The 487,587-nt window shown below is 41.4% G+C and overlaps 3 protein-coding genes across 18 annotated transcripts; 1 reads left to right on the top strand and 2 right to left on the bottom strand.

Annotated features, from left to right (window-relative positions):
- Nucleotides 1–5,587: 5,587 nt before the first annotated feature.
- On the bottom strand, nucleotides 5,588–50,955 carry CARD11 (caspase recruitment domain family member 11). Of its 6 annotated transcripts, XM_071814951.1 has the most exons (25): nucleotides 49,161–50,826; nucleotides 30,180–30,392; nucleotides 29,416–29,553; nucleotides 28,448–28,773; nucleotides 27,003–27,182; nucleotides 25,153–25,305; nucleotides 24,935–25,060; nucleotides 24,244–24,441; nucleotides 23,593–23,772; nucleotides 22,504–22,558; nucleotides 21,189–21,304; nucleotides 19,902–20,005; nucleotides 17,242–17,294; nucleotides 16,298–16,430; nucleotides 15,535–15,736; nucleotides 14,598–14,724; nucleotides 13,257–13,497; nucleotides 12,742–12,838; nucleotides 11,610–11,705; nucleotides 10,543–10,675; nucleotides 9,806–9,985; nucleotides 8,522–8,646; nucleotides 7,568–7,683; nucleotides 6,814–7,024; nucleotides 5,588–6,679 (listed from the first exon to the last, which is right to left on the bottom strand). In XM_071814951.1, exons 1-24 carry the CDS (start codon nucleotides 49,171–49,173, stop codon nucleotides 6,820–6,822), a joined length of 3,510 nt encoding a protein of 1,169 aa, XP_071671052.1. In that variant the 5' UTR covers nucleotides 49,174–50,826; the 3' UTR covers nucleotides 5,588–6,679; nucleotides 6,814–6,819. The 6 variants fall into 6 exon arrangements, with proteins under 6 accessions (XP_071671052.1, XP_071671055.1, XP_065707186.1 ...); XM_071814954.1 differs by lacking the exon at nucleotides 49,161–50,826 and adding an exon at nucleotides 50,845–50,955 and having other exon boundaries at nucleotides 5,588–7,024; XM_065851114.2 differs by having other exon boundaries at nucleotides 5,588–7,024.
- Nucleotides 50,956–50,978: 23 nt separating this feature from the next.
- On the bottom strand, nucleotides 50,979–108,313 carry LOC139829129 (uncharacterized). Of its 6 annotated transcripts, XM_071814957.1 has the most exons (10): nucleotides 108,169–108,313; nucleotides 107,194–107,334; nucleotides 72,803–72,952; nucleotides 70,499–70,660; nucleotides 69,215–69,247; nucleotides 60,856–60,989; nucleotides 59,361–59,426; nucleotides 58,372–58,496; nucleotides 56,314–57,136; nucleotides 50,979–56,211 (listed from the first exon to the last, which is right to left on the bottom strand). In XM_071814957.1, the coding sequence occupies exons 3-9, from the start codon at nucleotides 72,872–72,874 to the stop codon at nucleotides 57,084–57,086; spliced, it is 645 nt and encodes a 214-aa protein (XP_071671058.1). In that variant the 5' UTR covers nucleotides 72,875–72,952; nucleotides 107,194–107,334; nucleotides 108,169–108,313; the 3' UTR covers nucleotides 50,979–56,211; nucleotides 56,314–57,083. The 6 variants fall into 6 exon arrangements, with proteins under 6 accessions (XP_071671058.1, XP_071671057.1, XP_071671062.1 ...); XM_071814956.1 differs by having other exon boundaries at nucleotides 56,314–58,496; XM_071814961.1 differs by lacking the exon at nucleotides 58,372–58,496 and having other exon boundaries at nucleotides 56,314–57,390.
- Nucleotides 108,314–108,719: 406 nt separating this feature from the next.
- Nucleotides 108,720–484,636, top strand: SDK1 (sidekick cell adhesion molecule 1). 6 transcript variants are annotated; one of them, XM_065850323.2, is made up of 46 exons: nucleotides 108,720–108,833; nucleotides 109,394–110,764; nucleotides 206,456–206,615; nucleotides 212,153–212,259; nucleotides 215,996–216,143; nucleotides 275,615–275,748; nucleotides 326,920–327,031; nucleotides 327,981–328,171; nucleotides 336,604–336,687; nucleotides 342,649–342,843; nucleotides 344,072–344,188; nucleotides 344,441–344,608; nucleotides 346,702–346,804; nucleotides 347,929–348,105; nucleotides 356,686–356,822; nucleotides 363,325–363,472; nucleotides 364,338–364,478; nucleotides 367,933–368,114; nucleotides 375,959–376,074; nucleotides 379,192–379,384; nucleotides 382,572–382,670; nucleotides 387,494–387,685; nucleotides 389,458–389,579; nucleotides 396,322–396,431; nucleotides 398,841–398,991; nucleotides 401,285–401,522; nucleotides 407,352–407,467; nucleotides 407,708–407,897; nucleotides 409,801–409,899; nucleotides 418,112–418,306; nucleotides 422,987–423,188; nucleotides 425,193–425,296; nucleotides 427,081–427,151; nucleotides 431,884–432,019; nucleotides 433,916–433,975; nucleotides 435,959–436,060; nucleotides 450,478–450,593; nucleotides 451,969–452,155; nucleotides 453,201–453,338; nucleotides 456,321–456,482; nucleotides 457,674–457,799; nucleotides 465,574–465,738; nucleotides 468,315–468,452; nucleotides 470,352–470,472; nucleotides 470,660–470,789; nucleotides 477,748–484,636. In XM_065850323.2, exons 2-46 carry the CDS (start codon nucleotides 110,293–110,295, stop codon nucleotides 478,018–478,020), a joined length of 6,828 nt encoding a protein of 2,275 aa, XP_065706395.2. In that variant the 5' UTR covers nucleotides 108,720–108,833; nucleotides 109,394–110,292; the 3' UTR covers nucleotides 478,021–484,636. The 6 variants fall into 6 exon arrangements, with proteins under 6 accessions (XP_065706395.2, XP_071671048.1, XP_071671049.1 ...); XM_071814947.1 differs by having other exon boundaries at nucleotides 108,819–108,833; nucleotides 109,337–110,764; XM_071814948.1 differs by lacking the exon at nucleotides 108,720–108,833 and adding an exon at nucleotides 109,074–109,150.
- Nucleotides 484,637–487,587: the final 2,951 nt, after the last annotated feature.

Below are 487,587 nucleotides of genomic sequence, written 5' to 3'. Positions count from 1 at the left end.
GTCAGGATGGCTGCTCTATCTGAGGAGGGACAGATCGAGTGGTAGCTATTACTGTTCAGACTGTTTTGTAGCAATGAATTCACGTATCTTCTGAAAACAGCGAGGGAAGCAAACTGCATCCCAGAGCTCCTCCACACTCCATCCCAGCTCCGCTACTTCACACGACTTCCCATTTTCCCTGGTGGGAACAGCCTGGTCCTGGCCCCTGTCCCAGTTCCTCATCCCTGGGACGGTCCCACTCCATTCTGCACACACAGCCTGGAGCTGAACCATCTCGTGTATCCTTTAATAACCTCCAACCCACCAGTTGCTGTCACCGCACTGATGAAACTGGGTGTTGCAGGTACTTTACTGTCTGGCGGCCCTGTCTTGTTATTTGCCCAGGCAGGACGGGGATCCTGTGGAAGAGCCATCTCTCCATCTTTGTCTTTCTGTATCTGCAGTTTGGAAGAAAATCAATATTGCTGTTTGTTGCTAAATTGTCAGACAGCTTTTGATGCTAATATCTGATGAAGCAGACATGCTGTTGTAGATATTTACTCTCAAACAGGTTCTCTATCATCCACCATCTGCTTTTAAAGGGTCTATTTTTCCTTTTTTCCAGTGACTAATGGTGCATTTAACCCCGGAGAGCCTCTGATCTCAGCATCAGAAAGTTTCTGCAGCAGAGGAACAGAAAAAAGGAGGCGGGGGAGAGAGGGTGGATGAGCTTCCTGTTGTTCTAACTTGGCTTACTGGTAGAGTTCTCAAATCAAACTAGAAATCTCACCGCTTAAGGCAGCCACCACTCAAATCCTTGATACAGCACCACACTTGTATTATGTTCTCGTTCAGAGTCTGGAGAGCAGAGCCGACCGAGGGGAGCCAGACCGTGTCACTGACCTGCATGGACAAACCGCATCTGCTCTCCGTCCGTCCGCTTGCTCTATCTGTACAAAGATGTTAACACCTTTTTGATAAAAAAGCAGTAGTTCTAAAGGTGAAAACTACAGGGATGGGATGCCTTCTGTTTGCTTTTGCAGGTTCAGAGACAGAGATCAAAATTTACATTAGAAAGAGTCAGGAGAAAGTCCGTGAGAATGGCACCGATTCTTCAGTGTTTGGGTCCAGGATGGTCCCTGAGGGCTAGAAGTAGTTTTGCAGGAATATCGAGTGTGATTTCAGGCAGAGTTCTGCAGTACTGGAAAGACACAGGAGGAAATTTGGTGTCATGGTCTTTCAGCATTGCGTTGGCTCAGTTAGGAGTTCTGTTCGGGGACGTGTCAGAGCAGTCACCCCGGTTCCTGCAGGCACTGTGTGGGCAGGACTGTCACACCGCGGTGTGAACCCTGCTGTGCCAGGAGGGGTGTCCAGGCAATCGCTGCTCTGCCATCCACGCTGCCAGGGAAACAAAACGCTGTTCAGTGTGCTTGAACCAAAAACCACACTGCGATTCGGTCTCCAAAGTCAAAAGGCGCTTTGCATTGATACACGGGAGAGCTTCCTTTTTCTTCTACAGACAAATCTGGTAAAGCACAAGGGTTTTTTGGAATTACAGCTTCAATTTGCACACTTTTAAAAAGCATTTGGTGCGCTAGATCACTGCATAGTGCTCTGATGAAGGATCTCAGGGCTACAAACCCCGAATCAGCCCACGCGTTACATGGAGCAGGGAGCAAACGAAAACTCTGGAAACTGAGCAAGCAGGAAAAAAGTGGAAAACAAACTAACGTGCACCAAAGGAATCACAATCTCTCGGTTGAAATGTTCTGTACCTTTTAATAGCATAAAGCACAAAATAGTGCTGTCCTATTCAGTTCCCAGAACTGAATGAGAGCAAGGGAGGTAGCAACTACACCAAACGGGAACAGATTTGATAGGCTTCACAGTATAAGTTGATTAATGCTGAACTACTCGCAGTACTTAATTCAAATAATTGCACGATTCTACACTGTCGCCCTTCCAGAAGTCGCAACCCCCTAACTGTGCCTTGCTTTTCCAGTCTCCAAGGGACAGCATAACAACTGCTGCTTCAACATCTCAGCCCATGTGCCCGTGCAGCCCATGTAACCTGCGTGACAGCTCCAGGGTTCCCAGCCCGGACCCCTCGGAGCTCAACTCACTCTACCCGAGTAGCGTCTCTGACTCCATCCTCGCTACAGAGTTTTCAAACCCTAGGCCATGAAAATAGCTTGGCACAAAAGAATATAGAAACCTCTAACAGGTTTACAGGCATTTTTCCAGCTTTGGCAACTATCTCCACTTAAAGTTCATAGGCAAAAGTCTGCTGCGTGTGTGTTCCCGTTCCCTTGCAAATTGTGCTGCCAGAGCTGTCTGTGCTGCAGACAGACCGATTGACAGCTTCGCCTCCAGCCAAAATTCTGATTCAAAGGAATATCAAATTCTGTATAATAAAGTTTGCATGAAATTTTTACCTGCGACAATTCCCCAATGTGCTGAGCTGCATGGTACTGACTTATATAATACATCATTTTAGCAGCAGAGTTAAACAAAATGCAGAGCCAGATTCGGTTTGATTTTTTTCCGCATGATCATAGACATTATACCACATCTGACAGCTATAAGCCATTACTTCCATTATTTTGTAGTACATAAACATCACATTTTCTTCAGCAAGTGTCTCAATCAAATCAAATATTTAAATGCAGACTGTGAAATATTGAAAGGGAACGCTTCAGTATTATCGAAATACTTTGCATTTAAAAAAAAATAAAATGTTAGAATGGAAACATTTCCATAGACTGTTGATTTGGATGAAAACACATTTTCTAACAGAACAATATTCCATTGAAAAATTTTCCAATTGCATTTTCTAGTGGCCAATTTTTCAATGACATTTTCCAAAGAACAATTTACATCTGAAAATTTTTCAACAAGCCCTTGTGAGCTCTTAAAGGAAAGAAGTAGTAGTTTTCCAATAACAGATTTTGAAAGGCGGTTATTATTCGACGCTTTTCTCCTTTCTGCACAAAAAGCAGCATACCAAATAGAGGGCAATTGCCCAGACTTTCTGTTAACTCCTTTTAAAACTTAACATACAAACTGCTGGGAAATGTTTCCAGGCTTCAATTAAAAACCTTAAGTGATTTGATTTTAAAACGGAATGATGTAAATGTTGTTTACCTGAGATAGACACAGGCAGCTGGTGTCCAGACTCGTCTGTCGGGCAGCTTGCTCCGAACTCAGGTGTCCAAGCACGGCATCCAGCTCAAACCCGGGTCTGCAGCTTGGATTTCTCTCTTTATTAGACCGAGTTAGGGAATTTATCTGAATTTCAGTGATACCTGCAAGTCCAGTTACCGATCACCAATCACACCAAGTGCCAACAGTACAAAAACACCCAAACCCAAATACAACACTTGTCACATCCTTGCACTGATGAGATCAGGCTGAGTCTGCTTTGGATCCGGTTGTGATCATTTACAACATTTACAGCATTTCCAACTTCCATTTTGTTTCCTTAATCATTGCCTGCAGCTTTTCAACTACACAATCACTACCCAAGCTGCCTGTGCCTAGGTGGGCATTTATATAATGTGATGAGGAGCCCAGTTTGTACATATTCCACATACACGTGAGGAGGGAAGTGGTTGGTAGCTTAAAGCAACACCTCACAAGTGAGACTTAGCAGAATGAAAAATACTGCAACGATCTACAGCCCAAGTTGCAAGTTTGCACTTCAAATCTGCCAGTTCAGGGCTTGGAATCCACACTGATTCCAACACTCTGACATTCAGGGAAAATCATGGCCTTTTTTCAAGCATGTAGATTTGAATATATTTCAGAAGATGCAGAGGTTAATTTCTTCAGGTTTAGATGGAGAGCATTTGGATGGCGATCAGAAGCACCTCCTCGGCCAGTGTGAATGGTAACGGCCCCTTTTGCTCTGTTGCAGCTCTGGAATGTGCTCCAGCTATAGATTTGCTCTTTGGGTTCACATCCAGATGTCAAGGGGGAATACACTCTTCAGTCCTTCCCCAATGAGTCTGAGAGAGATGAGGGTTCTGCAGGCTACAGCACTCAGCTCTGGCTGTGAACGTGAGTCTGGCTACTTTGCATCACGAGTACACATCCACACCACCTTATAGTATCTGCAGAGCTGGGATTTACAGGAGGTGCACTCAGATACCAAGAAGAAAGTCTGGTCCATGCATTCAGTTCTCTGCTCTTTCACAGGAATAATTAGATCTGTTGTTTTCTGCCTCAATCTTTGTTCCACTTGTCTTATGAGGTGGTTTAGCCGTCCTAAATTACAGATCAAAAAGCTAAATGCTAAAGGTCAGGCCAATTCTCTAGTTTGTTTCTATAGTGCATTTAAAACAACAAAAAAAAGACAGTTCAGAGGGCAATTAACCTCATCCTTAGATAGCCACCTACGGTAAGTTAGACAAATGGCTCTTTGGAGGTGTATCTCCATTCCTTGTAAAAGGAACCTCCTTTAGACTTTGGCATGTACCTTTCCTATATCTAAAGTTAAGTGAGATAAATCACATCCGGAGCTGTTGTCTATAAAAAGGGCTCAGAAATACAGCTGTCGTGAGAGAAGATCACTGCAGAAACAGCCACGACAGTTTGAGACGCTTCATCCCCTCTGCCGTCTGTTCGAGCCGTTCCACCAGATGTTACTGATCCCTGTGGCACAGCCAGCGGGACGGGGACATCCTATGGGTTCTGTATGGTGAGCAGTCAGCTGGTGGCTCCTGAAGGGATCTGACGCTGACCTGGCTGAACATTTTGCTGAAGCAGCTGAGAAATGCTCTTACAGTCCCTCCCGTTGCTCAGCTGTGGACTCAGGACTGTCACAAGAGGGGCAGTAACGAACCACAGGCAGCTGTTACACAAGGTTGCGTTATTAGGACATCAGGAATGAATGCAAAATTCTCCTGGAAGGCTTAACTTTTCCACCTGATACTTTCTCGTTGAGCTACAGAGGATCTCTGAAGAATCATCCAATTTGTTCTATTTATACCCCAGTCGGTTGTTATTCTCTGCCCTGGAGGGAGCTGCAAATTGTGTATGCAGCCTGTACTTTGTAAAGAGATTGCAAACCAGTAGTATCCTCCTGCTTGCACAGTCCAGATGGCACTGAGCAGGTAAAGAGCTATTCGCTGAGAAATGCCAGCTACGAAGAGTCTTTCAAACATTAATAATTTGAGAAACACAGCAGCAGAAAGTTAGATGTAAAGTGACACAAATGACTTCCAGAAGGTACCATTAGTTAAAAAATGATGTTGCATAAAAGAGCAGAAAAGAACAATCACACAAGTTAACACGGGCTGACCCCGTCTACCTGAGAGGCACCCACAACATCAGAAGCTCATTGCAAAGACAACCTAGGAAGGCAACCAGGCCAGGTGTTTCGCTTGGATCCCATTTGTCTTTTGATTGGCAGCTGCTGCACAGCAGCCTGAAGCACCAAGAGGGGGGACTTGGGACGAACACAGAAGCAAAGGTAAATTTGTTACTAAATGCATCTTAAAAGGGAGGGATATGGCAAGGCATGAAGGATCTAAGGATAACGGAATGTGCAACTCTTCATTTGTAGGTGAATTTTCATTGCATTTCAGATCAGCGGTTGTGCAAGTCATTATTATCTGGTCAGTTTTATTGAATCAGTTTGGCAGTCTCAATACAGTGTTTCATGTATAGAGGAAAAATTTTAAAAGACTTAAGAGATTTAGGAGTGTAAGTCCCACCCATTATCGGTGGAGCTCAAACTCCCTCAGGAGTTAAGTGCTTTTGAAAATGTGGCCTTCTACGTTATGCACACACTTCTGAAAACGTTATCCTACTTGGCCACAGCGCCGTGCGACGCTCGCTGGTCTCCTTGCTGTCAATCAAGGCAGAGAGGTCAAGGACTGAGTGGCTGGCAGTGATTACTGCCTTATGAAACTCTCCTTTTCCTCCTCTCAGCACAGTCCCTCCTGTTGAGAGCAGGCGTGTTGGCAGGCAACGATGTTGTAGAAAAATACGGATTTCAGTGGAGAAACAGAGAAACCTGTTGCCTGGAGAAGGCACCGTGGTATTTTCTATAAGTAAAAAACATTTAAAATGGAGAGATGTACAAATGAATACAATGCAGATGCAAGGATAAACAAAATGAAACAGATTGGAAAGGTCTAATGTGCCACTGGAACTGTAAGTGCCAGGACTAAAAAGGAAACCTATAAAACTGTTATGTAGAACAGGGGTATAAAAAGGGAAAATTGTCATTTTAATTAATGCCAGGAAGAACAGCTATTTTATTATCTTCTGATTAAAACAGTTATGGAAAAACAGGGCTACAGAGCAGCTATGGCCATCAGCAGTAGTGTTTCTCCTGCTACCAACCAGCCTTCAGCTTCCTTAATTGAGGATGTTCAGGATCCCACCTCAGGGTGTGTGTGATGCACATCCCAACTCCGTATCCTTTAACCCAAACCGCAGGCTTTATTCCACTTATCTGGTCTCATCACAAATTTTCAGCGAGACAAATGAGATCCATATTTTCAGCATAATAAATTACCCCAAGCTCCCTCTCAAGATCTTTGTCCTTCTGGCACGTTAAGCAGCTGCTGTCCCGTAAGAGACGCCGGTGGGTCAGAAGCTGTGGTGGTGGCTGCGGTGTGCCCCGCGTCCTGGATCCCCAGCATCTGCGCCGCTGTTCAGCACAGCTCCAGTTCCATTCCACGCACAAATTCTGCCGGGAGCAAGTCCCCAGCCAGCAAGGGGGAAAAACAGGAGTGAGCGCTGGGCAGTGAATCAGAGAAATCTGCAAGCCCCTGCTCCGCCTGGGTATGTCCTTTTGTCACCAAAGAGCTCCATTTGACTTACTGTCTTTTATAGCTGATCTTCATCTATCCAGATGACTTTACGCTGCTCTTCTCCAATCCTGTCTTTTATTGTTCGGATAAGATCTTCAATACTGCTCCATGCATCTGCCTCTACAGAGGCATAAAGACATGGCAGCGCTTCCAGTTCTTTCTCCTTCAGACGACACATACGTAAAAACTCATCCTCAGTCTCCGGCTTCGGCAATAATTTCCTGTATCAAATGAGCAGACCAAAAATAAAAGTCTTACCTTTTAAGTTAATCCTGAGGTCCCAGCTGTCCCATCAAGGATTTATTTTGTACTGAGCGTACAAGCAATAAAAGCAGTGGAGAATACAGCTACTTCAGGTCTATCCTCCTCTTACCTCCATGCTGCCCCCGAGGAAAAATATTTGCTATGGGGAAACTATTTAAGAGGACTGAATGCAGGGAGGGTGCAAGTGTTTACGAGCTTTCCTCTTCCAGCCAGCGTTACCGTAAGAAATGCTGTGGGAGTGCTGAGCATGGAGAAAACCACATATTGTTCAGTCTCGTCCTCCCACAACGCTCATTGCTATCAGTGACAGCCAAAGAGCGCTGGATTTGGGGAATTCCTGCTTTCCCTGGTTGTAAGATTTCAGGAAGGAGTTACGTGAGGAAATAGTGCACATAGAAGCACTAGATGAAAAGAGGTTCTCAGTGAGAACGCTACTGAAACGGAGAATTATTCACCAAATAAGACAGAATATCAAATATGCAAAAGTTTTGATATGTTACCTGAACCTCTTGATGTTTTTCTCTGAGACTCTGATAAAGAGAACAATAGGATATATCTTGGCTTTGATTAAATCCTTTGTGCAGCTTATTCCAGCTTCCAGAAGACAATGCTTGTTCTAAAAACAAAGTCATAACAGTGTGACAAAGGAACGTTCACTGCTGTGGAATCTTGAGATAAAGGTATCCACACCTTACGGGGTCAGCCGAAAAGCTCTCCATTTACCATTGCACTGATTTAAAACCTTTTAATCAAATATACATTTAAAGTCCAGACTCCTCCTACTGGGTTAAAATTAGTCAGTCAAATAACAGCTGAGCTTAATAGCTTTCTGGAAAAGTTTAAAATAGAAATGGATTCATCTCAAGATGAAGAGTCTGATAAAATACCAGTTTTACATATATACACAAACACACACACTTGCTCTTTGTTCAGAAAGAACATCTGCTGCAACTACTTGTGAGAAAAAAGAACAACACTTTAATTCTTCTTTTTTTCCATGCTGTGCATCAAACCTGCTCTACTAGATATGTGATCTCTGGCTTTGACATTGTTATCTTTGTACTGTACACCCTTGTGCCTGTGTTTCAGGCGATCCTTTCTTTTGTCTAGGTCCTTGTATCTCTTATGCTCCTGCACATTCGTATATACTTATGATATGAAAAGGAACTGAATAAGGGATGGAGCATTAAAAGAAAAGAAAAGATATTTTTCTGCATCAATGTGGGTCATCACAGGGAATAAGCGAGACTATGAAAGGATGTGGCAGAGGATGAAAAGGAAAAGCAAGAGCACAAATAAAAGCCGCTCGGGAGAATAAATACAAATCTGAGGTTGAAGGTAAGCAAGAGAGAGAACACGCAACTGTAAATGGGTTAGTCTCATTTAGGAAGAAACACACACTGCAGACAGACTCCCAGGCAGCCCGTTGAGGGGGTACAGGGAATTCCGAGCACCTTGGCAGCGACAGCCTCAATATGGGCAGGTACGATACATTCACATGTGTTCAGGTTCTTTTCTCTGCTGAAGATGACGGTCTCCGTTCTTTGCTTCCTTAAGAACTCCTCCTTTGTTACAATATCTGGAAAGAGATGTGGATGAGGACAAAATCAGCATTACAACAACAGAACACCTGGAAAACTATCCAATAGTACTTCACACAGGACGTAAGGATGGTTCAGGGAGAGAAGACGAGCCATGAATTGTCTTAACAGCTGCCTCATTTCTTCCATTGAATTCAATTAAACCTTAATCTGATCAGAGCTGAGCAGCTCAGCTCTATCCTGCACCAGTGAGGCCTTGGGCAATTACTACAACACTATGAGGGCATTAAATTAAAACAGTAAATACAATTCCAGCACCTAATGTTATATAGAAACATTTCAGGGCTGGAGGATGCTGAGAAGCGCTAAAAAAAGAAGGTCACTTCAGTACAGGCTCCTAAAACAAGGATTTAGTGTTCCAACATTTGTGTTTAAAGTTTCAAAAAATTTGGCTTAGGTTGCAATGTGTGGTACTGGCCCCCCTGTGAATTGCAGCTCTACATCAAAGCTTTTGTTTTATGTTGCCAGACAGGGGATATTTATTATAACACTTAACTTTTCAGTTTCTCTGTCTGGATAACTGTAAGACTGCCTTCTATGTGGTGGGTATTCAACACTAGTGTAAAAATGAAACGTCAGCTGTGTTTAATGCTGTGTTGTATACAATCCTGCCCTACAGCAATCATGGTATTGCATATTGCTTTAATAGTAAATACTTAGCATGGAAGAAAATCAGTCTTTAGAGCAGATCAAATGCACAATCTTCACAGCCTTGGACGAGACAGAAACCTAAAGTTGCTCTAGGGAAGATATTCCTCATAATAGCAAATACTAGAAACAAATTAATCAAAATTTCACATTGCCTAGATGTGCAGTATGCAAACAGTATGCAAACAGAGAGAGCACTCGCAGCATTTCAGTCTCTGAGGGGCATCCTAGCAACCACACAGCACACGAATGGATAATATTCATAGACGCAGAATCTCACAGCCGTGTGCACTGCCTGTCTCAAAAACATTCAAATATCTCAGATATTCTCAAAGAGCAGGATTTATAGCTACACATCACTCTGATGTGACCTGAAGTACCTCAAATAAACTATCACATGTGCACGTCCCTACATGTGCGTGCATATATATATATCTATCTATGCGTGTTCGTATTTCCAACAGCGAGGGTTAACAGTCATCCCATTACCTGGCTTGCACATGTTGAATTCCAGGGCACCTCCAGAGTTGAGAAGCTTCTGTACCAAGGGCTTGGCGAGCATGGTGGGAGTGAAAAGCACGGGGCGCCTGCGCTCACAGTGGATGGGCCTCACCAAGCTATACGGGATCAGGCTGAGCCTCTTATTGATTTCACTTTCGGAATCCAAATCTGAGTGATGAACAAGACATTTATCCTTCGATTTCCTCTCATTCAGTATTTGAAGAAAAAGGAGAAACACATGAACCAGAAATGACATGGTTAGTCATGCTGGTCCTTCCTTTCTCTTTTGCCAGGGTTGCCTTTACTATATCTCTAATAGTATCATGTCCAGCCTAATACTAAATAATGGAAGTGCCTTTTGCTTTCAAGACAGTATTTCATAGTTTAACTCGATACTTGCTTGAAGAATCTTTCTGCTTATTAGCTTGACTTACTTGGAGTTAAATGTCTTTTTGGATAAAAAGCAAGAAAGCACCTAGGAAGAACTGCCAACCAAACAGGAAGTTCCAGTGCCCTAAACTTGCTCATGAAGGTTTAGTGCTCCAAGCACTTTTAGCAAAATCAGTGTTTTGGTCACGAACGCTGTAGAATTTTTGCACAGGGTGAGCCACAGAAGCTAGTAATAGGAAAGGCCTATGACATATTTTTCACAGCCATGCTGTTGTGTAGGTGGCATTTTTATCACTACCGTGTGTGTAAAAGCTCTTACTATTTTACATCCATACCTTCCAGCTTATCAGGCAATGGCTTCTTTGGTTCAGAAGAGGTCCGTGCCAGACCAGAGGGACAGCCAGTGACGATACGGACTCGCTCATTGCTATTCATACGCTTATATTTGTTTTCAGACCTACTGACAAACTGAAAAGGTGAACAAAGAGATTTGACCCTCATCTCTTACATTCTTTATTTTCCCATGTATTCATCAGCCCACACTTGTTATCTACGAGATGTGAATTACCAACGTCTATCAAAGACAAGACTCCATGGATCTGCTGACTGAATTCTAAGGCTCTTTAAATATCATAGATCTGATTCAGAGCCTTTGTTAATCCCCTTTGGGATTTCTTATTTTGTTCTCTGCTCTTAAGCAGCATGTTCTTTTTCTTCACAGAGCTCCCTGCTATTGCCAGTACAAGCACTGATGTGTCCACACTAACACACCCACGCTGAGGGTTTGGACAACAGTATCACAGGTTATACCCAAAACTCCGACTCTTCCTTGCTGTACCAGAGAGACTTAAAACCTCCCAAGTGGGGCATTTTTACACTGAGAAATAGGCTTCATGCTTTCATTCCCCATCCACCCAACTATTCCTGTATCGAAATATTAATCCCTCCTCCTGTATACTTGCTAACCTTCATAACCAGCTTCCTTCACAAGACTTTTTTGTCCTTCGCCCACACAGTCTCTGTCACACTCAGAGTCACTGACCTACAATTAAAGGACTATTTTCTCATGGAACCTCATCTCACAGAGACTTGGGGATTTGGTCTTTAGCCCAATGGATTTGTCCTCATGGTTCAAGCGAAGCACATACATGTTTGATTAATCAAGCCACACTAGTAATGGAAGGCATGCACTTAAAAATAAACACCCCATTACACAAGAACAGTTAAGAACACACAACCCATTCATCCTTTTCATATATTAAACCTCTTTTCAATAGGAAGAAATCCCGATACAACCTCTGTACCTGAGGTGGGGTTTCTGAGGGGGTTAGGATAGCCTGAGAATATCTGCTCTTCAGATCCGCTATTTCAGACATTGCACTGAGGATTTGAACTTTATTACCTGTAATATTTGGCCCAAAAGAAAGCTTGCTCGGGATAGGCGAGGGCTGGTTTTCGGGTCGTTCTGCGGGGCAGGCTCCTCCGGCTGCAATGTATTCTGGTAAAAAATAACACAAGAATTTGGCTGCTCCTCCCTTTGTTTGTTTGTTGTGGATTTTTTCTTTTTTTGTGTTGTTGTTTTTAAACCACAGCATTCGAGAAAAAGCAAAACCAGACATTTTATATTTCCAATAAAATGGACAGTGACTGATTCATATATATCCCACATACAATGTTCTAAGCAAACTGTAGATATAAAACGGCCTACATCCAGAAACACTGCTCCTGTTTCCACACTCCTTTCTTTACAAGAGACTGCTCTTCATAGCTTAAGAAAGAGCATGCAAAGCTTTTGCTTTAACTGGCATCTCTGCCAGTGATCTCTGTGCCTTTGATCAGTGGAGACTGGAGAACAGAAGGAACATCTGACACTTAACCTTGACTGAAATCAAGTACAAGCAGTGGCTACCGTGTCTCTGCAAATGTTAGAAGCATGTACGTCTCCCAAGCTTTAAAAATAACTTATGGTAACTAATACACCAGGAAGTAAGTTTTTCATTATGTAAAGATGGAATTTTTGGGTCTACAGAGAGAAAAATCAAATTACTTCGACTGAGGGAATAGGAGAAGTCAGCAGGGGTGTTGTGTGTGAAGAGCTGGTGATCCCACTCCTCACCATAGCATGTGGGTTGGAAGAGACGGGTCTTTCTAACATGGGGCAATGGTAGCTCTGTGCATTAGATGCTGTTTACAGTAGGAGAGAATAATCCTGATTATTAACTCCAAGGACACAGCTGCTTCTTCATGTGGATGTGAAGATGCATCAGAGGCTTACAGACGGAGAAGAATGAAAAGGATTAGCTAAGACAGAACAGATATTAGACTTTTAAAATGTACTCCTCAGAGCTGGAAGGGTTAATACGTGCGTCAGAGCTAGGTCCATTGCCAGGGACAACATTATTTAAAGCAAACATAAGGTGCCCATTGTGCAGGAGAATCAAAACCTATACAGGACTTTCCGTAAAATTAACATAATGATAACAGGTAGCAGTGGAGTAGCAGGTGTTACAAAGACCTTGTTTGTAGATACTTACTCGGAGTGCCCGAAGGGTATTATAGGAGCTTTCTGTCTCATCTCTGCTCCCTCTGTGCATCAGCCGCTGCAGCTTCACCAAAAGAAGTTGCTGGGCTCTGAAAGAAAGGATGGAATCGCATAGATCAAGATATCTTTGAAAGCACTCAGAAGAAGGCTGGACTGCAATGGGTCTGTGCCTACAGAAAAGATTAAACAGAAATAGCAGTGAGGACTCACTGAACCACACAGTAAATGCAGGAACAAAACAGTGAGCAGGACTGCAATGCAGTTAGAGATTAAAGAAAAGAATCTCCACGGCATATTTTCCTATGAAGCTTTTTGAGAAACCCACGTTATTCTTTCAGGTAACACCTGGAGTCTCCTTTCTAAAGCTTTATAGCTTATATTGCAGTTCAACATCACCAGGCCTTATCTCAAAAATTAAGACACGTACGCCTTTCCTGACAGCAGCTATTAATTCATCTGTTGACGGAACCCGTGCTTTCAGCCGTGGTCGCTCAGCACCACACTCACCTGCTGTAGCTGGGAATGGTCCCCATTTCCAGGTCCCTGTCGGTGAAAGGATCAACTCTGGCACACAACCACTCGCACCTCCCCTGGTACATGGTGTCCAGAATATGAACGATCTCATCGCACTTCACCGACAGGGTGCAGCAGTCCTGCTGGCTGGAGATGTTCAGGTTCAAGCGGATATAAAACGAGTCCCCCGATGTGATCAGCCCTTCCTCCAGTTCCGACAGCAGTTTTCGGTAACCTGCAGCAAGGAAGGAAGGGGTGAAGCGTCATCAGCTCAGTGTCACCGCATTCCCGGGCATCCTCTGGGAGAAACACACAGCACAGGTGTCTGGGGCTCCTCTGAGAGAGGGTTGATACTTCTAGAGCAGTTCCACTACTTACAACAAGGCTATGGTCCTGCACCTTAAAGACGCTAATGAGGCATTGATTCAGCGAAAGGTCACGCTGCTGGAATCAGAATCTGTGAGAATATTCTCATTATAATGATACTTTTAGGTAACTCCATTTTCACTACTCCACACATGACCCGTGAAACAGAGAACTTCTCAACAAAGATGCAGATAGAGCTGTAGCTCTATCCTGTAAGTACAGCTTGAGTTCTGCCACTGATTTTAATGACAAGCTATTCCCTTTATTATTATCTCTAATTGGCACTCCCACAATCTATAACATGCTTTATCTGCAGTTAAGTGGTGCTCAAAAAAAATTGCAATAGTCTTTCCTTACCTTTGAAAACATCAAAGAAAATCAAAGACATCACTTCCTGTGTGATCTATGCAGCTGAAATTCTCTAACCAGCATTAAAAAAAACCCACCACAAATTCATATACACCAGTAAAAAATGGATTTTGGAAAGTAATTTTTGATCCATAACCTGAAATTATCATTACAGGTCATGAACACTAAAATCAAATCCTATTCACCACACAGGAACTCCAGCTGTTAAAGATACGATAAAGCCACGAAGTTAATAAACAGAGCAGCTCCATCAGGTAAATGCTAAATTGACTTCAGTTGGATAAAGATGATTCAGCTCACCACATTGTATTATAGAAAGGTGTACATAAAAATACGCTCGCTGTGTTTTGTGAGCATGTTGTTGTTGGCCCCCATGTAAATTCTTCAGAGTCCTACAGGGATGAGCATATGGGCCTTTTTTGTTCTCAGTCACAAACCTAAAAGCTGGAGCAGTTACACAGCGTACCTATAATTATCACCAGTGGACGTGTTTCAGATTTATACCAATACAAAGGATATTCAGGTTCTGTCATTCTCATCCAGACTAGTTAGTATAATAGACCTGGGACTATTTGAGATGAGAAATACTTTTGGTCTTACCTTCGTGATTTGATTTATACTGGAGTGTTACTGGACCACTGCACCTCTGAATTGTCCAGTGCACTTCTTCCTTTGTGCAAGTATCCAAGGGAACACTCTGATTTTCCCCTTTGATGCAGCCCTCCAACTAGATATGAAAGAAGTATTAGTCTCCAGTGCGGGTTCGATCGCTGAAGTCAATTATATCATTTTTTAAAAGCGACAATCTTTTTCTGATTAAACAATGCAGATACTTTGCTACCAAGGTGCAGATTTCATTCTACTTATTTCTTTTCTCTCAAATGAGGAATGCTAGCAGCCAACAGAACTACAGCTCTTTGACAATCTCAGGCTTCTCAGGAATGTCAGTTGTGGATTTTTTGCCCCTCTGGAGGCATTTTAATAGGAAAATAGTTTGGAAACACTGGCAATGGAGGGAAAGCTAGGCAAAAAGCAACTTAGCAGAAGCACCACTGAACTCCTGCTTCTGTGATGCTGGGGACAGCTATGCAGGTGTGCAGCCCTTCTTCCCATTCACACTGCAGCTGTATCTGTTCTCGTTCTAACATGACCAGTCCCAGAATAGGCCACGCTAAAGAACACTTGAGGAGTCATCATGCTAAGCTAAGTAGCATGAACATCGTTTCAGGCAGGAAAGTAGTGGGTAGTCGAGAGCAAATCCCATTCTGGTGTTTTTAAAGGGGCTGTACTACTCAATACAGCACTAAACAAAGCATCGGTTGCTCAGAGCTACCATAAAGTGCAAAAGCACGTGTATGTGTTCGATGACCATGAATGTTATTCTCCAATATTTTCATAGTCAACAGCAGATTTTCTTCTGCATGAGTCACATGCTTTGTCATTAATACAAGTTGAAAGAATAAAGGAAAGTATTGTGACGAGTGTGTGTGCATATAGGTGGACAGACATCCCAGACTGTTTATAGTTTTATGCTTACCAGTAGGAGCTGGTGTCCTTCCCGAAGGCCTGCTTTCTCTGCGAGTGATCCGGCCTTGACAGAGCTAACAAAGCTCCCTTTATCATTACCCCCAACCAGAGTGATTTCCGAGTTGAGACTGTCTCCATTCACTGTTACGCGCTGCACAGTATGGCAGGAGGTTCTAATGCGACCCACAGATGTGACAGAGGGACGAAAAGGTCTGTGTTCACAAAAGGAAGCAACAGGCAGACAGTTATCTCAATTTTAATTATCGCTCCAGAGTTAAGCGAGATGTAAATAACCTTCTAGTGTTATCAAGCACTAGGATCTAAGGACTCTAAAAGAAATCCTTCTCATCACTGCCTAAGTTCTGTTGAAGAGCATCTGGATGGCTTCAAGTGCTCCGACATGACTGAATGTGTATTACACGCTCAGATGTGTAACAGTACCGCAGCTAGCAACCTGTGGCAGCAAGATAACGAGATCACAAGGATAAATTTAAGCCTCTCGAACATTTTGTCTGCCTTGAAGTTTTTGAAATTTTAGGATGACCTTCATTGGTTTACAGGATATGAAAGCGCTCCAAAATAACATGTTCTACTGCTGCTGACATAAAGAAGTAAAGACAGCACAGTCTCATGAGATATTTGTGTCAAATAACAACTTGTGACATCATATTCCTGCCATTGTATCTTCAGCAACTAATAAATAAATGGAGGATCTCTACTATAGCAGCCTTTCCCCTCAGTCTCTAAGGCAGGTAGACTGGCGTCTCAAATACCTTTCCAGAGAGAACTTTCTGAATATGGAGTTGACATGTTCAAGCTCGTAGGCATCCAGGCCTTCTGACTGATGAGAAGACGAAGAAGAGTGCACCGAAGGAGCTCCATGTGACTGCCTGTCATGGTTGTCATCTGAAAAGAGTGAAAATGAGTCTGAGACAGAATGAAAAAGATGGAAAAGGGCAAAAAAATGAACGTTTGATTGATCCCAGGCAAAGCTGAAAGAGGAAATTCCTGATGCAGAGTCATGACCCATGTCCACAGGCCATGGCAAGGAATGGCAGCCTCGCTTACTGGACCTACCTGATCACGGCCACAGAAGAGCAAGTTGGAAGGGACCTTTGGAGACTGTGCAGTCACCCCCTGCTCAAAGCACGGTCAGCCAGAGGAGACGGCTCTGCACTTGACCAGTTCGGTTTTGAGTATCTCCATAGATGGAGTCAAGTCAACCTCTCTGGACAATCCTGTTCCAGCGTTTGACCACCCTCACAGTAAAAAAGCTTTTTTATTTTTCTTTTTTTTTTTTCCTTGTTTAACTGGAATTGCTTGTTCCTCAGATTGTGCCCGTTTTCTCTTCTGCTTTCACTGGGCAACACTGAGGAGAATCTGGCTCTGTCTTCTTTACTCCTTCCCCTCTCAGTTTGATGCTTTCCTCATTTTAAGGCTGAAAGCATTCTTACCAACTTGCAAACCTCAGCCAAGCATGCTCCATCTATTCCTTCAGACTAATCCTTCTCCCGTTCTGTTGTTCAGGAATAACTGCTTTCTTGTTCTCAACACTAGTTGCCCCTTTGCTTTCTAGTTACGATGAACTGACTTGATTTCTTCTCAGACTGCGAGTCTCATGTAGACAATGAGTTGATTATTTGATGGTATATGTAGTTGGTGAGCTAATCACACAGATCTCACAGTTAAACTACATACATGACATCCTCTTGCTTACCATCTAGCTCCAGAGCATCAAAGCCAAAGCTGTCATTGTCCTCTTCAACGAGGCTGGAATTAAAAACAAAGCATGAGATAATGGGGAAGAAAGAGAGAGAGAAAGCTGTTCACTTTCCAGCTTTCAGCAGCTTTCGTTAAATTTGGAAGGAGGAACTTTTTGTTGTGAAAAAGGAAGACGTTCGGGGTGCTGCATTAGGCAATGATGCAGCTGGGAATAAATAAGCAAGATGGCAGGGAGACAGTGCGTCAGCCAACATGGGAGGCAGGTGAAGCAGCAAGGGATTCAGAAGGAAGAATCACGACCAGCAGTGAGGGAATGAAGATTTTGCTGAAGACAAAGGGAAGGTGCTGACTGATGGTCTCACCCGCGTGACTTACACCACACCTGCTTCGGGACTGAGGGAACAGGTCGCATAACACAATACCTGTTGTATATACACTGCGGCACGTTGTTTTCCACGACAGACCAAAAGTATCAGGAGCTCACTGATGGGCAGAGGGAATGCAAGGGAAGTGACTGAGGTGCAGCAGTAAAGGGGTAATTTACCTGCTTGATTTAAAACCCTTGAAGCATTTTATAACAGCTTAATGGTACCTCACATGGTTACTCAGATAGCTACAGCAAGGGAATGGCAAGGTGTACCAAGCACAGAAACTCTTAAGCCACGGCTCTGGTCCCAGCCCAGCTCCCACTCACACAACATTTCCTGCTAAGGGCGACTAGATTGGTTGGCCTGAAATGCAAACAATTAAAATACACTCAAATTTTGCTCTTACAGGGATATTGGGGATGTCCAGACAAGTGAATGACCTGTCTGCTTCACTAGAAGGACATCATTAAAGCACATGCTATGGTTGCAAAGCTGTTTAAATAACAGCTTGTTGTTTTTCCATTCAGATTGATTTGAAGGTCTCCTGCGGAGCTGATATTCCTCATATTTGGCTTCAGGTGAAGGGTGAATTTTTGCAGCCAGTCTGGGGAGAATCAGCTATTTTTACACCATGTATAAGCAGGAAAATAATACACCTTTTCCTGCATATTAAATCATGATCTCATGTTTTTTTCACACAAATCAAGATCAGATGAACTGTGAAACCTGCAAGTTGGCATGCAAATAGCAATTATTTTGGATTATGTTCACAAGCAAGTTAAAAAAAACCTTAGCAGGCTAATTATAAAGCTATAAACTACAGTGAACTTTTGGGCGTGCTCTTGAGTTACTTGACTTTAGTGATTATTAGCTCAACAAAGTAAGGTCACAGGCAGACCTTGCTCAAGGGTACCTTCTCCTTCCATGTGCCAGTGGGAAAGAACATCTAATTTGAGGAAAACTTTATTTCAATACAGCTCAGTCTTCCAAGACCTTAACATATGGAAAAGGATGTAGTCAGGGCTGTAGTGAAATAAAACTACACAATGAATAATGTCCATGTAATCTTTACTGCATGCTGTAATATACTGCAAATATTTAAAAGTTCGGGCATGCCAAAGGCTTTTCAAGTTAAGCACATGAAACATTTGAATAATTAACAAAACGACCCTTTTTCTCCATCTTGAATTAATGCAATGCACTTTAAAAAGGGGTTTGGAGGACAATATAGCAGAACCTAAGGAAGATTAGAATAAACTCTGCCTAAATCCTCAGCAGCCTAGAAAGCCGTGTGAGAGAACAACCTGCGGGTGCCCTCATTGCAAAGCTGTCTTGCAAAGCTTTACACAAAGAGAGGTAAAAGTGGCAGTCTGCCAGAGACGAGTTTGTTTTGAAGAGCATTAAACATCTAAATAAAGTTCTAATAACGATTTGATCTAAAGCATAGATCTAATAAAGATCTAAACCCTCCTCATATATTGCTTTATTCTAAATTGGTTTGCTGGGGCTTTGTTCTTTTCTCGTTCTGCTTGGGACCTTTAGGGAATGTATCTATTTCTTGTGATATTTCCGATACAAACACGCTATTGATACCAGAACAGCATGTCCATGTTTTGCATTGCTCTAAACCTCTTAAAAAAGGGGTCAGTGCCATTTAGGAGACTGCGAGGCAGCCAAGTTCTGTCTCCTTCCTGCCACCAACTTCCCATTCTGATTTCGAAGTGGAAGCGGCAGCGGGAGGTGAAGCAGAGGGCAATGCATCTCCCTCCCCTCGTCGCTGTGCTGAGATACAGAGCCCCGAGCCCGAGAAAAACCACTTCCCTCCTCCACTTCTCCCCCCCATTCCTCACATAGATTCCAGCAGCTCTGCTCCGTTTTGGCAGCTTAGGGAGGAGAACGAGGGGCTGTGAGAGAAGGGAAAGGACAGGGACACAGACGCAGGCAGCACGGAGCTGAGATACAAACAGTGAAGCCAGATCGCTCTACAAAGGTGGAGCATGTTCTCCAACAGTGTTGGCGCTTTACTCATTTCAGGTTTTTTTCTTATTATGCACGTTTAAAAAGTCGATCCTGCAGCGGTGCCATCCCAGCTGAACTATCAGACACTTCTGAGTGTTTTGGGCAAAATGAGGGATGATGAACTGCAGCCCTGAGAAGTTTAGCAAGTTAGTTCTGCTCCTAAGAGAAGCTCTCATACTAGAGACATACACAAGGACACCTATGGCTGTTTTTGCCTCCTCCTTGTGACAACAGGTTCCGGGCACGTTTCACCAGCACGGTTACCTACATGCAATGAGGGGCGTCCTCTTTGCGACGTCGGACTATTGAATCATTTCCTGGAGGCTCAGGAGTGGTAGACATGATACTGTCATTGCGACTTCTCAGCGTTTGCTTTAAAAAATAGAAAAAAAAAAGTGAAAAAAGGGTTATCTGCCTTAAACGTGTTATTATTTCTAACTTACAGGAGCATTAGCCTGCTAGCTTGCCAGTGGGACTCTGCATGGTGAAGCACATACAATGGTACCAAAAGTTGGTTCTAGATGTCTAGAATGCTACAAGAACATTCATATTCATATATTCTAGGATTTGGGCAATATGCACAGCTTGTGTGCCTTTTTCTCCCATCACGTAATCGGCTGATTTACCAAACAATTTTAACTTGACCCTTGATGTGTGGCGTATGTGTTGCACAGCTGACACACAGGAGGAAGAAGATGAAAAGCAGGATGTATATATACTTATATATAGAAACAGTAGGAATGAGGAAATAAAATACAGATATCCCTACATTAAACTGTTGAACTAGTACACTGGAAACTAAAGTCTGAATTGTACTAGAGGGAAGACAGTATAAGTCATCTAAATACCCAGTGGATATTCCACAGAATATTCTTAACCCACCTAAGCTTATTACAAGTGGCAGGGAGTTCTTTCCTGGCTATTCTTGGGTATAATTTTCATTTCCTGGGGGCAGCATTTGTCATGGTGTTCTAGAAAGATGTTTTGTTCTTTGTTATTAACACTCTGCAAGAGCACTCTCTCTGTCTGCTTGTCCTGCTGTGTCGGTGCTCACATACGCACAATGGATTATCTACCTTAGGAAATTATGGGGATACAGCAAGCAGGGAAGAAATGGTTTGGTTATGGCATGCAGAAATTTCCAGCTGTGATCTGCACCCCTTTTCTCACTCACTGTTACTTTTAGACAGGAAAAGCACCAGAGAACTCAAAAAAACCCTGAAAATTTTCTTATATAAATTACATAGCATCTTTTAAAGAAAAGCTCTTCCTCCTAGCAGTAAATGTGAAATGGCATAAGGAGACAGTGAGAGGTCATAAATACCTTTGAAATATACTTAAATAAACATAAACCAATTCTGTGAGTTTGCAAAAGGCTAATAACATAGTTCTAACAAAACGCTGATAAAAGGATTAAGGAAGCCTCTGACAACAGCCTTGAATTTGATCACAGCTGGGATGCCAGTGAAGTGCTAGAAAAGTGGGTTGTGGAAGTTCTGAGCCACATTGGGGAAGGCGGTCACAGACAGGCAAGGCTTATCCGAAGGCTCCTTACAATTTTGCTGACTTCACAGCTGCTGATGGAGTTACTGATGGAAACGGAATTCGAGGAACTCGTGTCTGTGCGGCCATTGCTGGCGTCGGCCCCGTCTTCATCCTGCGCTCTGACTGCTGCGCTCGCAGGGGACGGGGAACGGTACAGACAGCACAGGGAATCGGTCAGATCACTTTCAGTACAGAGTTTTTCACAAATTTGCAACAACACAGGGGTTATCTTTGCATTTCAGCCCATCCCGTGTCCCCGCTCTGCGCTGGGCAGAGGCCCCAGGGAGCGCTTGGCTCCCATTCCTTCCCCATCCGCTTCCCAACAAAGTACAGAAATGATGCTACTCCGGACAACCTCCTGCCAGCTTTGCCCTGTAGGTCATTACCAGATCTATGAAAACTATCTGACAAATTAAGGAAGGATTGTTTTATTCCTTTATGTTTTAACTTCATCACCTGAATCTGGTAGTCTGCGATGAGGCTGTCTCATTGAATTACACTATTTTTTACAACAAAAAATTTACAACAGGGACCAAGCAGCTTGAGATCCCTCCGCAGCCCCAGGTAGGACAGTGCGAATGTCTCCGTGGGCTCCTCCTCAGCACCTCTAATTTGTTGCATAAATGATGCCAAAAATACTGTTTAACATGCAATATCTTGCAGCAGGAACCATATTTCCCATCCTATTTTGTACATCAGTGAGCGTGGTGCCACACATAACAAGTAAAGGAAGTTGCTGCCTAAGATGGTGTTTGTTTTGAGAACAGTGTTACATAAATAAGAGGAATTAGGAGTAGCCCAAACGTGAGTATACAACAACAAATTTGGTAACTTGGCAGCTGGCTGATAGGTGGCTTAACCTCCCTCCTCCCAAGCTTTTTAATGCTTTAGATTGAAAATTAGCTCATTTTTGCTGAAGGACAAAGTAACTCATTAGACAATCACTAGATTAGAGTCTTCTCAGCTTTTTTTCCAACAGCAAGAAGAGAATAGTGTAATGACTTTTAGTGCAGCTATTACAGCAGTGACTTCAAAATTTTTGTAAACTAAAATGAAAACGGAGTAAACAGAACATTTAGGTAAGCTATGGGATGCAATATTGTGTGTCTGTGGAGGTATTTTTGGATGGAGAGAACATTCAGGTAGAACACGTTATATTATGACACTGTTCACTATGGGAGAAACTGCCTGTTTTACTGACTTGGACTTACTTGACTTACAGAATATCCCCAGTTGGCATATTCGTTAAAGCAACTTAAAGAGATTGAGTGAGACAAAGCGACAGAAAAAACCAAGGACATGAGGACATGGGTGCTCTTTCTGACCTTGAAACTCTGACGTTTTGTTCATGCTGACAGGGGATCGAGCTCTTGGACTTATCTGAAAAAAGAAGACAAAAATCAACACAAATGCAGAATATTTGCCACACACTGTAAACCAGGTATTTTCACCTTTATTTTCACTGTTATGCTGAAATACATTTGCCCTCCTTTAAACAACAGAACCCCAAATTTAGAAGACATTTAGGTATCTAAATGCCACTGCAGCGAATGAGAGTTAGTTACCTAACTACTTCCAAAAGTCTGGCCCAAATGCATTGCAATTTCCAGATTCTGCTGAGGGAACAAAGAGACAAAAGGTGAAGTGGGTGCCTTGGGACTGGTTTCAGGCAGCTGTTAATACAACAGGCATCCTTTTGGAGTGTGCAATGCGAAAAATCCAGCTCTATTGCCATAAGTAATAATGACAGTCAGAGCTCAGAAAGGTTATGAAGGGCAGGGAGAATTCAAATGCAGATGAAAGGAAAGAGAAGCTCAAACCCCTGAATGTTAGATTGTATATTATGTACAATTTATGAATACAGCGTCAGATAATAGCTGTACGAATGCAGCTAGTCGGGGAAATCATGGACCTAACTCATGCTACCCCTTACTTTTAAGTAAGACGAAATTGCCATAATTTAATTCTAAATTAGGCAGTTAATTTTGCTCTAGATTGTGTCCATTTCTTTCTATTATTCCTTCCAGCTGATGTGAGGTTTTCCACCAATGCTTCATTTTCCATCTTCAGTTCCTTGTGTGCTGGACTTCAGGCATTATGTCATTTTTTTTCCCTCTACTGTTAAGGAGGCAAAGAATCCATTTATTGACAATGCTCCGAGAATGTGAATGAACAGTGGGAGCAACGGGAACACACAAAACTGAGAGAAGGGGCAGAAAATAGTCCATGAAGCTTGATTATATCTGCTCCTCGAAGTGCAAATCACCACAGGGCAAAAACCGTCAGTCCAGTGTCATATACAAATCCGTTCTCTATAGCAGAGCACTTGCAGAGGCATGACCGCAACATGTACCATGTCTCTTAGTTCAAACAGTCCCTGCACTATATCATTCCAGCCTCACATTAAGACGCACCTGGATTCCCTTCAGATTCACTCTTCTCTTGAGTCGAGCTTGATCAGGCAAGAAGAATTTGTTGTCTTCTGGAGACTCTTCGGAAGTGGAGGAGTCATCTGCTTCCTGCCCATTGGCTTTTGAGCTGGGAGTCCCAAAGGTCTGGGAGATAATAGTAATGGGTAGATTCCGCGGCAAACTCTGAAGATCAGAAGGAAATACTTTATTTCTGAGACAAGTTTGATTCAACTCCTCATAACCTCCCTTTAGAGCAATCTGGTTGAACTTTCCGTGACTCCAGTGCTTCAGAAACTCACACAGAATGTGGCTCCAGACCCAAATCAGTAATTTATATTGACATTTGTGGGGATTTCTGTTCACTGGGGCATGTTCCTCAAAAGTATTTGTAGTTTCTACCCCAGTGTAGAAATTAATTGTCCTTCTGCATTTCCTTCCCTTCCATTTAAAACCAAGTTGTGGAATGCCAGCTATGGGCATGACACAGACAACTTGAACCCCACTGCACTGAAGAACTCACAGAATTGACTTTTAGTGGGTTTTTTCAGTTAATTAATAGAGAGAATTAAAATAATCCCCTTTCCCTTCCACACCAGAATGTTTTTAGGAGCAAGTCTTAAAGAAAGAATTAATATCTGTATTCCTCAGCCCTACCTGGTCATGAAAATTATTGTCCTTGGAGAGCCGCCGCAGTTTGCACTCCAGGTTAACAATGCAAGCTTCCTTCCGGACCACCTCAATTCGGAGTTCATCATTTCTCTCCTCCAGCTCTCGAATCTGCTTCCTGTATTTATCTTTCTCGATGAGACAATGCGAATACTGCGTCTGAGCCTCATCGCGCGAGCGGAACGCCTGCAGCCGAGAGAACAGACCTCTTTTGCACCTGGGCACCAGATACCTTCTCCTGCTGGGTTTGTTTGTAAGGTATTTGGAACAGAGACTTCAGAACGGCAACCATTCACCAATTAACACAGCAGTTAGGACCAGGATATGTCACGCTTGCACCATTAAAAATTACGTTGATGAGGGTGGTGCATTTCCAGCTCCCTCTTGGCTGGTGGCAAAACGCTCCGGAGTGCAAACCGGATGACTTGACACGAATTTAAAGCCTGCGGTAGCTGTTGTAAAGATTTTGGTCCTGCCTGCCAGATGCTACACTGTGGAAACAACCCAATATTATCCTGTGTTTAATTATCGTAACGTAAATTCCAACAAGTAGCAACTTCTTGTAACTGTCTTTTTTTCTTAATGGTATTTTGGGTCCAATTACCCACAATTCCCCAAAGTGACACGTATGAGATTCAGGCTTACACTACTGATTTTCCCCATTTTAACTGCTAGATACCTGGTCTCGCTCCTTTTCCACCTCTTCCAGCTGTATCATCACAGTGTTCATACGGTGCTTGTACATCTCACAGTCTTTTCCTAGTGTTGAACATTTTAACTCCAAATCTTCTTTCTCTTCGAGATACTGGAGATGACACAACGTTACCACCATCACTCTCAAAGGTCTTTTGGGCACTAGCTTGAGATATTCCATCTTTCTATCCTGCTATTTCTCACCTTGTCTCTCAGGTCCTCCACATGACGAATCTCCTCTTGGAGATTAAAGATCTTGTTGACCAACTCGTGACGATCTTCCAGTGCCTCCTTACGGTCATGTTCCAGAATATCCAAAATGGCTTTGTCCGAATCTGGCAAACTTCGCTTGTCAGCCTAAGGAAGGGGCCGGCCAGGGAAACAGAAAAGGTAAAAACAGTATTGCAGGGAGAAAACACAGACAGTAACAAGCAAGAGGAATAGAAAATGAACACCATCCTGCAATGTGAAAGCAGGAGAAGAGATGGACATTCGTTCATATTTTAAAATCATGTCAGAAAAGATGCAGAAAGGGCTTCTTGCTGTCAGAACAGTCTGATGAAGGAACTGTTGAACTGTTTTATTGTACCAGCTATAATTTGATCCATTTTGGATGCAGTCACAATTCTTTACTCTAAGCCCTGCATTCAAAACTCTATTAATCAGCTCTCACTGAGCACAAAAATCACCCTTTGCCAAAGAGTGGGGCCTAAAAAAGCATTCAGGGGAATGTTTAAAACGTGCACAGGCATTGCAGGCCTGCACTCAATATCACACATGCCTGGAGTAGCTTGTACCACTGCCTCATTTTCTATAGTGTCCAGCAATGTTTTCTTTCAGATTTAAAATTAACAAGATTATCTGAGCAGGTTCCAACAAAATAAATTGCTATCCAAAATTAACCATAAATGGAAGATGAAAAAGGCATAAAATGCAAGCGTGTAATATGCGTATTTATTTTAAAAATACCTAGACTAAGTTGGAGATTTCAGTGACATTTTGGTTACCCAATATTTCTAAGTATACGTAAGTATTTCTAAACCAAACTGCCTTTTATTTATTTACACTTTCGCTTAGGAGAATTTCAGTTCTATTTTTAGCTGTTTTATGATTATTTCTCTTTCTTTAGGTGCTGTGAGACCATTTCAATTAAGATAGGAGGTTCTATATGGATCAGAACTCCCAGAACCTTCTATCCTACACCCTTTTTCAACCTTCGAATTGGATTTGTGTTCGAACCGAGAATCGTTGGTCGCTGCTGGAGGCCACAGCCAGTTCTGAAATGCGTTCTATTGATAATTTTTTAAGTGTCATTTTAAAATGTCACAAGCAAAGTGTTAAGCACTCTCATATATATCCCAGTATTTGGCTAAGCTCTTCACAGGTAACACAGTGCTAAATTTGCTGCCTATCAGCCTTTTTCCCCACTACCCCAACAAAGGCTAGTTAAGCGTTCTACAGGGCACTCTGGTAACTAGTGACCACCCAAGTACAGAAAACTCATTACCCTCTGCTTCACCAAGCCTTTTCAGCACAGATATGACAATAGCCTAGAACGGGGCACACAGAGCCACTGTCAGAAACCCCTGGGCTGGCCATTTAACACAGCTTTGGGGTGACAGACTGGTGCAAAGAACCACAGCGGGGCTAAAACACGGAGCTGAATGCTCAGCAATTAAACAGCTGCACTCTGCACGCTGAAAGAGCCAATCTCTCATGTACAGCTTGATTTATTAGATGACAATTTTGGGTGGTTTTTTTGGTGTAAGTCCCTCTCGTGCACGTGTTGGTACAAGGAGTACTACAGGTAACTGGGAGCTATATAACTGACCTGCTGTTCTTCCAGACTTTGCACTTATGCTTATTGTAGTTACACAGGTAGAGGTTTCACCCAGTTCCTGGGTTGTGAGGAGACGTGGGGTATGTGAAACAGTATGGGAGGAAAGTGTGGGGGTGCAAGGAGAGCTCAAAGCCCACAGAACCCATCCTCTGGGTAAGCAGGAGGGGTAAACTGAAGTGGCTGGATTTTTAGATGTAGCAATTTGCTTTTATACCTGAATGATGGACTGTAGCTCCTGGATTTTAGTCTTCATCATCTCATTTTCCCGCTCCAGTTCCAGAACCTGTTCCTTTTTGGGTCGGTTTTCAATGTCATTTTTCAGCTTCAAAGACTGGTTCCTCTCCAGCTTGCATTCCTCTTCCACCTTGTTCAAGCGATGCTTAAGCTGGTCAATCTGGCACAGCCAGACCGCAATGAAAAGGAGAAACAGGAGAGGAAATAAATCATCCCTAGCTCTGATATTTACTGCTTTGAAAACGCTCTCACTTCCAGGTGAAAACATACTGTCATAGGTGGAAAAAATAGCTTAAGTTGTGAGCGCTAACAAGCAGCAGATAATTTGGTGTATGTGTGTGTGCACTGAATGTCCACAAGTGAACCGCTGAACTCTGAAGTAGAAGACTGCTATTTGCTAGCTACAGTTTGTAGGGGGTGGCTGTAAATTTTGGTAACATCTGGGCTAAAAAAAAAGTGGCACGTCCTCAGTCCTCCAATAAATAAAGAGATATGGAACAGGACTTGGGAGGCTGGCAACACATTGTGATTTTGCAAATAGACTATTTGGATTGGAAAAAACGGAGGCTTTGAGTTCTGGATAGGAATGAGGTGTTTGCAAAAAAGAAACATAGTGGTTTCAGACAGAAGGCGGCCTGGGATGATGATCCTGGCAGGAAAGACTTGAAAGTGGGGGGATATCCTGAAGAGCAGAGAGATGCCCAGGGCTGAAGGCCAGGAGATGCCCTTGGACCTTGGTCAGTAGCTCCTGGAGACTGTCAGCAGCTGAAAAGCAGAAACCAACACAACTTTCTGCCCAACCATCCCAGCCCAGCAGCCATGGGAAGCGATGCTGAGCCCAAGGGAACGCAGCGCTGAGATAGGGGAGTGAGTAAAAACTGTGGGAAAAAACAGTGGGGTAAAACATCTGATATCGTCGATTCAAAACCAAACCCCGGTGTCCAGATCCACTGTGGGCAGTGGTTTACTCTATCTCATCTGTCACACACACACACGTGCATGGATTTTACGGCACTCAAAACATTTCTCTGTATTTCCTAAATGGCCTCAAGCTGCTCCAACGCTCTGTGTGAGACTTTTTGAATAAGCCACCAGCAGCCATAGTGCAAACCTGGATCACTGCCCCAAAATACTATTGAGCCTGAAAAGTTAAAAATTATGCTTTTAGCAAATGATTATGTTTTTAAAATTTTGTTTTTAAGCATGTTGTGTTCTGCTAATCCATTACAAGCATGTAAATTATCTATTAACACACATCACTGCAGTTGATACTTCTATATACAGTGACGCCTTTAATCGCCTGGATAAGCAAAGCAAATGAGAGCTCTGCACCTTTTACCGTCAGAAAAGGTCTCGCTTTGCCAGTTGCCACTGGCATCCTCCATTGCTGCTCCTGATTAAAGCAGCCCAGAGCATTTATCTCACCTCTAACTGGAGGTCTCGGCTTCTTATCACAGCCATGCTCTTCTCGTCACTCAGCTGGGCATATCTCATGGCCAGATTGTAGTTTTCATCTTTCACCTTGACTAGCTCATCATTGTAGTTGTTCCTCTCCTCCTTCATCTTGTTGTATCTCTCCTGGAAGGTCAGCAGCTCTATCTTGTTCAGTTTTAGCTGCTTTCGCTCATCCTCCAACTGGCGAGACTTAGCCAAGAGCTCACAGCGCTGCACATCTTTTGCCTTTACTTGCTGCTGAAGCTTAATGATCTCATTCATTAGGAAATGGGTGAGGCCTTCGTGTCCCTCCTCCACTGAAAATGTTCAAACAGCTTATCAACAGCTAATAAAATAACTTTATACTAAGCAGGCTCAGCAGAACTGAGTAATAAAAAAATGTCCCAGAGTATGTACAGAGGTACAGAATATGCACAAATACATACACATTTGTGTATCTAATTGGCAACAGTAGAAACATTACATAGTACATTATTAGTAGGATCACAATATGCATGCATACAGCTTGTCTGGATAGAATATGAACCCTTTACAATTGTCTTGTTCCAGCTGAGCTGACAGGCCTGTGGCAAGAGCACAAACTTGGTAAAATGAATCTGTACAATTCATCTGAATGCTTCAGATGTGCTGCACATATGTGGGTCTTCAGTGTAAATTTATTCCCCTGTTGCAAATTTAGTGCACTGTTTCTTCTCCTGAGATTTCTTGTAATGGCCATCACTCAATCTGAAGCTCTTCAGCCTCATTCAGACAACCAAGATGTTCCTTTTCTTTACACATTACCCATTCCTAGCTCATTTTGCATTGAAGGGGACTGAAAAACTGCAGAATGCTACTAAAAGATTTGCTTTTCTTTCCATTTCTTGTCTGAAAAATCAAACCTAGTCCTGAAGATAGTCCTTATTTCAACAGGCTCCTCTGGGACTGATTCTACTCACCAACAATAGTGGAAAACCTCCGTGTAGGTTCTTTTCCTGTCACCAGTTTGTAGAGTTCAGGGTAGTAAAACTCCAGGCTCTCCAAGAAAACTACGTAGCCCCTTTGGCCCTTGGTGTGGAGGATGTCCAGTAGTCGGCCTAAGTACAGAGATCAGAGAGAGGTGACATGATCAGAGAGCGGTGACAGATCAGCCCTATGAGCAGCACAAGCAAGAACTATATCCCTGAAGTCAAATCTGCCGGAGGTTTGTCTCTGCCATAGCCAAGTGCTGTGGAAAATGTGGCTGATTCAACTCACAAAGCAACGCCATGTATTCTTTATGTTTGTGCCGATGGTTATTCTGAAGGAGTGCGGGCAAATTGGTCTCTGGAACAGAAATTTCAAAAGCCACGTTATTCAGTGCAGCCCTCGGCAGGCAGGACTGAACACCAGGACGGCCACCCTTCAGTGACAAATCATGAAGCATGACAGGACAGCTGAAAACCTACTCTTGGAATAGCACTGGCTGCTACTTGTGTTAACTGAAGCATTTGCCAAGGCTGGGACGGGAATATGAACACCATGGGCTCCAGTCCACACCGTACAGGAAAGAATAATTGTTATCAAAATAGCAGCAGATTCCCCTCTTTACATTAAATCTCCTGTAAATGAGACACAGGGTTCCTATTCGATAATATGTAATTTGATACATGTTCCCTCCAGACTTAGCAAAATAACACTGTTCAGATAGGGATACAGACATAGCCATTCACAAAACAATTACCTGCTCGGTTAATTTTGGAGGGCAGCATGAGTGAGTTAAGCACCTCGTCCTCATCTTGCTCATCGATTACTTTGCACTGCCGTAAGTAGGGGGTCAGTTTGGCTGGATTGATGTACCGGCTCAGCATGTGCCGGTTGCATTCTACGTTCTCCCACAAAGCCTCCTCCTCATCTTTCAGCGTCTCCAGGCAGTCATCCATCTCGGGCTCTCCTCCTTAACCAGGGAAACAATCGGCAAATAAACATGAAACAGGACAGTTTCTACCCTGCTGCTTTTTTGTGCTTCCAGATCACACAGGATGAGCTTAGAATCACTCCTGCTGAATTTCCCCTAGATTGAAACTGTTGGAACTGAAGTGCAGCCTGTCCACAGCTCATCTGGAAAGTGACAGTTCAGAGAAGTGCTGTCTGGAGTCTATGAACTATTGCATATTGCTCTCTAGTGATGAATCTGTAGCTCCGCTAACTCCATGAAGGTCTACAAGTCAGAGAATCCCTCTTTGTATCTGAAGCAATGGTAGAGGACACGGTGCAATGCAAGCGAAGGTCTGAGCGTGCAGAGCTCAGCGCAAATGACTTGCTGCACGCAACCAAGTCTTCAATTCTCGCCTCCTTTGTTCCTCTCAGCTCTACAGATTTGAAGCTGCATTTTTTCCTGCATATATGAGTGAATGTATGTAAATGATTGCACCACGAGAATAGCTAACTCAGAAGCGAGCACTTACGTCTGTCCACCTTCTGGGCACGAACGCAAGTACCTGTGAGTGCAGACCTGGCCTTTCTCCACGTGAAGGGTAAGGATGAGCATCCTAGCACTGAAGTCTGAAAATGTGCTTGACTCGTGCAAATATCATCACATGGTTTGAGTGCCTGCTAAGCAATTTCCTTCCAACTCCTAATTGGTAACCACCTCATTAGAGAAGGTTACAAGGCAGGAAACAACGAGGTGAGAAAAATTGTGCTAAAGTTAAGAGTAAAGAAACCTTATAGAAGTCTTTCCTTATCTTTGCATTCTACTTTTTCAAGATCTTGTGATCAAGGTGGTGCAAGGAAGATAAGTTTGTATTTCAAGAGTTATTTTACCCCGCCAGAGACCATGGTATAAGAAGAATGTGCATTTCTTAGGTCATATGAGACGAGAGCTGTGCTTTATGAGACTTTGCTGGTAATCAGTAACTAAAGACCTCCAAAGCAACCCGTTGTTTTTCTCGAAGCAGGAGAGTTCTCTCTTTTGTGTTAAAGTTTCCTCAGCTTCCAACTTTAGGAACTGCGAAGCAGCCCGTGTCACGCTGCACATCACTGAGCAAGATCAGCTATCAGTCTGTATAGCCGGGGGCTATAAACTCCTCATTTGAAAACTAAAAACACAAGTGCTAATCCGCTAAATAATGTGTTTGTCAGTCTTCTATCATAATGAAATTTATCATCAAGAAATATAGAATAGTCCTCGAAAAATGCATGTTATTTGCTTGATGCTTTCAAAGGCCTTCCCAAATTGTCCGAAATCCTAGGCTGGGGTTCAATACCTCTATTAGAAAAAATTGGATGGGTTCCTCATACAATGGACAGGTTAGATGATTATTGCCAGAGGTTTGCTTGTTCTCCTGCACTCCAGTAGCTCTCCCAGAGTTCTTTTCTTTGTCGTTTCACATCCTAAGAACCAGATATTTAGCATTTGCTTTGCTGATTGCGTATAGATTTTAGTTCTCCAGCGACTGCTGTTGAGTGGACCCAGAGACACAAGAGTCCTGAGAAGACAAGGAAGCCCAGGACTACCCAACGGGCTCCAGAATCATGGGGGCATGGCTGTAGTTATGGGAAAACCTCTCTGGTCTTATGAACTCCTCACAAGCTGGATGAAATTCTTACTGAATATTTACCTATGGTAAAGATTACACTGCAGCAATGAACAGTATAAAGGTAAAACAATAGAAAGAGCTACATAAAGTAGGTAGCAGCAGGAGGAATGCTAAAGGTGAAATAGCTTCATCTGAAGTATGCAAACATGCTTATGAACCTTACTCTCCACCACTTATCCTGGAAATAACTGCATTTCACTTCAAAGGTGAATGTAACAAACAGTACGTAATTGGAGAAGCTCAACACTTGCGAGTAGAAGGCAGTGAAGCAGAAGGTCACACAATACCTTAGTTATCTCCCAGCCACAGATCTATTGCATCTAAAAAAAGGTGTGTTGCAGGCCCTTTAATTTGGGAAGAGGATCAGGAAGCTCACGGATGGACCTCAGAGGGCAAAAGAAGCACTTGCCTGAATTTGATAAAATGCAAGATATCTTATAATCTGCTGCACTGATCCAGAAATTATTACACACTGTCAGCAGTTCCCTCAGGACATTAGTAAGGGATTTCTCCATTAAATGATTCAAAGCAGAGTTCACTCATCAGCATAATTCTCAACACGGATACATTTTTTTTTTTACCTGACATTAAAAATACCTTTACCAAACAGTCCCTCGTGCATGGGCATAAAGTGTCCATACTGTTATTTGGGGGACATAATGTTTAATGGGAAAGTAGTAGGCAGATTGCATGAGTGGCTAAGAATTTTAAATGGAGATTTCTGGTAGAAAGCTCCTGTTAAACACAGCCTGTTATCACGAGAAAGTCTTTGGAAACAACATTTAGTGTAGTGGTCCTTCACGGCCACCTAAGAATCTTCCTTTTGCCTTTTTCTTGAGACTGGGTTTAATGCATTTTCTAGGGTTTAAAAGACCCTATTCTCTGTTTCTGTCCTTCCTTCCTGTGATGATATTGCAGGAAAATAATAGCTTTCACTTGTAAAATTAAAAATGACAGATTTAAAACGTTTTCAAACGTGTAATCACTTATTTAAGCTGATCTTTATTACCATTATCTGGTCTCTGCTTTCAGCAGCCCTTGAGCTGTAACCTAACACATTCAGAAGTTGTGATGTGTCATCGAAACACTGCGGCTTCCATTACAAATCAGAGGTGCGAAGTCACAGACTCGGACCGACTCCGACAGACACGAACCAAAGAGAAATAAGAACGGCCACAGCAGTTAAAGCACCGCTCTCCTGCGGCTCCTTCCAGCACTTAGTACACAACACAGCTTTTAACTGCAGGAGATGTTAATCCAGTTCTAATCTCAGCTAGTCCCATCTATTTCAAAGGTCTCTGTAGATGCAGACAAATAGAGAGAATCTCTTTTTACATTAAAAGAAAAACTCCAGTCCCCTCATCTCCTTTTCTCTCTCAGGGACCATCCATCTCTTGGCTGTTACACACAAATGAATCTTTCTACTTGTTTGCTATATTTCATAATGTTTTTCAACCGAACAAATCTTGCAGTTCAAACTGTTGTCACTCGGACTCCACACTTTGGTGTGTCGGTGACACTCTCTATTGATCAAGGGAATAAAACCCATAGGCTTCAGAACCAGGGGTTCTATACAGCGCTCCAGGTCACACCTAAAGCTTCGTTATTTTGTGGCTCGGTTCATGATGGTGCAGAACTCAACCCTTCAGTCAGGTCTAAGTTTATTTTGGAGGAGGTGACCTATTTTAATGTTTTGGCCTCTGCATTTGTCACAGATGTTTGCATATTGGGAGTATTTAGAAAGGAGCCACAACACACCAAATGTTTGTGCAAATTATAACTTAATAAGAAGAGAAGTTTGTGTTAAATACTATGTGCGTATAAACCAGGAAAGGATTACCTATAAATTATCACACTTCAAAGCAAAAATAAATCACAAATAGCACTTTTAAGCCGGGTATATAATTACCCTCAATATTTTCAGTGTATTGTGTTACATCCTCTTTTTATGCATATCTCTAGATTTCATGGGGCAACACCCTTTCTGCCTCAGATCTGTACAGCACTTCACATGATGAAATACAACAACAGGGCGATTTTCTCAAAAGCTGCTTGTATGGATACGTGCAGATTTGCAATATCAGAGAACCACAAAACCACAAAGGGATTTAGTGCTATTTTTAATTTTAGAGGAAAGTCACAGTTTAAAGTGTGATAAGGAAATTATATTCCTTCGCTTAAGGACAGGAGAGACCGATTTGCATTCCTGGCTTCTGAAATGGGGAATACCAGCACTTTAGCTGCACTGCTGGATGTTCCATGGTACGGAAAACCACTTTTTAAAGGCTTCAACAATGATTAGGAAGAATAAATTTGCTTACCTATACTTGTACATTTTTTCCATACACGTGCCTAAATCTGGATGCCCAAAGGAGAGCAGAAAATGTCTTCATCTGCCTTTAAGAACTTGCACTTTATATTGATTCTTTCTACCTCAGCGTTCCCACTTGAAAACAAGGCTGCCGAGAAGTCTTATATTTTTATGACAAGGTAGGATTCATTAATTAGTGATTGCAAAGCACTTAGAATCACCAACATGGGAAAGCCCTAAAAACCAATTCATTATTAGTGCAGCTTTATTATTTCGGATTTTGCAGGCCTTAAATTACTTTCTGAAGCGTTGTTGAATGGACTGGGCTGTGCTTCTGTTCTAGGTCACAGTGCCTGTATATGGGAAGAACCATTTTGCATATATCAGAACCCCCTCCTTATATAAAAGATTTAACCAGCTTACTGAATGCCACAGTTTCAAGAAAACACATAAGAAAAATATAGAAGAAGAGATACCAAAGTAATAGAAAAGCAGGAGGCTTTACACAGAAAATAGGATTATTTTCACACAAATGTATTCTGTTCAATTCCATTGAGTCAATTGATTCTGTTGAGTTACACATAACCTACAGAAAATAACCCCAAAACACTATCGGATTTGCAAGGCTTCAGTGGGGTAAAGCTCCATCTTCAGTGAGGCCAGATGATAGCCACAGTCATTAAAACTACTCCCATTTTCTGAAGAGAAGAGAGAGAGAACCAAACCCAGGTCCCTAACTGGTTCAAAGGGCTCTGGAGGCATCTTCACCATGCTCTGCGAGCACAAGAGTGAAGGAAAATTCTCATTTTCATAACTACCAGCTCAACAACAACCGAGTGAGAGAAAAAGAACTGAAGAATTCTATCATGTTACTCTTCTTGAGCATCTCTGCTCTAAGACAAAGAAAGCAACAGAACAAATCAGAGGCTTGTCCCTAATCACTATTCCTGTCCTAACAGAAGAGAGCCAGGAGAATTAACACTATAGGAACTCTCTTCAATGATCTCTTCCTTTGCCTTTATTTATTCTTCTAAGAACAGAAGCATATGAAACTCCATCTCAGAAAAAAGAAAAGGTAATGCATACATAAAGCGCGGATCAATTAGTAGTATTGTTAGTACACCCAATGGTTTGCTTAGTATGACCTAAACCAAAAAACACTGTATGCAACAAAGAAACACAAATTTTTCAGTACAGTAGCACCATAATAAAGCTATGAGCTGAACAACTGAATTCCACACTTATTATATATACCTTTTGCGTGCTTTAGAATTTGCATATGAAATTCTATACCTATCATTTCTGGAGGAAAAAAACTACTTGCACATTAAGAATGTTGTTCTGCCCAATGAAAAAGTGTTGCAAAAGGCCCTAATCAGTGCAGTAATACGTGTTAGGATCCTGTAGTGATCTCTGTTTCATAAAAGGCCAAGATCTAAGCTTTCCTATTTTGCACTCCCTCTGGTGAGAGTATCTGAAGTCTACATCTTCCTCAAATCTGCCAGCTTCAGAACTTGAGAGTTCTTATCATCTTATCACACAGGAAGGAAATGACTCATTTTGCCTCAATAGCAAGCGGACGGCAGATTGTGCCACCTCAAACGTGCAACAGCCAACCCGATTTGGTTGTAGAACATATTTCACCAATAACAAACAAAGAAAACGGAAAAATCCTCCTCTACAAACAGCTTAAATGATGTTTTGGCAACTCTGTCCTTTTTCTGTATGTCACTATTTTCTACATTCAGTGAAGATGTTTCTATCCTCCTCAGCAACCTACCATCTAAGCACTGTTGAAAGGCAAATTTAGAGGGTGGATTCATTCCACAAATTTGAATTAGACATCTAGTTTAACTTATAAATCTAGTTCCTCTCTAATGAATGGAAAATGGCCTGTTCAAGTCTTCATTCCACCTTTTCATACCTCTAAAGATAAATTTGTAGCCACAACTACTTCCTTAGGTTCTCTCTTAGGAGAGAGACTGGTCCCTTCGGGTGGCAACGTCTACACCAGTGAGTAGATGGATATTATTCTGTTTTCCTATGTTATTTAAGAATCTGATATCTAGAATTGAGAAACCACTAGTACTGCTGTTATTAAATTATAATATATGCGAAAGTAAATACGAAATGAGAGAGGTGAGCAATGAGAGATGGAGAAGAATACTGACAAAGAGAGAGGAAGATGAGATTTAGGGATGAAAAATGGTGAGGTCAAGGGAAAAAGGAAATACAAAAAGGGAACAGGAAAAGAAAAAGAAAGTTAGAGAAAGGGGAACTCAACAGAACGAAAGTGAGGAACAGAAGTGAGATAGAAATGAGAACAGGAAAGGCCTTAGCGAAGGCAAAGGGAAGAAATGTGGGGTGTAAAGCAAACAAAGGGATTAATAAGGGAAGTCTGGCCACAGATCCTGACACATTACAAATCAGTGTTAGTTCTGAGTATGCAAATCAAGATAATGGCACAATAATATAAATAAATAATTTACCGCAGGAATTTAGTGCAAAGCAGCAGTGCCGAGCTGAAAGCCTGAGATGTAATAAATGCTTTAGTCTACATATTCTCCATCCTGTTACACGTGATGATGGACAAGAGAAATCCCTGTGCCAACACAGTACAAACATGTTTGTGTATCTGCCCCTTTTTTCTTGAGTGCAGCATTAGCTACTGACACAAGCATTTCCTTCCAACTAATGCGTGCTAAAAGCCAAGATCTGAAAAAGAAGCTGTGGTCCTCAGGCTGCCGAGGGCTCATGAGAACGCTGGTCCAACAAATGCTTCAGAAGTCATTACTGGGTCTCAGGTTAATTTTTGCTTGAGACTGACTCACTACCTTCTTACAATTGATAATGAAATTCTCCCAGGAGGAGGAGGCGGCACAGCTGGGGGCAAGTGTATAGTACTGTGTGATTAACAGGAGTCTTGAATTAAAAATTCAAGTTGCCCAAACATGCAAATGGATTTGACGATCGTAGGTGAGGTCCCAGTGAATGTGTGCTCCTGATACAAAAACCACCATAGTCTTTGGTACAGAGATTTGCATACACTGAGCTATGTAAAAACCTGGTAACACAAAGATTAATTAGCTGATACAAACATGAAACTCCCATAACCCTTGCACAGATAGCCTGATTCTCATTAGTGTTATTAACACTTCTATCGATACAAAGAGTAAATTAAAACAGGAAAAGAGGAAGAAGTGTAGCTCTGCCATGTGAAACTATTACTTAGTTTGTTTATTGTAAAAATTTACACCTTCCACAAACTCTTATATTACATGAGTGTTTCAAACAAACCACCCAGAGAAGAACATCTTCCATGTAGTGGGTTAATGACTCCTTGGAGGTGACACTCTCATCCCCAAACAGTTAAAAACACCCTTACATAGAACATATAGATGGAAGGGCCGTACTCTAGTTAAACAATCTCCAGATTCAGCAACAACTGACAGTAAATGCGCAGGTCATGCTTACAAAATAAAAAGGTTACACTCCAATCTCGAACACTGTCAGATAATCTCACTGTAATTCACCCTGGCCGAAGAAAGTTTGAAAATAATAATCCGTGTAGCAGGCTTTATAACATGACAGGAAAGTAAGACAGGACCCTATATTAGGAATCCTACAGTTGGTCAAAACACAGAGAATGAACAAACAGGAATGCAAGTCTTATAATCCTAATAGAAAGATCAATCATGACAAACAATACTACTTCAAGCACATAAAAAGTAGCTCACATGCAACTGTTTACTGCATTATAACAGCAGCATGCATTGATTGTGATGAGAATACGATTCAGTTCAGTATCTTAAATGCACCGTGCAAAGGTGTAATGGCTCCCCAAGTAGCTCTGTGAAGTCTTATCCATTCACATTTAGCTCTTAATTGCTAACAATATATTCTGTTGAATCAAACTCTGCCCACTCTCCTAAGGGTGACGACTGCTATGATTCAAGTACACATTTTGTACATTTTATGTAAACGCACAGTGTCAGATAGAACAGATATCTACACCTTACTCCATCTATCACCTCTTTGTAACTATTACTTGAAAATAGACCCTAATTTTAAAGACCAGACTGCTGCCTTGCACATGCTAGTTTGTGGCTTGAAGCACGACATACATGCCTTATATAGCAAGGACCTGTTATCTTTCCCCCTCAAAGTCATTGGAAAAAGTAAACTTCACTCCTAGTTGCAGACTGCCCTAGTCCTGGATGTTCTGCTCATTGACAACATCCTCTATCCTTGTACGTTTGCTTGAAGCTGCATGAACATCTCAGCCAGCAGAGCACCAAACACTCAGAAGACACCTGGATGCCATCTGACCAGAGAAGGTCTCCAGCAGAACACAAGCGGCCTGGCCTAGGAAAGACAAAACCTCCCCAGGAATCAGAAGGAGCTCGCTGCTTTACTATGGGAAATTAGAATTCTATTTTCACGTGTTATCTGCATAGATTTTTCCCACTTAAGCTTTCTGGTCACCTCTTCCTCTTCTCGCCCTGTGTCCTCTCTCTTCTACCACTGTTGTGGGACTGTGTCACGTAGCTGCGGAAACATACACCCACCGTCCTCTCTCTCAAACTTACTGTCTATATATAGCAGACAGAAAGGTGCTGGGGGTTGCTTTACTTCCCTTTTCCTCTGAACAGAGGTTGTGGGCAACTTTCAAATGTGACACCATTGCAAAGGAAAGTCTTAGAGGAAGCGCTTTCAGAGCCACAGAGCAGGAGAGACCTGAGGAGAACCTCAAACAGGTCCCCCTTTCTGCAGATAATACAACTGGGGTTCATTCACAATTCCCCATCACTTCAAGGCCTGCAATTAAGAACAGGAAAGCAACCTCTGAAAAACAGACACAAGTCACTTTTCATCGTTCTGGAGGGCTCGCTTGAGTCACTTCTATAGCAATTTAAAGCAAAAATTCTCTGATTCTTTACTTAATGGGACTGCACTTTATTTCCGTCGGTGGGAAACTCTTTGTGATCTTGTTTTGCTGTCTTGGGGAAGAGGTAATACCAAATACTTGGCAATTATCTATTTCCTACCTTCAAAGCACAGCAAGGAGGAATTAAGTATCTTCCGTTGCTTTCTCCATAACTAAGTCCATTGCTCTGATGATATAGAAAAGATTGCTGTGAAGCTTTCATGTGGAAAACTTAACCCAGAAGAATTAACCAACCACTGGAAGAGACTAAACAAGGTTCTCATCAGGAAACTCTGGCCAGTTCAGTTCATGGTTAACATGTATTTTTTGAAAAGACCAATGAAGCAAAGTCCTAGAATAGCAAGAAATCTGACAACGCATCTTCACCTGAGTGTGGCTCTTGAGCACGAGTCAACGCAAGGAGAAATATGAGGATTTTATTGAATCCTCTGCTGACTGTGGAAATAAACATTTGTGGAAATAGCAACTGTAAAGTGATGCCAGAACTACTCTCTTTATTTGAGCATCCTGGTCTTTGAGCACAGGCAGCTGCTGCTAAAACAGCATCTACAAACAACATTACAAAAGCAAGATCTGCAGGATTATATGCACACAAATGCTGATCTTTAGGAGAAGATGCAACCAAGGGTGGTAAGGCACCGCAACCAACTAAGAATCAGTGGAAATTTTGTTTTATTCTCCTAACTTGTGCCTTGAAGCATAACAACTCCTTATGTGCTATCTGCATTAACTGTACCTCCGAGCACAAAGTATCACCAGCTAACAACAAAAGCATTTGCAGAATGTGCAAAAAAGCATTTGTTTTAAATGCAGAGTTGTATTTGTGCATGAAGTAAGGTTACATGCAGTATGACCACCCCACACGTGAGGATTGATTTTCCCTGCTTCTCATTGCTGATACTCAAGGGCACAACTCGTAATTAGGGTCAGGTTTTCAAAGAGCGTAGGTGGCGTCCAGGCATCAAAACAAATGGGTGGATTTTTGCAAGACTTGCCTCAAAGTGTGGGATAAGATAGCGCTATGAATCACAGAGCTGCTGAGCGTTAAGCACTTCGAAAAATCAGGTCTTCCTTACAAACTTAAACTGAAGCTGAGCGCTTTCAAAAACCTTTTCTCAACTGGAGCATTCTTCAAATGCTGATTATTTGAAAAATGGACCTTTAAAGCTTTGTGAGGTGCTAATTTTTATATGAATAGGAAACTGCTCTATATAGTACCTATAAATCCGTCTGGCAGCAGTATTTAAATAGCTGTGATCCTCCGGTATTGTACCAACTCTCCAGTAGTACACATTGCACCGGGAAGGGGGCAGTTGTGTGTTAATTCTAACCCTTCTGAACCCATGAAATAAATACTTTGCTAGCTAACAGGTGATGGTAAACACTGCTGATGCATCAATCTCTTCAGCATATTATCTCCATCTACAATTGAGATTTTAAGAATGAGATGAAATTTTCAGCTTTGAACCCTCCGAGACATAATTAGAGAAGGGTCATTCTATGTGACTATTTCTATGAGGAACAAACCCAAAGTTATTTTTCTTATGCTCAAAAATTAACATAGTTTAGAAACTATATGAGGTTTTAGATTAGACTCTCCTTCCATCTTTGCTCTATTTATCTTCTTTTATCTCCAAAGCCGGTAAGTTCAGCCTTGCAGGATCTATACTGCTGACTCAGCTAACGGAGCCAAAACTCATAAAAATCTATTTAAAAAAGGTCCAATGATTTTATTTTCTAATCATAAATATGAAATTTAATTAGCATCTCATTGCTAACAAAGTTACCATGGAAGATGAGACTGAGGAATTATGCACAGGGATGGAATGTCAAGCGTAAAGCAAAACAACTGTTATGCAGGAGCCAGTTTAACTCCTGCTTTCCTCCACTCTGGTTTCAGATCTTTTAAGAATTAAGTGCTGCGTTGACAGGTTTCCTTCCTTGACGGTAACACGCTCCTATCTTCTACGGCAGTAATTACTCTGGCATGATGCGGCATCATGCGAATTACAAAAGAATAGTAGATAAAGTTTACTCTGGATTAGAAACAGAAGCAAGAAAGAGCAAGTTGGATCTGAATTCAAAGTCCTATTTTGTCATAGGCTACCCAAGCCAGTGTTTCACATCCTAGACGAGCAATACACTCATCAACTGAGAAAAGAACTCATAGAATTCTCCAGGGCACTGCAAACATCTGAAAGATTAAAGGAATTTTTTTTTTTAAAGGAAGCACATGTAGAATTTTAAAAACCTTTTTAAAATAGCAAATGCATCCATTTATTTGGTTATTAGCATTCCTAGAAGGTAGCCCTAGGCTGGCATCAGCACGGCTGTGGGTGGCACTGGGTGAAATTCTGTCCCCCACCTCTGGCATCTCCTCTTGGGAGCTGTTGAGAGGACAGGACCTCTGGTCTGTCTGAGCCCACACATGCCCATCTGGGAGGGTTCCATAAGGACATTTTCCTGCCCAGCAACACGGGGTGAAGGCAGGGACAGGCATTCTGCTGCTGTTGATCCACGAGGTGCCTCGGTGAGGGAGCACAAGATAGAGAAGATCACGGAAGAGAGGACTCGGTGAGAAGTGGGCAAGTACCGTGGGAGAGCTCTGATGAACTACAGTAACCACAACACTGTACTTTCTCCTTATACTCACACTGAAATTGCTCGTAGTAAGTTAGTGTGGGAGGAAGTGTTTACAGGACCTGTCCTGAGAGAGAGTAATTATTAATAATTCCTGGATTGCTAGAAAAGCTTTTGGAGTAACTCTGTGTGGCCATGCCCCTTGGTTGCTCTCAATGACGATATTTCCTAGAGTGAAAAGGGCTTTATTAGTGCTGGTCCTAGTTACACATGGGTGGGAAACCTCATTCTTGTACGCTCCCTGAAGTGACTTGAAAGCTTGAAACATCTAAGAATGTGACTGCAGCGTTAGAAAAGCTTACTGCTCCGCAACGTGACAAAACCGGCTTTTCTTCATTACCACTGATGGAAAGCAGAAGTTACGCATCAAGCCATGCTCTCTCTGCGTGAGGGAAGGAAGGTGGGAAGTGACCCGCTGTACCCATGGGGAGGGTGGCACAGAACACCAGGACATGGCATTGCACAACACACCGATGCTTGGATCTCCACACAGTGGCTCTACCTGCAGGGCCAGAGGACCAACGTTGGACCACGTTGTCCGCGACACGGCACAACAACCCGTCCTACTCCAGCGACTGTGGATGTTAAGCATCCTCCACAAGAGAAGGGAAAAGAAGTGGAAGAATCTCTCAGATGAAAATATGACTTTGTCAGTGAGGTCCAGAAACCGTGCTTAAGCACAATGGCCTGTCTCTGCCTTCACTCGTGATTTTTATTTGCTGTGCTTGATGTGTTGCTTCATTTTCCTTAGGATCAGTCACCAGCTGGAGGTGACAGACACCCTCGGGTCTAAATCATGCTGTACAGAGAGAAGTTGATTAGTTAACTTCACTCACCTGGTGGAACTGCCCTATACAGGATGGTAATCAGAATCGGAGAGGAAGGGCAAAGGAGACATCAAATGAGACAAGTGAGTTCAGTCAGACAAATGGGTCAGACTGAAGGCAGAGAGGACTCGGGATGTCCCGTGAGGACCAGAATAACGGGAACAAACCACCCTCTGCCTTTTCTCATGTTCTCTCCTCACAGTAGCTGAATGTTCAAATTATCTTTACCCATCCAGTCCCTTTGCGCAGAAGCTGTGCCTAGGTCTGTGCTAATGGCATTAGCTATTTAATAGGTTTGCATCCAATATTTATAATACTACTCTGCCCAAATAGCTTTGGATTTATGTACTGTTATCACACTCTAATGATGCAATTGCAATGAGTTTGCATTTTTCTGCATTGCAGAAAGTGCTACAGGAGCTTGTCATTGAACTCTCAGCCTTCAAAGTGGCATTCAAATTCTGACCACTTCTGCCTTAGACCCACCATTTCCCAGCTGCTCTTTGCAGGTGACAAAGCTCGGTCCTTCCTGATACCGTATTCTCACACGGCTTCTGAAGCACCTCTCGAGCCAGATGCTGCTCTCCCAGATGTGCAGCCCCAGTTGTTCAGAGACTCTGTGAAGGTGTTGCTGTCAGCATCATTTAATCCGGCAAAAGCACCTGGATGCCGCTCTCACTCTACATATGGGCAAGTCACAAAAACATCGTTCTGTATTCTAACACTCCATATGAAAATGCCCAAGCACCGTTTTTCCTTCAGAGAACAGACTTGCAGATTAAAAACAAAGCAAAAATCTGATTCAGTGTTTCCAGCCTTAGAGGAAATGTAATATCCCTTCACTATTTTCCTAACAAGTAAAGCAGAAGAAAAACACACTTTTTTTTCTCTCCTAGCACAAAAGGTTAAATATGTTTTTGTTTCACACCGCACTGATATCTTTCACGGCATAAATTCCAAAAATGAGATAATAAAAGACAGAAGGAAATTAAACCTTCTACAATGAAACTTGTTAGTCTTGGGTCTTCCTGAATAATATGTAACTAGAAAAACAGGAATATGTTACTGGAAGGATGAAACACACCCAAAATCTTCTTAAACAATTAAACAGTGAGATTTATTCTGGCTTGTTTTGGCAGGAACTGGGAAGGCAGATTAGCAGTGTAGTAGCAGAGAAGAGTCTTATCTTAAGCTTGTTGTTTTCACCAGGAGAAAATTAGCTCAGCAACAGTGAAGAAGTTGGAAGAAATTGATGGAATTCTTTATTTTCAGTCTTTAGTGAATACATCATTATAAACTGTGAAAAGCATATGGAACGGAAACTACCTTGACATGGTGCTCAGGGACATGGTTTAGTGTTAGACTGGGTAGCCTAAGGTTAATGACTGGACTTGATGATCTTCAAGGATCTTTTCCAACCTAAATGATTGTATGATTCAGAAAAAGTCAGTGATTGGTAAAAGTCACTGGTATTTTAATTGAGATGTTCAAAGCCAGAAGCCTTCAAATGATCTTATAAATGTGATAACCTTTCAGTTCATGATCAAGGAGAAAAGACTCAACCACCAGTCAAATTGTAGTTTGAGAATTAAACGTATTTGGTGTGATCTTTAGACAAAGAGTTGAAGCAAACTTCAGGTGTTTGCCCGGTTTGCTCACGATTCAGAATTCACAAATGGAAACACTCGAAAGGTTTCTTTATTGACATTTTGAAACCTGGCAGAACTTACTTTTGTGCTCAAATATATTAAATGTGTGTAACAACCTATTAAGCATAGTCATCCTGATTTCAAGTATGGGCACAGCTAGATTAGAAATGTTTATATACATACAGAGCTGTAAAAACGAAGTGGAAACAATCCATTAACTGCTAATGATAACCATATATGTGCTGCCAGCATGCAGTTTTTTCCTCATACGAATGGGAAAAAATCCTTCTCTCATTTTAAATGGAGACCTTATGTTAAATTTACTCTTCAATGCCTCAATTATAACCTGAGGAAAACTTAGCAGCAAACAACCAGCGCTCAGGTGGCCAGTGGGAATCCTTTCTTTGGTTACAACGAAGCTGTATTCCTCCTCATAACCGTTATACAAAACCCAGGGCTGACCATCAGATGTGGGCAAATAACAAACATCTTTACATAAGGCCAAACTGGCCTCAGGGACCAGAGCAAACGTATCCATTAATACTACACAGTGTTACTTCACACAGACAAATTCACTGAGGCAACAATTACTACAAATAATATCATATACACAGCTGTGTATACATTTATCCTTTTGACAAAACCCGAATGTTATAGCATTTCGTTTGACACCTCTGATAGATTTCCAGTGAGATTTGACAAATTTCTCTTTCCTCTTGAGTTGCTGAACAGATCCCCTGAAGCAGACAGCATTAGAAAGTAATGCCCCATCCAGCACTGAAGATAAAATAGGTAAGAATATTCTCTCCACTACGTGTTCAGCAGTGATAGCAGACAACGCACAACATGTTGCCAACTTTTGGTGCTATTAGTTATGTAGTTTTATGAGCAGTGAAAAAAAACACTGTGTATACCTTTTGTGTGAAAAGTACAAAGGCCTTACCCGCTGGTAAAATGTTAAACGCGCTCCCTGTAGATCATTAAGCATGTGAATTTGTGGCACTCGCAAACTAACGCTATTCCCAGAGGCCAGGGTTTTGGCAGAAGATGACAAAGGAAGAGGAATGTTCAAAATCAAAGTTCAGAAAAGACCTTTATGTTTAACTAAAGTCAGTGTGGAAACCTCCATGTGAGGGATCACCCAGTGCCCGCAGCCAGGACACACTGCGATGGGGTACATGGCAGATGTGCCGCTCGGTCAGACTGCAGTTTAAACAGACTGCCACGGCATCTCCTGCTGCCCGAGAGGAGCAAAAGCGAGAGGGTAAGATGGGGAGAGAATAGCGACTAAAGAAGTAGAGAGAAAGAGGCTTTTATCACTCGTTGGATGTGTGCCACCGAGACCAATTATATACATTTGACAGCAACCATTATAATTCCAGAGTCCTTGAACGAATCACAAGCAGAAAGGTTACCTTCCTGAAAATGTTCATTGCCATTAAATAACTGACCCAGACTAGAGGGTGAAGGCAGCACTTAAAGAGTTTGGGGGAAGGGAGGAGAAGAATCTTATTACATGTACAACTGAGAAAGCCCCATCATCTGTTCTGAAAAAGGAACTGCAGATACTGTATTCTCAGTATCTGAGAACACAAATCCTACAGGCAGCAGTGACAAAACAGCCAGCACAAAAATCACTTTCCTGCTGATATCAGTAGTGAAACCCCACTAAACTTGGGGAGGTTTCTGGTTTTACCCTCCAGTTTGAAAGTCACAAGACCTGGTCCCATATTCCTTGTTCTTTTCAGTTTAGCTTGCTATGGAGGCTACTCCAAAAGAAAGCTGCCATAGGTCAGATTCCACCAACGGTTATACAACCTAATGACCACACCTAAGCGAAATGTTTGCATTTGATGAAACATGCATTTCAATATCAGAGAGAGAGCTGATATATCTGGTATAAAGTGAGCAGCTTGTTCTCAGTAATACAGGATTAATATTGGGAGAAATAAGGATCTCTGTGAGCAATCATTATATTGATCTGATGGGAAATTTCACCATGAAACAGTATATAAACCAAGGTAAGCTGGTATATCCCATTCAGATTTCTTCAGTGTATCCCAGTTATTTGGGATGCATCCTTCTAGAGAAGGTTCGAATTGCCTTTAAACAGATACCTGCAGTCAGATGGTTCTCTCTTTGCCCACGTTGAAAGCTTATTTTTTTCTCTTAATTCAGAGTTAAATCTAATTGGAAGCAACTGTTCACATAAGAACAGGGAATCAAACATGTTGTTGTGAACTTCTGTTTTGGGGTTGGCCTCCCAACACAGCAATTCGCTGGGGAGGATGGAAAGTTGCCAGGTTACATGACTCAAGAAACTAGACAAACATTCCCTGAATTTCTGGTTCCAGGTCCCCTCTCAACTTCCACAACCTGACTTTGGCAATGGCCACGTTCAACTCAGACAGCAAACTATCATAATGAAAAGAAGGAGGAGGGAGGGAGAGGGAGAGATGTTGCCTCAGTCAATTTATTTCTGGGAGATATCAAGGCCTTACAAAAAGAACCAGTAATGAAGGCCCAGAACACCGAAAAAAACAAAGCACAAACTCATCATACAAGTCTTGCAGAATGACTAAAACGAACACAGGAGCTTTTCACATCACAAGATGAGCTGTAACAGAGTAAGACAGAGTCATAAAATGACAGCTCTTATTTTATTGTTATAGGCTTGTGGACTTTTCACAAGATCCAAAAGACACAGATATTTTAATGTACCCGCTTCTGTATTCAGAAGAGAATGCTCACAGCCCAAAGGCCACAGTTTGCTAGCTCTGAATCAGAAAGAATATATTATAATTGCAAACATGAAATTTAAGCTCCTTTCACTCATAGGGAGATGGACAATTTGAGAAAGCAGCACAGGCTGCTAAGAGAATTCTCCCACATAATAATTCTCTTATTAATTCAAGTGAGTTTAATATGTGATCCTTATTCAGTCCCCAAAAGCCCACATCAGAACATTCCTAGAAATAAATCTTCAGTCTGAATAGTCCTGCTTAAGAAGGTGAGACTAAAAGGTTTCATCAAAGATACGTACTTCTTTGTCACATCTGGTTCAAAGCTTACAAACTTAAGGAATAATACCGGTTATTGTCTTTGGATGCACTTTTTAGCCATGCCCAGTCTTGGTGACTCACCAGTATATCTGGTATACAAGAAATGAGCTGCTGCCATATCCTAGAAGTAAAGTTACTCCCACTACAGCATTAGAGTTGAGAACCTCTGCCTCTGAGATCTGAAATCCCATAGGAATCAACGGGACAAACACTACACCAGTGTCAGACCTGAAGTTCTGCTGTGGGACAGGAAGATGAAAACTTCACTACGTTTAGTAAAAGTGCTTATGATCGCCTACAATTACTTTTAGAGTTTTCCAAAGCCATTTTGTACTTCGCTCTCCCGTTTTTGCTCCTCCCTTCAGTCCCATCACTGGGCTCTGACTCTGCTGCAGCCTGCGAACGCTGCAAAGGAAAAAGGAGCTCGAGGCTGCAAAACTTCCTCCGCTTCCCCTACAGGTACTTGGTGGGGATGCTAAGACAGCACAGGGTAAGTCCACATGCACCAGTAGTTCCAATATGAATGCAACATCAAGATAAAAACAGACAGAGAAACCTGGTGGAGAGTTGCGGTGAGGGCTTAGGAAGGAGTGGGATGATAGAAAGAGAGGGACAGAATACACCAAGTCAGGGCAGGCTGTGTTTGTGAGTACAGGGGAAGCTATAGTGTGTTATAGGTGTTAGAAAATTCTGAGACAGAAAGAAACAGACGCAGGATGACAGGGGTTATTGGCTGTGAATGACTAAATACGAGCCTGAAAACTGGAAGAAAGCTATGCAAGTAGAAAAGTCTTGTATTTTGGGATGTATCCCCAAACCTGTAAATATGCAAATTCTGCATATGAAAGGGGCAGGCAGGAGAGCAGCAGGCGTGTGCAAGGACAACCCAGTGCAGAGGCAACACCGCTGTGCAAAATTAACTGAGCAGGGCAGCGCTGTGTGCATGAGAAAGCAGATGGAGCAGGGGTGCGTGTGAGCAGGAATAGGAAAGGGGAACACGAGACAGAGAAGGAACTGACAGAGGGGAAGGAGAGAAAAATTAAGACCACGGGGGAGGATGCACAGTCTATTGCACAGGCAAGGAGGAGAGAGCAGAGGAAAAAGAAAGGTATGAACTAGGGGAACATTAGTCACACAGAAAATAAGCTTGATGAGAAACAGGCATAGAAAGATAGTAAAAGATATAATAGGGTTGAGAAAGTAATCAAGTGAGAAGAACAAATTAAAAGAGAAAATAAAAAAAAAACAAAGAAGAAAGATTTTATTAGTTAACGGGAAGCGTAAAGCCCCAGCAAAGAGATTTAAAGAAAAAGGCTAGCGCACAACACACTATGGGTGGAACCAGAAATTCCCTGGAGACCAGTGCTGAGGATCAGCCCTTTCATCTCCCCGCTCCACACCTCCCATTCAACCCTCCTTCCCAACGCACACTTGCTGTAAAGAACACGCCTGCATCTCCAGCTACAGCCTGTTCACCTCACCGAACCCCGAGCTCCAAGCGTCCGCGCCTGCAAAGTACAACCAGAGCTGCTGATGGCGAGGAAGGCGCGAATGCAACTGTTTTCAAAGAAACACACTCTTGAAAATGAGCACAAAGCAGGTGACTCTAATCACTGCGAGTTCCACTTTCAAGTGCTGTCCCAGCCAGCAGCGAGGTGGGGCTGACCCGCCAGCTGCTTTCCTTACCTTGGGCGCTCATGGGTGACCGGGCGCTCTTGCTGCAGTTGCTGCAGGCTCCAACTCCCTACGTTGCCTCCATGCAATTGCCAGCGTCTCTGCGGGACTCTCAGAGAGGTTATTTATGCTCTGCAGGTGTTGAAAAGCAAAGGAAACACAAGGAGCAAAACACCCCCTGGCCTCTAAAGCGCTAAAAGTTAAGGGAGCATCAGGAACGAAGGAAGCGAGCGCACTGGTGTCGGAACGAGCAAAGAGCAACACAGAAAGTAAGAAAAAGTGTGTCAGAGGCTGGGAGGGGCGGAGAAGGAAAATGCAAAGATCTGACAGGAAACCAGACTATAAATCTGCTTCGGGTTTTAAAAAAAACACATTTGTGCTCCCCAGCGGTACAGCCTGTTTGCAAATGACTCTGCACGCAGGTGACAGCACAGCCCCGACGAACCACCGTAAGCAAATAAAGAGGCGCTTCTGCCCCTTCCCCAGGAAGAGCAGCAGGCGCAGGCAGCAGCACCACAAGGGTGGCTCAGACACAGAAAAATGCGGTCTGCTCTGTCTCCCTTCCAGTTCTCTGGACTTCCAGTGCATGTTTCCCTGGGGCAGAAGGGGATGTGCTGAATCCCAGCCTTCCTGGTGCTGTGCCCCTCCGACCACAATGCAGCAGCTCTTGCTTCTCAGTGCTCGCGGTGGCCTCAAAGCAAGCAGGAATGACAAAGGACGGAACAAACTGAGCTTCAAGAACAACAGTTCCAGGCAAAAGGAGTTCTGGGTTTTCCCAAGATTTCGAAGGCTTTTCAAGAAAACATCGATTTTAATAATAGTTGCTTTCATTAAAAAATTAGTCAACAAGGTTTACTATAATGCAATTATTAGATTGCTTTATAGTTGAATGATGCTTTAAACAATATATTTTCCAAAGGGAGTCTCTGCTGACCTAAACAAGCCACAGCATCTTGTATTGATTTAATGCTTTGAAGCCTCTTTGGAATGAGCAATAGGTCTTGTGGTTAGAAGAAAGCAACTATATACATACGTGCCCTGGTATGTTTTTATCTTGTGAGAGGAACTAACAGGAAAAAAAGAAGAAACACTGGTAATAATCAACATAAATGACTGATAACAGATAATTCAGGAATGTGGGAAGAAAAAAGCATGATGATAGTAATGGAGTCAGAATGGGAAAGGAAAAAATAGTTTAGAGAATAAAGAAAAGCAAAGCGAATGGAAAATAAGTATAAAAGTACAGTGGAAAAATTATCAAAGGATACAGCAGCGTCAAAGACAACAGAATGGAGGAAGTGAGATGATAAAGTGAAAAGAAGAAATGTAAGGGAGAAAATAAGGCTCAAAGAATTATTACAATAACACTCAAAAGTGTTCTTATCAAAATGAAAACCTGAACCCTGTGAAAATCCTGGGGGAGCAGAATGTATTCCACGTAGCAAAATGTGCGGGGCAGCTCTGCTCTCATTCTCCCTTATCATCCCTGGAATTCCACGTTTGCACCTCTAGCTGGACTGTCGAGGGGCCAAGTTTAGCCATAAGGACAATATTGGAAGGGATGCCAGTTCTTTAAATCAGGAGCTCAAAGACCAAGGCAGGCAGGAGTTTCTCTCTCCCACTGAGCAACAGCAGAACGTGCTATGCTCCTACCATTTCTATTCCGAAGAGGACTATCCTGTTATGTGCTACTTACGTTCTTGAGCAACTTTACTAAAATTCGCCTTTGAACACACTTGCAAGCTGCATGTGACAAGGTGCAGAATTCTTCTTGCTTTGAGCAGCCAAAAATCTGTCCAGGTAACACCTGCACGGGTGAGGTTCTGCAGTTCCTGACCAGGGGGGAAGGTAGGGAATATTGTGAAATACAGCTATATAAGAATCCAGGCCTACAACGATTCCATCAAAACCACTACAAGTTATTTCTGAGCCAGCTTTCGGCTGCTTTCACAGAGGAAGCTGCTTCGTGTCTGCAGCAGAGGAACCATTTTAGGCACAAGCAGCGGAATGAACTCTGCTGGCAGGGGCTTTGTGGCTTCACTTCCATTTAAAAACCACAGATCTCCCACACGCAGCTCCCAACCTGAAAGGAAAAACATGCTAGAACCTCAAGTCAAAACTCATCGAGGCTCGTTAGAGCTTTTTCCGTCTGTCCTTGATTTCTTCAGCAAATGGGATATCAGACATCAGACTATAAAACTCCCCTCCAGAGCCAAGTAAGGCATTGGATATAATTTGTTCCTGTTTCTGCTTTTGTTTTGCTTGATTACCAACAGCTTTCAAGAAGTACAATGACTGTTTTCAAGAAGATCTCACATTTCGTTGGGCCTAAAGTGATGCTGAAAAAAAAGGACACATGGAAGTTTCGTTAAAGTGTCTTTTGTTATTTTTTGTTTTTAATAAAAAATGTCTACTGTAACTGTTAGTTTAGCTAAGCTGCCCCGTTAAGGGGTAACAACTTTTTCATTTATTATGGCTTCTGAGTCTTCTTTCACTAAATCTGATACAGGAAACAAATAACTGCCCCATGGCTGGCAAAGAAACTGCCCCCACGCGACAGTCACCTGGTGGGACCCATTGGGTGTGTTTGCTGTCCCCGTCTTTCAAAGAGACTTGAGAGAAGCTGAGCACGTTTAGTTCCTTCCAGTTGCTCCAATTGTGCACGATCTGAGCCCTGCTGGTAAAACCTGAATAGCAAGTGCGTTTTAAGCCCTTTGATGATGCTGTAACTTCCCCCCGCTGCTTTGGGATCCCTGCCAAAAAGCCAGCAAAGTTTCAAGGTTATTCTGTTGTTCTATTCGGGTGACCAAACAGCGGAGAAGACTTGGCATCTTAGAAATCCCTCCACGTTCTTGCTGGTCTCCTAAGTATTTTGTTCAGAGCGATTTTCATACCACAGCATTGTTATTCAGGTCTACAGGGGAAGTTTCTCTTTCTGTCTGTCCCACAGGATTTATATAAAGTTTGTGGAAGGTTCTCCTTGTACACCATGGCTTCCTATAGAATGCCTTTTGCAGAGTTGATTCATCTCCGCTCGGGAGGACAGGCCATAACTCAGGAATGAAGCTGCTAGATAGCTTTAAATAGTTGAAGAGCTGGAAAAAAAAAATCAGCATTTGGAAGCCGAGAAACACTAAACTGTCCAGCTCTCGATCTGCTGTTCCTTTTCTTCCATTCCTTTTATCCCCCCGAGAGCCATCCCAGCCCATGAGGAGACTGCCCTTGACTCCTTATTAATCTAACAGTCCTGAAAATCCCTGGGTACCAGAAAGGCATTTCACAAACTAGTGATTTGAGAATTAATATATTGCACTTCTCCCGCAAGCCTGAGCGCAGTAGCATCATATATATCGGTAATACAACCTCTCCAACTCTTGAGCAAGAGAAAAAGAAGTATTAACTATTTTTTTCCATGTTTTACATATTTTATATTATCAGCCTTGCTTAACTATCCTTAGAGACTATCATTCTTACTTATTGATGCTCACGATTTATCATTTATCTCTGGAGATCTGACTTGCAGAACAGAAGTATTCCCCTATTCAATTCACCAGCCTGTGGATAAGCAGCTGTTAGTGTTCATCTGCCTTTTCTAGGTATTAACATAAAAAAATGCCCCTTGATCTTAAAAAGTGACACAAGGCAGGGTTTCCTTAACACCTTTGGGGGTAATGGTTTAAATCCAGCAGGGAAATGTTCTCATCTGTAGGTTTATGATACACATTTAAACAGCGTTTCAATTGCCTGAACTATGAAATAAGATGACAGCCGAACATATATCAGTGGGGTAAGAGAGAGGATAAAATTCTCTCTTTCATTTGACAGCGGTGGAGCTCACGTATTTTTGCACAAAACGCACAGTCTCTGTTGAGTTGGACAGTATTATGGGACTTACCTGTGTCAGCTGCCAGCATATTCACCCTCTTTTCTCATGGAAAAGTTCAGTTCAAATCCTCTCCAGGAGCTGGATTCACAACCCAAGCACAAGGGATATTAAGTCCCCTCTGCTGAAGCAAAAACCCAGATCAGTTCTGCTGCTTCTTGGGGCCAAAGGGAACGAAGCTCCAGACTCTGTGATGCTCTTTCCACAAAAGTCAGAGTTAAGATAGTGATTTACTCTCACCGTTCTCTTTTCATCACACGTATATTATGCATCAAAACTTGGTATGAGCCGGAGCTCAGGTTCTTATGCTTTTAATTGTATGTCCATAGGGCTTAAAATCCAAGGGTCTTTAAACTTCAAACAGTTTCACAGCAACCAATGAGTTAGATATTCATATCCATACTCGACAGATGATGAGATGAAGTATTGGGGAGATAAGCAATATATATATTCCCCCTTAAAAGTGATACAAATACTTTTTTTCACGTAGTTCAATTATTAAGAAATTCTTATGGACTGCTTAAAAAAATGGCCAAAAGTTTAAAAAAATCAAGGCAAATACTTATAGTATTTTTTTTAATAAAAGGGATCAGGAGAGAATTAAATCACTGTTACTGCAAAAAGCTTCAGAGTTCAGATCATTGTCACTAGAAAATACACTGAAATAATTTTAGTTCTACAACTTTTCTTAACATTTTTCTAAATAGATTCATCAGTCCCGTATCTCATCCTTTGCTTAAAACACAAGGCCATCTTTCCCCACTTATGCAACAGTGACATTGTCAATATGTTTTCTGATTATTAGACTGTGAGGATTTAACATATGTGGAATCTAAAGGATAATCTATCAAACCTGAAATTTAGTAGATGCAAGGAGAAGCAAGTTACTTATTCTTGCTTGTTTTAAATTGGAAAGTTTCTTGTCTTCTTTATAGGTCAACATTTACTCTAATTAAAAATATCTGCGTATTTTTAATAGAGACAAATTGAAAACAACTGCAGAGTTTTAATGGCTTGCATTCTTCAACGTTTCCTCCCTTTTTATTCTGTACAGACTCTTCAAAAGGTCAGGAGGAAAACTTGTGCCAAGTGCTGTGCTCACAGAGACAATATATCTCGCAGATAAAATAATATTAGGGTTAATTAATACTATAAATGATGCAATATCTAAAAAGAAAAGTTATATATTAATCCGCATAGTTTGAAGGGTAAGGGGATGGTTAAATATCCGGTGAACGCAGCACAGACCTGGAAGTTACGGCCTTTTTTAACTGTCAGGTTAACTTTACAGGTCTGATACAGATATCCTGTGTGATTCACATCGTCTAAGAGTTCTTCACTTTACTCATCTGTAAAGAGAACCATGACATCTTCAAACTTGAAACTGTTATATAAAAGAGATGTGTCAAAACCAGAACACAAAACCCCCCCACGTGAGCGTATCATGAGTAAATGTTACAAAAACAAGAATTACTATATTGAGTCAAACCAAAGATCCATCTCTGGCAGAGAACAGAAACTGTTCCTTCCCAAAGCTGGGAGTTGAACTCGTCCTTGAGAAAAAACACCTCTCTTGTAAAGAAACTACTGCAGGAAGGTGAGTTGGTTCATTACAGAGGAGATGTGGATGAGGTCATGGAACAGGAATTTGCCACAAGGATCTTGGGCTAAGTCAGTAATTTGACCGAAAAGTGACCAGAGAGCAGAGGTCAGGCTGAGGTATTACCATGTTGTTACGTTCTATTTCTCCTCATAGTTTCTTTAAAATAGAACAAGATTCAGGCAACCTCATACGCATGGGAATTCTACCGAAACGGCAATGATCATTTTTGAAGGCAGAGGTTTGAGAGGCAGGTTATGAACATAAGATGTGTTCCAAGTGTAGAAGAGCTCTTAAAATGCATAAAAACAGTGGTCATATATCACTGAAGATTTTACATATGTGAGATTAAGCATAGCCATAAAACTATATGACTAGATGAATGCCTGGTTTTGAATCTTTAATACTTTTATTTGAAACAGTGGTATAGATTTCCAAAAGCAACGCTTTGACTCTGCATGACAACTCTGTTTTAGAATATTAAATACTTCTACATCTATATATAGGACTTTCATTTCACTCCATTCCGATACTCATATACCCACACACATCACAGGCCATAAAGTTTGTAATAAACAGTAATTCACTTGTCGTTCATGAAGTTACTTCTGATTCACCAGATGTAATAGAATGTAGATACCACATATCAAAATAAGTAATGGAAATGAAATTAATTTAAGCATACACAGGCCAGCTCTAGGGTTTTGTCTATAGATTCAAATGGCCACAATTTTAACAGTTTCTTCAGTTTATTACATTAATAGCTAATGATCTCTAATAAAACTGCGGTCTGATTTTTATGAGACATTGCACTAATTGCCTGGTTCAATGTCTAAATTACCCGATTCTTGTGTAAAACTCCCAACACCACTGCTGAGCTCACTGACCCCCGTTCATTCACAGGAGCACGTCGATGTTATATTTTGTATTTAGGAGGGAAAAAAAACAGAGATGGACACAGTTCCTTCATATAAGAGTTTAAATATATTTGTCTAAAGTTTACAGCAGTGCACAATGTCCTTTAAGAGTCGAATATTTTTGGATAAAACAAAGTAGCGATATTGTCTGTTTCTGAAAAGGCATCAAATTATGCATTTATCCTATTTCACCTCACCAAAATATGAAACACTCTTTAGAAACTTTCAGGCTCAAACTTACAGTGAGTAAAACCCATAAATTTTAAGAAACACCAGTAACTCCTAAATTGGAGTTTCAGTGAGACAAAGAAGCGATAACTTTAGGAGTATTGACAGAAAGAGAGAACTACCATTTTATACAAGGATTTAGGGAATTATATATTCCCCTTGCAACAACTACATCAAATTCTTATCCTTACTTGATGAAACCAACTATGTTCTATATTCTATCATGGATCTGTTGAGCTCTTTCTCTACTCCAATATAATAAAGGAATTTAACTGTTACACTAATCCTGAAGATTTATCCACAATGAAGTAGTTCTTTCTCAGAATATACCACCATAGAGTCTTCTACCAATTACATACCTGTTGTTAGAGAATTGCCTTCCTTTCTTCTGAATAGAAGTCATGTGTGTATTATACCACAGGTGGTTGTATTCCTCTGATCATGAAAAATGAATGTGTGTGAGTATATTTGCTTTCACTATATTTAACAGTTCACTAATAGGTGATTCAAGGGGGTTTTTTAGCATCATTCACTTACCAAACAAGACAGGAAACTTTCTTCCCGAGCGGTCAGTAATCCATTTCCAGCTGCACCAGCTTCCCAGGGAACAAAGGCCAGTGTTTGAACAATATTGCAGTCTGGTCTTGAGAGATTAACAAATTGATGATAGGTTGTCATGAAGGCTGAGAGCTAAACTACTCAGAAAAGTATCAGTCTAGAACATTAGGGAATTGGTTTCCTGGTAAGATCTCTCTGAAATCTGTGCCCTGTTCTGTTGTTATAGAGCCTGGCTGGTGACTGCTAGATATACGATGCTCATAAAATGCTGGAAGAGGAGTTGAAACACAGAATCTGATTTTTCTCTGGCTTCTTGTTTTCAAAATTGTTGGTTTGGTTTTGGTTGTAATATAAAAAATATTTCAGCAATAGTACATTCTGAAATGAAGTGCTTATTATTTCCAATATGGGAATTAATTAAAAAGTATGGATATATCTGATATCAGTGGTAAAAAGAAGATGCTAATTTCTCTGAATTATTTCCAGTGTTGAAGATATCAATAGTGGGGGTTTTTCCATATGAAAGATATAAAGAAGACTCCTTCCATGGTGTGATTTTCTGACTGTTTTCACCGCCCCAAACAGGGTGTATCAACCCCCCACCAACCTGGTACTTTCCATTACCTCCACATGGATGCAGAGCAGATAATCTCGTACATTAGCTTTATATTCGGATAGCTAATGACTTCAAACATACAAAAAGTACTAAAAATAAAACCCAGAGAATTTAAATGAAGTGGGTTTAGAACTTACGAACTTGTAGAAGTTAGCAGAGCCAGAATGAAAAATGAACTTTCGGGCTCTGGAAAAAAAAATGAAAAGTGGATTAAAATAAACTTCTGCTCATTTCTTTTGATTTATTATAGATTAAGTTATTACATTTCCCTTCCTAAATGCCCTACTCTTTTCCTGGTTCCTGCATGAAGAGACAATTCCATTACTTGGTTCCCATGCGATATCGTATGAAAGAGATTTGAGTTTATCTAAGGTAACTTTCTTTCCAAAACCAAGCCCTTATTTGCTTCCCAATGCCAATGTAAGAGCACAGGTAACGTTCTGAAAGACAAAAGCAGAGAATGCAAACACTTTGCAATTTCTAACTTGTTATTCCCATCTATGCCGAGTCACTTAGGGCGTTTGCTGTCTCTGGCCATCCCAAAACCCAGCAGAACCACTGTCTCAGCTGTATTACTGATTTCTACCATCTGCAGGTGTGACAATGGTGAATTCGGCCCAAACAAGAGGGCCAGCAGCTCTGTCCCTTAGCACAACACTTGCATAACCCCCACACAGGGCCCTCAGCTCTTATTGGCACCCGATGTGCCAGTTCTACCTGCCACTGTGAATAGAAACAAAAGGCCCAAATGACCAAAGTCTGTGGTTGTTTCCATACCACAAACAAAGTGAAGCAAAAGCAGCAGTCGCTCCCCGCTGTACCGAGCGGCTGCGGCAGCTGAACTGGGCTCTGCTGTTCCATTGCTTCTACAAAATATGTTGCAGTACATTTACCAATGCCCTGTGAAGTATTATAAATAATTAAAACTAAACCATTCGTGTCAGAAATAGATGAACGAAGCCCATTTTGCAACGCAGCATCCCTGATTTATTTTTATTGCGTTCATTGAGGGCATTTGTTAATTCCCCAAACCTCGCAGTCCACACAGAGTGGGTCTCCAAAACGTTAGTGGGTGCTGGTGAAATTGTGTCTTCTCTTTAGGTTCACGAGGGAACAGATCACTTTGGGTCAATAAAAACATACAGAATACACAAAATTAGGAAGCAACTGCTTCTGAATTCCACAGTCTGTGTTTTCCCAGTGTATGCTATTTCAAATGTCTCATTTTAAGAACTTTCTCTGCATTTTGCATTTGCATAGGGGTACAAAATATGCAGAATCACACTCCAATTATAAATAATTTTAAGTACAGCTATAGCTAATATCTACCCTTTGATAGACTGATATTATCTTGGCTGCTCCTTGATTTCCAGTGTGTGCTTGTTTGTGAGAATTATAAATAACATCACTACTTTTCCTACTTTTAGTTTCACAAGGTGAGGATTCTTTTGGGGGGTGTAGGTTATGGTAGCAGCGATCAGACATTCTTCCTTTATTTCTGTGGCTATTGTCATTGTCTGCATTGCTGATACATTTCACATGAAAGCTGCGATCAAATATAGGAGAGGATAAATGAGCATAATTCCTCAGAACTATTGCTAGTAATAGAAAGCCATTCTGGTTTGCTCCTTCTCACTTTTAAAGATATCCTGGGTGGAGACATGCAAACCTATAGCCAAATTCCTTTATTAAATACCGAAACAAATCTTTAAAATTAATAAAATTATAATGAGCTTAAAAACTCGATTTTGAACTATTTCAGAACACACGCCTGTGGCAAAATCCTGGAATAACCTTGGATCCTTCCAGTTCCATTCATTTCATCACAGGTTTCTCAGTCCCTGGCAGCAATGAGCTCATTCCTTACTGGAAGAACGCCCAAGAAAGTTGGAAATCACACAATTACGTGCGAGCCATGAAAAAGCAGAATGCTCATCTCTCTTAATTGTCTTTTCTTAGAATTCTATCCCCAGATTTCCACTACATGCATGCATTTTTAATACTATGATTAAATTAATTAGTACGCTGTTCCAATATTAATTATCACGCAAAATTTTGTGGCTCCTGTGGAGCTATCTTTGGTAAAACTTCATAGGTTTGTTGATTGTGTCAATACTTTAATTGCAAAAAGGTTCACAGATGGAATATTTTATATCTTTCCTAAGGTTTCTAAGAGCTTCTCTGGGTTGTTTTTCTTGCCATTTAAAGAGGAAATACAGCCTCTGAAGTTAAAATGGATACGAACAGGTAAGAAAGCAAAGGTTTTGCTTCTGTTCTATACTATCCTATACTCTTCACTTCCATTCCTGTGCTTTTCACAACACTAGGAGTGGAGAAGTTTGCAGACTCAAGTCACTGCACTTTTCTGGTAGTTTCCCTATTCATGGAACTGTAGTATATACACCCTTACCTGCATTCCAAGCGCACCACAGCAATTCGTGAATGTAATCTTGCTACTTTATCACAGCAAAAACACCTAAAAAACCGAACAGGATGCAAAATAAGGTACCATACTCTTTAATTCTGAAAACAACTTGCTGTCATGCATGATGTTTCACAGCACAAACAGCTCCTTGATACCTGGGCAAATTACCAATTACAAGCGCGCTGCTCCCCAGAGTGGATATTTGCACATGTAGCTCCACAATCTGCAAAGTGTACTCAATCTTGCTTAAAAAGGACTTTGAGAGAAATGTATTCCTCGCTGACATGAGTACAAATGCTCCACAGTGAGCGGGGCTTTTCTGCTCTGCAATACGAGGAGATGCAAAGAAGAGAGCTAAGATACAAGGAAACCGGAGGAAGCAGATATCTGCTCTAATTCATAGTAAGACAGAAACTCCTGCATAGCCTCTGTGGTGAAGCCTTCATGGAAAGGCAGGTGAGCTTACTTGAATCCGTCACAGCAAGAAATACCTGCGTCCCCACCTCCACAGCCAGGACTTGAAACAGCAATCAGGCTCCAGCAATTAATTTCCCCTGTGTTCAATAGGATTGGAACATGCATTTACTGAACATGGAGTCTGGCTTCTCCCAGAAGGTGCTACACTCAAGGTCTGAACTTATGCGCATTATTATTCCACTCCAATCATCTTTATGCATGAACTGGATTTATTTTATTATTCTGAGCCATTATTTAATACAATAGGCGGCGCAGAAACTAAGAAGCTAATACAATCACTTCTGCTGTGTACTGCCTGTTTATCTGGCTGAACACATAAAACCGTCAGAATGCATGAAGTATATCAGATGTGTCACTAGGCCTGTTTGGTATGCAAAAGCACACTGGAGAAGGTATTTTATTTAAAAGAAATATATTTACTCCAAATTACATTTCTCCTGCTATACCTTCAGTACTCAACAGCTAGTTTAAAAAAAAAAAAGTCTGATTTTTAGATATTTATAAGTAATGCAAACCAAACAATTATCAAGACTCAGATCCAGACTGAGGTGTAAATATGCACAACAGCTTTAACCAGAGCAAACCTTTCGTACCTGAGTTTTTAAACAGCTAAAGCACCTTTTAGCTCTTAGAGAAACGGCTCTGGTACCTGTTTAGAGCTGACTAATGCTGCAGAGCCTAAAATCTTCTCAAAGGACCCATGTTGCAACAAATGCCATTTAGTTTTAACTGTGAATGCCCCTTATATTGGGTATCGCTTACTTTACACGTAATTTTCATCAGAGGGAAACAGCTATAGAAAGATCTACTGTGGTCACCTGAGTCCTGTAAATTTTTTTATATATGTGAGCTTTGTCAGGAATTGCAGTTCAGTCTGGGTCTTGAGGAGACATAGTTAAGTTACGTGATTGTTAAATGGTGCAACAACATTTGAACAAGTGACAAGTAAAGCAGAATATGTGACTCTCCGTCTTCAGCTGGCGGTCCCTGGAGGGTGTGATACCTGGAGGTGTGTGACACCAGTGCCCTTCCAGCACCGCTCAAATCCCACTTGCTATCGAGTTCAGCGGCTGAAGCGGAGATTAATACACAGGACCATGATGAAGAGCAACTGGAGCTGAGGACCGGCTGGCGGGGCTGCGGGAGACACCGACCACAGGGTTACACTGCGACTTCAGCCTTATGTGTCCTTGGCCACTAAAGCAACAGGCAGCTGTGTATTAACACAATCACCATAACAATGCTGACTCTTCCTTCTTGAAGAAACACTCTTTAAATCACCCTCTTTTTCTATTAAAACAGTAACAAAAATCCCCATTAAGTAATCTGCATTTCACAAATGACAGTGACCTTGGCCTGCTGCTGCTACAAGCAGAACTTGCTTTAGGGCAATGGGCTCTTAACAACTGTCAGTTTACAGCAAATGAACATTTCTCTGATCTTTTTTTATTTTATTGTATTGTATTTCTGTAATGGTGCTTGAAATTAACATTTTTGCTCTGTTTTTACACTCTTTTTGATCATTAATGTAGTAAATTATACTAGCAAAACGAGCACAACAGTTTCATCTGTGTCTTAAAAATCTATTAACTTTAAGCATCTGGGTAGAAACTGTAGCATTTTGAGGTTGACTGTCTTATTTCTAAGGTCATACTTGTGCCTGTTGGCCTCAACTAAACTGACTCCAACTCGAATATTCGCAAGAAGAATCCTACTAAATTAAAAGCATAAAGGGAAAGAGGAAAAGAGAACCCAGACACACGGCTACATAATCAAAGCTAAAATAATCTATAACTAGTCAAAGAGTTTCAGTGGCATCTGCAGGCTATCGTCCTGGGAGGCCCCATTGTACTCCTCACATTTTTAAAAACCTCCTAAGTTGAAGTATTCAGCAAGCTGCTGGATATAATTTATCTTGCTTTAATTTATTATAACATGCCTCCATATGGCTGTTCTTATTTTAACAAAGAGGGTTTTAAACTGGTAAAGCTAAATGTATATTTAATTTATTTCACCCAGTAAAGAATCCTTGAGAAAAATCAATTTCCATTTACAAAGGTATCCCAGCAGGTTGGAAGTTCCATTACTGTAGTATTGTACCTCTTACATCCAGGTTTATGTGATATATGGTATCATTTCTTCTCCATGATTCTATTATTTTGGAAAACTATGTTAAAACATCATTATAAATATAACTTAAACTGACAAAAGCTGTGAAGATAAAAGTTCATGCTGATCACTGGTAGTTTGGGTTGCACACCTGATGATCGATGTATCTGTTTTCATATTTCTGCCACCATATGACCAAGCAAACTTCACCCCCATGACTACCGAGGTATTACCAATAGTACTATTTCTAATCTGCTATGGCATTAAGTGGTTCCAAACTACTGCTTTTTTATTTAATCAGAAATGCCCACTGGTTGGTTGGTTGTGGGTTTTTTTTGTCTTTTTTTTCCCCATGGTGTACAGTTAATTTCTTAATCAAATTACACTGTTTAAATGTGTGTAGTGGATATCAATGCTGAACCACCGACAGATTTAAAAGCTACTGTTTTGCAAAGTATGGGATCTCACAGTGTGCGCTTCACCCTCATAGAGAGCTGGGAATCATTGTCAAAATCTTCACGTTAATACTATGGTATAGAGAGAACATCAGTTAGTGTGACTAGTCATCACGTACCATGGCAGACTTGCAAAAGGCACTTCGGGTTCCCCTACTCAGAAGCTACACAACTGCTCAAACAGTTTCTTGAGACCACGTTTACCGGGATGCCGGGACTGTAAATGTCACCTTAACACCTCTAGACAGCAGTTATTCTAGTGCACAACTACATGAGCAGGAGATGTACTCAACAACTACACGGTTCCATCCCACCCTTCCCTACCTGAAGTCCACTTCCCCATGTTCAAGGAGTGTGATTTTGTATTATTATTTCAGATTACAAGCAAGGAACCATTACAATCATTCACAGCTGCCATTGTTCTCAAAGTACCTGTTTGAATCTACAGACATCAAACAATTCAACGCTAATAAAATATTTTTTTGTATGAGCCATTATTTTCACAGGAATTTAATTCCATTTTGGGCTGGGCCTTAATTTCACTCATAATTTTACATGAAGTATAAAAAAATGTGTTCGTGAATCACATGCTGTGAATTACAGGGCTCTAATTCCATCAGGCTTTCTGATGGCATCATAAACTATGGGAGAGGGGATCCAGTGGATTGTGTAACCACCAGAACCCACAGCATAAATTACAGCTCTGTAATTCAAACCTAACCTGCTTTGTATTTCACACAAAATATTGGTGTAATTGCGGTATAGTTACCAGTATTTTAGTGCTACTGCAATGGTTTACTCTGCTTCCTCAGTAACATCCCCTAGACATACCCAGGTCTGTGCACTTTCACAGCTCCCAGCTCCTCTTCAAATATTTCTGGAGAGCTTTGATATTCCTGTACATGACATTTTGCAATCAATGAGCACAACTTGAGGGTGAGGGCTGATTTAGGTGTATAACGGCATATGCAGGAATTACGAGGGCTTCTTCCTGGAGCTGTAATGTGCACAACATTGCAATGAATAATGCTCCATTCCCTAAGCTGGCATAAGAAAAACAGAGCTGTAAAACTAATCAACTCCTAGCCCAAGAATGGCCCAGCTGAGCTTGCCCCATCCACACCAGTACAGACTGCAAGGGCAATTAAGGGAACCAGATGCTCTGGTCTCACTGAAGTTGTAAAGGATGTAGCTCTGCAGCTCTTTCAGAAACTGTTGAAAAGTATCATTTACTATATTTAATTACACGATCCTTCTGTCTTACTCAAAGATAGATGGTGCTTACTGAAGTCATGTCTGAGCAAATATAATCGAGTTCTTAAATTTGATTATATCCTTAAATCCCATTTCCTTTAGTAGGAAAGTAATGAATCTCTGATCTGATGAGGTGTGATGTTTACTTTAAAATAATATCTGAAAGCAGAAGAGAAAAATGTCACATATCTAAGCACTTGGCTTTTCTGAACTGCAAGAGGACTCACAAGTGGAAAGAGGAAGAAAAAGAGTTCGTGTTCCTTAAGAATGCCCATAATGACCAAAGACAAAAAGAATGAAGATAAGATTTCCAAATTAGTTATTCACAGATTTAGCACATAAACTACACAGCAGAAATTCCTATGTTTAGTATAAACAGTCTTCATTTGCAAAAGCAAAGCAATGGAAAATTGGAAAAGGAAGTCACAGGTTAGTGACAGAAACCATTCAAGTCCATGGATAATAATCTACCCATGTGAAAGGAGGCATTTCATTTTTATAACCTGGACCTATGTCAGGTGACTGGGATCAGAAAATAGAGAGCAATTTGTTCCTAACGCTCCTTTGTTTCACATTTTTCACAAGGTTTTAACCTCCAGCAACTCTGGGATTGGAAAGGAGGGGATATCTCCCTTACGCTAGATCCCTACATCCCACATCAGACTAACAGTAAATTCCAGCAAGCCATTAACTGTGTGTAAATCAATAAAAACCAAACAAACAAAAATAAATCCCAGAGGCCAAACACATAAGATCAGAATTTCCAAGCACTTGTCTGATTTATAGACTCTCTCTAATTCGAACCCCAAGCCTGTTATCAGCCCTCAAGCCGTGCATCAGGAATGCCACACAGCCACCAGTCTTTATCCTTATCTTCAGCACCATTTCCCCTCTGGCACTTGAACACAGTACAGAATGAGCAACAACTATTCTACTATTGCATATCACCACAGGCATTTTTCCTCATTATTTGAATATAATGTACCTGATTGCCGCACACGCATTTGTTGTTACAAATATAGTTGTCTTCTTCATGCATTGTTCTTTAATAAGCCAAGTTAAAAATGCCTGAAGACGCACAACACACACAACCACAGCACATAAAATACAAAACGTACAGAAATGGCAAGGTGTTTGCGTGTTTGCACGCGTGTGTATCCACACAAAGAACAAATGGCTAAGAAGGAAGCACTTTAATAACTTGTCCTGTTGGAAGACTGTGTTGCAATGTGGGACAAGAGGCCGCGGCAACATCATCACGCAGACCTGCACGATGGTTCAGTGATGCAGCAACACTACGGCCAGAAGCAAAAACACCGGGAGGAACTGCGGCATAAGCTACTACGAGTTGAAATGAACATGCAGAGTAGGAGTTGCACAACGCTGACTTCTTCCAAATATAGCAATGAGAATATCATTCTCCTCTACAAAACTCTTTGAATAGCTACGAGAGGTTCGGGCTTCTTGTGAGCAGTCACAGAGAGTGGAAAATGAGTATTTCTGTAATGTGGTGGTGATAGCATCTGTGGAACAATGCCATGGCATATGCCACAGAAATATATCACTGAAAGCAAGCCTCCTCCTTTTCATGCTGAAAAAAAAGTGAGACACATATTTCCTATTTAGAAATGCATATGTTCAAAGCAGGCAGTTAAGCCCGGCTCTGCCTGCGCTTTTGCGGAGCTGCTGCAGCGTTCGTGCCGCGGGTCATCTGTCCGGCCAGATCCCAGCACAGACCGAGCACCGAGGGGATTTCACCTCTTAGAGCAGGTACAGTTCATCCCTCATCACTCCACTGATTGCAGAACACTTAGATCAAAAACAGAGGTTCTGTCCACGTAACATCTTTCAGTACCATATCCACTAAAACCCCCGTTAGCAGATCTCAAAACAAAGCTGTCACATTTCTTTTGGTGCTGTGTTACCTTCACACTGCTAGAGAATTTCTCAGGGGGTTATCAAAATAATGAGCGTAAATCATCCCCTCCCTAGTATCTGTGTCTCTGAGATCTTCTCATAGGAAGAACCCAAACCCAATGTTCTCAGCCGCGCGGTCCTGTGACACACCAGAAGCACTTGGTGACAATGACTATTCAGTAGAACACTGCTTTTCTGGGGCAGTATGTTTTTAGCACTTGAGTCCATATCAGATTAGGTGTTCTGCTCACCATAAGCAGGGAGAAAGGCCCACAGCAAAAGTTTTGGAAGCAAAGGTGGGGAAGTGTAAAGAGGCATTTAACTACAATGCAAGGGAATGGGGGAGGGCAAGAACTCATATGTGAACTTTCCTCCTGCTGTCATCCCAGGTTGTGTAAATATTAGCGATGTGAACTAGAATAATGGCTCAGTTGTCTGAGAGGATGACAGTGACAGCTAAGAACTGGGTCAGGATCGATCACTATTTGCATATCAATTAGTTAATGCTCTTTCTTTTCTCCTCATCTAAATAGACTACGAGGTAACATTTCTCACTTTTAGAATAAAAAGCTTGAACTGTCTTTCACACAACGGCTTATGTTGTATTTTTAGAAAATTTTAGTCCTCAAGAGCTCTGCTAAAACTCTTTAGCCATGACCTGAAACTCACCTAAGTCCCAGCTTCATCAGCTCTGCAACGTATCTCAAGCAGGATCACTCATCTTTCCAGTAAACCAGATGCTTAGCCCTGTGTTTCTTTCTGGCTCCGGAGCACTTGCTCCTATTTCAGTCCTAAAGTGCTGCTTCTTAACTCTTATAGTTCCCCATATATTTTGGGGCCGATATTTGTAGCTTGCCTCTTACTCAAGCCATAGGCCCTTTGTCAATACACCAAATTCCAAACCTGTGGCACTCCGGCAAATTCCCTCTTCGGTCATCATTAAAACAGAGCCTGAATTCCACCCTGTTTCTGTGCATGGCAGATTTATGACAGAAATTACAAGAATCATTCATCTTCCTCAGGTTTATAGTCTACTTCACTGCTGGACCGTTACCTCTTCTAGAGCGGCTACTTGCAATAAGGAAATTGAAGACAGGAGCAGCTAGATGGAAACTTCTATCATTTGGACACTGTTCTTGTCCTTATTGATCCCTGCTTTAGTTCAGCCTGTACCCCCTCAGCTACAATAACCCTACTTATTTCTAATGAGGGCAGAAGCATCAGAGAGACTATAACTGATCAATTAGTAAAACCACAACTTTCTAGGATTATTTCTTCAAGTATTTCAATATTTCAAAGAATTCCTTCTAAAGGTTTTAAGACCTTTAAATTAGTAGCTGTAACCTGATCATAAATTAAAAATCTTCCCTTACCAATGAAAAGCAATATCAAGTTCTTTGTATACTTAGTGTTTGTTGACACTCCCCGTCAAGATATTCCCTGGAAACTGATTCTTATTTTCAGAAGAATTTGAAATCATAATACAACTTCCATGCTAACTAATCTTGTATTACACCTTCATCAAACAACGGCAACATCACTCATTTTTGTCATGCACAAGCATCTACCCAACCCCATGAAATTTTAAATATAAATAAATATTCCAAAGTCCATATAAGCAGAGCACCTAATTCTCACATCAGAATGCAGATAGATGAGAGTGTGTGTACCATCATATCCCAGAGGAATTTCAGATGATGTAAAACCTTAAATGACGAGCTCTGGCCAAAAGCTTCTCTCTCCAGACAAAATGGAAACTCAGAGTCATAGTCATGCACATATGCTAAGACTGATATTTATTTTTTATTTTAATACAGTAGCATGACAAGTCACATCGGGATGCGCATTGCTCTAGATACTCTATGGCCATATAATACAAAATACCTGCTTAAAACTAAGCCAGAGGAAAGCTAAAGGGAAGGGAAAGGAAAAAAACGTAAGAGGAAGAACGTGCACCCACACTGCCCTTCCTCATCAGGGGTGGCCTCTTCCCCTAGATTTTCAAACAAACAAAGCTTTTGGACTTAGTTCTCTTTCCATTGAAAATTCCAGGAATACACACACTTCCTTTGGTTGCATTAGGAATCACCCCGAGCATCCCTAACAGTCAGCAACACATCCTTCAGACGGCATTTCTGCAGCTCATTCTGTTATTAATGAAAAATGGGAACGAATTCCAACTAAAAGTATAATAAACCCAAAAGACGCAAGATACCACGAAGATGTCAACCCAGGACTTGACTTTCATGTTGATGCTGTGTTACTTAGAGAATAAGAAAACTCACACACTGGTGAAATCCCAGGGGTCTGTCCTAGTGCTCACACCAGCTCTCCAGTACTTTACCTACCTAAGGCTGGGTTACAAGAACTGTCCATATGCACATTCTTTGCCTTAGGGGAATAAGTAATAATAATAATTAACTTACCCATAATTAGGTCTTCACATGACAGCTCTATCACATTGGAATAAAGAAACTGTCAAGTCAACTGAAAGAATCTTGTGAGAACAGGAAGCAGAAATTTAACATGAATTGGTTATCTGGAGATCATTAGCAGTTGGGATTAGATTGCCCAGAGTGTTTCATGGATACAAGTAAAATATTATTCCCTATTAATTTCTCAGTTTCTTCACCTCAGAAATTGTCCTACTCAAATTCCATGAACTTTAGAAATACTAAACCTTGTATAACAACCAAATGTAACTCAAAAGGTGCATTTTTCTACAGTTTATGGAAGTCCTGTGGCACAGTCATAGGAAAAATAAAATTTCTAACTAATTTAGCTAAGTTCTTGTTGGCCTATTTTTTTTTTTAATAACAAAAATAACAGCCCTTTTCTAAGGCCTTGGAGATCCTCACAAATACACATCCATCTAACTCGCACTGGTTTCACTGCAAGTTGTGCACTCGAGAATTCAACTCACGCAGCCATGAAATCCACGCAAGCAGTGTAACCTTCCTGGGGACATCACTTTGCTAATGCCAGAAAGATGCAGAAAGCTCACTGCTTTCCAGCTGACAGAATATTTACAACGCCTCATGCCTAAATATCATTCTATTGCATTTTATTGCATCCTCCTTATAAATCAAGAGATGTGTGATTAATCAGCTGTACTTTGGGTTCCACACACAATTTCAGGTCATGCCCTGCAAACCCATTGCCCAAGTGTGCCACCTAATGGCCCTGGAGTCAAGAATGCATTTATACCACCAGTTTTGCAAATAAAAGCTACAGAAGGCACAGCTTCACTTGTTGAGGTACAGGTGGACTTATGTTATTTTTCTGAAGTGCCTATCCACTACATTTCATGAGTGATTTAAGGTCTGGTGAAGTAATTGCTTGAAGGTACTTCAGAGTTTTTAGATAAGCAAGCATTTGAATGAGACTATGAGTTTAAGGAATTCTGAGTCACTTTCACCTCACAGGCTACAAGTTGCCCCAAAACTTCAATATCCTGGTTGTCTCTATTATTTACTTCAAATCTCACTGCTGAATGGCTGCCACTTCAAATAAAGTCGTCATGAGTAGCAGCAATAGATCCATCCTGCTAAATGAACATGATATTTCTTTTATCTGTTTAAGTACTCACACAGGGCAAGCTCAATTTAGTTGATATCGTCGGCTTACCAATGCAGTTCTATAGTCCAAGTAGGTGCGGACCTAAGAAGCATCAGGGAAAGAAAAAACAAAACCATATGCTTAGAGCAGTTGTGCAATAACATTTGCAATGGTGATAGACATGAACTCAAAGAGAATATAACTACATTATAAAGTATATATCACAGTGGCATACACTAATGAACTTAGTTGTCAAGCAAAGTTCTTAAAAATACTATCCACCTAAATATACTGTAAAAGAATAAAAAAAGATAAATATAGATGTGATTTATTTTATATAGCATTTAATATTGGGAAGCGTATCTACTTCATAATCTACAAAACTAAGCATTGCAAATGTGGCGCAGAAGTTATGGGTTAAGGAAATGAGTGACTTATTTAGTTACAGCCTCAGAAAGTGAGACTGGGAAGGAGGTTTAGGATTTATGTTTACATTGCAGTGTAGAATAGATTACTGTCAGCCCCTGCTTTCCACCACTTTCAAAGACGATTCAGAAAATACTTACATTTGAATGGGATTAATGATTTATTATAAACACAGCATGCCAGCAGATGAACAAGGGATGGAAAATAGTCCTTGATATTCAAATTATTTTCACATATATTCGGTGCTTCCTTGTCATTATTATTAACTAATAATGTAAAATCTAAATCTTCATGTTGTCAGAGACAAAACTGCGTGGCAAGAGTGTTTATATTACTTTTCAATAACTTGTAGTAATTCTCCTTTTCTTTCCAAACACGCCTGAATTCTGTGCCTTTTTTTCCAAGATGTACATCACCCTTCTATTTACTTTAGGCAGGATGAACCATAACCACCTTTTGATTCTGATAAATTCCTCCATACTACAAGACTGTTTTCTCTTTACCTCACATTAACAGTAGTAACAGAACAATTATGTATGTTTTATGGAGCTGTAACGTTACAGGATATCTCTGTTGCACAACTATGGTGCTTTAGGAGGAACAATTACTGATGAATTGTCTTGACTGTATCATCGACACAAGTACAGCCATAAGGAAAAGCTTACAAACGCACGAGCTCTCAAGAGACCACCATGAGCTGGGATAGAATGGAACATCCTTCACAGTTTAGTGCGTTGAGTACAAACACTCAAATCCCATACATTCCAACATATGTATTACACATTCCATATATTTCAATGCATATACATGAATTTCAAGTCTAGTGCCCTTCTGCATACTTTGGAACTCTTGGTGAGGGGGAATAAAAACCATTCTAGATCTAGTAACACCCTTCCCGAGCTAAGTAGTTGGCACTTGGGTTTTTACCTCTCTTTTCCCCACTTCTCCACATTCATACTCGGACGATTCCACACAGAGCGATCCAGCCCTGCCCTCCCTGCTGCAAGGTTCTTCCATTTCAGATCTCATTTCTCTGCCAAGCTGCCAAACGGAGAGGACATTATCCCACAATTTGTCGTCTCGGGATTGCTAGTGAAACAACAAAAGGAAAATAAAGAGAGAAAATGTCCAAGAAGCATTAAGGAAGTCAAGGCCAAGGCATGTGAAGTTTAAGAAAGGTACAGTTCATATATAGCTCTTGTCACAACCAAGGCTGTTCTATGGCTGGCTACATTAAGACTGCAGTTCACAGAGTTATAAATCTTATTGTGAAAAGAAGAACAAGACATTCCTCCTTCCCATCACATCCCATTCTTCATTTGCTGTGTTGTGCAATTTGTATACTTCGCTAACAAATGGAAGACACGTTTATTCCATCTCATTACAACTGACATTAACTCTTAGGGAACAGACTGCCCTAGCATATTGAATTCTTTGGTATACTGCTTCTTATAGAACTTGTTTAGAAATGGCTTATAAAGAATTCACTTAGCATAAGTCTGCTTAGACTGCAACTTGGAAACTTTTGAACTTTCTGCCTCATTAAGCAAAGACGACCTCGGAAGATAAAGGGGAGTTGCATACCTGGAAATAAGTAAAGGAACAGAACAACATCTAAAAGATGAAGCAGAAGAAGGTTTCAGTTATTGTCAAGAATTACTTTTGTCACGTGCAGGTGCTGAACAGCAACTGAAGGTCAGGACTTTGACAGCCCACCTGACAAAAAGGAAGAGATGCACAGGAGAACAGCGAGACCCAAATTTGCTGTTAGCCCGGGGAGACGTGAAGGGGGCGGGAGGTTCGGATTGTGGGGGTATATTGTCCAGGGTTCTTCTGGCTGAGGGTCCCTCTTCAGGGGCACCCAGCTCGAGCTGCTCCATGCTGTGTCTTGCAAACAAATAACTTAAGAAGAATCTCTGGAATCCATGCTCCAGTTTCTGCATCAGGAAACCCAAGGAAAAGAAACTTCCTTAAAACTGAGCACAGGACTAAGTGGGAAGTTGTTTCTTCTGCAGATACTGGTAATTAGCAAAGAAGGAATCAGGTGATGCTTGCAGACACAACCTTCCCCATCCTTTACTTGGAGTTAAACTTCCTTAATGTATGGCTCTCATAAAGTGTACGTATATCTTAGGACTGCAATTCTGTATTAATATTTAAATTAAATCAGTGGCAACTTTCCCTAGTGACAAAATATAAATGAGATTTTACTGAATGTTACTGAAAACTGCAAGAGGTTTTTATGGAATTTTTCACACCACTCCCCCTCTCATTTCTTGTTGTCATATAAATAATTCACCAGCAAAATCCTCATTCTGAACAAGAAATGAGAAAATTAAATAAACAGAAGATCTATAGATATGTATGGGCTCTGCAGAAGGGTTTCTTTTTTGGTTGAACTAGGTAGTCATTGTTAGCAAGACAACCTGCCACACTGGGATGAGAGGAGGGGATTGCAAAATCTGCAAACTGATAAAACTGCTTGGGAGGCTGAAATTTGATTTCCTTATCAGGCTCGGAAAGTTGGCTGATGCAAAGCAGAGTGCAAACACCGAGCTTTTGTATTTTAAGCACGCAGAGAAGAAATGGTAATTGCACAGTGATGGCTTTGAGTTCATAACAAAATAAGTCACTAAAACAGGTGAATAATTCAAATTTGACATATCTGCCAAAGTAGGGGAATGGGCCAGGTATCTTCCTGTCAGCAGCAAGTAGTTAGTAGATTTTCCTCCATCCCTATCATGGTCCAAAGATCTTAAAGTCAAAGAATTGTGTTATCTGAATAATCCAGTTTTCATTCAGTGGAACAGAGTTTGCAATTATAGAATGTTGCTGTAAACTTTCACATTACTCATGTCAATATTGCTCATCCCAACGTGATCTGTAAGCTCAAAAACCATTTCCAAAAGAAAGGATCTCAGCGCTTCAGAGTGAATCCGGCCTCAGCTGAAGTTCTTGTTGAGCCTGCTGATCCTTCCAAGACTCTTCCTGCTGGTGGGGGAAATCTTGAGCATCTAGCATCTACATTCTCACTATGAGATTGCAGTCATAAAGCTGCCTGGATGCACATACCACGGCTACAACTACACTACTAATAGTTGCTGCTGACAGAGCAAAGAGCAGGTTAAGAACAATAACCAAAGCCCTATTCCCACTGACTTGTAAGAACATGCTGTCGTCAACTCAGGGAAAAGCCTGCCAAGATTCCTGAATAAAATCAAACATACTCACATTTGAAACGCTCCCAAGAAAGCAACAGTTTTCGTCATGAAAAGGTGCTAGTCGTACAATTAGTTCATCCATCCCTCAGAGTCCTCGGTTGCAGAATCCTGGTGGCCGCTCAGGAAGGGCTGTACCTTGCCCATCAATAGCAGGTGGTGCCTGTAGAGCAGAAGAAATACTTGGTGGCATGTTCTAGGACCAGCCTGGGATCCAGGATGCTCCCGAGACCCAGGAGCTGCAATGACGCTGCAGCCAGCCTGACCGGCTCTGTTCCAGCTCTCTACTGGGCTGACGGCTCCATTTGTCCAGGCTGGTGAAAATCAGGGGATGACTCTCAATGTTACATTCAACAGAGCCCAGGTGTGAATCCTCTGTGTGTTAAGCTGTTCCTGGATGAGCACACAAGGGAAGAGAAGAGGTCTCAAGCAGAGGGGATGTCAGCTGGGCAAGCAGGAAACTCGTCTTTCAGAAATAAAAGCCTGATGCACCCTGAGAGTTTACTCCAGTTCAGGAAAATAAGGGAAAGGGCAACCAGTTCTCTTGATACTTATGATTCCCCAAAATCACAGAATGGTTAGGGTTGGAAGGGACCTCTAGAGATCACCTAGTCCAACCCATAATAACTAACTACATATAAACCACAATGACAAACTATGTCATAAAACAACCCCCACAAACAAGCAGAGTATTTTTATCTATGCACTGAAAAAAAGAACATATAATAGTGTTTTGTATTGCTGTTTTAATAACAATGACTTCTTCTACAGTATATGCTGGGAAACTGATGTCATCGAAGGATGACTGTCCCAACATTATGAAAGATTTGTGGGGGCACGTTCTGTGCTTCGTACTTTCAGACAAGCCTATTTAAGTCAATAGTACTGCACAAATGTAACTCCGGGTAGAATTTGATCAGCAATTTATAAATGATCACATATACTGCTGGAGTCTGCAGCTGTGTTGTGCTGATATTTAGATGCTCTATTGTGAGCCTCTGACTCCAATATGAATAAATACACCAACGACAGAATGCACAAGCACCGTAAATCTCAGAGGGACTGCAAATGGATTTTCTTGTTCGGCTTCCCCCCACCCCAAATCATTCCAATCGCCTTTATTTGGAACAAAGGGGTTTTTTGAGAGGAGGAATACAGAAGAACCTGATGAAAACACCATCTAGGTATTTCTGAGTTTGGATTTTCAAGCAGCCTGATGCACTGTCATTGAACTTATCTCACAGTAACAAATTCTGTTTGTGAAGAGCAGATGAGAGTAAGTTTGTGGCAGAAACAAAATGAAACCATTATAAAGAAGATTTTTGGATACCGAAGAATTTTTCTGGGACTTCTGGAGATGGGATCCCAACTTTCCAGACTGACAGGAATAGAGATCACTGGTGACCTGCTCCGTTCTGAGTGCTACAGTTGTCCACTGACTGGGATCGTTGGCTAATTCTATACACATGCCCAAACAGTGAACAGCAGACAATCCTGTGCTGAGCATCCTTTGTTCTCAAGCCTGTCTGCATAATGAACCAGCTGTGATCCACAGCCACCCAGACATGCCAGGGGTGTTTCTGCTGTTCCCAGGCTCCATCTATTAGAGTCACCCCTCTGAACAGAGCTGGTCTGTGCCACAGCAAAAGAGATGCTGAAGGGAGTGGGGCATCTCCCATATGAGGAAAGGCTGAGGGAGCTGGGGCTCTGGAACTGGAGAAGAGGAGACTGAGGGGGGACTCATTCATGGGGATCAATATGGAAAGGGGCAGTGTCAGGAGGATGGAGCCAGGCTCTTCTCAGTAACAACCACTGGTAGGACAAGGGGCAATGGGTTCAAAATGGAACACAAAAGGTTCCACTTCAATTTGAGAGGAAACTTCTTCCCGGTGAGGATGGCAGAGCCTGGCCCAGGCTGCCCAGGGAGGTTGTGGAGTCTCCTTCTCTGCAGACATTCAAACCCGCCTGGACCCCTTCCTGTGGAACCTCAGCTGGGTGTTCCTGCTCCATGGGGGGATTGCACTGGATGAGCTTTCCAGGGCCCTTCAACCCCTCACGCTCTGGGATTCTGTGAGGACACCAGCAGAGCTGACGCAACAGTGATCCATGCCTAACAACGGCGTGGTCTCAAAACCATCAGCCCGTACTGGGTCACAGAAGGAAAAGCTGTCTTAAATTTAAAGTGTTTTTCCTGTCACATAAGGTTTCTAAAATCCAAGGCAAATTAGCTGAGGTTCCTACTAGTGTGTATAGCTTCAGAAAAGAAAGATTGAATGGAAGTGGAAATTCAATATTACCTGGTTCACATTAGCAAATATATGATTTACCTTCAGATCAATGGGAAGAACAATGAGTTTGGTTGACTTCAATCACCAATATGGAATTAAAACAAAAGCTTCTTTTTGCTTTAGCCAAGTCTTTTAGTCTTGCTAAGTCAGAGTTACAGCTGCACTGATGAACCGAGATGCAGAGAATTAAGGACTAAAGGCAAATCAAGTTTCACCAAAGGGAAAAAGAAAAAGCAAAAAGAATGTCTGAAGTGAGAAGTGAAAAGTACAGATCAAATAAAACTAAGCGAGATCCCTCTTTATCCACCAGTGAATTTAAGCCTTGGTCCACACCACAGAACTATAATTCTGAGCAGAGATTTTTAAAAAATAAAGATGTAGGCAAAAAAGTATTTTGCAATTTCTGTTAAATTAATCCAATGATTCTACCTTCTAGGGCAGCATTAAACCCTTGTGGCGCTTAACCAAAATCAAGGGATTACTCTCCACTATTATCCTATAACAAACAGAATAGGTTAATAGCTGCCATTGTCATTTCTAAATAGAGTACTGTATCATTATGCACTGTTAGAGCTGACAGGCGCACATCCCTATTACAGCACTTCTGTAACCTCACACAATAACAGCAACGCTGTTTTGCGAGATGTTTTGGTATTTGCAGACCTTATAAGATTTTAGTGAAGGCAGCGTTTAGGTTAGATAGGGAAAAGAAGAGCAAAAACAAGTGTTTTTCCTCCTTCGTTCTAATTTAACGTTGTTTCCTGCACAATTTATGCAACTTTTTTGACATCTGAGGAACGCCTGGAGGAGGCCAGTCTGTCAGCAACACAGCCAGCAAGAGATGTATTTATGGAAAGAACAGAGGTACAGTTAAAAAAGAAAACAAAAATACTCCCCTTTGAGAGGAGATGGAAAAGCAGCTACAGACTAACGAGCTTTTCTTGATCTTTCCTCCTTAATTGAGCCAAACTGTCCCAAAGAAGTCAGACTCCCAGCACTCAGAATAGAATTGGAAATTGCCATACAGTGTGTCCCAAAGCTTCCTGCAATATAATATATGCTTGTTTAGGGACTATTTCCCACCTTTCTCCTGTGTAGCACAGTAGTTCCCACATGCAACATTCTGCTGCGCTATGATCTATGAGACTTGGATTTGAGCCGCACTCTAATTCCAAGCACAGACTGATTCCTGTGTCAGACATTACCCCAGAATTCCATATCAGTACCACAAATAATCACTATCATTGTTTTCAATTTCCTGCCAATGTTTTTGAAAGACTGGAATTCTTCTCTTCTGACTAATTGTACTGCCAGGTTCTTTCCTCCTATAAAACAGATGAAAGAATTGCAGAACATATTATTGTATGGAGCATCAAAATATTATGACCACAATTACATTTCCTTCATTTCACTATGGCACTCCTAAAATGAGCCTTGGGCAGTAATCCCATCTCTCTGCAATCTTATCCCGTATCATGAAGTTAAAATTCCCTTCTGCAGTCTCCTCCTCCTTCTGAGCCTGCCCTGACTTCCAACTCATTGCACTGGTTTAGGATATGACAAACACCACCTTCGCAATACCTGACCCAGGTGCACAAGTTCCATAGGGGCTGGAACTTCCCTACTGAAGGAAAATCACGACACGTGGCAACGCAAAACATATTTATAGTATATTTGCATTTAAATCTGTGGGTTAGCTATTGGTATTCACATGTGAGTGCCAGTGTCTCAACTGGAACTGCACCTACTGACAATAGTATATTTTTATCTATAGCCTGTTTGGAAATACGGGCAGCTTTGTTGCAAGGAAATGCATTCTCATATGTTCTTTTTCTCTATCTTAGTCATTCACACTATATAAATGCTTTTGGTTTCACACGTATCTCTTGCAGCATACTAATTAAATGTTTCAAAAGGCTTTATCCATGGTTAAGTGAAGATAAAATTTTAATGATTTAATTAGCAAGCTCCGGGAAAAAAAAAATAACGAACAAAGGCGGATGCTTTTAGTGCCTCTTGCTCTCATGTTACATTAGAACCACAGGAAGACACAACATTCAACATCACTTTTCCTACTATACTCGGCAACAGAGAACGTGGTCCACTCACGCTGGAAGGGAAGTGGGGAGACAAAAGTCGAGTGAATTACACCAGTTCTTGGGTGCATGTGGTGGAGGGCGCTTCCTCAAAGAAAGAAGGCACTTTTATGGGGGAAAAACAAATCAACTGTCTTTTGGCCGCTAACACTTGAAAGCAACAAGGCAAAAACACAAATGCTATTTTCTGAAGGGTGAATTGCAAACTGGTTCACTACCAACATTTCCATACGACTTAGTGTTTCTCTTGGCAGTTGGCTGCTTTACCCTCCTAGACCTCTGCACTTAGAGTTTGGTAAAGATAAAATTCTATTGTTCTGTATTATACGTTTGAGAAGAAAAAGCTAATTGCTCTGTTTGAATAACTTCTTATTACAATTTGGAATTTATTCTTCTGCTTTTTTCTCCAGCAAGATTAGCCTATTATGAAAATCACTACCCAGACACTACAGATCATTAGAACCGAGCACAATCTAACAGCAGTTTGAGCGGGCCTCCGGGATGCTGCCATTCTAATCCCACCGCTTGGCTCTCCCCTCCCAAATGTGAACAAGGTTATAATATTCCGTTTCATATGATATACTGTGCTCTAATACACATACAGCATATCAAAAACTGGTATATAAGGAAATGAAAGGGAGTCTGCATTGTTCACTCACTATAAAGCATCACTCGTTCTAAGAAGTTAAGTACATCAATAGGCAGCTTTACTCCCTCACCACAATTCAGAAGGACCAACACTACGTGCTAACTCCGGCTTTAAGAATTAGAGACGAGGCCGGAGCAAAAGGAGGGCACAGAAAACATGCATTTAGCTGCAATTAGAATTCCAGTCCATTGTAACGTAATCATTGTTTTAGTTCACCAAATTTGCGGTTGGCAGCGATCTCCCCCTGTCAGCCATCACAGAGCCCGCTCTGGAAAGACCAAGAGACGCATTCACAATCAGCTCTTGGCAAAAGGGATCATCATGCAGTCACTCAGAGCAATGCGATATCTATATTCTCATCTCATTATCATTATTCTTCTCAGCCAGGAGCCCCAGTAAGAAGACATGGCTGGCCAAGTCCTACGGAAGGCTGTGTGCATAGGATAATAAAGCTACATGCAAAGGGAGGGCACAGAACCAACGGGCGTGCAGAGGGTAAGAAACTGATAAGGGATGCAGTCAAGAAACTAAAGAACCAATCCCATCATGGAGATGTAGCGTAGAGTGCAACTCTAACACTTTTGGGAAGTATATAGTGCTTATTCTCTATTCTGGTTCTTATATAGTCAGAATATGGGCACTGCTCAAGTCTTTAATCTGCAAATCTCCCAAAGCAAGGATTTATTTTTATCTCTGGTAGTCAACCTGTTGTAAATCACTGTGCACAGCTAACATCGCTGCAGCAATGACGAGCAATAAAAGGGTGATAATATGGGTGGTTGAGGAGCCTGGAGAGATGGGCTGCGGGGAACAACGGAGGGAGGGATGTGGATAGAAAGAAACACTTGAGGTCAGCTCCATGTGTTCAACCAAAAATTCAGACTTCTGTTTTTCAATGCTTAGTTAAACAGATGTGAGCTGTACAAACCAAAGCCCCTTTTACTGGACATCTTTATGCTGCTCATTTCTGCACAATATGCTCTTCATACAATTTGACTTCCTTCATGTAAATGTAACTAACCAAAGATGATCTATATTGTTGTAAACCACTCACATTTTGGTTAACAAAAGCAGGTTTGGAGGACAGAAAGAGAAGCAGACAATCTGAACTATTCACTTATTAAAAAGCATCATCCATTCACAACCGGTGTCTTAGAGCTGACGTATTTTGCTTTGCTTTCTCTGGGAATAAAAAAGGAAATACACAGTTCTGAACTTTGAGCTGCACTGAAAGCAGATATGGAGAATTCAGCCCCCGGTCAAGTTAAAACAAAAGAACAAAACCCCACTTACATCCCTCACAATTAGACTTTTGAGATTTTCAGTACTTAACTGTAATAATCTGAAAGAATTGCAATGTATAGGAAGTCCAAATCTTAAGTGTAAGTACATCAATCTTTTAACGTCCTCACTCTTTTCAAACTTCACAGTGAAAACAAGTGATGGTGATTCGAAGTGTATTGACTGACTAATTTTGCCTGGAAATGTAAATGTTTGAAAACACTGAGATTAGTTTCAACTCTTATTTTCAAGTAGAAAACTATTGCTAGTGAGATGATCTTACATGGGCACAGCCAAGATACACAAGCTCCAGTTTAGAATGACCAGTGTAACTGGTGATCTCGGCGATCAAGCTGTTAAAAACTAAGCTGCACAGAAGCAAGTCTTGCAAGTTCAGCAGTATCTCAACACAATAAACCCACCACCGCCAACCTCTACCAGAGATTCCCACATTTGTGTGGCTGCAATAAAAAAACACAAAACTATCCGTGTTTAAATTATAAGCCTTGCTTAATTTAACTGTAAAAATTTGCTGCAGGCAGAGATTTGTAATATAAAGTTTAAGCCTGGCAGCAACTTCCACTTTACACATTTTGCAAACAAACGTGTAATGTTTCAGTTAGTACAGAGCAAATTATGTCTTAGAAGTCTCTCTGTTACAGAGTTGAGAAAATGAGGATTTGCACATTTTAAAGCTTACGAACTTCCGTTGCTATCAATGCTGACATGTGCTTGGGTAATTCATACTGCAGCAGAAACTACCGTCAAGTCATGAAATGCTGAATGGCTACAAGCGTTTCATAAGCATTCACAGTGCAAATCAGGTTTGATTGCCCTGACCAGTTTAACCAGGCAAACAGAACGTAGTACAGAAATCTAGACTTGATGTTTCTTTCCCAGATACTTGCTGGACAGAGGTGTTGACCTAAATCATCTCCTTACTCCAAAGGATGAGGCACAGCCATAACTTCAGATATCCAGAATAGCAGGTGTATCTGCACCAAATCAAGCGCTTTTCTGTGCAGAAGGGAGGGTTTTGTTTTCCCAGGAGTTAATCTCAGGCACCACCATAGAATCATCATTAACCTTCCTCAATTTCATTTCAAGAGCAAGGTACAAATCTTCTATTGCTCCACAGAACATAATGTGGGGGGTTTTTTTAAAGAAATAAAGTATGAACCAAAGTATGGTCATCAAAAATAACTGTAATACCTTGATATTTTAAGGCATGGGTGGAAAGGCAGAATGAATTACTGCTGAAGGTTATAATGACCTATTTGATTTCTAGAATGGGTTTACGTACTACCATGATGCAAACGGCACAAAAATTTGTATAAACCAGATTAGAACCAAAACTGTTCCTCCCTCAGTCACGGATGAAACTACAGGCTTAGGTAAGCAGAGTTTTGTTCAGCTGCCCAGGCAAAGGTAGGAGTTCTAGCATTTTCCATAGGAGTCAGGACAAACAACTGCTCTCTGTCCTGAGCCCAGTCCCACTGATAGGCCTGCAAATGTCTCTTTGAATGGAATAACTTTCAGAACAGGACCAAGTTGTAATCCCCTGTGCATTATCTTCAACAAGCCTAATTTGGATTCAGCATCCATGAGCCTGTCCTGTGGAGGCTACGATCATTAATATATTGATTGCACCACACAGGCCCAATAAAGCAAAGTAGCACTCCTTCCCTACAATAGGATCACTTTGTAACACAAGAAATCAAGTATTTACTAGCAAGCTTATCTGCCTTGATCTCATCATTCCTCTGATGTTCCTTTGGGAGCCTGGCTTCTTTAGCCACCTTTCAAGAAAGCCTCTGGGTTAGTCTGGGAGCACCATACACAATCACAACACCAGAAGTGGCAGTTCTAGATGGAAAATGTAAGGCCGAAAAGAGCCGAACCCCGGGCTTATAGCAGAGTCCACACACTTGTGGAAGCGCAAGTGTGGGTGATGCAAAGCACATATCTGCATGACCCTGAGAGCACCCCGTCCGTACGCAGTTCAGGCACATCGATACTCATTTGTCCGCAAACCAGGCTCTAATAAATCCTGATCAGCAGTTGTGCCCGTTCCCTATGTAATTAGCACTTGTGCGCTTTTCACTGCCCAGGACTGTCATCTAGAATCCTATAGATTCCTGCTTCCCATTTCCCCTCCAGCACTGTCATTTCTGCCAAACTGCCTTAATGCCAGAGAACACAGTTGTAAAGTCATGAAAGTAAAAAAAATAAATGAACAAACTCATCATGTTTGATTTTAACTGCTTCCTATGTTATTTCAACTGCTTTCTATGTTCATAATGTGGTACGTGCTTCTCTCTCCAGCTTTGCTGAACCGCTTGCCTTTGTTACAGCCCCACAGTCTTCATTTCGCAATTGAAAACTTGCTTTCAATTATTTTGATGAAATTAGAAAGATGCTATGAATTTTGTAACAATTTCATTGGCTTCAGTTCTTAATTTGGCAAGCAAGCCTTTACTTATTTCTTAGTAGGTTTACCTATTAACTTCTAGGTAATCTACAGTAGTTAGAAAGCAGGTATGTTATCTACAAAATGAAAACATCTCCCATCACTGAATCGGAAATCCACTGAATCCACTGTGCTGTCTTCTAACCAGCCCCTGGGAATAAGCAGGGTTTACTGGATGCTATGGAGCTTAACATTCTTAGGCTCTGATGGACAAAAGAAATAAATTAATTGCTCCTCGGCAGAAAATGCTCTCATATCTGATTTCTGATAAACATATTTTTGCTCCTTAGGTTACTTCAAATGAGTAGATATGACTTAAAGAAAGGTGGTCTCTAGGTTACGTTGGATTAACATCACCATAAACATTGCATAGTTTAAATTGTCTCCAGAAACAAACTGGAAGCCAATTAAACCTAAAAAGAGCAAAGGTAATTTGCTCCACGAAGAAGCGAGGTAGTGGGACATTAGCTGAGATTTCGGCTCAATCTTTTACCATTGCTTCGATACATAATACACATCAGTGATGGATTCTGCAAACAGAGACCTGGAGAACCACAGTGGGGTCTGCTGCCTTTAAACCCAGCAAAAAGAAAGGGATAAATCAGGACCATATTTTAAATAGCGAATGTTTAAAAATGCTTATTCTGCAAAAGTTAGTAACTAAGTTTTCAATTTTCCCATGAACAAAACCATTCTGGAGGGTAAGCTCATGCATTGAGGTGCAAATCATATAATGCTTTGTATAGAAATCTCTGCGCAACTTTAACTGCCAATTTAGTGCTGATAGTTCTGTAATATGTGACTTCATAAAGCATTGTCCAAGAGTTTTAAAATTAAGTATTTTTCCTCCTAAATCACTCCTGCCTGAAAAATACCAAGTATTCAGCAATTCTGAAAACCATGCCCTTGCATGTCTAAAAATAGATGTAGGATGTTCTCGATCACTAAAGCATCACACAATTCTCAGCCGAAAGAGTAAATATTAATAGTACTCTGAGTCCCAATTCATCACTCTGTATAGTGCTTTGAGATCTTTAAATCAAAAGTATTACAGATCTATTTCCAGGATCTTTTCCAGAACTCTGGGAATATTTAAAAGCTCTGTAAAACCCTTATTTAATAGAACCCATACCATATGGTCTCAAAAGAATGTATATGCCTTTTGCTTTTATATATTGGCAATTGGAATTCTGTCAACCAGAGTTCTTTTGCCTTAACCTACTCTTTGTTCTATTTTTGTCTGTGTCATACTTTCCTCTTCTTGATGGATGCTGTAGTCACACAAAACGATGGTACTTTTAATGAAAATAAGCTTGCTTTTAGCTTACTACCCATGTCATCTTCATTTTGTTACTTTCTGTGCATAGGTTGTTTCTTATTAATTATCTGAAGCTTTTTTAAAAGGTAGGACATGCTGAAAAATAAATTACAAGTACATGCATGAGCCCGAAGCCAGGGAAAAAGGGTGAAATAACAGCCAGGCAATCTTTGAGCAATGTCAGTAAAAGGTAGGCTCTGGCTTTTGTTGCATAGTTGATCTGTCCAGAGCTTTTTCATTTATCACAACAGCTGGTTTACAGCTATAGCGTACAATTTTTTGAATAATGGTGCATTCATCTTAACCCTATTACATAAACAAAACAAAAATGCTCTTGTGACTGCACAGGGTTTGGCTTCTTTTTTTAAAGAGGCTTTCTGTACATTGAGATTAGCAGGGCTGCTTTTTAGCGGGGGAAAAAAGCACGTCTGTTCTGCAAGGGTCCAATTAGTGAGTCCCAGGGCACTCAGCTTACAGCACTGAGCGAAACCGGAGCTGGACTCCTGCAAAACAAAACTCCAGCACGCTGCTCACTGGATACCAAGTGTAATCAACTGAGAAGCAGGAAATAAGAGGAACAAAAAGACCAAAAAAAAAAGTGGACGATAAAACCCATTTCCCCACGTTTTCATTTACAGAGTATCACAAAAGCCTACTTATAGGATTTTATTTACTCTTAAGCTAGACTAGAGTTTTCCCTGAACATTCAGCATCCTTCACTAGAAATAGTATTACTAGTTCATGCATAGAAATATATCTCTATATTTCTGAAGTTCTCATTTTTTAAATATTGGAAATGACACGCAGGTTGATGAGTAATATGGGCATCTCAGAGCACATAGAACTCCTTTGTTTTCATGCCAAGGAGAGGGAGAAGAGGAAAACATGCAAGATTTACAAGTATATGAAAACAGTTCAACCAGAAAAGAAAGGAAATCACATCCCAATCAAACTCCAGTATTACAAATCAAAGTAAATTCTAGCAAAGTTCATAAAGTTATACTGGGTAAACCCAAGTCAAGCTCATGCCAAAGTTTTCGGTTGAAGCACAGACACAGACCCTCAGATCTGTGCCTATTAACCAATATTAATATAGCTATTCATCTCCACTTTAATATTCCTCCTACTATCAAGGCGAAGTTTATAGAATGTCTTTCACTAGATCAAGCAATAAGGACCAAAGCAAAAAGCAGGCACTGGGGCACAGACAAGGCCTTCCAGTATCCAAAGCCCTCCCAGCTGCAGAGCGCAGGTGACCAGTGCAGACCAGTTCCAGTGTCACCAACACCGGACCCCACGCTGCTCTGGTGTCCCCGGCAGCCCCTACTCCATCCACCCTGCAGCTGGGCTGCAACAAACCAAAGGCGCATTCATCCCGTTCTTTGCGCTCATCTCTCTACCTGGTGCCGAATTCTCCTCCTCCTCCTGGTGAAGGCGGGTGATGGTTCAGCAATAGGTCTCAGACATGCTGCGTTTTGCTCTGGTTTTATCATTTCTGTCTCATTTTGAAAGGAGCGCTGCTTACTGATAGAGTGTTGGACAGGGCTGTCCTTTCTCTAATGGAAGGGAAGATAGGGCTGAAAAGTCATCTGATTTCAGATGCCTACATAACCTATATAAAGGTCAAGTTAAGCATACAGAGTCAGGTACACCTAGCTATATCTACAAATACACATGCATTACATATGCCATATGTCTTAATACACATACATGTACGCATAGGCATGTATATGTATAAATAAACAGTCATACATTATCTATACAGTGGAGAATGCAAGAGCTCCATACGGACCTTTTCCACAAAACTCTTCTCCCATACACCATTAAAACCTAAAACACATAAGGATTTACCAACATGTCTTTCCTGGTTTGCAGGAGCAAATCATAAAATAAGCCTATTACCTGTAGAACGGTGACACAGTTGCAACACTGATTTCGATAATAAGCCTGCTCACTGTTTTCGACCCCTCTAACCATTTCTGCAGCATCTAGTATATCCTGAGATCTTTAAATTGGGTATGATCAAACACACATCGCAAAATAGTGATCGGAAGGCTGCGTATGAACAAAAAGCGGCCAGGCAACAGCAAGCCATAAATACCAAATAAGGGCTGCCCTGGTGCCTCAGCACAGGGACACAAAACGAGAAAACCTGGGAACCTTTGGTAAATTATGTCCCCAAGGGATGTTCCCCAATTCACCACAAAAAACACAGAGCAAGCCATGTACCTTTATGAGAAGGTATTATAAAAGTGAAAAGCGGTATTGTTATCACCACTGGTACCGGCAGCTGTGCAAACACAAGGAGCCATCTGCTGTCATTTTATAAGTGCACAGGTGATCTGGGACAACAGTGGGCTAAAAACATCATCTTCCTAAGTAAGTGAAGCTGGCTTAGTTTCTAACATTTCTGTCAACAAATCTGAGGGCTAGAGTCACACTCTTGAGACATTCCCAACTTAGTTTCTGTGGGAAGGTGTTACAGCAATGGTTTTTATGGCCATAGCATTGAAGCCCTCAGGACACCGACTGCAATTCACAGATCTTAGCAAATGATGTGCTCAAACATGACTTTGTGGCAGGTGCTGACCACCTCCACAGCAACCACTATAATAAGACAATGCAGAAGAAAAAAAAAGAACAGAACAAATAGGATATTTTTGCAGCCTAATCCACAAGAGCATCCCATGTAAAATTCATCCACTGTTTTGGAGTTTTTTCTGCTTTGCTGGCACTGGCTTGCATTTTATGTCGTGTCAAACTGTATCATATTAAAAGCGTGCCACGGTCTTACAGCACAGAACTCTGAGCTGCAATTCCTACAGCAAATAAAGTGTTATCTTGAGCTGCCTATTCACTGCCAGCTCCCATGCAGGCAGTGCAGGCTCTTGAGGAAGAAAAGCAGCTCAGCACCACAGAAAATGGAGGCTGGGGTTGTTTATTACATATAGTAAGAAGCTGCTGAAGTTGTATTTCTTGTCAGCATTGTTGTCTTGTGGAGGTTACAGCAAATTCCAGCTATTTATTCTTGAAAACAGACTAAAAATTGTGGTGCATAATGGGAAATCACATCATTCAAAGGAAAGAATACGAAATGTAGGAATTGATTTATAGATCTCAGAAAACTAAAATTCATGCCTTATTACTGTGTGTTGGTACATCCGTGAAGCTTCGCATTTGCAAAGAACAGTGCAAACACTGCCTAATTGATCTGCATTAATAATTTACTGTTGAAAATGACACTCTAACCCTGGCCCTTTCACGGTGTTATCATCAAATCTTCTGCCTTATTTTTCAGCTGTGGGTTCTGCAAGGCATACACATAAGCATATTTTCATGATTTAATAGAATTTCAGTTGTGGAATAGTCCACTACAACTTAGCGGAAGCTGCTTATCACAAACTACTTGTTGATTCCTCCCCATGATGCAGTGTACTGCTCATATAAAGAAGTTAAAGGCTTATTTGACTTAAATATGTTGCCTTTGCAAATGCATTGTATTCAGATGAGTATGCACATCAAATGCACAAAATCCTTTAAGTTTTAAGAAAGCACTTCCCCCGTACAATGTTGTGAACCTCTCATTAGTCTCATTAGTGACTTTTCCTGACAATGTGTGGAAATCGTTGCTACGATGAATCATTTGCGATGTGCGCTCACTGCTACAAGAAATCAGAGGCCACAGTTCAAGTAGAATTCAAATAAAGGATCAGATATTTACACATAAACATCCGTAATTGCATCAGATAGAATAAAACTAATTATCGGGGATACAAAACCCGATGCTTCAGACCTTAAACCGACTTCGTGTCTGTTGGCACAAACACTTGGTGTGGCTCTTTTTTGTTTGTTTTCTTACTCATCACCATGTTAATACTCGCAAATGTCAGATAGGATACAGCCCTCAACAACCAACCAGTTCCATCTGCCATGGCAATTCTCGGCTGCTTAAAAATGCAGAAGAGTTTTTGCAATGTTCCGTGTGAAAGTTCAAATCAACTGGAATCAAGTTGTAGAACAATAATTATTTTGTTTTAAATGAATGCGCAATAGCATCAATAGTGTTAAGAATTTAATTGAATTTCTAATCTGATTTTTTTATTATTAAACGTGACAATTGTGTGCAATACAATTCACTTCAAGGGTACCTACAACGTAATAATCACGTTACCCCACAACTTTTTGTATGATGGTCATTAAGTGTTCCTTAACGTACTGTATATTTTTTGAGCTACATGTATATTTTAATAAAGCTGAGTGAAACATTTATAGGAAGCCTTTTTGCACCGTTTCAAGCATGAAACTGCCTTACTACAGATGAAGGACTCTGCAAAAAGTGCATAATGCTATGACGGCTCCAGAATTATCCAAATAACAGTGCACTGTACAAACACAAAGGGAAAAAGAGGAGCATTCTACCCCATGTTCATATACTCCACAGATTTTTCCATTAAACTAAATAAAGTCCTTGATGTCTTTCTTTCTTCTTCCTCCCCTTCTCCATACATAAAGCTACAAACATGATTTCACACACACACAGTTTCTCAAACTATAAACTTTTTCCACTGCAAAGTAAATTATAAATTATAGCCCCTGGAGGCTAACTACTGATATTCTCTTAACACACATGGCCAATAACGATATATAGTTTCATGGCTAAATAGTAAGCCTGTAATTTAATCATAGGGTCCTGCTGTCATTTATAAATTGCTCCAGCTTTTATGATGTCGGCATCGCACTTTCTTTTGAAATGTAGAACGGTATTGAGACATAAAACTTGTACTATTCTAAATGTACAAGGACTGTAAGGCAGTATCCACATGAACCTTAACCCAAAGGGAATATATTCTTTCTGCTCAGAGCTGCTGATGCTGTTCACCAGGTTGAGACACATTTCCTGCAGGGTGGAAAGGCAGGTAGACCTACCTTATACTTAAAGGCTAAGACATAACAGAAACCAGACAAAATACATCTAAGATCAAAGGTTACCTTTCTCTTATTGCTCTTGAAGATCTCGTATTCTTTACTGCGAGGAAAGGGCGACTGAACTCTAGCCAGTCTCGTAATGTCAGCCGGCACCTTGCCTATGAAACAGTGTTTTCATGTGACATGTTTAATTTTCACATCCAGCACAAAATTACAGTTGGGAAACCATATGCCCACAAGTCCAGGGAAAGCCTGAAGGAAACCAGGAGAAAATAATTAGGTCAACAAGAAGAAACACAGTAAAAAGAGGGGGGTAGGAGGGAAGAGGAAAATTTATTTCCACTGCTGTGGACTTTTTTCCATATAAAGTCCTCAATCAAACTTCACTAAGTGTGATGTGCTATATTATGCATTAAAAAAATATAAATAAATCAGCCTCCCCACAAGTACACCACGATTTTGCCAACCAACACCATAAGACTGTTATGGAGGGTGGGGATTTCAAAAGTCTTTCAGAAAGCACATATATATACACTTTACAGTTTCTAGATATTCCTATTTTTTTAAATATATAAACATGAGGTTGGCTAGACTACTACCATAATAATCATTCTTCTAATGAGGCACCTCCAGTGAGAGGATTTATAGATTCTTACTACAGGAACAACACTACTTAGTCTTTTAACTATTAGAGGAGACGAAAAAGATGACCCTTGGCACAGTTGGATAGGTTGGCTGTTTTCTTTATTTAAGAGTTAGCACTGACACCCTACTGCACTTCAGGGAATTCTTTTCCAGGTCAATTCCAACATAACACTTCCACAGCAGCAGAATTCACATTGTCTGTCTCTCACCCTCCTGTTCTCAGTGACCTTGGACACTTGTGATAGAATCTGCAAAATCTATAGAAAAGGGGACTACACCGAACACTGTGATCATCAGAGCTTTAAAGAAAGTTTCCCTGAATATGAACTGATTCTTTCTTCAGATTAATGAGCACGGAGAATGCATGATGAATGGATATCATGACTCTTGCAATTGAGAAACTGAAGCATAACTGAAAAAAATAAATCAGGTGAAGTCCATGCGGGCAGCGCTGTGGCAATGGGAAGCAATGGGAACCGCAGCCCCTTCCCAGATGAAGTAGCTCTGAAGGGAAGAGCATTAGTCAAACTTTACACTCGGCTCCATTCATCTCAGCTGTCTTTGAAAGGACCGAACAGCTGACCCGCCATCTGACCTACCGAACTGCAACTGGAAATACATAGCTCTGCTCCATTTTCTGTAGGGATATCCATTCAAGGGCCTCACATTCGGTCCTAAATGTGAAGACAACCAGGATACGCATTCTGCATTTAAATATCTCAGGTATTGCACAAAAGTAGAATAAATTTCTACCTAAATTAAAATAGATCTGATTTTAAATAGCTCAGACTTGACTCTCACTGCCTGCCACATGGCTGCAAAAGGGACTGTGAAATGCTGCTAGCAGGATTCCATTGGATTCTATTGTGTGTCTCTCTTGGTATCTATAGCTACTCCACACAGGCCTGAAGGATTACAGAACCAAGGAGCCACAATGGCTCTGAAGAGTTAGTTTACTTGTTATTATCTGCAAATATTATTCCTGCTGCAATTCTTGTGTTCTTCAGGAATTACTCAGTTTGTACACAATGCTTATACATAGGAGAGAAAAGCTTTGTTTATTGAAATTAGTCCTATTTTGAAGCAGAATCCTACTTCTAGCATGTGTCAATGACACAACTCGCTGTGTTTCACAGGTTCATCAACATACAGTAAAGGTCTTTCAGCTTTATGTCTAAAGGAATCAGAGAATCTTAGAATCCCTGAAGCTCAAGTGCCTGCTCCTCACAGGACCAACCAAAACCAAACCGTACGACCAAGAGCATCATCCAGATGCTCCCTGAACTCTGACACCTCTCTCTGCTTCACAGCCATAGCTTTCATAGTTTTGGTTTGGTGCGAACTAATATTTTCTTGTTCTTTCAGGCCAATGCAGAAACAAGTCAACCCCAGCGCTCCCATTCTAATGCGCTGCCAGCTGTTCTCCTGCAGACTGGCTGTCAGCCAGGCTCCCGATGGATTCTGCTGTGGTTTCTATGAACAGAGGTCACAGCCTGCAGTCCTGGGGAACACAACAACAAACTTCAATATGCACTTCATAACATAGCTGCGAGATAATTGAGCAAGCATTTTTCTTCCCGTGCTCATCCCAGACCATAAAGGTGAGTTGGTCCCTGTAAAAATTCTGAGGTTCTAAAGGGAACAGCCCAGGTTTAGGTTTTCCCCAATTTAGGGAGCTAGTCTGAACTAGATCCTTGTGTCTCTTAGTACTAAACTCCTGCCATCACTCCCCTTTAGGTATATGGAAAAGATTCTTTGATGAATACAATGCTATTTAATAATGCTCTTTCTCTTGCTGCTTCTTTTCCGATTTAATCTTTGTGGTCCAAAACATCTTTCTGAAGGATGCAGAATGGACAATGGAAACATTCAATCCAGCTTGCATACAAAGATTATTTGACTTTGCACCGCTGACACTTTAACAGGTTGATGTCACTAAAATTAATAAATTCCATCCAACAGCTGGACTCCAGCCACAGGGAAATGTTATGAAAATGAATGATAGAGCATATGTCATTCATATAGCAGGGGAGGAAGAATCATTGTTTTCCACTCTACAGAATACCCAAGTCTGATCAGAGAACATGAGACTCTCTGTTCCGGGAAGGACATCAGGCTGGCAGGAGATTTCCAGTGAGACAATGTGGTCAAAACTTATCCACGTCTACAAGATTACAAGAAGTATGTTTACAAGCATATTTTCCCTCTCCATAAATATCATCAACCTGTTTTTCATGCAAACTTATGAAGCCAAGCATCGCCTTAATTAAACAGATACAGAACCCACCAGTTTTGTTTCTTTGATTAGTTGAGGTCAGTGGGAACACACGGATAAGCGAGGTGAACACTAAGCCTTAAAAATTACATTTGATTCCAACCTTATGCATAAAATGAGCAAAAGAAGTAACTACATCTTTGGAAATTATTATAATAATATACACTACCCAAAAAACAGTTGAAATGGGAATGTAGATTATTTTCTAAAGCTGAACTTTTCAGACTTGAATAGTACATAAACCCACTAAACATTCTCAGGTTTGCTCTACTTTCTAAAGTACAGAGCCATTCCATTCTACCACATCTGAGCCATTGAAAACATACATACTATAATGTTGTGCTCGGACATTGTGTCAGCAGATTATTCACAAGACAACAGTCAACACCACATTATGGCCAGAAGAAGAGGTCAATCATCTGAGTTACATAGAGACACTACTTTATATACTGAGTTTACATGACATGCTTCTTTACCCCTATAGCCACACACAGAGTATGGTTAGAAGAGATAGCTCATGTTTGCTCACTGCGCAAAGAACTCAGCTTTGTTATCTGAATGGATTTCTTAAGCTTCACTGAACTAATTTCTTAAGCCTAACTGATGAAAGAAATGAAATACTTTTACATCAGAAGGCCAAAACATTCAAGAAGTCAAAATTGTGAGGCTTTTTTTTTTTATAAACTGGGAAAAGAAGTTCATGCTTGATGATCCCAAATGCCTTCCAACTCTTTGCAATGAAATCACCCAAAGATATAAATAAACTATTCTAAATAAAGTTCAGCCTGACTGCAGCATTAGATATGTCTACTAATGTATGTGACTGTCAGCCAAAATAAATTAACCTCCAATAGAAGTCATTTTCATAAAATTAATTATTCCAATGTCAGCTAAAAGAGACAGGTACACTCTCACTATTCCTTTCCTTAGACTTTGCAATGAACTTTTCAAATACACTGCAGTCAGAAAACCTTAAGGATAGATCTATATTTGAAGATTTGCTTTCATTGCTCTTTCTGGGCTGTGAATTTGTCGTTTTCTCTATTTTTTTTTTTTTTTCAGTAAACTAAGGGATCTAGCAAGAAAAATAAAGGATTACTGAGCAATTTATAGATGGTACAACTCACTATAAAAATATAAGAGGAAACTCAAGGACAGAAGGAACAACATTGAGCCTCGTGCACTAGAACACAGAACTGAGATCCTGGCAAGTACCTGTTACCTCAGGGATTTGGCTTTTGCCGCTCTCCTGAAAATTTGCCCAAATTTAGTTGCTATAAATCTTTGAAAAATGAGCTTGTATAGCTCACCAGAGACTTTGATTTTAGCTGCCAATGCCTGCAAGATTCAATCCACATTGAGAATAGTTCAGCTGGAAGGAACCTACAACAATCATCTAGTCCAAGTGCTGCATTAAACACGCTACAGTCAAACTTAATTGGACTTCCCAATGCAGTTGCAGCTCTTGGCTGCCGTGAACCGGCTGCTTCGAAGTTCAGGCACAACTGCTTATTCGGAGCTTGCACTGGAATTTTTGGATACCCATTTTCTGTGCTGTGCAGGCATACTATGAGCAAATATGACCAACTCCGCACTGAATGGAACATGAAGCCCACGGGGGAAAAAAACCAGCAGGCACGTAGCTGAAGTCTATTTTGTAAAGGATGGAACAAACATATGGGTAACGACTATAGAGGAGGCCACAGTTTCTGAGTTAAGATGGAGTTGTATTTTGCACTTATAAGAAGGATCCCAACTGCTTGCTACATCTACAAAAAAATGAAAGTGAATTCTAAACTTTGCTAGCAAATCCATTTGTTATTTTCTGAGGTAAAACTGAGTAAAATCAATTAAAAATTGAGTTGCACATTAGAGTGGAAATCAGACTGCACATGCAGATTGTTAAGTTGAGAGTAAAGCTCCAGACTTTTAGAGAGGAAGTTCAAATATAACGTCCGGCATTATAAATCTCAGCATTAATAACAGTACAGATCAGACCCAAATGGAATCCAAACATGTTATGACTTGGATATGTATTCTTAAGACATCAAAAGAGTCTCAGTTGTGTTGCTGTGACAGAGATGGAATGAACGCTGTGGGACAGCCCAGGACCACACCTGAGTACCCAGCTGGTTCCAGTCCAAGCTGAAACAAGCACATGGAGCAACCATGGGAGAGACCATTTCAGGTCCCTGGCTACTTCCGGTTCCAGAGCTTTCCTGGTTTTTCCTGCTATACTGGGGGTCTCTGTTCCTCATTCAGTGTCACGGTGTAGAAGTGGAAGGAAGTATATTTGAGAAATAAACAAACGAGACTAGTATGCTTACAAATCAGGTTGATCCAAACTAGCACCGCAAACATGTTTTCATTGTAATTATACAGTTCTCAACCTCTATTTTTCGCTAGGGTGTCCTTGCTGCATACCACTCTGAAGCAGGCTGCAAAACTCCGGATATATTTTCCTCGTTGTTGGCATTCTAAAGTTTCACAGAATGGCATTGCTGACAGACTATTCAGTCTTCTAATGCGCGTTCCATGCCTCACAGATCCATTTAAGTCCAAATACACTAATGTAATTTTCTAGGTTTGTAATTCTTGTTTTTGGAATAACTATTACATTTTCCTGACGTTATATATACCATTGTTTGTGTCTTTTAAGGATGCTAACATGTATTCTCAAACTTATTTCCTTCCTGGCTTAGTGTTTTGCATGTAACAAAAATTGCTTGATTAACATAAAGGGAGTTTGGAAGGGAAAGCTATAAGCCAGTTGTGAAGAGGTTTGACCTAACAGCAATTTGTATACAGGAACATACATTAAACATATGGGTAGGGGAAAACTGCAACGCTCTAGGCAAGGCTTCGCTATGGAATAAAGATCCATCTCCTTCTGCACAGAAATACAATAGTTTCCTAACATCACAGCATTCCAAGAGAGAATTGGAGCATATACTATTCAATTTTACAAAACTGTTGAATTGTACACTTGAGACAGTAAATATGGACAGCATGACAGACGGACTTTTTATTCCAGCAAAACTATTTGGTGTTGATATTCTGTGTCCATGATGCATCCAAATCGCTGCCCTGAGGCAGGACCCCAGTGCAATCAAGCTGTCAGGTTTAACATAGATATTCTATGAAAATAACTTTAATAAATAAATGAAAGATCATGGCTATTTGCAAAGTAGGCTATTCACTATTTTACAGGCAGTTCAGGCATTTTTTTCTCTCTAAATAGCAGTTGCCATCAGATATTTAGAGGGTCAGCTTCATCACCAGCAGGATAAACAAAACAATGTTTCCCAGCCTTTAAATCCCTTCCCTGTCTATGTCTTAGCAAATTCAAGGCAGAACGGACTAGTTGTGCTGTCAGCAGAGTAGATGGAGTATGAGCCTTGTCAATTTGCTGGATCCTAGCACTCAGTTCAAACAGACCTCAGAACACAGCTTCGGGTTCACACTTCATGCACTTGCTTGCTTTATTATTTGGACAATAAAAAAAGGTTTTGGGAAATGAATATCTAACCTAGCAAAGTGTAAGTTGCAAACATATTATTTCCTTATTTTAAAGCATTTGCTTGCTCTTAATTCATTTGCATCCCAAAGGATTAAAATGATTTTCAAGAAATAGTCTCTCAACCTCTTAGCTGTTGTTCTGCCTAAGCTGATAAAACGTACTTGGAAATAAAACGTTATTAACAAAAAGAATATTTTAATTTGTTAGTTGCTATAATTTTGAAGCAACAAATAGATATCTGTATTATATTTCTCTGGGCACACAAAGGAGAACAAAGACCCGAATTGTAAATTGTATGCAAGAATTTCCCAACAGTAGGTATTTTGGTTTTGTTGTTTTTATAGGTGGGAAAATACCGACAGTGAATAGCAGTAAAGCTGTTGGTTTTTTTTTCAAGACTGAAAAGTGAAGTCAGCTTCCCAAAGCACTGTTCAATGGACAGGATGCTATGGAGCTTTCAGTCATTTGAGTGTTGGGATGTATGGGAACGACAAAATTAGAGATCTGACAATTGCAGGGATCAGTAAAACAATGCTATGTGCTATTTTTCTCCAAATTAATTTCAGTCACTCTTCTCAACAGTAAAAAAAAAAATAAAATCAATATGTACTTGATATAGAAGTCACATCCATTCCTTGCCAGGCACTGAAAACTATGGCTTACATTCAATAATGAAGACTAATATCAAATCTAATTTCCTCTTCTGTGTGATACTGTCAAAACATTGGAATTCTAGGCTTGAACACAGCTTCCTAAATAACCTGCACTTGTTTTTCCTTGTTCTGAGATTAGGATAGGATATGTCAAAAGGACAGTCTTGCAATTAAGTCATTACTCAACATCAATAAGATTGCAAGAACCACGTCCTTAGTATGTCTGTTTGATGCATGAATTTGAATGAAGGGGAATAAAAGAAGCAACAACTCAACAAAACTGCTGAACTACTTAACTTTAAACTTGTTAATTACTGCGTGGCACACAGGCCACCAAAAATATAAGCAACTCTACAGCAATATCCAGTTTACAAGTGAGTGCCCTACACAAATCAAATTACAGTAAGAAACACAGACGATATAGAGTTTAATTAAAGCAAGTCCCTAATGATGTCATCACCAGACCACATTTATGCTTTGCAAACAGCAATTACTTTAGAACTGTAGAATTAACTTAATCTTATTTATCTGCTCCTTGGCATAAAGCTCTCCTGTTTAAGTTGTGTGTTCTAGTCCATCATGACTTTAAACAGCACAAATGTAGCAGGGTTAATATAGCTGAGTGTCAATACATAAAGTTTTAACTGTCACATTTACATTGAAGGAAGACCGTACCTGAAGAATAACAAATTATTACCTTATGGACACCTGTTACAAGGTTCTTATTAAACACGATCTAAAGACTGTATTCACGAAAGACTCATAGTCATTGCAGGGCTTATCTCGACATCCACAACTGCATGCTAGGTGCTTTAACTATTCCTACAACGCACAGAAGAAAAATCAAGCACCTCAACATGGAACTTTGAAAAGCCACACGAATTGAGAAGGTAACCACCAAATCCAGCCAGTTGGAAATAGTAAACAGGGACAGATGTCTCAAATTTCATTTCTTTCCAGGTTTTAGACTTTGAATTTGAGATTCCAGAATATGCTTGTGTACTTTAGGATTGACAGCCCACAGTATCTCCCAAGCTTAACTGCTATTCCATTTAAAAGAAGGAACAGATGCATTTGCTTTTCTTTCAGAAGAATGAAGTCTTGTAAAGCTTTGTCAATGCAATGCAACAGGAGCGGATAACAAAATGAAACACGTGGTGCTGAGGATCCAACATCTGTGTGTTTCCCAAAGATTTACTTCTGACTTGTTCTTGTCTGATCCAATGGACTGAACACTTGAGCTTCTATTTCTGTTTAGCTTTATCTGAAATAAACCCAGTTCACAGAAGCTAAGGCTACTCCATAATGCAAACCAACACATGCTAAGTATGGGCAGCTGGTAGATTCACTTCAGAAGCCCACTCCTGATTCAGGTTAAAATGCTGCTGGACATAGATACTGATGCCGCCACAGACTGATGGGTGAAGCATCTACAGAAGGGCCTGAAGAAATCCAAAGCTTTTAAGGTTCCAGGAGTTTTTAGGGGTGGAATTCTTCTTCACTGTTGAAGCTACACATGGTCACCCTGCTGTACCCAGGACCCCCAGGTCCCTTTCCCCTACACCGCTCTCTAATAGCTCATTCCCCAACTTATACTGGAACCTGGGGTTGTTCCTGCCCAGATTCAAGACTCTACACTTGCCCTTGTTCTATTTCATTACATTTTTCCCTGCCCAGCTCTCCAGCCTGTCCAGGTCTCTGATGGCAGCACAGCTTCCAGTGTCACCACTCCTCCCAGCTTGGTGTCACCAGCAAACCTGCTGACAGTCACTCTATTCCCTCATCCAAATCATTGATTAATATACTGAATAATACCGGCCCCAGTACTGACCCCTGAGGCACTGCACTGGATCCAGGCCTCAACTGGGCTCTGCCCCATTGATCACGACTCTCTGGCTTCTTCCCTTCAGCCAGTTCGCAGTCCACCTCACTACCCAATCATCCAGACCGCAGTCCCTCAGTTCAGCTGTGAGGATGCTGTGGGACACTGTGTCAAATGCTGTATTCAAGTCAAGGTAGATCACATCCACCGCTCTGCCATCATCCATCCATCTTGTTATGTCCTCCTCTTCAGCTGCACGACTTCTTAGAAAGTAAGAGAGCATGAACTGCCTTTTCATCACAGCATCTTTACATTGGTGAGACTCCACTTAATTTAGTGAAATTCTGTTGGCCACAGGGTAAAATCCTGGGCCAGCTGGTTTGAATCAATTTTCCAGAACAGCTGAAATCCACATAAATTACATGAGAGAACTTAAATTCATTCATACATGAAAAAATAGAGACCAATTTCTTCTACTTCGGTCACATTTAAATATGGAGAAACTGATTTCACTTTACAGGGACTACTTGTAGAATGAGCAACTTAAAGCACTCGGAATAGCAGAATTCTTATTAATTGCCATTACCCTTCAAACAGTATTGATTCTAAATGCTTAAACACATTGCAATACGTATGGATGAAAACTTGCTGATGTTCTAGATGTGTCTGAACATGTGTACAAGATTTACACTTTGTTAATTTTATGTCTAATTAATGCAAAACTTGCAAACCCATATTTTGTAATTGAAGTTGTCATTAGAGGCATAGGACTAAGACACTTCACAAATATGTCCAATTTCATCTGTAAAGAATGACACAATATAAACAACACATTAAGCAATTTGAAAATCATTTGGGAAAAGACCTCAAAATTTAATTGCAGAGTTCAAATTATTGAAATTGCTCATGCCAGACCTAAAAACAAAACAACCACACAAACCCACAAACAGAGACAAACCTTGAAACTCTCCAGTATAAATTATTGACCCATTCTTGTAAAGCTAATCTAAGAAATACAATTTGTCTTGAGGCTTTTCTTAAGAAAGCAATAATTTACAACTGCGCTGGTCCCCAATAAGTAAGGCTCCAAGACAGTTTTGATCCATTGATGAATTCTACCTAATATGTTCCCTGAGGTACGGTTTTCCTAAATCTATGAGACATTTAGAGTCTTTCAAGATGTGCTGCCTGAGATGCTCTATCACACTGTATTAAGTTGACAAGGTAATGCAGTGCTATTTTTATTTTCATAGAAAGAACTATGTTTGACCTTGGAACTACTAATAACAGTTTATTACCCCTAACCTTACTAGAGGGACATCCTGATATATTCCTGCAAATTATTATACTAGACATAAGATGCATGTAAGAAGTTACAGGGGGGTTATTCAGGACAAGATCCTCAATCTACTTAAGAAAATAAAAATCACAATATTGTTTCTATCTAATCACAGAATCACAGAATGGACTGGGTTGGAAAAGACCTCAGAGATCATCCAGTCCAACCCTTGGTCCAACTCCAGTCCATTACTAGATCGTGGCACTAAGTGCCATGGCCAATCTCAGTTTACAAACCTCCAGGGCCGGTGAGTCCAGCACCTCCCTGGGCAGCCATTCCAATGCTGACCACTCTCTCTGCACAGAATTGCTTTCTAATCTCCAGCCTAAATGTCCCCTGGCAGAGTTGAAGCCCATGCCCCCTTGTCCTATTGCTGACTGCCTGGGAGAAGAGCCCAATCCCCTCCTGGCTAGAACTGCCCTTCAGGTCATTCTAGAGAGTGCTGAGCTCACCTCTAAGCCTCCTCTGCTCCAGACTGAACAAGCCCAGCTCCCTCAGCCTCTCCCCATAGCTCTTGTGTTCAAGTCCCTTCACCAGTCTTCTTGCTCTTCTCTGGACCCGCTCCAGTTCTCCAAAGAAATGCAAAACACCCCAAACCACTCCATAATGATCTAGTCATGTATAAAACAGTTAACAGAAGAAAAAACAACTGCCTTTTGTTGTTTAGTGGTTCCCCACACTGTCCCTATCAGCATGAACTCATGGTACTATCTCCTCTTGCAATCCTAAATGATCTTGAACCCTAGATAAAATCATTCTTCTTCCAGTATACATACATCATTGTGGTGATAAAACAAACTTGGACCCCTCCTCCCTTGTTCTACAAAAGCCTCTACCTTGAGCATTATTGCACTCATTAAAAACAACAACAAAAAAAAATATCAATCACAGCTACACTGGGCACAGTTGTAAACTCTCCTGTGCAACAGATTTGGTGAGTTTATGCATCACAGTAAGCTTCCAGGAATAAGAGTTATTTGTGCATTAATCTTCATCTTAATAACCCCTTTGCTCCAAATAAATTAGCTGCACTTATCTGTGTCATAAAACGATACACTGCAAAGTGCTGGAAGGAAAGCTGCTCTTTCAGTTCTGCTTTTCAGAATTACTCGCCACCTAAATGTTTATCAGGGAGTCAACACAAAGTGCAACCAGTCAGCACAGGAGTACGACGACAACAAGACGGGGATTTTTGCTATTTCAATGTTCTTCTAGAGACGTGTTTACGTGCATTACTTAAAAATATCAAAGGAACTAAAAATAGAATAATTTAAAATACTTGGTAACTGAAATTTTCTACATCTGTAGTATTTCAAGGAGCAATTTAAGATGTATTCTTTCAGTTTTTATAATCAACTACGCTGCAGCGTGTTTTAGGATCACTTTTGATGAGTTTTTGCCAAAATAATAAATGCCAAGTGACTGTGAGCCCCTGCGACTTGTTAAGAGAGACAACCCACTAACAGCGAGCAAAGCACAGTGTCTCCAGCCACAGCACCAATTCTGCTCTAGGTGACATTCATCACAACTAGAGGTGTCTGCTTAAATTAAATCCTGCAAATATATTAACCTGCTGGAAGTTAAGCACGTACATATTACTGCTGTAATACACAGGATTTGCCCATTGCCAGGAGTTGAGTACACGAACTAAGCCCTTGCAGTATTAAGGTTTTATTTTGGATTTATATCATTATGACAAAGGGCAGAATTAGTCTCAATATTATTTACAACAGATGTATATAGTGAAAGTAGAAAGGCCACATCTATGGAAGCTTTTCTTGATCTATTCCAACTCCCTGAGACTTCAAACACCCGTAGCAGGATCCAGACTCTATCCAGGTATCCAAATGATTAAAGCTACTCATTTGGTAAAAAATTAATTATGATCGAATGAAAGAACTCTCTGAACATATGGGTTTGAGATTTGCCAACATCCAAGGCCAACTTATTTTTTATTAATCTATGTTTGTAAGATGTCCAAGACATTGTGTAAATCTCCTTTTGAAATGCTGGAGTCAAGAGTTGAGAAAGAAAAAGCAAGATGAAGGCACTAGTCAAAGAACGCCACAGAGCAAAGTTTTTCCTTGTCAGATAAGAGAGATATGGAGATGGCAAACTAACTCTTCTGCAATGCATTTTACAGATTAATTTAATTGGAATTTTTTTTTTTCAAGATTTAATTGTAAATGTCCTTATTTGCTGGCTTTGCTCTTGTCCCCAAAGCAACCATCTTGTTTTTCTCTTGACACTTCTTAGAATTTGGAACTTTTTATTGTCTGTATTTTCTTTCTTTGTTGCACAGAATCACACAGAATCCCAGTGTCAGGGGTTGAAGGGCCCTGGAAAGCTCATCCAGTGCAATCCCCCCATGGAGCAGGAACACCCAGCTGAGGTTCCACAGGAAGGTGTCCAGGCAGGTTTGAATGTCTGCAGAGAAGGAGACTCCACAACCTCCCTGGGCAGCCTGGGCCAGGCTCTGCCACCCTCACCATGAAGAAGTTTCTTCTCATCTTTCAGTGGAACCTCCTGTGTTCCAGTTTGAACCCATTACCCCTTGTCCTATCACTGGTTGTCACCGAGAAGAGCCTGGCTCCATCCTCCTGACACTGCCCCTTTCCATATTGATCCCCATGAATGAGTCCCCCCTCAGTCTCCTCCAGTTCCAGAGCCCCAGCTCCCTCAGCCTTTCCTCACACGGGAGATGCTCCACTCCATCATCTTTGTTGCCCTGCGCTGGACTCTCTCCAGCAGTTCCCTGTCCTTCTGGAACTGAGTTACATCAGTTCAGTTAAGATGTTAGATAAGAAGTTCTACTTCTTTATAACAATCCAGACTGGGTTGAGCCTTACTTTATTTCACTGCTAAGGCAACAGGAGTGGTGTCCTGATTACTGAGTGCTTTATATATCATATAATCACACCTTGTGGTTCGTGCTTACATTTTCCTCTTGTACCTATGAGAGCACTGTGGAGCTGCTCCCAAAGGAAGGTTATATTATACTAATCTTGGAATACTTAAAAACTGATGATATGCATCCAAAGTCAGGAGAGAGATCAGATTTAAATATTACTGTGAAGACTTACAGAGTTTTTTACAACATATTAATTTAAAAAGCCAGAAAACTCTAGCATTATTGCACTGAAACTGCCACTCTGTTTAAATTTAATGAAGTTTTCCATATCTTGCTAAACTCATTACTAAAATAAAAATATCCAATATTTTGCTGTCCCAGCACCCCTGCATTAGTAGAATCATATACATGTATAAACCAACTATAAGAGTTAGATCATATAACTCACTAACAATTACGTTGAAAGTGTGTTTACATTCATCCCATATAAGCATAGTGGGTTTTTTCCATTACCGTGAATTATTTACATCAAGAGTGTTGATCCATAAAACTTTGGTTTCATCAAACTTGACCTATGCAAAGCACATGCAGCTGATGGAGTTCTCTGAACTATTGATTCTTCTGCGTCCATCTGTCTCACACTCGCTCTGTTCCGAGTACTCTCTGAAGAGCAACGTTGGCATCTGCTTTAAGTATAAGCATTATAAATGACTGCATGGATGCATCACTGAGTAGTTAAGACAAATCAGTGGTTTCTATGTAAATAACCACAACGCTTTGCTACTTACTTTAAAACATAAATTTCCTTAATAAAAATGGGTTTATTTTTACTCCAATATTTCTCCTTTACTTCAGCTACTGCAGTCAAAGCAAATCATATTATTCTGCTGCTGTTGAAATTTACCACTGGTGTGAACTTCTTTGTTGTGGGTGTTTTTTCCACTGAATATGCATTTCATATTGTTTTTCCTACAGAAAGGTGAGATTTTGAAACTGAATCAAGTAAAAAGACCTTAATACCCATTTATTAATACATTTTCTCAGTGCTCCTAAAAAAGCTGCTAGGGATCATTTACAAAATATTTTAGATTGGTCTTTTAAAATAACATTTAATTGCTATGGAAATTAAGATTAAATTTCTGTCATTAGGACGGATTTCTCCTTTCTGAACACAGAACAGCAATAACAACACTGAGCAAAAGTTATGAGAATGGTAAAATGTATTATGACAAAAGACCTGTAGAAAAGCAAGCTCTTCAGTGCTAATCTGGACCCTTGTCCTGTCTTGAACAGGTTCAAAGCTATAATTACTTTTGATCATCCTAAAAAAAAAAAAGCTCATAAAGAAAGGAAGAAACAAAGCAGGGAGAAGTACCGGTCTTGAAAAGCAGCAAAGCACTGATGAGATGCCAGTTGAATTATAGGCAGTCAGTCAAGAGAAGGGGCGAGCTGACGTACACAAGGATGCGGCCAAGGAGAACAGAGAAGACAAATTATTTTAGCTGCTAAAGATAAGAACCCGCTGGTGAAGATGCTCTGCAGCAAATAACCGGGGGAAAAAATGTTTTGGGACAACTTTAATTTTAGGCCAAAATAGCGGTACTTCATAAAAAGCAGCTGGTTCACTCATGTTAATCCTCTTACTTCATCTCCCTGAACCAACACAGTCTGGTCCATTTTTTATGTTTGCAAACCAGAGTTGGACGATCTAAGCCTGATGTCTCTACTATAGTCATCAAGAAATCTGGAAAATTCTTGTATACACAAGCATGCAGGGCCAAAAGATTTATAAGGCAAAAATGTCATTAAAAGACAAGCAACAGTCTCACTATGGCAGAAAACTCTCTGCTGAAGACTCCCACAGTGGCATTTAAAACACCTTCATTTAAAACACTACTAATCAATACCTTTTCATAGCCTAAGGAGGGGAAAAAAATCTTGTAACTATGGTGGCAAATGCTGCAATCACTGTAAATACTTTCTATGTATTCTTCAAAGCTTACTTTCTCATTTCATGACCTGTTTATTTTATGATGGGCAAATCATAGACTACAACAGCAGTAACATGGCTGAGAAGTTCAGTTATATCCCACTCAGTAGCTCTGATTGCTCAAGCCCTTGTAGTAATTGTTCTCATGCTCCTTTTTTGTTATCTGTTTATCACATTGAAATAAATGGGATTTTTCTTGTCACGTTATTCCATTAGAATCATGTCGATCAACTCAGAAAAACGCAGGATTGTAATTATGAACTAACTCATCACATCTATTACTTCGCATTTCTCGATTAATTACAGTATCTCAAGTATATGCTATTTTTGGAATGTGATCTCCATGTATACATTTAACACTGCGCTTCTCATCGCAAAACGTTCAATAGGTATCTTTGCTTACTGAAGACAAGGTGTTTATACTGCATCTGAAAATAACCCACGCACTTGATAAAAACACAATCTACTACAACATTTTCGCAGGGACTGCAAGACTGTTGTTTAAGTCTTCAAAATATCCTTGCGAGTAAGCATATAGGAGACAATCATCAGTTCACTAACCATTGAACCAACATCCTTTCCAGGTGAAACCATGGTCATGTTACAGCATCTTAGTGCAAGAGGATGAGGAAATTAAAAAACCTGTAACCAACAGGAATCACACTGGATCCTATATCATATACAATGACTTAGAGGGGTTTTTAAAATAAAGTTACACTTTGAAAAGTGGAAAACACTCTGAAATCTAATCTCATTTCAAAGTGTTTAACATTTTATGTTCTACCCGAAACATATCCTGCAGAAGCAAAACCTTGAATGTTGCAGATAGGTTTTGATTCAGTTGTGAAGAAAAACATAAGGAGGGGAAACAATAACAGGTAACACCACATCCCTGAAGTATGACAGTATTCTCTGGAAGTCTTCTACCTAGTCTGATCAAGGGTAAGTTGACACATTAGTGCATTTCAGTAGTAATATTACCTTAAGTTGCAATTTCATAGATATCCTTTGTACTTATTGTTTCATGTTCTGCTTGCTTTATTTCACTCCTGATCAACTAAAAGGTTGAGAAAGTCACCAAGATGGCACTCGGAAGTACAAAGGTTAGGTATAACTGAAGGATTCAGGCTTTGTCCAAAGTCCTCCCCCGTATTTATGGGCAATTTCAGCCATTCCTCAAAGCTCTCAGGTCACTTATGCCTGCGGCGTCACCTGAATCATGAAAGGGAGATCCCGGCAACCCATGGCTGGCCAGCCGGCCCGGCTGGTGTTTGAAGACACAGACTTCTTAAAATAAGATCTCTCTACATTCAGCCAAACTTGTCTGGAGCAGAATCATTACAGCCCCCGTAGTCTTCCTCTGGGAGGCTCTAAGAAATGTTTTCAAACGTCTACATTTCAAAAACACAGAACCTGTTGTCTTGATCCTTTATGTTACTTCGCTAACTCTCTTCTCCATCAAACACAGCAGGGCAACGTGGCTGGGTCATTGTGAATTTCTTCTGATGGCTAAATGGGAAAGGCTATTGTAACGCTGGGATAATACAGAAGATGGGATAATTGAGAAACGACACTAACGCCTTCTCCTGACTGTACAGACAGCGTCCCTATCAGCTTAACTTGTTTTGAATCCAAACACATTGTGTGACAGCTCTATCAGGGATGCTCTTGGGCTCCAGAAAGTCCTGAAACACTAATTTCAGTCTATCCATTCTGCCCTCAACACTCACCGCTGTGCCCCAGAACGGCACTGGGCTGCTCCCAGACTCCTCAGCACCATCGTATTAAACAGCAAGCAAAGGAATTTAACTCTGAATTTGCTAGCATTTCTGAATTTAAAAACAGACCTAAAAGGCATATAAATCTAATTCTAATTTCTTTTATGTAAATCCAAACCACACCGAGAAAACAAAAATCTGTCATTCTGCTTGTTTCGGGGCTTTATAAATGACACCATATTAACTTTTTTAAGCCCAGTAAAATTTAATGGGAGTTTTTCTTGTTCTTGCAACAGTGCTCACTGCAGAAGATACTTGCAGAAGTGTGGTGAAGTCATTGTTTAATGTCTCCCCCGAGACCCCCAGCTATGTAATGTGATATTTTTCTTCTTCTCTTCCAATGTTTATTATTGATGTAGAAGGATATTTACACCGTAAAAGCAAAGCAGCTGGCTAGAGACCCTTGGGAATATACCCTTGTTAAGGAAGATTTTAGCCCCCTCCCAATAATTTACTGCATTCAGGTTGATTTAGTATGCTGAAAAACAATCCCATTTAAAAGCAAGTTACTTTCTACTCACATACTCATTGTTTTCTAAAGCTCCATCCCTCTTGGGAGCAAAGGAAAAGCAATAGAAACACCTCCTGGGACGAGCACATGGTAGTCAATGCGATCACTTCCCCTGGGCTCTGCACTTCAAGTTTTCGAGTGAAGGAAAATCGAAGTGTAGAACCAAACCACAAAACAGTGTTTTTGTGGTACCCACATGATCTATACCTTTTATAGCCAACCCTTGTATCCAAGGAATTAGAAATATTAATTATTCTACATTGCTTATGATGAAGATCTTACTAGAGAATATCACCTTTTAGGTTGCAAAAGTATGTAATGATTTTGCCCATTACAGTGTCTATATCTCACTCCATTTCATTTCCAAAGCTTTTGGTAAGAGTTTTTTTCCTTTGCCAGTTAGAGCAAGTCATCATCCAAAAAAAGTGCACTAGTGGAAAATACCACATAACACAAAATTAATCTGTAATTTTTTTGTTTTGTTCTGTTTCAGAAGACTGAATGCAGGATAATTACTTGGCTTACAGGACTAAAATAAGCAAGGAAACCATAGCAATTACCTGTCAAAAAAACTTCGCATTTGGTATAATTCACACCCCAGTTGGATACAACTTGGACTGCAAGAACCAGAGTCTGCACCAGGAGATACACCAGATCCAAACAACCTGCCGCAGCGCTCAAAAAAGTATATAAAATATCTGTACAGGAGAAAGCTCTCTCTAAAGGAGCTTAGCTAAAGTCCAAATGCTAGAAAGAGTCAAGAGGTTATGCCCATGAAGATATGAAGACTTGTAAAAGGAAACTAAGAATTAAGGTTGTAGAACATTGGTGAGATTTTCCTCTGGCAGTCGTTGCATGGTTCTGTTTCCTTGGCTAGAAAGCTGTCTTTCTTTAACCTGTCTGCCTTGTGGAGTAGACACTTCTATTCCTTTCTCTTTTGTCTCATTGTCTCACCAGCTCTGTAAATAAAATATTGCACCATTCTGCACTCATTACACAAAAGTCTGCAGACCTTAGACTTCTCACATTTATACCCCATTGCAGAATACAAGAGTAATTGGAAAAAACCCATCCCCTCCTTTTTTTTCTGTCTTTATGAGCATCAGATTGGTTGTTCCTGCTTTTTCAGGTGGGAGAGCTGTTCTCCAACTCATTATCCCGCTATGTGTTTAAAGGTTTTGTTCCTCACTTGTTACATACACGCAGGAGAGAGAGGAGCAGGTAAAGAACAGAGAGAGTAAAACAGTGAGATGGTTTTACTCATCTCAATAACAAGATTGCAGTTTTTTTTTTTTCAGGCTTGAACACAATTCAGTACAGTTATTGCAAACAAGGAATATAAAAACGAACCCCCACAAATGTTGCCCTCTGTGACATGGTTAATGTTAAAAATAAGAAAATAAACTGAAAATATTACACCCAAAATATGAAGTTGGCAACTGTAAAAGATCCTACCACATTTAAGTAATTTTTCAACAAGAAGATGAAAACAGGTTAGCTTCCTATTCTTGTGTTTGAACCTTTAACAGATTTAAAGCGCTACAAGGAAAACCTATTCCAGGAGGCAACAACCTTTCACTAAAATCAAGCAACGTAACACAAATTAGTATTTCTCTTCTGTAGCATCTTGGTTTTAAGACCTAACAACGACTCTTCTAGCAGACTTTAGACATTAATAATATAACCACTGCAAATTACTTCCCTTAGAACTGATGAGGAAGCACCAAATGCTTTCTCAGAGATCAAACTGAATTCGAAATCTTTAAGTTTCCATCAGTAGCCTTGCGCTCCTTTGTTAACAGTACTTCTAAAAAGCAACCACCAAACACACAATTAAGCATTCTTAAAAAGAGCAACCAAACACACAATTCAACATACTTTCAATTTCCAGTCAATGTAAATCAGCCCCACCCAAAATTACTAGTTAAATAAAAAGTTTCCTCATCCTGCAGTAAATTAACAACTATTAATGGCACAATGGGAGTTACTCACAGATTGTTACTTCCTTGAGGTCAGTTCTCAACACAGCCAAAACCAATCTGCGTTCACTTTGCATTGTTCTCAAAACGGACATATTGAAGGGAAAATCATAAGCGCTGGGTCCTGATATCTGTAGATAATTATTCCTGTGGCCTACACACAAAAAAAGGAAAGCGTGACATACGAGATACAACAGAATTGGTATTTACACCCTGTTGACCACAAGGAAGAGATACTGAGGTACAGCTCATAGCTTTTAGTTACCAGAAAAAGGTCACAGGAGAGGAATTTAAGTGCAGCAAAAACTTGAGCACAGGAACAAGAAGGTTTCAAATACAAGGAGGAAGGGCAGAAAAGAGATATCAGAAGCTGTTAGATACTAGACCTGTGTAGGTGACAACCTGGCAGACAATAAACACCTGTGAGATACTAAGGGAAGGTCAAGAGGAAAACCTGAGCAGTGGTTTGCATGGATGGGATGGCCTGGGGAGGAGAGGGTACAAAGGAGACACGGCCATAGGATCAGTAAATACCACTCACCTGTGCTGGAAACAATAAAGATGCTTTACTTGCTTTATGCTATAAAACACATGAGAAAAGGGTGCTTTCTTGGATAATATACCTTAGTGCTAAACACATAATGCCAGCTGTTAATAATATGAAAAAATGACCTTGCATTCAGTGTGATAATTTACTATGCTTGCCTGCATGATCCTATCACAAGAGACTGCTTGTCAGAAAGGGGGGTAAAGAAAAAAAAGAACAGAAGCTGGCTGCCAATCTTCAACTCAAACATTTGCTAAACTCATGGAATAAAACCAACCCAAGCTCAGAAACTTTGCCGTGCCGCCTGCCAACCTCGCGGGCTGAATGAGACGCAACACAAAGAGCAGGAAGGTGGAGGCTTAATTTGCACCTCCAGGCTCTCCGGGCTTGACACATATCTGCTATTTTCCCTCGTTCGCTAACAAAAAAAGAAGAGAATACCTGCTGGGAATGCACAAGCCGGAGCAGCCGCGCCCGGGCGTGCCTGGCTGCCCCCTGCCAGCAGCTGCCACCGTAGCAGCGCCGGTGCCTCCGCACAGGCCTAGGGGGCGCAGCGAGCGCGGGAGAACGGCCCGCCATGCGCGCGCGGCCGTTGGCGCGGGAACGCGGGAGAGGGTCTCGCCAGGCGCGCGCGCTCGGCCGTTAACGGGCGCGAGACAAACTGCCCTCGCGGGGGTGGGGACACACGCGCGCAGCCGTTGGAGAGCGCGGGGAAGAAGAGGGTCACGCGCGCAGCCGTTAGCCGGTGCGCACAACGTCCCTCCCGCTTTACGCGAGCGCGGCTCTTACGCCCTCGCCCCGCGCGCCTGCCGCCCAATCAGCGGCCGGGCTGGGGGCGGGGCCAGCGGAGGGGGCGGGGCAGGAGCGGAGCGTTGCCGAGGCGGCCGCGGGCAGGTCCCGCCGTGGCGGTGTGAGCGGGTTGCGGTGCGCTGCTTCTCCGCGGTCTGTAGCGAGCCGGCGGGCAAACGTGTGCTCGAATACCATCCCCCTGGCCCGTCCTGACGGTTCCACAAACACACCCCCCCACCCAGTAGCCCCCTCCTGAGCTCCGTGGAGGATGTTCCCCCACACAGACACAGCCCCGTTGAGGTGTAGGTCAGGAGAAGGTGGGATGAGGCGCGGCTTGTGTTTAGGGCGGGGGGGGGGCGGCGGGGGGTGTGTGCGGGAGAGACGTGAGGGGAGACGGGAGGTGAGACAGCGGGAGCAGTGGCCGGGGCGGGGAGCGGCGTGTCCGCCGGCTCCGGGGGAGCGGAACGCGGAGCGAGGGCGCGGGCGGGGGCGCCGAGGTGGGCGCGCGGGGGGCGGGCGGAGCGCGAGGCGGGGGCGGGTCAGCAGCGCGCGGTGCTGAGGGGGCCCAGGAAAGTTGAGGCGGGGGGCGGGAGGAGAGCGGTGGAGATGTTGGTTTGATCAACTTCGCGCTTAGGTGCTTTGTTTTTAACTTGGTTTTATGCCGGGGGTACTTCTTTTATAAGTACTCACATTCCTTCTTTGTAATAAAGGGGGGAGGGAATCTCCCACGAAACTTTTCCCTTTACGGAAGGCGGGACTGAAACAATACCCGATGCATTGTTTAAATGTTAAACCTCCAGCGCTTTTTTTTTTTCTGTAGGGTTTTATTGCCGCCGCTGCTGCCGCTGTGATAGCGCTTTCTCTCTTGTGTTTACAGCTTCTGTAAGGGAGAGACGCTCAGAGGAAGAACCAGGATGCCTGGGCTGTATAAACAAGGAAAGCAGGAGTCTATCTGAGCAAAGCTGGAAGGATTTCACCTTGTTGCTGTTTGTTTCGGGAGGTTTGCTCTCCCCCCGCCCCGGGCACTATCCAGCTGAGGGTTTGTTTCATTGCTTCCTCCATAGCCGGCCAGAAGAAAAGCGATTTACGTGTTAGAGGAGATTTTTGTCGTGGTCTCTCTGCAAGAAAGAGAGCAGCACCGGTCTTGGAGCGGGAGGGAGATACGATCAGCTGAGGTTTTCCCCACCTCCGGCTGAGTTGAGCTGACACCGCTGGCCTGGGGCTGAGTGACTGCACGGCGAGCTGGAATCACGGGCAGAGCTGCTCAATTTACCTGCTTGAGGACCCTTCAGACCCTTCTATTGACGGTAGAGATTTGTATCCAAAGGAAAATCGGATTAATATAAACTATGCACAGCTTTGCGAGGATATCTGGAGACTACTCTGTCTGCATGGCTAATCTCGAAATTGTCTGAAATAAATCCTTAGCGCAAGGAATAGCGAGACACTTTCAATTAGTTTTTTTTTTTTCCTTGATGCTTTTTTTTCCAGCCCTTTCTGCGAGAATTTAACACTTCCATTGCAAGGTTTTTACAGGAGAATGGGACACATGCTGGAAAACTCACCACGCTTCATAAAAATCACAGGGGTAACAATTTCCATCATCGCTGTGGTATGAAAGGTACTCTCTGGATTGTCTGCTGGTGGCTAAGATGGATCAGTCTTTCTCTGTTTTTGTTGGCGATGTGCTGAAGGATCCGGATTTACTGAAATACTGACGCCTATAAACTTACTCCCTCTGTGCTGAAGGCATTGGATGTGACAGTGCAGAGAAACATGTGTTTCACATTTCTGACTGGTTGTTTTGGTGCAATCAATACCTCCACAAGAAACACGGACTTAGGTGGCGATTATCATACCGGGAGGCACAAGGAGTGCTGCTTTCGGGCTGCAGGCGAAGTGAGCACAAATCAAAGAGTCCACCGTGCCTCTGAAGTGGGGGCTTCTCTTCCCCAAAAACTCCGGGGCGAAGGCAGTGGGCGATGTTCCCAACGCACCAAAGAGAGCCCGGCCTCGGGGTGCGGAATGAGCAATGACCAAAGCACTGTCAGCAGTGGCAGGCAGTCGGATCGGATGGGGATCAGTGAGGCAAGAACGGTTGAAAGAAAGGTGGATCGCAAAATTATTGCCCGAAGGAATAGCAGGCGAGGCGGAATGATGATAAAGTTAAACTTCTGTTTCATCTTCTGTCGGGGATGGTGGGCGTTTCTGTTGCTTCAGCTCCACATGTTGCAAGCACTGGCACAAGGTAGGGCTAGAGACATTTTTGTTTATAGAAATGCTGCATCTGCCTTCTAAGAGGAAAGGAATCTCGCTCGGGTACAGAGAAACCCTTTTACTCTATCAGAGGTAAACTGCAGATTTTGCACTGGGCTGATTTTGTGTAGGAGCGGTTGTTTCTTACACAATCATTTCTTTATGAAACAGGGGTTTGCGAACTGTACCTACATGTTTCTCTGCCTTTCTCGTCCTATCCTTCCCCTGTCCCCCACCCCCACCCCGAGAGAATCATTCGCCCTATCAGCACCAAACCCCCTTTTTCTATTTACTTAAATATGTCCATACATTTCTGTTCTTTCAGGCAGCAAAAGAGTTAACTGCTGGTTGTGTGTGTTTAAAAACACTGTGCGCTGAGATAAGTTATTAGGAGACGGGGACTCATAAATCCTTCGACTAGAACTAAATCAGGCATGTAAAAGGAATTCTTTAAACATACGAGTGCTGTTCTATGTGAACCTCGGTCTGAGCATTGTTCATTTCTTTTAGATTGCCAAGTAACATTTACCCGAGACAAAAACTGCAATTGATTCGTATCTGAGCATTTCCACATCAGAGGTCCTTGCAGTCAAATGAGTCACTTGTAAACGAAGGGTCAGAGTCAACCAATAGACTTTAAATATCAAGTGTCAGTTACTTCGCATGTAAATTCCCTTCTCAAAAAATTGCCAAATGCAGCTTAATTCTTAATAATCCTTTGACAGAGTAAACAATAAATGGCAGGCTGAAGCATTACAGTTGGCTGCGCCAAATAACATGCTGAACAAACGCAGCTTTCACTTTCTTTGCTGGGTTGAGTTTTATTGCTGTGTGCATTGTCTGACTGGAGTGGTTTGTGTTGTACAATGCACAACTGTGTCGGGTGGGACGATTAGTTATTAAAAGCGGAAGTTAATAGTCTATGAAGGGGAATGGTCTTTGTTTTAGTTCTTTGTTTTCAGGTAGTGCATAGGGAACAACGGTGCATTCAGTTTTAGTAACTGGATGGGCTTGCATCTTGAGGAAGAGGGGTTATAAGCCAAGTTTGCAGTAGTTTGTCTGTTCAGGGTTTACTGCTGCATCTTCTCAAAGTTTGGAGCCGCAGGGTACAGAAGAGTTTTAATTCCGTGTTTAATAATGGACTCCACCCTCATAAACCTTTTCCAGTGCTTTGTTTGTGCTGTCATTCCTATTCCCAAACTACTTAAGCTGAGGCCTGCAAGCCCTAACAGGGTATTGTTGTTCTGAAACCAGACATACCTGGAATAATTCTCTCTGCAACTTAAAATTCGCATCACTTTTTTCTTTTCTTTTGGTAGTTGTTGATAGATGCCAACATGATGCTTCATTTTGGAAGGCGAATGCTGATGATTCTTGCTGTTTAAATTAAAAATGCAAATTTTTTCATATAAGGCAGTTTTAAGTCCCAGTGATTCAGGAATCAATTTAGTTGCCAAAAGTAAAACAGTTCTCTGTGGTTTAGTAGTAAAGTAGCCATCGTCTTAGATTAAAAAGAGAATTGAAACTTTTGTTGAGTGCATAGTATGGAAAAAAATTCAATAGCGTATTTTAGATTACTAAGCATTCACAGTAGAATCAGTTTTAGGTAATATATATCTCAGGGAGCTATGTAGTGTTTAGAAACTATCCTAAAGATGAGTCCTAACACCAACTTAGTTCCACCCATCAGTATTTAAGAGGGGGAGGGGAAAGAGAAAGAATAAGACACGTTATTTCTGAGAAATATTAATGCAGGTAAAGGTATGGAGTTTAGAAGACATGAAACAATGAAAGATAAAACAATTACATAAGGCAGAAGCAGAATAAGTTTTTATTTTTATACATTGCAGAAAATGCAAATTACAGTTAGTCCTTTAAAGATTCTTTGACACAGAAGCCAGCATGAAAGTCATAATGCAGAGGGCTTCTATTAGCTTTTCACAACATTTGTATTCATTTATAACTTGAGGTTCTTTTTGCACTCTGACTTCAAATGGATTCTAATACATTCATCATTTTTATGCAAAAATTTACTTTAGAGAGAAGATGACAATTTTTATAAAAGTCTTTTATGAAAATGGAAATTTGTGCTGCAGCCACAGAAAGTTTTTAATGGGAAGATGTGGTCATACGCATGAGAGAATTACATGAGGCTGTTCTTTTTATCAGATAAAAACATGAACACTCTAAATATATGTGCCATGGCTATTTTGAATGAGTCATAATACTATGCTCTAACCAGCTGAAGTTTCTACAATAACTATTTCAACATTAAAGAAATTAGAAATATTTCAGGCATATTGAAATGCAGATTCTTAGTTCATAGGAAACAGATGAGGAGGTCGTTTAGATTAATAATTTTATAGTATAAGGTGGATGGAAGAAAAGATTTTCAACTGCAACAGGTTGTTGAGTATTCTCTGGACTTGAATGATCATCCATGTAAAAGCAGATCTAGAGGCAAGCTGTAGATAAAACCACTTGTAAATTCATTTTGTACTTAGCTCTTCAGCTTTTCTGTCTTCTGGTAGTCGTGTTACATAATTACATATAATGATTTATTTGATTTCTGTTTCCCTTTCAAAGTGAATTTAATTATTAGGAAACATACAATGGTTTATTGTACTGAATAATACAGCATTCTCTTGGAACCTTAGTGTTGTTAGCGCAGACCTTCTCCCCATGGGAGTGATTTTCTGAGTGGAAGAAGCGCGCAGGTGAGCGAGGTGGTGGCCTGGGATGGTTCTCCCACCTCTACCATGGCTGTGTTGATGCACGTTGATGCTATGTGCCTCACCCGGCTCACCGCATCAGCCTGTCTGTGAATGGGAAGCTCGTCAGAAAAAGAAACGTTGCCCATTTCTTTGCTCACTGAGTCCTTTCGGCCTGCTGGCCTCTACCATGGTTCCTCTTCTCATGGCATTTTTGCTGCGTTGAAGTATTGGGTGCTAGTTAGCCACAAGTCATTGTGTGTCATCAAGTAGCGATGAGATGCTAATTGATAATCATTATAATGATCAAATCAGAATTTGCAAGGTGGTGGTAGAAGTGAATCATTTTGACACAGTAACCAACTACAGTACTAAGAACATCATCACCCTGCAGTGACCTCTAGTCTCGCTCAGCAGTTGAGCATGCCTGGGCATAGTCCTGTGGAATCCATGGAGCTCATTGCAGGATTGGAATTTATGATCTATGAGATCAACAAACACTAATGCCTACCGAGTACAAAATGTTTACTAAAATACCAGAATATTTGTATGGAAGTAGAAAAATTCTGCTTACTTAAATAGGTTGGAAGTTGCCAGAGGCAACTACATGCATCTTAATGGATTTGAGTACCTTCCCAACGTCTTGCTTTTGTTGAAGAGTGAAAGAATACTTAGAAAATCTACTACTTTGGATTGATGGCTGCTGCTCAGAATGATTTTAAAACAGATAAAAGCAGTGCAAAGCTTTAAGCTTCTTCAGCAGGAGATGGGTATCTTTAAATATTAAGAAAGAAAAGCTTGTCTGATTTTTCGTAGTTTTGCACCAATGGAGGTGTAATCTTTTTATGCTACTTCATTCCATCTGTAATTTAGAATTCTACGTGTACCTGAATGTGCATTTAAGGTGATTTCGATATCTAGATATGGAGAGAGAGGCTGTGGCAGTTACGCTGTGTGCCTTTCACATCACTTAAAAAGAACAGAAGGGAATCTGTGTTCATGGGTCATAGTCCTTTAACATTGGCTTTTTTTTTTTATTGCTTTATTGTTCTTACCAGCACATATGTACAAGTCTTGAACACATTCTTGATTCAAATAAAATATTTTCATGTGTTTAGCAACTTTGTATAGAGCTTTACCTGAACATTGCATTCTGAATGGACTAGTTACTTGATCACTTGGACCTTTGTGCTGTAATGAATCTGTGGGCAGACTAGAAGCAGTTAGATTCCTCATGGAGCAAAATCTTGCTCATGTTGAGTTCATTGCAGAAATAGACTTTTCTTCTTCCCTCCGCTTATGTACATGCATAATATATATTTAAGTTTTTATGAACAAATTGATGATTTATTGGTCTTTTCAAAATGGCGTTTTCTTGTAGTTATATAAACTGGAATAATTTTTATAAGATTTGTGCAGAGATTTGAAAATGACAGAATTAAGATAGCTTGTGCATCTTTAACCTGAATTATTTATGCATATGCATTATGGTTAAGTTTAAATTGATACATATTATTTTACTGTCTGCGTTAATCAGAACTAAGACAGAATACTGCTCCTTGATCAGTTTTCAAGTCTTTTGGTTTCTAGTCAGTGCTTGGCTCCATCTTTCATTTACTTCAAATCTTTTAAATTCAGCACAAGTTGACTTTTGTGTGGACTAAAGGGAGAACTGTTAACAGCTATAGCGTGGCATTGGATTGGACTACTTACAGTTATTACAGCTGGAAAGCAGGTGATTGGAGAGACTTGGTTTCTATTTCTGACTAGTGAGTGAGTATTTTCTAGTGAATAAAGACTCTTATGCTCTGTGTGCCTCAAAGATGACCCTTCAGCACCCATATAGCTCATGCAGAACAAAAATAAGACTCCATGAAAGATCTGTTCCCGAAGAAGTTGGAGGTTCTGGAATTATTTCTGCCTGTGCCTGTGTTGGTCTCATTACAGACTATTTCAGACAATTACATAATTTTCATTCCCTAGGACTCTTCTGGTAAGTGGCCTCACATGTACCCTACTTAAATGTATTAAATTAGATATGTGTAGCAGTTGGCATGCTTTCTTATGGGAAGCGATTTGTTCTCTCCGTTTATAAATAGATGTTAAATAGATGAGATGAATTTTTTTTTCATGTAAGTAAAACTTGGATTTTTTATGGACATGGCCTTTGAAAAGTCATGGCTCTGGAACTTCCCATAGGTTCTACAGGAATTAGTTCACGTAGCACTTGCAGATCTGAGTTCAAGGGGTTACATGGCTGAGAAGGGAAGAACTTTTTATTTTAATATGCATACCAAATTACTTTTAAATAATTTTTAAAATCGAGATTTTGGCTTGTTTAGGGAAGTGTTTTTGAAGTTAATCTTCAGCTGTTTATTCCCTGAGCCAGCTCAGGCTGGGGTCACACAAGCATTGGGGTGATGGGAATGCATGGCCAGCCATGACCCTGGCAGTCATCACTAAAATTGGTTTAAATTGTTACGGGAGTTTTCAGACTCAGGGAAAACACAAGGGAACGTCCACTGCCTAACTTCTTACAAACATGTGGAGGCTGCTGTTCCTGGGTAGAAAATAGAGAGGTTAGTGCCTTTAGAGACGTGATTTAGAAGACTTTAACTTTAGATTTCTTCCCTGAAAGGCCCTTTCAGTGAGTTTCTCCCACTGTTATATGGAGTCTTACTAAAGAAAGTCCCCCTAATGTAACCTCATACAATAAATGCTAAAGTTAGGCAATATGAATATTCCCCTTAATCCCTTATATCTCAGTTCTTGAGACTGATAACGGGAATAATATTTTTTTCTTAAAAAAAGAAACTGCGTAACTTAGGTTGCAAATTCCACAAGTAATGATTTTAAACAATTGTATCTAATACACAGATTCAACAGGTAAAAATGGTGGTATGAGCTCCAGCAATTCTGACAAAAGGAAGTCTGACCCTACTTTATGCAAAATGTGGAAGTGGATTGTACAATCTTATGTCACACCATCCAGATAACTTTTGAAGTGTCATTTTGGATAAACGATAAAGCATTTGCAGTTTTTAAGCAGATAGCTTGAATCTTTAATCCCATTTTTCGCATTTCCATGCTCCATTCTGGCAGCCTGAAGAGCAAGTTGATTCTAGTAGATAAATCATTGTCCCTTAGGTCTCTTTAAACTGCTTTATGGTCTTTCAAGCCATAAGCCATATATTTTTCTAATAAACTCCTAGGTCTAACAAGTTATCTAACAAATAATTTGTTTGGTATAGCCTTCTTGGACCAGAAAGTAGAGAATAATGATACATAGCTCCAGTACGTGTTGCCAAAATGGTCCCACATTGATTCCAGGCTGAAATTGAAGTTTGTAATAGAAACAAATTGAAGTTTGTACCCAGAGGATCAGAAGATCTGGTAGACTCTACTTTCATCCTCACATTCATATTTGTCTCTGTATATTTATTAGCCGAGAATGTTGTGGCTTTTGTGTGTGTTTTTGGCATTGAGTTCACAGGAAATCTTCTCAGGAGCAATGCTACCTTTTACGGGAAGGTACTGACAAAATAATGGAACTATAATGCAAATACTTCAAAAGTTTAGACATTTAGAAAAAAAATACATTTTGTTATACTGGTCCTGTTTGCTCACCTAACAATTGTGTTAAATACAGACTCGGTACAACACAGTCGTTGCTATCTTCCTTGCACATTAGGGAATGTGCCTTGTTTCTGATATCTGTCAAGAAGTGCAAAGGACATTCGTGATTAAATGCTTCTGAAATAACGAAATGGTATGCAGCGCCTGGAAAACAAATATATGGTGCTATGCCATACTTGCAATTCAAAGATAATATGTTTATCGTAACACGGAACACATGGCAAGTGACACACTGCTGTAGCAGTGAAGTGGGTGGGAGGACGTAAGGGAATTCTGTCAGTATTTCTGAATGTTTGTACTGATTAGTGTAATTTTAAGTCGTCTCGAATGTGCGCATGTAGAGGTACAATTAGCTTTTCTTGCAGATTGTTTGTGACTGTTTTCTTTCCTTTCAGTATCAAGATGTTGAGTAAACTCAGATTCTAACCTATCACGCTAATGTAACATTTGCAAAATAGCACCCTATGCGTTCTTCCCTGCCGTCTCTGTTGTTTAGGAGAAACTCTTTGTCCACAAACAAATATATCCTTTAAAGTCTTCAAGAAAACCTTTTACAATAGCTCAGCTGATAATGCACTGAAAATACTGTTGTCCCATGATGAAGACTGTCTCATTGTTTGCATGTGTGCCCATCTGCGTGTCTCACTGTTGTCCTCTTTTGGCTTTATCTTTTTGTCCCATGTTGATGGAGCCTCTGCCACAATGCGCTTTGGGCCTCTGATTATTGCTCCTACAGGCCGTTGTAATACAAATAATGTCTACTGCTGGTAACAGACTGAGGGGATAGTGCGAAATGTAGAACAGATTCCTCAGTTATCCTCTAACTGGACAAAGAATAGCTTTTCTAGGATGCTTGTATTATCTGAAGCAGGGCTTTTATTGTGCTGGAAGACTTTGTTCACAACAGATGATCAGAAGGGTTGTTTAATGGTAGATTATCCCGGGCATTGTTTTTCAAAAACGTTGGATAAGACTAAGAGGCAAGGGATCGAGAATAGGAACTCCTGTGTTTCACCTTTTGCTATTTTTATTTTCATGAAATATAAAAAAAAATTAGTGGAGCAGCCAGTGAGAAAATATAATGTGTCATCTCATGGGCCGAGATGGAGAGATTTCATCTGTAACAGGGCAGAATGGGAGCTTGATGCCCGCAAAATAGCTTTCACCAACAAATGTGGTATCACTTTCACCTTAAATGCTCTTTAGCTGAATAGAGATATAAAACTTTGTTTCAATTTGTTTTATACATTTGACATTATGCTGTATACATCTGGTTTAATATTTCCTTTCTAGAGGCAATTTCCTCTATAAGTTGGCAATCAGCGAGAAGAGACATAAACACAACAAAACCACAACTAAAACACAGGCAAATGAAACTGAAAACTGCCAGCAGAGGAAGCTGTAAGTGAGCAGAGCTTTTAAAATTACCTCAGGAACAGTGGTGGATTCCCCGAAATGGCTGAGTCCAAACAGGCTCAATGAAGGAAGGACATTCTTTGGTCTAGACTCTACTCTTGCTAAGTAGGATTGTGCTGTCATTGCCCTTTAACTTGGTAGTTTCATTGTAATAGTTAATAAATCAAGGATTAAATCAAAGATCGGTAAGTAGGGGTTATTTTTCTATATTTACAAGTGACAAAATACAGAAGCTTTCATCCATTGGCAAGTACGGTAATAAAGGGAAGTGATTTATCAGTATGAATTGGTGGCAGGTGAATTAGGAGACAGTATTTTTAATCTTCTAATTTTATTCCGTGACTCAGTTACATCAGTGCCAGTGTAAACTCTTCATTTTGGGAAGAACCTCTCTGCTGTGGTGTATTCTGGGCCCCTGAGTTCCAGAAGGACAGGGAACTGCTGGAGAGAGTCCAGCGCAGCCACCAAGATGCTGAAGGGAGTGGAGCATCTCCCGTGTGAGGAAAGGCTGAGGGAGCTGGGGCTCTGGAGCTGGAGAAGAGGAGACTGAGGGGGGACTCATTCATGTTTACAGACATATAAAGGGTGAGTGTCAGGAGGATGGAGCCAGGCTCTTCTCGGTGACAACCAGTGACAGGACAAGGGGCAATGGGTGCAAACTGGAACACAGGAGGTTCCACTTAAATTTGAGAAGAAACTTGTTCATGGTGAGGGTGGCAGAGCCTGGCCCAGGCTGCCCAGGGAGGCTGTGGAGTCTCCTTCTCTGCAGACATTCAAACCCGCCTGGACCCCTTCCTGTGGAACCTCAGCTGGGTGTTCCTGCTCCATGGGGGGATTGCACTGGATGGGCTTTCCAGGTCCCTTCCAATCCCTGACACTGGGATTCTGTATTCTCAGCTAAAGTTACATCCCAGAAGTTTTTAATGATCCTGTCCTAGTGCAGCTGGGTACTGACAAAAAGCTGAGCTGCTCTTGATCGCTCTGCTGACTTGGCAAACAAAAGAAAACAGTAACTGTCCGTTGGTGCTTGTGCAGTCCAGTCAAAAAGAGTTACTAGGTTAAAAATATTCAGTGATATTATTTAATAACTGTCCTGATGGTTTAATGCAGATGAGGTCAAAGTTTCATATTGTAAATAAAAATTAAAGTGCTGCATATTTTTGGATTTCCACACTTACATGTGAACAAATGTTCCTGCATGCAAGAGCAATTCTTACAAGAATTAGTAGTGTTCTAAATAGCTTTCTATAGAGCTGCTGGGTACTATAAATACTGATAAGCCAGCTTTTTGTGCAAATGTTCACTATAGCCGAGTAAGTGTTGGCTGTCACTTTATTAGAATTAATGGCATAACTATTCATGCTTACTTGAAATTCATTGCATCATGAAGTGATTAGGCATTGGTGCTTTGGTAAATTATGGTGTATTGCACATTTTTTATAACCAGTTAGGGAGCGTTGGTCTTGGGCCCATGCAATGCGTCTGGTTGTCACTCTTGAGTTGAATTTAATTAACATCCAGATCTGTGTTTAGCAGAAGAGTTCTGCTGGAACTATTAACATGTGACAAAGAGACTGGTTATTATCTAACCCGGGAACAAAAATATTTGCTATTGTTTGTTCTGTTATAAGACTGGATGTAGTGTAGTTCTAAGGACATGGCCACCCTGGCTGGGAGAGCTCCCAAAACCAGTACTAGAGTTGCCAGGTTTGGGTTTCTCATAACTCAGTCAAATCTTCAATTCTGTTTGAAAAGCAACTGTTGATTTCAGCCATATTTGCAACTCTCTGTCACTTTTTCAGACATCCAGCAGTCTTGGCCACCTTGCCATTTTAGAAAAGTGGCTACGTGCTGAGTGAACTGTGTATATGCATTCTTGGGCAGAAGCTGCATCGAGGCAGATAAAACAAAAGATGAAGCTATTCAGAGCTCACGTCGTAGGCTGACAGGTAGAATGTGCTGTACATACACAGGACTGCCCATAGTCATTGATATATTGGGATTTTTGAGGCCTTCAGTGTATTCAAGCCCTCTGAAGCCCTATTACTGGTGCTAATCAGAAGGTATTTTCTGACTTTTGTAGACAAAGTATTAATATTGGTTTTAAAATAACACATTATTATTAAGCATATTAGTGCTTTGCATAATTATATTTTCCAAAATTACATTTCAATGCTTCTGCCCTGTTTTTAATAATCCTTTTTTAACAAGTTATTTTAATGTATCTGAAAAGATGTCTTGTGCCGTTGGGTGTTAAGTAATTGCACCCTTACCGTGTTCAAAACTGTGACCCTCAGGGTGCAGTGGAAGAAGGAAAATATTGTTCTAGCAATTATTTCTGCTCTTAGTTCCTTCTCCCCTACCCAGTTGCCTTCACCTGCTCTCTCAGTTCTGCTGGTAGAAGCAATGGGGTGATAAAGCAAAGAAAAAAGGCATGGAGGTGAGCTAGCAGAATAATATGAATAGTGCCCAGCCTTAAGTAAGGCCATCTAACAACATCTCAGTTTATAAAACCCTCATTTTAGAGGCCCCCTCTTTCTTTTCGGGAGGTTTATTTGTTCCCATTTCACATAAATTTATCAAAATTCATATTAAAATGCTTCTGATATTTTAAGTCAAAACTTTTAACTTTGTACAGTGTTTGAGTTTTAAAGAGCCCATTCTGCTATGTGCAGTTAGACCATATTTAATGATGTAGAGCTTTCAAACTTACTTTCCCTGCAGAGTTATCTGGCTCTTTATCTTCTTTATAGTAGGGAACAAGCAGAATATATTTTAAGAATTTTAGCTTTGTGTTTAGATCACGGTAGTTGCTGTTATACACGTAGCATTCCCTTATAATCTTTCTTAGCTGTCTAAAACACTGCGAAAACAATGATATTGAAGTAATTATCTAAAATATTGTGACCCTAATAAACACGAAGACGCTGTTCTTAAACCAAATGACATACAACAGGGTGGAATATTTCTCTTTTTGTTTCAGACAGAAACATTAATGTCAGTATCCTGTGTTATGTGTGATGCTGTAATTTACTGGAGGGGGGTATAAAATTAGTTTTTGTGATTTAAATGCATATATTGCTGAATTTCAGATTTAGAAGCAAAATTTGTGGTTATGACTGCATCTAGATGTAGTTTCATTTTGTACCTTGTATATTGACTGAGAGAAGCTACAAAATTGCATGATCTTAAATGGACATCTCAAATCTCATAAATCTGCCTGGTGAAATGCAATCATGTTAAAGTCAAAACACTTGTGCTTATTCAATTACTTAGTCGTACTTTTTCATATCACTGTGTGTGCAGCAGTTCTGTCAGAAACTGAGTCTGGATCTTTCAGATGTACCATCTTTGAAGAAACAGCTGAAGGCAACAGGTTTCAAGCTCTTTGAAACCTTTGATATTTGAGTCCTTGGTAAAGGATGGTCTGTCATCACTGGTGGGCATTTGTGAACTGTGCTGCTAAATTTGGGGGGGGGGAAAATGAAGCGCGTTATTACATATTCATGTAGCACAAAAAGGTCTTATTTTTTTCCTTATATAGAACACATCTCGTATACTTTAGAACTTGCAAGAGTTATTAGGCTAATTCAATTAATCCTTTTGGTAGGAGGAAACTAATGGCCGTCTAAACTAATATAATAAAAAGGAAGATTAAGATTTGTATGTCTTGTTTGAACATGATGACTGATATAATTCTACTCATGTAATAATGTGATGTATAAAAGTAGGTGATTTTAGTTTTAGCCTATATTATATAAAGCTTACATGTTAGAAACTTTCTCTGACATGATGGTTATTACTTTACAGTATTTTGAAGGGTTATAAGCTTTAAACATTTGTATTGCTGTTATAAAATCCTTCGTCGTTTTTCTTTAGGCATTTAAAAACTTGAGTTGTGTTGGGATGATGTAAAAACTTTTCTGGTAGAGAAATTAATGTTAACAGTAAGGTCTACTAATGAGTACTACTGAAGTTGTATAGATTAATTCCAATGAAGTTGTTTAATGTCAGTGTGTAAATTGCTCTCCTCTTAGTATCACTCTAATCTGGGGCTTTTTTTGCATGTAAGTAAACGTGGGGGATTTTGTGTGTGGAAAAGGATGTGCTTCGGCAGGTTGCAGGAGCTGAAAAACTAGCCTGTCCACTCACTCACATTGGTAATGGAAGTCATAGCCTTTCCAGGTATAAAGTCAGTTTACATGTAAGGATTTTATGATGCAATTACTTGTCTTCTGGGAAACATAGCTTTCAGAGCAGCTCATCATAAAGCCAAGGAGTCCCGTTTTTGGTGAGGTTTTGTTTGGTTGGTTGGTTTTTTGTACCTAGCTCAGGAGCTTTTATTAGCAGGAAGGATGTCCTGTCTGGGAGACAGCACAGACACTGCATAAATGGCATTTTCCACACTGGAAGATGAAGGATCTTTCTTGAGTTCTTATCTATAAATTCCTGATACTGTCCATCTGGGCAGAGAATAGAATACGTATCTCACAAAGTGTAAGCTACAGGGAAAAAAGCTCAATATGAAAACCAGCTAAAAGCTGCTGGCTCTTGCAGAGCGTTTTCTTAGAGCTGCAGTCCCTGGGGACGTGGGGCCAGAGCTCTGCTGTAATCCTGTGCAGTTCTGTCTCACCCTTCAGCGTCACATTCCACTTGGTCTAACCTGCTTCTCAAAATGAACATCGAACCTTTGCGTTTGCATGTAAGCCACAAGTTCTTGTACATCAAACGAGGATTAGTGTTGTGATACTTTTTTTGAAAAGGGTGTTTACTTCCAAAATACCGTCTCCTGAATCCCCTCTGATCTGTGTCGTTTAGAAGACTGGAGATAGGTAGAAGAGTTTTATTAGATTACTGTGATTAGAGTTGCAGAGGAATCCTTCGTCATTTATCTTCGTTAGTGGCTTGATGGCTATTTGACCATCTTGGATCCTATTTCCCTTCATGCATCATCCACAGAATTGTTTATGAAGTTCTGAACAATTAACCTGTGCAAACTCTTTCAAGGCAAAATAATCTGAGCAAGTGCTGGTGAAGCACTTGCACGATATCAATATTGCATAGATATTGCAAATATCATTCATTCATTCATTAACTTTTTGTATAGATTTGACAATATGGCATAATTTAAGGGAAGAAAAATAGATTTTAATAAGCATATTTCTGTATTACTGAACAGCTATTTAGAGAAATTAAAGTACATTCATAGCTATGTATAGTAGATTGAAAGAACTGTGCAACAAAAATACTCTTGTAGCTGTACTGATTACTTCCTGGAAACTACCCTATTAATTCTATTACAGATTATTAGTAGTGCATCATAAAGTGTGCATGAAGATGAGATTACTCTCAGTCTAAGCGAAGAAAATAATAAAGACAGAAGACCCAGCAGAACCAGACCTTTGAAGATGGTTTGATCAGAGTTTACTAGAGACCTCATTATATTGACTAGTTCATACGGCAATGTTAATAATACACAAATCTGCTACTTCCAGCTTTGCATTCTTAAAATGAATGCCACAGTAATGGGAAAAATCAGCCTCATCATCAAAAAGGAGTTTTGTATTTTTTTTCAGTACTTTGAATTATTAACCTCAAGTTATTTTTAGTCAGTTTTCACATTTTGAAAACTGTCAGAGAAGTATAACTATTTTTTTGAGGATTCTTGTAGAACAAACTATCTTCCTACTAGGCAAATATAGTTAAGCAGCATACAGTTTCCTCTGGCAATCTATTTTGACATTGACATTAAATTAGGATAGCTATGTTGTATATTATCACCAAAGGCAATATAACAAAGTACATGTGGAATACATTGGTGTACATGTTAGTCCATCAACTTTGTAGAGAACCATGGCTGCGGGAGGTAGACAAATATTATTCTGACTTTATTGCTGCTTGAAGAGTTACTGACCATAATCAAGGTAAGTATAGCTTGCGAATTATCCATTAGTTTTGATTCTAATAACATTTTAATTTGCATATTCGTCTTCTGCTGAAAACACATGCTTTTAATTGTTCATCTTCAATTAGCATGACTTTTCAGGTTTTTGAATGGGGACTTAAAGATTTTTAAAACTGCTGGTTTAAAAAATTTGTCTAAATTAATTGAGATACCCAATTAGAAATGTGCAAAAGTAGGCTCATGTCAAAAATACTGGAGATTTTACTTCGAATTATATATTCAGTTCTTGTCCTACATGGTTTCCAATTTGGAATATTTTGGGCCCTTATGACCGTTCCCGAATTGACTGATTTCTCTGCCTTCTCTTGGTCAAAATGGATTATTGCTTAGACCCTCGCATTACAGTTGGAAAGGATAAATTATTGATTGTTGGCATTTTGCACAATATCAGATGTTCCTCTCAGATCTTTCCTACAGGATGAAATTTAAATTCTTTGATCTTGTAAAAGAGAAGTAGAAAAGCATACTTTACATTGATTTGGGAAAAAAATGATTTTACAAAGAAGAAGATATTTTTTCATATTTGCATTACTTAAAATGCATTTTTTGTCTTATGAATATGCTAATCTTTATAAGCTGCTTGTGTGATGACATATGGTATATAATTTTGTTTCAGTTCTTTGACATCAACCTAGTTACTGTTACATAAAAATACACAACTGGCAGGGAAAGTGAGCATGTTCAGTGGCATGATACTTTTAAGACTTGGGAGAAGTATCTGGGGTATTCATCTGTGTTACAAGTAGGCAGCTGTTTGAAGAGGACTTGTAGGGTCTGTTAATTGTCTGTTTATTCCTTTTTAGCCAGCACTTCTTTTGGGCCCATTTGGTCTGATGGAAAAACTGCAGATAAATACTTGCAAATAAAAGAGCAAAGCTCAGTTAAACATATGTTTATATTTTACATAGCTTTATATAAAAAGAGATATTTAACTTAGAAGTAATTAAGTTTTTTTTCTTAGGGGGATGGAGCAGTGTCAAGAAAGAAAAAAATTACAAAACAAGTTTAAAAGATTAATTTAAATTGCTCCTTAATCTATCAATCAAGGCTTAGCCACATGTAAGCACAATCTTGTCTTAGGAAATGGAGCAAAATTAAATTATAAATTCAAATATTGTAAGTTCTTACTAGTATAGAGCCAATGAATAAAAAACTTGAACTAAGTGAACAAAAAAGCTCCAGGAGAAGTCAATTTTGCCATCACGCTGCTGTTTCCATGGAAGGAATCTGGTGTGTCAGCCACTCCTCCCAGCTTGGCACCAGCAGCAAACTTGCTGATAGTCACTCTATTCCCTGTCCAAATCATTGATGAATATCATAATATATAATATATCTATATATATATCTCCATCTAACTGTACATCTAACATTTTCTACTCCTTGTTGATAGTAGCTGCTGCAAATCTCGAGGACCCACCTTATCCCAACTGACATTGAAGCTAGATTTGTGAATTGAACTGCCCAAAGCAGATGTCAGGATGTTAGATGTAGCATATGTACTCATTTGTTATATCTTAAATGTTAAAATATGTTAAAAATAGTTGCTTTCATTGTTAAGTGTTTTCTGTTCAAATTAGAAGCAATTAAGTATTGCTACATGGATACTTCTGCCTTTTCTTACAAACATTTTCTCCATCTTAGCAACAAGAGAGATACTTGATAAGCCGGAGAAAGACAACTCCAGGCAGTTCGACCTGATTCTTGGTGTTAAAGGGTTCTTTAATAGAAATTGGTAATGGAGAACATTTTCAAGTATGAATTCATTATTCTTGGTTTTGGAAGGTTGGTTTGATTATGATTTTCAATTAGCTAAATTCCATCCCCAAATCGTTGAGCAATTATTCTATACGATTTTATTAAAACTGATTAAATTAATACTCTGTTTGTAGGCCAAATTCTGTATGGTACTTCAGCAAAAGCTTAATTTCAACTACATGAGAAGTGATATTATTGATAAGTCAAGCATGCTTTATCTTACTGAAGTTGGATCACCATTTGTGTAAAAAAACCTCCCACTCATCTGAGGACTTTCATAATGAAAAGTTTCTCTGTATTATTCTTAGTAAATGGAAAACATCCAATTAGTCTTGCTTGGCTTTGTTTGCTCTAGAATTTTTGTTTGAGATTTTGAGTAGCGTGTAGAATTTCTTATACTTTTGGGCCATTAGTTTAATATTATGTATGCAAAAGCTGGCAGGAGCATCCCTGAAGTTTTATCACGTGTTTTGGCTCCGCAGTCAGGAAGTCTTTTCTTTTTTGTACTAACATCTCCGGTCTCATTTTATTTTAACACAAAGTGATCTGCACTTAGGAAGATATAAGCTTCAGCTAATCAGAATTAGCAGCTATCTGGAGTAATAGACTTTTAAGGTGTGGCTGTGGTTCACCTGTCAACTTCACCTCTCTCAATGTACATGAAGATCAGGTGTGGTACCTGTCAGGGCCTTGAGGACCAGCCTCACCTGTGCCCTCTACCCCTGGGCTCAGAAGCTCCATTTAAGCTCAGGGCTGGGTGTTTAGTCCTTCTCTGAGCTCTGTAGAAGGGGTACCTGCCTCCTGGATGGACTTCAGGCCTGTGTGGTAGGTGCCTTGTCTCCTAGATGGGCCCCTCAAATGTGCTTTAGAACTGGTGTCTAGTGCTGCCTCTGTCCCTATTTCTTTTTGTTCCTGGCTGCTCTGCTTGGGTGTCACGGTCTTGTGTCTTGGCTGAGGCTGTTGCTGGGTTGCAGGGTGAGTATCTCCCTCTGCCTGCGGTGTTCTGGTGTTGTGGGACCCCACGCTGCGTGGGGAGGGAACACCCTGTGCTGGGGTCATTCTTGGCTCCTGCTTTGCTGCTCTTTTGGGAACAGCCAGCCCTGGCTGCTGCTGGATGCTGCTGCGCTTAGAGTATCCTCTTCCCCATTGAGATTTTCGTAGTGTTGGCAGCCAGTATTCTTACTCTTGCCTTTTCTTGTCAGCAGTAGGAAGAGTGAACCTGTCTCTGGCTGGGTTGTGCTTCCCTAGCAGCAGCACCTTCTATATCTTCACACCTGCTTCTGAGCCCCTTGCCTGTCAGCCCAGCTCACCTACCTTGCCTTGTTTAAATCGCACTCTTCCAGCTTAATTCTTCCCCCCCACCGCCATAAGGTTGTGAACTTTTTGTGATCATCTGCTGCTTCATGGATGAATTAAATATGCTTAAATGTGAGTGTGTTTTTAAAAGATAAATTAACTGAAATACAATGGTGCAGATGCTGCAGTTCACTGACTCAAAGAGAAGAAAAAAAGCAGGGAGGCTGGGAGGGGATTCGAAGGTTCAACAGTGTATTCTCCTGGGCCGTGGCAGGATCAATCATACCAACACGATTCCTGACAGATATTTATTTAATCTGTTTTCTAAGCACTTCAGTGAGGGAGATTCCAGAGATTCTGTTGTCAATCTGTTCACTATTTAACTATCCAAGCTGTAAAGGCAGCATTTTCTTGAGTTCAGAGTCTAATTGCTTTTGCTGCTATTGGTACTCCAGATTGCCAAAGTAGATGGTATTTCAGACACCTGCTATACATAATCCTTTTCTGTTTCATGGTTTTGATGAGCCTATGCTTCTTGCATTGAAATTTGAGAAGAACCAAACTGAGTGATATTTTGTTAGTGAAGTAAACAAATCTCTAAACCATATCCTCAATAGAGTACTCAGCCAAGTTTTGGGAAACAGCTTGGAAAGTACTGGGGAAGAGTTAGCAGTTGGGACCTTCATAGAAAAACAAAAAATCCCCAAAGCCCCACACCAACCCAAACCCCCAACTTTCTGTAGGCACTTGCACATTTGCAGCCTTCAGTCAGGGATAGTGGAGTTTTATGCTCATTTCAGACTTGATTCTTTTAAGCCTAATGTGTTCTCACTGTATTTTTGTGGTTTAGGCCAATCACCTCTCAGGGAGACCTAATAAGAATCCTGTAGTTCTGAACTTGTTTGCAAAGTGTCAGACTCGCCCCAGCATCTCCCCCATTATACCTTAGAGCTGTTCAGCTGGGAAGGAAACACTAATAACTTATTCCTGAAAGGAAAACTGAGATTTAAAATTTCAGTTTTCAGATACTGAAATGTAGCTTCACTCTCTTTGCTTTGTAGCAGTTGCATTAAACATTGCCTGAATGCTTCCAGGCCAGCTATAAAGGAAATAAATTGAAATGTAGAGAACACAAGAGATTTCAGTGTTTAATGAAGTATTATGTGTGGCATGAGTAAAATGGCATTGTTGTGTTACTCTGACTTGCAGTTGTGCCCCTTGCCCCCTCCCCCCAATCTTGAAATGCTGAAGATATTTTTAATTTGGAAGAAGGCTGTTTCTATGTGTTTATTTGCAGGGAGGAGGAATAATTTGTGTTGGAGGAGGGGGAAAAAAGTATCAGAGTGGGGTTTAAAAAAATGAAATGGAGCAAAAGCAAAGCACAGAAGTGTAATATTTTAGAATGGGATGGGTGGTTTTTGTGTGTGTTTTGGTTTTCTGTTGGGTTATTTTTTGTGTTGTTTTTGTTGTTGCTGTTAAATAAAAGCTGTTCGGAGAACTGGGGTCTGCATTTCAGGACAAGTCAGAAGGTCAGGGACCCAAGATAAGAAGTTTGGAATCCTAAATTCTTGTGAACACTAAAAATTGGAGGAAAGCGCACAGGAAGGTAATTGTTTGCTTACATATTCATATCTCAGGCGCTATTTTCAGGGTGACTTTTAAATCGCGGAGTTGTTTTGCGCTCCGGTGCTGGGTCCCGGGCCGGCCGGCAGAGGGCGCCGGAGCGCCGGGCGGGGGCGGCGGCCTCGGGGCTGTAGAGAACTCCCCTGGCCCTTTCCTCATCTCCGGTAGCGCACTTGGAGGGACACACACTTAAAAGCTCGTTTGGTCCAGCCCAAATGACCACAGAATCCTCCCATGTCCTTATAGAATAAGGTTTTCATTAGTAACTATACTGTGTACAGTAAAAAACACTTTCAACACATTGTATAAAGCTGCGTGTGTTTCAAGTTAGGAAGATGAGTGATTTCAGGTAGTTTAATGTATGTGTAAGAACTTTCACAGTCTCCTAAGATAATGTTTTAAAATTCTTTTTTCCGGTTGTGAAATGGGTTTTGCTTCTCCCTTCAGTCCAAGACCAGCGTAGACTAATCCAACAAATAATGAAATATTATCATAACCCATTTGATTATTCTGTCATAAGAACATGTTTGATGTGTGAGGAGAGGTGTTTAACCTGTTGAAGGATTTGGTGAGCTAAGAATTATAGAAAGCTTTTTTGGCTAACTGATAACCTGTTGGCTATCCAGGTATATTCCTGAGAGAAAATGATCCCAGAAAATAGTCTTTACATTTCAAGCAAGGCAATATTTCATGCAAGATCCTCTAGTACATTTGGTATATAGCTGACGTCCCAGTGATTTTAACAGGGTCAGGGTTTTATTGGAACTTGTCTTTTGTATTATCCTTCATAGATCTCAGACTGTCTGGAAGCAATGACTGATCTACAGTGCAGTTTATTTACCTGCTTAGCAGTGTCAAAATGAGCAAAGCTGCTCTTGTACTTGGAAGTTCAGGTCAATTAGCTTAGAGAAGGTTTTGTTATAGATGAGCATCAAAGCTGTAATTTTTAAGAGAGCCGACCATGAGAAATGATGCATTTATCCGAACTGTGTCTGTTTTTCTGAAATCCTGTGTTTAAGTATTCACGAAGTATCCAGTCTGATTACCTGCCTCCTGCCTTGTGCTGAAACTTCTTATTTTTTGATGTTCAATGAAATGGTTGAGTAGAAATCTCAACTCTCCTCACTGTTCCCTGCCTTTTCTTTTCTCCTGTGCCCATACAAATGATGAGAGTTTTTCCTTTCTGATAAATAGAATTTGAAGCACTCAACTCTAGGTACTTCTAGTAGGTGATAGACCTTAGCCTTCCCGGTACTGGAGGACAAAACAATTCTTTGTGTGGTGTTGGTTTGTGTCGTTAACAACAGTAATAGATTAGCTTTTGTGGATAGGAAGGCTGAACCTTTGCAGGACCCTCCTTTACAACAAGACTTGGCCGGTTTTAGAAATAATAGACAATTTAGTTTGTCTTGGTGGGGAATTATTCTTGAGGTCCTCCAAGTCTGGATTTTTTCTCTTCTTAGGGTAACTTTTTAATTTTATTCGTATTTAAATTGGTACTGCAATGTGGACAAGCTGGTTTTGGTCTGTGTTTCAGCTGACAACTCAAAATTTTGCTTGTAATACATATGTGATAACCATCGCACTTTCATTTTGGGTCAGATTTTTCAAAGTTTGACTTGAGGAAGTTGATAAGGCCTTCGGAGGAAGTTAATGACGCCTTCTACAGTCAGCTGAGAGCAGCCTCACAGTCACAGGCCCTGGTTGTGGTGGGGGATTGTAGCTTCCCTGATGTTTGCTGGAAGGACAACTCAGACAGCCACAGTCTAGGAGATTCCTCCAGTGTCCTGACGATAACTTTCTGTTGTAAATGGTGGAGGAGCCGACTAGGAGAGGTGCACTGCTGGACCTCATCCTCACTAACAGTCTCCCACACCATCCTCAGAGCTAAACTGAGGGACTGCGGTCTGGATGATTGGGTAGTGAGGTGGACTGTGAACTGGCTGAAGGGAAGAAGCCAGAGTCATGGTCAATGGGGCAGAGTCCAGTTGAAGCCTGGATCCAGTGCAGTGCCTCAGGGGTCAGTGCTGGGGCCGGTATTATTCAATATATTCATCAATGATTTGGATGAGGGAATAGAGTGACTGTCAGCAAGTTTGCTGGTGACACCAAGCTGGGAGGAGTGGCTGACACTGGAAGCTGTGCTGCCATCAGAGACCTGGACAGGCTGGAGAGCTGGGCAGGGAAAAATGTAATGAAATAGAACAAGGGCAAGTGTAGAGTCTTGAATCTGGGCAGGAACAACCCCAGGTTCCAGTATAAGTTGGGGAATGACCTATTGGAGAGCGGTGTAGGGGTAAGGGACCTGGGGGTCCTGGGGACAGCAGGGTGACCATGAGCCAGCACTGGGCCCTTGTGGCCAGGAAGGCCAATGGTACCTGGGGTGGGTTAGAAGGGGGTGGTCAGTGGGTCAGAGAGGTTCTCCTGCCCCTCTGCTCTGCCCTGGGGAGACCACACCTGGAATATTGTGTCCAGTTGTGGCCCCTCAGCTCCAGAAGGACAGGGAACTGCTGGAGAGAGTCCAGCGCAGCCACCAAGATGCTGAAGGGAGTGGAGCATCTCCCGTGTGAGGAAAGGCTGAGGGAGCTGGGGCTCTGGAGCTGGAGAAGAGGAGACTGAGGGGGGACTCATTCCTGGGGATCAATATGGAAAGGGGCAGTGTCAGGAGGATGGAGCCAGGCTCTTCTTGGTGACACCAATGATAGGACAAGGGGTAATGGGTTCAAACTGGAACACAAGAGGTTCCACTTAAATTTGAGAAGAAACTTGTTCGGGGTGAGTGTGGCAGAGCCTGGCCCAGGCTGCCCAGGGAGGTTGTGGAGTCTCCTTCTGTGCAGACATTCAAACCCGCCTGGACCCCTTCCTGTGGAACCTCAGCTGGGTGTTCCTGCTCCATGGGGGGATTGCACTGGATGAGCTTTCCAGGGCCCTTCAACCCCTGACACTCTGGGATTTTGTGAATTGTGACTTTAATTACTGTTTATGAGAATTCCAAAAAGTTACCTTGAGTCTCTGGTTTCCCAGCTCCCATATTCTCATCTTTTACTTTTGAAGTAGAAAGTGTGAACTGACTTTCTGGCTTTTTTCAGGAAAGCAACTCATGGCAGCAAGACTCTCATGTTTTTGAAACATTACTGAATTCTTTTACCTTCCTGAATATAGAGAGGATTACTAATAGGTACCTGGTATTAATGATGCAAAGATGATTTGTGAATTGGCATTCCGAATTTTTACTTCACAGCTCTGAAACTGACTGTCACACCTATGGTAGTTTTGGATAAGATTTTTATCTGCCTTGCTTCCTCTCCTCTGAATATCTTGCTTCTGCTGACACTGTTCCATGGTATTCAGCATCTCGGATGCATATCATGCTCTGCCTTTTTTGTCACATTGTCTTTGAGTATTATATTGGTGTGAGACCACTGAATAATTTGTCATGAATCAACACAAGATATCTTTTTCTTGAAGTTTAAGAAGGAGCACTATGCCAATTAAGAGGCTGTAAAACAGTGTGCTTTTGACTTTGGAGCTGTGACAGATACCAAAGGATTATTTAGTGGAGAATTAAGGTTTAGCAAGATTTTTCACTCATTTTTTTGGTCTAGGAAGTATTTATTTTAAATCCAATATACTTTCTGTTTATTTTTTCATCTAGTGGGTGTTTTGTGTGGTGGGGGCTTGGAGGTTTTCAGTGTTTTTAAACTCATAAGCTTCCTATATTTTATGTACTGGACATTGAGAGTGAAGCTGACAGTATTAATGAAGTGCAAAAGCTAATTTACTCTATTTTGTCTGAATTTAGCCTAGTATCCACTCAAGTGAAGAATTAATCTTGGATATATGATGATATATAATAATGTTGCACTTGGGAGCAGTGGAGTTACATTTCTCTTATTTAATTATCATGTCAAAGAGAGCAGAGCAGTCTCCCTTTTCATGTGGTGTGGTAAGGTTATATCTTGAATTTTTCATGCATACAAATCTGAGTCTATAGCTGCTGTAGAATTGAGAAAGCAGACAGAGCATATACAGTGTCGGAGCAGGGAAATTAAATATTTCAGTACTGAAGTTTCCACTTGCTGTTTGAAGGTGGGAAGGAGCAGATGAAAGTGTGTTGCTATAGGAAGGATGCAGAGGTGAGGATGAGAAGACAGAGTCTAGAACAGTGGGATAGCTTGTAACTGAAAGGGGAGGGAAAGGTAAGGAAAGAGATTGGGTATGTAATTCTGGGATATTTTTCATACTGCATGTGGAGTTTGTGCTAACAGTAAATAAAAATGTCAGAGCTTTAAACCAGAATTAAAGATTCAGTGTTTTGTATGGCTTCCAAAGGTGTTACTCGATAGCCTCGTTGTTAGCTGTAAGAACAGTAAAGCAGTTTACTTAGTGCATGGGTTTTGTGACATAGTTCTTTTCAGCATGGGAATTATCGGGCAGGAATGGATTCCAGACAGCTGGGCAGATGGTTCTTTCTTTTCAGATGGGGTTGTGCCAACAAGGAGAGACAGCTCTACCAATGGTGACCCCTGAGGGACGGAGGAATCTCTGTCAGTCTTCCCCTCCGCCCCCTCAACTGTCCCCTTGAAAAGAGAAGCGAAACACTAATTTTGATCTAATTACTGAAGAACATTTTGTGTTGAATTTTTTTTAAGTGTAACTTTTCAAACTTCATCATTTCAAAAATACCCATGTTTAAAAATAGAATGCGGTTGATTAGCTGCTGTTTGACATGTGGCTGTGTAGATAATGAAGCATGAAAAAAACAAAACTTGCCTCGGGCCAAGTATCAATTGCAGCATCGTGAAGACGCTAATATATATTTAAGAGAAGTAGTTAGTAACTTGCTGCAAAACTGACTTGTGTGAGGGCTATAAGTAGATTTATCTTCTGGTGTTTGAATTAATTTGTTTTATATACTTTATCAAGACTGAGTGTTGGAAGTCTGTTGCCTGATGGTAACCACTTTAGGGAATAGACCTAAAGACTCATGGTCTTGTGGAAAAAGAATTTTAAGTATTGCAAAAGTTACATCTGAGTATCAGGATTTTATTTTCTTTGTAAGCTAATAATTTAAAAACAGAACTTTAATTCTTTGACCTTTAAAGTAAAATTCAGATATTATTCTGTGCCCGTTTAGATGAACGTTATCATTTTTCTAGTGTTGAAAATGAGAAAGTAGTTTTCTTATCTGGATTTTTAGCTGGGTTTTTATTGAGATAATAGAGGCTTGACTAACAGGTGTAGAAGGGAAATTTAATTTTTTGTTGCAAAAGAGGAAATTCGAGATGGTATGGACAGAATAAGCAGTTATTGTTTGTTCTTAGTGGTGGAGTAGAGTAAGAGAGGAAAATTATTCAGCCAGAGGTTGATAAGAAGCTTAGTGGGTCAGAACAAGGTTTTGTGTATAGTAGCTGGAAAGTAGCTCAATAACACCTATTCCTGTTTTTTAATGAGCACCCATTAAATGTCATTTTGTTCTAAATTTCTGGAGTTTTGACATTACGCAGAGAGAGACTTTTGGGGAGAAAATTTTCCTCCTTCAGCCTGTCTTGTGAAACACGAATGGTAAAAGCAAAGCTGTTCAGAGCAACAGTTGGCCTCTTAAATACAGCTGCTCGGAAGAATAAAATCCAATGAGAACATGTTGTGGAGAAGGTGAACACAGCAGCAAACGCCACTGGAGCAAGTGAACGTGTCAGTTCCAAGAGCGCTCTGGCTTTACTGGTGCTGGTCCCTGTCCTTGCTCCTGAAGCTGGATGCTGGAGGCACTGGAGTGGGGGAGCGAATGTTGCTCTGAGCTTTTCCCTGTGGTGGTGTCTTTGAGGACACACGTTTCTCAGTTACCTGTGCAGAGTTCTGATTTGTCCCTAAATAATGAATCTGAATGCTGCATGTTGTATTTTGGGCTTCATCAGACTGCTCTTCTATTTAAAAAAAAAATAAATACAGTTACGGAGTGTGCAAGCAGTCCAGGGGAAAGCAACAACAGCTAAAATGAAGGCAAAACAGAAGCCTATAGGCAAGATTGAAAATGTGTCATTAGAGAGAGCTTCCTCCCTCTTTCATTGAAAAACTTATTTATTTGAGTGCAGTGTTGCAAAAATGAGTTTTGAATGAGTAGTTTGCAACAACAAGTTGATTTTATTAGTTAATATTTAAAATATCACAGGTTTCAAATGAAGACACTTGTTCAAGTAATGAAATCAGATGGAACTGTTAAGTCTTAGAAGATACAATGGTGTTTGTGGAGAGAAAGGCTTCCTCTGAAGAGTGTGATCTGATGGGAAAATTCATTCATCCTGGAGAACGAATCATGAGACTTTGGCAGCGAAGTGTCTTAAAAAGGGAGATCTTGGAGACACTTGATTTGCAGGCAGCGATTCTGTTCAGCTGAGCCGAGCGCTTTGTTCTTGCAATCAGAGCAATCCGCAGAAACAGCAGAGTAAAAAGGAGAAACTTGCCAAGTAGGGAACAATCTTGCTTGGCAAAGTAATTTTCCTTTCTGAAGTGTTTGAGTGTACAGTCAAGGACGGAATAATCAAAGGAATACATTTTTGATCAATAGAAACACAGGAAAGCTGTCTGAAAATTCCATACCTGTTTCTCCCACTTTTCATTCCCTTCTATTAGTTGAGTAGAAGATGGGCATAAATTCTCAATTGCAGAATTTAAACTTGTTTGTACCAAGTAGAAGCTCAGAACCTCAGTATGTGTGAAAACATCATCGGTCAACAAGGAATTCCACATATAATGGAATATCTTGACTTTGTAAATTCTAGTATGTCGCCTGATCTAGGAGTTGTGAATTCTGCGAGCCGCTAAACAAAATAGGAGTTTGTGTAGCCAAAAAGAAGAGTGTTAGGAAGGTGTCTTGGAATTGGTAGGGCTGTAATAATTGATTGAAGCCCTATGATATTATATGAATATGTGACTATTTGAAGGTGGAACTGAATAAATGATAAAGATTTTCCTACATGTAGGTAAGTAATTTTATGTTAGTATAAATTAACTGAAAACTTAGGTCTTGAAGTGGTTTAAAGATGCAAGAAAGGGACCAATAATTGAGTTCAGTGCAATCACAGTAAACAAATTGTTAAGTGTTTGTTCTTGGGTGAAGTAGTTAAGGATTCATAGGGATATGAAGTTGCTGATTACTACCTGCTGGCATTGTACTTTGTGTTCTAAGATAATAATGAAATAGGCTTTCAACCTTAGCATTCTTAACATTTATGAATATATATGAATGAATAAATTTCATCAGCTTCGCCAAGGACAGTGAAGAGGCCATGACAGCACTGATCCAGGGACCTCGGAGGTTCGTGTAAACATCAGATGGCGATGTGTAATTAAAAAATGGATCTTGGGGTTAGAATCAGGGGTGGGGGGGACAAAATCATGTTTCAAAGGTATAAGAGCCTCTCTGGGATGCAATATTTGACAAGAAGTAGCCATATCATACTTGAACGTACTTCAAGAGTAGCTTTTTAAAAAGTGTGATTTTAAACATTTTGCAGTATTTATCTGCAGAAGTACCCATAAAAATATGAAGTCGTTGAGTTTTATCCACGTTGATCTATGCCTGTCATTGAAGCTTCATGTAGTGTGCTGTTTAAACTTTGTGTTTGTTGAGCTAACACACGTAACTTCTACCAGCAAGTCCCATTATATCTTCTGTATAATGCTCTTTATACAGTATGAATGAGTATGACCATGAGCCAGCACTGGGCCCTTGTGGCCAGAAAGGCCAGTGGTACCTGGGGTGGGTTAGAAGGGGGTGGTCAGTAGGTCAGAGAGGTTCTCCTGCCCCGCTTAAGCTGTGTATGGCTATGGAAGGAAGAAGAACAAGAAATAAATATTAAGAGATGTCTTTAAGAAATCTGCCCTTTTAGTCCCCCGTTGTTCACATGATGCACACATACACGTGTTTTGTTGGAGAGGGGTGAGAATGTAATTTTTTTTTTTTAGTAGCAAGATTAAATGGCAAAAATATTGGTTGGTTTTGAATGAATAATCTGAAAAAAATATTAAAATACTGGGAGTCTGAAATGCAGAATTTCTGGAGGGTTTGTCAGTGTTTGAATCAGTAATTTTACTTTAAGTTGAATTCAGCAGTACCATTTGTTTATGCTGTTATTATTGGTTCTGCTTATGCCTTCCCTCACTCACCTTGTCCCTCTAGCTGTGTTCCTATAGCTATTTCTGGGAGTACCCTGTGCACTGAATCGGGAAGCTGATTTGATTTAATCATTCCCTCATTCCTCTTTTTTCCTTCCCAACGTGGATTAGTTCCCTGGTCACATTCTCAATGCAGCCCTACAAACAGCTGTGCAGTACGAATGAAGGGCAGGATGGGGACAAGGATGAGTAGTAGAGTAGGAGGAATGGGAAGCCCTTAAGTCAGCATTGCTACTGAGGAAAAGGTATGTGGAACCTTACCCTTATTTTAAATACCACCAGTTCTTTCAGTAATTACATGTTCTGTAAGCTAATTCACAAGACTGCAGTGCATATCATGTGAAACAGGAATTACTGATGAATGAGACTAGCAACAGCTTTTTCAGGCTGTAGTTCTGGTCAAATGTGAGAACTCTAAGTGTAAGACAGTATTTATCAAAAAAGAAAGATAGTTTATTAATTGTAGCAGTGATTAAGAAACTTAGAACAGCTTAAACTAGTTTTTTGTCAAGATTGTCGTGGAGATTCACAGATATGTTTTTAATTTAAAAAAATGGTTTGAACGTAGTGAAAACCCTTAAAACTATCAATCTCTAAGCTGGCATACACAAGAACAAAATCTTTTGTAATAATTAAATATTATCTGTAACTTAAATGAGTTTGATGTAACACAGTGGCTGTGTTGTTAGTGCTTTTTAAATGAGTGTTTTCAGTACCTATGCTTGCTTTACATTCAACTGCCTAAAAGTCAATTCTAATATTAATTTGAGAGGTAGGAAAGCTTATAAATGAAACATTAGGTAGAATTGCCATTGTTTCTATGAATTTTTGCAGTTTTCTATTATGGTTTTCCTGGAGTAAGGTGGAATATTGTGTGGCAAGAAATTACCAGGAAGTTGTTACTGAGTTGTGACAAAGAGGCTGTAAAGGACACGTTAAAAAATACGACTACTTTTCCTCAAATGAAACAAGAATCTGCCTTGTGAAGAATGAGTAGTTTAAAGTGTGTTTTTAACATGGGGATCGTTCATGATGTCGATTCTGATATCTAAAGGCATCGAAAGTATTATTGTTTTTCTTAAGCAATTCTTTTCCCCGTGGTCTGGTCTTTAAATATAGAAGTTAGAAGGTTCCAAACTTACATTTACAGCAATGTCAGTGGATTATGCTGGACGTTGCAAGAAACGGGAAATACCTTGGAATCGTAATTTCCCCCTTATCAGCTGTACTCTTAAGAAAAGTCTGCTTTTTTCCCCCAGGAAGTTTTAATTTAGAAAAACATATTTAGGGTGGTGCTATAATAATACAGTAAATTTTGACTGTTAGCATTTGTTTATTATGTGGAGCAGCTCTGTGATTGTATTCTTAGTTTGCTAAATTCTGCTGACCCAACTCAAGTGGAGTTCTTAGAGGTGGCACAGAGAGGGGGATCAGGGTTCTGTAGCTGGGGTTTCCTCCTGTATGCAAACAGTACTCACTGAAGATGCTTTTACAGCTGGATAATCTGTGATTACAGTTTAAGAATGGCAAATTGAATGGCGAAATCCAAAAATGGGACAAGAAAAGTGACTGTTGATAGGACATTGGGGGTTTTTTATAGACTCAGAAGGACGATTGCCCAGTTCACAGTATTATTTAAATTTGTACTTAAGACCAGCTTTGGAATTATAGAGGAGCTAAAGGCACATAAACCTTCCAAATTAGTCCCTGCTTCCCTTTTCCTTGCCCTTCAGCGTTGTTCCTACTGTAGCATTGTGGCTACTTTCCAGCTTTCCAGCCCTTCCTGCCTGAGGAATTAAACTGCTGTACAAGAGGTTCTGGAATCTGTATCATACCTAAAAGGAGGGTATTCATTGCAGTGGTTTTGCTATAATTCTGAAGCAAATATTCAACTATTCTTTGCTTATTTGTCAAAGATAATTAGTGTCTGATTCGGCTTTGCACCTATATGAAATAAGTGAAGAGCAACACTAAATCAGGTTGTAGGGTTTTTTAATGGTTGAACTTTCGTGTACTTCACATAACTGAAAATAGTACACAAGTCAGTGGAAAATTCCCACTGTTTTCCCAGTGCAGTTTCAGTGCAAACTTCAGTACATCCCTAATTATGGAGTCACATAATATTTGCCGTCAGATCCATTTGTCAACTCCATTTGCTCTCTGAAGTTAAAGATGTCAGAAATTTGTACGTGTCATCAATTCATTTGTCATAGCTGTTGTATGTTAACATTAAAATCAAGTTAGCTAATGTTGACATCTAAATTGCCATCTTTAGGTTTCAGAGTCAATAACAGATTTCAATTAATTTTGAACTGATCTGAGCTGTTGTGTCAGCGCGATGCAGGTATAAGGAAGTCAATGCTGGTTTGTACTTGCTTCGCTTGTTGGTTTTCTTCAGAGATAAAACACGATGGGAGTGTAAAACGAAGGTTTCTCAAATGTAATTTTCACATGTGAAGCTTTATGTTGATGCTGGAAGGATAAGGTAGAGCTCTTCAAATTACAGTGTGGGGTGGATTTGGATTGGGAGCAGGGAAAAAGGAGAGTGAGGGAAGAAAAGAAACCATTTTACCTATAACACAGTGTTATAAACTTACCAAATTGTTACTCATTAGTTAGTGAGCGTGTAGTCATTTAGATTCTATAAACAAGAAAGCTAATGGTTATAATTTTCTTAAATTTTAAATGTAGATTTAAGATTCTTAGCGGTTCATTATTTGTATTCATGTTGCAGTACAAGATAGTATTTTAATTATAATTTACAGTATAGCAAAAAACCGTTTCGACTCATGCTGTTTGGAACAAATGTTACATTACTCAAACAGAGAAGGAAAGTAAATTTAGTAACTTGTATCTGTAAGATTCACAATGAGCTTGGCTAAAATTTAACAGGAAATGGAGTTTCATGGTTGTGCTTTTTTTGTTCCTCATAACTGAAGTGTGTGCAAAGGTTCCGAAATGGTAAGAGACTGACAAGTGGTTTTGCAGACTGAGAAACAGCTTGTTCTTGTCAGTGCTATTACATGACTGGGATCAATAACTGCAATATCAACAACTACACACGCAATCAATGCTCTGAATTTGGCCCATCACACCATGCCCAAGTCCTTTATATGTTGAGGTAATTATCACTAGGGTTTTTTTTTTTTTAATCAGAAGCAAATATGAAAGCTCTGCTAGGATTTAGGAAGAAAGGATTTAGCATGGCTGACTTATTTTCTTCCAAGTGTGGAAAAGTTGAGCTTTCAGCTTGACTGTTTAAGAACGTACAGACAAATCAATAACTTTATTGTACTGTACTGTTACCGGTAATCATGAGGTCGGGAGTCTGCAGAACATCATGGTTCCTTTTCGTGTTTGTGTTCTGAATATAACTCTACTAAAATAGTTATTTATATAAAGCTCTTCAGGATTCCTAATGTATCTTTGGAAGTGGGGTAGAAAAAAAAATGACCAACCCCCCCCAGAGGGCTCTGATGCACAGGGAAATATGATATGCACAAGGAAACTTAAAGTTGTTTTAAAGATATTAAACTTTATTTACACTTAAAAAATCTATAGATGCATTTGTGAAGTTACCATGAGTTTTATTTTTCTGCTAGAAGCCCAGATGTTCTTTTCCCTGATTGCTGAGCTCTTTATAGAGTTCCTGGAGCACATATTCATTCTGTTACCCGGTGCTGGGCAGTTCTTGTAGTAACTGGAAGTAGGCACCCGTGTTGGGTGCCACCAGTTCTTGTAGAGATCCCGACTACTGACCAGCTCTGCTGGTTCTCAATGCCGTTATGTTCTGGCTGCTGATTTGAACTGAATGTGTAATCCCATTTATAACAAAGCCAATCTCCTCATTTATATACTACCTGCTTGTTAGCTTTTCCCCCCTCTATTTTTATGGCAAAAATTAAAAACCTAATACTTAAAAGTGCAGTCTGCAAAACATCTGCAAGTACTAGAGGAGAGCAAGTCAGTCACCTCATTCCAATACTTTTTTCAGCTTCTTAACATGTTTACTTTCCCACCATAAAGAGGTTTTTGTTACCGCTCCTGGGATCCTATATAGTCAGAAACTGGATGAGGAATTATCTAGGAGAGTTGTCAATAAAGTACTTGTTTTATAAATAAATAATCAGTGATGTAGTAAGCGATGTAGTCCCTTAAGTGGGAATTAAATTCTATGTATCTGTCAAGGCCCTGCTCTGCTGGCAACACAAGTGAGTGGAGCAGACAACTGAGGGAGGAAAAACAATTGGAAAATTGCAGTGACAATGAGCCAGCGTCTAACTTTGAGTAGAAACTGCCTTGTTCCTTTTAGTCACACCAGTTCCATTGAACATGTCTACAGGCCACTGCAACTTCCCCAAACAACTGTCAAGAGAGGGAGACAATCCCGTGGATAATCACTGTTTCTGTTTTCACATGTGCTTTGCTGGTATGGAATTCGGAACACATCCAGGCAGCTCTGAGAAGGGGGACACCAAATACTCCTTGGGCTCTTGGTGAGCTGTGGGGGATCAATGTCAGTTCAACGTGCCTGTTGATGGTGCGAGACAGCTTGGTTCTACTGCCGGGATGTGGCTCCTGCTGTTTGATACTAAATCTATTGCTCCCTGTGGAAGCAAACTAATTTTTTTGCATTCTTCTGTATTCTGTTTTGCCTTTAGAATGGTATGTCTCTTGGAAAAAAAAAAAAAATCAGTTCTGTTTTTTAGGTTGAATTTTGTAGAGAAGTTGACAATGTGTTGTGCTGGTGTTGTGTGAATGTGTGGGGGTTTTTTAAGTGCACTATTTCTGGGTGTCTAGGAGATTATCAAGAAAGCTTGTGGTTCTCCAAAGTGCAGACTTGGAGAGATATTCTGCTCAGTAACCTGGAAAGGAAAACCATTCCTGTACAGATCGTGTGAGAAATTCCTCTGTAATGAAAAACTATGATTTGACTTTTTTACATATTCAGTTGCAGCTGAGTAGGGCTTGAGCAATTTTTTTGGGGAAGAAAGGGAAGGAGAACACAGAAGTAAGATGTGCTGGTCAGATAAGATATCCAAACCCAAATAAATTGAGTGAATTACAGAGAGCTATTAACATTTGAATGGAGTTATCTAGGGAAGACAGTTACCAGACATTAACTTCAGCAGAGGGAATTCACATGACTTCACTGTGATACCACTTGGAAAAGAACTGTTAAATACCTGCCCATCCAGTACAGTGAGAGAAATTAAATCCAGGACAGTGCACTGGGGAGGGCAATGCTGCTAATACTCGTGTGTTCCAGGTTTCCATTCTGTAAGAACATGAAAATACTGCGTTTTACTGGACGGGTAACATGGTTTGATTTGAAAAACAAGCTGAGATGGGCAGGTCTCTGGTCAGAATTTAGATTCTTCTTGGCCTGCTACAAGAAGCAGAAGGGGAAGCCACCAGTAAAGATCTTTCTGCTTCACAGTTCCGAGTGCTCTTGGAAAAAAATGTGGGCATAGATCCCAGGTCTTAACGTTGTATGGTCCCAGTTCTTGTGGGGCACACACTGTATGAGCCACAGAGCTTACACATCTGCCCTTCCCACTGTCCTGCAATGAGAAGTGGGGGAAACGGGTGCTGCTCCAGGTACTTCTGTTCTTGGGGTTATGGAAAGCTGGAGCTCCAGCTGTGGACAGGGGTGAAAGAAATGGTAAAAAAACCCCAAATTTTGCTGTTGTGGTTCAGGCATCCTGACGTATTACAAGGTTAGGATGCGGATAGTCTGTGATAGGAAAAAAGAGAGATCCATCAACTGGTGAAGGAAATACAGGGTGAAATGAAAGTAAAAATTGTATCGTATGCCTAAATTTTATCTTCATACCTGTGTTAAAAGAAAGTTAGCTTATGTCTAATTAGAAGTTAGCACAGCAAGCGCACGCAATGAGCTGATGTCGCAGGAGCTGACAAGTGCAGAAGAGCATAAATCAACATGTAGCGGAAACCTCTTGTTTGTCGAGAGTGCACCAAGGCTCTATAGAAATGTTAACCCTAAAGTAGTTTGTCATTTTCAGGTTTTGTAAGAGGATATTTGTAGCTTTGGAAGTAGTGAATTGGCTCAAAAGTAATTCAAGATCTCTGAATTTGTAAAAGGTAGGAATTTAGTGATGTTGCAGGTGGTTGATCTGCTTAAAGTAGAGGATTTGTACTTGACTGAAGTCAAGTGAGCAACAGCTCTGCCCTGATTTAGTGAACGAGGGAGACCGTGCATGTTAGTAGCAGAAAAAAGTGTCAGTAATGTAAAAGCTATGTATATCTTTATTAAATTTTAAGTTTTAAATGATACCCTTAGTGAATATTTTAGTATTTGTCTTATGAATTACTTCTGTATTAAGTCTATAACTTTTGAGCTTTGAGAGTATACATCGAATTCACTTTTTGAACTTAATGAATCTTAAACTAATAGAGCCTACATGGACTAACTAGAGCAGTATTGACTTTGAATTACCAGGACTGGGGTGCTAAAGGGCCTCACAGTGCAGGTGGTTCCAATACTTTTGTGTTGTTTCTATTTGGAGGTCATTAGTTCCTGTTAAAGCAGTAATCATTTCCTGTATGCAGATGCAAGTTTAATTCTTAGTGAACCCCTAGTGTGTGTTGTATGTGTTTATTTTGTTTTTCCTTCTCCCTGCCTCTTTATTTCAGTGTATTTTAGTTTTGTTACAAGCCTTGACAGCCTGGTATTTGTCTTGTGTTTGCTTAGCTTTCAAATTCAGTTTAAAACAATAGATCTATTTGATTTGAGAGTATATCTCATCTTTTACACTACTCATTGTGTGGGATGCGAACGTGGAAGGTTGGAGTACCTTTACATTACCTGTTGATGCAATATCTTCCTTTCATATGAAGAAGTTCATACTGTTTGTGTGGCTTAAAAGCAATTGCAATGAGAAGGTGAGTGTGTGGAAGAGCTTGCCAAGATTCATTTCTCCAAGTTGTTTTTACTCATGTACTGTTGTCTTATCCTCATTGGAGAGAACAGACCAAGGCCATTTGATGTAAGTTCTGGTTTGCTTTGTGCTTTCCTGCTCTGTTTTACATTCACTGACAAACTATTCTAATAAATCAGTAAGATCCTAAACCTGGAAGTCCTTTTATCCCTGCCCCCCCCCCCCCCCCCCTTTTTTGTTAATTTTTTGGTCTATGCTAAATCATTAAATACATTGTTCTGTGTCATCGGGTAGAATCTGTTTTTTCAAAACTGAGGAAGAGCTGCAATTCTGGCTGACTGTGGTTTTTTTTTTGCAAAGCAGCTTCATCTCATTTTTACCTGAAAGTAGCAGAAGATTCTCCATGCAGATACGTTTGGCGCAGGTTTAGGGTCGTGGCTGCCAAGATTGCTGATGGAGATGAAGAACTGCTCCTCAGCCATCGTTACACAGGGAACTGGACCGTGACGTTGGTAGTTGTGCTCTGCTGATGTTCCTAAGGACAGGGGTTGAGTTTCAGACAAAAATGTTGTTTTTCTGTTTAGGCAAACTGAAAAAAACCACCACAAACCTTCCCGTGGAAACACCTTGGGAAAACTCTTCATTAGAGAATCTTGATTGCTGTATAACAAAGATTGGCTGGTTGATTTTTTCATTATTATTTTTTTCCTTACTCGTTAACCTTCTAAATATTTTTTAAAGTATTCTTCATTTTCCTTTGAGTGAGAAATATTGGACCTCAAGGAATTACGCATTACATATAATAAAAATACTTAATAGAAATGCTAAAACCAGTTCAAATGCATTCCTCATTGTTACTGGGCCATAAAAACTGTGATCAGAACAAGCGTGCTGCAAAAGCAAACCCTGGTTCAAATAAATCCCTTTCAGCTCAGAAGGAAGCTATCAGTAATTGTATTACTTAACAATTATAGAGAAATCCTTTTTTGTTTAAAATGGTTTATAAGCTTGAGCTAATCCTTCAATGGTCTGTGGAAATAAACCGGAGCAAAAAAAAACCTAAAGTGATTCAACCAAAACTAGAGATTAGTGACAGAACCCACAATTAACTGAGAATTTTTAGTCTTATGTCTCTAGTAAGACCCATAATCTCCAGCCTTATATACCATTCTGGGTTTTAAATGAGCATTTGATACAAAGTATTTGATACACGTTACTAACGGGATTAATAGAGAAAGGCATGAAAGCTTGTGATTTGGGGTCTTAGGACGCAATGGGAGAACCCGTGCCCTGTGCCGCACGAGTGTGCGTGTGGAGGTTGTTGCTCGAGTGGGTGGTTTACTTGTCGGTTCGGAAGCGCATTGCCTGTGATGATTAAAACATCATATAATTTGTTTTATAAATCGCATCAGAGGGTACCATTATGACTAAGATTAAAAAACAGGGTCATTTCAAAGAATTCAGGTATAGCACCATTGCATACTCATAAGCCAGTCGATTCCACAGAGTATTCCTAAGCATATATAAATCATAAAATCACAAAATCATAGAATACCAGGCTGGAAGGGACCACAAGGTTCATCTGGTCCAATCTTTCTTAGCAAAACATGTAAATTTCAGTGTTATACTATAAGTCATTGTACATGGGTGCAGGGACCTCACTGCAGTGCCCACCAACCTTGATCCCCCAAGCTGTTAAACTGAAATATTGCTCAGCTCAACAGGACAGAAACCACGTCATGTAGATGAAAATTTAAACCAGGAGATGACTGAATTTGTTCCCCTATAGAAGTGTCAGAGTTAATGACAGCTGATTTACCATGAGGTAAATTAAGATGATAGTCTATTAAGTACAGATTAACAGGCATACTATATAAATATCTAAAAAAATCTGCTTTCTGTATAGTTGTGAATTAGTCTCGGTAATGCTCCATATGCTTCTAGTATTCATTAAGATCTTAAAGTGATTCTACCTTCTTGCCTGTAGTATTTGAGGGGTGTTAAACCTTGGTCATGGAAGTTAACCTTGTGTATTTGTTTTTATTTGTATTTAACTTTCCACCGAATTTCATTATGGTTGCATGATTTTCTTCCTAAAGCATTTAATTAGAGCCGAAATGAGAATAAATAGCAAGAACCTGGAAAGGTTCACTTCTCTTAAAAATCAAGGAAGCTTGAAATAGTGATGGGAGGACTCTTACTGCTCTGGAACATTGGATTTGGTGTAAAACCCGCCTGCATCCCGGCAGCTTTCGTGCGGGCGTGAATAAAGTGACTGATGTTTTTGAAATCTGTTGTACCCAGCTGACAACTGGCTCAGTGTTGTCTCTAAAATGCTGTAACTCGTGAACCAACACAGGGGTCAGAAAAGTGAACCCATTTCCCACGCCAACCTTTTGGTTTGGTGAGCCGCCCTGAGCCCGCGGAGTCTGACCAGTCATGTTTAACCAACTATGATGTTTAAAAAGCAATTTTAAAACTGACAGTTGTCCTAGTAGAAGAAGACTGATGTATCTTTCATGGTCTTTAATAATCTTGTGAAAAAATGAAATTACCTCTGAAGCTCGGTGCTGTCTTATCGACCGGGTGCTCCCTGCTCCAAGGAAATGAAGCGACTCTGGAGCCGCTGCTGGAGTTTGCTGCTTGGGGTGCTCTAGATGTGCAATGTACTGAGCGGAGAAACATCATCCCGAGGAAACTTGACAGTGCCGATACGTGATCTTTGATCCTCGCTCGCTCCAACCACTATAAGATGTTCTGCTAAAGCATTTGCTTCTCTTTTTGCAAAGCCAGGTGTTCTGCGTTCCATTGCTACCTGATTTTTCTGCTCATCTTCTCACTTCCTGGATAATGCTTCCCCCTTAAAAATAACAAATATTGTACAACAATACCTTTTTTTAATCTTCTGTTTCAGGGTAAGAGGTTTTTTTCCCCTTTCATATTGTCCTCTCTTCATATCCTCTTTCTTTCTGGAAAACAAGAGACTTAAGGAAATTGATATTTGAGAAAAAACATGGCAATGGAGATGCCTGAAGACAGATAAAAGGAACTTGTGCCTGTGGTCTGGCTGTGCTATAACTCACTGTCACTTCATTTTCCCAAAGAATGCTTGTTTGAGAGTCTTTATGTTTAAAAGAATAATTAAAATACCCCCCTATTCTTAGATAGTTTCCTTTTCTTTTTGAAATTTGCCTTCCTTCCAGGCGGTGTGCAATGCCCCTTTTGTTTGCTGTTGTAGAAAGAAACTCCCATCTCCCATCTTGGTTTGCTTCTGCCACAAATGCTGCTGGCAGTGCGCAGCCTTTGGCTCATTACTCATCCCAGGGAATGTCCTTTATCACTTCAAATCCAAAGGATGGAGATAAACCGAACTAAAACAGGGAAAAAACAGGAGTTACAGGCTCACTATGTTGTGATGCTTCTGATTTCCCTTCTATTTATGGAAACTGGCTTTTTCTTCCACCCTCCAAAGGAGAGTAAGAGGAAAAATGTAATGGCACCAGAAGATTACATGCATAATGTTAGTAATACAAAATTCAGTTGGTGGTTTGCTTTTTGAATTTTTTTATAGTTTAAATTAATGTATTTCTGTGCATTCACAGCATTGAAAGTATTAATATAAAAAAGCTAATTCAACCAGCAAGAGATTTCAGCTCCAGTTTTGCAACCAAATGAAGGGGAAGTTCAATTAAAACCTGTTTGTTGAATAAGTCAGTAATGTGGTATTAGTTTTCTCATTTGTTTGTGATTTAGATGAGAGAAGTTATTATTACTGCCTAAATAATCCTTTGTAGAACTTGTATTTATTAAAAAGAACCCCAAACCTCAACCTCAATGTTGGCTCGTGTTGTCTAATACAGAAAGGCAGTTGGGAGTAGGGAGGTGCCCTCCCTCAACTTTACTTAGTGATTTTGTTACAGTTAATGTAACTACTTTTATTTTACGTTATCTACTGGTGTTTCAAGATTAATTTGCTCTTGGTAAGAGCAGATAGTCTGTGTTTATGATTGAAGGAGTAATTACGATTTCTCTGCCTCAAGGCTATGGCAGGGTTTGGCATCATTAAACCTGAGATGGTTTCTATCGGTGTATGTTTCCTTGGTAACTTCTTAACACAAAAGTATTTTTGGATTTGTTTTTAAGGCAAAATTTCTCATTCACTTGGCAAAAACCCTAGTGGAAGTGTGGTTATGAGGTTTTACGCCTTGTTTTATGGAGCAGTGTGGTTCCACTTAGAAACGAGTTGGTTTTACCTGTTGATGCAGGCTTAGCTGTGTTGTGTTCTGTTGGCCTTTCACCGTTCTTCTCACAGAAGATCTAAAAGATAAATTTCTCCTTTGAAATGTGGTGATTAGAAAAGTTGTCTAGCAGTGTTTTGGAGGATGCGAAATTTAGCGAGTTAACAGGAAGTCTTGGTCAAATCGATCACATCTTAAATTTAACCTGCAGAATAAAGTATTGACTGTGACGTCTGCAATATAACTGGGTTATGGTGATCGCTCACCTGGAGAATGTGTAGTTCTGGTTAATGATAGGTACAGTGTGCTTTCTGTTCAAGTTGGTGCCATAACGTTCTTAAAATGTTACAGTACCAGTTCAGCATCATTTTCATTTATACCCAGCTGGGATATCTTAGAATTATATTTAAGGTCGTGACTTACCATCAAGGTTATATTACTTGGCGACTTTTTATATGGACGAAGGAATACGATAAACAGTCTTGCTGTTGTGGTTTAGGATTGCGTATGATTCCAGCTTTTCAGCACAAATTCATTTTTGTCTTTCAAATTTCATTTTTATCTTTGAATTTTTGAGTTCTGTTTATTACACTGATATGCAAAGGGTGTCTTGATGCTTGAAGATGTGACTCCTACATATAATAAAAATTGGCTTCTAAATTTTCTAGCACTGAAGAAGCACAGTACAACTGCCCTATTTATATTTAATCGTAATAATGTAAAAGCTTTAAATTGCTGTAGTGGTGTGTGTTAGTGTTCTGAATACAGACAGGGCTATGAGGAGCATTCAGAATATAGGACGTATTTAAGTAAAGGTTTCTGTATCTGCAGTGTGCTGATCTGGATTGAGTGGTTTTCGCTTCTCATTGACATCCGTGGGCAGTGTCGTTGTTAATTACTAAGTGCTTAATGCTGTTCATAGAACACGGTGTATGTAATCATGGTAGTCAAGATTTACTCAGTTCATAATACAGCAGAACAATTTTATTAAACCGTGAGGTGTTGGAAGTTAGAGACTCTTTGCATCTGTTCCTCCTACCTGAAGCTACCTGCAGATTTTGATTATTTTCCTCTCACGGAATCCTTTGTTTTTTCAACCTAGAGCCAAGAATGCTGTGGTAAATAAGAAGTTATTAGCCTTCAGGATTATGGCATAATGTAAGTTGATAACAATCCAAACGTATAATTTCATAAAGAAAAATAACAGGCTGCCTATTCCTCAGTTTATTATTAGTAGCATTTTACTTTTTCAACAATAGTAGCCCTAATCTAATAACAATATATTTTATATAGCAACCTAATCTGTAAAAATCTAATACTAATAATAAAATATTGCATAATTTAAGAGTTCAAAAGTATATATTCTGATACTGTAACTGTATCTCTGTGGACAGATATTATGTATATAGCAATTTCAGGAGTTAAGATACAATTCCTTTTGATTAATATCCTATTTTAGATGGAGAAACTCTGTAGTTATCAGCTAGATAGAAAACCATGTAAGAGTGCAGAACTATACCCTTTTGTGAAGCAGCACAGCTTTTGAATCCTGTTCTGGGATTAATTGAAAAAGAAGTGGAGTTGTATGGGAGTGTAGAAATCAAAATCGACCTAATAATTCGTGATGCAGCAATAAAAACAGACTCGGGTAGACAGACGGGAACAGGTGCAGTTCCTGGAATTGATTGACTTGTGTTACACGTTATTATGGTAGAAGAAAGAGAATGGAAACAGGAAAGGCAAAGACAAACATACTTGTTTGTTTGTTTTACTCTTGCTAATGTAAGGGAAACAACTCCAACCTAGTTTTTGGAGATTATTTTTGCACTTCTAAGATTAGAAAGATTTCTTTTGAAATGAAAGCTGTAGAATCTATAGAAAATACTTCATCTTTCAAAGTACAATTTTGGGGGTCAAGTCATGCATTTGGAGCATGAAAACACTTGCTAGTAGGTGTAATTCTTACACAAGGAACCCTGTATTCTGCTTTGACTTGATTATCGCCATTCATATTTGGAATTGATGTACATTCTTGCCATGTCAAAAATAGATGAGAAGAGTTTTGCAGTTTTTCTGGGCATAGCTGATCTCTTTTTCTGAAAATAATGCTGATTGTTGTTAATCAACTTGTCAGAATTGAACAGTTTTCTTCTTTATCAAAGTGAAGAAAATTGGGACACTAAATAACAGTCTGTGTGGAACTAGGACACTCTGTTTGGAGACATAGCGCCAGACACTGCAGAGGATTTTTTTGACAGATAAGCTGTGTGCTTAAAGAGATAAATGTTAATCTAATACATTGGAAAACAGACAGATTACAGTGGACTGCGATGCCTTCAAATAACCAGCCTGAGTTCCACACACCAGCCAAGTCTGTTCAGAAAACTCCACAAACTGACTGCCTGTGAAGGCCACGGCAGCAGCTGGTAAAGTGTATCTCATCGACTTGATCTATCATCCAAATATTAGTAGAGTAAACAACAGCTCAACTAACATTTTTAATATAGAAAATTATGTTTTTATTGGTTTATAAGAAGTTGAAAGAAGATGCACGTAGTGCCTCTGTTACCTTTGTTCTCAGTCAGGCTTCTCGGTTGCTTCCTTTTCTTTTCACAGAGTCACAGAATGTCAGGGATGGGAAGGGACCTCAAGAGATCATCCAGTCCAATCCCTAACCCAGTCCTCATCAACCCAGGCAAACTCCCCCATTGTCCTGCCTTCCTCTGGGGCCTCAGCGCTACGGGGCTCCTCAGAACAAAGCAGCATTCAGTAACTCTGCCTTCTCTATATCTTCAGTCACCAGGGCATCCACCTCATTCATCAGCGGGCCTACATTGCCTCTGCTGTTAGTTTTATCTGCCACATACTGGAAAAAGCTCTTCTTCTTGTCCTTGACCCCTCTTGCCAGGTTTAATTCTAAGGAGGCCTTAGCTTTCCTAGCTGCCTCCCTACACCCTCTGACAACAGCCTCAAGTGGCCAACCCCTTCTTCTATGATCTATAAACTCTCCTCTTCCACTTGAGCTTACCCAGCAGTTCCCTGTTTAACCACGCAGGTGTCCTGGCTCCCTTCCTTGACTTCCTACGTGTCGGGATGCTCTGATCTCGTGCCCGGTAGAAACAGTCCCTGAACACTGACCAACTATCTTGGGCCCCTTTACCTTCAAGCAGCCTTGCCCATGGGATTTCCCCCAGCAATTGCCTGCAAAGACCAAAGTTTGCCCTGCTGAAACCCAGGGTTGCGATTCTGCTTGCTCTCCTGCTCCTGCCACACAAGATGCTGAACTCCACCATTTTCAAGTTTCCAGAACAAATATTGCGTTCTTCCTATGTCCACAATACTGATGCTTGATATAGTTGTATAAGCTGATGATTTGTATCCTGTACAGTATGTGATTTCTGCAGTAAAAGGCTCACATTAGTGCAGACACTGAGTACAATACACATGGTGAACTCAAACTTTTAAAATGGTAGTTTAATACTATATTGCCTCAGGCATATATGATAACACATATTAAAGAGTGATGGTGACTCAAAGAATTATAGGAGCTTCAAGGTGCAAGAGCTGTTCTTGTCATAATAGGATGTGTTCTTTTATGGTTAAAGCCAAGATAAGAAGTGGGGAAAATGGACTCATTTGATCAAGTTATCGGGTTCTCTGGAATGATTCTTAAATGTTATTAACTGAATATAGGCTTGGAGATGACTTTTCTTTAAGAGTGAAACTGCTCCATAGGTACTGAATTTTCCTTTTCACGTACTGCTGTGGCACCCGAAACCTCCTGTATAAAATAGCTGATAAAATGAGGCTTATCTGCCCTGCTGTGGTGGCACCGGGGAGCCCGGTAGCCCAAGCGCTTCTCCCTGGCCATAAACTGACTCCTGCACAGGAGCTGTCGTGGGTTTTTTGTGATTGCTGATTCAATAGACTGTTCTATGGCTATGCCTTCTGGATAAAGAGGAGTCATTTTAAGAAATGAGAACTTGGTTCATCTAGCATCTTAGAGGCGTACTATCATCTTTTCTGGAATAATTTACGAACTTGTGAAAACACAAAATAGAGCACTTCTCTTTTGGATAAAATACAGGGCTGTTACATAGTATATCAGGAGTAGCACTTCTAAAATTTTCACTGTGCAGCATCTTAGAAGCAAACATGGCAAAGAGAAATATTGGTATAAATATATTCCTGTCTAAATTTAACACTGAAATAAAGATACAGTTGCCTGAGTGACTGGATTTTAAAGATGCTGCACACTGCGCATTCACCTTGACTGAAGTGCTGAACTGAAATCACAAACATCACTTGTGCAGTTCCTCATCTTACGTACGTACTTCACTTCAAGACGAACACTCTCAGATAATCAAAATCTTCACAGAAGTATTTGAGGAGCAGAGGTGATATCGTGATATGGTTTCTTGAGCTTGGGCACAAATGTTTGAAAATCCTGGCTGGGTTCTTGTCAACAGTGAAATAACGTGAGTACAAGTTATAAATTCTGGTCTGGTTCTAGTGAACTGGGGTTTGATGAGCACCACTACAACACGGCAATACTGCTGTATTATATTTTTTCTGAACTTTGCTGTGTGATTTTTAAAAAGGACTAATTCAAGTTCTAAAGTTTTTTTGAATGTGGTCTATTGGAACTTATGAAGGCCTTGGAAACTCATCCAAGTAACTTGACTCTGTTCAGATCTCCTCTTAAAGGACTCTCATCAGCATTTATGAAATAAAACAGAGAGGAAAACTACTGTGCCACTTTTCTACAAAATATTTGGTGAGCAGTTCTGATTTCTAGATTCATAGTTTCTCATTTCTGCCTGTAAATGCTTGTTTGCAGAGAATATTGACTAGAACCATTGGACTGGAGAGATCTTCCTGTCCCACAGATACAGATCTCTACGTACCCATCACCGTCATCTCACCTCAGTACATAGGGGAGAAACAGCCAATACACTGAGCAAATTTGGAAGATGTGAGAAACTTCATATGCCATTCCAATTTGATCCTTACCGAAGATAAAACATAAAAGATATAAAATAAAGCATGCTAATATTACTTCATGCAACTGCATTGGAAAAAATGGTTTTGACTTAGAAATATTAGTTTCTCTCACAAACTGTATTTATTTTTCCTGTGGGTGGAACTCAGGGTGCCAGCAATGTTGTGCTAGAAGTGGAAATTACTCCTATGGTGACAGCAAGTGACAGACTTCATGATGTTCCCTTTTTGAAAGATTTCAGGTTTCAATTTGAACGATGTCTAGCGTAGGCTTTCGAGGAGCAGCAAAGCTCCGACCTTTGCTTCGTGTGACTCTCAGGATGTTTGACAACAACAGGAGGTGCAGCTGGGTTTTGCTCTGGTATGGCGGGACAGACCAGCATGGTGCAAATGCTCTCCTGGCTCCCTTTGCACCATTACACTTCTCTGTTAGAGGAGCAAAGTGATTTGAGGAGGAGGGGGAAACTAATTTTAGCTTCTTAAGACAAGGTATATGTTTTTGGAGCAAATCTGTCTGCATTACATGTTTTCACAAGGTGTTGTACGTTAATTATATAGTACGAAGTTTTCACTCAGGAACAAACGTCTATATTAAACAACTTGTTATATTTTATTGACAAAAAGATTGGCAGTAACTGACCTTGTTTGAACTCTGACAAATGGTATCTAAGACACTATTATTTGGTCCTGTGCATCCATCCTAGACTGGAAAAGCTTATCTTAGAAAACATTATTTTAAACTTACTTTCAGTTTGGAATGAGAATATTCTAAGTATATTTTCATTTCATTGTCGGTGTGCCAGATAAAAATAAAATATTCTTGCTCATCCTAAATTCTGCGTTATAGCCATTCAGATTGAGCATTCCGAGGGCCTGCTGACCCTCCTTGCTGAGAAACACACTGAGAAATGTTCAGACTGTTTTTCATTAAGTGGCTGCAGATTTATTTAAACTGATTGAAAGTCATCTCTAATTACAGGTAATCATAAAGCAAATGATGATAAGGGAAAGGTAGCATTTAGTTGAATTATCAATCATTCTTTTTTAGTGCATTCTAATTAGATTATCAACTGTTCTCTCAGAAAAAGTACTTTGTAATAGGAATAAATGTATAAAATGACATGTTTGTTTACTTGTGTTTGTATTGGTACTTAACTTGTTTTATAAACCTAGACCACTATGCTGAATGGAGTATTATTGAAAGGCGATGTAATGCAGGCTACGGGGAAATTAAAAAATACTAAATATTTAATAATTGTACCTTTTAATCTCAATAGAATTTGGAAGTGTCTCCCACATTTGAGGCTGATTATTTACTGAAAGCAGGTAGGAAGCTTAGAATATGTAATTGTGCTCTGCCTTGATGAGGAAAATCACTAGGATTTGGGTAGTTTCTGTGGTTTTTGAAGCATTCACACTTTCAGTTATTAACACAAGTAAAAAGAATTCTCCCCAGAAATTAATCCTGCCCCCACCCCTGCGCTCGAGCAATTAGGCGGTCTGGACATCCCTAAATCCATGGGTGCGGATGGGATGCACCCGCGGGTGCTGAGGGAGCTGCCTGAGGTCATTGCTGCTGGAAGAGATCATGGGTGGTAATTGATTGCATTGTATGGCCCAAAGAACGTGATGGTAAATATTTTATTGAATAAAGCTTTGTATTACGAAGAGACTGTTCTGGTTGTAATTATCAAGCTAAAATCAATATCACTTTCCCAGGCTGGTACTTTGTATGTAAGGGTATTCTTAAATACAATAGTATAATCAATAAACAACCGGACACTTTCAATTTTCAGTAATTAACTCTATCCAGTATTTCTTCAAGAGACCTTCTGCTTTCTGTACTATTAATAAGTTCTCTTTCTTCCCATCATACTTAAGAAATGGAGCCAAAAAGCCTGGATAAAATTATGTTTAGGTTTTGAATACATTTAGTCTTCCGCTGTTCCTCTCTCGTTTGGTGGCAAATACATCTATCATTGCTGAAATGGAATTGTTAGTGTTTCTTTTTAAACATATCAATATCAAATGAGGTTTTGGACAGGAACTGGAGAAGCTTCTCCTCCGCTTTAAAGCCCTGTTCATTAACGATCCCACTGAAGTTGGAGTTTATTAACCTTTGTGGCTGCTGCAAGCGTATACAAAATGTTTGAGTATGCGTTTCGTACGTATTAAGTAATATACACTGCTAAGCATTAATCTAGCAGGTGTTCTGGGAGTGACTGTTCAAAAGGTTAAGGCACATGGAAGTCAAGAACATATAGTCTTTAATTCCACTGCGTCAGCAGGCCTGACTTTTTCAGGGATTTTGCAAGTGTTGCCGCTACTGCTTCTAAACCAAACACCCTATCTTAAAGTAGTTGAGGAAAGCAATCGCACCCTCTCTGAAGGTCCAACTGATAGTCGAATTTGTGCTTGTTACTTCTCCTTAAAAAGGGAGGCAGCCAAAGGGCTCCAGCTCTAAGGAAGGACAAGACTTTTTACACTTGGCTCAAGCATAATCAAGACTAAACAGGTGTAAACTATATATGTCGCAATAGCCTCATCTTCTTGATGAACAGGCACAACATCATGTATTTTCTGCCTTGATAAGGGGTGTATCTGCTATCATTACTGGTGTGATTAAGAACTAAATGAAAAACTTAATTTTACCTTCTAAGAAAAGGAAGCACGGATGCTGGAGATCTTTCTTTTTTCTTTAAGAGCAGTATTTGTAAATAGTCTGCTATAAGACAACTGGCTTTGAACTTTGTATCAGTGAAGGTTGCTGTTGTTCTGATTAATTTAAGAGTGAAGAGGTGTGAAAATATACTTATATATACTTATTATACTTAAATATACTTATTATACAAGAAATATAGTCTTAGTTGAATATAAATAATCAATAATCTGTATGTTGTCTTTGAACCTGGCAGAAAAATGTTGTTTTTCAGAATAAACTCACTTGACTTTCCAGGAATGGCAAAATAAAAAGCTAAATTGGAGAATAAAATTTAATTAGAGAGTAACGTGTTAACAACTTGGAAAGACGAATCTATTAGAACTCATTAGAATGCTTTAGTGAAAACCAATCTGAATCAAAATTCAGATGAAGCATATATATCCACAAGTGTTCATGTACTTTGTAGTAACCTATAGGAACCAATGTGGGTTTCAGGGACTGCAATACTATCTTTGTGACAATAAACCATCCTTCACATGAAGAGCAAGTGAGTGATCTGGCAGAACTTTCCATACAGATGCCGGTGCCCAGTGCTGAGATCAATACCTCACTGCAGAGATTTTGTGTAAGGCGCCGATGCTGCTCTGCCGAGAGAAGATACAGAACTTTACGTTAAGTAGCAGCACTTTTCTAATTTGAAAAGGATGTTCTGTTACTTGGCAGGGTGGTTGAAATTATACACTTCATAAAGAAAATATATATTTTTAGACACTGAGTGCATCTACTGGAATTGTTCCTGAGACTTGAATTCAGAGTAGTAGCTATAGTACTCTGTAAAGAACATATTTTTTTGCTCTGATTGACTGCTAAATTAGTTGAATAAAATGTTTTAGTATGTTTTGTTACTAATATTTTTATATATATTTTGCAGACAATAAAAATGGTTACAAATTTACCTTTTCCATTCACTTCATTTTCTCATAGGGCTTTTCTAGTATATTTGTTCAGTCCCATTTAGCCACAAACCAAATATATGGTACTTCTGAGAGCTAGTAAAGAAAATTATTGATGCATTGTATGCTGATAAAAGAGATTATTCCATAATGAGTGGATAAAGGGAAGGAAAGAAACTGTATTACCAAACTGTACATCCAATTTAAGAGCTCTGATATTTATTACATTTTTAAATGGTAGAGTGTACAAGAGTGGATGCTAGTGAGGCATATTCATAATGTTTTAACATATACCTGTGGCCATGTTCAAAGTAAGAGTACTTGGTGATAAACCTCAACAGTATTGTCAAACTAGACTTTGATAAAATAGTGTTCTGGGAGTGAGTGGCTTTATGGATTAAGGTAGTTTGGTCAATGGCTTCTATATATAGGTTAAAGGTAGTTTTTGGTTATAATTGTGGAAATAAGTTATATATTATATAACTATTTTCAAGGTATTTCCAAAAACACTGTATGTATTAAAGTATTTAAATTATATAGTTCAGTAATATGTAATTATGGCTTTTTTAAAAAACAGGCAGAGAAAAATCAAGAGCGTGATTTTTCTTAAGTATTAGTGGGAAATCAGCAGTTGTGTTTTGAAGGAACTTTTAGACAGAGCCAAGAGCTGTGGGGTGTGTGGTGTTGGGGTCTTTTTATTGGTTGTTTAGGTTGGGTTTTGGTTTCTCTGCCTCAATTTGTGCTTTGGGCAGTAGATGTGTGGAGCGTAGCTGTGACCCAAGAACTTCTGTCACTATTGTACTCTCATTTTATTTTCATTCACTTAACAGTGCGTGCCTGAATTCAGTTTTGTAACCCTGTCTCTCTCACTTGTGTGTGGAATCTCAATACAATTATTCAGACTTCTATGCCGATACTGGAGTCCTGCTGTACCTGACTGCCAGTCCCTCGCATCCCTCCTGTTCCTCATTGCCCCTGCTCGTTGTTCCTGGCTGTGGCACTTTGATGTATTGGATGCAGCGTTGTCCTTCAGTCTTCACGTACACCAGGTGGCCCATCTGTTGAGGAACCCGCATATATTTCTCTCATGGCCTTTGCAAAAATACGTTCTTCTTGTTCACATGGAGAAGAATTCCTGGCTCCAAGGCGTTCGGGCCGCTTGCCAAGAACCAGCTTCCCAACTGCCAGCCCACCTGGTGTATAAAATGAGAAATCCAAGTGCCGTGGATGTGTTTTTGGAAGAGCTGTGGTAGGGTTGTTGGTAGAGGCACTGAGGATGTGAGGGTGGGATATGGACCCGTGTCCCTATAACACCTGTTTGGTGGTGGCCGCTGTGTCCTCACAGCGAGGTGGCTCCAGAATAAGGCCACTTAGACCGTGTGCAAGGAGATCCCGAAAGAATTGTAAAATCTGGGTGCTTCCAATGTTTCTTTTGCTTTTCAGAAAGCACTGATTTAGTTGTGTAACCTGAATCCCATTAGAGGAGTGTATTTGAATTGTTCTAATGCTGAGTTGCTTGAATAAATCTTAATACAATTTACCTGTGTCCCTTAATGAAGTTTAAAGATCCTTATGAGTCACCACGTTACCTGTACAGCCATCTTCTAAGGATGTGCGTAATTGAATCTACGTCAGATGGGACTTAAAAGTTTCATAATATATGCAGAATAAGTGTAATAGGTTTTGCTTTGCAATATGATAACCAAGGGACATTTTAATTCCTCAGGAGAACTTAGTGTATATATTTCTATCTCAAACTGCTGATAAAAATCTTTGGTTCCTCTCTCTTCCACCAATCAAGAAAAAGATGAGAAGTGCAGAAAATAAGTATTTTACAGTGGATACTCAATTTACATATATTTTCTGCACATAGAAGCATAAAGTTTGGAAATGTGTAGGCAAGCAAGATACTTGTGGAAATAAATAATGTAAATGCTTTGTAATGGCTTAACATAAATACGGTGTACCTGCCTCACTACTGTAATGTCCACATTTCTTTTGCATGAATGTTAAATCTGTGGTTGCTCTGGAGCTGAGAGAGCATTTTATTGGTGGTGTTTGGGATGCAGGAATAACTTAGTGTTTGTAATCTGGGAAGAGTAAAGTGAGGGGGGTAACCAAGAAATCCTGATGTTTTGAAAACATTTTTTGTTTTTCCTTGAAGATTGTTTTTAAACAGATCTTTTCCTATCTTTGGTATTATATATTAATAACTTGTGCCTCATCTTTTTGGGCAATGGGACAGAGGTACCTTTCTTCACAGTAGCCTCTATGGTGCTGTGGTTTGGATTGGTGCCTAAAAGGGTGCTGATAACCCACTGGTGTGTTGGCTGCTGTGACTGCCCATCGTCTGGCCTTTCTATGGCTCTGTGGGCTGGGGATGCAAACTGGCCGAAGGGACGATCCAGCTCATAAAGTCACGCTCAGCATATATAAAACCCCCACAATGCAGGGGGTTAAGTCTTTCCAGGTAGTTGTTGCTTAGAGACTGGGGGGGCATCAGTCTGCTTGTGGATGGTGGTGGGTGGTTGTCATTGCGTCACTTGTTTGTTCCCCCTCCCCATTTCCTTCACTTGTTGACCCATCTTTATCTTCACCTGTGAATTTTCTTTACTTTTGCTTTATTTTTTCTGCCATCCCGTTGTGGGGGGAGCAAACAAGTGGCTGCGTGGGTGCTCGGCTGCTTGCTGGAGTCAACCCACCGCAGGGCAACACTGCATAACCTACAGCAAGAACAGCAAAATTACATTTCAAAAGGTACTGTTTTTATTCTTAGAAAGAAAGTAAGTGTCAGAGAGATAATATTTAGTTCACTGGAACTGCAGCGGTGGAGATGCACAGGTCTTCCAGCTGGCGGGATTCGGGTTTGTTCCAAACAGAGGTGTTTGGCTTGTTTTGATCAGTCTTGCTCTTTCCCTTGGAGGCAGGATGTAAATACTGTAATTCTAGTTTACAAGGAGAGTTAAAAAAATTGACCCTAAATGTTACAGGCATTAGATACAATTAGCTTTATTGGTGTTGAAACAAATCGTGTGTAAGGCTTTTTTCTGACAAAACCTTTGCATTAGGAAACTTGCATTATTTCTGTGATAAATAGGCTGGCTTTGCATTTTTTATATTCTCCCGTTGATCGATGCTTTGTATTGTTTCCCTTTGTTAATAAGTAGGTAAATATCTCCAAATCAAAAGCGTGGTGCTGAGTTCATTGATCTTTGGGAAGCCTTTGATTCCTCACAAAGGAATCTTTCCAGCCACAAGATGTTTGAAGGGAAAGATTCAAGTGAACTGAAGTGTGTGTGTCTCATCGTGCAGATCAGACAAGGTAGTATATCATTAAGAATTATATTTAATTTCTTAACTGAAATGCTTACTGAAGAAATTAGGATGTGTTTTCTTCCTATTTCTGATCAATTAGAAAACCCACAATTAATACACAATATTGAAAGTATGAGACATTCCGGGTTTAAGTATCTTATGTGCTGTGGTACATGTGGCTTACTCACTGTGTCTTTTTGAGTCTCATTGACTTTCAGACTATTGGCCTTGCATGCTGAATTAATTTAGCTATACATAAGAATGTATAGTTAACAGAAGTGACTCTCACTTCTTTGGATCATAAGGTAATGTGAAGTAGGAGTATAGGCTTGGCTAAGCCTATATTTTATATATTGGTGTAAGTCTGTCATTACTGTAGTTGATCTTGTATAAAGTTTAGTAGTGATTCATGAGAATATTTGTCATGAGATGAAAAAGAACAAAAAGATCTTCACTTTTTATGAATGTCTATGGATTCTGGAAATACACAATTCATTTAGGCGACTCCAGACATTATTAATATCCTTATGAATAATGAGGAAGAAATGTGGTGACATTGGAGGCCGTTGTGGTTTGCAGAGTTCAAGGCTGTAGGTGACAGTGAGGAGAAAAAGGAATTACTTCATCCTTTTGTCCTACTGCTATTCATCTTGCACATGTAGCAGAGGTTGCAATAAAGAGTGAATAAGGTGTTCAAAATAAAATAGCAGTGCTAATAATGGCAAAGAGATACTGATGGGACCTGTGAGCTGTAGTTCCTGCTCATCAAAAATGCCCCAGCCAGACGTGTTCTGAGCGCAGCCCGACCTGCGCTCGGAGCTCTTCTGGCAGTGGGACGTTCTCTGCAGGTTTGGCTTGTTATGGGTTTAGAAGTAAACAAATGATAACTTTACATGAGCTGGAAGGGTCCGCGTTGGTGCGAATGAATTATTTGACAATTTCATGAGGCTGTGGTGACCCCTTAGACTTACGGCCTGTCATTATAAACTCCTCAAAATGTATTCATGGAGCTTAATTTCACTGGATGTCTTGTGCTTTCTGCTTTGTGCTCTGTGAAAAATTAAGCCTTGATAGTTTCTTCTGTATTGGTAAAGTGACATATATTAATGTTTGAGCATACTCGTTGACAAACACACAGTGACAGATTACAAAGTTCAACTGAAATCCCAGTTTTTAAAGTTGGTATTTTCCTGAACTATCTGACAGGTTTACTAGGCCAGTGGTTCTCGGCTGTTCTTGTTCCTTTCAGAAGTGACACGTTGAGTTGCTACTCAGGATGTGCTTTTCTCTTGCCTGTCCCTACACAAAACTGAGAGGTGCGCTATACTCTGTGGGGTTTTGTGAGTTGAGCGATGCATAAGGAATGTTGAGGGGTAAGGATTTACAGTTGCTTATGGCTTTGTTTTTTTTACCTGCAGTAATTCAGTACTTTATGTGCTGGGTCTTCTTTTATTTAGTCTTGTAGTATGTTCCTTAGACTCCCTAACGGCTTCTTGTGTGCTCCTCCCCAGCACACAGGAGGAATGCTCACTGGAGACTGGGCACGGATAGATAAGTTTGAGAGAGGTTTAATCAACCAAGCTGAGATGTGTACGATCCAAGGGCTGCAGAATTTTTACTTATGTACATTCTGAAATGCATGTTGATGTGACAAGATGACACTACACCCGGACTATTAAAATGTTATGATGGTTTATTAAAACTTGAAGTAACTAAAAAGTCAAACTACTGTCAAATTTGTTGTAGCACGTACAAACTTACCAATGTTGCTTTGAGTTTTTAAGAACTTGGATTATCGTATTTGACATTGTTGGTGCAATTTGGAAACAGAACATGATGGAAAAACTCGTGAGTCCTTTATCTTGTAGCCTGCCTCAAATCATGGTGGAGGGTTTTCCTAGGGGACAGCAGTAAATTCTACTCCCCTGCTATAGTACGCTTTCCCTTTCTTTGATTTACTTTATGCATTTCTGATTTATTTATTTATGCTTATGTGAGGAGGACTGTGAGCTGCAACTGACTCAGCAGTAATGGGATTGCAATAATCAGAGTGATTTGGCAAAATACATTGTTTTTTTTGTTTTCAGTATAAATAAAACCAGTTAATCCAAGGGGAAAAAGTGTGAGTCATCAACATGGAGTTCTCTCACTAGCAACCTGTCATCCCGCTTTCTCAAGAATATTTTTCTGTGCTTCTTCAAAGGATTTTTTAGATCTTTTCCTTTCTCTGTTGTTCTGCCGGTCAGAGCAACAGCTCATTTTCATGCAGTTGACAGTGGCTGTAGCACTTGTCACAAGTACAGGGTGCTGGGAGTTAAATCAAGCTCACTGCCCTGGAAGACAGAAAGTCAAGTCTTTGTATCATGCTGAGGAGGATGAGTGAATGGGGGATGTTATCAGAAGGAGATTATGAATTCTTATGTTGAAATAGGATATTGAAAGCTCCTGGTGCTTCCTCCCCGTTCCCCCAGCCCAGCAAGGCTTGGTGTCCCACCTGAAGTCTGTGACATCCTTTCCTTCAAGCCTTAATCCAGGATTAGAGTGCGGAGGAACACACTGAGCTGGAAGAGACAAGGAACCTCTCTCCTATGTTCTTACTTGCTGTCTAGATTGTTGTTTGCTTGTTTTGGGAATTCTTTAAGTGAACTGTTGCTGAATTTTTTGTTGTTGTTTCCTATACTCATTTGATCCTGGTTAAGATGGTCTGAAACCCCTAAAAGATGAGCTGTCCTGTATCAGTTATTTAATGACAATTTTGCTAGTTTTCTTTTTTTTACCTAATCAAGCTACAGAATGTGTGGGGAGCTCTTAGTCAAGAAGTGATGCAGTGGGGTAAATACCATCAGTTTTGTGGGGGAACCTGTGGGACTGTGACTGGTTCATACTGAGCTATGGACAAGTTTTGTGGATGAAGAAAAACTGGACTGCAGAGCACAGGAGGAGGACGGATGGCTATGGCAAACACATAATGAGAATCCAGCAGCTGGAGAAAGCAGAGAGGCACACACACACATGTAAACCCTTTATTATTTTAAACTAGCAGTCTCCAGAACCAGAGAAAAGGTAGAATCTCAAAGATTCTATTTGGTGCAATGATGGTTTCTTCAAACTTCAGGATAGTCCAAGGTGACTTTCTTTCCTGTGACACCTCTGAATTGGGGAAAAATTTAATGAAATAGAACAAGGGCAAGTGTAGAGCCTTGAATCTGGGCAGGAACCACCCCAGGTTCCAGTGTAAGTTGGGGAATGACCTATTGGAGAGCAGTGTAGGGGAAAGGGACCTGGGGGTCCTGGGGACAGCAGGGTGACCATGAGCCAGCACTGGGCCCTTGTGGCCAGGAAGGCCAATGGGACCTGGGGTGGGTTAGAAGGGGGTGGTCAGTAGATCGAGAGAAATTATATTTCAAAGCATGTCTAGTAAACCGAGGGAGATTAAGAGCTTGATATGATGTAACATCACCGTTCTGCTCTACAAATGTATTGTGGCTGCAGTGGGGATACGAGCCGGCCTGTGTCCCCTTCGCTCGGGGCTGTGGTCCCTGGGCTGTTCTCATGTAATAGGGTGGCCAGGAAGGGGACCTGGCCCTCTCGTTCATCTCCTGGACACATCTGGCTGCATTCTACTGTGACAGTCAAATAATCTGTTTTATCTGAAGACCAGAGTTTCCAGAAGGTTGAGATTCATCAAGAGCACTATCTAAAGTCTTTGTTGATCTCTAAAGCTTGCATGGGCATTGGAATGAAAGGAACCGCTGTTTCCAAGTTCTTGAAGTAAGCTTAGGAAGTTTTATCTAAACCTGTTGTTAATAGAGTTTTGGGTGTTTTGTTTGTGTTTGTTTTGTTATGAAATTTAGGATTGACGTAAAGAACTGCAACCTCATCAAGTACATATTGACCTATATACAAAACAGTCTAAAACTCCCAGGTGTTCTTAGTGAGCACTTTGCTTTGTCATCGTCTGAAGGCAGGAGCAGAGAGTTTCAAGGAGATCTGTCGGGTATCCTGTAGAGCTGTCTCCTCCCAGTTATCAGTTTAAATGGTGCTCATAATTCAGGTATTACTTCAATGTTTTAAAAGTAATTCTGGGGTTTCAATGGAAAACCTGCTGTAGGACAGGAAAAGGGCAGCGGGAGGAGGAAGCTGCAGTGCTTACATGTTAAATAAAAACTTGCAAATGATTTCAGTTAAGGAATAAACCAAATAATACATGCAATGCAGTGAAATCTAAAAAGCTTCTTCAGGGTAACGTCAGTGTCATTTGTGTTGTTGGCCCCATCTGAAGGACGCAGACTCGTTCTAGCATTCTGCAAGCTTGGTTGTGCTGTACCAGTTCTCTTCTTCCATTTGGAAATTGTGTTTTTGTAAAAAAATAAATTTGGCGGTTGTCCATGCTTAGTTGAACTTCATGGCATGTGCAGAATTGATTCAGAATTGCCGTGTGTGACCTGCTGTTAATGCAGAACAATTGCCGTGGGCTTGATAAGTTTGGGATACAGAGAAAATCATGACACTGAGGTTGGATAAATGCTCACGTGGAAATCTGGCACGGAAACGTCTCTCTCCAGGAGAAGCGATAGTGCAATATAGATGAGATGGTCCAGACCATACTGGTGTGGATATGTTATTACAATTAGTTTGTTACACTCCCATTATACTACAAAAAGACAATTTTAATTGAGTCTTCTGAAGCACTGTATATTTTTTTGTTAATTGTTTATATTAAATGCATAGCGAAGTTAATAATCTGCTCAGCTGATTTCTTAATATCCTGAGGGATTTTTGCTGTTGTTTTTTAAGTATTTGGTTAAGCAGTAGTGCAAGAAGTAATTTTACGGAAGGCATCTAATCTTGAACAGCACAGTGCGGTGACTTGAATTCTGCATGTTTCTGTTCTTTCTCAGCAGATGTTACTTTCATTAGCACCTTTCTTTATTTAAGAGAAATTACTGCCAAATATGGCTAAATTCCAGTTAGTGGTTAACTCCGGGGAAGTGGAGTTAAATAAACAAAAGCCCCAACCCCCTTAATAGTCAAGATTTTTGATTTCTATATCCACTGACCTTTTTGAAGGTTTTTATACACACTCTGTTCTGCTGCCTGATTACTTAGGGATTCACTGAGCAGCTCCTTGAAGGCTGTTCTTTCTGCTGGCCATCGCCATGAAAATGCATCTGTCTGAGTGAGACCTCTTTGATCTTCAGAGAGCTTTGTGAACATAGATTAAAAAGAAAGCTATCGGGCATTTGTTCCCAATGAAAACACTGCCTGTGATTTCAAGTCAGATAGTGGTTTGAGGGGGGCTGGTTTGGTCGTTTTTAGGGAATTGAGATTTGGAGTTGTGATCATGGTTTGGTTTTGTTCATTTGTGTTTTTAACAAAAATTGAAAATATGGTGCCCTTTGTATGAAAAACAACTGACAAACCCAAACCAGCCCTCTGTGGAACAGTTTGTGTTGGTTAACATCCAGTGGGATGATCAGTCTGGTGCCCTCTGGACAAAATTATGTTTAAAAAGACTTACAAGGGGCTTGATTCCAATAAAGTAATTAAACCAGAATATGTCTCTAGGTAATCAGAGTTTAACTTTGTATTGAGGTGCTGCTGTTCAGATAAATCAAAATTTGTTCTTCCAAGTTAAAACAATAGTCTGCTATGCTTACAGACTATACTATAATCTAAAAAATTTCAATGATAGCTCAATTTGCAGCTATGTACCTCCAGTGCATTTAATTTTAAAATGTGTGTTTACTTTATTTCTTCCTTTGAGACAACATATTTGTGTTGAAATTTCAGATAATCTGTGCTCCTATTTCAGGGCCCTGAGATCAGTCCCTGTGCATTCAGTAGTTGTGAATATGTGATCAGTAGGTCAGAGAGGTTCTCCTGCCCCTCTGCTCTGCCTTGGGGAGACCACACCTGGAATATTGTGTCCAGTTGTGCCCCCTCAGTTCCAGAAGGACAGGGAACTGCTGGAGAGAGTCCAGCGCAGCCACCAAGATGCTGAAGGGAGTGGAGCATCTCCCGTGTGAGGAAAGGCTGAGGGAGCTGGGGCTCTGGAGCTGGAGAAGAGGAGACTGAGGGGGGACTCATTCCTGGGGATCAATATGGAAAGGGGCAGTGTCAGGAGGATGGAGCCAGGCTCTTCTCGGTGACAACCAGTGACAGGACAAGGGGTAATGGGTGCAAACTGGAACACAAGAGGTTCCACTTAAATTTGAGAAGAAACTTGTTGGGGGTGAGGGTGCCAGAGCCTGGCCCAGGCTGCCCAGGGAGGCTGTGGAGTCTCCTTCTCTGCAGACATTCAAACCCGCCTGGACACCTTCCTGTGGAACCTCAGCTGGGTGTTCCTGCTCCATGGGGGGATTGCACTGGATGAGCTTTCCAGGGCCCTTCAACCCCTGACACTCTGGGATTCTGTGAATACCTGTGTATGGTGTTCAGCAGGGATGAGCAGCAGAACTGCATGGTGATTTCCAGATATGATTGTCTTAATAGTTATAATTTGCAAATAGTTAAGTTTCATACAAAAAACAACAACCCTGAAATGGTATTACAGTGGATGTACTTTGGACATATTTCTCCATTATTGCAATGTAGTCGCTACCAGTCAGAGACCAACAGGCATTTTAGGTGGGTGTTGGTATCTCCAGTTGTGCTGTTCTGAGGCACTTGGTCTGTGTCAGCTGAAATGGATATTTAATTCTTTTTTGAATTCCACAGATGCCTTATTTATCACACTTTCTTCATTATTGCTTTTTTACTATAATTACTGGTGAGATCACCATATCAATTCCTACTCTGTCTCAGAAACATAAATGAATCCAATGTCTTGAGTGTTGCCCAAAAGGAACAGGTTAAGACAGCATCCAGAATCAGTTCTGTATTACAGACACTGCCATTTGATCCAGTTCTTTTGAGTCGTAATGTGTCAGTTTGAGCTTCCTCATCTTCCAACAGAACACCTTATTCACCGAGCTATAGGACGCTTTGGTTGGTGACAAAACAGTCTCTCATTCCAAAGGTATTTGTTTTTCGAAGACCCATTTTCCCGATCCCTGTGTGTTTATCAGTCTGCACAGCGGCACGTTCGCTAAATGTGGGTGCAATGTACCAGGAACGCTCATAGGAGAGCTCCACAGGGAGATAAATACAACTTGGATGTATTAGGTTTTATCTTCCTGTTTTTACACCTTACCTGTGAAGTTTTAAAATATTCTCCATTTGTTTTTCTGACAAACCCAATGTAATTTAATCAGTGAAATTCATTAGCTCGCTAATCAGTCCCTCTAAATCATTAATAACGCAAACCGCTGGTTTCGGTACTGACTTCAGGGATGCTCTGTCACTGCCATTTTTCATTTGGAGAAACAGCTACTGAGGTTTTGAAAGGGAATAATTTTATGACAATAGCAGTATTTTGCTTTCACTTCTCTGAGTAAAAATCAGATCTCCCTAACTTGCAGTTGTATTATAAAAAAATCAAAGTAAGTTTTTATTACTTCCAATGTCTTACAGGTTTTATTGTCCTTAGTGTTACTAATTAGTTAACACAACTATTTTGATTTTTTTTTTTTGGTATGAGTGCTTATTATTTATTTTATCATGAGAAAAATGAAGGGGGTCCAAGTACCCTATTTATTCATTTCAGCCTGAAAAATTGTCTTATAATTAGTTTGGCAAGAGGAATGAGCAAAATTAGCTGCTAATGAGAAGATAACTATAGTAATCTTTTCATGATATAAAATTGTGATTGTCAGTAGGTAGTAATAGGAAATAAGAGTATATTTCATGGGACCTTACTTCATTGTGTGAAATCATTAACATCATCTGATACCGTAAATTGGGTTATTTCACACCTGCATTTCTATCACTGACTGCTAACCCTCCAGCCACAGATACTGATAAGTTTTTTGCTAATTAGAGAGTCATTAATGGAGTAACGAGTATGAGCAATCAATTATAGCTTGTTTTAGTAATCCAAACAAAAGCTTAATTGCATAGATTTGTCTTGTACTTTCAAGTTTTGACAGTGCTTTTGTGAAACGCGCAAGAACGTGAGCACGCTGTGAGCAGCAGGTGTGACCCCGACAACTTTTTCCTCATGTTCAGTTGCAAATTGCTTGACTTGTGATGTGCGATGATAGATTCATAGCTTGTTAAAATCCTCTTTTTCCTGTAAACAAGAACTTCACATTTCCTCTTCTGGTTCATTGTATTTGCATCATTTATTTGTTGAGGTTTATGAGAAGTAACTCGCATCTTGCGGTTTCTTGCTCCTTTTCTGCCTGCATCTCTACAGTAAAATAAGGTTTCATGCTGATTGCCTCTTATTTACATGCCTTTAGATCGCCTTCTGTTAAAAAATAATAATAATAAAAGTTACCGTTCCAAGAAATGGAATTGCGATCAATTCTTTTTAGCCCTATTAGCTGTGCAGTGGTAACTCAGATGAAACGTACCTTTCTCTACTAATAATGCTCCATTATTTCTCCTACTTAGGACTGCCGCGGTGTTTCTTCACGGTGCACTTCACTTCCACTAAAGCCACTGCTAACTAGTGGTGCATACAGCTGCTAACATTTAATACAAAGTAGGAGAAAGGCTGTGGGTAGGACCATGTTCGCAATACAGCAAAGCTTTTTGGCTGTAGGAGCAGCTATGAAATGGCTTTTAAGATGCTACTTGTAGGGTGTTCAGCAAGGCAGCTTATGCTATCAGCCGCAGGAGCTGTTTGAAGGGAAAAATACAATAGGGATTTGTAGCTGGAGTAGGTTGCACAGTACAGTATTTCTATCCGTGGATTTGTTTGCTGTCCAGCAAGTGATTCTGCCCACGGTTATGCCAAAATAACAATGAACAAATGTGATACAAGAGAAGGTTACTGCAAAGACATTGCTTGATAATAAGCTGGATGAATTGTAATTATATGTTATCTTGGAGATAAAAATCAATAGCGTTTGTATCACATTACAAATAAGTGTAACCGTGATGTGAGTACGCTCAGGAATGCTGAGAAGAATTGTAACTTTCCCATGCTCAGAAAGTTTGGGATATCTAGGTATACGGTCTCAAATGCATATTAACAATTCTTCTAATGAGTTATTTCTACCCTAATTTGAGTGCTTAAAAGCCTTGCAAGAAGAGTATAAGTCTCTATATAGAGAGAGATAGATATAGATATATCAAAATACTTTGAGGTCATGACACACTAGTATTCCTTCTAACATCTGGAAGGGATTTGTACAGCACAACACCGTACTGTAGTGGAATTATTAACCTTGGTCTTGTTGTTAAGTGATGAAGACACAAGGGAGAAGATGTTCCTATCACCACACAGTCATTTTTCAGAGCCGGATTTCGCACTAAACAGCTCAGGTAAGAGTGAGACAGTTTGTTCTGCGGGGAATGCCCGGAGCTGTTGTAGGACGTTGGTGTTGTCCTTGAGAAAGTGGTTATTAAGCAACTACTTTTTGTTGAAATAAAAAGGAAATTTATAGGAAAGCAACTTCTTTTTTAATAAATCCCTATCAATTATTTACCTGCTAAGTATAAACTGATGAAGATGGAGTATTAGGCCATGAATACTTGAAAGTAGACACTGATCTGTTTTTCTAGCCAGAGATGCTCAGCAGCAGCTTTTGCAAAAGGAAGAGGTCTCACAAAATGCTTTTTTATGAGTCTGCTTAGCAGAAAGTAGAAGAGCATTCTTTCATTAAAGCCAATTACATCCATTGGGTATGAAGCAACAAAAGGTTAATACACTTAGCGCTAATTGCTGGATGGTTTTCTGGAAATGCTGTTATTCTTCGAATTTGTATTGAAGAAAGGATCAAGAATGATACATTATGCATTTCCTCCTTGTTTGTGTTTTTTTCTTCTAATGTTTGCATTTAGGCTCCATTTACCTGTGAAATCTGCCTCCAGTGAAATTACCCCCAGCGCAGTGTGGGCTTGTCGGTCGCTGCTGAATTCTATAGCTACTACGCTTAGTAACTGAGATACTGAATGTCTCTTAGCACCATGCAACAACACGATGGCACACTGCTGTTCCCTTCAGATTGAGCCAAAACAAAGCACCACGTGAGGCCAGGCTCAGCTCTGGCAGCCCAGTGCTCAGCCTAATACAGGCCACCAGAGTACTCCATCAAGTTCTGGGCCAGATTTGTCCAAATTGAGCAGCTCTGTGCTCCTGGGCTGTGCTGCTGTTGGTACCTCAGCTGCCAAGCGTGCAGCTGTGGTCGCGTTGAGTCCCGTGCTGCCCATATCCCCTCGTTGCCAGTCTCCTTGGGGGTTTTTCAGTTGCAGGTTGGAAACTGCCTGTTATGTGGCAAAACAGAGGGAGACCGAGCGTACACACGTCCCTGGAGTGGGGAGCAGAGTCTCCAGCTGTGTCCTGCTCTGCACCTTCGGGTGGTCCAGCCGGGATCAAGCTGCTTGTTTGGTCCTGTAACCTTTCAGAAATGTCAAGATCCCATTAGTCTTCTAATATGATTAAGTTACTGACTTCTCAAGCAGCGTTTCAGGGTTATATCTGCTGAATGTAAGGTAATTAGGTTATTGACTCTAGAAAATGCTCTCTTCTTTTTCTGTTTCTGTCTCCCCTGCATATCTTATGTATCCCCAGCCTCTCCATTTAATACAAGTTAAACTGTCTTGTGTGCAAGAGCCTCATCTCCCCACCTGTGAGTGATTACCAAAGCGTTTTTCTTTGTTCATGTATCACAGAAAATAGTTTTTTCCTTAAATTCCTGCTTTACTTCTCAATCCCGTGAAGAGAACTCTATTAGGAGAGCAACTATGAGAATGATAGTGCTTCTTTTCTGAAAAGCTTTTGGTGTTTAATACCTACTGAGGAACTAAAATACTTCTAAGACTTTTTTCTGAGCATAAACCCGAGTAAAAGTAAAACATATTTCTACCTTTTAGTTCGATGTTATTTCTTAATACTGACAATTTGTCAGTACTTAATATCCTCTGACAATTATCTAACCCTAGACTGCTGCTTAAAACTTGTTCTTGAGGGGAAAACAATCAACATTATTATATGATTATTCTTTTTCATAATCAGAAATGGGAGAACAAAGATGATGTGGTGTTTTCAGGTTCAATGGAAGTAGCTGGTGGTAACTATACAGAAAAAAGTCTTTATCCAGGATTTATATTGCATAGATGATTAATAGAAATACAAAGTGAAATAGTAAATGTATATATATGCTAATCAAATGATTACACAGCTATTTCAAGTCATTTCCAAAGTAATAGGAGAGAAGGTTAAATTGAAACTCTTTAGCAAAATCAGCTAAAATCAGTGGCCGTAATTATAGGAACCAGAAGCTTCATTCAGTGATTAAAGGGGTTGATTTTAGAATTTAGAATTTTAGAATTAGATGTTACAGACATATTAATACATTAGAAGGTGTAGTTGTTGACTGTCGGCAAGCTTGAACACTTTCTGGTTTATTTGAATGACTTTTCCTTCATTTCACCCTGTTATTTTAAACTTTGTTTGCAGTCAGTGGAATGAAAATAATTAATTCAGTCGGAGGTTATCTAGTGAAAAAACGAGCAGCGCTCTCAAGTTTAACCCAAGTGGTTTTATAATTCTTCCAGATAAGTAAGAAAAGTAGTAGGTAAAATGTAGATCCTAACTAAGGAATGGAGATGTTCTTGTCCAGGAAGTCATGAGTTGTTGTGTCAGTTGTTCTCTGCTCGGAGCCCCAACGTGGCCCTCGGACCATGAGGAAGAAACCAGCCCAACATAGAGTAAGATTTAAACAGTAACTTAGACTTTGAGATTAGGACATACAATGAATAGCCTTTCGTAGCTCACACATTTCCTTTCAAACTAAATGGTTTCCATGTCTCGAACATTCATGTTTGATTGTTTATTATGAACCTCATCAATTTGCAGTATCTGAAAATCTGAGAAACTTTGTATTGCAAACAATCAATATTCAATGTGCCCACTTTGCTATTAAAACCATACAGTTCAGTAAGTATATGGCAATTTTTAACACCCATAAAACATTTTCTGCTAGCGAAGCAGAGAATTTTTAGGTTTTTAAACAGTAATATTGCACTCAGGAAGTGTAGCTCTAATTTTCTTTACGTGTGGTGAGCACATTTATTAATGTCAGAGGATGTATAGCTCTGTTTTCTTGTGTTCATTGTTTTCTTTTGCTCTTTGAAACAATTGCAAAAGAACATGAATGGAAAACAGCTTTATTGAGTAATTTACTGTATGGAAATTATGGGCTAAGTGTCCTGTTCAAACAATCTTTGAATATTTTAAAGTGTTTCTGTAGTAAAATATTTAGTAGTACTCAGGCTATTAAACAACAGAGAGCTACTTATTCTAAACTGTATCTTAGGGAAAAAACCTCAGATACATCCAGTTTGTTTTCAGCTGAGTCACATAGGTTTTATTTTCAATTTATAGTATTAGGAAAGCAAGTTAAGACTCTTAAGTGAGGCCATCAGGAAAAAAAAAGCAGCAGATGTAAATTTGCTATAATTTGGTATATATAACCAAACCAGGCATTTAAACACCAAAGAAAACATCTGGGTATTTTGAAACCTTACTCAAAGACAGTTTGGTTTAGTACTTGTTTTTAGGCATGTTTAACTTTCTCTTGTGTTAGTTTGGTTTTCCTTATGGTGATTCGGAGTATGTATCACCATCTATACCGTAGGGGTGATGATAAAAGTCATGTAGCTTGGTAATCGTTGCTGTTGTACCGTGGGTTCGTGGAGCAGCAGGAGAGGTGATTTGACGAGCGGCTGTACAATACCAGCTATGATATAGCTGGAACTTGCAGTTTCTGTCCCCTTCAAAGCGATGACATTTAATTATGGTAATAACTTTACTGATAGCTGATACGCAGTATGGTGTGCATTAGAATTACACTATGAGAAACAGCATCAAGATGTTGTTTGAAAATACAATCAAAGAAAATACCTTCCCATGAGAGAAAATGGTTAGAAATCTCTTGGAAACAGTAGTTTTACTTCTCATGTCCTTCTGCAAAGGTGTCAAATGTGGTCACCTCATCTAATTCCTTCCCTGCACGTGTTAATCTGTCTCCTGGTGGTAAAATGCCTTTCCAAACCATAGCCTTCAATGGCTGGGGGAGCTCAGACTCCTGAGAGATAAGAACAAAACTGAGTTTGCTGCAGTTGAGATGGTGAATAACCATTCACTGGCCCTGAAGAGCAACAGGATCTCTTCAACAATTTTCCAGAGAAAAGATAAATATTTCATCTCATTCTCCATCTGTCACCGTTTTAATGTAAATATTATGTCTGTAGATACTTCTCTCTAGGATCTGAAAACTCTTGTAATATTTCAATAGCTGTGACTAACAGGCACAAATTGGCTGTATATTGCTGTATATTTTTCTTATTCTTTCAAACCAGAGTGAAATAAATGGTATTTTTTAGTTGTAATGTTCTTTACCATTTACAATCTGACATTAAAACTTGGTAATTGATTTCATCTTTTACATGTGTAATTTAAATATGTTACTTAACATTTCGTTTAAAAGGTATTGCTTTTAATCAAGTATAAATGCTACCCTAGAAATTCTGCAACATATGTAGTAGAAACGCAGTCGTGGAGAGACCACATAGTGTTGAATATATATATATATTTCCTCTGCTCTGAAATACGCCTGAGCAGTAAATAAGAATCGCTTCACTGAGACCCGACTCTCCTCCTTATCTTCTGTAAATCTCTAACTGGAGAGGGACTTAAGGTATTGAGATACTGTTGAATGGGGAGGATTTTTGTTTCAAGCATTTTAAGGCAGAATAACGTATTACTGTATGTCATTTGTCCTAACAGTGTTTTATGTGTGGTCTCAATGGAAAGAAGGCAGCACATAAAATATCCCATAATGTAAGTATATATGCGATGAATTCTATATTTTAAAGGATTTATTGGTCAGCTCTGTAGAAGGAACAGTTCAGGTTGGTTGAGGAATGGATGACTCCAGGGTGAATTCAAAGAGAAATGGAAGAAGCATTGGTGGCCTCCTAGATTCAAGAAGAATCTGGAGTCATCGAGCCCACTGATAAAACTTAATTCACATGATCCTTTGCAGATCAAGTCTGATTTGATCAGGAAGAGAGGGAGTTGGTAAAGCCATGGCGGAGTTACTCTGAACAACTTGTCTATCTGGGTCAAATGACTAGGGCACATATTGAGAATTTTAATTGAAAGCAATTAAGCAAGTATTAATTGTACATTATTAGGCTGTGGATGAATCAGGATGAAGGTGACAATTACAAAGCACTCTCTGTTCTGAAGGTGATGGATCCAAGTATAGCAGTGCTTGCAGACAACCCGGAGAGACTCGTGTCCTGACCTTCACACAAACTCTGAAGTATTAGGCACACCAATTATTAATTAACCACGATACCACCCTCTTACAAAGATCTCCCACCCCCTGGGTTATTTAATGGGTATCCATTTCTAAGGCTTAATTTTTCAGTCTTATCCAAAAAGTGACAACACAGTCCTTTTCATTGCTGCTTGATGTGTTCCTTGGGAAACAGATTTACCTTGGAGACCTTTGGAACCGTTGTTTATCTTCACCGGTATGAAAATGGAGAGGATAGTCCTAAAGGAGATCACTTTGAGAGCTGTCTCAAGGCTTTTCAGAAGCGTAGGCAAAATATGCTTATGTAAAACCAACGGTTTTCTGCAAGAGTAAGGTGGGTAAGAGGAGGGAGGTGATCTTGATGGAGCTTTGGAGTGGGTGCGAGGTGGGGTATTAAACTGCTGTCGAAAGGAAGAAGAAATGTGGAAAATGAAGAGTCTGGTTATGGAAACAGTGGGAAGAAAATATTGTGCTGCAGAAGTTTATCAGCATTTGGGAAGTTTATATTGTTGCACAGCTCATTTGCCTCATCTTGCACAGGCGTATCACATACTGAAACCATTGTACTGTCACCCAAGCAGCCAGTTGCTAAATGTCAATTATGTGTTTTGCCCAGGCCAAAGTCACCTCTAATCATATCCTGGTCTACTGAATTGCGGTTTTGCCAAGAAGAGGTGCAAGAGCCTCAATGGTGTTCAGTGTATTTTCACAAGAAAATGCGTGCACTTGTGAAATGTTTAGAGGGAGATGACATTACAGCACACAAATTTCAGTTAATAAGGATGGCATCAAAGGCAAGGATATTGCAACAAATACAGGGTAAAACTTGCAAGTAAAATATAAAAGACAAGACAGACTGAAGTAGTGTATTTTCTGAGATGGTTTGCATGGCTAGAAGAAAAGCATTCATGCAACTTCAGTGAGAGAGGTTTTAAGAAGAAAGGAGATTATTTAAAGTATGAAAGGCACAAAATTAGTGATAGTACCAAAGTAGACTAGATACCAGACTCCTTTGAAAATCTTCCAATTGTTTATAGAGATATATATGTATATATGTGTGTGTATATATATGTATCTCTCTATGTATATTTTTTTAATGTTGCAGTAAGGCCTGGGGAAAACTTATCTCTGGGTGAAGAAAAATGAGAGTGCGTTAATATGTCCACTTCATGAAAAAGGTTATACATGCCTCCTTGTGGAATCTACCGACATTACTCATTTGTCTAAATAGAGTTAATGAGCACGTAGGAAGGCACTCGTATTGTCCTCAGTGCCTCATAATTGCTGGTACTCAAGGTTCTCTAGCCCTATGAAGCTCGGAACTAATACCCCCCTGCTGTGCCACTTTGTTTTGATTGTACTGTATCATCAGATTTACCATTAAATTGGCTACTGAAAAAAGAGTAGAATTTTTAAATTCTTTTGCGGAAGAGCATTCTTTGTCACGGTGATTGGATAACTTAAACTAATATGAAATTCACATGGATTATCCAATGGCAGCATTAAAAAAAAATCAAAATATTCCAGTTTGCCTAAGAGGAAGAGGGTGGAGATTTCTCTGGGCTGGTTTGAAGTGTTTGTGTTGTACAGATTTATAATATACAGATTGTATAGAATGAAAAGTTATGGGACAGATGCATCTCCTGCCATATGGTCACCAAAAGTAAAGGCAAGAGTTTTACTCTGCTCTGAAGCCAGCTGCTTGTTTACTTGTAATGTGGAAGGATAAAGGCATCAAAATATCTTGAAGTTTGGAAAGGAAAGCTCTGGGGAGATATTTTTCAATTACTGTTGATCCAACATCTGGTTGACTTGTGAATCAAATGTGTTCGTATTGATTGGAATTCCTGGAGAAATTTGTATTAGGTGTTTAAAGTCTCATCAAAGGTTGATCAATATGGCAATATTGATCAAAAGAAGCTTTGCTTGTTTGAAAATTAATATTGCAGTTTGTTCTTGCTTTTGCTGTAATGACCTCAGAGAAACTACAGTAATTTATATCACTGAATCACCTTGATTCTAAGCAATAACCTGATATTCTAGAGCAGTTTGTAGGGTTTTCCAAACTAGCGCTTTACCAGACATTTCAAGAGCAATTCCAGTTAATTGCCTGACTCTGCCTGAATTTCAAGCAGAAGCTGACTCTGGATGTGCTGCTGCCTTGATGTAACAGGTGGGTCGTGTCATCCTGCTGATCCGATTATTTGTGGAAAGCTACTGCAAAACTGTTTTGAAGTAGAAAATTAACACTAAAGAGAGCCCATTGCCGCCAGCCTTCCCACTCCTCAATTTTTTTGATTCGCTGGATCTTGCATTTTGTAGCCGACTTTCTCTCACATATACAATATTACTCCTTAAAAGTTATTGACTTTTACTTCTCAGACTGTGTGAAACACTTTAAAACTTTAAAAATTGTAAGAGTGTAAATTAGTAGCTAAAAGCTAATGCTTTTTGAGATCACATCCTTTAAAAATGTTTTTTATTAACTTTAAATGAGTACTCTTCTAAATCACAGAATCCTAGTATCAGGGGTGGGGATGGACCTGGAAAGCTCATCCAGTGCAATCCCCCCATGGAGCAGGAACACCCAGCTGAGGTTCCACAGGAAGGTGTCCAGGCGGGTTTGAATGTCTGCAGAGAAGGAGACTCCACAGCCTCCCTGGGCAGCCTGGGCCAGGCTCTGACACCCTCACCAGGAACAAGTTTCTTCTCAAATTGAAGTGGAACCTCCTGTGTTCCAGTTTGAACCCATTACCCTTGTCCTATCACTGGTTGTCACCGAGAAGAGCCTGGCTCCATCCTCCTGACACTGCCCCTTTCCATATTGATCCCCATGAATGAGTCCCCCCTCAGTGTCCTCTTCTCCAGCTCCAGAGCCCCAGCTCCCTCAGCCTTTCCTCACACGGGAGATGCTCCACTCCCTTCAGCATCTTGGTGGCTGCGCTGGACTCTCTCCAGCAGTTCCCTGTCCTTCTGGAGCTGAGGGGCCACAACTGGACACAATATTCCAGGTGTGGTCTCCCTAGGGCAGAGCAGAGGGGCAGGAGAACCTCTCTGACCTACTGACCACCCCCTTCTAACCCACCCCAGGTCCCATTGGCCTTCCTGGCCACAAGGGCCCAGTGTTGGCTCATGGTCACCCTGCTGTCCCCAGGACCCCCAGGTCCCTTTCCCCTACACTGCTCTCTAATAGCTCATTCCCCAACTTATACTGGAACCTGGGGTTGTTCCTGCCCAGATTCCAGACTCTACACTTGCCCTTGTTCTATTTCATTACATTTTTCCCTGCCCAGCTCTCCAGCCTGTCCAGGTCTCTGATGGCAGCACAGCTTCCAGTGTCAGCCACTCCTCCCAGCTTGGTGTCACCAGCAAACTTGCTGACAGTCACTCTATTCCCTCATCCAAATCATTGATGAATATATTGAATAATATCGGCCCCAGTACTGACCCCTGAGGTGCTGCACTGGATCCAGGCCTCAGCTGGACTCTGCCCCATTGATCACGACTCCCTGGCTTTTTCCCTTCAGCCAGTTCGCAGTCCACTGTGCATTTTGTTTTTGAGAAGGTGCTTACTGGGGTTTGCAGTTTATTTTTAGAGATAAATAGGTATTTATAATGTTTAACGAAGATTACAGTGACTCACTAAATGTGCATTTACCTTGGTTGGTAGTCTTTATGGAAACCTGCGGCATGTCTGACCTTTTTCAAACCCCCTGAGAACACTATGTGTTGTGATCACTAACTCATCCTCTTTTAAAATAAGTTCTATATCTGCACAAAAAGTCTCATCACAGGTTTGGGTGGGGGTTTCTTCCCAGTCTTATTATTTTTCAGTTGCTCGTTATCTTGTCCAGCTCAGTTTTACAGGTTTTTTCAGTAATGAGTAATATGATGTCTCTTCAAAACTAGTAAGTTCTTGATGCTATCTTGTATTTGAGCATCTCAGGTTTGTTAGAGAATATATGCTAACCAGGAATTTAAAGTTCTAAGCATTGACTTTTTTTTCTTTGTTCTTTTTAATATCAACTTTCATGTTTGAAATACAGAATGTAGAAAGATGCATTGTTAGAAAAACAATAACAAAAACCTCACACGTAACCTGTGTTATAAATCTTATTTTCTTTTAATTCCGATATTGCTAGGCATGTTCAGCGCCTTGTTTCGGATACTGATGGCATTGTTTCACCTACCATGTTGGATTTTTGGTAATTAAAATGACACAGCATTGTTGGGAGTCTTCCTGCAGTCATGGCCTCACTTGCACATGATGAATGCATATAAACTAAAAATATTTAAATGATACATAATTGCTAGGTTCTTGACTCAACAATTTAGTTCGCTCTAGGGAGAGGGAATGAAAAGGAAAATGTTCATTAGGGCTTAGGGATTCAGGCTGCTGTATTAGAAGGAATTGGATTATTCGGTTTACAGTGTTCTTAACAGATTCAATTTCAGGCGGAGATAATTGAAGTGTCGTCAAAGCTGTGTGCATCACTAAAATATACAGAAAGACAGACTCCCATGGGGTCAGTAAAACAATATAGAACAATGTGGAGTAGCTTTTCAGAGATTTAACTGCCATTACATTGAGCCCGCTCTTCAAGTGTATTACAGCAAATTTAGATGAATGCCTTCCTGTGTAGTTTGCAGAGAATGAATGTTGCGATTGTTCTCTTTCATTGTTGAAGGAATCTGTTTAACCAATTACTATCATTATTAAATTATAATGCTAAAATGTTTGAGTTCATAGTGAAAATTCATCTGTATTTCTGATCCATATATATATAAAAGTCTCACGATTTCTTTCTTAACATTCCCTGTAAAGGCAGATTTGGATTTTGAAAGCTATTTATAACACCAGGAATGATGCCAGCGGTAAAAATGTGGTTTGGTGGCTGTTTATTGCTGGATCAAAAGATGTGATTATTGAGAAAGGTCTGGTGCAGAAGCCTTTGGTCCCAGCACCTTTGCACAGTGGATTGATTCTCCCTTATTTCAACTGCTGATCTCTGCTGCAAACACCTTCTTGTGCTGCTGTTGTACTTTGTGGGTTGTTCTTGTCAGCCAACCAGATCATAACATGGTGTCAGAACTCCTTTCATGATGTAGGACAAAATGGACTTCATCATATTTACTTATGTTTATATTATATTTATCTTATGAGATCAAGGCGGACTATGGGAACAGCAAAGAATTGACATTCATGACCACTTATAAGGGTTTTACTCATGTCCAGATACTGACGATCAAGGCCCAGCTGATACGAGTGCAGAAAATACTGCTGGTCCATGACCTGTTCATGCAGGAATCACAAGAACTTTGGGAGAGATGCAGGTGTGACAGAAGTGGAACAGAAGTACTAAAAATCTGTAAATGAGCTCTGGAAAGGTCATCTGCTCATTTGGATGGTTGCTTAGCCCATCAAGTCTCTTTCTAGCTAGTTGACTATATATATATGTTACAAATGGTGGGGTTAATTATGGGGTTCCCCCCATATTTTATTGGATTTTCTTGGATTTCACATTCTATTGGGTTTGTTTGAAACAAACATAACACAAGGAATTTTCGTAGAAGTAACTTCAGGTTTTTCTGGTCTGTTGAACTCACTTCAGGACATAAGTACTTGTGAATTCAAAGCTTTTTTTAGATCTAACAGGTTCTTACTGTTTTGATGTATAACGGGCATCAACAGGGTTTTACTAAAACTTTGTTTTTCATTGTTTTTTAAGCCTAAGCATACGGTCTTAAGTTTGTATATAGAGACCAGAAAAACATTTAACATTTTATAGTGATGCTACTAAGTTTTTTTTAACAAAATGTTTTATCTTCCATAGAATTGAAGTACATTATGTCTTTTATGCATAAAAAGACACAAGGAGAAGCTTTTTGACATCAACACAGAAAATGATCCACTAGGGCCACTTCATGGCGGTTTTAAATAAGGTTTTCATCATGAAAGAGATTGGTGCTTTCAGAAGGATCCTCAACCGCTGCTCACCGAGATAGGGGAGGCCGGGGAGGAGAAGCTGTTTTAAGTGTTAATCACAGCACACAAGTGTGTAATATCTCGTACATACTGTGTCTGTAAATTGAAAAACATGAAGTGTTGCTTTAAGTTGTTTTCCCTTTTTTTAATTATTGAGTAGGCAGGGTTATTATTGCAGAAGCTGTACTGATGGAAATGATCACAGTTGATTCCGTACGAGCGTGACCAGGTAAAGGCAGCAAGAAACAGAGCCGCGAGATAACAGCTGGTGCTTTGTGCTGGTTTCAGTTCACTGATTTCAAAACACTTTGCCGGGATTAATATTCGAAGTGTCCACACAAATTCCAGGAGGAAGTTAAGCATTATTCACATTTTAGAGGTGGGTAAATGCAATCCAGAGAGGTTATAACCTGCGCAGAGTCACACAGAGGCACCGGGCCTGTGAGAATGAGGGAACAGCCACAGATATTTTTGCATCTTGTTACCTGCTGTTCCCATGTGAGTAAAAGTCACCTGTACTCTACAAAAAACCCCTCTGAGACTCCATAGTTTAAGTCACTTTTAACCCATTTAATGGATTTGTAAGGAAGAAGCAGCAGTTATCTCACGCAGGTCTTTAATTCCTAGTGAGTTGTGTCATGTCTGACCTTCAGTGAAGTTGTTTTCTCTCTGGCAGCTGCTCATATTATTAAATCAGATCTACAAAGGCTGCAGATACTGGAGTATCCTGGTTCATTGGCGCTCAAGTGAAATGTCATTTCTTCTGGTGCTTTGCTCTGGAAGGAGCAGTGAGCTGGGAGATCAAAAAGCCTCTTTCTACCTCTTCCTGTTACACTTGGGATATCTCAGAATTTTAGTTCACTATGGGGACAAAAAGACTAAAATGATGGAGAAACTATTAGTAGGATGATTTTGGTCTCTTTCTTTTAAGATGCAAAATAAGAAAGTTCATCTGTATCCCCAGCTTGTAAACACAGTGGCTGGCGAGATCAAACTGTAGAGTTTGACAAGAGGGTTTTCAGTGGCTGTTGTTTGTATGTTTGACATAAATCACCCGTTTTCCTGCAGATGTTGGCCTGCTGGATGCTGACCGTGTAGTTTGCTGACTGTTGTGCAACCAATCTGTTTAGATAAGCCTTACCCAAATGCAGGCACTTGGAGATGAGGTATAGATACCATGCTGTGGTATTCACATAGGCACACTGTAACTGTATATTTGCGGTATGTGTTTGAAAAATTAAAAACCGGTTATGCATGCAAATGCCTGATACTGTTAACGAACATACTTTTATTATAATTAGTGATGCTCTTCAGACGTATTGATTCATCTCCTAGGGAGATCAAATTATTGTAGCGTTTCAGTTATTCCTGGTCTGCAGCAAAACCAAATAAATGGGATAGAAGCCTGAGGTGTTTTGGACAAGGTAGGATCGTGCTTGTAGAAATGAAAATAACGGAGATGACCTTTGAAACTACTCGTATGGGGAAATTAATGTTTTCTTAATATCTTCTCATTTGTAATTCTTGTTACAGGCTCGTTATTCATCAGAAATGTTGATGCTGTGTGGTATTGCTTTCAAAGCTGAAATATACAGAAGGAGCTGAAATTAAATAATAATAATAATAATATTAAAGCACTTTGCTCTAGCAAAGTGAACCTTTATAAAATGGCATAATATTGCCTTGGTTACCTTTGTGTTTCAGGATGGATAGTATGTTATTTTCGTAGCTGGAAAGAAGAGAAATAACCTGCATTAGAATGCTTTCCTTGAATCTCCATGAGGATGCTTTTTGTACCGTATCTTCCTATTGATACTTCTGTCTTTAGTTACAATGAAGTGATGACTGAAGATTCACTTTAGCAAAGCACTTACCGCTTGCTTAAGTTAAAACATACGAGCTGTCCAGCCGACTGTCAGAGAATTATTTGTTGTGCTTGTCAAACTTGCCTAATTGGGGAAAAAAAGAGGGTATGATATTGGGTGAGAAGTCAGCTCTTATTACAGAGTTTCAAGGATTACAGCTGATGCTCACGGAATGACGGTGCCACCGTGGGTGGGAACAGCTTGAAGGCGAGCGCTGATGGCAGAGTGCAGGAGCGCGGTGGCACCGGGGAGCTCGGCCGCCCTTGGGAGATGATGATCCTATTGCAGGGGACAAAACAACACATCTTTCGGCTGGCAGAACATTCTCTTGCTCAATGCCATTCACACGAAAGGTATAATGAGAAGAAAAACATGTTAAGTGAAGTATGCAAAGTCTCGAGCAGTTATTACCGACTCTCGCAGTTTTCTGGCTGATGATATCCAGCTTTACCAAACCGTGTATTTGATCAATAGCCGCTGAGAGCTGCTGAAATGTAACACGTCAGTACCGTACCCCCTGGTGTTATTTGCTACTAACAGCGGGTAGTTGCTGTTTCTTGCTTTTGGACGTGGCTGTTTCTGAACCGACACTCGGACCTGTGTGTTACCCCAATCCAGAGCTGCATCCCAGTGCAGCTGGAGATTCTCTTACGTGTTTCTGCAGGGAGGAATCGAGGCATCCAACTTGTACTCAGCTGCCATGTTATTAATATCATGTGCCTATTGCTTTCATTTACAACCTGATGAAATCACATACCCTGCGTGTGGTGTTAAGCACCCTGGTTAATGAGCCGAGGGGGGAAGAAGGGGAAACTTTCATTATGGTTCTAAATTTTTGCATGTATTTTGGTTGTATGCTTTCATAATGACGCACAAGCTACTGTCCGTTCAATTAATTCTTGCTTTTCAATTAGCGATGATTAATATTTTTCTGAAGGTAGGATTAAAAACTAGTTACCTTCATTCACAAGGTCAGTGTTAAGCCTGGCCTTTTACATTAGTGATTCACCTGGGCTTTTTCTGGTACCAGCTTCTTGTGGTTAATCACTACCAGCCTGGGTATTGCAACCAACCTGATTTTTAGGTTGTCGGAATTACACAGAATCCCAGAGTGTCAGGGGTTGGAGGGCCCTGGAAAGCTCACCCAGTGCAATCCCCCCATGGAGCAGGAACACCCAGCTGAGGTTCCACAGGAAGGTGTCCAGGCGGGTTTGAATGGCTGCACAGAAGGAGACTCCACAACCTCCCTGGGCAGCCTGGGCCAGGCTCTGCCACCCTCACCGGGAACAAGTTTCTTCTCAAATTTAAGTGGAACCTCCAGTGTTCCAGTTTGAACCCATTGCCCCTTGTCCTATCACTGGTTGTCACCCAGAAGAGCCTGGCTCCATCCTCCTGACACTCAATTGGAAGAAAAATGTTTTCTGTCATGAAATATGAAGTTTTTGTGATAAGCTGACCAGTCCAGCGGCTGGTAGGGAGTTAATGATATCCCTGCATATTCCAGAAGCCTTGTTTAAGAACTCCTAATAGCCTTTTCAGAATATAGGCTCTGATAGAATAGAATTTGTTTTAATCATGATGTGGTAAATTTATCCCTGGGGATGTCAGAAGGAGGAGTTCTGTCAACAAGTGTCTGCTTTGCTGTCAAGATCTGATTAGTTGTGAAATTACAAGTAGCGTTTTAGACATGGTTACAGTAAAGGTTACAGACACTCTTTGGATCTGAAATTTCATTTTAGAGGAAAAGGTCCCCAAGGGCTGCTTTAATTTATTTAATTACATTGTACAAGACGTGGGTAATAGTTTTAGATCAAAGTATAAAAACCAACTTCCAGGCAAATTTGTAATATAATTCAGAGTGGTAAATTGCTAAACACTTCACCAGTTTTGCCTTATAGGACAGAATGATACACGGATATGGATTGCAATGATACAGTACGAGTGTGAGTCTTATATTAAAATCATGAATAATAAACTAGGAAAAGTAACTTGCTTAATTGTAACACCAGCGTATCTTCCTTGACAAGACTGTGCTACAAAACTGAATTAAACTGACCCAGGAAGCCCTCAGGCTTTTTAAGCATTTCTTACCTCACCTGAGTAGCTTGAACAGGGAAGATGGGCTTAAAATCTAGTATTTTCATAACATAATTCCATTTCGAAGGGTTCTCTGCCTGTAGTGCAGAAAGAATTATTTCTTTAGTTCCAGGTCTTTCCTTAGTAAGTGGTTCATGGTGATGGGTGAAACTTTTACACTTCTAGGTTCCCTTATTCCATATCCTGAGTGAAATTCATTTCACTTGAAACTTCTGTATCCATTTTTCTAGGCACAATGTTATGGTTTTTTTTTTAAATCTCTATTTTGCAACCACATGCCCAATTGTATTGAGCATGTGCAAGCTGTTTGGGGTTTGACTCTGTGATTAGCAACACGATGAAAATAACACAAAACCATCACAAAAGTGAAGCATTAATTACTCATTTCTCTAACGGTACGAAGTGCACACAGCAAGAACTAGAAAGCAGAAAACGTACAGGCCCTGATCTTACCCCATACTCTGTCTTTGCCAGCTCTTTTGATTTACCCTTATAGAAACTATTTCCAACTCTCTTACTCCAAGTAGTAAACCCCTTGGTCTGGGCAAACCATTCTCTGTGTGGTTCCTTTTTAATCAGTCACCTTTGTCACTCCCAGCATCGTGTCCGATTACGGATACAGTTCCAAGGCCAAGGCCTCGCTGACGGTCACCGTGTCTCAAACTCGATGAAGGAGATGTGTTACCATCCTTCTGAGCTGTTCGATCTGGTGTTTGCGAGTCTGACTTTTATCTGCGTTACTGTTGTACAGTTCTTACATTAAATCTTTTGATCCACGTGTATAGGCTACATCTATCGGAAGTTTTTCCAGTTCATCATGCGTGGTCTTACAGCTGCTTTTTAACAAATAGACCAGCAGTTTCATTGAAGCCTTCATTTAAATAAAGGCGCTGGGACACTTTGCTGCCAGGGTTCCTAAGATCAATATCCCTCTGCAGTATAGCGCACTTTCCTCTGTTTCATATTTAAAGAGCAGTTCTGCTTGTTTCTTTGTTGATGTGCTACTTTTTCATGGTTTTCTGTCTTATTTAATCTGTCTGGCAATATAGCAACGTTAGTTTTTGCGCACCTAAGGTGAACGTTATGGCTCATCCAAGAGCTGTCTGCCTGGTGATATCTCCCACTTCAGATTATTCCACCTAAATAAACTATAAGTACATTGAATTTTAATATTCACATTCTTCTTCTTGGAACAAAAAGAAGCAGAACATGCAAAAATCCCATCAGATTTTTCTAGGATAAGCTTAATGATCGGTTTCATGAGAAAGGTTAAAAATGAAAGGAGTGAGTCAAAAACTCAGGAATATTGCCAAACTTATTTTTCTCCATGGTGACTCTCAATGCAATACCACATTTCTTCATATGATTATATTAATTATTACAGCAGAAATAATAACTGTAGAACTTCAGTAGAACTTCTTAATGTTAAAACCTAGACTTTTCTGTTGAAGGACAGAGTGAAAAATGGAAGCGGTACCATCTGTTCCCTGCCTTCTGAGCTTATCAGGCAATCTTCAAATGATCTTTTAGTTCCTCTGGCCATTTAGCACTAAACCCATTCCTGATTAATACAGAAAACTGAAGGAGGTGTTTTTGTGGGAGGAACAAAATCCAAAGTGTGAAAAGAATTCCACGCTACTCTATTAAACCATCAAAATTTAGGGAATTCCTTGATGTTGTTTTAAAAGTTTGATTAAAAATACCAGTGAGAAAGTTTGAAGCTTGGAAGTAGCTCGTTAGCTCAGTATCAGTTGTGAAGTATTGCAAATGATATTTCAATGTTACTAGCAGGAAGTTGAGTGTTTAGAGGAAAAGCATTTTCATAGTACCTCATTTGAAAAAGCTGTTAAAGTTGATGGTTCAGTTAATAAAATTTAGTTAAATAACTGGATTTGTTTAAGAGTAACCTAGAGACAGGAAAATAATTCGATTATCATTATCTAATGTAGAAGACTTGATTTTAATTTTGTTTAAGTTCCTGAAAATTGGTAGTTGGGTAGTTCAAAGGATCTGGATTACTGCTTCCATTAAATACAATCTCAGCAATTATCTCTTGTGGTTGACTTGGAGACTCGCCCAGCAGAGGATTGAGACCGCTTGGCCCAACAGCGAGTAGGAGCCTCCTGCTGCGTCTCCCGATGTCCGGAGCCTGATCAAGGGTCAGTGTGAGGGATCCAGGGCTGAGACACAGCAGACTGGGGATGTAATGAAGAACGAAGGTGTGGGCACGGGGAGCGGAGCTGGTGTTCCGTGTGGGACTGGACTGATGGTGCCTGGGGAGTCATGGGTGAAGGGGAAGACTTTGCGCACACTGGAATTTGAAAATGGGGAGGTTTTACAGACACAAGGCTGTCCATAGATAATTGAACTTCATTAATTCCCTGGCTGCCACAACACCGCGCTTGCTTTACAGTACAGTTCAGCATTGTAGAGATAAAGGAAGATGTGTTTGTCACTGTGGCGTTTTGCTCTTTTTAATTGATATCAGGATGTGTTGCTTGCCCTAACAAATGAACGGCAGCTGTTGGGTTCCATGTGGGAGATGAAGGCAGCGCAGCTCTTGTGACAACTTGTGCCTGTGCTGGGAAAGCTGGGAATGAATCGTCGTGAGAGATCTGGGAATGACAGTCAAACATAAACCACGTGATTGTTGTCTATTGTTTGGGTGGCAAGGAGAGAGAAAAGGGAGGAAACTTTGCTTTTCTAGTGGGGTTAAAGAAATGAACTTTTTTATATCAGTGCAGTTGTGGCTCTAATTTGGAATCAATTTACAGTCGCTTGGGAAATTGTGTCTTCAAGAGTGGATTGGAAAGTGTCTGCTACAGAGAAAGGAATGGTCATGGTTGCTTCCAGGGGCTGTGGTAGCTATGGAGAAAGGGGAAAATAACTTAAACATTATATATATATATATATATAAAAATAGATATATATCTATGTAACTTCTAACCATTGTATCAGTAGAGAAAGGGATGAATTGACACAGTGTTATTACATATTCCCTTAAATAGCTTGTTTAGACGAACAAAAGTTCCCATGAAAGAAACTGTTAGTTTTTAAATGAAATTTATAGTTTAGTGACTGGAATGTATAATTTTCAGAGAAAAAAGTATTTTCAGTGTTAGATAATGAACAGAGAGCAAGTGTTAAGAAGGATGAAAGCGTTAAATGGGTATCTGGTTGCATAAACCTATATCATTATCTTGGTGTAGCTACTCCAATTTATTTTGCCTACGTATGTTTACTTTTTATAGGGCATATTTGGCTGCAGAAAGTTTTCCTTAATTGCTTGAATTTTGAGCTGAAATCTTTTATGCCGATCTGTGCTTGAGGGTAAATTCTGTTTGAAAGCTTGAACAAGAATGAATAGTTGAAGTCTTTTTGCATGGAGAAATATGTGGCCAAAACACTATTACCATTAAAAATGAAAACCTGCATCGATTTAGGTAAAGTATGACGGTTCAAAATAACACGTATACAAAGATTTATTTTGAACTCATGAAGCTTATTTTCATTAATGATCCAACACTATTTATTAGAAGTGTGCAATATAAATACTTTAAAATTCTTATCCCTGGTGACACCTTCAGAATAAAAGAGGATATTGCTTTTTTTATTTGTATAGCTGCTGTGGGTATTTTTTTGCTTTAGGCCTGTAAGATATCTGGTACCTTCCACATCTCTTAATTTACTTTCTAGAGGGTTCTGTAAGCTCCGAAATGCACCGGGGACACCTGGATGCTCAGCGGATGAGGCAGGCGCAGTGATTTGGTAGGTCCTGTAGTTCTGTTGGTCCTAGTTGGTGTCTGAAGGACAGCGGTGCTACAAACAGCACGTTTGAGTGGAATAGATCAGCAGGAAAACGTGGAACCACTGATGCTATATTCTGTTGCTGAACAGTGAGGAGAAAATGTAGTTTGGAATGTTTCCTTGATTGAGGTTTTCAAATCATATCAGTGCGAGGACTTGCGTCGGCACCAAGATTCACAATCGAGAAACGAGCTGCGTTCCCCCGGGGGAGGAAAACGTGATCCATCGAGGTCTGCATCCCACAGGACACGCGTGAAGCCGTAACCATAACCTGTCACATTTTCAAAAGTCATTTGTCAATAGGCTGATGCCACAAACCGAGCCCTCCAAGTGGGTTTTATGAAAGGAAGGAGCCTGCAATAGTTACCATGAAAACAATTGACCTAGAATCTACTCATGTGAAATATAATCATAAATTAAAAGAAGTTGCTAGTGTACCTCTCTTGTTTTACAGTTAAAGGTCAGTTGTGCCAATATCTTGACCCATTGAGAGTGAGAAATACACTGTATTTCAAAGATTTTGCTCTTCTTTTCCCTTCTGCTTGTTTGGTACATTTTATCTTTGTTTACTGGAAAAGATGAGGAACATATGGTTTTGTGTTTCCAGCAAAGTTTAGAATTCCAAAGAATATAAAAATAGCCCAATTTCCTTCCAGAATTGTGTTCGCTTCTCTTTATAAAAAGGTATTTCTCTAATAAATGTGGTTGATAAAACAGAAAGGTCAGTTTCAGTTTTAAATCCCTTGAGAGAATTTAGAGCTCTGAAATTCTCTTGTACACTTTAAAACAAATTTTATCTTAGAAGTCCACAGATTCTTCCGTTTTGGCTTCCAAATAGTACAGAGCTGCCAGAATAGAATTAATTACTATTTTTTTTGAACCTTGATGTGCGCTATGAGTGCTCATTGGGAGTAACGGCCTGCAAGTTGTGCAGTAGCTGCCATGGATTTTGCAGTTTCTTTATCTAGTCTATTGATATCCAATTTTAAGGCTCAAAAACCCCTCGGTTAGTGATGCGGATATTCTTGGGACGTGTGAACAGCTGTTATCAGGCAAAGATTTGCAGCCTGCAGTTGTAGGAAACCAAGGAATTCAGTGGGATCGTTAAGAAGTCGGCACAGGGACTGCCTTGCAAAACTGGAACCTCGGAATTGTGCAGCAGTTTGAGTCTTGTGAACTTGATACAGATACATTTTCACTGAGTAACATTTATTGCCGCTTGCTAAGGTTGTGTCAACACAGCCAATCTAATCCTTCACTGTTATGTCTTATTTTAAAGAAAAGCAGCATTTTTCCCAGGAATGACTCTTTCAAGACTTCCAACTTGCAATGAAAAATAGGATTAATTGCCTTGGAACAAAGGCTTAGACTGTTAGTCATGCCACGTGGCATTCTGCTTTTATACTGTTACTTCTCATTTTGACTCAGACTCTTTTCCTCTTGTATTTGTTTGGTTTTGCTGTTATAATAATGGGCATTCTGATGGGAGTTCAAGAAAGCTGAAATTTCTTCAGCCGAATTCCAGGGTGCCCGGTGGAAACCGCACGCTGCTAAAACCAAATCAACATTGTGTTTTGTATATTTAAGAAATGCCGTGTGCGTAATACAAACAAGACATTTCTTAAAACGTATCATAGCTATTATTTTTCTCTGCCAACTCAGCAAGCGAAGCAGCGAGGTGAAGGTCCCTCAGCCATAGATTTAATCTTTCTTCAGTTCAAAGCTTTGTAAGTAAAAGCAGCCATCTGTGCAGGCCAGCTGTTGGAATCCTGCTCTCACAAGGATCCTATTGGTGCCAAAGTGAAGCTTCTTGCCCTAATATCATTGTGCCCTCATTAAAAATAAGCAGCCCAAACCCAATCTATGTTATCCTTGAAATCCATTAAATGATACGGTAATTCCTGTTACAACAATAGTGATTCCTAATGTTGAGCCTCAATTCACAGGGTTCGGTGCATTTTCAACCAGCGTATGTTGAATAAGGAGCGCTTTTTTCCTATATTTAAGTAATTTTGTTAATATTGTTTTTATCAGTTCAGTCAGCTAACCATTCATTTGATCCAGAGGCAAATTATAGAGTTACACAATTGAAGCAATTGTTTTTTGGTCTCTAATATAGTCTCTCTGTATAAATTTTAATCTGGGAGAGAAGAAATCGAAGACATTAAAATGGATAAAAATACGTGTACAAGGGCAAGTATTTTCATGAAAGAACAGGCTTTCACTAAGTACGTGGAAAAACCTTGTCCAGGTATTATTAAATAGAACAGAAATAGAACATGAACAATGTATAACAGCAAAGAATCGTTTTTAATATATTTGCTTGTATTCATTTCAAAGGCACAAGAATAAGGTTCAGATACACTCAAGAATTTTCAGTGGCATTTTCTTCCAGTTCCCTAATGATGCAGATGATCAAGTACCAAAGGGGGGCGGGCAGGTGAAGGGGGACTGTACATTTGATTGTTCTCTTTTCCAGTGCTTCTCTGATGTCCTTCTCCGTGGGATTCTTGCCTTCTAAAGTATCCGCCTTTGAAATCAATTTTGCATGTCAGAAAACAAGTTAAAGATGTTGGCACTAGTTGTCACAGATCAGACTAGGATGTCTCATTAAACCGAGCAAAGAGAGAGTGCGAATCACCTTTCATTTTCAGATAGGTTGGTCTTTAAGATTAAACTGAATGTGATTGATGCCTTGCAGAGTAATATGCGGTATTTACTGAAACTTCTTTTAAATATTGGGAGGTATATTGCTGTGTCTGCCTGGTACGAAGGATTTTGGTTGTCTGTGTTCTCCTTTCTTGGCTGGTGGCCTCTAAAAGTGAACTTTAGAGCAAACGCAGAACAAGTCAGGCGTGCCCCTGTTGTGTTGATAATATCAACTTGACAAATGTATTCTGAATTTTGCCTACGGCCATGAGAATGGAAAGTGAAGTCAGAAGTATTTTATGGAAGGTTTTTTTATTGTTGCTTGTAGCAGCATGTATTGTACTGGTTTTGTCAAAGAAAAACATAATTCTTATAAAGCGTTTGCCCTCTTGACTCCCAGCTAGAACAATATATTTTAATCCATCATAGTGTTATTTTTACTACTTCATTGTTTTATTTGTCATTATTTCTCTTTATCTGTTTACTAAGCTGATACAAACTAAAGGCCAAAAGTCTAAATAAATATTGTGTTAATGCTAATTTAGGCTGTTTATTAATATAACTTGTTTTCTGTACACAGTGAAGAGAAATAAGAGATTGTTGTTGAACTTTGCATACACGATGTTTATCATTTGGTTGCATAAGCAGAGGTGAAGGTCAGCTCTGGTCATCCCTTTTGTCATGTATACCACTGTTACTGTTTTTATTTAGTACTTTAATAATAAATTGTATTTGAGTTACATTGTAAGTATGAAGTAGAAGGATAGATATCATCAGCTGTTGTCAGATACAATGGGTAGTCAAGAAGTGTGTTTAGAGAAGTGTCTTATGTAATTTAATGTACATGACTTTGATTTCACAGAATCACAGAATGTCAGGGATTGGAAGGGACCTCGAAAGCTTATCCAGTCCAATTCCCAATCATTGATGAATATATTGAATAATACCGGCCCCAGCACTGACCCCTGAGGCACTGCACTGGATCCAGGCCTCAGCTGGACTCTGCCCCATTGACCACGACTCTCTGGCTTCTTCCCTTCAGCCAGTTCGCAGTCCACCTCACTACCCAATCATCCAGACCACACTCCCTCAGTTCAGCTGTGAGGATGCTGTGGGACACTGTGTCAAACGTCTTACTCAAGTCAAGGTAGATCACATCCACTGCTCTGCCATCATTATCATATGATAGAAATATGATAGAAATTATCATATTGTTTTGAGGCTGCTGGATTGGCCTTGGTCCAATAGATTTGTTCTGTAACATAGAACATGTTAATTTAATGTGTTTTCACATTGAAACAGTGTCAAAATAAGTACCTGTTGAGTATTGCTAAACAGAGTAAAACAACTAATTTGCTTCCTAATGAGCTGGTAATAATGTGCTAACATTTCAGTCTGGTTTTAAGTCAGACAGGGTTTCTGGTTGAGAATGTATTTCAGAAGAATTCCTCCTTAAACAAGCCCTTTAAAATCTGTGCTAGTAAGAGGCATTTTCATAAACTACATCAATAAAACTCTGTGAGAAGTGTATTAATAGGAGTATTTATGTAATAACCCCTTATAATAATAACTGTAGTGTGTTTGGAATATACCACAGACAGTTAAATGATATTTGGGCCAAACGGTTCTTTTACTTTTTGCACTTCAGATGCTCATTCCTATAAGAACTGGGTACATTACACACACTTTTCCCATCTTTTCTCTCTGTTCACGCTGTGACAGCAGCAGCAGAAGAGGTGCCCAGGGGCCGCCCGCCAGCTTCGCTCGCTGGGCTCACTTTATTTGCTGTGTTCCGCCTCGCAATTACAACTTGCAAAATGAGATTTGTTCGCAATATATCGGAGTATCGCTAAAGGATTACAGCTGTGTTCTGGCTCAGTGACCTCCTCCAAAAGAGTTAATCTATAAAAATTTGTGGCTTTGTCTATTAAGCAAATAGCTACAGGCTCTCCTTGCTTTTGTAAATCCTCTTTTGATATTTAAGGAACCGTTTTGCAGTTATTTTTAGAGGACTCTATTTCCGTAATTTGTTTGTACAAGTTTTTTCTGTTGTTAGAATGGAAACATTTTTGTTTGCACTTCAGATCCATGGTTTTATTAGGAAGCTTTGGGCTGGAAATACACAAAGTCTACATTGGTATTTTTTAGTCCTGTGCCTGAATATGTGAGGAACTGCAGGGTCAGAAGAGGGAGAGCACAAAGTATCGTTTGTGCATCTTAAACCTCCAGTAGCCCAGGCTGGGTTGGCATTAAGCGTCTGCTGAAAGCTGAAGCCGACTTTGTTGGTCCAGTCTCGCCTGTGGTTGTTTAGAACAAGTTAATGCTCATGGTAGACAAAGAGCTGCTCTTTGTTGAAAAATAACTTGGGGTTGCCAGTCCTTTGTGAGAATGGAATGATTTCCCCTGCCTTATCTACTCAAGGAAAGCATTTAAATGCCCTTTCCTGCTTTCTTTGTCCTGCAATAATCTGCTTTTTTTTTTTGGAAGAACATTTCTTCTGTCAACTCTGGTGAAAATAGCGTCAGTCAGTATTGTCCTGTAATGCACTCCTGGTAAATATGTGTAATACGTCAACTAGATTTGTCCCTTTCTCCCACAGAGCTTAATAAAGAAAATTATTTTGATTAATAGCTTTTAGATTTAACAAACAACACTGTTTTGGGTTATACATCCATCTGGTCCAGTTTCTAAATTGTCAGCTTGATGATGTATGTGGATGTATAGAGCAGAAACAGATGACTGGAGGGACTTGTGAAATCCTGCGGAGAATTCACTCGGCAGATTGTTTTCCCCTAGTGAGCAAATTGATAGAACTTGTAAACCCGCCCAGGGCTTCCCTCTTCCAGGATACAGGAGTTTTCATGAATCAGAGTTCAGGCTTATTCCATATTGTGGCAGGATGCAAACCCCCCTCTCTCCCCCTCCCTCCTCCATCATGGAAGGAGTAGGCACATCTCCCTCTCTCTCTGCTGTGTGAGGCTGACAGCTTCTTTTGTTTGGCCCCAGAGCCCCTGGCATGGCCGTTAGGAGAAGGCAGCGCCGATGCCCAGGGAGCCGCTGGGCGCCCGCGGCCCGTGTGGGGGTGTTTGGAGGCTTCAGGGGCACCCGCAGCCGGGGTGGGGGTGCAGAGAAGCTTCTGGAATGGCCACAGTCAGAGCAGCCAATCAAAACGGGACTCTCGTCGAGACTCCGCCCATTCTCGCGGGTCTCTGGGAGCAGGCGCGAGATGCTGCTGCTGAGACCGCCGGGGTGCAGACTCCGCTTGCCTCGCCGCCACGGGTGTGAGTAAAACTGCTCCTCGCGGGATTGCGAGTGTATTATAAACTTACCCTCGCAGAATCGCGAGTGTACACTTTCCGTGCTCACTACGAGTACGTGTGTCTCTTTAAAACAGTCCCACACCGTGTTCAGGCAGTGTGTGCTCCTCCTGGACTCGGGGTGGCTCCGGCGTTGTTCTGGTGAATCCATGTGCATGCACTCTGTGGACCGCCTGTTGGATTAGGTGCTGCCCCTTAATAATTTTCCTCAACTGATATCCGAACCTGTATTTAAGTCACTTTTGGAGTGCTAAACCCCTGCTTCTCACCGGTTTAATAGAAGTTGTTTTGGACCCTGTTGTCCCTTGAACTGACCTCGGGGTACTTCCGTGGCACATATTCCTTTTGAATATACATCTTCATTCTTGTCAGGTCATCCAAGTTCAAAGAGGAGAGATTTGCTCTTCAGAAACGGTCAGGTGCTCCGGGGCTGGATTGCACGAGAGTAGGATTATGATATGGTCTAAGAAGCGTAACGCTGTAGGAGTGTGGTGGTAGTTTTCTTCTTGGGTAACTTGTGTGTTATGCAGCAGTGAGATGAGGCTGAGCTTCGCAGGGTATTTCTGTGGATCACTGTTGTGTGTTCCAGTCACAACTGGACTCACAGTTAAAACGGGACAGAAAGGCTCCATATGCACAATTCTCACATTGCGCTCGGATAATGTTTTCTCATCCCTTTCAGGTGACTGAGGGCTTGCACAAAATTGTACCGACTTAAAACCACAAACTTTACCTAAAGCAATTGATCCGCTTTCTCTTTTATCCCCGTACTACCTTTAACAATTTAGAAGAATGATTTTTGTCAAGGGGAAGGGTTTGGTCTGATTGTTTGAGACAAAATACTCAAACTCTGAAGACAGTCTCCTGATTTCCTTGTGTTAATGGCAGCCTCATTGAAGGTATCTCAGTGTCCTCCCAGACACGCCGGAGCTGCTACACCAAATGGTTTCACCTTTTTGTTCTTTAAAACCTTTGGTTAAAGAGAATTTCATCTGTTTCCCGCCTGTTTTCAGGGAACGTTTAGAAGTGATCTTTTCTCTTTGAGTTAGACTCACCGCTCTTGTTCGATTATTTCTTTTTGTTAATTATTTCATAAGCACGCTAATGTGGTTAGGAGATGGTCAGCATTCCTTGTTGCTTCTTATGACTGTTGTCCACAGCAATATGTGTTTTATATATGTGTGTATATCTATCTATCTATATATATATAAAAAAAATATATAACACAGAGGTGCCTTTTTATTTGCTAGTCAGATAAATTACACTAAAATATATGATACATGGATTACTTCCAAAGAATAACACTTCACATTTACATTCCTTAACCTTTTACAACTTTAAAAAGCTCCTCCTGATGATAACTTTCTATGTAAAAGGGTTTTTTTGTCTGTTCTGTAATTTGGACATAATATATGGAGTAATTATTAATTCTGTCCTGACAAATCTGTTCATACTAGAAGAAAACCAATTTTCCCTTCTATTTCAGTTCATAATTATACATTGTCTATATATGTATGTTTCTGATAATGGGTTTTAACCAATATTTTATCGATTTTCTGTTGTTACTTACGAAGTAATGTATTTTAGTTCTTTGGAATTTTCTGAATTTAACATAATACCTTCTTTACAAATGACACAAATAATATTAATACTACTGCGAGCTATGTGTCCATTGAAGATGTTCGTGTGCATTAGTAGTAGCTTTCTGAATGATTTTTAACTGAGTAGTTTCTTTTCTTACAGTTCATGGTGCAGTGAACGTAATCTTGGAAGTTGATTTGCAATCAAAATTTTACTTGCAAATCCTTTAAAATGTGAAGCGTGTTATCTGTAGCATGTTTGCAAATAGTAATTATCAACTATGCCTTCTTGGTCACCTAGCAGCAAGTGTAGATAGAGGAACTCTGTGCTGAAAGTCTGGGAGGTGCAATTTACTCCTCCATCCTATAGAATACAGAGTTAATACGATATTTCCATACACAGAGCAGTCTGGCTGTGACAGCTTCAGGCCTTGGCTTTACAAGCAAGAACAAAACCAAAACCCAAACTCTAAACCCAAGACAAACTAAAAAAAGGAAAAAACCTCTCAAACCTCAGTAAATTCAGACATTATTTTCACAACACTATTTTAAGCTCCCGCTCTGCCTAACTGGGATTTAACCCTGGCTGACTTATAAATAAATCTTTTATTTTTCCTTTACATATCCTTTTGATGTATGTCATCCATCAATGCTAGCGAGAACAGTAAATGCATTGATCTAGTGCTACACTTGGCAAGTTAAATAACACTTTGTGTAAGAAGTATTGATTTATAAAATCCAGTACATGTAATTAACGTTAGAACTGTCAAAAGCTGAAAACAGTATTAACTTGCTGCTTATTTATAACCCAAAGAAAATTAAATAAAATACCTAGATTAATAAATGAACTCCTTTTATTTTGCCTTCAGATACGGCAATCTGATCTGTTTTTTCAAGAGCAATGATATGTTTCTCCCAACTTCTGACAAGAAGAAATTATGTGTTTCGTCAGTGTTGTTGAGAATAATTCTGTTCTCTAGATGTGTTATCCCTGGGGTGGTGAAACATCCCACTTGGATAGTTCTGAACGAGTTTGGCGTAAAAGACACAGAAATACGTGATGATATCGGGGAAAGTTACGGTAGCCGGTTGATGTCAGTTTTCAGAGATTGCTTTAAGACAATGGGAGTATTTCAGTTGAGTTCTGTGGACTTTGGACTGTGCTGTGATTGCATTTTTTTGTCTTAATCAGACATCTTAATCAGAAAAGGGTATGAATAATCCTGTATGTTCAGTAGGGCCTGGCATTGTGTGCGTGCCACCCCTGAACTCTATAGATCTTTGAGCTGACTTGGTTGGGGCAGCCCTTATCCCATTTATAAACCTATTTGCATCTCTCAGGTTTAAAGGGCAAGATAAAAGAAAATTACAAGCTCCATGTCAACAAAACAACAGCAGTAGGGAGCGCATTGTTTTCAAGAAAGGTTTCTGCGTGAATCATTTCCCCTTCATTCCCCTTCATTGAGAGATGTGTTTGTATCTTTTATGGATATTCATAACTGCTTTTCTAGTCAGAAATAATTTTCTCTTTGAAATAATAAACAAGCGGCCTCACATGGCTCTCCAGTCTGTTGGTGCCGTTGTGTCATCGTCTGTCCTGCTGCCCCGCTGGTTCTACTCTGGGACTGCCACACACTCCTTAGCTTTTTACCTTTGTGATTTAATTTATCTTCTTCAAAATAACCTACTGGGAATAGCTCTTATACTAAGGACATACATATGGAAAGCATATTTATGTTTTCATTTTTTTTCTGTTCTGTTAAATGTTCTATAGGAGTTCATCCTGTCCTCATCCTGCTGTCAGTTGGAATATATAGTGGAGATAGATATATATGGATAGATATCAGCATGAGCAGCCTGGCCCTACAGTGGCTGGAGATTGTAGATTATATAGTAGCAACAGTGGCCTCCTTTGCAGTTAAATCAATGCAGGAAATCCTGACTTCTCGTTTTTCCTTCTGCCCGCTGGGTACTGAGCTTTGAGCAGGAACAACTTATTTCCTTGTGAGCTCTGCAAGTCTCTGTAAACATCACTGGATATGAAGAGAATATAAAAATCACAGAGGTCGAGCTTTGATACCAAGTGTAACCTGGAGAGGCTGCAGGTTTCTCTGGAGGCTTTGGTTTCATTCGGTAGTTGATGGGTTCTCTTTTATTTGCCCCCTCTGTATGTTGTCACACCTTTTCCTCTCAGTAACTTCAAGATATCCTCATGAATTTTCCAAAACTAAATCTGCAACTTTTTTTGAGGATGAACTATACTAAAATAAAAGAACATCACCTGTAGCTTCATGATTTTTAATCTTGCAGCAGATATTCCATGAATTCATAAGACTGTGGTTTTAGATATACAACAAGCCATTTTCCACCCCTCCCGAATCAACTAAAGTGTTGCAGGAGGTCAGAAAGTCAAACTGGAACATGAGATGTAGAAATCAAATGGGGAAAGGAAACCTTAGTGGGACTTTAGCTTATTACATCGGGAGCTGCTTGAGGCTCAGTTAAAACAATATCAGCTCAATCCATTTTAAGATAAGAACAATACAGTTGCATGTAGGAATATCTGTCTGAGCGTCTTTGGGGATAACCAAGAGAGTTTTCTGCTGAATTTTAAATCTAGTGATGTTACTGTTACGCAACCAGTGATAGTACATTTATTATTATTATTATTGTTGTTATAAAAAAATCTACTGTAGCTTTTTTTTCCTCTTGTCTTAACTAAACATGGAGATACATTTTTGTGATTCATCTAAAGCTGCTCGTAGGGAAAAAAGGAAGAAGGCCAAGAGATGTAATAGGAAATATTTGTGCCTTAAAACAAGGTAGGAAGGTTGGAAATATTAAAACGGGTTTTCCTCTAGCAAGTCATTTTGTGAGAACTGTAGAAGTTTCTAAAGGAATGAATAGTGATGTTTGCTCTTTTTAAAATACACTATATATTAGTCAAGATTTGGGAAAAACGTGATCTGTTTGCATCAAGAAATGAGGAGCTTAGAAACCAAATGGAATCTGCAGTGCCATGTAGGTCAGTCTGAAACAGAGAAAATCTACTTCACCATCAGTGTGAAACACTCGTTCTTGCCGCCGGGGACTCCTATTCTATTAAATTGTTGAAAGCTAATAATAACTTTACGTTACAGAATGCTTAGTTTTCCTCTCGGGATAGCGTGCAACAGGTATGCAATCTTAAATTCAGTATTTCTTCCGTCCAAATCAAACGTATGATTGGCAATTACCCAATAACTAACTTGCCAATTAGTTATTTGACCTATTTGAGGCAAAAAAATGTACCCATTGGAATCTTGTCTCCCAGTGACTGTGCATTTAAAAGAAATAAATGTCACTTATTCTAGAAATATGTAGGTTTCCTCACAGAACTTGCTGAGTCCTAAACCAATTTAATTCCATCCCCAATTAAACCTTTAAAAGCACAATCCATCAGTCTCAGCTGATACTGTATTTGCATTTAGAGATTATAGCAGAGACATCCTACAAGCAGGTTATCTTTCTTATCTATAGGAGGACAAAAATGGGTAGTGTGGGCTCATTTACTTGACTTATGGAATTGAGGAGGAAAGACCGATTTAAATACAGTTACTTCAGTATTATTCCAGTATAAAAACAGATCTCGTCGTTGATAAAAGTTCAAGAAATCCACTTTAAAGGAACGTTTTATACCATTGTGTGAAAATCCTTAACTATGGCAGTATGTTTGAAAAATAACCTCCGATTTAATGAAATATTCACTATGATGCATCAGTCCTTTCAAATCCAGGCTTAGACTGAGGTAGTAAAATGCAATTTAAATTTAATTGTTGTACTCGGTGATTTATGTCATGCTTCCAACCAGGAAAATTTGAATCTCAAATATCCAATATTTTGGGTAGAATAGCCTTCCTGCAAATCCATACAGTTCAAGAGACTGAATGCTCTAATGTGTGTTTGACATTGTTGGCAGTTTATGAATAGATCATATACTAACTTCCACCGCATCTCACCCAATGCGTTTTAGAAGGTTTGACTTCTCAAGAAGATTGATTCAAATATAGCTGAGTTGAATCTGACTTCCTGGTACATTTGCCAAGATTTACTATCTAATAATTCCAGATTTCTACGCCACAGAAGCTACTGAAGTTCATTTCCACGGGAGAATACAACTTGCATCCAGGGCTAGCGTGTACGCATGTGTCAGGAACCAAGATAATGAGATTAAAGGGTCCTTTTGAAAAGGAAAAAGGAATAATATTTTCTGTGTCAAAGTTGGGAATGAGCAAATGGTCCTGATTCCCTGGCGGGTTGCAGGTCCCAGCTGACGATCCGCTCAGAGCAGCGCGTGTTGGGCTGGAACACCAGCTTGGGAACGGCCCAGCTGAACTTTGGTCTGCTCTGGATGGGCTTCTGCTGTCCAGAGTCGTATCCACTTTCTTGGGATTACTGAAAAGATTCTTCCTGTCGTTAGGTTGGGTTTCCTGACTCGAGCTGCTTTGTCGTGCTTGAGACGGACAAATGACATAGACCAAGTTCTTCCAGGGTGGAAGGAGTAGATGCAATTTATTACCACAAGTGCATTTTTCTACAGTTTTACCAGTTCATGTGTCTCTTCACTATTGGTTACAAGTTACAGCAGTAACATCTTATTGGCTATTTTTGCTATCATCAGTGTTACTCTTCTACTCCCTTCTCTCTCACGGGTACATCCTTAACATCCCCGGATACTCCTTTACTCCCATCTTTTTCATGGGTAGGCCTTTAATACCTTCAGGGCTAATTTCTGTTCCCATGCCCTCCGTCAGGGAATCCACGGACCCATCATAGTCCCACATTTCCTTTTTAATTTAACTGTACTTTTCCATTATGCGCTCAGTCCCCAAGATGGATCTTCCAAACCCCTCTTTTTGTGGCAGTTGTCGTTAGCAGACCTTCAGATGCCTCATATCCCTTTTCCTTGCAAAAAATGAGAGCAAAAACATTTCTATGTTGTTGGTCTTCTCCTGAGCTCTTTGTTCACCCTCTGTGTGCAGTTTATTTATCTAGTCTCATTTTCCTGGAAAATTTCTCAGCGATATTGTGTTCTCTGGTTTTCTGTGTGGGGTGACTGTAGCTTTACATATGCATATGTAGAAAGGATGATGTGCGTCGCGCTTTGAATAGGGACTAATAAGCCAAAATCAACATAGGTGTGTTTTTTTTAATAAAACAATTGTATTGTTGTTTGGATTTACTGAAAAATGTATCTCGGTCAAAAATTTATTTTCAGTATCGTATCTGTTGGGTGAGCTGAGCAATGGAAAGACAGCTGCCCAAATGATATTTCGTAGCGATTAAGCTGTATTTGCTCTGCCTTGCTGTTTTATGAACAGATTAATCTACTTTTAGTATTCAATATTGGCTCACCTGAAAATGGCTTAAAAGTAGAGATAAATAACAAAGGCAAATAGCAAGGGCAGTGGGGATAACTGAGCCTGTTCTCTGCACTCAGTGCATTATCCTTCCTTTAATGACTTCCTCAAGATGTGAGCATGTGATTTTACCTGTAACTGTTGATATCTGACATTTCTGGAGACAAATACTGAGACAGTTAAGAGGGTGGTTGCAGGGTTTTTCACTGATTCAAGTGATGTGGTACTGCTCTGGAATACGGTGAATTTCCTTTTCTCAGTGGGATAGAGGTGCTCGAGACGAAATTGCGTCTTTAATTAAAGTGCATGAATTCCTGAGGGACAGGACTGCTTTCAAAAGCTAGTAGCACCCTGGAGTAATTGAAAGCTCTATTTAACCTAACTTTGGTGTATGTATTTTATAAATATAAGCTGTTAGAGGGCAAAGAATCATTACCCAGACTTTTTTAATGTGTTTATTAGAGGGTATGTTTGAGGTCCCTGAGACAGTAGTCACGTTCACTCCCACTATCCTTATGACATTAATTTCCCTTGGTTAACTAATGAGTAGCAACTCTTGGAAGTTGTGTTGTCATTCTATTCGGTACTAAGGTGTTTGGTCAGCTGCCTTCTCCTCTCACAGTGTGTTCGTGCCCAAAGGTGAATTTCAGGGAGAATAAAGTATGAGTGAGCTCTCAGTGGTCCTGTGATGCATCTTGTCTGCTGGGGCTGGGCATAGATAACAACTGCATACAGCACCATTGTTGTATTTAAATGTCAACATCAATCCAAACAAAAGTGGATGGGCATTGTTGAATTAGCTTCTGAAACTATACATGGAGATCAAATCCATCTATGGACTGAAGAAAGGAAGGAGATGGGCTAAGCTGGCAGTACAGTGGAACTCTTGCAGTTTAATGATGCACAAAAGCAAGGCAGACGTGTTTTGGAGCAGATTTTCAGATACTTTTGGTATATTCAGCCCAATTTTTTCTCTTGAGATGTACATAAATCTGCAGCATCCTTTTCAGGATACTGGGCAGGACGTTAGCGAGTTTGGTGAGCAGACTTGATGCGAATTTGTAGAAGCTGTAGATATATTTACCCACAGATTGTCACCTCATCCTCTCTTCTTTGCTACTCAGATAATTTTTAAATTGTTATTTTTATTTTAAAGCAGCGTAGCTGAAGAGCCAGAGAGCCTGGAAGTATTAACACATGTAACATTGAGGAGATAACAACAGTGTGTAGCACAACAGTGTCGAGCAGGAATGCTTACTTTTTATTTTGTAGGCAGGAAACTGTTTTAGCTAAGAATATTAGTGGTTTATTATTCCTGTTTCAAGGCCTTAGGCTTTTTATTAGCTTTTTGCTCTGTCTTTCAAGAGAATAAAAACTGATGCTTTCGTGGCTTCTAAACCCTTGATTGGCCAAGCTTACCTTTACGGTGAGCCCTTCCTGTATTTAACTAATGAAGTGCAATATCTCATGCCTATTAAATAACCCCTTTGTATCTACTATCCCTTAACCAGTTCTTCTGTTCCTACAATTTTCTTTCTGAGATGGCTTTCATTTTTCCTGCTGCTTTTTCCTGTTTCCCTGGGGTGCTCTATAGCTACCAAGCTTGTCCTTGTAGGTCCAGTTTAAACTTCTGCTTCCCATTACAGCCGAAAGGTGGGAAGCTGAGGGTGCGGGACGGGTTTGATCTCATGTCTGAGGTGCAAGCAGCCAAACTCATCAAAGCTTTACCGCTACCTTTCTATATGGAATCATTGCTCAGTATTTTATTTTCATTTCTGCTTTCAGTGAATTTTTAGTGAGCTCTGATTACATAATTGAATTTGATAAACTGATGGTATGTGATTGATGAGAACGTCAGGAATAAAAGACTAGAAAATAAAATCACTCCGAAGGCTTAAGTAAATCTTGCAGAGAGCGGGGCTAATTTATAAAGCGTGCTATATTCTTTATAAAAATATTCCCATAGGTCTATTAAATTTTAGCTTCTCCTAGAATTGGATTGAATTTTGAGAATAATTTTCTTGTATTACCAGCTTGATTATGATACTTTAAATGGGAGATCGCCCTGAGTGGGTTGCAGCATCACTGGTTTGGAATATTTCAGCAGGAAATGTAGGGCTGAATGACAGACTTGCCGGCAGCGCTCTTTGTCTTTCAAATAAATCATTTGCTCTTGGAAAGCCAGAAGGAGTAACTGGATAATTCAGAGAGAAATAATGAAGGAGGTTATGCTGCTTGAGTCTTTGTGTCACTGAAAAACAGGATCAGCAAATTACTTGGGGAGAGGTTTCTAGTGCAGGTACCGGGTTCGTTGCAATCTCTGTGAATGGCTTGAGTTTCTTCAGGAAGGAACAGCTTAACGAGGTGATTTCATGAGCTTCTAGAGACGAGCAGAGTAAATATCATTGTTTTCAGGGGACTTGGCACTAATAATTTCAGTTTACCAATTGGACCCTGTACTGGGGACCCCAGTCCCAGCCCTTTCCCCCCAGCTCCAAGGCCTCTCGTCTCAGAGGAATCCTGACCCTTCAGTCCTGTGAGGGTATGGTGTCCGTCCCTGACTCTTTTGGGACACTCACCAAAGTACATGAGAAGCCTCTGTTTTGCAGAATATGATCTCAGTCATGTAATGGAGTGAAGTGCACAAAGCATCTTTGGATTGCTTGGGACCATCTGCCAGTTTGGAACTGTTCCTGTCTTCTCATACATTGAATTGTCATGGTTTCCTGTCTATCAAATTTAAAGAAAATATTACTGACCTGCACTAGCCATTAATCACTCTGCTTGAAAAGAACAAATTATTTTAAATGCTACAAATCAGAAAAGGACCTCACCTCAAAATAGAGTTTTTAATTCCCTTTGTTAGATCAGATTTTGTGTAATAGTTTATAAGTATTGCTTTAAGATGATGTGCTGGTTTCCTGCAGAACTAATTACATCTTTCTGAAGTTAAAGCCTAAAAACTAGTGGGACAGTTTGTGAATACAAATAATCAAATGTGTATGCAGCTGATGCTCAACTTTACAGCCAGTTGGAGCTTACAATTTGGCAACAGCCCAACTGGGGCTGCTGGACCGCTCGGAGCTGCTGCCCTGGGACAGGAGGATGGGGCTGTTCCCATGTGGTCTGCTGGGTGATAACAATGCCCTGATAAGGGACAAAGGCCAAGATTAGGGCTCAGAGGTTGACAGTGCAGGCCGAGGTGCAAGACCTGCTGCTGTCCCAGCCTTCGGGGAGCTCTGGGCTCCAAAGGGCAACAAAGATGCTGAAAGGAGTGGAGCATCTCCCGTGTGAGGAAAGGCTGAGGGAGCTGGGGCTCTGGAGCTGGAGGAGACTGAGGGGGGACTCATTCCTGGGGATCAATATGGAAAGGGGGAGTGTCAGGAGGATGGAGCCAGGCTCTTCTGGGTGACAACCAGTGACAGGACAAGGGGCTATGGGTTCAAACTGGAACACAGGAGGTTCCACTTAAATTTGAGAAGAAACTTGTTCCTGGTGAGGGTGGCAGAGCCTGGCCCAGGCTGCCCAGGGAGGCTGTGGAGTCTCCTTCTCTGCAGACATTCAAACCCGCCTGGACACCTTCCTGTGGAACCTCAGCTGGGTGTTCCTGCTCCATGGGGGGATTGCACTGGATGAGCTTTCCAGGGCCCTTCCAATCCCTGTGATTCTGTGACACCCCTAACACCCCTTCCCTTGAGCTCCTTCCTTTCCTTGAGCTCCTCCTTTCCTCATGCATGTACTTGCTCTCTTGTGCCTCTCAGCTGTTACAAATTATAGTATGTGACCAGGTGATGCAAAAATTTCAGCCAGCCTTGAATTGTACGTGAGGTCACTTCCCCATAAACTGTAGAAGTTAGCTTGAACTCTTGAAATCTCAAGTATAGAAATACCTGAGCTTAACCTAAAATAAGTTTTAAACGATTAGCAGTTGAACTGGGTGGTTAGTATGGGGACAGTGTGTATCATTTTTTATTATTTTGTATATAAAATACACACTCTGCACTGCTAAAAAGCAGAGCGCGGTAATCTCTGCCTATGAAATATTACTCCATGTTTTGTATTAAATCTCTGATCTTGAATGTAACTTGTGTATTTTATATATATACATAAACATGTTAATTTTGATTATATAAGGTATTTGTAAACTTCTAAGATTAAATCTGTGGTTCTGACATAATTACAAGTAGGAATTTGACGTGTAAAGTGGGAAAGCCTTAATCTTCCTGAGGTGACAAGGGAACAGTCTCCAACCGGTGCAGACTTGTGATCAGTCCCTGTTTGAGTGGAGCTTTGGCCATTTACCAGTCAAGAATTTTGTTGCTTGGAGTATTCTGAGCGTTTTTCATCCACAGGAGAACAAGAGTTTGAGACTACATGTGACCCTTAAACATTACGGAAGTACCCTAATTCAAAATACGTTAGTGGTTCAGGTGATACAGTTTAACACATTTTGATTGGCAGTGATGTTCAAAACCACATTCATCTTGCCATTTCGTGAGGTGTTTTTGCTATCAAAATTCCTCATTTACCCTGAGACTTTTCCTGCTGTGATAATCATTTCCATCCAAGATTACTCTTCTGGTTTCTATTCAAGAAATAAAAAATAGCTTTGAGTGGATTTAATCCTCACAGAGGAGAGGGGGGAAGCGCCAGTAGGGCTGTCAGTGCCTGTCACAGCAGACAGTGCTGAAATTCTCGTATGTGTAAACAGTAAACATGGACAAAAGCTTGTCTGAGTGGGCACTTCTCTTCTAACCAAGTGCCAAGGATGGAGGTTATCAAGATCTTGTGAATTCTGCCTCTGAAGATAAAGCTTAGTTACAGATACAGCAGTGTAAGCCTGAGGTGCTGCATCGTGTTGTCTCTTGTGTTGGTCACTTTGAGCAGAAATGCGTTAAATATTGACATATACTATACTCAAATAGTTTACGACCCCATTTCCTCTCTCTTTCAGATGAAGTTGCACCGTACTTCAAGACGGAACCGGGCTTGCCCCAGGTACACCTGGAGGGCAACCGGCTGGTCCTGACGTGCCTGGCCGAAGGCAGCTGGCCCTTGGAATTCAAGTGGTTGCACAATGACAGTGAAATCACCGCCTACTCCAGTGAATACAAGTAAATAAAAGCCATATAATTGCCAATAAAACAAACACCCCCTGCCAAAATCCCCAATACCTCAAAACACCTTTGTAGATACTGGTATATTACTTCATGCAAAAAGATTCTTTTGTAAGCACCTAAGATCTCTATGAGAGAATCACCTTTGCCAAAAATATTTCACACTCCAAAGCAAGGGTCCTAACATGGAATTGTTATGTACCAAAAATGCTCTTTTGCTGGAGATGTAACCTTGCTTGTATTTGTAATGAATAGCAGGTATATTCATTAGATAAATGAGATGAAATGATACATGAAATGATATTTATCTTTGAACAAGGCTAATCTCAATGGGACTACTCAATAAGATCTGAAAGAATATGGTCTGTCTTAAATTGCATGGAAACTTCTGGTTTCACTTTTAGAATGGGAAAATTAATGTTCTAGTTTAACAAACTGTTTTTCCGTGATTGTGCGCTTTGCTCCCAGGACCTCACTGATTTCCTCCCCATTCCAGAAGAACATCCCAGCAAGGAAAAGAAAACCACACTGGGGTTTATCAGCTGCAGTTTTGCTGATAAACAGTAGTTGGCTGATCAAAGACCAAAGTGTAAAATGGCCAAGTTTTGTCTGCTTTTCTTTAATGGAGGAGTTAACTGCGTCTCCCCTGTGCAATGGGCAGTGTCTATAACCGTATAGAAACTTTTAATGCAACTTATTTGTTGCTTTCAAATTTTGTTGAAGTTACTTATTGAATTCAAAAGTTGAGGGGTGAGTGTGTGACAGAGGCAGCACTTGTGTAACACTTGTCTTCAGCAAACCAAACCAAATACTGCACTTTGTTTTTACATTGCTTAAAGTAGGAAAAAGTTGTGCTCCATCACTACAGACAGAAATTGCAGTATAGATCAGTATAAAAATGCAGAGAATGATATCAAGTTTTATATTGTTACACAAGGTAGTCCACAATGACTTTTTCTCAAAGATTTTCCAAACTGTAACCTACCATTAATTATATTTTCCATATTAATTACTAATGAAAACATCTGCTGCAGGGGTGATTAAGATAGGAAATTGCTGGTTTATATTAATAAAATAGCATTGATATAAAATATCCATTTAGAAGTTGCAGCCCTACTCCTATAGCACAGTCAGAGATAAACCAAAAGGGATTTTGATTTTATAGAAATGCAAAGCATTAAATATCCAAAAAGAATTACATGGCATAGGTGCATTAGGATGAATGAAAGCAAGGAAAAGATGTGCTTAGACATAAAGATTCCAGTTGCAAAATTTAAACTTTGACCCCGTAATAGTTTGCTCTGCAGTTCTCTTGGGTAAATACTCTGTTTAAATGCATGAATCTTTCCTGCCTAAGTGACTTCGGCTGCAATTTGAATCATCAATCAAAGATTTTTGGTAATTGATGTTGCTTAGTGTGCCTTGGTTAAAGTGATGTCTATATTGTAACAGGCTGAAAATATTCAGCGCTTATTATAACGCACCAAGTGAGTAAAGAACTAATTGGAGTCTTTGCATTTTGACACTGGTGACCCTGAACGAACAGCTTTTCTTTGGATAACGATGCTGGTTATGTGCACAGCCTGGTTTTTATAGTGACTGTGCATACACTGGTTTGTATTAAGAATTTATAAAACAACCTTATAAATTCTTTGTGATCTGAGATACATGTAATGAAAACAATATTGCTGAGTGCAGTAGCAATTTCGGTTATGTCTACAAGTTAAGAGTCTTGAAAGTTCAGGCAGTAACATTTTTCTTTCTTTTCTTTTGAATTTTCTGGACCAGGTGTATCCTCCATATTGGTTTTTGTCACCTGAAGATATTGATGTATTTGAATTTAAGAAACTAAGGTTATGTCCAAGCTTTCTTCCCAAACTACTTAGAAGTATCTGATTATTATAGTTGTGTTTTTAACATTGGACACAATTTTATTCGGTATTCAAAAGTCCTTTAACCCATTGCAGTGCTGGTGATGGAGCAGGTCATGAGTGCATTAAGAGTTCCTGTGATGCTTTCTTTTATCCTTGTCACTTCACATCTTTCTATGGAAACTTTCGAAAGAGCCACATTCTAGTTGACCGTGCCCCCCAAAACAAACTGTGCTGACTTTCTAAGTACATGCAGATGTCCCTAGAAACCTTAAGTAACCTCCTGGCATCATACAATGGGAAGATCTTCCATCTTCAAAGTTGAGTGTTGGCAAAATTAAAGCAAAATTATTTCTTGCCACTGTAAAAATTTATATTAACCTTTGCCCTAAATTCATTCTGTGAAAGAAAGTCTTATTTTGAATTTACAAAGCGCTATTAGTATCACTTCTTGCATATCAGGAAATTAGAATGGTGAAAGCATAGCACAAAAAGCAGTGTTAGAAATTCCATGAACATCTGTCTCTTGGCCAGGTTTGTAATTTTCAAGTTAGTCTCAAAAATGTAAATATATGTATGTTCTAGCCTGTTTTTTTTCCCACTTTTGTTATTGAATTCTAATTTTGCTTCCTTACCTGCACACTGCTACCACTTGGTTCAGTGAGAAGTCAACTGCTTGGTAGGTTTGAGCTATCTTGGAATTTCCAAGGTAAATGGGATTTTCACTGTAAACTTTTAAAACATTTTCTTCAGGCAACGTTTGACTAATGTCTCCTGCTGAAACATGCAGGGTTATGCAGCAGATCATCCTGAACACAATCACACAGCACCTTCAGGATGGACAAGGGATCAGACCCAGCCAGCATGGGTTTAGGAGGGGCAGGTCCTGTCTGACCAACCTGATCTCCTTTTATGATCAGGTGACCCACCTGGTGGATGAGGGGAAAGCTGTAGATGTGGTCTATCTGGACTTCAGCAAAGCCTTTGACACTGTCTCCCATAATATACTCCTGCAAAAGCTGGTAGCCCATGGCTTGGGCAAGTGCACTCTCTGCTGGGTTAAGAACTGGCTGGAGGGCCAGGCCCAGAGAGTGCTGGTGAATGGGGCTGCATCCAGCTGGTGACCACTCACTAGTGCTGTCCCCTGGGGTCATGTTGGGTCCACTCCTGTTCAGCCTCTTTATTGATGATTTAAATTAGGGGATTGGGACCATTGTCACCAAATTTGCTGATGACACCAAGTTGGAAGGGAGTGTGGACCTGCTGGAAGGCAGGAGGGCTCTGCAGAGGGATCTGGATAGACTGGAAAAATGGACCGATTCCAGTGGGATGAAGTTCAACAAGACCAAGTGCCGGGTCCTGCACTTTGGCCACAACAACCCCCTGCAGCGCTACCCGCTGGGCATAGAGTGGCTGGAGAGCAGTCAGGCAGAAAGGGACCTGGGGGAACTAATGGACAGGAAGCTCAACATGAGCCAACAGTGTGCCCAGGTGGCCAAGAAGGCCAATGGTGTCCTGTCCTGTATCCAAACCAGCATGGTCAGCAGGACAAGGGCAGTGATCCTTCCCCTCTACTCTGCATTGGGGAGGCCACACCTGGAGTATTGTGTTCAGTTCTGGACCCCTCAGGTCAGGAAAGAGATTGAAGTGCTGGAGCGGGTCCAGAGAAGAGCAACAAGACTGGGGAAGGGACTTGAACACAAGAACTATGGGGAGAGGCTGAGGGAGCTGGGCTTGTTCAGTCTGGAGAAGAGGAGGCTTAGAGCTGAGCTCAGCACTCTTTAGAATGACCTGAAGGGCAGTTTTGGCCAGGTCGGTATTGGACTCTTCTCCCAGGCAGTCAGCAATAGGACAAGGGGGCATGGGCTTCAACTCTGCCAGGGGAAATTGAGGCTGGAGATTAGAAAGCAATTCTGTGCAGAGAGAGTGGTCAGCATTGGAATGGCTGCCCAGGGAGGTGCTGGACTCACCGGCCCTGGAGGTTTGTAAACTGAGATTGGACATGGCACTTAGTGCCGTGATCTGGTCAATGGACTGGAGTTGAACCAAGGGTTGGAGTTGATGGTCTCTGAGGTCTTTTCCAACCCAGTCGATTCTGTGATTCTGTGTGATTAATAAGTCAGAAAACAAGACCAAAGTAGGACATTTCTGATCTAATTGATTTGTTTTGTCCTAGTGGCAGAAAAACTAACTCTGCGTTACTGTCTTAGCACAGATGAATACCAAAAAAGAAGCCTTTAATTTTGGCTCTGTATAGCAGACAAGCATGGGAATAAGTGTTGGCCAACTACAATACTAAATCTTCATGGGAGGAAGAAAAGCTTGTTAAGCTATAAACTATTCAGTGAACTGTAGAAATGAATTGTCAATATTTATTTCTCAGAATCTTCTTTTTTTTTGGTAATATTATGCAACAATCATCTGCCTGGCAGAGAAGGAAATAATTTTGTAAAAGAACTAGGGAAGCCTTATACCATATTGATTTCTACCCTATGCCTTGTATTTTCACCTATTTTCTCACTCTGTTTCCTATGGCACACTCGTCAGGCAAGAGGCAACAGGGCTGATGTGGAGTTATCCCCAGCCAGCAACTATTTGTGTGCTGGTTTACTACCCCCAAACAGACCCTGTTTGAGTTCTTATCTTCCCAGTGTTGGACTGTTTTAATTCACTGTATTTTGTTGTCTGAGCTATTTGCTATAGTGTATTTGATTGTCATTGTAAAGCAGTGATTATAGTCTTCATTTATCTCTTCAACTAGATTTCTTCTACCTCCTTTGTTTTTGTGCTGTCTGATCCTGTTCAGATATTAAGCTCTGTATGTGGGTGTGTATTGTATGTGTGAGTATGAGAAGAGATGCTTTCTTTTAGGGGAATTAAATTTGGAAGATAAAAATTCAGCATTTTTATTTTTCCTTATCTTTTCATAAAGACTTTCATTAATCCTGCCATAATATCTCCAGAAGGTGACCGGGGGAATATGCACTTTGATTAATGTTTGTTTAATGCAGGATTATCTATATTATTCATGCGTTTTATTCACATTAAAACTGTGCCTATCAGCTCATTTTCACGTTGAGTAATCAGATATAGTTGAATGAAGAAGGTGAGCATTAGTGGGCTAAGTGACTTTTTAAGATTAGTGAAGGGCAGAATAAATACAAGGTACAGTGCCCTGTGTCTTTCCAGTATTCTTCTGAGTTACAGTGGTCACACCATGTATTAACCATCTTTTTTTTCATTGGAAAGCTTTGATATTTCTTGCAAGTCTTCCCAATGCCTCCATTTAGATTGGAGTCGTCTGGTACCACCTCTGAACAAATTACCAGGCATCTTTACCTTGTGAATGAGAGTAGATAAAACAAAGAAGAACATTTAGGTCTATATTTCAATTTGTGAACTAATTAGAATTTATCAAATGTAGATCTTAAGACCAAAAGACGTTTTATGCATTTCATGGGTGTTTTTTCTTTTCTATAGCACAGGCAATATTGTAGCCAAAGGCCAGAGATTAAACGAGAATGCTGTTAGTGAGAAGAAACACAATAAGCGTTTGAGATGACGTGTGTGTATTATTAAAGAGAACTAAGAAATGCCAGATGAAGTAGCGTTGATCTGCCTTCAGGAGGACATTCACTATGGTTCTGCGTTTTGTCTCTGTAGGTACGTGATCCCCGCTCTGCGGAGGTGGGACGCGGGCTCTTACCAGTGCGTGGTGCGCAACAGGATGGGCGCCTTGCTGCAGAGGAGATCCGAAGTTCAAGTGGCATGTATGTTTGAATACAAGTTATCCTGTGATTCATTAGCCAACCGGTGCTTTTTGTGGGTAAAAGAAACAGCATACCAGTAACACCTACGAGTCTGAAAAGCTATTAGTTATCGTATTTAATACATTTGAAAATTGCCGGATCACAAGAAGTTTCACACTGTAGTTATCTATGGGAAGTAGTTCAAAGTGATGCAACATAAAGTCTTCAGAGCCAGACTTGAGCTGTTCAAAACCGTCAAACCAAGGTTGTTTGGAGATAGCTGTAGCATGAGAAAACCATCATACCATTCCCTGAATACATAGGGGTTAAGGAAGAACATATAGCACTAAATAGTCAATCAAAACAAAACAAAAAATCCCAGAGAACAGCAGAGGATATCTGAAAGAAAACCGTATGGCCGAGGTACATACATGAAGATTTAGATCGTAATCCTTACGATACAAAATACACAGTTGTTTCACAGCAAAAACTTTGTGAACAAAACTTTAAAGGTCTGTTCTCAAAACCTCTCTGAACCAAACCCTCCAGTGTTTGCACCCCTTTAGTTTGGGCTGTGTGGAAGGTTTGAGTTGACCTCTGATTGAGTGTCTGACTTCCATTTGCAAATGTTAGATGTATTTTCTCAGGAGTTAGTGCTAGTTCATACTACCTCAGAAATGATCACATACTCTTAATTGTCTTTCTTCAGGAAACATATAGAAAATAAATCCAAATAACTTGTTTGGAAATAATAAAATGAGGACTTGTTCTTTTTTCCAAGTAAATGCTTACAAATCTTGGGGTTTTTTTATACTGCATGAAAGCAATCTGCTACTTGGGTGAAATTTCTCTTCCTCAGATTCAATAACTGGAAATTCAGAAGTAGTAAATGTCACTTGATAAGTGGAATTTAGATAAATTGAGTTATTTATTAGAAACCCAATTCCAAGGAACTGATTCAAGTCACTCACTATGTCGTGAGTGAAATAACATGGAATTTCCTGTGTTTTGCAATAGAAATGGTTGCAAATGATACTGTGTAAGTTTTGGTATCATGTTCACCACTTTACTGTATTGCAGTAAATTATGTTACTATATCTGTCATGCCAGTAATACCAGTCATTTGGTGTTTGACCTCTCAGTGATATTGTTTCAAAGATACTGGGAGCTAATGTCAAAATAAACTGCTGCTAACGTGGCATTTTCCTTCCCCACCTTGTGCTGGCCCTTATGGCCCTCCCGGCTACTCCCCTTCATGATCTTGTACTCACTCCGATGCATGTCAGACCCTTGCAAGTACTTTTCTGAATATTCCTCTTCTGGTTTAGTGAATTGTATCAGGTCACGGAGGATTTGGTGGGAGGTGGGTTGAGCGGTGTAGCTGAGTGGGGTGGGGGATTCCAAGGAAGCCAGAAGGGGAAGATGGAGGGGGGAAGATGAGGCTGAGATGCCTCTGGTCCTGCAGCAGCGAGCCCCAGATGAGCCTGGATGCCTCTGGAGTTGTCTGTAGGTTTCAGGGGACAAAGCTTTGGTAGCTTTGGACCCATTTTCCCCTCCATTCCACTAATGTTTCATGTTCTTATATGACAATGTAGCACACTATTCCTTTAGGCTCAGCGGGAAGACTTGTTTGTACAGCTGTGGATTGGGAAACCTCTCCAAAATTAACACAAAAAAAGTACAAAAATGATTTTGTAGGGTTTGTACAATTAGTTCTTTCCCCTCTGTCTGATTCCTGGCTCAGCTGTGCAGACACTTGTGCTGGCGTGGGCAGGGAGCGATCCTTGAGCTGCTGGTGGCAGGGACGGTGAGGAGCAGGGACAGGGATGGGTTGTTTTTGAGAAAGAAAGAATTGTAATGTTTACTTTAATTTTTCTCCCATTTAATTTGTAGTTCTGCATCGCTGAACGAGGCTGAAAAGCTCTCTCTTAAGACTTCTCTGTCTGAATTAACCAGTCTGTTTATTTATTTCTTTGAGACAGAGCAAAGCAGATATTTTACGACTTGGGAGACCTATGGTCTTGAACCTGTAAGTGACATATACGGGTTCTATAGTGAAACTTGTCAGTCCGACTTGTGCTTTATTCCTGCGGATTGAAGTGTTCTACGAGCTTTAGATATCCTCTTTCTCCTCTACCCAGGGGTTGCTACTGCTACCATATGGTTGATTTCTGTATTTTAACGTTTTCCATCTAAATTAATTGACTTAAGCTGTGCGGATACAATGAAGCACCTGATATTTTACCGTATTTTACTTTTGAGTTGTTCTTGAAAACGTGTCAGAAAGCAACATTCCAAAGGATTATTAATCACAGCCAGTCATCAAGAGTTGTGGGGAACTGTGTGTTTGGTGTTGAGCTTAACAGTTGGCTGGAAATGAACCATTTGTGATAGAGGATGCTTCCCAAACTCAAGATCTCTAGTGCAAAACTGAAAGGCACAATTACGACGTGCACTGAGAAAGCTCTGAGATCTTTTCCGTGTCCTAGATCTCAGAATAAATAAATAAGTTTAAAAAAGTTCTCAACACAACGCAACACGTTCCTTAACCGAATGGGAGCAGATATTTGTGAGAAAAATGGAGAGTAAATCTTAATTACAGAATGGGCTTAGAAACTCTTGGATTGTGAAGACTAAAATAATCATATGACAGTGAAGTTAATTAGATCCACCTACGCGGTTTGAAACTTCTTTTCAAGTAGATGATCTGATTACAGTTGTAAGAAATACAGAGCAACAGAGGAAGTACAATGCTGATTATGTCTGAATAAATAACTTGAAAATCACAAAGTTGATTAAAGCTTCTTTAAAATACCATGTGTGTTTAACTTCTGCTGTCGTTCTGTCTCTTCTCATCCCCTGCCATCCGCAGACCCGATAGTCTTGGATGTTTCAGTGTCCTTTGCATTGCTCCCTGTGGTTTTTCTAAAGAACATTGTGATCCTTTAAAAAAAAAATAAAGAAATAAAAATAGTTTAGTTGTATAAACCAGGATAGTTGTGTGTGTGTGTGTGTGTGTTAGTTTCTTGGTTTAGAGTAAGTTAAAATGCAACGAAGTTCTTTGTAGGGTGAATAAGTAGGAGCCTCCAGCCCTGTGTGTTTGGATGGATAGGAATGTGATACAAAGGGCAAAAGAGAATGAAAATGTTTGCTGTATTTGGTTAAAAACTTCTCTTTAATACTACTGATGCCTTTTTAAATGTCAGTGATCTAGATGCACTATTTAAATCGTAGGGTAGTGCCAGAAGAGTGACTGTAGTCCTGTTATTCTGATCTCTACCTGGGTGTAGTCCTTCCTTGCACAGATCTGACTGCATGTTGGTTTGGCCATGAGTGGCAGAGCTACTGGTGGAGCTATGGATAAAAGGACTGAAAAACATTGGTGGCCAAAAACCTGAAAAAAATATATGCAGCATCTGCATTCCTTTGCATTGCAGAGGAATTTGTTATATTCTGCAAGGATTTATTGAAAACCAACCAAACCTCCATTAAAATATCACTTCCAGTTAAAAACACTCCATTATTTCCAAAGAGCACCAAGGCTGTGCAGAACCGCTGGCTGAGGCAGCTGAACATACCTTATGCTCACCCACATCTATATTAATCAAAACTTTCTCATGATTTATAATGTCGTATTACCCGATCGTAGCAATGCCGATGAGTATTGCAGAACGCAGCTATTTCTCTGTCTGCCGAAAAGAAACGGGGAGAGACACAAGAACTTCAGGACTCTTAGTATTAATTGCTCTCTTTGCAGACATGGGAGATTTCCTGGACACGGACCAGAGGAAAACAGTGACCGAAGGACAAGCTGCAGTGCTGAACTTCCTGCGCATTCTCAGCTACCCCAGACCACAGGTGACGTGGTTTAGAGACGGGCACAAGATTATACCGAGCAGCAGGATGTAAGTCCATTTAAAACTGAAAATACCCATGATTAATTATATTTGATAACACAACTTACATTTTAAGTACACTGACTAAGGTTTAAAGAGAATTAAGTAGCCTTGTTCCTACCAAGTTTGAGATAAATGACTATTTTAAGACCATCTCTGATCTTCCTAAGCAGTTTGACAAAATAATTCATGTGCTTTTAATGGTCCTGGTGCCGCACAGGGGACTGGATACGCAGAATGTCTGCGCTTCCTTCACGCTGTTCATTTGCATGATACATTTTTGAGAAGTAAATGCTCATCTCTCAATTTCGTTTACTTCAGTGGCCTAACTTAATGAATACTGAGATTTTTCTTATTTAATACGAGTCTGATTTTTTTTAACATAGAGTTATGCTTAATGCCATTTTCCTCCCAATAAAATTCCAAGTATTTCTTACTTTTTCCTTATCTTTTTCAGCTACAATGACAGTTTTATTTCTTTTTTGGCTAATTAGCAGCTTACCCACTAATGGCACAGTACTTGCACTTTGATTACTTATTATCTCAAGGTGTGTTCATTTCTCCTTTCCTGAAACAGTTATGAAGCCATCCTGTGTTTCTACCTGCACCGTTTTATTTAGAGACTGAAGGGGTTATTAGCCATAACATTACAAAATTCAGATTAAATCTCTTTTCCTTGTCTAATTTCTTAGGAAGCTGTTGAAATGCCAAGAATGTTGGTGGCTATTTTTATCTGTGTATTATATTTTCATATGTTCAAAGGGCTAGATGTGCTGGCAATTGATGGTAATGGGATATTACTGAGCTCCAGAAGGGGTGATGAGTCCTTAGAGTTTGTATTAGAAAGGGAAAACTCTTCTTGGATTTTAATTTTATTAATCCATACTGTATATTTTACTGCTGCCTATATGCATTTTTTAAACCTGAAAGCTGGTATTACAGGCTCTTTGAAACTGTTAAAATTAGTATTGCAGGGATGTGAAGCAACTATGTAATAATTTATGAATAATTTAATAGTAATTTGATGGGAAACAAGCTGGAAGATGAAACAATGGGTTTCTGGGCAATCTCTTGAAGAGAGCTAAGTGACAAATCCTGAGTTATTAACCATTAAGAAACTACTTCCTCTGCTCCCGCCACATTGCAGACTTTCTTTTGTCACTGCTGAGAATACACAAATCAAGAAATTGCGGGTGGTGAAAAAGCTGATTATCCAGGTCTCAGACAGTTCCTTGGGAACCATTAGGGGGAGCAGAACAGAGTGACCCAGGCAAGCGTGCAGGCTCTGAAAATGAGATTTGTGCGAGTTCTCTTACAGTTTGGGAAAATTGCAAGTCAAGAAGTGTGTGTCCTGTATTCATTAATATAAAATCCTAATTTTGATGTGCTATGCTTTACTCATACTCCTGCTCTTTTGGGATTGTTAGGATAAAGCCATTTGTAATTCATAGCGTTGAAGTAATGCTTACAAATGGGAGAAGTGTAGAACTCTATGCTCTGGTAGGGATCAACTACACCTCAAGGTTTCCAGTGTATTTGATCTCCCTGGTCAGGAATTTTGCCTAGAAGGAATCTGAGGACATTTGTGTGGGCTGTGCAGGAATTTCTGAATACTTTTGCAGTGGAAATACACATGCTGGAAGTGTGAACCTCCTTGGAAGTTCAATATATATTGTATAGTAAGCCTGGTAAGTTTGGGAAGTGACGGGTTTATGGTACGCGTACCGATCATCAGTAACTCAATGTGCGCTGGGTCTGCTGCTCCCTCGAAGTATTGGACAAACCATATAGCATCCTCTCACATATTGCTGTGAAATTCTGGGAGTAGATATGGCAGCCCTAAAAATACATGGAAATTGAGACATGGAGAGGATGCATAAAAAAACGGTGAGAAATGTAAAAATATCTCATGGGAAATCTGATTCTTACCCATGGAGCAGGTTGTGCATTTAACATCACATTTTGTGTATACAAAGATGCATCAATCTAACTGGATCACCTGCTAAACTGATCGGTTCAATTGATACAACCACCTCGTATGGATGTTCTTTAAAATGATTAGAAGTACCTTATATTGCTAAATCAGTATAAAGCTTTTTTAATCCTCTTAAACAAGCTTACAGTGATTTGGGCAAATCAATCAGCTGGTCCGTCACCTATAATAATGATTCCTAAGAGCAACATCGCTACAGCAAATGCGGACTGAGAAAACACGCGCCGCTCCAAGTGCGGACGGTCGTGGTGGTTCTGGTACACAGCACTTCCTCATCAGTGCCCACTGAATACAGATCAAGTTGACGTTGCCCTGTATTTTATCTATAGCAACCTTTAAGAAAACAATTCATTTAAATAGTTCGTCAGGTTAACTCTTACTCATGTCTTTTAATTGGCTCTGCAGTGGGGTTTAGTGAGCAGGTTTAAAGCAGTAAATGCTGATGTCTTTCTCTTAGGTTTCACCTTCTTTTAGGCAGAACACCAATCCTGTTCTGTGAGTGTGTGCCTGGCTGTTAGATTTTCTGGGAGAAAGTTTTCTTTGTGACATTTCAAACTACATATTCTGTTTAATTTACTTGGTAGTGTAAGTCATGATGGAATTTTGAAGCAGATAACTATGTATTCCCATTTTAGTGGTCTTGGTGCCATATTATTTTGTTAAAGCCCCTGGATAAAAACAAGAATAGCATGACAAGTTCCTCCTAAATGAGCGGGCATGTAAAGTCAACAAACTCCTGTATAATATATGAATGTGAAGCAAATGGCCTGCATATACCCACGGGGCTGTTGTTATGGTTTATGACTTAAGGCAACTAACAAATGTGCAGCAGAGCTGGCGCGACATGATGGTGTGTGTTTAAAAATTAAAGTCCTAAAGTTTTCTCCACCGTCCCCCCCCAGCTTAGTGCAGTGTGTGTGCATATTCAGTTGGCTTTCGTGCATCATCTGTCGCTGGAGTCTCAGCCTGGTATTTTAAAGGGGCTTTTCTAGATTGTCAAAAGGCAGCTGTGTACGTGCTACAAAAGTATGAAGTGAACAATCAGGGAGAAGAACAAAAGGTTGACAGCAAGAGAAGAAAATAAGCAAGGAGAGGAATTAGGGTTTGAGATGTTTTTTATTACTATCTTACCTGAAAATGTCCTGAGAAGTTTTGTAAAAGACTTCATGTTACACCAAGGCAGATCAATGTTCTCCAAACACACCGGCAGGCTAATGCGGAATTACTGCTGCGCTATTGTCCAGGCTCTTGCCTGATGGGATGATTTAGGCTGTTTCCCATCACGTCTTACCGAAAACAAGAGCCTCTCTAAAGGTAACTGCATCAGAAGGAGTTGCTGCTCCGAGGTGTCAAGGCTTCAGCACCAGAGCCCCTTTACCTGCTCTACCCAAGGCTCCTACGGGCTGCAGAGGCACAAAGGACAGCAGCGCCTTTGGGTTTGGTATCGAGGAGTTAAGCTCTCAATACTCCTAGAGGATTGTTTTTACCTTCCTCTAAGTGGGTGACTTTTTTGCTGAAAAGGTTCAATCAAGCCATCAATTCGTGTATTGTTGGATTCTTCTTTAAGAAAAAAAACTTGTACAGTGAAGACATTATTACTGTTTTCATTAACTTCCTTGCAGTGAGACTGTTTGTTTCCGCTAGTAAGCTACAGTTAGATGAATATTAACTCGTGTCTTTTGCTAGTGGGATTATGTCTGACACAAAGCAGGAAAGTTCATTTTCGGAATATAAAGGCACTTCTGGGGCGTCCCTTTCACCTGGGTGGACATTGTGCCACTCAGTTAACTGTTAACCAACCAAAACATTTTACAAATGCGCTTCATCCCGCTAGACAGGGAAGATGAATTGCGTTGCCTTTAGGTATGCATGAGTTTAATATCTGTTTTTTCCAGTAAGAACAATGCATTATGCATTTGAATGTGTGTGGTCATTACTGACTCTTACAGACACTAAATGTGCTGACAGATTGCGGAATAAAAATGTGTTAGGCAGAAGCAAGTGTCAAATACGACTTGCTGTGGTTTTGAACACTCGTAACACCTTGCAAATAAACAAAGCTGGTGCAGATTTACTAGCCGTTTGTTAAGGTAAATTTTAAATATATTAATGACAGTTTTAAATGAAATCTATTAATATATAATATATTAATGACAGTTTTAGCTATAGCTAAATAGGCTTTAAAATATGAGGGGAAAAAAAATCTAGGAATAATACATCAGATTTTTTAGGCTGATATTAGTATTAGATTAAGTTTTGCATTGGTGATAGCAGCTCACTTAATGTGCCATGTATACATTTTTCACTTGAAAACAAACACCACTTCATTTTCTGTGAGCAGTCCTGGTGACACTAATGCATTTTTCTACAAACACGAGCCTGTCAGACAACTTACGTTAGTTGCACATAATTACTTCTCGCATACACCGGATAATACTTTAATTAAAATTGTGGTGATTAACATTAGTGAACAATAAATTCGGAGACTGGCAACTCTGCAGTGTATTAGCTGAGCAATACTTTAGAAAAGTTTGCATATCTCTTAAGTCTGGGGCCATTCTGGAGTGGGGTGACACCCCTCAGCAGTAAGAGACGTGACAAAAAGCCCTACAAGCTGTTTTTATTGAGCTGTACTTTTTTACAGGCTCCGCATTAATTTTTAAGTTAGTACCTGAAAAAAAAAAACACCACCATTTTGTAGTATTAAATTATTCCTTCAACTGAAATTCATTAGTACCCTGTTACACATTTATTTAACCAAACTCTTCTGCATTGAGTAATTGATTTGAAAGGAAGAGGCAGCACTGGGAATGATCTTACATAAAATGTTGCTGTTATCCCCAAGGCCCACATGCACATGAAAGACTGTAGGGAAATCTCCCCTCACATCTTCCAGTATCAGCTGGAGCAGCCCTGGTGCTGCCACCGCACTGTTTGACTGTTATTGTCTGTGCTCAGCACAGGAAACGTTAACCCCTCGGGGTAAGCAAATCCCAGGATTATTTCCTAAAGCTGTTTGACTTGTCTAGTTTCAACCTCACTGTTTTTCTTTCTGCTCATGATTTGTTTGCCGCACGTTTTAAGCGTATGTTTTGACAATTAATTTATTCAGACCTCTTAACTTTGAGGGTGCAGTCTCGTGTGTCAGTGAGATGAGGGCAGAGCAGCACCCGGTCAGATCTGGGCTGGGATGCAGGATGTGCAGGAGCAACACGGCCCATCGTGGGCTGGGAGAGGGACAGCAGAAATAAAATTGCTGCCAAAGAACACACCTTTTACAGAATCACAGAATTGACTGGGTTGGAAAAGACCTCAGAGACCATCAGTTCCAACCCTTGGTCCAACTCCACTCCATTGACCAGATCATGGCACTAAGTGCCATGGCCAATCTCAGTTTAAAAACCTCCAGGGCCGGTGAGTCCAGCACCTCCCTGGGCAGCCATTCCAATGCTGACCACTCTCTCTGCACAGAATTGCTTTCTCATCTCCAGCCTCAATTTCCCCTGGCAGAGTTGCAGCCCATGCCCCCTTGTCCTATTGCTGACTGCCTGGGAGAAGAGCCCAATCCCCCCTGGCTAGAACTGCCCTTCAGGTCATTCTAGAGAGTGCTGAGCTCAGCTCTAAGCCTCCTCTTCTCCAGACTGAACAAGCCCAGCTCCCTCAGCCTCTCCCCATAGGGCTTGTGCTCAAGTCCCTTCCCCAGTCTTGTTGCTCTTTTAGCAAGGCTCGTTTGGAGGTGGATTCCTCCCAGGAGAGACTCTGACTGATGAGATGTGAGGCACATTTTGGGATTTGACCAATATGTTTCTTTACAAATTTGGGCTACAAATCACAAAGGGGTTTATTTAACATATATGTATTTTTCATAAGCCAGGGGAAGTTGCTGCCATTATGCCAGCAATGTGAAAATCCATACTTTTTTGCTAGTAAAAGAGTGGATGCTTGGATCTACTGTTGGATTTAATGGGTCTCAGCTGCTCACAGAACCTTTCCACACAGTCTTCAACAGCTGTAAATTTTGATAAAACTTTAAAGATCACTGTCTAAGAGAAAAATCTGACTCTTGGATATTGTTTTTGCGATGATGAACACACTTAAAGAACAAAATCCTTTTATGTCCCACTACGTTTATTAATCATAGATTTGGAATTTATAAAACAAAGGGAATGGAAGTGTCACTAGAAGGAAATGTTTTTGCTCTAAGTATGATTTAGTTGTCACAGCTTGCAGTAGAGGTTGATTTATGAGTTTGTTGCTTTCTGGGGACAAATATGCTCTGAGAGAGAAAATATGGACTGCAAAAATTGTTAATAGTGTTACTCTTGGAAAGTGAATTATACACCATTTTTTGAAAATCATATCCAATGTAGAGGTGGATAAAAATGAAGACTCATTGTCATTGTACTTTGGGGCTCACTTCTTGCATCTGCTGCATTTCCTAATCAGAACTAACTATGATATTAGGGAAAAATCACAAATATAATCTTTAACAATCAATGTGGTTTTGCGGAAAAACATTTTCCTGTCAGTCTTTGAACAACTCTGTCTACAAATGGAAATGTTTTAATATGCAGCCAAGATAAGGCTATTTAAAGTGTTGGCAGTCATGCTGAAGAGCAAATATGCACAAGAAAACTATTGCTTTATACCTAAAAAGTGACAATTGTTCACGAGTCCCTGGGAACCATTTATCTCTGATGCCCCCTCACATATCTCTGTTTTTAAGGAAATAGATGTAAGATGCTTGTGACTTATCAAATCCAGCAGAAGGTAATGTCTTATGTTTGCCAATTAACTCGTATTTATCAGAACTGACTGAAGTGAAATGTATTTCTCAGTACTTCTGGCTGTGTACTACAAAGGATTATTCATTTTCTTTCTATGTGGAAAAGGACAAATGTTATCTTTCTTCATGATTCTAGTGATTTTTATATGATGTACAAAGGTACTAAGACAAATAAGTTGGTAATTTCATAGTACAGACTTATGTAGAATCATTTTAAAAGCATATAATTTTGGCTGTTTGGCTTTCATGTTGAAAACTGTTAAGTGATTCAGGAAAAAAAAGAACCACCGAGCTTTGCACTCTGGGGATGTTTTGTGGCTTTTGTGGTTGATTTGCATCAGGTCTACTTTGTTAACAGTATTCAACTTGAATTTAAAGAATTCGGTCCGTGGAAGGGAATGTGAAACAGACCTGCCGTTAATTAATGCTGCAGAGGAGCGAAGGGGCTGGCAGCCTGCCTGTGGCTTATCTCTGATCCTGAGTTGTGAGTGGAATCTTTAGCTGTTCCGTGCTTGGCCTCGGTCTAACAGATTCCAAAGGAATTGAAATACGTTGTAAATGCCCTGTCTGGGGTTTCATGGGTCTGTCTGAGATCTGTGTGAGACGGATGGTATTTGGCTCTGGTGAAACTTCGTAAAGGCATCTTGCAATTAGAAGTGAGAAAAAAACAGTCAAACTCTGCCAATATTCATATGAAATCTATTTGTCTGCTGCTTGTTAGCACTACCTTTTATTTCTTAATAAATATGCCTCTGGCTGTTGTTATATGTCACATAAATCTGTTGTTTTACATGTCAGGACCAATTCAAGATACCAACAAGGCATCTGTTTGCTGGGGTGACCGCAGTCATCACTTGCTTGCCCAGCTTTATTCTCTTTGCTTTTCCCCACTCTAGTGACAGTTTAGAGGGAGAGAGTAGAACCGATCAGCTGGGTTTTCATCGTAGCAGTGGCAAGGGGAACGGAAAGAAAGGGAAATGCTGGACAAGTCTGTGCTTTTCCTCCTCTTCCACCTGATCTGTGCTGTCAGCACAGAAATGAAGAAGAAATAAAGAACACCACAGTTGGGGTCAGAGGGGTGTACGTGTGAAGTCTGTGGATACAGGGGGAGAGATGGATCCCAGAATCCCAGAGTGTCAGGGGTTGAAGGGCCCTGGAAAGCTCATCCAGTGCAATCCCCCCATGGAGCAGGAACACCCAGCTGAGGTTCCACAGGAAGGTGTCCAGGCGGGTTTGAATGTCTGCAGAGAAGGAGACTCCACAACCTCCCTGGGCAGCCTGGGCCAGGCTCTGCCACCCTCACCGGGAACAAGTTTCTTCTCAAATTTAAGTGGAACCTTCTGTGTTCCAGTTTGAACCCATTACCCCTTGTCCTGTTATTGGTTGTCGCTGAGAAGAGCCTGGCTCCATCCTCCTGACACTCCCCCTTTCCATATTGATCCCCATGAATGAGTCCCCCCTCAGTCTCCTCTTCTCCAGCTCCAGAGCCCCAGCTCCCTCAGCCTTTCCTCACACGGGAGATGCTCCACTCCCTTCAGCATCTTGGTGGCTGCGCTGGACTCTCTCCAGCAGTTCCCTGTGGGTTCAACCCTGATGAGGGAAAGAAAGGGCAGAGAGAGGAGCTCAGAAGATGCCATGGTCTCGGGGAATGGTGGCAAATCCCAGGAGGGGGCATGAGGAGGAGCTGGGGAGGCTGCTCTGGAGTGAGGGTCTCCAGCGTTCAGTCCCACGGCAGAGGGAGCACCAGTGTCCTGAGAGCACGGCCCACGCGTGTGCCACCATCTTGTTGGGAAGCCCCATAGGAACAAAACCAGCCTCCCCAAAAGATCAGAGCAGGCCCTGTGCCTGTTTTGGGAGCTGCCTCACGCTTCTGTCATTTCTTACCCAAAAATTGTACTGACCTTCTCGACCCAAACTCCCACCACAACACCCATATTGTCACCAATCCCTCCCAGACATCCAGCCCCTCTGGACCTACCCTCTTGTTGCTGAAAACCTGAACGTTACCAACATTTTGTCTTTTTCCGTAGTGGCTTATTTGTCAGATTGGAACCTAGTGTGTCATTGACAAATAAATTAATAGCTCCAAAAGCTGGACAAGAAGTATCTAGCAATTTCTAGCTTGTATGTTACTGTCTACTTGACTTCTCAAGAAGTACTTGAAAGCATTGTAGCTGAGATCTGTACAACAACATTTTAGGGTTTTTGTTTGTTTGTTGTTGTGTGATTTTTTTTCTTTAGAAACTTGAAGGCTATTCACTATTGAAAATAGAGTTTTGCTAGATTTTGCTGGCTGGTTTTTCAGGATGTGCCGTTGTCATTCAGCACCCAGTAACATTTGCAAGGATTTTAGCGGCTCTGCTGCTGTCTGCCAGCTGCCATGTGTCCTGTCCTACTCCCAGCGTAACGCTCTGCTCTGGAAGAAGAGTGCCATACCTTCCTAATCATCACTAGTTAAAATCACTGATTATTTTAAAACATCAAATCTCATTTTTGGCAATCCATAATCTGTTTCCATGGGAACCGAAGCCGGCCTTAGCAGCAACAAGAAACAGAGTTTATTGGGATACTTCTACATTTCATTGCCTGTTAGAAGCTCCGTTTTCTGTTTACCCAACAGATATTGCAGCAACAACCTCCTAATACACTTCTCAAATTCTCTGTGCGTTTCGTTTTAATTTATTTGTATTTTTGTTCATGTTTTTCACAACTTAGCAGAAATGTTATGATCAAGCAGAGAGAACATGTCAATAATCTCCAAAATATGTAGTCAGTATTGGATGTTTCCACTGAGAGTCCTCACTATTTTTTAAACTAGGACTGTGATAAAAAATAATTGAAATATGTCCTCTCAGTTCTTGCTTCTTTATGTAGGCTGTGCTTCCACAGCCCTGCCCTTGGATCGTGGAATTCACTGTTTGCCGCAAAACCCGCTTTCTAAAGCTGTGTTTTAAAAGAGATGGATTTGTCCGCATACATGCATGGAATTAAAAACATGCTGTGTGAGGAGGATGGTAAATACCTGATAATATGGCCCAGGGTGAAGAGCGCGAGGTGTGAGCAGAGAACGTTGTGCAGCCGCTCTGCTGGGTCCTGGATCTGGGGTTGACTGGACCCCACTATTATTTCAACAGCATTATCCAAAGAGCAAATTGATTTATTTTTAAGAAACCTTTTAGTGGAAATACCTTGAAGAGATTTTGTAAACAGATTTTTATTGTATGTTGATGATTTAAAAATTCCCATACGAGGAATAAGCTAATATGTCGCCGATAATTTAATAAAACCAGAGTTAACAAAATCTTCTTGTTTAAGTGAAATAAAGAGAAGTGGCAGTTTAATATTTTGATGCCTAATAGCTTCTAATCCATAGCTGTCAGTGTTAATTTGACTAAATACAAAAGTTTATGGTGCTGAAGGTTCCCTAAGCAAGGTTCATGAAGGTAAAATTCCAGTTGTCATTCTCTTGTCTCTTTGGAAGCCACTTGTATTCAGGAAACAATTGCGTGAAGTGGAAAAACCGGTGTGTAAAATACACCTTGCTTTATCTCGTGAAGCCTATAGAAGTAATACTGGATGCATGAAGAATCCGAACATCATTCCTGGTGGTTTTAATTATTTAAGCAGAATTATTTCATCGGTAGGAAAATTTCTGATTGAGGAACACGTTTGAGAGTTGGTTTTGTCAGTGGGGGACGGTAATGAATGAGGGGATGTCTGAGACTGCTGTCATTGCTCTGAAACCTCCTGCACCCAATGGGACGTGCACTTAATCTGTTCTAATACATTCTGCTACTGCTAGGTGTGAATTTTAATCATTTCTATAGTAAAATATTGCAAGTTCATAGATTACAGTGCTTTTTTGTGCTTTTACTAGGTTTATATTTGATAGCACAGACAGATTGTTTTACACCAAAAGAAAAGACATGTAATTTTATATGTAACTTGAGATATATAAAGATAAATGGATGATGTCAAATGGTCAAACACTATAACAGTTCTGAGCTACCCATCTAGATGCCAGATGTTTTGCTAATAGTTTATTTTTTTAATTCCGTAATACTTTATTTATGCATCTGAAAGGACATAATCATACAATCTTCCTTTGTTTAACATCAAAGTACTTTCCAAAGGGTTGCGTTTTTTACTCACGTGCAGACCTTAAAAAAAGAGTCCATTGGGTCTTTCTTCCCATGCAAATGTTGAATATCTTCTTTTATTAAACTGTAAAATGGATTTACCAGAATGACGAAAAGGACTGCGTACTTGTGCTTTATAAATGCTAATGTAAAAATCAAGTATTTTAATAAGTTATTTTAAATTTACATTTTTCAGTGCAGTGCAGTGCACTGGGTGAGCTTTGAAGGTGCACCCTTTCCCTTTGACGTTCCCTGCTCCTTTATGTAGTCACACTTGAGAAGCGCTTTGTACTTTAATCTTTTAACTCTCATGGATTATTTCACCCAGTGCTACGTGGGTCGCAAAGCGGAGGGGAAGGTGCCCAGGGCAGAGTGGAGGATGCTCAGGTGGGAAATCACAGTCTTTTGAGCGCTAAGGTGTCATCTCCCCGGCCCATGTCGCGACCCATGAGAACAACAAGGTGTGTTCCTGAGTCCTGGGCCATGAAGAACCCAGGTATACCGAGTCAGATAACTCAGCTTTGGAAATCGATCTCTGTGGATTCGCACTTGAAAAAAGACATCTTCACCCCATATTAATTAGTAAATAGCTCAGAATTAAATTACTAATTCCAAATTGGCATCAAGGCTAAGGATGCTGAAATAAAGCATTTCTCTATGAAGCTTATTTTCACTGAGGCTGAAAGGGTTGATACTTGCATTGCTTGTTTTATTATTGTTTTCCTGGAACTGTGTTTGCTGTCATTGCAAACAAGAGAGATCAGTCTGTTATTTACTGAGGCTGAGTGAAAACAGAGCATATTATTCAGTTAGAAGGCACAGTACACAGAGTAAGCAGATCAGGAAAATGTATTTCCATGCCAGCTTCATTAAGTCGATAATCATCTCAATATATTCCCTTACAACTTCAACAATTAGTAGCCATATTTTTCTTTTCATGATTATCTTTAATCAATGATACAAAAAATCCTCAGGAAACGTTTCCAGGGTAATTGGAAGCTTCCAGAAAAATGTGCTCACGTGGGGATCATTGTAGCACCGAAAGGAGCAGGAAGAGTCACGGGAGCAAAACTTGCTCATTAATCTGGATTCTGAACAGTGGAATTCATCACAGGTGATACAACAGCAGCTTAATTTCTGTCATAAGCCATATGTTTATTCAAAATATCTTCTTGTTTGCAGACACCTCAGCCGTAGGACATGGCCACACGCAGAGAGTATCAGTGACTTGGGTCGCCCAGTTAGGTTGGTGTCAGAGTTTAGGATTCCGTGGCTGTGCTTATCTCCCCCGGCACGGCCGTGAAGAATTGCTTCTGTTCTTGAAAAGCAGTTAATGTGTTATTAACTTTGCTCACATGTTAACTTTTATGCTGGGATTTCATTTTTAGCTTCTGCCAGTTTTAGTCGAAGCGTCCGAAGGCATTTTTCATGAAACCTCGTCAGAATTTCCCATGCTAGATTAAAAAAAAGTCAATAAATTTATGTACAGAATATGGGAGTAAATAATGCCAGAGCAAAATCACCATGGAAGAAATATGTCCTGTGAAGTCACCCCGAAGTGGGAGACAGTGAGAAAACCTGCAGCTGGTTCTCAGCTGTACCCACCCCCCTCTTGTTCCAGCACTGTCCTCTGCTATAGGAAGAAACCTGTCCGGTGTTTAGGGAATTTAAACAGATGGAATGGACCAGGGCAGTGCCAATGTAGCAGTGCTGTCATTCAAACCGGGCTGTCAGTTCTCATGATAAATTGATTTGGTGTGACTTTAAATCTCTTTCTCCCTGTCCCCACCCTTTGTTCCTTTCAGGAACTGTTTTCTATAGTGCTCATGAGTCTTGGTTAGAGATGACTTGGTGCTCAGAGCAGCGTTTCTGCCGGGACTCCACCAGTGTGGCATCTGGACTGCTCAGTACATCCTTCACGATTTCCATGGACCGAGCACAGGCCAGTAATGTGATCTATATGTCCACACTTGCTATTTAAGGCAGCAGCCTCTTACCACACAGCCCGTGGTAAAGCTTTCCTCCTCAGAGCAGCCTGCATTTTGGCCTCGGATGCCTTTATCATGTACGAAGAAGAGATAAATGCTGAACAATATTATATGAGTAGGTTGAGTATTGGAAATCTTCTGAAACTTAATGAAACAATACCTAAAGCTGTGAAAAAGTATTTTTGTTTTCAAGAAATATCTTTCAAGGAAGATACTTTTGGCTAACGCGTTTCGGTCTAACACATATTAGCGGTTTTATTCTGAACAGTGATCTCTGATGGCATTGCTTAAGAAGAGAATACTCTGTCACCAGTGCGGTGACAGCGGAGATGAGACAGGCTCATAAATATTCTTGGAAGCGTTACTGACTGCTATGGTGTCCAAAATACGGTGTGCTAAGCCAGCTCTGCATCTCCTGGGAAAGACTCCTGGCTTAGTAGTCGCAACGTTAAACATGTCTTGTTGTGAGGAATCCGGATATTTAGAATGACAACATATGAGGACTTCTGGTTCAGAAGCAAAATTCAGCAAGCCCAAACTTCCTATTCACTTTGTTCCTTTCTAGAGATAAGGAAGAACCTCCTATTTCCTTCTATTTATCATAGAGGGTCTTATAATTGAAAGGAAGAAAATGTCAGTGGTGTTTACAGTTGCATGTACGCATTAGGCTGATTTGAATAGAGTAGATGAATTCTTAAGACTTCAGTCTTCAGAGTGGATTGAAGCTACAGAAACATCTTTCATTTGTTCAGCGTAACTATTCAAGGTGTATTATTATTTTTAGCTGACTTCTATCGATTTTAAATAAATGTTTATGTGAGATAAAGTGTTACAGTATGTTTGGTAACGTGTCATAAAATTCACTGAGCATAATCAGGATTGATTCACACCCAGTATGAAATACACTGATAGAGCGTTTCCTTGGCAATTTCTTGGGTTTTTCTGATGTCTTTTAATTCTTTCTAATCTATTAGACAGGTTTTTCTCTCTGTGGTGAAGCCGAAAGGCTCATGGACTGCAAGGAGCTTCAGAATTTTCCTGTGCTCCCTGCTGTTTAGTGTGTTCTGTCACTGGCATATTCGCTTAATTATATGACAGGCAATAACTGCTCTCTGAGGGAGCAAGAACAACTGTGGAATTCATTTTTAAATTGCATCATGTTGCTCTGTTCGAAAGCTTTTAGATAAATGTTGAGGGTAGAACCGTTGACGTGGTTTTAAAACTTTAAATTCCAGTTAGTTCAGATCATTTTAAACAGTCCTTCAGCGAGAATAAATCAGTTTTTAGATCGTGCAACTTTCAATTACAGACTTCGGAGAGAATAACAGCGTGTTTCAAGGAGCTGTGAAGTACAAGAAGGAAATGTTCCTGTTTCATTTGTGCAGCTCCTATGGAACTAAAGAGAGATTTCGTAAGGAAACCCGTCTTAGAGGGATCCTGTGATGCTTCAGGTGTGGGTTTGAGCTTCCACTTGGGGAACTTAGCAACCTGTGTTAGGGCAGGAGATGATGACCTAGTGGCAATCACGGAGACGTGGTGGGACAGCTCACGTGTGCCATGGGTGGCTTTGTCCTTCTCGGGAAAGACAGGCCAGCCAGGCATGCTGGTGGAGCTGCTCTTTGTGTGAGAGCGCAACTACAACGTGTTGAGTATTGTCCAGGGTATTCGTCTGACTCGCTAAATTCAGAACAAGGGCAATATGTATTTCTCTCATTACTTTTATATTTTCTTCTGGGCTGTTTTACAAAGGGCTAAGTTGGAAAAGGTTTTCTGGGTGTTATGCTGACAGCATCTCCTAACAGATACAACTTTACATTAGTAATGTGGAATGCTTATGCGTGTATCCTGAAATAAGTTGTCCTTTAATCGTTAAAACCCAACCTTTTATTCAGGGTTAGGATTCACCCATCCCTATACAGACATTACCGATATAACTACTTATACATCATGGCTTTTGCTGATACAGAAACGCCTTTAAATCTCTGAATTTGCTGCTTTGGCAAAAATTCTAAGCCTTTACTAATAAAAGTGGAGGAAATGTCTTGAACTCTTGCTGTCCCGCACACGGCTGAAGCGTTTTCATGGTCTGCCCATCATCGCTGCATTGAGCTGGTTAGGGATGAGTGTGTTCTGAAGACACTCCACTCGGGTTTAGGGGCATTAGCGACACATCAGTCCTTAGCAATAACTCGTGAATAATCAAAAAAGACACCAAATAGTGTCTTTAGCATAGAGGATTTTCTTGGGTTAAACCAGAGTTCATCAGCTGCCTGGTCTGTTGAAGAGGCTCCAAACTCAAGCGGTGTCTGGGGTTATTTGGATGTCACCTTTAGAAACCTCCTTCCTCAGTCATGCAACAGAAAACTAAACAATGCCACTTTTCTGATGAGGAGTTTATTGAATACTTCTAATACTTCCATGCCTGATGGTTATTTTGTATGGTAAACAGCAGAGACATCTAAGATATTAGTCAACATTGCTTGGCAATGTTGTATTTACCGTTTTCTTCAGAAGGAAGCTTTTTGGACCGTGTGACTCTTCTCAATTGCAGTTTCTTTAAAAACAGAGCTTGTCATTGCAATTAAGTATCTGAAATTACAGCAGTCAAAATCCAATTTCATAAAACATTAAATGGAGCCTGCTTTAGAACGTACTTACACAACACTAAGAAAGGGAGCGGAATGAACTATAATTTCTCCATTTTACTTGCCAGCCAGACTGCTGTAATACACCACAGTACATTTGCAAAAGCTTGTACAAAAAAAATCCATAGCATATGCTTGCATGACATCTAATTCCAGTGAGTGCCATCGCCTCTTGTTCCTGCTTACACTAACAGTGAAGGTATGAAAGGTGACGATTTCCAAACCCCAGTGTGAAAAAGGCTTTAGATCCAGAAGATATTTAGGAAAAAGGTATACTGGTCAACATCTGGAGCCAAACAGGGTCCTGCAGGAGGACGTTAGCTGCAAAATAAAAGAGGATAACGAATGCAGATTGTAAATAAACAATAAGATTAGAGAAGACATTTCAGCTGTAAGCGCTTCTTACGGCTATGAGAAAATATATTCTGGTTTTTTCCACAGCCTGAAGGGTGGTCTCATAGCACAAGTGTCATCTCTTATTTGGCTTTTCTCTACTAGTGCAAATTAACCCTTCTTCACTCAGTCTCTACACTCTCTACTTACGCTGAAAATTATACGCAATTGTTCTATGTTCAATCTTAGCAATGCTCTCTGTAGCTTTCTGAACACTCTTGAAGTAGTTAATGACTTTGGAGTTCAAAGGATTGGTTCACACCATTCATTTACAGATGTAGTCAAGACCAGCGGGATGTACAACAACATAATTACAATTGGTGGCAAATGTGTGTGTGTGTGTGTTCTGTAGTTTCCGTTAAGCCCAAAATACAAGATCTTTGGGACAAATTTGTTTAGAATGAAACATCCTGAACAACTTCATTTTTGGCCTTCTCAAAATCTCTAATATCTTGTGAGTCCTTTCAATTGATGTAGGTAAAATTATTCTTTGATAAGAAATAAGGATTCACTGTGGCCAAACTCAAAGAAACCACAGATTAAAAGAATAGTCTGAATAACCAAACCCACCGATATCCTGGGAGATGTTCTGAATCTGTGAGTAGAACACGAGAACTGTTTGTTAAAAGCTTCGTAACCCTTTCCTAGCGAAGGCTCATTAAAGAGGTTTCCTCTTCTGACTGACGTTCCTGGGGATGCGTTTTCCCAGCCTCACAAGGGCGGTGCGATAAGGAGCAGGAACGGGTCGTTAACTGCGGTTACACAGAGGCACTGATGCTCCCTCTGTTGAAGGGCATTGATTTTTTCATTTTGGCTTGCATCATAAATAGACATTGAGAAAAAGCACCACTCGATGGGTGTTCGCACGGCAAAAGAGAGTGGAGACGCTTTTCATTTCAAAGGGAATCTTGTTGCCGCATTGATTTTATCTGTCTGCTGTTTGTTTCTGTGTACAGATCTAATGTATAATCAGAATCACTAAACAGGGAGCACAGGAAATTGCATTATATGTTGTTTTACAGTAGGATTAAGTATAAGATCTAGTTTGAGAACTGTAATATAAAATTTAGCTTTAATTTATCCAAATAGCCATTGCGAATGTTAACAGTGAGACAGTCCGGTGACCAGGAAATGAAAATTCTTAGATATATTCCCATTCTTCTTCCCCTTAAATACTGGTTGCAGAACATTTCTAACCTTCTCTTCATGTCAAAAATGTTTGTTAAGTGAGGGAGACTTTTCATCTAAGTATTTTAATACTTTTAAGTGTTTGTGTTATAGTCAGATTCATGTTCAGATTGTCACACAGAATTATACTGCTGAGAAAAAAGAGAATTTGCAGTAAAATTTCTTAGAGATTTGCCATCTCAACCAATTTTTCATGGTTTTTTATTCAATCTATTGGGAGGAATTTTCACTTGAGTAAAACGTTCTCCTTGTTGCACCAAACATGGTGGGTCTCTCTTCATTGAGAGCAGTGATTCCTGCTCAGGAATCTGGAGAGCATCTACTGGTGCAAACGCCATAAGTGGGCTAAATTAATTGTCATTCAGTTTCTTCTAATACAGCAAAGTCCTTGAAGGATGGTGTCACAGGAATAAAGGAACAAAGGACTGAACGTAAGAACCACTTAAGAGGGATGAGATGTGTTTCTCATCCGGTTAAACTGATGAAAACCTGTTTGCGAAGCTTCATTGGCATTTAAGAAGAAAAGCCCAGAATTAGAATGAAAGATGATGTGCTAGAAAGACTTAAAGAAATGGAAAATATTGAAAAGTGCAACAAGAAATACTAGGATTAATTTCTAGCGCTGATCATTTCTTTTAACATCCTCCACCTTTTTTCCGTCCCTTCTATATAAATCCCTATTACTTCCTTATTGATTCTTACGCGTCTCCGTTTTCATTATGTAGTTTTCTTTTGTCTTCCAGATATTTCCTCTTCATCTTTCCATCTATCATTTCCTCACTTCATCTTCCCCTGCCCTTCCACAGCTTGCCCTTCCTTTCCGAAGGCCTCCCTGTGCATTAGATCATATTGGCAGTAATCAGATAACAAAGGCCCCAGCTCTGCAGGGAGTTCCCAGGCATATTTTAGTTTTGCTACAAACCTTTGTACAGATTTTTTTACCTTCCTGAGCTGTTTTTTTTTCCCAGTTAAGTTGAAAGAAGACCAGAACATCTTTATAAGACTCCTCATCATTGCGGTACGTCTGTAGTGATGTTTCAGCTTTCCTGTCAATCATCCCGCTTCTCCCAAATGTGCTTTTATCTATGGAGCTGTATCCTTCAAAGTTCACACTGAGCTGGTCCGTAGCAGAAAAGCAGCCATGAGCTTTATGTAGCGGTTATAAACTTGGTCTCCAGAATGTAAGCTCCTATGGTTTGGTTTAGTTTTGTTTTAAAAAAAGGAGTCTCTGTCTTTCCTGAAACTTCACTACTCATGTCATTCAGTTTATGGCTGATCTTGTTAACTCGCCGACAAGACAGACATGAAGGTCTCTCAAAACCGTGCAGCTGAGGAATTGCTTGAGGTAGCCGAGGGTACAGGGCAGACCTCAAGAAACCTTCCTTCAGGAGCTGTTGGCTTAACCTCATTTCACGTTGCAGACAGATTAGCACCGTCACATCATCGAGGGCTGCTCGTCTTCCAGTGGCTTCTTTTCATCCTTTGGGATGCCACGTTCCGTGACGTCCGTTGACATCCATCTGTTTCCAGTTCTGAACAGTCAGCAGCACCCAGTGTTCTGCTCTCCGCTTTGCTGAAATCCTGGACCCAGCAGCACTTCTGCTATGGCGCTCTCTGGCTTCTGAGAAATCTGTTGAAAAGCTTTAATTTGAATATCTTATCAGCTGGTGTGAGTCCAAAACTCCGAACGCATTTCCCTTCTAGAGACAGAACAAAACCAGGACATTATGAGAAGGACCAAGCTTGTTAGAAATCTAAAATAAAACCTAAAGGTTGTTGTGAAATGTATTAACTATGCATTTGTTCTTTACTCCCTTCAGTTATAAACTGTGTGAGCTCGAATAATTTTTGTTATACATAATCATAAGCCTTTGGTGACTACCTTGAAGATAGATAAGTTAATATGTTTTGCTCGGTAAATGAAGCAGATGAAGAAGATCTACAGAGCTGTCGTGGCTCAGGTGACGAGAGGAGACTCTAAGCTCATTTGTCACTTCTGATCACCTGTCCATACACTGAGAGATTTGTGAACTGTCCCATTGACACTGGGGTTGTAAGCGTGGAAGGCTCAGGGTGACGGTGTAAATACGGTGACATGTGAAATGACTTAAAATAAACAGAGTAACCCCACATGATTTTAGAAACATTAATATTGGGGAATTACAACAACCAACAATTACAGAAGCCAGCACCATATACCGATGAAGTTACATAGAAATAATGAATTAATCGGTAAAGACGAAAAAACTGTTCCTAGCTGTATGAGCGTTTCTGGAAGACTCTTCTAAGCTAACAAGTTGCTCCTGGTTTTCTAATGGGTGTGTTTATGGACATGTTTGATATGTTTGAAAAACAGAATCCCTTCTTAATGCAGTCAAATATATCGTGTTCTGAAACAGGTCAACACGTAAATGATTTTACCAGATGTTACAGGAGCCGCGTAAGCCGTAATTGAAATGAAGGGGACCATTTTCTGTAATTTTAGAGGTCACCTAGACATGATCTACGTGGTTTAGATTTTGTCAGCTCCTCAAAGTACTTACTATATGGAGAATTTTCCCCTCTTATTCATTTTTCTGATGGCTAATGTGATGAAATGAAGCACTTTGGAAGCTTGCAGTTGTCGTGATGACAGGTTTGCTTTTTCCTTTGCATATTCTGCCACTCAGTCATGATTCTGTTGTGCTCGAATGCAATATGTTTTAATTTGCTTTGTAACTGAGATTCACCTTCCAATGCATCTTTACAAAAGGCTTTATGTAGATGAATCTCACATCTTGCAGTCAACCTGTAATTTCCTACAATAGGATGATAGAAATCACAATATAAATATCACTTGAAGCCTGTGTCTTTAGCTAATCTAAATAAAAGATTGTGGAGATAATACCAGTACTAAGAAATATTGGTTAAATAGGCTTAGAAGAGGGAGGAATAAGCTGGAAGGGCTGTGGGTGGGTTAAGGAGAGCTCAGATGTGGATCCTAAGGAGCACGATGATGATTTGAATGGGGTGCTGTGTTGCTAACCTCTATCAAATAATAACTCTCAAGTCATAGTAACATGTAGCAGGAGAATTTGTGATTATGGCATATGGCTGGATTAACCTTGACTAGATTTCGTGGTGTCTTGAGGACTATTTACAAGTGAGGTACTTAAATTGCGAAGAGAAAGCTGGTTCAGAATATAGCTTGCATTAAAAAGGACTCTAAAACCACAACTCTGTCGGTTACTCATTTAAGCCTTTAGTCTTTCACGCTTACTATCACCAGCTTACAGTGGCAAATAGTGCGGCTTGGCAGAAGTTAACGTTTTCTGTGTTGTGACCAGAAATACAGAAATTGCCATTTCTTTTGGAGTGCTTCAGTACAGATACTCTTCAGAAGACACTGCTGATAAGCTTGGAGTTAAACTTCTGTTCGACACTTAGAGTGCTTTTGTTAATGTGAATAAACACGGAAACTTCCTGGGTTTTTTTGGTACACTTTAAAAATTGGTTATTTTAACCATAATCAGATGTAATAATGAAATCGGATTTTTTTTGGTTAGTTTTCCTTTAATAGCACTCGTAACCCATGGGAAAGATGGTAATTTGTTCATCACAAACTCATTGTCATTCAGCGTAAGGAAAAAAACAATTAGTTTTCTCCCTGGATGTTTTTAGCAGCGTGGTATTTGATGAGGCTGTGTTCATCAGCAGCCTCCTCTGCTGCCGTTACATCTTGTAACGACGTTTTGCTTTTTGCTCCAGGTACTTCAGTTCCAGTTCGGTTTTAAGGTTCACGGTTCCTAGTTGGAAGCAATCGTAGAGCACTTCCAAACCTTGGTCTGGGGGCTGCTCACCTAGGATGTTGGATGTTCTCAGCTCTTGTCTACAAGCTGAGGGAGCTGAACAATTCCCTGTGTAGAACCCTTCATTAATCAGGTTAATAGAAGAAAAATAATATTCATAGAGTTGCTCTAGCTTACCAAAGGGTAACAGAGCAGGTCATTAGTAATGATGGCAGGTAATAGAAAAATGTGTTCTACACACCATACCTTGTATCAACAAAAAGGTCGGTATATTATAGTAGTTAGTATGTTATAGTAGTTACATTTAGTCACCAATAATATAATCAGTAGGGGCTCAGTTCAATTTACACAGTGTTACGTATAACTTCTGATTTGTGCCTAAAGATACGCGTTCTTTTCCACAAGCAAGTTTAGTATCTCCTAGCATAGGGCTCACACTGAATGGAATGTTTTAAAACGCCCTGTGGCTTCACAGATAAAAGGCCCAAACTGACATAGTAACACTAAAAGGATGAGGAGTTATTCTCACATCAACCATCCATTTCTAACTTAAATCAGTAGAATGTGTGATGTGACTAGACTGAGCCTTCATCCAGTGTCTTGTATTTATTGAGAGGTGTTGTGAGTTAGGACTTCATTATTTCAGAATTTTGTCTTTTAGGCAAGAACCCGATATCCGTATGAGTTGGGAGAGGAGGAAAACTGCTGGTTTTCATTCAGAATTGGGACCTAGAATACTGATTTCTGGATACAAAGTAGTCACAGCTAAATAAGCAATAGTTTTCCTCATATATGCCATTTTAGGCAATGACTATAGGTGGAAAAGACTGGAAGATGATTTTCTTGTTGTTTGGTAATTGGTAACCCGTTGGTACTGTTTCCTTGTGATCCCTTTAAAGTATTTCAGTTTATATGATGTTGTCTTTGGAGAGGAGAGCTCAGTCATCCCGGTGCCCGCGTGCGACCGTCCTCGCACAGGTGACGGGGTCAATAGGCGCATTATCCACCTGCATCCGAAATAAACTTCGTCTGCTTGTGTCAGTGCTAATGCCAGAGTTGCGTCAAGAATCCTGAGAAATATTAGGTGCTTTTGCTTTATTTACCAGTATAATTGCAATGGAAAGAAAGGATTCCGACCCCATTCCTTTCTCCTTTAGTTGTTCTTCCATGCCTGTCTATGTGTGTGTTAATTCGTGTAGCACAGAGAAGCTGTGGTTGCCTTCTCATTTTCAGCTCTTACTCTCTGAATGCAAAAGAACAACAAATACAATGTTTGCAAGTTGCTTAATGAGTTTAAATGTATGCATTTCAAATTGACCTTATAAGACAATGCACGGGTAGCAATTAAAATAAAATTACTACATTATTTTCCTTCCAGCTTCTACAGGCATTTAATAGTTGTATGTTCATACTTTTCTTTACCGTGGAAACCTCTTGACACCAATGACAGTGTGATCCCATAATGGATTTATTATTGTGGAAATGAGAAAACAAAGCATAATGCAGAACCGATAAACAATGGTAAGGAGAATGTTTTATAGGCCACACTTTAATCATTCCACACCTCAGACCTTAGTCAGATGGTCTCGTGTAAAGCTCTGGTACAGAAGGTCAAAAAGGAGGACACCACTCAGTATCAGACATAGTGAGAGCAAAGAGATTGAAATGTAAGAGGAGTAGTGAGATTTTTGCAACAAAGCACAGATGGTGATTTCATGCACTCTACAACTAAGAATCACCTTGTCGGACCAGCTTTCCTATAGAAAATGGAACAGGGCAGTTGGAGAGATGTCAAATGTTTTGTGAGGAGGAAGCGCTGAATTCAAGTGGAAACCCTGTAGATGGGCAGGGAGAGCCGTGAAGAGGGTTACACACCCTCAACCAAACAAGAAACTTCTGTACTCTGGTGTTCATCTGCCTTTGTTGACAGCGTTTCCGTGTGCGCTCTGAAACCTTCCGAGTGATGTGAAGAATGGAGCGTCTTTGGGAGAGCGATCGCACCGACTTAATGGAACTCAGTCCTTTCTGCTGGGAGACGTGGCCTCCACCTTCCTGGGAGATGATCCCCCTGTCTGTCACACTGGGTGTCACGGTGGCAGGTGATGCTGATGGCCTTGTCCCATCCAGCAGGTTATGTATTGTTATTGTCACCTCCGGTTCCCCAGGGTCCATGAGCCATTGTGCTCCCTGACACGCGCAGTCTGTGGGTCAGTAACAAGAAACTGAAATTCAAGTCAGTGATTCTGAGAAATATCTTGATCATTACCAGAGCTGACAGGTTGGGTTCTCCCCCACAGCTCTAAACTGGAGTGGAAATCATAAAAGCCATGATGTCGTTTTATTTATTTCTTATCTTTTACATTTTGCAGTTAAATTATGTGTTAAGAATTCTTTAAAGAAACACATCAACATATTAATTCCAGGTTGCTGCTTACGGTCGCCATAATGTGGTTATGTAGAAGGAGCTGTGTTAAATTCCAAATACCTTTAATCTGTAATGTAATTAGTTTGATTAAGACTGGTTATCTCTGTTAATTAGCATATCTATTAGAAGCATTGACTGAAGTGCTTTTCATGATCACAACCAATTTCTTTTAGAAATTTAGGAATTATTTTGTTGTGTCTGTGGCTGAGTTAAGTAGGAAAAGATCAAATCTCAAAGATGTGAGACGCTGTCACCGTGGAATAAGCAGTTCTCCCACAAGAACTGGCAAAAGATGAAAAGATGAAGGAACGGGATTTGTTTAGTTTTAGAAGATTAGGCAGGAACATGATAACATTTTCCAGCACATATTTGATTATTAAGGGGACGATGATCAGTATTTCTGTATAGCTGGTGTGGCAGGGAGATAGAACAAGAACATAAAGCAGCATAATTTATTGTAAGGAAGATTTGGGTTAGGTGGATTTTTCTGACTGTGAGAAGAGCTTTCAACATCTCCTTTACAGGTAATTTTGGTAACTATAAGACTAGGTATGTAGTATGATAACAGTAGTATGTAAGTATGATAATCTAGGTGCTGCTGTTGTGCCCTAAATTGGAGCATTTAACTAGATGGTCTGTTATGGTCGCTCTGGAAATCGCTGGTTCTGTGGTGAAGAGGAACGGGTCGTTACTCATGGGTGGTTCTTCGGCCAAAAACTTGGGATGAGACATTTAGGAAAGTGCTTGCTTCCCAAAACTGCTGGGTTTCTGAAGTTATGGTTGTAGACCTATGAATAAAAGGCTCAATAAGTCAACTAGAAGAAGGAGAAAAAGTAGATAATTTTATATAGAAATTTTCACATACTGTGAGCATAATTAAATAAACGTGCATCGGAAGAATTATCTATTTTGTTATTTTGGCTTTATGAAGTGGACAAGTTAGGAACCTCTAGCAAAAAAGCAACGCAGGGAGGTCCTTTGTAGATGATTGCTGGAGGTGTTTAGCATGTATAGAAAGTTCTTGTTTTTCTCCTACAGTATTAGAGTTTATGAGGTGCTTTACAGGTTTCTTGTGCTTGAAAGGCTCAAATTGACTCTGCTAACTCACCTCCCATGATACTTACTCCATACTGCAGAGTGTAGTAAATTTTTACAATCAATTTACTTAATTAATTTAGTAGATCAATTTATTTTTTTCTGTGATGTATTCCTTCAAGGGTTTTAATTTTTTTTTATTTTCTGACTTTTTTTTTTTCCCTAAAGCTTTCATGCCTCTCACTTTGATATTTATTTACTGAACGTACAGACTTATCACTTTAATACATTATTCCTTCGTGGTTCTAATGGATTAAATTAAAAATACATCTTAAAAAGTGTTGCGAGTTGCATGCTTATTAGTATTGCCCATTGGGGGCTCGGGAGTTTTATGGCTCTACTTGAGTCAGGGGTCAGTGTCTAAAAAATCTGGAAGACTTCGGGCAGGAAGTCTCTGGATTTGGGCATTTTCCGACATATTTTGTCCTTCATTCAGTTTCATATCTGGAAGTACATAGTGCTGCGCTTTACAGTTGCATCATCACTGTTTTCCCTGCTTAGACTTCTTGTTTTCCAACTGGGTAGCAGCCATAGGAGGAGCGAGTCAAATGGACTCCTTCCATAGGCTTTGTGGCATACAATGCACATTAACTGACACTAATGTCCATGTTTGGACATCTCTTTCTGAATGAAAGGGATGCAAAGCTTTAGTGAAGGTGTAAGAATAAATTGTTTCTTTGTGAACAGTTATCCCTTCAATACGGATTGCGATTGGTAAAATAATGCACTAACTTCCTTGCAATTTCTTTCTATTAATACATTTAAAGTCACATCTACTTTAAGTAATTTGTTGTATCGTTTTATTCTCAGGTTCTTGTCCTTTCCACCACACACCAGCTCTCTTTCTTCCCTCCCATCCCTTCCCTTTCTCCCTCCCCTTTCTCCCTCCCCTGTTCCTGTCTCCTTTTTGGGTCAGTTGTAAATTTAATTTCCATGTGACACCCAGGACTTTTAAAAAGTTTCATTTGCTCAGTTGGAAATTAAAACATTTCATTTCTTGCATACCACCTCACCCACTTTGCATCTTTTTTTTCCTCTAGTTGTACTCAAGAGCATTTATCCATATTTTTTAATGTTTAATAATTATGTTCTTGAAGGTCCTGAGAAGATTTGCTTTAATTAACAGACGTAGGTAACTAAGTGCATGACTGGATGTCTTTTTCCAGGTTCCAGGATAAGTTGGGGAACGACCTATTAGAGAGCAGTGTAGGGGAAAGGGACCTGGGGATCCTGGGGACAGCAGGGTGACCATGAGCCAGCACTGGGCCCTTGTGGCCAGGAAGGCCAATGGTACCTGGGGTGGGTTAGAAGGGGGTGGTCAGTAGGTCAGAGAGGTTCTCCTGCCCCCCTGCTCTGGGATTCTGGAATTCTTTTTCTCCATTTAAGAATAGGTGATTTCATGTGTTTTTCAAACCCTGCCTGCCCAGAATCACCAGGGCATCACCCAAGAAAAACTGGTTAGTTGGCTCAGGCTGTGCTGCTCTAACTTGCGTATGATAGATGATGGTTTCCATCTAACATCAGCTTAAAACATTAAAGGCTTGAGGAGCTTCTCAATCAACTTCAATATTCCAATTGAAATGCCTGAGCAAGCTGCCAGAGTGCATTATTTAGGTGAAACCTTTTAATTTGGCTACATGAGAATGACTGCCATGGATTAAGACGGATTTCCCTGTTGTGTATGTCTTCAGAAGTTCAGAGATTTACAATTTGTGTCTTGAAAGTCTGAACCATTTAAAAACCCAGTTGTTTTAGGGAATACAGACGTAGATTTTTGTGCAGGAAATTGCAAGTGAAGTTGGGCTTCTTTTCTGCCTAAAGTGATACCATCAAAAGCCTTCTCATCCCAGGACAGGAACAACATGAGCCTGCGGCATCTCAAAGGAAAACGATGCTTTATAAATAAAACCTAATTGCTATGAAAAACAAAAAGCCGTTTTCATTAAAAACCCCTTCTACTCTAACCATCTTTCTACACATATCATATTTACAGAAAAATTTCCCGGGAAAGTTTAGGCAAGCATGTGGCTGAAAAACATTTATTTCTGCAAGCCATCTGTTGTCAGAGTTATAAAGAAAATTCAGAACAAAAACCTGATTCAAGCGAATTTAACTACTCTTTTGAGGTAAGCGTAAGTATTTATCTGAATTGGATGGTGCTGCCGGCTCATATTCATAACTCGGGGGGGTGGATACATTTTTTTGCCTCCTTGGGCAAACTTTGTTCTGCTTTTCTGTCAGAATAATTTTAAACCCGCATCAGGTAATTTAGCACAGATTAATCTTTCCTTTCTATTTAGGAATCTAGTAGATGGTTGTAAGCAGCGAGGAAGAAAAGCTTTTAGAAATGAAACTAGGAATGTTAGCTTATTATGGAGTGAATCATTTTAATCAGGCGCTGAGAGCGTTCTGCCAGCCCTCGGAGATAAGCTCTGGAACTTCTTTTGCTGGGAGGACGACATATGGGAATAAAACAATCCTTTTCCGCACCGTTCCTCCCCTCGCTTACTTCTCGCCAAAAAAGTTTGGTGATGCAGAGATCACTATCAGTTCTATCAGCATGACCTGGTATCCTGGCAACCCAAAACCTTGTCAGCGGTAACAATACACAATGAATAACTCCGGGATGATGAAAGCGGGAGAGTCTCGTTTGACAAGATCGCACCTGTTTCGCTCTGAACAGCCAGTGTTGAAATAATGATGGCATTAGTCAGGGGAATACAAGGGGTTCAAAAGGGTTTTTGTGACTTTGAAAGCGAATTGCAGCGCAGGGAGCCATCGCCAGCTTCCTCTTCAGAGATGGGTTGTTATGTCTCCTATTTATTTGGTAGCTGGTTTGTATGATTTTATTGCTCCTAATCTCTTTCTGCTCTCAACTACAGCGAGCTGCAGACCTGTGTGGGCTTACGTCTCTGAAGCAAGCAGAGGCTGCTTGATACTGAGTGTATCTAACACCATGAATTGTAATAAGCTGTGTAAATGTGCGGTGTGCAATGAGGAAGTGGTTGCGGTGTTGGCCGCAGCGTTTTAGTGACCATCCCCAGGTGTGGCACTGGGGCTCTCGGTTTGCTGGTACATTGACTTTCCTCCTCCTGAGTGTTACCACTTATGTCGGAGGACGGTGAATCCATCATCTCCTGTGCTGAAGAAATACAGGAGTAAAGGGAGCATCTCACAGCACAAAAGTGGAACAGGTACAGAGGGGACTGAAATGGTTCAAAAGACTTTGATCTGGAGGAGCGGTAGGAAACATGAAAGCAATGTGCAGCAAAAGAAAGGGGAAGATGGGGAAATTACAGAAGGAACTCAGTGGGGAAGCAAAATACATAAAATTGAAATATGCAGCTGGTGGAATAAAGCAGGAGTGGTACATGACAGTGGGAAATGATATGAAAATTAATTAATCAGGTGGCGGCAGTATTACCTTAATGGAATTTGCTTGGGGAGACTGGCTGGCCCGTGAAGGAGGTTGCTGGCTCACTGGGTTGGGAACCAGGGGCTTGGAGGGCATTGCGCTTCCAGTCGTTCACTAAGGTCAATCAAGGCTCAGAGTGACCCAAACCATTGACAGTTTGGCAAACTGTAAGAAATCCCAGAATGTCAGGGGTTGAAGGGACCTGGAAAGCTCATCCAGTGCAATCCCCCCCTGGAGCAGGAACACCCAGCTGAGGTTCCACAGGAAGGTGTCCAGGCGGGTTTGAATGTCTGCACAGAAGGAGACTCCACAACCTCCCTGGGCAGCCTGGGCCAGGCTCTGACACCCTCACCAGGAACAAGTTTCTTCTCAAATTTAAGTGGAACCTCTTGTGTTCCAGTTTGCACCCATTACCCCTTGTCCTGTCACTGGTTGTCACTGAGAAGAGCCTGGCTCCATCCTCCTGACACTGCCCCTTTCCATATTGATCCCCATGAATGAGTCCCCCCTCAGTCTCCTCTTCTCCAGCTCCAGAGCCCCAGCTCCCTCAGCCTTTCCTCACACGGGAGATGCTCCACTCCCTTCAGCATCTTGGTGGCTGCGCTGGACTCTCTCCAGCAGTTCCCTGTCCTTCTGGAGCTGAGGGGCCACAACTGGACACAATATTCCAGGTGTGGTCTCCCCAGGGCAGGGCAGAGGGGAAATGAGTCCATGATGTGGGATATCTCCAGCAGATAATGCTGAATATTTTTTTTTTAACTGTTACCATCAGCTATGGACATGGAGAAAATAAACCAGTAGTGAAAAGCACCGTATTCCATCCAGCAATTATGACCTATCTAGATACTGGTTTAAATTAAAAAAGAAAAATCAGACAAAAATGATAAAGATTATTAATAGTGTACTGAGTGGCAAAATAAACGTAGGATGGAAATGTACTGAACGGAAAAGTAAAAGAAGGATAATGAGCTTCCATCTCTTTCCACTTCACCTCCTTTCAATGTAACTTTTACTTGAAAAAGTTACATAAGGAGAAATTATTTTATCTGCGAAAGTTGAAACTGGAAAAATAAGTAATTTGATTTTCTTTTGCAATGGAAAAGATGAATGCTGAACTGAGTTTGACACTGAAAAGAACATTAAGAAGAAATAATAATAAAATAATAACTCCAGCTTTCCGCTTCCCCTCTCAACTCCACGTGCTTCCTCCAGTTCCGCACCCTCTGTCCCGCTCACACTCCTGGTCCCCAGGATCCCCCGGAAGCTCGTTCCTGATTTCAATGAGAGTTGGCAGAGGGACAGATGTCTTGAGTTCTGAAGAGTTTTGATGATAATGTAAAGCTGGGTGGAAGCAAGAGACCAATAGCACGCCTGGTGTGAGAAAAGCTCCAGCTTTCTTAGACATTAGAGAACCCACGTGAGAGCTGAGCCTGAAGGTACAAGCTGAGAAGAAACGAGGCTTTTTGAGTTGCCCTGCCTATGGAGCTGATTATTCCCTTTCAACCTGCTACCTAGGCTTTGACTATTTTTTCTGCTTTAACATATTTTCTTCTTTATTTTTGTTCTCTGTACCTGCTGAATGAAAGTGTCTTTCATCAGACAGAGAAGAAAATGTGATTTTTGGACAAGCAGAACTTAGAGTGGTCAAAAATGAGACATTGGCAGCCCAGAGGGCTCAGGAAGGTGAACGCAAGAGAGAAGCACCTGCTGCAAACTCACCTGCACCATCCCCTTTCTTTGCTTATCCCTGAAATTCTTCAGCGTTTTTCAGCTCCAAATAGAAGACAGACATAATTCAGGCCCTCTAGGAGAAAAGTCAATCTTTACAATTCTCTCAGTTTAAGAAATCTTCAATATCAATGAGCGTTACACTGAGATTTACTATGTCATGTTCCAAAGCAACAATTTCATAACCATCCATTTATTCCTTCTAAAAGTTCTAGTATATTAAATGCTACATTATCTATCTGCACTTAAATTGCGACACCTTCAAAGTCTGGAGAACTTTTTACCATTAAGTACCATAATATCTGTGTGGCAAATGGATTTTTAAAGCTTTCTTTAGTCACTGCCAGGGCAATATGAAAAAGTTGTTGCAAAAACTCACATTTTTACTAATTTGAAGAGAAATCCACTGTTAAGCAACCTCACCTTTAATCGCTCAAACCCAATGATTATCTTAACTTTCCACTCTAGCACTGAAATTGAAAATGGGAATCACAGAATCCCAGAATGTCAGGGGTTGAAGGGCCCTGGAAAGCTCACCCAGTGCAATCCCCCCATGGAGCAGGAACACCCAGCTGAGGTTCCACAGGAAGGTGTCCAGGCGGGTTTGAATGTCTGCAGAGAAGGAGACTCCACAGCCTCCCTGGGCAGCCTGGGCCAGGCTCTGCCAACCTCACCAGGAACAAGTTTCTTCTCAAATTTAAGTGGAGAGAGTCCAGCGCAGCCACGAAGATCAGCTTCCCATCCATAGTATTTCATATAGATTGGTAATATAAAATATGCAAACTAGTTTTTCGTCCATCTCGGTTTGAGTACTTTGTGAATTCACGCTTCAGTAATCTGATCCATTTTAGGCATATGGTCCAAATATCATTACCTGCAAACTGCGTGTCCTCCCGTTCCTTGGATGATTTATTTTAAAGATTTGAGATTAGAGAGTGAGATGGTGCTGCGGGGATGGAGAAAAATGGTTTTTTGAGATTCAAATGGCTTTTCCCAATGCAGCTGATGAAAGCTTTTCCAGAATCAGTTCTTTCTGCAAACTGCCTTCCCATTCATCTCTCCGAATTCTGAGTGAGAAAGGACTGGAAATGTCTGAGCCAGGAGTTTAACTCTGCTTCCTTCTAGTTCTGTTCCACACAAAAATACTCCAGAAAAAGTTACCAGGTCTTTAAATCAGATCATTGAATTTTGAAAGTTGTCTGTACTTTAGGTGTTGCTTCTTGTTGGCTACATTATAAACCACTGGAAAGATTTCTCTGTTTTTGGGTCTTCTGACCCAGTTCAAAGTCTGGGTTTTTTTTTAATTCAGAAATGTTGTGCAGAAGAACCAGAAGCATCTTGGGCAGTACAGAGTGGTGTTTCACAAATTTTTAATTTTTGTTGTTAAATGGGTCAGAAATCAAATGCAGATCACAAAGCAAAACACCTTTTCCTTGGCTTTTTCTTGGCTGGGGGTGGGAACAGGAATGTTGAGGAACATCTTCTGAAGATGGTTCTGGGTTCTCAGGAGACAGAACCTAGAGCTTAAACTTTATGCTAGAGCTTTACTTAAAAAACTAATAGGTAATTTCCCATATGAAATACGTGACTTTGGTTTTTTAGTTGAACAATACCCAGCACCTTTACACATGCAGTCACCGTATTTTTCTGTTCCCCTGGTCTTTGGCCCAGTTGATACAGAGTGCTGGGCTCATTCCATGCATATCAGCGATCTTTATTGCCAGGAAAATACCACTTTAGCTTTGTGAGTGTGTTTATTAAACTGAAGTGTTTGTTCTAATATATTGATCCAGTTTGAAATGGAGATACTGACCAGAAGTGGTGAATGGCGGCCACTTGCTCCTGCATCCCCCTTCTGGAAAACTGTGTTGTGCATGAAGGAAAATAGGGAAGTATTTATTTAATATGGCTTTTCTGCTGACAAAATGGGCCTCAGTGAGTAAACAGGAATTCCTGAGGGTGTACTATCATATCTACAAATATTTATTTCAACCTCAAAAATCCTTTTCTTCTTGTTCTTAAAGCCTTTTCTAAAATACATTGTAGTCTTCAGTTGGATGTTCTGATGAGCTGTCAGTTAAAAGTGGGTTTATGTCTTTTACCTTTCCACCCAGTTCTAAATAAATTATACTGCTTTTAGTGATAGTAGGAATTTATTCAGCAGCGCTCACTGAAGAGTAAGACTAAGTAAATCTTTCTTACTTTTTTAACTTCCCTGAAAATGTTCTTCTGACCCTTGTAGTTTAGTTGACTATTGATTCTGTCGTCTCTTTTGTTATCCGTATGTATTATTCACACACTGCATAAATCTCTGCCTATACGTTAATATTATTCATAATTAAACCCTAGAGAGTTGATGAAACCAAGGATGTCTAAACAGACACCTATTTCCCCAGTTAATATTTTCATCCTGATTGACAGTGATAAGATCACTGCAAGGATGCTGATTACAGGCAAAAACAAACTCAAAGGAAAAGACGCTTTGGAAGGTCCGTACCACAGTGTTGGTGGGCAAGTCAATTTAACTTACTCGTTCTTAAGATGTTGAAACTCCTAAAGGAAGCGTTCTCCAGAGACCGACTGCGCTTGTTTTGAAATCTTCTTGAGTGCTAAGCTGTGCTGAGAAGACACACAAAATATAAACTGGCCTTAAAAATTGATGGAATATAAACTGGATCCACTCCATTGTTTATAAGACAATGGGACTGATTAGGAAACAAGACAGTGGATGACAAATTATGTTTATGACTGGAGCACTAAAAGCCATTATGACACACTATTTTCCAAATGCTACTTTTTGATCCACTTTATAAATATTACAGAAGAAAAAGAGAAATGTGGACCCATGGTAACGATTAGTAATGCACTAAGGCCGTTTACTTTTAAATAATGAGTTTGATATCCAGTTACATGTACCAAACATGGGTATTTATTGTTATTTTTTGATATTTATATTGAACAAAAATATATTGAGACGTATAATGTGTAAAATACCATTGTATGTCCCAACATATTTTTATATCATTATCACATATACATAAACATACATTTCAGTTATGTGTAGCAAGACAGTTCAGTATTCCATCCACAGATCTCCCTCTGTTTCTTTCACCTATTTTTCATTTTCTTCTCAGGCCCAAAGTTCAGATGGCAGCAACTGAAATGTCTGAGCAGCAGGTTCAGCAGGACAGTCCAGCCTTAGCTGTGTAGAGTTGTCTGAAGAGATTTGGGCAAGACCGAGGATATGTTCTGTGCCTGAGATCTCTCCCACCTGCTGGTTTTGCCTGTGGGGCAGGAAATGCTTTATCTTGTGTCTTCATAGCTTAATATTTCCTCCAGATCCTGGAGCCTCGGCTAGAGCTAGCTATTTAAAAACAGAGCCTGTAACAGGCACGGTGACATATATGTGTGCATCTCATATCCTTGCTACAACGTGCATTACGTTTGTCTGGGATTAAAGACATTAAATGCTAATTTTGCTTTGTGTCCTCCCCCATCCCCTCATTCTTTATTGCAAATTGCTTCACACCGTGATCTTCAGAACACAATTCTGCTTGACATTGGCAACAGAAAACTCATCTTAACATTGCAATGTTGCCATGCATTTGGAATAAGTGTAGCTTTTACCTTCAAATACTCAGTCATTATTAAACGAACCTAGAGACATGATATAAAAAATGGAAATACAATGAATTAAGGTTTGAGAGGTGAGGCAATTCCTTCTGATCATATATGTCCTTTCCTGCACTTGATTCACGTGCTGTCTTCAAAAGGAATTGCATCTGCAGTATGAAGAGTGATGGAGGAAGCCAGGCCGGATTGGAAATGTGTAGTTTGAGTTCCCTCAGGACTTTGGGTCCAGAAGAAGGACGACTCTCCCATGTTGGGCTGAGACCAAGACAGCACATTACTGGCTGAATCCCTCTTTAGCAGATACTTGTAATTTTATGAAGCATTTTTTCCCAGTTGTAAATACCATCATTGTCAAAGCAGCTGGAAGTGTGAGGAGCAGTAGAGGAAATATAATATCTTGGAGACTGAACAGAAATGCTGTTGCTTTGAAACTCTGGAGAATACAGGCTTGTATTGTATAACAGGATTACTCTGTATTAAGTGAAGTGTGGACACCACTGGAAGCAGTAATCTACAGAACAAATAAAACGTCATAAAAATAAACCACTTCAAAATTCTTTCGAGAGGAAAAGCTTTAAGATAAAAAATAATAGTAATATAGAGAAATATTTATTTGGTCAACTGCATTGTTATCCTGATTTCTTCATTGAGACTTGTCTATCAATGCGCGTTAGCAGCAGGTTTCAATAGAAAAATTACATTGCTGGTTAATATGATGTGGGTTCAAGGTACGAGGCACAATCTACTTACAGCAGGAAATAGGCTCGTCTCACAGAACTTGTACATAAAACAACAAAACACTGATTATAGCGATGGTGTACATGTAATTTAAGTTCCATACATTTTGTTGTTATCCTGCATGTATAATTTGTTCCTAGACCAATCTTTGCCTCCTCACAAGTAGCTTTCAGTTTCCTGAAAATGAACAACAAAAATGTCTTCTCCTTGCATGAATGAGCGGGGATTTCACGTGGAGGAATCCAGCTGCCTCAAAAATAGATTTGCTGGTGCAGATACGTCTTGTCCCATTGATGCAGTTGTCTGTGAAGCAGCGAATATCCTGCTCCTCATGCATATTCTGTTCTTTATCTGGTTTGTTATGCAATACAAACCCAGAGCACACTGAGGTTCTCTTGGTGATGCTGAACCGCCACAGTAATGACTGCGGTGGTGGCTGCCACGCTCATTCTTCTGGCAAAATACACAGCTGATAAGAAATCCCAGTGATGTGAAGCTGTTCTATAGTGACTATAACGAGGAGAGGTACAAGGATCTAAACACAGTCCTGAGAGTTTTGTTCACTAATCTAACCAAAATGACATAGGAAATACCTATAAGCAGCATATAGTAAAATGTGAGTGAAAAGTAATGCACATTTGAATACATACAGAGGAATTGGCTTTAAAGTTAGATATTAACACTAGTGCAAGGGAGGACAGTAACGAGTGCTTGGAAAGTACAAGTTCACTGCTCGGAACTGTGATGGGGGAATTACCAGGAGTGGCAAAACGGTGGCTCAGCTCTGGTGTTGGAATCCGTTACCGCAGACTTTGCCGGCAGTGACGTTGTGCAGGTGTGAGTGAGTGGGATTTCGGTATCAGAATGTTTATTGCTGGTGAGGATGAAAAACAGGCAGCTTAATTTTGGATTTTGCTATTCCCAATCATAAAAGAAGTAACTTTTCCATTCCAGACAGAGCAGATGTCATCAGAATGTAGTTGACAGATCCACGTTTGGTTTGCAGGGTTGACAGATAGGTTTGCTGTATCTTGGAGCATCCTGGTTTAGATCAGAATAGCATTTTATATAAAAATAACGAGCTTATAATTATATAACATAAACAGAATAAGGCTGAAGGGTCCATTGGGTTTCATTACTTCAAAGTGCTGCAATGCTTGCACATTATAGACAAAATTTTACCACTAAAAACAACTCACATGAGACATGAACAGGCAGGAATACAAAGCAGGTAGATGCTCTTACGCTAAGGTATCTGTTTGTGTTGGAGGCTTAACTTCCTTGCCACTGAGAATCTGGCATCCCTTTTGAAGAGATGCTTTTAGTACATGACACATTAATAGAATACTTTGGTGTAATATTAAATTAACAAAAGACAATGCTAGAACGTTTTCTCTCTCCTCTTCTTCTTTTCTGTCCTTCTGCCTGATGTTATCCACTATATTGACTTTATGACATAAACATCCAATCTATCTTGAAATGTGGCTTGATATCCATCAGCGAAATAGATTTTGAATAGAAAAAGCCCAGATGTTCGGCCTGCCGGGTTGTCCGTCTTAGGCTGGAGCAGTGAATTGCATTAGGCCTGTAGCTGTTTAAAAAGAACCTCTAATAAATCCCTTTCTTGTGTGGGCGAGTGCTGGAGTCAAATCTGCCTTCTGTGTTATGGTCTCCAGGATTACAAATGATCCCGAGGGGCAAAATGTGGGGATTACATCAGCTGCTTTTGTAGGTATCAAAAGTGGGGTGTACCTGGTGATTTTGATAGTACCAACGCAGCATTTTGAAAAGTTTTAATTCAAGCTCACCTCTAGAAGCTGTAATTGTTATTTATATTCTGGAAGAGTATTATACAGTACCGGCAATTCTGAAAGCATCTTGGTAGTATATTTGAGATGCATAAACTATGGTCACTTGCTAGTGGTGTTTCTCCATGATGATGAAATACTGCTATGTGCAAGAGATAAGCCGTGTGTTGGAATTCACTTAGTCTTCGATGTCTGTGAACTCTATTATAGCTTTTAGTCTATGCCAGAAGGTGAACAGTCTAACACTTGCGGGAGATAATGTGTAAAAATAAATAAAAGCACAAATTTCTTTTCCATATGGAACTTCTTTACTGCAGTACTTTTCAAAGTGAGCTGCTTTTCAGTGTTGCTCAAGCTATTTTTTCTACTATGCTATCAAATAGGGTGATGACTTCTTATCGCACATCATCAAAATACCACATTCTAGTGACACAGCTCATCAGCGAGAGCTGTTTCTGCAGGTTTGGTACCAAAAGAGCATTTTAAGTAGACAGAACTGATGTCAAAAGCCATCTCACACCCATCTGCTATGGAGAGAAAAAAGGTTTTCCCTTAAACATCTGGAATTCTTCCCCTCTTTTAGATTATTTTTTTTAAGCTTAGTTAATTGTGGTGCTTTTTTACTACTTGGAATTGGAAATTATGTCACTCCCATTAGGGCTTCTGATAATCTCCCTCAAGATGTCGCAGCCTCCCTCTCTTACTGGGCTGCTTATTTAAACATCACCTTTTTGTTTTGAAGAATGTAGATCTCTAGAAGCTATTTTAGTTTCTGAAATGCAATTGTAATTAATTTGCCATCTAACTTATTAAAGATTATGATATGAAATAATAAGAGGCGATTTTAAGAGAAAGCAGGGACTTTGTACTTAAGCTTTAGGTCATTGGAGTTCAGGTTCCGCAGGACCCAGGCACCCATGGCAGTGCTCGAAGGCTTCAGCAACTGCACCCTCATATTCTGGGTCTGTAGAGTGTGGGGATGTGCTTAAGAAGAAAAATCAATGGTTTTTTGAGGTAAATTTAAAAATGGGAAGGATATCATGTTTGAGTCTACGACGTGTTTGAAATAGTTGAAGTTTATGCAGCTTATTTGTTCATTCATGGCAGCGCACAGAAGCGTGCCTTTGATAAGCAGATACTTTGAAACTGCGAGGTCTGAGTCCTTTGAATATTCCTTCCCAGGTCAGAGAAGGTTTTTGATTCTTATAGAGCTACAGCAGGGATGCAGAGCATACCCCTTGTTTCTCTTATATGGTACAATCATTTCTTATCAAATTTGTTTAATATACCGATCGCGCAAAGTATTAAATGTTCTCGACTGGCTTTAAAGTCAGGAATTGTAGCATCTGTCTCTAATTATCCCATAGCATCTTCAGAATTCTTGTCAAAGTCTATCTTAAAGGAATGGTAGGTTGTAATCAGTTTTGGATAAAATAATGTTTACTCATCTCCTTTGCCGTATCATTTTCACTACTGATTGTCTGTAATAAGTCACGTTCTCTTTTTGCACCTTGTCTTAGGAGACTTAATTTACATCCACAATAGCAAGTGCCTGCTGCTTTTGTGTGTGTACGGCATACGTTTTGATGTTGTAGGAGTGGATGTGGTAAGTAGGATAGCGGCTGTAGAGTGATTCTCATTCTGAAACGTGCTGGGAAGCCAAAGGATGATCTAGGAACCCTGGCAGCAATTTAGGTACATTCATGTGCTGCGCCTCAGGCAAACACTGATTAATGAAATGGCACAGTACCTAAGCAGCTCCAGAATCTGCTGAGAGAGGCTGTTTATGGCAGATACATTGCGTATTTGGAAATTAATTGTCTGCAGTGACAGTGCACCAGCAGATTCCTTATGCTTATGTATTTAAGGCATAAATATATATGTAAGAAAAGCCAAAACATGTTCTTTTCTGCCCATACGGAGCAGGAGGGGCCATAAGTGATGGTCCCTACCCCTGGTTTCCCAGCCACTTCTGTTCTAGTATATTTATCAATACTTCCAGGATATGGAGAGTCTGACCAGTGTTTTCCTGGGTCTGACCAGTGTTTTCCTGGGTCTGACCAGTGATCTCCTGAGTGTGACCAGTGATCTCCTGAGTGTGATCAGTGACCTCCTGGGTGTGACCAGTGATCTCCTGAGTGTGACCAGTGACCTCCTGAGTGTGACCAGTGACCTCCTGGGTGTGACCAGTGATCTCCTGAGTGTGACCAGTGACCTCCTGGGTGTGACCAGTGATCTCCTGAGTGTGACCAGTGATCTCCTGGGTCTGACCAGTTATACCCTGAGTGTGACCAGTGATCTCCTGAGTGTGACCAGTGATCTCCTGAGTGTGACCAGTGATCTCCTGGGTGTGACCAGTGATCTCCTGGGTCTGACCAGTGATCTCCCGGCGTCCAGCAGGGATGTTTGCTGTGTTTACTGCTCAGATGTTCAGAGCACAGACAGGCTTTTTGGGCTTCCTGGCAACAGTAAGTGAGAAGAACGTTGGAAAGCTTGACTTATTGCAGTTCATTGCTTGTGTCCCTTAAAAGCAGAAGCTAAAAGGCCTAACAACTGAGGGAACTGTGATACAGGATTTATTCTGACTAACTCTGCATCTGGAAGAAGTAGTTCCTAAATTTATAGCAGTCTGAGCTTTTCCAGAGGCAGGATGAGCTGATTCAGCAATGCGCTTAATCCCCCATTTAAACTGAAGAGAGAATTTACTTCCAGTTATTGGTGAAACGATGAGAATCTGTACACCCCATACTTTTTGAAGTATCTAATTAAAAAGGGGGAAAGGCAGATAGCTTGATTTTGTTACAGTAATAACACCCTGGCTGGTCTGTGGGCTTGGCTCTGTGTGTGCCTTTCATCTGCATGCTCTGATCGATATCTGTGAGCCATAGCGCTTACTCGAGCCTCTGCAGAGATCCCTGCTCACGCCTGATATTTCTGCTTCCAGTCTTGCAGCTGAATTCCTCCCAGCACCTCTAAGAGCTGTGTCACAGCGGCTGCCGCTGGATCTGGGTGGTCTTTTGCCTCTTTCCTTACACATTTAGGACTTTTCTTTTGCAGGCCAGCTTCCACGGAACTTCCAACTTGTGATATTTGTGTTTAAAGTCTATTTCAAGCCTCATTAATTAGTTCTCTGTTTTTCATGTTTAGCTACCGCTTCCATTTTTGCTGTCAGAAACCAAGTTCTATATAACGTGCTGTATGTTTGCAGTGCTAATTTTGCAGGCCTGTTTCATGCCATGTCAAAGTGTGACTGTTCCGTACTCCCCTAATCCACAACTTTTGCAGCCATCCTTTCAACCCTCAAAAAAATCCTCAGCGCTTCTACTGGAAAAGTGGAAAGGTTGAAGCAGAGAAAGGAAAGAAAGTGCAATGAAGACATTAGGACTTGTCCTGAGGAAATCCATATTTATAAAGAGAATATAAGATGGTCTGTTCGTGTGCGTGTCACACTTTACATTTTCTTCATCTTCCAAATTCTGCATGTGTATCAAGTGGTCAAGTGAGGCTGGGCCAAGATCAATTTGTCTTTAGTCATAGAGGATACAGTTGGTATTTGCACTGCTTGACTAGAGATGTATTGCAGTTTTCCATTTTTACTTCTGTTTTTGTTGAGGGAGTAGATTAATTCATACAATCATATATAGACTGCATACTATACATATTCCTGACATCCTATATGCATAGTAGAAAGCAGCAAAAAGGCCCAAAATGTTAATCTGATTTTGAGAATGACTTTGTTAGATGCTAAGTTCAGGATCATAATTCGGGAACAAAACACTTATTCTTCCATATTAGAAAGAAATACACTTCATTTCTTCTGCTGTTGCTCTAGAATAAGGTTTTATATCACGCTTAGGTGAGCTTTCCCTGTTATAATTTATAGCAAATGGGTTAATTGCTTTCCCATGGAAAATTCACAAGGGTGGCCCGTTTGTGCATTGGTGATGCAGTTGTTCCAGGAGGTGTGCAAGAATGCTTTGGCCTTGGGTTTTCTAACTGAAATCAGTATCTCTAATAAGGAGTGATGGTTCTTACCTCGAGATTTCTAATAATTCCACCATACTGTTGTATTTATTAAAGCCAATATGTATTGCAAAATGCTGCTCAGAACTGAAGTATCGTACCGAAATTTAACATTGTCTACTGCAGCCTGTTTGTCTTCTGCCTTTTCCGTGGATGACTTTAAAAAGTATCTGCCCATTTGCCCCCGTTAACGGAGCTTTTCACGAAGTTAAACCAGCCTGTGGTTTTTATAGTCATAAACAGAGCAACAGAACAGAACAGTGGCATTGACTGTATTAAGCTAAGTAATTTAAAGAATAAATGCATAAGAAAACTACTTATTCAAGCCCTTCCAGAAAATGAACTACTAAAATCTATTTCCCACGGTGAGAATCTTTGAGTACCATCTTCTCAACAGCTCGATTGCGAAGAGCAGAAAGCAAATTGCAATGCTTCCACTTCTGAAAACTGAGAATGGTCTTATCACAGGAGATACTTTCTATGGAATGCAAATGTTTGCCATACATCATTGGAATTTTTCTCGTCTGTGAAATATTTCATTGAAAATAAAAACAACAGTCATCCAAGTCCTTTCTGAAAGCATCCAGAAGGACAAAGCAGGCAGTCTGGATCACGGCCGTACACCACTGCTATGCAATAAAAACCAGATTGCAAAGTCTGCAGTAAACAAAAAGTTACCATACAACCAGTTCTAGTATCAGCACTATCTAAACCATGGAAAGTTACACAACTTTTACAACTGCTAGTTATCTAGTGTGTACATTCATATTATTGCCCTTCGTTGCATGGATTTAGAATTGCTTAATTGATTCATCGTCTCCATAAAGCAAAGCAGCTAATGAAGATTTTCTTATCTCGCGGAGCCAGTGCTTTTGAAGGAGAAGGATCCCAGTTGGGTCTGTCCTGACGCTTTGCAGTTCGCGTGGCAGCCGAAGCCCCAGAGTGACAAATGGGGTATTGTAGGTGACTTCAGATTTTACTTTTCATTAGACTTGGAGGCTTAAGAGAGGCTGGAATGAAGCAACAAGTTGGAGCTGTTGGTGTCAAATCTGGGGGAAGGAGACAAATCAAATGTACGGCTTGGTAAAAAAACACCAAGAAGTTTTTCGATATTTTTAATCAACTGGATTTCATATCAGTGTAGTGCATAATCTGAGAATTAGTTCTCCTTTCTACATCTACTTCCTGGAAACCCCTGATAACATATTTTTAGAGCACTACATTCTCGAATTAGCAGATTTTTGAGAGTTCTAAAATAACATTTATGCAATTCAGCCATGCATGAGAAAATGTTTTACAGAAACAAACAGTGAAGATGTATAATTGAAAGTGCAATATTGTGCAGTTACCTGTTGTAGGAGGGATAATGATGCCATTATTTTGTCAAAGGTATGATTAGAAAAATCCCTTTTCCATTCTATTTCCTTTTCATTTACAAATATATTTACAGGGGTGGTGTATAAGTGCTCATAAATGCACAAATATGTAGTACAATTCTTGTACTTCTTAAGCTAATGCTTAGAGCTGTTAAACTTTTATGAATGGTACACACACGGCACCAGGTAATCCATATTTTATGAACAGTACACACATTACCACGTAATATGCAAAATATTCCGCAATTATCTTCAAGCCTTTAAATATCAAGTGGTAGAAGGCCTTGTGTTGGGCTAACCCCAAATACGACAAATACTACTGTCAGAAAATGTTAAATCATTCATAGTGCTGCGAAAACGCGTCCAGCAAACAAAACGGCACCTTTGTGACCCCGGATTGGGGAGCTGAGCGGGAATTGCAGAGACCACAGACAAGATCGCTCTTTGGTGCCGAGTTCAACGTCCTTTTCTTAGCACAGAATTCCCATTCTTGGCCCTAGTGCACTGGAAACTTTATTGAATGTCATTTGAAGAAATACTACAAACAACCAGGCTTGTGTAAATGGCCCCTCTGTAGATATTTGGTTACTTTAATTAGCAATGTAATTCTACTGAATAATTATTTGTGGAATTTGCATTGCTGTTAAAGTATATAACTTGTCCGGGTGTTCTGCGGGGCTGTGTTGCTCCTCTGCTGCCGTTCTTTACTCGTGTTCTGTTCTGCATGTAGATACAGCGGAGATTTACCAACATTGGAATGGTTTTCACAACTCTAAAGGAGAGCAGCAGCTGGTTTGTTTTAGTTGGAGAGCAAGAATAGACCCCCGACAATGCTGTGGAGCACATTCCTTCTCAAGGTCTGTTGGGCTGTAATGGCAGAAGCAAACAAAGGTTCTTTTGACATCTCAGTCCTTCCTTCCCCACGTTTTCTAGAGCGGGGAAGGGGACAGTCTGGCTTCCACCAGCGGGGTTTGGTGTGTTCTGACCTGCTGGCATCACCCTGGACACACAGAGAGCTCTCACTGGTTTTAGTATTCTTCATTCCCTCTGTCCTGATCTGGAGCGTTATAAAGCATGGCATGAAAAAATCTCTTATTTTTAGCAGCTACTGTAGCAAGTATCTGAATCACACACACACAATCACAGCCTGTCAGGGACTGGAAGGGCCCTGGAAAGCTCATCCAGTGCAATCCCCGCTGGAGCAGGAACACCCAGCTGAGGTTCCACAGGAAGATGTCCAGGCGGGTTTGAATGTCTGCAGAGAAGGAGACTCCACAACCTCCCTGGGCAGCCTGGGCCAGGCTCTGACACCCTCACCGGGAACAAGTTTCTTCTCAAATTTAAGTGGAACCTTTTGTGTTCCAGTTTGCATCCATTACCCCTTGTCCTACCATTGGTTGTCCTCGAGAAGAGTCTGGCTCCATCCTCCTGACACTGCCCCTTTCCATATTGATCCCCATGAATGAGTCCCCCCTCAGTCTCATCTTCTCCAGCTCCAGAGACCCATGACTTTCTCAGGAGCACCGGAGTCAGTGGTTGACCTTGGGGCTTCTCTTGGGTGGCCAAAGTCACCCAGGCAGAGACCCAGGAGCAGACGCAGCAAACGCTCCGAGTACCCAGCACTGGATTTTCACAGAGACACTGAAGCCTTGGAGGCCCGGGGAAGCATTATCAAACATGATTTAGCTTCAGTTTAGAAAAGGCATGCATTGAGAGCCTTAATTTAGTTCATATTAATTTTCTTTTTGACTCAATATCCTTTCAAGGCCGCGAACTGTATCCTGAGGATCAGACGTGCTCTCTAGCTAGCTAGAATGATAGAGCGTTCGGTGTTGCCGAGATAATAAATTGGAAATAAGTAATAATAAAAAACATGAGAACATCACGGTGCTTTTGAAAACAAGCAATATTTCATCTTTATTACGTATATAAACATCCATCTTCCTTGATGTCATGCCTTAAATATTTCTTAATCGGTTGGCCAGGTGAAGTTTATCTGGGTGATGTAGAGAAGTTACTAAACAGTTTGGGAATTGGTAGCAGTTGTCCTGGGGAATGGTTGCAGAATGTGAGCTTGGGATGCAAACCAGCAGGAAATGTCACACCTGTTTTTAGGAAGAGGAAAAAGAAATCTGGAGATTAAATGTCAGTCAGCGTACCGCTCATTTCTGGAAAAATACTGCAATAAGCAAGCAAAGAAACTAGTTCTCACCTTCTATACAAAAAAGAAAGGTCATTTAACAACCCATGTATATATGTGTGTGTATATATATATGTATATATATGTTAGAAATGGATTATATTGAACCCTTCTGCGATTTGGTATCAGGCTCTGGAGATACGAGTGGAGCAGCAGATGTCGCACATTGTAATTTCGACAAAGCTTTTGATGCTGCTTTGTAAGTTGTAGGGAAGCTTGGTCTGCCAGAAGTTACTAGAAAAGGGATGGAAAACTGGGAAATTGTACTTGGAGTTATCAGCAGTTCGCTGCTAAAGAGAAATCATTTGTGGGATCTGCAAGATTCCCATGGTAGTGTTGGAAAAAGCCAGATTTCAAGCAAAACCATTAGCAATCTTACGACAGCCCAAACTGTTGGCAAAAAATGTAAATAAGCTGGTTTAAAATGTCAGTCTTTTCTAGTATAAAAACCAGATACATCAAGCTGTAGTGCTCTCCATTCGATTAAGGATGCAGTGTGCAGAATGTAATAAATCCATTGCCCATATTTATTGTACTAAAGCCTCAATACACGCTAGAAACATCTAATAGTTTTTTGTCTATACCACACTGAAAACTATATGTCTGGCCCCTGTTATACTGCATTGCATACTAAAATCTGCCTTCTTTACGTGGTCGCTGGCTGCATGGTGTATAGAAAAGTAGTTTAGTAGAAACTATGTTTGATGCTATGTTGACTCTTGGTGAATCATGCTTCTGGTGTTTCTTATTGCAGAAACAGATCATTTGCTTGTTACTACTGAAGATTGTTTGCATGTATCTGGAGTTTTTAGACTTCTTAGAGACCGACTACGACCGCCGTAATTTGAGGTGGCTATTTATCGGTAATTCTGTAGATGATAACACAGCACATAGCTGCAGCTGATCACTCGAAGGTTACGTTTGGTTTCCTTGAGGTCAAGATGGTAGATTATTGTTTCAAAAAGGACAGAAAATTGAGGTGCAGTGGCTGTAAACATCCACAGCTTCCAAAGCTTCGAGACATATTTGCAGAAGACGCAGAGAATGCTGCCCCTCTATTTCAACTCCACATCCTTAGGACAAAAATTATGTGTAATTTCTGCCTAATACATTAAAAACACCTGTATTTTAAGGACATTAAGGGTTCCAAGTAAGCATATAATCATTAAATATTCACAATGTGGGTTTAACGTGAATACGGCAAAGAATAATGCCATAATTATAGCTGCTGTAATAATTATGTTTCATTGTGGCTTCCTTGCTCTTTTTATCCCACAGTTGGTGTAAGCTCTTAAGCAGATGCCTTGATTTTGCCCTTTGCAGCTTATGGGCCGATCACCGCTGTGTTGATTCTGCAGCCGTTGTCAGCTATTCAGCAATCCCCGTTTTCTTTTACCGTTTTGGCAGAGACCAAATACAAAGTTTTTACCCTTCCGCTTCCCTGCTACTTATTCAGCAGCTGGAAGCAAAGCTTAAAGCTTAAATAGGAGAGCAGGCACGTCACCAAGTCAGGTGTTTTCTTCTTCCCAGAGGTCCTGAAACAACTGACCATTTAAAGAACTAAATGCAGTCAACGTGAGGACACAAAAAGACTAAATAAAATTATTTGAATAATAATAATAATTAGATTCTGTAACTCAAACCTCCAAGCACAAACTTGTGTTGTAAATACAGAGAATACTACAGGTTTCTTATTATAGGTATAGATTATATAGAGATATATTCTATAGATATAGCTATCTTTCTATGTATCTATTCTAAAGAATAGAGAGGTATATTTTATATGTATAGACTATATGTCCTGGGATCAGAAGTTTATGTGGACCTGTATCCAGGCATGAAAAAAAAAGCCACATAAGCATGGATTTCAGTTCTGGATCTTTCTGTTCTGAGATGAATTTGTCATGAAAAGACAGACTGTTATCCACAGGATTCACCGCAGTGCTGTGCAAAGTCCAACAGCTACCAAGAGATAACTGGGATTTGGTGTAGTGTGGACATGTTTACAAAGGTTCCTCCAAAAAGACCAAAGCTTACATAGAATTGTCTGTTTGGTTTTCCACATCTCCACTGGTTTATTCCTGCAAAATCTTTTTGAATCTGTGGACAAAATCAGCCCCCACTGAGCAAAGGGTGCAAATAGAAGCTCCCGCAATCTTTGTAGGAATCGGATGCTGGGTTAGAGGAAAAAGCCCCAAGGCGGTTCCTCACTGCTGGGCTCAGCTGAGCTGGGTTTGGCTGAGCTGGGCTCAGCTGCCAGCAGTTATCTCAGATGAGCTGCAGGTGCTACCACTTGCTCAGGCTCCCAATCAGAGGAGGGGGAGGCAGCTGGAGCTCAGAGCATTGGGGCTGGTTGCCGAAAAGAGCCTCAAAGCCAGAGTGGAAAGGCTTTCTGGGCATTTTGTGGCTGAAGGCAGCAAAGGTAGTAATGGGGCTCTGGTGTCAGATGTTACAGAAGGGAAGAGTTCTGGTTTTTGTTTGGTTTTTATGTTTTTGTGGTTGCGACGGTTGAAAGATTTAGGGACATAAGATGCAACTGGTGAGAGCAAAGACCCTGTTAGATCAGCTACTCAGAACGGCACGTTTGTCTTCCTGCTGTCAGGTGCTGCTTTGCAGCGCAGGGCGCTGGAGTGGCTGTCGATTCAATGCTGCCCGCGTGGCCTCTGCACCGTTTTACCCTGTCAGGTGATTTCAGTTGAACAACAAACATGCATAATTGTGCATTTGTTGTTACTGCAAGTAAATGTTTGCAGAAGATAATATGAATTTGGAAATATTAGGCATGTAGAATTACAATTGTGTTTCAGCAATTGTTTTATGTGCTTTTTTTCTTAAAGTCCATTCTTGGTTGAAAACAGTCCCAAGGTCCTGTTTTAAATCTGCATTAAGCGGATGAAATATGGTTTAAAGCAATAAAGCATTGAAATTCAGAGCTTTGGGGTTTGCTCATCCATCTTTGCAGGTCATCCTAACATTATCCTTTCCATATTGCTGCAGGCTCCTGTAAGTGGGGAAACGTTTGTCTTGGGGTTGGGACGTGTGACATAGACGGAGTAGCATAGGCGGCACATTTCCAGAGTCACCGCCGTGTCACAGGCTGGAAACGGGTGTAGTGGAAATGATGGTGGGTGGGAGAGCAGGGTTTCGGGTGGCTCAGCAGCTCCAGCAAACCTCCAGCTGCTTTTTGTGGGGCAAAAGAGAATTGTGGTTCTTAGGAAAATGCTTTATGTTAATGTCGCTCTTCCCGTCGAGATTACCAACAGACGTTATTTTGATACATCCTTGGGGCATCAAAGGTTCTGCTTCTGAACGGTAATAGGAATGTAGAAAAAAATTCCATTACTGAAGTGTTTGATTTTGGTGGAGAGTTTTTTCCCTTCTGTTTCTAGTGCTCCTAGAGCGAGGAGTTTGTTTAAACCCACGGTCCCTCTGCTGCGTTAGGAGCGAAGCTGTTGAGGTGATGGTGTTGGTGCTGCTTCTGCTCTCGCGTTCTCAAATATTCCTGTTCAGTTGCCATTCTGGAGTGCAGAGCGAAGAAAGAGGGAGGAAAAGGTACATGGTATAGTCATGACCTTTTGGATGAACTGAGAGCACTGAAATGATCTGTAGAGCAATATCATTAGGTCTTAAAACTTGATTCTGTGATTATAACAATCCCTGCCTTTGTGTAGGTGCTACTCGCTCATTCAAGGCACAGGGAACAGAATGTAAAGTATCTACTTCAAAAACTCAGGTTATTGAATGAGCTGAAGGAGAAACTTCAGTATTTGAGTTGACAGAGGGATCAATCAAGAAGCAGCCCTGACACATCTCCGGAGACGCGTATCTGTGTGTTTTAACGTGGCCGTGTGCCCTCGTCTGCTCGTTCTCGTACGCGAGTACTCAATTAGAAATGAGCCGTGCCATGACTTTCTCTTTCCCAGCGCTCTCTCGAACTTTGTGGAGAATGTATTGAGCTCCAGTGCAGACCGGTGTGCATTGAGGAACCGTGAGCCTGCCTTCCTGTGTAATTGTTTTAGCTTGAAGAGAAGTTCCAACCCCTGGGTATGTGTTCGCCTTCTGTTCTGGGTTGTATATTAAGCACTTGCACAGTGTGCTTTTGCTGCCTCAAAACAAGGCTACTATGTGAACTTATTTCTGTCCTTTGTGTAGAGATTCTTGTCAACAAATGAGAATTTCTCTCATTAAGTACTACAAACCTGCAAGAAGCTGTTTTTCTGTTCTTTCCTATTAATTAGTTGACTTGTTGCAGACGGTGATTTTTCAGATTGTTTTTCATGATTCGGGAAGGGCTGCAGTATAACAAAATACAGATTTTAGCTCTTATTTTTTGGGGTAAAGAATATAGGGAGGCAAACGAGAAGTCTACCCCACCGTCCCATGTGGCTGCCTTGTTTTCCAGATCTCATTCTGCAGTCTGTGCATCACTATCATTGGCCTCATCTCTCTGGCTCTCATATGACCCTTTTTGTCATTCTTCTGTACCGTATTTTCATTTTAGGAGATAAGAGGTTAATTTTCACATTTCCTTTAGCGAAGTAGCCTGCAGGTTTTATTTGAGCATTGTTTCTGTTTTCCATCTTCTGAGTTCACTAACGACAGGATTAAGAACTTGGAAGTTAAAAACGTAGGCGTCCGTCTAATTAAAGGGATTGGCTGACGGGGTTGTATTTTTCCTTCTCATTAGCATTCTGTTCATTCTGTTTTCTTTCCCTATCTCCCTGTTCCCTACACACTCAGCTTGTAATAAAAGTTGGTTCTTGAATGTAAAGAAGTGTGCTAATGCATCTGGGGAAAAACACGTACAGGAAGGAATTGAATTTGTTTCTATCTAACCTAGGTGAGATATAATGGAACGCTTCATTGTTTATCTTTACAGTAGTAATCAAAGCGTCTTTTCAACACTCATAAGGATTATTTAAGAAGAAAATTAAGTAAAAGTATTTATTTGCTTGTTTTCAGCAGAAAAACAATCTCCTGTTTTAAGTTTATACCACTGCAGCCAAGCGATAAGGGCATTTTAATGTTTTCCTGCATCTATCTTTCCATTTTTAATGTGTTGCAGGATTAGGAGGTGGCTGATGCTGCCGTTGCGTAAATGTGAGCAAGTGGAGATCCTCATTACAGGGCAGAGAGGATCAAGAGAGTCAGTAACTGAGGGTGATGGAGCTGTCGTGTCTGCTGCCCGGTAACTCAGCAGCTCCTCTTCTCCCGATGAGGCGAATCGCAGGGAGCCGCGTTTTGCTGCGTTGCAGGAGCAAATCCCTAAAACCTCTGCAGCAGAAATGTCTGCGAGCGAGGAGATAAATACGCGACAACAGATTGCAGCAAAGACTCTGAGGGTGTCAGAGGTTTTCTGTTCCGACCTAGCTATTATGCAGAATTACTTGCATCGGCAAGATGTTGAGCATTCTGTTCACAACCCCAGAAATGTAAGCGAGCCCGGTAGCACGTGTGCGTGTTTTCCACAATTTGTGAATTCTTTTGCTGTGTAGCTCTCAGCTGAGTGTTTCTTCAGCACGGAAAATAAAAATGCTCTGCAAAGCGTATTGTAGCCATAAAACCAAAGGAACCAAACTGCATCTCCTGACACTTGAGGGTTTCATTTGCCTGCTCAATAGGCTTAGTGTTTATGGATCACCCAGCAAACGGCACCAAGGCAGCCTCTCACATACAGACTCTCTATTGCTCTTCATTAGAGGGAACGTGTGTGCTTATAGCTTCAGTATCAGAAAAAAGGGAGCTGAAGTTTTTTGCCTTCTATGTTACTTCTGGAAGTATCTGTGAAGTAGAAGTTGCTGTGGTTCTACCAGAGGACTGGCAAGATTTACCACATAAGCTTTGGCTTTGTGACCTCCTCAAGCTTTACAGCCGGAAGGCCTGAATATATTTCACTGCTCCACCGCAAGGAAATTTGTGTCATTAGAAGTCAAATAAGCAGTAAGTCATACAAACACGCCCGTGTATTGATCTCAAGTAATTTAAAAATAAATGTAGTTAATAGGTTACCTATCTTCCTGGTTTTGGCAACACCACCCAAGTTGAAAGCAAGAAAATCTATATGGTGTGGTGCTCTCTTAATCATGCATTATTTATATTTCAGTTGGCCGCTGAAGTGTGCTTTATGGCTTTTGGAGTCAAGGGCTACAACCAGGTTTCAGATACAACATACAAATGGTTCCCAAAAGGGAACTGTACTTCTGAATGTCACCACACTATCTTCCAGGACACCTTATTTTAGAAGATGCTAATGTTCACGTGGAGATTTCATAGATTTTAATATATGTAGTGTTACTTTGTCTGGGAAATGGATGATCAGATGGTCAGGTTTAGATATAATTGCATTTATCTTCTCAATCTCTTACATAAACCCTCTCATAACTTCACTTTCCACCTTGCTACGCAACAGCTTTGTGTAAATTCGCCTCATTTATTGGAAAGAGGTATTTCTTCTTTTCTTTCTGAAAAAATTTCAACTTGTATTATTTTTGACTAGTAACGTATCACACAGACCTAACTGAGGAGATAAAATGCTATTGATGGAGTAATATTTCCCAGTTGTTTACAGTCTTCTGTTTCATGCAGCATTGGCAAGAAATCACGTTTGGTTAGAAACCATAACACAAGATGCTGCTCTGATGTTATGCAGTTTTCTTTTTATTCCAAAGTTTCCAGTGTTTGGTTTTATATGTATATCCAATGTGTGGTTGAATGTACCCAACCTTGCTTTGCTTCTATATCACTGCCTGGCCTATTTATGATAGAAATAGGGAGGAAATAGGGGGTCACTGCTTCTTGTTAAGCTTCTGCTGAAGTTCTGCTTTTTTTTTCTTTAAACCAGTGTTTTATGTTTTATTGTCACTAACTTGAAGTGCTTTGAAATGTTTGCATTAATGGCATTTTTAAAAAGTCTGTGATTGACTGACGTGAAATTTCTTGTGCTGTGTTATTTTCAATAACAGCCGGGATTTTCTGGACTCTATGGTGGGTGTGTTTGTTACTAAATGCATCTACACTCAGTATGAGAAGCTTTCACTGAGAGAAGCTGTACAATAGCACGAGTTACTAGAAGACTGGTGGTTGGGAAACCGTGCTCAGCTGCCCTGTGTGTGTCATTCAAGAGACATTAAAGCAGCTGAAAATCAGAAAGTTGCTTTGTCTGAAGTCGTAACAAAATGCCTGGTAGTCAAACTGAAATGCAAGGAGGGGGGAAGTAAAGAGTATTAAGATTTAGCACTGTATAATCCTCTACATCTTTTAGTGCTAGAGGTGTTAACTATTTCAGCCTAAAAAGATATACATGTATTATCCTTTTTCTCTTTCGGCAAAACATGTAGACCAAAAAGCTACCTAACTGACCCAAAGCTATGTATCGCTGGCCAAACCTGGATATACTTGGCCCCTGGGCCTGTGCTCAATCAGTGCTGTGTAGCAATAATGTGTCTTAATGGTGTGCGAATAGAGATAACTACACAAAATTTCTACTTTCATGTAGCCAGCAAACTTTAGATACTGTATATTAACAGTGTACAAGGAATTTGCAGCAATAACCCAAATGCTGGTCTCAGCAAACTGCAGCACTGTATGTAGACAGCATTAGCTGTCGGATTGATCCGGGCCCCTAAATCTTTAATTATCTTTCATAGTAAAACTCATGTAAATAAACTGCTCTGTTGCTACCCAGTACCACTGCTCGTTCTCAGCAGCAGAGGTTGATGCTTGAGACGCCATATCCATGCTCCTTGTTTAAAGATTTGGTACTATTAAAAGGAGGAGTAATGCATCTAAAACCTAATGGACTGCTGGCCTTTTAGTTCTGGAGTGTAACACTCCCTACTGCTTCTCAAAGCAAGTGTGTAATAGATTATGGCCGTACAAATTCTCCTGACCCTTGAAACGCTCCCATTAACTTCAACAGACCTGTCCTTTGGGTGGCCCAAAGGAGCCAAGTGGCCGGTTGGGTGCTGTTCTCACCTGGAGGGCTGGTGTGGCAGCTCTGGAGGGGGTGTTTGTGAGATAGAGGAAAACATTGCCCTTGGTTCTTGTGCTAATCAACAGTCATTGAAGGTGCCGTCCTCTTGAGGTCTTCACGATGTGCGTGGCTGTTTTATCTTCCCTGTCATGCGGTTGCCTTCATGATTTTGGCCCGGTGATTTCCGTCGATGCTCTGTGTATCACTTACATGTAGACTCACGTGCGTGTATTTAGCTACCGAAGGAGCATTTGTTTCAACAGACAGCGCTGACCAAATGTATTAGAGCTTTGCACTGACCCATCTGAGACTTGAAATTGCATTTCCAAACTGTGTGTATACTGCAGTTGCTGTGATACGGCTGTTTTTTCTCTAGTCTCTGGGACTAGGTACATTTATACAGCACCAGGTGTGCCAAATCCTATTCTCAGCTACCCCCATGTGAAAATGGAGATGTTTTTCAAGAGATATATGTAGAACCAGAGATGGTGCTGAGGCAGATTCCGGAACATGAATAAACAGAGGTTGGGAGCATCTATAACAAGTCAGCGCAGTTGTGGCGAGTCTAAATGTATCTGTTAAATATGCTGTGAAGAGGTTGAAGTTTTCTTTGTCGTTGTTGTATAATCAATAATTTTCTGAGTGCGTTGCCCTGTGGCGGGGCCGTGCCGCTGCTCATTTGTTTTATGGTGAGTGCAGCTCACAGTCGTGCTTTACATTCACTTTTATTCTGTGGTATCTATTTCAGTGAGATAATGGGATGAAGATCCAATATTCAACAGGAAGCTCTGCCTCCAAGTCCTGCCTCCAAACCACTATAGCACATACTATTGTGCTGACATGTTTTATCAGAAGTGAAGATATCATTTAATAACTGAAGTTTTCCTTTTGCAGTGACGGAAAGGGGGAAAAAAAGCCATGTTTAAAAAACCCACAGCACCTTGATTAATCAATTCAGGAGAAATATCATAAAGTGAGTAATATTCCTGTCTGCCTAGAGCTGAAAATGGAACTATAAAATCCCAAATGATTACAAATGGCGCTTGCTGTCAGTGAAGTCAGCCAGCTGTGCAGATCAACAATATAAGATACTTTTTTACTGCAATGTTTTGTTTAAATAACCCATTTATATTAAAATATTTCCACTGTTGTTCATCCCAGTGGTTGCCAGCAATGTCCATAGCAACAGATAGTGATGTCGCAAGTGGGCTTCAATGTGTTGATTGTATGATAAACTGGAGAGAGAAGAAAATAGATACTCTGTTTACAAATACCCCCGATGTGGTAACAGTTCTATAAGAGGAGGAGACTGGAGAAACTGGGCTTATTTATTCCAAGTCCATGGTTTCTGTTGTTGACTGAGATATTTTGTCTTGGAAGTCTTGATATTTCTTCCAGTTGGGGAAGTAGCACATCCAGGCACCCAGGAGCTGGGATTTAAGCACATGTAGGTGGTTATATCTATATCTATACACTAAGTCTTGTTGCCTAAAATGTAGTAATAAATAACAAAAGCAAAGGAGTAGAGTTGTGTGAAAATTATTAAGTTGCATTAAGTAAGAATTGAAGCTTCTGACAACCCGGGGGGAGGAAAAGAACATTTTCGCATCAGTAGTGCACTTATGGATTTTAGTCCTTAGTTTGTTGCTGTGATTGCGTCTGGATTGGCAGCGTTGTCCCTCACTGCAAGCATCCGCCTCATGATCAGTTGTCATGATTATCTTGGGTTGAAATAAATCTCTAGACCAGTAATTGCTCGATATTAACATGATTTATAAATATAATATATTTGGGATGTTTCACCTGAGCATCCTTTCTGGGAGCCTCTGTCTCAAAAGAATAAAAATAAGTGTTTCCAAAGGCAAACTGCTAAGATTTTTTTATATATATAACAAAACTCAATATTTGATGATTCTCCTTAAATGTGAGAAACTGTTTGGTAACAGTCCTGTACATCTATGAAGATACTTGTGACAACTTTGGTTTTTTAGTATTCTCTTGTTGTGTTCTTAGAGAACTTCCTGGGGTTGGATGGTTGGGGGAGGAGGGAATGGGTTGATTCTACTTGACTGACCCACATGGTTAAACCTGGTAGCCAGAAGTGAGTGGAGGCCACACTGGGTGGCAAACAGGGTTAGTTCTTAAATTTTCCATTGGTATTACTGTTTGCACAGCCTCTTGTGAGGTTTGCCTGTTGTGCAGTCGGTTATTCCTTCTCAAATATGATACTTTGAGTATGTTCATTGAACTGCAAACCTCAGTCTTGCGGTGAGACTCGAACGGGTCTTCTGCATTTGGAATTCTAATTCTGTCTTCCCGGATCTTTGAGACTCTATCTGCAGGTTTAGTGAGTGAAATCTATATTCAAATGCCAATGAAAATATTAAAAAATGCCAGACCAAAGACAGACTCTGCGGGTTTGTACCTGATAGAACTTTCTAGTCAGGTAGGCGATCACTGATGATTTGTCGAGTAACATTTTTCCATCTGCTTATTTTCCAGCCTTACACTCGCTTTACACAGAACGAGTGTTTGTATAATGTGTTTATTAGGAAACATGGGGAATAATGTCTATAGCCTTGCTACACCAAGACCTTGCAGGCTCTAAAACTAGTGCTAGAAAGCAGGGAAGCCAAGCTTAAAACATGAACATTCTGCCTGTTCTCTCATTTCTTCCTGGAAATGTGTCTGCTAAACCTGTCAGTAGCCAGTCTGCCTTCATTTCACGATCGTATTGAACCTCTGCCCGGCAATTAGCGTGGTCTTGGTTATTCTTGCGTAACCTTGGGACACGAAATCCCCGTCACTTTGGAGAAGCCCATGTTGTGCCATGGTATGCCTAGAGAAGCGACAGTATGAGCTACCATTGCTTGTCAAATCAGTGCTTTCATTTGTGTTCTTATACTTAATGTTCAGCAACAGTGTACGTATAAAATCTTTCTTAATAGATAGTTGATTTGCAGTAACCATATTACCTGGAACCTGAACAATAGTTTGTCAAATTGGCATCCAGTCGCAGCTCGTAGTGCCTTGTTGCTATGGACATGTTGCTCCGTAGCACATACGTTAATATTTTACTCTGCAATTGAATCCTGAAAAACACGGACTGTTTGTGAAAGACGTGTATTTAAATAACTTTGATTAATGATTCCTCATCAGAACTGGAAGACACACGGGTGGTGAAATGCTCGGTTTGTTAAGCCATGCGTGCCCTGCTCCGAGTCCGGATTCCATTGAACAGCTGTGGTTTAACTGCAGTGCCTCCCTACGCTTTTCCAAAGGGGGAAATCCGAGGGGGAAGGCTTCAGTAATTATGTTGTTATTACGCCATAATCTCTCCCTTTTCTATTAACATCGCTGCTGCTGTGTGGCGTCTGGCTCGTGCAGAAAGATCGGCGCTTGCTCTGCAATGTGGACAAAAGTTATTAAAAGGGGAGCAGAAGCTTTCTAGCAAAAAATACCTTGTAAAGAGGGATTGATATTCGTATTAGCTGGAGATAATGTTGGCAAAGAGGCTTTATGAAGGCCTTTGTACTCACACATTGCACGCGGGTTGGTGAGCAGATGGAAGGCTTCTGAGGGAAAGCGTAATCAGGTTACTCTGTGATTTTCATTTTATGATGTTTTTAGAACCTGGTATTATCTATTTATTGTGTAATCTGGTAGACTAATAACCTAACAAATATCTAACTTCTGGGAATTATCTATTTGTAGAGTAGATTTTGATATTTTCTATTAGTAATATTTTTTGTGTGAAGTCCACCTATTTAAGGTACTACAGAATTCATTTGCAGCATTTTAATGAATGATGCCATTTTCAGAGCAGGAAAAAATTATTTAAGTGCAAACCCATAGTCTTAGGTGCCTTAATAATGGTATCACCCCTTTGGTATCACCTCTTTGCTTCTAAAGACCTGACTCACCTTCCACTGATGTTAACAGAATAATTTTCCTAAGCTTTAGATCAAACTTAAAGATTATTTGCCGCAGATTTTTTTTTTTAGAGTATTTGGACAATTTAGATGGCTGCAATTAAAAATCCCAGAGTGTATCTAAGTGCTTAATTATGGCAGCAATAAATGGAAAGCATGAAAACCCCACTAGGCGCCCACTTCCATGTTCAGATACTTAGAAGAACTGGGTGTATAGAGTGACTTGTCTCCATCATTGCTGCCTTTTCCCAGCCTGTCGGACCTGATCTTTGGTCAGGCAGCGTGTCACGAACAGAGCTTGTAGTTTCTAAGGTATAAGGTGCCTTTGCTTTCAGATCAATCTCTTCTCGCCTCTGGCTGGTTTTGTGGTAACGGTATCACTGAAGTGCTTGTAGGACATCATAATACTGAATATTCACTACTAGAAGTGCCTACCACTTGCAGACATGTACGGTACAGTTTGTATATTGGCTGCTGTTCCCTACGGCTTCCACTGAGCTCCAGAGAAACTTGAAGAGTTCTTCTATTAAAACACATGACTCAAAACGCTCCTTTCCCTACACTGACCGATTCCCAAAGCATCAGTCTGCTTAGTTTACTTGCTGCTTGCTCCTGTCTTGAAAGTGTTAGATTAAGTTCGATATTGCTTTAAAAAAAGTAAATTTTAAAAGCAATATTGCTTTTAAAAAGCAATAAAAAAGGCCCGACATTTATGTTTTTCATGAATTCTGCGCCGGGCATGAGTTGCTGACAGGTCCGCTCCGTCTGCTGCGCTCGTCTCCCTCAAACGTGCTGGGAAACGGAGCAGCCGGGAATCAGCTTTTCCTTGGAACGTTAGAGCGGTGCTGTCATAATTTACAACTCCTGTCAGACACTGAAAACAAACAATAAACCAAAGGAAGCACATGAAGCCAGTTTTAGGGCGCCGTCTGCAGCTGTTGCGCAAAAAGCGGCTGCGACCCTGGAAAGGGCTGGGGCAGAAATCTTCAGGTGGTTCAGAAACGTTGGAATTAATGAGTCCTTAAAACACGACTAATTGATTTCCCTGATGCACAAGGCTCATAGTTGATCTAAATAAAGCTCTGGAGTCTGCAGCCTGGGGAGGTTTGTGTTGTGCTCTGTACCTGCCTTCAATTAATGAAACTGAAACATTCCGTTTTGCACAGAACTATTAAGATATCAATAACTCATTTTGGGGGGTTCAATTTAGCATTAATTTGACTATATAATTGATGACCCCAAAGATCTGTCTTCGGTAGTTGCTTTGTCTTCTAATTATTTATTTCTATACGAATTAATATCAAGCTTATGCACTATTTTGAAGATGTAGTTTGCAACGTTTGGACCTTTCCACGTTGATCTTTCTCAGTTCAAATATCCTGATGTTCATTTAATCTTTGATTACATTTCACAGATGTTCTATTTTTCTCACATCGCAATAAATATTTCTGTATTATAGGGTTGTTTTTTTTTTTAATCTTCGTTTTGAACAATTTCTTAATAAATGCATCTTAATTCCCTTTGCTCTTGTTTCCGATATAATGAGCAAAGTGGTTTAATTGTCTGGGTTTCCAGTCAATTTAATACAGATAGTAGCAGTGTGAATCTCGGCAGTGTTGAAGCATCACCTTTACAACCGGGGTGCGTTTGCACCCGACATCCAAGTCTGAAATACGTTTCACTGTTTTCTAACGCTGCTTTCTTTAGAATTAAAGTAGGAATGAATGTAGATGTCATTGTCTTGTAATATTCAATTATTAGCTCTTCATTGGAATTTTATCTTTATTTGCTTTATCAAATGTCGTATTAATTGCATTTTATATCCCCACTCTGTAAATCTACCACAGTTTCTTTGATTAATTTTCTAAGTCAATTGAGCTCGCACAGGTTCATTGAATAAAGAAAAGTCATAGTGTGATTTTTTTCTAACAGTTTTTATAATAAAATCTGCCGCTAAAGATCATGTAAACAGGATCTTTAGCTGATGTGCAGTCAGAGCTGAAAATGCAGCCTTATCTATTTTTCAGGAGATATTTATTTATTGGTATTTACTGGTAACTATTAGAAGTGCAGTGTTTTTTGTATCCACATTACGACTGAAGCACACAAAGCCTTTGAACACTGCTGTGCTCTCCCTGTCATTTGCTAAGCCCCCTCCTACATATAAAAATGAGTACGTTACAGTAGGAATGTGTGATTTCCTCCGTTGCTTTAAATGCTTTTTCAAAAGCCAAATAAATAGTGAATTATTAATGTTAACCACCCCATGCCAAAACAGGAGGAAAAAATGCAGGAGTGTTCATTATTGATCAGTGTAGGACTGCTCTGACTTAGCACCGACTCTTTTGGAGGCCTATTGATGTATGAACTTGTTTCATCCGCTATAATAATTTTATATGTTGCTTCAACCTCTTGCTCAAGGATATGACTGATAGCACAGCTGAACTCAGTGGGGCTTCTCATCAAGTGATAAAAGTGAAGGTAGGAGTTTCTTGCTCCACATCTTGCGTTCAGATGCCTGTCCCAGTCTGCATTAGCGTCAGCTCTTTGCTCCACAGGCATTCTCTGGAACTTTACATGTTCTTTTATTCTTATCTATTTTTTGAGCTTCACGTGTCCTGTTCAGTTAAGCCCTTAAATTTTTAGATTAAACCTTTATCTTGTATAGTCAAGAAAAGACCATCTAATGCATGTAAAATGCAAAGTAACCACCCCTACTGCGGTGCAGATGGGTAGTGCTGCCTACAGGGGAGTTTATTGGTTTGAGAGCAACCCTGAGGAGGATGGCTTGGGGGTGTTGGTTGATGAGAAGCTCAACGTGACCCAGCAATGTGTGTTTGTAGCCCAGAAAGCCACCTGTGTCCTGGGCCGCGTCCACAGCAGCGTGAGCAGCAGCTCAAGGGAGGGGATTCTCCCCCTCTGCCCCACTCTGGTGAGACCCCACCTGCAGTGCTGTGTCCAGCTCGGGGCCCCCAACACAAGAGGGACGTGGGCCTGTTGGACTGAATTTGGGGAGGCCACAAAGATGATCTGAGGGCTGGAGCACCTCTGCTGTGAGGACACGCTGAGAGTTGCCATTGTTCAGCCTGGAGAAGGCACCAGGGACACCCTATGGCAGCTTTTCCGGTACCTAAAAGGAACCTACAAGAAAACTGGAGAGGGACCTTCTACAAGGGCATGTAGTGATAGAACACGGGGTAATGGCTTTAAATTGAAAGAGGAGAAATGTAGATTAGATACAAAGGAGAAGTTCTTCCCCACAAGGATGGTGAGGTCCTGGCACAGGCAGCCCAGAGCAGCCGTGGATGCCCCATCCCTGGGGGGGTTTGAGGTCAGGTTGGACGGGGCTTGGAACAACCTGGTCTGGTGGAAAATGTCCCTGCCCATGGCAGGGGGTGGAATGAGATGATTTTTAAGGGCCCTTCCAACCCAAACAGTTCTGTGATTGATTCTAAGGTTTGCTATATAGCAGACCTGAGCAAGAACAGGCTTGTGTTCTACAATGACATTTATTGACTCCTTCACGCCTACACCAGTGTAACTACAGGCTTGTGCTTTCCTACCTGCTTTAGATTAAACGAAAGCTCTTCCCTCCCTATCTACACACAGATCATTTGTGTGTATCCATTAGGCTCTAACTTGCCTGTGTTCTTGTCTGTGATGTTGTGATAATTAGTGATGCTGTATAACAGAAAGTTTACCTTCTGAGGTTCTGCTGCCTTTGATTTGTACTTTTTATTTTTTTCCACTAAACTAAGTGGTGTTATTCCCTGAATGTCAGACTTTAATAGGCTAGCTTTCACTTGTGGAGAAATGTTTCAATAAAACTGACTTTGCAGCATTCTGATGTTTGCCAGGACTGTTGTCAGCCCATAACAACGCAGCTTGCAGGCTCTCAGCCTTCATTGTCATCTGCCATTTCTTGTGTAACTCCTTATTGCCATTTAAACTATTCTAGTTTCACATGTTGTAGCTTTCTGCATTTCACCAGAAACATCTTACATGATCTAAACAGAGGAAAGACCTTGAGGGATCAAAGGTCTTAATTGTTACTTATGGATGTGTTTGCAATCAGGTGGGTTTGATTCCGCAGCATCTTGGTTTAGATGAGCAATGAATATCACATCAGCCTGCCCAGTCTGAAGTGTTGTACGGTTTTTGCCTACTGGATGCTGTTCTTCTGGTTTCAATGCAATCTCTCTCTTTCCTAAATAGAGCTATCACACTGGAGAATCAACTGGTGATCCTTGCGACATCAGCAACCGATGCAGGAGGTTACTACGTCCAGGCGGTCAATGAGAAGAATGGGGAGAACAAGACAAGCCCGTTTATTCATCTCAGCGTAGCAAGTGAGTATCCAAATTCCTGGAAACATGCTGTCACACTGGGGTTGCAGACATATTCACAGAGGTCTATGTGAAGAAAAAGAGCCTTGCTTACAAAGGATTGAATCTTTAAAGGGGTTCAACTTTGCCTGGTTGTTTTGGGGCACGTTGAGCTCCTTGTGCTCTCCTAGGGACCTAAGAGAGTATATGCCCTCGACAAATCACCCTCAGAGCCTTTTGTCTGATGGTTTATTTTGTGCAAGGCAGGTACATGATGATAACCCTCGCTGCTTGTTGTGAAGTTGTGATCATAATTTCTTTTTAATGCAGGGGTTTATAACGTATTGTTTTCCATTGTGCGTAAGTAAACAAGTCACTCTTCTGAGTGAAATTTTATTAATGAGTCTGTTCCCAGTCTATGGCGTTATTTTTACCTGGAGTTATCACAGAGTCCCAGGGAACATGCATTTCGTTGTTATTACTTATTATTTTACATGCCGCAAATTGCATTAACACTGTGACAGAGGCGTTCCACGAGGGGGTTTTACAGCCAAGGGGAGGGAGCAGCAGCGGAGCAATGGGGTCAGCAAGATGACTGCACACTGAATGTACTAATGCACACATTGAGCAAAAATAGGCTTGTGCAAACTAATGTAAAACATCTAGTAAACATGTTGGTATGAAAAATTAATATTCTGAACATGTAGAACGGTTCGACTCATTTTCTGAGGACAGCTGATGAAGGCGTTTTTAATGTATCAGCGAGGTAAGGGAGGGTGTTAGTCCGAGTGAATGTGGAGGTTTCTGGGCTTTACTGTAGAGATTTTTGGGTAAATGGTTGATGACGCTGGCAGCTTGACTGACAGGCTGCTCTTGTGGGCTTCTAGAGGACGCAAGACTCAGCTCTAGATCAACCGATGTGATGAGATGCTCAAGATCTCTTGATCTTGGGTACCATTAGACTTGAGATGATCCCTATGGCTCTTTTCCTTACGCTAGTAAAACTTGGGAGTTTGTGCTGCTGGGCAGAAAATCCAGCAGATCACTTTTGGAAATATGCTTATGTTTGTCCGAAGTTCATAAAAAGCAATATGTTTCTGTGAAACGTTTAATTTCTAAGAAAATATACTTTTCCTGCTAAAATTCCTAATGAGATTTGATGCAAGCCCCGTGAGCTGGGTCGGGGGTTGCTGAGGGCAGCAGAAGAGAGAAACCTGTGTTTTCTTCCCCGATACTTTTCTAAAGCAAATGGACTTCTCAGGGGTTTTATGTGCATCTTTCTGAAGTGGAAATAATATTCCAAAGCCACTTGTGAATTCTGGCTGTATTGTGGCATGTAGATTGTAAACATTATTATTTCTGACAGTATAAAGAGGTTTGCTAACACTTTAGTAATTTCATTTTAAAGCAAATTTGTATTGTTTGTATTATGTGACCAATAATGTATTTCCCACTTTAATTTCATATCTTAATTAATGTTGGAAATAGTCTGTGATCATGCATGCAGAACAAGTGCTATGCAAAGCAGAAGGTAATGTGGGCATATGGAAAAGAAAACACTTCAAAATGGGTGCGGGCTTGATACCATGAATGCAAAGTCTGTTTGGAATGTGAAAAATGGGAAAGATTAAATGGATAAAATAATATGAAGAATGAAGCAAGATGGAAAGCCAAAAATGGATTTACTTGTTAGAAAAAGTATTAGCCAGTGAGGTTTTCCAATTGTCATCGTGATATCCGGGATTATTAATGCCATGTAGGTGCTGAAGAAAGGCACTGGCTGCAAGGCATTGCGGCGTCTGTCGAGAAAATGAGCTTAACATGGTCATTCTGAACTTTGATCTGGGGAAGAAACGTGTGTGATACGTTAGATGGAAGCGAATAAACCTTTTTGGTCCAGTAACACAAAATAGTCAGGCAAAAATGTAGTCCTGAAGCAATATGCAGAGAATGGCTGCAGAAGGATGATGTATTTTGGAACAATAATAAAGAATTCCAGCAGGTGGTTGGGAACAGATTGTTAAAGGTACATCCAGGTATGGAAGGGATCACATTGAATCGTCACCGTCTGAATTTTATTAGATGTTGAGAGTGATGACACGTGTCATTTTCCATTAGGATGTGTATAAAATTTAAAAACATTTTAATCAAAATCAAATAAACCGTGAGTAAAGTGGAATATCCAATCTCCGTGTGAGTAGATTATATATTAATTATTGAGTACAACCTTGCTGCATGACTCGGCAAGCGCGTTGCTGCTTCCGTGGAGGGCAGAAGGAAAAGGAACGATAGATAATTCCCAGGGCAGTCATCCACTGAGAACAGTGTTAGATATACATAGCTTGTTATTCCTTGAAGGATATCGGTGTCAGGCTTGCTCCAGCCTGTAGGAAAAGCAGATTTGCAGAATCAGGTTAAGAGCTGAGAAAGCCGTAAGCCGACCTGTTCTGGTCCGAAATACAAGGCTGACAGGAGGAGGAATGTATAGCCCTGAGGCAAGCAGAAATTATAGGGCCTTGTATTGCAGATTAAAGTCAAGGCCTTGAATTGTGTCTGGAAGTAAATGGAGTTTGAGAAACACCTGGACAATATATTGTAATGTCCTTTGGTTAATAACTATATTTGATGCACGTTGCATAAGAAGATTTGAGGATGTTGAACAAAATTATGATGAATTCACTAGTAGGGCTCTATGTATTATAAAGACATCTTGTTTCTTATCGGTCTAACCTATAGCTCATTGATTCTCAAGCAACACCAACGCTTGCATCCACCCATCACTCCCTGGTCACAAACATCGTGCGTGGAAGTTGGAAAGGAGCTTGAGAAGAAAGCTCGATAGCTGTCGGTGTTGCTTCTACTGTGTTTGGGTTTGCTTTTCTCTGCACTCTGAGCTTGGTCAGACATGGAAAATCTCGACATGAGAATGCCTGGGGTTAATGAAAATTAACAGATCTTTAGGGCATCTGGGTGTTTTGAGGTACGTAGCAAGAAGACGTGACTGTGTGACAATTCATTCCATAAACACGCTTTGCAGTAGAGATGGATTAGCCAATGGATGTGGTCACCCTATGAGAAGATCCAGATGTTGAGCAGTATTTTTCCTTAACAGCTGAGTCTCTCGCTTGGTTAAACACCCGTGCTCTCTGTGCCTGCCCTCTAAAAACCGTGTCTTAGTTTGAAAGTCTAGGTCACCAAAAAGATAAGTTCACAATGTAAGGTTCAGTCCAACTACACTTGAAAAAAATGGTCACTTCTTTCTACTGGATGCGTTTCCACTGATTTCCAGGGGATTAGATCGTCCCAGAGGTGAAATAAAAATGATGCCCAACAAGCAACGTATTGGGAACAATGTCACATCTGAAATTAGTATGAAATGTCATAAATTGGTTCTAAATTTGAAATGTCTTAAAATCAGTTGAACTGTATACTGAACTACTGGAAATCTTGGCTTTTTTTTGGACCATATGTCCCAGCTTTCATGTAAATAACACAAAATTTTGGCTGGGAAAATGAGAAAGTCTGAAAGTCAAGAGTTTGGCAACAGAAGTAACAAAACTCAGTTTGCTTTTTGACTCCCTGTTGAAACATCACTATTTTGGAGGAGTTCAGCATTAACTCCATTGCTGGAACTTCCAAATTTGACCAGAGAGGTGTGAGATCTAATTATTTACTGAGCCGTTGCAACCTTCAAACCCTCAACATTCTTTCCTATTTCTATCTATTAAACAATAAATTTGATGATGATATCTTGAACAAGTCCTTAGTTCTTGAGGCTTTTTCTTTCCTGCCCATTCCCCAGGGATGAAGTGATGCGCTTTTCGTCTTGCTGGTGTCAGCAGGACACTTAAAGATCAAAATGTTCATAAAGTGAGGTCATCATAAAACTCATATTTCCTTGAAGGCCATACTACAAGCTAAATTTCTCCAAAATTCTGGTTATAGTACAGAACTTTAAGAAAGAGACTGTTACGTGGTACTTGACTGTAGGTTGTGCCACTTCTATGTGAAGGTGTTTTGGGGGGGAAAGGGGAGCAGGGGTATTAAGAGCTTCGTAATGAAACTATAAGGATTTCTAGTGGACAAGTCAAGCATTTAAGAAGCATTTTTTTAGAAGAGGGGGGAAAATAATACTAATACAGAGCTTTTTCTTAGTGTGAGAGCTGGCTGAGGTGTTTGCAATGTGTGTCCTTGTTACTTTAATATGTGAGGATGTGACAAGACTTTGGTGCCACTTCAGAAGAAGTTTGAAAAGCCCTGCTGAGATTTTTCTATTCTTAACTTCAATGCAGCGCTGTGGGCGCGAGCTGCCTTGGCCCCCTCTTAAACTTTGAACAGCGTGCGCTGTTTCAGACCTTAGCTGAAGTATTTTATGGAAAAATTGAGAAAGTGTCCCCCAGTAAATGATTTAAATGGCGAGTTTGCAGAAGGTGGGAAGGCGTAAGCTGTTCTGACAGCTTAGATGCTCCTGCTTCAATTGGTTTTGCAGCGCTAATCATCTGGAACCGCAATTCGGGGCCTTGCTTCTGGACCTTCTTGTTAAGCTGTGAAATATTGAGATGCGTGTCGCTTCAATAGATTTATTAGTAAATTAGATGGTCTCAAGACCTATTCATAACACAGGAGATGCAGAGCGTTCTTCAGGCTGATGTCTTTTTTTTTCTTTGTGAAAACAGAAAACAAGATTGATGGAAATTTTCAAAACCTTGCCAGCCAGCATTTCTGAAGCCTCAAAGATAATAAAGCCAATTATCATTTAATGAAGATAAATTTTTCCCTCGAGCACTGGCAACGCTTAAAAAAAATATATATTAAAAAAAGTTGGGGGTTGAAAATAAAACTCCTGGGTTGGTTGCATGGCAATTAATTTAAAATACAAGGGTGGTGTGTTGTTCTGTCCAGGTTCCACTCACAACAGGAATTCTGTGCTGTTACGGCAGATGTAGACGTGAGGCTCAGCAGAGCCTGTGTCTCTGGTTGGTGCCCATTTAATGTGTCCAAGCCCAGATTTCAGAGAAGGGAAGAGCCCCATTTCAGAGAGGTTCTCATGAGAGCACAAGATGTTTAGGTCACTTTTGGTGTCTGTAAAAATGAAATATTCTTTACATTGTTAGGAAAGAAAGTGGGGGAAAAAGTGCCCCATTTCCTGTCGGTGTACTTGATGGGATATTACTTTTCACGTCCTTCTCTCAGGTTACTGAAGAAGAGAAGTTTTCAGAGGATTCTGAGCAGACATTTTCCTCTCTGGAAGAGAACATTTCACTAACATAATTTTTCATATTAACCATCAAGGTTTGTTCAAGTCAGCAGATGTTGAGGATCCTTCACGGATGCGTTTGAAGCGTAATGCTGCATGAATTTTTCATAGCTAGTGCCATCCTTCAGGTGTAGACAGGAGGCGGGGGGGGGGGAATAAGAATGGGCTGGAACCCCAGGGAACAGGTATTTGTGCTCTGAGGTCGAATTCACACCAGCTCTATAAACTTGTCAAACTATTTTTAGTTCATGCCAAGAGAATTTACTTTGCTCAGCCTCTCTGGTCAGTGCTGCTGAGGTGAAATTAGTGCTTCAGTGACGCTTTTCTTATTATTATTCTTATTTTTTTTTTCCTTTTTATTCTTTTTTTTTGGTGAGGGAAGGAGGAGGAATATGGCATGGAGTTAAATTGCATTTGTGTGCAGCTATTGCACTGTACATGCCTCAAGTTCTCAACAAATACTGAGGAAGTCCAGGTTAGCACAGCTCAGTCCTCTGTGCGCTGCTTTTCGGTCATTCTGTGAAATAACGACATCTCTTTCCTTTCTCATTTTCTACCCAAGCTTTGCTTTCTCTTTGTTGAGCAGAACTTCCAGGAGGGGCCCTGGTGGTTGCGTCATGGGCGCTTTCGGTGTAGAATTGTTTTATATGAATTACAAGGAAATAACAGATGATGCTCAAGATTTATCAGCCTTCTTGGAATCCAGTTCTCCAGCTCTCTTCCACAATTCTCTACCTTTCTTCTCAAAGGAAAACTTTCCTTGCTTTTAACTGTAGTAATACAGAAGGAAATGTGGAGGAATAATAAAGATGAGCCAAGAAACTTCTGTGGCAGCTTGAGCTTGTTTTTGGCTTCACCCAAATATTCTATCAGTGCTCTTTGTGATAAATAGCAAAAATATTGGTTGGTCTCCCAATTTTTTCTTCCTCTGGACTATTTTTGATGATACTTATGGCCACACGCTGTGCCTTTTTGCATCTACTGGATCCACTGTCCCAGGCAACTTGTGTCTCCTCTGCTGGTAGTTTGTGCAATGGAAAGATAATAAAATAAACTTTGTCCGCAATAGTAAGATTGGAAAAGAACTTAAACAGCCAAAATCGGCATAAAACACGAAAATAGTTTCTATAATCTAACTCGTTATTTTAACATAGCTCCTCGTTACACTTGTCTGTTTATAAGGTTTGGGCTTTTGTGTCTGAGAGATCTGGAATGCACCCTCAGACTCAAAATGCTGGGTTGTCTCCTAAACCCTTTATTTATGTCTGACACATACAATTAATCTCTCCCTATCTCTAATCACTTTTGCTATTACATTCATCGGAGTGATTTGTATCCTATCTCTGTCACTGCTCTGTAATTGATATGTGGAGATAAGAGATTCTTAGAGGACACAAACAAGGAAAAGAGAAAATTGAATTTACCTTGCAATCGTTTTATAAAATGTGACATACATCAATTATACATGCCATCAAGGAAAATGCCATCGTGAACAAACTCTGATGATTTGTTGGAAAACCAACAGAAGAGAAATGTCAGAAAAGTTTTCTGGACAGAAAACTATTGCTAGTTCAACAGATTATTCAGTCTTACTGATTTGCCTACTTTTTTTTTTAAATAAATCTCTTGAATTTACAAAGAAAATACAATTTTTTAGTCAGTGTTTTCCTTTAGTCAGTCATGTACTAATACTCCAGCATGGAGTAAGATGAAAGGAAACTGCTGAAATAAATATTGTCTTGTTCAGACATAAAAAGATGATGTTGGTTACTCAAGATAGAATCACCTTCCATGGGCAACAACGGTAAAATTGATGGTATAGTCCAATTCCAACTTAACTGCATTCTAGCATGAAAATATATCACAGAATCCCAGTATGTCTGGGATTGGAAGGGACCTGGAGAGCTCATCCAGTGCAATCCCCCCATGGAGCAGGAACACCCAGATGGAACCTGGGGTTGTTCCTGCCCAGATTCCAGACTCTACACTTGACCTGTTCTATTTCATTAAATTTTTCCCTGCCCAGCTCTCCAGCCTGTCCAGGTCTCTGATGGCAGCACAGCTTTCAGTGTCACCACTCCTCCCAGTTTGGTGTCATCAGCAAACTTGCTGACAGTCACTCTATTCCCTCATCCAAATCATTGATGAGTATATTGAATAATACCGGCCCCAGTACTGACCCCTGAGGTGCTGCACTGGATCCAGGCCTCAACTGGGCTCTGCCCCATTCACCACGACTCCCTGGCTTCTTCCCTTCAGCCAGTTCGCAGTTACCTCACTACCCAATCATCCAGACCACACTCCCTCAGTTTAGCTCTGAGGACTGTGTCAAATGCCTTACTCAAGTCAAGGTAGACCACGTCCACTGCTCTGCCATCATCCATCCATCTTATTATGTCCTCATAAAAGTCAATGAGGTTGATCAAGCACGACTTCCCCTTGGTGAAGCCATGCTGACTGTCCCTAATGACCCTCTTATCCCTGATGTGTCTTGAGATGGCACCAAGGATAAGTTGTTCCATCAGTTTCCCAGGGAAACTCTTGAATTTCTCTTGAGTTTCTCATTGTTTTTAATTGCGGTGAGAAGTGAACTGTTTTTCTCACTCCTGTTTAAATACTTTGTGCTCATGATCAGTTCTTATTGCTGGCGTGAGAGCAGCAGTTTCTGTCCATACCTATAGTTTAAGTAGGACTTTGGGATCTTGGAAAAGCTTTGTAATATGTGCTGATAATATAACAAAAAACTATCTAGTACATAGGCATGATAAATAATATGATAACAGTAATGGAAATCATAAAGCTCAGACTTATTTAAGTCAAGCAACACCAATGGTGGGCACTGCCTGGACTGCAGGACTGGCAATCAGCCTTTCCCTAGAGCTGCTTATTTCTTTATCATGTACATCCAAGATGAACTGAGCTTTCTCAAAACTTCCAGAGGAGTCAGAAGTAGAGGTATTTACAGGCATTTCTAAAGGGCTTTGCGTTTCAGTTCATTCCAGTATCGCGGTTCCGGAGCTTTAACAGAAGAGCGGTGGGGACTCATGCATCCATTTACCCCTTTAAGTCTCTCGAGTCCCATTCTCTGGGCCGTGCTCCTGGGATGTTCTAAGTAGCTGCCTTGAAATCTTTTACTTTGTTTCCCATTTTTACACAGTTGCATGGATTTAAAGTACAATTTTAATTTATTTAAAGTTGCTCAACCCTGCTGAAGGTGCTTTTTACCAAGAAAGTAAGAATTTGTAACTTACTGAAGGAAGCCTTAGCTTAAACATTCTATTCTAAGAAAAGTCACATTTAGAGAAAAGCATCCATGTAGTACATAAGTGTGACATCTTTGTGCTGTTCTGTAATGCGACAGGTTGTCCTGGCTGATTTGTGAACAAGATATAAAGCTGTTGCTTATGAAAATAGTGAGGAACGTTTTATGAGACAGATAAACTTGGAGCAGGTAAAGGTTTTCTTAGTCACTCTTCAATTTAGAAAAGTAGTTTAGGAAGTAGTTGATGGTGTTCTCCAAACTGTCACTGCATTAGGCAAGCTTGAAATGTTTTATAAACAATATAGATTAGGAATAAAAATTATGCTCAAAACAGATGTTTAACAGAATAACTTTTGCACTTAGTTACTGTAAAAACCTAAATAAGTCCTGAAGGTTGTGTTACACATGTTAAAGGTCTGTGTTGCATATTTACAAAAACTAACTTTGATCTCCAGCTTTCACAAACGTATGGTCGCTTGAGGATTATCGTTTTAAAGATGTTTTTAATTTCTTCTCAATATACATCACAGAACAGGAGAATTGAATCAGGTAGAACCCCGTCACCTGTCTGGGTCATCGTCCGGCCAGACAGACGGGATTTGTCGGAGTCAATCCCAAAATGCCTGAAAACCCAGTGGTTACAACCGCAACGGGAGCAAAGCCATGTGTAGAATGATAAGGCATTTCTGTTGTTTTGTTCAGTAGAGAAGATGAAAGTTACTTATTTATACGCTATCTAGGTTTGTCTTTTTAGAATTAGCTAACTCATGCTTGCTCCAAACTTTAACAGAAGCTTAATATTGGAAGCTTTTTAAGATTTGAGCGAGAACTTGCTATGAATTTTAAAGCAATATAGAATAATTGGACCTTCCTACCCCGTTTGCAATAGGAAGAGAAACTTGGGCTCGATGGTGAGCTGGGCGCTTCTCCTGGTGAATGGAAAAACTGCATCGATTTCTTGTCCGCTGGGTTGTACCCTGGGAGCTGTAAATTGCCAAGCAGGGTGTTGGTTCTCCTTGGTTCTTGTACTACTCGGTTTCACGTGTTGTCGTTTGTATCTGGGAGTGCTTGAACATCAAAGAAATCCCAGGCCTGGTTTTATTTTATTTATTTATTCATTCCCTCTGCAGACTGTGCTGTAAGGTAACAGAAACGCTGATTTCTCTTTATGTGCAGGCTATTGTCTACAATTTAAAACCCCTTAAAAATAATCCATAATCCAAACCTCTGCGTTTTTATGGTAGATAAATCACTTTAGCTGTGGAACGTGGGAACGAAGTTACAGCTGCTATAATCTGGGAGAACATCATTGTTAAACGGTGTCTCTTTAAAGCTTTCTGTGATAAAAATGAAGGAATACAGCAGCCAGGAAGGTGCGCACAATGTCTTGGTCTCTAAGGGCTTGTTCGTGCAAAATTGTTATTAAATTTTGTCCAGCTCTATTTGCTCCTAAATATGTTTACAAGCTGAAAACAAGTAGTTTACTGCTGTTGTTTGTAGGGAAAATACTGCAGTGGCAACTCTATTGGATGAAGAAGGAAAGACAAGAGTTGCTGTGCGCGGAGGGTGTTTGTTTTATTCCCCACTTGTTCCTAATGCACTAAGGAGGGATAAAAAGAAGATCTTGCTTATTTGCTCCACGTTGGCTCTGTTTTGATCCACCCTGCAAAGCCATGTGCTCACAAGCCTGATTTAGTAAAGACAGTGAAGGCTTAAAAAGCCGGGAATGTTGTATCTTCTGCAATTGCACCCCCAGCGCTGCCTTCACCTGTCCGTGTGGATTTATCAGATCGCTGAGAGTGATACTGTCAGAGCTATTAAAGAAAGTAATTGGTAGCGAGCGATTAAAATTGCAGATGGCCTTTTCAAGGTGATTATGAATATTAAATCAAGTCTGTAAAAGCCGGCTAAAAAGGCCCATGGAACTGAAAAGTGAATATGCTGCGGATAATCGCATCCAAAGAGGATCTCGCAGGCACGCTGTGCTCATCCAAACACCCCCTAACCAATCAATCCATCAACCAACCAACCGAAAAAAGCCCAAGAAGTAAAATAATTCAAGTGGACCTATTGTATTAAAGGAGGCAGAATTAAATATCTGCCTTTTTTAGGCTGTAAATCCCCCTGTGCAGAGAACCTATTGCATCTCACTCCTCTTTATGTAGGATGTTATCTATGTCCGTCGCCGTTGAGCAGCGGTAGGTCTGCAAAGTCCCCGCTGCCGCACGATGCTGGGGCATTAATAGGGATCTTTTCTTATTCTTTTCCATTTTTAAGAGATCAATGACAAGTCTTCCTTTTCACATCACCCTGGAGCAAGGCCAAGAAATGCTGTGCAGTGACTTCACTTCATTTGGTGAACTTTGTCTGGTTTTTTTTAGCTGAAAAATGTTCATTGTGTTCCATAATTTAAATGGGAACTTGAGATGCAAACAAAGATAAAGGTAGAGAAAGCCCTGCTTGCTTACATGTGTATTTTAATACAAGCGCAGAGAGCTTTCACATGTGTCTAAATACCTTGTGAACCTGGAGCCCAAGGGATTGTTTTCTTGTGCGCAATGTGATTATAGACTCATCACTTTGGGACCAATTTCATGCTTTCAAACAGAAGCATTTTGCATGGTTACTTATACTTCAACATATTGTTGTTGTATTGATCTCTAACTTCATGCTGACCTAAATCTGCTCTTAAACTGTAAAATACCATGGGATTCATTGTAAAGATTTCTACAAATGTATTTTGCGACTATTGTTCGTTATCTTGAGTGTGACAGAAATCATTTGTTTAATCATTTGAGGAGCTTTTTTCCCTTCCGGTAATATTTCTACTTACCTGAGGTTTGTGGTCATTGCTGTGTTAGTGGGTTTGATGCATATTGATTCCTCATCTAAATTAATATTATTTCACTTACAGATGTCCCTTCAGTAAATTTGATAGAGATTTCTTCTTATTCCACTACAATAATGCTTATTTCTAACCGTATTGGTTCAGGAACTGGTCCATGGCCTCCTTGACAAAAACGTTTGTGCCACCAAGTATTTTTAAAATACATTCTAAAAAACCACTCATTTAGTCAATGCAGCAGGCGTGTTTTTAAGAGATACGTTGTCTAAACAGATGCCCAGCACTTCCCTTTAACTGTGGAAAGAGAAGTTTGACCTTTTAATGCAAATACTCAACATCTAAGAAGTTACGAGGAATTAGAAAAAAGGAGAATTTTTTCCTAATGAAGGAAGCAATTCATTAAAATCATAATACAATATGTACATCTGTACAATATGTACACCCCAATACAATCTGTACATTTTAACTCTTCAAGAAGTGCATTTTATGAAATATAAGCACAATAAGCCTGTTGGACTGTTGGAAACTGAAAGCGTCTTGATAGAATTGGGATTATCGGTTCCCCCTTTGCTTTTTGGAAAGGATATTGATTACTTTTTTATACATGATTAATACAGCATGTTGTAACTTTGCAAACCAGCTCTGTTGGCCGCATCATCAGCAAACGCAGACCCGCATTAAATGTGATGAGAAGAGGAAGACGCTGCCTTTGATTTCAATTGTGGCTGCCAGATCTGATCTCTTCATTGATGAAGAGGGCAATTTGCACTTTGTAGGCTAATGAGGAGAAATATTATGGAATCTGGCAGACCTTTTTGAACTCGATAGCGACTGCTGAATTCCGATCTTGAGTATAATGCAGACTTTATTTTGAAAAGCGGGTCTCGGATGGTTGGACGTTGTGGTTGGAGCTTTAATGGTGCTGATCCCTGCCCGTCACCAGAGCCGCAGGAACAGCCCGCTGGGCTAATTGTGGACGGCTTTTCTTTTCGTGGATTAAAGATGGGAAAAATAGTCACAGATGGGTTTTGTTTTATTTTTTAGAAGGTTGTTACAAATGCTTTCAGAGGGTGTTTGTCACGGAGGAAACGGCAGAGCTCTCATATGTGTGGCTGTATGAGACACGGGCATGTGTGCTCGCAAAGGAGAAGGATGAAATAACACGGGTTATCTGGAGTTTATGGTTAACAGAGGCAGGTAGAGTGTTTTTCGTGGTTCATTCTTTCACTGCATATACCAGAGGAGGCGTTTTTAATTTTGTCAAAATATTTCTGAGTTGTGAAACTTAGAATTTATGAATTTACTGTGAAAATTGACCAAGCTGTTTTCCTGCAAGCTCGTGCTAACACTGTTTCTTTAAGGCTACTTCTTTTCAGAACTACATTTTGCTGCTTTTAAAGCAATGAGACTATTTTCTGGATAAGAAGACCCTGTGTTTAGAGGTTAACAAAGTCAGATGGCGGGACTTCATTGCAAACTTTAAGACTGGGATTTAACGAGTCAATTGTCCTGGCTTATTTTTGTGTGGATCTAGTACTTCATTTTGGTTTAATTTCATAACATCATAAGCATCCTTGATGACTTCCTAGTACCTTAATACAGCACTTGCTTCATGACACAGTGTACAGTGGAATGAGAAGTACGAAATTCATGTGTGTGTGTTCATGCTGAAGATGTTAAATTTGTCATAAATCTTATCTTTAACTAGGTGGTACTTTTAAAATAGTCATCAAAAGTAAATATGATTTACCTAAGTGATATTTTCAGTCGTATCTCTTAATAAGAATTTCCCAAAGTAAATTTAACCTTCACGGTGCAGCCTGAGTTATATGACTTCTAGAAACTCTTTTGAATGAGTGCAAACAGCAATCTTGTCTGTTCTGATGACCCTTCCGACTCTGGTAGAAACGGTCTCTGGAAAAACAGTGGCGTATAGTTAAATGACTTTGCAGTTTAGCTCATTTTAGCTTCCTATTATGTTTCTCAGGCATAGCGATTAAATTAAAAATAGGGAGGGAAAATACAGTTATTATAGACAGCGTGTGTGTTGTGAAGAACAGGATATTTTGTGAGATCTGCCAGCTTTTGAAAGCGGTGACCAAAGCCTCCCTTTCTTCCTCTGCGGGGATACAGTGGTGTGTTTTAAGTGGTCTCCACGTCCTTAACGGCTGTGAACTCATGGTTAGAATGAGGTAAAGGTGATCTGAATAGCACAATCGATTTAAGGGGGAGAGAGGTTTGCATCAAAGTTGTCTTATGCTGACTCTGTCCTCCACAAATTCAGCAGTAGGAGAGGAGGGGGCTCACCTGCAGAGCCAGAGCTGTTCCTTTTGATGAGCCCTTAAGAACAATGTCAGGTGTCTCTCCCTTTCATCCTTGATCACCACAGGAACTTTAAAATCCGTGGTTCAGAAAGGAAACCCGGGTAGCAGTCTCTGGAAACACGCAGAGCTCACCAAAACTGCATGATAGGTAATACAAAATTTCAGTGAAAGCTGCAGATCTGGATTGAGGGGAAGAATGCGCTGAATCTCGTACGGCTTCAATGCATCGCTTCCATCGGCTTGGAAGAAGATGGGTTCTTCCCCCCCGCCAAGGATGAATTGCATACAATCCATTCAAAAATTACAAAATAAGCTTAGGAAAGAATAAGAATCCTTTGTAACTCGCAGCAGATTACTATTATAAATAATTCTCATCTTGTCATTTTGCTCTGATTTTGCCAAATCTTGAATTTTGAAAACAGCATAATTTAGTTGTTGATGTGGTTAAGGATTTATGGGATTCTGATTCTCATTCACGAGGAGGGGGTGTGAATTCTTTTTTACAATATGCCACCATGATCCTGAAGTAATTCGGAGATTGATTTGTAAAACATTCTGAATCAATTAAGGCTTTAATCAGCAAGCGGCAAACTTCAGATGGCTCGTGGGCTAATTTTACCATCTCCTATCAACATGAGCCTAAGCTGGAAAAAGAAAACAATTAAGGAGATGTAATTATCTGTCCTGATTACTGAATTAGAAGAGTTTGTGTTTATTCTGTTGCTATGTAAAAAGGAGAAATTTGCTTTGAAATACAGTTTGAGGCAGCTACTCAATTGCCAAGGGTTTGCAGGGCGCAAGGGGGATGTTGTGTAGGACAGTTTTGGAAGAGATCTGCAGTCAGGACCTGCCACACAGGTACTGTGCATTGAGCTTTGGAGGCTGTTGACATCTCATCACATACTATGCATGATGTAGTAGTGAGAGTATTTTTACTCCCTGTGCTTAAGATTAGCTTGGATTTTCAAGGCTGAGTCTCCTCTACAGTTACTTGTCCCAGCATGTACCTGATGCTTGTGTCTACTGATCACAAACCATCCTCCTGTTACTAGAAGGCAGGAATCAATTTTTAAGTACTCATACAATGACAACCTTTCTAGAAAACAGGGAGGGAAAGGCATCTCTGCATGACTGAACTGTCTCATCACCCTATGGTGGTGTCTTCCTAATACCAAGTGTAATTACCTGGATTTGCTTGACTTTAATTGAGAATAGCCTATAGAAATGTATCAAACTTATTACATAATGCTTCCTCAAACCAAACTCTTAGATTTGGTAGGATTTTTATTTTCAGCTTAGCAGAGAGATAAATACAGATTTATGAGAGACTTGTGCCTACCCCTTCTGTCCTGCCAGATCTGATCAGAATCCACAAACTGCATAAAACCTCTCATAAACCCCTGGCTTACAAGGCTGGTGTAATTTCTGTTTGAATATTTAGCAGAATGTTAATCCTGACATATTTAGCTGAAGGATTGTTGCTGCATTCTGTGCAAAGTTCAGAATAAATGCCCAGAACCGCGGTGAGTTATAGGTCAATTACAGTAATTGGAAGGAAAAGTAAACAAGAAACCTTAGTGGTATCGAACAGGAGTGATACCTCCAGTTTTTATTAATGAGCAGTAAACAAACCTGTCACCAGTCGCTGATTTTGAAAAATGTGCCATATAACTTACTTGTATAAATGATTTCATTTCCACATAGCGTATGTGTCTCTTGGTAGCACTGGGTTTATTAAATACCGTTGGGAAAAATTCTCAGTGGAATGAAATTAAAACTGTCATCTTAAGAAACTGAACTTTATTTAAGCAGCAAGAGATAAGGCTGCCTCATCCACATTTACTTTACAGAAGGCTGATTTTATAGTGTTGGTGCTACTCAATTAATGGCTTAGTATATTTTGAAACTTAAGTTATTATGAAATAAACTAAAAGTACGGTCGCTGTACAAATATAAATTACATCCTATCTGCTGGAACACACTGGTGTAAAGGCCCAACCAGTCTCTCATTTACACAGTATCACGTAAATTAGAGTTTAATAGTATTGTAATTTATGCAGATTTAATAAATATATTTGACTTTTGGAGCAATAAAATGGGTTATGGCATTACCGTAAAGGTAATTATTGCTGGTGTTGTCTGCTGCATTTCATTTTTAGATTAAGAAAATCCATAATGATAGGCATGTTTGAGAGAAATACACGATGCTCCCCAAGGACCCTTCGTGTTCCTCTCAGTTCAATCCTGTGTGCTATGTAGGGTTGCTGGGTTATGTTGCTTCTGGCAGGGTCCTCCATGAACATCATCGCCCTCTTCAGAGACAAGAAGTACCTGTACTTGTATCAGTTACCTTTGGTACCTACTCTGCCTGGATGAGTAGGTAAATTTTTGCGAGGACAAGTCTTTGGAGACCTTCATGATGCCAAAGCCAACCCAGCGCAGGGTAGGAGGGAGGAAAATTACTTTGTTCTTCTGAGGAGTATGGAATTTCTTCAGATAGAAGGAATGACCGCTTGCTTTCCTCCAGCTATGTAAGCTTACAGCGTCGGGTTTCCTTGGACAGCTTCACGAGATCTAACAGAGTGCGTGTTTAAAACGGAGAATTCGTTGAATTTGCGGAATGTTTGGATTACTGAAAATGCAGGAGTAGGCCGGGGACGTATCTCTAGGCTTACATAAATATCCCACAAAGCAGACTTTAGTGATTAGGAGGCTCGAGAGAACAAATCACAGAGTAAACCAGTTCCAAAGTAAAGGTATGTCCTTACCTGCAAGGATGTACAAGATGGTTTAAATTATGTTAAACTCATCTGAGGCTTTAAGCGCTATTGACAAGTTGTGAATCCGCTTGCTGCGCACCCTGAGGCCTAAGGGGACAGAGATTTCTTGACGTATTGTCAGACTGTAACCCAGTTTGGCATCTACGATATGGATGTGCTTTGTTCTCAGACCACTTGAGCAGCGTGGGTATCACCGCGAGTTTGCCAGCAGTAATGTGATTATGAAGATATCGTGGACTTACTGTGAGAAGAGTCAGCAGTTCTGTGGCTGTAGTAACATTCTTATTTTAGCATTATCCAAACTCCCTGTTAGGTCTTAAACCATTCAGATAAATCTGTTGGAGTGGAATTGTTCTGTGTAGAAGGTAGTTCATCTTATTCCAGCAGTCTTCCATGCAGGTTCTTAATATGGGAAATACAGTGGCTGAGGAATCTTATTTAAAAATAAGAAATCTAAGGGTGGATCCATTGTATGTTTCTTTGGGTTGTTGACCAGGAATTCTCACTGATAGTATCTATCCTGAAAACATTCCAAAAAAATTGTCGTCTTCCTCATAGGATTGTGAAGTTTGTAATGGAAAGGATCTGTTTGAGCAGATTACCATGGTAGTGTAGGATGGAGCAGAGCTTTGTGTGAGATCAGGAAAAGTCCAGAGCGAGTATCTTGAGCAAGAGATAAAATTGCGGTGGGCTGTGAACTGGTAGGGGGTTTGTGCCAGAGCTGGATTCCTCTCTTGTGTTGATGGACACACAACATTTTTGACAAATGTCGTATCAAGAGATGAAAAACCACGTTTCTTAAATAAACAAGGTTAGAGAAGCTGCTTTTCTAATGACTTGAGAGAAAGGCCAGTCTGCAGTCAGTCTGCTCCTCTAGGAACCAAAGGCCAAATAAATGTTAAATCTGATTTCTCCCAGACACAATGAGCAGATTATTGAGAATGGGAAGTATAAGCAGAGTTCCTACCTCACCTGCTGAAACAGCATTAGCAGCGCAGGTTCTTGCCTACCGTGACTACCACAAGGTTCCTTTATTTACTGGCTGGGTCATGATGTATGTTAACAGGCATCTTGTCTACAGGAAATCCAGGTGCTCTCCCTTCTTTTTCCTCTCTCGACGAGATGCTAAAGGTCAGAAGAAAAGCAGCGATGGGAATTCTTGCTGCCAGCACAAGTCGCTCTTGACTCTGTCTGCATCAGTACCACAGACTTTAATTTCCTTTACACTGAGCTAAGGTTAGGCTCGCTTAAAGGTCATTCTCTGTGCAATAGGGTTTGCTTTGTTTTGCCATTTGTTTTATTTATTGAAAACAGCATCTTTCCTGAGAAGCAAAGTTGTTTTCCCTGCTATTACCTCCCCTCTTCTTAAGTTGCTTTTGAAAGGTGTTTCATTACTCGCTAAGCTCTAAAGTGATTTTTCTGATAGTGATAATATCAACTTGCAAAATCTTTGAGCTGGGAGCGTTTTTATCTCAGAAGTGCAATAGTGCCTGTTGCATAAAGAGATGGTGACATTTGGAATTAACCCCGCTCTTGTTAAGTCCAGTTTTGACAGAACCCTGAATTTATCCTGTTATCTTCCTGTCAGCTCCATCAGATTCTGGAGATAAACTCCCCCATACATTAGACAAGACCAATGCTGTCATCACACGGTTTCCTTTGGAAAGTCAAGTGTTTTCTTTTATCAACTAATTTCAGAAAGATTAATTTTGAAGTCTGTCGCTGCCAGTTGGTTGAGGTTTTTGGCTTTAGAGATATACAGGTGAAGAGGAACTCTGTTCTAAACCTGACAGAACTTCCTGCCTCGTAACTGTGGCAACTTCTTCCGTAGAAAAATAGGTGCTGCTCAAGAGCTTTCTGCTCCTTCTTGCACCCACATACAAACTTGGTAAGATGCTGGGAAGACCTGGTTTGTCTCATGCTGCCTTTGGTCCCTGGATTGCTCAGTAAGGTGGCCTTGTATTAACATGATGTCTGATGATGTGGAAGAGCCTCATAATTGGGATGTTTGGCTTAGAGATCATATTGTTAAAAGTTAGAAACCATCCCCGTTTGACATTTTTTTACGATGTAATAAATATTGGCTGCTGGTGAGAAGCCTGGACACTCTTCTTACACCACCCATTTTGGAAAACATTTAAATAGAATGTAACAATGTCTCTGTGTGCTCGGAAGGGAACAAAGGCAGACTTCTCTCTCCCACTTCATTCCAAGGATGGCGCTTCCTCCCAATATTCTTTAATTAAAAAAAGAACAGACCACTATTGAGCTCCTCTCAAACCACATGCCCATGAGGGAGAGATTTGTCTGTGTGAGATGTAAGCACAAAACACTGAATAGAGTTTATAATAACCACAGCAGAACTTTTAAAAGGAGCAGTCCTTTGTTCCCATGTCAGAGCAGAGCGCGGTGTCTCTTGTTATTTCCAACCTGTTAGTTCCGTCTCTTTTAATGCAGGTTTTCCTGATGCTGTGCAATTATTCCACTTGTTTTTCTTTGCCTTTGCTAGGCTAAGGCTCTGCAAGCAGAGACAAAGCTGGAGAGCGGTATGTGTCGAGAATCTGCTTGGTTGCAGAGTCCCAGAAAGCTATCTGGGGATATCTCTAAATTGGAAAAGGACTTTATGTCCGTCTGACCGCTCCGTGCCATCCCGCCCCTGTTCACACAACGACCGGCCTTAGTCGTCTTGTTCGGTCGATAGGTTTTGCACTGTCTCTTTTGTTTGTGGTTAATACAGCGCGTTTCCTCCTCTTCCTCTCCCTCCCCTTTTTAAAAACAAACACTGCCATGCCCGAAGCGCTTCTCTCGCTTTTAGAAGTTAGAGGCCGAGATGGAGCAGAGCGTCGATCTGATTAAAGTGGTTAAAACTATACACAGAATGCATAATTAACCTTTGCCCTGGCTGTTGTGGGGAGCTGATGCATGGAGCTGATGCCGTATCTCTCCATGGCCGCAGACGTATGCTACAGGACCATTTATTTATTATATTTTTTTCCCAGAGAACTTTAATCGCTTGAGATAAAGAGCCAGGAGAGGGAGATCAGGACTGTATTAAGCCTCTCAATGGCTTTATAATTTCCTCACTATTCTGCTGCTGGTAATCAAGAAAAATAATGCTGGCTTAATCCTGGACGCCAAGGTCAATCATCCCTGAGCCTTTTGATAGCGAGGGTGTCATTATGAAAAGATTTTTTAATGAACGTAATTTTCATGGGGCTGACCGCCCGTATGTGATTTCTTGTTCTTGATGGCAGAATATGTCTTGGTTGGAGTAATAATTGGCCCATTTTGATCATTTTCTAGCAGCTGGTTAGGGCAGCAGGATGGCTGCAGCACACAAAAGGGTATTTTGGAAGATGCTGGGGGGGAGAACGGCACCAATCAGCTGGGGTTTGTGCAGGCGCCATGGGAGGTGGTTTGTGGGGGCGGGCAGGGGGTGTCACGATAATGGGCAAAACATGGGCCTGTTCTCATTGGGCCTTAACGTGCCGGACAGACACACAACTGTAGAGAGGCCACTGGACCCCAGGATCTGTTGTGACTTCAATCTGCTACAATTTTAGTTCTAAAAAACCAAACAAAACCAACAACCACACACTCCCCAAAAAACACAACAAAAAGCACAAAGGCAAAACAACCAAACAGCAAAAACCAAAACCAAACAAAAAGCCCACAAAACCAACCAAACCACAAACAAAAAAAAAAACCCACAACCTTCAGTGTTTCTGCACTAAGGTGAAAAAGCTTTTTAGCTCTTTTTTTTCTTTTGAAAGCTGCCATTCTGAACACCTTAAAAATGTGATGCTGTGAATAATGCTGCTTACCGTCACATTTAACTTAATTCTGCGATGCTTTCAAGATTAGAAGTGGTGAGAGATACGTCTGTCACCAGGACTGAAGTCTAAAAGTGCTAAAAAGGCAGAGCTGCCACTCGTACAGAGGTTGCTGTTCATAGGATGCTCATCTCATGAGAAAACCTATCAGCTGTATTTGTGTTGGGAGATAAAGGTGTTGGGGAGTTTTCAGTCTTACCCTATAGCCGACGTTTTGGTTATTCCTATGAGATTGCTGTGTGTTCTTGCTTCTCGCATTCATGGTTGATAACATCTAACAGTTAAGAAATGTGCAGAGGGTATTGAAGTCAATGGGAGTTTAGAATCGAATTTTAAAAGATCCTCCCAAACCACAACATCAGCGGATGCTCCGTTTCTTAGAGACCCTTGGCATGTCAGGCTCCCCGTCGCTGACTTCTTACAGGAAAACGTTAAATAAGAGCTAAAAAAACAGCCACACACTGGAGCACAAAAGGATAAAATCCATGTTAAGATTTTCACTTAATCCACTAAAAGCCAAGAACTCAAAGGAAAAGGCTTTTTATTCCACAGTTGTGTTACGTGAAGTGCTATTGCGTGGGAGGTGTTCTGCCTCTTGCCTGGGAGCTGAGCAATTGCTGAGATACTTGATCAGGCCTTTAAAGCTCAAACTTTCAAGGTAGAGGTGACAAACCTCCTCTTAGATTTTCTTGAGATAACATACATTGTTTTAGCTCCGCGGTGAAAGTTTTTGGGTTGTTTCATAGCAGTCAATTTATCCACAGGCAAGATGAATTATATGTTATAGAACATCTTTATTTTTTGTCTCTCTGAGGGAGAAATGGTGTTTTCCAGCATCACAGCCCCCCAACAAAAACCAAACCGAAAACCACACAAACAGAAATCAACCAAACAACAAAAAACCCCAACACAAGAGCACATCACAGCACCAAAACCCTAATGGTTATTTGAGCCATGTTTTGATGTGACCGAAGCAAATAGTAGTTATTCTTCTGCACAATACGCTCTGAATGCAATGTTGTATTTTAAATGAACCCAATTATAAAAGCAGCTGAAATATTTATAGTACCTGACTAGAGCTGAAATACAACCCCTTTGTTTTCTAAATAATGCACTTCTCTTTGTCCATATCCTTCTAGACTGGAAATCATTGTTCTTTTTTCTACACGTTTGGAAAATGAAGTGGATGTGAGCAATACTTAATAACTTGTATAGGACATACCATACGAATCCCAAACAGCATGCTGGCTTTATTTCATTTGCTGGTTTTGTTGTAGCAGCATCTTAAACTACAAAAAAATGTACAAGGCCTGGACTCCAAAATCACTTCCATTGAAATACAAAAGTTACACCGAGCAGAAACAACAGCTGCTTAATCTGGTGTCACACTTTAGATAAGTGATAAAAAGGGGCTTAATTATTGTTTGATTGGGGAAAAGAAAGAATTCTATTAACTGAATTTCTCTGCTTTGTGATTCTTGCTTTCTTTCCTATAGAGAAGCGAATACTACTAAAAATTAGGCTGTTCCTTTAGATCCCCACCTCCTGGAGGACTTTGCTTTAGTCCATAGATGCCGGTCGCTTGTTAATTCCCCAGAAGCTCCTCCGAAGTGCCAGGGGCCAAGGCCATCGTTGCTAATCTGATTGATTTGGTTTGTTACGAAGCAAAACCAAAGCGCGTTGCTGTTTTCCCATGGAGTTCTCCTCGCTCCTGAGCAGCGCCAAGACGAGCTCTGAACGTTGTGCTAGGGCAGGCAGGGATTCTTCTCTAATTAACAGAGACTCTGGCAACCGGTGAGGTTTCCTCCTCTCATTTTCAGCCTGGAATCTGGGTTATAATGAAGAAATAATGTTCCTGGAAGGGAATGCTGGCTAGATAAGGAAAATGGATATTTCTGAAATACGGAAAATTTTGGTTCCATCTGTATTAAACTATGTGAGTGATACAGCGCTGCGTTTGATAATTTCTGATGCAAACTGATTAGTAATTAGGTCTGTTGTTGCTGTCTTGCCAGAATTAGAATGGCTAAAAAGAGCTGTGTTTATGCTTTATTTCACCCGGGGATTATTGATAAACAGGAAAAATAAAGTTTTCTCTGCAGTGTTTCATAAGAGGATGTGTTCTTATAACCAGTCTTGTTTCAACAACCTGCTGAGCTGGGAGGAATTAATAATTATGGAATCACAAAGCGATGAGGCTGGACGGCTCCTCTGGAGTCCAAACCCCCGCTTGATCAGATTGCTCACGACTGTGTCCACTTGGGTTTTGAGCATCTCCAAGGATGGAGCCTCAGCTTCCTGAAGGGCAGTTCTAGCCAGGGGGGATTGGGCTCTTCTCCCAGGCAGTCAGCAATAGGACAAGGGGGCATGGGCTTCAACTCTGCCAGGGGACATTTAGGCTGGAGATTAGAAAGCAATTCTGTGCAGAGAGAGTGGTCAGCATTGGAATGGCTGCCCAGGGAGGGGCTGGACTCACCGGCCCTGGAGGTTTTGAAACTGAGATTGGACATGGCACTTAGTGCCACGATCTAGTAATGGACTGGAGTTGGACCAAGGATTGGACTGGATGAGCTCTGAGGTCTTTTCCAACCCAGTCGATTCTGTGTGATTCAACCTATCTGGGCAAGATTTTCCACTGTTTGATCGCCCTGTCAGTAAAAAAACCCCACATTTCTTATGCTTAAACAGAATTTCTTGTATTTCAGTCTGTGCCCGTTGCCTTTTTCTCTATCGCTGGATCCCGCTGAGAAGATAATATCAGTTTACAGTTGTTTTCTGTGCAGTTCGTTATGAAGGCGGTGGGTGAAGCTCCCGTTCAGAGCGGAGCGGAGCCAGCGCCGAGCTTGTTTTCTTATTGTCGTCACACGCTGAATTCTGCTCTCCCGTAGCCCAGATGTCATTGGCAGCATTCAGCACTAAAAGCAAAAAAAGAAACATAATGAGCTGTGCCCTGCAGAGTAGTTACGTGGGATAATTGCACTAATAGACACTGTGGATTTTACAAAGGCTTTTGCGGATGAAAATATAGGGCACATTAGTGAATAAATCAATGGCAATACATTAATAGACTATGGCTCTGTTCTCCACTCGGTGAAACTACTTGATAATGACATTTTGTTCAGTATATCATTTCAAAACAATAGCAGCTTCATTATAATTGTAATGACTTTGATAAAACGTTGTTTAAATGGAAGATTTGAAGTTTGACTATTGATGAAATTTGGGGATTTCAGCATTGGTGGAGGAGATTCCAGTAATCCTGACTATCCCAACAGCGGCATACAATTTGGATGTTTGCCAATGGGAGATCTTCAGTACAAAGTAGATGTTCTGAAGCCTCAGAAGCTGCAACAACAATAATGTAAGGGTTTTAATATCCTTTTTTACACTTATAACTTTGTGTATCTGCTGTGAAGTAATTTGAGTTCAATTTACCTGTCAGTGTGTAGGTAAAACTGGGTTGGATCTGAAAGATGAAGCAATTACAGTACTAATATTTTCTTTGAATTTAAATAGCACTTATCATCCAAGGATCCCAAAGCAATTTACTATTATTAATAATAAGGCCTGTTTCATATCTAATGCTTTTCATCAGTATGCCTCAAAAGTCTTTACCAAGGTGCATGTCATTAATTCCAATATCAAAATGAGGAAACTGATGCATAGAAAGATAAAAGTCATTAGCCTAAGATCACTTAGTTAGAATCAGGGGCAGAAACAAGGTTAGAAATCACATTTTGGAATTCCCAGCCCCACGCTCTTCTCACTTAACAAAATTGACTCCTATACACAACACAAGGATAATTATGTTATAGAATTTTTGAGAGCGGTGTCAAGTAATTCCTATTAAAATACCTCCGTATCTGCCATCTTTAGGGGACAATGGTATCACAAAGTAAGGCAGAAACACTTAACAGATGAAAATTGATCCGTGTTGGTCCGTTGGAGGATGGTGATCAGCAGTGATTTTGACTTGATCTGGGTAATATACTTGAAGACCAGATGTACCGATCCTGGAAGATCAGTGATATTTGTCCATATAATATATTACCTTGATTATTTTTGTGTTGCCATCTTGCAAAACATCTGCTATTTTGGAAGGAACAGTCACTCTCTTCCCCAGCCCAGTAATCCCTGGCAGATTACACGGTGTACTAAGCATTTTTATAGAAACTGTTAATCAGAAAGTCAAATTCTTTAAAAATAAATACATAAATAAACTGAAAAATGGTGTTCACAGATGCCGTTGTAGAGAAAATATTCATTCCAGTGAAGTGTGAATACCGTACCCAGCGCGCCGGCCCCAAGAGCACTGAACAGCTCACCTTGATGCTACAGAAAGAAAAGATGGATCTTGCTTTATTTCCCCTTACCAGAAAGCAATAACCTACATACAGATGAGTCCCTTAGTTTCAAGCTGGGGACAGCTATTTTTGGTGACATAGAATCATATTCTTTCCTTAAGATTTCGCTGGTAATGAGAATGTGTAGTAGAATATCTATATTTTCAGGAAGTATTTGAATCATCTAATTTTTTGCAATGTGTTTTCCTCATTTTTGCTGTCGCTGGGCTGCATTAACTGGTACCGCCGATTACAGGAGAAATTGGTGTTTCCAGGTTCATCCCAGTGCTATTTACTTGCGGGAGGCAGGTAGCAGGCAATGTGGCTTTTTGGCAGAACCTATGCGTTAGGTAATTTCCAGAATAAAACGCTGGAAATTATCTAATGAGTAAAGCAAAGCATCAGTGCCCAGAGTTTTTATGGGTGCAGTTCCCATCAACGTTAATGGAAATTGTTGATATAAAACCCATCTCTGTCCTCCACCCTCCCATTCTCCCTACACACATCGCCCTAAGGTGAAATTGCAAAATATGAATAAATTAGAGGGGAAGAACCATTCCATGTGTTATTGAAGTATTTGCATTTTGATTTGTGAAGATTTGCAAGCGTATTTTTTATTGTGTGTAGTAAATGTTGAGAAGGTGATGATTACTGTTCAAACTCCAAATGATGCAGATGAATGGCCCATTGGAATATGTCATGATAATGAAGTTACAATGCACCGCACGCTAGCAGGGTTGATATGAGAACAAGAGCTCGCGCTGGGTCTTTGCCGTGTTGCCCTCCGTTGGTCTGGTCTGACTGTGGAAGCCAAGATTGTCCTGTGGAGGTTTCAGCCCAAATCTCAACCAGATCTCACATTCCAGAATAATACCTTTTTTTTTCCCCCCCTCATTCTTCTCTATGATCCACACAAAATGATGATTCTTTGCTGGGGGAAGCACAACCTTCTTTTTCGTGTCTCTGTCAGGCATGCATTAAGAGGTGATGCTTCTGCACATGTAGTTCATATACAGGCTATACAGCAGGCAATATACGGACTATACAGCAGGCACATATGAGAATGGAAAGAACAAAAGGTGAGAAAACATCGCTGAAAACTGCCTGGAGGGTTTGGTTGATGTAAGGACAGCGAGGAACTGCTTCACCTCTTCCTTGTACCGGTTTAACTTGATTATCCTTGAGTTACTTTTTCATTTGATAGAGAGTGGTTTTGAACGAGCCATTCGGTTTGGCAATTGCGAGGAAAAGCAACCCTGTGTTTGTGTAGTACTGGGGATGAGAACCAGCAGCAGGATGTGACTCTCTTAGGTCTCCATTGGTAAGTTTAGGTCACCGTTTGTTTTCATACGAGTCACTGCCGTTCAGCAGATATCCCTACATTGTAGTAAATGTATACAAATAAAATATTAGAAGAAAGGGGTAGCTGGAGGATTGCTTTTGTTTTCCTGCTCCTGAGGTATTTTTATTCCATAAATAAGCTTAGGAAACCGGACCTGTAGCTGTTTGCTTATATGGAGTGAAATCACCTTTGTTAGAATCTCTGACAAGCAGAATTTCTTCCCCTGGTTCCTTCCCTCCCCGTCACCCAAAGAGTTTGCTCCTAATTGACACCCTAACTTGTATCTTGGACAGATCGAATTTGGGAGGCTTTGGGTTGGCGTTTTGAAACTCCAGCAGCTCTTTTGAGTATATATTGCACTTCTCCCCGCAGAGCATAACAAATGTCTGGCTATTAAGCGAGGCTGGTTTCTAAACAGAAAGAGACAGTACGTGTGTCTGGGCACTGGGGAGAAACACAATGCTTGGGGACTCTGGGATCGGAGATGCGGCGATGTTGGCGGGTTGCTGTGACAGGCTCTGCGGTGACAGCAACACCAGTTCCAATGAAGCCTCGCCACTGTCATTTGTGGAAATCCTGATTACAAATTTCTCCACGAAGCCCTCGCTGTGAACGTTCATAGATTAAACTAGACAGCTCCTTTTCGAGTTTTACTCCGTCTTGGCTGTGTTTGCTCCTGGGGCCGTCTACAGCGCGTTTTTGGGGATTTAGGAAAAGAGTGAAAAATTACAGTGCGGGTAGTGCCATAGGAACGGTGTTCAAGATACTGATTTTTGTGGAGAAGAAGAGAGGATGGATTGAACGCCAATCCAGTTATAATTGTAACCACAATATTTTTCAGACTAAAGGCTATCGATTGTGTCCTTGAACCAGTGGTGATTGTTTTTACGAAGCTTTATGTTAACCATTAAAACTATTTTAATATTTCTCGCTCTAATTAGATTCTTCTATAGATGGCAATTAAGCACAAGGGTTGCAGTCAGTTATATTGATGTTAGATCGAAGCCTTGCAGCCGTGCTACAGTTAAATGCTGTCAGCAGCGCTAATCTAAACATTATGTACATTATTTATCGTGTGCTTTGTGGATCACTTGTAATCCAGAATGGCCCCAATTATGCTACAAGATCATATGTAGGGAATATTTTACCTTCTGTTCTGTACTTTCGTAATTTAATTTTTCTTCACAAAAAAATTCATGAAAGTTTGAGGGGTGAAATGAAAAAGGATTCTGCATCTCGCTGCACTTTTAACAAGCTGCATAATACGTGCTGATTTAACATTAATGCTAGAGCAAGTAATCTCATGTGAAATACACTTAAAATCTCATGTGAAATACACTTAAAATTCTACCATGAGGTTCAATTTTCTGTTCAATCTGGGATTGTACGTCCTGGATCCCAAAATATCATCCAGGGCATGGGCTCAATACTCACGCTGAAAAATATCTGTACCTCTTAGTTTACTTGTGCTATAGTTGTGCTGGATTTTCTACAGGTCAGTGAGGTGGACACCAGTGAGATTTATTACATCTTTACCATTAGTGTTCAAACGTTTTGTTTAAATCAAGAGTTTCTGGAAGATTTTCTTTTGTGCTATCATCCACATCTTGTGAAATAACTTCAAACTATTTTAAAGAGTTGAGCTGGGGCTTTTTTACATCTGTGACTGATATCATAAATTATGTACCAAACTAGTCTGCAAACATAAAAACTTCAATTATTTTTTGGTTAAAGTGAAAATAAGATAATGTTTAGGAAATTTATAGAAGTGTTAAGCTAGGAAAGAAATGTTAGGTGTTTGTGGCCGCCAGCCGAGGCCCCAAAGGTCGCAGATTGAAAGGGCGACCTGAGTCGGTCTGGGAGTGAGAAGCAGATTCTGTCCTTCCAGGGGGCGTTAATTAAAGTTGTGGCTTGAGGTTGGTGCTGAGAACAGAAACAACAGACTTGTGAGCACCTCAGGGAGGAAATCTCATACCTGCTTATCTGCTGGCGGCTCTGAGAGCGCCAAGTGACAGACGTGGGTCGGTAACAATGGTGAGAGAGGCGCGTTGGTTTGTACTCCTGTGGAACCACAAAAAGAATGGTGGATTAATTGCAACAACACTCTGCTCAACCTGTATCTTAAATGTTGATAGCTGAACGTTAAAGAGCTGGTTTTGAGCAAGGACATGTTTTACTATGTTGATAGTGACCTTTCTAAATTAACTTTCACCTAAATAGCGTAGAGATTTAAAAGAGCTTTGGATGTTGTATTTGTTACTCAAAACACATCTCTGTTCAGCATAATGAGAGTTCAGCTATCTCACTGTGTTTATTTGTCAATTGTATCGAGCTGTGCACCTTTGCATGCTTGATAATGAAAATGCTGATTCTTCTTATATTCGGAGATGTAATTATATTTATATTATATTATGATTATATTTATATTATTTATTATATATAAATATAAACAATTATTATATTAGTATATATTAATACATTCTATTATGATTATATTATAATGCATATGTGTATATTTATATAAATATGAATAAATATAAATATATAAATAATAAATATAACTAATGCTATAAATATACAAAAATATAAAATAATATAAATATATATAAACGATACATATTATTTATATTTAATATATTTTATATTTATAATTATATTTATTATTATATATTTCCTTGCAGTAACAGGTAGAAGTTAGTCCTGTTCTTTTCATTAGAGATACCCCTCAGATGTACACCCTGAATTATGTGTACTGCGGGTAAAATTTCTCTGAAAGCAAAATAAGATAAAAGACTGGTAAATATGGATATTTTAGATGGCTGAAAAGCTCTCCAAGAATACTGTTAATTTTTCCTAGAAGCAGGAGTGGGAGGACCGTTCGTGCCTGTGTTGTGGGAGATGCCACGCGCACTGTGTGCTGTGCTGCATCAGCAGCTTCCGTGGGGCGCACAGCACTTTGTGTTCTGCAAACAATGTGCAGAATTGCAGGATTAGTTTTTCTTCTGGTTTAAAAGGCAAAACAAAAATAGACCATCATGCCCTGTTGTTACTTCACTCCTCACCAATAGCATTTCGTAGCCACCTCTTATTAAATAATTGTTTTTCAGACAGAGTTGCAGACACCCCAGTTTTTTCCCTGCCCACAAAGGCGTTCTCTGTTTCCTAGTGAAGTGACTTTGCTAGTAATATGTTGTTGTGTTTTAAAAAGCCAGTCAGCATCATTAAAATACAGGGCTATAGGAATGAAAACTTTTGATGCCTTAATTTTTTCACAGCATTAATTTCTATTTTGTATAATGAAAGTATTTCCAGAAGTTTCTGTGTCACTCCAGCCATGGTTCACCTTGGGTGCTTTGTTTCGCTGGTTGTTTTTGCATCCATTTCAAAGTTGTGGTGCTGTTTCTCAGCTCTTTACAAGGACTTTGGGTTTTGTACCTTTTTTCTCTTAACCTTTTATGGTCCTCTTGGTTTTCTGCATACCCAAATACTGAAGTAATGAAGGGGAAGTTTGGAAACCTCTTTGTATCTTAAGTACACAGTTTATCCAAGATATTTAATTTTATTAGTTTTATGTAAAAGTTGATAGGCTTATTTTACCTGATCTTTTTGCTATTGGTCCTTAACACCAGCTCAAATAACAAAAGGAGTGATAATCTCTTTTGATGCTTCAGTCCGTATCTTCCTTGAAATCTTGACCACTTTTGCTGCTTTGACACCTTCCCCGCTTGATTTCTTATCAATCTAATGACTCCTTCAGAGAGCTCCCACCTTACCCTGAGAAGAAACCTGACATGGGGTTATCTTTTTGCCCTTCCTCTTAATCTCCTTGATATCTATCCAGTGTTTGGCAACCACTTTAGCAGGCTGATTTATCTGGCTGCGGCAGTTGCTGCAGGTCCCACCGCACCTCTTCCTCCCATTCTTTCCCGATTCCCCAGCGACTGTAAACACGCTGCATGTCCCAAAATGTGTCATTTCCTAGAAATTCCGTACTCTGTCATCCTTCTAGATCCCTCATATTTGCATTGTATCTATTATATACAAATGCCTCATACTTTTAATACTCCTGTACCACAGCCTTTCCAATATATCTAAAACTCTTGTACAAGCTCTCAACAACTCATATTTCAATTACTACAATGCCTTTTTTTTCAGCTTCTCTAGTCTAAAGACTTCAGGACGATGCTCTTGGCTATTGCTTTGATGGTTTTACACTCACGTCTTGCATCCCACAGTTTATCTCCCTTTTCCCCACTTTTAAGGCGGTTCATGAATTTCCCGTCCGGGGGGCATCAAGAAGAGCTCAGCTCCTGGCTCCAGGCTGGCAATCGCCAGCCTGTTACCTTCCTGCTCTATTTCCAGAACCCCATTTGTACTAAGTTCTATGCTCCTCCTGATTTATACTGAAGAAAAAAAATCCTAATCCTGCAAATCTACCTCGCTAATAGTACAAAATGCCTTCTGGAAGCGCCGCTGTGCTGGGATGCCTACGAGAAGCTTTGAGCATGATCCAGCAAGTTAATACGCTGTCAGATAGCGTTGAGTAATTTCCTTCTGCTTTCTTGTTTGGCCGCACCGTCTCCGGGAGGGGATTTCTGTCGTACTCTTGCACTGCAAGATCTTTGAGACAGTGACAGTCTGTTTCATTTCATTTGATGAACTGCTCCTCGATGAGGTTTGTGTCCTTAACAAGGCTCTGTGCAATCTGAGTCTGTTCTGTGTCTTGAGCTGGAATTTCCATTGTTTGGGGAGCACAAGTGAGAAAATGTCTCACATACATGCAGCAGTTCTCTCTCAAATCCATAAATCATGTATTTGCTCTGTCTCTGCTAATCCCACCAATACAATTTCCTTGTTATTTTAAGCTTGTAATTTACACGAAGCTTCATTTATCTTTGCATTCTCACGTTCCTAAATCCTTTCTTTCCCCTTTTAATCTAGTGTCCAGGGAAGACGAGCTGTGCTACTTAATGCGTTGAATTTTGTTCATCTATATATACATCTGTTTCTTGGTGTTGTGTAGATTCTAGTGCAGACCTGTGTTTTTTTCCCACATTTACTTTCTAAGTGTTTTCTGGCGTTTTATCCGACGTAACGTTATGTAAAAAATACGACTCGAATAGTTTGTATATGGGAGTAAAGAGAAAATATGAGGCTATGAGAGACTGCAAACAGAACTTTGCCAATTTAGCTGTATTTTTACAGTTCTATAACTCAAGAAGTGCTTTGGATCTCAAAACTGAAAGGTTTTGAATAGCTCCATAAGAGCATCTAATTGCTTCAGCTATTTATAAAAAAGAGAGATTGTAAAACATAGGAGTTCAAAAGCTAGCGATTGCACATGCCCAACAATCTTTTTCAACAATAATTTCATAATGATTTTTAGCTTGAGGACTTTGTGCTGTGCGTTTGTAGCAGCCAAATTGACACGATGGAGTGTAATAGCTCCAAAGCAGCTATTACAGTCTGTTGGGTAATTAAAAGCTAAATGGAACATTGAGAAATGATCCGTACAGTCGGATTGGCTAATTTCTTCACTTTTGTAGATTTAAGTCGCTTAAGATGATGTTATCATTTTTTTAAAGTGGGTTTATATTGTTTAAACCACCATGAAACCCAATTCAGCCGCAGTGTGATGTTAAGGGTGATGTCAGGCTTTCTTGGGTTTGTGGCTTTTCTATATACTATTTTCAGCTCATGAAATACTTTCACACTTTTGTTGTCCACGGAGCTCCCATTGGAGAGGATATTTTATCTGGAAATTCCCGAGAAATGTGACACAGCTTGTTTGCCATTACTGGCACCACAGGAGCCCAGCGAGGATAATAGACTTGCCTTTGGTGGGATGTACCTGCGGACACAGCGCCGACATTCAGGACCCGTCCCCACGCTGTTCCACAGCGTGACATGGGCTGAGCTTTGCAGGGTCAATGGGGCGCCCTCAGTGCCACCGGTTTCTGTTGAGCTCGGTTGGCTCCAGGCAGCGCTAAGGCTGAGGAGAGAACCCATAGATATCGAAGCATTTATTTTGATGTCGGATTTCTCAATCTGAAGCTATATGAAAATGCGCAGTAATCTCCTCTGACCTTCTGTGTGTAACAGGTCCTTACATTTCACTGAGATACGCTGTATTGAGCACAACACCAAAGTCCTTCAGTCATTGAGTGATTAATTGGGGATGCGTCTTAGGAATAGCTCAACAGACACCACAGTGCATTTGCGGATCCTCCGCTCTCAGGAAGGTAATTAGATGAAATTTGTGCTACAGATTATCTTCTTGCATAGTCTTGGACTGATTTTTACCTTTTAGTAGATATATCTTTCACCTTTACCAGTTCTTAATTAAGGTATAGAAACAGTGAGACAATAGTTTTCATTTACAAAAATCTATTATGGAAGATTCAGGTCTGTTAGGAGTTAACTCTCCAGCTGCGCTTTTTGACCAAGACAGCACAAACGTACGATAATACAGGTTGTGTGGCAAACACTCCTCATTTAGAAAGGCTGTCTTGGGGGAAGAATGAAAGGTAATCACGGCACCAGTGATAAAAATTGATCTCAGTTCCATCACAGTTACACTTATTACTTTACGAATATTACAGCTCGTTGTCAAACTAGCGAACGTCTCCAAAAGAAAAGAAAGAGGTAGAGGTTTTGTGTGGTGCCACTGAGCAGGTTAAAATGCATTTCTGTAGTCGTTCAGCCATCTGATATTCTCCGAGCCACAAAATTACGGTATAATATTAAAATAACTCTGAAATATAGTTTTATAAATGAATATGGATTTCCAATATATATAGTGAATATAATCTAGTCCTGTTGGGTTCACACGAGTTGTCCCCTTGGGAAATCTTGTGACTTTTCACCTGAAGACTCCAACCAAGCACTGGTGCTCATCATCTTCCTCTCACACCGTGGTCTGAACAAATCTCATTTCTATCAGGCATTGCTCATTCAGCAAACCATTCCTTCCCTTCTGGACAAGAGCGTTTCTTTAGGAGATGGGTAGTCATGACTGGATTTATAGGCAGATATAGATATACACCAAAGATAAAATAAATTACTTTGTCTCCTGGATTTAAATGGATCGGTACCAAAATATTCTGGCTGAAGATCTGACCCACTATGTCTATATTTAGTAGTGCAGTCTTAAACCTGTATACAAAGAGCAACCCTTGGCTTCTGTACAAGGCTTGAATATGGTTTTTAAGTGCAGTTTTGAAAATGTATCTTTTAGTTGGGAATTGGAAATGCACTTCCAAGATTTCCTTTCGTATCTTAGACACTAAAATAACAACTACGTTAAACATTGTGTTAGCGCATGGGTGGCCAGATGTGGTTGACAGCTTGGTCGTCAGGTCTGCATTGGTCATCTTTGGAGGTTTATAATCCAGATATTCAAAGACGTATCCTAAGGGGAAGGATTTTGCTGAGATGAGGATGGCTTGGTTTTGAGACTTTTGAGTCTCCAACGTGAGAATCCCTTTACATTGTAACTTATTTTCTGAATGAAGCACCCCAAAGTATCAGAAAATACTTGATGCGTATTAAATCTGCATTCTGTTTCAACCTAAATCTTAACTTCTGTAGAATTTTTTCTTGGAGATCTTGCCTAGAGTTGCTTTCTTTTAATTATTTGCTTTACTTCCCCTAAGTAAGCAGTTCTTGCTGGCCGTTGTCAGTTTGTTTTGTGGACCTGTCCATCTTAACTCTACCTGATTCAGGGCCACATCATTTCTTTTTCATTGATTCTGTGCTCTCCTGAGACGCGCTCACCCTTGGAACTCAGCAGCAAATATTCTGCAGTTCCATCAGCCTTCCTACGGAACAAGCTGTTTCTGTTTTATCGCTCTTTATTAAGCTATGTATTTTTGCTGATCCATCAGTTGAACACTTCAAGTGGACTTCACGGCGATGCTGCCGGAACCGGACTTGACAGCCGTTTTCCAACCCGTGTAGAGTTCGCTTGGTTTTACTATCATTTCAGACAGCTATTGTAGCAAAAATTATGCTGCAACACAGGCGGCTGGTTAGACAATCCGTATTTCAGGATGTAATGACGGTAAGTGTTCATTCAAACTTGTTAAAACTCTCTTTGACCGTAACCACATTTAAAAATGGTTTCGGCTGCAGTTACAAGCCCCAGCGGGAACGGGGCTTTGCTGCATCTCTCCTTTAGGACAGCACGCGCTACCTGCTTCCCGAGTTCTCGCTAACCTACAGAATAAATGGTGAATTAATCTCCTGTGACTGAGAGAAACTTATGGTACATGAGATTTAGAATGCTGTCCAGACCCTTTCAAAGACGCTTCCATCTCTTTCAGACCTCAGGCTCCGGAAAATGGAACCGAAAGAATATATGTTGTACCTCTGACAGAACTCCTGTTGTTAACTATTTCTCATCCTTTAATTTCATGGAGTCGATAACCTGGTGCTGGGGCAGAATCCGGCTCTGAGGAATGCTGCACCCGAGCTGCCCAGACAGTCACCGTCACCAGCCCCCTGTCCCTTGGCACACGTCTGCGTCAGCCAAGGCTGAACCCCTCCATCCACATTATTCTCCCTTCCCAAACCAGAGTCCTTGACAGAGCTTTTCCTTTAGTCAGGGCAGGACAATCTCACCAATAAGTAACCTGCTTGTCTAATTCTTCAGTCTTACTAATTGCTAAAGTTGTAATTTTCAATCTGACTGCTGGTATCAGAAGGCCAACTGCATGCTGTTAGGTGGGTCAGGACCCGGAAATTCCAGCATCTTAATTTGACCTTTGGTGATTGACTCTGTGCAGTTTTATTCCCCATCTTTTCTCCTTAATTGCAGCTGCAGCTGTGTGGTTTGCTGCTATTACAGGAACTGAATTAGAAAAATGGAAGAAGTTATTCCATGGAGCTTCAGCTCTAGAAGTAGCTATTTAACTCTGCGATTTTGTTAGCCATACGTGAAATCTGTGCCTCTGATGTCTCTCCCGTCATATGTACTTATAATGCTGAGAAAGAAAACTCTCAAAATGATGATAAAGGGAAAGCTTCAGAATTGTGATAATTTTGACACATCATTACTATGATTGACATGATAAATAAGTCAGGTCATAAGAAATAATTCAGTTCTAAATCCCCAATCACATAAGCTTGCTGAGAGGGAAAAAGGGTCTATTAAATTTTCTGTATAGATATTGCAGTCAGTGGTGCATAAACGATACATTCTATAGCAACCTGTTCATTGCTCAAGTTGTTATTGGCAGGCACTGTGGCATTTCCACAGTCATTAAAAGAAGCTATCACTATTAATCTCCAGTCTCAAAGCAGACAGGTTTAACCTGAAGCTGATCATCAAATAATGGTAACATATATTTGTGCTTTGTTGAACGTGCCCTTTCATCTTTTCTGTGATGTTATGAGAAGGGCTGAGGATTCTCGCCTTCATTATAAAAGTTAGTAAGTTAATAACGTGTCTGTTAAAAGACTTTTCCTTCCCAAGCAGGGCTATGCATGGGGGGTGTGGTATTTTTAGGAAACTCGGCAGCTCATTCTGTGCATCCCCAGTATTCAGAGTATTGCTTACTGTCTGGTTTACTTAATCCTTGGTCGAGTAAGAAAAACCCACCCTAAAGCAGTCCAGATGTGTACAGATGTATAGGTCTATGTGTTCAGTGAGACAGCTCAGTATGAACTCTGCCAGGGAGCAGGGGAATAACTCAGTGGTCAAAAGAACATCTGGAGAGCATCTAGATCAGATTTATGTTAATATTCCTCCGTAAGAAGGAATAGGCTTTTGATGGATAATGAATCAAGCTGTCAAAGGTATGGCAAAGAGTAATGTACTAACTAGTAATGTATTTAATGTGTCCCTTTTCTTTCTGGGGGCCTAGTGAACTTACCCCCACCTTGCAGATACATCTGGAGGTAGGAGACCCCTGGGAAAGGGCAGCCATATGGATGAATTAATCAAGATGCTTCCGTAGTAGTCCTTGAAAGAACGGAAAGAATCAAAACAGTTTGATTCACCTTCTCTTTTGCTTCCACTTCCTCAAGGAAAAATGTATTTTCCTCTGGGAAATATAGGAATCTGTCACCACAGACAAATGGGAAACTGCGATTCATAAAGGTTACAGAGAGAAAATTCAATTTATTTTTCATTCTTTCTAAAGGGAAAGTCACATCCCTTCTCGAATATCCCTTAACATCCTCTCAGAAATGGGATGACATCTGTCGTTTAAGCTCTCTAAGTACTCTTGTCCCGGTTCCAACTTCTGGTTGTGGTAATCAAGTGATTAGGGAGAAACAAACTCATCCTAAGTTATGCCTTCAGAAACCGTTATTATGTGCAAATAAAAAGAATTGAATTCCTACCCAGGAGACTTCCCTGATATAAATTTTGTTTGAAGCATCTACTGTCACTATATGTGTAGTTCCCATGAGATGCACCGGTAGCCTTGTCCACCAGTCTGCTATATTCCATATGCTCATCCCGCTGCAGACAGCAATACACCCAAAAGATAGGCAAAGCAACAGCACTTTACCCAGCATCTCATGTCACCCTTTAGGTTTGTCATCAATCACAGTGATGGACATAGACTGGATTAAAAAAAATAATTAAAATTTACACTTTTGAGTCAGATCATTTTCTCTTTTAGCTTTCAGCAGAATGCTCTTTGAGGCAAGAGGTTTCACTTGGTTATCAAGAGTCAGGCTTAGGCTTTTTCAGGGGTCAGGTAGCTGGCCTTTGTTTTTATGTATTCGGTTTGGTGCTGCTGTGTTTCCTTTCATCATCTGTACTTATTTTTTTGGAGTTTATAATCTGCATGGTTACAGATAGGGTTACATCTGAGCAATAAGTTAATGAGGTCTGAGGTTTTAGGAAATACATGAACCTGACTTGCTACCATGTGAAAGGCTCAAATCCCGAGTGCTGGCTGTCAGGGAGCAGCCAGGGCAAGCTGCTCCAAAAGGGACAGTCAGGAGCTGGAGGTGACAGCAAGGTCCTCCCTGACAAGGGACGCAGTCCTACACTTTCTGAAGAAGGGGTATGCCTGATGCTCCAGTCGTCACCAGACAAATCCATAGCGACAGGGCAGGTCTGACCTAAAGCCGAGTCATCCAGCACACCTAAACATTGCTCAACAAGGATCAAAGTGTGGAGTCCCAATGCGGCTCCTCTGTCAATGGATGAGATTCTCACACATGAGCTGTTTTCCCAGTAGCCTGATCCCAGGTTTTACAGCTACACCGGATCAGAGCTGACCTGGACCCACACATGGACACCCGGGAGGGAGGAGACGCTGCAGGGGCTGCTGCTGGACCCGGGCACCCACACTGGCCTTTGGGCAGCACTGGCCCGTGTTCCAGCTGGGGCTGATACCCCTGCAGCTCCTCTGTGCAAGTAAATAGCAGCCAGGAGCTGGTTTTGAGCATTTGAAACTGACTGTATCTTTGTTCATAGGAGAAGTAGGAAGGCAAAAAGACGCTGCTGGTTTGCAGCTTGGAAGGACTCGGTTGGGAGGCTCCTGCCCCAGGCTCTTCCGCTGGTGACAGGACAGGCCCTGACCCACGGGCTCGTTAGCAGCACAATTACACACCGACCAAATGTTCGGCTGTGTTTAAGACTCATTTTCATTTTGGCATTTTTATTTTTAAATATATTTAATATATACATTTGATCTCTTTGAAAAAGTACAAAAGGCAGATACGGCAGAAAATTACCGTAGAGACTGAGGAGCAGGAAAGCAGATTTTTAACGCTAGAATGTAACCTGCTGTTTGAATGGCCTTAACATACACTGTGATCTGGGGTTTAGACGTTCATTTGTAGTGCTTGTAGTAGCTAAAGCTCAGTTAAATTGGTGTGATGACATGCGCCAGAGTCTGCAGGCAGCTTCAAACAGGGAGTCTGAGAAACCCAAATTGCCTGTTTTATTCTCAAACTGGCACTGCTTATGGTAAAACCTAGGAGAATACAATGTCTTTTTTCCTCTATCCTGTGTGCTGTTGACCAGCGATGCTGTGAATAACGGTCCAGTGTTCTCTGCAGATTTGCAGCAGGATTTAATTTCGATTGCCGTATCACGTTAACAGATCTTCCAGCTGAGAGCTGACCTGCAAGGGGAGCGTGAGAAGGGGAGGCGGCTTCAGGGCTTGCGAGGTCCCCACGGATGCTATAGAGCATCTTCTGTTTCCAGCTGGAGATTGCAAAGAAGAGTTTCCCATCCTGTATTTGACTATAGCCTAAAAGGTTGTAATAAACAGGTCAGACTCACCTGCTGCAGCCTCATTGCGCTAATGTTTGTCCTCGCCTCATTTTTGCCACCCGTAAAGTGCAGATAATGGTTCCTGCATCTTCTGTAGAGGTGTCTGGTGTGCTGGTAGAAGCGGTTATTATTTTTCAAGAGCACTTTCTACTTCTTACGCTTTCCAGTGGCAATAAATTGTACTTTTTAATGGTAGGAGTAAAGGTTTTGTGCAGAATTAAATCCAATTATTTAAATGCTCTGCTTTCCCTCTTTGCTGAGTTTTACATTTTATGCATTCGCATGCATAGAAAGGAATTGGAAACAACAGAAAAAAATGTAGCGTTTAGAAACTTTTGCTTGAAAGCATTTTTGGTGATGTTAGTTCTCCTATGTAAGATGAGATAAAGATTTGATTGCAAGATGCTATGTATTTTACACTGAAAAGCCCACATTTCCAGAGCTTTGGGTACACATTGAAGTTGAATCTTGTCAATATTACCATTTAGATTATTTTTAAAAAAAAAAGGGCACACAAAACCCATAACCCACCACAAATGAAGAAAAAACTCACCTTAAATTTGTGCACTGTTGCTTGTTGGATTGAGGCTTAACGGTAAGTAATGAAAGCATAAACCCAAGGCAATTTCCGTCTTGTGTGAAATAAATTGCTTTATTAAACTTATCAAATCCTTAGTAGACGTATTTAGGGTCCCCGTTGTATGTGAATCCCACAGGAGGGCACAGGGTGGCTGTTTATAGAGCCCCAGAACACTGCGGGTTGTGTGGTCCGGAGCGGTACTGGTACCAGTAACGGCTCAGCCCGCTTTGCACTGGGAAGCGCGGTGTTGCCTCCGTTCCCTCCCCAGTATTGAGCTCTGGGCTGCAGAGTATGAAGAGTTCTATTCGTAAGTTGTGGTGGGCTCTGTTACAAAGCTGCATTGAAGCATTTTGCTGAAAAACCAGGTAATCCTTTTCTTTTTCCAAAGCGCTAAGTGAAAATGCATTGATTTTTATTTTCTTCCGACAACTTCAATAGCTCAAGATTATGACTTTTTTGAAGAGTGATAATGTCAAGAATGCTTCAGTTGTACTTTTATTTCTACATATCACCAGGATTTGGTTTTTTCAGGGTTTTTTTGGGGTTGTGGGGGCGGTAAGAGGGACAGATTATGGTTTATTTTGAAAAGCTGTTTATATTTCTGAGTTTTCTCTGAGATCTTGTGGTTCAGTAGGTAACACATTTTATTGTCTTAAATTTAGTGTGTGTTGTAACATTCTTTGGCTCCTGAATGGCCGAATGGTCTGGCACATCTTAATCTCTTATTTATAATTACTCTTAAAAGAGATCGTATGTGTATGAGAGAAACCAAGTGTCAGTGTTTCGTTGGCAAGTGGACCCGCAACACTTCCATACTGTTTTATTTGCTCTGACGTTTGATAGTTGTGCACTAACACAGCCCATTTCCATCCGCATAGCAGAATCATATTGTTAAGTGTTATTTTTGGGGCAAATGTGAATAAAATGGGTTGATTAAATGTAAGAAGTGTTGCTGTGTTCTGCCTAATGACACATTGCCAATTAGTTTCAAACCCGTAACCCAAGGACGTTTTAGAAAGTGACAACATGTTTCTAAACCTTGGGGTGAATTCATTTCTTGGGTAGAACAAAGTGAAATAGATGTCAGTAGTAGCTCAAAAATACATAAATTTGTGTCTTAGACAATGATACATTTCCTAATGTACCATTTTCTCATTTTATCTTTCATTTATTCCCCCTAATTTTCCTTATTAACTGTAATTCTGTTGTGACATCCTCGTGTCATATTATGACAGCAGAGATTTCAAATAAGAAGCCGCACGTAATGCAAAGTTTTGCAGGAGCTGGGAGACAAGAGCACGCGGTGGAAATCACCTTGGTTCTCCCTGTCAAGGCAAGGAGTCCTCGCCATGGGCAGGAGAGGCTGTTTGCCCTCCGTTCGGCTGCAAACAGCCACCCAGCCCTATTCCCAGGGGGAAGAATTCAATGCAAGATCCAAGAGACACGGTGCTCTTTAACTCCTCTCTTATCTGGGAGCAGCAGATAGGAAATCATAAGTACATGAATGCAAACAGCATTTGTACTGGCCAAGTAAGGTACCACTAACAATTTATTTTTAACAATGCTGACACTACCCATTCTGCAGAAATCCCAACAAAGAGCCTTGAGTAATAACTTCCCCTTAGATTTCTTTTTACAGTACTCGCAGCATTCTGCAAACATGCATTTATGTCCTGTGTATAAATAGGCAGATACAAAGACCTATTCCATCTTCCAGAGAAGAGAGACGCTGGTTTATTCTCACTTCAGAAAATTAAATGCTTATCCATCTGTGGAATTATTTTTGAATGAATAAGTTTGCAGACTTTCTTTAGCTGGGTTATTGTTTGCTCTTTTGGAACATTCTTTACTTTCACAGTTGTTTTGTTCTTGCGACAGAAGAAATACAGCAATGTGTATTTTTCTCCCTGCTGAGGTCTGAGGCAACCTTATATTATAAAACAATCAAAGATTGATAATCACAAAGGCTGCAAAGGGAAAGCCTCACTTTATTTAGAAGAACATCCGTGCTATAAAGAGGAAGAAAAATTCTTTCTTTTGATAGAAAAATATTTCTTTGGATTCTGTATGAGTGATTTTGCCCTGCTTTTTTATTTTACTGTAGTCTAAATATATAAATGAAATTTTATTTGCTTCTGAATCTCCGTGACCTGAACAACTCTACTTTTATTAAGGATTCTATCTCTATATAGGAGACATGGGGAAAAGTAGCAGTATATGGTCAGGGGGCTGGAGAACTTTAGACCATATGGAGTGGACCTGAGGCCCCTGATAACCTATTTCTGAAATCATTATTTTGACAAGTCATTCCATATGTTTGGTCGAGTTGGAAGAATGCTGTGGGGTATCTTGTTGTTCAGGTCTGCTCTCTTTATGTAAAGACTTGGAAATAGCAGACCTTTGGGAGCAAGGTAGCAATCTGGATCCCAAAACATGTTTCTCATATAAATATATATATATATATAAATAGAATGAAGCAGGAGTTGACCTTGAGCTTAAAAAGCTGCTCAGTGAGCACATCTTGGTTGGAATAGCAGTTCAGCAACAAAGAACAAACCTGCCTGTTTAGTTCAATGTAATAAATACCTGTAGAAGTGCTCTCCTTTAAGCCATCATAAATCGTTCTGTGCCTGTAGTGTCTAGGATCTGAGGGCAGGTTTTTAGATGGGTTGATTTTTCGCTTTGTTTTGTTTCCTTTTCTTTTCAAGTTCAAATGATCTTTAAATGTAGCGAATTTTAATCCCTGTTCTTAGAGTGGATTTTCCGGTGAAAGCTTTGATCAGCACCTTGCTTATCCACTTACTGCAAAAATGTACTCGCGTGGCTTTAACCGAGTGTCTCCTGGGTACACTTTATGATAGCAATGGCTGGTTTGGTGGCCTGCACGCATTTGCTGGCACCACGCGGCTGTGACACAGGAACCCTTCCTTGCGTTGGGAAGGACAGATCAACTATGGAACAGTTTTAGATTTGTCTTTTGCTTATTCTTAGCAAGGGCAGGTTTACATTCTTTAATGTTTTGGGAAGCTCACAGATTTTAAACAACCGGGTACAGTAGATATCCAGGCCTAAGGAAGTATCAAAAATCCAATATTTATTATTTTCATACACCTGCCAGATTTCTAATACCATTCCCCTGAATATAAATTGATGCTAGAAAACTTCATCTGTTTAAAACTTGGAGCCTAACGGAAATTTAATACTAATTTTACCTTTCCTGGCACTATTTGTCAAGTGCTCAGTATATATGTGCAAGCGTCTATTTCCACCACCACATCAGGTTCATTTAGAGAGATGTTAGAAATAAACAGATCTTAGAAACTCATGCATGATCAGTTGTACATATTCATTTTGTGCTCTACACAACACAATCTTAAATCTGTGAAAACAGTGCTTCAATAATTGTTGTCATAAAATAAATTCAAGGCATTTCTCGAGCAATTTTCCCCCAGAGTCACTGGAGATGCTTTGCTTTAGTTAAATCTGGTGAAGGATTGATGAGAATGTCTTGTCTTTTCTCTTATTTTTGGCACCACCCTTTCGTATCTGAGTAGAAGAGTGTTTAAACTTGCTTACAAGTAGGATAAGCAAATAGATGTCAATTGTGTTATTTTATATGTGCCAAAGTAAGGAGTTAAGAAATGCATTTATATAAAAAAAATGAAGCCACATACGAATATACATTTGAAAATAGAGGGAAACATTTTATTGTCTCCAATTTATCTTTCTTTCCTGCTGCTTGACTGTAAACCAGAATCTGGTGGGGAGAATTGCAGCATGTGAAATCACAGCAGTTCTCTGATTGTTGTAGCACATCCCGGCTCAGCTTTCCTCCTTCATTTCTTCTCTCAGCTCTCATCTCACCACTGAATTTTGCATTTCTGGACGTTATGATTAAGTGACAGTTCTAGTTTATTTAACAGCCAGTTATCAATGTGTGGTTTATTACCTTAACTTACCCTTATTAAGAAAGCCAGTAGTAAATGTCCAGATACATGAAGTACCAAGGCTGCAAGGTGTTAGAAGTTCATTTTTGCCCTGAGCAGAAAGCGGCTCATGCTGTTTGCTGCAGAAAACCCTGCGACCGCTGCCAGGTCCCTCACACCTATTTCATCCTCCTAAATGCAGGCCTGTGTTATATTGTGTGCAGTTCTGTCCCCTCGGTTCCAGAAGGACAGGGAACTGCTGGAGAGAGTCCAGCGCAGCCACCAAGATGCTGAAGGGAGTGGAGCATCTCCCGTGTGAGGAAAGGCTGAGGGAGCTGGGGCTCTGGAGCTGGAGAAGAGGAGACTGAGGGGGGACTCATTCCTGGGGATCAATATGGAAAGGGGGAGTGTCAGGAGGATGGAGCCAGGCTCTTCTGGGTGACAACCAGTGACAGGACAAGGGGCAATGGGTGCAAACTGGAACACAGGAGGTTCCACTTAAAGATGAGAAGAAACTTGTTCATGGTGAGGGTGTCAGAGCCTGGCCCAGGCTGCCCAGGGAGGTTGTGGAGTCTCCTTCTCTGCAGACATTCAAACCCGCCTGGACACCTTCCTGTGGAACCTCAGCTGGGTGTTCCTGCTCCATGGGGGGATTGCACTGGATGAGCTTTCCAGGGCACTTCAACCCCTGACATTCTGGGATTCTGTTTATATTTAATAGGATGCATCACAGAACAGGCATTGTAAAAATACACAACCTCTTCAAAATCATTTCTCCTGATGAGTTATTTTAAAATCCTTTTAAATGTAGGCAGGTTTTGGATTATAACTGCTAAAAACACAGAAGTTGTGGGTGCGGGCTGCAGCGGGCGGCTGTACCTGTTTCCTCTCGCGTCGCTTTGAAGATGACTCTGAGGCTAATGGATTCCACCGGTAGACCACGGATATTTTTTTCCCCCCTTTTAACTGCTGTTGAATAAGATTACACACTCTACCCTCTTATATAGCCAATATTAAAGCTATCTGGTGAATTGAAAAGCCACCTGAGTGTTCTTTAGCTAGAATAGCTTGAGGCAATATATTTTTTCATGTTAAAAGCTCTAATGATGTGCTGGATGATAAGCTTCTAGGCAGAATGAAACCCCTCGCTGTGCACGGGGAAGGTCAGGTCAGTGACAGAGACTGAACTTCCAAATTGCTCTTTTTGCACGAGGAGTTGTGAGAAGGGGATTTCAGAGCGTCGGAGCAGAAATTGGGGCTGCGTTCCAATTCAGCTGCTGAGTCATCACAGGGAGCTGTGTAACTAAGCAGAGGCTTAATTTCCTTAAATCTACATGGGACAACACTAGAAATGTATTTCCGAAGGAGTAATAAAATACAAAGTGAGTTTGGAGACCTCAGAGAGTAGAAAAGTGTGTTTTGTGGAAGGCTCACCCCCAAGGAGCGCTTGCTGGGTCACCGGCACTGAATGTCCTGTGGAAAAAGGATAAAACGAGGAAAAAAGCTGGATCTCCCATCCCTATCCCAGTCTACAGAATAGACTGTTTCACCGTCGAGTGGCCATGGTCCCTCTCCTTGGGCACGGCTGTATTTATTGTTTACAGAAATACATTTGCAGTTTGTAAACCAATGTGTGTAGGCCCCTGTCTCTCGTTGTGCCCAGGAGGAGACCCTAAAAATTCTCAACAAGGTTTTAGAAACTTCTCAACCTGTCTTTTAGGCTCTGTTTTATCTAATAAAATACATCAAACTCCTCTGCTGTAGTACGTACACACGAAAGGGTGTAAGTCATCTTCTGGATAGGGTTGAGTTCTCCATTAATCTTTCCCTAGGGCTAAAACTAACAGTTCTTGCAGTCTGTGCGAAAGTCCTTACAAAGGGGAAAAAAAAGCTGTTACGAATGTGGCTGTTGTTTGTTCAAACATTTGGAACCATTTAGAGTGTGAGACTAGCGTTTTGGGTTTTTTTACCCTTGCTCCTGTTCTTTTGTTTGTACATATTTCTTGTCAGACAAGAAAAGTTTGGATTGTTTAGCTAAGTAAAATGAAGACTGTGAAGGAGTAGGATTGTTTTCTGTACTTTAGGACGTAAACATCACAGAGGGAGAAAACAGCAATTTAAACTGAAGGACAACTTTGGCAGAAGAACAAATGGGGTACATTGGCCATGAATATATTTAAGCTGGAAATGAGGAGTGTTTTCAACAGGTTGAACAACAAAGCACTGGGAAACTTTTAAGCCAGAAAGGTGGCATTAACAAAACTCAGTCTATTTACTGCAGACCCCAGTACGTTCAGCAGTGGGGTTACGTGATGGGTATCAGAGGGACGGGGCCTGGTTCTAGGCCAACGCTGGTTCTAGGCCTGTGCCACCCAGAGCTGGTTCTAGGCCTGTGCCCCACACACAGTTGGCTGCAAGCCCCATACACATAAAATACCTTCTTTTCAAGGTTTTACATACTTATTTTTTTCTGTTTTCTCCTTTAAGGTTCTGTTTCTGTAATATTATAGATCTGCTTAAATTAGGAGTGTATTTTCACTCTCTTCAAAGCAACCAGCAAGTACCTGAGGTGAAGTGCATTTTGAAAAGCTCGTCTGGGTGAATCACACATTCTGTAGGTTAATTTATTTGGGTAACTTGTTTTTTTCCAAGTGCATCAAAAGTACTGTTGTAACATATATGGTGTATGACACGGTCCCAGATGGATGGATAGAAAAGGAAGGAGTGCATGTTTTCAGGCTTTATGGCATGGACGGTTAAGCCAAGACTAATTTATGCCAGGCTTCCTCAACGGTTGTTGGCAAAATCTTCTGTAATTGCTCCCCTTTGCCATATCCCCGCCCATACACTGGCTGTTTAATTTGTGATCTACTTGCTGTATTTTGCTTGGTTTTTATTCTTCTATTCGCGTTTTTAGGTTTTGTTTACTTTACTTGCAGTGGAAATGAATCGTGTGTTTGATCTGTTGCAGGCAAAGCCTGGTCACATTGACAAGACTATATTGAGTCAATAAATATAACTGACCTAGATCAGTCACTTGTGCTTGTATTGTGTTTTGTAAACCTTTTTCATATCTGGTGTTTTATTCATGTGTCATGATGTCTGATGTCTGGATCAAGACAAAGGCTGTAAGTGCAAGAATCCCCTTGCTGTGACTGATTCGAACAACTAGGCCATTTTCACTGCAGATTTGATCCACAAAGCTCAAATTTCATGTTGTCACCCATTTACTTGTTTTGAGGCTAGAGTCCAGTTTAAGGTTTAAGATCAGAAATTACGTTAACATGTACGTGTTTGAGGAGTCTTAAGCTATCCTCAAGTACCGAAGAGTCATAATTCTTCATACACCCTCTCTGTACCACTAGATTGCTAATTATTTTAGAAATACATACTTTTGACTCAAAAACAACTCCATCTGGAGTTGTAATGTTATTCATAAAACTAAATGAATGTGACCAAGGATCCTCACAGGAAATCCTCTGTTGTTTCCCTTTACATCTAGCAATCTGAGCAGAGACCTGTGCTGTGCACGGTACAGCACCGCAGCATCTCATAGTTCTTTTGCATTAAAATGATTCCAGTCGCTGCTAGAATAACAGTGAAAAGAAATGAAAGGGTAACTTTTATTATCTTAGCACTCCTTTCTAGTATAACCTGTTAATAATCACTCTAATAAGCAGGGAACAAATAGACGAGACATGTTTTAGAATAGAGTTTTATGATTGAGAAATACACTTTATTTTCGTGATTTGCATAACGCGTCTCTCTGGAGCCCGCAGGTGGTGTCGCTCTTTGCGACTCTGCTGATCAGGTTCCAGTTCCTGTTGTGCATCTTTTACTGCAAAGGGGAAGGGAAATGAAGCTCTTATTGATCAGGATCCATTCCTGTTGTGTATCTTGTATTGGCAAGGGGAAGGGCTGTTGATCCATGATGGGTTGATAATCCAAGCATCTGCAGGTTGTACCTGGAAAAAATAAAATGTGTTCCGTTGGATAGTTTATATTTGTAAGGTTGCGGGTGGGGTTTTTTGGTGTTTTTGGTTTTTTCCCTCGAGCAATCTTGAGATGCTGTGCGATTGTCATTTCTCCTCTCATATTCTGTGTTACACAGGCACAGATTGCACATTCTTGATGTCAGAATGTTGAGCTATTTATGTGCAATATTTTTCCTATTTGTATTGGACTCTTATTGCCTATTCTGCTTTTTTTCTAATATAGGTATCCATAATTTGGTAAGATGAGGCTTTGCATGTACCCTGCAGAATAATTGCGAAGGCATTTCTGCATACTGTGCAAGTCCGAAAGTCTGCAGGAAGTTTATGGCGAAGGTTTTCTAATCTTTTTCTCTCAGGATAACTTCTAAATGGTTTTGAAGTTCCGTTGAACTATTCCATTTCTCCATTAGTTGGGGTAGTGTACTGGTGATCTATTCTGTGAAGTGGTTTTTTCCCCATAGATGAATTTCATAATATGAAGAAGTAAATCCATTTTTGGATACTGATTCCTGTGGGATTCTTTCCTCACTGGAAACAGGACACAGAGATGTAACTGGAGTGGTAATTATCACTGAGGGTAGGAACGAGCAGCGATCGACATCCCATGCCAGGCTCCACCCCATACTAACTAAACACAGGGGATTATTTTCGCAATCCTCCCGCTCATGGTCACCTCGTCTGTATTAAGTGTTGTGGGAGAGTTGGAACCTATAAGCAAACCTCAAAAATAAGACTTCTGGTTTTTCTCAAGTCTGAGCTCAAGCTCTTGCTTGTTCTCAAGAGATAAACACTTTCTCTCACCTTTTATTAAGGCTGGTTTGCACCATATCTCTCTGAGATGAATTTGAGCATCCATTGAAATAATACTCTTAATTTTCTGCACTGCAAACACAGATATAGATCAACTTTGTATGCCATAATGTAAAATCCAGGACAGAACCTAACGTCATAGTCAAGCTGCAAATACTGGTTGGGGCTGGTAATAATTTAGACAGCGTCTAATGAGAAGGTTTAGAAACAAAGAGAAGACGGGAAATACTGTGAGTGCTGTGACTAAACAGATCCAATGTGAAGTAAAGCAGAGCACGCTCTTTTTTGGGAAAAACTCTCAATTTGGATTCTGTCCAGTCATATATTAAGGCCTAGAATTGGATTAAGAGCACATCCTGTCCGTGTTCTCAGTGCCGTTCAGCCTGGTCTCTGCAGCTTCCACAGGTTCCCTGCAGACTTATTATGTCTAATAGTGAGGAGTCCCTTGGCTGCAGTTCTGGGGTCGGTGTTTTTCCCTAATGTTGTTTCACTTATTTAGCGGAGAAGAGATGTTCAGAAAGGAGATGGAAAGGAAAGATGCTTTCTATCTTAAAATACAGAATACAGTGGGAATGGCGGTCTTCTGTTAGCAGATCTATCTCACTATAGCTGTGTTCTTGCATGCGTTTGTATTGCTCTCCCAGTTTAGAGTCTTTAATAAATATTTCCTACTAATAGGTGTGAATGAGAGAAACTGAAGCTCAAACATTAAAATAAAGGATAGATGTGAAATTGAGCAATTCTTAAATAATGTGGAACATCTATAGGGGCCGTGGGATGGCAGGGAGGGGATGTGGCCAGTGGCGAACACAGAGAAGCTGCCTGAGCGAGGGGAAGCGGGAGGAAGAGGTGGTGGAAAGCCAGAAGGGAACAGCATAGACCTGGAAAACTGAGACAAGAAAAGGTCTGATGAAGTAACAAAGGAACACTGAAGAGGAGGCAAAAAAATCAATTGTTTTCCGCAAAGGGTTTTCAAGGGAAATGTCTGTTTACTAACACTGACATTCTGCATTGCATTGTGGTGCAGCAGCAGTCAAGTAAAATCATGTCAGCGTACTGCATTATGAGGTAGGAGAGGGATGAAGTGGCTTTATTGACAGGTAGGATAAAAACCTGGGAAAGTCTGGGTAGTTTTTCATTATCTGATTGTTCGCATAGCTCTCTGCTTCCCACAGCCAGGCCGAAGCCTGATTTGCTGCATCACATCGTCAAACCAAAATCATAGTGGTACTCCTTATCTACATTAGGACCTTCGCTACTCTGATATTCCAGCCCGGGGATTTGTTATAAAAGGATGAAGTCCTGAAAGGATGGGATGGACACTCAGATCCCTGTTACAGTCCTATTGGATTTTTACTGTAAAGGAAAGCTGAATTCCTCCTTTGCTCTTGTGAACAGCCACAAAAACAAAGCGGCAAAGTGCCCCCTGCAAAAGGAGCTGTGGGAATGTCCCTGTCGAGTTCTAGCTGGCAGGATCGGGGCCAGCGTGAGTTATGGCGAGTGGTTTATTTGTGCTGCAAAAGGAAAACTTAAACTGTCTTTGAATATGGAACAGGAATATGTGTGCTGGCTGGCTACTGTAATGCTTTGAAATGTTGTTGTTTTCTATATATGCTTGTATCTGCAGATGACCTTTGTAGGTATATTACTCAGAATCCAAGCCCTCACCATTTTGAATCACATCTGTATCAGTTCACCCGCTCAAAATCTTTACCAACAACTGCTTTTAATGGGTTCATTTCAAAATGAAAATAGGCGCGTACTTTGTTTAGGTTCTTGTTATGGTGAGAAAGTTAAATGTTAGGTTTCCCTGGCTGCAGGTGGAGTAACGTGCACTTCCATTTCCCGTGTGTTTCTGCACAAAGAGCTGTTTGCCTATGGTGAACTCCTGGAGGTCACAACAAAGCCGGACTCCCTTCTTCAGCTGGTTTTAGTGGGGCTGAGCCATTCTTGAGGGAGCTGATAACCTGCACACGTGGTTTTCCCCTTTTCCAGATGGAGATAGGAAATTATTATTGCCAAATGAGTAACTTGTTTGTTGATCTTTTAGCATTTACTGTTGCAAACCTTCATGTTGCGCAGAAGTAGCGGTGAACAGTAATGCTGAGGTGACTTATCCTCATCTGTAACACGCTCCTGATCTGATTACCACTTGTTTTCTGTTTTTTTCAATTACTATCTGGAAAATTCCTGCCATTAATATAATACCTAGAATACCACCATGGAAATATTCTTAGAAAGTAGATTTGCTACCTGATAGCATCATATTTCCAGGAATGTTTTTGAGCAGAAATATAATCTAGTCAAAGGGGGGTTTTTTGAGATCCCACGGGACTTGCATCTATCTGCTATGCCAGGCCAACAGGGCATATTGATGGGAAGAAATAAATATGTTGGTGCAACTTCCTTAAGTGCTATTCTTGGATGCTTAAATTTATGCAGATGTGCGAGTGGTATTCCACATACACCACATGCTCTCATCCCCATACGACGCTATTTGCCATCACTTACAGAAATGCCAAAAGGTGACAATTTTGTCATTCAATAACTCAGAACTCTACTAACCTTGTCAGCCTTGTGAGCCCCGTTACCAAAACCGCTGTCTGTCCAACAAGTGAGACCACATGTCGAATGGCTTTTGGCATCCCAGGTATGAGAAAAGCAACGAATCTTCTATCGGTTTTCTATTCTTTATGGAATTATCTTAAAAGAGAACGTCAGACTTTGTATCTTGAATTTGCCAGCGCATTCTGCTTGCTGGGCATGGGTTACCCTCCTCTGCAGAAAACGTTTGATGAACTGGCTTGCTCTTGCATCAGTTTAGTTTTATTTTCATTACTTTTCCCTATAATTCGTTTATTGGATTCTGTATCTTTAGAAAATTTTATTACTCTGTTATTCAAGCTAAAAAAATAGCTAATTTTTCTTTCCCAAATGAGTTGCTTGAAGCAAAGTACCTATGAATACATGGGTACTTTAATTCACTTACTAAATGTATACAGAGAAAATTTACAAGCAGCCTTTTTACCATTTTTTAAGTGTCTGCTGACTGTTGCATAAGCTAAATTATTTACAGTATGATGCCTCACAAAGAGCAGCAGATTTGGGTTATTTACTTTCCTGATAAGAAAAAGGGATTGAAGTTGCTGTGATATGCTGCTTTATTAATTTTATATTTGTTCCCCAGTGTGTAAAATCTTTTTAAAGAACTAACACGAGTATTGGCAGACTCTTTTGAAATGGTGTGGAAGGGGTAAGATTAAACAAAACATGAAAAGGTCTTAAAAAATATAAGTCAGCAAGTGTTTGATAAAAATAAAAGTGCTCAATAGTAGAAAACCTTTAGGATGGTTAATTTATTTGCTCTCTCTTTGAGAACGGCCCCTGCGCTCCATCTGGGAGTAGTTCTTGTGAGTTATGTGTTTCGAATGGTACCAAGCTGGCTGTGTTGAAGCAGAGTGTTTGTACAGCATAATGAAAGCCATCGAGAGCGGTCCTGCCCAAGATCTCCCCTTAATGAGGAGATTAAAACCCGCGGTGAGGGTGAAGAGTGACATTTGCAGCCGTGTAGCGTGACGAGCTGCTTTGGCTGGAACGTGATGTCCTCCCCGTTCGCAGATGTATGGAGTTTTCACGAGGGTTTTTCTGCCCGTGCAGGTGCGACGGACCCGCCTGGCCCCGCGGCTCCCGTCATCGTGGTCCCTCCCCGCAACACCAGCGTCGTGGCCAGGAGCAGCGAAGCCACGCTGGAGTGTGTGGCCAGCGCAAGGTATTGGACAAACCGCAGCAAAGAACTGATTTTAGTGCACTGTCCTTCACTGAGAAGGACCTAGGAAGTTATTTTCCTTTTTTTATTAATGATTGGAGCAGAATGTGGCACGGAGCTCGCTCTTCAAAGTAACCTTATGAATAATCTCATTTGTCCGACATTACTGAATTGAACATATTGATTTTTTCTGGCGAAATAAGTACATAGGCAGAGTTACCCACCTGTTACTCATGTGGTAAGGAAAAGAAGTCTGGTGTTGTGCAAGTCAGCAGTCATTATCTTCAGGAAAACGTTATGTTGAGGGTTAATAATATTTCAGCTGTATTGCCTATTGACATGAAAGGTGATGTTGAACAGTCTGTGCTTCCTACTAAATAAATTAGCGAGGATCTCCTGTGAAGTAATTTATTACAGACACTCTCATTTTACAGTGATTATTGCTCAACTGTTCATAATGCACCATAATACGGAGTTCACAGCATTCCTCCTGTGTTTCCGTGGAGTTGGCCTTGAATAGCATTGAATTCCAGTGGAAGTGAAAAGTTGAGGTCCTCGCATGATAAAAAGACCAACTGATTCCCTTTTATCTCCGAGGGCAGAGATGTTCTTGATATGATTAACATTGTTTTGATTATTGAGTTATAATGAAAACGCTTCCTATGCAGCCGATTCCCATAGCAGTATTTACTGCTTTTGCTTAGAGAAATCAAATTATTAGCACTTAAGTTCTGTTGCAGTATCAATTAGATGTACTTGCATAATGCCACTTGAATAGTCTTTTGTCTTGATGTGTAGAAGTTACCTATGCATTTGCTTCTTTATAGTAAATGTCAGGGATAGAGGAAGACTTAGAGAAGTTTTATAATCTGTGTATAACTCTAGACAAGATTATTCTGTAATATGTATGTTTTATTGTTGTGTTCTTGGGTATTATTTTAAACCTTGGCAGACCTCTTGAGAGCCTCAGCGTGACTTGGAAGAGAAATGGAGTAAAAATAACCAGCGGCATTAGCAGTTTTGGGAGACGGCTCACGATCGCCAACCCAACCTCTGCGGACGTGGGGCCGTACTTCTGTGAGGCGAACCTGAGAGACAGCACAGAGGAACCAGCAAGAGCAAAAGCCTTCCTTTCTATCATGGGTAATCCTCACGGCAATGTGTTTTTTAGTAAAACAGGCTCTGGACTGAGGTATAATAGGAAATAAAATTGATATTTTAATATTTCATTGACCTTACATTTGAACCTTTCTTCGGAGAGCAGAGCAAAGGAGGTGAAGGAGGGTTATCTTCCAAATTAATTCGGCTGTTCTTCCCCATGAATATAAATTCATCAAATAGACTTTTTAAAACACTGATGTGATTCCGAATCCCCTGTGAAACTATACATTTAATCAGAAGTTGAGGAAATACAGTAGTAAAACTCTTATTGAACAGCTTCCACATCTTGGCTCTTAGATGCATTAAATCCTGATTAACTCCCAGCTTGCTTACATCTAGTTTTAATATGTCAAGTGCCTGTATTTCCAAAAGAAGCCTTTTAGGAGCACTTCTGTGCGTTGTCTGCCGCAAGTGCCAGTCAGGGGGCCAAGGACGTCCCTGAGCACGCGGGCGGGCTGACATCATTACTGAAATAACAAAGGGGAGAAGGAAGCGCATTGAAATCGGTGCTCCGTGCTAGACCTTCGACTCCAATGCAAACTTTGGACTTAATATTTTTAAAAGGACGTTGGTGCCCTTTCCGTGGCGCGTTCCTATCATCAACTGTGTTGAAGTTTTGCTGTAGCGAGATTGTCATTTGGAAATTGTATTTACTGGGCATGCCATATCCCAATATAATAGCGCAAATTAACACATTGCACACAGAGGTTTTTTTTGGACTTTTAGAATAAGAGTGGTATTTTAGGACAGAGACATTTAGGTGTTTTAAGCCAGACCTGATGGTGTAAAGTCTAGCTTTTATGTAACGGTGCCAGTAATAACTGTGCAAGCGTCCTGGAGAGGTTATTGCTCTGGCAGTGGTACAAGGCTCGGCGCTGATCAGAATTCATACGCACGCATTTCTGTCGTGCATTGCGGAGGGAGTTCAGCCTGCAGTTCTCTGCACTCTTTCAGCCTTCTGAAAATACAATTTTAAAGACTGCGGTGTGGTCTGTGTTCTGCTAGAGCGACTCATAGGAGTTCATGCTAGATGACAAAACAGCTCTTCTCTCTACAGAGCTCTCCTCCAGGTTCATTTGTGGCATGGTGTCTGTTCTATTTATTACCTACTGCATTAATTTTAGTTCCAGTCTTTTTCTGTCTACACTCTCTATTAGAATTATCGCCTCATGGCTTCCCTTACCTTTAAGGAGTAGAGACGGATTTAACTTATTTATGGCTTTTGTTTAAACTCTTCCTTATTCATAAGATTTTATTGTATAATAACTGGTTTAACTCTGCTGCTAGGCTGTCAGATCCAGCCTAATGCAATACTTAAAGCAGCCTCTCTGCTAATGGAAAAGATTCTTAAATACTGTTGCAATAAAAACTAAGAAACAATCATTAGGGAACTATATTAAACTAGCAGTGCTGCATTTCTTTAGTAGCTTATCTTTTTAAATGTTTTATTTATTTCTTATCCAGTTTTAGGGGGCTGTCAGGGAATGAAGTTATGAAAAGGCCTGTAGATAAGAACAAGCAGATGAAAGCAAGCAGGAACAAATTGGTTACCAATTACTTTTATTTCCTTCTGATGGAACAAGACACCTCAGTTGCAGGTGTTTACTCAATGTGTCAGCAAAGCCTGATAGATTTCTTTATTTATGAGTTTGTTGAGCTGCAGGGTGGATCTCTGATTCTAAACAGGGAGCCAAATCAAAGGCTTAGTACTTAATGCCTTAGAAGTCTTGGAAGGATCTGACCATCGTTTAATTAATCAAGGGACGGGTTCTAGAGGAATGTGCAGACGAGTTTCAAACCTGAGGGGTTTTGAGGTGTATCCCGCGTAGTCTGTTGGAGTAGCACTTAGAGAAAATCAAATATGCTTCTCCATCTGCATGCATAAAGTATTTGTAGTGTGTACATGTTGATAGTGACCTGATAATGAGCTGTACCTCTTGGGAGAAGAGCAGAGTGGGGACTTAATAAGGGGTCTTGACTAAGAGAAAAAGGGAATTGCGTTAGTAGAAGAGGTTTGTTTTCAAAATGGGTGGGATAAATCAGACCCGCAATAGTATGGTAATGAGAGCTTGTGTGGATTAATAGAAAAAATATTTTGCTATTAACAGGTAGAATAGGGATAGCGACAAAAAGATGCATCAAGGGTATCACAAATACAGAGTTAATTGAAGCTTTTTTGGAAGTATATCAGTCCTTGCCTTTCCCTGCTAAGGGAAGTCACACAGTTTGAGTGTGGGCTCAGATGGTGGCAAGAGCTTTATTAGGAGGCAGTGGAATTTGGTAGAAAGGCATGTCCTCACTGAAAATTATTATTTGTGACCTACAATATTATTGCTGGAGTTTTTTCTGAATATTTCTGAGAGTACATCTCGGTTTGTAAATGAAAATCACAATAATATTTGAAAAATCTGAATCTCTAATGTAATAAAGTAGTACTGCATACGCAAGAAGAAAATCCTCTGGTCTTGTACCGCGCTACAATTCTCTTCTGAATGTGCCAAAGAGTTTTTTTGACATCTTCATACTGTTCCAGCAAAGATAAACGGAGATGATTCCAAACCTCCTTGGTTTTATTAGCTGCAGTTGTTATAAATTTTTAAAGGGTTGCATGTTCCTCCGTTGGCAGAGTAACAGTTTGGGAGAGATTTGTTGCAGATTAGATAAGAGCACATTTGTTTTATCACTAACAGTTTGAAGATTAAGTAATTTAAGGAGTCTTCTCATGAGCAAACCAATTGGAAAACTGAGCTACTCTTAAATTCTTTTGCTCCAGTTCTGCAAGTTCAGTTAGCGATAAATTGCAATAGTCATTTTTTTTAAGTCATTGTCCTATGGGAAATTATGAAGGTTAGGAGCTTAAGAAAATGCGGAATTAAACCCTTCCACTACATGAAATCCATACCTCTCTTTAAAGGAGAAAATAAAATCGGAACAAAATGAGGAGATGAACAATTAGGGATAACGGCCTGGCATGATGAGGTGTTGTACAGAGCTGAGTGGTGAAGCCCTGTGGGCCTGTCCAAAGGAATGGGATAGAATACATCAGAATCACAGTCGAGGGCCTCCCTTCTCTTTAGAGCAGTTTTGTGCCCAAAGAACAACATTAATAGACATATTATTCACATGTTGGGGTTTCCTAAGTAGAATTTTTACATCCCATCTGGATAGATTTCTTCCTGAAAACAGGGCGATGGGGGAGTGTTGTAGGGCTGTGTCTCTTAGGGGCTGCCCTGGTACTCATCAGGTATGAAGGACACAGCTTCATGGGATACAGGAGCAGCACAGCAGGGCTGTTCCTCCTTCACTGAACTTGTCCAGCAGTGCTGAGATGCAAAAGGACCTTCTTTGTGCATTGGCATTGTTCATGAATTTGCATTGAATGTATATAGATCTGCCAGAACAGAAGTTATTGTCCTCTCACCTCCATACCTTGTGCTCACATCTCTGGAAACAACAGCTCTCGTGGCTCTAGCTTAGACACATTCAAACACTACAAATAATGTCTTAAAAGCCGAGGAAAGAGGTTTTTTTGTGATGATTGCCGTTATGTATTATGTTAAGGACAGACCGTGATGACTGTGTTCATGTACTGTGTGTAAGAAAAGAAGAATTTTCAGGAAAACTATAATACAAAATGGTTTTGGACTTGCCTAAACTTTGGTTTGGCCTCAAAGCAGAGAAATATTGACAATTTTCAGTTTGACGAGCCTCAGAGGTCCTTGAGGTGAGTGCAGACATGTCACCAAAGGCACACAGGACCTGGACCACAGTGAACTAAGGGGACTTGTGGCAAGTCCAGTTCTGCCTATGACATCCAGAAGTTCCCCCTGGTTTCAGTTCTGCAAACAAGAGATTTATTCTCTGTGCTGTTGTAAGGTTCTAGAACATACAGACTGCAGCTCGCAGTAGGGGTAGTAACATGAAACTAAGACTACATTTTCATCTCTTTCTGTTTTAACCTGATATTCATGCCAAAAAAATCCTGCTTCAAGGAGCCTGCTACCCCTGCACATACTGTGGGGCTTCTCTCCCAGCATGGACAGTGTGATTGACTGTCTTGAGTTATGGACGTTGTACCTACAAGGGGCTCTTAGGTTTCCAGTTCCCCTTTCTTTACTGGATATTCACCAAATAAATTAGTCTATGGTAATACTAGGGAAAGGCTTCCGTGTTTAAGGCTCAGTTTTTCACTTAAATATGCAGGCCTGGGTTTCTGAGTGATGCAGGAGTTTCAGCTTTGGAGGAGCCCCTGGGGCTTTCTCTGTTCTTTCTGACTTTCATGTATGTATCTAGGATTAGGTCACATCTCTCCAATGCGGCTTGAAGGGTATGTAATGGATGCTGACTGCTATCTTTTGAATGTTAAAATCAGTGACCATGTAAGTCTGCGTGGGGGAAGTTAGAACAGTATCAAATTTTGCAGGCTCCCAAGGGCTTTGCAGGGAGGCTGTCTATTTTCAATGATGTCTGCAGCGCAAAAAACCCCTAAAACCCTCGACAACTATTAAAAGCACGCATTTATATTCAGATATTCTTTTTCCCCTTTGCTTGTTCTTGACCTTTTAGTTAAGATCAGTCAAACATCAGTACAATATCCGAACAATACAGTATCTGTTTCTTTTGGTGTAATAAGAGATGTGACCCCTCTCATTGCTCAGCACGTGGCGCTGCCAGCAGGATGAACTCGGTGTGATGTGTCCTTTCCTATTCTAACTATTGTCATTCTATAATTTCAGGAAAAATTCAAATGTTTGACCTGATACCAACAGACTCGTGTCATTCCTAGAAACAGCCATGTCTGGGGGCTTGTGTCTGGCATGTTCTATAGTTTGGAAGACACTGTAATTTCACCACACGTATTAAATTTCAACACATGATTATTGCCTACAACAATAAATGTTCAAATTCATACTGTGTGATTCAAACCAAGCCTTATAAATATGCAATAGAGTTACAAATACAGACAGCCAGAATGCCCCTTCAGAGTGCCAGCTGACCTCTATAAATATTGCTGCATTTTTATGGCCTCTTTTGGATAGTTATTCACCAGGTGGTGTATAGCACCCAGATGCACAAGCCCTGAATTTATGCTGGGCCTACAGGCCCACATCTGATGTGCAGGTGGTACACGTGGCTCATCTGAAAAGCGAGGAGCCTTGGTTTTAGTTGTCTACCACCTGTAATTAGAGCTATTTCTTCTGCAGCCCGAGTTCTGTTGAAACCGGGGACCCTCACTGCAAAGGGACTTTTGAGCACCCGTGTTGGTGTAAGACCCATGCACGTGGAAAAGCAGCACAACTCGCATGAAAATCACTGCTTCATTTCACTCAAAACCCTAAGAGTATAACTACACCTTTAGTTTTCTGAGTCTCTTATACTTTAAATAACCAAGAATAATTTTCTGTGTATACTAGACTTAGGATACCACAACACTGTTGTCCATGTTGTAATCTAGATCCTCCAGAATTCCCTTATGAATTAGTCTTGTCTTCCCATCCAGGCTTATCTCTAACTCCAGGCAACAGACGCAGGTAGTTAACAATCAGTAAATTGTAGAGTTGCTTCTGGAAGGTTTGCTATATCTCTGTTTATCATGAAAGAACAAGATCTGGCCCCTCTATGGGCAGTTGTTGGCTCAGCCTCTCGACCCCTTGATGTCAAGTGTAGCATTTGGCTGGGCTTCCAGCAGCTGGGATGGCTGTGAGAATTGAGTTCAGCAGGCTTTAGTGTGAGGGAAAAGGTGGATACGGGCTTGATGAAGACTGGAAATCATATCTGTTGGCACGCCTACACCCTCAAAGTCCTCTGGGACTTGCCTGTGGCCTTTAGATTGCAACTTCCTGCTGCTCCTGCTCTTTTTCTGTCTTACCTGCTTCCATTTCTCCCTGCTTCCTTCAAAAAAAGCTGACATGAGTCTTCCGTTTACAACATCACAGTCCCATTTGCTAAGTGACAGTTGTCACTGGCTTCACGTTTCTTGTCAGGTAATGCATTGTCTGATACCTGCTCACCTAAGCATCTCTTAATGTAATAAGTTTCTCTGAGGGTGGCATGACAGCCTGTGTGGGATATAAAGGAAGGAGCACAGATTGTAGGATGGGATTTTGGGAGAGGCACTGGGAAAGCAGCCTGTATTAATATGCCAAGTGTAACTGCAGGAACTGGTGATACATGAGCGGTGGTCGTGGAACCACTGACATCTTTTGAGGTCGCATTAAGGGCTCTGCAGCTGGCCTGGTGGCCCATGTTGAAGGTGAATCTGCAAATTCATCACTGGTGTGTGGATAAGTTGCTGATGTGGGAGAAAGTTTGAGAGTTGGCAGCTGAAGGTTGGCAGGTTTAGAAAGTGGCCCCTTAAGGTCATGAAAGGGTGGGTGGAGAACATCAGTCAGGAATTCCCTAAATGGAGCAAAATCCACTTGAACCTCACTGACAGCAGAGGCATCCATGGAAGCGGCTCAAAGTGAGAAGTGAACGTCTGGATGTGGCGTGTGTGTCCGGATGCTCCCCTCACCATCAAATTAAATTGCTATAGAATTAAAGACTCAAATTTTATTTTGAGAAATGGACAAAAGGACACTTACCTGTGTGTCCACAGGTACGTAAGGGCACTGTGCTAAAAGTTTGGAAATTAAATAGATAAAATTCTGGAAAGCGGAGCAAAAGGAAAACATCAGACATTGGAGGATGGCATGAGAAGGAGGAGCGTATTAGAATTAAAACATGGGCTTAGATGATGAGTTCCAGAAGGCTCAGTAACTTAGTTGATCAAACATGTCAAACACAGCGTGCCATCAGCGAATTTAAATTAAACGTTCAACTTTTCAATTTGTTGTTTAGATTAATGCATGAGATCATATGCAATAAATCACAGTTTATTATGCGTGTTTATTAATAGTTTTGTATTTAGGCAGTGAGGATCAATAATGTTAACACGTATATTATTAGAATATAATAAATCAGGTAGCTTGTTTTATTGGTTTTGCTGGGTAAATGAGTATTCCAGGCTATTTTGCAACCTCACCTCCTCCTCTGTCTGGGATTTGGAAGACTAATATTGATTGACTTTATTTAGAATGAATACAGAACTTTAATATTCATTGGTGGTCAAAGGAGAGCCCAGTTTTGTCCATTCAAGCAAGTATTTTATTGTGGTTAGTGAGGAGTGCTGGGAAAGGGGAGTTTGCATTCTAATCAGATGCTTCCTGATGAATTCCTGCTGGCGTGGCACGGCACCCCTGTGAAATGATAGCAACGCTTGCTGTGCTACAGGTGGTAGTGGGAGAAATGAGATTTTGCGGGATAAAATTACGTAATTTTATTTATGAAAATACTAATGTCCTGTCAATAATGCAAACTGCATGTCTGGTTTCCAGACATGGCTCGTGAAGGGATTGGAGAGAAGGTCGACTCAAATGACCTTGGATCTTGTAGCTTACTGCATTTTTTTCCAACATATTTGCTTTCATTAAGATGGAAATACAAGTAACTTGTTCTCACAAGCTGCATATATTGTCTTTTCTAAAACTTGCCGGTGAGTTTCTCTATGCTGCAACACAACTGTTGTTATAATCAAATAAAATGCTTCTAAAAGCAGCACTCAGATGATAATTGCATTGAACAGACTATGGCAGGTTTTAGTTACCATGATAATTACTGCAACCTTAATGCCTGTGGGACTTTGACATGATGCTCTTCAATTTTATGCTGCATAGAAGAAAGAGTTACATGACAGCATACTCTACAATTTCTGGAATCTTGTCTTTGTTTAATTAAACGTCTAATATCTTTTCTGTAGTCTTAATGATGAAGTGTGGATTTTTCTGATTATTACTATAGCTTCAATTAAAGCATTAAATCTGTTTGCTTTCAAGAAATAGAATAGTTGAGAAGAAATTTTTCTTTAATTACGCCGCACTTATCCTCTGCTGTTGCCTGTCTGACGTGTTATGGCACTTTATTCGACATGCTTCATGCCTTCATGAGGTGGAATTTAGTTTAGATACTGAAGCAAACTATCCTATAAAATACTACGTTGTAAATATAAACCTTTATAAACCTCTCGGGAGGGCCTTTCTGAATGAAGAATTAAAATATTCCGTGATTCAGACCTATAAAATGAAAAGTAGCCCCTGCTCTGAGTGTTAATTTGTAGTGCAAACCCCTAAATCTTAACTTACATTGGCTTGGCTCTTTGGAATTCATACTCAGCGCAGCAGAACTGTTGGCTTCTTTATGATGCTTTTACTACCTGAAAAGAGTATCTATGGATAGAGACAAACTTAGACAAGCTACTCTGTTTGTAATACACTGTATTCAATACAACACGTGTGGGAAGATTATAGGATGGATACCTTTAAATCAACATCTCTTTTTCATTTTCCTGTGGCTTTGTTTCTTTTCCCTTTCTAAAGAACCACCGTATTTTACGGCTGAGCCCGAGCGCGTGATTTTGGCCGAAGTGGAGCAAGACGTGGACATCCTGTGCCAGGCGATGGGTGAGTGTGCAGACGTGCGCAGACTTGGATGGGAGGTCTCTCTATACCCTGCACTGCAGAAAGCATCTCAGATCAGCTTTTAATGTTCCGAGGCCTCAGCGTTATCACTACCCAACTCAGATCCATGTACAACGTGGAGCGATGACCTCTTTGCCCTTGGAAAACTGGGCAGTCCTTGTAGTTGAGTTTAGTCTGGGCATTAGGAATTGCAGCACGTTCACGTTTTCTGTAGGGCAGGACAAGTCCTGCTCCTTTCCTTTGGTAGCCTGCCTTGGCTTCTTAGTTGTTGCCGTATAACAGACATTAGGGTCTTGAGCCAGAAAAGCAGCTGAGGCGTTGGAATCCATCATTTGCAATGCAAACAGTCAATATTTTGAACTGTTCAAATGTCGTTTTTTTCTAAAAACTATGGAACTCTTATACTGAATAGAAATGCCAGTAACTCTGATATAATATTTAAATGTAATTAAGAATTCTGCAGGAGGACTATTACAGGATAAAAGGCTTCAAATATTTAGAATTCCATCTAAACCAAAATGGTTTTTAAGGTTTAGTTGCAGAGAAATAGAAGCACCACCTATTTTAGCGCTCTAGGAAGACGGGAGGCGTTGGAACCTTGTGATAAGAGCACACTTGTCTGTGTCACCAAATTGCTACGTGGCTTGGGCAAGCGGGGACCGAGCTTCTTCTTGTCTCGCTTTCCCTGATGCTGACTTTACACATAAAAATACCATGAGATCCTTAGGTTAAAAGTATACAACCCTGATTAAAGAAACACCCAAACCTTGTTTGAATGGGTTCTTTCTCCAGATCAGAGCCAATATATTCTTTATGGCATGATTGTATTATTTCCATTATGATTTAAGCTTTTTTTTTCCTTATGATCTATGTAAGAAAGAGTCTACACTGCTTTTCCAGAGGGAAGCTTTGCAAATATGTTAGTGTGATAAGCAAGAATGTGTGTAAGGGTGCTCGGGTTGATTTAGAATTTCAGAAGCCCTTGATGAGGTCTCTTACCAAAAGGCTGTTATAGAAACAAAGTTATCAGGTTATAAGAGACAAGGTCTCATTAATGAATGGCTTTTTTAAACCAAACACAGCAGGACCTGCTGGAACCTGTGCTGCTCAACAGACTCAGAAATGCCCTGGAAAAGAGGGTGAATAGCAAGATGATAATATTTGCTAATTATATAAAATTATTCAAGATGGTCAACATTCAAACTGACCGAGATGACAGACATGAAATTACCTATTACTGTGCTTCAAAATGTTGTGTACTGGGAAGAAGGGAACAGAGAAAGGAGGGGAAGCAGAGGAGGCACCCAGCTTAGTTTTCAGGTAGGAGATGTACAGTAAAGGAAAGGTGACACTTTTTTAGAAATGACAAACTGTGGAGGTCGTTGGTCCAGGCAGTGGTTAATATCGGAAATAAAAATTATTTATAAAAACAAACAAAATTTATGGAAGAAAAATCTAGCAAGGGCTATTAAACACAGCTGTGAGTGCAACCTCTGGCTCAGGAAATCGCTAAAGCACAGATTACTGGAGCTGAGAAGATGGAAATAGCATTTTGTCCTTGGGCTGTTCTTGCATTTCGTGCCTGAGCATCCAAGACCAGACAATTTCAAAGGGAAGAAAAGTGACTAGAGAGACGGTTATTCTGGCCATGTGCCACCAACTTTATGTTTCAGCATGTGATATGACAAACATATCAGCATTTTTTTATTGGAGAAGATTTTTCGAGTAGTAGAATTAAAACCAAGGGTTGTATCGTTAGAGAAATAGAGTTAAAGGAACATGCTGAGATTTTTTTTTTAAACGTTTCAATCCTATACAACTATTTGATGAATCTCTGGACTATCTCACTGTCTCTGAAAAAAAGATGCACTGTCTCAAAGGTTTTGTTGTGTATTACAAAACACAAATGTACAAACAAATGAAAACCCACTAAAACCTGGTGGAATGATGGAGAGAAGAGGCTCATTTCTAACTTATCCTTCTACCCTGACTCTTCCTTTGAGTAGTTTGGCTCAAAGGGATTCATAGGGTGCTCATAACTGTTCTCAGTCTTACTGGAGATATGGGAACCCTTACTGGAGAAAATACTCTATTTCTGCTGAACTCTTAGTGCTCTGATTTGCCAATGGATGTGGTGCGGGAGCATGGAAACCTGTCTTCATGTGGATTGTTTTGCTGAGCCTAACACTGACTTGTAAGGGGCAGGTACTGGTATTAAACAGAGAGGAGTTTTGATCCATTAGTACCCAAATCGGGCAACCGCCAGCATTTAACCAGAGGGTAAATGAAGGCTGCTGACTCTCCGCTCTGAGCGAGGAGCTGGAATGAAGCACTGGGGGAACTGCAAACAGCCCTGGACCTTTGCCGCAAATTGGAAGACGGATTTTATTTCCCCCAGCCCCAGCGAGTTCTGTGCACAAAGCCCATTTGCCAAGTCTTGGTGCACTTTGAAGGCGTGAGAGACAGATTCATTTCACAGTATAAGCAGAGATTAACTGTAAATAAAATTGCAGCTTGCACCGACTAGCTTTATACTTCCCTGTAATGGGGTTTCAGTGTATCAGACTGCACAGTAACCATGCGCTGCTGTATATTTTACAGCAGTCACTGACGCTGCCTGCATTTCCAATACCTTTCCTTTAAATGCTTTTTCGTATTTGCTTATAGAAAGTTTAGAGCTGCAGGCAGTGCTGGTGGTGTCTGGGGAGTGCAGTTAATTGGACTTTAGTTCTACCTGTTTAGACAAGTGGGTGGAAAGATGCTTTTGGGATTCCCCAGTAGCCCACTGGGATCTAGAGAAGGCTATAAAAAATAAATAACCCAAACGACACAGCGAATATTTTGAGTCTTTTATCCAGGTTCTCAAGTAAGTTAAATTTGGCAAAGAGTCAAGCATCTGTTTCACAGATGGGGAAACTGAGCCTCAGGTTGCATAAATTACTTGCCCAAGGTTACAGAGAAAGTGGCAAAGCCAGAAGTAGAGTCTCAGTTCTCTGCCTTCCCTTCTGCTCCGTAACACGAGATGAATTTCTCTGTGAAAAATGAATAGTGCTGCATACATGCTGAGAAATAAGCTTATTTTATTTATTATTCCGAGTCTTTTAGGCCACTTGGTAATCTCTCAAGCAGCAAGGTAGGACTGGTACTGCTTGGAAAGGCATAGTCCAAAAGGTCTGTCTTTCTGTTCGCAATTTTTTCACCAGGAGTATTTAGAGAGGAAAGGAAGAGAAATTCCTTTGGGGTGTGGGGAGAGGAGAAAGGAAGCTGGTTTAAACCATTCCTGTAGTCAAAGAGGTAACGAAATGATAAAAGAAAATGTGTACAAGTCGGAAGACAAATCTCCCTGGGAAGATCACTAAAGCCCAAATGAACGCTGCTGACAGGCATCAGAGTGCTTAGATAAGATCCTATTATTCAGACTCATAACTTCGAGTAGAGGAAGATATCCGTAACCGCAATGGAGAAAAATAGAGATGGTAATATTCAGTTTGTCAGCTGAGTTGGTGATAGGGAGGTGTATCTCACAGTGATTACGGGATTAGAAGGTTTGCTGATACTGTTAGTAGAATGGGATTTATGGAATGACACCGATGTTAAAGGTTTGAGTGTACTGAATGCGGGATTTCATTATTTCCTAGGCGCCTCTCAAGTCTAATGTGTGGGATAATGGAGTTGCTGTTATTTAAACTTGAAATAATTTCCAGGCTTCTCAGCATCAGAACCATTCCATTTTGCATCATCCATTTCTTCATCACTCAGTGATAATTTGTATTTCCCCAGGAGGATTTTCAAGAGATGAATAACACACTCGCCGAGAATTCTGAACATTGAAATTTACGCTAATTCTGTATATGGGCTGTTGTATGAAATTTAAATTATGCCTATTGCAAGCTACCTCGCTACATCTATTCTCTGTCAGACAATGCACTCTGCTACATAGTGGGTTTCTTCCTGAGATGATTACCTTCTAGATTATGAGCACATTTGATTTTATCAGCAGAACAAAAGCATCAGAGGTGATTGTAGTAAATGATACATGTTTACAAAAATAACAGCAGCAATTGAATGTTGTTTTTCAATCCTCCCATACGTTGTTTGTACATTCTCTGCAGGAGTTAATGTAGCTTTTGTCTGTATAAAGAGAGTAAGTACACAGAGAGAAGATACGAATGGAAATATAATACAGTATTATTTAACCTTGAGATTTTTAAAATGGTGGTGATGATAGTATGGATCTCCCCTTAGCGCTTTTGCTCAGAGATCCCTAAGTCACTGCCAGCATTGCAGTGAAATTCATTGTCAGTGGATGCTCAGTTTATTAGTGACATCCCATCCTTAATACTTCTGTGATACCCTGCTCTGCTCTCTTTGGGCAAATTTCACTCACCCATGAATTTAAATCCACAGCCCCTTGTCACAAGAGAGTGTGAAGCTCTGAGGTTTTAAGTGATATGCGTTCAAAAATAGCCACCGATGATGAAAATACCACGTTGGGTGCTGAGATAACTTAAATCAGCTTGATACCCTTGTGATCCCTGTGATTATCCAATCACATAATAAAATATCTGCTTCCCTTCAGATCCCTGCGTAGGTCCCTCAGTGTTTGGTCAGGGCGGGATTTCTGGGATACGAAGATAAAACGTTGGCTGATGAGGAGCAGGACGGGAGCGTCTGTGTACACTGTTCGAGGCCCCTGATGTCTCTCGAAGAAGAGAGAATCCTGCACTATTTGTACATCCTAAATTTACAGCCACTTCATCCCAGCTGACTGGGATACGACTGCAGCAAAAGTATCCGTGAGATAACTGTGTCAGGGTTTGTAGAACACGCACATGAAAGAAAACAGCAATAAACAGGACTGTAAGTTATATCTAGGGTAGGATTTTTGTTTCTCCTAATGTCTGCATTTTTCAAATAACAGGTGAAGCTTCAGAAGGAATAAAAATAATAATAATTTACAGCCATCTCATTGTTGGCAACATGCTGTTTGTACATCAGCTCAAACTAAGCTGCCAAATTAGGACTCGAATACAATAATGCGAGCACTTCATTTTTTATGTGCAATTTGTCGTTTCCTTTTTATTTTGATATCTTAGCTACAGTAGCACAGAAGAATCTCGTTTGGTGTGGAGCAGTCTCACAGACTTGCTGCATTACCACGCTGCTGCTGGTGAAGTAGCACGATTCCGGCTTTCAACACAAAATTGCTGTAAATCTTATTTTGTAGTAGCATGAAATATGATTGGGTGAAGAAAGTAATTTGACAACATGTTTTCTCAACATTCCCCTTTTCACTGTTTGCTGGTTTTATTCCCAAATGTTCTGCAGTGTATTATTACCGCTGATAACGTAAGATGCAGCCTCCATTTATCAAAAGCAGCCTGTAAAAATATAAAAAATCAGTGTGGAAGGATGGGAAACCAGGGATGTGACCATCACAGTGCCATGTATTTGGGCAACAAAGATGCTGAAGGGAGTGGAGCATCTCCCGTGTGAGGAAAGGCTGAGGGAGCTGGGGCTCTGGAGCTGGAGAAGAGGAGACTGAGGGGGGACTCATTCATGGGGATCAATATGGAAAGGGGGAGTGTCAGGAGGATGGAGCCAGGCTCTTCTGGGTGACAACCAGTGACAGGACAAGGGGCAATGGGTGCAAACTGGAACACAGGAGGTTCCACTTAAATGTGAGAAGAAACTTCTTCGGGGTGAGGTTGGCAGAGTCTGGCCCAGGCTGCCCAGGGAGGCTGTGGAGTCTCCTTCTCTGCAGACATTCAAACCCACCTGGACCCCTTCCTGTGGAACCTCAGCTGGGTGTTCCTGCTCCATGGGGGGATTGCACTGGATGAGCTTTCCAGGTCCCTTCAACCCCTGACACTCTGGGATTCTGTGATACTCCTGCTGTATGAAGACTAATAGCAAAATTCTTGTTCTTTTGTACTTTTTCAGGTGTTCCCATTCCCACCCTGGTCTGGTACAAGGACTCTGTTCCCCTCAGCAAGCTGGAAAACCCCCGCTATAAGGTCCTGCTGAGCGGCGGGCTGCGGATCCAAGCGCTGCGCCCTCAGGACGCTGGAATCTTCCAGTGTTTCGCGAGTAATAAAGCTGGGGAGATCCAGACCTACACCTACCTGGACGTGACCAGTGAGTAAGAAGCTGTGATAGGAGATCGATACCTTGTCTTGTCGCTTCTGTAGGTGACCCCATGTCCATCAGATTTCTCCATTGCTCTGTGCTTGTTTACTTTGACTCACAGGACCTTGATTTTCATCAAGTGTTTACATCCCAGCTGTCAGGTACCCCCAAAATACCCTCTGTGGCCTCAACACAATCTGCTGAAGCCTGTAGAAAAGCTTTCCATGACATGAGGGGCTTGAGGTGAACTTTCATGTTTCACGCTACAAAAGGAGAACTTAGTGAAAAGGAACAAAACTTTTAAAAGGGTAATTATGAAATACTTTATCCTGTGATTCTGTGATTCCTTTATACTTAAATAATGTAGCTCTACTCAGATGTAATTCTGTTCTGAGTTTGAGCTGCTGCTTCATGATTGTGCATAGTATTGTTTTATTTGTCTTTTGCCTAGAACTACGTTTAGCAGTGGGAAAGAAAGTTCAAGTTAAATATCTTTTTTTTTGACCAAAAAGTCTGATGAAATGATTTTGTTAATGAAGTACATTCTTCTCTATGGAAGAATGACAAACCCCGGTAGTCTCTTTCAAAAGCAATTGCTAATGGACATTTCTGTAATACTAGAACTCCTCTTCAGGAATGTGATTTTTAGCCCAAGAGCGGTTTACACGTACTGACCAGAATTCCTACTGACCTCAGAAAGTAGATCAGCCCCAGTTCAATACATATCTAGGAAACTGCAGGAAAAAATGCAATAAAATGCGACTGGGGGAAAATAAGAGAAGAAAGAAACTTGGAAAATGTCTTGGATGAGGCTCAGGTTCTAAATTCTTTTGGCTGACATTTAAGTTTCAAAGTTAATGCCTTTCTCAAGTTGCTTTTCATCTTAAAGAACTCTGTTATGAAGATGAAAGAAAATAGTTTTGTTTATCTAGATTTCTCAACTTCCCCCCGAACGCTCATTTTGAGCTTTATCTCCCTTCTTCTGTGAGCCATCTTACTTTACATGTTCAAGTACTGATAGAGTTTTATTTTCCGTGTAGGTAATAAACTGAATTAGTCAATTCCTTGGAGATGAATAACGAAAGGTTACAGTCACTGCTGAAAGGTTTTCATGTATTATTGTCATGTCCTTCTCCATGATCGGCTCTATAAAAGTGGATGTAAAGTAGTCCATGATAATAGGAGAAGGCTCTTTCTGATAGCTGATGCACTGAGCTTCTTAAATTTTCGATTCTAGACATTAAACCAGCGTTTATCCAAGCTCCCGAGGACACCACTGTTACAGAGGGGATGACCGCAGTGCTGACCTGCGAAGTGTCAGGGGCTCCAAAACCTGCCATCTCATGGAAGAAAGGTACCCACTTATTCAATTGTTCTGGAAAACCTCTAATCCACATTTTTTGCCCATTCCTATTGCTGACATTCTGTAGATCCATTTAGCGCGTGATTCATAATTTCTCTAGTTCTGCAAGCAGAGGATTTGTTGTGGGGCTGTAATGAGCCAGCGGCCTGGACAAGCTGTCTTTTGGAAGAGCCAGAATTGCAGCGCTTAATCCGTGTTGTCTACGTGACACTAATCATGCTGTTTTCCCCTTCTGTGTTTCAGGAAACCAGATCTTAGCCAGCGGCTCCGTTCAGATTCCTCGCTTCATTCTTCTTGAATCTGGAGGGCTCCAGATAACACCGGTTTTCCTTCAGGATGCGGGCAATTATACTTGCTGTGCAGTCAACTCTGAAGGAGCCCTGAATGCTTTTGTGATGCTGACAGTGTGGAGTAAGGATAATGCTTTGTTTTAAGTCTAACTTTAATCAAGTATTAATCAGTTTTTGTTGTACGCTCAGGAAATTTTCATAAGTAATTATACTTTTCTAGTTAATAGAGATACTTGTATGATTTAGTAGGAATAATTTGTCTATTTTAGGAAAGCTATCACAAATACCCTTTTTGTTTGTAAAATTATGCATATAAACTTTTCTACTTTGTGAAAGGAAGTGTATTTAAATAGAGCTTCAGTCACGATGGCGCTTTTACTCAGGTTTCGTCTTGGCAAATCTCGCATTGCAAGTCAGACCTGTTAACTTGTAGATGTGGCTGTTTGCGGTTGGTTTCTGCCTCCAGGATTCCGCAGGCAATATAGACCAGCCATAGACCAGGCAATATAGACAAGGCAATATAGACCAGCCCTTGCTGTCACTAAGGCTGTGGCCACACTTACGGTGTATATGATTTTCCTCTACCTTTATATTTCTTTGTGGTCCTGGGCACTGTTGGAAGCCAAACCAAAGCACAGCAGACTTCAGCGAGTGTCTCATGGAGTAGATTTGCATGGCACAGGGCAACCCACGAAGTGATTCTGTCCTTCACCATTTGCTCTTCATCTCTATTTTTTAATTTCCTCTGTTGGGGACGAGAGTCTGATCCAACAGGTTACTCCTAAGTGAGTTAAATTTAAGTATATTTTTTTGCTACTAAAGGTAGGAAATAATGATCCTTGAGCTGGGACTAAAAATAGTTAAAAATCATGAAGGTGATAAATACAGAAATGTTGTGTCCTTCTCTCCTTTCCTGTACTTTGAAGTACTGATTATGCTGCTGATGCGTGATGCATATTTGACATTTGATAATCCCAAACCCGTGCAAATTAAATCAGTAACGTTTTGTCTTTTGAACTTGGGAATATCTGAAAACAATACTGGCACTCAGTGTTATGCGGCTAGTGTCATATGGCCATCATATCTGTATCTTATTGACAATATAGAGTTGGTATACATGTCAGGATGTTGTGAACGGAATGAGAACCAGGTGTATGGATCAAGTAAAAGAGATTCTTCCTTTTAATTCTCAAAAGCATGGTCCTTATATGTATTAAAGATAGTTCCTGTTCATTGTACTGCAGTGGAGGGGGGAAAGAAAAGTGAACATAACCTAATATTTGTGTAGCAACAGCACCATTATAAAGCTATAAGCATACATAGGTACATCAGGAATAATGCTAAAAATTCCATGCTGTTTAGCTTTTGATTTTGCTGATGATTCCTTCTTGTGTGTATATGAGATCTCAGTAGACACTGATTATCTCTGTAGGGATTTGGGACTGATTAACATTATCCACATATCTTCTATACTCATCCTAGTTGTGTACCTGCTGCAGCTGATGCTATCTGCCGCTGCTGCTGTGTGTTAAGAATAATAGAGATCTTTCACACCAGATCCGGTTGCTGTAGTTACAGCAATTATTGTGTTCTGGGTCTCCAGGAGGTGCTTGAATAAAGACGTTCTGAAACATTGGAGTAAACAGCATATATTGCTTACATGGAAAATTCAGACTACCAGAAGCTCCTCCCTCTTTAACCTCTTTCCTGGATTTGACGGGATCGTAGGGTGACGTTTAAGTTTTCCCATTTCTGGATATTTTTCAGCCATATTCTTCTTTGCACAGATTTTCTTTGGTTTTGTTTTTGTTCTCCCCGCTCCAAGCACTGAGACTTGTTTCCTGACTCAGTGTGTGTTTGGCTTCATTCAGAACACACTCCAAACGTACTTTTGGTGCCTTATGACTTGCGGGAGTTGCCGCCGATGCTTAGCACAGCCAAGCGAGAACTGGTCCATCTTTAGCACTCTTGCTGCTCAGATCCTCGCCGACTCAGACTCGTGCCCTCTGCTGCTTTTTGCTCCTCTGCACCCCGCCGTGCACAACCTCTTCTCGACACAGTGACATGAGATGGAGGGGAGCCTTCACAGCAAAGACTTGAAGAGGAATGGCCTGCTTGCTTTGAATGACAAATGTTCGGTTGCCTGCTCTCTGAGTGAATACCCCAGTCAAAATGCCGTAATTTCACCTGAACTATGGCTTGTGTTCCTTTCAGATCGCACTTTCATTGTTCACCCTCCTGAGGACAGCACTGTGATCAAAGGAACCACAGCCGCTCTGCGATGCGGAGCGACTCATGATCCCAGAATTTCAATCAGGTTGGTGGTGTCACTTCTTATTTGTGTGGTTTATCTGAGCTTAATTTTATAAGCTATATGAATAGCGTTAGGTGAGAAGTTTCAGGACCCCGGATTTTAACACCAGACCCCTGATTACTGCATTATAAGGTTGTACACTGTATCATTAATCATATAAATCCCATCTTCCATTTCAGCCTTATGTATTATTTACAATGAGCTATGTTCCACTTCATGACTTCAATACAGCCTTCCATGATTTTACTGTCAAGGTTAATACACTATCAATAAAACCAACTTGTCAGAAGCTGATACTTAATGAGAGTAAAAGCCAAAGAGAAGGAATAGGACTTCAGAAGTGTTTACATTGGGGTGCATGAAAGCTACATGAGATATGCCTATGTTCTTGGAAACAGCCCAATAACTAGGGGCTATATTCTGCTTTAACTGTGCAAAGAAAACCAGAATTAACTGAATGATTAACATTTGCGCTAGAGCATTTAGAGGGACCTCACCATTTAAAAATCTGTTTACCATGAAAATTCACGTAGTCTGAAAGTGACGCGAAAGAAAATGCAAGGAACAGCTTGGAGGGTGCTAGGAGGGTCAACTGCAGAGAGAACTTCAGAAAGAGAAATACAGGCGTAAAAATGTCGTGTGGAGATATTTACCTGTAAGACCCTGGGCTATACACATCTGTGATGTATTGGTATGTGTGTATTTTAATGGATGAGCACTAGCAAACCTTGTCACAACAGTTTAAGATGTTATTGGTTATGGCAGTCTGAGGTTATCGCAGTCTTAGCAGAGATGGGCCAACACCTCACCTGTTAACTTTGGAGTATGATGTTCTAGTTTAAAATGCTGCCAAGGGCGGACTTTAGAACTTGGACATGAGTACTTCACCTTTTTCATGTAGAATATATAGTATTGTTTATAAAATATGTAGTCACTTGGATGCAATCACTTTTCTCATTCTGATCGCTGATCTAAAACTGAAATTTGTAGAAGGCGTTGTTCCTGGGAGTAACTGTAGAGGCCTCTCATTTTTAGTGTGATTACAGAAGCTCGTATCTTATTGCACCGTTCAAATAAATTTGTTTTGAAGTTTTTGTAATGATTAACGGAAGCACTGTAATACTCAGGTACGTTTGGAAGAAGGACAGTGTTGTCATCAATCCATCCAGCAGTTCCAGGATCACAGTGGAGAATGATGGAACCCTCGTTATCAGCCAGACGTGGTCAGGTGACATCGGAGACTATACCTGTGAGGTCATTTCGTTTGGAGGAAATGACTCGAGAGTGGCTCGACTCGAAGTGATGTGAGTATTCCATCTCAAATATACACTGTGCTTGGTTTCAGATACCCTTAAGCATTTTTCTAGCATTTCATTCTAGGAGATCCGGGGAGTCTGCAAGTTTGATTTTCAGTGTGGATTTTTTTAGGGAAAATTAAGCCTGGCTCATTCCTAATTAAATTAACGTGACATATGTCCTCACTTATACATGCTGCCGTGCTGCTTGGACTTCCAAGTAACTGCAGCCTTAGAAGTTACATCCAAGTAACTGCATCTTTGTGAATCACCATGTGTATGTGTCCATCTGGTTGGGTGACTGAGCTCAAGGGATAATTAATGATTACGCGGTTGTAGTCTGCCTGAAGCCGCTAACAAGTGGACAGGGGAATCTAGTTGAACTTGTCCTGTTCAGCATTGTTATCAGTGATCTGAAGGAGGTGTTGGGGTGCAGTTGAGATACACTGGAGGGCAGGACCACCATTCAGAGGGACCTAGATAGATTGAGAAATGGGCCAACAGGAACCTGATGAAATTGAGCGAGGACAAATGCAGCGACCACATCCCGGGGAGGAATAACCTTTCACAGTAATGCAGGCTGGGCACTGACTGGCTGGTGGTTCTGCTGGAAAGAGCTTGGCCAGCTGGGTAGACAACAGCTGAACGTGAGCTGTGTGCCCTGGCAGCAAAGGAGGCTCGCGGCGCCCTGGGCCGCGTTAGCGTGGACGCAGTAGATTGATGCACATGATTACCTCCTTTTATTTGACGCTTATTAGTCTACATCTGGAATACTGTGTCCGGTGTTCAAGACCAGACCGAAGAAACTGGTCTGATCTCATGATTGACCCTGCTTTGAGCAGGAGGTTGGACCAGAGACGTCCTAAGGTCCCTTCCAACTTGAATCCTGTCATCCCGTGCTGTAGGGCTTTCCCATAAAGCCCAGGTGCTGTGCTGTGATGCCAAAGTTATAAGAGAATGTTTTCCTCTTTTTACTATTTTTTCTCTGTTAAACATAGATCAGAATAGCTGGTCCCTGGACAGGCATTGCTTACTCGTGCATTCCCTTTATACACAGTTTTTCAGGGGAAAAATAATTTTGTGCATGCCTTTCTTTATTCCTAAGGATCTTTAACACTGAAACCAATAAAATGTTTAAAGTGCAGTTCAGTTCTGAAGGATTATAAGAGTGTCGTTACGGGGTTCTGTGTTTTCTGTTTCTGTCAATCCACTGGGGACAAGTGCACTTCCGTTTTATTTTTAACACTAAAAGCAACAACTGTGGTTTTGGTATAAGTGTGGAGGAGATCAAATGAATAGGAAGGTGATGTTTTATGTAGGCTTTTTTAAAATTTATTTGAGTAATGCCGCATGCTTTAATTTGACTGCAGTTGCATCCGTTTCTGCTGGTCATGCCTGATCTCTCTCAGAAGATGGCAACTTCCACCGCTGGCACCGTAATGAGTTCACCTCTGAGATTTGCTATGCAGAGGGCTGTTTGATACAGCGTTATTCTGACAGTGCCAAGGCTACATCAGATGCCCATTTTCAGCGAGCGGTCATACGTTCTTTCTCTAATTAAGCACTCCTCAGCTCTCCTCCCGGAGTGCATTTTAGTGCTGGTTTGAATCCAAGAGCAGAAGACAATTCAAAATATATTGCTGCTATATAACCATCCTTGCTTTTCTCTGAGGCGATTTTTGAATGGAGGGCAGAAAATTATGGCCTAAAGATTGAAAAGAATGTTAAAATCTGGATTCTGAAGCAACGCTATAGATCTGTGCTAAGCATTTCATCGCTTTGACCGTTTCTTAAATAGCAAGAGATGCCCTATGCAACCCAGTACAGCACAGCAGATGTATTTGTGGTTCCCCATTGAGCAGTGAGGAAGAGTTTCATGGTCCCTAAAACTCAGGCTGGACGTGAACTGGGAGAGGCACATCTCGTGTGTGTTGCTGAGGCTGCTTTTTGTGCAGCCCCCCATGCTCCAATTGTGTTGGCTGCGTCCACGTGCACTGGGACTGCACTTCATCCTGGATCTCCGCTTCTGCCGATGTTCTGTTGCTGATTGCCTGTAAACTGTTTTTCCCGGAGGAATTAAAGAAATATATCAGCCCTCCTCTTTTAGAGGACTCCAGTAACTGATAAGTCACTCAATCATACCTTGAATTGTGACATTTTATTTCAAAGCAGTGCTGCAGGTAGTGCAGTAATGCCAAAAAACATTGCATTCCTTTGCAGCTTTCATCATTATCGTTTGGCTCAGCAGCACAAATCTGTGAGAAATAGAGATCCATGATACAACAGAAGCGAGATGAAGAAGAGAATCTGTGGAAAGAAAATGTCTGAAGTACAGCTTAAATTAAATTCTAACTCATATACAAATGACAGATCTATAACATTCCCTATTCTCCTGGATAATTCTTGTGCAGAACATTAACAAACAGGGCATGTACATTCCCATCGATGAGCACTTACACTTCAGTGCCTTGAGTACCACTGATGTCAGACAAATGTTCAAAGGAGACCTCTCAACCAATTACAGACTGGAGCACTCTACCAACAGATAATCTCAGCCTACCTGGCTTGATCTGGCGACTCCAATCGTCTCAATGCCTTTTTTCCCCCAGGAACGAGCGTGTCCTTCCTCTACCTCTGGGCACGTCAAGAGACATTTCCAAAGGCACAAATAAGTTTGATACTGATTTCTATTCAAACTGATTCAATTCAAAACCATTGACCTTCAGGGTGACCTTCGATTATTTAATTCCTAAGCGGTCTGGTTTTCTGATCTCTGAAAAGAAGGAAAGAAAACTTTTTCTTCCTTATTTTTCCTGTGTAGGAAGGCAGATACGGGGAAGCAGGTACTGCTGCTGGACAGAAGAGCATCTGCTGGTAGCACTGTGTGGTATACATTGGTGGTACAAACAGGATGGATCATTTTTCTCAGCATATCTTTGAAGGAATAAAATATTTGAAAAGGAAAGCCAAAAAACTAATGAAGAACTTGCTAAAGTGCAGCCAAAGGTTACCTCGCTCATCAATTTTGCGCTGATGGTACTTGGGCACAGAAACTAATTGCTAGTCAAGATACTCTATTCATTCATTTGTCTTCCCTCTAAATGTGTTTATTCTTCATGTACATCACTTGATTTGATTTGCACAAGGTAAAACATTTGCGAGTGATGTTTCTCTTCTGCAAGGGATAGATTTTAATGTTTTACTTACTATTTTTTTCCCCTAGCAGAGCTTGTCGACTGCAAATACAGCAACATTTGCAGATCTTTTGATGATGAGCTTGTGCTTCTCTTGCATTCCTCCAAGTCATAGGATTTGATCCTGAAAATAATTGCATGTGATGAAACAACCCAGCTTCATTTAGCTTACTTTATAGTCCTGTAAATACCGTACAGAATGAAATACATATTAGGGAAAAAACGCTTGTTCCTGAAGCTGCATAAGCTGAGTTATCGCAATGTATCACTCACCTGACAGGAAACTCTGCTTTATTCCAGCTCAAAGTACCCTGAGGGTTCTCAGTGTATATAAAATATGCAAAATTATTACTATCTATGTCAGATGATACCTGGTGCTCAATATCAGCCTGTCTGCAGTCCATACGAAAGCATCACTTTGTTGTATGAATGTGACTGGGAAGTATGGTAATGCCGCATTGTTGGAAAATCAAAGCCCCGTACAAGACTCTGTTATGTCACAACATCTAGTGAAATCTTTTAGGCTCTTTCTCTATGCAAAAATATGGGGAGTACAATGTAATACAGAAATAGGCAATTTATTCCTGGCAGCAAGTTCGTCTTCTTTCAGTTCTCTTTCACCAGAGAAAGAACTATTATTGTTCTTTCTTCTTCAAAAGCAGGAGAGGGGAGCTAACCACTCATAATAAAACCCAGTGGGTTGCCAAGACTGCGCAGTATCGCCTTTGTCAATCATTTATATGTGAATTTTGATACCTTTTTTACTGGACTGTTTGTAATTGGCTAATTCTTCCAATTTCTTCCCAAGACGTCCTATAAAAATAGCTTGATTACCAAAAATGAAATCAGGAAGACCAATACAGCGTAACAAATCAAAATGATGTCTCATTACAAGCTTAGCTTCATATGGATCCCGTATCCCTCGGCTGCGTAGCCCATCTCTTTTCCTTTCTGTGGGGAATGAAAACAGGAAGGATGTCAAACTTGAAAATACACTATTTCTTCCTCACTGGAAAGAAAGCTGCTATTTATTTTTCCAAGCTCTCTATTGAGATATCATCCAAGAAGTGAGGTTCACTGCTGAGTCTAAATGCACTCGATACTCAAAAGAGAAATAACACTTGGAAATGGACTTGGAAATAGAGTTGTGTCTGTTCATCATTGAAGGTGTATCAGAAATGTAGGTGATATAACAGAAATAAAACATAAACATCAAAAGCTTTCCCCAAGTCTTCTGTAGATTTGAGCTTGTGGCACGCACCAAAATGGAATGGGAAATAAATCTGCGTGTTCTGGGACTTGAATTTCAAAAAATCCACCTCGTTGTAGGACTGCAATAGACAAAAAGCCTCAAAACCATTGGATGCCATGCAAGAATTCTCCCTGTGTTTAGAAACTGGAGAGGATTCTTTTGCGAGAGAAGCTGGAAAGCCCTAAGCAACAGATGCCGTATTTCTTAATTTAAAACATAATGATCTTTTATGAGCAAGAACCGTGAGGACCGAGTGCATTGTTAGGATTGCTGCCTCCAGTCCTTGCCACGTACCTGGTCTAGCACATGAACCACCTGCTCCTGAGTAAAACTTGTGTGGTGGGCCTGGCTTAGGAAATCATTTCTGAAATAGGAGTGGGGCTTTTTATAAACTGACAAGAAAACTTGTTTAATCTCCCTTGCCTTTTTAGTAATCCCCTCTTCGGTCACAGTCTCTCTAATTACCTGCTGTTGGATGCTTTTTCGCAGAAATCTCTCCGCACCGTGTCTGGTTTATTTCCCTCAGCAAGTAGTCTGCTTTTAGCTAATTTTATAAAACACTCTCTGTGTTTGCTGAGTGAATTTTTCAGCTGCCCTCTGGCACTGATGAGCTGACTCAAAACATTAGGGTTTCTGTTTCGAACATGTATCATCTGCATCTAGCTAATATTTCTCTCCTAGGTTGTCACAATGACTTCATGTTCTTTCCTTGCAAATCCGCTATTTTAATTGCTTTGTCGGAGTCCCCTCAGGTCCCCTTGGTGGCTATGCCATTAACCCTGGGCTTATCTATCAATTACAGATTTAAAAGTGTCCCTATACGTATTTTGCTGTCACACAAAGCAAGTTATGAAAACTCGCCTCCATGCAACTCTTCAGCATTAGAGGAATGAGGTCTTAAGATACCCTTTGTTGAAAAGCCTTCATATATTTCTTGTTTGGGGCTTCAGTGAACAAAAGAAAGATAATAATGCTGAAATTAAACTTCCAGTGTTCTGTGCCCTGTGTGTTATTTTCCTGAACTTCATCTTGGTATATGAGAAGTTGAGCAGGTCTAGTCTGAGGTCCTTGTCACCCTGAAGAGGGTTGGAATGAGCATCCCCTGCCATGGTTTCTTGGATGTTAGCAGCAAGGAAAAGTAATTCTCTTTAAGGAAAGAAAGAAGCAATGATCTCTTTTGAGAATGTGAATATTCGTTACGGTGGTACAAGTCGTATTTATCATCCCTTCCACACGGTATGAGGAGACAAAGTGTAAGTGCTTGCTGAAGTAGGAATTACTATTTATTAAGCTCCACTTTTATATGCTATAAAGAGAGGAGTATACACTTCTGTGCTGAAATGTCTTTGTAGTTTTCAATATTTTCTTTCTGGCCAGGTGTGTTTCTTAGGCACTTGTTATGTCTGCCTTGAGGGATTTAAATCTGTAAGCACCATCTGTTGCTGTTCGGCGTGGACACATATGGCTAAACAATATGATATTAGTGGAGGCAGGGGCTGCATGGCTGCCGCAGCTCAGGCTACTCCATCTCCGTCTGAACAGAAAGTGCCCGTTTCCTTCACTCTGCTGACTGGTTACCATTTTGTGCCAATCTGAGAATAATCAACTAAACCCACATGCTAAGCAAAAAAACCCCAACTCCACATTTAAACTCAGTTTGTGCTTTAAAAACCATGAAAAAGGGCATTTCCCCTCTCCTCCAAAGTCTTCTGAGACTTGTACCCTAAGAAAAAGAGACCGAGCTGTAAAGTCTTTCTTAATCATGTAGCCTCTGTCCTCAAACAAGCTGTTATTTCAACTCTTCAGAAGTATGGGGAAACAAGATTAACTAGTAAATATGCACCCTGCAAATATTCTGAGTGTATTCCAGGAGTGTTTATTTAGCTCGCAGAAGAGGAGTTACATGGAGATAAGTTGGCCATGAGCTCCCCCTCAGCCATCCCTACATCGGTCCCTGTGTGAGCGTCGCCTTGGGGAAGCAGCTGAAGCCACAGCCCATCTCTGAGCTTCTCCCCACGGGGCCTGGGGATAAACGAAGTGGGCGCTGGGACTTGGTGAGCCACGTCACAACAAGACATTTCACACTCTTTCCTTCAGTAATTTCCTTTGCCAGGTTAATCACAAAAACACTTTTCCAACCAGCTTGCTTAGGACATAATGATAAATTATAGTGGAGGTTTAATGTTTATTATAATTTAATGTTTCATTCAAAATTAAGTACCACACTCCTCTAGTCCCTGGGTAAATGGCCGTATCTTCAACCCGCACTCCACGCTTTTCAAACCACAGGTTTATTCTGCCGTTTTCTTTTGCAGGCTGGTTGCCCTTCTCAGTCTCCAGGTCCAGCCCCTTCCCTAAACTTGTTCATCCCAAATTTTGCAGTGCTCTGTTCAAAATCCGTTTTCGCCAGGCCCGTGCGTGCTCCTTGCTGTGCCTGATGCTTTTCCTAGCCTAAAAATGACAGTGGCTTAGCTGGCTGTGTGTCAGAAGTCTGGATCTTGGTTGCTGCATGCCCAGGCCCAAGTGAGAGCGCAGCCTAAACTCCTCATAGTCAAGGCGTCTTGAGCGAATGATTTCATGAAGATCTGAATCGCACCCTGAGGTGTCATTCCGTGTTTACTACAGAAAGAGCCGGGGGTGAGCGTGCTGCTAATTTGGTTAGACGTTTAAAGTCAAATGAGATGAGACGAGACTTTGAGGCTCAGGTTTAGCCTTAGGAAGCATCAGCCCTTCTGGCCTACAGAGAAGTGGGCAGGTGAGCATCTTCCACCTGTGTTGTCTCATTATCTCTGTGTTTTTCTTGCCACACCTTGGCTCTTCAGCAGCCTCGGCATTAACTCCATCATAAACACACAAAGAAAAGCACGCACGGTTTTAAAAGAAAAATAATGAAGATATTGTCTGATTCTCCATGTGCTCCTGAATCTTCCAGTAGAAACCCAAATCCATTTATTGTTCTGGCTCGAAGCCAGAGTCCGTATTTACTTTTGTTAAGTGGCTAAGGAATTGTGGTTTTTAAATAACTGCAAGCCTTCACTAGCGTGATACATTGCGACCAGAAGTGACTACGTTTTTAAATGAAGCACTTAAAGGACCCTTGAGGCTTTCTCCTCTGGTCAGAGCAGATTAGCGGTCGTCCTTGCTGAGGAAGGGTTACCCTCCGCTTTCCTGGGAGGAGCAGTAGGTTGAATGGGTGAAAACGGGTCCTCCTTGCTTTTTCTTCACTGTCTGAGGTCCTTGTCCTCCTTAGGAACCAGGGTGATAAGCAGCAGAACTCGGCCTCTAATGTATTATAATGACCGAGGGGCTTTTATCGCTCAATACAGATCAGCCCTGAAGGGATGTAGCAGGATTTAGTTTTCTCACTGCACTGTGCAGCCTCCGACTTTCAGCCAATGAGCACGAATGAAATGTTTTGCCACAAATTGCCTTTGTGTGGGGAAATTACACATTTTAATTGAGCTGCTGTTTTATTTTCGGTTTTTAATGTTTCGTTGTGTATTCGCATGGGGTTTCTGCAGGCATTTTCACTACGTTTTCTAGTTGGGTGCTTCCAAAAAAAATTTCTTATTATAGGAAGGATTCTACCCATGGCAGGATAAGCCCGAATCTGCAAGTAAATCAAGCTGTTCTGCAGCCTAAGAATACATATGGTAATTTTGATTAGTAACTCTATATGGATAGTGTCAATGTCTTCTGCTTCCTTGAGTATGAAAAATTCCATGTTAAATCATATCTCCCATGTGTGTAGCTGTTTATATGTATTGCTGCTGTCACATTGCTAGGACATCATCATAAGGAGGGGAAAAAAGAGAGAGAGGAAATGTATTGACCGACTTGTCTCAATCAAAACCAGTATGGAAATTGGCTTTTTCCCACATTTAGCAACATTTCCGTGGCTTTTCTAAGCAGCAACCTTGGGACTTCCACCATAATTTGTTTTTTCCAAATAAGATAAAACTGTGAAGAATTCAGAGATGTCTTTGATTTATTTAATCGTACAATAACTGCTGGTCATTTTATATCTATCATCATACAAGCCTGATGTCGTGTGCCTTTAACTGCCTGTAAGAGTGTAGCTGAATGCAATGTAGATTGATTTTTCTGTGCTGTTTTTCTCTCCCGTTTGCTTTCCCCGAACAGCGAGCTGCCTCATTCCCCTCAGAATCTCGTGGCCACTCTCAATTCCTCCTACAGCCGCAGCGTGATGCTCTCCTGGGTGCGTCCCTTTGATGGAAACAGCCCCGTCCTCTACTACATGGTTGAGCTCTCTGAGAACAGTGAGTAAAGTCAAATATGTTTCAAGCTCATGTTCATCTTAATTATCCAGCCTTCTTTCGGACTCACCTCCTACCACATCTACCAAAGATACTGCAGTTGTTTGCTAAACAGTGTGCACCAAGGGGAAAACATGGGTTTTACGCTCAAGTATTTGCACGTTGAAAGAGTTAAACTGGAACTGTTGTACGGGGAAGCCTTAGTTCCACCCCTAGCATTGCCAGCCAGACTTGAGGCACAACAGCTTATTCCTCAGTGCTTTGATTTGACATCTGTAAACAGCAATAGTCATATTTTATTTCTTCCCATTGTTGTCTTTTGCTCTGGTTTCATAGATATCTTGATGCACTCAAAGTCCCCATTTCACTTGAAAAATGCAAGCAGCATGATAATAAGAGGAACAAACTTGGATGTCAATAGGAGCTACTGTCTTATCTGTTTATGGGTTCATATATTTTCTTTGCTTTCCCTAGGCTATCGTTTTACACCCTTATTTTAGGTAGGTGGTTGAGGATGCTTAACTGTAAGACATCCAAATATGTCGCTTCATGGGTTACAAACCCGGTCCTTGCGAATTGCCGCTCCTCACAGTTTTGTCATGCGCTGTGTCTGGTCCTCTCTGGCTCTGTTTGCAAGGTTATTCAGGGACATCGCTAATGCCTTTTTAGGAGTTGATGGAAAGATGAGGTTATATGGTAATCGGTCACCTTGGCAATACTTTCTAATCTCTATTACCCTAGGAGCTGGAAATTCAAGCCTAACAATTGATTCTTGATGAAAAAATTAAGAGCATCACTTTTTCTGACACCTGGAAATTAGCCGCTGCATGACTGAATGTGAAACAGTCCTGATTTCTGATTGTCTGGAGAGCAGCGTTTTGTTTTGCCACACAGAGAGCTTGAGGTGAAACTTTAGCTTCAGATCACATACAACCGTTTGCTTTGCAGGCTGGAGTGCCGAAGTTTTTGATGTGGAGGTCCCAGAACTGATGATCTTGACATCTGTTAAGTGCGGTTTTCTAATCCTTGCAGAAATCCCAAGTCACGCCCAGGACTGCTGTCCTTAAAACAGTTCTTTTTGAGCAAAGACTCCTGAGCTTTTTGTAATAAATGACTTAAAATTCAGTGTTCTACACTCACACCTCCTCTCTAGCTTTTTATCATCACCTTCTTCATTGTCACTCTTCTCTCCTTCCCCTCCTCTTGACTACAGGCCAGTAACTGCCTTTTTGCTTTTCCTTACCTGTTCTTTCACCCAAGGACGTTACCCCTGTGTTCTGTGTTTCCCGGTGGCTTTGACAATGACAAGCTAATAAGCTCCCATCCTGGGAACATGATGCCAAGATACTAGATCTGTATTTACACAGAGACAGCACAGAGCTGGCAGAACCTACACACCTGGGTCCCGCATTGGGCTGCATTGACTGGGAGGAGTCACCAAGAGGATGCAGCTCATGTTTGGAAAGCCTTTAAGTACCTTTCTAGCAAGGATGCTTTGCAGTTTTCCTGGTATAGGAATAGGGTGAATGTGCCATGATTTTTGAAATACTGTAATTCAGTCACTGAAATTTGTAGAAGGCTCAGCAAAAATCAACAACAACTCTCCAGAAATCATGCGGACAGTGCCTCAGAACTCCGCGGGATCCTGTGAACCCTTGCTTGTTCCATGATAGATCCAATAATTTTGGCTGATGGCATTGCAATCTACCACTGAGAGAGTCTCATTATCACAAATCATAGGTCTAGGTACTTCAGCAAGCTTGCAGCTGCAAAGCCAAACAGAGACTGGGTTTGTTGTGAACTGAGCATCCTAACTCCCAGAAATATTCTAGATCTTGCTGTTCTTTCAGTTTTCATCTTCATCTTTATTTACTTTGCTTTTATGTACGATGTCTGAATGGTTACTCATAGATGTAGGACAGAGAGGAATCTAAGCCCTTGAATATTTCACTGTTGCTGTGTTCTCTCATTTCATATATTATTGCTCAGCTTTACGGATGCTGACAGAACAACAGAACAACGTCAACAGTGACTTTGGTTTGGAAAGCTGACTTTAATGTCTGCATATTTTCACTGTCTTGTTTTGTTTTCTCGAAGTGTTTGTTTTTCAGAGCTATTTTGATCTCAGTTAATATTTAGTTTCTCCAGACCTCCTCCGTTGGCAAACACCACCTTTCCTTGGTTCCCCACCCCATCCCAAGTGGCGTTGGTGAACAAAGCCGACGTTTGACCTTGTGCAGGCACACTCTGTCTGATAAGACTGTGCCGAATCTCTCTTTGCTTCTCCAACAAAGTGTCCTTTCAGCTTCCCTATCGGTCCCGTCTGTGCAGCAGAACACCCCCGTCCCCAAATGCTACGGAGGGATATCAGAATTATGATTTATTTTCCAGTTAGCAAAGCTGCGCAGGAGACTTTGTTCTTATTTCCGTGGAGTTTTAATGTGTGAGTTTTGCTTTGCAGTTAGAGGTGCCAAAACATAACCTAGTTTTGTTCTTTGTTTTTTTTTTTTAAGCTGTTTTGCTTTGAATAATTTCCTAATAGCTTTAGGATCCATTGTACTTTTTGAAGCACGTACCATAAATGAATACATAATAACAGTATTTGTTTCAGAGAAATAGCTGAAGAGCGTTCAAAATAATGAATGTAAATTTCAGGGGACTAATTACTGGCTGCATTAGAGAGAGGCGTGTTGCTCCACCTGACATGGGTTACAACTCCTTTTCATTACTATCAATTCAGTAAAGAGATGTAAAAACCTTATTTTAATTCAAGGGAAAAAACATCGTGCACTTAAATTGCGGGAAATACGAACAAGTCCAGTCACCAATTCACCTAATTTTAAAAACGATTGTATTTGGCACAACGCGATATTTCTCAAATTACAAATATTCACGATAGACTGTGTCTTTGGGTGACTTGAGACAGATGGCCCTAAACATTTGAGGGCAAAATTATAACCTAATTTGTAAAACATAGTTCCAGAGAAACGCAGTCATTAAGTATCTGTGCCCACACAGAGCCAGGAATGTGAACCTTCCTTTGCAATAGGATTTTCACATAAATAGCACTGTGCGCTGCTGTCGTTTGCACTGATGTAATCTTTGGATGTTTCATGAGCTGTTTAGCCCCTGTTGTGATGTACCGAGGAATTCCAATGAAGTATCTTCATGGAGTTAGAAGGGGTTGTCCTTATTTTATTCCAGAGAGGTTTAGATTTTAGGGATTAATCAAAAAAAATATTCTGTATAGTCTTTTAACTGAAGAAGTGAATTAATACTTCAAGAATTCCGCTGAGTACCGTTAAGATAAAAGCCCATTTTTGTCTTATTGTATTTTGGGATATCTGTGCTGTGTGATGTAATGATATAACTGGGATTCACCGCGTTGTGCCAATGAGGACATAATAAACGCTCCTGTAAAAAGGAGCTTGACTTAAAGCGTGTGAATTGTCATCCTGAATTAGGTGGGAATATTCAAATGATAATAACTGAACGCATTAATAAATCTTTGCAAAAATCAAAGTAAAAATACATTGTCTATTACAGCTGTGACTCAGATCTATACATTATAGTGTTAAAAGGTACTTTTTCTCAGGCCATCGATGGACCTTGTTGAAGCTCTGCCAAACAAAGGAGGAGCCATTTCGTTTTCATTTGAACTTTTTGCAGTGTTGTATTGCCGTGAAGATTTGAAAGGTGAATTTGGGAAACTCCAGCAGTGCAGCAAATTCCAACAGTACTGTCAGTGCAAAGCGCCCTGGAGAAGGGAGGAGATGGAAATGTACCCCAAAACGGCAAAACTCAGCTTTCTGCAATAGATCTTATCTGTAACATGAAATTAGAAATTCTTTTTGAGGAATTTGCAATTCATGCTTGAATTGTAAGGTGGGTAGGGAAATAGAGAAGAAATGCCTCTTGGTGTGTGACGAGTGTTGTTAAACATATCACAAGTGCATTAAAAAGTTCTTGACAGAATAAAAGCCATTTCTAAACCCCCCCAAATCATATTGTAAACTAGAGAGTAGCCCGTGAGACTCTTTGTTTCCAATAAATTCACTCGGAGAGGCAATTAGAGTTAATTCAAAATACCCCAAATCCTTAAGATGATAGATAGGTAAACATGGAAGTTTTTCAGACAGCAGCAATTGCAGTGGAAGAGCAAGTAAGCAAAGCCCAGAGTACATGCTGGGCAGCTTAAGCTAAATGAAGGATTAGCACAGTCTGTTCAGTCTAACAGAGGCTTATTTAATAGTTTGACCTGGCAAGTCTTTCATCACCATGGAGCTTCTCCAGGCTTCCTGGGACAGGTGGGTGTCAGTCGTCTTCCAGGAGAAGAGAGTCAGCGCTCAGAGTGTTACGGCCCGTTTCCGATGGCAGAATTACTCTGCTCCACACTAAAATGTGCTTCTGTGTACAATTCTGAGGTTTGCTTTGTATTTAAGGAAGGAGAACAGCCTTTCGAAATGTTTAGTTTATTGATTGTCAAAAAAAAGGCTTGACATTTAAATTTGAAAGATACTCTGCACGTTCAGTGTATCCACCGCTCCGTGAGCAAGCAAATCCTCCCCAAACCGCTTTCCTTTACGAATCAGGGTGCCCAGGAGATGAATAGCTTCGTTTATATTAGTTTTCGGTTTAATCTCTCTTCCTGCCAGATCTTTTATCTTGCACCAGGAGAGGAAAAAGAATAAATAAAGTATTCTACAGATGCAGCATATAAACAGAGCAAAGCCCCAAGGTGCTGAAGAGATTAATAGGCCCTGTTGTTGAATCAAACTGCTCACTACATTGAGCTGCTTGGGTTAAGCACTCTCAGGTGGTGTTTACACTTGCAGTAAACAAGTGAAACTGTGCTCTAGGAAATGGACCACTACCCAAGGAGCTCATACAAGGGTATTTCACTCTCCGGTTGGTGTCTGCTCTTCCGTTTTCCTCAGGAAGCTGCTTCGGGCAATGTACTAAGTCAGCCAGACCTTCACTTGGCCTTACCTTGATTTGTTCTTGTGCACTCCGGCTGTAACGAGGTGAACAGTCGTTTGTGGAGTCTCAAGGGAAGCTTGACAAAATTCAGAAGGAATTAGGGTGCAAAAAACCTCCTAAGCAGTGCTTTTCTATATAGCATAAATGTGCTTCCTCTGAGCTCTTTCTAAAAGAAGTTCCGCTAATATGAATTGCTATCGAGATCTTGCAGCTGAACTCACTGTTGGTAAATCAGCAACAACTGGCAAGGGTGGCACTTGACTGCTGTGCTAATGTCCCTCTCCAGCATTCCCACTATTCTGCTGTGTCATTTTTCCTGTTAAAAAAAGGTCTTTGTTCTCAGGAAGCCTTTACTGGAATAAATATACTTTCAATAATTCAAAGACGCAGTGTTTGTAGCCCAACTGGCATCACGCCCCGGAGGACTTCAACTTGCTAAGGAATGTGCCAAAAAAAGCGCTGAATTAGTGGTTTACATCTTGGTGTGAAGTTTAGCAGCCTTCCACGTTTGGGACATCTAATCTTCATTTTCAGCCAGACGTCTGGGTGCCCTGCCAGGAGCTGCACTGCACTTCTCATGAGCAGCATGCACAGATACGTTGCCAAAATCTACTGCTCGCTCCTCAGTAATTTCCAGAAGTGTTAGTAATTTTGAGCAAGGAGCATGAAAACAGCTGGTATTATTTAAAAACTGAACAAATCGTTAAATTGGCTGATTCCATTGCTCTACTGTTGCAACACAGACCAAATGTCACCTCTCCCTGACGGCTGCAGTCGCGGCTTCGGGGAGAATGTGTGACACCGGGCTAGGAAGAAAAGAAGTCAAGATATTTAATTTTCAACGTGTTTCATCGCTGACCTCTTTGAAAACTTGAAAATGTAATTTGGGCAGCGGAGGAGCTCGGTGTGTCAAGTGTGTGAACTGACAACGAGGGGTTTATACTCCTGCCAGGGCTGTTTATACCAGAGAATCTTCCTGGGAAATTAGACCAAACGCCATATACTATCTCTAGGAAAAAAGAATTGCAGACATGTAGAATTTACAGCAGAAGCTTCCTCAGGTCTTACAGCAATTGGCTGATTTGGCAGAGTCACGCTTCTACACCTGCGTGCAAGCTGGGTAGGAAGATATTCCAAACTGACTCTGAATTTCATTAGAGTCCTTCCAGCAGAGCCACTCATGGGTGTGGTGGTGTAATGGCCTGCCAAACAGATGGGTTGTGAAATACACAGCCCATCTGTCTTTATCATGCTTGTTTCCTCTTTTATTAAAATGTTAATGAATATAGTTTTTATTTATTATGCCATGACATGTGCAGCATCACTTTCCAGTAGACAAATGTGCAATCTGCATAACCGTGTGGGCTGACAGGAAGGTTTCCGCTGCTGAAAAGAAACTTCTTCCCAAAGTTCCTCTGAGGAAAACAGGCACAAAGAGCTCTGAGCAGTCAGCGGCGTTTTTCTCGCTTCTTCAGGGCTTTTAACAAGCACTTCCTTCTTTTTCACGTGTAAATTATTCCAACAGATTCTCCCTGGAAGGTTCACCTCTCCAATCTCGACCCAAAGATGACCAGTGTCACTGTGAGCGGACTCACGCCAGCCCGAACCTACCAGTTCAGGGTGTGCGCGGTGAACCAGGTGGGCAAGGGCCAGTACAGCTCTGAAACCAGCAGGTACAGTAAAAATCAATTGCCTGTGTGCTAAAGCAACAATGACCTAGAATTATTGTGAGAAAAAACTGCTGATTGTTTGCGAATGAACAAAATACAATTGTCTTTTGCACAGCAATTGGAGGATGGAGAAGTTCGCGTTACCCAGGCCTCTGGAGAGTGCTCTGCAGCTGTCAGTAATTGGTGATAATGGCAATTAGGCGATGCAGGATATCAACACATGATGGGAGAGGTGCCCTTATATTTCTAGAGTACTGGTTGAGCAGAATCTTGGAAACATATTTTTGCTCTAGTGCTGAGCTACAGCAGTCAGCCTGGGAAGGAGCACAGCATTCACCCAATCATTACAATGTCACTTCTGGAATTTACCCAGATGCGACATAGAAGGATGGCTTCATCAAATTTAGTTTCAAATGCGTCCCCCTTCTTCTGTGAACCAAAGCTTGCTGTGAGCTTGAATTGCAGAACAGCTGAACTCTAAATGGCTTTTTCAAAATGTAGGAGTTTGATATGAAAAATATTGAAAGAGCTGAAAGAAACAATTTGGAAGGAGTCACAGACACTGGACCTGAGCTCTAACTCATTCAGGCTTGTAATCTTTTTAAAGAGTTGTAGCAGCCTGGGTGGTTCAGAGAGAATGAGGTTACCTCAGCTGTCTGTCTTGTTGCTTGCTTAACTGGTTTCCTATTATGTTGATTTGTTGTAACTATTTCATGCATGTCTTCAGCATTTTGATCAGCTTTATATTTCTTTCTAGTTATCAGACTTTGATAAACGAAACTGGTTCACATGGAGTGGATACCTGGAATAGAAATGTTACCTATTATTTATTTCAACACCCACCTCCATCGTGTTCTTTTGTACTTAGGTTGATGCTACCTGAGGAGCCCCCCAGCGCCCCACCTAAAAACATAGTGGCCAGTGGGCGCACCAATCAGTCCATCATGGTCCAGTGGCAGCCTCCTCCCGAGAGCGAGCACAACGGGGTTCTTCACGGCTACATCCTGAGGTAAGTAATCTCCAAACCTGGGAAGTCTGCAGACAGATCCGTGTGTGCATGAGGGAGCTCAGGATGGTGTGACTCAAGAGTTCCATGAAGTATATTAGTTATTATTTACAAATGCTGTGACTGCCCTGGTCTATTACAGATGTAGAAAATGACTCTGTTCAAATGGCCAGAAGGGCGCAGACACTTAAATTCTAGCCTGTCTATGCGAGTCAGTGAGCTGAGGTCCCTGTTAGCCACTCCAAATGCACTGCCTGCATGGACTTGTTCCCTATGGACACTCTCAACATCCAGGTAGCTTTTTTTTACCGTCTTCAAAGTGAAGTGAAGCACCAAGTACTAAAAGTGTTCACATGGGAAGTTGGTACAGTGCAAACTATGTATTGCAGGTTTGCTTATTACAATCTCAGCTTCCTGCTAGAAAGGTTAATTAAATTTATTACAGACACAACAGGGTTCCTGCAGTATGGAAGAGCAAGAATAGCATCAATAAAGTTAACGTTTGTGCCAAACAAAACGGAGAGGAGTGATGACAGGTCAGGTGCTTCACGGCAGACCTTGGTTCGGTTTTGAAAATCAGTCATTTGAGTGAAATTCAGCCCCATCTGTATTTATTAATGAGAAGCAGATTCAGGTAGGTAGCCGGGAATCCTGAATACACCCAGTCTTTCTGCTTACACAGGACTGATTGTGTTGGAAAGGCTGTCGCCACACTGAGAGACTTTTATAGGTTCTTGGGTGTCAGTTATTCACTCCTACCCAATTCAGCTACAACTTACTCGCTCATTTGGCATCCTACATATCCTGCAGTGCTACCAACCAGCTACGGACGCACCTTTAGGAAGGGAGGCATTATCTAAATTAGAGGTTTTGTGGGAAACTCCCAAGCATTGTGCCACCGCTGACATATTTCCAGGTGATTGTTACAGCCTATCGTAGGCAAGCTGCTGACATTTTTAGTATAGTGTCCTCCAGACCTGCTAAAAGATAACTAAATGCTGCTGGTTTAATGCCAACATCCTGTTCGTGCTGGCATGGATGGAAATGCTGTTGTGGCGTTAGGAGTGTTGGGCAGCTCTCGAAACAGTGCTGGGAAGTTGCTCCTCTCTGCAGGCAGAGCTGGGGTCGGTTTGTCCCCTGTCACCTGCACGGAGCCCGTTACAGCGCTGAGCCCCTTGTGCAAGCGCCTGCGGTTTTAAGATCTGGGCTCAGTTTGAAAGCTGTGCCAATCATCAGTGACAGGTGGGAAAAGGTGCTTTAACTCCTGTCTCTAGCTGGAATCGTGTCATGAGACCTGGGTACCTGTTTGCAGAGGGTACAAGTGTTGTTTGCACAGTTCTTTCCTTCAAATTGGTCTGCTCAACGATAAGATCAGGTCCTTAACTATTCCCAGTGAGTCTTACCCAATCTCAGCATTCAGTCCTTTGAGAAAGCAATCCCGTAGCTTCCTACTTCTAGCAATCTGTTCTGTTTTGTCCACGTAGCGTTTTCAATAATGTTTAATTTAAGTATTTTCTACAACAGCTATCAGCGTAATTGATCCCTGTCCTCATCGTAACGTCTCTTTCCGTTTTAATGGAGAGCGATCATGTTCATTATGCTCAGTCTGTGAACATTTTTGATGTCTTCATGTTTTGTCTTGACTACAGAGCAGAGAAACCATTTATTCAACAGGAAATTAAGATTACCATATAAAAGCACAACTGTCCCAGGTAATAAAGCAGGCTGTTCCTCCAAGTTAAATTGTGTGGTCACAGCAATGTGCGCTGAAGAAAAGTCTTCCTGCACTGATTTCTGTAGAATTAGGGTATAACAAAATGAAAACCACCACACATCCCAGAGACCCGGTGCTCAAGACGTGCAAGATGTTAAACTGATGGAACACCTGATCTTTAAAAGGGAAGGTGCGCTGCACAAGTCATATGGAGTATACATCAAAGTCCATGGTGAGAAAAATCATGAAGACATGACATTTCTGAACTGGCCTCCTTCCTCTGCCCTTTTTCTCGCTGGCGGTGTTGTATTTAGAGGGGTGCCATGCTAACGGCGTAAGAGATTAAATCACAGGAGCGCTCTACACCTTGTCTGCCGGGTGTGAGACACAATGCTGCTGCACAGAGAAATGGCTTTGCCAAGAACACAACCCTCACGGAAGACAAAAGAAAGGAAAAAAGGCAGATACTGCATAATTTAGAAAAAGATCAAGGCATTCAATACACTCAGCTGAGGGCTGATAATTCTTGATTTCCATTTGTATTTCATAAATGGAATCACACCACTGTAGCATCACAAATATTAAGTATGCCAGAATATGGGCAGGCAAGCAGCTCCGCAGCAGCAAATAGAGGGGCTGTCAGTGATTAAGAACTGATCTCTTTATAAGAAGGCTGTGGCTGAAATACATGAGCAAGTAGTCTAGTTGTAGAAATCGCACCGGTTTAACTTAGATGAATTCAAAATCAGACCGTAAGATGTCAATGAAATTGTTCTGTGTCAATAAGCTTTTGGTGATTACTGTGAAGCAAAAGATGAATAAGAGCGTGTAAAAGCTGTATGGTGAATGAAAATATGAATGTTTCCATATTTGTCATTTTCATGGAGTCAGAATGTGCCCCTTGGTCTCTGTTTTTCTGGGTTTTTTTGTGAATTAGCTTATTGCAAGCACCTATTGTGCCATTTTCCTAAAGGAAGGAAAACAAACTATTATTCACATTCACCGATTTGCAAGGTTTGTTTTCTATAATTTAATTCTTCTCCATAGTTTCTTGGCCTAAAGAGACACATCAAAGCGGCTGCGTTTTCTGCAGAAGAGTTTTTACAGGGGAAAAGAAATGAAGTGTTTCAGCTTCCCACGTCTCAGCAGAAAGTTTGTCAGGGTGTTTACCACTCATCCGTAGTTGGTTCAGCCCTTCTGGAATTCCGATGCTTACACCAATATATTCCACCCTTATTTTAATCATGCTGTGAAGTACATCCTGGGGGAAGCCAGAGATGGCAATTCCTGAGGCTCTAGAAGGTCAGAGCCCTCCGAGCTCTTTCCTTTCAGATTTCAGGGGAGAAGGAAGAAAACATTGCTCAAGCTGATTTACAACAGCACCCTGATAAAAATCACATCTGGGCTATTTTTTCTACTAAATCACCACTTTTACTAGACAAGCCACATTTAAAAAGCTGTAATTTTTCCACAACCATAACACAGGATAAAATATCCATTTTGTTTAACCCTGAGCATGTAATCTCAGTGAGATCAGATTATAAATACTATAGCCGTCAAACGCGATACGGTCTTATCAGGAGTTAGTCTGTTGTTTCTGATTATTTTTCATTATTCTTTGTATAATTCTGCTGCAAAAGTTTGCATATTGCCTCTTCACAAAGGAAGGGTTTTGCTAGTCAGGATATTTGCTGTAATTGCTACCATCTAATTAACTAGCCCATTTTTCTTCCCATATGGTAGGTATCGCCTGGCCGGCCTCCCTGGAGAATACCAGTATAAGAACATCACCAGTGCAGAAATTAACTACTGCTTAGTGAAGGACCTGATCATTTGGACCCAGTATGAAATCCAGGTGGCATCTTACAATGGAGCTGGGCTGGGAGCATTCAGCAGACCTGTGACAGAGTACACTTTGCAGGGAGGTGAGCAAATTGGACCAATATATCCTTTACAGTTACAGTTTATAGCACGGTTTCCTAAGGAAGAGTTGCACTCTGATAGTCCCACCTAACAACTTGTTCAGTCGGTTCAGTTGATAGCTTGGGGTAGGAAACACCTACAAATTTCAAATTCCTAAGTAGAAACAAGACTCCACTGCTGTCTCCGTTGTAGGAAAAGCTGTGAGTAAATTCAAAAATTATCTATTTTTTTGATCCTTATGTTTTGCCGTGTTACCATACTCGTGGGTTGCAATCAGCCATGGTAAGAGAAATAAATGCTGAAAAGATCTGGGGTCCTGTGGAATGAATTTATAGGCAAGGGCTGAGGTTACTCTGCCAGGAGAGTCAAAAAGAATATGGTAGGGAGTTGGGTTTATTGTGGTCAAGATATGCAATAAGCCACATGTGCAATACGGGAGACAAAAGCTGAGTAAAACAACTACATTAGTTCTGATATCACAGAATACCTTGCTTTAGAAATATGGAATAAATTGAAAGGGAACTGTAGGAAGAGAAATACAGCCTGTGGAGAAAGTGGGCTTTGAGACATTTCAGGAATGGTGCAGACGTTTGCAAAGAGGAAGATAAAATGATCTTTAAAGCCCTGATTTTTATGCTACAGCTCCTCCACGCCTTTCTGGTAAGTGCTTTAAGAAGAGTATAAATTACATCAACAAAAGGATATGTAATTACATTTTACAGCCAGTCTAAGGCATGTTTACACCTCTAGATTGGTATAGAAACCCATAGGATAATTAAGTACCAGGCCCTTAAAGCTTTCATATATTCCCATAATTGCAGGGTTGTGCTGGATTCTGAGCACTGGACAGTACATGGTCTCTACTTTATTGGTTTATCGGTCATAAAACAATTAAACTATTTTTAAAACTTACAGTTTTACAGTATATCAGCTAATTTACAATCAGTGAAGAATATGTAGTTGTTTGTTAATTGTTACTAGGAGCACATTTTAACATGATTAGATACAGTTTCAGGTGTAGGGAGGTCTTTAAGAAAAAATTATTCATATGCAGCACTAATTAACCACAACAATTAAAAAAGGAAACTATCCATATTTTGTCTTAGGGCATGTAAAGTCTCACAATTTAGACAAGTCTAGACACACTCAGCCTCTTTCTGGACGTATTTATAGCAGACCTTGAAACGTTTCTCTTAAAGTCTTCTCCTTGCAGCCAGGATTAATGTTTTGCGTCCCACTAAAGACCAGATCTCTGCTGAGAATTGGTTTGCACACAGAATTTTAATCTCTTTTGTGAATATGCTTGTAATTCATTACTTTGTTTATTCGCACATTTTAAGCTATCATAGCACCTTCCATCTATTAAGACACAGGTTTGGACTTCACACTCTTTTTCTTAAACCCTGCAATTGACTCTAATTTCCCTTGGTATTACGTGCTGTTATTATCATCCTTTATTGATTGGCTGCCTTTTGTCATTTATAAGGATATAAATCCTCTGTTAGAAATTAAGTGTAGTTAACCCTGCATCCATATTACTCAGCAAGTGTTTAGACTGCAGGACAACCTGCGTTGGCCTGTTTGTCTTCATGTAGTTCCTAAGTGTTCAATGGTGGATAGATAAAGAAGACAACCTGGATATTTCCTATTTGTTTTTTATCTGTATTTAATAATAGCAGTAGATAACTGCTTCACGGACGCTGCCATCTCCTAATGAATGCCTTGCTGGGTTTCTGTGCAGATCACTAGAGGCAGCTGGTCTGTTCTAAAAACAGTTTGAAGATTTTATGCATTTACAGTTGCAATGGGAGGCTGGTTGGTACCGGTGTCGTTTGAAACCAGATTAATATCAGGTCTCCCTGTGTAGTGCACCGCTGTCCAAAACTCTGCTCCTCTGTCTTCCTTGCGGTTGGGAAATGTCAGGAAAAGCCAGTGGCTGTTTCTTGCTCTGGAATGTCCTTTCTAAACCAAACCAGCAGGAGTAAGAAAAAGCCACGTGTAAAACCACCTTGTAAATCATCTTCTGATTTTAATATGAGCAGAGATAAATGTCAAAGACACACACTCCCATCCATCCCCCTCTCGTCCTACCACCACCGCCGCCTCTGTCCTGACATGCTTTAAATGATGTGAGCTATGCTGGCAAGAACCTGTCTGTCTGCAGATGAAAAATACCTGAAACACCTCATATTAATCAAGCGTGAGATGCAGTCAGAGCCTGGCAGGAGCTGAACACTGGGAGCAGCTCGGCCCATTGACACCTTTGTCACAGGGCATATCAACCCGCCAGACAAGCTGTGGATTTATACCAGAACCTGGTCTATTAATCCCTTATTAGTCCTCTAGCATTGCCTTAGCCACTGATAACTAATCAGCTACTCAAAGCTCTTTGAAAATCATCAGCTTGGTTGTAGCCAAACTCACAAGATGCTGGAAGATCTAAACTTGTAGAGGAACTGGCACATAATGTCAGTCAGATGAAATGTCAGAAAGACTTACTGGCAAAGCACTGAACATCCTAGCACTGGGGTCAGACAGTTTGACTCTCTCTAAATCTTGAAAGTCTTTTCAGAGTGATATTCAGCCTAATCCTTTGATGCTCAGTATATATAGATCTTTCTTCATCAGAGTTTCTCCAGCTGTTCCTTGCTTTGATGTTACTTTTCACAGGGATTTGTGCCAGCCTTCTGCATAGGGCAATTTTTACTTATTTAAACAGTGTCCTGCAGGTCTTTTCAATGCCATATGAAAAACTGAAGTTTCCCAATACCTTTTCATGTAAGAGTAGCTTTGTGAGGTGTATAAACATCCTTCTGGATGGTGGTGATGTTGTCTCTGCTCTGTGATATTGGACGTGTTTACCTTTTCCTGCAGGCTGATTTAAGAAAGCAGAAGCTTCCATCTTTCACCCTGGGTCTGTCCCTTTTATCTCACTAGCACAAATGCTTCTGAACTTCTCTCTCTGTGAAATGCTCCCTTCACTCCTTAGATTTAGGTAAGGCAAGATTTATGAGAGATACAGCTTTCATTAGGCTCCTTGTATTGACATTAACCAACTTCTGTGTCTACTTTAGGTGCTATTTCGTACTTTTGATGCCTACCCAAAAACCAGTCTTATGTCCTAAAGTTCATAGGTCTCAACACTTATTGATATTGTTTTATTTTCCCTTCTGTGCTGTGCATGGACACCTCGAAAGGGCAGGAAAACCTGAGCAAAAGGCGTTTCCTGAATAAAAGAGTGAAAAAGTCACCAGACTAAACAAGTCATCATGGTGTGAAGGATAAAAGCACAATGTGTCTGTTCAGCCAGGTCCAGAGTAGTTTCTTCCTCAGACAGCAGAAGGTGAATTGAGGGAAATGTATAAGGACTGAGACAGAAGAACTGGAGAAAACCCGGTTGGCTGGAAACTTCCTACTCTGTGTAGGAAATAGTCTTGCAAAAGGATTGTCTGAGTGAGGAGTGTCTTCTGCAACCATTCAGTTCTATCTCAGTGAAAAGAGGTTTCCCTTGGTTTTCCCTTAGGCTTTCTTGGCAAAACGATCCTCAAGATGCCCATTCCCTTCCTTTGGGAATGAACCAACAGCCTTGAAACATCCATGGCCATGTTTGGCCCAGCTGCCCCTGGGTAGGAGCTGGCTGGAGCTAGTGGCTGGATTTTCTATCTCTGGTTTCGTCTCTGTTAGGCATCATTTGCCATCTACTGCCTTTTCTTATTTTAAATGATTTCACAAAGGTTGAGAAATCAGCAGTTGCCTCAGTGAGGCCCCCGCACCCCAGGTCTTAATAAAGACCTATGGGGGATGTGCAGCTCAGCACCTCCAGCCAGTGCATGAAAGGAACAACCAAATCATTTAGAGGAAAAACCTGCAGTTCCCCAAGCCTGACTTATTGAGACGTGGAAGCTGCCACCTCAAAGGTCAGGAGCTCCGGAGGAGTAGGAGACTTTTCTACAAGCCTCTGTCCAAGATCTGCATTTAAGATCGGTAGTCTGGCTGTCAGAATCTCTGTGGGGTTTACATGTTATTTGCACATAGCTAGAGACAGGATAATTACATGTACACATGCTTACCCTTAATGCCTTCTCTCAATTATCTCGTCAGCCAAACCCTTTTAATGGCTTTTATCTAGAGTGCTTGCATGACCTTTTCTGCTCAGAACGCTGTGCGTGCACTTGCAGTCCCGGCGGCCGAGCTCTTCACGGATTTCCAACCACGTGAACTTTATTGGGAAGAAAGTAACAGTTGGTTTTGTCTGACCAATTTGATCTGTAATTCCGAGATGACTCCCAGGTGGGTCTCCCCTGTGAGATGGTTTAGGAATACTTGCAAACACGATGAAGAACAAGCTTAAAAACTGAGCATGTAAATGCTTGGGGGTTACTCTTGAAACACCTATTTGACATTGGTGGCTTTTTTACTGCTTGACAACAAGGAACTTGTAGGAAGAGGATAGATATAGATCACTAAACTAGAAAATTCTTTATGTGGACAGTCACATTTTCATGATCTTGGACAAGTATTTGAGTTTTGAAGTGACCAGAAGGTCAATTCTGATTTAGCTTCTGTCAAACTTTTTTAATGCAAAACTGTTCAAGTATCCAGGGAAACCTTTAATATCAGGACATAAAAGGAGAACTTTATACTGGCACTTTGAAGTAAATTTAAGATTATAATGCTAATATTTGACTGATTGAAATATAATAATGTATTATATTATGTCTTCTGCAGTATAATTAAGCTTATGAATATCAGATGGATCACGTTCTTTCCATCTTTTAAATGCATCCATTGAGATGCAGATGTTGATTTTTCAATGAAGATGTCCAAAGAGGAATTGCGATATAAATCGTTATTTCTAACATTCTGAAAGATTTATGTTTTCTGTTCATTATTTTTACCATTTTTCTTTTTGTAGCAGGTACTTCTTGTGCCGTGATGTTTTATTCTTCTTTCAGGAAATTATCTCCTAATGAAAGAAGACTATTTCTCTTTCTTAAAAGCAAGAACTAATGCTTATCCTCCAGTGTTTGCCTGGGCTTTTTTGAGGACTGTAAGTACTGCATAGGAGAACTTGAGGCTTCCTGATGCAGGCTTTTTCCCCTCTCAGAAAAATATTGCAGTGTTTTGAATTGTATCTAAAAGACTAATCAGACCCTTAGAATAAAATCCTTGTGATACTGAAATCACTGGAAATATGCTATTCATTGTACAGCAACCGTAGGATCCTGCACTAAAGAAGATGATGCTCACGGAAACACAGCAGCAATGTGCACGCTGCTCTGTGTTTCAGGAAAATGATAAAGGTAGTGGGAATGTCCTACTGGGACTGGTTTTACTGGTGGCTCTCAGGTCACCTCTATGTGTTTCTTAGGCTCTGGGAAAAACAGCCTCTTCCTACCGCTGCCGAAATTCTGCATTTCTTCAAATTTGGCCGTCAGTGGGCAGCATATGGGTTATGTGTAGATTTTCTGTACGATAACTTCGTTATAAAATCAAGCTAGCACATATAAATAAGAGTTGTAATGTAGCAGTTCAACAGAAGGAAGAGGAATGAGTGGAGAATTGTAGAATCATAGAATACCAGGCTGGACGGGGCCACAAGGGTCATCTGGTCCAATGGTTCTTGGTGAAAGCCCAGTCTAGACAAGGTGGCCCAGCAACCCCATCCAGCTGAATCTTCAAAGTGTCCAATATTGGGAAAAAGAGATAAATCTATCAGCGATATCCAGGTGACTTTCAGACAACAAACTAACTTGAGGGCTTCTAATACAGTTTTCTTCTGCAATAACAAATTTTTGGCGGTTACAATATCTGCGTATGCAAATATGCAAGAAAGTAAGAATTTTGATTTTTAAGAAAATCTTACTCATGTTAACCATGACTTACACAAAGTATTGCACACAAAAGCAAATTGAAATGTCTTGTGGCTCTCACAATAATCGGTTTCATCAAGAATATGAATAAGAAAAAGTACATTTAGTAGCGGAATGTAGCCAAAGCAACTCATTATCACTGTAGAGTGACTTGAATATATATGAACGTGTGACTGTATATCAGAATGATTTGGTGAATCTCTTAACTACAAAAACTTTATGATGTCTACAGATCATTAAGATAATATTATAACCTTCCAAAAGAATACGGGGAGTTATGATACATGGCAGGAAGTAGGGCCCAGATTCTAATGAAAATTTAGAGTAGTATCAGATAAATTCTGGTTTTAGAACTCAATAATTATGCATAGTTCATAAATTCCGACATCAGGTTTTAAATTAGGGCATGAAAATCCCGAGTAATATGCAGTTTCTGAGGTTTAGATAAAAAATGTGCAGAGCTAAATTTTCGGGCCATGGCAGACATGAGGGAGTTTTAGTGACACAGGGCATGAAAGTGGCTGTTCCTGTCATTTCAAACCTGGCATCTTTGAGCGTTTCTCCTTTTTTCTCTGTTGGTTTCCAAGTTGTGGATGTCTTTGATAATTGTGCACTGTCCTCTTGGCTGCAGCCTCGCTGTAACTTGTACACCAGTTAAGAATCATTCCCCTTGATATCTCTTCCAAACAAATGGTGCATTTTAACATTCCTGATCTTAACGTCTCCATTTCTTCTCCATGCAAAGACTCGTCTTCCAAAAGTACTTTGAAGCTTTCAGAGTTTGTGACCTGCTTTAGAAAAGTATGGAGGAAACCACCGTTTCTCAGTGGGAATTGCGGATACTTTTTAGAAGCGTAGGTCATTGGCCTTTGGTAAAAATGTTCCCTTGGAAGCAGAAGGAGCAAAGCTTTCCCTGCTTCAAAACCACGCGTGGACAGTTCCTCTTTCGTAGAATACAAATGCACATGGCTGTCAATAGTAATCTTTTTGAAGCTTTATTAAACTTATTTTATAGGATTCAAAAGGTGCTAGTCCATTTTTTATACTCAAATATCACTCTTCTTAAACTTGTTACAAGCTTGGCAATTTCAGAAAAATAGACCTGTCTCTTAGTATCCTTTCCTCTGAGAGCTATAGAAATGACATCCTAAAGCAGTAAGTTGAAGAAATAGCCTGGAAGGTTCTTAAAGAGACATTATATTAAATGGCAAAATATTTAGGTGTGATTTTTTGTTGTTTGAAGGCAGCGTGCCTTTATGATCCCGGCTTTCTTTTGTATTGAGAAAACATCTGTCTAATTAAATACTTGGCATAAAATGTTTATGCAACTTTTAGTAGATTAGAGAGTGTACTGCCTCAGAATATATATAAGCAATTCAGTATACATGAATGAATATCATACCAAGATAACACAAGAACACCTCCAATTCCCAAGAAAAATCTTTATTGCATGTGGTATGACTGGTCCTAATTCTTTAGGCAGCAGTAAATAATAAACAGATGCTGTCGCCAGATTATAATTCACAATTAGAACCTTAATTGTGTGGATTCCATGTTTGCTTGTCTGATCTGGGGAATTGTGTGGTATTAGAAGACTCAAGAAATTTCTCTCTGAAACTGTTCATTCTCTGTGCAGTCATGGGTAATTGAAAGAGATGTGTTCACCTGTTCATTACTTAGCTTCTGTCTCAAGTCTTTAGGAGGAACTCATCTGTGGAATAATAAGCCACAGAAATCATTTTATCCCCTCCCCTGGAAGAATCTCCAATACGGAATGAAAAATTAACCCAATTACCCTTCTTTCCAAATCATTGCTGGTGACTGTTTCACAAGAAGTGCATCCTTCTCTCAAGGTTGTTATTACTTTGAGACTCACAAGTGGCACTGAATAGCTTCTGTAGTAATCTTTCTCTTTTGTCCTCTCATCCATCCGCCTGTTTTATTTTGTTTCCCTCTCTGTTGTCTGGGAGCAGTTCCTACAGCTCCACCGCAGAACGTGCAAGTGGAAGCCGTGAACTCCACAACCATCCAGTTCTTCTGGAACCCTCCACCCCAGCAGTTCATCAATGGTATTAACCAAGGGTACAAGGTAAATAGAAACAAAATTTCTGTAACCTCAAATAACGTTTGCCGTAACAGTCCCAGTATATAACAGAAATTGAATTGTTGCTCCTAGCATAAGAGGAAATCTTTTACGCTGAGGGTGGTGAGAGCCTGGCCCAGGTTGCCCAGAGAGGTGGTGGGTGCCCCATCCCTGGAGACATCCCAGGCCAGGCTGGACGGGGCTCTGAGCAACCTGAGCTGGTGAAGATGTCCCTGCTCATGGCAGGGGTGGCACTGGGGGAGCTGGGAAGGTCCCTTCAACCCAAACTGTTCTGATTCTGTAACATTTGGTAATTTATCTAAGGTGTGAAAAGGGAATAAGTAATGTGCTAGAAGCCCTAATACCTTTGATGTTTACCTGGAGAATTTCCAAAGCCAAAAAGCAGTTTAGTGTCAAACAGTTTGGAAAGTCAGCAGGAGAGATATGTCACCGTGCCACTTGCAAATCAACCTTTAGATTTCTAGTTACTCTAATGTAAAATTCCCATTCATTTCCTCAGGAACCAAGACATCGCACTAAATATTTGTCTTCACCGTGATGATTTGGGAGATACAACAACGTACATTTTATTAATCATGCTTGTTGACATGAACTTAGCATTGAAAGGCCCTGTTGATGGGGCACCTGGCGATATCCGTTACCGTAGGCAGAGCAGAGGGTGCTTCACAGAGCACTTGTTGGTACTTTGACCGGTGGAGTGTGTGCTAAGCAGGTACTGGAGTGGTTTATTTCTGCCTCTCAGGAAGGTCTGCTTAATAGAAACTCCTTCGATAGTTCGGCTGTGTGGGCATAATAAGCGAAGGGTTTAAGAAATATTCATGGAAAGAGCAGAAATGAAGCTTGTAGGAGTCACAGAGCAGGCAAAGGGCAGACAGGTTTCTTTTCGGAGCAGGGGGGAGGACGGTTGGTCCGGGTGTTGGGTGAGCTCACAAGGATACGGCGCTCACAGGACAAACTGCGAATTGAGGGATTGTAGGTGGGTTTTAGGAGTTTTGGAAGACTTGTTCCTTCCCTAGGAACTTCTCAAAGTGATTGAGAAACTGAGACAGAGGTATGCATGAGAGTTTTAGTATTTTTCCCATCTATGCACCTCTCATAAAAAGCAGCGATAGTTTCAGAATCGCGCTGCTGAAGGGCTGTGCACATGTAGATGGGTGCGTCTGTTTTTCCCGGAGATAGAATCAGCTCTCAAGACGAGTGACTGACAGGGCCGTATATCCTGAAACCTTCAATGCAGAAGTAGCACTTGGCTTCTGTTCAGGCTCTGGAGAATAAAAGCACTTTTTGGGCTCAGTGGACTGCAGTGCACTATAATTTTCTGGTTCAAGTCCAAGCATGGTGAGCTCAGTCGGATTTGCGAAAGTCATATTTCAGATTTTCATTCTTTGTTTTATTCGGAGGTTCAGTCTGAAGGGCCTCAGTCTCACCACACGGCTACTTATAATTTATGTTTCAGTTTTAGTAATGGTATAAAATAGCTGAAATTGTAATTTTTATCTGTTGGTGGTCAGTGAAAACTTTTGAAATTACCAGATTTCCTCTTTCCTTGTATTTCTTTGATTGTGATGGTTCGCAAGAGCTTTACCATTCCTATTTCTCATAGGGAGGTTGAATTTCAGTACAAAGACTGTGAGAACATTTATGTCAGTTACTTCTACAGCATAGCTTTCTGTAATTCATAAATTACTGGTAGTCAGACCTGGGCCGTTGCTTTTCTTAAGGATTAAACCTGTTTTTTCCTTTAACACTTTTATTTTCTGCACGTTTCCTGAAGACTGTGCAAGGAAATGTACTCAAAAACGAGACTTTAGTCATCCCAAGTTATAAATACCAATTGTAATCCACAAAGGTGATATAGAAACAGAAATAGAAATTACTATTCTATCAACCATTTTCCGTTTTTATCTTTTCTTTGAAACTTATTTGCATTTGAAGAAGTTGCAAAGCGCACATTTTCAAATATTAAGTATTCCTAACACAACTACTCTTATAAAACTACCTTATAGTCCTTTAACTGTGCTTTTTGATTATCAGCAACTATAGACATTGGCTAAATGTGTCAAATATGGCTCATTAATTTCAGGCATCTATTCATGTTTATGAGCCTGAATTAGTACAAGTAGCACCATTTACACTGATACTGAGCAAGGCCTAGAATTTAAACACGCTTATATACGCCACACGATAAGGATTTTTGGACAAAATAAAAATTTCATAAGCACTTTAAAACTTTAGGCTCCGAAACCATTAAGGTGATTTCAAAAATTGTTTTAAAATTTCAAAGTCATTTTTCAAAACTCAGTATTTTAGGTACCTACACGTAAGGTGCTCCACTCTCAAAAATATTGATCAGCCAGAAGATCCACTGAGGTGCACGAAACCTGGAAGAACTGGGCGCATCTGACAAGCGCGCTGGTTTAAATGCATGAAAATATCTTCAGGACTCTAACTTTTGGGCCCCAGGTGTTGAAAATTGTAGCAATCATCTTTACAACCTTTTTCCGTTCTTTCTGTATTTCCAGAACCACTTGAATCATTCAAAGTGAGGATATCCCCAAACCACCATAATATCTCAGCCTGTTCAATGCGATGCTGGGGGGGCTTGTGGGAGAAGAAAGAGGATTCCCCCCCTTTTTTCTCCTCCTCTTATCCCACTAACCTCCCCATCATTAAAGGAACCCCAAAATAAGATAAAGCATTTATCTCAAAGTAGCATTGAAAGTGCTTTTCTTCCTTCAGCATCCTTTCAGCAGCACAGGCTGTCCAGGCTGGTCAGAAAAGCCCAGAGAGAGACAAAAGACTCGTGTATTACAAATAATTCGCAATAATTTTGGCAATGTTTGGTAGCAGACATTGCGAATTGCGGTACCTCCGCGGTGTCAGTGTATCCCCCATCACTAGTGATGCTGCACATCCCTGCAGTTATCATAGTAACAGTGTTATATCCATCTGTTCACTGTCAGAGCTGACAGTAGTTTAACAGCATTGCTTGTTTTGGGGGTGTTTTACAATTGCATTAAGATGGCTTTGGCAGCCAAACATACTTTGCTTCGAAATAGACACGACTTCTAATGAGAGCTCATCCGTGTTTAAATTTTCTAGCTCCTAGCGTGGCCAGCGGATGCTCCGGAGAGTGTGACTGTGGTCACCATCGCTCCAGACTTCCATGGTGTTCATAGCGGCTGCATCACCAACCTGAAGAAATACACTGCCTACTACGCATCGGTTCTGTGCTTCACCACGCCGGGCGACGGGCCGCGGAGCGCACCCCAGCTCCTGCGCACCCTGGAAGACAGTGAGTAGGCAGCACTGGTAGAGAACCTCAGTGCTTGGGCTTTGGTTGGTTGGATCTAAAAGCCAGGATTTTCAAAGCTGGGTGCTTAAAATTGGACCTGAGGTTCACAATCAGTTTGCAGTCTCTTGTCAAGTTACTTTGCATCAGTGACCTCAACCTGTGTGTGTTCTTTTGGCCTGTGGCAAATGAAAGACATTTGGTACTTTTTTCGTTATGGAATAAGCCTGGATGAATTTATTTACCTTGGTCAGAAGCAGAAAGTTTCATAGTCTGGTTCAGCTAACACGCAGCACATTGTTCATTTCTATGAACCCTTACGCTCTTCAATCCCTGTCCAGACATCCGAATAAATGTGAATTAATCTTAAGAACTGAGCACTGGAACATCCTGCAGAGATCGATGATTAACTTATGATTGTTTCCTTCTGTTATTCAATATATTGAAAATGTCTTTATCTATATGTGTTTGTATAAAAGAACCAGGATCGTAACAACGCAGTAACTTTTATTTTGCAAAACTGGAGTCACGTTCGTAGGACAAAATAAGATGAGCTGGGTAGTTCACCATATAAATTATTTCAGAAAATGGTTTGGCGTCTGTGGCCCCTTGGAAGTCTTCACTCCAGACATCTTTGGAAGTAGCGTGTGTCTGATGCAGATAACAATTAAATTGCAGTGGACTTTGTAGCTGTGTGTCCACAACGATCTTGGCTCTGCCCAGCACTTCAATATTTTCCTGTCACAGAGCATCATAAACACTGCTGCACACTTTCAGATCCAAATCAGAATTAAAAAATGCCTAATGCATCCATTAAGGTATTGTTTTTAGAAATACTACTTTGCCTTAATAGAGATCTTTTAGGTTAGTCCATGTTCCCATAAAGAAAAATCTGGTTAACATTCACAGAAGTGAGGCTCAAAGTGCTCATCACATTTTTCATGAGATACTCTTGAAAGAATATGAAGAAAATGAAGTGCTTTCCCATGGATTTTCTTTTCGTGGTTAGTGTCCTCCATATGCTAGACCTGTGCCCCAAGAGCAGGTGGTAGACTTAAACCTTTGCTTGTTAGATGATCACAGAGATAGCGGTTTAACTACCAGAGATCTACGTGAGCCATTAATATGAAGCCATACATGCCTATCTGGGCTTAAAGCAAAAGGCATGGAGGAAAGAGAAACGTGTTACGTTCTTGTGTGTACTATTAAGTTTTTGCCTATTTTTCTAAGGAAATGAATTTTTGACAGTGATGATTAGTAAATGTATTTGACTGCCTGTCTCAGGTCCATCTGTCTTTCTCCCTCCAACAGCATTTGAACCCTGTGGTTAGAAACCAAAGATACAAGACTCCTAAGGTTTTGCAAAAATGGATCAGCTGGGAAGAGACAATTAATATTTCTGCTGCAGAAATGAGCCTTAAAGATTTTGCGTTATGTGGGAAAAAGGACACAATCAAGGCACTGGGAATATGTTGTGGAAATGCTGGGATCCCATCCCATTTTAAACACAAGAAAATTCCCCCATGAAACATAAAATGAGAGAAAGCCAAACTTCTGTTTTGTAAAACACTTGCAAGGTTTCGTGGTGTATGCAGCTGTGTGATACAAGGAGCCTCAGCAGTGGAGATGAGCAGGATTCTGGGTTTTGATCCTTCAGAATTACACTTTGGTTCTCATGGTGACTGAGAAGTTAAGTGCAGGATGGTGTAATGCACCTTTACAGGGAGCTCATTGAATCTGAGTTGCTTCAGGATTTATGTGGTGGGAAGAAAGATTCAAAAGGACTGTCATTCATGTTCTCAGGTGACACTTTTGCTGTCTGTATAGCAAAGTTAGGCAGTCCTTTAGAAAAGGAGTGCAAACAGATCTGGTTGCTGATGAACCGCAGGTCAAATAAAATCTGACATCCAGTCAAAAGCGATGTGTCCTGGCTTGGAGTAACCTGCACCTGTTTTTCATTATGACATTAAAATTGGACGGCAACTGCAGGAGCTAATTGGAGTAAAGCTTTGTGAGTATGGGGTTTGCATGTCTGCAAAACACGGTCCCGAATAGGGCGTAATTGCTGCGCTCTTGTTGGGTATTCCGGAGATCGCTACCAGATCAGCAGTTCTTTCTGTGACGCTTTGACTACCAGATATCACAGAATGGGTTTGGAAATTTTCCTCGCTAGGACTGCAGAATTGCAAATGTGGTGGTGGCCGACCTCCTGGCAGGCTTTTTCTCTCTTTTTTTATAGTCGTAGCTGGAGGGGAATGAGAAACTGGACTAAAGTGAAGAGGAAACAAAATATGAAATTGCAGACGTGAAATTGCCAACTGATGTCAGTGGAGCTGGAGGATACTCGGGCAGGGATCCAATGACAGAAGCGCAGTGAATATAAAGTGAACAAAACCTCCTTTTTCCAGTACATCGATTGAAGAGAGAACAGCAGTTGGATCAAAAATCAGTCAGGATGTCTTCCTTGAAGATCAAAATTGAGGGAGGATGGCATATTCTTGACAGTCATTCCATTTCATGCTCTTTCATTGTACACTAGGGAGCTGAAATTTTTAAGAGCTCTTGAGCTACCTCATAAAAATCCTTTAAAAGTTTCACACACTTGTATTCATTTTACAGAAGACAGTTGCCATTATGTCGGATGTTTTTAGAGTTGTTTTGAGAGAATCCATCCAAGCAGTGGTTCGATGACTCCATCCTTGCTTTGCCCTTGCATAACCAAAGGCTCTTCCCAGGTGAGGGAGGTGCTGGTGATGTTACTACAGACATAAGGTGTTACTACAGATGTAAGACCGGATAAGCTAAGCACAGCACCACGAATAAACACCGCACGCCGTCATTGAGAGAACACAGCAAACGCAATTACTCCCCGGATTGCCGGCTTGATTGTTCTAATTAGATTAGATCAAGAAGAGAGGCAGAGAACAAGTTGCGTGCAAGTCTCCTGCTGCCGCTCTCTTTAGTTCTCTGCGCGGTTAGGATGATGACTGGATAACATAATTTATGTGATGCTATCCAGAGTGCTTCTTGACACCTCGCGTTCTCCCCCGCAGCTTTCACTGATGTTTCCAAGAGGCTTCCCTTGGCCCCGGCTCAGTGTTTTATTTCTTCAGCCCTGACCTTGCCACATGAATCAGATCAACAGTACGTGGGTTTCTCCTGTTAACAGATTTCCTTTTCTGTTTGCCAGAGCCAGGAGCGGTGGGACACCTGAGTTTCACTGAGATTCTGGACACATCTCTCAAGGTCAGCTGGCAAGAACCTGTAGAGAAAAATGGCATTATTACAGGCAAGTATCAACTGCTATCTCCATTTTTTTTAAGCATGCATGGGGTGTAATGTATCGTTGCAGTGCAAAAATGTTTGTGTAATAGAGCATTTAGGGAGAACTGGTTGCTCTGAGTGTTGTTTTCCTGGTCCCTCTTTTGGGTAATTGAAATGTCAGCGTGGGCACGTTATAGAAAGTCCGGGTCCAATTACTGGCAGCTCGTGATTGTGGTCACCAAAAAGGCAATTTCTATTAGAAATCAGCTCCCCATGGAGTTTCTGGTGTTGTTAAATCCTCCGTGACCTCCACCTGCGTTACTAAATTTCTGAAACTTTGGGAAACTTTGCCCCAAATGTGGGGCGTTCCTATGTGGATTTACAACTGCAAAATCTGGATTGGCATTGCTGAGATTTGCAATCAAGACCAAGCCTGAAATCAGCGCTGTAGTTGATCTGTGATCAGGTGGTCTGGCTGTGGACTGTGTGACAGAATTTGCATGTCATTGTTTAATTTTGTATAAACTATCACAAGGGTTCAGAACTCTCTTGTTTCTCTCTGATGAGTTTGCCATTTGACAAGCTATTTATCTATTTACTGTATGGCAGTGTAGATACAACATCAGCAACTTCATTATTTTTCATAAAGAAAGCTATAAATAGTCGAGAAGAACTCCAGTTCTTATCAACAGAGGCAATATTGTTTTCAGATAGGAAACAATTACAGCTGCACAGGGTGGACGTTCCATTTAACAAAGGTTTTCAGGGTTTTGAAGTGCAAGCAAGCTCTGAAATTTTAAATTACTGGAGCTAAAAATCATAGTTGGAAAGGGAGAAGCTCATTTCACATGGATCAAAACATTTTGGTTTGGGAGCATTGACATTGAAATGTTTAGGGTTTTTTAATGTATTATAATTTGTAAAAACAAAATACATTTTAGGAGTTGAAAATCAGATTTTCTAGCCCCCGAACATTGTAATGTTCTGTCAGTTTAATTTTCTGAAGCATTTTAACTTTGACGGGTCTAATTGTTTTGATAGGAGTTGTCAGTGTTTTCTCTGTATGTCTGTAACATGAGCCATTTGTACATGTGTCTTCTGTGCTGTCTATAGTATCTGAGGAGTCCTTACGCACATCATCTTATGCCTTTATACCATAGTAACCTTCCTGAAATATGCATTGATTTAAGTGGATGGAGAACAGAAACTAATGACTTCTGAAAGCAGAGCAGTATTGATTCAGTGAAGATGGCCAAAGCCGTCAAGCCCGAGTGCTTAAATTTAGGTACCTAAATCCAAGTCTAGCTATCTAAGCAAGATGATGTAAGACTCATCCTTGTTAAGCAAGACTTAGCAGCACTATGCTCAGTGTTGCAGAATTGCTTCGCTAGAAACAAGCTGCTGCTTCCCAGAATGGGCTGAAACGCAGTGGAGCAAGATGATGGACCGTGTTATATTTGGGGCAAATTGTTTCAGAAAGGATTAACTCAAGAAGCTCTATTGCTCATGAAGAAACACCAGTGTAAAAATGCCCAGCGAAGTTTATAAGGGAAAAGAAATGTCCGTAATGATGTAAATTGCATTTGGGCTGGAAGAAAAAGACTAGCAAAATTGTTCATGCCCTGAGTACCTCAGAGGTTTCTGGAGGGCTGCTTGGAGATCTGAGTGCTTGGGGAGGCAATTATTCATCATTTCTGCTCATTGATATCTTTACTGGACGTTGTTGTTCCGTGCACCAGAGCTGGGAGGGGGAGAGCCCGGCGGGGGCTGCCCGGAGCCAGCCCGCTCTGGGAAATTGCCCATTACTCTTGCTGCGAATTTCAGTATCTTCCTCGTTCTCTCTGTAAACGTTGATTTATGAGGGCCTGGATGCGGACGGACAGTTTGTGATTGGGTGTACCGCTCTCTTGTAGAGAATTTACTCCAGATCAACAGAAAATTATTTCTGAAACTCCTCCGGTCATTAGTTTCCGTTAGGCAGCGTTTTGCAGGGAGGACGCGGTGCCAAAGCGCACGGGGAGGCTCTGTGGCACCTTTTCCTGTTCCCACACCGAAGCCAGAGGAAACACTCAACCCCCTGCACATTTCTGGCAGTGGTCACGTCTGTAAAACAGCACATTTTTACCAACCACATGTCCTAAAGTTCCGTCCATCTGTCAGTCATTGTGGCTGAAGTGCTACTCGGGGTACGGTGGATGTCGTTGCTTTCCCTCGACATTTTTTCATCTATTTTTGTTATGCATGATTACATTTGGCTTTGTGTCTGCTCAGTATGTATGTATGTGTTTTCTGTTTGCATTTCTTTATATGACTAGGATTTAACTGTACTTTTGGGACTGAAATATTCAACAGTAAATGCTGCCTCTGTGCCTTTTCTTCAATTTGCATGTGAACCTGGGATATTTTTCCTGGGTAATAACTTTTTTCGGTAAATAAATACATACAGACTATGTGCCTAATGGGTGGGAAAGCTGCATCTCATCCCTGTAGTCACAAGGGAGAAAACATAAAATGTTCAAAAAATAATCACCAACATTTGATGTATATCCAAAGCTCATATAGATGGGAGAGAAGATATCTCAATTGCTTAAGATTGCCTGTTGCATGGTGGGTGAAACTTCCTATTTGTAAGCAACAATTGGATAGGGAGAACATTAAAAGTCCCCTGCTTATTTTTGGTTATTTATTGCTTCGAGCAACCCTTTTAAATTTCGTTTTTGTTTTATTCTGAGGTGATACTCCTTGATTCCCCTGCTGGCCCATGGGTAGGGTTCAAAGCAGGCGTAGCGGGGTCGGTCGCAGCTCCTGGGCAGACAGATGAGCCACAACATGGCCCTTGCGCAGCCTCTGCTCCATCCACAGCTGCACATGGACCTTCTGCTGGCGGGGGACACGGCCGCTGGGTTGGTGGCCTCTGTTGGGAAGTGGGGAGATGCACAATTGCACCTTCCTTGGACTCCTCATTCTCCCATGTTGCCCTCTCTGGAACAAACAGCAGATTTGGAAAGAAAAGGGTGTTTGTGATGGCGGTTCTAACTCCTTCATGCTTCTTCACTGAGCAGCAAATAGAGCAGACAGTCATCCCACACCTTTCTGTTCGCCCTCTTTATTAATAAAGGCGATAAAGTCCTTAAATTTTGTCAAAATCTTCATACAGATTATAGTCTTGCCTGTGCTACATAAACTCTGATCACTGATAAACAATTCTCAAACCTTTTCATAGAGCATCAAAATGCGCCGCAGTGTCTCTGAGATATTGGTAAATTACTGACTTAATTCCCATTCAGAGACTTACTTAAAACTGGTTCCAGATACTCATTCAGGGGTTTTTCCCCTTCCTAGTGCGTGGTCAGTCAGATGGTTAAGATGTATCTCCAGTTGTTGAAATATCACCTCTCTCCATCACTACCCCATCACCTGAAACAGAATTAGTGACTATGTGACTACTCCAAGCCCGTTTCTCTGCAAAATGAGGTTGATAGGAATTTCTCTCACTGCTGGCACAGGTGGAACGATAACATCTCACACCTCTCAAACTCTTGCAGAAATATGTTGCGTCACCATGCCTTTAGTTCATGAGATGATGTTTCCTTGTTGACTAATGCCATAAGGTACTTGCTAAATCAATTTGTATATGTTAATTAGCTTAACATGTTATTTTTCTAAAAAAAAAAACAAGAGAAAAAAACCTCAAGCCCTCCAACTGGTCTCAATTCCTCATCTTAGATGATGGGAACAGGAACCCAGTAGGGAGTTTCTCTAGCCAGCTTGCCTCGTGCATAGTTCGCTCAGTGGGGTTTCTTTCTGTTAGTCCTTTTCATTCACTTCCATTTCACAGGCATTCAAGAGCTATGTGTATTTTTTCCCCCCCCTGAGTCAAATCACAAAGGAAACTGCAATCAAGCAAACTTTTCAGACACGCTCCCTGGGGGACCGGCACAGTGAGGTTCAAATGGGTTCAAACGAGAATAAAGTGGGACTGGGCAGGAGGAGGACAAGCAGATTTGGAGGTAAAATTGAGCGAATCAGACAGTAGAAAGTTTCAAAAGTTCTTGGAAGGTAAACGGTTATAAAAGTCGTAAAAAGAGAAGCCTGGTTATGATAGAAGAATAATACGGAGGTCAGGGTGAGTGCAGGTTTGGACAATGCGTTGACTGCACTGTGGGTTTGAAAGAAGGGATAATGATTCACCCTGCGACAGGATTTGTGCGAGGAACGAGCAGCGGGGAGTAGAGGTTTTACAGTTCCTAGAAGATTCCCGCAATGTTCCTGCCTGATTTTTATTGTCAAATTTGTAAGTATTTCTAGATATACAGCAGTGAAAGTTACTTCAGCCTGGTAAGGGAATAGCCCTACTAAGCACATACAGATTTTGTTCAATTAGATATTCTGGCTGGTGAGAAGATTTTCCAGTATTTCTTCCTGTTTGCAGAGTTTACAGAATGAAAGTCCACCCTTCTATGAGATTATCCACAGCTTTCCTGGGTGTTGCATAGCGAGCACTTTATCATTGTAGAAAAGAGGCTGTTGAGACTGTGTGTCCTCCCCCATCTGTAATCTGATGGGCAGATTATACCCCATGGGGAACTGACATCAGTTGCTTATTGGTAACGAAAATATTAGAAAAATACTTTGGGATTTTAGCCAGTGTTTACTTCAACTTTGTTTTTCTGCTTATAAAGGTGGCGAGAATGGAGTAGAGTAGGAAACAAGTCAAACCACCATTGACCGCAAGCGAATCTTGCAGGTGCAGGAATTCTCTGGGCTATTGTAGAGCTGTTCTTTAGGACAAAAAGTAGGCCCCCAGCTCTTCTGTGCCCCCCTGACTTGCGTGTGGTTGTTCCCCAGGGTACCAGCTCTCCTGGGAGGTGTACGGCAGGAACGAGTCTCGTCTCGCCCGCGCGCTGCCCAACACGACGCTGGAGTACAAGATCACGGGGCTGTCGTCCCTCACCACCTACACCATCGAGGTGGCGGCCGTCACCGCCAAAGGCAGCGGCTGGGTCACGTCCTCCACCATCTCCTCTGGCGTGCCCCCAGGTTGGTGAAACCGCACCAGACAAAATGCGCTGGTTCTTCGTGTTTCTACATCCCGAAGATCACAAATTACTTCGGTTTGGTAATAATAAAACCGGGTTTATTTGTAAAGCTTTGGAAGTCCTTACCACGTAATTTAAATTAAATTTTTAGAACAGATTAAAACGTTAACATGAACACACTCGCAATTTGACCTTACCAGAAAGTTGAGGCTGTTAGGTACACATACAAAAGAACCTGTAGGGATGGCAGAAGGAATGAACAAAGTAATAAAGTGGATACAATACACAATCTCTTGACATTTACGAAGTAACATAAGAATGAAGCCAGAATCAATTTAAAAAGTGTTGCTTTGGGGGAGAAAAATAGAGTCTGGATACTGTTAAAAGGGAAAGGTTTTTCCATTTATAAGTAGCACAGCTTTTGTCACCTATGAGAGGACACTTGTACAAGGAAACTAAAATCTTATTTACAAGATTTGGGAGTTGTAGTCTGAGAAAGATGTGGGAGCGTGTAGTCCTGTGCTGCGTTGTCAGAGTTACCATTGGGCACCTATGAGTTCAGCTTTTTCCCATTTTGCTTTTAAAAATCCGTGCTGTCCCTCCTCCGGTACAGAAAACAAATTAAAAAGCCAATTCTTACCTCAAACAAGCAGTTTCAGTTAATTTATAGGTTATACAAGTAGAATTTTCCAGAGTTGAGCTGTTAGTGTGCATCACTGAGGGTAATCCAGTTTTTCCCTTTTCCAGTATGTTTTAACTTTTCTGTATGTCTTAAAGTATGTTTGCCTTTCTTTTCCCTAATCCTAGGTAACTGTGACAAGCTGTAGCCTGGATCAATGCCGTGCTCGCTGTTGTTAGCTAGATAACAGCATTACCCTACTTGGTCAGGGTTAGTTTATCGATCACAGTTCCCACAAATGTGAAGTAAGAATCAAGAAATATTGTGTATTTGTGCCTACTTGAAATATTTGCCAAAAAGCTACCCATTTTTTGCCCATTGCATTTGCACGTAGTACAACCTTATGAATGATTACTGGTTATAAGAATAATTTACATGACTTACCAGTGCAGGTACTATTGGGAATTCATTCCGAACAATCTATATTTAATCTCTTTCCTGGGCTTGCTTTTGTTGATAATTCAGATAATATTAAAAATGTAAATGTGGCTGTAAGCTTGACTGATGTGAGGCAAAGATCCGATTGGGGCTGCCGATTTGTCCTCGTAGAAGGTCACCCTCTTTATTCAAGCATCAGAAATACCCTCTAAAACCCATTTATTATAGGTCAATATAAGAATCACAAATTCTTCCCCGTACACTACCGCAGAATTCGAGGTTTTTTCTGTTCTTAATATATTAAAGTTGTATGTAGTCTAAAACGTAAGTAAAAAACGTTGTCATTTAATTGTGGAGCAGCAGAAATAGATTGGAAATAGGTGACACGGCAAGTGACTGGCAGATCTGGCACTGGGAAGTGTCTTCCCCATTGAGCCACCATCCTTTGGTGTGCGGCTTCTCCAAAATAATAGCTGTAATGCTTCAGATGAACTCTTTCTTTTCTCTTATGATCTTTAGAAACGTGGTGCATGCTCAGAGCAACAGAAATAGTAAGGTTGTATGTAATACTCTACCAGAAAGTAAGAAAGAACACGGCTGTTTGCTCTAGTTGTTACCAGTGTATTTTGTATGCTGAAACGTTGAATGTCAACCTGTGTTGGTGGATGCTGGATGAAGAACGTTTCCACCTCTCATTTATATTCTTATTTCTTCAGAACTTCCAGGTGCTCCATCCAACCTGGTGATTTCCAACATCAGTCCTCGCTCTGCCACACTCCAGTTCCGCCCCGGCTACGACGGCAAAACCTCCATCTCCAAGTGGATAGTGGAAGGCCAGGTATGTCCTTGACAAAAAGCTCCTGGTGAGGTTTGTGAATGGTCAAAAAGGGTCTGAATCGTGAATTGCGGTTGGGATTACAGTGTTTGTTTAACTTTGGGTGGAAGCTCTTCAGTAAATGGCCCGTTCGGGGTGTCCTGGAAAGGCTGGAATGCAAGGGAGCCCGAGAGGCTTAGCTAAGAAATGTCTGTGTGATAGCCAGTGAGAAAAGGGTCATACAGATGCTATACCTTCTGTTCACAGGAACAAAATGTATATATATATGTGAGAATACTTATCCTTCAAATAATTTGTGTGGATTTTTTAAAGCAGCTTTGCTTATGTTCAGAACACCATATGCATCATAAGCAAAATCTACAGTAGAGCTTAGGTCCATGCATTTATTTAAAAAAGGGTTTGAAACTTGTGTTTAGGTTCTGTCAGGTGTGTTTTTGAACCAGATGCAAACCTGGAATTATGATCTCATAGAGTCAGAAGAAGAAGAAGAATTGCACTGAGCAGTGAAGAAGCCATTATTCATGAGACTAAGTGTATTTTTCTATCTTGTAATGGAATATACTGAAGTTTCCTATCCAGGCCTCTAGATGTGAATAGGATGAATTCTCCTCTTCATCAGCTTTAAACAATATCCCTCTTTCTGCTGTCATTGTGCCTTGGAGGAGTTATATATTCCCCATTTGTTCTCCTGACAGATGAGCTTTGCTTCTTCCTTTCCACCCACAGATCTTTATAAATAATATAGTCTGGTTTTAAGACCAAATGTTGGACTTCTTAAATCACCGTCAGCACTTAGACGTGTTGATACAATCACTTTGCTTGATAATGTGAGCAAGTCGGTACATTTTGTATTGCTTACATACACGGTCTTGTATCTTATAGAATTAAACACTGAAATCCTATGGCTTGGCACATTTTGAGAAGTGGTTTTGTGCTGGAGCCCCAAACTGATATAGCTAAGAATTTGATAATTCTTTCGTTACATGAGTTACAGAATGGTGCTGATATGAAATACATTTGAAGGCTTTAGAAATGCAATCGTAATTACCACAAAGTTCATCTGCATCCTTGAAGAGCTCCAGGTACAAACAGCAGTTGAAGTGTTCTTGGTGTGCAGGGAGGGAACAGAGGATCCCTCTTGTTCACAAACCCTCCTCAACGTCTTATGCGTTTCTAGAAAAGTCATGGGGTTGGTGGTTCTGATAGATCCTGAATCCAGGAATATTTGCTCCATTTGGGGAAGGAGCTGAAAACAGCCAATAGCTTGGGGAAAAATACGTTGTGGTTTACAAAGACCTCGTATGGCATCCCCCTCACTACAGCTGGGTGATGGCTTTGCATTGAACATCCCTTACATATTGCATCTTCCATTTCTACTGGAAATATACCCTTTAATCTAAATGCCTGTGTCCTTACAGACAAACGTCAGCTATTTTATATTCACACTCACAAACTGCCACCAACATGTTTTTGTTCCTTCATGTGGCACAATGCTTCCTTGATAAGGGCAGGTGTAGGAAATGTTTCAAGTATTCCATTTTGGCCAAGTGCCATTTTTGAAGTCTGAGACTTCATGAACAATTTGGATGAAAAACACAGCTGGGAATTCCAGTTGATGTGAAAACGTGTACATCTGGCCTTGGCTTCTGCTTTGTGTGCTGGGATGTAAATTCATGGGAGCCACTGTGGAACTAACTCTCAATTATGTGAATGAACATGAGAGGAGAATCGGGTCTTTAAGATTGTAGTGTTGGTAGACATTGAAATATCAAGCGTTAAAAATCCCATTTTAATGTTTTTCCAGTGAAGCCACATTCTGTACTTCTGAAGGCATTTCTTAAAAATCACTAGGCTGTTTCTTTGCCATCTTTCCATCTAGACACAGAGGACTGGAGGAAACCAGATTTCCGAACAGAGAGCTACAAATAAGTGCCACTGCCATTGAAGGAAAATGTTTCTAACATTGTTTCTCCATTACATACAGTCTAATCTAAAGAGAAGAGGGTCTAGTGTAATATAAAGGTTCTGCTGACCAGCAGTAACTGTCTTGTGGCATTGGCGCACCCAGGTAACGAGTTCATCCCCAAAGCGTTTCAGTAAATCCTTTCAATCATCCTTTACTCTCAGATGCAGTTAGAATGTATCTCGTCAACATTTTTCCCAACAATTTGGAACCAAGAATGGCACCAGATCCCTGCTGTTGTTCACTTGGGTTCGTGATCGCGCTCTCCCCGTGCTGCAATCCAATTTCCGCTTGTTTTTCTCATGTTGAATTTTTTGCGGGGTTTTGTCGGGCGAAGTACGTAAATGTTGGCACGATAACTCTGCCTTGGTACGTGCTCGGTGCACAGCATCGAGATTTGCAGTAGCTCATTAGAAAAGCAGGGCCAACTTCTGCTGAGCTTGGTTTGGTTTTTCCCTTGAAGCCTTTCTGCTCTTTTTAGAGAGGTTTTGTATGAATGTCATGGTGAGCGGTAGCAGAATTCAAAAAGCGAGTTTCAAAGTAGTAAAACCTTTCAAGTGTTATCGCCGTATTCTCTTGTAAAGCTGTGAGTTGGGAGAGACGTCGTAACTTGAACCACAAATTTATCTGGTTTTGTGGGTGAAGTCAGTGATCCAGATCGGATTCATCCATTGTACAAGGTGATTCTCTTGGTGTCGTTTTTACTTCAGGGCTGGTAAATAAAGTGTCTGAAACTCTGACAATTTTATGCCTTTACCAATCTTTAAATCAAAAATGGCTGAATCGATTTAAGGATTTTGTAAGGAAAAAAATTGCACCCAGGCTGACATCCTGTGAACCGAATTCCTCCCAAAGTGATTTCGAATGTGTGAGTTATGGACTTCTATAATGAAAACTCTGACACATCTTGAACTATAGTGGAACACAGGGCACCTCAGTAATGTACAGAAACAGTGTGTTTTCCTTTTCTACAGTTAATACTTCATAACTGCTCACAGTTTTGAAAGCGTTACTGTCTTACACAAAACGTCACAGCGCGCGATTTTTCATTCAAAATTTTAATTATTTATGGTTGAAGTATCTTTTAAGTCAAAATTCTGCAGCTTTGCTTGCATGGTGCCTTCCATCAGAAAATGTTAAGTCACTTTACAAAAAAACCTAACGTTTTCCTTTATAGAAGTGGAAAAACTAATGCATAGAGAAGTACGGGGTTCTGACATCACTTCCAATATTGTTTTATACTGCCTTATTTCTGTTATAATAAAGGAATATGCCCTCTTATTGAATGTAATGCCTTGGGAACAGCTGCGAGATGGGAATGAATGTGCGCTAACCTGTGGTGGCTGATCGTTATCAAGAACTGTTTGAAGTGTCTCAGTGGACATAGGTGTTTTTATTGTGGCAGTCCTGGGGCCTCCTGGGTCCTATTGTAGGGGGAACTGTTGTGATGCCGAGTGCGTTTCTTAAGTAGTTTTTACGCCGATGGTAACAGAAAAGCAGTTGGTGTTCTCATCTGCCTCCTAAACCAACACGCGCATGAATACATGCGCATCTGTCAACAAACGTAATCCCTTTCTGATGTTTGCATGCACTGTTAGCCGAAAAACAGCTACAAGAAAGAAGCCTCCAAATTAATTGTATGCAGAGCGACTCATAGTGGACTCTCTTGGCCCTCAAAGGACTCTTTTATCCTTACTGCGCCCATAGTTCTTTTTGCCCCGTGGGAATCCCTTTGTACTCTGATTCTTGAAGCCGATGCGTTTCTTCTGATCTGACATCAGAGTGTTCCAGCAAAAATAATTTCCTTTTCCTTCAAGAGCACGAAACTTGGAATCTACTATAGATCGCGTGAAAGTTAAAAATACAGAAGTCCATCACTGAAGAGTCTCTTCCGAGACTCCTTGCTGAGATTATTGCTGAATAAATGAAGCTTGTTTTGAGTAACATTGACCTGCAGTTGCTCGGCCGCACAAATCAGAGGTCATGCAGAAGTCCCATGCTGTTCACCAAGCTGCCCTACAGATGTTCATCCTTCGGCCCTCTTACTTTGCAAAAACTCCCCACAGAAGCAGCACTCTTTTAAAATACACTACTGATTTCAGTAGAAGGTGTAACCTTTTGAGTTAGTTTGCCAAATGCTGGCACCAAATCCTGGGAGCATTACAAGGTATTATTATATCTGAAGCAAGTTCCCGATCTGTTGTTCTTAAAATCTTTCGCCGAATCACAGAACTACGCTCGTGGCTGATTTTTTTCTGCCTCTCCGTCGCTACCTTTTGGCAGAAAATTAGTCTAAAAGCGGTTAATTGGGACAGTCTCTGCTGCTGCATTGCCCGGGGTCCCCATCTCCCAGTACAGGTCGTGACCACCAGTTTACTAGCGGGTTCCTGAGCTTGGGAACAACTGAAGTTCTGGGCTTGGTTGGCATCAGCTGGTTCCTTGTAGGCTGCACCCGTGGTTCCCAGCCGGGAGAGCGCTCAGAACCAGGAGACCATCTCCTAGGGTAGCTTTTGGAGGACTTGCTGCAGTCCTGGGCACAAAGCAGCTTTTGCTGCTTCTCAATCACTAAAATATCCTTAATATTTCCACCTTTGCAACCAGCCAGTCGATGTCGAGCTGCAAAACAGGCTGGGGGTTTTGAACACCTCTCAAGCTCAAGTCAATGTCAATTGTTCACGGTCCCGTGGGCCTCTGGGTCTGAACCATGTGGTCCTTAATGCGTATTAATGTCCTGCCTGCTGCTGCATCATGACTGAAACCTGTGGGCTTTGGTTTTTTTTGCTGTGCAAGTAATAGTTTAAAAAGCTCTTACTGTTCTTAGAATCCAAAAGATGACTAACTCACCACTGGAGATTATTTGCAGCCTCCAAAGCACTGTGGATTGTTGCTATACAATTACTGCAGCACTTCGAGGTGATGCTGTTAAGAGCAAGGAGTTTTGCAAAATAAGCATTTATGACAAACTTTCTACAGCATTAATCAAAAACTCTTTTAGTAAAAAGTGTTCGGTTTGCTTGACTGAATCAACCCTCTCTTCTTTTCTTTGTTCATGTAGCTTTAACACAACATTTCTTTTTGTCATCTCTGTTCTGTGGGTTCAGTTTGGCGCCGTTCTCTTTTACCATGCAGACCTGTCTCAACTTGCTTCCTTTAAGCTTCTGCATCCATGGACTCCACTAAAATTTATGATGCTCAGTTGGGACTGAGAATTTTAAAAGGCCCATAATCTTCACTGACATCTGTTTTATAGGTTGTTTGGTGTGTGCCAGTGTCCTTGATAACCAACAGGACTGAAAGGCCCATCAAGACCTGCATGGACGCGTCCCTCTGCTAGGAAGATCACAGAGGCTTCTTTTCACAGTGCAATGCAGAACTTATTTCTTTGGCCTAATTTTCCTTGTGTCGTTGCTTCATGCACAAACATAAATATGCAGCATTTCAACTCCTGGGTGAGCAAAGAACTAAAACATCTATAAATAAATCAGGCTGTTTCTCCTGAAGGGAAAAAAAAAGAGTGAATGAAACCTAATTTTCTATTTGAAGTACTTGGGATATGCTATGTACTTTGGACTACGTTGCCTGTCAAGTGCTTTGACAGTGTCTGTGGCTGTAACTAAGTATACAGGACTCGAAAGGGATCTGTTTAAAAAAGATTAAAGAAAATAGCTCTTTACACAGTGGGTCGTGAGCCTCTGGAATTTGTTGCCACAGCAGCCTGCGGGAGTAGATAGTGTCAGTAGGTTAAAAAAGGATTAGGCATCTTCCTGGATATTAAGTCTGTGAATAGATACTAAAGGGAGTAGCTGCCCTTGGTCTCTCTAATATCTCTCAGCCCCTGATTGTGGGTGCCAGGCCAGGGTGCGGGAATGGAACCGCAGGTGCTGCCTGTTGTGATAGGGTTGAAACACATGTGCATGGTGCTAGGGAATTACATGGGGAAGTCTTGTCTGAGATCCCCTGTGTTTCTGCACTTGTGAATCTCAAAAGTGAAGCCCAACCATCTACCACCTCTCTTCTGTCTCCTCCTGTTCTCCTCCATCTCCTAGGCCCACAGCCCTGCCTGCCCATGCTGCCATCCTCTAGGTCCCAGGTCACACTCTGGCCTTCCTGTCATGCCTTGTTGACTTGCTTTTAAGTCCCAATTTATCTTCATTTTGTCTCCAGAAAGCTTTATGGAAAGTAATGCTCTCAGTTCTCATCAACATTTTGGCCCTTCTGACACTGCCATAGCTGAGGGGCCACGTTGGGCAACGTGTGATCAATTAATACAAAGCATTGCATGTGAAAAATCCTGGTTTAAGTGCAGACCAGCAGATGAGGTTAAAACACTCTTCTTCTTTGACTTTGTTCTTGTTTCAATTTCTTTGTTTCTGTGGCATTTTGCCTCCATTGAGACTTGTTTAGTATGTGTCAGTTCCTGCAAGTTATTATCAAGGCTATTTTTCATTTTGGTGTATTACTACTTGATACTTTTGTATTGCAGCAGTGAGATTGAACAGGGTATTAGCACTCTGGTGGTGTTTTTCTGGAATAGATCTTATCAGAGGATCCCAGTGAAGTCCAACAAGTACAAGGAAGCTTGGCTAACTTGGCTGTGTTGTCCCTTTACACGTAACTAGTGCCTTGTCATGTAAAAATGAATGTTAGCTGGATAATATGTATTTAAAAGCATTTGCCCTTCCACTTATGAGATGACACACATTACAAAAGAGGCTATATATATAAAAATTTTTATATCTAGATAGTCTTCTTTGTATTCCTTCTTGGCTCTCCCATGTACAGGTTGGTGTACTGGGTGATGAAGAAGAGTGGGTGAGTCTTCGTGAGGTGGAGAATGAACCTGACGCTCAGATGCTGGAGGTACCAAACCTTACTCCTTACACTCATTACAGGTAAGAACAGCAGGCAATTAGCTGTAGCATGCAAAAAATTGAGTAAATAGCAGCTTGGAACAGCTTTCCTAATCAAAAGCAGCTGGCTGTGTTTTATAATCTGAACAAAAGGGAAAAGGTTCACTGTTTTCATAGTTTATACTTAAAATTGCTCGTCTGATATTGTTAATTGTAATTTACATACAATGCAGTTCATAACATTGAAAAGGAAATCCAGGTGGAGAGCAAAATACTTTTATGAGTGACTGCAATGCTGTGACTTCCCTCGTCTGAAGGGTGCGACGGTAACATCCGTCAGTGACAGATCGATTGTAGTTAAACTGCTGCAAACTTGTAATTACATATTTACATCAGTTTAAACATCGTTTTATTGATTTACCTTAATTTGGTAACATCAGTCAGATGAAACCTTTGTTTATAAGAGTTTACCAAGTTAAGCTTAATAAATATATGCAATGCTTAAACTGATTGAAGTGAATCTACATTATCGGTAAACCCCAGTTAAATGAGATTGATTTTTTTTTTTTTAAATCAATTCAATTCAAGCGATGCGTTCCTTTAGCATAGACAACATAAGAGAATTTGAAGTAGTCAATCTGAATGAAAAATTCTTTCATGAAATAGCTTGTTAGTAAAGTCTGGTTGGAAGGAGCTATTGTGGCAGGTGTTAAATGGGCTCACCAAAACTTGTCCATTTGCTCTGGCTGGAGAGCCTGTTCGCTCACCCAGATGCTGTTGTGAGCAACCAAGTAAAGCCCCTAGAATTTACAACTAATTCAGTGCTGGTATGATAATTTTGCTAATTTTCTTCCCTTGGGAGCTTAGGAGCGTACTGAATTTCTCACAAACTCCCCACTGAAGTGTTTCACGCCTCGTTCTTAAGAGCAAAACATTTGCCAAAAAACTCTTTCAAAATGTTGGAGCTCTAGTGCAGAGGTTTAGGGAGATTATCTTCAGCTTGAGAAGATTTTGTTCTCCTCATGAGATGGATCCTTAAAGCTGACAAGGCAGAGGTGAATAACAAAGTGCAGGTCGTACCGCAATCAACGTTCAGCATCCACGCTAAATAGGAAACACTTGCACGCCTGACACGTGTGCAGAGAAATGTCTTTAGGATAAAAAATAATGAGGAAGCATATGAGGAATTTGGCGTGGTTGTTTGGGGTTTTTTTTTCTGTTGTTAAACTTTATTTGTTTCCTGCAACATCTCATTTCTCTCTTGTACCCATTAAATTCTGGGCTGATCCCAGTTAGGCTGGGATCTTTCACACTTCCAGTCCTCTGAATTTTATCATCATAGCACCGAGGCAGCTCCTTGAGTTTTGCCTTGTTTATCTCTCATGCATGCACAGATAGGAGATTTTGCTTTGCTTTGTTTCACTGTAGAGCAATTTGATATATATTTTTTGAAACCTAGAGAGTTGTTGCCAAATGGCTGCGTGGCCCTCTGGTCAGCTTTAGTCATTGCCCGCTGAGGAAATGCATCATGAGAGCTCATTATCAGACCCATCTTTAGCAGCCAGCTTCTCTTCTGTATTTTATGCCAGTGTTTGAGAGTGAAATCAAGGCCAGTATTTGTTTAATATGTCTCCTTTAATGCATTTTCTAGGGAGATCAGAGCAGATAAATAAACACTGCTATGTTGACTGGCTCACCCTTTTCACAAGCTCAGCCATTAGGTCCAAAAATTTAGGTGTTTAATATGAACAGGTCATGTATTTATGTGGAAGTGCTGGGTAGCTCTAATTGCTTGTGATGGGTGAGAGTATTTGAAATGTACAGCACGTCTTAATTATTTTGTGCTTTGTGGAAAAAAAGATTTCTGTAAATCTTTTGTGACCCAGTAGGGATTTCTATTGTAGAAGAGATGGTTTCAAGCAGACAGGGTATTTTTTAAAGATGCATATCCATATTAAATAACTTAATCTTTCTCGTGCAGGAAGGCTGAAATTGCAGCACAGGGATAAATCAGCTCCTTTCAACAAGTAATTGAGGGGAAATGTTATCGCTAGTATATTTTTTTATATTGACAGGGAATGAGACTATCTGAAGTTTGATATTTTAATACCTTTCTGAATGTATTGTATGAGCATCGCAAGAGAAAATCACTTACTGCTCGTATAAGCTCATCAGGCTTGGTATAATTAACATAAATTTTTCACACAAATACCTAAGTTTCTAATAGACCCTAAGCTAATCTCATTTTCATTTTTTTAATACCTGAGAGGATCTGAAAGCAGTTACCATAAAGCATTCAGCAGTGAATACAGAGGGGACCTGCGTGCAACCACCTTTGTGGAACATCTAGAAAGGCATAATTTGTGTTTTTCCACCTTTCTCCTGTTCTGAGAAGGGAGGTACCATTCGCTGAGCCGTGACCATGTGCACCGCGTCTTTCCTCCGCTCCAGGTTCCGGATGCGGCAGGTGAACGTGGTGGGTCCCAGCCCGCTGAGCCAGCCCTCCCGGGTCATCCAGACACTCCAGGCTCCACCAGATGTTGCTCCCGGGAGCGTCACCGTGCGCACGGCCAGCGAGACCAGCCTGTGGCTGCGATGGGTGGTGAGCGGGGGGCTCGGGATGCAGCTGCTTCCCCAAGGGGTCAGGCCAGCACTCAAGAAATCCCCTTCCCCATCCCCTTCCCCATCCCCTTCCCCATCCCCTTCCCCGTCCCCATCCCCTTCCCCGTCCCCTTCCCCTTCCCCTTCCCCGTCCCCATCCCCGTCCCCATCCCCTTCCCCATCCCCTTCCCCATCCCCGTCCCCTTCCCCGTCCCCTTCCCCTTCCCCTTCCCCGTCCCCATCCCCTTCCCCATCCCCTTCCCCATCCCCTTCCCCATCCCCTTCCCCATCCCCATCCCCTTCCCCATCCCCATCTCCATCCCCTTCCCCATCCCCTTCCCCATCCCCGTCCCCATCCCCGTCCCCATCCCCGTCCCCATCCCCTTCCCCATCCCTATCCCCTTCCCCGTCCCCTTCCCCTTCCCCGTCCCCTTCCCCATCCCCTTCCGCTTCCCCGTCCCCATCCCCGTCCCCTTCCCCATTCCCCATCCCCTTCCCTATCCCCATCCCCCTTCTTTCCCATAAGGAATAAGGACAAAATTAAATTATTTCCTTCTCCAGAAGAGTCAGAAATCTAAGCCCCACCTGAAGTGCCTTATTAATCACTGAAATTGCCTCCTGCCACTATTTCTGCCACTTCATCTGGGCAATATATGCCTATGTGTAAAACCTTGGCTTTTGAGACTCTCTAGTTCCACAGTCTGGGTCAACACTTGGGACAGGGATATAATACTTGAGCCAATTTGCAGTTTCCTAGGGCTCAGTTGTTTGCTTTGTACAAAACCATCCCCAGAAGGTGCGCATTGGCCATTTGCAATCATCCTGCAGATACCGAACAGCTGCAGTTCAAAGGCAACAAAGTTTGCACATCACACTCCTGTAGGAAGATTGTATTTATGAGGAGATATGTGATAAAATGTAGAAAGAAATTATTAATTGCAAAGATGCAGTGATTGATGACATTGTTGTGCCCCTTTGACTGTCCAGTTACCTGCAGAGTTGCTGCACTGGGATTTACTTGGCAATTAACCTGCTCCAGAATGGTTTTTCTTCTCCCCTGTTAGGCAGAATTTTCCACTGGGGTTACTGTGGTGTGAAGTTGATGAAGCACAGGTTTCCTTTTGCCCAAATGTTAGCTTTTCCATGCATAAACTCATTACGGCTGGAAATGAAAATCAGGCTAGAAAGCAGCAGATTTTTCCTCTGTCAGAAAGGAATAATTCCAGCTTCTCAATGGGAAACTTTGCTTAATTCTGAGCCTTGAAAGACCAAAACATCAAACTTGAAGGTGTCACTTCATTCTTCATAGAAAAGCCATTGCAGTTCACTTGATAGGACCCACGTACCTCATTCATGGCTTTACCATGTGAAGAACATGCCCACGTTGTTAAACCTTTGGTACTATATCCATCAAAATTAACTCAGGGCTGTTTTAAGAGACTTTAAAACATTTCTAAGTTTGTATTTCCTTGCTGTGCTACCTGCGAGCCTGTTTTTCATGAGTCAAACTGCGCAGGGTTCAGGAGGAGCAACAACCACAACTCAAAATGGCCCAATACACCTTTTTTCATGCTTAATAATGTCAGTTTTTCAAAGCGTTTAATCTCTTTTTTCCAAGACCTGCAGGTGAATCTGTGTCCCCCTGGGAGCTGGGAATTCCTTCCTTCCTGCAGAACCAGGGTCACATTTCTAGCCCCGCTTGCCTGTGGGATACAGTCTGCTAAGCTGTGAAATGTTAATTTATATCAAACTTTCCCAGTGATTCAAAACTGAATATCAGCGATCCGTGGCATCGTGTAGTTAGTTTTATGGGGCAAAACTCTAAACTTCGTGAAGTAGGCTAATTATTTCATATTATAATATCTGAAATTGCTTGGGGAGTTAGAATACTAGAATAAATCTCTGCTGATAAATGAGTAGGCAGAGAGTCAGTAAAAATGTAAAAACTGTGCGATAAATGAATTTGTCACATGCTTCACTAATTTATCATTCATTTCCATAATTAATCACAAAGCTCTGAAATACATTGTGTTCGTATAATCTCTGTTGATACACCCACAGCAAATGGCATAGTTCTGTGAGCATATTGGGTTCAAAATTAATGTAAAAATGAAAGGAAAATTTCAAGCAACACAGAAATGGAGAGATTGTGAAACATAAACAAAACGTAAAATCAAACTCTTGATCTGTTTTGCCTTCCTGTGGTGTTATATGAGTTCAGACAGCCATGGTATATAGATTGCACAGTGTGTTCTGTATAGGAATATTGTGCTTTTCTTTGTGTCATTCACCAGCCCCTGCCCGACACACAGTACAATGGAAATCCCGAGTCGGTGGGCTACAGGATAAAGTTCTGGCGTGTGGATCTGCCGTCCCTCTCCTTGACGAAGGTGATTAACGACCGATTGGAAAGAGAATACACGGTCGAAGATCTGGAGGAGTGGACAGAGTATGAACTGCAGATCCAGGCTTTCAACGCCATCGGGGCAGGACCGTGGAGCGAAGTCGTGAGAGGGCGCACGCGGGAGTCGGGTGAGTCCAAGCGCCAAGTCTGCTGTGAAGGGCACATCCAAGAACTTCAGCGTTTTCTGCCCTTTATTCAGTTTTCTTTTTCGTTGTTTGGTTTGTGTCGGTGTTTTTTTTTCTTCTTCTTTTTGCTTGTTGATCCATTAAATCTAAAATGAAAGAACAAAAGAAACAATCTCTAGATGCACTGAAGGCAAAAAGACATATAGGCATTTGAAGGAGTTATTTATTTTATTCCTACCCTGTTTTCCTGCATATAAACCTGCAGGTTATATATTTAAAGCAAGCAGAACAACCTCGCCCTGTTCCTGCCCCCATTTGGCAGCAGCACAGACAACACATGGAGAAAAGTGCGCACGGCTGCTCTGGCTGAGCAGGTCTCTTGGGGTTCTGCTCCTTCCCCAAAACCCCATTACCCCTCATTCTCCCCCTCTCCTTGTCTCCTTCCAGGCTGGGGCAGATTTTCCGACAGTTGTGGTTATCAGAAATGTCATTTCAAGCACCAAATATTTCTAAAAGGGCACAAGTGTTTTTTTTTTTTAGACAGCTGATTAGCCCTACCCAAATCATTATTGGAGGTTTTGATGGCACGTTTTCAGAGCTGCCATCTAAAATTGTGTGTACAAAGCTATGTAGACATAACCTACATATAGACATAACCCGTGTATAGACGTAGAGCACAAGCACTGTGCTGTCTGACTGATTTGTGTGTACTAGCATAGAGACTTCAAATATCAGAAGCAAACTCTCAGTCTTGGGCAACGCTACATTATTGTTAGCACAGCAACAACGGGAAAGACAGATCCTGAAAACCTGCTCTCTAGCTGTGAAATTCCACCAAACCCATTTCCAAACCGCCCCTACATGCACCTGATAAATTAAAATTTGTAATGCAAGCGAATAACAAAATGGATAACATATATGGTTTGGAAGTTGAATAATAGAAGCTCTTTGTGACCTGTAGATATGCAAGATGCAACACTGATGTATTTTATTATTTTTTTCTGATTTTTTTTCGTTAACAATATTTTAGAGTTTAATCCTATGCACACCATACACTCACACACGTATGTGCACATCTGTGCACTCTGTACCACGCAGTGTTGGTTGGTGGGAAGCAGGGACGTGCTGGACGGGTCAGGGTTCGGTGCCCTGGCCTTCAAACCAGCTGAGGAGCAACCCAAACGAAGTCATCCCCCTCCATTAAAGTGTCGCTTTTTAGGAATTAGCAATTGGAAAGCTCTTGCCAGCGGTGTTTTAAACAAGGCGTGCTTTGGCTGGAGTTAGAGATAGCGTGACCCAGACAAAATAGTTTTGAAGTGTTTCGGATCATAATAAAAAGATACCACATTCTCCACTTTCTCCTTTCTGCTGCTCTTCAAACGCTTCTTTTGAAATGTAGTAAATACTAAGATTAAGTGATTTCATAAAACCTTAGGATTATAGTACTCTTGCTCAGCATCTAAAGATCAGAGGTTACATGTGTATTTGGCATTTTCTCTCGCAATATTAAAAGAAGGTTGACTTGAAACTGATTGTAGAAGGCACACGGAAACTGCGATCAAAATACCACAAAGCTGTGATCTAGGCCATAAGGACTCATTTGTGGTGGTGGTTTTTTTAATGTATTTTCTTTGATACTAACATCTGATTTCTTGAATAGAGCAAGTCATGGCTCAGACTTTTGGCTGTATCTTCTTAAATTTAGAATATAGAAGAGCAGCTGACATAGTGGCAAGCTGTGTGAGAGAGCTTCAGGGAATCTACACTTAACCTGTATGCATAGTCAAACGGCGTTAAAATGCAAATAAAAGGTATCTAAAGCCGGAGAGAGAGGTCAAGGTGTTTTTATGTCTGTCTTCTGAACTAAGAGATAAATGCTATTTATCACATAGGTTTTCAACATAACTTTGAAGACCAATGTCCTGAATGTTTCTTTTTGCATTTTGTAGATGCGAAGGCTTAGGGAAGGGGGTTTCACCCAGTGCTGCGGATTGCAAACATCCCCCACAGCTGGCCAGAGGTGGCCTGGCCAGGATCCCATGGTGGCTTCTTGGTTTTACACTGTCCAAGGAGCCTAAGAAGTCAGGGCTCGTGGTCTCTAATGACAGTACGGCCACTGGAGTCCAAAATCTTCATTAAAAATAAAGCTGTACTCAAGCACTTATCTTTATTCTAGGATATGTGATCATATCACTAATAGCCGAGCACACAGACCGACAATAAAGGACCGTGCCTTTATAGGTACTCTCCATTTTCTGAAGCTCTTGAATATAAAACATCTTGAAACCGAAGAAACTATGAGAGAATAAATAATGCTGTGGGGTTTGGTAGCCCAGACTTAGAACACATTTGGGAAACCCTAAAATGAAAATCTTGGATGAGGCTTCAAGCAGCTGAAGGTGGAGGGGGATGAATTAGGATCTTTAAACAGGACAGGTTTTATCAATCCGAAAAACGGTTTAATAATGTTAGAAATTAAATAACTCATTAAATTTAACTGTGTAAAATAACTGCAGAGTAACGAGCTCAGTTTCCACTCAATAAATTGAGGATGATAGTAGGTACGATATAGAGAAAGCAAGAAAACTCAGAGACCTCTGGTGTGTTAGAGCAACCTTGACAGGGCTGCTTCCTTTTAGATATAAACCCTCTTATTTTCAGACTATTCATCTCAAATACAGCTAACCTGGTGCCTTCATGTTTTGGACTCCTAATATTCAGCTGCATGAATGTGTAGGCTTGTCTTCCAAAATCAGCTGCTGTACAAGCCTGGTCACATATCTATGGCAGGGATCAATCTCTTTGTGTTTCAGAGGCTGACCTTCGTGAAGCAGTTACTGTGGTGTGATAAAGCATCGCTTGATAATTCAGATGTGGTCCAATGTCACTGCGGGATTCGTCAGTTTATACAAGCTGAGAATTTGGCCTGCGGTGTCTAATTTTATAGGCAAAGTGGTTGCGTGCTGCAGCTCTGCTGCTTTTGCCGTGAACCTTGCTCTTAATTCGCACTTCTTAATTGACGGCAGATGTACAGTATGGCAGCTTAATTTTTACTTTCAAACACCAGTGATGGATGTTTAGCTTAAATGAGCTGCAAAAGTGTAGAGAACCACTGCATCCCACTCTCAGGCTTTCTTAGAAAGCCAGAATACAGGCTAGCTTATTAAAATCTGCTTGGGCCCAGTTAGAGACATAAAACATCATCATTTGCGGCTTATGGTTATGTCAGATATAGAAAGAGGATGCATGATCTTAGATGCCAACACAGATAACCTTAAAAACCTGAGTTCCTATTGAAGTTCCGGTGCAGAGTGCCACTAAGTCTATAATTCCCTACGTTTGATCTTCTAAAGTACCTGTGCAGCTGATTAACTCATCATTTAGTTTTGGTATTTCCGGTTAATTTTGTAACAGCTCTGAGGTTTTTTCTTTGGACACTGTCATTTGGCTTCTGTGCTGTTCTTGTGAGTTACTAATGAGAACTCGGCTTTGGAGCTTATAGCAAAGTCTTTAGTGCAATAGTTGAGGAAACCGGCGTTAGAGAAGGGAAGTTGCAGAGGAAAGAGGGGTCTTGATGCCTCACTCAAACCACTGATTAGTCTTAGCAAACTATAATTTCTTTGACTCTCTGGATGTCCCGAGAGAGGAGAGGGGTCGTTGAAAAGCAGGTTATGCTTCAATTCATTTTTAAAAGGTTGACCAAAGTCTGTTAGTTGATGAAAGACCGGCAACAGCAAGATGCATAATACCACTCGCAGGTCGTGAATTCACAAATGCGTATTAGAATAAAATTCTCAACACTAATATGAGAACTGGAAATTAAAGTGCACTCGGTGAACGCGAGAATTGTTACGATTTGGGCGTTTGGCTCAGAGTCCTTTCCAGTGAGAGGGGACGTGCGGCTGCCCTGGCTGTCCATGGGAATTAAGAGGAGTCTGGGCAGTGTATCTTCAGCAAGCCCATTGTCTGCTTTGTGAGCCCGCGTCCCCGCAGCAGCGGGGCTGTGCGCGCACCTCAGAGCACGCGGGGCCAGCCCGGGCACAGCCGCCGCCTTTGGTGAATTGGGGAAATCTCGTGGCTGCGGATCAAAGAGCAAAACAAATATTTGTAAAATAAAGAAACTTTTTTCTCTCTCTCGAAAGGTTTCAAACCAGATAAAATAAAAAAACGTGGCTGGAAAGGGCTTCTTTCCTCTACGCGCTCTGGTTTCCTGCGGCCCACCTCCACCCTTTCTCTCTCCAGAAGTGATTCATGTGGGAGTAGCTCTTTGTGAAGATCTACCGATAAAGTTATGGCAGCTATCCAAAGACATTCGTGGCTCCTGGCAATCTATTTTCCTTTAACATAATTATATCCTTGTGGGGGATAAATCTAGGAGAAGATTTTATTTAAAAAAAAAAAGCACTTCAGCGTTGGAGGGGAAAAAAATGAGATTTTAGTCATCTGCAGTGTTGTGTGATGGTGCTCTGTTTCTCATGTCCCAAATAATTGGTAACAGCGAAATTGTTTCAGAAATTACTATCTGCGCGGTTAACCTTGAGTGCACAAGGGTGGGGGGCGGTGCATTTTCTTTTCAATTTATATTAATTCTGGTGTCACACTCATTATCTCGTTGATGTTGCTGGGAGCTTGGGGAGCCCGCCTTCAAACCAGCAGAGCTGTTCTTTCATTGGGACAGTCGGGGCAGCATCGCTTTTGGCAGAGCCTTGCGCTCCTGTCTGTGATATATTCAGGACCTAATCAAGTTTTACCATCCATAAGTGCTTGTGTAACGTAACTCGGTGAAATGTTCTCTTGGGGCCTGACAGATGTATGGTGCTTTAGAAAAGATTGTACCCTTCAGATGCTGGAAATGCCACAGGAAAAAAAAAATGCAAAAGGGCAGCATAAAATGTGAACTCTTAAAAATAGCCTCAAATTCTGCCTGTGTAACGTGGCCCTGCTATTAAGCTTGCCTGCAAAAGCTTGCAGTTGTGTGGCTGTTCGGCAGCGGTTAATTTTAATGGCATGAGAAAAAAAATGCAAGTTTGCTTTTCTCTCGAGTCAGAGCAAATTACAGTGTTCCTGTGCCATCAGTTCTAATGATGTTTCTAGTTTCCTAAAAGCCAATTTTGCAACATAAGTGAAATAGGCGTATCTTTCACTCTCACTGTATCAGTCCCTGAAAATACACCTTGTGTTAATGTATCCGTCTATAACTGATGTATTGCGAATGTCGAGCGCTATCACATAATCAAAAAGCTTAGAGGTTAAACAACTTCTTACAGAACCGCAGACCAGTGGTTGGAATTATTGCTAACTCTAGACAAGATGCTATAATTTCCTTTTAGATAATATAGCAGCCCAGGGTGGTGTAAAACTTCTTGTTAGAACAGGCTGTACCATAAGATAAACTCCCATTCATAAAGATTTCTACCTTTGGGCACAGGGAAATAAAATGTATGGGAAAGAAATACCAGGAGATAGACTTCTGGAGAAGTCCAGCAATTTAAACTTGATTCTAATTACTGCAAATATATAGAACCTGAAATGTATTCATATCTATTTACTCTCTATCACACTGCTTAGTATTAAATGTTTAGCTCTTTACAAACATTGTGATTACTGAGATGAACTGGCAAGGAATTGTGAAGCAGGTTGAAAGATAAAGAAGATGCAGAAAGAACACAAAAGAAGAAGGGATCATCTAGAACCTATTCCAGTCCTTTTGGATTTGGATACTCTTCAATGGGACCCTGGAACAATCCCAAGCGGGTGGGGAGAATGGAAAAACATAATCTAGTTTGTCTTACCTATTATATTTCTGCTTTTGGCTGTGGCGTGTGATTCCAGTTCCCTCTGCTCCTCCTGAGAACGTCTCTGCCGAAGCTGTGAGTTCAACCCAGATCCTTCTGACCTGGACCGCAGTCCCCGAGTCCGACCAGAACGGCCTCATCCTGGGCTACAAGGTGCGCAACTGCAGCTTCGTGTTTCCTTCATTTTAATGCATTACCTGGGTATCTTTTTGCATTATTTATTTATTTATAAATCAGCTGGAGAAGATATAGGAAGTGAGCTGCTTTTTAAGGGGGTGACTGGTGAATATAATCTCATTTTATGTGAAAAAGAGGGATTTAAAAGCGCTCCTTTTTTTCAGTCCTTACGTAACTATCTTTTCTTTTTGTATTTCGTGTGTGTTATTTCCACAGATACTGTTCAAAGCAAGAGATTTAGACTCTGAACCAAAGAGCCAAATGGTGCGAGGTAACCACACGCAGTCTTGCCTGCTGTCTGGCCTGCGGAAATACGTGCTCTACGAGATCCAGATCTTGGCCTTCACTCGCATCGGAGACGGAGTCCCCAGCTCTCCTGCAGTTATTGAAAGAACCAAGGATGATAGTAAGTTCAGATTACCAAAATACGTGTCTTATTTGATCCAGCCTTTTAACACTGCTTTCTTTTAGTGATACAAGTGTAGACAACAGCCCAAACTTAAGGCTGTTTGTATTTTTCAGGGCTGGATCCCTACCTGGTATAACTCAGCTCTATTTCATTGGTCAGGGTCTGAGCATTTGGCAAAACCAGAGTCCCTCATTTCTTCTTTCTCTGCAGTTGATGAAGAGGAAAAGAACTTGTAGAATTGTGCTCTGAAGCTCGGTGTAGACAATTTCTATTGAAGGCAATTTTGAGAGTGCAATTATAAATTCCTATTGAAGTTCAATCATGCTCTAAAAAAAGAGTAGAGCACTGCAACTGAAAGCAATAAACAAATCAGGTTAGGATTGGGCTGAAGGAGAGATACAGAATTTGCAACTTCAGTAATCCGTTCTCATTTTTTTCCCAAAAGAATAAGGTATTGGCCCTGAAAGCTGATCAGACGAGCTGCTTTTTGCAGCTGCCTCCAGGGCTTCCCATGAGCTCAGGGACTCGCAAGCACGGTTGGATGTGTTGAAGGACCCAACACATCGGTGTGGTGGGAACGTTCCTGCTGGTGGGGTTTTACAGACATTTAGTGCAACTTTTAAACAATTTTAGGGTGTTTTTTTCAGATGTTGAAGTTACTTTTAGTTTCATTACCTTTTCTGTATTAAATGAAGGTTAATATCAGTGTGAGAGGCTTCTGTTTATTACTCTCAGTGAAGATGATCAAAAAAGTGTCACTCTCTTTTTCATCAAAATCTTTTCAATAATAATGCAATAAACATTGCTTTCTACAGGCACATTCATGCAGGTAATTTTGTTGGGCTGAAAATACATTCAGACTACTGGCTTAAATGAGAGTTTTTGGAGTACGAGCATGGAGAGATGGGGACAGGGACAACAGCTCCCTGACATCTTTTCAGCCATTTTCTCAGATCGTTGCTTGTGTGGGGACTTGGCTTTTCTTTGGAAGGAAACAAAGAGAAATTACTGTTAGCAGAACTCTGCAGGGAGCAAGAAAGCACTCAGTGAAATGTGCATATCGGACTATAATGAGAAATATTTTTAAATGTTTGTTTTAGATAACCCCATTATAACAGTTCCCTCCTTAAGTGCATGTTGGCAAACGATACAGATTGTTCTTCCATCTCCTTACCCCTGACATAAATATGTTGTGTCTCCTCTGGGCTCGACTTAATTAAAAAGTATCATCAGGGGTAATGCAGGTGGAATTTGTGCTGAAGGGGAAGTTTTGCGGATGCTAATTGTGGGAATTAGCATCTCCTCACCTTGTGAACCTGGGCTGGTCAGCGCAGCCACCAGCCGTCTGCATTAATGTGCATCTCACCTGCCTCAGGTTCTCCTGCTCAGCCCCCAGTGTTTAAAATGCACACGTAAAATCAGAGGCAGTTCAAAGCTGGTGCTGATGACACAGAGAGGAGAGATTATTCAGTTCCAACAGGTATGAAGCAGATTAAGCTGACACATAACTCTCTGTAAAGGCAGCTCGGTGACTTGCTTGATAGTGTGTTAACAGTTACCTGGGGGTGTTGGGGACGGCTGGCGTGGCTCCCGCATCTCTGCGGGGAGATAACTCTGGCAGAGGTCAGAGAATCCTGCTGAACGCGTTTTGTAGCTGCAGTAAAACACTGTGGGGTGCATTAGTTCTGTGTCGTGTTCGGTGTCCCTGGCTGCTGGAGGCATTTGGCCGTGGACAGAATCCCTCAAAATAAATTTATATTATTTATGTATGTAGGGTGCTCCTAACAATCTATCATTGGTGAGATACAGCTTGAGCCACCTCCTGGGTAAGGTGAGCGGAGAACTCGTAATTCCTCTGCCGTGCAGTGCTTGCTAGCGTGATGTCTGTCTGTCTTTCCAGCCCCCGGGCCGCCCGTGAGGCTGGTGTTCCCCGAGGTGAGGCTGACATCCGTACGGATCGTTTGGCAGCCGCCGGAGGAGCCCAATGGGATCATCCTGGGTAAGAGGGAACAGCAAACCAAGGGCTGGGAGGAGAGGGCGGGAGACCAGAGCGAGCTCGAGCTGTTGGATTTTCCTTCCCCTTGCTTTGCTGGGTTAGAAACCACACATAGGCGAATCTGTGGCTAAAGAAAAGATGTTTGTGTCAACTGAGAAACAGGGTACCCTGTGGTGAGGAGGAACATTCCTCCTGGCTCCGTGGTGTGTGTTTTCATAAGCCACAATTCCGTGTCATTCATGGCTCTGTGTTTGAATTGTCTCTCTTCCCATCTGCGGTTGGGTTTGTAACCTCTTTGGCTGTTGGGCACCTGCCTGTAGAGCTGCAGCATGTGAGAGCTGGATTTTCTCCTCTTTCCCCCAGTTCACCTTTGCTGGGCAAACCCAACGTTTCAGTTTCATCTGTATTTCCATTTTATTGCTTCCTTTGGATAATATTATCTGGCAGGTTGCAAGGAGTTAACTCATATTTGGCTTTTCATCAAGTGAAATAGAGGCAACAAGGCACAACAAGAATTGATGGAAAACCTTCCTACCTTCCTGCTCTCGTAGCTCTTGGGTTACCTTTGCAATATGTACACCAGCCACTACTTGTACTTAAAACGCAAAGACTTTTACAATGTAAGAATCCATCCTTGCCTCCAAAATTAAAGCAGCTAATAGTTACCCAGCAATTTTGTGTTTTCTGCTGATGTTAAACACATTTTACAGCGGTTCCAGCTGTTGCATAAAGATTTGTCTCCCAGTTCTGAAAACAGGAGCAAAAGCTTTTTGTTTCTTGTTTCGTTCTCAGTCTGCCGAGCCTTTCTGTTTCTAATTTCGCTGCCATTGTTCAGGCTTGCCTGTTGCCTTTAAGCAATATTTCCTAAAGCTGTCGCTGTTGGGTGGAGGGCGCCCACATCAAATGCGACTGTGTTGGGAGCATCCTGTTAAATAAAGGACTGGTCTTGCCTCGCATTTAAATATTGAGTTAAGGACTTGAAGTGTTTGCTCAGGTGTGTGGTTTCCTGAAGCGATGCCGATGCCTGAAGATGCAGAGCAATCATAAGATGGTATCCAAAGGCAGGTGCTGCAGGGGTTTTGCGAACACGAGGAGGCGTCTGCGTGAAGCTTGGCAGCGGTTCCCTGTCAGCGATGGATCCACGCGGGGTTTTGCTGCAGCTCGGAGAAGTTTGGCTTCCAGGTTGTGTTGCGGGTTTGATTTGTTGCTGTTTTTTAAGGAACGGTGTGTCCTGGAACGTGCCCTCGGTGGAGACTGGGATTGGAATCACAGGATGTGGCTAAGGAGAAAAAAAAACCCATTTGATAAAAATGATGAGAAAGTACAAAAGAGATTTTGCCCTCCCGACTGTGTTCCAATGTCTCGCATTGCTGCACTTTGTCAGCCTTATTTGCTGAAGTTGCAAGCTCAGTGGAGTCAGAATTCTCTTTTATTTTGTCTTTGCACAGTGCTTTGTGCAATACGTCCCCTTCTCAGCTTGCTCTTGCTCGTACCCGCTACATTGGTGATAAAATCAAACAAATGCGGGGCTGGAAGGGAAGGGGAAGAGTGTCCTGGAGACAACGCTTGGCATGGTTAGCGTGTAGACTCCTGTCTCTGATGTCTTGCACATTCCAGTTCCAGTAACACATCCCAGGATAGTTGATACTGTCCTGACATGGCTCTTTTTGCAACACTGATGTTCTAACTAAGTAGGTCTATGACCCACTATTAATTCCTATGCTTTTTCTGCAGTGCACTTCCAGGTCAGTCAGCCCCTCTTTTAGATACATACATTAAGCTTTTTTCTTTGTAAGTGTGATAATTTGCAGGTGCCTTTATTGAATTTCATTTTACTGATTCCAGACCATCTCTCCTCGTTATCAAGATCACTTTAAATTACAGTCTTGTCCTCTAAATGGCTCACAGCCACTCACGATTCGGTTTTATGTTTGAAGTTTGCAAGTAGATTGGCAATTCCATCAGGCAGGTCATTAATGAGAAGTTTGAGCAGAACCAGACTCATGACTTATTCTCATGAGACCTTACTAAATACATTCTCCCAATTTGTTAGCAAACTACTGATAACAACGTTGTGACTTCTTTTTATAAAGCATTCAAGTCAAGATGTGTAGTATTTTTCTTGGATTCTGTTTCTCCTGTTTGCTTTTAGCTGGGCTGTGTGCCACCATATTAAAGCCTTACTTAAAGTCAATGTGGATCATATCTACTCTTCCCACCTGGCCAATTACACTGTCAAAATGGAGAATAGATTATTTGATATTTATTATTTGCTCCAGACAAATACATATTGGCTGTTCCTTGGCACTTTATTATCCTCATGGATGCTTATATATTGACTCATATTTTTTTCCAGGATCTTTCTAGGTATTGAACTTTAGCTTGATTTGTCCATAATTCCTCTGGTTTTTCTTTCCCTATTTTAAAGTATAAGGGTACTCTGTTTGCCCTTCTGTAATATTCTGGGATGTCACCTGCCCTCCACAAGTTCTTGAAGATAATCACTAATTATTTGGAGATGGCTCCAGCTACTTATGAGCACTGCAGGGCAAATTTCATCAGGCCTTTCTAACTTGATTACATCTAGCTTAACTAAATATTTGTTAACCTGTTCTCTATTCTAGCCTACATCCCTACTTATATTGTTGTCAGTTTTAATTTGTGTTAAGTATCTAGTCAGCATCAACTTTGTGTGTGAAAATGAAGCAAGGGAGGTATCAGCCTTCCGTGCTTTTCTGTCTCGCCTGTCTTGTGCTGATCATTCCTTCCCAGTAGCTGACCTGTCCTCCTTCTGTCTCCCAAATATCTAATGTACTTATAACATTTTTCTCATTTCCTTTGATGCCCTTTAAGTTCTAACTCACTTTGCACTTTGCCCATTCTGATTTTGTCCCTGTGTGCTTGTGCTGTCTATTTATACCCTCCCTTGGACATGTGTCCTGTTTCAACTTTTGTCCAAGTCAGGTTTGATTTTCAGGTCATTAGTGGGCTCTGAATACAAACATATTGGCCTCTTAACATCTTTTGTCTGCATTGGGATAGTCAAACCTTTTTTTTTGGTCTCTTTTAAAACTGTCAGCTAACCTGAATCCTTTTTTCCCTTAAATTCCTTCCCGGGGGATGTTTCCTGCCAGTTCCCCCACTCCACCTCTTTGAAGTCCATTGTCTTTATTCAACAGTTCTCACTCCTTTATATTTTCGTTTTTTGATAGTAGAAACATTGAGGTTGGTGGAGGAAGAAGCTGCCAATGTGAGAGAGAAAGTAACAATTACTCATGCTGGGCACTTCTGTGATCTTTCCGAAGAACCGAGGAGTGCTTCAAAAATAGATAAAAACCCATGCATAGCATTCTAAGTAAAGGTTGCAGGTTGATTTTTTTTTCCCTGTACACCTTTTAAATCTCATTACTGTAATCAACTATCAAAACACCATCGTAACCACCACAGTCAAGTGCACAGAGGCAGAGTTGTTGGAAAAAATGAGTTAACGTAATTTTGCACGGTGCCCTTCTGTTCACTGGTGGGCTTGGAAAGCAAAAATACTTGCTTTGCAAGAGCAGCTTCTATTCAGAGCCTTTGAACCAATGTTCCTGCTCTGCTAGCTTTGTCCTCCGAGCATACAAGCACCTTTGCAGCTAACATTTTTGGAATCTATATCAAAACATGTTCTAGCATTTCAGAGAGAGATTAGCAGGATGAAATACTGGCAGGCACCAAGAGGGAAAACCACTTGTTTGGTTGGTTAAATATTTTACTGTGAGATATTTCCATGTCTCCTTTTGGGAATGTTACACTAACCATCTGAGGCTTCGCTTTCTCTTCTTTCCCGCACTTAGTTCAGCGAGCACCCAACGTAGTTCCTTAAATACCATTAAAGAAAAATGGCACATTGATGTGCATATGTGCACTTGTAGCTCTGAGCTTCCTCTGAACACCAGAGCTCAAGCAGCAGCCTTCCAGACCCTGGTTAGTATTCCTTGTGGTGTCCTTCTATTTAGCATTTACCTGAAGCTTATTGCGAAAGAGTGTAAGAACTCCATTGAGAATTAGAACCGAAATTGGATGTAATCCATGTTTGCAAATTCATATTTTGATCCTAGACTGCATTTGCACACCCGCTGGCCCTTAAACAGATAAGCAGTAAAATCAACAAACTGGATTGCTGCTCCACCAGGCAGAGCGTAACCTCCCAATATCATTTGGCTTTCCCTAAGTTCTGTGACAAATTAATAAGTGTTTGTATCTCTGCTGCACCATGGCCTGCACGAGCGGGTGCTGTCGCTTCTGAAGGGCTTTGTATGGTGATGAGCTTGAAAGCTTCTTTATATTCGCGGTGTGTTGTCATCTTCCTGCCTGTTTGCTTTGGGGAATCTACTGGCTGTGTTGCGGTGACCTAACATTTAACAGGCAGTTCAGATTGTTGCCTTTTTATTGAGTTCAGAGAGCGTAGCTCACGAAACTGCTTGCAGTTGTGCAAAAAATACTTAAAAAGATGCTAATGCAAAAATAAGCCTGGTTTCAATGAATAAATAAACTCCTGAAGAGTTGCTCTTTCAAGGATTTTTCTGTGCTGTTTTGGCCTGGTCAACAGCAGAACTTCCCATAGCAGAAGCTGCTTGGGATCTAATGCTATATGGGGAAAAGTAAAATTAAGAAAACAATATGGATTCTTCCTATTGACCACCCAGATACTTCACATTCGGTAAGTTATTCCTTTCCCAGCAAAGTTTACTCTGATCACCTTTTAAAGATTCTACTCTTATTCATAACCTTTTATTGTTATTTTTTTTCTAAATGTAAGATCTCTCTGACATCTTCTTGTCATAATGAAGGAAGGAAAGGAAGTTTCCTTGTTCCTCCACTGCAGCAATTGCAGTTATTGCCTCTTACAGCCCTCGAGCGTGCATTAATTTATCTTTGAACACCTTCCTCTTACCTCTGTTGATTTGCCTTGTTTGATTCCACTTAACATTTCCTGCCTTCTCCCATCCCGTGTTGCTGAAATTCATCAACTTAATAATTTTATCTTTTTGATCTTGTGTTAGCCCTAATTATTATCCAAGCTGTGGTTTAAATACTGCGTGTTCTCTGTCGCTCAGAGAGAAAGAAAAGCTGTCCCAATCTGTCTAATAGGAGAGGGTGATGTAGGGGATCCAAATGAAGATACTGGGTATATCTTGGGTGGGTTGTAGGTGGCAATACGAGTGAGCTGAGTTCAGGTGCGGAGGTTGGATATGTACCTTTGAATCAAACTGAGGGAAGTGTTGAGTTTCTGAGGAAATATGTAAAGGTGACAGCTCTGGTTGGGTAAACTCTGCCTGAGATATCCAGGAAAATAGATATTTACCCAGACATGGCAGATGGAGGAGAGGACAGTGAGAGCTGAGGCTGTTTTTCACAGGGATGCATTGAAAGGGAGTTTGCAGAGCCTGTCAGAGCCAGGCTGTGACAAGCGATTTCTGCTTTTTCATGGCTAAGTTGTTTTTTCCCGTAGCCGAGGATCCGCTCTGGTGTAAGTTGTTATAATGCCCTAGATTTGTATGTGTCCCTTTGCCTGATCTGCGCCTGTTTGTAATTGGCTTTCCAGCATGAGCACCACCATTTAGCAGTAAATAGTTATCTTTCTGTTCCTCCTTACATTTTAACTACTCTTCATATTTTACAAAGGTTTAGAAAAGAGAGGAAATTGCTTGGCAAGGATATGTCCCAGATATCATACTTATCTTTTAATAACTAGAGAAGTCAACTTTTCTGTTCTTTTAATATTCTCTGTTTCCCTCCAGGTCTTATTCTTTGTCTCTTGTGTCCCTTTATCAAACTCCTTTGGCCATCTTAGTTGCTTCTTCCTTCATCTTTTCCACTGCTGTAAAAATTCCCTGCTTGCTTTTCTTGTACTACTTTTCCCCCTTATTGAGATCCTGTAGTGGGGTTTTCACTCCCACGTTCTTCACATCTGTATAAACAAAAAGATCGTAGTGTATCTGTTTCTGCTCCCCATTGCTATCTGCCTTCCTGTGGCCTTCAAAAAGGATCAAAATACCGTAGTGCTAAAGATAGAGAAATACTTCGGTGAAATATGTTGGACCAGTAATGGGAGAGCTGCTGGCATGGATAAAAGGAGGGAGTTTGAAGGTGGAAAAATGAGATGTTCAAAGCGTAAAAAACTAAAACATCGCTGGGATCTGAGCACACTCGGGAGCTCTGAGAAAACCAGGCTACTTTTCATCTAGCGGTCTGGTGCTCTCCACCCAGCTGTGAAGATGTGGCTGTGGGAAGGTGCCACGGGGTGTGAGGGGACCCCGGCAGCTCGAGCTGAGCCCTTCGGGCCCCAGGAGCCTTTTGCTGCTGGTGCCCATTTCAAATGCGGATGCCCGGGGTGCACTAAGGCGCTGCAGGGAATTGGTTCTGTACCCAAAGCCGTTCATAACCTGCAGGAGCTCAGGCTGAAGCCACAGGTGCTGGGAGAAGCCAAGTGGCTCGTCGAGGTGTGTGTGCAATCAAATCTGTTCCATGCGAGGCAGCTATGGCTGTTGCCCCACATCCCCTGGCAGCTGCCGAAGGAAAAAGGACAAGGAAATGCTGGTGCATGGTCGACAGCACTGTGAGAGTCAGCACACCAAAATTAATACCATCTGTATCCCAATTAAATGGCACTTGTTGAGGACAGCGTGCACCACACGCGAGCGTGGCATCGAGTCAAGAGCACGCGGGAGCTCTGCTTGTGCCTTTTCTGTGAGTGGGCATGTGGCAGTTGTTGTGTGCTCACAGTGGGAAATGGATGTCATTGATTTTGTCCAATAGCCACAGGTAAGATAAAAATTCGGTTTTCATGCACTGACCTTCACAAATGAAGCACACCAGGTTCGACTCCCCATGTTCTTGTTGCAGCCAAAATGTGGTGGGAGTTCAGATTCTAACTGAATTAATTCCAAAAGAAAGAGATGGTCTCAGGTGCTGCAGACCCCTTTGTCATTCGGAAGATGAGCAGAGGGTTGGCAGAATCATGTCACGACTGTTTTGTTTTCGGCTGGTTTGATTTGGGTTTGTTGGCTGCCCTCTGCCCTGTGTAACTCCATGAAGCATTTAATTGTACAACCGTATTCAGTTTGGGCAATAAAGCCCCACACCAGTTCTGGTATTAATTGATTTTGGAAGTCAGCAGCTGGACTGAAAGTTACCATTGAGCTCCAGAAGTGGGAGCCTGATTCAGTTCCTGGGCTTGCAGAATGAATTAGAACATTTGGCAGATCCTCTTTGGGGGACAGTTGTTGCTAGTGGTGCGTGAGAACGCTGGAAACCCTCCTTTGCACAGTTGGATCATTAATAATACAGGCTAAACCTAATTGTCAGGCAGGTTGGAATGGGGGTTATCGCTTACAGGCATCAACAAAATTGATTATTAAGTGCCGCGTGGTTGAAGCAGGACCTCACAGCTTGCAGGCTGCTTCCTTGGACTGTGGCAGGAGAAGGGGGCTGGTACTGGCAGTTCTGACGGCTGCTGTACAGTTGCAGGGGAGCGGGAGAGCTCAGAGAACGGCAAGTGCAAAAAGCAGGAGCATGAAGGCTGCAGTGCTTGGGTAACCCGGCTGCTCTGCAGCTGAAACAACTTCAGTTTAAGCCAATGCTGAAACTGAGAGCACAGAATAGCGTGCGAGCGTGTGTGCGTACAGGTGTACGTGTGTGCATACAGGTGTACGTGTGTGCATACAGGTGTACATGTGTGCATACAGGTGTACGTGTGTGCATACAGGTGTACGTGTGTGCATACAGGTGTACGTGTGTGCATACAGGTGTACGTGTGTGCATACAGGTGTACGTGTGTGCTTGGGGGGAAAGACGAAACAGTGTTGTCTTGAACTGGCTCAGCCAGGTGACATCAATTGCCCGGGTTTTGTTTGTTCCTTTGCCTTTTTGAAAAGGTGCCGGTATGCTCAGGGAAGATTAAACTGTTTTTCTGTCTGGTTGGTATGAAGGATGGAAAATGAAAGCAGTTTCATGGCAGATAGTATTTGGTAGACCCTTGTGTGTGTCACCGTGTGACATCAGGTACGGCGTCTGGCTGGGCAATTTTATAGCACTGAAGGTAGTAAATTACTTCATTCTGGTCTCAGATAAGCAAGTCATTATATTAAACTCGTAGTTTTGGTGCTCTTTTATCCCTGCTAGAAAGGAATCCTAACCCTTTCTCTGTCTGTCGTTGATGCTGTGGTTTCAGGGTACCAGATTGCCTACCGCCTGGCCAGCAGCAGCCCTAACAAGTTCACGACGGTGGAGGTTGGCTCAACGGTCAGGCAGTTTACAGCCACAGATCTCGCCCCTGAGTCAGCGTACATCTTCCGGACGTCTGCCAAGACCAGGCAGGGCTGGGGGGAGCCGCTGGAAGCCACCGTGATCACTACAGAAAAAAGAGGTAATGCTTGCAGCCACAGGTTGAGGTACTTTCTGCCGCATGCCTTGGAGCCCGTGCTGCACTTAGGGGAATTTTAATAACAGGCTACAGCCTGTACACTGTCTCCTTCTCACCCCATAAACCTGCCCCAAACCATAGCAACATCATGATTTGAGAAGCCTGGTGAGCAAGACAGACTTTTATGAGACACAGTTCTTCTAACCTGCCGGGCTCTTGGAGATTGATTTTTCCATCAGTTGCTATATTGGCCATATGCAGCCTCCTCCTGCAGTCAGATCTTTTTTTTTTTCTGCTCTCTCGTTTTCTTGAAAGATTGCAATCTTAAGAAAGTAAGTGATGGATGAATTGTATTGATCAGGGAATGCAAAATGAGAGGCACTGATGTTGCAGGATTTCTCCACGGCTCCTCCGTTGTACCTCAGTCCTGACCTAATGTGTCCGTGATTACTCTGGCCTTTCGCTGCCACACGCCTGAGCAGTGTTTGCATCTGGATTGCCCAGAATTTTTCTGCTTCTCGCATCAGCCGTAAAGTGGTTATTCACATTCTGAATCTCCAATCAAGTTCTGTTCTGTAGGGAACCTACTTGAAGAAAGCAGGAGTTACAGGCATATAAATAAAACCAAATGCTTAGATACCAAAGGTATCTAAATGTGAAAGACATATAAGGTGTTACAGAATCTGCTCTGCATCATTGCTTGTTTGTAATGCTTTGGCTCAAGTAACTGCTGAATTCTCCAGTCTTAGAACAGATCTCTGGAGCTGCCAGTTAGGTTATACTTCAGCTTGTGCATGAAGTTGTTTTTTTGTTCGTTTTTTTTTTTAATTCAGAGCTAAAAATAATATTTTGGTAGAGAACAGGAGTGTGGGTTTTCCTCTGGTCTTGCACCGTATGCCGTGTTCCACTGCAAAGCATGTATCTGTTCTCTAGGGGTGGCAAAGTCAAAACTTTATCAGCATCACTCCTTTGTGCATCCCTGGGTTTTGTGCCACATGTCACTCTGACCCCTTGTGCTGTCTGGATATTGATCTTTAGCAAAACTTCTCTCTCAGAAGTTACAGCTGTGCAGCTTCTGTGACGGACAAAAATCACAGTTCAGGGAGAAGCGCACTTTGGGTAATTAGGGCAGAACTCCACAGACATCTTTCAACTCTTGTTTGCCCTTCACTTTTGCCTGCGCTTGTGTGCCTGGTCTTGGCTCTTGTCCAAGTCTTACAGTATAACACAACCAGTTATATTTACTTTTAGCTCTTAAAATGTGCCTACTAAACAATCTCTTGTTTTAAGTCCTTTCTACACCTTGCAAATCATTTAGTGCAAGTTTAAGGATTTTCCACACTATTTGCCTACAGTGTCGTCTTTGTTATTTTCCTGTGACACTTCTAAGAGAGAACACTGGCCTGATGTTCAACCGATGGGGTGCATTTCAACTACATCTAGCCTGTCTGGTTGATGTTGAAATCCCCCCGGTGTAGCTCTCCAGGTCGTGTGCAGCCTTCCCAGTGCTCAACAGTCCTCAGAGAACCAACCTCTAGAGCTGTATTAGGAAACTTAAAGTGCCCCTGCTAAAGATACCATCCATCAAAGAGATTTATCAGCTCAACGTTTCTTCCACCCCTGTCTGACTGCTGTCAAATTGGAAGTCTGAGGTCCAACATGTGGAAGTTTCAAAACAACCCACCATGCCCAATAAAGTGAATGCTGGAAACTCAGAGCCTCTACTTTTCATTAAAATGTTCTCAGGCTTCCCAGACCGTGCACAAGCTGTTGCTGGATGCGCAATAGCTCAAGGCAGAACTCGCAGCTCCACTGCAGGAACAATGATCCCTTGTTGCCATCAATGCTTTAGGGTTATCCTGAATAGACAAGTCGGAGTATAAAACGAACCCTTTCTCTTTTTGATGGATGGCTCTGCTGTGTCTCTATGCATGTTATGGAGCCGAGCCCCAAGGCACTGAGAGTTAAATGAAGTGATCCCATATGTAAAGTGTGGAGAGAAGAATGTGTAATCTCGCATCAACAAGATTGATATGTGGCAATAATAAAGAAATGTATCCAGTGCAGCTATTCTGCTAACAAGTAAATAAAAAAACCCAAAACATAGAAACCTGAGCCTTGTATACCTGGCAATGAATATTCTAGAGTGAAAAGATATTTCATTTCCATTACTAAAAAATGCATTTAATATCCCTTTAGTCCTTGTTACTAAGGTAGGCAGGCACAAAAATTCCCCTGAAAATTAACCAAATCAGTCACTCTTGTCCTTTTAAATTCCTTGGATAATCCTAATATACAACATGACATTTTACAGTGATACCTGTGATTTATAGATCCCAAGTTATATTGTAGCTGTATTCTCCAGAGGTGGTTCTTTGAATCTACGTGGTGGTGTGATACCCTTTGGAATAGTGAGCACCAGTGAACAGGGCAGAACTGAGTCAGAAAATGTAAATGCAGTGAGAAATTAGAAGTAGTCCATTGAGTTATGTGGCCTGGCCTTACATTCCCGTACAGCTCACTTTAGCATTTGCTTTTCACAGAATCCCAGAGTGTCAGGGGTTGAAGGGCCCTGGAAAGCTCACCCAGTGCAATCCCCCCATGGAGCAGAAACACCCAGCTGAGGTTCCACAGGAAGGTGTCCAGGCGGGTTTGAATGGCTGCAGAGAAGGAGACTCCACAACCTCCCTGGGCAGCCTGGGCCAGGCTCTGACACCCTCACCGGGAAGAATTTTCTTCTCATCTTTAAGTGGAACCTCCTGTGTTCCAGTTTGAATCCATTGCCCCTTGTCCTGTCACTGGTTGTCACCGAGAAGAGCCTGGCTCCATCCTCCTGACACTCACCCTTTAGATATCTGTAAACATGAATGAGTCCCACTCAGTCTCCTCTTCTCCAGCTCCAGAGCCCCAGCTCCCTCAGCCTTTCCTCACACGGGAGATGCTCCACTCCCTTCAGCATCTTGGTGGCTGCGCTGGACTCTCTCCAGCAGTTCCCTGTGCTTCTGGAGCTGAGGGGCCACAACTGGACACAATATTCCAGGTGTGGTCTCCCCAGGGCAGAGCAGAGGGGCAGGAGAACCTCTCTGACCTACTGACCACCCCCTTCTAACCCACCCCAGGTACCATTGGCCTTCCTGGCCACAAGGGCTTTTGGCTAAACCCACATAAATAAACTCTTCATACTAATGGTTTTGTACAAACAGTCAGGAAGTATACCTTGCAATACAGGAGATTTTAAGATCTCCCATTAGCAGCAGAAGGAAACCCAATCACAGGAGACTGAGTGCAAGATCTGACCTGCCCAAAACTGCAAGCTGGTGAAAGCTTATCAGCAGAGAGTATTAAATCTCTGCACGACACTCGCTTCCCCTGATAGAATAACCCTGAATACCTGTCTCAGCCTGTCAGTGTAAGGCATTGACCTTTTGCATTGTACTCCTGCTCGCATGCTGCTGGCACCAAGGGCTTCCTCCAGCTAATAGCTTACAAATCTTTGGGCACTGATGTCAGCAAGAGCCTGCTGTAGAGAAATGCCAAAACATATAGGAAATGGTTTTAGGGAATGGCAGGGAAATGAAGTGTTCGCCATACAGAACTGTGAGGAATCGGGCAGGCGGAGGTGTGTTTATGGAAACAAGTGCTGATGAAGTTGAATTGAATTGCTTCTCAAAAGCAAGTCACTGCGGTGTCTCCAATCAATTTCTGCTTTATTACATGCCACACATTTTAATCAGAATCAATAATCTTCATGATAAACAATTAAACAATTATTCCTCACTCTATAGAGTTTCTCTATTGAAATCGATGATGTGCGGAGACGCGGTGACGGGAAAGGAGATCTATATTGAAACGGTTGGGGATTGGCATGCTTACACCGGCATTACCATTCCCTGCCTCATCTAAAAGGTGTACGGTTAATTACTCTGGAGAGATCTCCCTCAGCATCGGCTCTGGCTGGTTTGACTTTGCAGGTTCAAGGTTATTGAGTGTGAAGGGAAGAACTGGGAAGGTCTGGAAGTGAAGTGCAGTGGAGCTCAAGCCCCAGCTCTGTGCTATCTCTGGGCTGGGATTTGGAGGCAGCAGCAGCAGGAGCTGCTGATGGTTCTTGGGTCCTTGCCAGAGAAAACTGGTGCTGGAATTCATCATCGACTGTAAGTTGTGCTCTTGGACTCTGCTCACACCAGCCTGTTCCAGCTTCATCCCTTCCTCTTCTTCATGCCTCAGCTGGGGAGCAGCTGGGGGCAGAGGATGCTACGTAGCACGGGGAGAGCGTAGTCCTGTGGTACCGATAGGGTGAGCATGGGTTCAAAAGTGAACAGGTTTACAGGCAAAATCTGTCAAGAGAGCAATTGCAGCTGGAAGTACTGTTGAGTTTCATCGAAGACTTTCTTGGTTTGCTTGGCTACTGATCCTAACGATTCTTCCTTAACCTGCCAGGCTAAAATGCCCTGAAATCTGAGGCCTGTTGTAAGAAAGTGGTTATTCAGTGGTGACCTTCTGTGCCAGGGAGATAAGAACCAGTTTTACTGCTGCTCTTTGCAGTAGATTAAGGAATTGGGTGGCTTGTGAACCTCATGGGGCAAAGTGTTCAGTCTCCTGTGGCACCACCACTATGAAAGTCCAATTGGGCTGTCACGTTTTATGTTAACTTGAATGTCCTCTCAAATGATGGTTTCGTTGCAGAAAGACCAGCACCTCCCAGGCAGCTGATGACCCCCCAGAGTGATGTGTCGTCACGGAGTCTGCTGTTGAAGTGGGTCCCTGGAAGTGATGGATCTTCACCAATACGGTATTTCACAGTGCAAGTGCGAGAACTGCCAAACGGAGACTGGCAAACCTACTCCTCTTCCATCAGCCACGAGGCAACATCGTGCGTTATTGAAAGGTACCATATGATCCCGGGCTAGCTTAGAAATTCCCACACTTTCCACTTCCAAAGTTAGGTAACAAAAGCAAGCATCTCAGTCTTTTTGGGGTAGAGAGGTTAAGTGAGAGTCACTGCTCTCATTTTAGAGATGCTGTTTTGAACAGCAGTTAAGAGATTTGCTGAAGGTCATGCAACGAATCTAGTTAAAGTTGGATTGCAACGTATGTTTTTGAAGCCCTTCCTGAAAGCTCAGTGTGGTAGGTAATACTACATGGGCTAAACCATATGTAGCTACATAATAGTCTGTAAAATACAACTAGTTAAAAATCCTTTCTGTGGTGGCTGATGTTAAAATCCATTCTCAGTACTGCATTGCAATTATCTCTATATAAGCTTTTCCAGATGAAATGGGGACTATTTTTATCTGTGTTTTCCATACCGAAGTTTATAGATATCATCAGAATGTTTAAACTTCGTTCAGACTTCATTATAACCTCAGCGATGCTGTTGTAATTAAAGTCCTTGTAACAGCTGTGAAAGCAATTGAATGTCTATGAGAAAGTACTTGTTTTGCTGTCTATTTCCTCTATTGACCAACTAGTACAAATCGGATTATTTCTAAAAGGCTGTGAGCTTTTGGAGAATCAGGTGTCCAGAGCACTCAGACACATTTTTCAGGTCTGTTATAAAAACATCGCTGGCTATGGTATATGGCAGCTCACCGGTCGTGTGCCAGAAGATACAGCTATATTGCTATCCTTTCATCTAACTGTGCATGAAAAAGAAAACTTGACAGTTATAGATACAAATATAGACCAAATTCACTGACCTTGGAGGTTTTATACCCACCCTGAATTATACCCAGTATCTTTCTAGTCAAAACCTGTACAACCAACTATGTCATTTAGACTTGACATTAGCATTACTGAAAACAAAAGATCAAGAAAGATTATTCAAATTATTCAAGTTGTGGGTGAGTAACGGTGCCCTAATAGGGTGGCACTACTGAAAGATCTCTTCTCCCCCTTCCTAAAAGCTTTTGCTTGTGGAAGTCCAGAGGAGCAGCACATGTGTGATGTGAGAGTGCTGCCCATCCGAATGCATTATCCCTTGATGTTTAATCATTCCTTACAAGTAACTTTACTTGGGTTTGTAGTCAGTGTTACATCTGCCAGCTGATGGCTAGACACTACTAATTAATTAGCTAAATCCCCTGTAACTTATAGCTCTGCATTTCCAGCCTCTGTCTGTGACTCACAAGGCAGCCTCCCCCACACCTTCCCCTGCCAAGCCAAGACAGAAGAATCTTTGTGAAGGTTATGTCAGCTGGAAATCACTCTTTGCATATCTTAAAGCTCTGCCTAGATAAAAGAGCTGCACGGAACCTGTTGTTACTGTCGTTATTAAATAATCCAGGTAATAGCATTAATTTGAAATTCAGTAGGAATAAAACACACTGTTCAAATGCGATGGTCTAGGGGATTAGTCAGAAGGCTGGTGATGTGGATTCCAGTGCCTGCTGGGCACCCGCTGGCCCTGAACACGTTACCTGCCTCTTCTCTACCCATCATCCCCATCTGTGCACTGAGGCTGAGCTGGCCCACGGATCTGCTTGGAGGTTTTCTCAGGCAAAGCACCTGGAAAGCCAGGTTTTGCGTAACTTTACAAGACTTGGCAGCACATCTTGTCCTCTCCAACCAGCTCCAGTCGTAGGCTGCTCCGTAAACTGCAACTTAGAGGCTGTTTCCTGGAGCCCTGCTCAGCTGTGAATCCGTGCGTGTTTTCAGGAGCTCAGGCCAGTGCAAACCTGAGAAGATGCTGATGGCAGCAATGGTGCAAACACCCCCATGCCATGAGGAAGCTGGGGGAGCCTGTGAAGAAAAGATGATGTGGAGAAGAGACAAACTGCTGCAGGACTTTGGTTGCCAAAGGGCAGGTTCTCTGTAGAGACTTGTTCTGAGGCAAGATGTGATGGTGTGGGGACACTTCCATCCCTCAGCCTTACTTCTTTACATTCCACAGCTTGAACCCGTTCACCTCTTACAAACTGCGAGTGAAAGCAACCAACGACATTGGGGACAGTGACTTCAGTGCGGAGACGGAGGCAGTGACAACTCTGCAGGACGGTAAGCAAGAAGCAGCACGGCGGGGGCACCACCATCAATAGGCGCTTCCCAGTGCTTCTGGGTTTGCTGGAGCTGATGCAAGGTGTTCTCCACTGGGAATGTGGTGTGAAAATTCAACAGCCAATGCAGTTTTGTTCATAGGAGATTGATACAGGTAGTAATGAGATGTGGCTGAATTAATAACAGGCAGCCTTAAGTGTCCTGCGGTGCCCTCTGATAATGAATCATACTTTCAGGAGTCTCAAGATGGAATTAAACTCTGTTTGATTGGCTTCCAAACTCTGCACTAACCATTATCTTTGCAGAAATTGAATAATTTACAAGAGATCATTAAAAATAAATGTAGAACTGTGCATACATTTGAAGAAGTTTCTCCAATTGTTTTCACTCACAATCCACATCTGCAATATGGCAAAATTGTTGAGGTGTAAGTAAGAAAGAGTATGAAGCTCCTGGATACATGAACATTTAATCCTGCAGATCAGGGCTAATAAACTGTGAATGACATTGACAAGGCTTTTATTTTTAGCCTTAGAGATCAGCTTCTAATTCCTTGATTGTATAAAGTCGATGCCTGAATGCAGAAGTAGCTCTGATGTCTTGAATGGAGAAAAGAACTCTGCAGAGTTTAAAAGAGCAACAGTGTTTATCCTTAGCCTGGGAAATGTGGTCATACTGAGATATATATGTATATACATATATGATTCTGTATATAGGGTACTAGGAATTAGCCAGTGTTGCATACAGCTCAAGGAATGGCTAGTTAAATATGACATTGAAATATAAAAGTAGGAAATTATTTTGCAAAGGAACGTTTAATGAATGTGATCTTGACATCAGAAAAAGAGAAGACAGAGCTCAGGAGTATTCTGTGTTAAACAAGAACCTATGTAATACTTGAATAATCTGCCTAGCAGCCTTTTAGAGACATCCTGACTCTCCGTCTTCCTGAGCAGCGGCTGCTGTACCGGTGCAGGCTGTAACTGGTACTAACGCGACACCACTGCCTCGCTGTTTCGGAATTTAAAGTTTTATTTCCTGTCCTCTTTGAGTTTGGCGACAGTGAATCCAGACTTGTGCTTGGCCTCCTCACAATACAGCAGGGAGACGCTGCAGAAGCTTCTCAACTCCTTAACAAAGTGAACATTTATTCTGCTGAGCAAACCTGGTGCTGCCACCAGAGCATTGCGCTGTGGAGGGCTGTCAGCTCCTGATAAGCCTTCGCTTCCTCGTATTTGAGCTGCTATAACCTGTGTGTGTACGTGCTAGAAGGCCATGGGCACAAGGGAATGGGTTAACCCATGGTAAATCAAGCTGTCCTAACTGAAATAATCTGTGACTATGTGACACAGGCTCCAAAAAGCAAGGTGAGCTTGCCCCAGCTGTGGCAAAAATACCATGGAAAAGTTGGGAGAGGTTTGCACTGGTTTAATGCTGGATTAATTTCCTTTCAAACCTATATCCAGTTGTTATGAGTGCCTGGCGTGCTGCATCGTCCTCCACATTTATGCCCTCGGCTTTTCCCTTATTCCTCTTCGAGTTGCCAAGGCCACAGGTAGAGCAAGGGGTGTAGGAGAAGCGATTGGCTTGTGCCCAGATTGCAATATTCATATCCACCACATTGCAATATTCATATCCACCACATTGCATTTGAGACCCACCGTGCAGCAGCTGGGATAGAAGACGTTCTTCGGCAGTGAAGAAAGAGAATCTGATGAAGAGAACCTGCCGATTTTCCACCCTGTTGCTATAACTGCTTTGGTTATATTTTTGTTCTTGTTTAGTTCCAGGAGAACCCCCCAGTTCTGTGTTGGTGACTCCCCACACCACTTCATCTGTCCTTGTGCAGTGGCAGGTAGGTAAAATGCAAGATGTTGATGTTTCTCAAACAAGTTTTTGATTGCTTTGACTTGTTGACGTTGCAAGGGACGTTCTCCTGGGCTGGAAGTATTGTATAAAAGTTGAAGAACTGCAACTATTTTCTTGTTTTCCTGATCTAGGCATATATTGTGGTAACGGATGGAAATTTCTGGCCGTTGCTTTTACTTTGTGCCCCATGAGAGAAAACTTAGAAGGTAAAGGAGTTTCTGTAGCCATGCCCAAGATCACTACTTGTACAGGTTCTCCTTGTATTGATATCAACAGATGTACATCTTTACATAGAAAATATTCAATGGAGTGCAGACCTGGTAAAGTTCAGGTAATCAAAAGCTCGCTTTCATTCACATCGCACACTGTGTCCTGCAGCACCTCGAATAATCAGAAGCTTATGCTGTGCCTGAGATCCTGCTCATACCTTTGAGGAGCTCCACATGCCCCTTTGGCTCTGCGAGGGCTAAAAATTGAGATTTCTTCAGAGAACAGAAAGGAATTTTGAGCTCTCCGTGATGTCTCTGAGTTGGATGTGAAAGTATTTGTGCCAAGTCTGCATTTTATATAGGCATTCCTTTATCTTTCAGTACCGGCCTCCTGGGAGATGCTGGAACATTTTGTGACCCAGTGCCTGAGGCTTCTTTTTGCAGAGTGAGCATTAACAGAGGGAACCCAGTGGGGTACTGCACGTTATCCATAACCTATCCTGGAAAGCCTCTGCCCACCCTGCTCCCGAGACAGCGTCGCGCACACATTATAAGGATAACTTTGGACAGATTGCATTACAGTGAAAAATGTACATATGCCTTTACAGTACAGATGGGGCTCCTTGCATTTTTGGAAAAAAAATAAATATATATATATGTATGAGGGTCTGTTTATTGCTCTGCAGCAGCATTTTAAAAATATGTCTGGCTGTACTGCTGTGTTGCTGGCCCAAGTTCACGCAGCATAATGCTGAATAACATCATTGCTTACAGCATGGTGAACAAACAGAAGACATGTTGAACAGTTTTACCAAAGGAATTATGGAGAGGTGTAAATCTACCGCCCCGCCTACAAATAAAACCCGCAGTGAAGAGAAAAGGGTATACAAAGAGGATGTGAGGCATGATGTACCGCGGAAATAAGCATTCCCCAACTGACTGATTATTGGTGTGTAGTTAATGTGAAATAGGTGGTTGTTTAGGTAATTGGATGCTTTTTATTTCATGAAAATGAAATGGGGTTGTTGTGCCAAAGCCATCTCAAGGGAGTTGTGGGCGATTATATGTCATTACCACATGTATATTAATAGGTCCTGGTAATTCAGCCGTACTATATTTTTCAAATAAACAAAAATCTTCAAGTCCCACAATAGCCTCCAATTAAGAGGAAGTTTCACGGCGGTGTCTAAGAAACAATGTAAACCGAAAACAGCAGTCACGCTAAATGGGAGAGTGGATTTCCAAGCAAAGCTAAATTTTTAACTTTGAGCCGTGTTAATAATTCACAAAACAAACTCTAGATGCACTATCTGTGCTTTCAGCTGCTTGGTCCAATCAGTCCATTATTTTTAAATTTAAAGTAGGAAGAAAAGAAGTCATTTCCATTGAGGTCTGTTGTATCAATAATGCAAGGTTACTTCAAATGTTCTAGACGATGTTAAGTTAACATCGGGATCATGCGCTGTTCTGCCTCTACCTTAGAGATAACAATTATTCAAACTTACATTTTACTTACATTTTAGTCTGTCTTTTTTTTTTTTCATTTTTAAACAGCACAAAAATGTTCCTCTTGCTTCTGTACAACGTTCCGGGCTGCCACTCATCATCATTTTACCTATTTCAGCATATCCCTCAGGCCTTCCTACAAAATTCTAAATAATCCATTACATCAAAAGCGGAGTTTTGTCCGTGAGAGACAGATAGGAAGGGGAAGACCTGACCTTTTAGCAGAGTACCCTTTTCAGGAGAGAATCATCATTTCCATGGCAAAGGGAAAGACAGTTTTCAAGCCATTTATTTTCTGAGCTTTCCTGTCCTAAATTTAAAGGAAAGAAAAAGTGGAGAATCACATGAAAGCGTAAGAGCACAATGTTTCCTATCGACAGATCAGTTTTGTACCAGAATGAGGAATTAAGCTTTATCTTAATTAAATATTAGGCTGTTACATGGCAGAGCAGAGAGCGATACTCTCTTTTCTTAGCTTTGGCAGTGTTTTCCTTTCAAGATTCTGTAGGATATTCCATCTCAACTGGTTTTTTTTAGTTAAAAATAAAGTTATTAATAGTTAAAACGGGAAAAGACACTGACATCTTCCTTCTAGGTAGTAACGAACTGAAATACAAATCCATGTGATGCTCACAGTATTATTTTTTCGCTGTGTGAAGTTTATTTCCGTGCTGGACAGACTTTGCTTTCTTGTTACCTCTCTCCTGCTTGGCGATGATGCACTCAAGAGGTGTTAATATCTTGGTGGGACCCTGTTCTCATGCTTTGCCTGGTGATTCCTTCCCTACTTGGGCACCATCAGAGCTAAAGCAACTTCACTATAATACAGAAAACAGAAAGGGACAGTCAGCAGATCGGAAAAAAAGGCAAAAAGCTCATGATAGATATACCAGAAATTGCCATTAAACCATCTCTCATCCACGTTGTGGAGGAGAACATTTCAGCTGGGCCACAAACAACCTTGTAAAGAGGTGGCCCTGTTGCTTTGTTTAGTCTGTTTGCTCAGTCCCTTGAACAAGAGGCTCAGTCCGAGACCAGGAAAGACGATTGTACAAGAGGTTGATGTATTTGCCGTGTAAAATGGAGCCTGAGAAGGAGCATGATTGCCCTTTTTAAAATACAACACGGGCGTAAGCACCCCGTAGGGAGAACAATTTAACCCAAAAGGCAATGTTAGCACAGGAGCAAATGGTTATAAGCTAGCTATGAATTATTTAGATTAGAAATTAAATGAAGGTTTCTAACTCTCCAGGTAGGGAGGTTTGAAGCAGCTTTCCAATAGGAATATTGGGAAGCGGAAAAATCAGGTTGTTGTCTGGCGGAGGTTGCTCTGTTTGTGAAGAGAACCCGAAGCAGCTGATTTTCTGCAGTCCTGAGGGCCTAGTGCTGTGATTCCTGAGATCCCTCACAGCCCCGTGGTCCCAGATCATTCTGAAATGCGGGTGCTAAATGAGAGTGAAAGGCGGTCAGAGCTTCTCCAAGGGATGGAAGACAATAATGAGCATGAAACAATGATGGATGAGGTTCTCCAGCCATGCAGAGCAAGTACAGCGATATCTTGGGACTATTTGGATTGGGCAGGACAACTGCAGAAGGCAGTGGCTTCTTGCAGGAGCAGTTTCTGCTCCTTTTCCTGGTAGCTGTGTAGCTTTCCTGTGCTCTGGTTCATGTGATTTTTCTGTTTTGGTTTCCATAAACCGCAATCTTTCCACTTCATTCCTCAGCCCTCGCCCAAAGCAAAGTCCTTTGTACTGAGACAGGACAGCCCTCTCTGTTCTCTTACCATCATCATGAAATAATGGAAAATTCTTGTCATTTCTGGATGCAGAATGTTAGGTTATTAGCAAATATCTTTCTCCTTTCCTGTAAAAGCATTCTTACTTCCTTCATTAAAATTACATATGGTATTACCTTCTATAGTGACGGCGTTTCACACCAGCGGTTAATTTTTCCACAATGGACAGAAGGTTTTCCTTAGTGAAGGTCTCAAGACTGCTAGGGATCTCGCTGGATTAAAGGCGAGATCATCATTAAAATCCTTTTCATTTATACTTTCAGCCCCTTAAATTTCAGTACAAGAATCTTTAGAAGGTAAGTGGCTCAGGGCATCTTTTCTTCTCTGCAGTTCTCAGCCTTTATTAGACTCATGAAAGCGATTTTTTTCCTGAACATGAAGAATGCCTTTGCTTGTCTTTATTTAAGCGAACCGTTCAGCCAAAAATCTCCTTTTCATTTGGCTACTGGCTGTATATCTGTGTCTGAAGGAAGTCGTGAGGGGCTGCTGAAGAATCCTTGCTGAGATATTATGTCTTTGAGCATCTTCCAGCATGTTGGAGAAGAAAGAAACCTTGTGTTTGAGCCAGGCAATGGCCATACATACCGCTGAGGCCTGGGTTTGCCTGCGGGACTGGACAGATGCAACACACCAGAATCCATCATACCATGCCTCCTCTCCAAATGCCTCTGTGAGCTGTTAGACCTATTTTCATCTTTCAAATTAAAGCCAGAATACACCGATGTTATTTTCACATCGGCCTTTCAGTAAAATCATGCCAAATGAAGAACGTTCTATGAACAATCCCCAAGGGAAACAGCCGCTAAAGGAATTCTGTCTTTGCCAAGATGATTTCTTTCTCTCCATCTCAAAGTGAAATACTGGCTTGCTGTTCCACTCTTGGTAGCCAGCAACGTGCATTTTCAGGGACACATTTATTTATAATCTTTATCGCACACAAGTTTTTGTGGACCAAGATGGAAAGGAGCTGAGTTCTTAGTAGTTCAAAGAGCCTTTTGTAATTGCCGCAGTGAAGTCATCAAAGTTGCCTTTAACTTGTGTTTTTTCAAATTACGCGGCCTTTGACCCTGTATATGATTAATGGCAGTTTTCACCCGAAAGCGCTGCGTCCCCTCGCACAGGGCCGGTGTCACCTGTCACCTATGGTGACGGATATTTGTCGCAATGCCCATCTTAACAAGCCTGTTCTTCATGTGAATGTTTTTCAGCCGCCCAAAACGGAGAGTCTGAACGGCTTGCTGTTGGGATACCGCATCTACTATCGGGAGCTGGATTACGACACTGGATCTGGAAAAGAATCAAAAACCATCCAGAACCCTTCGGCTTTAAGAGCAGAGCTCACACGTAAGCCTGTCTTTTGGAGCCTGTGATATCCCAGAATAGAAGTCTGTCGTTATACCAGACACTGTGTGCCCTCTTGCCCCATGGAAATAACGCACAATTGTGTCTAAGAGTGCTGGAGATAATTTAGCTTTTACACAATCAGGGTGAAGATGCTGAAAAATGCTAATAACTCTGATCAGCATCGCTTGTGATGGTGCACTCTAATCTGTGCTCGAATTGATGCTCTGTCCCCCGTGTGCCTTCTGATTTCTTGCTTTCTGCGACCTCCATTTCATGATTACCCTGATATACATTATTCTGCCATCAGAAAAATAAAAGACAGGGACTTCATTTTCCTCGGCTGGGAACCTTTTTCTTTCTTGCTAATTTTTAGTAGTTGTTGTAATTGACATTTTGTTTTTCTTTTTGCAGTGTAAGAAAACAGCTGAGGGGAAATTTGAAATAGAATTTTTTCATATTTCAAAGTGGTTGTCCCTATTTTGGAAGAAAATAGCAAAAATGAGCAAGAATTGTGAGGTGCATGCTTGCCATGTTAGTCGCTGGGAGTTTTGGTTCACATAGAACGAAGGTGACGGGGGAGAGGAACAATAGAAAAATTAAAAGGATTTTTAGACAAAGGCTAGAAAGGAAATCAGAGGGAAGAACAGGCAGAACAAGATGATGAGAAGCAAAGATGTGAGCACTCTATAGCCTGACAGATATGGTCCAGCAATGAGAGATGCTCATGGAGGGACCAGCTTTTGTCCTGTTTGATGTCAGTGGAATATTCAGAATAAGATAATACTCTAAGAGCAGCAGAATGGGGTTGAGTGAGACTATTTTAATACCTTGCATTATCTTCCCTGTTTCCCCGAACCCATACAAGTGGTTTCTACAAAAGCAAGAGTGATTTTTGCGGGGCTGCATAAAAAGTGAATGATTTCCATATAATGTAAGCACCTAATTCTGACCTTACTTCTGTGGTCAGTGCTGAATGAGACTTCTCAAACCATACAGAGTTTTAACCAGGACAGAGTAGAGATGTAAAGCTCCTGTAGGTGTAGGTATGCATAAGCAGGCTTTTTCCAGACAAAAGCTGAATGACTGACTATGTATATTATCATGAAATAATGACTTTGGATGCTCTCTGGTCTCACAAGCCAGGGAGCCTCTAAAACCTACTGGTTTCTTCTCTCCCCTCTTCTTGGCCAGCCCTGCAGCTATGTTCCCAATAGCTGTAGAGTAGAAAATAATGTGCTGAACCTCTCCAGGGAATCAAGAGAGATAGAAAGGGGTGGAGACAAGTGTATTTTAAGAGAAATTTCCCTCTTTCTCCTCATAATATGACAATTCTCACCTTAGTGCACCTCTGTTCCTCACTGACCTGCGGTTTTGCTCAGCTTTGCATATTATTACAATCCGCTCACAGCACGAAGATTGAATTCTATAAGTGAAACTGTGGGAAATCGAACACACGCTTAAAAAACCGGGTCGTGTCCTATTGTAAGTGCTCGCTTTCTGTGGCCCCTGTTCCAGATCTTTACCCTGCAGCTCTTCAGGTTTTGGATTTTGCACGTTGAGAAATAAGGATGTAATACAGTGTTAAGAGTTTTCCCCCTAGAAATTGTTTCGGTTTTACTGATTTGTTCTATTTAATCTAGGAGTCAGAACATTTCTGTGTTGTATATTTGTGAGATTCTCTCTTTGAGGAGGAAATGAAATAGCCCCATGTGGGTGAGATGCTTTTGATGTGTTACAAGAGAGTGATGTGATTTTATTGCCCTTCAAGGTATAGTCCTGAAGCTCAAACTGTGTGTGTGTGTGCTGCATCATTTGCCTCTGTCTCTGCTGTACATCATTTGCAATAACTATTTCCTTGCACTGTAACAAGCTTTCTGCTTTGCTTACCCTGAATAGCCCAAAGCAGCTTCAAGACAGTGAACAGCAGCTCTGCATTAACGACGTATGAATTAACACGTAAGTGCACATTGCCTTTAGATGAGACTCTTCGTAATGGCTCAAAATACACTATAGGCAAACTCCTATGGTCCTCCTCAGTGGATCTAGCAGAAATCAACACAGATTAATGATTCTGCTTTCTCGAGTTTCTATTTCTTTAAACCTTTGCTTTCCCTACATCAGGAGACATTGATGATGCAAGTAGGTAGCTGTTGTAAAAATGTGGCTGCTGGGAAGGTAAAACATTATTGACTATAACAACCCAGTATTGCTGATGCTAAATGAATTTTGATTTGCTTGCTACATATTTTGCAGTCCATCTGAGTTTAGCTGTATCACATCATTAGTCCTATGATTCGAGCACTGCGATGCTCAGGCGTTCCATGGAGTAGGAGGCCAGTCTAGAGAGGGCCCGATGAATTTATGTGCATCTCCAGAGGTGTTTTCAATTGGAAATGAATAAAATAGCATTCGACAGAGTTAAAAGGCAAGTTGCTTTGTGGTGATGATGGTTCACTAGATAGGTTTTGCCCAAGGCTTTTGAGTCACAGATTGTGATGGGCTAAAAAAAAAATGAAGCCCTGTCCCCACTGAAACTCACATGCATGAACTCTCATGTGTTCCATTTTCTTCCACATCCAGTTTAACACGAAAATCTCCCTTGTGGCTTTTCATGGCAGTGGTTAAAGCTTCTCTGTACGAGCTGCCCAGTACTACAGCCTATATATCTTACTATATTTGTTTGTTTACGGACTGAGCATCACTATTGCTGATTTGCTCGCTGCATATTTTGCAGTCCATCTGAATTTAGTGGTATCACATCAAAAAGTTAGTGATGTATCAGATCTCATTTACAGAACGCCTGAGAGCGGGGGATGATGCTGGAGTCTGAGCCAGGTAGAGGAGCACAACTCTTGTAAACACTCCTGTGAAACTGAAATTAGATGAACCTGTATGATTAGGTTTATTGAACCTTACCAAACCAATGACATACTGTCAGCCACAGAATTAAGGGTACCATGTGATTCATAGATAGCAAAGAAAATTATTGGCAGTGGGAGAAATTTAGACCCCTGGCCATGCACGTCTTAATCAATTCAATGCTCATTTGAATAGGGCAATTTATATTATTGATTGCTCTCTTACTCTAATTTCAACGTTAAATATTTTAGATGATAAATATTTCTGTTAGGATTGATTCTTTCATCTTGAAAATGCAAAATCTGAAACTGCTCAGGCGCTGCTTCCCCTAATGACGTTGACATGGTTCTACTCAACCTCGTTTGCATCTAATGATTACCCTCGCACCACTGGGGTTTCTAGTTTTCGTTCCTACTGCTCTCGCTCTCCTACCTCATCTGTCAGAGCAGTTTCTATATGTCAGCAAAGAAATTGGTTGCCTAGTGGCCAAATGGAGTCCAGACTTCAAATTCTCCTTTGTCTTTGTGATTTATGTTCAGGCTGTGGTCGCGTTGAAGGAGAAAGACATCCTTGAGTTTACTCCCAGTGGGACTCCAGATTCCCCACCACAGATCTTCTTCTGCAGCGATGTTCTTGAGCAGTGCAGTTGCTAAATGACTCCCTGGATGAAAATCCCTAGGATTAGGCAAAGGCTTGAAGCCGTGTTCCTTCCTACCAGTAGAGATCAAAAGGAGCCCACATGTTGAACAGTCAAAGCAAAGTCCTGCCTTTTTCTGTCGTTAAGAATGACCTAGAGATGTTCGTCTAGCTGGTTACCCATCAGGAATGATTCCTCCTACTGCAGCAACACCATGGGAAAACACTGGCAAATCCTGCCTTTTCATCACAAAGATCTTTCATGATTCTGCAAATTGTGATGTGTGAATTAAGGAAGGATGGAAGTAGACATTGTACTATTGTGCTGTTCTAATGCTGTGTTTCATGAGAGAGAATTGTGGTGATAATGGGATGATGGACTCTAAAAAATACCTGTAATATAGTATAAATAATTATATATAATACAGTATTTTACTTTTTCAGAGTTGAAGAAATACAAGAGATATGAGGTGCTAATGACAGCATATAATGTAATTGGTGAGAGCCCTACCAGCACACCAGTGGAAGTCTTTGTGGGTGAAGCAGGTAGGTAAAAGCAAAATTAGTTGATGTTTTTTAAAAGTACCAGCATGTCTTAGTATTCTCCAGATAATGTTTAATATTTGTCCGGGAAAGGGATGGTTTGGAAAATTCGCCAGTCGTGATCACAAACGGTTTTTTGTAGCGTCCTCTCCTGGAATAGGTTTGCACTGACAGCTTCTTGCCATTGGAAAGCCAGTTGGTCTATGGGAGTAAGGGGAGAAAGGGCATTTGAAAGGAAGAAAATATTTTTGGAGTTGCAGGAGGACGACTGTTCATACCAAATTAGCCTGAGGGAGAGATTGACTCAAGTTAAAGAAGTGAAAAGTGGAGCACAGGAAAGCCACGAGGGAAAAGAAGCGAAACTACAAAACAAGGGAGACTTGGAAAGCTGGTTCTTTTATTTTATAGCTCTCTGTGTAGAGACATTGCCTGAGCACCACACCTTGCTGGTTTTTTATGCTTTGGAAGGCAAGAAGATACTGTGCTGGTGTAATGGTGGCTGTGGAGGCACTGATGGTGACTCTCAGGGACGTGCCGAATCTGTACCTGCATCCAGCCCCTACCGAAGGGTCAGTGGCACTATTCACGCCTTTGCTTATGGATTTAGTGTGTGAATCCAAGCTGTATTTATGAAATGTAACTTGCTGATCATTTTAATATCCTTCCATTGGAAGGCCGGAGGCAGAAATCAGGACATTTAACTAGACCTTGTGAAACAGGTGACTTACAGAGCCCAGATAACCCGCAGCTGAGCCTGTTCTTCTCTAGCTGAGAAAGGCAGGACTGGAATAGCTGATGTCTTCCTCACAGCCGTGGCGGTGGTGTCGTATTTATGGTGACCCCAGCCAGAGAGAGGCTGACGCCGACATAGTTGTTAGTTATGGTATCAATTCCCGCAGCAGCTTCTTTTGAAGCTTAGAACAAGAACAGGCGACGCGCACCCTCCTGTTGTTCAGTCTGCCACTGCGAAGAAATCTGATTACACTTTTGTTCTTCTGTCTCAAGGCTAGGATGTAGAAGCTATCAAACCCAGCGCAGATTGGTTTTATTATTATTCACTAAATATTCCATTGCTCAAAACTAAGCAAAGCACGTTATTTTTTTAAACTCTGCTGCACCATTTTTAAACTCTACTTAACCTTTTCATTTCAAACATGGTGTAACATTTACTATCTTTCTCTGAAAACATCATAAATTAATCAGAGCAGCCTGGTTCTGGAGAGACAGCTGGCAATATTTACATGTTATATTTTTTTCTAGTTTGCTGCTGCTCCAACTTCTGCAACCACAGCAAAGAAAGCCCCAAGTGGAGCCAACTGTATCTGGCTTCCAAATACATTTTTGTTTCAGAGTTAATATCTCACTGCTGCAAATGGAGCCAGCACACGCGTTTGTACACATGTACGCAGCACAGAAAATCAGCTGGGAAACAAGGAAATGCTGTTATGTCGTGTCTTTTAATCTCATGGTCCAGATCTTCCTTATTATAACTCAGTGGAAGGAGCCAAACTTGGGAGGAAGCTGGGATACCCAGAGCTTCTTCCACAGGCAGAACTGGTGTATCTGGAGTTGTAGCAGGACTCAGATGGTGTTTTAGAGGCACTGGTTTACCTCTGGTTAGGGACAGTCCACGTTCATGCGGTAGAAATGATGAATGTGGGATCTTCCTGCCGATTTTCACTCTTGTTGTGTGAAGTTATTACGCTTTGTTATATAACTCCCCCTTCCACCTCCAGAACTGACTGTGATTTATGCTGTGAGTAAAGTAATTGGAGCTGGTATTGCAATTTAAGTTTTAAATTGATTTGTGACACCTTTGAGTTAAAGTGTGCTGTGGAAATACACGTTTTTGTTGTTATTGTCTGCTTCATGTTCTTAGCCATGGTAAAGGCAGTTAAGCAGGAAGCTGGGAAAAAATGGGTCTGTTTAGCTTCAGCAATGGGGCATCCATGTTAAAACTGGAGAAAACCTTCTCAATAAACAATAAGTGCTGACAACACAGGCACAGCACTGAACACGAAATGACTGAGGGGGCCCAGTCCCCAGTCGGAAGGTCCCAGATAACTCAACGTCTCAGCGCTGCGAAACGGTTGCAGTAATTCTGGTAGGGGTGAGAACATTCCTCTGTCGGTTGTAAAAAGGAATATACAACACGTGCCTTTGGGGAAATGGGCTGGGTTTAGGGCAGCTCAGTTAAAATACCCAGTTCTGTGCAGTTCTGGTGGGTGTTTCATACAGTGTGGGGCACCTGGAAGTGATACTGATGGTTGATGTGCTGGTCAGCTTCTAGGTCTGGTGGAGCCAGACGAGCGATGCAGAAGGAGGAATGTCTGTAATTCCTTCCCTCTTGTGCTCTCCCCTGTTAGATTTGAAGATTGTTCTATATAGATTTTTACAGTAAAAGCTCTGGTCGGCAATGGAGCCCCCTGACAAACTTGAAAAGAAAGCACCATTAAAACCAACCTTCTGGCAGTTTTGCCAATCTAACGAGTAAAAAGTACTCGAATAAGGAATTTCTGTCGAGCCCTGTGGTGCTGTTGAGCTGTTCCCCAGCCAACAGCCTCCTTGGGAGCTCAGGTCTCACTTGGCTCTGACTGATGGGCAGTGAGAAATTTTGGAGGAGAGCAACATGCTGGTAGGCAAAGGGCCAGGCACGGGCTGTAGATCTCTCTATCCTGACCTGCCCGGTGAATAACGGAGCGGGATGCATTTGGGTTTTTCTGTTACAGTAGCCCATAAGATCAAAGGCCCGACAAAGGCTCCGTTTTGAGTTCTGCCTGGATGTTTGCAAAACTCACTGGCAGAGTAATTCTTCCTATGCCAGGAGGACAGGCTGGGAGTCCTTGTGCTCCGAGCAGCCGGGAAGGACGCGCTGCCCGTTCGGTCTGAACAGAGCCGGTGTCCTTCCCCTGCCTGCCTCAGGCATCTGGATCCTCCTCCTCCGTGGACCAGAAGGTCCTCATAACATTGCCTTTTTAGAGCTGGCTGCAGCTCTGCCCTGCTTGTTAGAGAACTACGTGCCTCTCCTGACAAATGACAGAAAAATTGAAAGCCACCACTTGCAGAAATTGGGAAGGGAGACGCAGCCCCGCTGGCAAGCCCCCTTCTCGCCTTGTTAATTCATTTAACAGTTCAGCTGTCAGGGATGCCGGCTTTGATTGGGAAGGCAGCGAGTGTTCAGTGGGAGGCTGGGTACCAATATCCATCCCAGCCCTAAATGCAGCTGCTACCAGAGGTGCTGTTCTGCTCGACTGAAATTAAGACTGTTAGAGCAGCCACTATATCAAGAGCATTATTCTACCAGGTCACTGTCACTGTCTGATTGTGTGGTGGGCTCTGGAGTTCGGGAGACTCCACTACCTGCATTTTAATTAAACAGAAATCACAGGTTTGGGGCAGGCGTGCGTCACCTAATTTGGGAAGGTGAATAAAATGGAAGGCAGCAATACAAATCCTGTGCTAACGAGCCTGCAGCCTCCAGTGCTTCTCCCGTATACCGCAAAGCTGTTCTGCTGTTCTGGATGAAAAATAATGGAATTCATAATTTCTTGCAGCAGCTGCTGCTGGAGGAGAGCGCGCGTGTGTGGAGAGGAGGTGGCAGAAGGGGTGCAGTGCACCTGGAGACGCTACCCTTTAAACAGGTTGTAAATCCATTTGCGTGAAGAGGGGGGTGATGTACGCCATTTTAACGGATGGCGACATTGGTGACCTTCAGAATTCACAAGAACTGATGAGGCTGTTGTTGTTGCCGTTCTTTTTAATAATGGTCTCTGAGAGCTGGTTCTGCAACGGGAAAGGCAAGTAGTAAAAAGAGCTGGGAAACAGAGATCCCCTTAGCGGTCCTCTCGTAAAATGCCACCTTGATTGCACCGTCGTCTTACAGAAAAGGTTTGCTGGCCATCTCGCTTTCTTCCAAGTGAAACCGTAGCTTGGAAAGGAACAGAAGTGGGACAGAGGTTTGACTGCTTCTTACCTTTCTTCTCTTACCATCTTCAAAAACCTGAATCTGCCTCTTGGAGTGAAGCTGGCAGACACTAAAGCAAATTTCCTGCTGTTATCTGCAATTATTTCCATCTGCCCTCTTGCCTGCGGCCCCACAGGTGTTCCTGGAGTTCACAAACTTTATTTTGTCCACCCATAGCTGACACATGGAGGGAAGCTCAGCTCTGCCCGTAACTCAGAGCTGCCTGGCAAGAAATAGAAACCATCTGGAAAGCTCCAAGACCAAAAATAGTGGGTTGGGTTTTGGAAAGAGAAACCAAAATAGAGAAAAGAAGCCTCTTAAGGAAGAAAAGACTTGACTCAGGCACCTGGCTTCCCTTTATAAACTACTTCACAACTGCTTTAGAAACTGTTTTCATCTCTTTCTGCAGGCCTCGCTCTTTTCACGTGTTCATACAAAATACGCTACGTGGTGTCACCTCCCCATCATAAGTCGCTTTCTGGAGAAGAAGATCACACAGCACTTCTTTGGGCCCCCCCTTTTCTCTTATAGCACAGGAGCTTTATCTCCTTCCCTGCCCCAAATGTAGCTGAGAAGATGCTGTGCAGAGAAGTCCCCTGTGCCTCCTTGTTAACAGCCTACAAGAGGAATGACAACATTTCAGCGCGTTAGAGCTGGCAGCTTCCATCAGTCTGCTGTGGCCCCGTGGCTGTTTTCTCCTATCGGCTGGGGACACGTGGCCGTGTCTCTCGGAGCCTGGCTGTGCATATGCAGATAGGGAGCGCGTTGCTGCTGGCACAGCTGGAAGAACCGGGTGGGCATTTCCATCCCAGCCTGGAAGAGGGGAGAGGAGGATTATCGTGGCCATTTCACATTGCAGTAGCCTAAAACCTGTCAGCCTAGGGACAGTGTCTTCCCTTGATAAACAAAAGGGGATGAAGGGAAGCTATTGGAAAGTACTGTAATACATAAATTATTGGTTTCACTTGCTCAAACTTTAAACAAAAGACACTGACCTTTGTTGGCACTTTAAAAGCACCAAGCTTTTGAAATGCCAAGGTATTAACCTTTTAATCGACACTTCTGAACATCAGCAAAAGGCTTCTTTTGGGGGGGTGGCAGGGTGTTTGAAACATTGATTTTCCTTTCCCCTCCTCTTTGAATTTAAAGAATCTTCAGAGCTGTTCCAGTATCACGCTCAGTTGTGAATGAGCCTTACACAGCCATCCTGGGAACACCCTGCTCCAGGCGTGACTCCGGGTTTCATCCTGTCCCCAGTGTCTTTCTCTTGAAGGAAGGAGAAGTTCTCTGAGCTCAGAGTTAAAGATCTGAGCCATGTTCTCCAACAATGCACTAAAAGAGCAGAGCAAGAAAGCCAAACTATAGGAAGACAGGGGAGTAAAACAGTGGTGAGACATTTCCAGTTTGGACTGGGACACAAGCCTTTTCTCAGTTTCTCTTACATTACTGGAAGCCATTATGCATGTATCCTAACAGCATTCTGTCTCTGAAAGTAGGATCAGCCACTGGGTACATCCCATCTTGGTGGATTTTAAACTCCTCCGGCCTCCGTCTATATGTGGTTTCCACTTGGAGCTTGCCTGCAGTAAGTCTAATTTGGATTTGTTGTTCCCATCAATGCAGCTCCGCTGGTGGTAATAGCAGTATAGATAGCACTCGCCTGCGTTATCTAATCCTGCAGGGCTGTGACAGGATAGTAAAAAATAACAAACTAAAGTGTGCTTACATTAGAGCATTACTCATTCCTTGTGTGTTACTGGTATTGCTGCACTGCTGGGGAATTACGGATATGAATTCTCTATATAAACCTTGGCTCCCTTTTGCTGTTCGAGCTGGCTGGTTTTTTAAGTGTAGCTTTACATTCTTAATCTGTTTACTGATGAGCACAAAGGTTTCATAATTAAACTTCCAAATTTGGTAGCTGAGCTCAGGAGCTGCTCGTATAACGGTGAGACAGAAAGTAACGGCGCCAGCGTGAGTCTATGGAAGAAGTGTCCTTAATGTCAACATGTCAAAAAGACATCCCTGCAGCTCTCTGGAGACTGAAATCTAATGTCAAGGCAGAAGGAAGCAAAGTCTAAGTGAGAGTCGTACTGCTGTCAAAGCAAGTTATTCTACCATATAGGAAAAGGAATTTTAAAAGAATGCACTGGAAAGCAATGTCCAGATTGAGACATAGATTTGATGGGCTTATTTGACACTTTTAATTCTCTGTCGACAATCCAGAAGCTCCCTAAAATGATTTGCAATGTTTTCATGCTGCAAGTAAAAGCTGAATGTGTGCCTCATTAACAGCTCGTTAAGTTGTTAATATTGGTCATAAGCAGCGCTTGGTACAGCACAACGCTTTATACGGGGCTGCAGCTCCTGCTTAGCTGTGGTTTAATTGCGTCTTTTTATGACATCTCAATGTAGGAAAGATGTTTCTGTCCAAGCAAAAATATCATTGGGTTTTGATCAACCGAGCTCGCTTATCTCCGCCACTGCTGCTGCTGCTGTGGGTGGCGTTGGGCTGCATTTGCCACGCGACATTTTGCTCAGATGATGAACTTCCATCTCACAAACCCAACAATTTGATGTCGATTTTCGGTACTGGCTGCAGCCCAAGACAGAAAGGCTCTCCGTACCCAAATTCATCACCAGGACTCCTTTCTTTGTTCCGCAGTGGGTGCAAGCGGCAGTGGGAGGGGTAGGACAAATGAGCTGTTCTGCCGCTGTGTTCTATGGCCTGTGAAGAACCCAGTGCAGGGCCATCCCGGCACGGTACATGGAAGGCAGAGGGACGAGAAGCCTGATCGTGTATGCAAAGCCTTACTGAACTAACACCACAGCTACTCTATTAAAAGCGGAAGAATTAACCTTCCTTTCAAAAACATGAGCAATCAGTACTAAAGTAAAACGGACCATAAATTGCACTGGTAAAGAAGTAGGGAAGCCCCTGGCTGATAACTCATATTAAAGCAGACACACGCTGGAGTTTGAGTATTTCTTGACTAAAGGGTTATATTTGCAGCCAAATTTCTGTTTCCTCTAATTGTGCAGTCCTGCCCTGCTTGTTTTCAGTCATCCTGGGATATGTGAGCAAAATGCAGTAAGTATTTTCATACGGGTCTCAACTCCCGCGGTTTTGCCTCCTCTGCACGGCTTTGCTGTGAAGCCAGCTGTGGAGAAACACAGTTGGTTTTCTTTTCTGACATCTGTTTGCTGTATCCATCGTCAATCATGGACCCGGAGGCATTTCAGGTTGCCTGTTGTAGACCGAAAACAAAAAAAGTTGCAACTTTTTCCTATGAAAGTAAGAATTAGCAATATTCTACAACATTTTGGCCACAGCAGCCCGGACACGGAGGTGATGTGGGGGTGTAGGACCACAGGGATGAACTCAGGGATGCTGTGAGTGCAGATTAAACAAAGAGAGAGAAAACTCTCACTCAGAGTCGAGAAAATGTAAATGTAATCTTTCTCTCCCCAGGAGCACAAGATCTCAGTCCTCCCCGGGCTTCCCTGACCCTTGCAATCTATAAATCCCAAATTAATCCCTCGGGGGCTTCAGCTCCCCAAACTTGCATTCAAGCCAAGTGAAAGGTTATCGCAGTGGCGGATCTGACCTGCTCAGTTTGACTCTTTTTCCAATATGGCTTTTAACATTTGATATATGGCAAACGCCGTGGAGATTCACCCTAGTTATTCGATATATTCGCTTGGCTTTAGTGGAGCATAAGGAGTTGTGGGTGCTTATTTGGGCATTAGTAGGTGCTGCCGTTACTGTTAGTGAACGTTAAGTGCGTGCTTTTGTTGGCTGCCATGAACTTGTGTGTTATGATATTAGAGTGTGGGATTAACAAAATATAATGAGTAGAACATGACTATAAATGGAGGAGTCGTCTTGGGAAGCAGGGAGCCTGGGGGAATAGTCTGAAGTAGATAATTTTGCCTCTGTTTAACAGGTCAACTTTTTCAAGGAAGTTGAGAGCGGTGCTTTCCAACCTGGTGCTTCTCCTAGGATAAGGCTGGAGTACCAAACACTCAGCACCCTTCAACAACCTTCAGCGCCTCCCCGGGGGTGGATCCCGCTCTCTTCAGAGCTGGCTCTGCTCTCGGTTACACGGCGTTCACACTGGCTGAGCTCTCCCAGCTTTAGCGGAGCTCTGCCCGCATTTGCATTGATGTAAGCGAGAGGGGTTTTAGCTTGTAGGTTTGTGCCTGGGTGTTTGTTTGCGCATACCTAATGCTTGTCAGACTCATGCTGTTCCTGCTCACGGGTCCGTCTCTGCTGACTGATGGGCTGCTTGCCCCTGTGTGATCATATCCTTGTTGACACAAAAGAAATAGAGGAAAAAGCTCCTTTTTATATTATTTCCCCCCTTCCTCCTTTAACCACCTGTATGCCCTTGCCAGAGGCAGCCTGACAGTTCCATAAGGGCTTTTCTTTTGGGCCAGGAGGTCTCAGTCCCTTGATGGATAATCTCAGTATGCAATGTGATAGCCTTATTTTAGGTTTGTATTAACTAAGTAGAACTGTGGGCTTCAGCAAAAGAAAAGTGTTTAGTTTTTGTTTGCAGGCTCTATTTCGCAGTACTGTTCTGTGAGATTTGCTTCACTTGTAGGCATTGTAATGCCATCACAGTAACTTTTTCTGCATCGCTCAGATTGTGCCCTGTCCCATGAAAATCCTGGATTGCACATGGCTCATTGGGAAATCTCAACCCCAGATTGAATGATTAGTAATCACAGCGATAGTGTTTTCGCCACTGCTGGAAGAGATGGTGAGGGGCAGGGTGAGAATTGCTTCTGCTTGAGTCACTTGCCAGTTTATGAAGGTACTTCGTGAATAAGTCATATCCATGGAGGCTTCCTCAGACCGTGATTGCCTCCTCAGTTCAAAAAGCGGCATCGGCAGATAACCTCCTAAAGTCTGGGTCTGTGGGAAGGATGCTCCATTTCTAGCCCTTGTTTCATTTCAGTGTTCTTCCAATACGTGCAGTGAATGTCATCCTTCCCTCTTTCCTCCCTCCACCCACACCTCCCTCTCCTATCTCTGCAGATGCTGAAGACGTGTGCATAGTCAATGTTGGGAAGCTTCCCAGTGCTAAGCAAAGAAGCTGGGAATGTTACATTTGGGTATCATTTACAGCTGTTTTTATTCATGCTTTTTCCTGACCTTAATACCCTTAAAAATGTGATGGGGTAAAGCACAGCTACTGTACTAAGTGTAGTATACAAGGAGGGGGCCAAGCGTTTGCCTACCCAGATAATATGGCAGCTATTCTCTTTCTCCTCTCCACCAAGATAGGTTTGCCTGTTTATCTTCCTATTTCTGCATCGATTAGATTCTGCTCCCTCTTGATCAGTGTTCTTGAGGGTGAGGGAGATGTTCAAGCTCTTCATTTATTGACTTCCACTGGTGTCTTGTACACTCGGAGATGTTTCAGTTTCCCTTACACTGGTCTATGCAACCATGTAAATTAACACATATATCACACAAATCAACATCCCTGAAAAAAAGGGTCAATTCCTATTAAAAGCTGGTTATGTCTACTTGCTATGCACACACACACTGTCGTCCCCCCCAGCTTTTGTCATGTGTCTGTTTGTCCCACTGCATCTGAAATACATCAGAGCAACCCCAGAAAGTGCAGCCCTGGGAAAAAGTGTGTACATCCACCACAAAACGTAGCCTAGCTTAAACCAGCCAGAAACTGGTGGGAAACATCTTTTACATTCTAAAAATAGTTTGTGCTGCATTGTCACAGCAGCAAGCAGCTTCGCAGTAGCTGTTTTTGAAGCACAATTAACTAATTGTTATTGAACTAATCAGCATCATTCACGCAGCATTCCTGATGGTGCAGAGGAAGCGTTCCTCGCTCCCCCCTCTTTTTCCCAGACTCTGTAAGAAAATGGCCAATAAACACTGAACATTTTTCTCTCAAGCTGCCTTGCCCTCATGGGAGGAGTGACTGCAAACATCTGCAGATGCACCTCTTCATTCTTTCTGGGGAGGTGTCATCCTTCCCTCCCTTCTCTAAGCAAGAAAACCCCTTGCATTTCACTTTGCCCATTCTGCAATCGGTCCGGCTGTTTTATCTCGTGGCCTTCTGTTTGTTGTGTTGTGTTTGGCTTTTATAATCCACTTAACTGTTGCTTATCTACACCATAACTTGAGGGCAGTAGCTGCAACGGGAGAAGAAACAATCTGTTTTCTGTGCCACTGCAGGGAGAGAACTTCTACACGGTGAGGATGGTTTAGGCTAGACATTAAAAAAGGAAAAAAGGATTTACTCTAAGAGATATTAAAATAAGGATGTGCTTGCAGAGTTTATGTGGGGATGGCAGGGGAATCCGGGAAGAGGTCAGTGATGGAGATTACACAAACACCCGAGCTGAAGCGCAGTGTGACGCAGGAGGATGGATCTCTGAGCCCTCTCCACATCCGTTCCAGCTCTATTTTCCATGACTCTGTGTGTCAGGAACCGGGCTGTAAACTTTGGAGCTTCTGCCTGTGCAGCATTTGTCAGTACATGCTACGCCGAGTATTGCTGTGTCTTCTCTCTTGTTGTTGCTCACTAGGTAGATAAGATTACAGCTGATATGTCAGAACATGCTGCAACCACCCCTCCATTATAATGTGTAGACATCCAGATTAGAGGCTTTTTAGGCCTGGAGCTGTCTCTTTGTTATGTGTTTATGCAACACATTGTGCAATGAGATTTTGGCCTCTAGGTGCTAACACCAAAATGCAAATATATTGATTACTAGGGAATAAAAGCAGGCATGTTCACAAAAGCATGCTTTGATGAACTGGGGGAAAAACGCTTGCTAGATACAAAAGGATCAGAGGTCTTTACAAACCAGAAATTTGCTTGGGATTGTTTGGAACTGTGGGATCAAGCTGATACACAGAAAATCTTCAATCTCTTTCACTGCATTTTTCTCCTCACTTTTGCCTGCGTGTTTATGTAAATGGTGTGAATATCGGGAAATCTTGTCCCAGACTTGTCTATGAATTTCCTGACATAATACTGGCATTGCAGAAACAATTAGAAAGTCAGTAGAGGATAAATCCTTTGCTACCAAGAAGCTGGAGCAGAAGGAAGAGCACCAAGGAATGCTTCATAGAAAGTTACTACATTTACCAATGAATCACGAGGATTTGTAGCCTACCTGAGCTACAGAGCATCGTGGCAACTGTCACAAAGAAAAGCAATAGTAGTTCTATATTGATGAAAAGCTCTTGGTGCCACACAACCCGGAGAGCAAATATCCCAAGCAGGCAGGGAGGAAAACTGAGGTGACCCTTCTGCACTGCACTGAGCTGCGGTGCGGGCAAACCACCGGGGATTTAAGCACCTTCTCTTTAAAGGTTATAAGCATTTGCAAGCTCAAATTGACTGCGGTGCGAGCGGAGGCTGTTCGGTACGGCTGGAAATTGAGGGCAGTGCTTTGTTTAAATGTGGGTTTAGATGTGTAACTTTATTCGCAGGCTCGCTTTGACTCTCTCTTGCATTTCCAGGTAGATTTATTGTCTTTACATGATCCTGCCAACATCATCCCAGTCTGAGGATGTCATTATTTTTCTACTAATTGCTATACAACCTGCTCAGCCTTTCTCTTTTTTTGGCTGAGGGCGAGTTTCAAGGAGACAATCTCAAAGGTGAATTGAAATCAGATAAGGAAAGAAATGTTTATAAATATCTGCATGAGATTCCAAGGCAAGATACGTGCACAGAATTAGACTTCATGAATACACACAGCTTTTCTTCAGGAAAAGTGGAACGCTTTCCCCCTGCCAAGAGCTGAGTTTGGACCCTCAGGGATCTCTATCACTCCTGCTATAGTTGATAATGTCACTAACACCTAAAGCAGTGTGGGGTATGCAGCTTTAACCTTGCTTTTTATGTATTTGTGATTTCACCAGCCATGAAAAAAATCAGAGCTCGGTAATCTTGAACTGCATTCCTAGAAGGTAAAAGGCTTTTGAATTCACCTTTAAAATGCACTTGTTTTTATTGGCACAGGCTGTCTGCACATTCAGGGAATAGTTTGGGCTTTCAAACAGGTAGAGTCTTTAGGGATGTGTTTCTTTCTTTTTAAAGTACTTCATTTCACCCTTAACGTAACGTGCTGTCTGCACGGAGCCACATCAAGCGTCAGCAGCACTTTTCTGCTGTCCCTTGCTGTCAACAAGAAATCTGTGCTTAGAAGAGGAGGGACACGTCAGCCTTTGAAAGTCGAACAGAGGGACCGACTCACAGGGCACGAAACCAAACAATTTGCATCTCGCCGAGGCTCTGGGGTAGCGAAGAGAAATGTCTTTTTTCCGCGACGTCGTCTTTGTTTTTCCTCCCATCAAATTTTCCGCCACGGTGCCAGCAAAAGTGCAGCTCCAGCAGCGAGCGTGTCAGTGGAGAATGATCGCTGGCAGGTTTTAACCATCGCGTTTCTCAGTCGCGCCGCAAACAGGGTTTGGGGATACGCGGCGGTGTTGTGGCAGCACACCGGCTCTTCTGGGAAGTGGCGATTGTTGCAGGCTGGCACATGGGATCCAAAGACAAATGTTGTCGTAGGTGCCGCTTCAGACCTGGGTATTGAGAGCACTTTGAAGCTGTCAGCTCAGGACAGGCAGTAGTGCCACTACCTTGAAAGAAAACACATAGCTGAAAGTGATCCGTGTTCTTCTGTGGTTGTACATATTCCCGTTTCCCTGAGCACGTCATCAGCTGCAAATCTCCGAGGTGTATTTTCAGGTTTCTACTGTGTGATGGGTTTGGCCTCGCTCTCTGTGTGCTGTGAAAGACTCAAAACCTTCAGACTTTTGGTCCGTAGCAGAACGGCACCACATTGCACTGAAAGCAGCCGGCGGCTGCTCCCGTCGCTTCTCCAGCAAAAGGGAGAAGACGGGGCAGCAATTAAACGGGTGCATCCCTGCGAACCAGCTGTATTTTACTGGTGGCCACTGTCACCTCCTGCATTCGCTACATCCCGCCAAAAAGGAAACAAAAAACCTATAATAAATAGTTTTAACTGTGCACTGGAATAAAGGCTATTTTCAATTTTGCCTTTCACGTTTTAATTGTACAGCAATAATTTTGCAATAGAGTTGCCGATGGCAAACAAGCAAAAGACATTAACTTTATTTATGTTTTGGATTATTAATGTGGCTGTTAAAATTCCTCCAGTTAGTTTTGATTGAATTGTTTTTTTGTGCGATTCTGTCGTTTAATGGAGCGGTAAATAAGAATTTCTGATAATGAGCCCAAGCATCTGTCACAACAACCTGGCGCTGGTTATTAACATTTCCATTAACGGCAGGGTGGGCAGTGATAATATGGAAACCACACAGTTAGAACAAAATAAATAGTTGGTGTCAGGCTGAGTGGGTGTTAATTACTATTTTATTTTATAACTCTGGAGGGAGGGAGTATTGGTAGAAAAGTGTGACTTATGAAGGTCATTCTGTCTAAAGAAAGAAATCTCCAGAGGAACAGATAACCGGGGCTATCTGACTCGGGTAGTGAATGTTTTATCACTTCTATTTATGGCCCATAAAGGGGCAGAGAGACGAGATGCAGCTTTCTTGGTGGTCTGGGTGAAGGCTACGGCACCGTGAACATGGAGAAAGGAGAAGCGTACCCTTTGCCCTGCCTTTCTCTGCCTGCTTCTGGAGTTTGAACAGGACACGCTTGGGCACCTTTTCTGTAAGCAGAACATGTGCTGTTTTGTTAAGACCTGCTGGAGGCAGAGACAGCAGGTCTGGAACACAGACCGTCCTCGCTGGCCACTGGGGAAGAAAATCCACCTGCACCAAGTTGGATCCCGACAAAGGGAATGGTGGTGTGACCCAGGTGCACTCAAAGATTAGTTTTCTAGCACAGCACAATACAAAGAAGAAACGCTGTCAGGATCCAAAGAGGGCCAGCATGTGAATGTGAAGGTATAATTTAAGCAGAGCTAACAAGCAGCAAGCTAGAAGACGTCATACATAAAATATTAGTTGAATTGATTAGCATCTCACTGGTTTTGGAGGTAATTCAGGCAGTATTGTGGTCCTAAGTCTTGGAGCGTCGCAAGCGGGCTGTTGTAAAGGTTTGCTGCGGAACGGGCTGGTGGTGACAAGGGGCTGCCGGGGACTTCAGGAGAGGTGGGTCAGGCACAGCGTGGCTGCCAAAGGCAAGCCCCTAACGTTGCCATAATGGAGACCAAATCCTCCTTTCTTGTCCAGAGCCGCTGGCAAGATCGAGTTGATTCGTTGTCTAACCCAGTTTGTGTGGGAACACAGCCATGTCCAGAGACTCGGCTACTCCTGCTGAGACTTCCCGGTGATACAGACACCCCAGGGCTGACGCTGGTGGTGTAAACAGAGTCTGTCCTGGCTCCTCCCAGGAATGGAAAACTGCACCCTGGATGTGAACTGGTTCTGCTTGTCGCTCTTAATTCTTCTGTCCTCCTTTCTCTCTAGCACCGGCACTGGCCCCACAGAACATCCAAGTGAATTCCCTTTCTGCAAGCCAGCTGGAGCTCACCTGGGACCCCCCTCCCGCCGACAGCCAGAATGGGAACATCCAAGGCTACAAGGCAATCCTCCTGTTCCTACTGGTTGCATTTATCTTGCTTGGTGTTGCTGTGACATGTGAGATAGCTCTACAAACTGCAGTTGCCTTCACTGCGTAAGGCAAAATTAAACCAGCGTTCAGACTGCAGTATGGAAATGGCACTAAGTCCCAAAATCAAAAGAATGAGATTAGGGGGAAGAAAAGGCAAAGTATGTTGCTTTTTGGGGAGAAGGAGAGCATGGGGAAACAGGGTATGCAGATAAGGAAGCAACTCCACTTATGCAGGCAACGTATCTGCTCCAAAAAGCAACAGACACGCAAGAGCTAGGGGCAAGAAATGTATTGAAGAAAATTAACTGAGCTTTCTGTCTATAAAGTATTACAAACCAGTAGGAAAAGCAGAGTTTTCTCCAAGCTATTGTTTCATTTCCTTAACTTTAACAAAATTTAATCATAGTATTAATTGCGTGTGGTTCATAGGAGAGGAGCACGTTGCAGAGGCATGTTGTTTAGCTTTTCCAGCATGAGAATGGACCCTCAGAGAGTGGAAATGGGCAAGTCTACAAACACTGGAGCTTGGCTGGGGTTCAGTGTCTGGCTCTGCCTCTCTCCATGAATTTAGGTCCATAAGCGAAGAAAAGCCAAGCCAATGTGAATAATCTGGCATCCTTTCTTGGCAGTAACAAGCATCCTTATATATCAATTCATGTTCTTTTCCTTTTGTACGTATATAGATGGCTCTAACAGCTTGGCTTGTAGAGCCAAGGTGGAGTCTTGCCTTGGCTCGTTCCCTCAACTTTCTGGCTTGCTTTGGCCTGTTGTAATGCTCTTGCTGCCAGGCCTGTAAAATAAGTAGGGCTGGCACCACTTTTCCTCTTGGAAAGGACTTGTCCAAAGCCTAAATTAATGGCAACAGGATAAAAATTACGTAAGGGAAGAATAAGGAAAAGTACCTCAAGGAACTTTAAGGAAGGGCTTTATTACCCTTTTCAGGAGGCCATTTGCATGGCTGTCCGGTGAACACAAAACCATTGTGTGCGTGTGGAGGTGAATTACGGAGCATCGTATCAGGATGCTGGTGCTGACAGGCAGCTCGCATTTCAGGGAGAATTTAAAAACTGACCTCTCATCGGTGAACTCTGGCAGCTCTTATCTACTGTCATTAGGCCATGTTCTTCAGTCTGGTTTTGAGTGATGTACTCAGCTCCACAGTCTCTGGACTTGAGGGAGTTTGCCAAAGGAAGATAAAAAATGGGGCACGTGGTGAAAAGCATTAGTATCCCATTTAATGTAGGAGTCCAGAGCAAGACTGCACCATCTTCCTGATCTTGTATACCTGCGTTGCCCAAATACTTCCTAGGCGTAGGATATACTAAAACATCTCACTGTCTCAACAGATTTATTACTGGGAGAGCGACACCCAAAATGACACGGAGAAGGTGAAGGTCCTTTTCCTCCCGGAGACGACAGTCCGGCTCAAAAACCTGACCAGCCACACGCGGTACATGGTCTGCATCTCCGCGTTCAACGCGGCGGGGGACGGCCCCAGGAGCAGCCCCTCGCAGGGCAGGACACACCAGGCGGGTACGGGACCCTCGTCTTGTCTCAAAGCATGGATTTGGTGATGACCGACACGTAACTGGGCAGCTGGTGAAAGGGAAGTGGGTGCAGGAGGGCACTGGTGGTTAGATTTAATTTTTGGATGGGTCATTACAATGGTCTTGAGGGTTTGCGGGGGGGAAAGGAATCAAATAAGTGGACCATGCGGGAAAGGGAGTGAAACAGCAGAAATGAGGACAGGCAGAAGGACCGATTCCTTCACAGGCTGGTCCAGAAGGAAGCTCTCTGTGGGTCTGCTTCTGGCCTCTGCTATCACACCTGAAAATCCAAAAGAACTTGTCCCCTGTGGAAATTCCCCAAACAGTCCTGTGAGGGAAATATTGCACTTTTGATCATAGAATCCTAGAAATGTTTGGATTGGAAGAGGCATTCAAAGCTCATCTAGTCCAAGCCGCCTGCAATAAGCAAGGATGTCTTCAGCTACATCATGTTCCTTAGAGCCCCGTCCAGCCTGGCCTTATAATTCCTCCTTACTTGTTTGTTTTAATGTTATTTTTCTGAAGCAATCAGTCAGACTGAGCTGTCCCATGGACACGACCATGGTGGGCGAGCTCCAGCACAGGGTGAAAGCGATGCCCTTGGTGCTGGCTATGAAGAGGAGCGTTCACCCGGGCTGTGTGCTCACGTCGCACCCTTCTGTCCTTGAGCCCTGCATTTTAGCTTCTGCAGCACATTTTCACCAAAGATAATGGGGAATAACAAACGTTAAAATCCTACAACCGTTCTGAAAACCGGCAGCTAGAGAACTTTGCACACTTAGTGTCCCTGTGAGGGTCTTTCCCTTCTGTGTCTGATCCCTTCGCTTGCTCCTTGAGCCGAGCAGCTGCTTTTCTTAGGACAGGCTGAATTTCTGATTGATTACAGGACATTTGGATACAATTGACAAATCCCATTCTCAGCTTGTTTCCTTTTAGATTTAGGCCGGGCAAATAAAGCAATGTTTTATAATATATATGTATATCAGATTGACTGCTCCTCCTGCAATTCAATCTCTTTGTAATCCTTTCAGCACCCAGTGCTCCCAGCTTCTTGGCGTTCTCTGAAATCACTTGCACTACACTCAATGTGTCTTGGGGCGAGCCGACAGCAGCAAATGGAGTCCTGCAGGGTTATCGAGTAGTCTATGAGCCTTTGGCTCCCGTCCAGGGTAAGAAAGACCTCCGATCATACATATTCATGGGGAAATGACAGAAAAGCACTCTAGTATCCTTTATCTCTGCCCAATTTCCTACTTGTTCCCTGCCATTTTCCAAGAGAAGCCAGGTGGCAGAGGGTAAGTAAAACAATTCTGCTTTTGCCAAAACCGCTCAGCAAACTATAATATTGTGGAATATAGCTTTTGTCTGTCCTCTCTCATTTTCTTGCACAAACTGTATTCTGTGTGATTTGAAAAGTCAGTTTTGCTGCCATCGTTACCTGGTACGTACGGGTGAAGAGGAAACTCAGCCTGAAAGTGCCTGATTGTCTCCCCACATCGTGCTTTGAAATTGCTGACTAGGCTCCATCCCAGAATAGTCGTCAGACACATTTGTGTTGCTTATCGCATCAAGTGTCACTTCTGCTGTCGCAAAGCTTGCCCGGGCATCAAATGTGCTACTCATCACTGCTACCACTGCCGCTTCTGACAGGGGAGAGTAACTGTGATCGAGATTTAGTTGTGTCTGTTTACACAGACTTTCCAGCAGCATTTTAAACCCAGTGCTAGATTTAAGCTGGACTGCAACAACATGGTGGCCACAAATGTTTCATTAATTTGCCAGAACAACAACAGAGAAGGATTTGGCAATTTGTCTGAAAACAAATGTAAATTCGTCCCAAAGGTGAATTAGAAAAGATTACAAAGTTTGTGATGATCTTATTAATATTTTTATATTCCTGGTAGATTGCCAATAGTTCAATAGGATGTCCAGCTATGGCAACGTGACAACAGGGAGAGTAATTTCAGCCATTGCCAATCCATTTTAAACTCTTATCCAAAGAAATAAGAATATCAATCACTTGGATTTGCTTCTTCTGTAAGGAATGAAGATCCATATTGTCTCAATGTCCATGTCTCATGCACTGATAAAGTTATATTCAGGATTGAAAACATGAGAATAAAAGCACTTTCAGCCTGTCAGGTCTGAGTGCAGAAAGCATTTCTAATTCTGACCAAGAAATGTGCAGAGGGTGTGCAGGAGGTTTGGGCTGTTGGGGCATTTCCTGCCTTTTACTCATTCCTACACAATGTTTAAGAATACATTTTTTCCCCTGAAAATATGGAAGTGTCAGATCGTGTTTTCTCTGCATGCATTTGACTTAACATCCTCACAGTCTTTGTTTTCTTTCCTTCTCTTCCCCACCTCTGCCTGTGCTGTCTCTGACTCCACTTGGTCTCTCCTTCCTCCCCCTGTAGATTTCTGATGCGAGCAGAGAGGTTATGGAGAGCTTTTCCTCGCATTCTACATTTTTCCCTAAATTTATTTTCCGGTTTCTACCTATTTGCGCTTGTGCAAACGTTTTTCTTTCAGGAAACATCTATTTTCCCAACCTTATCTCGATACCATAATTTTCCTCTGATAGAAAAGCCATGTTCCTTTATTTAGAGAGCAAGGCAAAGCCAAGCCCATTCAAAGATGGAGCACATAATGGTGCGGAGTGCTGGGGACTTGTGGGGCTGGCAGGTTTTCCCTGCATGTTTACACCCATTTGTGTCTTTGGCTGAGCATCCTCACCGTTATGACATCTCCTGCCTTCCCACTCACAAACCACCACTTAAAACCTGCAGATTGTGCAAAACTTTCTAGCAGCGATCTGTCCTTTAGCACGGTCTTCTCCCTGCTTGACCTTTTCTTGTTTAAGCTTTGGAGTGTTATGTTTTACACAACCACAGACAACAAAATTGCCCCGGAGGCTTTTTTAACAGTTCCTTTTTTATGGAACGTAGCTTCAAAATGACAAATGCTTCCTGATTTGTCTCAGAAAAATGAAATAGTACACCTAGGGAAGGAGGAAGCGCTTTTACTGCTTCCTCATTAACCAAGGAAAGATTCCCTGAGTTCTAAGTTGTATCTGGGAGAAAACGTTGGACAGAAATCGCTTGGACATTACTCTTTATTTATCTGATAAAACCTGAAAGACACAACTTGATTTGCATGAAATAAGCGTCTGGATTGAAAACCGTGTTCTTTTCTGCATTTTTCTGGAAAGATAAACTAGCGAACAGCCTTCTCTACTGGGAGAAACATCCTCCCGTTTCCAAGTTTCTTGGTTTGAGATGTGTTATGTACATCTACAGAACCAGAAAAAATGCCAAAAGGACTCTGTAAATTCAAACTTTCTGTTCTGTAAAGCTTCTTATGGATCAAATTCTTTCCGTTGGCTTACTTTTAGAAAACTTCAGTGAAAACTAGGGAGTTTTGGTTTTGGTTTGAAGTACTCATTGTCAGTCTACCCTTTATGTTGCATTGAGAACCTAAACATAAAAGTGGGAAGCTTGCTGAAGGAAACAGCACTGACTTTAATTCACCCATGTCAGAAAAATCCTTAGAGAGGGACTAAAGTGCAGCGCAAGTCATGACTTCAGCCTTGTCCCAGCTAATTGTGCTTTGATTGCATCCCTGGCGGCAGTGGCATTTATACCCACAAGTTACCCGTGAGATATAGTAATACGTCCTTCATTCTGCACTCACTTGCTAATGGTGGAAATGACAGGACAAGATGAAAGGGAGGAACCTGGCCCTCGTTCCCTCCTGCAGGCAGCATTGCAGGTGACTTGGCAAAGCAGCAGTGGAGAAGCGCTTGCTTAGGAAGCAGCCTGCAACATGCAGTCCTCTTCGTTTACCTCCTCCTTTCTTCCCAGAATAATGAGTGAAGTTGCATGTAGTCTCTTGGTAATTTCCCAGTTGTGTTGTAAGGTTTTTTTCTTGTCAGTACCCACTTATCAAGCTTAAACTCTAATTATACTTATCAGTGCTGAAAATTGGCTATTATCACTACTTAAACTCCTGCTAATTGTAAGAAATACTTTCTTAGCAAACTGTTAGATAATTTTGCTTCCCATCTAGATGTAATAAGCTCCACTTGATTTCTTTTTTTTGCGTTGCAACCTTCTCTTATTTCTTTTTCTATCTCTGTGTGGCTCTTCCAGGGGTGAGTAAGGTGGTGACTGTGGATATTAAAGGGAACTGGCAACGCTGGTTGAAGGTCCGGGATCTTACCAAGGGCATGACCTATTTATTCAGAGTGCAAGCCCGAACGATCGCCTATGGACCTGAACTGCAAGCCAATGTCACAGCTGGGCCAGCAGAAGGTAAGTGGAGCCATAAAACCGTGTCACAAGCCAGATCAGTTAAACAAACATGGTCCAACAGCGGGGAATAGTGCACTCAGGGCTTAACATTAATTTCTAAGCCAAGGAGAAGTGGAGACACAGGAACTCAGGACATGATTCAGTGCATTTCGCAGCTGCCCATGAAGAACATGTTTCCCTTTTTCCCTGAAATCTAGAAATTTGCTGTGAATAAACAAAACAGTGTGAATAAATCACAACACAGATGGGCTAGCCAGGGATTTCAAAGCTGCAGCCTGACAGCGCAGTGCATAATTCTGACTGTTCTGCTCTGCGATGGAGTCAGAACTGGAATAACTGGTGGAACCAGCAGGGATTCCTGGGTGTAAAACCAGGAAGAATTCACAGTTACTATCTCCAGACACTTTGGTTTATGGGGAGGGAGAGGTCTGCAAGTTTCCTGATATGTCAAGAGGGGCAACAGGCTGAACATCAGCGTTCCCCGCTTGGTTCAATAACTGTACCGAAAGAGCTGGTTTTCTTATTTGATTGGTGATTTTGATAAAATCTAACAAGGAAAATGCCCTGCAATGATACCAGCCTGTCTGGTAAATCACAGAGCATCAGTGCAATGATCGCTGTTCTGATTTTTGCCGCTTTTCCAGCTCAGGGAAATATTTGCTCACTCCATCAGAGCCACGTGTGGTAGTTCCACCCCTCTGGGTGCCAGCAAGCTTTCATTTCATCACAGACCCCTCCACAGCTGGTGTCTGGGACAGCAGCACTGTGGATCCGCAGGCTGACTCTCATGCCCCGCCATAGACAGGACAAAGCAGGAATCCTCTCGAAACGTGGCCGTGGCATCTTCCCAAGCGAATGGGCAGGTGACTGTCCCCACGAACCTCTCCCTGAAACTCAGAGGCTGGTTTCACCTCTGAAGTCAGAAATAGCAGCGGCGATGTGCAAACGCTGCAGATATGCTAATGGTTAAAATGAGTGTGTTTTATTAACACAGGCACCTGTAAAAACCAACCGTTGATATGTAACTGCTGATACTAGAACTAGTGAAAAATCGATAGGGCGTTGAGCTGGTTTATGTTGTGTATATGTTGACCAATACTTCTAGATATTTTTTCCCCTGTATCAGCAGAAGAAATTAATGCTGCAGCCTGTGATGCCGCCACCATTTGCTATTCTCGTGTCGTCCTTCAGGGTCTCCCGGCTCCCCTCAGGAAATCCTGGTGACAAAATCTGCTGCTGGGGTGACGCTACAATGGACTGAGGGAGATTCAGGAGAAAAACCCACAACTGGGTACATTATAGAGGCACGACCCTCAGGTAAGTGGGAAATCAGAGAGTTTAGTGTCACGAGTTCCCTTCCTTCAGTCCATCCTGAAACCCGTCCTGTGGTGGTGAGGTGGTTTGGCATCCCAGTAACGTAATGGGATTTTGTGAGAGAATGCTGTCGCCAGCCAGTATTAAACCATTGCTGCTTTATTATGTGGTTTAGCAGATTTTCTTCTCTTTAGCAGTAGTCACAGAAAATTACCCTCGGTGCTCTGGCTTTCACTGTACTACTAGACTTGTAAATCATCCAGCTGATGAGCTAATATAGTTAATAATTAAAACTCGCTTAAATGCTTACAATATCTTTCATGTGCAAGGATCAGTAAGTACTTGCAAACTGTATTTTGAGGACCGCAGATAGAAATCTGTCCTCTTCTGCAGCAGAGTACAGCAGCTAATTACTGTTTTACCGTTAATAACACGGCAAGCGCTTTAGCACCACGTACACATCACCTTCCCTATTTGTTCTGCAAGGAGGGCGTTGGAGGAGGAAAAGAATCTCCTCATCACCACAGTTTTTCTTGGTGCTTCCTCAGAGCTCCTTTGCTTCTGGGATTTGCTTCTTACTGAAGCTGCTCTCTGCTTTTTACAGAATATTTTCCTAGTTGGACAAGGTCATTTTAAATGTAGATGTATGCTCAAGCCTGTTTGCAGTCTCTCCCAGCTTGGTACCCCTTGCAAATTCAATAAGCACACACTTTCTGGTAAGCAAGTCATGGAGAAAAAGCGGTAAATGCTGCCAGACCCCTGTGTAATCTCACTTGATAATTTCCCTCCACACTGACAGTGAATGTTGAGAACCGTTCGCCGAGCTCAGTGTTGCAGGTGGTGATGCACCTACCAGATACTTGTTTCACGCAGGCCGTGTTTGAATGTCATGATGTCAAAAGCTTTGCTGAAGTCAGGATAGATGATGTCTGCTCTTTCTCCTCTATTGACAAGGTCTACTACCCTGTCACAGAAGGAAATTAGACATGATTTATACTTGACATATCCACGTTGGCTGCTTGTTCTTTTTTACCTTCTAGGTGCTCGCACATTGCTTGATTATGTATTGATTAAACAAATGCTTATCTGTTTGAATATAAAAGATCGAAACTGTTTCTTGTATGTTTCTTGAATGTAAGGTTGCATTTAAAACCAATTATTTTAATTCCGTTCGGCCAGACCAGTAACAAAAGTGTTACCTGCATTTCTATGGCCATCACTTGAAGATGCAGCTTTCCGTGTTTGCATCTGGGAGAATTTGCTCTGTATTGAGGCTCTGCTGTGACCCTAACATTTCTTTGTAATTTCTACCATTTAACTTGACAATTATTTTCAAAACAAAGTGAAGAAAAGCGCGTACCTTCTCAAAGCACCGGAGTTTCTCGTAGCAATCAAGAGGGGTTTGGTTTTTTAATTAGAGGCGTGAGACCACCGTGCTTCTATTACATCACCTTATTGATTTCTGCCCTTATTTCTTCATAGGTAAAAAAAATAACCTGTCGTATTTGGAACAGCTTTGTTTAGATAGCATGTTTAACCAAAACTGTTAATTGAGGATCACTTACCAGCTAACATTTCCCCAAGTGGTGTTTTTTGAGTAAGAGGATTTTATAACAGAGACCTGCAGCCCGCGTACAGATTGTCTGCAAGCTGTTAATTCAGCTCCTGTGAATGGTGACGTTGCAGACTCGTCTGATGTTCCTGGGCTTGTCTCACCGTTGGATGTGAATGAACATTTTACAGTTTGTGGCTAAGGCTGTAGGATTTGTGGTCCCCTCCTTTTGAGTAGGAAGCAAACAGGCCCTCCAGAGCAGGTCTGAGCTGCGTTAACCTCGGGTCACTCCTGCTGGCCCCACTCCACTGATCCAGGGACCGCACACAAAGGTGTCATTCTCCTGCTCTTGCAACCTGACTGTTGAGGCATTTAATTCCTCTTCAGATTATTTTAATCCTATTCATGCTGCTGTAGCAAATGAACTAGGCATTTGTATGCTGGATTCTCATCCTTCGTTCTGGTTGCAGCTGTAGGAAGCGTGAAATGTGATCCAGGAGAGGAGACGGACTAATTGGAACGTTTGCTTATGTCACTCAAGCATTGGCTTCCTTTCCGTGCTGCTTTTCCTCCTCATCTCTGCACAGAGCAGTTTGAAATCTGAATTACGAGCTTAACAAAAGCAGGGAACTAATTCCTCCTGTCAGGGCTGGTCATTCGGAGCAGCTTCTGTTTTAATATATAATTCTAAGAAATTTCTTCTGCATGTTGATTTATATGGGTAGCAGAGCATGGTTTGGAGCAAGTTTTGTTTTTAAGGAGTTGTTGTCCATGAGAGGAGCAGTTGACTTGTGCCCTTCACATAAAATCAGGGAAGCAGAAGATATTCATCCTTCTGAGATCAAAAAAGGGGCATTGAACAGACAGATGAAAAGCTTTAGCTTGGTGCCAATATTTAAATGCAATACCACTACCTTAGTGTTTCACATCTCAAGTGTCATCTATTATAGGCCTCATTACCCCAAAAGTTAAATGCTGTATCGTCTCATTTTCCCTGCTGTAGCTCCCTGCCAAGACTCTTCCGTCAGAGTAAGAGGGTGGCTTTCTGTCAGAAATGGCAAACCCTACCCCCCGTGCTCAGTCCCTTTGAATTTCTCCTTGCCCTGCTGTGTCTCCCGGGGCTCCGGCTGCCCTGCTGGGTTTAGCAATGGTGGCAGCAGGCAGCTAAGATTGTTCATTTGATCTCCCCGTTTCTCTCCTGGATTTATGGAAGGTGACCGGGCTGACTGCCTCCTCTGCATTTTGAATGTACTCAGGCATGGGGATGGAGCAGGCGAACCAGTCTTTTTTCCAGTGATCTGTGCTAGAGGAAGACATTACAGAAACAGAAGAGCTTTTCTTTTCCTTCAGCTTCTCTACCCCCAGAGCAATGGATTCCAGTTTTTGTGCATTACAAGAAACACAATTAAGCAGCCTCTGTCCCTGCCACCATGAGCACTCCCTGGACATCAACGAGGCTGGATAAGGAGTGGGTATTAGACTGTGTCCTCGGTTTTTACATACAGGGTCGAAGTCAGAAATGGCATGATGATGTTAAGGTTCCCAATGCTGCTGGAGGGAGTGGAGAAGCTGGTTTTGCCCCTCTTTAATCACCCCCATTGCCACATCCCAGGCTCCTCTCTCCAGACTGTGCTTTACTGGTGGGCATGTAAAATGCTAAGCAGTCACACAGACATTCCTTCCCACTTATCCCCTATCTAAAAAAGCCTCTGACCCAGGACAAACTGATTTAGATTTCTTCTTCTGCTTCCTCTTCCCATGGTATGCTTTGCGGTTTTTTTTAGTTTGCTTTTCCCAAGCAGGAGACGACTTAAGCCCAGTGGGAGGGAATTGCATCTTAACATTCTTCAAATTAATAGTGTTTCTCTCCGTCTGGCTGGCATGGACAGACCCATTAAACCTCACATCAGCCACAAATTGTGAGCTTAGGACACAGACAAGTTAGGAAAGTGTTTGCTTTTGCTCCCCACAATGATCAGTTGTGTGAAGGCAATAGATGTCTGGAGAAAAACCCATCTGTTTGGAGTGGGGATTGGCATCCCCAGAAGTGCTGGTTTTCGCTTCCCGCACCCCGAGGGCAGATCTCACTTTAGTTTCCTTTCTGGTGTCTTGAGTAATGTTTTTATGTTTTCTTCCTTTTCTGTTTACTTTTAAATAAATGAGGGAGTGCAGTGTCAAACATGGACAGAAACCAGCAGAAGTCAGTAAATTCAAAGTGAAGGGTGCAGCTGCATTGCTGGCATCTGCCATGGGGCCTTTGGTTCGCTTCTGCTCGTGAACGACTTGTCCAGGCTGACAGTTTGTCAGCTTTCACTTCCCATTCTTGTCCTTTCGCTAGTTTGCATGATAATCCAGCCCTTTGCCTCCGACAAATACAACCACATTTTAATTTTGTCCTGTGTAGGAGGGACACTACGCGCATTCAGCCAGTCCTTAACTCTCAGCAGCTTCTCCCCTCATAAACCTCCTAATGTGTAATTAGGAGGTTTTATAGCACGGCTCTCCACTTATTCCAAGAGGGGAAGGCTCAGGTAACTGACAGCTTTCCATCTTCCAGCCGCAGCACAGCCGCTGTTTGTTAGTGGCCTGAGTTAGCAGAGCTGGGAGCCTTCGTTACCGACTGTCAGTTCTATTCAGCGTGGAGATCCCGATTAATTGTCCATGAAGCCAGGCTGGCCTGGGGGTGCTGTGCGTGGCCTGAGCCTGTGGGACTGGTGCTGGGCCCGGAGGGTGGTTGGGGCAGCCTGGACATCGTGTTTGCTCGGTGGTGGTTTCACCTTCCCCTGTCATTCAGGTCTTCTCACCACGCATGGGCCTCACTCCGAAATTGGATGGGGAAGTCAGGGCTGGGGGTGAAGATCAAATCTCACGTCAGCAGGAAATAAGGCTGGGAGAGGGTCTGGTGAAGCGTTTAAAGGAACAGGAAGCAAAGAAAAATTAACATTTTTGAGGAGCCCTCCCTTTACCATCAGACAGTTAGGCCTTTTTTAAGCCTCCGAGTGCCCAGCGAAAGGCCATATGAAACGAAGAAGAGATGTTATTGAAGGAAAAGCATTTGCAGCAGTACCCCCGCATCGCTGCTGCCAGCTGTGCCAGCTGTGCCGCCTCCCTCAGGCATTAACCGGGATGGGCTGGGACTGCCTGAGCCTTGTGCCTCTTTGCAGGAGTCTGCTGTTACAAACCTTTGCTTTTCTTGGCGGTTTCTTTGAGTTAATACGCAGTTGATATCCCAACCATGGCATGTGCATCTTTGTTCCTTAAACGGGGTAGAAAATACTGTGTACAGTGTACTAATGATGTCCTACTGAACTTAAAGGCAAATCTTTGCTGTCATAGGTGACCTTCTAATGAATTCTCTTTCAGCTGAACTTCTAACATTTAGAGCAAACCTAGTTTTGAGGGGTCGGGGAAGAGATGCAGTGAATGAATTCACAAGCTTGCATTTAATATTTAATCCCAAAGTTCACCACTGAACTAAAACGCTTTTTTAGTTTGGAAATATATGATTGTGATCTCTGTCTACTAAAATGGGCCTGAATGTTCCAGATGGAGAGAAGATAAATTAATTGGGGCTCTGGAATTCGTGTGAGACAGGAGTCCCTCCAAAGAAATGTCCATTGGCAGCCTTTGCTGCCCCACGCCATTGCCACCATAGCCAAGGGGACAGACATGTGGACATTCAATATCTTCCCAACTTATTGCAAGCTTTACAGAGTGATTAAATTAGCACTTCTCGGTCTGTTGGGTATTCTGCACTATGCACCCTAATAGGTTTGAGAAAATGAGTGAGAAAGTGCATGTGTGAACAGTTGCGTTTGTTGCAGTGGGTGTCAAACATTCGTTTTTATTGTTGCCTTTTCTTCCACCATTTAAGCGGCTTTCACCGCAAACAAATTGCTTTTCAGACAATCCACAATGGGCTCAAATTCTCTTATTGCTGTTTACAAATGTGTTTATGAAAGCTCAGGCAATTCTAGCAATTATGGCAATATTTTATGGTCTGAGATGCATCTTCCTCGTGTTGTTGGTTGCAACAATCCAACTTTGAAAATGCATCCCTCACTCCACTCTCTTCAGAGAAACTAAATCCCAAACTCCCTTTTTATTACCTTGTAAGTTGATGTGGTAGAAATAATCTCGCCTTCTATTGCCTGCTAAAAGGGAAGTCAATATTTTATCTCTTGTTTTATAGCCATTGTAATATCCAACTAATACATAACAATGGAACATTATGATAACTTCATTATACTCTGATCATGCTGGTGAGTAATATATTGGTCTGAATTTTAAGCATGACAGAAAAATCACCTATTTTTATTGTTCTTCGGTATTTCTCAAATGTAGCTGAAACAACATTTCAGCCTGCTTTTTGCATCCACCGAGACTGCCAATCCTCATGATCAGAAGCGATGTAGTTTGGGGGTTGTTAGTCATTGTGTGTGTCGCTAGACGTGCAGCACGGTACAAATTACCGAGCCAATATTTACCGATGCCAAAGTTAAAACATTCACGTGGAAACACACCTGCAGTGTTAATCAATCCATCTTTGCTGCTATTCCCCGTTGCACAGAAATAGGCTGAGGGCCAAATTTTGCTCTGTTACACCAGCTCAATTCTGGAGTCACTGTGGTGACTTCAATTAGTGTACAGTCAAGTAAATGCAAAGTAAATGAGAACAGATTCCGGCCTTTCATTGCCGCAGCAGAACAAGTCGCTGAGGGTAGTGCTGCTGGCTCCTGCTTTATTGTTACCTTGATAACACCTCAAGCTACAGAAGTCATGCTGGTGCTCGAATCTCACAGTGCAGAGGGCTTTTCCTTCAAAGCAGGCAGCTCCTGCGCTCGAGTCAAATCTATCCAGAGGTTATCATCGTGTTCCTATTGCTGTGGGACATGCAGAGAAAAATAGGCCTTGCTTGAATAGCTTTGATAACTAAAAGTAGAAGCCCAATGGGATACTTGTGAGGTCAGGTCTGTAAAAGCTACACGGGCTTAGGCTAGCTGAGAGTTTGCCCCCATGCGTAGACAGTAACTCCAGTTTGTCAGCGGAAGTGCCGGGCACCAGTTTTTACTAAAAAGCAGTCCTTTCAGATTAAAGTGGGATTCCTGCACTGAAAATTATTGACTGGCATTTTTAATTATAGTTGGTTTTGTTCTTACTGGTAGCAGCGTCCATCTTGTTGAAAGTTCTTTCCATTGTAGTGAATATAAGATTATGGGTTGAATCAGGGACCAGAATGGTGCTTAGTGAGGGTGTGCATCAGGATCAATGTCAGTAGGGCTGTTGAGAACTGAGATTACCCTACTGAAACTTTCTCATCAGGATTTCAGCTATAAACTTTGAGAAGTTTATAGAATCACAGAATCATTTTGGTTGGAAGAGACCCTCGAGGTCATCGAGTCCAATCGTTAACCCAACAGTGGCACTGCCCCATGTCCCTGAGAACCTCATCTCTGTGTCTGTTCAACCGTCCAGGGATGGTGACTCCACCACTGCCCTGGGCAGCCTGTTCAATGCCCCACAGCCCTTTGGGGAAGAAATTGTTCCTAATATCCATTCGTAATACAAACAATACCTCATTTCTGTTTAAAGAAGCATGGCACAGAAGCGCAGCGCCTGCGGTCTCGCTCTGCGGGCTGTGTCACGCTGCGGGACAGCCCATGGGAAGGACATATCACCACTGATATTCTGAAACAAGTAGCTCTCCAGTCCACCAGGCACCAGTTCACATAAGGCCACAGTACTTCCCGCCAAGACCCAAATCTTACATTAGTTTGCAAAGCCTAGCCTACACACTAGGGTAGATTTGCAGTGTAAAACCCAGCCAGAACCTGTGCAATCAGGGCTCATTAATGTAGCAGGTTGCTTTGGGTGTACTTACCCTGTCAAAGAACAGGCATGGGGATGCGGTGACATTACCTGATGAGGAGGGACCCAGATGGCTGGCAGCTGCTCCAACCTGCTCCGGTCACTATGGGTGCTGCTGCAGATTTTAGAGGAGACCTCTTCCATCTGGGCTGTTACAAGCCCCCCATCAGGAATAAATGCCTTTACAGATGGGGTCTTGCAGGGCGTTCTGACATTTGTGTGTATCACCGAGCAGCCTCCAGGTAAGTGTGTCCACAGCCTCTGATTGAATCGCACGATTAATGACCATTTTATTTCAATGGGCAAAAGTGTCAACTCCCGCGGTTCATGCCCTTTCTCTCCCTGGTGCTGTTCTAGACGAAGGACTGTGGGACATGTTTGTGAAGGACATCCCACGCAGTGCCACCTCCTACACCGTTGGTCTGGACAAACTCAAGCAGGGTGTGACCTATGAATTTCGGGTGGTGGCTGTCAATGAATTTGGCTACGGAGAACCAAGCATTCCCTCTGTGGCAGTATCAGGTAAGCATGGATTTTTTAAGATCTTTTCCAATGGAATTTCTTGGGGTTGGGAGGGAGAAAGAAGGAAAAAACATACCAACCCAAGTCCACTAGTTGCAACAAATAATCAAGGGCAGCTTATTTTCACTTGTTTTAGGATAAAACCAAAGTAATATAGCGGCGAATCAAGGCTTGTAACTACAACGTGCTTTACTCTCAAGAGGAAAAATATATGTGTGTCATTTTTAAGTTAGACAAAGAACCTTCTCGGGAATTTCAAGAGAGTTTTAATGGAAGTTCTTTTGCCTAAGACTAATTTGCACAATCTACAATTAATTTACTTTTTCTCCTTTCCTCTCCTAGTCTGTTGTCTTGTTTACTTTGCTTCCTTCTTTTTATTCCCAGGGCTCTCCGATGAACATTTTCTGTGCTATTTTGTAGTTAGATCTCAAAAATATAAAAGTGTGGTTTCACTGAATCATTCCTGATATCCTGTGTGCTGGCAGTTCCAGTGCTGTGTGATGCCTCCAGTCCCCCTTCATCAGAGCAGCTCCTCGGTGATGCTCCCGGGCTCTTCCCCCCCTCCTCGCTCTCCTGTGCTTCTTCCCTGTAAACGGGGCCTGTGGCCTAAACGTGCTTCCAAAATCCCTTTGAGCAACCCAGCACTCTGGTTTTCTGAAGGAACTTCAAGACCTCACAAAGCAAATTCCGCTCAGCTTTGCCGTGTCTGGGCAGCTCGAGTTCAAAGCCCCGTTATGAAGTGGGAGATCTTGCCTCGTGAAAGCTTTGTTCAGGTCTCCTCTTACCCTTGGCAGAGACAATTGTACTCCAGGTTGCTTTTGAGTGATAGGTTTCATCCTTGGTGTGTCAGCAAATAGAGGAATGAAAGAACCTGATAAAGTGGCTTTGTGATTCAAAATTCTGGAGAGCCCTGAGAACTTGGCAATGCTCCAGCTTCTGGAGTGGCTTTTATCTCTTTGCTTCTCCAGTGAAAAGCATAAACACCATTCAACAGCTACCCAGCAGGCAAGAGTAGTAAATGCTGCTATCGCCATCGCGGCTGCGTTTGTCCTTACACAATTAACCACTTAGCCTGTGAGAGCCGTCTGTGGATTGCGGTGTGAGTGCTACCCTTGCTTTTCTCCTTCAGGACAAGGGCAGACACAACTCACTTCAAACACCAAGAGTCAGTGTTTTTCCTATCCGTGGTTTCACAGAGGCTCGAACACAATGTAAAGGGTCAGTAATCATGTCAGTCTTCCTTTTCCTGGATGACATTATTCCTCTGAAGCGCAGCATGCAGCGCCGTGCGATGCTTTTTATAAATAAACCGCTTGTTTGTAAGTTCTCCACTTGAACAGAACTATTTAATTCACCTCCTTTTGATGCTTCAGTGTTCATCTCAAATTGCTGCATGAAAGTAAGAGGTTCCCATTGAGATTCACAGTCGTAAAAGTATAAAGCATTTCAGGCTGGCCACTTCAGCTAGCACAGGGAGGTATAAATTGCACTGAATCTGCTCAGCCCAGCATGGCTTGTGCAGTTTGCCTTTAGGACTTTATTGGCCTGGACTGGCCTCCTAGCAAAGACAGATCGTGGCTACTTTTCGCTGCTGCAGAATACCCGTCAATCTGGAACAAATTTGAGCTCATATCATCAGGCTTTCAGCAGACTTGTGTTTAGATTCAGGGCTCAGGGCAGTTGGGGAAAGGGAGTGTTCAGTGATAGTCAGGGGTTGGGTTGAAGTTGATCTCCTGGCATCGCCCATTCCTACCAGGTGTGCTTCTGCCTTACGAACTGCAGGGAAATTGTATACGACTGCTGGCAGTAGCATTTTTTCACAAAGCTGAAGGATGCTGACAATAAGAGTAACACCACTAGAAAATAACATTACTTATTGCTTTAAACCAAGACTGGCAAGATAACTCCAGAAAGGGGAAGTTACTATCATTTTGTGTCTCCAATTGAGGTCAAATGGGGTGAAATTACTTGAGATCGCACAAAATCTAGGGAACTGAATTGATATCCATGTACTGCACATCAGGCTTGGCTAAGCTGATGGGGAAACAGGACAGAGTAGCAGTGCATGTTGGAGTTAATGGAGGTACTGAAAGACACTGACCCAAGTTACTTTGCTCCCTGGCACTAGCTGTATTTTTCAAAGAGCCACCGAGCAGCATTTTGGCAAGGCGAGCCTCTTAAAAAGTGGAATAATCGTGGGTCATGACAGATATATTAGTGGTTCCTTTGACCCAGGCGGTATTAAGCACACTGCGGTAGTCAAGGAATGTGCAGAGCTGGGGGAAGAAACCTCCCTCTCTTCACTTGGTGGTAACTTCTGAGCTAAGGGATTCTGGACTGCGGCTCTGGGTGTGTGAAAGGTGCTTGTGGAGATGTTGGAGCTGTGATATGCTCCTGTTCCTTTTGCCTTCTGAAGTGTCAGCAAACCTCTGCAAAGTCTGATTGCCCAGTACAATGTGTTACCTTCTTTGAACACCTCTGTCTCCTGAACAGTATTACGGATGCTGCGGGGCGGAAGGGGAGATTTTGAGGGAGCATAAAGAGGAATTGTTATTTGGGTCTTTTTGCTCTTTCAGCACAAACAGAAACCCCTTTCTACGAGGAATGGTGGTTTCTGCTGGTGATGGCTCTCTCAAGCGTGATCCTCATCCTCCTGGTGGTGTTTGCACTGGTTCTCCATGGCCAGAGCAAGAAGTACAAGAACTGCAGCACAGGTAAGACGTTGGCTCCGTGCTGTGCGCACACTCTCGAGAGCTGTGGGAATTAGAAGTGTCTTCACTTTGAAGCCCAGATTTCAGCAGCGTGGACACGGTAGGTATTTTGTTTGACAGAAGACTCAGATCTTTTTACTGCCTGGCTTGGTAGAACTGGCTTTTGCCCACAGCCATGCTGGGCAAAGAGTGCCTGATCTTACCAGGTTTTGGATGCTAACCAGCCATGGGCTTGGACAGGACAGCGTCTGGAAGTCCGAGAGACGGCAGCAAAAGCCAAGGAGTCTGGGTCAAATGCTTGGCAGAAGACCACAAAAAATGAATGAGCTGAGACTTCATTTAGCTTTGTCATCATTCCCTGACAGATGGGGAAAAGGGGAAAGATTCTGCTCTTCCACGGCTGTACCCAAGTATTCTAGGTCTGTATGCACAAGGACTAGATCACAAATACTTAATATTAAATAGTGCCCGGTGTCTGGCATTCATTCCCTAAGCCAAGCTGCACTTGCTGGTCTGGGGGCCAAGCAGACAGGAGGTGTCTTGATTTTGTGGACTTTAAGCTTTGAGTTTTCCATTAGTCACACAATTTTTACTCGTCTCCATTCTGAAGGGAAACAGGAGCAGCCCCCGCTCTACAACTAGGAATGTTAAAATAGTCACCTTTCAAAACGCCCAGTTCTTGAGCTCTGAATATTGTTTTTACCTTTTCTTCTCCTGATATAATGCAGTCATGGAAGGGTTGTTCAATGTGTGTTTCTCTGATAGCCTCCTCCACCTCCAGCAAGAAATTGCTCTGATGCCAGGAGGTGCCAAAAAAAGGCACCTTAATGAGTAAGATCAGGTGGATGGGTCTTTGCGCTACCCGTTCTTAGGGATTAATGTAATGAAGGAGACTTGCAGGCAGTATTTAGTAATTCAGTCCCAAAGTGAACATCTTTTCTTTCTTTATAATTGACTTCTAACAAGTGTTAGAAAATCAGATTTCAGTCCTGTGAGATACAAGACGTATGAATACCGTGGCATTTTACCAGGTTAATACTATTACAAATTTGTATGCATAGCTCATAGGAAGTCTCTCATTTTCTCAGGTTTTCTCAGTGTTGGGGGACAGACAGGAAAAGACAAGCCTGACCTGTAGTGTCAGTTAGCAGTGTTCACACTAAGTTTTTATGTAGCACTGAAGTTGAGGATAAAGTACCTGTGTGCTGCAAAGTGGCAATACGCAACCAGTCCTTCTCCCTGGGACGTGAGCTGAGCTCACACCTTTGGGATTAAAAGAATGAGCATGGGAGAGAATAAGCTCTTGTATTTGATCACAACAAATAATATACTTCGCTGTATTTTCCCTTCTTCTCCCAGTCCGCTGTCCTTTTCCCTGCCTTACATCGTCCAGTGAATTTTCACATCTATATCTTATCCTCATTACATCTCTGACATGTCTTTCCCATTTGCTATGCACTTACCCTACCTGTCTCTTGCTTTCTTTCCTGCCTTTTTTTTCTCTTCTCCTCTTTTTCTGCCTTTCCTAGTTTTACTTTCTCTTGCTTTACTTCAGTCAGTGTGAATGGCATTCGTGGCACCTGATTTACGACATTTGGCCACCTGAATTAGTCACCTGGTTTCTATTTGTAGTCAAAAGACAAGAATAAGCACTTTTGGAGCACAGTTTATCTGCACTACCTAAGATGCCTCTTTCCCCTCTTTGGGCTCCCTCTGCACATTCACACTCCTGATAAGCTCCTCTACTTCACTCTGATTGTACTCATTTACCAGTAAGAAAGGTAAATAGATTTTCAAATAATTAATGATGTCGTAAAACACAAAGAAGAAGTTAAGTCTTAAAGTTGTATTTGGGGGGAAAGTGCCTTTGTTTCAGCTGAATCTTTCATTGCCTGGCTCAAGGTAAAACTATCTCCAATGTGGAAGAGTCGGTCACCCTGGATAACGGAGGCTTCACTGCTCTGGAGCTCAACAGCAGACACCTGAACATCAAGAGCACCTTCTCAAAGAAGAATGGAACCAGGTAAGAAGCTGGGAGCACCACGCTCTCGGAAATGGCTTTTTATCTGGCTTCAAGCAACTGTTGAATAAGTGAAGGGGAGAGACCATTGTCTGGAGGATCTAAGGAAGAGATTCTGGCTTCTGTTGTGTGTTTAATTATGTCATTTCAGAGACATTACAATATCGCAAACACTCTTTACATTTCCTAGGTCTCCTCCTCGCCCAAGCCCCGGGGGGCTGCACTACTCGGATGAGGATATCTGCAACAAGTACAACGGAGCCGTGCTGACCGAGGGCCTGGGCCTGAACGAGAAGCCCTTAGAGGTGTCAGAGTCGGAGGTGAGAGTTCCCCGTACCTTGCCAGATGTTGCCCAGTCACTGCAGACATTTGTTTTCCCAATGAACACAGGCAAATATTGAAGTCTCCATCCCATACCTGCATTATACTGTGGTGTCATTGTTTTTCTGTCTTGGGGACTTTTAAGTGTCCAATTTACCAGGCTGTTTGCGTCGCATCTTAAAATTAAAATGTCAAAGGAAAAGAAATCACAAGCAAGACCCAAGCAGGGCAGATTCCAGACCTGACCTTGACAGATATTCCCAGTTTTCCAGTGTTAGGTAGAAGTGCAATCAGCCAGGTAGCATGTGCTGCCCCTCTGGAAGGGGCTACACATCACCCTCTGCCTGGGGGCTGCAAACTTGGAGCACTTCTGGGAAGAAATATGTATATATATATCTATATCTATATATATATATGTACACACATATGCTGCAAAATAACCAGCTGGCTGGAGCCAATGTCTGCTTGAGGTTGCAGGTGGGACACACTTTGGATTGTTGCACTGACTGCTGTATGGGATGTGGCTTGAGGTTTTCACAGTGCCGTTTGTAGGCAGCTGCAGCAAAAACCAAGATTCAGAAGAGTGATCTTGCGTGGTGATAACTGCTGCCTCTGTTACAGAGGGAATGAGTGGGGCACGAGTAACCTGCCCAGGAGCACATGGCAGTGAGAGCCCAGCATTTGGGTTTTTGAACACCCCAGCCCACAGCCTTAAGCAAACTCAAGGGGAACCTTCTGGGTTGCCTTTAGACTCTGTTCTCCGAAGAAGGTGGGTGGCATTATCCAGTGCTCCATCTTGTGTATTGGATGCCCTTTAAGAAAAAAGAAAGCACTTGTGGTCTGTAAAAGCCCAACAGTGGCCAGAGGTGAATATTCAGACTTCCAGGAACATCCAGAAAGGTAAATCTGTCTCTAAAATCATATGTTGTCAGCCGAGATCCTGACGAATCTGAACTGACAGCGCAAGAAGCGAGTGGTGGGCCAAACCACTCCAAACCTAACCCTTCTAGCAAGAATAAATCAAGAGCAGCAAGCAGTGAAAGAAGATGACAGTTTTCATCTGTAGCTTTTCTGCACCTGCAGCTACAGCTGCTTTTCCTGGCTACCTTGCTCTCACCTCCTGTTAATTACCACGGACAGCCTGCTGCTTCGTGCTGCCCCGTGGCCGACCCGGCGCACCGGCACCTTCCCTCGGTGTAGCTCAAGCTGCTGCCTATGCAATGCACAAGCGTTACCCTCCAGATTAAACCCGTAGTGCTTTGGTCATGTCACTGTAACAACCCAGCATTAAACCTGTCATTAAAACAGTTTGCTGAGCATGATCATGAATTTAGCACTGGCACCTTTTGACATTAATTTCAATGCCCCGTGTGGTGTTTCCTGGTAATGCGCAAAAGCCTACTTGCAGGGTGTCATTACTGCCTTCTACATGCGCTGTTTGTACAGCATAGAAGAAAGTGATTTTTGTTTCTTTTTCTCAGGCTATGATTAATATTATTTATTTACTGTGCATTGCAATCAAGCCTGAAGGTCTCAGTTGAGATTCCAGTGTTTTTGTGAATCTGTGTGTGTATGTGAGTACGTGGACAAAATGCGCCTCCTGTTTTTCCTCGGAGTTTAGATACACAGCCCTTCTGTGTTATGTCTTTGATGCTGCCTTTTTCTATTTTTTCTGGTGGGGAGTGCTTTTAGGCATGAAATGTTAATATGCTCCCAGTAGAGGCAGCAATAGGAGACGCTGCCTTTTGATCAGCCTGAAAATGCTGTTTACGTTGGCTGATACAGACAGGAGGTGGGGGTGGGATTGAGCAGAGGTGAGTATAGATGTTTGACCACGCTCTTTTCAAGTACTCCTGTACCTATTAGCTCTTATTTGTCTTCTCTGTTCATTTTGTTTCTGTTCTCAAAGGAGATCTTAACAGACAGGCTCTGTTTGCCGAGTATTTTGGAATTTCCATCTCTCAGAAACGTTCCCCGTTATATGAAGAGTTAAAGGTATCTTTTCATTTAAGAGCTCTGCACAGGTTTGGCCCCTGCAGCAAAGGGGGTCCTAGTGCTCTTTTCCTGTAATACATCTTTGCGTGGATCTCAAATTCCACTCAATACAATGCACGTGAGGGCAGGCAGGGCCAAAACCCGTGCTTGTGCTTTCAATCCGCACGTCATCTTGTTGCTGCTTAGTCTTACCCCCGTTGCCTGAGGTGTCAAGATTGTATATGGAAAAGGCGGAAGCTCGCTGGCTTCAATTCTCATGGGCTTTACTGAACATGAAGAAGTCTACGAGGAACTCTTGGGCTGACTGACTGCGCTCAGAACACAGCTGCCTGGCCTCCGAGCTCCCTCCTGATGGGGAGAGCACGACAGGAACAAAGAAAATCAAGCAGACCCAGGCAGTACCTTTAATATTCATAAATGAAATGGTTAACGTACTCCATGTCATGAAAGCCAAGCACCAGTACTGTTAATGAGGTTAAAGTAGTTTAATTGGCAGGTATGGAGCAAGAGAGTGCTAAGAGTGTAATTTGGAAATGATTAATAATAATAGGCTTTTAGATAATGAGTCAAGTGGATGAGACTCTGGACAGATAATCTGAAGAAACTTGGTGTTCACCATGTACAGAAATGTGATGATGTATCTGCAGTGTCATCCGGCCATGGAAGAGCAGGGGAAGGGAGGGTGGTGGTGTGTGTTGGTTCATTCTCAGGTGTCCTGGTGGTCTCCTCAAAGTGGTTTTCGGGAGCTATTCTGACAGTTTGCACGTACTATCAGTCGGTGCTGAATGCTGCCCGTGCGCTGCTCTGCAGCCTGACCGCCTTTTGCTTTCTCAGCTCTGTGGGGAGATATTATAAATTTCCACTTAACACTTAATAGGGAATATGATTTAACTTGTTTCTGATAAAGCTCTCCAATGATTTTAACGAGTTAGGCACCATGTGGAAACCATCTGCAGGTGACACGTTAAATAAGAAAGGGTTCCCGTGTCCGGTGAAATCTGTTTGCCTACGAGGTTACCTTGTCTCTTTTACAGCACATTCATTTCATGTCAACCAAAAGAAACTGCTGCCATCTGCATTTTTAGAAATAATCTCTTAAGGTTGTTTCTTACGCACTCACTTGAAAAAAGAAAGATAATTGAAACTATTTTCAAATTTCCCATTGACTGAGCTGTCCTACTCTGGTCACTCTGAACAACACTTGTGCATTTCGTGCTGTCAATAAAGCACTTGAATAGCATCTCATTTTGTGTGTTTGTCGTTCCATAGGCACCATGCACCTTTGGTTGACAACCTGTAATGTCACCACACACCCAATCACGCCCCAGCCTATGGAGGTTTCCAAGGTAACAAAGCCACAGTCGCAGGGAAGGGAGAAAACCGAAAACAAAGCAAAAAGCCCTGCAGCATTTCTATTTACTCAACAGTTTAAAAATCAACTGAAAACTAATCCTCTAATATAAGCTGTCCGTATTCTAATGCAAAACAGGTTTGTCTTGCTACTCTTTGATTTTCATCAGGGCAGAGCAGGGTGTGGGATGGCAATTTAGAGAATTCCATGCTGGGAAGGTGATTATCAGCACCTTGCCCAGAGCAGACCTTAGAAGATACTTTAGAAACATGGAGGAATAGTCAGATCCTGCCTGTTCTGAAGGAAACAAAAAGACGTTGTGTCAACACTAACAAGTAGGTTGTCTTTGCCAGCATGAGTGCTAATGATGGTGAAAGGCTGGTGTTAGTGCAGTTGTATATGTTTTGTGAAAGTCGCTTCTGAAAGGCACTGGCCTTATTTATACCAAATTAGTATTCTCTTCCATTTGGTGTAATGGACTAATTAGTGGACAGATTATCAGCAGGTGGTATTGTTTTAAATTCCCTCTTTGTGTTCATGGCAAGTCCAACTGACACAGTATTTCAAATGGCAGCAGCCCACCTAAAAGCCTTCCCAGTATTTCTCCTCTTTATTATGTTGACTTCTGGCAATCTCAAAAGAACTTGGCTTAGGTACAGGGATTATATTAGTTTTGTGGGTGAGTGTTTTTCTGCTGGCAGTGGACAGAAATCAAGAGGCTGCATCAATGTTATTATACCTATCAACTAATGTGTCAGTCTTCTGGATGCAGCTGCTTCTCAGCATTTCTTCTCAGAGCTTCCAAGCTTTTAGTTGTCATCGTGTTTCCGTATGTTTCTGGGGACATCAGGAAGACCAGAAAGGAGCTGCTAGAAGTTTGTGGGTAGTTTTCTGCTTATGTTTATGACAATGCAACTCAGCTGTGATCCATCTTTTCAGCAGGGGCTTGTTTCTTTGTGGGCTATGGGGGGATTAACGTGGCTGAGTCAGTAAGAGTGATGGTGGATTAGGGAAAGACTCAGAGACGTGGCAAAGGCAGAGGTAGCGTTGTGCCTTTGATGGAGGGGGCACATCACGGAGTGACAGAATCATAGAATAGTTTGGGTTGAAGGGACCTTCCCAGCTCCCCCAGTGCCATGAGCAGGGACATCTTCACCAGCTCAGGTTGCTCAGAGCCCCGTCCAGCCTGGCCTGGGATGTCTCCAGGGATGGTTCATCCACCACCTCTCTGGGAACCTGGGACAGTGTCTCACCACCCTCATTGTAAAAAAATGAGGTTTAAAACCATTACTCCTTGTCCTATTGTAACAGGCCCCGCTAAAAAAGTCTGCCCCCCATCTTTCTTATATCATGATAGCTAGAGGAGTTCACACCTTCAGGTGCTGCCTCTGGTGAGTGATCTGCAACCACCTACCTCTGCTCAGGATGCGGAGACTTTTCTTCTGGATGTCCGCATCATCCCCCAGCTTCCCAGGTGCTTTTTACATCGGACTGTGGATCTGCAGCATAATGTTTGCAGATGGAGGCTGGTCCGAGGTGTGACAACCTGTTTCTTGGTAAGAATGGAGGAAACCAGGGTTTCGCAACCTTCTGGTCTGCAAGTAGAGTTGGTTGTGTCTGCAGCCGAGGACCAGCCTGCCTGAGCTATTGCTGCCGTGCTCTGCTATGTGGCCACATCTGCATTCATCAGAGGGACTTTCTTGGAGCCCCTGACGAAAGCAGGCAGGGCAGTGCTGGCAGGAGGGTCCTGCAGCGGTGCCAGAGCTCTGGGGCTGCGCTCTGCACCCACCGGCTGTGAAATGATCCAAATCTGGGGATATCCCAGGCAAAAACCGCCTGTTTGGGAAAGTCTTTGGAGGGAGCTGGGTGTTGGCTTCCCAAGGAAGGAGCGTTTTTCTAGGAGACAGACTTGCTGAATTCCTCCTCGAATCATTATTAAGTGCTGGTAGGGTTAGTTGTAATATTAATTACGTGTCAAGGCACCTGAAGCGTTGCATTCTTAAAGCAGTCAAACAATACATAATTCTGAAAGAGCCGAAGCATGGGTAGTAGTGGAAGGGAAATTTTGCAGAGCTGCTTTGCTCAGACTTTTGGAAAACTCTGAGGAAAATTTCTCAGACCTGTCCATCACCCTCTGTGCTGGAAAATGGGCACGAAATAGTATCGAAGAAGCTATCTAAGCAGAGAAATGGGATGATGGATGCGGTGCCCTTTTCAAACGATGGTTCACAAGGCATTTGAGGATTGTTCTTCAGAGGCCATTAAAAAAGAGCTTTAGAGGAGGAGAGACTAGTTGTGTGGCAGGCAGGATCAAGAAGGATGTGTGTTTGCTGTGTGGTGGCATAGATCAGAATGATACCAACCTTTTGAAACTAATTGCAGCAACAGTTACGAGCTGCACTTACCCGTCTCTCTCTCGTATGTCTTAGGCAGCTACTCCTTTGATATTTAATTGCCTTTAGAATCGGCTATGCAGATTATCAGGGGAGGAAGAAAAAAGGAATAAAAACTTCTGCATGCTCAAACCAGAGGTTTTGAGAGAAGACATGAGATACGGGAATGGCTGGGTAAATGTTTGTGTGCTGTGTGGGATGTGGCTGTTACTGGTGGGAAACGTCAGTGGGAACAGAAGGAAAATACGCGCTTAGATACCGTGGCCAAGGCTTTGCCGTGGTCTCTGTGCTCGGAGGAGACGTACGAGCCCTCTGTGATTCCTCCAGCTGTATCACAGCCGCAGCACTTCAGAGGAGGGGCAGATGCTCAAAGCTTATCTGGTTATATTTCAATAGAGCTCCTGCTTGATATTGATATGAGCTTTGAAGCCATCCAGCCACCGTGCATAAATGTTTCAGGGGTAAGATCTGCTCTGAACACGGGGCTGTGCCTGTGCCATCTCAGGCAAGCAACCCCTCCTGCCTGGCAGTTCTTCTTTCCCAGATTTTGCATTCTTCTTCTTCTATTGCCATTGATCGTGCGCCTTGTTGTACCACCAACAATCAGCTGGAACGTACAGATAGAGCTGTTTGCCCAAAAAAATCCCTGTGATTTTGCTCAATTCCCTTTCAGTGATAGAACTAAGTTTCAATACTTAACGAGGCTTGCAAGCCAAATCCAGAGTACTGTGCAGGTGGCCTGATGTGACCACCTCGAACAGCAGCACGTCTGCTGAACAGGAGCGTGTTTGGAAGATGTTATTTCTGTCCTCGCATCAGAAGAGTTCTCAGCTGTAATTGCCATCTTTTTGATTACGTGATGGGAAGCTGTTGTTTTCCCTGTGATGTCTGTACACTTCCCTGCACCTTGTGTCAGAACAGGAATTCCCAGCTCCCGCCGCAGCGTTCTGCAGTGAATTAGAAGGGGTTTCTCTGCGTCTCTTATCACCAGAGTTTGTCGGGTGACTCTCTCTCTAGCAGCCAAGCCTGGCTAAACCAGAACACGGTGCTTTGCTACAGTACAGCATGTCTTACACTTGGACTACAAACCATCCTACCCTAAAATTACAGCTTTTGTCAGCTGGCAGCATTAAACTTGTCTCTGCTTTCTTTTAAAGTGGAACAGCCTAAATCATAGGATGCTAATGGCTAATCTATTTATTTTTCCTGATGCTCCAGGCCACTGACTCGGATTACGAAGACGAGTTGCCAAAGCACTCCTTTGTGAACCATTACATGAGCGACCCCACGTACTACAACTCATGGAAGCGGCAGCAGAAAGGGGTGAAGCACCCGGCATCCTACAGATACGAGGAATGTGCCGCCAGCGAGACAGAACCCTATTTCCAGACTGTCATCACGACACAGAGCTCAGGAGGGGTGTACACCCCGACGGGACAGCCCGCGCCCGGCTCCCGGACTCCAGTGACAGGGTTCTCCTCCTTCGTCTGAGACGGGGCTGGGGGACGGAGCCGGATCGCCGGTGGCGCTCGGAGGGACCCGTCGCAGTGACTGTGTGTGCGTGGCCGGTGCCGTGAACTGTGGGTAACTTCTCTATCAGGGTAGGCACGGATGGCAACACCGATGAGGCTGGGGTTTGGTTTGGTTGGGGTTGTTTTTGTTTCTTTGTTCGGTTGTTTTGTTTTGTTTTCTTTTTCTGAAGACAATCAACTCTAAAATATGGAGCTGAACTAGCTGAACCTTTGTTAAAAACAAACAAAAAAGGAATTCTGAAAAGTGATGATTTTAACCACTTGTGAATAGTAGGGGTTTTTTAACTGCTTTTTGTAACACTGCTTCAGGAAGCAGCTCCCATGCCCTTCTCTTCCCTCTTTCTTTCTCTCCCTTCCTCCTGTCCCCCCATTCCCGAACAAGGAGGTGAATTCCCTAGATGCAATGAGTGACTTTGTGATGTGATTTGAAGAGAAAACATAAAACCTCCCAGGCTCCTTTTCCTTCCTTTTTCTCTACTCTGTTTGTTTTAATTTTTCCCTGTCATCAAGGTCAAGCAGGAAAACACAGAAAAGGGACAAATTTTCATGCGAAAAGCAGACACCTCCTCTCTCCTCATTGCTGCTCCCCAGATTAGGAGGACTGGCTGATCAACTTAGGCTCAGATGTGTCACTGTGCCTGCTCTAGGCTCACTACTGGTGTATCTATACCGAATTACTGACCTGCTTTTCTTTCATGTACAAATGGGACCTGCTGCATTCTTTAAATATTGTGACTCCAGGGCCTTTAGAAGAAGAGACGGCTCAAAAGAGCACGGTAGGCGGCAGTGGGTGAAGCAAGTGGGAAGAATTCAGATGCAAGGTCACTTTATTTTTGGTGTGGCTCTATTCCTCCCTCGTGGACCGCATGTGCCATTTGAATTAGTCATTTCTTTAAAAGTCAAAGGAGCCAACCCAGCAAGCCAGAGGAATCTTTCAATTAAGATTGCAGTGACAAGCTAGAGAGTCTACTAATTGACGAGGTTTTTGATCATCAAAGTTATCTTGCCCTGTCAATAGGAGTTGAGCATCGTTTCTCGCCCAGACTCTGCAGTGCTGCTTATTGGTCTGTAAAAAGTACACGGTCGCTGGGTTTCTTTGATTTTATTTTTTAGTACAAAGACACGTCACACAGACTGGGTGAGTTTTGGTGTCCACAGGTGCCTTTTATTGATTCTTCAGCTTCATATCTGGGAGAAGCAACAAAAGTGTCTCCAGATAAAGCTAACCAGGTTTTTCAAGCATTGGGGTCATGAATTACCTCGTGCACGTTTACAGGCTTTGTGCACTGGAAGCTCAATCCTTTGGAAAGAAGAGAGGAGATTTTCAGTTTATTTTTCATCCTTTTGTATAGCTCCCTTTTTGGTTTCTTCTTTCCTATCCTTTTCCTGAGTCTGTCATGTTTAGCAGCAATTTGTTTACTCGCGAGGGGGTTGTCAGGGGTTTAAAGAATCCAAGTCCAGCCCTTGGACCTATGAACGGTCCTGGATCACCAGACTTTTTACCGCAAGAGTTGAAAAGGTGAATTTGGAAGTAGGCAAGTTCTTACCGCTCCGGCATTTGGCATTTCCCCCTGGGTAGGTGCAGGTTAGGCAGGAAAATTGGTGTCCTGCTGCTTGCTAACATCTCGTCAGGGCACATATGGGCACTGTTACTATTGCGGATTGTCCCTGTCCTCTCCGGAGGGATGTGGGACATCTGTGGTGCTGGGTGGTGGTGTCTTCACGGCAGGTTGTTGAAACCTGGTGTTGATTATGGTGGCTGCCTGTTCCTACTCCTGGGGGCTGGTTGGAAGTAGCCTGGTGGCCCCTCACCTGAAGAGGGTGAGGTCCAAGGGCAAGCTCAGCCTTGCTGTCACCTTCCAGTGCCTCTTGGACAGGGCACACGACCTCAGAACTGCTTTTGCTCTTCGGCACGGCCTCTGGGCGCTGCTGCTCTTGGTGCATACGGATTCTGGATGGCTTTGGCGCTGGGTTGCTGTTCCTCTCCAAAGGCTCCAGAAAGAAAATAAATAACAAAATCAGAACCAAATACTCCAGTGGGTGTGCTTAAGGGCTTTTGAGTTTGGGATAATGATCCGGAGCTCATTAGATGGCAAGGGAAATGCAGGGATGCGGGCTTGAGCCAAAACCCTGTGAGCCATCCCCGTCTCTGCACCTGGGTAGGATGTGCGTGGGATGGAGAAGGGGCTCCAAAGAGGATGACGTGGAGTTTACTGAAAAGCAAGCAAAAACCCCACTGCCTTCTGTGCACTTTGACTGTTCTCTTAAGCCATATGGACTTTGCTTTAATCACTGAACTGACAAAAATTTGTTTGCAGTCTGAGGGCTTTTTTTTGTTCCTTAAACAAGATCATCTACGTGACTTTCTGATCTGTTTTCTTTCTCCTTTGTTATTTCCTGCATCAGATTACATGTTTTTAAACACCTCGTTTTATATACATGTGACATAGCAATGCAAATGCTGTTGGAATCTTAATGGCGCTTATCCAACGTGAGAGGGAGCGCTACAGGAGGAGCCTTTAGAGGACCACTAAGGATTTAGGGACATAAACCAGTAGAAAGTAGAACGAACACCAAAGAGTTTGCTCCAAAGGAAAGCGTAGTATGAGTAGCTCTGTATCTCCTGAAAAATGCCAGATCTGATTTGGTGTAAGGTGCAGTTACTCCCTGGGGCTGATCTGATACCACATTGAGCAAAAAAAGCGAGGAAACCGTAGGGAATGAAGGAAATGGGCTCTGTGGCCACTGTTCCACTGAAGGACAACACGGGGAGCAGCACAATCCGTACAAAGCAGGGAGAAGAGACTATTCCTTTTTTTCTCAGAGCCATCTGCAACTAAAAAGCCTGAGCTTGCTGAGGACCTGCTGAGTTGGCTGCGTGGCCCTTTTCTTCTGGCTGCTGCTGAAATAAAAGCTCAGGTGTGATTCCTTTAGGACCTGTTGTTCTGAACAAAGGCGTTTCTGTTCCATTGTAGTGCACACTGTTGTTACTCTCGGTTTAGTTTCGTTCAGGTGTTGGCTTTGCTTACACGTTGGTTTATTTTACTTAGGCAATTGCAGAGCATGGAAGCTCAGTCTTGCTCATCCCTAAGATGAGCACAGAACGTGTGTTCTGCTGCCCAGGATCCTGTAGAACTACATGCGTGATGCCTGTACCTCCTTGTTTCCATGCTGGACTTGTAAAATATGATTAACGGGTAGGTTTTATTTACCTCAGGTATCAGGTAAATTGTTCTATCTGGAAGGAAACGCCTCATCAGTTAGCAAGGAAGCTCTCTTTCAAGCTGTAATCTTTGGGAATCACAGCCTTGAGATACGACTTTTAAACATTAGTTGTCATGTTACCCATCATATCCATTTCTGTTTCCATCTTCCTGCTTTAAACAGTCTTGAAAAATGAAGGCTTATATTTAAAATGCCTTCTTAGAGTATTTTTCTGTATTTATTTATTTGCATTCCCATGTTTCTCCAGTCTCTTGGTGGCTGTTACTAAAAAATAAGAACAACTTCATGAAATGACCAAGAGAGACATTTCAGGGAATGGTTTAATAGGAGCTCATTTTTCATGCAATAGCCGCGGAGATATCCTATTTCCTGCAGGAGAAAAAAGGGCCCAAGTCTTCACCCTGCTCCCAGGGCTGAGATGCCACCAGCCACTGCCATCAGCGATGCTCCCAGCTCTCCCAACAGCACCCAGCACCAGGTTGTCCCTGTCACAAATCTCGTGAGGGAAGGAGCATTTTAGCCCCCACAAGTCCGTATCACACATTGGGTATCCCCCAGTGTAACCCACATCCTTGGGTGGAATATTCCTGGGGTGGGTTAGAAGGGGGTGGTCAGTAGGTCAGAGAGGTTCTCCTGCCCCTCTGCTCTGCCCTGGGGAGACCACACCTGGAATATTGTGTCCAGTTGTGGCCCCTCAGCTCCAGAAGGACAGGGAACTGCTGGAGAGAGTCCAGCGCAGCCACCAAGATGCTGAAGGGAGTGGAGCATCTCCCGTGTGAGGAAAGGCTGAGGGAGCTGGGGCTCTGGAGCTGGAGAAGAGGAGACTGAGGGGGGACTCATTCATGGGGATCACTATGGAGAGGGGCAGTGTCAGGAGGATGGAGCCAGGCTCTTCTGGGTGACAACCGATGATAGGACAAGGGGCAATGGGTGCAAACTGGAACACAGGAGGTTCCACTTAAAGATGAGAAGAAACCTCTTCATGGTGAGGGTGTCAGAGCCTGGCCCAGGCTGCCCAGGGAGGCTGTGGAGTCTCCTTCTGTGCAGACATTCAAACCCGCCTGGACACCTTCCTGTGGAACCTCAGCTGGGTGTTCCTGCTCCATGGGGGGATTGCACTGGATGAGCTTTCCAGGGCCCTTCAACCCCTCACACTCTGGGATTCTGTGATTTTCCATTCCCATCTCTTAACGCTCTGATGTTGATGCACAACCGGTGCTGCTGGGTGTGAGCGGCAGCGGTGAGAAGGGACAAGAGAGGGCACTGTTTTCCTTTCAGCAGTGATAATCTCTTTCGCTCCTTCTTGGGGAGGGCAACAAGAAGCCACAGCACAGAGAGCAAAGGGTTTCATCAGCATTTACTAAAGGAATCACACTGTGGCCAGTGATCCCGCTTTTGGAAGCAGTTGGCCTTACTGAAGAAAAAGACAAACAAAACACAAACACAAAACACACAACACAGAGAAAAAGAAACTAATCCTTTACCCAAAAGGATTTTTTTCCCCTCTTCATTTTGAATGTTAGAGCCAGGGATGCTTTGCGGATGGGCCAAGATCTCATTTTTCCTGCATACACCCAGGTCTCTGCCAGAAGCTGCTGTAGCAATTGTTTAGAATGAATATCCAAGTCTGTCTTGACATGCGGATACATTTATTATCCTTGTCATTGCTTCCCTCAAGAAATCCATTGGGTCATCCAAAGATTATCCAGTCTGCTCTCCAAAAAGGGAGGAGAGATGGCTGTTTATTCATACCGAGCACTAGTGTCTTCTCCCACTTGCTGTTTGCAGACTAAACAGAGCAATTTATTTCAGAAAACTCCTTTTATAAAAAGAATTTATTAGGAAATTTACAAAACAAAACAAAAAAAACCCAAACCATTAAAAACAACACAAAGCACACACTCCACCCAGAACAAGATAACCTCTAGCAGGGCCATTAGAAATCATGAAGTCCTAGAAACCTGAGACGTGTAAGACTGAATATGATCCCCAAACCTCCTATCTTGAGTGATCTGCTTTATCAGTAGCAGCCAAAAGGGCACATGCAATGAGGGGTTATATTTGGAGAGGAAAAGCCATCATGGAATAGTCGCTAGATGGGCAGGTTCATTCAACCTGGAGTTTCTGCTAGTTCAATCACATTTATTACGTTGGTTTTATAGGTTTTTTCTAGTATATGTGGAGTCCATACATCATCATGGCGTTACTGGAGGTTATAAATGGGAGAGGTATAGAATCGTAGTATCTTTTAGGTTGGAAAGACCCTTAAGATCATAGAGTCCAACCATAAATGGTCAACCCATAAGCTGCTGTGGTGTTCACACAAAGCCATGTGCACGATGATGTGGTTGTACAGTATCCATTGCAACCTCCTCATGGAAAACCACCCTTGAACTAGGAGCACACTCTCCCCAAGACTGAACATTTTGGGCTGGGCATGGGCCTTAAATGGCTCTACCTGATAAGTCAGGTCTTCAGTTCTTTGTATTTCTGTGTTCTGTTTCTTGTCCCCCACATCTCCACCCCAGCCGTCCCAGATAGAAGTTTGTTGCACTTTGTGAAGGGATGAATTTGCCGCTTCCGGTGATAGAGAGCCACGACAGATAAGCACACACGTGACACATGGGACAGGTGAGATATGTTTGAACAAGGGGTGAAATACTGTTGCTACTTGAGATACAGGCTCTGACTCAGAATTTTATCTTCTCAAAATTGCCACCTGCCTATTTTTAGACAGCCCTGGAGCCTCAGGGCTTGGCAGGAAATTCATTATTTTGATGCTGTTTGATCACTGTGCACTTTCTTGGACCTTGACTCGCTGGATAGAGAGACTGGAATGAGATTACAGAGCTTTATCTTGAAGTGTTTCCCATTTATGTCCGGTTCTCCAGACCTGGGAACGAAACCTTTCTGCTGACGCACTGTGGGGGTGTTTTACAGGTGGGACACCTGGGAGGTGCCACCCGTGCTCCCCCCTTGACGTCCTTAAGCTCCTGGGCAGTGCTGGCATCAGTGGGAGCTCTTGGGTAGCAGAGAGACGCCAGGACATGGTATGATGGTGAGTTTGTAGCTGGTCACTTTGCCACTCTTCGGATGGAGTCCATCCTCTGATTTGGTATCTGCTGTCAGTTTAGGGGTAGGACCACCGTACACAGTTGTGTTTGAGTTCCCCGTTGGTGTACTACGGTTATCGGATCGTTGCTTTTAATTCCGTGTCTCCTTGGGGATTTGCCCTGGATTTTTGTTCCACACCTCTTGTTAGCCTCACCTTCACCACTCCACTATTTTATATGAGAAAGTTACTTCTTCTTTTGCAAACTTGCTTCTAATTAAAAGAACCCTTTTTGAAACGTGTGTGTCCCTGGTACGTTTATTCTGGGGGAGGGCTCTTCCTGTTATTTTTGGCTCAAAGAAGTTTCTGGATGCGTTGCCAGCGTGCTCACGAGTTAACAGCCCAGGACAGCGAAAACGGGCTCAAATTCCTCACTGTTAGTTCTGGACTGTAAAATCTTATAACCCGCACTGCTTTCCAGCTTAACTGACGGTCTCAAATAGTTTCCACCCAAAATTTGATCAGCCTTAAATGTTTTGTTATTTTGCAGGGATAAACTTCCTCCAGATCCTTAGTATGAGGGTGTCAAAACGCATTCGGGAATGGAAACCCATGGGGCTGCCGCTTTGTACACCACCGTCCCCTCACAAATAATATTTCTCCTCCCTGCAGCGTTAATCGATTCCCAAACACATGTGGGTGGTGGGAAGGTCAGACCAGATCCCAACTGGTGGGATCTGATGTTCCAGGGTGGTTGTTGGGGCTTTTCACCACGTGAGCACCCGGCCTAGAGAGGGAAACTGAACACGGTCAGGTCAGCTACAGCTTCGGTGGGAGAAATAAGGGTGAGAAATCAATGTTTTCCATGTTGGAGGGGGAAAGTCAAGCTGCTAACTCGTATTTTCCTGCTCCTGAAAGGGGTGTTATAAACAATGCAGTGTTGTATAAATACAGACAGCCCTCTGTGGCTGGTAGCTTGTAATAACCCAGAGGTACCAATGTGTCCATTTTGAAGATGAAAATCCTCACGCCATAGCGTTTTGTGAATGAGACATTATTCTGCAAAATTGCTGTAAGATGCAGAAGTGCTTTTTTGAGGTCATTTGGCTCCGGAGTGTGTCATCCTCCCGCTTCCAGCCCTTACTCTTCTCAGGACACATTTCCTCAGCGCATATTTTTGTGGTTAAGAGTGGAGCATGGACATAAACACGGGAGTGGATGGGAAATCTGCCATGGCATTTGTAGTCCAAACAATACCAGAGAAAACAGATTGGCTTCCCGCCCTGCCCTGAACAGCACAAGCAATGGTTTGACTGAATCGAGTAATCTGGGCTTTCATTACTGACCCTTTTCCTGCTATTTGTCTCATTTATTTTCTCCTCTTCCCCCTGCCTTTTTGCTCCAGGGTTATTTCTTTTTCTCCTTGCTCCTTTTATTTTCTTTGATTTTTTTTTAAGCCTGCCTCTTGTTTTTATTTTTTTCCTTCTCCTCCTCTTGCCTTGCCAATTATTTTCATTTCAAACCTGAGTTTCCCACAAAATCAAAAGGAACTTTATCTGAACACACGTCTTTTTATTGGGTTTTTGTTCACTTCCACTGTGCCCCAAGAACGGGAGTCCTTGTGCTCTGTTGTCTTGTTTCCTTGGATATGCAGGGCACGTCCCTCTAAGCCAGGGAAATGTGGCTGCTGACTCCCCAGGCCGGTAGAGACCTTCATTAGGTAGGCGATTGGCGTGTTCATCCCTGTTTGTTAACGAGTTAGGGTGATGCTGAGTCAGATGAGTCTGACGTGGGAAGTCATTCTGCAAAGTTCTACAAGGCAAATTTCCCAGCAGAGCTGAAAGCTGCAACGAGGGAAATCACTTGCGCAATCAGACAATCTGCACCTATATCTGGAGAAACGAGCGAACTACGAACTATTATTAGTGCCTGATGGTGACAATAATGTGTCAGGGGAGGAAGTGACCGGAGCACAAAGCATCATTCAAAGGTACCTCCCTGCATTATGCAACTTCTGGGCGGTTTATTGCACCGTTCACGGGATCTGGTTGGGACGTGCACCCTAGCAAAGCCGTGAGCTTGTTGTTCTTCACCCTGATCCTTGCTAATCTGAGTTCATACAAGTGCTTGAACTCCGTGCACTAAACAAGTGGTGCCGATAAGGCTGAAAGGCAAGTCTGGCTAAAAAAAGCGTGTGTAATATAACCTGGGGCCTCGTGCCAAGGGTGATAAAATGCCTTATGAACACAGGTGACCCCACTGCAGCCCTGTCAAATTGGAAAGGATTAATATCCCTGTGTTAGGAGGAGGAAGCTGAGGCACAGGCCGGCTTTGGGACCAAGCCGCGGTTTGTGCGACTGGTGTCAATGTGCCCGAGTGGCTTCGACTGCAAATATCCCCAGCGCGGGGTGAAGAAAACACATTTTTCTTACAAAACAGCAGGATGAGTTATTTTTGGGTCTCAATAAATTCTCTGTTTTCCAGCACTATCATTCATACCCTACCAGGGGAACATGGCTGACCTAATTAGAGCCTAATTCCAACAGTACAAGGCTCAACTTGTAAATATGAACTTTTTAAACAAAATTTGGTGTTATTTTTAATGTATGTACAAGTGCATCTGATTGGTATAAGCACTCTAGAGGTGGGGAGCAGGGGAGGAACAGGGCAATTGGAGTCATCGGAGAAGCTGAAATATGGGATATTTGGGATGAAGCAGGGCGAATTTCCAGATTTATTTATGAGACTGGGACTTAATCTGCTGGGAGACTGTATCCTCTGGGATTAAGCTTCACATAGCCTGATGGAAATGAGGACATATTTTATCCCCCACCATGGAAAGGACTGGCAGAGGAAGGGTTCAGCATCTCAGTCCTGCATCCAGCAAAAACCATCCAGGTGATCGATAAAGACACTTTCATCGATCCATAGCTGTCTCCGCACCACAGAAGAAATTAAAGAGGTGAGAAAAATATGCCCGTTTTTCACAAAGCCCATTTTGTGAAGCAAGCAGGGGTTGATCCAACCAGCCAAATGCTTGGCTTTTGTTGCTATGGAAAATCCTCCTGGTGAGGTTGAGTGAGAAGCCTCCAGCAGTACCTGCTGGGTTTCTGGGGAGGGGCTGTGCCCAGACACGCTCCTGGGGATGGCTGGTGTCCAGCACCCGCTGCTGGATGAGGCACCGGCCAAACAGCTTCATCTCTGCCCTTAGTCCACGCATAGGATGTGCCCAGAAAAATCAACCACAGC

Source organism: Patagioenas fasciata, chromosome 15, assembly GCF_037038585.1.
Source record: "Patagioenas fasciata isolate bPatFas1 chromosome 15, bPatFas1.hap1, whole genome shotgun sequence".
In the NCBI taxonomy this organism is placed as follows: Eukaryota; Metazoa; Chordata; class Aves; order Columbiformes; family Columbidae; genus Patagioenas; species Patagioenas fasciata.
Note: the sequence above shows the minus strand (reverse complement) of the source record. Positions and strands in the feature narration are given on the sequence as shown.

Bases quoted from the DNA above. Each gene is read 5' to 3' on its own strand.
- CARD11 (XM_065851114.2), bottom strand. The intron at 28,774-29,415 runs GTGAGTAGAATC...GAACATTTTCAG, and splicing joins GAGGTTTTCCACTATTGTTG to TGGAGGAGGGACACGAAGGC. The intron at 14,725-15,534 runs GTAAGCATAAAA...TTTCATATCTAG, and splicing joins AAGGACACCAGCTCCTACTG to TTGGAGGGCTGCATCAAAGG.
- LOC139829129 (XM_071814956.1), bottom strand. From the start codon at position 72,874: ATGGATGAACTAATTGTACGACTAGCACCTTTTCATGACGAAAACTGT. The intron at 70,661-72,802 runs GTGAGTATGTTT...TTGTTTCACTAG, and splicing joins TTCTTGGGAGCGTTTCAAAT to CAATCCCGAGACGACAAATT. The intron at 58,497-59,360 runs GTAAGGGTGTAT...ATTTGATCGCAG, and splicing joins GTGGTGCGCTTGGAATGCAG to CTTTCATGTGAAATGTATCA.
- SDK1 (XM_065850323.2), top strand. From the start codon at position 110,293: ATGTGTTTCACATTTCTGACTGGTTGTTTTGGTGCAATCAATACCTCC. The intron at 427,152-431,883 runs GTAGGTAAAATG...AATGTTTTTCAG, and splicing joins CTGTCCTTGTGCAGTGGCAG to CCGCCCAAAACGGAGAGTCT. The intron at 453,339-456,320 runs GTAAGAAAGACC...TGGCTCTTCCAG, and splicing joins GCCTTTGGCTCCCGTCCAGG to GGGTGAGTAAGGTGGTGACT.